The sequence below is a fragment of the Crocuta crocuta genome, unplaced genomic scaffold, assembly GCF_008692635.1.
Source record: "Crocuta crocuta isolate KB4526 unplaced genomic scaffold, BGI_CrCroc_1.0 scaffold216, whole genome shotgun sequence".
NCBI lineage: Eukaryota > Metazoa > Chordata > Mammalia > Carnivora > Hyaenidae > Crocuta > Crocuta crocuta.
The window spans coordinates 1,032,677-1,555,840 of record NW_027531504.1 but is presented as its reverse complement, the minus strand read 5'-3'; the positions used below and the strand labels follow the sequence as shown (position 1 = coordinate 1,555,840).

Genomic DNA, 523,164 nt, shown 5'->3' with positions numbered 1-523,164 from the left:
GCGGGTGCTGCGCCGAGTCGCCCCAAACAAAAGCGAAACCCTACCGGGGAGTCTATCAAAAGGGTGTTTACTTGAGATTTTGGAAACGGGTGCGTCTCTGTGGCAGCAGGTTGAACGCCATCTCCAGGATGCGTTGTAGCTGGTGGGAATTCTAGCGGGAATGTGGAGACCAAAGACCAGGCTTCTCTCCCACGCTGTGTCACGTTACCACGTTGCCGTCACACCAAGGGCTTGACCTCTTTGAGCCTTGATTTCTTCATCTGTGAAACGGTGCTCTTAGGAGACTCAAATGAGGTACAGTAGACAAAAGTGCTTTTAAAATCCTAAAATGTGAGTGGTGAAAGCTGCTCTTAACTACTCTGGCCCATTGATTCCTTCTCTTCTCTATCTTTAAAAAAAAATTTTTTTTTAAATGTGTGTTTATATTTGAGAGAGACAGAGTGCAAGCAGAAGGCAGAGATAGAGGGAGACAGAATCTGAAGTGGGCTCCAGGCTCTGAGCTGTCAGCGCAGAGACCGATGCAGGGCTCGAACTCACCAAGGGTGAGATCATGAGCCAAAATGAGCCAAAATCCACCCAGGCGCCCCTTTTCTTTCTTCTGTTACCTGTCTCCTCACTTCTCCTGGGGTGGGCTTGGATGCAGAGTTTAGTGGGCTGTAAAATGCTATTCAGCTACCGTCTTTCAACTTGTCCTTTTTTTTGACTCTAACCTAAAGTGAGAAATACTTTTGTAATGTGTTCTTCACCCCCCCCCCCACATCTCCCCTGAGAAAAGTTTCAGAAAATACTTAGCCTTATTTGTCATATTTCAGGTATTTTTCATTCCGTTCTTTCCCCTCAAAAGTACTCATCAGGATCCATTAAAGTGATATCATTGCCTACTAACGAATTGCAGTTTATACATTGAACAACATTATCTTGAATCCTTCTGAAACAATACAGGGATTGTAGCAACAATATAACCCAGCAATTCCACTCCTAGGTACATATGCAAAATTATTGAAAACTGGTGTTCAAACCAAAACTTGTGCACCAATGCTCATGCAAAATATTCACAACAGCCAAAAGTTGTAAACAGTCCAAATGTCAATTTACGGATGAATGGGTAAGCAAAATATGGTATACTTATACAATGGAACATTATTCAGCTATAAAAATAATTAAGTACTGATATATGCTACAACATAGATGAACCTTGAAACCATTGTGCTAATCAAAAGCTGGACACAAGGGGCCATATATTTTATGATTCCCTTTATATGAAATATTCAGAATCGACAAATCCGTAGGGACAGAAAGCTGATTAGTGGTTGTCAGGGGCTGTGGGGAAGGGGAAAATGAGGAATGATTCCTTAATGTATATAGGGTTTCCTTTTGGAGACTGAGAGTTTTCTGGAACTGGATAGTATGGTTGTAGAGAATTATGAATATACTAAATGTTTCTAATAATGAATTTATTGTAACTGTAAACTTAAAAAAATGCAAAGGGTGGTCCCTGACCACTGATAATTTGAGTCTAGACTTTATAGTATGGGGTTTAAGACTCTTTTGCTCATGCCTGGCTTGTTGTCTTACCTGGGTTGCCTCCAAAGATCCTATGTTCCAGCCCTGCTGGTGTATGGTAATGTCCTCCCGCTTTTACTTACGCTGAATGCTTACCTGGAGTGCCCTGTTCTTCCTTCTTTTCTCCCTGATAAAATTTAAGATCTGGATCATATACCACTTCTCTGTGAGGGCTACCCCACGCCCCTGCCTCTGTGTTCCCATAGCACCCTATTCAGACTGTTCACCACAGGAACTCCTAGTTGAGTATATATCCTCACCCTGAGCCATGCATGGCGGGGAGGGGAGATGTCTGATTTGAATTTGGATCCATATGCCTTGGACAGTAAATGATACATAATTGTAGATCAATAATTGTCCAATTAAATGGTTTGGTTATTAAAGTCTTAGTTCTGTCCTTAAAGTAAGGCTGTACCCCAAATCCTTAACATAAAACTCTTTGTAACAATTATAATACTTGGATTATAAGCATCCTTGATCATCTAATTACCATTAATTGACTTAACCTTAAATTTCTTCCCAGTTTACTGGCACCTGCTCAACACAGTGACTTGTTTTCTTGGCAGTGTGAGCACTCACTTTGCTCTTGCCTGCTCTCAAATTTGCTGATTTTGCAGCTGATGTTCTCTTACCTCCCTTCCCTATGCAGAGAAGTCTTTTGAAACTTTAACATTTAACCATTTTCCCTGTTCTGGGGTAAGGGTGACAGAGGACAAATCTTTTACTATTTTAATGAATTACTCTTTTATCAGAGCATCTTTTCATCCTAGAATAGCATAGTTTGCTAAGAGGAGTCCGGTAAAGCATGAAAAGAAATAGGGTAGTTTTCCCCAACTTAATCCCAAGTCAGGGCTTCAGGTGTCATTGGTATTACTGTTACTGTTTTATGGAGCATTTCTTTACTAAATAAAATACAACCACAAAGACTTAAGAGTTTCATCTAAGTGATTTTGGATATTTTACATTATCCATCTGTACTGCTAGCTTTTCTCTCCCAGTTTTATTGAGATATAATTGATGTATAACATTGTATTAGTTTAAGGTGTATGACATAAGGGTTTGTTACATGTGTTATGTAGATTGCCTTTTCATTTTGTTGATGGCTTTCTTTGGCCATGCAGAAACTTTTAATTTGATGTAGTCCCAACTTGTTTTTGCTTTTGTTGCCTTTACAAATATAAAAATCCAAAACAGTCATTGTCAAGACTGTTCAGGACCTTACCACCCCTCATGTTTCTGACAAGAAATTTTATGGTTTGTACTCATAGCTTCAAATTTGCAACATAGTAAAGGCTGTTAAAGCTAATATTTTTGAGTTGAAGAGTCAGGATGAAACTGAAGGTGTCAGTTTAATTTGTGCAAGAAAACTATTTTATAATGTGGTTTAGTGATGGAATAGGAATTGACCAGGAGGTCCAAGGGGACAGGAGAGCAGTTAGGTGATCCCTTTTCTCACTCCATGCAACATTTGATTTTTTTTTTTTAATCTGTCTTGCATCTTGAGCAAAAAAATTGCTGTATAAATTCATTTGTACTACTTAGAAATATTTTCACCATTTGACTAAAACAGAATAGTAGCCAAAAGAAAATCTGAATTTTCAATTTGGTCTTACTTATCTGCTCTGAATATTTTATTATTAACTTAAAAAAAATTTTTTGAGAGAGAGACAGCATGAGCAGGGGAGGGTCAGAGAGAGAGGGAGATACAGAATCTGAAGACAGGCTCCAGACTCTAAGCTAGCTGTCAGCACAGAGCCCGATGTGGGGCTCGAACCCATGAACTGTGAGATCATGACGTGAGCCATAGTCGGACGCTTAACTGACTGAGCCACTCAGGTGCCACTGCTCTGAATATTTAAAAAATAAAGTCGAGATGATAATACCCTCATCATTGTATTTCTATAAGGATTCAAAAAGTCAATCAACTTGAAGTTCTTAGAAAGAGCTGGCACCTAATTACTGCTATTTTCATGACCCTAATTCTAGTTGGGTACTTAATTATCCAATAATTATTGAGCACCCCTTATGCACCTGTCATTGTGTGAAGTATTGAGGATGTAAAAATGAAAATGTAGTGTCCCTGGACCCTTTGAAGCTTCTAGAAGAGACAATTATTATATAAGTTGTTATGATTCCTTATACGCTCCTCTCTCATCACCTCCTTACCTCACACCCCTTCTTTGGTTCATGGATGCTCTTTATATACTGGGTTCTGTCCATTTGGCCTTTTCAGGTACTTTACTTTCTTAGTTCCCTTTCTCTCCAAATAAGCATAGACACTTAACTCCTTTCACATCCTATAAACCAAGAGGCAAAACTCAATTCTCAATTTATAACAAAAATAAATTTTAACCCCCCCCAAATAAGCAAAACCCAACTCATTACTTGAATCCCCTCTTGCTACTGCCCAGTGTCCCTCTCTCCTCCCCCTCTTTTTTTTTTTTTTTAACCTCTTATTACTTCCTTAACTCTGCACCTGACATCTCCCCTACCCCTGCATGGGATATATTTTCAGGTCATCAGTAACCACCTAATTGTTAAACCCAGAAGATACTTTCCCATACTTATCTTTTCTCCTCTCTCTGTGGGATATTTCAGCTCTTGGGAGATCTCCTTAAAGCTCTTTTGCCATGAGTTCTGTTCTACTTCTCTGTCCATCACTAGACCTTCTCATCTGTATGCCCCATAAATGGCCGTCTACTCAGAGTCTGCTCTTGGCCTCCTCTATTACTCCATCTGCCCTTTCTGGTCTGTAGCTGCAAGTCCTATTTCACCTGAGGTCTGTATTCCATATTTTAGGCTCAAATCTCCCACCTGACCCTTTGTGACTTCTTTCTTGTCAGGTCCATAAGATGTCCCATAGCACCCTAACTCAAGTTAACCAAAAACCATCTTTTTGCCCCAAATTCTTTTCCATCCTTTCTGTATTTTCCATCTTGTTGAATGTACTCAGTTGTCCAAGCCAGAAAACTAGACTAATCCTAGTTCTTTGCTCTGTCCTGTTGCCCACATCCAGGTGGTAAGCCTTGCTGAGTCTGTCTCTTCCTCATCCCCACTCTCCCTGCCTTGGTCTAAACCATGTTACCTTTGTCTGGACCGTATTTAGTCTCTGGTCTTCCTTGGAGTCTCTCCAGTCCATGCTCACATGGCTGTTGTGTTAATCTTTCTAAAGGGCACATCTGGTTATGTCCCTCTGTAACTTTTGTGGTTCCCAGTCATCAATAGAATAAAGTTCAATCTCTTTAACTCTACATGATTGGGCCTCTGACTGTCTATTTGCAGTCTTATTTCTGATTACTCCAATACTCTTTGCCTGGTGTAGCTACAAAGGTAAGCCTGATTGTGAGGGCCTTGAGTGCCAAGAACCTTGACCTTATGGAGGATGGAGTCACTACAAACTTTGCATTTGAGGGAGGTAAATTTCCGAATTGAAAGAAGCCTTTGAAGACCACCGAGTCTCTTCCACTAAATCCTGCTAACTAGATGTCTGTTCTCTGAACACAGATTGCTAACCTGCTCCTTGTTCTTTGTTCTTGTTTATGAAATGAGAACAATACCAGCTTTTATTACAAGCATATTGTGAAGTTGAAAGGTTACCATTAAATCCATCAATGAGGACCATCCCATCTTTCTCTTCCATTACTTTCCTTTATGGTTTCTGTAGTGCTTTTTCCTTCCCTGTGTGTCTTCATCCATGTAGGATCTTATTCTTTTTGCTCTTTTGCACTGTCCATGTGCTTCATTAAATGCATATCTGTTTTCTACTCCCTCAAGGACTATGGATTTTTGTATAAAGGAAAATAATAAACCCCCAAAAGTCCTCAGATCACATTATACCTGGGAGTGTCCCAGAGGAGGTTTTTACAGATCTGAGATTGATGGATGAGGGCCTTGCCTTGGACCCTTCCTTCTTCATACTGAAGTTCATCTGCTCTGAAGTGCTCTTTCCCAGAACTGCACTGTTGGTGGAAAGACTCTGACCCCAGAGTCACCTGCCCTTGTTCCTGGCTCATTCAGGATTAGAGTAAGGTTGACAATGAACTGTCAACTTAAAGGTGAGTTGTTAGTACACATGGTCACCTCCGAGTGGGATGCTTTCCATGTGATTAGTGTCAGAGAGCAGATGGGTCCCTTCTTCACCAGCTGCCACTTGAGTCCTCCTCATAGGCACACCATACTAGTGGAGTGAGTAGGTCTGGAGCTGGCAAGATAAGGAGGCAGTTGCCAGCATTCTAAGAGTCCTATCTGGAGAGAGCTGTAGGGTATGTGTCCTTAGGGACAGGTCTAAAATTAGCTTCCTCACAGAAGAGGAGTCCCAAAATTTGGAAGAGTAACTTATGACAGCTACCACTTCTATCCCTGTAAGTAGTTCACTATGTGCTTTCACATGCATGCTCTTATTTTATGTTCATACTGAATCTATAATATAAACTAATCTATAATATTAGTTTCTAGAATTGCTGTAACAAACTGCCATAAACTTAGTGGCATAAAACAACATAAATTTGTTCTCTGACAATTCTGGAGGCCAAAAGATTGAAATCAAGATATCAACAGGACTGGGCTCCATCCAGAAACTCTGGGGAAGAACTTCCCTTTCCTCTACCAGCTTCTGGTGACTCCCCTTTGTTTGTGGACACTATTACTCCAGACTCGGGCTGCACATGGCCTTCTCTGGGTGTGTCTTCCCCTTTTCTGTCTTTTGTAAGCACAGCTGTCATTGGATTTAGGGCCCTTTCTAACCCAGGATGAGTTTATCTCAAGATCCTTACCTCCATTATATCTGCAAAGACCTTTATTCCAAGTAAGGTCACATTCTGAGGTTCTAGGTGAATGTATATTTTAGAAGGCACTATTCAACTTACTGTAATTAGATATACTATTTTGAGAATGTGGAAATTTAAAGAGGTTGTTTTTTAAAAAAAATTTTAATGTTCATTTATTTTTGAGAGAGAGAGAGAATGAGAATCCGAAGTAGGCTCCAGGCTCTAAGCTGTCAGCACCAAACCTGACGCAGGGCTTGCACCTACAGACTATGAGATCATGACCTGAGCTTAGCCGACTGAGCCACCCAGGCACCCCTTTAAAAGGGTGTTGTTGCTCAGAGACACAATAGAGCATGTTATTAAGTCTTTGGACAACAGATCTCTTCTTTCCACTGGGTCTTCTTAGTCTTCAGTGTCTCCAAACATGGGCATCTATATACTTTCATTCTGTGTATTTGAGAACTTATTGCCTGTCTTGGGAAATGCATATATCCTTGTCAAATTAAGAACAGACTAATTTAAGAGCTTTTTAAAATTTGGCTGAGACCAGAATGAGGAGAGAATAAGTTCATAATGGATTCCTCTGTCTTGGCTCAGTTGTTTTTCTTCCCTGCTTCTTCTCTTTCCCACATCTTTAGGGCTATCAGGAGGGGCTGGGCAGAGCATACCTGCTAAGGTCTGTGGTCAGTGTGGCTGAGTTGACTCAGTGAGGACATGCAACCACTTCAGTGTGGCTAGATTTTTTTTTTTTTTTTTTTTTTTTTCCTTGCCCCTGGACAAAAGGCACTTATATTTCAAACCTGAAGCTTGAAAGGAAATGTTAATATAAACAATGTTTTCTGTCTCTCTGTACATTTCTTAGGAGGGCCAGATGGAACTGTGATGGAAGTCGAAGTTGTGATGTGCTTTTCTTGAGCTCATTTGCGCAGGGACTACCCCAGCATCCTGCTGTTATTCAGGACCTCTCTCCTGGGACACTTCCCATATTCCCAAAGTTTTCCACTTTCTTCCCCTGTATAAAGACTTTATGGTCCCCTATGCCATTTTCTCAAGGATTTTTGTCTTGCTTTTACTTAGATACTTTATTATGAAATATTCCAGATATGAGAAAATGTATTAAAATATGAAACACACACCCACAGCTTACCTGAAGACCTCAGTATTGCTGGTACATTTGAAGCCCTCATGTTCCTTTCCTTTCCTCCCAGAAGCAACTGCTCTTCTGAATTTGGGGTTTATCATTCCCATGTATTTCTTTATCCTGTTCCACCATTGCCTCTATCCCTACATGACACAAAATCTTGTTCCTAAGGGAATGCAGTGCTTCTTTGGGCTTTGAAGAAGGCCATTGGGGTGATGGTTAGGTGGAAGATAACGTGCTAATATTTATTTGGTACCTACTGTGGACCAGGTTCTGAGTCAGGTGTCTTCTGCACTCATTATGACCTTGGAAGCATTGAGGTCAGCCATCAGCATTTGGAGTCCTTATCCTTATTTTACAGCTGTGAACACCAGGAACAGAGATGGGAAGTAGTTGCCCCCAAGTCTAACAGTTAATACCTACCTGATGGCACCATGTTGTTCCTCAAATTGCTGTTCCTCTCTTAATCCAAAGTGCTAGTTGGGAGCCTGGCCGTGTGACTCTGAATGAATTTCCTGACCTCTCTGGTCTTTCTTCCTCTCTAAACAGATGGCTCCTGTGCCCCCTTCCACCCTGGTGTAGGAGCAGCTGCTGGTGCACCCAGCGTGATTCATCCTTAGTTCATGGGGTTCGGTGCTTTATTTTAGTCATGTGGGCTTTTGTGAATTGGCCTTGAATTTTATCATGACTTATAATAACCCTACTTCTTCCATCCATTCAGAAGTCTACCCCACATTTATTGAGCGTGGGCCAGGATTGGTATTTCACTCTGACAGTATGAGAGGCATATATACCACTTAGTCACATGGCAAGATTCCTTTCTGAGTTCTAAACAAAAGGCCTAGTAACTACCTCTTTCCTAAACTGAGGACCACCCTTACATCTCCAGGAGAAAACACAAGCGCAGGGACCATATTTGGGTTAGAGTGGCCTCCAATGAGACGTAATACATTTAGCTGCAGACTACTTTTAAACTGTGGAAAGCCATCTGATACTCATGGACAGCTGGGCCAATTACCAGGTGATCATTTTTGTTCATATGCTTCCTCAGGGCATCATTCAATCAAACATGTGTTCTGGAAGGAATAGTGCTGGTAATCTATATAGTGAAAGCTAATACTATTGGTCACACTCTTATTGAGGATGACAAGAGGGGAGTTCAGCAGCCATGGTGATGATAGGTGAGTTAATGGTATTGCTTGCTTGATTATACGATCATTCTAGCTATTAGGGTTTGCAAGGAGAAAACTGCCTGAGAAAGACATCAGTTAAAGTGAGTAATAATGTAAAATTGCTTTATTTACTTAAATGTACTGAGAAGGAATGAAAATGTGGCAAAACCTTGTTTTTCTACAACTGGAAGGAATGAAACCTTTCATTGATAATCCTGGGCAGAACAGAGAAGTAAACTCTGAGGGGGACAGCTAGGTTTGGATTAACTTAGGCTCTAAGTTTCTAAGTATCAGCTCCACAACTGAAGATCTTAGATCTAAGTTCTTGTCTGCTAATGCTGTACTGAATTGCACAATATGCTGCCCAGGAGTGCCATTTTTATGTTGGAAGTTTGAGTTAGTTAATAAAAGTTGTTTAACTTTTACTAATAAAATAAATAAAAATAATAGGAAGAGATACTCAGGTAAGATTTGAGGAATACCAAAACCCATGCTGCTTGAGACCAAGTGGAATCATAGCAATGGAAGATGAGTCTTAGTACATACAGTGCTCGCCTGAGAGTTTTCCCAGGGGCACCTGGGTGGCCTCAGATGGTTAAGCATCCAACTCTTGGTTTCGGCTCCAGTCACGGTCTGATGGTTTGTGAGTTCCAGCTCTGCATCAGGCTTGCGCTGACAGTGCAGAGCCTGCTTGGGATTCTTCCTTTCCCTCTGCCCCTCCCTCGCTCAATCTCTGTGTCTTTCTCTCAAAATAAATAATAAAAACTTAAAAAAAAAAAAAGCCTTTCTCTCTACTAACTCAGCAGAAAACAAGGTAAAAACCAAACCAGAGGGACCAGAGACAAGTTCTCAATGCTTTGTAATACACATACTTCACATGGTGGGTGGAATGAAGGTTATGGGGATGAGAAATTCTTCGAAACCCATGGAAAATGTTATGACTCTGACCTTGTACATTTTACATTTATTTCAGTGCTCCTAACACTGCATGTTAACTTATGTGCTTTTGTATCCATCCTTCTCTTGGGTCTTTCAGTGCCCCTGGATCAGGAACTTCATCTTGTTCCTATATTTTCAGTGTATTTTTAAAAACTGCATTATCTTTGAGAGAGGAGAGAAAGAGAGAAGGGCACATGTGTGTGCACAAACAGGGGAGAGCCAGAGAGGAGGACAGAGGATCCCAAGTGGGTGGACTCCGTGCAGAGCAGCCTGTCTGATGTGGGGCTAGAACTCATAAACCGTGGGATCATGACCGGAGCCAAAGTTGGACACTCAAACAACTGAGCCACCCAGGCTCCCCATTTTCAGTGTATTTTTAACACAGGGCCTGGGCATCATAGATCCTCAATGCGTTCATTGAATCAAATTACTTTGTTTTGTTTGTTATAGCTTTGAGTAGTAAATGCCTATACGTTTAAGTTAGTTTTTATTAGTATCTTTGATAGAAGATATATTTTTCTGTAACTTAAAATTCTGTAGGTTCCCTCAATTTTTAGTTTCCCCACACTGAATTCACGTTATATTTAGATGTTTCATGGGGAGTGGGTGAGAGTAGCATTAATTTTGATGGTACAACTGTTTTTATGAAGTCTCAGAATTTGACTCCCTTAAATCCTAAGTAATTACCAGATATTAAAAATGTTGTGTTATGAATCTCTGTGCCTATGATGGCATCTAATGTGTGAGGAACCATCTGTTTAGGTAGCTATTTACAATGTGACAAATAGCTTCTCTGTTGAAACCAACAACAACCAAAATACAAGATAGAGAAACCTATTCATGCAGGCATTTTTTTTTTCTGAGTAGAGAGAGAGAGAGAGAAACAGTATGAACAGGGGAGAGTCAGAGAGAGAGGGAGACACAGAATCTGAAACAGGCTCCAGGCTCTGAGCTGGCTGTCAGCACAGAGCCTGACGCAGCGCTCTAACCCACGAACCAGGAGATCATGACCTGAGCTGAAGTCGGATGTTTAACCGACTGAGCCACCCAGGCGCCCCTCATGCAGGCATTTTTAAACCCACAGAACATCCATGCTTTCTCACAGGACTTGTGAAGTCAGTCCTCTTGGCTGGCACTCATTTAATTGCAAAAGTCTGCTTCCTTATCAATCTTCCCTTTCTCATCAAAGATACCCTGAGAAGTATGCAGTTGTGAGTTTTATACAAAGGAAAAATACTAGTGATCTAGCTAGTTCCTGCAATTGACCTGACCTCTTTATAAACAATGCAGGAAGATGAAGAGGATATTTATGAAGGTAATAATGTAATTGTTACTTTGGTGTTCTGCTCCAACCATGAGAGTTTCTAGTATGGCTTCTTCCACTGGGATGCAAGAAGGCACCCTGGGATTTCATTCTTGCCACTGCCCTTACCAGCGGTTGTCCCCTGGGCAACTCACTTAGCATCTCTGAGGCTTGTTTCCCAATTTGTGATGTGAAGCTGTTAGAAATTTGCATACAGTGTTATTATGGTGTTTAAAGGAATATGGGAAATCTTGGTAGTAAGTCTAAAGGGATATACAAATATAAGGAATTATCATAGAAGGGCAGGTCATCTGGATTGTAGATTACTCCTAGGAAATCTTTGTCAGTTTTGTGGACATAATAAAGTACAGGTACATTCTAGAATGATATACTGTCATTCCCATGTCTAATATGACCTCTTTGTTTCCCACCCCATAGTGCTATGGTAGGGCTCCATTAAGTTTGTTGAACTTACATACCATGAAAACCATCTCTTGTGGAGGCTTATGAGCCAGAGACAGAATTATAATTATTACAGGATATTGGCTTAACATATTATTTCCAGGAGTAAAATGAACTTAGAATTCTGTTGCCTACTATTATTTATATAGATTTTTTTTCAGCCAAATTATCTAAACTTTTAGGAGCTGGTATTTACATATTTCAAGTAATTCAGTTTATTATGTAGATGGTAATAAAAACACATGTTCTATTACTTTTGGAATTTATAAAATGTTTGTCTCCCTGGGTATATAGTAATGGTTATATAATTCACCATGTTTCCCCTTTTTGCTTTGGGTACCAGAAAACTCAAAGCTCAGCTTTCAATTATAGTGACTATTCTAGCCAAAGTCAGTTTTGTTTAAGAGGGCTCTCCTTAGGTGAGCCTAAGTGGCTCAGTTGATTGAGCGTCCAACTTCAGATCAAGGCATGATCTCATGGGTTAGTCAGTTCAAGCCCTGCATCGCATTGGGCTTGTTGCTGTCAGTGCAGAGCCCGCTTCGGATCCTCTGTCCCCCACCCTGTCTCTCTGCCCCTCCTCTGCTCGGACTGTCTATCAAAACTAAATGTTAAAAAGAGGGATTTCCTTAGACCACTGGTATCAATCACCTGGAGTGCTGTTCATATGGACTATGGACCTCACCCCAGATCTACTGGCAGAGATTTCTTGGACCTTGGGCCTTAATAATCTACATTTTATACAGAACGCTGCTGCTTCTTAAGCACAGTAAAGTTTGAAAATTACTGGCTTAAGATTTCAGAATCTTGATTCGTCAACTATAGGAGTTAACTTTTAATAGCCATAATTTATATCTTAAAATCACCCGTAGCCTTTTTGAAATAGGCAAAGCAGAATAACTAAAAACGTTTATGTCCACTTGGAAAAGAGGATTCTGACTGCCTTGGTTTTTATAAAGTACTTTCTGCCAGTTTCCTTGTATTCCCTTTCCTTAGGTGTAAGTAAGGGCTTCAGATCTGCTCTTGAGTTGAAGGAGGTGAGAAAGAGGACTTGTGGCCCAGAACTGCGGGCTCCTGTCTGATCCCTTTGCCCTGTCAGGAGTGATGGCATAGAAGATATAAAAAGGCACTGGAGGGGTCACCTGGGTGGCTCAGTCGGTTAAGCGTCCAACTTTGGCTCAGGCCATGATCTCACAGTTCGTGGGTTCGAGCCCCGCATCAGGTTCTGTGCTGGCAGCTCAGAGCCTGTAGCCTGTTTCAGATTCTGTGTCTCCCTCTTCCTCTGCCCCTCCCCCACTCATGCTCTGTGTCTCTCCGTCTCAAAAATAAATAAACAAAAAAATATTTAAAAAGGCACTGGAGATCTATAGATCTCATAGTTAACAGCTCTGTCTTGAAGAGGGGGGTGGACGTTACATTTATTAACTGTTTCTAGTGCAATACTAAGATTCTTGAGTCAGCGACTTTTTCTGTTTCTTGGGTATAGCACAGAGCCTGCACTAAGACCATCAGTGGGAGGGGAAGAGGTGCTGATGGGTGTCCAGAATCCAAATTTAACCTTTAACCTATTGGCTTGAGTTGGTGAGAATTCTTAAATCCTTGGATATGCCCCCCCCTTTTTTTTTGTGCATGCGAGAGAATATGAATGAGCGAGTGAGGGACAGGAGAGGGGGAGAATCTTAAACAGGCTCCGTACTTAGTATGGAGCCCAATGCAGGGCTCCATCCCAGGGCCCTGGGACTGTGACCTGAACCAAAATCAAGAGTCCGACACCTAACGGACTGAGCCATCCAGTTGCCCCAAGGATATGCCTATCTCTAAAAATACACATCTCAGAGCCAAATCTAAATGATCTTACAATATGATTTACTCTGTAATTCTCTCCCCACCATGGACTCTATTGAAAAGGAATGGGTTAAATTAAAACTAACATTTTGGTCTGAAACCAAAATGCTCGTTAGTTTTCTTTAAATACTTATTCTTACCCCTCTAGCTGACCCATATTCTGTCCCTCCCAAATCTCTGCATCTCTTTCAATGCCCAACACAGATGGCATTTGAGGGAGACCATGAAGTATAACTAGCATGAATCATTATACATAGTATTTTGTTTTTACTAAATTTTATGTAAACAGGAGCAAATGTTATATTTTTGAGACTTTTTCCACCTAAAGATAAGTTGGAGATTCATCTATGTTGTGGACATGTGTAGTTCCTTCATACCTGCTCCTATGTAGTATTCCATTGTATGAATATACCTACCATCTCTGTTCCACCATTTACAGATACTTGCCTGATTCCAGGTTGGGGTTATTAAGTAGAAATTTCTGAATTCTTTTTTATATGTGTTCAGGTGCAGGAGGTTCTCTAGGGATCTACCCAGGAGTGGAATTGCTGGACCATAGAGGATAAACCTGCTCGGCTATATTAAAGGCCAAATTGTTTTCCAAATTGGTTATAGCCATTTACACTTTCATCATCTGTACGTAATTTCAAGGACTATGATGATAACTAAGTCACACAGTTTACTATGTGCCTGCACTCATGTCAACTCCTTCAATCCCCACGACAGCCCTGTGTGTCCCCATCATGCCATATCCTTGCCAGCACCTGCAAGTGTTTGACATGTACGTTTTGCTGGTCTGGTGGATGTGAAATGGTACCTTTAGTGTGGTTTTTACTTTATTTGTGTGGTAACTAATAACATGGAGCATCTCTTCATAGGTCTGTGGAGTGCCTGTTCAAATCCTTGCCCTGTTTTTAAATTGGGTTTATCTTTAGGTGGTCATCTTTAAGTCATAATAATTTTGTATTACTACTACTACTTTATGTTGTAACTATTTGCATCCTGTCTTCTTTCTTTCATTAGACTGTGAGCTCCCTATGGGACTGACCGTGTCAGGGATGTTTGTGTTCTCATTGGGTCAAGCCTGGTTGGGGAACCTGGTTGGGGAACCNTGCATCCTGTCTTCTTTCTTTCATTAGACTGTGAGCTCCCTATGGGACTGACCGTGTCAGGGATGTTTGTGTTCTCATTGGGTCAAGCCTTATGGTTGGGGAACCTGGTCATTACACAGGAAGATTTATTTTTGAAAGTTTGTACCCTTTTTGAACCTCTTCCTGTTTCCCCCAGACACCTGCTTCTACTCTGAGTTTGACTTTTTATGTTTTTTTGTTTGTTGTTTTTTGGTTAAGATTCCACATATAAATGACACAGTGCAGTAATTGTCTTTCTCTGTCTGGCTTATTCACTTAAGTGCAATGTCCTCAAGGCCCACCCATGTTACAAATGGCAGAATTTCCTTAGTCATGATGGAATAATATTCATGTGTGTGTGTGTGTGTGTTTTGGTGTGATATTATAAGAAATACTTGTTTTTTGTCCCTGTTTCTGTTACAGAGCTCCTAAAACTCTTGGAATTTTCTAAGAGCAATACAGCTCTTTTGTTCATGAGTTGACTTTAATAAAGCAGGTAAAAAAAGGGGGCTGGTTGCCAGTGATTAGAGGGTTGGCACTTTTAGTTCCAGAAGGAAGGAAGAACTGGAGCGTTCATCAATTGCCATTGGCCAATGACTTAATCATGACTATATAATGAAACCTCCCTAAAGCCCCAAAAGGTCAGGGTTCAGATAGCCTCCAGGTTGGTGAATGCATGAGTTGATGGGAGAATGGCATACCTAGGAGGTCATGGAAGCTCTCTGCCCTTTCCCCAGGCCTTGTCCTACACCCCTCTTGCATCTGGCTGTTCCCGAGTTCTATCCTTTTATAATAAACCAGTGATCTAGTAGGTAAAATGTTTCTCTGGGTTCTGTAAGCTGTTCTAGCAAATTAATCAGAGCCGCAGGTGGCCGGGGTGGGGGCGGGGGTGGGATTGGAAACCTCTGATTTTCATTTAGCTAGTTGATTGAGAAGTACAGGTAATAAATAATCTGGGCTTGCAAATAGCCCCTGAAGTGGAGGATGGTCTTGTGGGGCTGAACTCTTTTATCTCTGGAAGCTGATGCAATCTCCAGGTGTAGGTAGTGCCAAAATTGACTTAAACTGAGTTGAAATCTCAGAGACTACTAGTGTCTGAGAATTGCTTGTTGGTATGAGAAAACACACACACACACACACACAGTGCTGTGATGAACATGGAAGTGCAGATATCTCTTTAATATCCTATTTTTGTTTCCTTTGAATATATACCCACAAGTAGGATTGCTGGATCATATGGTAGTTCTATTTCTAATTTTCTGAGGAACTTCCATACAGTTTTCCATAGTGGCTGTACCAATTTACATTTCTACCAGCAGTGCACAAGGGTTCCCTTTGCTCTACATCCTTGCCAGAACTCATTTCTTATCTTCTTGATGTAGCCATTCTAACAAGTGTGAGGTGATATTTGCATTTTGATTTGAATTTCCCCAATTAGTGATGTTGAAAACCTTTTCAAGTATTATATACACCTACAAGCCAAAGTCTTTTTAAAAAGTGTCTGTTTAGTTCATCTGCTCAGTTTTGAATCAGATTTTTTTTGAGCTATTGAGTTATGAGTTCTTACATTTTGAGTATTAAAGCTTATCAGACACATAATTTGCAAGTACTTACATTCTGTAGGTTCCCTTCTCATTTCGTCGCTGATTTGCTTTGCTGTGCAGAACTTTTTAATTTGCTGTAGTCCCACTTGTTTATTTTTGCTTTTGTTTTGGTGTCCATAAGAATATTTATTAAATGAAATAGAGAGGACCAGTTTTGCTTTATAAATTGGTAATCCTTCCTCCCAACCTAGCCCAAAACATTGTCCCTCGCAGCTTACCTGAATACCTGCCAGTGATGTTGCAAAAGGAATTCCTCCATTAGGAAAGACATTGGACTGTCCTTTCTCAGTCTCTGTAAAAATCTTTGACCCATCCAAAAAAGTTCCCTTTGTATCCTGTTTCTAGGCCTTGACCACTTGGTCTATCCCTTGATCTATGCCAATCACTTGGTCACTTAAAACAAAACAAAACCCAATCTTTGTCATGAAATAGAACACAGATATGCAGACAAATGCATAAAATACAATATGGATAATTATAGCATCCAAGTCACTCAATTTTTTAAACAACCTCTGTTATTTTTTGGGCAGAAGATCAGCAACCCTGAGAAATTTAGCCTCTTGATATGCTCTAGGGAGGCTTCCCAAACTATGGCCTGTGGGCCATATGTGGATCACTGCCTGGTTTGTAAATAAATTGTTTTACTAGAACACAGTAATGCTAGGTTGCCTGGGTGGCTCAGTCGGTTGAGTGTCTGACTCTTGATTTTGACTAAGATCATGATTCCAGGGTCATAGGATCAAGCCCTGAGTCAGGCTCTGTGCTGAGCATGGAACCTGCTTAAGATATTCTCTCTCTCCTCCACTGCCCCTCTCCCAACATGTGCTCTCTTAAAACAAAAAACAAAAAACAAAAAACACACCACAGTCCTGCTAATTTGTTTCTATATCCTCTCTGGCTATTTCCATGCTAAAATAGCATAGTTGAGTAGTTGTAGAAAGAACTATATAGTCTGCAAAGCAGAAAATATTTACTCTCTGGCCCTTCATAGGTTTGCCAACTGCTATTCAAGAGTCTGACTTAGAAAAAACAGAACTGTGTCTCTGTCCTGTGTGGTTTCTTCTTCTCAATAAACATAGTCTAGAAAATCTTTGTTTGAGAAAAGCAAGTTAAATAATTACAACATTCAAAAATATTAAACTCTGGGATTTATTTTAATGAAATCTTAAGAATAGCCAGAAACTAAACCCAAAGTAAATTATCTCGAAATCTTGACCTCCTTCAGGGTGTGCTGAATTACACCAACAACATTTTATAACAAAAAGACTGGAGCAACCCAATAATTTTTTAGGTCACAGGGTATAACTAATTGAATGGAAAAAGAGATCAACATCTTGAGATTATATCCCTGGAGAAGGTAACACCTGAAACAGATTGAGTTTTTTGATTAACTTATTCCTTAGTGAGTAGAGGTTAAACAGCCAAACAGATGAAAATACTTGATAGGAAATAGAGCTAGAGCACACATGATTCTTGAAGTGACATTTGTGAAGTGCACTTGCACACCACATCCTTCCCTGTGCTGCGTGCCTGCGTGCGCGTGCACGTGCGCGCGCACACACACACACACACACAATGATGCTTAGTCGAATACAAACCAAAATGAGATGACCCCTATCAGTATGTTTTCTACTTGAACACAGAAAGCTTTGACTTTAATTCTTGTCTACAACTGTCAATTTCACTATAGCAAAATCAATCTAATTGTCTTTGGGCAATCTCCTAAGTGAAAAGAAAAAGTAGGGAATAACTTTAATTTTCCTGCCTATAGGGGAAATGCAGTTGAAATCTAACGATTGTATCAAGTTCATTAAAAAAAAAAAACACCTCAGACTCTTGATTTTTGGCTCAGGTCATGATCTCACGGTTCATTTTGTAAGACTGAGCTCCGCGTCAGGCTCTACACACTGTGTGGAGCCTGCTTGGGATTCTTGCTCTCCTTCTCTCTCTGCCCCACCCTATACACACATGCTCTTGTGTGTGCTCTCTCTCTCTCTCAAAATAAGTAAATAAACATTAAAGAAAAAAAAAATCCAGTGTAATCTCTCCACTAAGCTGTATTTCAGTCTAAAGTTCTGATAGGCTGAGAGAGTAGAGTACATTTTGTTGTGCTACTTTGAGGCAAAGAGTGAGTTGTAACATAAAGGGCTATACAGTTCAAAGCTTGATAATACCACCTACCTCTTCCTCCCCTCTTCAATTAAAACAAACTATATATAAAAATGCCTCACTTTTCAAATTTGCATTTAAGATTGCTTGTTTGGGATTTCTAAGTGGAAAAAACTAAATACATTAAAATAGCAGCCTTTCAAATAAAATCAGTTTTCCTTCCTCCAAAAAGTAACTAGTCTTTGAAAATGTATTTCTTTTTTTAAAATTTTTTTTATGTTTCATTTATTTCTGAGAGAGAGAGGGGGGCAGTGTGAGCAGGGGAGGGTCAGAGAGAAAGGAAGACACAGAATCTGAAACAGGCTTCAGGCTCTGAGCTAGCTGTCAGTACAGAGCCCCACACAGGGCTCAAACCCACGAGCCATGAGATCATGACCTGAGCTGAAGCTGGACGCTTAACCAACTGAGCCACCCAGGCGCCCCTAGAAATGTACTTCTCAAAAACTATGTGTAGAATATAGGTGAGTTGGAGATCAAAAGGAGACCATAAACCCAAACTGAAACCCTGTCCTTTAAGAAGAATGATCCATGTGCATGTTCATACATAGCTCTTGTATTATTAGTTCTTTTCAATCCTTCATCAAAGCAGGGTGTAAATGACGTGTGGTAGTGGGATACAGTGCTTAGGAGTTCAGTGTTTGTCATCAAATCTGGGATTACTTCCTAGATCCAAGACTACCTAATTGTGTGACCTTGGGGAAGTTGTTTGTTCTCTCAAACTCTCAGATACCTGACCTGAAAAATGAAAGTGCTACTAATCTCCACCATAATGTTTTAAGTATTAAGTGAAATAATGTGTATAAAAGCCTTAACGTAGTACCTAGAATATAGTAAAGGGGTGAGAGAAATGAGCAGGATGCTCATGTGCTTGTTAGTGGCAGCTCCAGAGGTGAAGCTACTGACAGCTAGTAGGTGTGTGTGTGTGTGTGTGTGTGTGTGTGTGTGAGAGAGAGGGAGAGAGAGAGGGAGAGAGAGAGAGGGAGGAGGAGAGGGAGGGAGGGAGGAAGAGAGAGAGAATGAGAGATTGCCATTCTGACACTATAGAAATGAGAGCCTTTTACTTGTTAAGGAAAACATTTAGTAGCTTTCTCCCAGCTGTGTTTTTAGACGTTTAAGTCTTTTAAAAATTTGCAGTCTGGGAGCGCCTGGGTGGCTCAGTCAGTTAAGCATCTGACTACGTACGGCCCAGGTCATGATCTCACGGTTCATGGGTTGAAGCCCTATGTCAGGCTGTGTGCTGACAGCTTGGAGCCTGAAACCTTTTTCAGATTCTGTATCTCCCTCTTTCTTTGCCCCTCAACTCCTCTTTTTCTCTCAAAAAATGGATAAACATTAAGAAAAAATTTGCAATCTGTACTCCAACTATGGACTTCTTACCAATCAATGATTAAAAGCAGCACTGAATGGGACACCTGGGTGGCTCAGTCGGTTAAGCTTCTGACTGTTGATTTTTGGCTCTGGTCATAATCCCAGGGTTGTGGGATCAAGCCCTGTGTTGGACTCTGTGCTGAGCACAGAGCCTGCTTAATATTCTCTCTCTCCCCCTCTGCCTGTCTCCCCTGCTTAAGTATTCTCTCTCTAAAATAAACAATAACAACAATAAAACCCAGCACTGAGTAAAGGTGCCAAAAGGTTAAATGACAATAGTAAACACTCCGTGAGTTCTTGCTACAATGCCTGGTGCTATTCATTCATGAACTAGTTTCCTTAATCTTAATAAGAACTTAGAACGTAGCTGTTATTATCCCCATTTTACAGGAGAAGAAGGGGAAAAACAGGTAAAGTAACCTGTCCAGGTTACACAGCCAGGAACGGGTTGACCCGGGACTCAAGGCCAGACAGTCTGGCTCCCAAACCTGTTCTGGACATATCCTTGTGTCCTGGATACTCAGATTTTCCCAACCTCTTGTTGCCAGTGTATGGTGGAGGTGAGGCTATCAGAACGAACTCCTGAGACCAGTCTACAGAGATCTACACCTGTGTGAGAACTCATGTAAGTCAATGGTTTGGTTCAAAACCATCCTAGGGATTCAGCACCAGAAGTAACTCTGGGCCCTTCCTGCCTGGGAAGATGAGATCTTGCTGCCTCAGTTTACTTTTCTTTCTAGACCTTTCATTATGGGGGTCAAAGAGTGTAGACTATAGTATAATTTCTGGAATCTATTGATAAGATACCTTTTGGGGACACTTTTAATGTGAGGGAGCAATTTGAACTTGTCATAAAAATAATTGTAGCCTTTAAGAGTTGTTTCTAAGGATTAATTTAAGACTGAAGAAAATCTCTTTCATGTGCAGGGTCTACCTGCTGGTCAGTTGAATTTTTTGCATTTATTTCTTTCACAAAAGCTAATCAAAAGAGAAAAAAGTCATGTATTTTCAAATAACTCCTGGCCTTTTCCTTTTGGGGTAACATTTCCTTACAGACTACATTTTTGAGAACTGGCTGGGGATGAGAGAAGGATGAGCAAGAATGATAACATAGGAGAAAAATATGCAGGTAGCAGTATTTAAGATAACTCTTTTGGGATAGTGCTTACCACATGTCTTAGATGGAACACATGGGTATTCAGTCCAGGATTTTAGCATTATAAGGCACCTGAAAGACCATTTAGTCCCCATTTTTTGCAGGTAAGGAAGCTGAGAAAAAGCAATTGAGTGACAAAGCTGGGACTAGAAACCAGGTCTCCTGATTTCTGTGTCCCTATCTTTTTATGTTTTTAACTGACTGCTAGGAAGAGCAAAAAGCCATGAGTTCTCCCTGGGCTGGCAGATGGAGCCTTAATATTTATCCCTAATGTTTGGGCTCTTCCACAAAGAGATTCCATAAGTTAGACTTTTCCTAAGTTTTATGTGGGAAAAGGAAAAAGTTGCCTTTCTTGCATATAAAATTTGGCAATAAACAGTGCCCTTATTCTGTAATGGTATTTCTTGGAATTCAGACTTATTTAATTTAATCCCTCTCTTAACACTTCCTTCCACAAAATGAATCTTAGCATCTATAAAGGTTATTTTTCCAACCTTTTAGTTATGCTAATATTCACCATTCAGCAGTTGCGATTTACTGTCTTGATAATTCACTTATGATCAGGAATGTTCTTGTACTGTCATTTTGTTGTGATGTTTCCTCATTGGCTTTAGAGGACAATGCTGAACATTTTGAAAATGTCCTTTTTCCTTCCCCTCTGTGACAGCAAGGAGTTTCAGTGGACTTTAATACTTTGGAAGACAAATGAAGGTGAATGCGTGCTTGAGTTTTCTGTGGAGTCTGAAAGTCCTTGAAAGCAGTGTGAATCAGTAAGGTAGATAAGTGTCCTTTAATGAACATACACAAAATAAAGATTATAGCAGCTGAGTTCTAGTGTTGTTTTCTGCTGAGAGTCTTGATTATTTCAAGTCCAGAAAAGGCAACTCCTGTGTTTCCTTGCCTGGTCTGTTCTGGGGTCACCTCTGCTGTTGGAGACCACATGGTATATTGGAAAGAACCCTACACAGAAAGCTGGAAGATCCAGGTTCATGAGCTGACTCTGCCCTCTACCCTGTTAGATTTGGGGCAGATACCATTCCCTCTGTCGTCCAGAGTTCTCTGATTTGTAGTTTGGGTTATGTCTTAGACAGTGGTTGTCAACCCTGACTGTGCTTCCTTATCAGCTGGAGAGATTTTGTTTCCTGGATATTTTATGATAGCATCTTAAAACAGAAATGTAGAATGAACTTTTTAGTGTTGATTTATTTATTTTGAGAGAGAGAGGGAGACAGAGAATCCCAAGAAGGCTCTGTGTTGTCAGCGCTGAGCGTGACCTGGGGCTCAATCTCCTGAGCTGTGAGATCACGACCTGAGCCCAAATCAAGAGTCCGACACTTAACTGACTGAGCCACCCAGGTTCCCCCGTAGGATGAATTTTATAGTGAACACCCACCACCCAGATTCTACTGTTAACAAATTTATCTATTAGTTGGAGGGCCTTTAAAATACACACATACTCCCTCACATACTCCAGCATGTTAGGGAAATTTCTCTTTTTACTTTATATACTTACGGTGTTTGAGATTTTGTTAAACAGTGGATATATATTACTAATACTACTATTACTAAAAATCACCATAACAAAGTAAATATATACATTCTTGGACTCTCACCTCCAAAGAGTGATACAGCAGGTCTGGACTGGGGCTTTGGCTTTTTTTTTTTTAAATGTAGCTAGGATTGAGAGCACAGGACTATGCAGTCTCAAAGTGCCACTGAGGTTTAATATTCTAAGGGGCTACAAGTTCTCCTTTTCTGTTAACCAGAAATTCTCCTCTCTAGTAGACTGGTTCCACTTTCTTCTAGTTTGGTTCCAGATTCTTCCCGGTTCATAGTGGGATGCAGCTGAGTGCTGCTATTGTCATAATAATGAGCCTGCAGCCAGCAGAAAGAACATCCTGTGTAAGCAGAGAAAGCCTCAGTTTCAGGCAATACAAGCCTAGCTTTTTGCCTTTTCCCCCAATGGTTCTCCCATGGAACTGTTGGAGATCTTTCCAAAGCCCGTAGAACTACCTCCTTTGCCTCTTTCTTTGTAGCTAATTGCCTCCTTTGCTGTGACTGAGACCATTATCAGCCATTGTTCAAGGTGGCTACCTATTCCACTCCACTGGCTCAGTTCAGAAGTGCTAGCTTTCCAGGGAAACCTTCTCTAACCCTCAGATCTGGGCTGGGTGTGCCAAGCTCCCCAGACATCCTGGCCCTTCCTCCTTTCGAGGTACTTTTCTCCATCATGTTGCAGTTGCTCATCTGTGCTTCTTTCTGTCTTCCCCACCTTGCCGTCTTAGGTACCTTTCTTCTCTCAGCTGGTGGCACACAGTAGGTGCCTGGTATGTAGGCTGCCCCTCCATATCATTGACCCATGTCAATGTAAGTTTCTTGCTATCCTTGATGGGGCTCTTGTGCTCCCCAAAGACTTTGTATTTGCCAGCCATTTAAACATTAATATTTTAGTAAGGTTACATATTCAAGATTCTAGTTTTTCCTTAAACTTTTAAACACACAGACCTTATTATTCAATTCTAAATTTATAAATGTTTATAGTCACAAGGAATCTGGTTACAATTTGGCCTCATTTAGTTAACTAAAATCTTCTAAACATTCTAATGCAGTGATCATTTTAATATTCTTTTCTTTTTAAGACCTCATTTTCCTAATAAAATTGTTCTAATTCTTACAAATACAATAAATGTAGAAGTCTTACAACTTCTCCTAAACCTCCCAGTGTTGTAACAAGCTTAGCAAAGTTCTGCCAATCTCAATCCTCACAGTATCTCTGAGGTTAGATTTCCTCCCTCCCTTTTTTGCTTCCTCCCTTTCTATCCACCCAACCAGTGTCTACTGAGCATTCTACTATGGGATATTTGTTGTGCTTTGCACTTAGGTTGTAGCAAAGAGCAAAAAGATCTGAAGCCTGATGAGAAAGATGAGTTTTAAGGAAGTATGACAGGTGCTATGACAGTGAAGAACAGAGTGCGGAGGACCCCGGAAGGGTTGGGATGAAGTAGGGCCAAGTTCAAATTTCTTCTTTCATTCTGAAAGCAGTTTTCTCTCATCTCACTCCATTTTCATTTTCTTACTCCATCCTGTAAATTCTACCTAGGAAACATAGTATTTCCATTCCTTCTTTCTTCCCACTACAACTGATTTGTTCAGTCCCAGTATCCCAGGAACATTGGTCTAAGCTGGACATTATTAAGTTTCCTAAATCTGTCTCCAGTTTGTGTTTGAAGCAGCCACCAAGGTCTCTTCCTAAAGCACAAATCTGCTCCTATCTCTCCCTTGCCTAAAACTCTTCATTGGCTATACCCATTAAGATTCGGTATAGGAAGCAGAGGCCACTCTAGGCATTTCAATCAGGAAAGGATTTAACTTGAGAGTTAGGGATTATAAAACAGAAGAGGGTTAGAGGAATAGTTACAGGAATGATGCACCAAGGTCTACTAAAAGCCTGGAGTTTAAGAACTTCCAGCCATAGTTGTTCATGGATCAGAAAGCTACTGTCCCTCAACTGCCTTTCCTCACATTCTACCCCAGAATGGTGCTGTAGGAAAACCTCACACTTTGATGACCTTATCAAAGTGAAGAGCAGCCAAAACAGGTCAAGGAAATGGTCTTCTGATTTCCACCTTCCAAAGCTCATGCAAATGCATCAGATTGGTGGAACCTAATTCTCCTTCAGAGTCCTGGTTTCAAAGAGTCTGGTAAATGTGGGTCCTAATTTGCCAGCCTCTGTATGGGAAGTGAGACTAGAAAGGGGGAATACAGGATGAGCAACACACCAATGGCATCTATCCCACCAGACTCTCTGTTGTCTATAAGAAATGTAACCTAATGTTCATATCTGTGTGAAGTTTGATCCCTGCTCATCATATTTTGCCTAACTTCTTCCATCACCTACAATGTCTGCCACTGGAAGATGCTAAAAAGATGTTTGTTGAATATGTGAATGAATGAATGAATCTATTCATTCCTGACCCAGTTCTGTCTTCCCTCTGGTCATAACTTTATCAGGCACAACCTTCGTGGCTGGTCTTAACTTCTACCTGCAGAAGGCCTGCTGTTTCTCTGAGGCTCAGCCAAATCTGCCCTCCTTGGAAGGTCTTCTAAAATTCCCCTGCATCCTTCCCATCTCATTTTCTTTTTGACCCTTGCACCTGTATCATAGGGCTTATCAATATCTGCCTATATTGCATGTAGCTATGTAGTCATATATTTTTAATCTACCATGTTATGAACTTCAGGAGAGGAGTAACTTTTATTGACTGACATGGCATCCTTCCCACCATTCCTCCATTAAGCTTTTCTCACCACCATCTCCTTTCTTCCTCCTTTTCTCCAGATACAGCCACTCTAAGACCCTTATTTTATAAAGACATTCCTTTCAATTTCATTATTTTCCTGTAATTGCAATGGAAAGTTGATAATTTATAGGTGTGGTTAAGTCTTTGTAGCTGCTTTTCTCTTGTCCTTCATGGAGACCTGTATGCCAATTTTTTCTTAGGCTAACACATTTGTCCTGTTTTATTCCTAGACAGTAATACAGAATAAACTTAGAAAGGGAAGAGACTTAGAAAGAAGGAGGACAGATTTTAAATTTCTTTTAAAATTTTCAGTGGAATTCACATTATGTTCACAGTGTTCAGGTTTCCTAGGCCTTGACAATAGAAACTGTATTAGCAGAACGTGACAGCCATTACTGCGTTGATAGTTAGGATTCTGAGGTGTAAAGACAGGGCCATATGATTTGTCTGTGTTTGTCACAGTGAATTTCTTAGAACTTTGTTTGGGGTAAGGGACATCCTCTTATTCCTTTTTTTTTTTTTTTTTTAAGTTTATTTTTCAGAAGTGTCTTCCTTATAAGACAACTGAAATTTGTAAAAAAACAAAAACAAAAACAAAACAAACAAACAAAAAAAAACAACCCCCAAAAAACATAAAACAACAGAACAAACAAACCACCTATTCTTCAGGGAGACTGAGATTTTTTTTTCTTTGTTTACTTAAATAGACTTTGTCTTAGAGGTTTTAGGGTCCCAACAAAACTGAGCAAAAGTACAGAGCATTCACATATACCCCTTACTCAACCACTATCAATATATTGATTGCCTCAACCACAATCAACATAACCCACCACAGTGGTACATCTCTTAAAACTGACAAACCTACATTAACACATAATCACCCTAAGTCCATAGTGAACGTGAGGGATCACTCTCGATGTCATATCTTTGTCAAAGCCCATGAAATATACGATGTATCTACCATTAGTCATGAATTTTTACACCATAAAATTCCTTTGTTCTCTACCTATTCATGTCTTTCTTCCATTTAACCCCTAGCAACCATTTATCTTTTTAACTATCTCCATAGTTTTGCTTTTTGTGGAACGCCATATAGTTGGAAATATACAGTACTATGTAGTCTTTTAATATAGACTTCTTTCACTTAATATAGACCTCTTTCACTTAGTAATGTACATCTAAGTTTCTTCCATGTCTTTTCATGGCTTGATAGCTCATTTCATTTTAATACTGAATAATATTCCATTGTCTGGATGTACCACGGTTTTTGTACTTTCACCTACTACTGACGGATGTCTTGGTTGTTTCCAAGTGTTGGCAATTTTGAATAAAGCTGTTATAAATACTTGTGTACAGGTTTTTGTGTGGACATAAGTTTTCAATGCATTTGGGGGAAAAAACAAGGAGCACAGTTGCTTGATTATATGGTAAGACTATAAGAGTGTGTTTTAAAGAAACCACTAAAATGTTTTCTAAAGTGGCTGTATGACTTTTGCATTCACACCAGAGATACAAATTTATTTTTGTTAGAGGTTCAACGACTTCTTAAAAATTCATAAAAGGAAAAATCCATCCCTAAGAAGGTGTAGAATGGTCAGTGTATGGCCTAGTTTCATTTTATCAAATTGAGCATGTCACAGTTATTTACAATGCTCATTCTGTTTCTCCTCTCAACTCAAATAATAGAACTCAAAATTGATTACAGAGAAATGAGGAGAAATTGTATAAAAAAGGCAGGCTAGATAATCACATCTGTAGCACTGATACTATGGTTCATTCTTGACTTTTTACTTGTGGATCAGCAACACTGGGAGAATGGGAGATTTAGGTGTTCTGACCCCTACCCTAGCTGAGTTGGTCAGGTGTCTGCAGTCACTTTGGTGGACTTCCTTGCTGATGAAGATGTCCCCTATTTAGTCATATAAAGGGGAGACGAGTTCCTTAGGTGCTAATGGCCATTGCAGCTATGCACACAGAGGAGTTCTCTTCCTGTTATTTAGGTCCATCATAGCTAATTTCCTGTGAGGTAGGGGGTATAGAGGGTCTACTGTAAGTCCTAGGTTTTGCCCTACTTTTTCAAGCCACATCCCTTCTTGTAATGGTCTTGCGTGTTGGGTGGGGCACTGGATTTCCAAGGAACAGCCACAGCCCATTGGTAGTCCTGCTCTTAAGAGTGAAATTCTGCACATAGGAATACAGGGTTCTGTCCCCTCCAAACTTAAATGCTGGTGAAATTTCTCCAAGAAGGCCTGTCTGCTCAAGAAAATCAATAGCCTTTCCTCTGCCAGGCAATTCAAAGTAGAAAGTATGTTTGGAATGTCTTATTGTCCCCAAGGTGCCCCAATTAGTTGGGTACCATTAAAAGTCAGGAGTTGCAGAGGTTGAATCTTTGTGGAGTAAATTAATGCTTGTGGTGTTCTATAATTTCAAGGAGAAGGAGAATTCTTAAATAAAGTGAGCTAATTAAAAATAAGCTCACAGGGATTTTTAAATTTTTTGAACTGAAAGATTTTTTCCCTAATAATTTTAAAACAAATACACACTGATCATCCATATATACCAGTCATTGCAATAAGCTGAGAGGTTAGAAAAATAGACAAGATACTCTTGCATCCCTCAGGGAACACAGGGTCTAATAACAGAGACAGATACACAGGGGAACCCAATCTCCCTATTACCATTTATTTGAGTATATCCAGGGAGAGTTCATCTCTGGGGATACAAAGGTAAGTAAAACTCAGGACTAGGACTTTCCTGAAGAAATCCAATAATAAGACCATTAGAATACCATGTGATCAGTGCCATAAGGTAGAAATGGTTAACTCTAGAGTGTAGGGAGTGTGTGTCTACAACTGCTTCAAGGATGAGGGGGATGCTTGAGTCAGGTCTCAGAGTAAGAGTTCAGGAGGAGGAGGGCAGGGAGAAGAAATTCTAAGCAATGGAAAAAGCTTGTGCCAGGACCCTGGAATTTTTAAGTTTGTTTATTTTGAGAGAGAGAGAGGGGAGAGAGAATTCCAAGTAGGCTATTAGGACATGGATGAATGGGAGGATGGACGCAAATGGGCAGTGATGGCGAGAGGAAAGACAGGACAGCTATGGGACATCTCTTATCCTGCACATGGTAAGAAGCAGGCAAGAGTATTCAGTGGGAGAGGGCATTAATGGTATTCTCACTTAAAAATCCTCAGGTGGCTATGAGGGATGGATTGGACTGAGACATGAGTCTGGAAGTGTATGCGCTCTCGCTCTCTTTCTCTCTCAAAAATAAATACACATTAAAAAAAAGGGACACTTGGGTGACGCAGTCGGTTAAGCATCTTATTTTTGATTCCCACTCAGGTCATGATCTCACGGTTCGTGAGTTTGAGCACCATGATGGGCTCTGCATCAACAGTGTAGAACCTGCTTGGGATTCTCTCTGTTNGCAAAAAATAAATAAATAAACATGAAAATAAAAAAGAAAGCAATCTGCTTCTAAGACCATCATATTAGTCCAGGGGAGAATTGGTAATGAGGCTGGGGTGGTGGAAATGGGGAGATGATGGATGGAAGAAAGAAATATTTAGGAGGGAACATGGACAAGATGAGTTAAAGAAAGAATGATGCTGACATTTCTGGGTACCCTATAAAGGGTTGCAAACAGTTTTCCATTTAAGAGTCAATAAATCCTTTTTATTTGGGCAGCAGAGTAGATAGTGATGCTCTTAAATGGGAAAGAAGAAAAAAAAAGTGCAGAGGAAGAGCAGATTTGGGAGAAAAAGACATGTTTGGTATTGACTTTAGGATTCCCTCCCCCCCCTTTTTTTTTTTTTTTTACAGGGAAATACATGTTTCCTGTTTCTTGCCAATGACAAATCCATATGCGTGTTTTGTAGTTTGGCATGCTATTGCTAATTGAAAATACTGTAGTTGAAAACTATGTCCTTCCAGATGACCATTGGAAAATAACCTTCATACATTATACAGGATTGCCATGGTTATTTATTTATTAGGCTTCCTCTCAGGCTGGGCTAATCAGAAACAGGGATGATGTGGACAGGCTCCGGAGGATTTCTGTATCTTGCCTTCGAGGCACCTCTCTGGGAAGAGAGAGAAATTGCCTCGATTCCTGGGCTCCTAGTATTCTGAAACTATTTGTTCTAGTTGATGCATAAGAGATCAAGGACCTTGTCAACTTCTCAGGATAAGTTTGGACCAGAGCAATTTTAACATTAAAAAGGAGAAGGAAAATGTGAAATAAGGATCCATGAAATCTCTTGATTTATTAAATAAACAGAACATTGTTGCTCAGTTCTTCAGTTCCTGTTAGATAGATGAAGATCAGCATGCCATTCTTGGTAATTCCTATTTGTAATGGGACAGGAGTTGGCATATTACATGTAGGACCCCCATCCCTGGATAGCACTTTAATGTCTGTTATACATTATTAAATATATATGCTTGAACATTGTGGTATGGCCCTAAGTACTATATTAAGTGATCTCCAAGATTTCATTTGTCCTAAATAGTCAAGGATTATTAAAACTTTGTATAGCTGTAGAGAGCATATGAACAGTTATACAAGCATTGGTCATCTGTAAATATTCAAGAAATGTATACTGAGTACCTCTCATGTTCTGGATACTTTAGGCTGGGGGGACACAATGAGTGCAAGAGACCATCCTCGCCTGGAAGTACACTTTATAGTGTAGAGGACAAATGTTAAATCAGCAATCATAAAAGATGGTTACAGAGAGACAATAATGTGAAAAGAGTAGAGAGTAAGATAATGGAAAATGATTGGCAGAGTTCGGGAAGCCTTTCTGATGAGGGGCCAAACCTGGATCTCAGGAAGAGGGATTCCAGGCAGAAGAAACACATTACATAGACCACGTGGTGGGAATGAGCTCTGTGAGTTCAAGAAACAGAAGGAGGGCAGTAGTTGGGTGTATGCACATACTGTAGAATGAGGAAGAAATGGCTCACTTTTCCCAACGAGCAACAGAATGCTTGTTAGAGACTCATAAATAGATTTATAAATCATACCCCGTCTTATTCAACAACATAATGAGGTATAGGGATAGTAACTCCCATTTCCTAGGCAAGGGATCTGGCTATGTGGGACTGGGTTTCTAGGACTGAGATTGGACCTTCTGACTCTTCCACTGCTCCTAACTGCAGACCTGTAGGATTGAGCAAGGGACTTGGAATGAAGAAGTGTTGAGTCACTGGCCTCTTAGGCTGCCTTTCAGAAGATATGGGTCTTGAATTTTGTGATCGCTTTGATGGGATATTAGCAATCATGAAGCAGTGATAGTGACAGTAGCTCTGCCTACTAACATATAGTTTTATAGTTTGCAAAGTACTTTCTATGGTTCCTCATTTGTGGCACAGAAAAGCCCTCATAGGTAAGCAGAAATTGTTTTATTCTTCTCATTTAGGTTAAAAGATTACCTGAGGTGACACAGGGGATAGGGCTGGGACTTGGCTCACTGATTCCAGTTAAGGATCTAATTCAGGGTCCTTGCCTTAAATCACAGAAACTCCTGATTGAAGGAAGACATCTGTATGGCTCATAAGCCTATAGTTCTTCAGACTTCCAGAAAACAAATTTGTGCTTTCTTCAGAGTGTTTTTGACTGTGAAGAAGAGACATAAAAAAATGGACTCTCTCATGAATCTTTTGAGCTCCTATTGTATGCCAGACACTGGGACTATCAAAGGATCTCAGATACGTTAAAAGATACTAATTATTTTAGCACAATGTTACTTGCCCTATAGTAAAAGACTAGAAATAAATGCTATGAAAATACAGAGGAAGATGCGATTAACTCACTTTGGGGAATTTGGGGAAAGCTTCACCAAGAAGATAATAGTCAACTGGGCTTTAAAGGATGAATAGTAGGATTTATTTCTCCAGGGAGAGAAAGTTATTCTAGGAAAAACAGATAACTATTCTTCAGATACCCTATTCCTTTGTTATGGTGATTGGGTGTATACAGAACATGAGATATATGAGAAGGAATGGTAGGAAATGATGCTGGTAGTCCAGTTGCAAAGGGCCTTGAGTGCCAGGCTCAGGAGGTGCTATATTTGGCCTGAGCATGCAGGTTTGTTAGTGAGGCAGTGGCATGATTAAACTTGCTGTGTTTTAGAAAGCAAATGCAGTTGGTAAGGGGAAGTCAGGTTGGGACAGGGACAAATCAAAAATTATTGTTATAGTTTAGGAGAAGGAAGATGGCCCTGACTTGGTCGTCATGCCTAATTATATACATTAAAGAGAATGGTAGGGAAAACATTAGCGAGGCTTAAAGACTAATTGGATATGGAGACACACCAGTTGGATTTTGGATGTACACATTGGTTTTCCATTAGTACACACTCACATACACACACTTTGTTTTGGTCTCTCCAGACTCAGCCCAATTCTCTGACCCTTCAAGCCAACCATCGATGTATTTTTTTTATCCTTAAGGAGATAAAAAGTTTAGGTCTGTGATCTTAAGGATCTTTTTTGTGTGATGCGATTGTTGACCCTATAGTATTCCTCTGGCTGAGAAATGCTGAGTGCAAACACAGTTTTGAAGACTTGAATATAATGACTATATGTACTGTAGATTATTTACCTTTTATATATTTGGAACTGTTGTTGGATATTTGAAAGCCTGCCTACTAAGCACTTTGGGGAAATTATTCTCAAGTGACCTCTGGTAGGGAACATTAGTGAAACAACCTATTCTCTCTTTATTTCAGGAGAAATGAAGGAGAATTTAGGTATTAGATGAAGGATTACACTGTAGTGCTTATGTCCAATCCCAGTTTTCTGGAATCCTCTCCACTCTTGTAATAATTAAGGATCACTCATCCTGATTTTAAAATGCAATGTAGAGGTAGAGTTGGGAAAAAGAAATCAACAAATACTACCTGCGTGCTCTTCAGATTATAAGCATCAAGAATTCATTTCTGTTGCATAAAAGGGCTAAATTTAATCTGAGGTAAAATGAGTATTTCTTCTTTAATATAGACTTGTCTCATTCCTACTTCACCCAAATTCATATAACACCATGGGAAGAGTCCCCAAGTAATCTGATATGCCTAGTCAAGAAGATTTTGGGGCGGGGGTGCCTGATTGGCTCAGTCGGTTAAGTGTCCAGCTCTGTTTCTGCTCAGGTCATGCTCTCAGGGTTGTGAGATCGAGCCCTGTATTGGAGCTCCATGCTGGGCCTGGAGCCTGCTTATGATTATTTCTCTCCTGCTGCCCCTTACCTGCTTGCTCTCTCTCTCTTTAAACAAACAAACAAAAAAACAAAACACAGGGGTGTCTGGGTGGCTCATTTGGTTGAGCGTCCAACTTCAGCCCAAGTTATGATCTTGTAGTTCTTTGAGCTGCACATCTGGCTGTCTGGTGTCAGCACAGGGCCCGCTGCAGACACTCTGTCCCCTTCTCTCTCTGCTCCTCCTGTGCTCGTGCTCTTGTACTCTCTTTCAAAAATAAACATTTCGAAAACGCACAAAACAAAACAAAACAAAAACAAAAAACCCTTCAAAAGGGTTTTGGGGTTCTCCTATGACCAAGTCTCATGTTTCCATGGAGAAGAGGAAGCATTTTGAGGCTGTCCTGGTTGTTCATATACTGGTATTGCCACCTGGGCAAACACCTTCAACCTCCTTGAGCCCTAGTTACTGCAATGAACATAGTCCTATTTGTGTCCTGGGAGTGCTGTGAAGACTAAGACATGTGAGGCCACTTGAATAAAGTCTGACATAAAGTAGGGTTCAGTATATATTAGTTTCTTTAGACACTGGTTGATAGAAGTTAGGTAAGAGACAGACTTTTACTGTAGAGAGATTTTGACTTTGTTTTCAAAACCATTGGTTGGCAGCATTTTCCTTAAAATTTCTTGATTCTCATAACTCCATCAATAGATTCTGATGTCAAAACCAGAAGTATATGGGGGTTCCTGGGTGGCTCAGCTGGTTACGCATTCAACTTTGGCTCAGGTTATGATCTCCTGGTTCGTGGGTTTGAGACCTGCATAGGGCTCTGTGCTGACAGTTCAGAGCCTGGAGCCTGTTTCGATTCTGTGTTTCCCTCTTTCTCTGCCCCTACCCTGTTCATGCTCTGTCTCTCTTGAAAATAAACATTAAAAAATTTTTAAAAATGGAAGTATATGGCCATGTTCCCTCTTGACCATCTAGAAAATAGGTGTATTTTTACTTGTTCTCTTCAGGCCGATTATAGAAAGTAGAATCATCTCAGCATTGAAAGATGGAGCTTTACGAATCCTTGTCTTTCAGACTTTATACAGCTCTATTAGCATGCTTCTCTGAAGCAAATTTCCTAAAAACGCTCTTTTTTTTTTAAATTATGTATGTATGTATGTATGTTTATTCTTGAGAGAGAGAGAAAGGGAGAGAGAGCGCGAGCAGCAGAGCATGAATGGGAAGGGGCAGAGAAAGAGGGAGACGCAGAGTCTGAAGCAGGCTCCAGGCTCTGAGCTGTCAGCACAGAGCCCAACATGGGGCTTGAACTCATGAACAGTGAGATCATGACCTGAGCCGAAGTCAGACGCTTAACTGACTGAGCCATGCAGGTTCCCCTCTTTTTTTTTTTTTTTCCTTTTTAATAAGTGGCAGGTATAGGTACATAATTCAAATTACCTTCTAGTCTTTGAAAAAAAACATTAAATCATGCTGTTGTAGAACTTTAGGCAAATTATCTTGGCCAGTCAAATGGCCATGTAACATTTGACCATCTTATTTGTTGAGAATCTTTTATGCATTAAGTATTGAGCAAAATAAAGTCCCAGAAATTGAACCAAGTTTAACTGATTTGGATATTTTGTCCTTTACAAAATTCAATTGGTGTTTGTCGCTATGTGAAATGTAAGGTGGTTCTATTGTCTTTTGAGGAGGGAGGAGTGGAGAAGTGGCCAAACTTTAAAAAATTAATGCATTAGAGTAAGTGACAGGAATATGAGTTTTCATTGACCTAATTGCTATATAGATGTGCAATTATTTAATCTAAGTAATTTGTACTTCTGCGGTTTTATCATTTTCATGCTTCATTATCACCCTGTATATTCAAGGTATTGAACCTGTTCCATAAACAGTATTAATCTCAATTACTTTGGGAGCGTTAAATAATATTCCCTTATTAAATATATTCTTTGTTATGCTGCCCATGTTTTTGCAGTGTCAGAAGCTGTTGATGCTGATAAAAGCAAACAGTTAGTTTAAAAACCTTTTCAAGTTTTAATGAGATTAAAAAAGTAGTGTGCACATTTATATTTCCCAAGGTTTTGGTTATGGAAAACACCTTGTCAGGCAAATTTAGAACTTGGAGTCCAGAGTCCAACTCATGGCTTGGTTTTATTCAAGGGACATTCAAATAGAACATTTTAGGTCTTGGCCAGAACCGTGGTGGTAAAACACTGAAAAGATTTCAATTGGTCCCTGAGACTGTAAACTTCTTAATGGCAGGGTCTGCCACTTTTATCTCTGTAGCTCTGAAACATGGTTGGCTGTTCTTTAAATGTTTGCTGCTTGAACTGAAGTGAGTAGTAAAACAGAATTTGGGACTCTGTGTCCCAGGTTTTCCTTATTTAATGTACATATGACTACATTGGCAAACCATACTTTCTTCTTGCTTTCAAAAATTTCATTTTATTATGTTCATCTTTGATGTGGAACAGTTTTACGGCCTCCTGCTGTGACTCATTTGGGCAGTGAGTTAACTGGTTCCTTGGAGCCCAGCCCTTCCTTTTAAGTTGTGGTATTTAGGCTCCCCAAAGTTAGTTTGCCTCGGGGTAGAAATCACAACAAAGTGTCCAAATGATACTTCAACTTCTAGGTAAAGACAGAACTAAAATTAAAAACTCTATATCATGTAAGCCACCTGAAAAACAAACAAACCTAGGAGCATTTGTATCTTCCCATTAACTCTTGGCTAGCGCAAGGGAATTAATCTTTTCTGCAGACATAAAAAGGTTACCCAAGATTGTCCCCCCATATTTAAAAGTTCTGAAGTTTTAATGTGGAGTCCAGTTTGACTGGCATTTAACTTTAGACCCTACTCCCCTATCTTAATTTAATCATCATAACCAAAAACAGATTAATTTGGATATATGTGCTAAGTTTATCGATTCATTGTTAGAATAGAAAGGGGAAAAAGATAAGAAGGAAGTGTTGCTTTCTCTACTTAGTCTTTAGTCACCATGAAGGGATTTGCTCCTTTGTCTCTTTTTAAAAAACTTTTTAATGTTTTTATTTTGAGAGAGAGAGAGACAGAGAGAGACAGAGACAATGTGAGCGGGGGAGTGGCAGAGAGAAAAGGGGACAGAGTATCTGAAGCAGGCTCCAGGCTCTGAGCTGTCAGCACAGAGCCCGACATGGGCCTCGAACCCACAGCCCACGAACAATGAGATCATGAACTGAGCTGAAGTCAGATGCTTAACTGACTGAGCCACCCAGGCGCCCCAACTCCTGTGCCTCTTCTATTAGTCTAGCACAGTTTTACATACTTCAGTGTGCCCGTCAACTTTCATACAGGGTTGTTTGCCCAAAACCACATTTTCTGTCTTACCAGTGATTTAAGAGACCTCAAAGGGAACTCTTAGCCATCTTGATAAATTCATCTCTGACAAAGACTCTTGTGCATATAGTGCACAAGAAAATGATGAAACTGAGGAGCAAATTTATGGAGAGACTTTTAACCCTTTTCTTGTATCAATTTTTCACTTGTGCAGTAGGGAGACCAGTCTCTGGTCTTCATATCTTGTGCCTTGGCCATAAAGAAGCTCACGTCCAAAGTGCCACTACTATACTTGGGGTGACCTCTCCATGCCCAGGATCAGGCTGTATGGTCTGGAGATGCCAGAAGACCTCATTTAGGGTGGGTTTCAAGTTTGGCTTCTGGCAGAGATACTGTGGGTGCAGGGGAAACTTCCTGAGCCTTCAGGTGTCACTATGGGGCTTTGGAGCTTGTTTTTAATAACAAAGCAAATATTATCAGCAACTGAATGGAGAGCAAGATGCCAATCATGCCAAAGTTCTGTTGGAGCCAGGGGGCTGTCCTGCATCTCTCAGAACTAGCTGTGTCTGATGCTCCCTTGTCACACTGACAGGGCTCTCCCTGGCTGGGCTGATTGGTCGCCGGCAATAACTGATATGGAATACTGATATTCTCACGGGCAGTTCCTTCCACTCCAAAGAAGCTCTTTTACTCCCCCCCTTCTCATATTTCTGACCCCAGCCTGGTGCCCGGCCACCCCCGACCATGATGCCCCTTTACCCGGGGGAGGACAAGTCCTGGGCGTGATGCTCTGAGCTGACGGTGAAATCCACCAGGCTGCTTTTCACTCCAGCTCGTTCTCGGGAGAGTCCTGCTCCAGACTTCTCAGGGTTTTTACAGCACAAACAACTGCATGCGGGCCGAGGGGAGGCTGAAACGGACTTGTGTGTGGTGGTTTTATCGCCTTTCATCACTTTGCTGGCCTCATCCCGAGGCACTTGCCTGGATTTATTTCTGCCTAAGACTGAGGAAGGATCCCTTCTCCTTCTTTTGACTCTTTCTATTTTTATGGTAAGTGCTTGCATTGAATGAGCTGCGCTGCTGCAGTGAACTGAAGGCTCTTGCTCGCTTGCTCCCTCTCTTCCCAGCTAAGCTTTTAGTGACCTTCTCTCTGCGTTTCTCCTTTTTTCATGGATCTGTGTCTGGGGTGATCCAGCGAACTAAAATGTCAGGGCCCATTTGTCTGGACTGTTTTTCTTTTCTTTTTTTTCATGAACCTGAGCTTCTCCGCTCTGATGGAAACATAAGCACTCTCTCTTTGTCCTTGAAGCGGCAGCCAGGGGAATGTGTTCACGATGGTAAACTGCAGCAGTGTGCAGGGGATCTGTGGAGGGTGACTGACAAATTTGGGCAAGATGCATCCTTGGCGTGCTGAGGTTCACTCTCAGAACCTGGAAGGGCCGGGGCTGGGCGGCCCACATAGCAAAAACTATTCCATCTTTCCAGGTGAAGACCGCACCCGTGTGAGTTATGTTGGAGTCTGCCGTGGGCAGTGGCGCTTGGAGCACCTGCCCCTGAGAGTCCAGACCGGCCCTGTGTCTTGTGGGCTTCACAACTTGGGCAGTGACATTCGCGGCGGGAGAAATCCTGCACTGGCGGATGGAGTAACTCATGACCTCATTGCTTCCTTTCCTTTGGAATCTCAGGGTGCCTGCTCTGCAAACCATATTTTACATCCTTTTCAGAGGCTGCTGGGCCAGTGATGACGGGAACGTTTTAGAGTTGGCAACATAGTTTCGTCCTCCTGCTGGGAGAGAAAACGCTTTGAGGCTACTGGAATGATTAGACTTTCCTAAGTGAAAATAAGCAGGCTTGGGAGGAAGAACATGTGTGTTGCAGCGTCCACGGGCAGATTGTTTATTCTAGGACATCACTCTTAGACTAGCGTCCTAATTTTTCACCTGGTCTCCTGAGCCCTGCTGCAGGCAGAAACACAACTTGAGGTCTATTACTGGCTGGCTGCCTGTTGTAGCCCAAAGGAAACCAAGAACATTGGGTATAGATCTCACTGGTACCTCTCTTCACAGGGAGATGTCCTTCTCTTTTTGTTTTTGGTAGCAGGTGTGTTGAATTATTTTGGCATTCCAAAGAATAAGCTCCGCAGTGGTAATTCTGCTTGGTTCTTTTCCAGCTTAGGCTGGAAGATGGGTTGTCTTATTTGATTTTGTGTGGGATTTCTAATTCTGGTCCATTTCACTCTAGGGAAGGTTCTGACCGAATGTAATTCAGTCTGTGATTTGTAAGATACTGTGCTAATAAATGTGATTTTTGGTATCAAAAGAGAAAAATGTGCAGTGAAATTTCTGGTCTTTCCCCTGTTGATTGGGAATTTGGAATATAAAGTTCCTCAACTGTCTTGCTCATTCTCACCACTTTTAGTTCCACTGCCTGTGTGGATTTTTCTTAAAATAGTGGTGATGACATCAAGCATATGCTTTTATTCTGTTCACTGGGTTCAAAGTAGATATATTTGGTGGAGGGTTCTTATATGAAAGCATAAATTAAAATAAAGAGTAAGAATTTGTAGATGTTTATGTACAATCCGGTTTCAGAGTAAAGCCAGCAAATAGGTTAACAGCAACAAAACAAAAAATTAGGATCCTTGAAGACTATAAATTCTGAATCCAAAAGTAATGTTTGAAATACTTTTGGCATTGTCTCAATTAGCTGTTCTAATATCCACTCTTTTCTACACTCAGTTATAGCTCATAGCAATGTTGTGATCTCAGTGGTAGACTTCTCTGCTTCCTTGAATCATTCTTTCATGCTTACTTGTTTACTTACATCCTTAATGGTGTTTTGTTACCTTGCTTATTCTTTTATTCCTACAATTGCAAGGATTTTTATCAGTGCCTGGCAACACAGCTTGAGGTACTCAAGATGGGAAGAGTTAGAATCGGCTTGTATGTCAAGGAAATAGACTCTGCATTTCACACTGCAAGCAATTTTGCATGCGTTGAAAAAAAAATATTTCCTTTTAATTAGCAACTTCAGCTTTGAGAGAGGAAAATTCCTTAGGCTTCATTATCTTTCTGAACAGAATGTTTGCCTATACAATCAGAAGTGTGTGTGTGTGTGTGTGTGTGTGCGCGTGTGTGTGGTGTATGCAAGTATGTACACAAATGTAACACTGACTTATAACTGTTATATGAACATACTTTTAATAGTTATGGCATGTTCCTTTAGAGGATGGAAACAAAATTCCTAAGCTATTGCTTAGCATTCTCTAGTTAGCTCTTTTTGCTTTTGTTATTAGAGGGATTTCCCCACTTCTTACATCCCTCCTCCAGATAATGCCTTTGGGAATTTCTTTGAATTGGGAGAGTTCTACCGCATTTCCTTGTCTCACAGCATGGTGTCATGTTAATTCCTTTGCAGGGTCTCTGAAGGCAGCATAGAAAACTGCAGGAAAAATTGATAAAAGCTGTGCTGAGTGGAGCCGGTAGCCTCTTACTGTGATGAAGTCACCACAACATTTTATTTGTGTGTTGATTCAGCTGCTGCACCTTGCAACTGGTTTTGCTTGGCACTCTGGCAAATGGAAGTTATTTGAAATAGGTCTAGAAGCACCTCTATTGGTGTAGATGCACTTACTCATTTTTCCTTACTTGTTAATTACAGCCATCGTTAAAACCGTGTTTTACTGTTTCCTTCGGGGGTGGTTTAATTTGAAATCTGCAGCTTCTACTGTAAATCAGTATTCCATTTTTATCCTGTTCCTTTCTGTGTTCTTTCCTACTTCTGCTTTATATACGTTGCTGTATGTGAGCACGCATCCACGTACCCTTAGAAACTCGGGCAGTGAAAATTGACAACTAACGAAGAGTTGGTTACAGCTTCACATTTAGTAGCCGAACTTCAGCATTCAGCCTGTGATCCTGTTCATGAGGGAAGAAACTGCCCCCATTAATACAAATATAACCTCATGTCTACAGACACTCTTGTCATTGAAACTGTTTTCCATAGTTGATTACCAGGACCAGAAATAGAATCAGTTTTGCATTTTAATTAATGACATTCTAGATCTGTCTAGGTTGGACTGCCCTCAAATCTTGATATGTTTACTACCTAAAAGGTCTTTGCATTTAGAGGGGGAGTTTATAGAGTCTATTTTTACAAAGTAAAAAATTTTATTCTATGATACAGCCTTTTTTTTGGGAGGGGGATTGGATGAACCATATCATTAAGGATGCTGGCTGAATTTTTCTGTTGACTTTTATAGTATAATTAATAAAGTCCCTTTACCATGTCTCCATGAGCTTTTTTCTTTAACAGAGAAAAGAGAGGAATATACAACTCCCACATAAAGCTGTTTAGGGAGAGGACTGTTCTCTAATGGAGATTCAAGACCACTTCTAACACTAGCTATGGTGATCTACTTTGAAAGGAACATGCTATTCAATTGGCAACTTACCTTGTATAAAATAGGAGAAATGCTTCATGAGCTGTGTTAAATGCTGCAGTTTTGATCTGTGCTTCCCAATTGAATTCCTCTAGGACTATAGTCACTAGACAGCTTTGCAGAAAAAAAATCCTGTCCTCACTAGCATAATAATCTAGCCAGACTGTCATAAATGTTTACGTTGCAAGTTATATTTCTTGGGTGGTAGAGGGAGATAGCAGAATTTTGGAGGACAACCAAATCACAGCCCCAAAATAATGCAAGGCGAAAGGGGAAATTCTTCCCTTTATGTACCATTTAATTCTCTAGTCAAACTGTAGGTCCTTAAGTCTAAAGATCCAAGAAATTGTTAAAAACAAATAATGACAGATTTTGTGGACCTTTTCTCTAATAGAAATCCTGACCCTTAATTAGGCATCTGCTGAGCGACCTTTTGGCTTGTGTGAGCCAGCAACCATTCTTATAGAAAGCAGACATACTGTAATACAGCAGGAATTTACTTCCATTTTTCCTGTTGGTCTCCCACTGAGGACCTCCTGTGAGTGTCAGAGGGAATGAGTGTCTGAAGACAGTCAGAGAAGATAGCTGGTCACAGAGGATGTCTTCTGGACCTTGGGTTCCAGTGCAGCCCCAGGCACCAACTGCTATAAGACTCATACATACTCCTGTCTGCAACCATTGAAAATTATGAACTGTTATTTTACCTCTATTTTTACTAAATGGTAATTTTTAAAAGGCAATTGATCCAGGTTAGACATTCTTAGAGAGGAGGTGAGCTATACATTCCTTTGGTTACCCCCTCTTCTCCCCGGGAACTATAACCATGACGCGAACATCAGATTCAGAAGAGTGTGTTAATGGTGAGTCTTCATGAGCAGAGTTCCTGTGTATATGACTACTACCTGCTTACCCTGGGACATTTTGAAATGTTCCTCCTAACCGTCAAAAAGGACCTTGAGGCACGTCTTATCAACCCTCTCATTTCCTAGATAAGGAAGCCGAGTCTCAGGGAAGTTATGCCCTCCCCAGGGTTAGAGACCTGGTTAGCACCTGGGAAGACATTTTAGTGCAATGTGCAGGGATTTACTCAGATCCCTTGTTTCATTCCTGGTGTGGGGCCCTTTCCACAATACACAGCTGACACTTACTGTGTCATTCATTGCTCACAAAACTGCTTTGTGGCATCTAACTCACTGGTGTCCATTATTTCTGGGTTCATTTCATGCAGATTACGTGGCTGTACCAGTCAGAGTGAGTCACATCAAGCCAATGTTTATGGTAATTTGTTCATGCTTGTGTAGAAATGCATTTTTTATATTGAAGTTTTGCTTTTTTTAAGAACATTTCAAGAATTTTACAAACAGTATACCCAGTTATTTTTCCTCCTTGCATTTCAACTATTTAACTGCTGATCAGTTTTGTAGAGGGGTTGATACATTTATAGGTGGATTCTTTCATCCATTCATTCACCTAATACATATTGAGCACCTATTATGTCCATCCAAATGCCAAGCAGCAGGGATCCAGTGACAAAACAGCTGGATGCCACCATTGCTGAGTGTTCAGAGTGTAGTTATGCTTCATGGAGTTTGTCTTGATTCTCAGCCAGTGATCTTACTGTTTCACATGGTTTCTCAAAGAATCCATTTGAAAAACCATTTGCTTGGTCAGTTTCTGCCTGGGAGTATTCCACTGATAAGTTCTTTTCTTCCAAAGGCACCTTTGCTGTCATTGCAACATGTATCTTCCAGTTTTCAAAACAGTAATCTTAACTTCTGTTCCTGTTACCTGACTGAACAAAAGAGATTGATTGGCTAAACTTGTTTTGACTATTAGGATTCACAAAATGATTGTTCTTTGGAAAACTTAGCTATTCCCTGGAATTCTAAATGTGTAGTCTGGATAGCAAGGTGTTTGTAGAACTAACCGTGGGTCAAAGACCAAATCTCTTGGCCTTGCATGGCAAGCCCATTATTACATACACCCCTTGTTTGCTTGTTTGGCCTCTTGCTCTGCAGCTCCTATGGAATTTTTTAGAAGTATCAAACCATTTGCAGTGCTCTCACTTGTTTCAGTGTTTTTGCATGTCCTGGCTCCTCTGAAATGTCTCTATTCTCTTCAGACTAACTCTCAAGGCAGGTTCATATATCATCTCTCGAGGAAGCTCTGTGACCCTTAACACCTTTACTAACCCTTGTGTGCAAAGGTGACTTAGGTAGATCATGTCTATCCTCTTATATTCCTTAGTACAAAGATCTCATACATAGGGTTTTATAGACTGTACTGTCATTGTTTGTCTATTGGTTCTCTTTTTCCCAAAGAGACATTTTGTTCCTTGAGGTCAGGAACTATGTTTTCATCTCTAATCCCAAGGCATAGTTTAGTGACTACAGGTACCAATAGTAGATATCCAGTAATCCTTGAACAAGGTAGATTGGGAATCACCATATAAAACCTATGGTGCTGGTATTGATAGCTACTGCTCTATGTGGAGAACTTAATTTTTCAAAATAATCTGACTATATGAATATACTGAGAAGGATAAAGAGATTGGCAGGCATCCTGATGCGGTCCATTGGAAATTCTATGTAAAACCCCCAGAAAATGTTTGTCTCCAAATGAGTTTCAATAAAGTAAACAATAATAATTTATTAATTACCCTCTATAAGCAAAGCATTATGTTAGGTGTCCAGGAATGAAAGATTTTTTTAAAAAGTCATAAACTAGTAAGGATTTGTGTCATGTGTAAACCATCTGGCTATAAGACAGATGATTACAGAGATTCTTTAGGCTGTAGATGTGCAGGTAAGGAAGGGGGTAGAGAGGGATAGAGGAACTGGCTTGGGCAAGAACTTAGAGATTTGGGGTGCCTGAGTGGCTCAGTTGGTTAAGCATCTGACTCTTGGTTTTGGCTCAGGTCATGATCTCACATTTTGTGAGTTCTAGCCCCATGTTGGGCTCTGTGCTGATAGTGCAGAGCCTGCTTAGAATTCTTTCTCTCACTCTCTCTGCCCTTCCCCTGCTCACGTTCTCTCTCTCTCCCTCCCTTTCCCCCTCCCAAGATAAATAACTAAACATTTAAAAACAAAAAAGAACTTAGAGATCTAATGGTGTGTCAACAAGAAGATGGCTTGGGGGAGGTGGGGGGAAGGGAGGGAAATGAAAAACGCGGAGAAAGTCCAGGGATCTTTGGGTGGGGGAGATGGGGATGGTATTCAGAAGAGCTAAGTGGCAGTTTATTATTTCTGAGAGATGGGAGATAATTAATAGGGTCTGGATAAAGCCAAAATGGAATCTCCCCTCAGATTTAATTAATGAAAAGTCTGTATTCAGCAGGGAAGGGAGAGCAGTTGCTTAGTACATAACCACATGAGACGTTTGCTTCTTACCCAGCCCGTTTACCCTTGAGGGTACACTTTGACATTCAGAGTCATCACCAGGAAATGAAGCCAGGAAATCTAATCTAAATCAATCAGTTTAGACCTAGAGAGAATTTAGGATGGAGGTCACTGAAGTTCCTGTGAAAGTACTGTCCAGAGTGTAAAGAACCCCATGGTCCTTTGGTGCTTCATTACCCACAACTTCTGTTTCTTTTTCTTTGGCAGTTGGCTTGGTGCTGTTTATAAAGAATATAATCATTTTATTAATCAGTGTGTATATGCGTCGATAAGGTATGTTATATAGCTAAAAAGGTAGCTTATTAGAAACTTATATCTGTAATCAATTCCATTCATTCCCAAGGTATGATTTCTGTTGTGCCTCTTCCTACTTTTCTTTTCTCTAAAAGAATTGGGGAACATAGGTTTAGGGAGTGGTAAGTTAAGTTTTGTACATCTGAGAATTGTATCTGGTCAGATGCCTCTCTACCTTGAATGTAACCTCAGAAGATGGAATTGGACAATCTCTAGATATCTTGGCCAGAGCATGAAAGCAAATGGATTTTTAGTGAGAGATCAGAGGTAGAAAAGAAGCTCACTTCATTTACTCACTAAACAAGTCCTTATTATGCACTTACTATGCTTCAGGCACAGTTCTGAGCACTAGAGAAACAACAGTGAACAAAACCATCTATGTCTTGCTTTCATGGACCCTACATTTGGGTAGAAATGGGAGGAGCAAACAGACACCATTAGCAGATACAAAGCATGTCAGATGGTGATATGCACAATGGTGAAAATGAAGAGTGTTGATGTTACTGTTATCTTCGTATTTGTTTTCCAGTTGTTGACCTTGTTATATTTAAATAATTTTGCTACATGCATTGTTTTCTGCTTACTGTTATTATGTTTACTTTCTAACTAGTCTCCATAAACCACAATCTTGAGAGATTCTTCCCCTAGGTAATTGCAGGTGTTGAAACAATTGGTACTGTGAACAGAAGTTATAATCAGGCATTTAGCTCTTGAATTGACTTAAAGGAAAAGTAAGATGGACACCAGAGCTCATGAGTATTTTTCTCAAGGGTAAGGTTGTCAGAATTTAGATGAAGAATATAGGATAGAAACAGACCTGTCTCTCACTTGAGTCTGACGGGGAGCAGATTGGAATGTTCTTTTGGGAGACTGAGAGCTTGAGCTTCGGGAGTTCTGGCCCTGGGAGGGGGCAGGGAAATGATGGACATCACCAGTGAGCACAGCTCATTAGGAAGAGATGAGAGTGAACTAGAAAGTGAACATACAAGAAATTTAGCAAGTTATTTCAGTTTGGGAAGGAAGAAGGATAAAACCAGTGAGACACATATGTATCAGTGAGCAACAGTTGTAAAAAAAAAAAAGAAAAAAGAAAAAGAAAAGAAAAAAGAAAGGGTTCTGCCTAAAGTAGAACATCTGGATGAGTCCATTAATAGAAGGGCTGTCCTGAAACAAAGAAATGTTCACGAATTTTTAAAATTTCTGCCCTATTATGTATGGTATTTAATTCGGTATCTATGTTCTATTTTATTCCAAGCATGCTTTTTTGGTCAATACTTTGTCTTTTTTCTAAAAGAATTTGGATTTAAAGGAAAATCTCTTCTGGTGGTGGAGAGCTTGGGCTCTGGGACAGGCAGCTTGGTTCCCATTCTGGCTCTGCCACTTACTCACCTTTGGACCTTGGGCAGGCTGCATAGTCTTTTTGTCTATCATTGTCCTCAATTATAAAAATGAGAGTAACTAACAATCCCTTCTTCATAGTTAGAGCTATTTAGTGTTAAATGAGATAGTACATGGAAGGCGCAGTGTCTGCAAGATGGTTATGTTGCCAAACAATTGTTAATATTATCAGTATTTATCTCTAGTGTTAGGAATTTGGAGCAATTGTCCTATGTATATGTATGCTTGTGTGTATATATTTACCTACTTAGCTGACTGTCTTCTAACGATCATGATCATGCATTCTTTTTCATGTTTGGATGAATGATTTTATGATGCTTTTTAGAAGCATCAGTATTTGCTTTCAGTCTCTTAAATTTTTTTTTAATGTTTATTTATTTTTTGAGAACAAAGACAGCATGAGCAGGGGAGGGGCAGAGAGAGACGAGAGATAGAGACACAGATTCTGAAACAGGCTCCAGACTCCAAGCTGTCAGCACAGAGCCTGATGCGGGGCTCAAACTCACGAACTGTGAGATCATGACCTGAGCCAAAGTCAGACACTTAACTGACTGACCACCCAGGTGCTCCTCAGTCTTTTAAATGCTTATTCAGTTCATTTGAACTGCAAGTCTGTATCACAGTGACATATGAACAGGAGAATTGGAGACATGAATGACCACAGAGGTCTATGGAGGAGGACCTACTAGATGATTTCTGGCAGGAAAAGAGAAATTGAGATGGAAGAAAACAAGGAGCAAGGTGGCAGCAGGTAAGATGAAATTCCTTTGATTCTGACAGAGGGGTTAGGGATGGTTGCTCCTTAGATGGTATGTGGTCTAAGTGGGCTACTGCTATGTCATTAGCAGTTTCCTGGGGAGAATAACCAAGGAGATGGGACTGATGTAGACAAGGGCAGGGTGGTTAGGGAGGAGTTGTTTTGTGGCAGTTTGTAGGAAAGATTTCTAAAAGCAGAATGCCTGGGTCACAGGACATGTAAGTTTAAAATTTTGATAGCTCCTACCTAATTCCTAATGACAGAAGTGTGCCAATTTATACTTCTACCAGCACCGAATGAGAATGCCTGTTTCCTAATCCCTAAGCCCACCGGCAAACATTTTATTTAATGTTTATTTATTTTGAGAGAGAGTGTGAGCAAGGGAGGAACAAAGAGAGAAGAGAGGGAGAGAGAATCTCAAGCAGGCTCTGCATTGTCCGTGCAGAGCCCAACAAGGGCCTTGATCTCATAAACCCCAAGATCATGACTTGAGCCAAAATCAAGAGCCGATTCTTACCTGACTGAGCCACCCAGATGCCCCCGTCAGCAAACATTTTGATCTTTGCTAACCTGCTATGTGAAAAGTAGTATCTCAGTTTGAGCATCTTTTCATGTGCTTACCTATATTTTCCTCTTCTGTGAACATTCTGTTAATGTTCTCTGTGAGCTTACTTTTGAGTTTTGGTCTTCTTGATTTTTAAGAGCTCTTTATATATTAAAGAAATTAAAATTTCCTTAATGATTTCCCCTTATTTTGTCATCTGCCTTTTTATATTGTTTGTGACATTTTGGGGATAAGAAATTCTTAAGTTTTATGAAATTGAAGTTGTCATGTTACTCTATTGTTTCTGGATTTTGTATAGTAATGAAAAAGCTGAACCTGCATTGGGATCATAAAACTAATTCAACAATTTCTTTTTTGTATTTTAATGATTTTATTCTTATTCACACTTAGTTTAGTAATAAAATAGAAATTCAATTTTATTTCTTCCCAATAACTACCTACTTGTTCCCAAATATTTTTTGAATGACGTATCTTTTATTTGCCTGTGATGTGTTAATTTTTGAGAAAGACGATGTTTACTTAGACCAGGGTGGAGGTGACATGAAAGGGTAGCATTATCTATTAAATTCCCTTATGCAGTTTGAACCATTTGGGGAGTTTGCTTTGTTTTGTTAACTGTTAGTTTGCTGGCTAGCCCTACACTATTAATTTCTCTAGCTTTTTGTTTATTTAAAAAATTTTTATTTTAGAAAGAGAGCATGAACAGGGGAGAGGGACAAAGGGAGAGAAAGAGAGTGAGAATCTTAAGCAGGCTCCAAGTTCAGCACCGTGCCCAATGCTGGGCTTGATCCCATGACCCTGGGATCTGACCTGAGCTGAAATTGAGAGTTGGATGCTCAACTGACAGAGCCATAGAGGAGCCCCCTTTCTAATTTTTTTTGTTTTAATATCTGGTATGGCTAGTCACCTCTTATTTTTCTTTCTTCCAGAATTTTCATGGGTCTTCTTATATGCTTGTTTTATTGTATAAACTTTAGACGTTGTCTAGTACTGAAAAAATCATGTTTTGGGGGAAGGGTTAGATTTATAGATTAATTTATTAAGAAGTTATGAAATTGAATCAGCCTTTCCCCAAACAGAGTATATGTTCCCATTTAGTCAAATCTTTTATGGATCTAAGTAGTGTTTTAAAAGTATTCTTCATATATCTTGATAGTATTTTTTATTTAAATACTTTGATGTCCTTTTATGATAGGTTTCTATCTAGCCTTCATGTATTTCCAGAGGTATTGAGGGATGAGACGGAATGAGAGTGTTCTTCAGGCACCATAGAATGAATGAATACTTTAGGGAAAAATAGTGAAAATTTGCATAGATGGATATGACTGACTCATTTTTCTTTTAGCCCTATGTTAAAACCCCATCTTTTGAATTGTTGACCTAACTATAAATATATATTTGCTTAAAATCTCTAATTAGATTTAATACCTGTTTTTCTCACTGTCAGATTTAGAGCACCAGTTGCTAAGATCCTTTTGCACAGTGTTTTGTAACATTGTCTTGTAATAATTTATTTGCCTCTTAATAAATTAACTGAGGAAGCATTTAACAAGTACTTACTATAGACCAAGCATTAGAAATATGCTAATAAAATGTCCCTTCCATCAAGGGGTTTGCTGTTCATTAGGAGACTGGCCTGAAAACAGATTATAATAAAATAATATGCTTTCTTGAAATTATATGAAGGGTAGAATTGAATGCTGCAGAAGAGGAGTGCTTAAGGCTATCCTGGGACAATCAGGGAAGGCTTCCCTGAGGAAGTGGTATCTGAACTGGAACCATTTAAATGAGTTGCTGCCAGGGGGCAAAGCAGACGAGATTGTACCAGACAAAAACTACCAAGTGCAAAGTCACTGGGATGTGAGTGGGTTACAGGTAATGTAGTTCATTAGACTATGGTAGGAGATGATGCTTAGCCAATGGGCAGGTACCACATTTCAAAAGACTTTGTATGATATGCAGAGGAAGTTTTCCTATATTGTGTCGGCATTGGAAAAGATTTTGAGCAGAAAAGACAAGGTCAGATTGTAGATGACATCACTCTGGTAGCCATATGGAGGACAAATTAGAAGGGCAGGGGTAAACAATCAGGAATACTAGTATGGAGTTTACAACACTGAGCCCAGTGAGAGAGTATTTTCTCTTAAACTAGGGCTTTGGCGTTAAGAATGACAGGGGTCCTTTGCAAGATCATTCAACAATCATTCGTTACATTCACCTCTAGTTCATGCTTTGTACTTGGCTTCTAGGATGCAGCAGTGTATAAGATAGGTATGCTCTCTGCTTCCAAAAAGGTGACATTCAAGTGGGAGGATACCGACAAGCTGATGAATAAGCTGATGTGACAGGCACTGGTAAGTTAAATGAAGCAGGATTAAAGGGAAAGGCAGGGTGGTGTGGAGCATGCTCTTCAGCCAGTCCTCTCAGCAGAGTGATAGTTGGACAGAGAGACCTGGAGGAAAGAGGAAGGGTGTAAGCCTGAGGACATAACAGGAAAGAGTGTTCAAGCAGTGGGAGCAGCTAGTGCAAAGGCCCTGAGAAGAGACCGTACTTGCCATGATTAAAGGATAGCAAAGAGGCCAGGTGGTCTAGAGCAGAGAGACACAAGAGCAATTGGGAGCCAGAGGCCATGGTAGGTATTACTTAGATGTTAGGGTGAGATGTGAAGTCAGGGCAGTGATTTGAGTACAGGGGTGTAATGATTTGTCTGGTAGCCTTTAAAGAATTTCACTTGTTGCTGCATGGAGAATGGAGCATTGGGAGTCAGGATGTAAGTACATTGGTTAGGAGTCTGGTCCAGAAATTTTGGAGAGGTGATGATGGAGCAGGGTGTAGGCTTTGGACGTGGTTGAGGGGGTGGCAGGATTATGGATCTGTTTCCAAATTGGAGTTAAAAGAATGCAGGAAGGTATGCCTAGGAAGTGAAATGGGCAAGCATGGGTAAGATAACTGCTGCTAAAGAAATAGGCAATATTTTAAAGGGAGGTAAGGATAGAATAGTCGGCGAGGGCCACTGTAGCAAGAGCAGTCAACGCGATGGTGAGTGGGCCACCATGAGCTCTTGCAGGATTCTTTCATGCCTCTGTATACTTGTAAGCCACACTGGAATGTGTGAAATGATTCAGCAGAGAATTCCCAGAATTGCCTTACTCTAAGAGGCTGTGTTAAATAGGGTTAATTGGAAGCATATGAATGGTGTCTACTTTCCTGGACAATAAAATTGATAAAGAGACTACACTTAAATTGAACTTTAAGCAATTTCACAGCCTACGAATTTTCAGCAAACAGTAATCAGGGCTCTCGTAACATAAGAAATTGGTAGCCATTTCATTGACATGGGTCAGAAGAACAATGTGGGGGGCACAGAAAAGGACCTACACCTTAAGAGTGTGGGGAAAATGAATTAAGTGTGGCTGAAAATTATAAATTGCCTAACATTTTATCCAAGGGCTTTTAGCTAAGAGTTTTCTCTAACGCCTAGCTACTTTTTATTAGCAGAAGGTTATAAAATGTTCCAGAGAGTTGAGTCAAGGCTAGTTCCCTTATCTTTGGAAGTTACCTTTGAATGATGCAGTGCTATCTGCTCCAAAAAGTAAGTATATTTCTGTAAATCATGTGATGTGTTCTATTATGAAACTGAAAAAACACTCCTGAAGGTTTTTTATGGATCCGAGCCAGGTACCCCTTTTGTCAGACCTTGCCTTTTGAAAGATTTTAGGCTCTTCATAAGAATTCAGATTTCCCTTGCAAAATTGAGGATGAAAACCATGCTCAAGGCAGTTCCAGTCACCATGGACTGGGTAAATTTCCATGATATAAGGCAAGTTAGAAAAACTGGACAGGAGTGGAGACTGTTCTCATGCCATACTGATCAAAGGCTGTAGTTTGACACGTCTTTTCCAGTTACCTGTATGGTGAATCATGCACAGTCTTCACTGAATTGTGTGTGTGTTGGGGAATTTCATTCTTTCTTGAGTTCACCTGTGTTTTTCATCATAAGTCATAAGTTAAAGAACTCTTCAGTTATAGCTAGAGTGATGGGTAAGAAAGAATCCCTTAAAACATGGCAATCAATATGAAATCTTTCTTCTGTTAATTGGTCGCTGTTTTTTTATAACTTCATATAGACTTACATAGACTTCTGTCATTGTGTGAAGGATATACTATATGTGTGTGTGCATATACCGTATATGTAGACATATATACATATATAATTCCTCTTTTCCTCTCTATAGTAGTCTTTTTGAAACATGAGCCATTCTGATTTTTCTTTTAATTCTTTACATCCAGCTTAGTGTCTGGCACAAAGGATAAACTCAAAAAATGATCAATGATAAAAATCTAGAAACAGATATTTTTACTGTTGTTCTGTTAATTAAATACCGTTATACCTTGTTTAGTTTTGAATTACTTTTAGAGACCTTAATGATTGTACCTGGTAACTTGGTTTTATGTGGCAGTCTATGGAATATTCATGACTTTCAATATTTAAAAACATAGACAACAGTTAATTAAATGATTTTTAATGTTTTACTTTTTTATTTTTAGAGAGAGAGTGTGCAAGTGCTTGAGGGGGAGGTAGAGAGGATCCTAACAGGCTCCATATTTAGTGCACCGCCCAATGTGGGGGTCAATCCCATGACCAAATTCAAGAGTTTGATGCTTAACTGACTGAGCCACCCGGAAGCTCCCAAATAGGCAAAATTTTAAAGGAAAGTGGCCCTGTACATGAATTTAGAAGGATATGGAAGGATCATGAGATTATGGAAAGATCATGGGATTATAGGACAAAGCTTCAGTATATATATATACATTTGTAGATATTTATAGGTCTATTTTCTCCTACTATAAGGAATTTAGGCTGCTGATAGGAATAGATGATATTTAACACAGTGAAAGTTCAAAAGCAAGGAAGAAATGGGGGGAACAAAATGGAACCAGATATATAATTAAATTGCATGTCAGAATGACCTAAATGTAAGATACAGAGACCACAACTTTGGCTTTAAGCTTTTTGTCAGCCAGCAGGAAGAGGAAGCTCTTGTAGGAGTAAAGAGAAGCCAGTTGCTCAGGATGATTACAACTATTCTTGGCACCAACATCAGATAAGAATTTCTCCCAGGAGTCCCTGTAAAGAGTACACTGTGTTTTGTTTTCAAAATCATCAAATCTTGTAAGGCTGATTCTCCTAAAACACTTTTGTTTTAATAGCATTGCTTCAAAGCAAATTTTTGTAAAAGCAACAGTAGGGTTCTGTTTAGGTACTCCATTCTCTGCTGATGTGGTTTGGCATCTGAAGAATAGATAGACTTCTTGTCCTTTAGTTTTCCCTGTGTATTGTTTTTCGCAGCTGAGGTTTTGAGAATTATTCATTGACATTGAACTTAAAGGTGGTGTTACTCCTTCCTAGATAGGCCTAGAGTGCAGCTATTCTGTGTGGCCAGTTAAGGAGAGACACAGTGCCCTAGCAGAGTGTCAAATTGAAGCTGGGGTTAGCTTCCCTTAGAGTGAGCTGAGTTGATAACAAAGACATTTGCCTGAAGAGCAGGCTGCCCTCCTTACTTCCAAAGGCAGCATAGGGGGAACCAAACAGTTAGGCCATGATTATACATAGAAAGTTCTTCAGTACTCAGATAAATGAGTGGTCTCCTCTGAGGACTTTTAACAGGTATTCATGGGGTGTACCCAAACACACAGCAAAGTATGGGAGGTTCTAAGGGCATCAATTTCCAAAATCTGGACTGTGTGCTCAGTCTTATTTCTCCCTACTTTTTCACAGTTACTCTTTCCCCATTTTAATGAAGAAAGACATCTCTCTTATCTGTCCTAAATCTTGCTGTAATGTATTGTGCATGCATATAGAATCCACCTGGGCACTGAACAGAGCAGCAATTTGAAATATTTTCTTGCTAAGTAGTATGGCAGTGTGAGCAATAAAAGACTTCCTAACATAAACATATGCTATCTTGGAATAAACTTCTGTGGGGAGGCAGACTGAATATAAGAGTTAAAGAAGAAAAAACTATAAAAATTTTCCAACTGGTGAGGAGGAGCTTGAATTTAGTTATTTTTAAAATGGGTGATGATGCTTATATTAGGGTTCTCTAGAGAAACAACCCAATAACACAAATACACATGCGCATGTGTACACACACACACACACACACACACACACACACACACCTGGTTGTGAAGGGGACAGACAGAGAAAGAAGATAAGGGAAAGAAAGATTAAGAGATCATAAGGAATTGACTCATGTGATTATGGAGGTTGAGAAGTCCCAAGGTATGCAGTTGGCAAGCTAGAGACAGTGGTGCAAAGTTCAGTCCAACAGCCAGCAGGCTTGAGATCCAAAAAGAGCCATTGTTTAAGTTCAAGTCCAATGGCAGAAGGAGAACAATGTCCCAACTTAAGGCAGTCAGAAAGGGGGAATTCCCTCTTAGCTTTTTTGTTCTATTCAGGTCTTCAGTTGACTGGATAAATCCCATCTATTTTAGGGAGGACAGATTGTGCTTTTATTCATGCAAATATTAATCTCATCCGGAAACACCTGATTGAGAATCATGTTGAACCAAAATTCTGAGTAGCCTGTGCCTAGTAAAATTGAAACATAAGATTAACCATCATGGTGGGAAACAGAAATTATGTATTAAAATTATACTATTTACATATGCCAAAAATTATATTCTTTGTATTCTATATAAGTTTATGATGATGTCAGCTTAAAATTTCATTGGGGAGTCAAAGTCAAAACTTAGGAAGGGATACATAGGTTTTTGTTTTGTCTTTTGTCTTTAACTTTTAGCAAAAGTGTTTGAAGTCCATAAATTACTCCTTATAGTTATTACCAAAATAATTGTCAGCTTGTTGCAATACTTTACCCAAAATAAAATCTCAAAAGTAGTTAGAAGGGTTGTCCCTTCTTTAGGAAAAGAGCATATGTTCAAAATAGATCATTACAGCAGTTTTCACTACTTCCACCACCACCACCTTGGTCAGAGCCACAGCCCTCTCTCTTATGACTGTATCATCACAGCAGCCTCCGTGCTTTGACCTTGACTGCTACACTGTGTTCCCAGAACGGATGCCCAGAGTAATCTGGTTAAAACGGAAGTCACGTCATGTCAGTCTTCTGCTCAAAATCCTATTTTGACTTCTCCTGGACCTAAATGATTTCCTCACCCCATCTAATCCTGTTTTTCCCTACACTCAGCCTTTTCACTGTGCTCCAGCCTCAGTGGCCTCCTTGCTGGTCCTGTAGCATGCCCCCATACACTGTATAGTCTCAGATCTTCACATTGTTACTCCCTGTGCCTGAGAATAGTCTTTTCTGCTGGTCTTCTTAGCCAATGCCTCCCCCCCAAGTCTTTGCTGAGATTCTCAGTGAAGTCTTGCTTAACCACCCTATTTGTAACTGCACCATTTCCCACTTCATATTATCTGTCTCCTTTGCAGTTTCATTTTTCTTCATGGTACTTCCTATTTTCTAACACTTGTTATGATATTATCTGTTTTCATTGACCATGGAGCAAGGATTTTGTGTGTCTCATTTACTGGTGTTCCCCAGTGCCTGGAATAGTGCATAGCAGATACAGAGCAGATACTGAGTAGGCACACAGTATTTATCCAGTGAGTAGGCCTGCATTTTGTGTTCATAGATCAAGTTCAGTGTTTTATTGAGATTTTAACAAATGACAAGATAGATAGTAAAAAAAAAATAGTACAGAATCTTGAAAAGACATAATTATTGTTTACTGTTTTACTAAATTTTGAGTTTAATGTTTTACTAAATTTTTCTATATTTACCCAATACCCTTTTCCTTGATAGTGATTTTGTTTGGCTTAAATTTTATTTTTTTATGTGTTTATCTTGTTTGAATTTTTTATCTAAAAATATTTATTTTGAAATTCTGGTTAAATAACTGCATTTCTTAGACTGTTGAATCCATTTTAGAATGAATCGAGGTAAACATAAACATGCTCATTTGGGCTTTCTGGATGATGCAAGGCCAGAAGAGGAGATATTGCTCAGGGATGGTTGGGTGTTGACTCTGTCTCCAAGTCTCCCCCACCTATTTACCTTGGGAATATGACCTTGCTCATGCTCAGTTAGGTTAAAGAACCAGGAGATGTTTGTAGCACCCTTTCAAAAGGAAAAGCAATGTTAGTGTAAGTTCTTCCAGAGTAGTGAACTAAGGCTGAGAAAGAAAACGCAGAAATCTGGTAAGATTTAGGTTTCTCTCTAAATTCTGGCAGTACCCACCCTACATAGAGAGGGAGGGTGACACCAACAAGCCCCATTGGGAATTAAGAAGGGAAACTCAATGCAGAGACATGGTGCATCTCCCCCTATTTGGTGTAGCTCACTTTTTTTCCCCTGTAAATTCTCTATGCTTGCTAAGTCAATAAGAATTTATAGCCAAAGGGTGTGTCCATCTATGTTGCTGATGGTGTTGGGAATGGTGATGATGATAGTGTTAGCATTGTTGGTAGTGGTATTGATGACTGTTTTGATGGGGCCAGTGGTAGTGAAGGAGAAGGAAGTGCTGGTGATATGCAGAGTGTTTCCTACCAATCTGTATTAAGAACTCTATGAACTAAATACAATTATTTTCATTTACATATACATATTATATATATATATTATATATATATAAAATACACACACACAGAGGAATGAATAGGTGTAGTCATTGTTCTTCCTAAGAAAGAGACTATATTAGTGCCTTTCAAGAAACTTGAAGATTGCTAGAAACATCTTTGATTCATAAGGTTAAGACCACTTTTCTATTTGTGATCCATTGGACTCTAACCTTTAAAAGTTGTTTGTCTGATGGTGTTCATGCACACATGCTCTCTCTTACTCCTATGGATTCTCTGTCAGGATAAGACATTTTTAAGCTTATGTGTCATAAGGCCATCCCAAATCCTTCAAAGCAAAAGTAAATCTTTTGTTTCTCCATTAAGCCTATTTGCAGTGTTGGCATCTTGATTCTACCATATATTTTTCAACATGCTTCACATACTCTTTCCCATTATGTCCTTACAGTAGTCATGGGAGTTAGGCAAGGATTGTTATTATCTCTGTATGTCATTTGAGGGTTCATTTTATAGATACCAAAAACTGAGACTCAGATAAAATGAATGACTCAAGTCAGTAAATCCCAAACAGAATGAGGACAAAGGCCCATGTCTTGTAACTCTTAATCCATTTATCAGCCTGGGTTTTCCATTTCGATCCGCTGTAACTCCACCTCATCCTCCCCCTCTGACAGCAGAAGGGAACATCCTCCCTCTCAGCATAGCTCCTTGCCTGGGGTCATCAAATCCTTGCTCCAGATCAGTTCTCTAGTTTTTATATGAATACAGAATGTCATGTCAGCCTCTACCTATAATTTTCCTTTTTGTTCCTATCGGCACTTGGCTGAATTATATACTTGAATATAAATTCTAACAGATTAGACTGTGTCTATCTTAATTCTTCTATAAATAGAAATATCTTTAGTTCTAGAAAACTGTATAATATTTCAAGGGATTTGGGGGGAGGTGGTTTATGTGATATAGAAAGACACACTTAAAAATTAACTTCATTGAGATATATTTTACATAGAATATAATTCATCCATTTCAAGGATAGTTGACCCTTGAGCAATGTAGGGATTAGGGAAACTGATCCCTTGCACAGTCAGAAATCTGGGTATAGCTTTTGACTTCTCAGAAACTCAATTACTAGTAGCCTCATGTTGATTGGAAACCTTACCTATAGCATAGTTGATTAACACATATTCTGTATGTTATATGTATTATATACCTTATTAAAATATTTTTTCTTAATTTTTTTGTATTTCTGGGCTATGCAGTTCTATGAGTTTTTCAAATTGCTACAAATCTAAATTTTCTAACATATCTATCCAAAAAATTCTGCATATAAGTGGACCCACACAGTCAAAACCTGTGTTGTTTAAGGGTCAACTATTTAGAATTCAATAATTTTTATAAATTTTTAAGTTGTGAAATCATCACCGCAAGCCAAGTTGAGAATATTTTCACTACCCCCAAGAAGAGTCATCGTGTCCATTTACATTAATCCTGTGGTTTTTCTTTTTCCTTCTAATTTTTAAGTGGCTTCAAGTTCACATGACACCATGCTCAGGAACAGAAGTTAAGGATGGAGGAAAGCAAGAGGAGCAGGGCCAGAATTTCATCATTTATTAAAGCATGAATGATAGCATCTCTTATTTTTATATTAAAAAAAAAACGATGGAGTGCCTGGGTGGCTCAGTCGGGTAAGCGTTTGGCTCAGGTCATGATCTCATGGTTCATGGATTTGAGCCCCGCTTGAGCTCTGTGCTGATAGCTCACAGCCTGGAGCCTGCTTCAGATTCTGTGTCTCCCTCTCTCTTTGCCTCTCCCCCACTCATGCTCCATCTCTGTCTCTCAAAATAAAGAAACGTTAAAAATTTTTTTTAATGATATTTTTCCCTGTTCTTCATATATTTTCACTGCTATAAATGCAACAACATATTAAGGCAGGCTCTATCTCCTTTTTGCCAGGGATCCCAAAGGCCAAGACTAGTATAATAGGTTTGACTATATGAGTCACTCATTCAGAAGATGCTAAGAGTCGTGCAAGAATTAGTTATTGTTCTATTATTGTATTGTATGAGATTGAAGTTGGGGTACTGTTGAGCATGTGAGGGTAGAAGGAGTGTGCTCATCCTTACTCCAAACCAAATGAGAGCAACCTTAATTTAGCTTGGTATGTGTTCAATGACTGGAATTTGGGGGGCATGAGGTTCTGGAATCTCCTCTACATCCCAAACCTGAAAATGTGAAAGGCTGTGAGTAGAGTTCCCATGAGAATGGAGTGGGAGAAGGTACTGTGTGGACAGGACTGTAAATTGATTGGGCAGGATTGTGAGAATTTTTTTTTATGAATCAAGTAGATTGTCTGGGATTATTTTAAAAAGAGTGCATTCAGGAGGACTGCCTGAGAGGCAGGATGAGAGAGAGAGAGAGAGAGAGAGAGAGAGAGAATGAATATGCATATAAATGATTTTTGGTTCCCTAAATATTTTGGAAAACATAGGAATGTAGTCTAAACAGATCATGCAACAAGTGACCCATTTGCACTTTGGCCGTTGTAAATAACTCTGGAATCTGACAAGCCTGGATTTAAGTCCCTTCATGGTCCTCAGCAAGTTACTTCGAGCTTTTGGAGTTGTTATGACCAATATTTGTTGTAATAATACAATCATTGACTGATAAACCTGGAACTCGGATTTCAAATATTGAAATTTTTGATATGTGACATTGGCTTGTGAAAGACAAATATAAATATTCTATATAAATAATTAATGTCCATGATTTAGCTAGAGATCTGAAATAGTCACTAGTACATAACTTGAGCATTTAGCATATAACCTTCAATATTTAGCAAAACCCATAGTATTTCACTTACTGTACTGCCATTTACTTGAATTAAATTTGTTACAAATTTTTATAAGCTCGTTTTCATATACCTTGAAAGTGAAAATAAAATGAATATAAATGGTAATTCCTCTTTTATCCTAGACTAAAATTTAGACTTACTAATTTTAAAATAAGCCTATTTTAGGCATTATTGTTAATAAGACTTTTTAAGCAGATAACATCGTGTGTGTGTGTGTGTGTGTGAATTTGAGTGCATATTTTTCCCAGCAGAAGGGTCTTTTGAGGACAAGATTGAGTATTTACAACCATTAAACTGTAAGCAATTGAAAAATTTGGCATATTTGGATATTGCAAAAAATAAGCAAGAATACTTAACTATTAAGGCAATTGTGTATAGAAACACATTTTGCAGATTGGCAGATGGGATCCTTGAGTGTTCAGAGGAAGGTCTGGTAAGATTTAGAAGAGAAGTTAATTTTTAAAATATGTTTAATTCAGCATTCTTTAATTATCTTCCCAAAGCATTTAAAGTATGTAACTTTCATAGCATTAATTGCATGGCATAACATTTTTTAAAATTTAAAATATTTACTGAGCATCTACTGTATGCCAGGCAAACTGCTAAACAATGGACATACAATAATTAATAAATATGGTATAATCTTTGTCCTTAAAGAATCTGGAGTTCATTGGTATATGAAATAAATGATGATATAATAAATTTTGGTTATTGCTATGAATAGTAAGAAGCAAATGACATGAGAGAATAATTGGGGAAGCATAAATTAATTTGTGGTATTAGGGAAGACCTTTTTCACAAAGTGGTATTTACATGAAGATCTGAAAGATGAGGGGAATTATTCAGTCCAGAGTAGCTAAGGGTAGTGCAGATGGAGGGAATAGCATCTGCAAAAGCCCTGTGTTGGGAGGGTTTATGAACTATTTTAGGAGGAGACCAGGACTGGATATGGGTAGCTCAGTTAGGAGGCTATGGGAGTAATTCAGTCTAGGGACTAGACCAGGTGAGGTTAGTGGACCTAAAGTTAGAAGTAGATTTTAAGAAATACATAAATGATAGAATCAACTATGACTTCGGGATGAATTGAATATAAGGGGAAAAGGAGGTATTGACAAAATGGGGCTACTAATAAAAATGGGTGAATTGGAATCTATCAGATTAAATTGTTATTGTTATATTTTATCTTCTGTGAACATGGCAAGGTAGTTTAGTTTATATGCTTTTGATGGTGCACTTTCTAATGATACTAATTTTTTTCTAAGCTTTTCAATTGTAAGATTCTTAAAATTGAGATTTTTAAAATCATTTCTTGGTATATCTTTAGAGTTCTTAGCCTTCTATATGCAGTTATTGAGTCAATCTTATTTTTTTATGTAGAGAAAAAATAATTTTAGAGAAAAAATCTTAGGTATTTATTTGGTGGGGGGATGACTTAGGAAGAGTTTTCTTGAAGGCAGAGATATAAAATGTAATTACTTGACAATTTGCCTTTAGGTCATTATTTTTTGTAGGGATTGGGGAAAATACAAAATTCAGTCAATGGGCATGACTGATAATTTACATAGTTCCTTAAGTGTATACCATAAAGACCTTTCAAAAGATATGTTAAAAAGGTAAAAAAAAGTACTTGATTATCTGACTCTGGGGTATACCTGTAGAACTTGCCTACTTGGTAAGGTCGAAACAGAAAGATACACAATTTATATTCCATTAGTAATCGTTATGTCTGAGTAATTTAACAGGTTCCCAACAGACAGAACCAAGGGTAATCCTGTTTGCACATAGCATAGAGCCTGGCTTAGGTCTTCTTTGTTTGGTTATGACTTGAGAATTTGAAAACAAAATAGCTGAGAAGAATCCAAACAATGTTATAGTGAAGCTAAGAGCAGGTTTACTGAACAGCTCACTTGACCATGTATCTAACAAATTATATGTGAAATGCAGCTTTTACTATAATATAATCACTACATTTCCTTACTAAAGTTAATGGATAAGCTTTATGGCCATGAATAACAAGGGAAACTTTGTTGTTCAATTGTTGGATTCTGTGAGGTGCCCCTTTCCAAAGCTTTTATTTAACTTTTTTCATAAAAACACCAACTCTTTTTATTTCTTTATTATTAAGCTTATTTATTTATTTGAGAGAGAGAAAGCAAATGGGGGAGGGGCAGAGAGAGAGAGAGAGAGGCAGACAGACAGACAGGAGAAAGAGAATCCTCAGCAGGCTCAGCACTGTCAGCACAGAGCCCAATGCAGGGCTCTAACTCATGAACTGTGAGATCATGACCTGAGCTGAAGTTGGACACTCAAGCAACTGAGCTACTCAGGTGTCCCCCAACTCTTTTTAAATATATACTTAAATTTCCTTGGTTTACACATTTAATTAAAATCACAAAATTAGAATATTTATTAATGGCATAAGAAGATTTGGGAACAAGCACAACAAATTATTGAAAATTGTTCAACTTAAAGGGAACAGAAGTAGATGAGTGTGCTAAAGAAGAGTCAGTTTAACCTGAGTTTTGGTGAGCTGTAGTATTAGTCTATACATTTTATAGAGAGACTGAACATGGTTGGTAAAGTTGAGGTTAAGTTGGTTAAGTTGGCAATGTCTAGAAATCACGACCTTGTTGATTGTGATCAGCATGATTGGCCTGTGAGAAACTGATAGGAAAATCTAGTTCCCTGCAATATGATTGATTATCCAAATTATTTTCCAACTTCTACTTCACAGAAGACTCTGTCATAGCTTCAGACTTGGAACATAGGACTATGCCTCATAGGCAAAACTAAAATTTTTACTTTATAACTATATGTAGGTCTTATACTTAATATAAATTCACATGTGTTAAAAACTAATAGTTTTAAATGAAGAAATTTACGCTTTGGAACATTTTCATGAATGATTAGTTTTTGAAAACCCTTGTAATCCTGGCCTCCTTAGTTCCTTAACCTAATCTTGGGCCATTTTTTTTTTCATGGTTTGAAAGATTAAATAACAGGGGCGCCTGGGCGGCTTAGTCGGTTAAGCATCCGACTTTCGCTTAGGTCATGATCTCGTGGTTTGTGGGTTCGAGCCCCGCGTCGGGCTCTTTGCTGACTGCCAGCTCAGAGCCTAGAGCCTGTTTCAGTCTGTGACTCCCTCTCTCTCTGACCCTCCCCTGCTCACGCTGTCTCTCTCTCTCTCTCTCTCTCTCTTTCCTAGAAATAAATAAAACATTAAAAAAATTAAAAAAATAAATAAAAAAATAACAAATTGCCATTCCCACTGTTTCATTGCCCCTTGCCTTTGCTGTGGCCATTTCCTGTATTGATATGATCTTCCCACTTTTGATTAATTGGCTTTCTACTATAGTATCCTTAAAAACTCCGTTCATATGTGGTTTTCTTCAGAAAACTCTTTGCAACACCCCAGTTTGGGCTCATTTCTCCTGATTTTTGATACCATGGGTTCCCTTCTATAGAATTACTTTAAAATTAACTGTGTATACTGTACATTGGATTGTACATATTTCCAAAGTAAGCACTGTCTCATTTAACTTTATACACAGGACTTATCAAGGTGAATATCTAGACATTTAGTGCTTGTTTAACTGAAGAGCAGTGTGCTGAAGCTCATGTTTTGCAAAGTTCAAAACAACCATGCAGGAATAGAACTTTATGACCTACCCTTAGGAAGGTTGGCTGTAGATAGCAGACATTGGCAAAGGAGTAAAAAAAAAAAAAATGATAATGTGAAAATTGCATTTTAAAATTGCTGTCAGTATATTAGATTTATATCTTGGGTACATACAAGTATTGTCATATTAGGCCATGAAAAATTTGGGTCAGCTACAGTAGTAGATGTACAAATGGTCGAGGCTTAAATATGTTCATCTAAAGTTGAGCATTTTAATCATTGCAGGCTAATTTTTTGTAAATCTTAGATTGTCCTCAAGTAGCTAAAGAAAATTGAAGATGGGGGAAGTTTTCATGTAATGCAAATAGTTAACTGATTTTATAAAGTTGTAAAAAAATATTATTAAGTTTCATCACAATAAACTGATCATTTAGCTACATAATATAGTAATATCTAATGGGAGAAACAGAGGCATCGTTGAAAGAATATTAACCAAAGAATCCGATAATTTGGCTCTATTCTCAGTGATGTCTTATTCTAGCTTTGTGGCCTTGAGTAAATTGCTGAAACTTTAATGATTCAACTTCCAAATATGCAGGCTGGCAGTTCTCAACTGTGGGTGATTTTGTTTCCCCGAGGACATATGGCAACGTCTGGAGACATTTTGATGATCATGATTTGGAGAATGTTACTGGCCATTCAGTGGATAGAGACCAGATCTCCTGCTAACCTATCTACAGCAAAAGAACAGTTGTCAACAACAAAGAATTACCCATCCCAAACCTCAGGAGTACCAAGACTGAGAAATCCTAGGTTAGATCACCTGTCTTAGGAGGGGCTGACTTTTCCAACCTAGATATCTCTTATTCTCAAACTAGGCTGATCATGTATTTTTTTTTCTTGTTTCAAATACCTGAGTAATATAAAGATGAGGACATTCAATGAATTCAGTTGCTTAATAGGTCTTTAAATGATGTTTTAATGATTTAGAATTAATTAAATGGTAAGCAGAGAAAAAAACCAAAACTTTCTGCTCTGCCCTTTTTCTGATTTAGCATACTCAAATGTTAAAGGTAAATAGAACTGTAGAAAACCCAGGAAAGAGGAGGATGTTTATCTTTTCAGTAGTGCGACAGTTTCCCAATGCTAACTGTCAGATAGATACAAGTAGTATTTATGGAAAGAGGGGAGAAAACTAATGTTGGAGAGTTTAAATACTGTAATTTATTTGAAACCACATTTCAGTAAATAGCTTTAGGGATGGATATACATCCCTATGATTTAAATAAGATTCATCAGTGGTATAAAAATATCTTAGTATACTGAATTTTATGGCCTGGGATAGTTAAGAATGAGCATCAATGCTAGTAGAATTCTGAATTATTTTGGAGGAAATGTGTATTTTGAAATTCTTGGTGGTGGTTAATGGTTATACCGTATCTGGTCCATATTTTTATGATCTAGAGGTTGAATTAACCTGAGAAGAGGTTTCAAAAGCAATAACATAGGTACCAAGTACACTTTTCTAAGCATAAGATAGTTTTTCATTTGTTGTCTAATGGTAGAGCATTTGACAGCATTTGTTGTTTACAAGGTTTTAAAGGCTGTGGGAAAGCATGTAAGGCTTGAAGTACCTATGGAAGAAGTTGGAGTGGGTTTCTGCCTTTTGCCTTGAACCTCTCCCTGTTTCTCCCTCTCTGCTTGCCTACTCCAGTCCCATGCATACTTACTTACCCAGCATGGAACCCTAGCTGTAGCCCATGCCAAGTTCCTTTGATGGTGGTGCCATGTCTTATTTGTCTCTAATGGCTGGCACATGGTGGTTCTAAATTACTTTCCTGTCCTCAGCCTCTTCCCCTAAGGCAGCCCTGGCATAGTTTCTGCTTTTTGTCTTGTCATTGAATCCTTTGTTCCCTCCATTCTCCCCTTTTCCTGCTCCCCCTCTCCCTTCCTTCCTACTTGGCTTGGCATTTAAAACTTGTGTGATTGTATAGCTACATTTTGTCTAGCATTTGTAGTTGTTTAAAGCAGGAGAGAACCCTTCCCACCTTACCTCAACGTGCCACACTGTTGGAACCCATTCATTCCTCAGTCTATTAAAATATTACTCCTTCATTTTATTACCAAAGAAACTCAAACAGCTAAGTGATGGGTCTCCTGGTTTTCTTTCCACCCCAACAAGATCACTTTCTCAAAACCAATGCTCCTGTTCCCTACCCTGATTATTATGTAGCATGAGATTTGACAGAGCAAAGACAGGAGATGATTATAGAACAATTCTTTTACTCTGGTGAAATACATTTGTGGCATTACTGTCTTAAGGAAAACCAAACATTTGGCTCAAAATTGAGAAAAATGTAAGTTAGCAAGCTTATCTCTAACTCCCCATGATAAAAGAAATTGAGTGTGTGAGAGCTGTCAGCAGTACTTGTACAGTTCTTTCTCTACTGCTATGTCAATTACTTTTATCCACCTCAAAATAGAACTGGGGTATAGGAAAAATTTCAGCTAGCAGTTAAGATTCTGGACTACCTCCATTATTGGATTTAACCGCTTAGTGTTTCCCAAGGGTCTATTCATCCTTGGTTTTCAATGCAGAGTTGTAGACTTAATCTCTTTTTTTCATGTGCTGAAAAGGAAAATGATAAAGAAATGAGTGCTCTTCTTCTTTCTGCTTTGTCATCCTGACCCTGGTTGTGCTGGTTGACTTCTTTATTAATGATGCAAGGTCCACTTATCTGCATTGTTCTCAGGTGGGCATCATTTTTCATATCCTACTTTTTATTGGTCAGCACTATATTGAATAGTCTTGGAACTCATTTACCTGGCATGCTCTAACTATGCCATAGCCAGCACACTTTCGAATAAAAATGCTTATGGTTGTCAGAACTGAAGGGATATTCCTGTATTTCTGATTGGCCCCCAAATTTATCTGTTGATGCCCTGAAGGAAGTTTTCAACTGTTTCATTTATAGAAATGGTTTATTCAGGATAGCCCTATCTAGTAAGCTGCCATATGGTACCTTAGTATGCCATCAAATGGGTAATCAAAGCTTAGGAATGAATTTCCAAGAACTAATAAAACAAATGTGATATGTAGAATGAGCCTTATTTGGAATAGTAGGCATCAGTGGCTGGGACACTGAGATTTCGCCTTTCTCTCAGCTGTTTGATAGATGGCAGTTTTTAAACAGGTATGTCCAGTATAGTACTTTAAAATGCTTTGGTGTTACAATTATTTTATTTAAAATAAGTATGGACTAGAAGAATAAAAATGAAGTGACTGCATTTATCCCCCTGCTACCCTTACACTGCTCTTGGCAATATACTTTCAGATAATCATAGAAATAGAGATGGAATCAGAGTCATATATATGAAATAAAAAAAAATCTATCATCTATCTATGTATTCAACTTTTTTTTTCAGTTGATAGGTCTTGGAACATGTTACATGTCAGGATATGTAGGTCCTCATTCTTTTAAACAGCAGTGTGGTACTCTGGATTGTAGATAATATGTATCATAATTTAGGTAAGTCTTCCACTATTGATAAACATAAGGCTCTTTCCAGTGTTTGATCATTATAAATAGCAACTTAGTAAACATTGTATATATATCTTGGAGTAAATAGGTTGACATTTCTGTAGGATTAATATGTTGAAATGGAATTTATCACTCAACAGTGATCTATATTTTGAATTTTGACATTCTCAACTTGCTTCTCTCCACATATTTTTGTAATTGACATGTTCACCAGCTTTGAATATGAGTGCTTATTTCCCTCACACCCCACTCAGTGACCAGTACTTTTCCTTAATGGCAAAAGTTTTAAGGTTCTTTTGTGTTTGGGCCCATAATCCCCTACCTGACCACACCAACTAGATTCCTATTGCACTCCATGCAGAGTATAAAAACAAACAAGAAAAAACCGGGGATAGGTATCTTTTGAGCAGCTTAATCAAATGTAAGCAAATGAAGTGACTTATCGGCAGAGTCTTCTGCTCATTCTGCTCACCCTTGTGCTGCACAGGCAGCCAGATTGGATCACATGGAGAACTCCGGCACAAAGCTGGATTGTCTTAAAACAGTTGGCAAGTCAAAGGTTTTTTTTTCTGCTTCTTCCAAATTCCCAGCCTGAGTCTTGCATCTCACAACTTCCATTTGAAGAAAAAGTTCACACCTATTAGTGTTCAAATGATAAAGAGCATTTGCTTTGAGACTTAGTAGCCACCATGACTTCCAGATCTTCTCAAGCAAGACAGCAGCCCCTGGACCTGGCAGCAAGCATGTGAGAGAGTCTGGTAGAAAGACCACCCCCTCCCAACCCCATGCACACATATGCAAAGAGACAGAGCAAGACAGAAGGAAACATTTTTGAAGGGAATCCAAAAAAATGAGCAAAGAGAATGAGTAAGAGTGTTAACTGGGTGGTATCCCAGCTAGTGAATGGGGTGAATTTTTTTTAAGACAAAGTCTTAAGTCTTGATCAGCCATAGCCTATTACTTAATAGAGTGAGAGGTAGAAGGGCAGGTGATGGAAGAACCTTAAACTTCCAGTAGCAATTGCTACACATTGTATTAAATGTGTACCCTTTATCTTTGGGTTCTTACTCAGACTTCCTTTACAGCTAAAACTTGATATATTTCTATTTGTTATTTCTTTTTAGAGCTTATTATTTACTACATTTTGCTTTGCTTTATATTTTCCATCTCTTGATGCATTATTTGCTTTACAACAAGTCCACTTGAAAAAATCCAACCTTAACCTTTTCATTCAAGTATGTGTTTTTTAAAAAATCATATGTATGGATAAGAATAATACATAGAAATAATTGTATGCTGCAATTATATCTGGGTTCATTGTCATCTTTGTCACCTACTTCCTGTATTATATAAACATTCAGTTTACTAAAGCCATAGAAATACTTTTTTTTAAAACTGTACCTTAGTAGGAAATTGGTAGCCAAATTATTTGTCTTCTACTTTAAAAATTAATGTACTTATACACAGTAAATCTAAAGTAAGCTAGCTCAAATTCCATACCAATTCAGGAAGTCACCTATAAGTAGATTATCATGAGAAAGAATTGATAAAATCTCTCATATTACTTAAAGGTAGAGGGTCACCCCTTTTTGTTAAATACGTATCTCTTTTCCACATTTCCCATTATCCCTCATTTCTTGTAGTTGCTTACAAGACAGTTAGGACATATATTGCTGCTACCTTTTAGTTTCACATGTAGGATAGAACTCTGGAAAATTGAAGACTTTTATGGTATCATCCTTGACTAAAATCATGATCCAGATATTTAAAAACAATTTTATATTATTTTTAAAACCAGTTTAATTGTATAAATCAAGAAATTTCTTTTTTCCTCAAAGTTCTTACAGATTTTTTTCTCTGTAAGCCACTTGGAATGTAACTACAAACTGTACAATTCCTAAGTACTTTATAAATATGATAAAGCTGTGGTTTTGTAGTTTGAGATGACTCTGCAGGTAACAACTGAATCTATTTGGAGAATGAGCTATTATACACCCACAGTGTGGATTTGATGAAATGTTAGGCAATTAAAGTTTATATAAACATGTAGGATTTTAGAATAGCTCATATATCGCAAAGATAATTGAATTTTTCTGTACAGTAACCAACCAGTTAGACTCTAGGAATAAAAATGCTATAAAGCTTATTTATGAAGAGTGTTGTTAAAATATACAGCTCTTGTTAATATTGAGAATTTTGAGAGGTGTGAGTGGGCAGATGAGTAATTGAAAAAATAGTGTCAATGTAACAGCAAAACAGCTTATTTTTTCACAGTTGGGAGCTTTTGAGGCTGTGTAGGAGACCGTGCACTTTTGAAAGAGCACTGGGACAGGAGCAGGAAGATCTGGTGCTGGAGTTGGCTCTCACGTAAATTAGTCATGTCACTTGTTCCTCCAAGTCTCAAATTGCTCAAATTAAAAGGAAGGGCTCTGTACTGCAGAGTAAGGGCTTAATAAATGCTTACTGAATGAATTAAACTTAAAAAAAAAAAAAAACTCCTTTCCAAGATTAGGAGATTTCACTAGGAATAAAAGAATAAATAAAAAAGACATTATCACAGATTTCCCAAAAAACCTCCAGCCAAACATTCTATTTAGTTTAAATTTTTAGATTTATAATAAGACTTTCTAAAGAATACAATTTTTAAAATCTTTTTTTATGTTTTTTTTTATTTATTTCTAGGAGAGAGAGACAGCGTGAGCAGGGGAGGGTCAGAGAGAGAGGGAGTCACAGACCGAAAGAGGCTCCAGGCTCTGAGCTGGCGGTCAGCACAGAGCCCGACGCGGGGCTCGAACCCACGAACCGCGAGATCATGACCTAAGCGAAAGTCGGACGCTTAACCGACTAAGCCACCCAGGTGCCCCAAGAATACAATTTTTAGATTGGGCACAAAATGACTTCTGGTCTCAGAGTACAATGCCATATTAACTGGCTGAGAAAGAGTCTTGTATTCTACAGAAATACAACTCTGGATAATGCCAAGTTGTCACAGATGGGGATGAATTAGTTGTCCAAAACATGCAAGTGTGTGATGCATAAAGCAACATTGGCAGCCTGTGGGAAAGATCTTATCAATGAAGTACACAAAACTGTGAATGTTTACTTCACAGAGGAAATGGCTTCAGAGACCAGAAAACTAAGTTGTCATAGAAACTCCTATGAAAGATATTTTAATTATAGTATTGATACATAAAGTGAAGTCAGAAACAAAGGAAATGTATTATGAGTATTATACTCAGATATTCTGATTTTACTTTTTAACTTGCTTAGTTGTACATTTTTAAGAAGATTGTTAATATCTAGAATGGAGTAAAATATTTTTTGTGCAAATTGTCCATAAATTTTTGTTGAAAAGCTTATGAAATTGAATCTTTATGTTATAAAATGGTGAGCTTTCTCGTGTTTTTCATTATAAATTTTCTTTTTACTTAAAATCAAAATAATTTCATTGGTATCAATTAATGAAATAGGGAAGGAATATGTCCCAACTGTCTGTATTTTCATACACAGGATCCTGAATCTTAAGGAATCAGATGGTAGCTGTTACTGGTTTACAAATAAAAAGTAAGTTTTTCAATCTACTTAGTAGTCAACCGTTTAGGAAAACAGGCAAATACTGAATTACTTGATTATCTGGAAAGCTAGTATTTATTGAGGGCCTGCTATGGGCCTGGTTAGGCTAGACTCTCTGTGTATATAATTCCTATTTAATCTTCTAACTACCGTGTAATATGTCTTTTTATGTTTAGATAAGTATAAGCTAAGGCTAAGAGATATGAAATTATGTGGCCAAGATCTTAATAGGGCAAGGTGGAATTAAAACCCATTGGACTTCCCAAATGGTACAATGCTGCCACATATAATTAACTGGAGACAAATATCTAAGGAACAGAATGGACATTTTATGAAAAATGGGACATGTCTGAGGTAGGGTAAAGCGTGTGGTGAGAAGAACTAGGATAATATTCAAGCCTCACATGTGAGGGACCAAGTCAGATATGGAGTTAGACATTGACAACCATATTCCCAGCCTTGTATGAAAATTTGAAACCCTTAGTTATGGACATGAACATATTTCCACATAATTTTAATAATGCTACTTTGGTAAATGATCCAAAGTATGCCTGCTTTTGTTTTTAGTTTTTAAAAAGGGAATGATGTGATTCTGGAGTTTTGATTATTTACAGCCTATTGATTGGACATTTTAAGATGCTTCCCTGAAACATTTGTGTGTTACGGTTTTCTGACATGTCAGATATTATTACAAAGCTTAAACTGTACAAATTATTTTATCATAAGACTTGTTAACAAAATTAACCATCTTGGAAGTATATATTATTGAGAAATTTGGACTAGTCAAATCATTAGGCGGAGAAATGTAATCATCCAAACCTCAGCCACGCAATAATGATAGGGAAATTAGTTTCACCATGCTCTACTCTGGTTTGTGTGATATTTCAGATAGATGAATATAGATTAGTTGAAAAAGAGTAACATTTAGAAGTGAAAGACCATGTAATAGGAACTGAAAATTTGAATTGGAATATGAAAAATGCCTGACGAGGACGACTTTGGAAAATGTACGAACAGATTTTCTGAAGTATGTGTTTAAAGACAGAAAAATAAGTCTGAAGATGCAGTTGAGAAAGAAAACAGTAAAGATGTGGAAAATGGTGATTGGCTCCTGAAAAAGATTCACAGAGCTCATTCATTCAGTATGATATGATTTGATGGAAGTCATTAATAAAATGGCTACATAAAACCAAGATACTCTGTTAATATTGATACTTTGAGTTCCACTAATCTAACTCATAGATGTACTGTGATGAGTACCTTTCTCTTTGTCTCTTTTTGTTATTGCCTTTACCAATTATGTTTGGTACTGTCCGTGGTGCTGAACTGGTGTTACTTGCGAAAGATTGTAGGGATGTTTTCCTTCTCTAAACTGCAGTGCCTCATTTCCTTACCTTGCACTGTTAGGATTATAAATGCAATATATAAATCTTCCAGTAAGATTTCTTGTTAATGCCATTTCCAAGTATGGGATTTCAGTAGAGGTCCCAAACTTGGCTAAAATTGAGCTCCTGATAATTCCCCCAGACGAATTCCTCCCCATCTCTGTTAATGGCAGCTCTATTCTGTGTTACTCACGCAGAAACCTTTGATAGTATTCTTTACTGCACTGTCTTTCATATCCCACCTACATTTTATTGAATCTACCTTCAAAATATATTCATAATCTGGCCAGTTTTCACCACCCTACTGTGACCATCCTGTGCAAGCCACCATTTTCTTTCATTGTTAGACTTTTCACTGGTCTTCCTGCTTATGTTCCACCCCTACCTTATTTGACTTTCAAAGTGTTCTCAATCCAGCAACCAGGGTAATTTTGTAAAGTGTTAAAGTCCTATCATAGAACTTCTTTTCTGAAATCCTATGGTGGCTTCCTTCTTTAGTCAGAATAAAAGCCAAAGTCCTTATAATGGCCCTTGCATGATGTGGCTTTTTTTTTTTTTTTTTTTACTGTTCTGTATTGAACTTATCTACTTTTCATGTCCTCATGTACTCTGTTTCAGCCACATAGGCCCTTTTGATGATCCTCGAACTCACCCATTTATGTTCTTGCTTAAGACCTTTGAACTTCATATTTGCCTTCTGTCTAGGTTATTTTCTCATCATTATATGTGTGACTCACTTCCTCACTTTCTTCAGTTCTTTATTCAGAATCTTTCATTGACTTTTCTCCTGTCTTCTTATCTAAACTTGTTTTTTAAAAAAAAAAAAACGAAGCCCTGCCCCTTAATAATCTATACTGCCACTTCCTTTTTTCCCTTAGCATGTCTATGATCCAACAAACTATGCATTTTAATTAAGTGTATTGTTTGTTTCTCTCTAAAATGTTTTCTTTCTCATTAAGTAAACTTAATGAAAGTAGGGATTTCTTTTTCTGCCTTCTCTATTGCTATGCCTAGAATAATGCCTGGTACATAGTAGGAGCTCAATAAATATTAACTGAATGAATCTAATTTACAAATTTTTTATTTGGAGGAAAATTAAATGTCAGCATTTGATGATATGAACAGACATGTCTTATTCTGTAAGACTGTTATTTGAGGTAGCAGAAAATATTTAGCATTGATTGCTTTATAGTTTGGATTCTGGTATTTGGATTGATAAAATAAGTATGAAGTTCAGCCAGTTAAGATGCAGGGTACTTTAGCAGAAGCTCCAGAGTGGTGACTTCCCCAGGAGAAAACTTACATGAAGTCCCTTTATCCTATATATGTTGGCTTCATTGTTTAACCCCACTTCTAACATATATGTCTTAGAGACATTAAAGGTTTCTAGGAGTGTAGGCCTAAGAGGGGTATTCCCCTGAAACTATTTCAGATGGAAAGAAGTAGGTTGTATCTAGTCTTATTTCTAGAAACAAGATTTAATATGTGTTCCTGATTAAAATTTTTTTTTTTTTTACAAATGAGCACCAGCCACAAGGGGGTGCTAGGCATTTATATTCAGAGGAGGGTCCACATTCTCATCTGGCTTGGCCAGTTAGAATGTCTTCTCTAACTTCAAACCATTTCCTTATTTGTGTTTCCTTTAGCATTTTGTACGAAAGTTACATATACTTAATATTTTCCTCACTCACCTCTTCCCCAATATTTTCTGCAGTGAGAGAGGGCAATTATGGGAGTTTTTGGCTTCTCACCTTTAAGTATTGTGCTTAATTATTGATAACCTCATTCCCATTTGCCAAGGGGCAATGACTCATGCAGAGGGGGGTTATGGCACTGCAGCCCTGCTATTGCTTCCCCACCTTTACCAATCCCCCAAAGTGTAAAAAAAGTGTTAAAGTCTTTTAAGTGATTTTGCCAATGTGTATGAGAGACCTTAAAAAAAATGTTCAAAATTACTAGTATTTGTACTTCATGAGTCCTTGTTTTTTCAAATTTTTGGTTTTGTGCTATTTTAGTTTAGGAAAATAACACAGCCCATACAACACCATCTTATTCTTTATAATTTTTATACATGATTGATTGTAAAGCTAATGGTAGGATCAGGATTCCATTACCAAAAGTTAAGCAGGAATCAGATAAAAACAAGGGGCAAAAGTGGAGGTAGAAATACATATACAAAGAATTTTCTTCTCTCTAACCTAATATAGCTTACTAGATCCTCAAGTTAAACTTTGTTCTTCTTTAGTTAGGAAAAAGTACCCTTATAGAGTACTCTGCTGATAGAGATCCATATGCAAAAAAAACATATCTTGATTTCTTTGAATATTTTATTGTATGTAAAACTTGAGTCAATGTATGTTGTCATAATGTAGGGGATAAAATCAAGTTCTTTGGTGTTAGACACCTTGGTTTGAAACTAGCTCTGCTGTTAGCTGAGTTACTTCAGGCAAGTTACTTATTAGGTCTCTCTTGATTCTCAATTTCCTTATCTATCCAATGAATTTAATATTCCCTACCCCATAAAGTAATTGTGAGGTTTCCTAGAGATTTTTCTATCTATATCCATATGATCAGTAGTACTTGTGCAGTTCTTTATCCATATAAAAACACACATATGCACAGATGTATGTATAATGCCCAACAGCACAAAGTATGGCACACAATGGCTGCTCTATGGAAGTTAGTTCCTTTCTGCTTTCATATCACAATTTTTAATTTAGTTGTTAGATTATTCCAGTCATAGTGGAAAAGTTAGAAATTGACTTTGCTCTCCCTTAACACGGTACAATATGTGTATAGGAATTCTGTCATTAGAATTTTTAGGATGTCAGTAAAAATCGGCATTTTGCTTTACAAAGATACCTTTCTTATTCCTGGATGGAATTAAGAGAAGAAATCTGTACAAGGTAATTCACTCAGTAGTAAATCATGCATATAGAATTATACTTGATTGAAACATCACAGGAAGCATCAACTTTAAGTATAGTGAGCTGCACAAAAAACTTTGCTGTTCTTTCTTTGGCTTAATGAATGCCAACACCTAGTCCTTGATAAAATCGGTGCCATAGCTTTCAGTGATGCATTGTTAATGTAAGATTATGTCACTCCATATTTTCTATAGGTTTCACAGGTCATGTGCCCACAATTTAAGATGCTGCACCATGTTAGAGAGTGATGGCAGTATTATATTTAAGTCTTGGCTCTTCTACTCTATAATTGTGTGTCTTTGGACTAGTCCATTAATTTGCTTGAAGTACAGTTCTTGTCTAAAAAGAGGAGTGATTTGTGTATTGCATATCCTTGTATTGGGGCATATGTGAAAATATAGACATGAGAGCCTTTATAAATGGTAAAATGCTCTCTAAATGTAAGACTTTTTTATTGCCTGCCTGGTGGTTTCTTCTTTCACTTGTCAGCCATATTTCTGGAGCAATATAAAGTTGCTGTTTAAAGTAGAGAATATGTAAGAGGCCTCAGATGATGTGGGGAAACCATCTCTCTCTGCTTTCTTTTTCAAATGGCAGTGGTAAGAAGTCTGAGATGGAAAACTGGGGGATCAATTAGGGAGTGATTCTACCTTTGCTACAGAAAATGGTGTTTTTAGGATGCTTTGGAAATTTAACAGTATTCAGGAGTTTACTACATTTTTCTATGTGAGGGTTTCAGTATATTCTTTGAGTAGGACCCAAACAGATTGTCCTACTTAATCCCAACATGCCTTTTCCTTTACTTGGGATAATACCACAGTAGGTTCTGTCACCCCCTGGGACTGCCTCCTGGGCAATAATGAACATCATGTAGGCTCTCTGGCCTCTCATTCAGGGCTCTTTTGATATCCTCCTTGACTGAACAAGATTCCACACAGTGTTCTTCTCCTGCCGTCAGTTGTGATTTGGCTACTGAGACAGCGTTTCTCACATTTTATTTCACTACTACAGCATATTTATCTTAAGACATAGTTAATTTGACTTACATTCATTAGCTATACCATGAATTTGCTTTTACCTTATGCATCTACTTTGAGCCCAAAAGTCTGGTAGATTTTTTTTAAAGAGGTTTTTTAAAATTTTTTTTGTTTGTTTTTTAGCTGTTTCAGTGAGATAACAGAAAGCTTTTATAAGTGTCATAAGAAACCTATCTCTTGTAGAAGGTTTACATTATGTACATTAGTGAGTAGCATAAAAATATATTTCCCTCACATTAAGAGCTTAACATGGGGATGGTACACTTTAAAATTTCAATGTGTTTACAATTTGTTTTGTTATAGTGCCTTTTCTATTGCATTGTAACTTGGCTAAATGTGCTATTTTAAATTGATATTTAAAAGTATATAGGGGCACCTGGATGGCTCAGTCGGTTAAGCGTCTGACTTCTGCTCAGGTAATAATCTCATGGTTTGTGGGTTCGAGCCCCACATTGGGTTCTGTGCTGATACCTCAGAGCCTGGAGCCTGTTTTGGATTCTGTGTCTCCATCTCTCTCTGCCCCTTCCCCACTCATGCTCTGTCTCTCTGTGTCTCAAAAATCAATTAAAAAAATTTTTTTTTAAAATAAAAAAATAAAAGTGTATAAAGATCCTGTGGCTGTTGATAAAAGCAGGTTAGTAGAAAATACTGTGACATCTAAAACATTGCCACAGTATACTGGGTAACTTTTCTTTGATGTTGTTGCAAACATCTCTTAGTTAATATTTAGCCATTTTCCTGATGTCAAGTGCCTTCTGGGTATATAGATGCTTGTGAATTATATGTTTCACAGGTATCTGAAGAGGGTACCTTACAAAAACAAAATGTTTCCATCAGAAGACTGATGGAGATGTGCAAAAATTCCAGATCGGTTCCTTTTTAGTTTTTGTTTTTGAACAGTTGGCTTCATAAGTAAAGTCACTCAATGAATATTTCTGTATGCCTACTATGTGGTATGTACAAGCAGTCATTTCTACTATGGATAAAACGATGAGCTGGTTTCGATGGGACTGGGGAGGAAGAAAACAATTTGTGAATACTGGGCTCTTGAGTCCAGTAATAAAGGCCTGACACAGAGAAAAGGGATTGGGCAAGTTTGACCATAGGATATGTTTAATAAGTACTTAAATGTAGTTAGTGAAATAAATCGGTGATCCTGGCTGCATCCTGTAGTAGAATGCCTACTAGCCTAGGGGTAGGCAAACATGGGTTTTACATGGCTGCCTGCCACTAAGCCATTGAGCTATGACCCCTTGAACAAGTCACTTTACTTCTCTGGGCTACAGCTTTTAGTGGAGTGAGGGAGTGGAACTAAATATTTTATAAAGTGAATGGTTTTTTTCTTTTATGAAGCCTATTCACCTGAATTTTAATGAACATATTGTTAATATTTAATTAACAATAAGATGTCACCATCTTTATTCTCATATTACAAATTATATGATTTGTAAGTTAACAGTCTTCTAATCTGTTGTAGTGTCAGAATCAGGATTTGAACTGGGACTCATCAGTCTCAGCTATCCTTATGCTTGCCTAGTACACTGTACAGCCTCTGAGTAAAGGCTGATGAAAACAGAGAGGCTCATCCTCCCCTGATCCTCTGAGTAAGTTTTTAAGATCACTCTGAAAGATTCCACCTTCCATGAAAGAACACAGATGACCTTTTCAGGAGAATGATGTGTACCTAATATTTGAGGTGCTCAACAGGCCTGATAAGGTCCATACTTATCTTTTTGTTTAATGCAGGAATCTTTTCTATAAAATCTATGATCTAAACTCTCTTTGCTAAAGGGTGGGTAGGAGGAGGTGTTGGGGTCAATTGGCAAAGAGGCAAGTCTAGTAGTTTCTTTGGAACACCTATTATGGAGAACTAGCAGTGAGAAAAGAATGTCTCTTTACATAATGCAGTCTTCCACAAAGAATTGATGACATTTGCCAGCTTTCACTCATGACCTCAGGAGTCATTCTGGCTTCTCAGGAACATGTGTAAAGTGTCCACTTGGTAAATGTTATTTTATGTTGCTGATGTTAGAGCATTAGCTTTAATCAGGAATATTCAGCTAATAATTCTTTTCCTTGCTGTGCTTGTGTGTGTGTGTATGTGTGTGTGCATGCACATGTGCACGTGCATGCACGTGTGTGCATGTTGATCTACTGCTCAGTGATTTCAGCTAGTCTCCTGCCAAGTCAAAACCACTTGCCTCTCAGATTTGCTGAGTACATTTTATCTCATCACAGTAGAAATGAATTTATTGGACCATTTGAGGCTACATGGTCTTAAAGATACCATCTTAAATGAAGAGAAAGTAAAGGAAACAAGATTTCAATCACTGCTTTCTTTCCCAGATCAATTTCATCACCTTTAATATATTAAATATTCATTTTCTGTTAATGCTTTAAACACTTAAGTTCAGTAAATATTTAAACTTGTGTGTAAGCAACTGATTTTTAGACTTTTAGCAGACTGGTTGCCTGGGACTGACACTTCTAATCAAGTAAAATATTTTTGTTTTCAAAATACTTCGTAGTTTATTTTCTCTATTTGTAAACACCAGAACTAAGCCCATATTAAGGGTATGGGGGAGAGTATATAAATATACTAAAAATATATTGAGGAATTGGACACTGTAATGGAAATGGAATATTAAACTTATGGTGCCCAGTCTCTCTATTTTTAAGTAATTAAGAAATGAAAACAAATGTTTTACATCTTCATTCTAGCACCTGATGACAGTCATTGGGATTTGTCATAGCACAAGGAAAACATTGTATGAAAAGAATAATAAACAAATGGAATACATCATCAATAATATACATAAAAGCATTAGTTTTACTATTTTATTTATTTTTATTTTTTATTTTTTTTAATGTTTTTATTTGTGAGAGAGCGCGCACACGCCAGCGTGAGAGAGACAATGTGAGCAGGGGAGGGTCAGAGAGAGAGGGAGATACAGAATCTGAAGACAGGCTCCAGGCTCTGAGCTAGCTGTCAGCACAGAGCCCGACGCGGGGCTCAACTGTGAGATCATGACCTGAGCTGAAGTTGGACGCTTAACCGACTGAGCCACCCACGTGCCCCAGTTTTACTATTTTAGATAGCTTATTCACTATTCCATGTTCATATTTGTGTTTCTTACCAAATTTGTTTCTAGCCTCACTTTCATTCTTGAATCGTATTCAGAGATGAATAGTCATAGCCTGAAAGTTTAAATTGAGCTGTTCTGTATTTTACTACCTCATACTTAATCTCAGACCTTTTCAGCTCCTCTCTAATTAGGCAGTTTACCTTTTGGTTTCTAAGTCACTTAATCTTGTATCTCCTTGAAACAGCATTTTGATATTGCCTCCAATTCAAAGCTCCATCACTTTCTTGCTAGTTGTGTGTTCTTGAGTCAGGTGTCTAGCAGAGTGCCTGGTTCATAGGAGTTCTTAAAATCTTGGTTTTGTTTCCCTTGCCTCAGAATCTCACCCTTCTCTACCATTCAGATTCTGTCTATTCTTCAGATACTAGGTTTGGTCACATCTCTTACATGAAGCCCATGGGACTTGTATTTTTATCTGAGCCAAATAAGGAAAATTATTTGTCACTAAATACATACCATCTTAATTATTTTCTTTTTCATACTGTATGAATTGGAGCTTCTTGGCCAGAAGCATTAGAAATGGATTTGGCTAACATGAGTGGAAAGAGAAATTTGGGGGGAGGCTGTGGGTAACCCACTGAATCACCAGAGGCTGGAGAACCAGGGCTGGAAATGGATGGGAACAAGGCAGCATCACATGGATGAAGAACAAGGAATCTGGTGCATGGTCTTGTAGCTGGAGCAGTCTGGTCAACAGGCCGCTGCTGAGATGAATGAACTCTAACCACTTCTACTGTTGTGGCAGTTTCTTGGGATGCAGATAGAAGAGACCATGTGATGGGCTTAGCCCAGCCACACCAAGGCAGTGAGTGAAAGGATTTGCCTTGATTGCCCTAGAAAAAGGCCACATGCCATCCCCAAAGACTACATACACATAGTGGGAGACAGATAATTCCCCTCAAAGAAAACTGTGGTGCTGTTAAGGAGAAATATGTGGTTAGTGAACAAACAAGATGTTCCCTCCCAGTTTTGCCCTTTAGTCTCCAGAAACTTTCCTTTGAGAGTGCAGATTGTATCATGCTATTTTTGAGGACTTGTATAGTTTGTTTATCACTTAGTTACTAATCCCTTATGTGTGCATCAGCAACTATTTTAAAAGCTGTATATGCTATATTCAGCAGTATACACATAAGCATTCCTTTCTTCTGGAAGCTTGACTTTTGGTGAAGGAGTGAGACAATGAGCAAAGTGAGGAAAATTTGGGTTGTTATTAATGTTGGTTATGGAGGAAAAATATAGCATGGTGGGGTGGTAGAAAAGATGTGGTATAGAACTGTGATTTTAAAAAGTGATCAAGGAAGGTCTCACTAGGAAGGGGACATTTGAACAAAAACTGTGGTTTGCACAGGGAGCAGGCAGTGTAGATATGTGAAGGTAAAGTGATTAAGTCAAAGAAAACAGCAGGTGTAAAGGCCCTGAGACATGTGTTTCCTTGACATGCTAAAGAACAGCATGGAGATTGGTGTGGTTGGAGTGCAGTGAAGGAAAGGAAGAGATGATCAGAGATGTAGGAGAGAACCAGACCATCATTGAGTCAATGCATGAACTACATGTGGCCTCTGTTTCCATGGGCCTTATGGTTTAATAGGAGGAACAGATGTGTGAAGACCTACTTCAGTACATTATAGTGAGTACCCACATTTGGCATGGGAAAGGGGCTCAGTGCACCCAGGCAGTAGGACAAGACTGGCTAGGTTTCTACCTTCCTATGAGCTCTGTAAGGGAAAGACCCATCTTACTCATTTTACAACCCGAACATCGTGTAGAGTGTCTGGCATATATCATTTATATATTTTTAAGTTTATTTTGAGTGACTGAACAATCAGTAGTTTGGGAGAAGTCTGCTCAAGGAGAAGCAGATTTTCCTTAATCACACATAGGTGAGGCTTACAGAGATAACAGAAAAATAAGGAAAACTCATAGAGGATGGAAGGGCTGGAATTTGAATCTCTGCAATTTACTCTATACCCAGTACTTTTCCTGTCCCTGACATGATTGCCTTGATGTTGTGAAATACTGAAAACAAAAACTGCTAGAAAGAATTTTGGAAAGATAAACATAATATCTGTATTAGTTGCATGCTCTGTAATGCCAGTGTTGTTGACTATTTTACTGCTATACAGGGACTTGATTTATTGGTTTATTTGTGCTGTTTTTTCTCCATGTGGAAATTGTTGTGCTTGTTATTGTAGTTTTTCTCTGCAGTGTACCCAAAGAACACCCAAATGTAAAATGGAACACATCCTGTATGACTGCAGGCAGCTATCAGGGAGCTGATAATTTGAATTGTTCTATTGCAACTGGTGCTGCCAGTATATTCAGCTATCTAGTATTATTTAATGCTGAGTTGCTCCTTCCACCATGGCCTCTTGAATTGTGAAGTGGAAATTGGATGCCCTTATGTAACCCAACACTTGTATTATTTAATTAAGCAAGGTGCTACATAAATCAACAAACAACCTGAGCTGAAATCAGGAAAACACATTTCAATTAGTGACAGCAAGACCACTGCCTGAGGGCCCCATTCATCAGGTGAAAATATGACAAAGCCAGGAAAACATAAATGGATTTCTTATAATATTCTGTCTGTTAAACTACTATTTATTGTAGTTGATAATCTTTGGACAGTACCTTGCTTATTTCCCTTTATATTCTCTCAGTAAGTTTTTGGAGTCCTTACAGATAGAAATGTAAATTTGTGTTAAGTATTTAAAATGCCTAGTAAGGCTTGCCTGACCTCCAAAGTCTATTAATCATTTGAAAAACATTTTTGTCAGGTACAGTTCTAGGCATTAGGGGTGCAAAAATGAATTTAAATGTGAAATCTTTTCTTAAACTCTTAACAAGAAAGAGTGAAGCTGGTAACTAACATACTATGTGATAAGGGCTATGATGCTAGAATATTTGGAATAGCAGACTTTGAGAGTCTAAAGGAAAGAGAAGGTATTGTAGCAAGGCAGAAGAAATGCTTCTGGGAAAGCTTGTTAAAATGGAGTAAAAGGGAAAGAGATTTCAGGTGAAGGGAAGAGCATGAGCTAAGACCTAGATAATTGAAAAGGATAAACACTGTTAATAGTGGATGCACACAAGAAGGCTTGTTAAGGAATTTGGATTTATCCCATAGGCAATGGAGAGCAAGGGAGAGATGTTATACGTGAAGTTCTTCTGGAAGGATTGCTTAAGTGAAGATGTCAGAAGGCCATTAAGAAACTCTAAGTGTGGAACTCATGAGGGAAGCAGGATTGATATTACCAGAGAAGGAATTTATGTTGAAAGTGAAAAGAGCTGGTGACAGGAGGTTAGAAAAAAGTAGTATTTATGGATGGGCTGAGGAAAGGATGCCAAAAGAGCCAGGCTTTACTTTGTGTTTGGAATAAGTCTGCCAGCTACTTTTTATTTTTTATTTTTATTTTTTATTTTTGCCAGCTATTTTTTAAAAAATAATAAAATATAAAAAACAATGTTGATAATGATAGCGGTACTCTGTACCAGACACTGTTCTAAGAATTTTTCATCTAATTTTTATAGGAACCTTCTGAGACAAGCTATATTATCATTCCTATTTTATAGATGAGTAAATAGATTTAAAGTCACTTATCCATGGTTACACAGGTACTTAACAGTGGGTCTAGGACTCCAACAGAGGCATCCTGGCTCCAGAGTCTGTACTCTCAACCCGCTGCCATATTATATCTCTAAATAGCTGAATCATTGTTGGGGAGGAGTGTTACAAATAAAAATTGTTATGCCCAAAAGTCAAGGCCCAAAGATTTTAGTGGTTAAGTCACATAAAAGTATAGCTTTAATAGATATTTTCCTTTAGGTTTCCAAGTCAGCATGGGATTGTCTAATATAAGCATCATAGACATATTGATGAAATGGTTCTACTTCTTAGAAAGCCCCCATGCCTCTTGTAACTACCCCTTCCTTTCTAACAGACCAGCTGATTCTGTTCAACATAAGTGAGCCTTGAGTACTCATTCCACAGAAACATATCTGGCCTGTTAGTGGTCAGGTAGGGGGCATGGCTGATCCTTGTGATTATTAAGTATGGGATATAAATTGGTTAAGTTTTTGATGATTCTAAGCTGACAGTTTCATAGGGTAGAAGAATAGAATGTACATTCAGTCTAAAACCAAGATATACCATTGGTGTAACAAGAATACAGCAAAAGGGGGAAGTTCACAGGGCATGGAAAAATCAAGGAAGACTTTGCCAAGAGAAAGTGGAGAAAGACTTTCCACTTATGACTGGATAAGTGGAATAGGAGATAGCTTGAGCAGATAGGTTAGGAATGCAGGTGGTGGGCACAAAATTTAGAACAGCCCAAGCATCAGGCCATATGTGAGATAAGAGAGATGGGAAATATTTTAAGTTGAGTGGAGGTGAGATTATGGAGGCCTTCAAGGGAGTTTGGTGTTTGAACCATGAGTAAAAAGGAGTCAGTGGAGATGCCTGAACAAAGAATTAATGAATACAGGGGTGTTTTAAGGAAGGTCATTGTTTCTAATACATTGGACTGCAGAGAGACTGCAAGAGGGAGCAGTTATACTGAAATCCTAAAGTGTATGAGATGGATGGAAACCCGGAAGAGGAAGGAGCAAAGCCAAGTCCATCAGGCAGTGTGATGTGAGGATTGAAAAGGCTACAACTACATAGAGTAGATGAAAGAGAAGGGAGATGACGAGTAGGTACCAAATCCAGTCTTGAGGAATGAAACACCAAGAACACCACCAGTGAGGTACCTGAGAAGATAAACTTATTGCATTAACAATTAGAAGATTATTCGGAATTGGTTCTCCCAGGAGTTATATGCTATATTTTACTGACTCCAAGATGCAAGCCTTTATCTCTCTGGTATCAAGATGCATCCTATATGTGCTGTTGGCCAGTCTGTAGTTGTGATGTCCTTGCCTTTAACTGTGGGTTTGTACCAGACCTTGCAGAATTGGTGCCAGTAGCTCAGAGAAAATTGCAGAGACAACACAGGATCCCTCTCAGTGGCACAGAGGATGATTTTGTGTTGAAAGCACTGAGGCAGGAAACACATAGTTAGATTTGGGCATTCAGACTCTGCAAATGAAAAAAAGTTTAGGGATACCTTAACCAATCCATTTCTTTTTAATTTATGTATAAGAATGATATTTGATAAAATACCAATCTAAGTAAGTTTAAAAGCGCAATGGAGATAAAATAAAAATTACGTGATAAGAAAGTATCCTTTCATAATTAAATTGGCAGTTTTAGGGTTTTTTTTGTTGTTGTTAGTTGGTTGTTTTTAATTCTCTGTACATATAATGGGGATCTTAAAATCAGAGACGTCTTCCATTCATTGAGATAAGATAAAATATCCAGGACCCACTGCTTGTTTGAAATTTGCTTGCTAAAGAATTAAGACAAACAAGCATTTCAGGGACTTTTTAGGTAGAACTTTCTTTCACTTGTATAGGTGGAGTGGATTTGGATGCTGTCCATGGTTAATTTAGGGTGGCAAGAAACAATGATTCTGTGTCTGTGATTTTAGACTCCGAGAAAAATAATGAATTATTGTAAAATGTGCAGTAGTCTATAATGTTTTGGTCTTCTCTGAAGCCTGAGTAAGTAATGCCTTGCACATAATTACACTGTTCTTTTTCATATGAACATGGATCCCATAGTACTTTTACATAGTACTTTTGGTTTTCAAGGATAGGATAAATGGCTTCTTAAGGATAAATGATATCAGCCACATTGATATCCCGCGTTCTTAGTTTCGGTTTGAACTTCCCCAGTTTTGAAATAGTTTGTACTACTAGGTTGGTTCAGAAAAGACAAAAACAAAGCAGGCATTATGCCATTTAGAATTGGAGAGCTGAGACCCAAGAGAGGGTAAGTGACTTGTTCAGGTCATGCTTGTTAGTAATAAGTATCAGAACAGACATGGAGAAGAGGTTGGCTGGCTTCTTGTTCAGTGTCTCTATTGAGTCATTCCAATCCAGAGGTTGGATTTAAGAGCAAAACAAAACTCTATCCCTTTTTATTGAGTGACAGCTCCCCAGGTATATGAAGACAAGCTCTCCCGAGTTGTCACTTGACATCTAGGCCAAGCATGTCCCTTTTCCAGACTATGGCAGTATAGGAACTCCCCCAAAGATCCCTGAACTGACAGAGGTAAAGACAATTACTGGAGTAACAGGTCAGCTTCAGTCAACTATGAATAGGCCAATGGGGCATGTTAGGCAATGCAGTGTTATTTCCTACATTTGTTTTTGATTCACCTCCACTCAGCATACCATAAAACTACCTTTGAAACTACCACATCATGTTATTTTTGAATTGTGTCTCCAGATTCTGCCAGAATCTTTTAGGTATGCATGCAACATTGGTTGACAAAACCCAGTGAAATGACCATTTGTCTAGCTTCTGGTTCTTAAAGGAAAGTGGGCAATGGAAACTCATTTAAAAAAATGTCCATGCCTCATCACATACTTTCTGGAACAGAAATTTGGGGAGAGCAGCTCAAAGATAGCTATCATGAAAGTAAATACATGTGAAAAATTCTAATGTATCCTTGACATATTACTGTTTTACTATTAAGGCCTAAAATAACACTTAAAAATATTCCCACCTAACTTTATTGGCTCATTTAATCTTATTATTTGATACTGTTATGACTTTTTCATAAAAACTACTGAACTAGGTCTCCCTACTCATGCACATATTCATTTATTTATTTGTCCATTCAACAAATACACATTGAGTGCCTGGTATGTTTTAGGTATGGTAGATAAGGTGGTGAATGAGCAAAATACATATTCCCATGGAGCATATATTACAATGCAGAGGCAAACAACAAACAAATGGAAGCATCTCTGAGGAAGTGATAAATGCTATGAAGAAAGATGTAGCTGGATAAGAGGATACAGAATAGTGGATAGGAGGCTGCAAACTGTACAAATAGGCTGGTTAGGGAAGGCTGAGGATGAAGTAAGAGTGAGGAGAGTCCTGAATAAAGAGAGAAAGCAAACCATAAAATGACCCAGGATGAAAAGTAGTCCAGGCAGAGGAAATATCAAGTGCAAAGGTCCTCAGTCAAGGAAGAATTTGGACTATTACATTTCGTGTTAGTATACAATCTTTTTTTTTTTTTTTTTTTTTTGATTCTTCAAGAGAGTTTGTCTAGTCCTTCAGAGACAGGATATAATTTATCAAAGCCTCAAGATTGACCATGACTGAAATAGTTTAGGGATTTCTTATTATTATTTTCTTATCTTTCAAGTCAGCAGTTAATCATTTTCTGGCTCTGAATGTCTTTGTTTTTACAGCCTAATTTTTTTGTCATCTTTTGGCATTTTTCACAGGCTCCATTTCATTCCTGGCTTTAGTTAAACTTTACTGACATTCTTACAGGTCAGTGCTTCTCCTCTGTCTCATTCTTTGTTAGTTGTTTCCCCTTGCTTCTTCTATGTGCTTATTTTTAAACTTGACCCCCTCAGAAAGTTCCCTCTTATCTACATTATTTTATCTAGAAGCTTGTTCTTTGGCCTTCTCTTTAGAGCTGTTTGTGCCTGTGCATGTACTCATGCACATGTCTATATGTAGATATCATTCTTAGAGTCTCTGGTTCCTTTTGAGGTAGGTGGGTTTCTATTTAGAAACTCTTGGGCATAACATCATGCTTGCTTTACTTCTAATGTTAATCAATTTATTAAGATCTTAAGTTCATGTCTTAACTCAACCTTTCTCTTTTGTGGACAAACTCTGAGATGACACAATTTCTTTTTCTCAAAATCCCTGTTCCAACAGCATCACCAGCTAGTGGTTCCTTGTTAGAATTATGGTAAAGGAGCTGTTGCTCTTCTGTTAGTGGAGTGATTAAGAGCAAGGAGGAATACGTGTTCAAATCTAACTCTGTCGTTTACTCTCGTTGACTCTAGGCAAGTTGTTAGGAAGACTGAAATAGCGTACTTCAAGTGCTTAGGGCAGTGCTTGGTACATAATCATCACTTAATAATTTTAGTGGTCACTACCATGACCACCGTTGCCATCATCATAATCAAATCATGATTCTGAGAAAACAAATTGCCAAGGCCAGTCTAGAATTAACAGGTTCTCTAAAGAGGTGTCTGGATTGTTGATGTTCCTCATCACTATGATATTGTAACTCTGAAAAATTATTTCTCATCTATATTAATAAAAAATATCCTTCACACCTTCTGTTCCTAAGAACTTCAATTTCTTTTTATAGAGCAGTTTAATTCTCCTCAACTTCAGGTCCCATACTTATATATCCAAACCCTCATCATGGTGTTCAACAGAAGGAAGGGCCTTACCAATATCAAAAAAGTAGCCTGCAACTTAGAAGGATGAGAGATAAAAGAAAATTCTGTTACTGTTAGGAATGACTGCCAACCCTACAAGATGTACAGATTACTTTTGACTTGATTAGAATTTTGAACAAGGATAAAGGAATAGCTTACATAGTCATTTTAGGGCAAAATGACTGGATATATATTTAGACCATGCTGAATAGAGTGGCATGGAATACTCAGAGTGGTGGTAGGAGTTTAGAGTTTAGTCTGAAATATGTTGTTCATATTGAAAAACTGGACAGAAGGAAAGAATGTTATTAGAAAATCCTTCAGATAGAATTTAAGCTAATACATTTACCACTTTGTTTCCTTGACTTACAGTCAGAGACAGGACAAGGCACATCAAAGATGTCAATGCTTCATTCAATCATTCATTCACTCATTCATTCAGCAGTTACCTATTGAGTGTCCACTCAATATGTATGTCAGACACTGTTTTGTGCATCAGGGTTACAGAGGTGAACAAGATAAGCAAGGTGCCTGCCTTCATAGAGCTTCTATTCTAGAGGCAGGAATTAGATGTCAAATAAATCAGAATGATAATTTCAGCTGGTGCTAATGGCTATGAAGAACATAAAACAGTATAATGGAATGGGGGTAGTGAAAGAGGAAACAAGTGAGATACTTAGAAAAGAGATAGGAAGGATGAAAAGTTGTGGGTCTGGGGAGAGGTACTTGGAGGTGAAACTGGGTTTTACATTTTATCCTATATGGATTGGGAAACCATTTATGGGTTTCAGGCAGAAGAGTAACATGCTTTGAATTTCATTTCACAACCATTCTTCTGTCTCTTGTCAGTAATGTATTAGAAAGAGACTAGACTTGATGTGAAGAGACCAGTTAAGAGTTGGGTCCATAGGAAAGAGGATAGTGATTTGGACTGGATGCAGGAAGTGGGCTTGGAGAGAAGTGAATATGTTCAAGATATATTTTGGGAGCTGAGTTAACTGTCCAGCAGACCAGCTGTGTGGAAGGATGTTTTTGGCCTATCTAATGGGAGGATGGTGGAGCAATCCCTTGACTGGAAAAGCAGGAGAGAAGCTGTTTTTTTGAAGAGAGGGGAGTTGGAGAGAGAGGGATGAAAAATTAAGCTTGGGGTGTGTTAATGCTTGAAAAACCTATGAGGCATCCACATGGAGGTATAAATAGCAAGCCATTTAGTGGAACAGTCAAAATAAGAGTTAAATTTGGAAGTGTCTATATATTCATAATATTAATACTGTGGGGATGGGGTAGATTGACATAGAGGAGAGAGAAGAAAATGGCCCTGGACAAACCTTTTTATCGGGGCACAGAGAGAAAAAGACAGAATTGAGAACTGAGAATCATTTGCATTTCTGTTTGAACAGCATGATTGATATGTGCCCTTGTACAACACTCATTCATTGACAAATAATTTCATATAATTCTCTGATAATTTTTTTGAATTGATATGTAATTCACAGGCCATAAAATTCACCATTTCAGAAGCATACTCTAGAGAGTTTTAGTGTGTTTACAAGATTGTGCACTTATCACAACTAATATTTCATCATTCTCCAAAGTAAAGCTGTACCCATTGGGTCACTTTCTAACCTTATTTTCCCATTATTTCCCTACACCACCAGCCCCTGGCAACCACTAATTCACTTTCTGTCTCTCTGGATTTACCTATTCTAAACAGGAGAAATCCAGTTTAATTGGTGGGTAGAGGAAGAGGAGATTGTTAAAAATAAAACTTTTTTAAACAATAGCATCATTTCCCCCTTCATGATTCTGGGGGTTGAGTGGGCTCATTTAGGTAGTTCTCAGTTGTGATTTCAGACAGCAGCTGGGGCTAGGGGTCCTCTCAAAGTTTTTTAAGCCCACAAAGATTTCCTGGCTGGAAATACTCCAATGGCCAGGTCTCCTTAGGCCACTCTCTCTCCATGAGGTCTCACCATATGGCAGCCTTGGGGATCTGAACTCCTTATACAACAGCTGAAAGAGGAACAGCCAGAGAGGAAGGGGGAAAGGCAGGAGAATATTTTATTGCTGAAATCAAGAAGAGAAGTTTGAGGAGGGTAGTTTTCTATCATGTCAAATTCTACTGGAAGATAAATAATCTGAGAGAACAGAAGGTACATCATATTGGCAACATGGAAGTCCTCGTTTCCTAAGCAAAAGTGGTTTTGGTGGGATTTTGGGGAGGGGGAGATTGGAGAGATTAAAATGTGAACAGAAGGAGAGAAAAGCAGATGGAGATTGTGGGTGCACTGAGTTCTCTTAAGCTATGAAAGGGCCAGAAAGAGTAGGACCTAGAGGGGAATATGAGTTAAGAGAATCTTAGACATTTGAGATGAAACCTAAAAGAAAAGTTCATCTAGGCAGAGGACTGGTTGGCATATGGTAATTACTCCAGAGTTTAAAGGGTAGAGAAAGCTTGGAGTCAAGGTCTCTGTTCCCTTTTTAGCTTAAGGCAGTCTCTCCCTCCTTTGTCTCTTGCCAGGGGCTTTTTGAGTATCCATCTGTGACTGAAGCTAGCCTGTAACATGAGCCAATAAATTTGCTTCCATTTTTCATGGCTTAAATACTTGCTGTAGAATCTTTTTGTTGTCTGTATGATACATCTCTATAGGATACATGTCTATATGATGAGGTTTTAAAGAACTTTAAAAAGTCCATTGTATAGTTCCCTCTAACAACCTTCCAGACCAAAGAAGGGAGGAAATGAAAAAAAGGTAATATTTTATTATAGAGTTGTTTTTAGATAGCATATATATAACATTGACTTTACCATTTCAAAGTAAGTTAACAGATATGTAGAACTGGAAATGAAATCTGGCACCATCTGGTTCAGATTCTTCACTGAATAGAAGACATGGATGGGTGAAGCAAGTGAGTGACCTGTGGAAGGAAAGAACCTAGGACCTGGGTTGTAACTTAGAAACCAGGTTTTAGGGTCACACAGACAGGAGTTTGAATCCTGGCACTGGTCCTCAGAAGTCTGGAACTTATAAAAAAATTATTTAACTGCTCTGTGTTTGTTTTCTAATATTTAATCTGCATTAGTTAATCCATTGACCTTATAGTCATTGTTAGGTATAAATGAGATGGCAAATTAATTAGTAACGCATCTTGCATCTAGGTATCCTTGCTAAGTGTTAGCTGTTCCTAATCCCAAGACCTCAAATGAATTAGTAGTCTAAACACTGAAAAATTGAAGATCACATAAATAAGGGTCATACTTTTATCTCCTTATTTTTAGTTTTGAGTAAACCAATAATTTGATTTTTTCAGTTGAAATGATTATTCAAATGAATGTAGATTCACATGAAAGCATAAGAAATAATACTGAGAAAACCCACACGTATTTCACTCAGTTTTCCCAAATGGAACATTTTGAAAAAAACTATAATATCACTCAATAATTTGGTATTATAAACAAAAATTTTTATTGACGCTAATACCTATTAAAACATCAGAAGTTATTCTTCAGTACATTCCTTCAATAGAAAATAAAATTACTAAGCTTCCAAGTTATCCTCTGCCTATCTTTCCAGCCTCCTTTTTTCTATTCTCCTTTTGCATTCTGTGCTTGGGCATAATCCTTAAGTATAGCATGTTCTATCTCATTTCTTTCCATTTTCTTATGCTCTTCCCTCTACCTGGAATTTACCCTCATTCCCTTCCTGCCCTACCTCCCAATCTTTTCTTATATTTCCCCACTCCACTCTAAGTCCTATTTATTTTCTAGATTACATCATTAGCAAAGTCAATAGGGGAAGCTCTCCATGACCTCCAGGCTGGATTAGGTCCCCACATTGTATGGTCCCTTAGCATACTGTGCCTTCATTTCATAGGACTTATCCCATTTCCTTGCTGTGCTTTGTCTGGTGTTCGTTCTCACCAGTATATGAAGTAAAGGCAGGAAAGAGTAGGGCCTAGATCACTACTTTATCACACCTATCACAGTACCTGTTGCAGAGTGGGTGCTCAATAAACAGTCATGAAATGAGTGATTGAATAAATTTAATAAACAGATGCTTAGCTTTTTGGAAGAAAACACACTGCAGGTCAGGTGGAATTGTGGGTAGCATTTACTTAGTATGTGACTCATCTAGATTTAAGACCATTAAATGTTTAAAAATACATCTTTGTAGGGTGGCTTGGTTTTCCTTATTTTTTTCCCTTTTGTTTTCATGTCCTCTGAATTGCTGTGTAATTATCTTGCAAAATACCTCAAAGTGTGGCCAAGACGAATTTTAAAAAGGAAGACAAGCCCGAAATAGAGATGGATGTTTACTTTGATGCATTAAAGAGTTGTGAGTGTGAAGCTCTTGCCAGTTCTCAGTAAAGCATGTACGGTAGCAAATTGCTGCTTCTCATTTTGCCTCAGATGGTGAAAATACCTTGCAGTCTTCAGGCCAATTGAGGTTTTATGTGTTATGTGCTTCTGAATGCCCAACATGATGCTATAATTCTAACTATGTTGCTGAGATAAAAATAATGTTGGGGGCACCTGGGTGGCTCAGTCGGTTAAGCGTCCGACTTTGGCTCAAGTCATGATCTCACGGTTCATGGGTTCGGGCCCCGCATCGGGCTCTGTGCTGAAAGCTAGCTCAGAGCCTGGAGCCTGCTTTGGATTCTGTGTCTCCCTCTGTCTCTGACCTTCCCCTGCTCACACTGTCTCTCTCTCTCTCTCTGAAATAAATAAAACATTTTTAAAAATTTAGAAAAAAAAATAATGTTAAAGTGTGCTGTCTTCTTTGGTGTCTTGTACTGACTTTTAAGAAAAAAATTCAAAAAAAAATTTTCTCTGTCAACTGAGATCTCATTGTTGTTGTTTTTCCCTTATAAGAAAAGACTTATAAATGTTACCCTTTGGTGGACTGGCCTTGATTTATCTCATTGTACCTGCTTTCCATTTTCTCTGTCTCAGGTGTTGGGAACATCCCAGGGAAGGCAGCATTTTGCTTACTTAACACTTACATTGGGAGGGAGGAGCCAAGACCTCTCATTGTGTCTCTTTCTCATTCATCAACAGGGTATTTTGAACCTCTGTTAGGGAATCCTAGATACTGTGGGTTCTCATACTTGGTTTACCATCAAAATCTACAGACAAACATCTTAAAAACTTAAAAAATTCGGGGCCTAATGCTCTAAAATTCTCATTCAGTATCTCTGGAGTAGAACCCGAAAATCAAACTCTTGTGGTGATTCTGATGTACAATCATGTTTGGAAACTCTATAAGAATCCCAAATACTTGAAAACATTTTTGTCCCTTTGATGCCTTTGGGCTAAGGATGCCTTTGGGCTAAAATCTCAACCCATGAACATGGCCCTTTGTGATCTAACTTCTCCTGGTCTATTGCACCAGGTTCATTTCTCCCTACGATCCTCTCATACTTTCTCTCAAACCAAGCTAACCACTGGTAGGTTACAGAACATACTAAAGGTTTTCTCCACTTTTGGACACGGTGGAGAGTTCTTACCCCTTCCGTGCCCTGGGTAATTCCCACTTACCTCTTGGACTTCTCTCACTTCTTTTGACTGAGCTAGCATCTCTTATCTGGGCTGTCCTTGGCCTTTGCTCTTGCCTACCCTTCTGAACTTAACACACTGTATTGATTTGCTCTGCACATAGTGGGTGCTAAATAAATAGTTGTGGACTGAATGGGTTGCCTATCTTCTCTACTGTACAGTGAGCATCTTAAAATAAGACCTGTGTCTTTTCTACTTTGTAATCCTAGCATAGATGCTGGCACATGGAAAGTACTCAACTAATCATAGTTAAATCAGTGAATACATGAATTAACTGACAATGAAAATAAAAGAATCCTGACCTTTTGCTAGAAAGCTATTGTAGAACTTGTCATTGTTCTGAGTTGGAGGACATTTGTCAATTACGATAGATACATATTTTAGTAGAATAAAAAAGACCTTGGGCTGTTATTGTGAATATTGGAGAAATAGAAACATACCGGTAAATTGTCCTATGTGTATTTTTCAAGTGTTTTCTTTTTATATAGGCAACACCTACATATCCTGTAACAACAAATTCTAAAGATATAAGAAAGTATACAGAAAAGTCTCCTTCCTGCCTCTCTTTCCCAGGTACCAGTTTCTTCAACCTGAAGGCCATGTTTCAGTTTTCTGCCTTTTAAAAGACAAATGTTACCATATGCTACACACTTGTTCTACTCTGAGATTTTTTACTTACTGATAGTTTCAGTAAACATCTGATGTAAATGAATACACAAAGATCTTCTTTTTATCTCTTTTACAAGTTCAAAGAATCCACTCTATTAATGTATCCCAATTCATTCATTAATTTTAGTCCTTTATTGATGGAAATTTAGGTTCCTATTTCAAATTCTGTACCTATGAATTATTTTCCTTGTACATGTTATTTTGGAGTGCATTTGTATATGCAGGAACATTTTTGGAGTTATACTTGCTAGATTATCGGGTACATGATTTATAATATTGGCAGATTGCCAAAAATAGGGGTTATCTTAATTTTCCTGTTCTTTGTCCTCACAAAACTATGGTTGTGCCTTTAATATCTAGGACCCGTGACTCTGAGCATGAAGCACATGGTCTTTTCTTAATAAGCAGAGTTGGTTGAAATGAGTTGAAAGTATTTGGGGGCTGCTGGAACTTGGGGAGCTGCCTGTAAATTACCACTAAGGCTGAGTTTTTAGAATGTTTGTGTTTATAGATTAAATATTAATTATGATTACTAGGGAATACTTGATTAAATATTTTTAATAAGAATTTAAATGTGTTTCCATTAGAATTTCCTCAGTATTTTGCCATTGATTCTTGGAGAGGGGACTTTTGTGTGTATGTATGATTAAAGGAAAGAATTTGGAAATGGTAGTAAGTAGTAGCAAACATGACCGTTGGCTGAAATAGTTTAAAGATTGACCTGGGGTGCCTGGGTGACTCAGTGGGTTAGGCATCTGATTTTGGCTCAGGCCATGATCTCATGGTTCGTGAGTTTGAGCCTATGTCAAGCTCTGTGTTGACAGTGTGGAGCCTGGAGCCTGCTTCGAGTTCTGTGTCTCCCTCTCCCTGCCACTTCCTGCTCACATTTGATTTTTCTCTCTCAAAAATGAATAAACATTTAAAAAAACTTTTAAATAAAAAATATAGCTAATTATATATTATATATCATAATTTAAAAATATAGTATGTATGTATATATATATATATCTGAAAGTCTTAATACTGGATCATAAGGTATAAATATCTTTTAAACTCTTGATACAAAACACCAAAATACTTCGAGCAAGACTCTATTAATTTATAGCTCTACCATCAATTTATGAGATTCCCATCTTCGCTAAATTCTTTCAACATTGTTATTTTTTAAAACCATGTAAAATAAAATTTCCTGATTAATTTTTTAAATGTTTATTTTTGAGAGAGACAGGGTGTGAGTGGGGGAGGGGCAGAGAGACAGAGATAGAATCCAAAGCAGACTCCAGGCTCTGAGCTGTCAGCACAGAGCCCAATGTGGGGCTCAAACTCATGAACCATGAGATCATGACCTGAGCTGAAGTTGGACGCTTACCTGACTGAGCCACCCAGGCACCCCTTGATTAATTTTTTAATCTTATTATTAGTTAAGTAGAATATGTTAGAAGTTTGTTACCCGTTTTTCTCTCCCTGTTTATTAAATATCTATTCCTTTTGTATATCTGTCTTAGGAGACACTGTTCTTCATGGATTTTAATGCTGTATATGTACTATATTTCTGTGGTCACAGATATTTTTTTCAGAGTTAGTTTTCTTGTCTTTTAATTTTCTTGAGCTAGGCAAATTCAGGAAATTTTATTTAGATCAAATCTATTGATGTTTTCCCTTATGAATCTTTCCTTGCTTTTGTATTTAGAAATCCTTTCCAGATCCACAGTGCAGACAGATATTTACCTATATTTCCTCCATATATTTTTACAATTTCATTAAAAATTAAATTTTTTAACATTTATTTTGAGAGAGACAGAGTGCAAGTTGGAGAGGGGCAGAGAAAGAGAGAGGAAGAGAGGGAGGGAATCCCAAGCAATCTCCATGCTGTGAGCGCAGAGCCCAATGCGAATCTTGAACTAACGAAAGTGTGAGATCATGATCTGAACTGAAACCAAGAGTTGGACACTTAACTAACTGAACCACCCATGGATCCCCCAAAATTGAAATTTCTTAAGAAGCAAATCTATAAAGCATCAGGTGGTAATAATAGAAGAGGTGAACTAAAACAACCATGAGGGATATTTGAAGTGAGGCTGTGAGGGACACCTCACTGCTCTGTACACATTTGAGCAGAGACTTGAGGGGATCAGGGAGTGAGCCAAGCAGATGTGTAGATGTGCATGTTTCAGAAAGAATGATCAGCAAGTGTGAAAGTTATTAATGGGAGCATGCCTGACATATTGAAGGAACATTAAGAAGGCTAGTGTGGGTGGATCAGATTGGCTGAAGAGGACAGAGCAGGAAATGAAATCTGAAAGAGAATGGGCTGGAAGCAGTAGACCAGCTCTTCATAAACCATTTTGAGTACCTTGATTTTTACTCCTATGAATGACATGGAACCATTGCAAGGGTTTAAATAGAGGGGAGATCTGACATGACTTGCTTTTTAAAAATTGCTCTAGCTATTTGATAAAGCATAGATAGATACCTAAAGGAAGACATCCAGGAGAGGGAAAAACCACAGCAGCAACCCTAGGATGAGAGCAGCCTGACATGTGGGAGGAATAACTGAACAGGTGGAGGAGAGGAAGGTAAAGGGCAAGGTCAGAAAATGTGGGAGGTGGGTGGAGAAGGGTTTTTCCTTCCTTTTCTTTCTTACTGGTTATCTTGTTTTTGCTCCTTGTTGGGTTAATTTTGTTAGTTTATAATTTATCAGAAAATTGTGTCAGGGTGGCTCAGTTGGTTAAGTGTCTGACTTTGGCTCAGGTCATGATCTCACAGTTCATGAGTTCAAGCCCCATATTGGGCTCTGTGCTGACAGCTCAGAGCCTGAATCTTGTTTCAGATTCTGTCTCTCTCTCTCTTTGCCTCTTCCCTGCTTGTTCTGTCTCTCTCTCTCAAAAATAAATAAGCATTAAAAAATTAAAAATTGTTTATATTTCTACATTTTTTAGTGCCCAACTATTTTAATTTTCTCTAAAGAACTTTTATCCATCTGTATCTACCATGTATACTTTTTTCTTCTGAAATTTGTGTTTTCTTATATATATATATGCTAAAATCCATTTGCAACATTAATTCCTGGAAAGAATAGTATACTTAAAAAATAACTTATACCTGTCCCTTTCTTATTCATCTGTAGTATCAGGTTGCATTCCAATGTATGTGACAGACCCTACTGCAGAGGCTCGACCTAATGGGACTTTATTTTTCTTATGTTAAAGAAAGTCAGTAGGTAGGTAATTCAAGGCTAGCTCAGAAGTCTCTAGGAAGGCATCAAGGATATAGGCTTCTTCCACCATACTATACATATATCTGGTTGTCATGCTTTTCACAAAATTGCCCTTCAGATGAGAAGCTCTGATTCCAGAAAAGAGGAAGAAGGGGAAGGACAGAGGGCAGCTAAGACTGTCCTTTTTCATTGGGAAACAAATAATTTTCTTAGGACTTCCAGTAGTAAGCATCTGATTACTTCATGGCCAAAATTGGGTCACGTAACTGCTTTTATCTTCAGGGGAGTCTCTAGGAGCAGGTATTTTGAACTGAATACATTGATGCCTTGAACACAATATGCACCTTCTTAGTTAAGAAAGAAGGAACTAATTGTGTTTGCCACAATGGACAGCCTATAGTAGAAACAGTATGAGATCAGTCTCAAATGAAAAATATATGTGATCTAGTCAATATATACATAAAAATGATAAAATCTATAAAATTCCAAAACTGCAGGTTGAAACAGTTATCACTTTGGTTCATTGACTTGGTAAATTTTTTTTTTTTTGGTTCATTGATTTGGTAAATTAAATAATAATAATACTCAAAATTAGCAAGCATAAAGTGAAATGGCACTCTTTTAGGAAGTATAACTTGGGATAACCTTTCTGGAAGCAATTTAATAATTCATGTGCTGTGTGTGTAAAGGTATCTTACTGAAGGTTTGTTTTGCATTTTCCTGATGACTAATGAAGTTGAGCACCTTTCATAGGTTTTGTGACCATTTGAATTTCCTCTTTGGTGAGTTGCCTGTTCAAGTCTCTTGCACATTTTTCTACTTATTGCCTTTTTCTTACTGATATGAAGTTCTTTATAATTTCTGGATACAAACCATTTGTCTGGGATGTGTGTTGAAATCCCTTTGCTCAGTCTGTAGCTTGACTTTGCAGAGCTCTCCTAATGATGTCTTTTCTAAACAGAATTTCTTAATTTCAATGTTGTCTAACTTATCAGTCTTTTTCTTTATTGTTAGTACATTGTATGTCCTGTTGAAGAAATTTTTCCTTACCCCAAGTTCATAAGGATATTTTCTAATAAGATGTTCTAGAAAATTTAGTATTTTTACCTTCATATTTAGATCTAAACCCACTTATTTAAAAGATTTGCCTTTCTCAATTATCATCTTTGCCATAATTCAGATATCTTTATTTGCATCTGTCTTTTTCTGGGCTCCTGCTTCTGCTGCATTGGTCTATTTATTAATCACTGAACTAAGACTACTCTCTTATTTGCTGTAGTTTTAAAATAACTTTTGATATCCAAGATTTGGAAGGTTCTTCTATGTTTTTTTTTCCTGTCTGTTTGAAACCTACAATGTCTTCCATCTCTCTTTACTGTAGAAATTATAGTATACTTCCTTGACCTATTAAAGACTAATGTTAATTGAGGTAAACATAAATGTTTAATATATGTACTTACTAAAGACTAAAGATAGTGTCTCTTTCCCAAACAACATAGTTTCTTCTTTATCTTCTTCAAGAGTGTCTTGTATTCTGCCTATTCTGTTTACATATAAATTCTAGCATAAGCTTGTCATATAAAACCTGTTAGGATTTTGACTAAGGTTGCTTTATATTTGGAAACCAGTTTGGGGAGAATTGGCATTTTAAACATATTGAGACTTTCAATCTGTGAACACAGTATAGCTCTTCATTAGTTTAAGGCTACTTACTTCTTAATCATGTTTTCCAGTTTTCTGTATATATAATAATGCATAATAATATTTTTAGGTTTAGTCAAATATTTGTTATTTTGATGCTGATACAATGATATTTTCTTAAAATTTCTTTTATTGCTTGTATTAATAATATAATTAATGTTCAAATTATTGACTTTATATTCAGCAACTTTGCTAAATGTATTTGTAGATTCTCTTTGAATTTCTATGAACATAATATTGTCATCTGTAAATAATGATAATTGTACTTATTTCCTCTCGAACCTCTTATTTTTCTTGTTTTACTGGTTTTACTAATTTCATCTGTTTAGTGTTGAACTGGTGATAGTATACATATGTACCTTGTACCCTATCTCAAAGAAAAACTTTCAGTAATTCGCCATTAAATATGATGTTTGTTGGAGACTAATCATTAGATTAAGATTTCCCCTAATGCGTATATGACTTCTTTCATTTATTCTGTAGACTTTTAAAACTTGTTATTTTGAAAATTTTCAAACTTACAGAAAGGTTGCAAGAATAATGCAGTATATTTCTTAATACTCTATTTAGATTCACTGATTGTTAATGTTTTTCCATATTTATTTATCACTCTCTATTCATATTCTTATCATAACTTTTCCTGAACATTTGGGAGTCAGCTGCAATTATAAGACCCTCTAATCCTAAGTGTCTTCTAAGAACAAGGATATTCTCTTATAAGCCACTATGCAATGATAAAATTGAAGAAATAATAACTTTGATTTGATTCTATGATCTAATATACAGTCCCTACTCAAACTTACCCAGGTGTCCCAATAATGTCCTTTACACCAAAGTTTTTCCTATCTGGACTCAGACATTGTATTTAGTTGGGTTATCCCCATAGTTTCCTTTAATTTATAACCTCAACTTTTCTTTGTCTTCCCTTTTACTGTGAACTTTCTACTTTTCTGTATTCTTTTTTTCTTCCTTTCTTCCTTTTGGTTTGAACATTAAAAAAATTACTGTTTTCTCCTCTTAGTAAAAGACTTAGTCTTTTCTTTCAAACTTTCAAGATTATAGTCTTTTACTTAACCTTTACCTTAAAAATCATAGCATTTTCCTTGACTTATTAAAGTCTGGTGTTGAATAGTATCCAGAGGTGTTTTGAACATGTACAGTAGTCAAGGGCTAAAGATAATATCTTTATATTCATAAAGATAATATCTGTGCTTTTCCCCAATAGCACAAGGATCCAAATACTGCTTAACCATCTTCCCACACCTTTATGTAGTATTTTGGTTTAATATTTCACTTACACCTGTTCTGGGGTCTTTTCCATATTAACCATAATTTCTTGTTGTTTTATAGTCAGTAGTTTTACATACATTTACCAACACAATAACCAGTTTATTTGCTTATTACTGCTTTTTGCATTTCACTTATTCTTTCTGTTCCACCTGGTTCTTAACAAGGAACATCTTTTTGATTCTCTGCATGGTAAAATCTTTCTTGTTTTCTAGAAAATGTCTATTTTGCTTCATTCATGAATAATAGTGATGCTGAGTGTAGAATTCTAAAGTGAGTTTTTTTCCTTAATTCTTAGAAAATAATTTCTTAGTTATTGGAAGATATTTTTTCATTGCTTCCCGCATCTTTTGTAGTCTATGAGAAATCTGTTAGTCTCGGTATGATTTCTTTGTTGGCAATTGTCTTTATTTGCTTTAGCTATTTCCTCTTTTCTTTGAAGGAGTACAGTTTTAAGTTATGATAGCTGTGGTCAGGTTAAGAAGTGTTAGACACTTATGTCTTCTTTCAGTTGTGCACATTTTTCAACCACTATTTTGAATATTCTCCCCTACTATTCTGTCTTCTTTCATTTTAAAACTTAAGTATAGACAGGTCTAACTATTTTATGCTTCATGCTTCTTAATGGATCTTGCATATCTTTTATTTCATTTCTGTGCTGCATTCTGCATGATTTCCCTCCTTCTATCTTCTAGTTTATTAACTCTCTTAAGTTGGCTTCTTTGTTGGCTTTTTATCAAAAACAACCTTTTGTTCCCATAGAACTATGTCCTTGTCTTTTTTACTATTTCAATAAAATATTGTCCCTTAAAAAATGTTTCTATTTCTTTAGTTCTTGTGGCACAATTATTTTTAGTATACCGAATCTTCATCATCATATTCCATTTCCTTGTGTAGTTTGTAGCTTTCCTTTGTGAACTGACCTTCTGCAGGAGCTTTGATCATTTTGGTTGTTTACGTGTGCATTGGTGGAGGGGGTTCCATGTGTCCTGGCTCCTACATGGGTCCTTCCAGAAACATTTATTTTTTTTAAGTTTATTTATTTATTTTGAGAGAAAGAGCACATGAAAGCAGGAGAAGGACAGAGAGAGAGGGAGGGAGAGAATCCCAAGCAGGCCCCGTGCTGTCAGCATGAAGCCTGACAAAGGGCTCAATCTCACCAACTGTAAGATCAAGACCTGAGCTGAAATGAAGAGTTGGACATTCAACCAACTGAGCTACCCAGGTGCCCCTGCGTCCTTTAAGAAATATTTCATGTTTCCTTTTAAATGACCCAGATCTTGAGCTGGTTCCTGTTTTAAGTTTTCTACTCAGGAGTCTCCCGTCGTGCAAATATGAATTTGAATTATGTACCCCCACATGGTCAAGTCTAGGGCTTGGATTTCTTATAGGTGGCTTTTCTTTTTTCCTTCCTCATGGCATTGTTTAATCAGCCAGATTCTTTGCTACTTTCTTCAGTGAGTGGGCAGTTTATTTAGTTTCTTTTTCATGGTCTGCGTGACATTTTTGAGTTCTTGGACTTTGTTTAGGGAGACTTAAGACTAGCTCTTACCTCATGTGGTTCCAAGCCCATTCTTTTACCTCCTCATATGTCCTATGCCCCAAGTTCCTAGGTTCTTATGTCTTAATCTGAAACCCATTTGAACAAGTATATCAGTTCCTGCTTTCTTATCAGGAATTAAGTTCCTTCTCTGTTTTTGTAGTAGGAGTATTCCATTTCTTATTTTCAAACTTGGCTCTGATCACTTTATTTGCTATATCTGTATGCATAATTTCTGTCTGTTAGTAATGTCAGATTGGTTCAGCGCATCATTTTCTATCCTTTATTTCTGTTTTTATTTTCATTGACTTCTTCTGCTTTCTGTCCATAGCTTTTATTATTATCATTATGCACTAAAACAACTTTATATTAGCATTGAAGGAGGTTTATAAAAAAAGAAAGAAAAAATTCTTGATAATCCCGTAATTGTGGCAGAGTGGTCTATTTGTAGTTTCTCGATATCCTTCAAATCTTTATTCATATGATTTTGTAGTTACAACTATGCCACATATTTAATTTTGTGTTCTAGCTCTCTTGTTTATATTTTTTCCACATTTCTAAGTAGTCCTCAAATTATCACTTTTAATGGCTCTAAGATAGCTTCTTGAATTGATGTACTTTATCATACATAGTTTCCTATTTTCAGTTTTTCATTGTTTTAAACAATTTTTTCTTAGGATATCATTTTGCATTTATAGCGTTTACCTTATTTTCTATGGCTAAAATCTCAGAAAGAAAGATATTCAATTAAAAATTCTTCTTTAGGGGCACCTGCGTGGCTCAGTCAGTTAAGCATCCATCTCTTGATTTCAGCTCAGGTCATGATCTCACAGTTTGTGAGATTGAGCCCCAGGTCAGGCTCCATGCTGACAGCACGGGGCCTGCTTGGGATTCACTCTCCCTCTCTTTCTCTGCCCCTACCCTACTTGCAATAAATAAATAAGTAAATACATACAAACACACACACATATATATATACATATACATACATATATATGTATATATACACACACACACACACACACACACACATACATACATAATCTTGGTTAGGCATTGCCAATATATCCTTTGAATGGACTTCCTCTTTTATAGTAACATCAGGAATACATTTATATAGCAACCAAAAGCATTTAACACCTACTATGTGGGCAGTTCTATGCATTTTGAATGCTGATAGAGATGAATAAGACCTATTTCATGTTTCAGATAATTTACAGGGAAGTCAAGGGTGTAGCTGTGTTAACTTTTATAATATTAGGGCACAAGGAACAAGTGCTACAGTCAATTCTAATCAAGGAAGAAATTTCACAGTAGAGAGTGCATTACAGCTATGAAGAGAGTGGGATCTCCCTGATCAAGGAGAGGCTGGACAATGTTCCATGCTGAGAAAACTTAATGGACAAAACCAGAGGCCTGGAAAAGTCTATAGTGCATTTAGAGAACATTGAAATTGATGGTGTGGCTAGAACAATGGGTGAGGGAAAGGTGCAGGTGGCAGATGAAGTTGAAGAAAGGTTGTTGGGTTGTAGATCTTAAGTATTTTGCTAAATGGTTTTGAACATAATCAGCTACAGTTTTCATTTCTGTCTCTATTGGCAAATGCTGGTTTTAGAAAAGCACATATAGAATCATGCTAACTTTTTGTTGACAGAGGACTTAACCAGTTCTCTATTTTATGAAAGAGCAAAATGATTACCATAGAATTTAGGAAACTTTTCCAAGTTTACACTGATACGTTGAGGTGTATCTGAGAGTAAATTTGCTTCCTCTTTCAGGAATTGTTTGTTAAACATCTGTTCATGGGTCTCTACTGAACACTGGGAGAAGAGGGGGTGAATAAAGTACATAGCCAGCTGTCATAGCTAGTTGGGGAAAATAGAAAAATCAATAATTATAAAACAGCAGAGTGAGGACAATGATAGAGATGGATAGAGTATATTCAGTGAACACAGAAGAGGGGCAGCTATTTCAGCTTGGCAAAGTGGGTAGGAGAAAAATTGTGGAAGATGATGTCTATATTGTATCATAAAGTGTGGGAAGGAAGAATAGTTCCAATCATACAAAGACTGTGGCAAAGGAAAGGTGTTCCAGCATGAACAAAGGCATGAGGTGGGTAACGGCAAGGTGAATATGGAAACCAAAGCAGTTTCATATTATAGGAGAAACAAGTGTGAGGGGGAGTGCCAGGATCTAAATCAGGGGCTAGGTGGCTAGATCATGTTTGCCATGGTAAGCAGTAGGGCTTTATCTTTTACAATAGCAGAGGATCTTAAAATATTTAAGAGGGAAACTTGGCAGGAGTTTCTGATTGATTAGAGGTGGTGGTAAGGCTGAAGGAGAGATGAACAAAATATGATTCTCAGGTAGATGTATCTATTCTTCTCTAGTTAGTTGGGTTCATCAAGATTTAAGGTGCTTTTTTTCAGTAGAAGCAGTTCAGTGTGGTGTCTATGACAGTGGAGAAGACTATTGGGCGTTTGAGGCTCACGTGTGCTTGAAATGCCTAAGAGGATGTCCAGGTACATTTGGAGGTCACTTTCAGGGTCCAAGGACATTGTCACATTTTTAATAGCCCTTCTTAAATGGCCAATCTCAGATGTGCAACAGACAGAGAAGAACCAGACGTTCTTATGGGTAGATGGGTAGAGAGCCTCCTCATTACAGAATGAAAATACTAGGTGGTAATATAAATAACATTTATGGAGTAGTCATTATTTCCAAACGTGGTGCTAAATGGTTTACATTCATGATCTTATTAATCCTCACTATAACCCTTAAATGAGCAAACCAAAGATGCAGAGAATGTAATTACATGCCCAGGATTACTAATTAATGCAAATGCTGAGGGGTACCAATTCTAAGGTCCAGGCCATCCTGCTTCCCTGTGAAGCTGATATGCAGGCAGGTGTGGTGCCACATCAAAATTTTCAAGGTTCAGCTGTCAATACGATAGCATCATGGAATCACCCATGTGAAATAAGAGGTTGAATGCTTTATATCATATCAGCTGTGTTTGAGAGGTAGCAGATATGGTTTGAAAGAAAGAAGTTAGATTGCCTCTGAAGCTCTCTGAATTTGTAACAGAACTAAAACCTCCTTAAACCAAAATTCTAAGATAATCTATGTCACTGCTTTTATGAAAGATTTTTCTTACTAAATAGGTCAATATGAGAAGACATAATGAAACAAATTAAATATTAAAGGCCTCCATTTGAAATCAAACCATTAGAACCAGAAAGAAAATTAAATGTAACCATTCCTTAATTTCTGGCAGGGATGTGTGTGTGAAAACATTTTATCATCAGAGGTAGAAGAATTTGAGATCGAGGACTTCATGGGTTTAGAAGAGCAATTTTTCTTAAAAACTAAGCCTATGAAAACCACACATAATTTATATTTGCCAAAATAAAGCTATAAACGTCACACTAAATGTAGAAAACTGACATTATATTTATATGGGTGTGGATTATATAATTAATTTCTACATCATCCCTTGTTTCTTAGAAACTTTATGTTCCTTCATAGTTTGAAGATCCCTTTTAATTTCCTCTGTCGACATTAATTTGCACATAAAAAGCCTTTTGTCTTATTTGAAATGGAGAACAAGGCAAAGAAACTAATCGACACCTGTGTGACTTAGCTTCCCCTCTTAAAAATTTGAGTAAAGTTTCAGGATTTGGGGTCTGTTTTCCCTTAGCTTCCTGTTTCTTGGCAATAATTGCATCACAAAAACCACTTCTCCTCTGCCATCTGCCCTGCTTCCTTTCTGTATTTCCACCCCCGTTTCCTCATTTTCTAATTACTCCCAACAGCAGTGACTCAAACGAGTATTAGAAGCAAGATTCACATAGTTGCCAAATAGGAGTAGGAATGCCACAAAAAGAGTCCTTGTGCATCTGGATTTTCATCTCCCAAAGAAAAAGAGCAAGGACGCTTAAGGAAAGTCAAGCCTAGACATGAAGTAACATGATAAACATATTCAGGAATAGCACTTTCCTGCTTCCACTTGTGTCACATTTTTAAGGTACCTTCCAGGATGTTCACAACTATTTGATTCCTTCTCTCTTTTGAGATACAGTATCGCACAGTTGATCTTCCTTACTCAACTCAGATATAGCCATATGCCTTGTCATAGCCAGCTGAATGTGAGTGGTAGTGACGTCACTTCTGGGCAGAAAATTCGAAAGCCATTGCATGCTTTGATGTATTCTAATTCTTGACAGCAGCTACTCCGTCAACTTGAGTCTCTTGTGATGATGTGAACAGTTTCCTAGTTGACTCATTACAGCACATGTAACCTGAGCAAGCAATAAATCTTTGTTCTTGTAAGTTACTGAGATTTTGGGGGTTGTTTGTTTCTGTGGCAAAACCTAATCCATCCTGATTAATATATCGAACTCTTCTAGCATCTTAGGCTCATAAAAAAAAAATACCTCCTACATATAGATCACAGATGATTTGCAGACATGAAAATTTAAAGTGTTTTTAGAGCATTAACTCTGAGAATGCACTTTTTCTACATCCCTATAGTAGTGCCTAACCTATTGAACAATAGTTTTGTGTTTATAGATATGCCATGATTCTGGCGGCTTCTTAGGGGTAGGATGATGTCTCATTCTTTCTTTTCTTTTTTAATGTTTACTTATTTTTGAGAGTGAGAGACAGAGTGTGAGTGGGGGAGGGGCAGAGAGAGAGGGAGACACAAAATCTGAAGCAGGGGCTCTGAGCTGTCAGCATAGAACCCGATGTGGGGCTTGAACTCGCAAAACATGAGATCATAACCTGAACCAAAGTTGGATGATTAACCTACTGAGTCACCCAGGCACCCTGATGTCTCATTCTTTCTTAACCTTGGGTGCCTAACACTAGGTGTGACATTTTGTGGGCACTAGATGATGATAGATTATTAAAAAGGACCAAAAAATTCCTTGGCACATAATAGGTGGTGAATGACTATTTGGTGTTAAATATCTTAATATTTGTGGTTGCACAAGGTGCATGGTTGGTATTTCACCTCTTTGGTGGTAGCTAATTTGGCCAATTTTCCAGGCACAAAGGAGCAGTTTAATGTGGATTCTCAAGTTGTATTTTCCATTCCATCAGGTCCTTTAAAAAGCTTTATTTAAAGAAGTACCATTAGTGTAACTTTGGCTGGAGGGATGATGTACTTGTATATAAACTTGTTTGGAGCTCGATGCTGAGCTTGCATCTTGACTGTCTTTCCACTGAGCATTATAATTAGAAGAGAATCCTGATGCTAAAGCTTGGCTAGTGCATAGTTACTGATTCAAAGTTTATTATTTCACCAGGGATTGTGAAGAATTTTATTTGGTCCAAAAAGTGCTTAATACATGTTATTCTGAATGCTAAGGAATTATCAGCATAGCTGCTTTGTGTGCTTGCCTTGGTCCAGTAAAAGCTCTGTCTCAATTCCTCCTCTTTCCCACCAGCCCCCATTTTATTTATTTCTCCCAAGAAAGGATTTCAGGCATCTGGGAGAACATATATGCACAAAGATGTTGTGATCAGGTCCCTACTTGTCTACCCTTCCATTCTCTCTGTCTTCCCTAAATTTAAATTCCCTAAATAGAGCAAACTTTTTCATGTCTCTTTTTGTGTAGGCAGGTTCTAGTGCCCAAAAAGCCATTCCCTGTATTTATTCATTTATTCTCAAATGTTTATTAAGAGCCTACTCTAGGTTGATGGAGGTAGGTGAGTGGGGAGTGGGCTAGATGGGGATGGGTATGAAGGAGGGCACTTGTTAGGATGAGCATTGGGTGTTGTATGTAAGTGATGAATCCCTGAATTCTACTCCTGAAACCAATATTGCAGTGTATGTTAACTAAATAGAATTTAAATAAAAATTAAAGAGAGATAAACCAGTAAATACATAGTATGTAAGATGGTGATATGTGCTGTGGTGAATAATAAAGAGGGTAAGTGGGATCATCAGTGTGGGGGTGGGGCAGGGCAATGCTGCTAAGTTTTGCAAGAAAAGGAAAGCCTAACAGATAAGGTGCTTATCACATACCTTAAGGAAGTGAGGAAAACCATGAACACAGGGGATGAAGAGGAGCTGGAAGGGTTCACAGCAAAGAGAAAAGCAAATACAAAGATTCTAAAGCAGGAGCATGCTTGGAGAACTCGAAAAAGAGGATGGAATCCTTGCCAGAATAAGAGGGGTGGGCTGGGGATGGGCTGTACAAACCATGTAGGGCTTTTTGGTCAGTGTAGTTTGATCTTTGATCTGAATGAAGTGGGAAGCTATTGTGCATTTTTGGGCAGAGGTGTGTCTTAAAAGGATCTGGCTGATATGATGAGAATAGATTATCAGGTGGGTTGAACAGGAAAAGGGTGACCAGTAAGAAATTTCTTAAACTTATCTAGGCATGAGATGAAGACATTGACCTTCAGTATTCAGCTCAAGTGTTGTCTTTTCTGGGAAGCCTCTCCTCTAATTTCCCTAGGCTGAGCTGGGCCCACTTTCAGAGCTCCCATAATGAATTTATTTTTGAAATAAAGGTGTGTAGTTGAGTTGGCTTAAGTCCAGAGGTCAACTATAGACTTGAGAGTTCTCTGAATTAATTTCCAATTAGAATATGAAATTTATTTAAAGATAATAAAATAAGCTATTTAAAACATATATGTATAGTATGTTATTAAACTTAACAGTAACTGCAATAGTTATTTAGAACTTTGGGGAAGGAATACTTTGATGTTTAAAGTTACCAGTGAATGGTAATAATAAAAAGCAGATTGACTCAGAGTGGGTTCTATTTTATTTTTAAATTCTTTATAATCTATCCTTTTAATACCTGCACCCAGGATGGGTTTGTCCTACTACCATGTCCTTGGTTTGTCACTGATTGTTAGTACTTTTTCTGTTGCAGGTGATGGAGCATCCAACGCAAAGTGTCTCAAGCAAAACAAAAGTTGAAAGGAATATCTAGCTTCAGTCATGATTTGATCCAGGGATTCAGTTTTCCTCTGGGTTGGCTTCCTTCTCAGACAGGCTATTCACTTTTAGCTGCAAGGGGGCAAGATGGCTGACCACGTGGATGCCTTGCTCCAAGTCACTGCAGCAAAAGTCCCAAAATATGACTCTAACACCATCATATGCTCACTCTCAAGTCAGTCACAATGGCCAAGAGGATGTGACCTTCTAACTGGCCAGACAGCCTGCGTGTCTTGTCCCCTTTTCACTACAGCTTCCTCTCCCTTTAGGGTTAGGTTTCTTAGTGGGAATCCACTTTTCAATCCTTCTCTGTCTCTCTCCCTGTTTGTCGTCCATTTGTGTGTGTGTGTGTCTCTCTCTCTCTCTCTGTCTCTCTCNTCTCTCTCTCTCTCTCTCTCTCTCTCTCACACACACACACACACACACACACACACACACATTTCATAATAAGCCCTTCTTTTGCCTCAGGAACTTGAGCTGATCTTGTCAGATTTTTTTGTGTGTCTGTGTGAGTGTCTGTATTCAGAAAAATTAATGCCTTACAAACACTGCATTTTGTTTTACCCTGTTGATGCTATATAAATCTGAGTCTCAGCAGGAAACAGATGGAACATTCAAATTAGGATAATTTGAGAAGAATGTAATAAAGGGATCATTTGCAAAGGTGTGGGCAGGGTGTAAGGAAACTACAGGGACAGTACAGCACTCTGAGGATAGTAACTGCAGGTCTCTTTACCTCCCCTAGGCCGAAGGGGTAGAGATAGATAGAAGCCTCTGGCAGACTTGTGTAAGGGGACATGACTAGTTGTTGATGGAAGTGGTGATATATAGTTGAGTCTGTTGAAGTGTACAGGCCAACTATATAATTGTCCTGCAAATGGAAGCAATTAACACAAGGGCATTAACACCCTGACATCACTCTCCTTCTTCTCTCCTATCTTTTACTGGTAGCTCCCATTGGCAGAACCCAACCAGAAGCCACAGGGCAAGGGAGCCCACTGATATAATCCATTCTACTTAGCCTCTCAGTGCATAGGACAGAATGGAGAGGGTAGAGAGAAAATCCAGAGGGACAGAGGGTGATACCTGGCACAGTCCACCCCTTTTGCCCCTTAGTATATGCATTTATCTTTTGTCTAAGTGTAATGCTCTTGTTGCTTTCATAGGGCTCTCAGGAACTCCCATCAGCTATGGCTTATTGTTGAATAATGTCACTATAGTGGTATTCCCTCTTCAAACCAGTAGCAAGGGAATGAAGAACAATGCAAAGCCCAGCTGCTACAGCCCTGGATTCTGTTGCGTGATCTGTTTTCCTTCATCCTCACTCTATGTATCCTTTACTTGCTCTAGTTTCTCAGCTAGATAGGGCTGGAAGAGCATGACCCAAACCATTTTTCCTGCAGAATCTCACTCCTGACCATCCCTTCTTTATTTGGTTGCTTCAGTGTTCCCTGGTTCCATGGAGGAGCAAAGTCCTCCATGTTGTATTAGCAACCCAGTTTCTTCCTGGTAGATGGAATTAGTCAGTGAGCCCTTCTTTGCCTCTTGGTTTAGTGATATGGCCAACCCAAACTACCCAGGGCAATCTCAGCTTCCAACTCAGTGGAACTCTGGCTATGTTTACTGATTAGAAGCATGTCACCAGGTACTAAGGCAATAAGACTTCCCAGGTCAGGTGATCAAGGTCATGGAAATGAAAAACAAAAATTCTATAAGTGGGTTGCTAAGTGTTACAGTGAGAGTTAGGAGTATATTTTGGTAGAAGAAGAGATAAATTACATAAAATGCTGTTTACATGAGAAACATGATAAGATCATTAAATCTATGACAATAATACAATACTACACTTATTTTGTCTTAAATTACATTCCCTGAACATAGGCAATGTTGAATGAGATAAGACAGCAAATGGATGAGGCATTCTGCATGTCCATGAATAGTGGTGCTGACAGAAATGCTCCAAAGCATGATGTAACTGAGGGATCTGATGCTACAGTAAAGATGTACTGTTTTTACCAGTAACAGAAAGCAAATTAATTGTGATTTTCTTCACTATAGGGATAGAGGGTAATAGTATTTGCCTGGCTAGTAGCTGCATACCATATGCCACAGTCTGTCGATTTCTACAATAAAAATACTGCTGCTGGAGCCACAGTTGTGATTGGCAATGCCATTTGGTTCAGTTTGTGATTGTCTCCCAATAGTCTCCACAAACCATCTGGCTTTTTCTGAGTTAAAAAGGATAAGATGTAAATAACTACCCTTAAATTCTTCTAGTCTTGGATAGTAGCACCAATCTCTGCAATTTCCCTAGGCGTGGCAATGATTTTAATTTATTGTATTGGATAGGGTAGTTGTAGGAGTATCCATTTGGCCCTTCCTCAGTGAATCAGTGAACCAATGTTGGGGGTTGCCAGTTGATAAATATATCTATTTCCACTATACATCCTGGGACTGGGGAAATAGCCCCAAGGTAAGTTTCTGGTTCACTGGATCCATAGTGAGATGAACTCAAGCCAAGACTCCTATCACCTATCTCCACTAGTTGCTCCCCATTGAATGGTGCACCAAAGCAGGATTTCAGACAGCAGTGTGAATTCAGATCCAGTATCTAGTTTGTGGAAGTTCTGAGTATTTACCTGAGTATTTACATAGTCACCCTAGAAACAGCCACAGGATCCTCCATGACAGGCTTGAGGGATGCTTGAGGTAGCATTGTAGGGTTGTTCCCAAAAGGACTCAGCGTCTCTCTCTGTTGGAAAGCTGTGGTCTGTGAAACTTGGTAAGAGGCTGAGAATCCCCACTATAGTGACTACATTAGATTTTGGCCCATCACACCTAGAATTTTTACTCTCATATGTGTCAAGAAGTAGCACTTTCATAGATCAATCATCCATTTTTATTTCATTTCTTGGAATCTTCTGATCACTTAGTTGTCACCACAGATCCTTGTGGATCAAGGCTCTGATTTCCACTCATCCCTGTGGTTTGTAGCATTCATCTTGTCACTAACAGTCAAGTACCGGCTGGCTCCTACCATTCTTAGTTCTCTTTATCTCCACTGAGATCAAAGAACTTGATTTCATTTCAGCATCCTTCCTGCCCTATACCATCTTCACCTGCAGAGGACAGCCACTGCAAGTTTTCCAAAGGCGCCACCCTCCCCAAACCTTGTGAAGAGTAGGAGTTAGGGAGTGATGATTGCTCATAAGAGATCCAGTTCAGCATCCCATCTCTCTAAGGCTTTTGACTCTTTCCCCTACAGTAGAAGTCATGCAACTTCTATACAGGGCCAGATGGTAAGTATTTTGTCAGGAGACAAAATTCAGCAATTGTTCTTGCCAAAGACTGATAATCTTTGTTGTTGTTACTTGTGTGCTTGCTTTTTTAACATTAAAAGAACTGAAAAACTATTCTTAGTTTGTGGACTATACCAAAAAAGATAACAGTCCAGATTTGGCCCACAGGCCATAGTTTGCTGACCCCTGCTGCACAGAATGGCAGGGAGGTTCAGTTTGATGTCATAAATTTAAGCCACCGTTGAGTCCAAGCTTTAATTTGACAGTTTGTCAGATCACTGATGCCACTCTTTGGTGTCCAAGCAGAAACATTAAATCCTAAATCTTGAGTGAGTGTACACTGTCAGTGAATTAATTCATGGACCAATGCCACTGGAAATTCATAAATCCTCTCCTGGTTCCTGATAATACAGATTGGCAAGGTTCTGTAAATGTTAAGGTGTGTAGCCTGTCTGATACTCCTCCCTCTGGGCTGTAGTAGAACCTATCTTTAGGGTATAGACCTAGAGGCAATGAGAGGTGGCAGGAGTGGATTCTTGTAGTGGGGCATGGTGAGGGGGATGAAGCATCAACAGGTTATTATGCAGGGAGAGGCTGATCTGATTTTCTTAGGGAGGAAATGTCTATCCCCATGTACAGGAGAATTTTGTGGCTCCAGAGTTTTCGACATTGGTTGTATCTGCCTATTTATCAGGGTCTGGCCGTACCTTAATATTATACACCTGGTGAAACTGATTGTGTGATTGGCACTGTAGCTCTACAGCCTTTACAGTCTGGTTTTGGGCTTGGTCCTTGGCCATATCTGCTCTGTGACTCTAGAGATGATAGATGGCTGTACTGCAGGAGATGGGTAGCTATGGGAACTTTCTTGCTTATCCATGTGTGCTCTTAATTGTATATTCACTGACTTCAATTTCTCATTTTTCATTTGTTTATCTTCTAGGACTGTGAGAAGAAACCAAGAGACTTGGTACTATTTATAATCACTACCATCACTATAGCAATAAAGTGCCGTGGCCACTTAACCTCCCAGCACCTCCCCTTCCAGCTGTCCTTCATTCCATGCCACCACTGGTGACAACTTGAGTAACTGAAGTCACCCTCAGCTTGGGTCATTTGTCTTCCCTTTCCTCCTGGCAAAGAGGTTTTGCCCATGTTTCTCAAACACATGAACAATGCAATCCCACTTCAGAGTCTTAGTAGAGAACAAAAAGCATATTCTGATTAGGATACTTTGAGGAGAATTTCATAAAGGGATAGAGAGGCCTGAAGCAATGATGGGAGGAACAAGTTGATGAAACCCAAGGCAGACGTAACTGTGTAGGACAGGTTGCCAGAAAGGGGCTGAGAAAATCCTAAGTTGAGGGACACAGTCAGCACTTTTAACATTTTCCTGTAATATTTTATCAGTTATTCAGCCAATCTCATTTTAAATGTACCTTATTTATAACTCCAGAGCATCATATGACTCCTGTTTCTAAAAGTCCACAAAGTAATTATTTCACTTTCTTTAGACATCCTTATCATGTTTTTCAGCTGATGGAATTCAGTTAAACAGCCTCGGTTGTCTATTGAAAAACGAATACAGTGAGGATTTATTTTCAGTTTTCATTAATTTTTTTACAGCATAGACCTTGAAACGCGACAGTTTGTCATTCCATATATTTGTCTTACTTTTTTTTATTTTTTAGAAAACCATCCTGATCTCCTATTTTCTTCAAATACCATCACAGCATAATTTATTTCAATCTCTTAGCCTGTGGGTCACTTTTATCTGATGATTGCCTTCATTTAAATTTTAATTAGGGTTTGCAAGCCCTTCTTTTAGACACTGCAGGACAATAAATAAACTTTGGTAGTGTGGCAGGGTGATCCATAGTCCAGGGAATCAATATCCAGGCTTCCATATGCATTAGTTCAAGAACTGTTTTCTCATTTGTTCTTGAAATTACTTTAGATTTTGAAACACAGAATTCTACAACATTCTATAAATTGAGGATGTAGGTTTGTTGGTTCTAAAGTCTCCTTCTCCACAAGGATATTTTTCAGGTATTATTGGGATGTGTCCTTATTTATCTGGAGAATGGGTCCTCTCACTCTTCTGCATCTTTCCTACCCAGTACTAGGAGATGACAAAAAACCTTATTTACTAGGTGGCATACATGCCTCTTAACATCACTGTCCCCGTATATGGGGCTATTAATTATTACCTGGAAATCATTTTACTAGGGCTGTTCCTAGTGGTCTATCTCCATCCATCACTTTGTGATTACTGAGTTTTTATATCACCTTAAATTTTGATGAGCTGTTGCTAAAAGAAAGAAGGTCATTTATCATGTCTGTTTTATTGAAAGAACTAGACAAGACGAAGAGGTGCTGCATAATCCATTATGTCCATGAAACTTTCTTAAGCTGTATTCCTCAATCGATAGATTTCTTTAATCAAACTCTGCACAAAATAAATGGGTGTTGTTTGTGAGAATCCCCTTTCTCCACATCGAACTTCTTAGTACCTTTCAATATAAAACTTGAAAGTCTGCTTCTCTATGAAAAGCCTTTTTTTTTTTTTTGAGACTACTGGAGGTAATTAACTGTTCCCAGAGCTGTGCCCCAATGCACTTTGTATGCACAGTTCTGTTACAGCACTAAACACCTCTTGGCTTGTTAATGTATCTTTTTGCCAGTCTTTTTCCTCCTGTAGACGGGGCATCCTGAGAGCACAGACTGTTAATTATTTACTGTTCTGTACGCAGGACTGTTCAGTGCATGATGGCCGACTGAGTAAATTTTGAGCAGCAAGCTTAGCTGATGTCTTTGCATTTATATGAGATTGCCACTAATAACTCCAATAACTGAATTTATGATGCATTGATGATGCTGTTTTCCTGGTCTCCGAGGCCAAATGGTTACTGGATGAACTTTTTCAATATTATTTTGTTCATTGATGCAACATTTTTTAAGCACCTACTCAAAGAGTAACACCATGTGCTGCCTTACCCTTCGTTTAGTTAGGAAGGAAACATAAAAACAAAATTGTATCACAGCACTATAGATGCTGTCACAGGGCAGAGTGGAAGCAAAAGGAGATCAAATAGACCAGGGTAGCTGAAGGATGCCCACCAGTCCCCCAAGGGAGAGTGAATGCATGATTGTGAGATCAGCTTCATTTTCTAAGAAACCCTGGCAAGCCAGTATAGTCAGGAGCAGAGATTCATGTGTCCAGGTAACCATTTGCATTTCACTCTATGATGCTAAATGATAATAGGTATTAGCTGCAGAATTAACATACGTTTTCAGCTAAGCAAGTCATTAAAAATAAATTTAAGTCCAATGTAGCTACCTTTTAGATTTAATAAATTAATATGTTACCATAAGAACCTTGTTAATTATTATGTTGGTAGGAAAAAGCCACAAAAATGACCTGATTTGCACTTTAATTTATATTTAAGCAGCTGTAGTTTTATAAAAATGAGACACATTGGCCATCTACAAAGCACTATGTAATTTCTACAAGCCATTGAAAGTAATTGTCCTATAATCCAAATGCTTCCCTGAGGTTCCCAGAGGAAGTAAAGGATATTCACTCGTAAGAATATTTACTCTTTCTCCCCATCATCTACTTATTTAACAAACACTTACTGAGTGCCCACTATGTTCCAGAGAACAAAAAGACAAAAATCCTAAGATTACTCTTGGCCTGATTCCTGAGGTCACATAGAATAATTACTGGAAAGGATACTTTGAGTCTCCTTCCAACATCCTGCAACTGGGACTCTTAAGCCAGTCCTTTGTGGGGTTCATACCCTAGAGACCTGCTGCCAGAGAAGTGATGAGTTTGTGTTAACGTAACTCTGGTTACTATAGCAGAAAAGATAAAAATTCCTGGGGCTGAACACAATAGAAATGTCCCACTCAGGTCAGGTCCAACTGCCTACACGGAGAAAGTCAGACTCTGCCTCATGTCCAAGGACCCAAGGCTCACCTCTGCCACCATCAACATGTGGTTTCCAAGGTCAGCCTGGGGTATACCAACCCCCTGACAGACCCTGAATAGAGTGTATGATTTCATGCAGGGGAAAGTTCTAAGAGCCAGGTGGCATATATCACCTGTCCTTCCTGTTTGGAACTCAGTCATTTGGGAACACATGACAGTCTAGCTGTGTGCCCAGGAAAAAAACAAACAAACTAGGTTTGATGAATAACTAGCTAGTCTCTGTCACAATGATGTACTTTATTATTATTAATCACATTATCTACAATTAGTGCTTATTAAGAGCAGCAACTTGTAATAAGAATTTTATACTAATAGCCTCATAATTTTCACAACAACCCCATTTGCCCATTGGTTCATTGGCATGTATTTATTGTGCTCCTCTTATGTGCCAAGTATCAAGCTAGAGTCCAAGCAGAATGTAGAAAGTTGATCAGATAAGGATATATTTTGATAGGATTTTTTGGTATATTGCATCTAATGTAAACAACAGAGAAATCAAGAATGACTTTCAAGTTTGGCAGAACAACTGGGAGAATGGAGATATCATTTACTGAAATCAGAGCACCAAGCCAGTGGCAGTTTTGTGTGGTGGATATAGGCAAACTCAAAAGTTTTTTTTCTTTTTTTTTTTTTTTTTTTTTTGTCTTACCAAGTTTGAGATATCGCCTAGACATACTGGTGGAGATGCCAAGGAAGCAACTGGGTAAAGAAATCTGGAACTTAGGAGAAGTTGGGACTAGAGGTATAATTTAGATATCATCGGCATAGATATGATTATTAAGCCTGGAGAACAAATGAGAGGATTAGGGGGAAGGCATAGACAGAACGAAAATGGTTTAATTTGTGTTTGCAGATCCTCCAGCCTTGAGACAAAGAGGACCCAGAGCTAGCTTCATGGACATGCAGCTTTCACAGGTGTGTGCACAGGGTACCCACACTTAAAAGGCTCCACACTCAGATTAATGGTCTACTGTTGCTGGGGCACCTGGGTGGCTTAGTCGGTTGGACGTCCAACTTCAGCGCAGGTCATGATCTCATGGTCCGTGGGTTCAGGCCCCGCGTCAGGCTCTGTGCTGACAGCTCAGAGCCTACTTCAGATTCTGTATCTTCCTCTCTCTCTGACCCTCCCCTGCTCACGCTGTCTCTCTCTCTCTCTCTCTCTCTCTCTCTCTGTGTCTGTCTGTCTCAGAAATAAATAAAACATTTAAAAAAATTTTTTTACATAATGGTTTACTGTTGCTATCTTGGAATTTTTAATTTTTAAGGGCCCACATTTTCATTCTTGAATGGATCCTATGAATTATATACAAATTTATCAGCCCTAGGAGAAATTTCTAGTGAGGCAGAGGAAATGAGAGTGTAGTATCCTGAAGGCAAGGTATGGAAAGGATTTTAAGATGGAAGAGATAGTGAGAGAATCAAGGAAAATAAAGACAGAGAAATAACTGTGGGATTTGACAAGATGGAGATTTGCAGGTGACTTTGACAAGAGGTACAGAGAGGAATGGAAAGGGGAGAAAGCCCACTGGAATTGATTGAAAAGAGAATGGTCTTATTGCTGACTCCATCAGCAGTTTTGTAGTAGGCAGGGTATAGGGAAATGTGATGGTAGCTGGAAGGGGATGCTGGGTGAAGGAATGTTTTTGAAAGTGAAGGATGTTTATCTGCAATGTGAGTGACTCAGTAGAGAGAGAGACACTGGTAATGCATTGAGAGAGGGAAGAATCCTAGGGGAAAGTGCTTGAGTAGGTGAAAGGGTATGTGTGTGTGTGGGGGGGTGATTATAAGAACAGACATCTTCATTTCAGAAGCAGAGAAGGCAGAGGCTATGGGTTCAGGTTGGTTGACGATTTGGAGCTGGTTCTAAGCTGAGTGCCTCTTTTTATTTTTCAATTTATTTTTGAGAGAGAGAGATTGAAAGTGAGCGAGGACGCACGCATGAGAGGGGGGATAGAGGATCTGAACAGGTTCTGTGCTGACAGCAGCAAGCTCAGTGTGCGGCTTGAACTCATGACCTGAGCTGAAGTTGGATGCTCAACAGACTAAGCACCCAAGTGCCCCCTGAATGCCTCTTCATAAATGGAATATGAAGTGAAGTTAGTAGCTGAGGTGGTGGTAGAAGGTGTCCTGAGTTTGGTGAGTTACTTTGGAGAATTGAAAGGTCAGTTTACTATAAAAAGATAAGACTTTAGGGCAATCTTGTGCTGAGGCTCCCATTTGAGATTTTGTGAACATCCATTTATAGTCAGCATGGTTGAGTGACTTTTTTCAAGCATCTTTCAATTGCTCTGGCGCAAGTATAGAGTAGAAGTATAGTGGGGTTTAGCCAGAATTTTTTCTGTACTGTCCTTGTTTTACAGAGGACGAAATTGAGGTTCAGAGAAGTTGCTAGTAATTGGCAGAATTCAAACATAAATCTTCTCTGACCCCAGATGCCAAGTGCTTGAGTACTATGTCATATTTCAGAGCTGTTCTTGATATCCTTCACTAATCAGAATAGATTTTGTGATATTCTTCTTCCCCCCAATGGTGAGCAAGTGATACCATAGCTTGTATCTCAACTTTTTTTGTTGTTGTTATGAAAAATGTCATGTTTTTCAGCTAGGCAACAAATCATGGCCTTCAGAATCACAAAGCAATATTGTTTATTAAAGACATGCTGGTGAGGTGGAAAAAGTTGCACCAAGTTTGAGCACCACTTCTCCCGTTGGCCATGGGATTTGCAGGGCTGCATAAGGATCCATTCAGTACTTATTGAGCACCTATAGTGTGCCAAGCGATATGGAAAGGGCTAGGGAGATAGTAGTGAATTAGTGTTATCTCTGATGGAATTACACTCCAGTGAATTCGGTGAAATAATATAGGTATAATATTGTGTTCAATTCAAGTTGGGCACTTGATAGGTGTTAATTCTCTTTGCCTTCTTTTTGCAATTGTCCTCAAGTAACTGATGATACTTCATGGTAAGAGCATCAACAGCCAGTGGGTAATTCTTTCCATTTCCCTATCAGTTACAAGTGAGGGTCCCATTTATATATAAATATCCAAACTGCATTTCCATTTAAAAATTGGTTCCCACCCAGCAAAATCAGAATCAACAGCTTGGAACCAAGGAAGGACTCTTTCTCCCTCTCTCTCTCCTTCTCTCCCTCTTCCTCTGTGTATGTATGACATTTTCTTAAAACAATAGGAGTGAACATAAGTTATAGCATGATTGTCTATTGGTAGTGATCTCTGAGTTGTGCTATTTGTGTAGTTGGCAGTTATTTATTTTATTGCATTTTATTTTATAATGAAAGAAGCATCAGCTTTTCGTAGTTTTATATGATCTCTAAAACCAGTGAGAATTCTTAACGTTTATTTATTTTGGAGAGACAGAGAGCGACAGAGCATGATCAGGGGAGGTGTAGAGAGAAAGACATAGAATCTGAAGCAGGCTCCAGGCTCTGGGCTGTCAGCACAGAGCCCAACATGGGGCTCAAATCCACGAACTGTGAGATCATGACCTGACCTGAAGTTGGACAGTTAACTGACTGAGCCACCCAGGTGCCCCAAACCAAGGCGAATTCTTTAAATGAAATGAATCAATCATCAATTGATCTAAGATTTTACCCTCTCAGTGATGTATGCTGTGATTCACCCATCAATATTTATTTCTGAGCCTCAGACCTTGAAAGCTCGGTCCATGGTACTTGAATTCATGTTTCCCAAGAAGCCAACACTTGGGATGGTGCTTCTTTTGTACCACAAATTAGAGTGGATTTTATACTCCTGAAGGAAGAGGTGTTTTGTCTTTCATCCCTGCATCAAAGGATCTACTACAGGAATGTTTGTAAAATGAATGAAGAAATGGACCCACAGTGGGGAAAAAGGGCTTGTTTGGTATTTATGCATTTGAGTGTAGTACCATAAATCTCACTTTCTAAAATTTCTAATGCCATTAAAGTTTCTGATAGTGAAGCAAGCCGTTGAAACATATTCTTGTTAATATTAGATGTATTATTATACACTCAACTTAGCTTTTTATTTTATATCATTCCTTTCCAAATGGAAATCATGTTGTAGATATGGGGGTAAGAAATTAATGTTTGGAGACCTATAAATTAGTCTCAGCCTCCTCCACTTGTTTTGCTGATAGCTTTGGGTAAATGTGAGCCCCAACTTCATTTGAAGAACAAGGATTGGACTAGAGCTTTTGGTTGTAATTGTGGTCTGCTTGTGAGATCAGGCATCCCTCAGGGCTGAGAGCAGATTGTCTCCTCCTTTTGTAGCTATTTCAGCACTTACACAGTGGGAGGCACACTGCAAACGTGTAATAAATATTTGATGAATTAAAAGCTAACTATTCTATTTGGAGAAAGATGTATGTAGACTTTTTTGTATACTTGAAAGTTGGTGAGATCTTTAGCATTTTCACCACACACAAAGAAGACTTAACTCCGTATTATAATGGCTGTGTGAATTATCTTGATCATCGTAATCATTTTGAAATGTGTGTGTGTGTGTATATATACATATATATATATACATACATGTATCAGATCACCATGTTTTATACTTTAAATTATACAATATTATTTGTCACTTATTCTTCAATGAAGTTGGGACAAAATGAAGACAGAGACCATTTCTTTATCTTGTATTTCTAGCATCAGATTAAATAGTAAGGACATAGTAGGTATTCAATAATTGTTCATTCACCCCTTTCTGTCCCTTTTTTTCTTTTTTTAAAAAATTTTTTAATGTTTTTATTTATTTCTGAGAGAGACAGCATGAGCAGTGGCAGGTCAGAGAGAGAAGAAGATACAGAATCTGAAGCAGGCTCCAGGCTCTGAGCTAGCTGTCAGCACAGAGCCCGACGCGGGGCTTGAACCCACAGACTGTGAAATCATGACCTGAGCCGAAGTCAGATACTTAACTGACTGAGCCACCCAGGTGCCCCTGTCCCTCTTTTTCTTTTATCTTCCTACAGAAATTTATTGAATGCCTTCTAAGTGCCAGACACTTGGGATACACCAATGAAAGAATACAGTCTGGAGGGGACAGAGTTATATATGTAGACAGTTACAAAATAATACGATAAGGCTTATAATAAAAGTATGCAGAGTTTCAGTAGAGCATGGAGGGAGGAGAACCTATATCCACTTGGGAACTGGGGAAGAGATCCAGAATGGTGATTTCTAGAAGGGAGACTAGGGTTTGTCTTAGTGGAGCAGGATTGAAGGGTGGAGGAGGCACTCCAGGTAGAAAAGATGGCATACACATGTATATGGACTTGTGACATACCACTGAACATACTGTGGGGATAGTTTAGAATGGCGGGAGGCAGGAGTGGTAATGGGAGAGGTTGTGGACAGAGAGCTGAGAAATAGATAATACTTAGAGGTTATAAGAGGTCACATCCTGAAGAACCTAACAAAATGGGAAAAATTGAATGGTGTGTGTGCTTTTCTAGAAGACTAAAATTAAATTCTTTAGGTCCTTTCTTAGTAGTAACAGACCAATGGCTAGTATTTATTGAGTGCTTATTATAGACAGGCACCATTCTAAGTACATGACTCATCTAATATTTGCGATAACTCTTTTGAGGTAGATTTTATCTTTGTCCTTAGTTGACATATGAGGAAACTGAGGCCTAGAAGTGCCATATGTAAGGTTACAAAGCTAGTCTAGACTTGCATCCAGAATGTTTGGCTCCAGAATCTGTTCTTAATCACAATGTTGTCTGTTACAGGGTAGAAAATATATAGTGTAATAATGTAAGTCTGAAGTTGATTTGTGAAATAAACAATCACATCAAAAATTCTCATTTTTTTAAGTTTATTTATTTAGAGGGAGAGGAAGAGGGAGAGAGAGAGAGAGAGAGAGAAGGGGAGGGACAGAGAGAGAGAGAGAGGAGAGAGAGAATCTCAAGCAGGCTGTGCACTGTCAGCACACAGCCAGATGTGGGGCTTAATCTCACTAAGTGTGAGATCATGACCTGAGCCAATATCAAGAGTTGGACGCTTAACCGACTTGAACAACCCAGGTGCCCCCAAAATGTAATTCTCATTTCGTGCCCAAAGAGCAGCATGGATCACTGCTTCCCCCCTAAATAATTTTTTTTCAAAAAATGCCTTGACCGTATTTCTTCCTAATGATGTGATTTTTCTGTGAGATGAATAAATTAAGAGTCACTGCCAGTGGATCCTCACCACTGTTTCCTATATGCAAGAATTCAGTAAAACAGGTCGGTATGTTTAGTGCAACTGACAACCAGGCCTTATGCCACTAGAGTATCTGGTCTGTGTATTCTGTGAAGACCTTTCTTTATCTATGTGACCATTTGCTCTGAAATTCACTTCTTTATGTCCCTACACCTGTCGTGCATCCACCCAGTGCACTCTTAGGACTCTGATTTTGTGGACAAATATGCCTTTTCATCAGAGTTTGTTTGCAGAATATACTCATGCATTGATTGGCTCTGCTTATCACATTCTCCACTCTTTAAGAAGTAGATCCCAATGTAAAATGATTTTTCATTAGGATTCTATTGTTAAGTCTTAGCAGTCACTATGAGTGAAGAGTTTGAGACCAGAAGATCTGATTTTAGTTTTTACTCTGCTGCTGAAATTGTTGTGTGGTCTCGGGCCTATCATGGAACTGTTTTAGACCCCAGTGTCCTCATCTGGAATAACAGGTGGTTGGAATAGATGATTAATAATCAGCTTTCTCCCCACTCTGATGTTATCTGTTTGTGGAGCTTTATAATTCAACATGGTTGTTTAAATGGGAGACAAGCAGTTGTCATAGCAAAAATGATTTAATACACAACACTGTTTCTCTTTTTTCAGCTTTATTGAGATATAATTAAAAAATAAAATAATATAGTTAAAGTGTACAGCATGATGATTAGGTACATGTATAAATTGTGAAAAGAGTCCAACCATCAAGTTAATTAGCACATTCATTTCTTACAGTTACTTTGTATGTATATATGTATGTGTGTGTGGTGAGAACACAAGTTCTACTCTCAGCAAATTTCACTTGTATAATACAGTGTTATCAACTGTATTCAGCATATTATACATTAGATCCACAGAACTTATTCATTTTATAATTGAAAGTTTGTATCTTTGTACAAGATTCACCCTGAATTCTCCACCCCTTGACCCTGGTGATCACTAATCATTCTGTTTCTATGAGTTTAGTGGGTTTGTTTGTTTGTTTTGCTGGTTCATATAGTTCTAGTTTTAGTTTTCTCAGGAACTTCCATACTGTTTTCTATAGTTGCTGTACTAGTTTATATTCTAACCAATAGTGTAGAAGGGTCCCCTTTTCTCCACATTCTCATCAACATTTGTTATTTCTTGTCTTTTTGCTAACAGAAACCCCAGTAGGTGTGATGGAATATCTCATTGTGGATTTGATTTACATATCCCTGATGATTAGTGATATTGAGCATCGTTTTATGTATCTGTTTGCCATTTGTATGTCATCTTGAGAAAAATATCTATTCAGATCTTCTGCCGTTTTGAAATTGGATCATTTCCTTTTTTTGGTATTGAGTTGTACGGGTTCTTTTTTTTTATTTTTAAAAAAATTTTTTTTCCAGTGTTTTTATTTATTTCTAGGAGAGAGAGACAGCGTGAGCAGGGGAGGGTCAGAGAGAGAGGGAGACACAGAATCTGAAACAGGCTCCAGGCTCTGAGCTGGCAGTCAGCACAGAGCCCGACGCGGGGCTCGAACCCACGAACCACGAGATCATGACCTAAGCGAAAGTCGGACGCTTAACCGACTAAGCAACCCAGGTGCCCCAGTACGGGTTCTTTATATATTCTGGATATTAACACCTTAGCAGATACATGATTTGCAAATATTTTCTCCCATTCAATAGGTTGCCTTTTCTTATTGTTCACAGTTTCTTTGCTGTGCAGAAACTTTCTAGTCACACATATTTATTTCCTTTTGTTGCCCTTGTCTTGGATATCAAATCTAAAGAGCATTGCCAAGACTGATGTCAAGGAGCTTACCTCCTATGTTTTCTTTTAGGAGTTCTAAAGTTTCAGGTATTCCATTCAAGTATTTAATTCATTTTTAGTTGATTTTTGTGTATTGTGTAAGGCTAGAGGTCCAGTTTCATTCTTTCGAATGTGGCTGTTCTGTTTCCCTAACATTATGCATTGAAGAGACTTCCTTGCCCCATGGTGTATTCTTGGCTCTTTTGTGAGAAGTTAATTGACTATATATTCATGAATTTGCTTCTGTACCCTCTTTTCTGTTCCATTGATCTATGGGTGATTTTTATCCTAATACCAAATTTTATTGATTACTATAGCTTTGTAATAAAGTTGGAAATCAGGAATTGTGATGCCTACAGTTTTGTTGTTCTATATCTAGATTGCTCTGGCTATTGGAGTTTTTTTGTTATTATATACAAATTTTAGGATTGTTCTATTTCTTTGAAAAATGCCATTGGAATTTTGATAGAGACTTTATTCAATGTATACATTAGGTGGTATGGACATTACAACAGTATTCTTCCAATTCATTAGCATGGAATATCTTATCACTTATTTGGGTCTTCTTCAGTTTCTTTCATCAGCTTTTTGTGGTTTTCAGTGTACAGATCTTTACCTGCTTGGTCACATTTATTTCAAAATACTCTTTGTGATGCTGTTGTTAATGATATTGTTCTCTTTATTTTTCTTTCTTTGTTAAAGTATAGAAATGTGACTGATTTTTGCATATTGTTTTTGTATCCTGGAACTTTACTGAATATATTAATTCTAACAGCTTTTCTTTGGTGGGGTCTTTAGGGTTTTCTATAAGTAATACATCATGCAAGCTGAGAGAATTTTACTTGTACTTTCTTCTTTCCTATTTGGACACCTTTATTTTTTTTTTTCTTACCTAATTGCTCTCACTAGGACTTCTAGCACCATATTGAATAACTGTGGTCAAGATAGGCATTCTTTTTTTTTCTTTTTAATAGTTTGTTGTCAAGTTGGTTTCCATATAACACCCAGTGCTCATCCCAACAAGTGCCCTCCTCCATGCCCATCACCCCCCTTCCCTTCTCCCCCACCCCTATCAGCCCTCAGTTTGTTCTCAGCATTCAAGAGTCTCTCATGGTTTGCCTCCCTCCCTCTCCCCCACTATTTTTCCCCTTCTTCTCCCCCATACTCCTCCATTAAGTTCCTCCTAATCCTCCTATATGTGCAAACAAATGGTATCTGTCCTTCTATGCCTGACTTATTTTGCTCAGCATAACACCCTCAAGGTCCATCCATGTTACCACACATGGCCAGATTTCATTGTTTCTCATTGCCATGTAGTATTCCATGGTATAGATAAACCACATCTTCTTGATCCATTCGTCTGTGTTGGACACTTAGGGTCTTTCCGTNTGCCTCCCGTTTTGGTTTTCTTCTTCAATATTACTTTGGCTATTCGGGGTCTTTTGTGGTTCCATACAAATTTTAGGATAGTTTGTTCTAGTTTTGAGAAGTATGCTGGTGCAATTTTGATTGGGATTGCATTGAGTGTGTAGATTGCTTTGGGTAGTAATCATATTTCAACTATATTTTTTCTTCCAATCCCTGAGCATGGAATGTTTTTTCCATTTCTTTGTGTCTTCTTCAATTTCCTTCATAAGTTTATTATAGTTTTCATCATATAAGATCTCTTATATTTTTTGCTAGGTTTATTCCTAGGTATTTTATGTTTTTTTGTGCAATTGTGAATGGGATCAGTTTTTTGATTTCTCTTTCTGTGCTTTATTGTTGGTGTATAAAAATGCAACCGATTTCTGATTGTTGATTTTGTATCCTGCAACTTTGCTGAATTCGTGGATCAGTTCCAGTAGGCTTCTGGTGGAGTCTGTAGGGTTTTCTATGTAGAGTATAATGTCATCTGCGAAAAGTGAGTTTGACTTTGTCTTTGCCAATTCTGATGCCTTTGATTTCCTTTTGTTGTCTGGTGGCTGATGCTAGGACTTCAGCACTATGTTAAACAACAGTGGTGAGAGTGGACATCCCTGTCGTGTTCCTGATCTCAGGGAAAGTTCTCAGTATTTCCCCGTTGAGGATGTTGTTAGCTGAGGGCTTCTCATAGATGGCTTTATGATGTTTAGGTAAGTTTCTTCTTATCCTGANACTTTGCTGAATTCGTGGATCAGTTCCAGTAGGCTTCTGGTGGAGTCTGTAGGGTTTTCTATGTAGAGTATAATGTCATCTGCGAAAAGTGAGTTTGACTTTGTCTTTGCCAATTCTGATGCCTTTGATTTCCTTTTGTTGTCTGGTGGCTGATGCTAGGACTTCAGCACTATGTTAAACAACAGTGGTGAGAGTGGACATCGCTGTCGTGTTCCTGATCTCAGGGAAAGTTCTCAGTATTTCCCCGTTGAGGATGTTGTTAGCTGAGGGCTTCTCATAGATGGCTTTATGATGTTTAGGTAAGTTTCTTCTTATCCTGACTTTCTCGAGGTTCTTTATTAAGAAGAAATGCTGTATTTTGTCAAGTGTTTTTTCTGCATCTATCGACAAGATCATATGGTCTTTATCTTTTCTTTTGTTGATGTGATGTATCATATTGTTTGATTTGCAAATATTGAACCAGCCCTGTACCCAAGAATGAATCCCACTTGATCTTGGTGTATAATTCTTTTTATGTGTGGTTACATTCGATTTGCAAGTATCGTGTTGAGGATTTTTGCATCTGTATTCATCAAGGATATTGGCCTGTAGTTCTCTTTTTTTGCTGGGTCTCTGTCTGGCTCGGGAATCAAAGTGATGCAGGATTCATAAAATGAATCTGGAAGTTATCCTTTGATTTCTATTTTTTGGAATAGCTTGAGAAGAATGGGTATTAATTCTGTTTTAAATGTCTGGTAGAATTCCCCAGGGAAGCCATCTGGCCCAGGACTCTTATTTGTTGGGAGATTTTTGATAACTGATTCGATTTCTTCACCAGTTATGGGTCTGTCTATCTCTTCCCATGTAAATTTTGGTAGTGAGTGTATGTTTAGGAATTTGTCCATTTCTTCTAAGTTGTCCAGTTCGTTGGCATATAATTTTTCATAGTATCCCCTGATAATTGCTTATATTTCTGAGGGTTTGGTTGTAATAAGTCCATTTTCATTCATGATTTTGTCTATTTGGTTGCTCTCTCTTTTCTTTTTGAGAAGCCTGGCTAGAGGTTTGTCAGTTTTGTTTATTTTTTTCAAAAAACCAAATCTTGGTTTCATTGATCTGTTCAACTGTTTCTTTGGTTTCTATATTGTTTATTTCTGCCCTGATTTTTATTAACTCTCTTCTCCTGCTGGGTTTGGGGTGCTCTTATTGCTCTCCTTCTAGTTCCTTTAGGTGCGCTGTTAGATTTTGCACTTGTGCTTTTTCTAATTTCTTGAAATAGGCCTGGACTGCAATGTACTATCCTCTTGGGACTGCCTTTGCTGCATCCCATAAATTTTGGATTGTTGTATATTCATTTTCATTGTTTCCCTATATTTTTAAATTTCTTCTCTAATTGCCTGATTAGCCCATTAATTCTTTAGTAGGGTGTTCTTTAACCTCCATGTTTTTGGAGGTTTTCCAAACTTCTTCCTGTGATAGATTTCAATTTTTATAGCATTGTGATCTGAAAGTGTGCATGGTGTGATCTCAATTCTTTTATATTTATTGAGGGCTGCTTTATGTCCCAGTATGTGATCTACCTTGGAGAATGTGCCAAGTGCACTTGAGAAGAAAGTGAATTCCATGGCTTTAGGATGTAGAGTTCTAAATATATCTGTCAAATCCATTTCGTCCAATGTGTCATTCAGGTGCATTGTTTCTTTAGTGATTTTCTGTCTAATTGACCTATCCATTGTTGTAAGTGGAGTATTGAAGTCCCCTGCTGTTAGCACATTCTTATCTATAAGATTGTTTCTGTTTGTGATTGTTTTATGTATTTGGGTGGTCCCATATTTGGTGCATAGACATTTATAATTGTTAGCTCTTCCTGATGGATAGACCTTGTAATTATTATATAATGCCCTTTTTCATCCCTTGTTACTGTCTTTAAAGTCCAGTTTGTCTGATATAAGTATAGCTACTCCAGCTTTCCTTTGACTTCCAGTAACATGATACATATTTCTCCATCCCCTTGCTTTTAATCTGAAGGTGTTCTCCTCTCTAAAATGAGTTTCTTATAGACAACAAATAGATGGATTTTGTTTTTTTATCCATTCTGCTACCCTATGTCTTTTGATTGGAGCATTCATCCCATTTACATTCAGTGTTATTATTGAAATATATGGGTTTATAGTCATTGTGTCGTTTGTGGGATTCATGCTTTGGTGATGTCTCTAGTACCTTGCGTTCCATGCAACATTTTCCTCAGAGAGGCCCCCTCAGGGTTTCTTGTAGGGTTGGTTTAGTAGTGACAAAGTCTTTCAATTCTTGTTTTTTTTTTGGAAAGACTTGTCTCTCTCTTTCTATTCTGAATGACAGGCTTGTTGGATAGAGAATTATTGGCTGCATATTTTTTCTCTTCATCCCATTGAAGATTTCCTGCCATTCCTTTCTGGCCTGCCAAGTTTCAGTAGATAGGTCTGTCACCACTCTGTAGATTTCCCTTTGTATGTTAGGGCCCTTTTCTCCCTAGCTGCTTTCAAAATTCTCTCTTTGTCCTTGTATTTTGCCAGTTTCACTATGATATGTCATGCAGAAGATCGATTCAAGTTACGTCTGAGGGGAGTTCTCTCTGCCTCTTGAATTTCAACATCTACTTCCCTCCCCAGGTTGGGGAAGTTGTCTGCTATAATACAAATTATATTTGTATTATAGCTGACTCCTTCAACACCTTTCCCTCTCTCTTCCTCTTCTGGGATTCATATGATACAGATATTGTTCCATTTGATTGTATTACTGAGCTCTCTAACTCTTCTTTCATGTTCCTGGATCAGTTTCTCTCTCTTTTTCTAGAGTTGTGTCTTCTAAATCATTTATTCTTCTTTTTGCCTCTTCAAGCCGTGAATTGGAAGCCTCCATTTTATTCTTTGTCTCCCATATATGGTAACACACATAAACATGCAGTCTGATGGTCACGGAGGATGTAGGCACCTAGGCGCACATCCAGGTAAAGTCTTCTCTCCCTTTTTCTCTCTTCTTAGGAAGGGGTCCCTACCACAATACAACCATTCCTATTAGTTTTTTATTGATTCTTAGTACTTCTGTATTATCAGTTGTGATGCCTTTTTCATTTCTTACTTACTTTTCTTTCTCTTTTTCTTAATCTAGCTAAAGGTTCATCAATTTTATCTTTAAAAAGAAAACAGCTTTCAGTTTCATTGATCTTTCAAGTCTGTTTCCTTTTCATGCTGATCTTTGTTAGTTTCTTCCTTCTGATAACTTTGGCCATAGTTTGCTTTTCCCTTTCTTGCTCCTTGGGGTGTAGAGTTAGGTTATTTATTTGAGATGTTTCTTTTTTCTTAATGTAAGTGTATAATGTTTATCACTATAAGCTGCTCACTTAGAACTGCTTTTGCTGCATCCTATACATTTTAGTATGTTGTGTTTCCATTTTATTTGGCTCATATTTTTTGATTTCCCAGTTGATTTCTTTGATATGTTGGTTGTTCAGGGACATGTTGTTTAATCTCTTCATATTTGTGAATTTTCCCTTTTTCCCCCCTAGTTGATACCATTGTGGTCAGAAGTGATGCTTGATATGATTTCAATATCCTTAAATTTATTAGGACATATTTGTGGCCTAACATATGATCTGTCTTGGATAATGTTCTATGAGCTCTTGAGAAGAGTATGTATTCTGCTGCTATTGGATTAAATGTTCTGTATAAATCTATTAAGTCCACATGATCTAGCATGTTTAGGCCAATGTTGCCCATGAATAGGCTTTCAGCACTATATAACGTATGATAAAATAGCTTTCAAAGATCATATAGAATAAAAATGTGTGAATATATATCTTGTTTTGAATTATCTCAAATCCTTTTGCTAAATATTTTTGCAAAGTAAAGGATAAACTATTTTAAATAAATGTTTAAGGAAGGAAATATATATGTTTATAATTTAAGACATCTCAAATGGGCCTTAAAATATAGCAGTTGTCTGCTAGATGAATTTTTATTAATTATTAATGGTATCAAATTTAATTAACATTGAAATTAGTTAAGATCAACTCTATAACTCAAATAGCATAAATGACCTTCATTGTTCCTTTGAAATAATCATTGTATATTTGATTAAAAAGTTTTAAAGTACATATAAATTAATGTCATTTTGTTCCTATTCAAACATTTGTTAAATCAAGTGTCTATAGAAGCACATTATATGGCTAAAAATTTAATTACACTGTTAGCACAGAGCTATAATCAGTAAATAATTTGTGGGTTGTATTCTGAATTTAGTTTTGATAAATTTTTAAACTTTTCTGAATTAACATTTGTTTTATGGTCAGTTAAATCAAATGTTGATTAAGGGAATTCAGACAGAGCCAACTTCACCATCTATCCCCTTCTCTGTCACCTGAGTACACTGCCTTGAACATCTGAGAGGCTGTTCTGACTCTGAGGAAGGCTCATTGTCAACAATGGTGGCCTGAGATAGACCAGGGTTTTGGAATCATTAGCAAAAATATTTATCAGATTAAGGAGAGATAGGGACCTGGATTAGTGTTTTATTGCTATGGTAACAAATTACCACACATGGTGGCTTAAAATGGCATAAATTTATTATCTTAAAGTTCTGCAACATAGAAGTTTGACACAGGTCTCACTTGCCTGCAATCAAATTGTTAGCAGAGCTGTGTTCCTTTAGGAGGCTCTCTGGGAGAATTGCTTCCCTTCTTTTTCCTTTTCCAGCTGTCACATCCCTTGCCTCGTGGCACCTTCAAAGAGCCAGCAATAAAGCATCTTTCTCTGATCCCAGCCACAAAAGGCTTTTTTTTGGACTTAAGAGGCTGCTTTTAAGGATTCATGATTATATTTGGTTTTCTATATAACCCAGCATAATCTCCCCATATCAAAGTCCTTAATCAAATTTGCAAAGTCGTCTTTGCCATGTGCGGTAACATATTCACAGATTCCAGGGGTTAGGACTTAGACGTTTTAGGAAAGCCATTATCCTGCTTGCCACAGGACCTGAATTCAGTGTATTGAAGGCACTGTCTGCACTTCCTGTGTTCACTGCCCATCTTCTCATTCCTCAGCTTCTTGTGTTTTGGTGTCCATTTCTGTCTCAGTTCACTTTAAACCTTTCTCTTCTCAGTTCTTAACTTCTTCGACCTTCTGTTACCATGTAGTTAGTCCCCTTGAATCCTTTCTCCTGCTGAGAGCAATATTACGGTGTAGGCTAGTCAGGCTGCCTGGGTTCATATCCTGGCTGGGACACCTCCTATATGTGACCTTCAGTAAGTTACACACTATTCTGTACCTTACTTTTCTCATCTGTAAAATGGAGATAAGATTGTGTATGTGCCATGTATGACTGACAGAATGATTAAATGAGTTAAAGTATTTACTACTCTTAGAATAATGCCTGGAGCATAGTAAACCCTCAACAAATGCTAACTATTGTTGCTGTTATTTTGGTTATTCCCCTTCTAGAAGTGCCCTCAAGTTTATCTAGAAGATCTCACTTCTTTTCTCCAGAAATTACAGCATTCTCAGAGCTTTATCATTAATCTGTCACTTTCACTGGCTGCCTCAGGAAGTTCTAGGCAAAGAACTCCAGCCAGAAACATTTCCAAACTCCACACTTCTGTTTCTGACAGTGCTGGGTGATCATTTATTTGGATGTCCAAATCTAAAGAGTATGGCTTAAAATTAATACCTTGTAAAAGACTTTTCGTTTCCAGGGGGAGCCAGAGACCTAGCATATCCAACATTTTGCCTATCAAATATCCAATCTGTGTTTTTATTTCTGTTACTCTCTTCAGATCCTAAGTTAATTTTGATTCTTTCATCACACCCCTAAATCTCAAAAAGGTCATCAAATTTTACAGAACCTACTTTCAGTCTCCATTTAATCTGTTTGTATCCTTATTGCCACTGCTCTGATCCAGGCCCCTATGGCTCTTACCCTGATCTATTTCCCCAGTTGAAGTAGGCAGTCTCTTCTTAAATCCCTATTCTGATGATGTACCCTCCCAACCTTGCTCACATATCTTTGGTGATTCCTCACTGTCCTAAAATGAAGATTATACTCTAAGTCCAGTATTTAAGATTCCTGACAAATTGCCTAAAAATCTTAAAATTCCATATAAAAGTCAGTTGTGTTATCATTATTTTCAGGCTAAACAGCCAGTGTTACTGCTCACATATCTTTTTTATATTAATTTTATTTAACGTTTATTTATTTTTGAAAGAGAGAGACAGAGAGACAGACAGGGAATATTAGTGGAGGAGGGGCAGAAAGAGAGGGAGACACAGAATCTGAAGCAGGTTTGAGGCTCTGCACTGTCAGCACAGAGCCCACTGTAGGGCTTGAACCCACAGACTGTGAGATCATGACATGAACCAAAGTCAGATGCTTAACCTACTGAGCCATCCAGGCACCCCCACTGCTCACATATCTTAAACATGCTTGTTACTGGACACCTCTTCCTTCCATGAATGAATTGGTTCTGTTCTTTCATACCCTCATGCCTTTGTTGCCAAGAATGCTCTTTTCATCCATCTCTGCCTATTAGAAACTTACTCAGTAGTCTAGACTTAGTGACATGACATATTGCCCTCTTCAAGAAGCCTTTCCTGATAGCCTTCCCTCACAACTCTGTGAGGAAAACTATAGCCCATGGACCAAATTGGCCCCACTGCCTGGTTTTGAAATTAAAGTTTTATTGGAACTCAGCCACACTCCTTTATTTACATATTATCATGGCTACTTTGGGGTTACCACAGCAGAGTTGAATAATTGCAACAGAGATCATATGGCCCACAAAGCCAAAAAGCTTTACTCTGTCTCTCTTGATAGGAAAGGTGTGCTGACCCCTTTCACCCTTTGGAGTGTACATAGTCTGGATCTCACCTCCCTTGTGGGATTTCACCTCCCTTCTGTTAGATTTACTTCTATATACCTTTTTCCTTGCAAGAACACAGATTCTGCCTTGATCATCTTTGTTTCTATCATTGTATAGTGGTTAGTATTCTGTGTTGTGTTTCTGTCATTGGGCCTAGGAGTGCGTAAAGCTCAGTAGTTTTCAATAGAAATAAACTATTTTGTAAAAATGTTTTTAACTAAATTGTGCTTACTTGCCTAAATGATGAAAATCTTATATAAAGCACTGTTCCCTTAATGGGGTTAGTGCTTATTATTTGATGTTACTGGTAATAAACCATTTTGTTTCACTTCTAGAAATGTTTTATTGACTGTCAAGATAAGTTAAAGATGAGTCCAAGGATATTAATAAATAATGTTTTTATGCTATTTAAGATGCTCACTTGGTGATATCACTTACTCAGTGGTTCAACTGAAATAGAGGAATTGCAGTGTATTCTTTTTCACAGTGTGTGGATTTTACCTTGTGAAGTAGATGCCTAGTTTCTTGGTTATTTTTGTTGCCTACCCCCAACTGTATGTGCTTAGGGTTTGATAACATTTGACCATGTCGCTCTATTATGAAAAATTCCAAGCAGTTAAGTTTGTTTTAGGAATAGCAGAGATGCCTTTTCACTGGCTGCTTAAGGAAAGACCAAATGACCTGATCTTCCTTCCTTCCTTCCTTCCTTCCTTCCTTCCTTCCTTCCTTCATCTGTCTCTCTCTTTCTTTCTTCCCTCTCCCCTCACCTCCCCTTCCCTTCCTACCAGGGGGTGTTGATATCTTATTCTAGATTACATTAGAAGCCCTAGCTTTTTGCTACTTGAGGACTGGGGTATGCCTCCTCTGTCAAACTGTGAGCACTGTGAAGTGTAAAGATTCTACCCTTTAACCTCTGAATCCTCAGTGCCTAGCACAGAGCTTTTAACAAATGTTTGTTCTATGAGCCAATCAATTAACAATTGATCTCAAAAAGAGCTCTTTCCCAAGGTATCAATTTTAAACCATACTAATGTAATTGCCTACTTCCATCTTGTTTATATCCTTAAATATCATCTATGATAATTTTCTGTTATAAGTTTTATATCTGCAGTGGGGGTGGTTGTGGGAGTACATTGTGCCTAAGGCCACAGAACACAAAAAAACCCCTTAAGCTTTCATGGAATAACAAGAATTCCATAGCCATTTTCTCAGTGCTTTCCTGAGTGAGAGTGTAAAGATTTAGGATAAGTTAAATACCTTGGATGAGGTGAAGTGACATGATATGACATGTGAAGTGGGTATGACACACCCAAGGACCTCATGTGATGGAGGATTGTAGCAAATCTTTCATCAGGCCTACTGAGACTAAATAGTGCTCCATCTTCAGGCCTCCAGAAGAGTCTAATATGGATTAAATCTCAGCATCTGTGACTGCTCCCTGGGATGCACCCACATTCAGTTGCCCACCATTTCTGGCACCCAAAGCTCCTCAGAGTGTTGGCTCTGGGTCCACCTGAGCTCATCTGACTGAGATTACACAAATTCTGCCCCCTGTAATGGGAACATACTAAGATAATGGTAAGTGGAATGCATTCTGGGCTATATGCATTCTATATGTTTGAGTTCTTTTTTTCCTTAGGAGACTGAAGGGTATCGGCTATCTTATAAATATTTTGTCAAATGTATTTTGAGCCAAATAAGAGAAGATACTAGAAAAGCTCCAGAAGTTTGGGAAGCAATTCTAAGCCTTAGAAGCAGGCAGGAGAATTTTCACCTCCGTTCTCATAAGTGTTCTGGGAAGAGGAAATGCTGGATTTGTTCTCCACTTCGTAGTTAAACCTAAGAAATAGAGAAAACTAGAAATATCCCTTTGCACAAATTAATTTTTTTCTCAGGAATAGGTAAGTTTTTGTTTTGCTCATGGTAGTGACATTCAAAACATAGGTTTTCAGTGTTTTGAAAAATAAGTTATCTAAAAAATGACAAGGAGAGTGATAAAACACAGAGGTGCCATGGCTGCAAGTTGTAAAACATTGACAGAACTGCAGATGTTCGTGTGGCACAGAGATCTTCTGAATCACAGGAGTGACATTTTGATGAAAGCAAATCACTTTTCCACGGGTGCACTTATACTGCACAATGCAGCCAGAGCTAGTGCACCTTGAAAGTGAGCCAGAGAGAAGGAGCACCAAAGAATTTTGTTTTATTGAGAAAAATATTCACATATGAGATAGGATTTTAAGGGAAATACATGAGGTGCCCAAAAGAAATCTGAGGGTTTTTTTTTTCCTTTTCTCAAAATACTAAACATTTCTTGTGTTTCTGTGGATTCACCAGATTTCTTGGGAGGAGATTCAGGCCAAGTAGGAAAGATGGGTTTGAAATATGGGAGCCAGTGCAGAACAAGAGTGACTTTGGGAAATGACCACACAGCTGGAGACATGGAGTCTGGAAGATCACTTGGGGAAAGGATGGAGAGAAAGAGAAGAGCAAAGTCCAAATCTTGGGGAATACTTGCTATGGTAGGCTGATAATGGCCCCCTGATATACTTCCATGTTCTAATCCCCAGAGCCTGTGGAGGTGTCCTTATTTGAAAAGAGTTTGTAGATGTGATTAAGGACCTTAAGATGAAGAGATTATCTTGTATTATCCAGGTGGGCCCTTTATGCCTGTCCTTGCAAGAGAAAGGCAGAGGGAGGTTAGAGGTGTTGAGACCATGGAGACAAGAGACTTGAGTGATGTGGTCACAAGGCAAATACCAAGGAATGCAGACACCCTTGAGAGGCTGAAAGTAGCCAGGAGGAAATGTCACCCTGAGAGGCTTCTGGAGGAATCACAGGCTCCTAACACCTTGATTTCAGACTTCTAGCCTCCAAAACAGGGAGATAATAAATTTCTGTTGTTTCAAGCCACCAGAGCTCTGGTAATAAATTATGGGTAGCCTAAGGAAACTAACAACTTCACCTTTGGGAACAAGAGAAGAGAGTTTACAGTTAGGAGAGGGAGTGGTAAAAGGGTGTCATTGACTCCAAAGATAGTTTAAAAGCAGATGAGTAGAGGCAATGGTGTTAAATTCTAGGGCCTAAGAGGTGAGATTGAAAAGTTCAGTGGAGTCATTGATATGATAGAAGGCAATGATGACCTGTGCCTTACACTGAGCAGCTGCTGTGTTCTGGGCACTGCCTTGAGCACTTTGTAGATATTAACTCATTCACATGACTCTATGAGGTAGAAACTGTTATTATCCTCATTTTACAGATGACTAAACTGAGGCACAAAGGATTAAATAACTTGCACTAGGTAAAATTGGTAGAAAATGGTGTGGCCAAGAATTGGACCCAGAAACCCTAATTCTCGTACTCACATTTTAATACCTACTATGCTTGCTCTCTTCATTCCTATAAGTATGTGTTTCTTAAGGTTCTGCCTACAGATTTTCCATCAAGGAAGGTAGATGATAGGTCTAAAGAGAAAAATGTACTCTTTGTTAAAGATATTTTAAGGTAGAAAGGTAGAAAGACTAAAAACTTTAAATTGCCTCGGCTCTATCTTTTCAGCCGAGTTGGGGAGGAAGCTGTCTGCTGAGGCTGAGGAAAGCAGCCAAGTTTCAGGCCTGAAGAAGTCTAGGAAAGGCCATGAGTGTATAGGGAAACAGGAAGCATGAAATTAAAAGTTGCATGAGTCAGCATACTCAGTGTCGTCTCCTTGCCTGTCTCTTGACTCTGCTCTGCCTATGCTGTAGGAGTCTTTGCACTATGAGGAATGCAGCTTGCAGAGGGAGAAGGAACTGAAGGCAAATTTTCATCCCACATCTCTGTATGGATTGTACTTTGTTCAGAGCTGAGGAAAGAATCAAAGTACATAGTGTGATCCTTGCCCTTAGAGATCTTGAGCTAGTTGGAGAAATGAGACATCCGTGTCTCCGCTGACGGGTGGAGAGTACAAAAGTATAGCATGATAAAGGCTAACGGCAGGATTAGAGACAGTGTTGATGCTGAGCCAGAGGAACCAGAACGGCTTCAAGGAGAAGATGCAGTTTCAGCTGGTTCTTACTAAGGCATTTGATAGTGATGAAAGAACCAGGAAGATATTTCAGAATGGATGGAAAAGAGAGAGAAGACATGGTTTCATGAGTTTGGGTTAAAGGAGTGTTAGCATACCACACCTCCGAACCCTGCCTTGTTAAATTATTTAGAACCATTTTGACTTAAAATAGTCTATGTATTCGTATATAGTTAATTAAATCAGCTTAATTAAATTCACCAGGCTACATGCTATAGTGGAAAAGATTAGGGTTAAAATTTCAGTTACTTGTTTGACCTTCAGTTACTTGACTTTGTCTGTTGAGTCTCAGGTTTCCTGTCTGTAAAATGCAGATACCAATTCTCTGTCTTGTAGGATTGGGGTGAGGTATTAATGGGGTAATTATCAATATTTAGCACAGTGCTAGGCATTTATTGATAGTCATCAACATTTTTTCCCAAAGTAATTAAGAGCAAATTGGATGATGCAACTTATTGACTGACAATTCATTTCTGAAGATGTGACTGCTGAGTCTTCTTTAAATGTTGACTTTTCATGTCTGGAGTATATTTGATGTTTTACATGCTATTTGTTTACATATCTCCCTCCACCATGGACTTAGGCATTGTATAAGGAGAGCTCTGATGTGCTGGTCCTTTATCTGCACCTCTGAGAAATCTTAATTTCTTTTTTTTTTTAATTTTTTTTTAATGTTTTATTTATTTCTAGGAGAGAGAGAGAGACAGCGTGAGCAGGGGAGGGTCAGAGAGAGAGGGAGTCACAGACTCTGAAACAGGCTCCAGGCTCCGAGCTGACAGCCAGCACAGAGCCCGACGCGGGGCTCGAACCCACGAACCGCGAGATCATGACCTAAGCGAAAGTCAGACGCTTAACCGACTAAGCCACCCAGGTGCCCCAATTTCTGAAGGACTGTATGGATTTGTTGAGGCAATAAAGGGTTCCTTCCCAATTCCCTTGTAACATGTCCATCTTCCTCATTTCTATCCTCTCCTGGCCATACTCATGAATTTTTTTTTTTTTTACATTTTGACATCACAAACCCCATGATGTCTACCTTATTATATTTTTAACATGGAATATTCAACAATTCCAAGTATCTTTGCCATTTATTTCCACAGTGTGATTTTTATTCTCATTTTTACCATTTTATACTTGGGGACAAGAAATGTTGAAAGAATGGTCTGTTTCATGGTTGCAGACTCAGACTGCATGTACTGTCTGATGTTGACTTAAAACATCTCTCCTGGCTCCTTCATCTGACACCTGAAAATTTGTCTGCATTCTTCTGGAGTCTTGATGGGTCTGCAGATACTCATTTTTCATCTTTCTGGAAATGTGGAACATTCAACCATGGTAAAGAGCATGACAGAGTGGAAAAACACCAGGTTGATGATACTGTGTTAGTCCTGCCCACAGAGAGACACCTAGGAGTAGAAGGCTCACACTTTCCCAGGCGTTTGAGCATTAGAGAAGGATATGTATTGTGAGAACAGAGCTGCCAGGCTGTCTCCCAAGTGACCACCCAGCATGGCTGGCCTTACCTGGGTGAATTTCCCAAGAACAAGTCTCAGGCTTATAGCATTGTGGCCTTAGAAATCAAATCTTGTGGGCAGATTCATTCTAAGCAATCATGAGGAGATAGATGTATAGAAAGAAACCCAGGATGCCAGTTTGGTAGCCCACACTGAGAACCTTGGTTGCTGGGTAGATAGGAACGTTAGTATGATTACTCTCTGCAATGGAAGCCAAATCCTAATCTGAGGCTTGTCTGGTGAGTGCTCTTAGAGCAAAGGCAGTTAAACGGATAACGGAGAATAAAAGTGTGTCTCAGGACTGTCTGGCTGTTGGAACTCTTTTGTTTAAAGTTTATCTATTTATTTTGAGAGAGGCAGACAGTCAGTGAGTGCGGGAGAGGCAGAGCGAAAGAGAGAGAGAGAATCCCACTGTCAGCATGTAGCCTGATATAGGGCTTGAAGGAACCATGAGATCATGACGTGAGCCAAAACTGAGAATTGGATGCTTACCCAACTGAGCCACCAAGGTACCCCTGGCTGTTAGAACTCTTGAACTTAGAGGCTGTTACCTGGATGGGCACTGCTCATGTTTGTTTATTACAGGTTGTTGTTGTTTTTTTATGCTTGACTGACCAAGCTTCATTCTGATTTGAGGTTTCTTAAAATTTTTTAGAATTTACAATCTGGCCTGGGTCACATCTTTTTTCCTTTAAGATGACTCTTTATATTTCTGACATGGCTCATGATTGCCGATTTACAATTTACCTCTGAGCAGTTTTATATCCCTCATATCTGGGTTTTGGGTAGACTTCTTACTGTGGCCTTCCAGGACTAATAAGTAGATTGATTGTTTTACCTTGCCAGACTCAGTTTCCTCATGTGTATAAAGCACCAGATAAATGCCAGCCACTAAGGTAATTTTCAGCTCTAAATTTCTACCTTCAAATTTCAAGGTATTCTCCTCTTAATAAAAAAAATTCTGCAATTTTTTGAAGCTCAGCTTTCTTCCATCAGATGGCATGATTTCTGACCTTGTTTCCCTGGCTGGTTGGCATTAAATAAGGCTAATGCCTCTCCTTGGCTATCTTTTTTTTTTTAAGATCTGGATTTAGTCTTCCGTGAGCTTGAATTCTAGCTCTATTCTCATGGTGCTTCTTTGGACAAAATTTACTTTCATATTCACTGCAACTTCTAAAATGATTTTCCAATTCTCTTTTCCATCAGTAATTTAATAGCTGGAAATCTGCAGTGAAGAACTTTATTATCAACTCTTTGGTTACCTTGAATTATTGGTAATAAAGGGAAGGCAGGGATAAATGCTTCTTTCCCTTTACTTATCAATTTTCTGAGTAATTGTTATTTTAGCAACCTCTAAAGGTGATCAATGAGTGTTCTTTAAATTTTTTTAAGTTATTAATTTATTAATAATTTAAAAAATCTTTTGAATGTTTATATGGTTCATATGTATTAGTAGGTATAGTTTATATTGATATAATGTGTAAGGCAATACAATTAATATTGTTTTTGATGAGATTGACAAGATGTCTATCTAGAGTTTGCTTTAAAATACTCCAGCGCCTAAAAAGCAAAGCAGAGGGAAGGGAATAGATGAAAAAAGACTAGAAAAATCTTTTTTTCTCCTCAGCTTTCTAGAAAAATCTTGATTATTTGTTAAAGCTAGGTGATGGGTACATGGGGTTTTCTATACTATTATTTTTGCTTTTGTTATGTTTGAAATTGTCCCGGACAAAATAGCTCTCAAATGGTACATAATTCTAAGATTATCAGAGGTATTAATACAAGTTCAGTCTTCAACTAGTGTCTACATGAATCCTGTGGAAAAACTTGCTTGATTTTTTTTTTTAATTAAAAGTTGCTTGGGGACTACTAGGGAAGATGGTAGAGAATGAGGATCCTAAACTTACCTTGTCTCACAGATACAACTAGAGAATACTTGCTTCAGAGCAAGCAACCCAGAAAAGGGACCAAAGCCTGGCCAAACACACTCCATAAGTAAGTGTAGAGAAGAGGCCACATAGAAGAAGGTAGAAGGGGCAAGAAATCTGTGAGAGCCTAAACCCCAAGAGTCTAACCACAGGAGGGAGGGAGCTTCAGGTGCAGAGAGTGGAGAGAAACAGATTAGCACACTGGAGAGCCATAAGGGGAAGAGAAATCCCCATAACATTTGGCTCTGAAAATCAGGGGCTGAAGTTCATGAGTACTTACAATCAGCAGGACTTAAAGCTTGGAACTTTAAAAATCAGCAGGCTCAGTTCTGAGAGAGCCTAGAGGGTGATAGAAAGCTGAGCCCCTACCCTTAAAGAGAGCACAGCTAACAGCCTGTAGATATACAGCTTGAAGCAGCAGTTTTAAAGGCAGGTGGGACTTACAGGAGAGAAAGTTAGTTACTAACCTCATAGTTCCCTGAGAGATTTTTCTAGGCACAAAGGATCCAGTAGGCACCATTTCACTCCCCTACCACTCATTGTAAACACACAGCCGCCTGTGAGAACTAATGCAGTAGTGTACTCACTACCTAACTAGCTTATACCACACCCTGCGTCTCCAGCCAGACCTGCCTTTGTCCTGGTATTGTGGATCCCCTCCCCCAGGAGACCCACACAAACCTTGCCAGCACTGTATCTCCCCACATCCCATGGAAGATGTGGGCACCTTGTTAAAACTGCATCCCTTCCTGGGGACACTGTGGAGTGGCCCAGCTGGGCCAGGTGTCCACTCCAGCTATGCATCCCCTGTAAAGGAGGACCTGCACCACCTAGTTAAAAGTGCACAGCTGGTCTACTACTTTCAAGAGCAAGAGATGTAGCTGACTTCCTGAACATATAGAAACACACACAAAGTAGACAAAATGAAGAGACAGAGGAATATATCACAAATGAAAGAATACGACAAAATGACAGCAAGAGACCTAAGTGAAATGGATATAAGTAACATGTCTGAGAGAGAATTTAAAATACTGATCATAAACCTACTCACTGGAGTGGATTAAAGAGGGGAGGACATCACTTAGACCCTTAACAAAGATATATAAAACATTAAAAAAAATGAACCAATAAAAGATGTGTAGAACATAATAAATGAAATTTAAAATGAATTTGGAATAAATAGTTTGGAAGAAGCAGAGGAGTGAACTAATGAACTAGAAGACAGTATGGGAAAGTAATAAAGCTGGACAAATTAGAGGAAAATAATTATGCAAAAGGAGAAGAGATGTAAGGATCTCAGTGACTCTATCAAGCATAAGAACATTTGCACTATAGAGATCCCAGAAGGAGAAGAGAGAGAAAAGTGGGATAAGAAAATTTATTTGAAGAAATAATAGCTGAAATTTTCTCTAATCTGGGGAAGGAAACTGACATCCAGATCCAGGAGGCACAGAGATTCCCCCAACAAAATCAACCAAAGGAAGTCTACACCAAGATACATAGTAATTAAAATGATAAAAAGTAATGATAGAGAAAAAAAATTAAAAGCAGCAAGAGAAAAGAAGATAGTTACGTATAAGGGAATCCCCATAAAGCTATCAGTGGGTTTTTCAGCAGAAACTTTGCAAACCGGAAGGGAGTGGCATGATACACTCAAAGTGCTAAAAGAGAAGTATCTACAGCCAAGAATACTCTATCCACCAAGGCTATCATTCAGAATAGAAGGAGAAACAGAGTTTCACAGACAATAAAACCTAAGGGAGTTCATGACCACCAAACCAACCCTATAAGAAATATTTTTTAAAAATTTAGAATTGATTTATTTATTTTGAGAAAGATAGAGATAGTGTGAGGTGGGGAGGGGCAGAGAAAGAGGGAGAGAGAGAATCCTAAGCCCCAACTTGGGGCTCAAACTCAAAAGTGTGAGATCATGACCTGAGCTGAAATCATGAGTTGGATGCTTAACCAACTGACTGAGCCACCCAGGTGCCCCTACTAGAAATATTAAAGGGACTCTTTAAAAAAGGAAAGACCATAAGTGAAAGCATGGAAAGGAGGAGTCACAAAAGCAGTAAAAACAAAACAAACCAAAACAAACAAAAAACCCCAAGTATTCCTGTAATCAGTCAAGGGATCCACAAAATAAAAGGATGTAAAATATGACACCATGTAACTAAAACATGATGGGGGAAGAGAAGTAAAGAATGGGTTCAAACTTAAGCAACCGTCAACTTAATATAGACTGCTATATGCAGAAGATGTTATACACAGACCTAATGGTAACCACAAATCAAAACCCACTAATAAATATGCAAAAAATAAAGAGAAAGCAATCTAAGTACATCACTAAAGAAAACCAACAAACCATGAAAGAAAGAAAAAATTAGAGGAAAACCATAAAAACAACAACAAAATAAGTAACAAAATGGCAATAAATACATATCTATCAATAATTACTTTGCTTGTAAATGGACAAAATTCTCCAGTCAAAAGACATAGGGTGACAGTGGATAAAAAAACAAGACTCATCTATATGCTGCCTACAAGAGACTCATTTCAGACCTGAAGACCCCTGCAGATTGAAAGTGAAGGGATGGAGAAACATTTATCATGCAAATGGGTATCACAAGAAAGCTGGAGTAGCAATATTTCAGTTGGACAAAATAGATTTTAAAACAAAACCTATAAAAAGATACAAAGAACACTATATAATAAAAGCAAAAATAAACTGCTGGGACTACATCAAAATAAGTTTCTGTACAGTGAAGAAAATAATCAACAAAACTAAAAGGCAACCTACTTCAGAAGATATTTGCAAATGGCATATCTGATAAATTGTTGTTAGTATCCAAAATACATAAAAAACTGATATAACTCAAAACCAAAAACCCCACAAATAATTCAATTAAAAAATGGACAGAGGACATGAATAGACATTTCTACAAAGAATGAAAAGATGCTCTACACATGAAAAGATGCTCAACATCACTAATCATCAGGGAAATGCAAATCAAAACTACAGTGAGATATTACCTCACACCTATCAGAATGGCTAAAATCAACAACACAAAAAAGTGTTGCTGAGGATGCAAAGAAAAGGGAAGTCTCTCATACGGTTGGCAGGAAACAGTATGGCAAATGGCAAATTGGTGTAGCCATTGTGAAAAACAGTATGGGGGTTCCTCAAAAAATTAAAAATAGAACTACCCTAGGATCCAGGATTTGGACTACTGGGTGTTTACCTCCAAAATGCAAAAACACTAATGCAAAGGCATACATGTACCCTGATTTTTATTGCAGCATTATTAACAGTAGCCAAATTATGGAAGCAGCCCAAGTGTCCATCAATGAATGGATGAATGGATAAAGAAGATGTGGAATATATGTGTGTGTGTGTGTGTGTGTGTGTGTGTGTGTGTGTGTGTGTGTGTGTGTGTGTGTGTGTGTGTATGTAATGGAATATTATTCAGCCATAAAAAAGAATGAAACCTTGCCATTTGCAACAACATGAGTGGAGCTAGAGTGTAATACTAAGCAAAATAAGTCAGGGAAAGAAAAATACCATGTGATTTCACTCATGTGGAATTTAAGAAACAAATGAGCAAAACTAAAAAAAAAAGAGAGACAAAGCAAGAAACAAACTCTTAATTATAGAGAACAAACTGATGATTATCAGAGGGGAGGTGGGTAGAGAATGGGTTAAAAAGGTGATGGGGGTTAAGGAGTACATTTGTGGTGATGAGCCCTGGGTGATATGTGGAATTGTTGGATCACTATATTATACACCTGAAACTAATAGAACACTGTATGTTAACTCTACTGTAATTAAAATATTTTTTAAAAAGAAAGAAAAAAAATTCTCAATTTTTATTAAAATACCCCAGCAATAGTTCCTAACCAAATAAGTGCATATTTTCCCAGGATTTGGGGCAGAATTTTAATATTTGACTTTATTGGATCTCCAAGAGCATAGAGCTCTTATCATGATACCTGAAGATATACACTTTTGAATGAAATAATGTTCAGTGAATAATGCAATGTGGAAATCAATGGTATAAAAATTCTAGTGTCATTAGCATCCCTTAAGAATTTGAACTGTAATTACATATGCTGCCTGTATCTCATACTAGAAAATAATTTGGCACCATAGCCATTCAGAACTGACTTCGTTAATGTAATGCTTCTATTTCTGATTCCAGGTTTAAGTTTATCTATTCATGGGGCTGAAAAGCGTTTGCAAATCCATCAACGGCGAAGTGTCGCAAGCCGCCCAGGGTCACGTCGCCTGCCTGTGGTCAGGCATTCCTCACTTCCACCAGGCAGAAGGTCAATAAAAATGGAGGCAAGCTCTTCTGGAATCACTAATGGAAAAACCAAAGTCTTCCACCCAGGTAAGGCATGGGGAATGTTCTAGACACCCATTTTAGCAGCAACCTAATGCTGCCTGCATTGTATCTTATGATTTAATTATACCATACTTCCACTTAAACTTGCTATTTTAAGAGTTTTGGGATTTTTTCCCCCCTGTCTTCTCTTTGGTCAGTGGTGAATGTCACCAAGACCAAGAAGAGAAAGAGCTTAATGTGTCATAAAAGGTTAAGGCTACATTCTACCTACAGTGGTAGAATCTAAATGAAAATCCAAGTGAGTAAACTCTCACTCAGTTCAAAAAACCATATTGTACAATAAAACAAAATAAAGATTTGGCATTTCTTGATAATTTGCTCTAATATGGTTCAGGGGAAAATCCAAGCTAAAAATGCCCACTATGAAGCCTAAGTTATCTGGTTTGCTTTGGTTATATTCTCTGGAGATAAGGAGAGCAGACTGGAGCTGTATTAAGTTTCAAGGCTCTGGAAAACATCTGTGATTTCTTAACAATGTTAAAGTGAGTCTATATTAAAATAGATAATTTCAGCTGAAAGGTTTTATTTGCTTGTGTGGATGAGAAGTTCATCTAAGCATTCACTCATTCATTCATTTAGTGAATTTATTGAGTACCTGCTCTATGGTAGGCATTGTTTTGGGTGCTGAGGAAAGATCAGCGAATACGGCAACATTTCTGCCAATCTGATTCATAGAAACATTGAATTGTGAGACAGTTCAGAAGTTCTTTAGTATAACTGTCCTGTGATCCTGATTCCGCTGTGTTATGTCTTAACAGGTGGCTACCTGACTCAACTAAAGCTAAGCCTCCATATCTAGATATGTCACACCATCTCTCTCTGAACTGATGACCTTATTTCCTAACCCCAGTGAGCTACCTCAGGTCTGTAAGGCATTAATTACTGAAGATTCCTTACCCTCCATCTCCAAATTTACCTCTACTTATTTTCATCATGCTTTTATTTCCTTTAGTTTTCAGAAAATGAAGCTCCTCCCACTGTCCTACCAAGCCTTCACCTGTGGCCTTGGCTACCCCTCCTTTCTTGAACACAAAAGGGTGTGTACCCTCATTCTCATCTTTTCCCCTGCCTTACTGTTGGCTTTTTCCCCTCAGTCTATGAAAAAGGCTTAAGCTTCTCCCATTCTATTTGACACTGTCCATTTTTCTCCTCTGCCACTTTTTCTCCTCCATGTTAAGCCCAGCTTCTAAAAGAATAGTCTTATTTTCTCTTCTTTGTCACTTCCTAGGCACTCTTTTTTTTTTTTAATGTTTATTTATCCTTGAGAGAGTGAGAGAGACAGAATGAGCAGGAAAGAAGCAGAATGAGAGAAGGACACAGAATCTGAAACAGGCTCCAGGCTCTAAGCTGTCAGCACAGAGCCCGACACGGGGCTCGAACCCACGAACCGTGAGATCATGACCTGAGCCGAGGTCGGACGCTCAACCGACTGAGCCACCCAGGCGCCCCGGGCACTCTTGAACCTAGTACAGTCTGATTTGTAGATCACAGCTGTTCTTGAGTGACCTCCTTTTATCATAGTGTGCTGGGCGGCAGACTCTTCTGATGCACGAGACTTGGTGCTTCAGGCTGCCACTGCTTCCCCACAACACTGTTCCTTGCCTTCCATGATGGCCTTCTTTCTTGGTTTTCCTCCTACCTCTCTGACAGGTAACAAGGGTGATTTCCCAATCACTAGCATCTCTCTCTTCCTAGTACATCCTGTCCTTGTACATCCTTTATATCAAATCGAAAATGATTCATCTCTACCCCTAATCATGCCATTTGCCTTGTTGATCCTACTGATGACAAGGTAAAGTTCCAACCTCTGCGCACGTTAAAAACAAATCCCCTTCCTGATGTAGTCCTTCTGCCTCTCATCCTTCATTTGTGCCCCCTCTGCCTTAAACTTTATATTCTAGTATATCAGTCCCACTTCAACCAGAAAAGCAGAACCAGTAGAAGATGGATATTTAGAGATATATTTAAAGGAACTGGCTTCCACAATTGGGAAGGTATATAGAGGAGTCTGAAATCCAGCGTGAATGTCATGCTGGAACTTTTGGACACAGGTGAAGCTGTTGTCAATAAGAATTTCTACAGAGAGGCCTCAGCTCTGCTTTTGAGACCTTTCAACAGATAGAATCAATCCTCCCAAGATTATTTAGGATGATCTCTCTTACTGAAAGCAACTGATTATGGACTTCATTTACAAAATGTCTTCACGGGAACACTTAGGTTAGTGTTCATTGAGTAACTGGGGACTGCAGTTTAGTGAAGTAGTCACATCTTCAAGACCATCACATCTAAACAGACTGACTTGCTTTCAGCTCTCCAACATATGATGCTATTTCACATCTCCCAACCTTTGTTCATGCTGCTCTCTCTTAGGATGCCCTCGTTTTGTTCCATTGTCTTTTAACATTTTTTAATTACCTGTCTCTCTACCATAATGTCTTCAAAGGCAGAGATTCTGGCCTATTTATCTTTGTACTTTCAATGATATTTGCAAGGGAGGATTGAACTGAACCTTCATTAGCTATTTNTCTTTTTTTTTTTTTTTTTTTTTTACAGTGGACTTTTCTTAAAAATTTTTCCAGCTTTATTGGGGTATCATTGACAAATTTTAATACCTTCCTAATTGTTCTACCTGCTTTTTTTCAACAAATATTTATTGAAGGCCTCTTATATTGCCAGGCACTCTTCAAGTTTTGGGATACATCACTGAATGAGAAAAGAGTCTGGTAGTTTGAGGGACATTACAGAGACCCTTGAGCCTGGAGTAAGGAGGAAATACCAGCATAGATAGGCCAGAGGGACCAGATGGAGCAGGGCCTTGTAGGCTGTTATAACATCCTAGAGGCCTCTGCAAAATAGGAGTTCTTACAGGTTTTTGAGCAGAAGAATCCCACTATATGACTTAAATTTTAAGAGAACCACATTAGCTATTATGTGAGAATACACTACAGATGGAGAGGGTGAAAGGGGAAAGGTCAAATAGGAAGCCATCTTAACAGTTCTGTCAAGGGATGATGGTAGCTCTAACTAGGGGTGGCAGAAATGGTAGTGAGAATTTGGATTCTGGAAGTATTTTAATGTTGGGTCATCAAGATTTCCCAATGAATTAGATGTGGGGTAAGAGAGAAAGGAGAGAGAAGGATGGCTCCAAGATTTTTGGCCTGAATAAATTGGGCTGGGATCAACTGAGATGGAGAAGGCTGCAAGGGAAGCAGATTTGGTGAGTCTCAAGAAGTAGGACCAAGATCAGAAGTCTGATTGTGGACATGATAATATCAAGGACTGGCGAGATCATGTGAGTGGTGGAACAAACATGTCTGGAGTTTGAGAGATTGGTCTGGAAAGGAGATATAAAATCAACTTTTGTTGACATATTTATGGTCTTTAAAGCCCTGTAATGAAAAGAGATAACAGAAGGAAGAAGTAAAGATGGAGAAGGGGAAATAACGGATGGAATCTGGGTGACTCCAATAATAAAGGTAGGTGAGAATGAAGACCAAGAAAGAATGACTGTCAAGGATATTGAGAAACTAGAAATTACATGTTTTGGAAGTTAAGTAAAGAAATTTTATCAAGAATTGAGGAGTGATTATGTAGTTTAAATGTTGATGAAAATTAAGTATGATGAGAGCTAAGAGTTGGCCATTAATTTGAATAAAATGGAGATCAGTAGTGATTTTGATAAGAACAGTTTTGGTGCAGTGGTGGGGATGAACCCCTGAGTAAAGTGTAAGAGAAAATGGAAGGATATGAATTAGATATTTTGGATATGGACAGCTTTTTAAAAGCAGTTTTTGTCAGCATTCAAGAGTCTCTTGAATGCTGACAAAAACTGCGGACTGATGGATGTGGGGGGGAGGGGGGATGGGCATGGAGGAGGACACTTGTGGGGATGAGCACTGAGTGTTATGTGGAAACTAATTTGACAATAAACTATTTGTAAATAAATAAATAAAAGCAGTTTTGCTGTGAAGGCTAGTGAAGGTATAAGATCCTGGCTGGAGAAGAGGTAAAGTCAAGAGAACATTTTGTTTTTTTCAAAATAGCATATCTCCAGCAGGTAATTTATGATATTCAGGATAGGGGAGAATTCATGATGTGGGTGTCAGTGAGAGATGAGGGTTATGCACAATAGGATCATGAATAATTTATCTGTGATAACAGATGGCAAGGGAGAGTATGTGTGGCTGTTGTCAAGGTGACGAGGGTCTAAAAAGTCCTTTCCTACTGTATCAGTTTTATCTGTAATGTGGGAAGCAAGGTCATCACTGAGAATGAGAATAAAGCCTTGTTCAGAGAGGGAGAGAGACGGAGATGGTATGATGATATGTGGTACAGGTGGGGAAAATACTCTTGCCAGCCAACCTACATTAAAAGCCCATTTGAGATTCATGGTCATGAAATTAAAGTAGGACAGGTCATCATGGTTGTGTGTTGTTCTTTAACTTTGTTTAGGGACATATGTGAAGACATAGAACAAATGCACAGTTACATTTACTCAGGGTTGTGATTTTGCTAAGGAATTAGGAAAAGAGAATCAAAGGTGCATGAAAGGGAATGATAACAGTTATGTGATTCAGGCTTGGTAACGAGGGGAGTGAAGCCATTAAGGGGATAAGGAACAGTGGGAAGTTGAAGGATCAATTGGTTGGAGGTTTCAGAGCAGATGAAAGGGTGTCAAGGTTAGGATAGGAAGAAGCTAGAAAGTTAAGAGGTTTTTATGAGAGAGTGGAATGCTTGGCACTGATATTATGGAGGGGGTTGTTATTAGAAATGACAGGGTCTAGACTAGGGTATGAAATGAGTGGCTCTGAAATAAGTCAGGCAGAGAAGGACAAACATCATATGTTTGCACATATAGGAGGATTAAGAGGAACTTGACGGAGGAACAAGGGGGAGAAGAAGGGGGGAAATGGTGGGGGAAAGGGAGAGAGGCAAACCATGAGAGACTCTTGAATGCTGACAAAAACTGAGGACGATGGATGTTGGGGGGAGGGGGAGATGGGCATGGAGGAGGACACTTGGGATGAGCACTGAGTGTTATGTGGAAACTAATTTGACAATAAACTATTTGTAAAAAAAATAAAATAAAAAAAATAAAATAAAAAATGGTGAGAGAAAAAAAAAAAAGGAAATGAGTGGCTCTAACAGGGTAGAGGGCAAGAGTATTGGAAGAAAGAATTCTCAGAGACTGAAAGGCCAGGGTTTGGGAAAGATCCCTATATAGACACTGAAACTGTCAAGAATTAAATAGTGTTTGGAAGAGTGGTAATAAGCCAGGAGTTCACCTCATTAAGAAATGAGGGAGCATTGCCTGGAAGACAGCAGGTCAATGCAGAGATGAAGGATTGAAAGTTAATACAACAACCTGAGATTCAAGGCTGGGGATGCTTAGGGAAGAGGGAAGACCAGTGGCCTAAAGGTGGCATTAAAACTCAAGGAGGATACTTCCTCTTCTCCAGGTCCATCAGTGTCAGGACTATAGGAGAAAAAGAGTGCCATAGGAAAGAGCCACAGGGAAGCAGTGACCTATGGAAGAGCCAGGCTTTCATAAGAACAAGATGATGAAGGGAACATTGTTAGAAAAGACTGATGATAGGAGGAGAATTATGGAGGCACCCAGTGGAAGGGTTTTGGATGTTGAGGAATTGCCTTCCACAGCTTTCTTTAATTATTCTTCTGGATCATCTAAAAGTTTTCCTCCAAAGTAGACCATCAATATTATCCCTCCTCTAGTCTTTATGGCTGTCCAGAAGAAAGTGCAACCTTATGAGTCCAGTTTTTCAAGCCCTCTGCAATTTAACCTCTCCCTATTTTTACTGGCTTATCTTTTGTACTCCATAACTTGCCTTATTCTGTTTTAACCATCTACAGCTCTTCACTGTCTCTCAAATAAGCTCCTCTCACTTTTTGAAATGCCCCTTTCCCCATTAAATCTCTACCCAGACCTTCTCATTCCTCAAAATGTAACCCCAATTCCACGTCCTCTCAAAAGTCTTCCTACACCTAACTGGTCACAATTGATCAGTACTTTCCAGTACTTTCCAGTACTTTCCAGTACTTCACAGAACTTGGAAGCCTTATAAAAATCAATATGTTTTTTAGATTTCATAGTTCTCTTGGAAGACAGAAATTGTATTCAATTTATCTTTGTACTCTCCATCATTCAGAGAAGGTTTTATTAAATGATTATTTGCTGTTTGTTGAAATCTATTCCGCCCACTGGGTATGGGTTTGCATTCTGAAGTTACAAAGAATAAATCTAATTCTTTCAAGTGATGTTCCTTTAGTTGTTTAAAAAGTCATCTTGAGCTATTTGCCAACTGAAACGTTTCCTAGTTTCTTCAGTGCTTCCTTCAATGATATGTTATTAAGATTGTTTACCATCCTACCCACTTCTGCCTCTGTGAATTTACAGCACCCAGAATTACATAGAATATTTGTTCATATCTGACCGAGGCAGAATTGAGTCAGTGTTTACTTGACATCCTATGCTGAAATTAATGTAATAAAAATTTAAAGAAATGTTAAGGTATCTGCTAATGGTGTAATGTCAGTGTGGATAATTTAGCATATCTCATGTCACTGGTCTCACCTTAAGAACACATCACTATGTTTATCCATAATTTTATCATAGATATTGAACCCTACTTGCATTGGCTAAAGGTAGAAAAAAATAAATAGGACCGGTTCTTTAGCATAGAATTATAAATTATAATTAAAAACCTGTTTTTAAATACATATATTTAAAACTCCTATTCTGTAAGATAGATGTGACTGGAGTTACATCCTTTTATTTTTAGTGTACTTACACTAATGCATCATAGCTCTCTGTTGAGAGATAATAGAAGAGCTCTCAAACTTATTTGTAGTGAGTCATAGATCTTGGAAGCATCAGGGACATTTTAGTAATATTGAGGCCTATCAAGTGATTCATCCACTTTTTACAAAGTTAATAATCCCAATTCTCAAAGTGCTTTCTAAAAGCTCATGCAGACTGGTTGTGAAGTACAAAAAGAAAAAACAAGATAGCCTTGTAGATCTTCTATGCTATCAGCCCTGAACAATTTCAGTTAATGTATCCCCCTTTGAGTTTATAAACATTTCTGAGTGCCTCCTATGTACAAATATTTATTTGGAAGATAATTCCTTGGGACTGGAATGGTGTAGAACTCTATTACACATGGACCTTAGCGAGCTTACAGTCATGTCCAGAGAAACAATCAGTCAGGGTTCTTTGGTTATAAGCAACTGAAACTAATAATTTAATCCAAGCAAAGAAGGCATTTAATTCTGGAAGATATGGATGGAAAGCCTGTAGAAACCATCCTTGGAAAAGGAACAGAAACCAAGAAATAAATTCCTTGATTATCTAAAATAAATGAACCCTTACCATTTATCTTGTTATTTTAATTACCATTTGTCTTAATTTTCAAGACTTAGGAGAAACAGTCTTATTGGTCATGCACCTTTTCCTTGGTTGGGAGGTGGTGATGAAAGAAACGATAGGGCAGAAAGAAACTTGTCCCTTCAGCTTTTATAATAAGATTGTAAGATCCCTTGATTTCTTCTCCCACCTGGGCTACATGTAGTAAGGGAAAGACACTGCCCCAAAATGAAATAGAGGTAATGTTAGAAAAGAGAAATGCACATAGAGGAATGTCCACTACAGGGACCTGCACATAACCTGCTATAATAGAAGTCAAACTCTTTTAAGGGGCTAGAACAAAGATAAAACTAAAGTTATAGGAATATTCTTACTTGGAAAAATCTAAGAAGGATTCACAAAACATATGGTCTACAAATTGAGACTTTGAAGGTCAATTAGAATACCAACAGGAGAATGGATGGATGGCCATTCCTATAGAAAGAGCCTAATAAAAGAGGTAGGGCATTATACTGGATATAAGCTTTGTTGTTAGAGATTTTAAACCCAGATATGTTACCTGATAGCTATGCAGACTTGGGCAAATTACATAATTTCTGTGAATATCAGTTTTCTCACCAGCCAAATGAGGATATTAATACCTATTTTATGGCCTTAGGGTTTGCCAGATGAAATACAGGACTCACAGCAATTTCAGATAAACAGCAAATACTTTTTGGTGTATGTCCCAGATATTGCATGGGGTACACTTACAATAAAAAAATTACTAGTTGTTTATTTGAACTCAAATTTAAATGGGCACCCTGTATTTTTATGCACTATATTTGCCAACTCTGTGTAGCACTGTTAGGACAAGCTAATAAATTCATTAATGTAAAATGCCCAATATGATTTTTGACACATAGTAGGTGCTCAGTAATAAGTGGTAGTGATCACTTTTGTTTTCACCATCACAAACACAATTCAAAAGCCTGAAAGTGAATATGTCCCAGAACCCTTTCTTGCTGGGTCACTGTACCATCGAGCAGTTTTCTAGTTAACTCGTGCTAGAATGAATATCAGTAAGACAGCTTCTCACTGAGCTCTACTGACACAGGAGCCGTTTACCTCTATCTTGTATTGTGTCGTTTCACTTTCCTTATGATTGTTTCAGATGTTTCTCTTGTGTGTTGATTTTATTTTGACCTTATGTTTCAGCCACTCATAATTAATGCATATCATTTTCTATTCCCCTTTATAGGCCAATAATAGAAGTATTAAATGGCACTAGGCTTGGGACTCTAAGGGTCAAGAGCAGAGTAAACTGAAGCATTGATTGCAATCCTTGGAATTTGAAACCATAAAGCTTGGTGTGGGTATAGATCACATTATCCCAGTTTAATTACTATGCCATATACAATAGAATTAGAAGCCTTCTTCAATCTAAAATATTTCTATTGTCTTTCCTTAATCTGTTAGGCCCATCATATGGTCCCAGAGAAATATCATTGATACCATTATATTCTATTTTAGAATTTGTAAAATGATGTTTTTGCTGATGCATTTCATGGTTTCCCAAATAATTTCTAAGACAATTTCTTGTATCTTTTAAACCCTGAGCAGCCCTTTATGCATGATTATGTAGACATGATAACTAAATGCTGGGACAAGTTGATTTCACTGGAGAGAAACTTTAGGATTTTGTTGTTTCCAGTGATCTAGAATATCTGTAGTTCTGTCTGTATATAGAGGTGTTAAATGTTTGTCATAAATCAAATTACGGCTATAATTTATTAAGCACGGTACTATTTTTTTTGTAAATGTATCATTGCTGCTAGCTAGTGAGAGATTATTTTTTTAATCTTTTTTTTCTTAAATAGTTTGTTGTCAAGTTGGTTTCCATATAACACCCAGTGCTCATCCCAACAAGTGCCCTACTCCATGCCCATCACCCCTCTTCCCCCTTCCCCCCCCCATCAACATTTGTTCTCAGCATTCAAGTTTGTTGAATTTTGTTTGTTCTCAGCATTCAAGAGTCTCTCATGGTTTGCCTCCCTCCCTCTCCCCTACTATTTTTCCCCTTCTCCTTCCCCACGGTCCTCCATTAAGTTCCTCCTCTTCCACCTATACAAACAAACATATGGTATCTGTCCTTCTCTGCCTGACTTATTTCACTCAGCATAATACCCTCAAGATCCATTCATGTTGCTACAAATGGCCAGATTTCATTCTTTCTTGTTGCCATGTAGTATTCCATTGTATAAATGAACCACATCTTCTTTATCCATTTGTCCGTTGATGGACACTCAGGTTCTTTCCATGTTTTGGCTATTGTTGAGAGTGCTGTATGAACATTGGGGNTTTTTCCACTGGATACTCTTTCCTGCTTTGTCAAAGATTAGTTGGCATTACACTTATGGGTCCAATTCTGAGGTCTCTATTCTATTCCATCTATTCCATTAGTCTGTGTGTCTGTTTTTGTGCCAATACCATACTGTCTCGATGATGACAGCTTTGTAGTAGAGGCTAAAGTCTGGGATGGTGATGCCTCCCATTTTGGTTTTCCTCTTCAATATTACTTTGGCTATTCGGGGTCTTTTGTGGTTCCATACAAATTTTAGAATAGTTTGTTCTAGTTTTGAGAAGAATGCCAGTGTAATTTTGATTGGGATTGCATTGAATGTGTAGATTGCTTTTGGTAGTAATGACATTTTAACAATATTTACTCTTCCAATCCCTGAGCATGGAATGTTTTTCCATTGTTTTGTGTCTTCTTCAATTTCCTTCATAAGTTTTCTATCGTTTTCAGCATACGGATCTTCTATATGTTTGGTTAGGTTTATTCCTAGGTATTTTATGTTTTTTTGTGCAGTTGTGAATGGGATCAGTTTCTTGATTTCTCTTTCTGTTGCTTTATTGTTGGTGTATAAAAATGCAACTGTTTTCTGTCCATTGATTTTGTACCCTGCAACTTTGCTGAATTCATGGATCAGTTCTAATAGGCTTTTTGTGGAGTCTGTCGGGTTTTCTATGTAGAGTATCATGTCATCTGCGAAAAGTGAAAATTTGACTTCTTTGCCAATTCTGATGGCTTTTATTTCCTTTTTGTTGCCTGATTGCTGATGCTAGGACTTCCAGCACTATGTTAAACAACAGTGGACATCCCTGTTGTGTTCCTGATTTCAGGAGGAAAGCTCTCAGTTTTCCCTCATTGAGGATGATGTTACCTGAGGGCTTCCATAGATGGCTTTTATGATGTTTAAGTAAGCTCCTTCTATCCTGACTTTTTCAAGGGTCTTTATTAAGAAGGGATGCTATATTTTGTCAAATACCTTTCTGCATCTATTGACAGGATCGTATGATTGTTATTTTTTCTTTTGTTGATGTAATGTATCACATTGATTTGCAGATCTTGAACCAGCCTTGTAACCCAGGAATGAATCCCACTTGATCTTGGTGGATGATTCTTTTTATGTGCTGTTGAATTCGATTTGCAAGTATCTTGTTGAGGATTTTTTCATCTGTATTCATCCAAGGATATTGGCCTGTAGTTCTCTTTTTTGCTGGGTCTCTGTCTGGTTTGGGAATCAAAGTGATGCTCGCTTCATAGAATGAGTCTGGAAGTTTTCCTTCGATTTCTATTTTTTGGAATAGCTTGAGAAGAATGGCTATTAATTCTGTTTTAAATGTCTGGAAGAACTCCTTAGGGAAGCCATCTGGCCCAGGACTCTTATTTGTCGGGAGATTTTTGATAACTGATTCATTTTCTTCACTAGTTATGCGTCTGTTCAGATTTTCTATCTATTCCCGTGTGAATTTTGGTAGTGAGTGTGTGTTTAGGAATTTGTCCATTTCTTCTAAGTTGTCCAATTTGTTGGCATATAATTTTCAATAGTACTCCTTGATAATTGCTTGTATTTCTGAGGGATTGGTTGAAATAAGTCCATTTTCATTTGTGATTTTGTCTATTTGAGTGCTCTCTCTTTCCTTTTTGAGAAGCCTGGCTAGAGGTTTGTCAATTTTGTTTATTTTTTCAAAAAACCAACTCCTGGTTTCATTGATCTGTTCAGCTGTTTTTTAGGGTTCCATATTGTTTATTTCTGCCCTGATTTTTATTAATTCTCTTCTCCTGCTGGGTTTGAGGTGCTCTTGTTGCTCTCCTTCTAGTTCCTTTAGGTGAGCTGTTAGATTTTGTACTTGCGCTTTTTCTAATTTCTTTAAATAGTCCTGAAGTGCAATGTACTTTCCTCTTGGGACTGCCTTTGCCACATCCCATAGAGTTTGGATTGTTGTATTTTCATTTTCATTTGTTTCCCTATATTTTTAAATTTCTTCTCTAATTGGCCCATTCGTTCTTTAGAAGGGTGTTCTTTAACCTCCATGTTTTTGGAGGTTTTCCAGACTTCTTCCTGTGGTTGATTTCAAGTTTCATAGCATTGTGATCTGAAAGTGTGCACGGTATGATCTCAATTCTTTTATATTTATTGAGGGCTGCTTTATGTCCCAGTATGTGATCTATCTTGGGAATGTGCAGTCCACACTTGAGAAGAAAGTGAATTCCATGGCTTTAGGATGTAGAGTTCTAAGTGTATCTCAAATCCATCTGGTCCAGTGTGCTATTCAAGTCTATTGTTTATTTAATGATTTTCTGTCTAATTGACCTATCCATTGTTGTAAGCGGAGTACTAAAGTCCTTTGCTATTAGCACATTCTTATCCATAAGATTGTTTCTGTTTGTGATTGTTTTTTGTATTTGGGTGGTCCCATATTAGGTGCATAGACATTTATAATTGTTAGCTCTTCCTGATGGATAGACCCTGTAATTATTATATAATGCCATTCTCATCCCTTGTTACTGCCTTTACTTTAAGTTGAGTTTGTCTGATATAAGTATAGCTACTCCAGCTTTCTTTTGACTTCCAGTAGCATGATATATATTTCTCCATCCCCTTACTTTCAATCTGAAGGTGTCCTCAGGTCTAAAATGAGTTTCTTGTAGCCAGGAAATAGATGGATTTTGTTTTTTTATCCATTCTGCTACCCTATGTCTTTTGATTGGAGCATTTAGTCCATTTACATTCAGTGTTATTGTTGAAATATATGGGTTTAGAATCATTGTGTTCTTTGTAGGATGCATGCTTGTGGTGGTGTCTCTCATACCTTGCGTTCCTTGCAACATTTCCCTCATAGAATCCCCTTCAGGATTTTGTAGGGCTGATTTAGTGGTGATGAATTCTTTCAATTTTGTTTATTTGGGAAGACTTTTATCTCTCCTTCAATTCTGAATGACAGGCTTGTTGGATAGAGGATTATTGGCTGCATATTTTTACTGTTCATCACATTGAAGATTTCCTGCTATTCCTTTCTGGCCTGTCAAGTTTCAGTAAATAGTCTGTAACCACTCTCATAAGTTTCCCTTTGTATGTTAGGGCCCTTTGATTCCCTTGCTGCTTTCAGAATTCTCTCCTTGTCCTTATATCTTGTCAGTTTCACTATGATAAGTCGTGCAGAAGATTGATTCAAGTTTACTTCTGATGGGAGTTCTCTGGGCCTCTTGGATTTTAGTGTCTGTTTCCTTGCCCAGATTGGGGAAGTTCTCTGGTATAATTTTGTTCAAGGACTCCTTCAGCGCCTTCCCTCTTTCTTCCTCTTCTGGAATTCCTATAATACGGATATTGTTCCGTTTGATTGTATCACTCAGCTCTCGAACACTCCTTTTGTGTTCTTGGATCAGTTTATCTCTCTTTTTCTCAGCTTCCTCTATTTCTATAATTGTGTCTTCTAATTCACCTATTCTCCTCTCTACCTCTTGAAGCCGTGAATTGGACGCCTCCACATTATTATGCATCTCATTTATAGCATTTTTTAATTTATCACAACTATTTTTAAGCTCCATAGTCTTTGTAGCAATTTCTGATATCTTTCATGCCCTTTTTAAGCCCAGCGATTAATTTTATGATGATTGTTCTAAATTCTTGTTCAGTTATGTTGCTTATATCTGTTTTGAGCAATTCTTTAGCTGTCATTTCTTCCTGGAATTTCTTTGGAGGACAGTTCTTCCATTTTGTCAGTTTGGCTAGCTTTCTGTCACTTGTTACTTTTGGTGCCTCTTTGTCTCTCTTTTTGAGACTTTGGGTATTTTATTTCCCTACTCGTAGTGGTATTTGGCACTCTCCACCATGTGTACTTTCGCTTGTTTCTTGAAGTAGCCCTGGAAAATAAAACAAACAGACCAACACACAGGGAACGAAGGCACACAAATGCACAGACAAATCCAACAAACATGCAAACTGAAAAGGAAAAAGAAAAAAAAAAGAAGGGGGTATAAAAGGAAAAAAAAGAGGAAGGAGAAAAAAACAAATAATAAAAAGAAAAAAGAAAAAAAGCCCAAAAGTCAAAGGACAGTCTACAAGCATAAAACCAGAAATCCCAGCTACAAATAAAGAGCAGGGTGTATGCAGTGCTGATGGAAGAGCATATACAAAGAGAGAAATGACAGGGCAGGGAGGAAGCAAAATTGGACAATGACCAGGCAGAGACACTAAGAGTCTTAGTTCAGAGAGAGAAAGAAGAAAATATAAGAGGCGAGGAGAAAGAAATGAAGATAATGTTACTCAGAGACTATACAGTCTGATTACTCCAGAGAGAGAGAGATAGAATGGTAGTGGTGGGGGTGTAGAATATAATCATCTCCATCTAGAGAATGGATTAAATGTGACTGTTTAAGCAAACCAATGACCAGAGTGCCCAGTCCAGCAAAGGGGGGGGGGGGGAATATATCTAATAGAAAGAATTGATTTAGAATTAATTACAACATTGCATCCATGTCTGTCTTGACCCTGTCTCCATTAAAAAAAAAAAAAAAGCTCTCTAGCAGGTATGGGCGTGGTTTGGTGTAGGCAGGTCTTAGCCTCCACTGCATCCCGCAGGCTCTCCCTGAGGTCCCACCTTAGTGGTTGTTGGGAGAAAAATGGTGGTGCCCCAGGCCCTTCTGAACCAAGCTTTGCAACTAGATCTCTGTGCCCTGGGTGTAGCCAAGGTGGGCCGTGCTCTATATCCCAAGCCACGCCTTGCTTCCAGATCTTAGTCTTTGTGCCCCATTGATACTGCCCGAAATATAAACCCACAGGCCAAGTCCCTCGGAGAGTTTCAAGCTGGCTGCCTCCCCACTGGGGATCGAGCTGAGCCAGAAGAATGGCAGAGTGGCTTCAGGCACACTGCTTCCCCTCCAGATCAAGCTGGCGAGTGGAGGAGCAATTTCTTCTGGCATCACCAGGGACCGGTGCATCCAGCTCAAAGTCAGCTGCATAGCTGGAAACCAGATCGCTCTGTGTCCCGAGCCGAGGTTTTTCTCTTCTCCCGGAACAGGGACAGCCCCTTGAACAGTTTCAGCTGCTCTTTCTTTTCCCCTTGACTCACAAGAGCTCCCCACAAAGGGGGCTCCCTCTCCTCCCTCCGTGTCTCCAGGTCCTGGCCCATTTTTTATTTTCCCGAGTTTGCACTCACACTATAAGATTGTTTTCTCAGCGGATGCTGTCTCCTTTTCCTCCCAAACCCCTGGATTCTGTAAGGGTTCCTATGGCTTCAGGCCTTCTCCATTTGAGAGATGGGGGTGAGTGAAATGTACTGAGCTCTTTATTTCTCTGCCATCTTGTCTCCTTCCTGTCTGTACCATATTTTCAACCTCAAGAACTGTTAAGCTACTTGAATGCCTTATTTCATTTAATTTCCCTAATATTCTTGTGTTGTTATCCTTATTTTATGACTGGGGAAGCTAAAGCACAGGAAAGGGCAAGTAACTTGCTCAAAAACGTACAGCCAGTAAATAATGGAGGCAAGATTCCAAAATCAGGTAGTTTGATTTTGTCATCCAGTGTGCTATGTTACCTTCTTCTTGAGACAACTTTGTGGCTGTATATTTCTAGGAAGTTAGTATAACAAAGTCTTGGAAAATTTAAATTAAAATACCTGTAATAGTTTAAACCTTCGTGTAAGAAGAACTTCCTGAAGAAGGGACCAGTCGGATTCCATTGGAAACTTATCTAAGTGATACTCTACTTTTTAACTTCTTTTTTGTTGTACTCAGCATTACTTTGTTTTCTTATCCCCTTTTCTAGTTCCAATATTATGAAACACATTCCCATTTCCCTGAGTTTTAGTGATTATTTTCTGGCCCTCATGTCAAGGTCTGGTCTCAGATTAAGGAACAGACTGAAGTTAGCAATGTGTTTCATGTTTACCAGGAGCTATGGGGAAAGGGACGGGGAGAGACCAGGACCAAGTAGGGAGAGATTTAAAACTGGACAGTCAAGAAAGACTTTTGGCTTTCTTTGTTTTTGTTTCTGTTTTTTTTTTTTTAATTTTTTAACGTTTATTTATGTGAGAGAGGACAGGGAGAAAGAATCGCAAGCAGACTTCACACTGTCAGTGCAGAGCCTGAAGCTGGACTCAAACTGATAAACCATGAGATCATGACCTGAGCCAAAATCAACAGTCGAACGCTTAACTGACTGAGCCTCCCAGGCACCCCTAGACTTGTATCTTTCTTAAGAAGCCAAACTAAGACTGACTTGTCTCTAGTTATGCCAAGATGAATGTCAAGACTCAACTCATTCCTTAGAGGAAAAAATAAGGAAAAAGCAAATGGAATGCTATTCTTTACAACAGTAATAATCATGATACCACTACCTCACATTAGATGATGCTCTGTTGTTTACAAAGGGCTTTCACAGATATTTCTCCTACATCTAACTTAGTTCTTTCAGTAGTCTCTGAGGTGGAATTATTGATTTTACTATGGGTCAGGAAATGAAATTGCTTGTCCCACTTACTAATTACAGAATTCGTAATTGATGCACTCTGACTAAAACCTAAGTCTCCAATTTCTTATGAGTGTGTTTTATTTTCAACTGTGCCATTTTTCCCCTTAAAGATGAGAATTAGTTGGGTATGAAATTTTGGTGTTTTTCTCATCACCTTATCTGGAAAGAAAAAATTGAGAATTGTGGCTGAAACTTCTTTACTGAACCTAAGGAACTGGCTCCTCTCCTTGAATAGATCTGAAGCCTGGGTGACATTACATATTTGTTTTATTTGAGAAATGGATTTTGGATATGACTGGAAGGTAAGATCTTCCACATGGCTTTGAAATTATGTGGTAGAAAATTTATAAGAGTTACTTTGGACTTCTGTTTTATTTCTCATCGAATTGAAGGTGAGTGCAGTATCTTTCAGAACAGTCAGTAGTGTGATTTGGAAATAACATTAATTATCCTTCATTTGAATCTCTTCCTCTTCAAGTGGTTTTTTTGTGTGTGATGTGTGATGTGAGTTTAGTAAACGGGGGGTGCTTAGGGAAACAAGCTATTTTGGGCATTGGTATCTGTGTTCCTTGACTTCATTTGCTGAGTAACAGAATTGTGTTTTCTAAAAATATGTACCAGATTCTATCCCTTAGATATTTGCATTTTTGGTTCCCTTTGCTGAGAGACATATGCACATATTTTGACTTATATGATGCATGTAGGGAGAATTTTCTGAAGTCTTTTCACAACCAGTTGAACACACAAAGGAAATGAAGAAAAGCTGCAGAAAATGCAGCCCGAAGGAAAACCAAATCACCAATTTCTGGAACAAGGATTGTGTTTTGTGGAGTATAAAACTCTATCTTCTGCTTAAGGTCATTTGAAACAATTTTATATTTAAGAAACTTNAAAAAGAAACTTAGAGAGATTTAAATAATTTAATGACTAAAAATCATACAACTCTAGCTAGTGGCCTGAGCCCATACTTATGGTAGGTAGTTAATAGTAGTAAGCTTCCACTCTGCTTAATTTCCTGAGTTAGGGTGAGAGTCATGCATACTCTTTTATACATTCATCTCAAGCCCATCTGTAGATTTATCATATAAGAAAGTAAACAACATTATAGTAATGCTGAAGGTCTCATGGTGCCTATTCTGTAACCCCTCCTAATCTTGAGTTTCTGTCTTCCCTTCCTCTACAAGAATGCCTGTNGGAAGACCTGCCTACAGGACTCACAAATTGTTCCTGCTATTTGGAGCTTTGCAGCTCTGATTTCCAAACCCTCATTGGAATTCCTAGTGCAAGGATGCATTATAATGTAGGAGATCACTGTCTTGCCAATCCTGAGAAACGTGGAAACAATTTTGTTGAAAGGCAGCCATTATTGGCTAAAACACTGGGATTATTATTTCCATTTTAGACCTGAGAAACATCTACCCGCTGTTAGCTAAACGTGTTTTTCCAGTCAGGATCCAGTCCAGAATTGAGTCCTTAGAACTACTCAGTGTTAGTCACTTAAAGGAATATCTTTAGCTTTTATAGTGACTGGTATGGGTGAATCAGTCTGTTTAGTCCTACTAATACAATGCTCAGATTTCTTTTGGAAGAGAATGATCTTGCAATATCACTTGATTTATAGTTATGCAACACTAATATGAAAGAGTGTGATCTGTGTGTCTTTTCACAGTACCACTTACAAAGCATCCTCTATCATGAAGCCTTTTTAGCTTATGGCACAACAAATAGATTTTGGTAAGCACTATCAATGAAGGTAAGACACAGAGATGGAAAGTTTTTCTAGAACTAGTGGAATATCCCACATGTGAATCTAGGGTTGCCAACCTCAGATCCTTGAGAAGAAGTGAAATAATTTTCTTCCTTCTTAAAAGATATTTTTTGAACACTGGCTGATGCAGGGAAAGTTTGTAAAGACAGAATGTACTGCTCCCTCTCCTTAATACTGTTCTTCATCTTAACACTGTCATAGAAACAGTGAATTCCCTATGAGGAATTGAAAACAAACCCTCAATTACAAAAATGGTATTTTTGCAGCCTATTAAGTCCAAAATATTAACATGTGAGGATTTATTTTAGATATTTATATAAAATTTTGATATATCATTGCTTCCTATTTTGTAAAAATATTTCATTTGGCAATTTGTGTTAAAAAATACCTCTCAGGACAGGGACTACCAATTTTTATTTGCAGAATATAAGTAAAATGTAGACAGATGCTCAGATCTAGCATCATTCATTATGAGGAAATCACAGAAAATACCATTTATCCCATAAAGCCTACTTTATAGAGTACCCCCATTCTTTTTTTTAAATGTTTTTATTTATTTCTGAGGGAGAGAGAGACAGTATGAGCAGGGGAGGGTCAGAGAGAGAGGGAGACATAGAATCTGAAGCAGGCTGCAGGCTCTGAGCTAGCTGTCAGCATAGAGCCCGATGCGGGTCTCAAACCCACGGACCGTGAGATCATGACCTGAGCCGAAGTCAGATGCTCAACCGACTGAGCCACCCAGGCGCCCCCAGAGTACCCCATTCTTTAGTGTTGCATGGGAGAGGTAAGAGTTGACTTGTCATACTTCTCTTTATTTCTCTTTCAATGTGAAATAACTATTCTGTTGTGAAATAACTAATTCCAAGAATTAGTTTAATGCATTGTTTTTAGTCTAGACCCCAATCCTGGAACTGGCCTTCATTTTGCAGAGAGGGAATACACCATATAAAATTAGACAGATAAAACATAGAAAATAGATACTCACCTGATGATCTAATACTATGAACCATATTTGCATATATATAATAAATTGCCCATAATTTTTCATGGAGCCTCTAAAAATTTCATCTTTTCCATTTTATAAATGAGAAAAATTAGGCTTATTATTTAATGGCTCAAGGTCACATAAAAATGAAATTCAAATCCAGGTCAATATAGTGTCAGACTTTTTTATGTGCTTTTTTATACCACATTGTGTTAATTTGCAAATATGAGATATGTCTGTATTTGATTGAACAATAAATTGAATTTTAAGTCTGTTAAAGTTATTAAACTATAACAGAATATTAATACATATATTATTAACTATAACAGAATAAGAATAGTGATTTAATAGATGGGTGGAGGGCAAGGGGAAGTGTCAGTAATATAATTAATATTGTCTTATATAATAGCAGGAAATAATAAGTAACAAATAAAATGAATCAAATAATGGAACACCCACACAGAAATAGCCAAAAGAAGTAAAAACAAACTCTTGAGAGCATACTAAATGGATAGATTCAGGTTGAAAAAGGGTAAGTTTGGCAACTCTTGACTTTCATTATAAGCTTTACGATTTTGGTACCTCAGTATTTTCTTTATTAATTGGCAAAATTTGAGATGACTTCACAAAAAGTAAATGTATGATCTAGAACATGTCTTTCATAGTTGTATATAACTAATCTCTCAAAATGCTTTAAAATTATGGATGAGAAAAGAAAACTGGTATGTTTTCTTAGTATGTATCCACTGTCACTAGTAATGTGAAATTGCAGTATAAGAGCAGTAATTGAAATGAAAATTTTCAAGACCTTGTTTTAGATTCTCTAACAGATAAAATAGTGAATAAATTTTGGTACCAGGCCTCCATCACGTTACAGTCTAGTTGAGAGTGCTAGAGATGAGGAAGAAATCTAGGTGGGGAGAAATTAGAGCTCACATGTTGTCTGTGTCTACTCTTTACTGTGCTAGGTACTTTACTTACCTTATTTTTGGTGGAAAAATGTACCACAGAAAAGATAAAATATAGGTAGCTTTAAAAGTTCAAAATAGAAACAGTAAAAAGGGGTGTTTGCTTGTTAGTATCAAGAAATGCTTTTCAAAGTAGAGCATTTAGGTTGAGCCTTAAAAGTAGAAAGGAATTTCTATAGACAAAGATAGAATGGAAGAGGCGTTGACATATTCGCTAATTGAGCAAATATTTAGAGGTTGCTTTTTTTTTGGTTCCTTTTGTATATAAACATTTAGCTAAATCTGTGTAATCTAGTTACAAATCTAAGATGAATTTTTAACCTATTGTTTGTCCAGCTGAAGATCTTTTATTAAATGTAAGCACTGTTATCAAGGTTACTTTTTATTGAAACTACTTTCAACTTTACTCTCACCCTGCAGAATCAAAATTAAGATTTGAGTATAATCAATCAAGTGTGAGAGAATTTCAAGACAAATTTGGAGATCACATGAATTTTGTGACTATTTTTGATTTTTAATTGTTCATTATGTTCTCTACCATCTTCAGGAATCTTTTCAGCTTCCCTCTTTAATGTAACTTACTGGTTTAGTTTCCTTGGGCTTACATTTGGTTTGAATGTCAATTACTGTCAACACCAATGGGGGTTATATTTTAAAACTTGGTCAGTTTGAAACCATAACATTTTCAACATCTTGCCTCTGAAAAAAGAGCTTTGTGTTTTGACTCAAAGTCAAAGGCCTCTTTGACTACAGAACATATGATTCTCAACTTTTTAGAGAACACATTGAAATTATAGGACTCACAATACATAAATACCAGACGTTCAAAGTAGACATAGAACTTTTTGTATTGAAGTAATTTAGTTTTGTTCAGTTGGCAGTATGTGCTAAAGGTGAAGATTGTCACCTTGAAGGATTTATTTGAAAATATCCTTACACAAGTGATCAGTTTCTATTTAGGAAAGTTTACAAAAGCCCTACTTTGTCATTTGGACTTTAATGAATGACTTTCTGTCAGAACTTCCAGACCTGTATATTATTACATTTTATGAAAGTATATTTTGAATTTCTTCTAGAGAAGATGAAGAAAAATACCTTAAATTTTAGGGATTCTAAATGTAATCTTAAGGTTTTCCATGAAGAGAATGCTGCATCCTACAATTTGGAGGTCTTTAATTTATACATTTAAAGAATTGCATTAATTTAGAAAATTTTATATTAAATTAATCCCTTACTGGTTTAATATCTGTAGTCTTTAAGTCTTTAATCCTGAATTCTAAATATTTACTGTTCTCCACTGACACAATGTGAATTTTTTAATGACTTTAAAATTATAAAAGTATTTTGTTTATTGTAAAAAAAAACACAGAGAAGATAAAGAATATNTGCTGCATCCTACAATTTGGAGGTCTTTAATTTATACATTTAAAGAATTGCATTAATTTAGAAAATTTTATATTAAATTAATCCCTTACTGGTTTAATATCTGTAGTCTTTAAGTCTTTAATCCTGAATTCTAAATATTTACTGTTCTCCACTGACACAATGTGAATTTTTTAATGACTTTAAAATTATAAAAGTATTTTGTTTATTGTAAAAAAAACACAGAGAAGATAAAGAATATAACAAAATACACCCCTAATTTTATAGGTGAGAGATAACTTGTGTACCCATTTGGACTAATTTCTTTGTCTTTTTTTCTAATTATAGAGAAGGGTGTTTTTTTAAATATACTTGAGACAAATCTATTTATCTGTATCTCAGTATTCATTTTCCTCACATTTTCATTATATTTTAATCATTAAATGTTTTTTAAAGACAGACTTTAACGACCTGAATACCTCCTATATATTGCTGCTTTTGTGACTTCTTCTACTCCTATAATGTTCTTTAACAAAAAAAAATATTAAAATTTGTGTAATTGTAGTTACTAAAATTTGCAGCTATTAGTCAAAACTGCTTCTACCTGAATTTATGAGCTTCTGACTAAGGCAAACAAAGGTAAATAAATTGAGCTTCTTTTGATTAGTCTGTTTAGCAAGTCTAAATAGACTAATCAAAAAAAGTTTTGCTTTTTAGGTTATACAATAGTATTTGTCTTGGTCTGAAGTACTAGAATGTGGGACTGTTGGTAAATCCAGCTCTCTTATTTCTGACAGCCTGTATTTGTAACTGCTTTGATATGGGAGTTATTAAAGATTGGTAGTTAAGAGAATGGATTGGTATTGCATCTTTACAACTTAGTAGGTGTGTGACTTTGGGCAAATTAATCCTTCTCACTGCACCTTCTTTTCAAAGGTAAAGACTAAATAAGATGAACAAACACATATCCCAGAGCCAGCCTATAGGCAGTATTGAATATTCTTGTTCTTTATTATTTTCATTGTTATTATAAGATCTTTGGTTATTGAGCAGAATAAAGGACTTAGTAGAGGTTTAAAAGCACCAGAACTTCTTCCTACTTATTCACAGTAGCTGAACATGGTTGAAAGAAACCAAGTGATCCACTTTAATTCCTGTTCAGAAGCTTCGTTACAACAGTTAACTTCAGTGAGGCAACTGCATGCATGCATTTAAGAAGTTCACTGTGTCTACAGTATTTGACAATGCTTGACAGTCACTGAATGCATGTTGGTATCACAAAAAAAAATGGACTTGTGGCTTTTTCTCATCATTCAATAGCTAGGTAGTTCTACATAAATATCAGTGTTCCTTTAATACATTATTATGGGTGATGATAGTAATGGCTTCCATTTATTGAGTGCTGACTAACAGCTAGGAGCTTTTCATGCATTATCTCATTTAGTCCTCATGGGTATTCTGTGAGATTGTTATTAATATCACCCCTATTTTATAGATGAGGAAACCAAGATTTAGAGAGATTCAGTGGTTCCTAATAAGAATTTGAATGCTCATTTGTAGGACTCTAGTATCTGAGCTTTTAGCTTTCCTTGTAGCTCTACGGCTTTAATGTTTCATAACTACCACATAGCCTTAGTCATTCATTCAACTACATTTTTTGAGGGCCTACTCTATGCTAAGCACTGTTCTAAGTACCGGGTGGTAGCATGCAGATAAAAGTTCCTCCCCTTCTAAAGCTCACCTTCTATTATGTTAAGCTACTTGTATCCGTGTCCCTCCTAGAATGAGTGTCCCTGTACAGTCATGACTATATCATATCGTTTTCGAGTTTTAGGGACATAATTGAAATTTATTCAAGGCTAAGAATAATTCCTAGGCTTATGAAATAATTATTTTTACAAAAGTATTGAAAGCTAGGGCATGGCTTACTTTATTCATCAGGCTATCTTTTTATTTTTGCACTGGCTTTTAACCCTTCCAGACTCCTCAAATTGGAGATGTTCTTAGTAATTATTTTAAGAAAGATTTAAAGGTATATTATAGTGATTAAGCTACTTATTGATATCTTGGTTTCATTGACGTCTTTAAATGTTCTATAGGTGTGTGGAGCAGCATAAATAACCTCTTTCTTTAGAACACACCAAAAATGCATCAGGCATATATAGTACAAGAGGTTTAATTATTTCATAGAATAAATAAAAGTATTCTGGTATAATTCAAAAATAAGTGACATAGCAGGGAAGTCCAACTGTGAAGAGATAAATGATATCTTTTTTCCTGTGATATCAAGAATATTAAACCCTTTTATAAGAATGTACTATTATAATTTTAGAGAAGATTATATAAAATATTTGTGTTGAATGTCACACATTTGAGCCATGTGAAGCTGAAAATAATTTTATTTTATTTTATTTTTTTAAATTTTTTTTATCTTTTATTTATTTCTAGGAGAGAGAGAGACAGCGTGAGCAGGGGAGGGTCAGAGAGAGAGGGAGTCACAGACTGAAACAGGCTCCAGGCTCTGAGCTGGCAGTCAGCACAGAGCCCGATGCGGGGCTCGAACCCACAACCGCGAGATCATGACCTAAGCGAAAGTCGGATGCTTAACCGACTAAGCCACCCAGGCGCCCCAGCTGAAAATAATTTTAAATGTCCTTGGGTGGAGGCTAACATGTTTCATTCTTCACCTAGGAAATTATCAGTAAATACTATGAAGTGTGTGGTATTTTAATAAAGTAATTGCCTTATTTTTTTACATTAGAAATACAGTTAAACCTTTTTGGTCCCATAAGGAGCAAATGGCTGGTGATATTTCTCATTTTTTTTCTTTTAAGTAATTTTTCCAAGAGGGAGGATCACTGGCAAACCAACTGGCTGTTCATTTTAGATTTTGACATTGCTTCTCCTTGGGACCCTAATGCTGGGCTCTCTAACCAGTGCAAACTCCATGAATATCTTTCATTTCTCTAGAAGGAGGTGTGGATTTGCAAGGCTACCAGCTGGATATGCAAATACTACCTGACGGCCCAAAGAGTGATGTGGACTTTTCAGAGATTCTTAATGCAATACAAGAAAGTAAGTTTCACTCAAATTTTAATTTGACCATGAAAAGAGAAACTATTCTAATAGTTGGGAGGGATAATAAAACTAGAAACCCTAGATGCCATGCTTAAAAAAATACCTTGAAAGATATATTGTGTAAGATAATTTTGAGACCAGAAAAGATGGCTAGTAAAATGCAGGTTTAATTTGTGAAACGGTCTTTGAAGAAGCCTGATGGAAAACTGGAGTGGAATTATAAATTCTATATATTTAGTATCCTATAATATTTAGTAAATCGCTAGGTATTGCAATTTTTTAGATTCCTTGATTAATCATAATCAATAAAAATCTTTGAGAAACCAGAATATTATTACTTTACTCAAATGTAAGAATAATAAGAAATAAATGTTGATGCAGTAAACTGAAACCAGAAATTTATTCTCCAAAATGGGTATCTCAAGTCTCTGATGATGGGCTGTGACCCAGGAATGACCTGTCTTTTCTAAGCATTTGGATTAATCAAGGTTTACTCTTCTTACATTCCTTTGTGTTTCATAGTTTTCACTATGAATTTGATCATAATCAATATATTTACTCAAGTTGTAGATTAAGCATTGAGGATGGATGATGTGGTATAACATACTAAGTCATTAACATTTGTGTTTCATTATTGGAGCTCTAATTCTAGATAATATTCCTCTTTTAAGATCCAATAGTATTCTACAGTTTTGTGTTTGAAGGGGTTAGATTAGATCTGAAGAGCACTGCAGAAAGACCACTATAATTTTTTTTGCTACTTTTGGTTTTGTGATACATTTCTATACTAAATTTTTAATGAGCAGTTTTAAACATTTTCATAGCAGTTATCCCCTTTTGTCATTATACTGCCCTCCTGACCTTCTGAGATAATGAATACTTTCCCTTCATAGGTAGGACAGCTGAGGGTGGAAGAAGTTACGTGTCGAGGTAATATGATCAAGATTGGAGACCAGCCTAGGATGGAGAGTCTCCTACCCTTCAGTTAATTCCTTTCTGAATGTGCTCAGTATGGGATTTAAACACATCAAGGGGAAGGAATCTGAAATTGAAGATAAATCTGGCTCTAAGAGAAATATTTTTAATGAAGAATACAAGAGGACCAGTTATTTGTTCTGGTTGGGCAATCCCTTCATTTTAGGTTAATGAATAAAAGAGAAAAATTTCCCCAGGAGATTAAAAATCCAATTAATAGACATTGGAGAGAAAATAATTTTTTCATGGGAAGTTATAAAATTCTGTAATTACTTCATCTGATTTGAAAGATGATAGATTATATAGTGCTGAGAGGATTTTTAAAAAATTTTAATAAATGATAAAAGTTGGCTTCTATGCCAAGTTGCAGGAGATGAATTTATAAGTTTTTAGGGCTACGTGAACTTAACATCAAAGTGAATTGGATGTTTATGAGATTATTTTTATAGTAATTTTTGTTAGTAAATTTTACTAAAGACACATGTGTACATGATAACTCTTTATGAAGAAGTAGAAGAGTGGAGGTTTATGAGGAGTTAAAATTTAAATCTAAAACTAAGAAAATGGAAATATTCCACTTTAAAATGAAAGTCAACTTTTTATAGGTTTAAGAATTTTTTAATTCTATGGAGCTAATCTGTTTTCTTGTTAAAAAATAAGTTTGATGCTGGGACACCTGGGTGACTCAGTCTGTTAAGCTTCCAACTCGGCTCAGGTCATGATCTCATGGTTCGTGAGAGAGCCACATCAGCCTCTCTGCTGTCAGTATAGAGCCTGCTTTGCATCCTCTGGTCCCCTCTCTCTCTGCCTCTTCCCATATTGGTTCTCTCTCGCTCTCAAAATAAATAAATACACTTAGAGAAATAATCAATTTTATGCTAAGTAGGTTTGGGAAGCTGCCCATGTGTGGCCTGAGTCATTTCTGGTAGGAGAGATTTGGACCATTTATCTCCCTTCAGTTTCAAGTGTGATTCAGTTACTTAACAAGTTAATTGAAACTCCTAAGTATAAAAATACATAATTTGGTTCTTCAAGGGACTGTACTCTAGATTATTGTTAATAGGAAGCTTTAAGACACCAACTTACAAAAATGTAAAAATATATAGGATTCGGACATCAGAAAAATTCCTTCTCTGCTATAAATATTTAAGTTGAGATGATGGAAAGGTTCCATTATTTTCTTGGAGTTTCATGGACATATATGTATGTCCTTTAAGATCAAGCTAGAAAAGAGAGAGAGTATTTGAAACATGTTTTGAGTGTTAAAGGTAGGCTGGCCACTACAGTAAATACTCTTACATTCTATCTCTTCCTATTCTTAAAACAATCCTATAAGTAATAGATGTTACTTTCTCTATTTTAAAGGTGAAAAAATGGAGTATACCTCCCAGAGGCTACATGGTTAATATTTGATAATCAATATTTAATCATATGTTGGCCCTTGTTCTGATAAATAAAAGATTAAATAAAAATAATTAGGAAAAGTGAAATCCAGATTTTAAAAAGAAATTATTTTTATTTTGGGACACCTGAGTGGCTCAGTTGGTTGAGCCTCTGACTTCAATTCTGGTCATGTTCTCACAGTTTATGGGTTCGAGCCCCGTGTCGCGCTCTGTGCTGACAGCTGAGAGCTTGGAGCCAGCTTGGGTTTCTCTCTCTCTCTCTCTCTCTCTCTCTCTCTCTCTCTCTCCCCCCGCCATTCTCTTTCTGCCCTTCCCTCACTTGTGTGTGCTCTCTCTCTCTATCAAAACTTAATAAACATTAAAATTAAAAAATTATTATTTTGTTATGTCTTGATGTGAGATTTCTTCCCCATGCTTCTACATTGTAAAATATATTTACATTTTTTTCCTATAGTACTTATGCCCTAACAGTAGTTGCGTCTGTCCAAAAGAAGATGTCTTAGAGTGGCTGGCCACCTATAAGTTTCTCTGCTTCCCCCATATCACATATACAGCTTCTAAGGAAGAAAAGAGTCATTTTATCTATTCATCCATCTACCCATCTCACCTGTCATGTGGCAGGCATTAGGTTCCACATAATCTTAAAGCACTGGTGAACATTTTGGTGCACAGTTCAGTTCAAGAAAAATTAAAACAGTCACAGATCACATTTGTTTTATTGTTCAAAATGAAACCTTGATTGCTTTCTAGGAGGTAAGCATTTATATGTGGCAGTATAATGCAAGGGTGCATGTGTGTGTGTTTTCCTTCGTGTTATTTTTCCCTCTCTCTCTATTCTAACCTGTTATTCCCCATCCCCTGAACTCCTTTGTTTCAGCAGAGTTCTGTGTTCCTAAAGTTCCTGGCTTTTGCTTTCTGAAAACCTAGGCTTTGGAGTGACTGAGGCTTGTTAAGAAGAGACAAAAACACACACAGTACCCAGAGACAGAGAGAGAAAAGGAATGTCCTCTCCAGCTCCCTTAGATTGTCCTGCAGTGGTAGCGTGACTTCCCTTCAGTGTGTAGAAAGGTAGGGAATGTATGGGCTGTGTGCTGGGAGCCTGCGCCTGAGCCTCCTGAACTGCCAGTCTCGGCTGAGATTCTCTAGCCTGAGGAAAGAGCAGATCTTCCAACATTCAGGGAACTTTGAGGGTTCTGGGAAGGTGGCTTTTCCTCTTTCTTTGTTGTATCTCTAGCGCCTCAAGCAGAACATGGAGTACAGTAGTGCTCAACAAATTTTGTTAATGAATGAGTGAATGAATTCTATTCTCAACTTGCAAAGGGGGTGGCTCAGCAGTAGCAGTGTGGCTTGGAGACCTGAGCAGTCTCTTTAAACATTCTGCTGTTTACAAAACCTCTGTACCTTTTACAGTCCTACATATGTTAAGGTAGAGGAATGGCAGCAATGGCTGAAATGAAATTGTCTAAGAAGCCAGTGGGGTGGGGACTTAGAGACATATTTAACTTGATGTAATGGTGACAAAATCATGGGGGGCAATTTTTAGTCTTGAATTTGTCTAGTAAGATTCATACCCTCTAATAGTCTAAGGATTTTAGTGTCTATATATTATGTATAGTAATATCAATTAAAACAAAAATATCCTGCCTTATTAGTCTCCAAATTTTAAAAATCTGGACTTTTTTGAAACAGATCACTTAGAAAAATAATATATTTCATTCTGCAATTAGATTCAGAATCACATCTTAAAGATCTGTGGTCCATGAGCACGTGTATGTGTATTTGTATATGAGAATGTATTATATTAGCAAACCATTAAAAATACCATTCAAAAATTATACTGAACCTTTTAATTCTTGTTTTAAATTATTACCAATGCCCAGCCTTTTCTAGGGAACATTCCTTCCCCCCACTCTTTGTTGCCCACTCTTCCTAATTTGTCCTTGGTTCTTGTTTTCTTGATTCCCAGAATATACAGATACAGACTCTGGGGACTCTAGAGTGGCATTCATACCATGGCACATTATTGTGTTATATTCCATTAGATTTTCGTAAGGGAAAGAGAGCAAAAAGCAAAGTGTTTGAAATGAGAACTTGGAGGATGGAAGGCTCATTGTGATCCTCTAGCCCGACCCTCTGTGCTTGCACATTTGCCCACATCATCACAGTGCTGTTCCTGCACTGGTGGTCCTCTGTGCTTCTGTGCCTGCAGAGACTGAGTCACTTCTCAGTGACATCCAGTGAGTCATTTTGAATCCAATTTTTTGAGCCCTGATTTCCAATTTTATTTTTAATCTGTATGGTCATGCTGTTTCAAAGGGGGAAGATGGGGAAAAGGGAGATGCTGACATATATTGAACACGTAATATTGCTTGGCAACTCTGTGCTTGGCTTTTTACCTATATTATCATATTTAGTCTTAAATTCTTTTTGCATTAATTTACACATCTGATACAGGCGGATAGTTATAGTAAATCTGTGTAAAGCCCTTAATGTAGTGCCTGGCACATGGCAAGTATTGGCTGCTACCTTGTCTTCATTCCTCTTAATAATCCCATATGGTAAATTCTACTATCCTCACTGAAACAAAAAAGATATTAGAGCCTAAATAAGTTAAATAATCTAATAGCTAGTAGGTGTGAGGACTAGCATTTGAACCCAGGCTTGTCTGAATCCAAAGCTCATGCTCTTTCCAGAGAATGGGAAATTATGGTCAAGAGACTCAAGATCTTTAATGTAGAACATCATTGGCCTCATTTCGAGTTGCTAAAAGGTAACCAAGGCTACTGAGCAAAACTCGAATTAAGTACTCAGTTCTTCTCTAATTATCATTCTCAAGTTGTAAGAGCTGCCATTATTTTCTGCCTTGTTGTAGAAGTAACCATGGTGTCTGTCGATTTCTTTAGAATGAAATAGTGGAAAGAGAAGCTCTTCATAAGAAACATGCTGTCCCAGGAACAAGTTAATGACCTTGGCCCCATTGCAGAGTGTCTAGTGGGTACCCCACGCTATTGTCTATGCCCTGTTTTATAAACTACATCATGACTGAGCTAGAAAATGCCAGTGACATTTTTTTAATAGTTTATTGTCAAGTTGGTTTGCATATAACACCTGCTTATCCCCACAAGTGCCCTCCTCCATGCCCATGCCAATGACATTTTTTAAAGGACTACACATTTTTTAAAAATTTTATGACCTTTTATTCCCAAAGACCTATTTTGAATCTTAAACTATTTCAAGTAAACTTTCCCTGGCAGAACAAAGTGCCTACTCTCAAACCTGTAACAGTTATAACCCCAGCTTTCTTACCTCAGGTTTTCTTTGGGGAGACGTTAACACAGCCATTTAATTGTTGTTGTAATACACTAGTAGAGATTTATAAACTTTTTAAAGTAGTAGAATCTATTGTTTCTTCCTCACATGTATTTTCACATATAATTTCAATATATAAAACAAGTAACTGAGTTGTTGGGAGTAGCTGGGAGTAGAGGGTGTAGGGCTTTGCCCACTCAGTTTCCTCTTTGTCCCTTCTGTGGCCCTGGAAGCTCCCCATAAGGGTCCTGGGGTTCCAGGGAACACAGTTTGAAAACCACTGACCTTTGGCAAGAACTAAAACCAGCTAAGAGAAGATTTATGTCCTTTCCAATTGCTTTATTTATTTTGAGTTTTCCAAATTTGCCCTTCCCCCTTCCCTCCCCCCACATTGGTACACCAAGCAGTCTCTGCCTTAGGGACACCATAAGATTTCATTTGAAGTGTAATGAACAGAGAGTCTGAGGCTTGCTGGTATCATACAAATGTTAAGTAGTATTTGGTTTTTAAAATCCCAGCTTCAGGTATTCAAAGCTTTGCTGAATCTCTTGTGTTTCTCTGAATTTTTAAAAGCATTTAATTTGATCTATTTGTTAAATTTTAAAAAGTATCAGACCTATCAGGGGACAGATGTAAAGTCTAGCTCTATTCAGATAAATATTAGAACTAGGGCCAGATAGTTGGTTGGCAGTTAAAGGATCTCCTGTGTGCTTGAAAGGCAAACACATTTTATAAGAGTAAGATTCTGTCCACAGAAACAGGAAACCAGCTAGAAACATTGTGGATTTGGGGGGTCAGAACTGAGTTAGATTTCATCTCTGTCACTTACTAGCTGTGTGGCCATACTTTGTGTCTTTGAACCTGCTTCTTTCTCAGAATTCCCCTCTCCTAAAGTATTTTAAGGATGAAAAGGGAAAACAGGGCCAAAAATCCTTCATACAATCAGCTGTTAATACATTGTAATGCCCTTGCATATGTCTCCCTTCCCACTTCCTTCATATTCAGTCTCTAGGTCTGTGAGAGAAACAGATACTTTCAAGCAGTAGCACTAAGAGAACTAGAATAAGAAACAAATTGATAGAACCTTACAACTAGTTTTGATTTATCTAGAAATGGACATTGAGTGCCTCCTATTTGCCAGGCCTCACGTCAGTTGTGGAGCTGCCATGGGCCTTTCCCTGAAAGAGACCCTAGGGCTAGATGTAAAGGTGAACTTCTTATAAAACAGCAAACTAAATGTTCAAATTAAGATTTTAAACATTTTTTTGCATTCTAAATAATTTCAAAAGGTGTCCTTTTGTCATGTTTTCTAATGAGGCTTTGAGGTCAATATACAGTATCTTCAGAATTCTGAATAGCAGATGTAAGAATTTGGAACTTGGGACAAAAATAGTAAAATGAGCTGGCACTCTGGAGGACAAATATAGATACCTGGATTACGCTACACAGGCCTCTCATGTTGTCTTCAGTGACCTATAATTTCACTTTATCTTTTCTGCATCAGAAAATACTGTGAATAAAGTACTGCTTGTACTGTCATACCAGTGTGGAGTTTTCCTGTTACATTTGAGGAATAAGACAGTTAAAAGAGCAGTGAGTGGAGCTATTTGATTTTTTGGCATTTTTTTCTTACTCTCTAAAAATCCCACTTAACTGTTTGAAATCCTTTGCCTTTATAACACTGATTTGATCCCATCCACTCATCTCTTGTTCACATTCGTACCTCTACCCCCTAACCTAAATGTTGCTTCGGTGAGCAAATGGCAGAAGATAATTAACTTGTTTGCTTCTTTATTTGAGCACTTGAAATATATTTGTGGTCTCTTTTCCCCAGAGAATGAATAATGGCTAATTATCTAAATGATTTTCACTGAAGAAAGAATATAAATAATTGCAAATATTTAATGAGTAGATTCAGTATTATTGAGGTAAATTTGTCTTCCCATCACATAAAGAATGTCAGGGTCTATCTGTCTCCTAGCCCTCTGACTTCATTGCTATGCCTCTATTTTAGAATAGCATAGCAAGTCAGCCAACAGAAGTCTTTTTCCAATGCTGAGTTTGATGATTTACTTAAGATTCTAGCTGATTTTTGGTCTCCCAGGCAATTTAACGTTCTGAACTTTTGTGTAGAACTTTTGTGTGCTGCACTTGTGTGCTGCACTTGAGTCTTTGCTGTTTTTTTCCCTGGTCTTTTTAGGCTGAATGCCTGCTTTTTGCAGAGGTCATTTGGGTCTCTCTCTTGCTTTCCAAATGCATGGTATCTACCTATTCTGACTCAGCATTCCAGTTACGTTCACCCAGCCCTTCCCGAGTTTATGCAGTGCGGGTCTGTTACCTGGGTTGAATAGAATTTTTTGCACTCTTCTCTTCTTGTTATTCTTAATTGACTCCTCAGAACATTTGGCTCTTTTTTATTTAATGGGCCTAATAGCAGAATTCTACTAAGCAGATAATTATCAAACATTTTTTTGAGAAAAAAAAATATAAGGAAAATGAGGAGATCCTTTAAAAGTAAACTTGTTTGGATGTAGAGTATCATTGTGACATCCATGCCACGGATAAAGAGGTCCCACTGCCACCTTGGCTGGATGGCAAGCTCTGTGAGGACAGGGACCATGGCTGATGCATCCAGCGCCTGAACCCCAGTTCCTAGCCCAGCACAGTGTCCAGCCAAGGTAGACACCCACTAAGTACTTGTTTAATAAATAGATTCTTTAAATTAACTTTGGAAGTGGGGTTTTTTCCTTAAAGAAATAATATGAATTTGCTTCAAAGGATTGTACTTTGTTTCTAAAACTTAGCATATAAAGCTGCTCTATCAGTAACAATGGTCAGATATTGATGAAGGGCACATGTTTCTTCTGTCTGTATAGTTGTCTAAATGTTCTACAGTCTTATTGACCATGTGTTCAGCTGAGCATTTTTTGACAGATATGTGTTTTTAATCTCTGCTAAGGCTCTTGAGAGACTGGCATGTGATGGTGGTGCCTTAACATCACTTAATTCTCTAAAAATCAGATTGCACAACATACTTATTTCTCTTGAGGTAACATCAGCCCCATAACAACTTCCAAATAGTAATGCTGTTAGACAGCAATATGAAAAAGGACTTCTCTTCCTTTTTCAAAAGTTAGGTAGTCCATCAAAAATCAAATAGTAGGCCTTTAATAAAGAGCAGAATTTTCAACCTCAACACTGGTGACATTTTGGGCTAGATAGCTCTTTTATGGGGCTCTTCTGTACATGTAGGATGTTTAGCAGCATCCCTGGCCTCTACCTGCTACATGCGAGCACTACCTCCTCTTCTTAGTCATGATGATCAAAAATGTCTCCAGACATCTTCAGGATGACAACATGGTTCCAGATGGGCACCCCAGAAGATAGAGAGCTCTACTGAACTGATTGTGCCAACACCAGAAGGTGATACTGCCAGAAGATGATCTGGTAATTGTCTATCTTTGGCAAAAGCAGAGGGACAGTTCTTATGGATAGATAAATGGATATTTAAGAGTTTGTCCCCATAGTGAGCCAGTTAGTTACCTAGACGTGAATCTCAATGTTCTCTTTAGTTTTCCCCTTTATTTCACACCTCACCCCAATCTACCTAATAACAATCATTTCAACTTGCAAATGCTTCTGTCGACAACTTGTATTGATAAGGTTCAAGTGCTAGTTTAAGGTCCCAATATCTAAAATCGATAAACCAACATTTCTTGAGATCCACCATGCATCAGCCACCCTGAGTAACATTTATGCGATCTCACTGAATCCTCCCAGCCTCCCTGAAAAAGAGGTTTTCCATACCTGCCTCATCAGTGAGGAAATGAGAGCACAAGTTCACACAGATGAGTGGTAGAGCTTAGAATAGTAAGCAGGGAGTGCCTAGGTAGCTCATTTCGTTAAGTGTCTGACTTAAGCTCAGGTCATGATCTCGTGGTTGTGGGTTCAAGCCCCACATCAGGCTCTGTGCTGATAGCTCAGAGCCTCAAGCCTGCTTTGGATTCTGTGTCTCCCTCTGTCTCTGCCCCGCTCATGTTCTGTCTGTCTCTCTCTCTCTCAAAATAAATAAACATCAAAAAATATTTTTTAAAAAGAATAGTAGGGGGCGCCTGGGTGGCTCAGTCGGTTAAGCGCCCAACTTCGGCTTAGGTCATGATCTCACAGTTTGTGGGTTCGAGTCCCGCTTCGGGCTCTGTGCTGACAGCTCAGAGCCTGTAGCCTGCTTCCGATTCTGTTTCTCCCTCCCGCTCTGCCCCTCCCCCACTCCCTCTCTGTCTCTCTCTCTCTCTCAGATAAGATAAAGACATTTTAAAAATTTTAAAAAAAGAATAGTAAGCAATCTTCTACTTTGTTAAAATATTTTTATCCTGTTCAAATCTAATCAATTATCTGGTTGAAATGTAATCACTATGTACTTGAAAATTTAATCAGTATCTACTTGAAACTACAGCGTTCCTGGCCTGTGAATAAAAATTGTGTTCGGAAAAATAAACATGCGAGGTCCTAGAATCCTAGGCTATTGAGAAAAGGGGGCTCCCACACGTCATTAGACTAAGTCCACCTTGAAGTCATCATTGTGTCATTAAACATACATGTTGGGGGCTATGCCAGGACCTCTGTTGAGACGGACAAGTTCCCTATTCTTATGTAACTTACGTTCTAATAGGGTGAATGTTCAGTATACAGGTAAACAAATGAATAAACAATACAATTACATTGTGATAAGTGCTGTGAAGAAATGAGCAGTGAGAGGAGAAGAGGAATAATTGGACGAGGGGCGCCTGGGTGGCTTTGTCGGTTAAGCGTCCAGCTTTTGCTTAGGTCATGATCTCGCGGTTCGTGGGTTCGAGCCCCGCGTCGGGCTGTGTGCTGACTGCCAGCTCAGAGCCTGGAGCCTATTTCAGAGTCTGTATCTCCCTCTCTCTCTGACCCTCCCCTGCTCACTCTGTCTCTCACTCTCTCTCCTAGAAAAAAAAAAAAAAAAGAATAATTGGATGAGAAGGAGTCTCTTCCTTATGTAGGGTGTCAGGGAAGTTATCTTTCCTCTTGACATCTCCCACAGCACTAGACATACCATACTCCTTCAAAACTGTTCCTTTCCTTGAGTAAGTTCCTGGTACAATATAGGTATCCCTAAATCCTGGTTGTAAAACAAGACCATGAGGTTTTTTCTTTGGAGCTGCAGAATCTAAAAACCTATAGTAAGTGTATTAGTTTACTTTTGTAGCTATCACAAATTACCACAAACATAGTGACTTAAAACAACACAAATTTATTATCTTACATTTCTGGAGGTCAGAAGTCATCAAGGTGTCAGCAAGACTGTGTTCCTTCTGCAGGCTCTAGGGAAGAATCTGCTTTCTTGCCTTTCCTTGACTTTCAAGGGTCTCTGCATTCCTTGACTCCTGGCTCTACCCCCATTTTCAAAGCCAGCATCATAGCACCTTTCAATCTATCTCTCTGATTCTGACCCTCCTGCCCCCCTTGTAATTACATTGGGCCCACCCATATAATCCAGAATAATCTCCCACATTAAGATCCTTGAATTAATCACATCTACAGCCTCCCTTTTACCATAGAAGGTAACATATTCCCATGTTTTTAAGTATCATATCACTTTTGGGGAGGACCATGATTCAGCCTGTCACACTAAACAATAAAGTTAATTTTATTGCCATACCCATTTTATTTTACAGGGAAAAAAAACTTAGCAGTTAAATGAATTGCCTAAAGTCTCAAATTTGGATATAGCTATAGAACCTGGTCACATTATCTAGGTAGATGATATCTATTCTCGCTATATCCAAACTATGTTCTTTTCTTAATACCATTCAGTGCAATTTACATTTCTTTGACTATTTGTTTTGTTTACTTGCCTTTATTCATCAAGATATGGCTATCACACAACCCTGTACACAACAGAATGTGCACATCTCTAAAAATCTTTGGAACGAAAGGATGAATACTCTTGTATGTACTATGTAAATAGTACCATATCGCCTACAAATTATTCTTCACAACAGCTTGTGGCACATTAAAAACCCTTAGTGATTTCTAAAGCATTGAAGGAAAAGGTGAACTTCAATGTTGGTCTGTAATTTGAGTTGCTAAGGAAGAGTCCTGTACCTGGCATCATATTTCTTCAGCCAATAGTGCTGAACTGTCATTTCTGATATGGTACAAGGCACTATGCATTTGAACGTTATATTCTTTATTTGGAACTCTGATATATAGTGCTTTATGTAATGGCATGAGCAGTCTTTTGGGAAAGGCCCTGAATGGGTAACTTCGTGATTTCAGTTCATGATTAGAGAAATAAGAAAGTCAGAAAACCTGCCTGCATGCTTTGTTACTGATTTAGGTTTTCTTTATTAAACCTTGGGAAGTAATGAAGTAATAAAATTACAGATCTTACTGCATCTTGCAATTGGCACATGTATGGGTTCACTTAGCAAGTTGTATGGCACTTTGATGAAAATTAAAATAAAATTTAAAAAGTTATCTCCAGCACAGAGAATGAGTTCTTAGAAGTCTTAAGTGAAACTACTTTATGCTAAACAACTATGTGAACGAAAACTAAACAAACATAATACCTCCTGTTATCATGGACGGCAAATTATATTTATATTATGGAGGTACTTTGCTTCACATTGTACTTAATCGTGTCTAATCAAGACACTGATCAAACATGTTTTACATTTGACCTCCTTTTCTCCTTGGAAATAATAAACCTTTCCTTCAAGGCGTTCTTGAAACAAAAAAAAATATGAAGACAAAAGGATATGTCTTCTGTTTTGATACTGCTTTTAAGATCCCAAATTCTTAACCCCACTTGTAATGTTTTTATTTTGGTTCTAGTGGCCAAGGATGTCAATATTCTTTTTGATGAGTTAGAAGCTGTCAACAGTCCTTGCAAAGATGATGATTCTCTGCTTCACCCTGGAAATATGACCAGTACTTCAGATGATGCTAGCAGATTGGAAGCAGGGGGAGAGGTGAGTGTGTGACTTCTTAAAACTACAGTTTTTCATTTAGGTGGGAACTGAGACCATGCTTCCAATGGATTGTCTAAAGTCATCATCTCATTAAACCGTAAACCTGGAAAACAAGGGACAGGTCTTATATTCCTGTTTCCCTCATAAATCTAGCACATTTCAGGGATCCTGAATCTATCTATGCTTAAAGCAATCTTTGAGTGAGTCATGTATTTTCCTTCTTATACCTAGAGACATTTCATTCGTATAGAGGGAGATTTTTAAAACCACCTGTCATTTTATGATACTGCATTCTGAATGTCACCACTAGAAAGAAAGCCTTATAAGAAAGGACTTGTATACATCCCTCAATGCATAGAACAGTGACACAAAATGGACCAGGTCTCAGTAGATTGTGTTGTTCAAAGCCTCCTTGAGTTTTCACTCCCTCTATTAATCTGGAAACTCATTGTAGTTGTAAATAAACCCATCTGTTCATATGTCATTTTGGAAGAAAAATCTAGTTAGGGACATTCACTCTTGCTCAGATTGCATCTTAGTGGAGTTTAATACCTTCTTTGTATATGCATTAATTATAGGTAATAGGAACACAGAATCAGAGTCATTTATTTATTGCACATTCCTCCTGTTTTTATTATTCCAGAGCCAGTTAATCTTTGACTGTTCAAAAATGACACCTTTGAACAGGGAAAACTGTTTACTTCTTCCAAGCTTCCCAACTTCTTCCTGCCAACACCATATGCTACTATCCATATATTTTTTTCCCTAAAGAAAAACCTCCTTCTGTCATCACTTTACACCAGTACTTTGGATGCCATGATGTGTCATAAAGGAGGGGTCTCAAAAGACCTAGTCTCTTTTCCTTAACTTACAAGGAAATAGTCTCAGGAGGGTTAAGGCTTTACTAACCCTCCTCCCGATGCCATGACTGAAACCTAGTTTTTGCAGGCAGATGCTGATGTGCTAAATCTACAGAGTAGTTCTCTCTTGCTTGGCAAATAATTGGTAAGAAAGTGTTTATTCAGATGGACTTATGAGTACCTCTTAAAGCAAAGCCAAAAAAAAAAAAAAATAGTGAGGAATGGTCCTCAATTGAAAGTACCTGCACCAAGACAAGTGACATGACATTTCTATCCCTCTTGGCTGATATTTTCCCTTTTGGATGAGGTTGCATGCATGGCATTTTTGGAAGAATGTAGGTTCTAGCAATGACCTTGGAAATCTGGCACAATGACCTTAGAAGTCTGGCATGTCTGCCTCCCATATACCACTGTTTGAAAACTGATGTAAACTGTGACCTGCAGGAAAGATAGCCAGCCCTCCTGCCCCCATTTCCACTTGCTAGGCTCACAGACATGTTTTTGAAATCTAACAGCCTGAGAAACTTGGCTCTAGCCTAACCACCCTGTACTTGATGGTCTCTTTCAGTGTCATACATGATTACAACAAGCCCATGAAGCCTGACAAAAATAACAGCTGTTTTGTTCCTTAATTTTTATATGTGTAATCACTACAAAATAATATTTGTAACTTACTTGTAAGTCTTGAAGCATAATAGTAAAATGAACACCTTAATCTACCATCCAACTTATAAACTAGAATGGTATTTTTCAAAATATGATGGCAACCTAGTTGTAGGTTACTAACTCCAATTATTTTTTAATAGAATGGAAAATTACTATTAGCATGTATGTAAGTAGAAAAGGTAAGTATTATCTTGTGAAACTTTTGTCTCAGATCCCTTCTATGTTTATGTATGTACACAGATACCACAAAGCAAAATGTAATTTTTATTGTGGGCAAAAATTCTGAGAAACGTTGAACTAGAATAATACTAAAACCATCAAAGCTGCTTTTAATCTTATCCACCTACCTTATCAGAAGTCCAATATTTCTAAGCTTTTGTTTTTTCATACTCCTGCTCTAAAAATTACTTTACCATGCACATATATAGCTTAACAGTTTCTTTCTAGATTCATTTTATTTTGTGTTTTATGAAAAATCATGTATCATGAAGTCTTCTGTGACTTGCTTTTTTTCTGTCAATACTGTTTTAAGATTTATATTTAACTGTTCATTTTTACTGCTGTATAGTATTCTACTGTATGACTGTTCTACAATTTATTTACCTGTTTGCCAGTCCATGGGCATTTGAATTGATTCACATTTTTTATTTTCTACTCTATGAACAGTGCTTTTATAGATAATCATATACATGTCTCCCAGGTGCTTTAATAAAGATTTCTCTTATATGGGTTGTATGTGATGCAAATGTTCACTTTAAAAAAATGTTTTTGTTCATTTTTGAGAGAGAGAGAGAAAGAACATGCGTGAGGGAGGGGCAGAGAGAAAGGGAGACACAGAATTTGAAGCAGGCTCCAGGCTCTAAGCTTCTCAGCACAGAGTCTGATGTGGGGCTCAAGCTCACAACTGTGAGATCATTACCTGAGCCGAAGTCAGATGCTTAACAGATTGAGCCACGCAGGCACCCATCAAATGTTCACTTTTAAAGCCAATGTGTTTTTCAGAATAAGTATATCAATTTTCACTCTCATTCTCAGTTGCTCCACATTCTTACCAACATTTGGTATTGTTAAGTGTCGTAGTTTTGACTCGTAGTGTCCTTTTGACTCGATTCTTTTTCTAATTTTTATTTTTTGTTTCCTACTGTTTACATTTTTCATTAATGAAACTATAATTTTGACAAAACACAGTGAAAGATTCATTTACTTTTCATTGTTCTTTAACATTCGTCACCTCAGACTCATTTTTATGAGTTTCTTAAACTGGTTCCTTTCTCTTGTGCAGACAATGCCGGAAAAAAACAAATCAAATGGACTTTACTTCAGAGATGGAAAGTGTCGAATTGACTACATTCTCGTGTACAGAAAATCCAACCCACAGACTGAAAAGAGAGAAGTATTTGAAAGAAATATTAGAGCAGAAGGATTACAAATGGAGAAAGAGGTAAATAGTTTACTTGGGTGAGAAGAAACACAAATATGCATCTATTCATATTGAGAGGCAATTAAAAAGAAGCCATGATGTTATGTTCATTATAATAACTGAACATTTCATTTGGTCAGACTTTGCCAGTCTGCAGTGTTTGGGGAATGTTGCAACAATTAGTTTTTCAAAGCACAGTTTGCCTTTGAGAGCATTTTAATGTCAAAAGGTTCCAAGAAAATCAAAATATTCCAATGAAATGAATTGTTTCAAAGTTTTGTGATTAACCTGACTTCCTATGTCTACTGTTTATGTGAATGGAAGGTTCTATTGCATGGATGTAACAAAATTTAGGATAAAATGCAGTCATTCCAATTTAGAGCCTCTTTTTACATTTCAGGAAACATAATGAGTTTGGGCATCCTCACTATAACTCAAGAGTTACCTTACCAGTGTTTTGTTCTCTCCTTTCCTTCCTTCTCTGCATAGGGAGTTTTAGGGAAAAAATTAGTAAGATACAAGAGGGCTAGCCACACTTCTGACAATAAACCACAATGAGATTATTTTGTACCCCAAAATACCATGCACATTAATAAAATTTGGCCCTGTTAACTGGATGACGTAACTCTTCTTAGATTCTCTTTGAACATTGTGCAAAGCTTCTGGAGCTTTTCATAGTCAATAAGAAGAATATATTGGCAGTTAAAAATGTTTGCTTCCAATTCTGCTCCTCAAGGCTGAGGGGATAGATCTTTGAAATCAGACATCCAGATTTTTCTCTGTATGGCATGTACGGGTTGCATGCTGATCTTGGGACACTTGAGATAAATGGGATTTTTCCAGATCTATTAGACTTACCTCAACTCTTGAGCATTTATGAAACAGAAGTAGTATTTTTCTGGAGAATCTCCAAAAAGAGAATTAGAAAAATGGTGAGATAGAGATTGTGGCCTCAGGAAGGTAAATCCGGGTTGCTCAGAAGACTGTCTCAGTGGAGTTTCCTCAGAGCAACACACAGAATTAAATATGTTGCTTTTTCCACTTTGTGGGGTTTTGGAAAATCTTTGCTATGCCCTTTGCTATAAAACATATCTTTGATAAATCTTGTTCCTTAAGTTCTTATTGAGACAACTGTATTTTTATCCTTAAAAATCATTCACCTTTTATTCTTATCCCTTACACAGAATTTGTTTCTGTATTCAGAATTTGTATATAAAGAAATGTGAAGTACCACATGGTCCTAAATAATGAAAGTCCTTGTCCATTTTGACTCTGCCAAAGTCTTAATTCCCATCAAAATTAGGTGACTTTGTTCAATTACTGAGAGATTTCTATTTTAAGCTTCATAGCTGGGTTCTCCATTCCTGGGGTTTCTTCTGTCTAGATCTTTTTAATGCCATTTTATGATGTTATTGTTAAAACTCAAAAAGCCCAATACTTTTCCAAATAAAGCCTGTACTACAGAGATGGCAAATTTCCTATGTGTCTCCTAAAATATCATCTATGCTATAGTATTTATCTATTGGAATTAAAGCATCCAGCAGAGAATTGTTCTGCCTTTTGTTATCCAGTGTACTGACCATGGTGTGTTGTATGATTGATATATGATTGTATACATGATAATTTTGTTTGGTTATAATTTTTCAAAATTTTAATAGCTAGGTATTTATTTAATGTATACTAGAAGAAATAGCAATTATAAAAAAGGTGATCTTACCATATTGAAGACCTTTTTAGATATCTCTTCCTCCTTTTCCCTCCAAAAGTTCTTTTCTGGGTGGTCCTCCTCTTTCTGGAACCTTGTTTTTTTTTTTCCCCTTCAAATTTTTATTTAGATACTAGTTAGTAAGCATGTCATGTAATACTGTTTTCAGGAGTAGAATTTAGTGATTCATCACTTACATATAACACCCAAGTGCTCATCCCAACAAGTGCCCTCTTTAATGCCCATCACCCATTTAGCCCATTCCCCACCCACTTCCCTCCATCAACCCATAGTTTGTTTTCTATTCTGAAGAGCTTCTTATGGTTTGTTTCCCTCTATTTTTTCCCCTTCCCATATGTTCATCCATTTTCTTTCTTAAATTTTACATATGAATGAAATCAGGTGTTGTCTTTCTCTGACTGACTGATTTCACTTAGCATAATATATTCTAGCTCCATTCATGTTGNTGTTGTCTTTCTCTGACTGACTGATTTCACTTAGCATAATATATTCTAGCTCCATTCACGTTGTTGCAAATGGCAAGATTTCATCCCTTTTGATGGCTGAATAATATTCCATTGTGTGTGTGTGTGTGTGTGTGTGTGTGTGTGTGTATATATACTAATTTTCTTTTAATCATCAGCCAATGGACATTTGGGTTCTTTCCATTTTTTTTTTCTATTTTTGATAATGCTGGTATAAACATGTACCTCTCTGAATCTGTATTTTTACATCTTAAGTAAATACCTAGTAGTGCACTTGCTAGATTGTAGGGTAATTCTATTTTTAAGTTTTTGAGGACCCTGCATACCATTTTCCAGGTACCATTTTCCAAACTGGCTTCACAAGTTTGCATTCCCACCAACAGTACAAGAGATGGAAGCTTCTTTCTAAACAGCCTTTCCCACTGCCTGGCTCTAGTCTTTCCTGGGGTCCACACCCTTTGCATATGTGGCACAATGGGCCCTAACTCACCCTCTTACCTCTGCTTTTTATTCTCATGGCCTTGGCAGACTCAGCAAGAGGGCCTCTACAGGTTCTTCTCTGCTTGGTAGGCAGTAGGAAATTATACATAAATTAATTTTTCCCTGTCACAAATAATTAAAATGTCCCTTGGTTGAAAAATAAACCTATATCTACCTTGTGTTACTAGATTTAGAAATTATCAAAAGAACCCTTATTTAAATGAAGTGTTTTATAAACAGCTACAGCAGAGAGACAATAATATTAATAGCTATTTCATCTTCAAGAAGGTACTTTACTCTTTTATCCAGAATACAAAAGACTCAGTTCAAGGTGGAAAAGAAAAACAAAAACGCTGAAAGCCTACTATGAATCCATATATGTCTGAAATGATTAACACTGTACATTTTATGATTAATGTTTTCTTCATGAGCTGTGTGTCATGGTGTCCAACAATTATAGAAAACATGTTTCACAGACTTAAAGGTTTTTGCTTTCAAATGGGTCAAGACAGGCTCTGTAGTTGAACATTTTGACAGTAAGAGGATCGTTATCTCTTTTAACATTGAATTTCAATAAACAACTAGGAGAATCTTTAATTCATGATAAAAGTGAAGATATAGTCCAATTTCATCTTTCCTAAAAACTTTGCCCCTGCTAAGTGTTTGCTTTTGGCACCCTGGGTCTTTAATATTCTGTAACTCATCTTTCAAATTAGCCCAGAGAAACCAATTCACAACAAAGTTCCCAAACAAAGTATCATTGAGCCCAAGTGATCTGCTTCTTAGTGTCTATTTTAAAAGATCCCTTTTTAAAGATAAACTCATATTTACTTATTTACATTTTCTAGTTCAGATTTTTTTCACTTTACATTTCAGTTCAAATTAAATGTCCATTGTTGGCCCTTTGGTATCTGTTTTTGAAATTATTATTATCAATAAGTTTATCTTTTCCTTTATATAAGTAATCAAATTATGGATGAGTTTTTAATTATTTGGAATGTGTGAGTAGTAGTTGTATTAATGAAGTGCTCTTTGTCTTTAAAGTCACACAGAACATGGGGGAAAACTTCTATCATTAGTCATTACAAAATAGGTATAATTAGATAAATCATAACATCTCAACGATAGTTAATTCGTTCAATAAATACGCACATGTCCTGTATACCAGGCACCGCTTCAAGTACTAGGAACTCAGCAATAGATAAAACTAACAAAAAGCCCTTTTCTGTTGGAACTTAAGCACAAAATAAATAAGTAAATATGTATAAAATATCAATACATGCTATGGGGAAGAAAGTAAAGCAGAAAATGTCAGAAGGGGCTTGGAGTTTTGTAGAAATTGGCAAGGGAGGCTTCTGTTCCAAGAAAAGAGAATAGGAAGTTAAAAGGCCCCGAGGCAGAAGTTTCCCTCGTGTGTTCATGGAAAAGTGAGGAGGCCAGGATGACAGGAGTTGCTGAGCAAGGTGAAGAATAGTAAGAAAAATTATACCAGAGAGCCAATGGAAGGCAGATGATGTCAGGCCTTAGTAGTCACTGGGAAACTTTAGCTTTTCTGAGTGATAAGGACATCCTGGGACAATTTTGAGCAGAGGTGTAACAAGTTCTAGTTTTTGTTTTATTAGGGTCACTAGAGTTGCCTGGTGTTTTGGACTATGGAATGGAGAGACATAGCAAGGGAAGAAGCAGGGAGATGAGTTAAGGGAGATTTGTTGCAAGGATCATGAAAAGAGGGGAAGGTGTGTTGGTCAGGCACATAGCAGAGATGTTGAAAAGAGTAGAAAGTAGACCTTATGAAAATTTCAGACAGGTTGGATGAGTGATATAAGAGAGAAAGTCACAGGCTGTTTATCACATGCTATTCATTTAAGGAGTTGGAAGAAAGGAGTTGCTGTTTACAGGGATCAAGAGAAGAGTGGGTCCTCTCATAGACAGGATAAGCTTGATGTGTCCCAGTGGTGGAATGTTGAGTAGGACAGAAGAGTCTGGAATACAGGAGAACTCTGACTGGGAGATATACTTTTGTATGAAAGCCCCAAAGGAATGACTGAAAATAGAAAAGAGATCCAAGTATTGAGCTGTGGAACATACCTATGCTGTGAATTTGGAGGGTAGAGTCAGCAGAAAGGAGCCAGAGGGGAACCCAGAGGGTGTGGTGCCTGGAAGAGAGTGTTTCAGGAGGGAGTGATTGAGTCAGTTGCTGCTGATATAGCGACTAAGATCAGGACCAAAGTTAACCATTGAATTTAGCAATGTAGTGAGGTTTGGTGAGCTGGGCAAGGGAGGTTCTGTGAAGAGGTGGAAGTGAAAGCATGCCCAAGGTTTGGTCAGGAAAGAGTGGGAGGAGAAATAGTGGAGAGAGCAGATATAAACAGCTCTTTGAAAAGAGAGAAGAGGGGTGTGATAACTGCAGTAAGAAGCTGGATCAAGAAAGATTTCTTTCGGGGGCACCTGGGTGGCTCAGTTAAGCATCTGACTTTGGCCCACATCATGATCTCACAGCTCGGCTTGTGGGTTCGAGCCCTGCAGCCGGCTCTGTGCTGACAGTTCAGAGCCTGGAGCCTGCTTCAGATTCTTTCTGTGTCTCTCTGTCCCTCCCCTGCACGCTCGCTCTCTCTCTCTCTCTCAAAAGTAAAGAAATATTTTAAAAAATATTTTAGAAAGAAAGAGTTCTTTCTATTTAAGATGCGAGAAATGACTGCATGTTTTCATGCTAATAGAAATCACTTACTTGAGAGACAAAATTGATGCTGTAAAAGAGTGAAGAAAAACTTTATAGAGCAATGTCCTTGAAGCAATAAGAAAAGAATGACTACAAGTTCCTCCCATCGCAGACTCGCTTGCATCTTTGCCCACAAAGGCAACCTTCCCTCTGGTGCTAAGAGCATACTAACCATGCTCCTAGCTAAGGCCAACCCTTTGCATTAGGCACAAGGCCCCATCCTGTCACTCCTACTCAAGGACATTGACTCCCCAAAGAGGTTAATTATAGTAATCTTTAAAAACAAACAAAAAATGCAAAATAATGCATTCTGTCAAATTTTTTTCTGTTTTTACTTACCTCTAGAAGGATTGAAAACCCAACTGCACCCTCCTACACTGTTGGTGGGAATGTAAACTGGTGCAGCCCTTCTGGAAAACAGTGTGGAGGTTCCTCAAAAAATGAACAATAGAACTCCCCTATGACCTAGCAGTAGCACTGCTAGGAATTTACCCAAGGGACACAGGAGTGCTGATGCACAGGGGCACATGTACCCCAATGTTCATAGCAGCACTCTCAACAATAGCCAAAACATGGAAAGAGCCTAAGTGTCCATCAACTGACGAATGGATCAAGAAGATGTGGTCTATCTGTACAATGGAATACTATATGGCAATGAGAAAGAATGAAATCTGGCCATGTGTAGCAACATGGATGGAACTTGAGGGTGTTATGCTGAGTGAAATAAGTCAGGGAGAGAAGGACAGATACCATATGTTTGTACATATAGGTGGATTAGGAGGAACGTAATGGAGGCCCACGGGGGAGGAGAAGGGGAAAAATAGTTGGGGAAAAGGAGGGAAGCAAACCATGAGAGACTCTTGAATACTGACAACAAACTGAGGACTGATGGAGGTGGGGAGGAGGGGAAGGGGGGTGATGGGCATGGAGGAGGGCACTTGTTGCAATGAGCACTGAGTGTTATATGGAAACCAACTTGACAATAAACTATTTAAGAAAAAAAAAAAAAGAAAGAAAACCCAACTGCAGTAAACATATACACAGAACTCAAGGTAAGGAATCTTGGACATTTTTCTTTGAGATTATGATAAAAAATAGTATTGAAATTTTAACTCTTGCATTTATTAAGCCCCTACTATTATCATCCTCATTTTATAGATGAGACGGTTGAGACAAAGCAATAATTTGCCCCTCGTACAAGGCCATTAAAAGATATAAAGCCGGGATTAAAACCTGAGCATACTTGCTTTTCATTCTCACATTGTGTTGATTTCTTGTATTTAAAGATGGATCTCGGGGTTGCAGAGTTAGGAGACAGGAGTTAGGTTGAGAAGACAGGTGGAATTATGAAAATGAAAAAGAACCAGGAAAGTTGGGATTCATAATGCAGTTGGGTACTATCTAGACTATTGTTCTTGTGTACTTTGGCTGCCAGTAGCCATGGATTTGAATTTTGTTACAATCACTTACAAGCTGTGTTGTCTTGAGTGTTTTACCAAACTTTTCTGGATCTTAGTTTCCATTTGTTTATGAGAAAGAGAGCACGAGCAAGCCAGGAAGGGTCAGAGGGAGAGAGAGACAATCTTATGCAGGCTCCATGCCGAGTGTGAAGCCTGATGCAGGACTTGATCTCACAACTGTGAGATCAGAATCTGAGCTGAAATCAAGAGTCAAACACTTAACCAACTGAGCCACCCAGGTGCCCCATCCATATTTTCAATAGGATAATATTGCTTACCATGAACTGTGTGAGGATTAAGTGAGCCCATATTGGTAAACACAAGGTACACTGTAAATCTTTGTGTTTCATATTACTTTACTTTTTATTTTGCTTTGGTTTTACCTCCTATTTATGGCAAGTAATATTGATTTTCCCTGTATGACTATGTTATAAAAGTTCTTTACAGAGTAATTATTTTAAGAATGACTCAATTTAAAGAAGCATAGGAAATTAAAATATTGTAGCTGATATGCAAATTTGAAAAAAATTGAAAAAAATTGAGGTGACACAAACATGATTCCAGTCTGTTACTAGCCTAATGGTTGTGGTGGAAAGACCTTAAAGTCTGTGAGCCTTGTGGTTTTCACACCTTGGTATATTTTCCCTTTAATGCAGGCAGGGAAACCTATAGACTATGGCAAACATAGTAGGAAGTCACTTCTATGATTATACTATAGTATATGAGACCCCATTTCATCCAACTGGCATTAGAGACTCTCATTTGTTGACCTTGAGGAAGTGAGCTACCATGTTTTGAGATGGTCTATGAAGGGGGCCAGTTACAAGGGAAAGTGGGGTGGCCTCAGGATTTGAGTTACCCCTGGTTGACAGCCAGCAGGAGAACCAGGCCCTCAGCCCCCAACCACAAGGAGATGAATTCTGCCAAACTAGAGGCACTTCCTCAGTTGAGCCTGTGATAACACTGTAGTCCTTAACAGCCCAAGAGCTATATTGGAGCCAAGTGAGACCCCAAAGCAGAGAAGCCAGCTAAGCTGTGCCTGGGTTTCTGACATACAGAAACTATGAGATCACTGATGTATGTTGTTTTAAGCCTCTAAATTCATGGTGTAATCTGTTATCCAGTTGTAGGTAGCTAATAGAGCAGATTAAGAATCTGGGGTTAGACATTATGACTGTTCATTTTTTTCCACTATTAAATCTGTGTGCTCTTGGGGAAGTTGGTTCATCTACAAAATGAGACTAATGAGATATATTTCATGGTTATTATGATAGTTAAATGAGATAATTCATATCAAGTGCTTATCTCTATAACTGTCATATATTAAGCATTTAAAATATTATCATCATTATAGTTATAACAGCTAAATAAAGTATATTAACACTTTTAAAATAGTTTTTCAAGGCAAACTTTAGAAAATTTTCATGTAGTTTACAAATCCCTTAAAATACAACCAGTAGGAATAGCAACATCTACTGACCATATGTTGCTAATGCATATATACATTAATGAGATTAATAGTTATCTTTCATGCCCTTAGAAAAACTCAGAATACATTAGGTAACAAATTTAGAATTGTCAAGGTTCAGGTATTTATCTGCTTCCAAAGCATTTAGTTTTGGGTTCATCAGGGAATGAAACTATAAATTAATCTAAAGCTTTAAAAGCCCTGTACTCTAAGCCCCTCTGGAAAACAGTGTGGAGGTTCCTCAGGAAACTAACAATAGAACTCCCCTATGACCCAGCAATAGCACTGCTAGGAATTTACCCAAGGGATACAGAAATGCTGATGCATAGGAGCACATGTACCCCAATGTTCATAGCAGCACTCTCCACAATAGCTAAAACATGGAAAGAGCCTAAGTGTCCATCAACAGATGAATGGATCAAGAAGATGTGGTTTGTCTATACCATGGAATACTACATGGCAATGAGAAACAATGAAATCTGGCCATGTGTAGCAACATGGATGGACCTTGAGGGTGTTATGCTGAGCAAAATAAGTCAGGCAGAGAAGGACAAATATCATATGTTTGCACGTATAGGAGGATTAGGAGGAACTTGACGGAGGAACAAGGGGGAGAAGAAGGGCGGAAATGGTGGGGGAAAGGGAGAGAAGCAAACCATGAGAGACTCTTGAATGCTGACAAAAACTGAGGACTGATGGATGTGGGGGGAGGGGGGATGGGCATGGAGGAGGACACTTGTGGGGATGAGCACTGAGTGTTATGTGGAAACTAATTTGACAATAAACTATTAAAAAAAAAAAAAAAAAAAAAGCCCTGTACTCTATTGCCCATCCAAGGGTTGCTTTGCCCCCATTCAAGGGAAAATTTTGCAATGATTTCACCATTTAAACTTATAATTCCACCCAGATATTCTCTGCCTGCACAGGCTTCCTGCACATACCTCCCTCCCCCACCTTCCCCCCTCCCCCCATCCCTGTGCTGTATCCACATCTAGCTAGTTGCTCTAGATCCTGGATCCAGAGCACTGAGGTATGAGTAGAAGATAACCAGGGACTCCTCCCTTCCTTCACAGTTAAAACCATGAGCATAAATGTATAAAATAAATGAGTGACAACTTCTTGTCCTCTAGTGCTTTCTGACCTTAAAAGAGAGACTTAGACTTTACTTAATAATCTCTACTATCTTATGTCACACATAGTACTACCAGGGGTTTCAGGCTGAGGAGAAGAGAAAAGAAAATTAAGGATAGTTATAAGCAAAGAGCAAAGAAAACAGATTTTCTGTCAACATCAAAGCCCTGGAGATTCCTTGAAGATCTGTGTTAGTCCATTCAGGCTGCTATAACAAAATACCATAGACTGTATGGTTTAAAACAATAGAAATTTCTCACTGTTCTGGACACTGGGAAGTCCAGGATCAAGCAACCCATAGATTTGGTGCCTGCTGAGGCCTCAGTTTGTGGTTCATAGCTGTTGCCTTCTCCACATTGCAGTGGACTAGCTTTCTGGGGGCTCTTTTATATTATGAGGGCATTAATGCCATCCATGAAGGCTCCACCCTTCTGACCTAGTCACCTTCCAAATGCCCCCATCTCTTAATATCATCACATTAGGATTTCAACATATTCTGGGGGGACATAAAACATTCAGATCATAACAGTGTCTTTCAGAAGTTACCACTGTTTATTTGTTAAGTTTTTTATTTTAATTCTGGTATAGTTAACAATTTTTCATTACAAGTTTACAAGTATATGAAATAGTGATTCAACAGTTCTAAGCATCATTACTCCGTGCTTATCAAAACAGGTATACTCTTAGTCCCCTTCATCTATTTCATCCGCCACCCTCCTGACCTCTGCTCTGAAATACTTTATTTTAAACAAGTAACCTCAGTTAAAGTTATTTTTTTCAACAAGAACAGTTTTTACTTGAAGCATACTCAGAATACATGGTTCTAAAAGATCTATATAAAACATTCCATCCAAGAAAAATAGAATACACATTTTTTTCAAGTGCACACAAAAGAATCCCCTGGTTAAATCACATAAAAAGATAGCTAACAAATATTACCAATGTTACAAATTTAAGAAGACTGAAATCATACCAAGTATATTTTCCATTCACAGTGGTACAAAATTAAAAATACACAGTAAAACAAAGCTGGAAAATCTACAGTGTAAATATTAAACAGCACACTACTGCGCAAGCAATGGGCCAAGTAAGAACTCAAACAGCAAATCAAAATATGTCTCAAAACAAAAGAAAAAGAGAACACAATATTCCAAAACCTAAGGGATGCAGCAAAAGCAGATGTTAGAGTAAAATTTATTCTATAAATGCTTGTAGTAATTTATACTACACCTGGGTGGCTCAGTCCTTTGAGCATCAAACTCTTGATTTCAGTTGAGGTCATGTTCTCATGGTAGTGGGATTGAGGCCTCTATCGGGCTCCTGGCTAAGCCAAGAGCCTGCTTTAAGATTCTCTTTCTCTGCCCCATATCCTCTCTGCCCCTCTCCCCTCTTTCTCTCTATCTCTCTCTCAAAATTTTATAAAAATTCCAAAAAAAGAAAAAATTCAAATAAAAAAACATTACAAGGAAATAGAAAAAGAGGAAACCTCACAGAAATAAATAAAATAAAGACCAGGATAAACAATAACATAACATTGAAAGTGATGTCCAGTTTAAAAAAAAAAAAAACAGAATTGGCAATGCTTTAACTACATTAACTAAGAAAAAAAAAAGAGAGGTCTCAAAAATCAAAGTGATAAATGGAAGAGGAAACAATACAACACATAACCAGAGAAATACATAGTGTGATAACAGATAACTCTAATAAACAGTTATATCTAACAAATCACATAACTTAGGGGAAAAAACAGATAATTCCTAAGCACACACCACACACATGTATGTTACCATGAGTGAATCATGAATCTTGATCCAAGAAATGGGAAATCTTCTTAGACCAATAATAAGAATGAAAGTTAAGAATCAAAAATCTCCCAGCACAGAAAAACTCAAGACCACATGGTTTCATTGGTGAATTCTACCAAACATTTAAAAAAAATATGACAATCTTTATTGAACCTTATAAATAATGGAATAGAAGGAACACATTCAGAATCGTTCCATGAAGCCAGTACTACCCCAATACTAACGCAGGATGAAAACAATACAAGAACTAAAAAGTCTAGTTTGTCTGATACAAGTATTGCTACTCTGACTTTCCTTTGACCTCTATTTGTGTGATAAATGTTTCTCCACACCCTCACTTTTAGGTCAAAAATGAGTCTCTTGGGGGTGCCTGGGTGGCTCAGTTGGTTAAGTGTCCAACTCTTGATTTAGGCTCAGGTAATGATCTCACAGTCATGAGATGGAGACATGTGATGGGCTCCACAGTGAATATGGAGCCTGCTTGGGATTCTGTCTCTCCCTCTGCTTCTCCCCAACTCAAGGGTATATGCTCGCTTGTACTCTTTCTCTCAAAAAAAAAAAAAGAGTCTCTTGTAGATAGCATATAGATGGGTCTTGGGTTTTTTGGGTTTTTTTTTTTTTAATCCATTCTGATACCCTGTGTCTTTTGATTGACCATTTAGTCCATGTATGTTCAAGATAATTATTGACAGATATGTATTTATTGCCCTTTTTATTATTTGTTTTCTGGTCCTTTCTTGTCTTTGTCACTTTTGGTCTCTCCTTTGCACTCAGAGTCCCCTTTAATATTTCTTGCAGGGCTGGTTTAGTGGTTACAAACTCCTTTAGTTTTTGTTCATCTGGGAAACTCACTCTCTCCATCTATTCTAAATGATAGCCTTGCTGGATAGAGTATTTTTGGCTGCAGATTTTTTCCATTTAGCACTGTGAATATCTCGTGCCATTCCTTTCTGACTTGCGCAAGTTTTTGGTGAGAAATCTCCAGCTAGCCTTATGGATTTTCCCTTGTAAGGACTTCTTTTGTTTTACTACTTTTAAGATTTTTTTTTCTTTATCACTATATTTTGCAAATTTAATTACAACATGTCTTGATGTTGGCCTGCTTTTGTTGATTTTGTTGGCATTCTCTGTGCTTTCTGGATCTGAATGTCTGTTTCTTTCCCCAGATTAGTAAAGTTTCCTGCTATTATTTCTTGAAATAAATTTTCTGTCCCCTCCCCTTACTCTGTCTTCTTCTGGGACTCCTGTAATGTGAATGTTACTACATTTGATGGAGTCACTGAGTTCCCCAAGTCTGTTCTCATGTTGCATGATTGTTCTTTTTTTTCCTTTGTTCAACTTCATTATTTTCCATTATTTTATTGTCTAGGTCACTAAGTCATTTCTCTGCTCCTTTCCATTGCATCAAGCCTGTTTCTAATCTTGTTCGTTACACTCTTCATCTCTGATTGATTCTTTTCTAACTCTTTTTCCTCTGTTGTAAGAGTTTCACTGATGTCTTCTATTCTTTTCTCAAACCCAATATCCTTAGGATTTTTACTTTAAATTCTCCATTGGGGGTGCCTGTTTGGCTAAGTTGGTTAAGCCTCCAACTCTTGATACCAGCTCAGGTCATGAGCTCTCCATTTGTGAGATCGAGCTCTGTGTTGGGCTCTGTGCTGACAGTGCAGAGCCTACTTGAGATTCTCTATCTCACTTTCTCTCTGCCTCTCCCCCCTACCCCCCTCTCTTTCTGTCTCTCACAATAAATAAATAAACATTTAAAAAATTCTCCATCAGGCATGTTATTTATATCTGTTTCAGTAAGATCACTGGCCATGGCCTTGTTCTTTCATTTGGGATAAATTCTTCCATCTTGGCATTTTGTCTAAGTCTCTGCCTTCTTCTCTGTGTTTGAAAAGCCAGTTATGTCTCCTGCTCCTGAAAGTAATGGCCTTATGGAAGAGGTCATGTGGTGCCCAGGGCTTGGCACTTCAGGGACTGTCTCTGGTGAGTGCTCTGCTATTGTGTTTTGGCTGTTCTTCCTTCAGGCCAGTCATCCATACAGGCCCTCTTTGCCTGCTGTGGGCAATGTTTGGTCCCTAGCCAGAGTGTGGTGAGTTTTAACTATTTGTGCTCTGGTCTGCTTGTGAAATGAGACCTGACACCACCTTCATCAGAGCTGAGGCCCTGCAGAACTTTCTAATTGGGAGATGAGATGTGGGCAAGAGTTTGTGCCAGTCTTCTGGGGGAAGGGTCCACCATGACACCTGCCATGACATAAGCTTGACAGAGAAGGGCAGTTGCACAGCAGCTCAGGGGTAGTGATGGGGGTGGGGTAGTGGGGAGGGGGGCTTGATGTAAGCATGTTAGCCAAATAGTGTATGGGCTGAGCTGGTTCCCTCAGGTGGCTCTATGTTTATGCTGAGGGGTAGGGGAGGGAAATGGTGCCAGCCAGCAACTTTGTTTCCAGAGAAGAGTCTCCCTGGAAACTGCTTCTCAGGGAAGCCTCCTAGAATAGCAAATAATCTCCCCACTTTGTACCCCAGGTGTTTTTCAGATCACCAGTTCCACACTGTCTGGAACCCCTATCCCCCAGGTTATTTGCCTGGCTTCTCTCCAGGAGCAGCACAGTGCCCTCCTGGCTCTTTGCCAGCCAGGCCTGCTGACCATTAAAACGCCAGGCTTTAAGGATGTGGTGTGGGCCTGAGTTTGTGTTAGTCTTCTGGGGGAGGGGCCTTCTGTGCTGGGACTGTGACAAGGCTGACTGAGAAGGATAGTCCCCCCACAGTGCAGGGGGATGGGGTTTGGTGTAAGCAAGTTAATCAGCCAGTGTTGGTGCTGTCCTGCTTCCCTGCTTCCTGCCAGTAGCTCTATTTTTTTGGCTGAGGGGCAGGGAAATGGCACCAGCCAACTCCCCTGTTCCTGGAGAGGTTCTCCATGAACATTACCTCCCAGAGATACTCTCTGAGGTGAGTGAAAAATCTCCCCACTGTGTGCCCCAGGAGTTCCTTAGATCCCCGCTTCCATGCTGTCTGCCCCCAAGTTGTTTGCGTGCCTTCTCTCTAGGAACAGGACATTGCCCTCAGAGCTCTGTGCTAGGCAAGCCCACTGACCTTTAAAACACCAACTGATTTAAACACTCTTAACATCAGACTTAACATCAGAACATCATTCAAGAGTCTGATGTTAAGAAAAACAGGGAAGATTGGTTTGGGGGGGAAAAACAGGTAAGATTGGCCTTTCAGGGAATGTAGATCCACTTACTACTTTATCACTTACTAAGTAAATAACTAGGTATGGCTCTTAACCTCTTAATACCTCAGTTTCTTCATTTATTAAGTGGTGGGTAATTCTAATGGGGCTGTTGTGAGGATAAAATGAGTTAATACATTATAATATATGTAGATAAGCGTTTGGCACATATTAAGTGTTCAATAAACGCTTGCTGCTGGCATTGATAATTAAGGGAGGGACTTCAACCATTAGTTATCTGTTTCCTGATCTCAGGCATTCAACCCATCACCTCTTGGCCCAAGGGTCCTGGCCTTGTATCTAGGGAAAGCTGAAAGGATCTGCTAGGTAGCAAGACATACTAATGGCAAGTCTTACCTAATTGCCAGGGCTTAATCCTTTTTGGTGTCACCTACCACTGCCCCATATCAGTCTGTCAGAACCACTTCCTTGTTCTCACTGCTCCATCTTCTTAGGGCAGTTTCATCTAATTGCAGGGAAGGCCCCTTTCTCCTCTCTCTCTCTCTCTCTCATTCTCTCTGTCTTCTCTTCTGTTCCCCCCCGCCCCCCGCCACTTTCACTATAATTTATGACACCAGTTAAGGATCTGTAGGCCCAATTATTATTGCCTCCACTGCTTTTGTTTGTTTAGGAAGACATTTCTGTTTTCAGGTCAAGACGACCAGTACAAAGTTATCTTGAACTGATTTACTCAAAAGGTTATCTTAAATCAATACATATTTCATATGACTCACACATATTCCTTTGCTAAAGACAACAATATTAAGGAAAAAAATACCCATTATTCAAGACACAACTGAAGAACTGAGGTGGTATTATAAACTGTTGTTACCATCCCACGAGACAAACAATTAATCAAAGACTTTCGCAGTGGTCTAAACCGAACTTGTTTGATATATAACACATTCTGCATTGTCATCACTCACTGTATACCAAATGTAAGCATTGCATCATTGCAGCTCTGAAAGGAACTGAAGTCCTTTCTTTCTTTTTTTTAATTTTTTTAATCTTTATTTTTGAGAGAGAGAGAGAAAGAGGGAGAAACAGACACAGTGTGAGCAGGGGAGAGGCAGAGAGAGAGGGAGACCCAGAATCCAAAACAGGCTCCAGGCTCCAACCTGTCAGCACAGAGCCTGATGTGGGGCTCAAACTCACGAACCTTGAGATCATGACCTGAACTGAATGAAGTCTGACACTTACTGACTGAGCCACCCAGGCACCCCTGAGGTCCTTTCTTTACAGTAGTATTTTTGTTCCTGTTGTTTTTACTGCATGTTAGATGAAATTGCTGAAGATTACACAAAGTGTATACTAGGGATGTGGCACTAATTATTCGTTAATGAGGGGAAGAGATTTCGAAGCTTTGAGGCAGTCTACAGAACTATAAATCCATGGTCTCCTGCTTATAATCCTTGCAAGTGGAAACTTTCAAAAAGATGAATTTAAGCTGAATTTTATTAACAAAGCCTGATATACTTTGGTTGCAAAAGTGATGATGCAGCACTGACCCTTGAGGCAGGGACCAAGGTTTAACTCACTTCCTATTGTGTTTTAGGCATATATTAAGAGCAGTCTTTGGTGTCTGATGACTCCATTTCCAGATGGATTCATTCTTTATTCATTCATAAAATATCTAATGAGAATCTGCTCTTATTGAGGGAAGAGAGGCATTAAATAATATGTCAGATGTGATGAGTGCTATGGAGAAAATATGCAGGAATACTGAGAAGTATTCCTGTTTTCATTCCAGAAGTTCAAGAAATCTTTAAAACAATGGGGGAACTAAGCAGAGAGAAATTGGAACTTGCATTTGTAAACCCTACTCTCTAAGGCAGTTTAGACTTTTCCACTATTGGATTATTTTTGACTTGCATTTCTGCTTATGTGGGCAGGGATGAGGTTAGGAAGAATAAGTAGAACTGAATAAGGGGGGTTATTCTACCACAGGGGGAACTAGCTGGATCTGGCTGAGGAAAGGGTTGGGGAGGACTGTGCTGTTTTGCATCTAAATGACTTCTCCCAGGGCACGGAGAAGAGACCAATCAAATGCTTGAGCAATCTCTCTTTGAGGAGATCTGGTTACAAACCCCCTCCCTAATTTGTTCTTTGCCATTCATCAGTTTAGCTTCCACCTCTGTTGGTGCAATCTTACCAACAGAAAAGAGTTCCTCCATGCTTTTGTCTACACATACACCAAAGTTTCTTCTTTTTTAAAATTATGGTTTTATTTTTTAGAGAAAGACTGTGAGGGGGCAGAGAGCGAAGCTAGCATGGAGCTGGACACAGGGCTTGATCTCATAACCCTGAGATCATGACCTGAGCTGAAATCAAGAGTCAGACGCTGAACCACCTGAGCCACCAAGGCACCTCATGTTTCTTCTTTTCAAGTCTTCCCCTCCTGCTTGTAACTGCTTAGGATTAGGGTTCTGCATGAGGACAAACCATTCTGTGTCTTCCAAGAATGAAGTATCCAATATAGAGGCTTACACCACTGCTGAATAGGCGGGCCAGTGAGGAATAGAGATGCTACCTCCAACTATTTCCTCAGGCACCTCAGGGGTGGCTCTCAGGAGCTGTCCTGGAAGCCATTAGGGATCTCAAGAATGTCTGACTGTGGCATAGATGATTCTCAAAAAAACTTAATGAAACTGTCTCTAATTTACACAGATACCTTACACATCTGTCTCTAACTGCCTACCTGGGGTGGAAAAATAGCTTCTTTTCCACCTTCCAGATTTCATCTAAGCACCACTCATCTTTCCACAGGGAAGGAGATTCTGGAAAATGTAGTCCTAGCTTCTTCTCAGCAATAGAGAGGAGGCCTTAGGAAAGGGCAGAGATGCCAAGCTGACCAAAAAAACAAAAACAAAAATAAAACAACAACAACAAAAACAGTATAAGACAGCCATCAGCCCTCCTAACAGGATTGACTGGCCACCTGTCCCTTCACTCAGGCCTTGCCAGCCCCCTCTCAGCCATATCCAAATGGTTTTATAGTTGTAAGTCATGAACCTTAGTACTACCCCCACAAGATGGTGCAGGATAGCTCTTTCTGGTGTTTCATATGGGCATGGCTCAGAAAATGCCCACAATCACAGTGCCTTCTTAATACCTACACCTTTGTTTTGATGCAAATACCAAGCAGTTCTCTTTGTTCAAAGCAAAGCTAAATTCATTGAGACAAAATCTTTAATTTGAGGGACAGTAACAGTCACAGCCTTCATAAAGAGCCATCCATGTGATTTTGATGCAGGGGAACGGGAAAGAGCAAAGGGAAGACAAGCTGAAAACTCCTTCCCCCATAATTGCCCACAAGAGAAATAAGAGAGGAAGGTCCTCTCTACCACTTTCAGCTCTTGCGGTGTTAGAGTATCGATCATCATGCATATGTGTATTGAGTATCTATCATATTCCAGGCACTGTGCCAGGCAGTGGAGAATCAAATCTAAAAAAGTGTTCTAGTTATCTAATGTTGCATAACAACTCCAGAACTGGTGGTTTAAAATAACACTCATTTATTTTACTCTCAAATCAGGTAAGGCCAGCAGGAACAGCTTTTCTCTGCTCCATGGGGCATCAGCTCTTCTTTGTTCTGGGGGACCCCTTTTCATGATGGCTGCTTCACAGAGCTAGAAAGTTAGTGTTGGCTGTCAGCAGAAAGTTCAACCTGGCCTGTGGGCAGTGGACCTTGGTTCCTTTCCATGTGGTCTCTCCACAGGCTTTGCTGAGGTGGCTCTGCTTCAGGCTTCCTCATGACATGGTGGCTGGGTTCCAAGAGAACAAAGCAGAAGTACGTTTTTATGACCTAGACACAGAAGCGTTTCTTCTACGCTACTTAATCCATTGACAGAGTGAGGATCAAAATGAAGGGACAGATTCTACCTCTTGATGGAGAGTGGCAAGGTTCTAGAAGATGTGTGGGATGAAAGCTATTGTCAGGGCCATCTTTGGAATATATAACCTGACACAATATGCCCAGTATGTTGAGGAGCTCATTGACTAGGTTTAAAACCAGTGATTAGCATACGGCCTGGAAAAGTCCTATGAAGGCACTAAGGGAATGTCCAGAGGTTTCAGGAAGGTTAGAGGAAGTGACCAGGGTCTTGAAGGATAAATGGGTATGTACTGGGCAGGAAAGTACAGGGCATGGCATTCTAGACAGGAACAGTATGAGCAAAGGTATAACTTCTGATTGAGGCCTCAGGGCTCCTCTATGCATCTCTGCTTCCCCATTTAATTCATTCATGGAAATCCCATGAGGACTGCTAGGGCTTCCCCACAGTGCCTACCATATTGCCTGGATAATCATTTCATATTGACTTTCACATCATTTATGCTCATTCAGCGATTTCCCATAAATATAATTCATGTCAGATTTAATTGTTTTCCTAGACCTTAATGACTGGACTGATACTAGTCAGGTAAACATTTTGTAGTTATTTTTTAAGTGATCTAACCTAATATCATTTAGCTTCTTGCAACCAAATCCATCCCATTGTGCTTCTATTTAAATAGTCATCTCTTTGCTAAATTTCTTGCAGGCCAAGAGTTTTAGTTAGTCAACTGTACGAGCTATTACCTGCAAACTTAGCCAAGATTGTGATGGTCTTCCAAGAAGATGATGTTTATTGCTCACTAGAGTTCTTTTTTTTACCTCTGTTCTCCATTCTGATGTTTCCTACATGTACTGAAATTAAAAAGAGCTTTATGGAAGGCTGGGAGTAGAGCAGGCAGAAACTGTACTGCTTGCTATTTTCCTTGACCTTAGCAGTCTAGCAGGCAGGAAAGAAATTACACATGGTGAAACCTTGTGTCCATTAGTGTTTCAAAAATGCATAATGTCTCCTCCTCTCCTCCTCCACAGTCTGTAGGTTTCTTGGCTTAGACCAGGATATTATTTTGGAGCACATAGCAGTAAATCACTTTGGCATTTATTTGAGGCTGCCTTGATTCAGCTTTTCAGACTAATAAATGCCTGTGGGTCTTCTGAAATCTAGTCTGTTTTTGGCAACTCCATGGATAACACTGTATACGTTATGTTGAGGCATCTACTGTTACTTCTGATTGCTAGAAGGCAAACTCCAGTAGAATGAAAAACTATTAGCCTTGATTCATAATGTCATACAGGGTTTTATTTGGTTGGCAAAACAAAGAAAAGCAACCAGCAAGTCAGTGCTGAATTTTAGTCTGTGATTTTCCTTTTTTCTTCTTCTATTTATATTTTGTGAAGCTGTACCTCTATCTCCCTTTAAAATGAAGTCTCTTTAGGGAAAGAGAGGTCTAAATAAACTCTTAAGTATTTGGAGCTGAAACTTGCTTTGAATGAATTTAAATACTCTAAAATGTCACTGGGAAGTACATTGAATATGATAATGAGCCTGGGATGGGACAATTATCCCAACCATGCTTTTAGCCATCATTTCATCAACATCAGTGAACAAAGAGGCCCTATCCTAATGATGCTCTCATTCTAATGGGGGAGACAGTGAACAGTAAACATAACGAGTAAGTCAATAGCATAGTATGTTAGAAGGTGACAAATCACATGGTAAAGGAAAAAGTAGAAAAGGATACAAGAGTACTGGGGGTGAAGGAATTTTACTGTAAGTAGGGTTTTGAGTAGGGGCCTCACTGAAGGTGACATCTGACCAAAGACTACATAGGTGAGGGAGTTGGCCAACTGGTCCTCCACACTTTCTTCTTGCCCCTCAACCCTCTCATCTTTATCTGCACCTTCCCCTACCTCCACCATACAGAGGAGCTCTGCTGATAACCTTGCCTATGCTGTGATAGAGAATAGAAGGAGTCAGGCAGGATCTTCTGCATCTATCCCTGTCCCTGCCTTCCCTCTGTTACTATGCATGAAGTGTCTGCCACTATCCATGAAATGTCTGCTGCTATCCCAGGAGCCCTTCCATTATGTGCTATATCCCCTCCCATTTCACCTTCTCAAGGACGTTGTGTCTTTAACTCTTCTCTCTCCTGCATCATCGGTTTCTGCTCTCTTCTCAATCAGTACAAACATGTGCCTATAACTCACATCTTTTGTTCCCTGTAACTTACATCTTAAAGGGAAAAATCCCTTGATCCCTATGTTCTCCTCCAACAACTGTTCACTTCTCTGCTTCACAGAAAATCTTGAAAGATTTGTCTAGCATTACTGTCTCCATTTTCTCACCTACCATTTTCTTTTTAAACTATTCAGACTCAGCCTTCTCCTTCATCATTCAACAGAAACTGCTTTCATAAAGGCCAGCCACAGCCAAATCCAGCAGTCATGACATCTCTATTATCTTACTGGCATTGTCAGCAGCATCGCTGCCCATGGTCCATCACTTGTTCCTTGAAAAATGTTATTTTCTTGACTCTGGAGCATGTCATGCTCTCCTAGCTTTGTACCTTCTTTACTGCCCCTTTCTCAATCTCCCTTACTTGCCCACTTCTTCTATTTGATATCCAAATGATAGAGCATCCTCATTCTGCTCCTGGGTTATTTGTTATATATCTCCTTATGATCTCATGAAATTCCATACAGATCTTTATGTTACTTCCACTCTGCCACTCAAGGCTTTGTTATCCCAGAGACTTAAGACAACAGGGTTTAATTTTTGATCTCAGGATAATAGAGTTGGGGGAGGGGAAAGGAGACTGCTCTTACAGTTACTAGGGGCCCAGTGTTACCAAAGCTTCACCCAGACACCTGCCACTGTGGCAGGGAAAGGTGAATCACACAGCAGTCTTAAAGGTTCTGCTCAACTCAATGGCTAGAGCTCATCATATGGTTCTAGCCTGCCACAGTGGGCCAGGAATCTCAGAAGTCCATCTTTCCTGAAGAAGAGAACCCAATACCATGGACATATTAATGGAATACACACATTATTAGTATTATCTAATACATATTAACACTATGATATTGTCTAATAATATTTAATCTATTTAATATTTATATAATATATAACATATAATAACATATATAACTATATATCCGTGTCTGTTGAGACATAGCTAGCTAGCTTAGTCCTTTAAATTAAGCAAAGGAGTTACATCAGGTCCTCACTGGTATAATGCTGATATAAGTTAGGTATAATCTATCAGCTACATTTCTCTGTTTTCAAAACTCATATAAGTCCCATTCATGACAGCTTTTTTATAACCTTTAGGTAAAAAGCACTTTGTAAGCTATACAACTATGTGCCCTATTATTGCATCTTCCAATTTTGATCAGCATTCCACCAAAAGATAAATAGAATAGGCCTCAGAAGGATGTCATAACCTTTCCAAGCTCATTAGAAAGTATTGTTAATTGTTAATTGTTAAATTGCTTCTTCCCTGGCAGCAGCCACCCTGTTCATCTGTCCTTTCTGGGTCATGCTTATTTTATGGCTGTTAATCACTGCAGTTAAGTAAGGGCATAATGACACATGGGTTATTGACTGGGTCATAACTGTAAATAGTTATCAGTGGGTTGATCATTTATGATAATATAAAGCATACCAGTGATGATATAGATGTCCCCACCTTCTACTTCTATAATGTGCTACCTTGAAGGAGTAGGGAGATATTTTGATCTGTAACAAGTGAAAGGACTTTTTGTATTGAGTAGATCAGAACTGACATTCCCTACTTCTGAGGGGAGATTTAGTGCTTCACAAAGAGAGCATCCACAAAGGAACCACTTTCACTCCCATGCTCACATAGGACATTAAACTAACTTCTGTTCATATCCATTGCATTATTTATAGTTAATATCATAGTGGATCTGCAAAAATGTGAGTTCCTTGAGATGTAGGAACAATGTTTTAGCTTTCTCTATGTCACTAGGGGCCAATGTGGTGCTTAGGATGTAGTTAAGATTATCTTTAATAATGTTGTTTGTTTGAATGACTTTATCATTGGTTATGTTGTTAGAAAAAGACTATTGCTTTACACACTGGTTTACTGTGATCCTAAGTAGTTGATGGAGGAAGGCTATTCCATACCAGTGTGGATTAGTTAGCACTACTCATCAGATATAATCCCTCTTCCTGATGGCCTTATAAACGAAAGGATCTCTATGGCTATTTCTGTTCAATGGGATGGACACAGAAGTAGCATGTCTTTATGAGACCCTCTGAGATCTTTCTTCCCTCTGGCACAGGGACCTATCATCATGAATCACTGAATTACTAAAATGAGCTGACCTGTAATGGACAGGTAGCATAAATAAGAAATAAACCTTTATCATTGCACCAGCCAATAAACATAATGTAATTTTAAATTCTCTAGTAGTCATGGGGCACCTGGGTGGCNATAAATAAATAAATACATAAATAAATAAATAAATAAATAAAAAGAAAATCAAATATAAAAAAAAATTCTCTAGTAGTCACATTAGAAAAGTAAAAAAGGATATCAAATTAATTTTAATAGTTTAATCCAATTGGCCTAAATTACTTAAGCCTGTAATCAGCATACAAATTAGATATTTTATATTCTTTATTTCAGATATCCTAAGTCTTCAAAATTTAGTATATATTTTACAGAAAGCACATCTCAGTTTGGACTAGCTATATTTTAAGTGCTCAGTGGCCACATGTGGCCAGTAGCTACCATAGTGACAATATAGTTCTACCATTTTAAGTCACTGATATTTAGACTTATTTGTTGCTGCAGCATAACTTAGACCATCTTGACTGTTACACCAAACATTGATTTTCTTCAGATATCCTGATGCAGAGTAACCAAGAGCAGGTTGTTCACTTAGTGGCAACATGGGAACTTTTGATGAATTGGGTGAAGATTTGTGGTTAGCTCCTTAGCACTGGACCTCTCCTGATTGTGGCCTAGAGAAGTGTTTCCTTGAACTTCTCATAAATTTAAGCCATATCACAACCTTTGTGGTGGCAAGAAGATGACTTTTTTTGTCTAATAGGGTTTTAACAAGGTAATCAACAACATGAAAAAGCTACTCTGTCTCGATCCCAAGATGTTCATAAATTAATTTAGAGAACATTCATTCTCAATGACTGTGTACTTAATAACACACTGGGTACTGGTAACACAGCTGTGCAGAAGCTGAACAGTCTCCTGGAGACAACAGTGCAATACATAATTACAGAATTAATTCATTGAAATATGACCTGTATTAGTTTTATATTGTTGCATAAGAGATTACCTCAAACTTAGAGGCTTAAAATAACCTATGTTTGTGATTTCATAGTTTCTGCAGGTGTCAGGAGTCCAGGTATGTCTCAACAGGGTCTTTTGATCAGGATCCCACAAGATTGCCATTCGGTGTCAGCTGAGCTGAGTTCCTTTCTGGAGCTCAAGCTCCTCTCACGTGGCTCTTGGAAGAATTTAGTTTCTAGAGGTTGTAGGACCAATACCCCCATTTTCTTGCTGGCTTCCAACCAGAAATTGTTCTCAACTTCTGGAGCCACTTGTGGTTCCGAGCCCTTACAGATCCTTTTACGACGCAGTAGCATATTTCTTCAAAACAAGCAGGAAAATCTCTCTGATCTCAAGATTCTTTTTAAGAACTCACCTGATTAGTTCAGGCCAATTCAGGATAATCTGTGCTTGTGATGAATTCAAAGCAAAACAGATCAGTATCCCGATCGCAGGAGTGATAACCCTTCATATACACAGATTCCACCCACACTCAAGAAGAGGGGCTTATTGTGTAGCAACATGGATGGAGGGTGTTATGCTGAGCGAAATAAGTCAGGCAGAGAAGGACAAATATCATATGTTTGCACGTATAGGAGGATTAGGAGGAACTTGACGGAGGAACAAGGGGGAGAAGAAGGGCGGAAATGGTGAGGGAAAGGGAGAGAGGCAAACCATGAGAGACTCTTGAATGCTGACAAAAACTGAGGACTGATGGATGTGGGGGGGAGGAGGGATGGGCATGGAGGAGGACACTTGTGGGGATGAGCACTGAGTGTTATGTGGAAACTAATTTGACAATAAACTATTTGTAAAAAAAAGAAAAAAAAAAAAAAAGAAGAGGGGCTTATACAGGACACCAGAAGGGAAGGAATCTTGGGGATAATATTAAAATTCTGCCTGCCATGGAACTTGAGACCTGAAAGAGCCTGGAATTTATCATACAGAGGAAATAGCACAAGAGACCCCAGAGACTGTTAGGAGCTTGGTGATTAAGAAAGAAGGCCCATATGTCTAGAGCCTAGAGAAAGAAAAGGTAGGATGGAAATAACCACTTAAGTGATTTTCCAGAGATCCATGGGAAACCATGGATTACAATGCAGTTTTTTAATGTTTATTTATTTAGAGAGAGTGTACGCATGTGAGGCAGGGGATGAAGAGACAGAGAGAGAGGGAGAGACAGAGAGAATCCCAGGCAGGCTCTGAACTGTCAACATGGAGCCTGACATGTGGCTTGAATCTATGAACATGACCTGATCATGACCTGAGCTGAAATCAAGAGTCACGCACTTAACTGACTAAGCCACCCAGGCACACCAAGATGACAGTGCATTTTTAAAGATATCTCTTATGTTAGTGAGATTACACAAAGCAAGAATGGAATTGAAAGGAGCCCAGCTAAGAAGCTGTTGTAGTCATTGAAGAGACAGATGATGGTGGCTCAAAGGAGGATGGTAGCAGTGGGGATGGAGAGAATTGGACAGATTCAAAAGCATTTTAAGAAGTAGAATCAGTAATGGGGTGCCTGGGTGGCTCAGTCGGTTAAGCATCCGACTTCGGCTCAGGTCATGATCTCAAGGTTGGTGGGTTCGAGCCCTGCATTGGGTTCTGTGCCAACAGCCAGCTCAGAGGCTGGAGCCTGTTTCGGATTCTGTATCTCCCTCTTTCTCTGACCCTCCACTGCTCGTGCTGTCTCTCTCCCTCTCTCAGAAATAAATGAAACATTAAGAAAAAAGAAGTAGAATCAGTAAGACATGGTGAATAATTGTATGTAGGGTAAGGAAAAAGGAGAAGTCAAAGACAACTCTTAGATGTGAGCACCTAGCTGGGTGGTTTTGCCATTTCCTGAATCCAGGGACACTCAGGAAAGCAGTTTTGCCAGAGAAGTGGATCTCTTTTACACACATTGAGACTGATAGGCCAATGAGACAATCAAGGGCCCATATCATATTGGTCATTGGCTATGCTGATCTGGAACTCAGAAGAGAGATGTGGGCCAAAAATGACAATCTGGGAGACATTGGATGGTAGGTGACATTGAAAGCCATTGGGAAGGGATGAGATCATCTAGGGAAAACAGGTAGGTGAGACTAGAGCCTGAATGGGCAACTCCATTGAAAGGTCTGCTGAAGAGGAGTGAGTGGTCATTTCATACACCTATTTCCTGTCACTGATGCTAATATCATCCTCAGGCAATAAACATTGGGATCATTTAGGAATATATACTGTGCTTCAGAGGTTTTTCTCCACCAGGAGACAGTGAGAATGTGTATGTACATGAGTTGTGGAGAGAATTACATCAGAATCAGCTGAAGAGCTTTTTTTGAACTACACTTATGAATTATCATGTGTCCCTAAGGGAATCAAGTATAAAAATGCAAAAAAAGAAAAAAAAATCTCCTTAGAGATGTATGCCCTCATTTTTCAGAGAACAGAAGCTTAGAAAAGTACAAGTGATTTGCCTCATGACCCACAACTGGCTAGATGGCAGGCTTGCTCAGAGGAGCAGAAATTGCTTAGTGATTACCTCCAGCCCTTTACCCTTCCAGAAACATGCAATTCTTCATCAGTTTAGGGAGTAGATTCCTTTACCCTTTCAGAAACATACAATTCTTCATCTACTTCAGGGAGTAGATTCCAGATCTACCAAGAAATTGTAGCATCAGCTAGAGGTTAGTAGAATGTTCACCAAGCATTCAATAACTCTGGGAGGAAGAAGAAATCCTTATTAAGCCATTTAAGCAATACATACATGTCAGTTTCAACACAACCCTGCAAGGTGCATATTGTTATCCTCATTTTACAAATGAAGAAATAAATGGAGGCTCATGAACTAAGTAATGTGCCCAGTAATGTGAGTGGCACAACCAGGCTTCAAATCTGTTTTTACTCCTAGCCTTACATTCATTTTAGGATGTTTACAGGGAACTGTATGCATTATACCCTGGATTCCAATGTGTAACTAAGCATTTTTCCAAAAAAATAAAATAACAGTGGAATTGAATCTACAAGAAAATATACTCACATTAGCCCCAGCTCTCGTCTTGTGGAGCAGCTGTTCTGAAGTCCAGTCGTCTTGATGAGAACCCAGGTTCCACTCCTTCTGTATGATATTAGCAAAGGTACCCTACCTTTTTGTGCTTTGGTTCTTTGTTTGGAATAAATTAGTACAGTAATTTAGGATCAATTATTTATTAGTACAATAAGTTAGGATGCCCGCCTCTTGGGGTTTGGTGAAGATTATATTATTTAATGTATATAAAAGCCTTAAAATACTTCCTAGCATGTGGTAGCACTGCGTAACTGCTCCCACCTCTACCACTATGTGTTTTATTGAACTATGGTTGACATACAATGTTATATTAGTTTCAGGTGTACAACATAGTGATTTGACAATTCTGTACATTATTCAATGCTCACCATAAATGCAGTTACCATCTATCACTGTATAATGTTATTGCAATATTGTTGACTATATTCCCTATGTTATACCTTTCATCTTTGTGACTTTTTTATTTTATAACTGTTAAGTTTGTACTTCCTAATCCCCTTTACCTATTTTGCCCCTCCCCCGCAGCCACCACCAATTTGTCCTCTATATTTATGATTTTGTTTCTGTTTTGTTTTGTTTTTTAGATTCCATATGTAAGTGAAATCATTTGGTATTTGTATTTCTGTCTGACTTATTTCACTTAGTATCATATCCTCTAGGATATAATATAGGGTAACACATACACGCACAGCCCACATTTTCTTTATCCATTCATCTATCAGTGGACACGTAGGTTGCTTACATAACTTGACTATTATAACTAATTCTACAACAAATATAGGGCTGCATATATCTTTTTGAATTAGTGTTTTCTTTTTTTCTGGGTACATATCCAGTAGTAGAATACTGCATTGTAATGTATTTCTATTTTTAATTGTTTGAGGAACACCAGGCTGTTTTCCACAGTGGTTGCACAAATTTATATTTCCACCAACAGTGCTTGAGAGTTCCCTTTTCTCATATCCTCTCCAACACTTGTTATTTCTTGTCTTTTTGATACTAGTCGCTCTGACAGGTATAAGGTGGTTTCTCCTTATGATTCTGTTATGCTTTCCCCTGATGATTAGTGAAGTTGAGCATCCTTTCATGTGTCTATTAGCCAGTGTTGGACTCTGGAAAAATATCTGCTCATGTCCTCTTCCTGGTTGTTTTGGTGTTGAATTGTGTAAGTTCTTTATGGATTTTGGATCTTAACCCCTTATTGGATATATCATTTGCAAACATCTTCTCCCATTCAGTAGGTTGCCTTTTCATTTAGTTGATGTTTTCCTTCACTATACAAAAGCTTTTTATTTTGGTGTATTCCCAGTAGTTTATTTTTGCTTTTGTTCCCCTTATCTAGGAATACATATCTAGAAAATATTCTAGGGCTGATGTCCAAGCGATTGCTACCTGTGTTTCATGGTTTTACGTCTCACATTTAGGTCTTTAATCTGTTTTGAGTTTATATTTGTGTATGGTGTAAGAAAGTGGTTCAGTTTCATTCTTTGCAGTGACTGTCCAGTTTTCCCAGAACCATTCATTAAAGAGATTACCTTTCCCCCATTGTATATTTTTGCCTCCTTTATCATAAGTTAATTGACCATATAAATGTGGTTTTATTTATGGGCCCTCTTCTGAATTCCATTGATCCATGTGTCTATTTTTACATCACCACCATACTTTTTTAAAAGTTTATTTTTAAAGGTTTATTTGAGAAAGAGCATGTGAGTGGGGGAGGGGCAGAGAGAGAGGGAAAGAGAGCATTCCAAGCAGGCTCTGCACTGTCAGCGCAGAGCCCAATGCAGGGCTCAAACTCATGAACCATGAGATCATGACTTGAGCTGAAACCAAGAGTTGGATGCTTAACTGACTGAACCACCCAGGTGCCCCACACCATACTCTTTTGATTACCACAGTTTTGTAGTATACCTTGAAATCTAGGACTGTGATGCCTCCAGCTTTGTTGTTCTTTCTCAAGACCGCGTTGGCTATTTGGGGTCTTTTGTGATTCCATTCAAATGTTAGGATTCTGTTCTAGTTCTGTAAAAAATACTGTTAGTATTTTGATAGGGATTACATTGAATCTGTAGATTGCTTTTGGTAGTATGGACATTTTAACAGTAATAATTCTTCCAATTCATGACCATGGTGTATCTTTTTTTTTTTTTTAATATTTTTATTTATTTCTAGGAGAGAGAGAGAGAGACAGCGTGAGCAGGGGAGGGTCAGAGAGAGAGGGAGATACAGACTCTGAAATAGGCTCCAGGCTCTGAGCTGGCAGTCAGCACAGAGCCCGACGCGGGGCTCGAACCCACAAACCACGAGATCATGACCTAAGCAAAAGTCAGACGCTTAACCGACTAAGCCACCCAGGCGCCCCATGACCATGGTGTATCTTTCCATTGTTGTCGTCTTCAATTTCTTTTAATAATATCTTATAGTTTCCAGTGTATAAATCTTTCACCTCTTGGTTAAATTTATTCCTAAATACTGTACTCTTTTTGGTGCCATTGCAAATGAGATATTGTTTTCTTCACTTTTCTTTCTGCTACTTCATTATAGTATATAGAAATGTAACAGATTTCTGTATATTAATTTTATATCCTGTACCTTTACTGAATTCATTTATTAGTTCTAACAGGGTTTTTGGTGGTCTTTAATGTTTTCTATGTATAGCATCATGTCGTTCATCTGCAAACAGTGACAATTTAACTTCTACCTTTCTAATATGGATGCTTTTTGTCTCTTTTTCCTGTCTGACTGCTGTGGCTAGAACTTCCAGTTTTATGTTGAATAACAGTGGTGAGAGAGGACATCTTTGTTTTGTTTCTTATCTTAGAGGACAACCTTTCAGCTTTTCACCATTAAATATGATATTAGCTGTGGGTTAACATGGCCATTGTTGTGTTGAGGTTTGGTCCCTCTAAACCCAATTTGTTGGGAGTTTTTATCATGAATTAGTACTGAATTTTGTCAAATGCTTTTTCTGCATGTAATGAGATGATCCTATGGTTTTATCCTTCATTTTGTTAATGTGATATATCACGTTCATTGATTTCATGGATATTAAATTATCCTTGTATCCCTGGAATAAATCCCACTTGATCATGGTGAATGATTCTTTTAATTTTTGTAGAATTCACTTTCCTAATATATTGTTGGGGATTTTTGCATCTGTGTTCATCAGAGATGTTAAAGTATAGTTTTCTTTTTTTGTAGTGTCTTTTTCTGGTTTTGGTATTAGGGTAATATTGGCCTCATAGAATGAATTTGGAAGTTTTCCTTCCTCTTCAATATTTTGGAATAGTTTGAGAAGAATACTTATTAACTATCCTTTAAATATTTGGTAGAATTTACCTTTGAAATCATCTGGCCTTGGAGTTTTGTTTCTTGGGAGTTTTTTTATTACCAGTTGCATTTCATGGCAGTAATCATTCTGTCCAGATTTTCTATGCCTTCTTAATTCAGTTTTAGGATATTGGATGTTTATAGGAAATTATTCATTCTAGATTGTCCAATTCTTTTGGCATATATTTTTCATAGTAGTTTCATAACCCTTTGTATTTCTGTGGTATTAGTTGTCACTTCTCTTTAATTTCCAGTTTTATTTACTTGAGTCCTCTCTTTTTGTCTTGATGAGGCTGGCTAAATGTTTATCAATTTTGTTTATCTTTTCAAAGAACCAGTTCTTGGTTTCATTGATCTTTTCTACTGGTTTTTTGGGGGGAAGGAGGTCTCCATTTCATTTATTTTTACTCTGATCTTTATTATTACTTTCCTTCTACTAACTTTGAGCTTTATTTTTCTTTTTCTGGTTTCTTTATGTGTGAGGTTAGATTGTTTGGGATTTTTTTCTTGTTTCTTGAGGTAAGCTGTATCACCATAAATTCCCTTTAAGAACTGCTTTTGCTGTGTCCAAAAAATTTGGGGCAGCTGTGTTTCCATTTTCTTTTGTCTGCATGTATTTTTTTATTATCTCTTAGATTTCTTCATTTACCCGCTGATTGTTTAGAAGTATATTGTTTAGCCTCCATGTGTTTGTGTGGGTTTGTTTTTTCCAGTTTTTTTTCTTGTAATTGATTTCTAGTCTAATGCCATTTTGGCTAGGGAAGATCCTTAGTATGATTTCAATCTTCTTAATTTATTGAGACTTGTTTTGTGGTCTAACATGATCTATCCTGAAGAATAGTCAGTGTGCTCTTGAAAAAAAAAATGTATCCTGCTGATCTGGGACAGACTGTTCTGTATATATCTCTTAAGTCCATCTGTTCTAATGTGTCATTAAAAGCCAGTGTTTATTGATTTTTCTCTCTAGATGATCTATTCACTGATGTAAGTAGGATATTAAAATCTCCTACCATTATTTTAATACTGTAAGTCTTTACCTTTATGTCTGTTAATATTTGCTTTATGTATTTAGGTGCCCCTGTGTTGGGCGCAGAAATACTTACAGTTGTTATATCCTCTTGTTGAACTGATCACTTTGTCATTATGTAATGCCCTTCTTTGTGTCTTGTTAAAGTCTTTTTTTAAAGTTTACTTTTTAGCAGAAGTATTGCTACCCTGTCATTTTTTTTCATTTCTATTTCCATGGAATCTGTTTTTTCATTTCTTCACTTTCAACCTGTATGTGTCTTCAGGTCTGAACCACTGTAGTTTTTTTCTCTGAGAGGCTTATCTGAGTTCCTAGCTGAAATTAATATTTTTTGCCCCAGCATTTTAAGAGTTTGCTTTGTTTTCCTACCAGTATTGTTATGAGAAAGTGACACCCTGCCATTTGCCTAAGGGAATACAGAACAGGTGCAAGTGACTACCCAGGTTTGCCCCTGTGTGTGCAATAAATTAAAATGTGAAGCATATTTATGCCCCAGGCCCTTTGCCTTTGACTGTTCTTGCTGCCTGGAATGTTCTGTCCCTGGATAGTGAAACCACATTCTTAGACACTTTTTTCAGATGTTTGCTCCAATGTCACCTTATCAAAAAGCCTATTCATACCACTCTATCTAAAATAACATCTTCCAACCATTACTTTCTATTTTCCTAGCCTTCTTTATTTTTCTTCAAAGAATACCATCAGAAATATTATATATCTGTTGATTCAAAGTCTCTCTCCCCAGTAGAATTCATGAGAACAGAAATTCAGTCTGTTATTCACAGCTGCCCTACCAACACCTTGTAGGCTCTCAATAATGGTTTGTGGAATACATAAATGGATAAATGAGTGTTAAATTACAGCTCACAGGTTGAGATTCCTTGTCATCTACAAAGACCATGATTTCTAGGTACACTATTGAATAAGTTTGGAACAAAGTGAATTATTCCAGCCCCTCCTTCTACAGGTGAGGAAACTTAGGCCAGAGAGGAAAAGGTCAGTTTAAAAATCTAAGGTCCACTCAGAGACAAGGCCAGGACTGGGCAATTTTCAATATGCTTTCACAGGTTTTTCCAATTTGAGCCTCAAAACAGCCATGGAAGTTTTCAGCTCAGGGGCATGTTATCTCTGTGTGGTCAGTGAGGAACTGAGAGTCTGAGGAGTGAAGTGACTTACCCAAGCGTACAGCGGAGAGCTGTGGAAGGACCTGCCTAGGTGTTCTTCCTACTGCACAACATCACCCAGTTGTTTGCTGGCCACTGGTTACCTTTCAAGACAAACCAAGGATACTTCTAGATACTTTTGAGAAGTATCTATGCCTAGGTCTTCAGTAGTCTTCTGTTCCTAAGCTCCAACTCTCTTAAGACCATTTCCTTCCAATTAAAAAAAAATGGATTTGGCATCATCTTTTGAGCTCAGTTGGCCTAGAGATGATAGACAGGCCTTTATAACTTTGACATCCTCTTGTAGGGCCCCAAGGCTGCTGCAGATAAACCTAGACCTATGAGAGCTATTTCCAAACAGATCTCCATTTTCATTCTCCCATTCCACCTGTTCCCTCTTCCTATTTGGCATAAACATCACCCCAATATTACTTTTTAAATTTTTTAAATCTTAGATGAAACCAGAATCTAATGAGCTTGCAAGTGAGAGAGGCAGCCTCCCTGAGCCAGACATTCACCCTGTAATATCCATGGAGAGGAACTTTGTTCAGTTCTCACATGCAGCTGCTTTTCCTAGTCCCTCCAAACAAGTACCTCTTCATTCCTAATGTTCCATCACTATATTTTCATGGCCAAAATTTGCATACCAGGTTGAAGAAGGCAGTCCTTTTTATTCTTTGATCAAAGCTTTAACTTTTGAAAAGATTTCCATATACCTTGATAAATCACATACCTTCGTGACCATTTAAAGAGCATTTTTAGTGCACAAGGAACTAACTAAATATTTTCCATGCATTAAACCTCATAGTCCTCAGAATAAATCTGAAGTGCTGTTAATCACATTTCACAGATGAGAGAATGGAGGTTTACAGAGATGAAATATTTTGTTCAAGGTCATCAGCTGCTAAGTAGCACATCTGGCCCTTCAACCTTGAATTCCAAAGCTTGAAAATTCCAAAGCTAGGACTTTTAATCATTACACAAGTGTTTATTTTTTATGTATACAGAAGGGCTACATGTCATGCACTTATTTCTTGTTTTATAATTCTTCTCAAATTACATATGTAGTTATTATAACTATCTTCTTTTTTGTGTAGTCCAAGGTACATCAGACAGTTGCCTTATTATAACACAAATGACCCTTTCCCAGCACAAAGCTAGGCATCACATGCAATAAATGTTTGATTAAAAAATGATTAACCAAATCTTTTAAATTGCTTTCCTTTCTTTTGCTACTTTTTAAGAATTGCTACCATCCTGTTTTAGTATAACCCAGTCAGTGAAAATGTATCTGAAATGAAAATAGATTCATAAAAATTTCCTAGAACAAGGTTTCTGTGGCAAATGTGATTTCTGTTATATTGTCTTTATGTATACACACACACACACACACACACATTATCCATGTTGACTGTGTACAAGATTGTGATCTCATTCACACCTGTATCATAGATGTAAAATGAAGCTCAAATTGCAATGAATTTTTCTTTGAAATTAGTATATGTATTTGTGATGAAAGCCTGGAGGTAGGGGGGAGGTTGATTTGCACGTCCATCTCAGAAATTCTGGGATGTTTCCAGGAGCGTTTGCCTGAGATTTTTGGGAGAAGTGTGGAGAACATACAGCCAGAGACAGGGAAATTCAGGTGCAGAGAAGAAACTTGAGCCACTTCTGCCCCCTTGAGAAAGTGCTCTGAGTGGACTCCTATCTCTCCTCAGTGTGGACAAAGGGACTCATGTGTGGGCTTCATTCTTTGCTGCTGGTTTGCATGTGGCAGAGTGGCACTTGGGAGAGACATGGCTTGGTACCCACGTGTCATCCTTGAAATCAGCTCTGAGTCCTCATGGAAGTTCCTAGCTCCCTTTTGGGTAACACACTGAACCCTGATGGAAACAGTTCCACCTCAGCTCTACATCAGCCTCAGAGCCAGGGCCATTGGCAGTGTCCGCAAGCCCTAAGAGACAGCTGCAGCAGCATAGATGGGACAAATAACACGAACTTCAAGCAGCAGCCCTGAGTAGCTATGGGAAGGGTTCCTTGAGCTGCCCCTTACTTGACACAGCTCATCACTTCATCCTTCCAGAACCCTCCATTCCTCACAGCTTCTGTTTTGTCCCTTTTGTTTGTTGTTTCCCATCTACCTCTCTGATGGCTCCTTCTTAGTCTCCTTTGATTGTAGCTTTCTCTTCTTCCAAATCTTCTAAATGTTGATGTGCCCTAGTGTCTAGTCTTTGCTACTTCCTTAGGTGACCTCATCAACTTTTCTGCTTTTAAATATCAATGATGTGTCTGTAATTTTCAAATTAATAAGCCTCACTAGCCCCACCCTGCCCTGAGGCAGACTCACATACCCATTTGCCTACTTCACACTTGTATAAATATCACACTTGTATAAATTTCTCAAATAAAGCATATCCCAAAGCAAACAGCTGTCTTTTCCCTGATTCTTCTCTAACTCATTATGTGGTACAGTCATCCATCCAGTTTTCCAGATGAAACAACATGCATGTGAATCTGGACACTGGATTTTTTATCCCTCTCTTCATTTGACCAATCCTAAATCCTTTCAAATCTGCCTCCAAATTGATCTCAAGTCTGTACCATTCTTTCCTGACTACATCTACCTTCTGGTTTCAGCCATCATCTTGTCTTACCTGGCCTACTAGAATAACTTTCCTATTGAACTTCCAAGTCCTGGGTTCCCTCTAGGACATTTTCCATAGGCCATTCAGAGTATACTTTCTAAAACAAGCATTCCTACTCCCTACCTGCCTTTAACCCATTGGTGACTTCTCACTGACCTTACAGAACAAAATCTAAACTCCTTACCACACTGAGCTTGGCCTAACATGATCTGTCCATAGCCATTTTCTCCAACTCCATCTCGGGTAACTCTGCCTACCTCACACTTAACAACATCCAGTCACCTGACCCTTTTAGTTTCTAGTACAATCTCTGGGTCTTCCTACTTGCTATTCCTCTGTCTGGAATGTTCTTCATTTGACTTCTCCCCCTTGACACTTTCTAATATTTTGGATTTCAGGTTAAGTGCCATATCTTCATAGGTTAACCAGACAATCTAAGACAGGTACCCCCAGTTCTTCTCTCTTATGGCATTATATATTTTTTTCTTTTTGGTTACTTCTTACAATTTTAAAGCCCATATTTATAAATTCTATCTTCCTTGTATATTCAGCACCTAGCAGAGTATCTGATATGTAGCAGTCAGTGAATATCTGTTGAATCTTAATTAATGAATGTCCTTATAGAACATATAAGAGACCCTGGGTACCATGGAGGGACAGGAGACAGGAATTAGGGCTTGATTCTCAGGGTTTCTTCAGACTTGTTGTCAAAGACTAGAAAATTCTCCTCAGGTATTGGTTACTTTTTGGTCATATTCACAGGTTGTAACTTGGATGTTCTTCCCAACACCACCAGTATATAGCATGGCCCTTCTTGGAGATCATGACAACTAACATGTTTTTACATACCTCTTATCTTTATTATGCCATTTAGTGTGATTCCGTAGCTAGATATTGTGTCATTTCCCATTTTACAATTGAACAAACTGAGGCACAGGGAGGTTAAATAGCTTGCCCAAGATCACAGAGCTGGTAAGAGAGACATATGAATATGAATATGTATAGTCTGACCTCAGAGTCTGCATTCTTAACTAATCTTTGAAGTTCAGCTACCCATGTGGCTCTGCATCTATGCTGTCTCTCAAAGTGACCTCTTCCAGTCCTATAGATTTAAATGTCATCTATGCCCTGGTCACATTTACTTTGTATCTCCAGCCCAGACTGCTCCCCTGAGTTCCAGAATAATTTAACTACCCACAAGGCATCTTCTCATAGGTAACTGAAACTTAACATTTCCAAAACTGAGTTAATGCACTGCCTCTATGCCCCCATATTCAAACGTGTTTTTCCCTCAGTATCCCCTTCTCAGCAGTGGTATCAGGACTCATGAGAGTCCATATGTTTAAAAATGTGTATATTCATTTTATATACATGTGAGATTGCTTGATTTAGATAATGGCATGATATTTCTTCTTTTCTGTACTGTTGCTTGATCTAACCTTCTCTTACTAAGTTGTGACATACCCAAGCAAGAACCATGATGTACATATCCTTACATTCCAGCATCTCATGCATACATGAATGAAGGAAAGAAAGAAGAAGTGTTTTCTGTGAATGTTACCTATTTCTATTTCAGGTAGTTTCCATTCTACTTAATTTCTGCAGCCATTCTTCTTCTAGAGATATTTTCCCAACTCCTTTAAAGGACCATTTTTCTTCTCCCCATGGTTCTAACCTAAGGGTCAGTATATTAATGAAACAACACTGTTTCAAAAAACCATTTTCATTTCTCTTCGCTTTGTCACTTGCACTCTTGGATTTATGTGGAAAGGAATACTTAATAATGAGGAAAAATCTATTTAGAAACAGTAGCATAATCATTCAGCGGTAGAGAAAAGAGTGATATATAAACCATATAATTAGCAGTAATCTATTTCATATTTATTTTTCTGGGCTGAAGTTCAGTTCCTCCTTGAAAAACTGAATGTAAGTAATAAGTGCCCCCCCAACACACACATACAACCTATGACTAAACATTCATCATCATTCAAGGCAATTCAGCTGACATTTTTCTCAAGATTATGAAAGTAACTTTTAATAGTCTCAAATAAAATCTCAGTTCATTTATTAGTAGCTTATTTTGCTTTGTTTTTGTTGCTTTGTTTTCTAAAATATGGAATTCTCTTCAGATTAGTTTGTATAGTTTATATAAACTAATAAGCAGATTAGTTTGTATAAACAGTTCAGAAAATATGCCTCTTCAATGCATGTACAAAGCCATAGATTTATTTAATCCTCAGAATTTATTAGGTAAAACTGACAAGGGAGTCGAAGGATATGAGTGTCAGCTCTCTCTGGGAAAAACATTCAGTTTGGCTGTGAGTGAGTTACTTGGCTTATATCTTTTTCCTGTTTAAGAAATGGAAGGAAAGCCTCCATTGCAAAGTTTGTGTAGGAATAAAATGAGGTAACAATGTGAAAGTGCTTTCAAAATTATTAATGTTTAGAAAACAATAATAAAGTGATGGTTTTGTAATTATTATTATTTAAGTAATAAAACTGAGGCTATTTTTATCCTGCTGAATGAATCAAAATAGCTATGCTTTTATGCAGAAAATGGTAGAGTCCTACAGTAGACTTTTAGTTGATTCCATGTGTATTCAGATAATGAACTTGGCTTTTCCACACACAGAAATGTGACATTTATTTATTTACTTACTTACTGGTTTATTTATTTATTTATAAATGATTATTTTATTTTTGAGAAAGTGTGAGCAGGGGAGTGGCAGAGAGAGGAGGACAGGATCCAAAGGGGGCTGTGCACTGACAGCAGCAAGCCTGACGCAGGGCTCAAACTCACAAACCATGAGATCATGACCTCAGCCAAAGTCAGCCACTCAATTGACTGAGCCACCCAGGGGCCCCAGAAATGTGGCATTCAAAATGTGCCCTAAGTAGAATATTTTAATTTAGTCTCCTTAATATTTTCATATATTCATGGAGTTCTACAAAATTATTTTTCTTCCACTGTATTTATTTTCTTTATGCCTAGCAATTACAATAATTTCAGAAAGAGAGTGTATCTTGAGATCATTTTCTGCTGTAAATCAGAGTTTGGTTGAGTCTGAATCAGTTAGTACAATTTCACTCTGCCTTGGAAAGATGAGAGAAGAAAGAGGTAAGTGTAAAATCTTGTAGGAAGGCTAAGTGAATTTAAAGAATTCCCATTTTCAAAATTAACATTTTCTTTTTTTTTTTTGAAGGATTCCTTAGTTTTTATTTATTTTTTTTTTTTTTTTACAAATAGTTTATTGTCAAGTTGGTTTCCATATAACAAACACCCAGTGCTCATCCCCACAAGTGCCCTCCTCCATGCCCATCTCCCCCCTCCTCCCCACATCCATCAGTCCTCAGTTTGTTTCTCAGCATTCAAGAGTCTCTCATGGTTTGCCTCTCTCCCTTTCCCCCACCATTTCCCCCCTTCTTCTCCCCCATGGTCCTCAGTTAAGTTCCTCCTAATCCTCCTATACGTGCAAACATGTGATATTTGTCCTTCTCTGCCTGACTTATTTCGCTAAGCATAACACCCTCAAGGTCCATCCATGTTGCTACACATGGCCAGATTTCATTGTTTCTCATTGCCAGGTAGTATTCCATGGTATAGATAAACCACATCTTCTTGATCCATTCATCTGTTGATGGACACTTAGGCTCTTTCCATGTTTTGGCTATTGTTGAGAGTGCTGCTATGAACATTGGGGTACGTGTGCTCCTATGCATTTTCAAGTGTGAAAGCCATAATCCCTTCCCAGACTCTGAAGTATATCTTTAATATAAACAAAAAGATCCATGTATTAGAAAATAGAGCCTATCTTCTGTTTCATAACTTGGAAAACTGTACTATAGGAAAACAAATGGCAAACTTTTCCAGTGCATAAAAATGCTCAGCTGATAAGCTGAGACCATCTCATATCTGCATCTACAGTCATGAATGGGGCAGGATTGAGTTTTTTGTGGGTGTGTGCAGTTTCTCCATGTTCTCTATGGACATGACTACCTATGAGCTCATTTATACTCCCCCTGGCTATGTAGCTGTGAGCATCCAGTCTAGAGAGGATTGGATATAATAGGTTACTAAATAGAAAACCAGTTCATGCAAAGAGATCCAGCTGCTGGTTGTTACATCTTCAGTGCATATTGGCTTGTCTGTTCCCTGGATGGGTACCTCATTTGCAGTTACCATCTATGGTTTCTCCAAGAGTCACTTCATCCTTCTTGCCTCACAGGACAAGCAACTTTCACTTGGACCAGGACTAACTGTTCCATTTCACTAACCATATTCAGAATTAGATAAGTATTGACTGTGTGATCCCTCTGGATCAGGCACTGTGCTAGGCCCAGAGGATACAACTGTGAATAACAGAAACATTTCTTGTCCTTAGAGGGCTTAACAGCCAGAGATCTCCTTATCCCAAGCTAGAATATAAAACCTCATTTCAGCTTAAATTGCTAGAAAGTTTGATTTTTCAGACCAATTTCAAAGGGTGCCCTCCATCATTGTGGACTTGGGCTCAGGCCTTCCTCCTGTTGGGAAATTCACCACCATCAGAGTTCTTGGGAACTTTGTAGTTGATATCAGTTTGGTCTTCATAATATCTTGAGGAATTCTTATAAATTAAGTACAATATTTATAAACCCAACAAGAAGACCTAATGAAAATATGAGCAATGAATTGCAACTGCACATCATCTGCAATTTAAAAATAATTCTCTGTAGCACATATTTATCCCATAAAGTTGGGCTTCTATTTGTGTCATCTGTGTAAAAGTATTGGATTGTTTATAAATACTGTTATAAGGAGAGTTTAGCCACAAAAGCCTAATATATCTGTTGACATTCTTACACTATAAAAATCTAAATGGCATGCAGTCCAGAATGAGCCTGTGTGAAAAAGATATGGATAAGTAATAAACCATTTTGCTAATTTAAACTGGTTAGGCTCACTATTTCCTTCTACCTCCTTCCACAACCCAGCCCTGGGAGATGACTTCCAAAGGGAATTTCCTAATTGGATATATCCCTTGGCCAGAGACATAGATCCAAAACTTGTTGGGTGGTTCTAAAATGTAAAGCCTAGTTTTACTTTCCTGTCTATGTGCTGAATTGATAAAAAATCCCAAGAGGGGGCAAAAGTTTTGGGCCAAAAAACATAGTCATTTGAAAAAGGCTTCCCTGATAGTGACCCAGATTCAAGACTCACATCACTGAAGACCCTCCATCTCCACCACCATCATTTTTTTATTCGCCCTGGGTGATTGAGAGCATCTCTTCTTCCCTCTGCTTTCTCTGCAACTCATCCTTAGGGTTTTTTTTCTCCATGCACTAGCCACAGTGATCTTTAAAAATTGAAATCAAAATGACTCCCCAGTGTTCCTAGAATAAAGTCCAATTGTCTTGTTGTGGCTGGTGAAGCACTGCACATGCTGGTTCCCACTCACCTTTTCAACCTCTTCTCACACTAATGTTATTGATGAATACACTCCAGCCACTCTGCTCTCCTTATTGCTCCTCAAATACAGGGCATACCAAGTGATTTCTCAGCTTAGGGCCTTTGCACCTGGAACACTTATCCCATGTTCTTACCCAGCTGGCTCCTTTGTATCTCAAATTTGCATGTCCCTTATGCAGAGGGGCCTCTTCTGGACCCCTTGCCCAAAGTAGTATGTGCCTCCCTCCCTATAATTTCTCCCATTATTTTGTAATCTTCAGACTATTCATCGCTATCTGAATTTAAGTTTTCTTTTAACTTGTTTTTGCCTATTTCTCCTTTTTTTTTTTTTGTATGTTTGTAGAATGTAGATAGCATCCATGTCTCTTTTGTTCACAGCTGGGTGTCCATTGCCTGACACATATTAGTATATTTTTTGAATGAATACATGCACACATAAGGACCCAATTTTGACTGAAAATGCCCCAAATCTTAAACTCCTATTCTAAGTTCCAACTCAATTTAAACCATAGGAAATTGGATATACTTTTCAATTTAGTTTCTTTTTTCTGTTTCAGTCCTCTCTAATAAATAGTGACATTATCTTTGTGAAGTTGCATGCCCCATGGGAAGTGCTTGGAAGATATGCAGAACAAATGAATGTAAGAATGCCTTTCAGGTAGGTGTAAATATATTTTTTCCTACTCTCTGCTGCTTCCCTGTAAAACTAATAGTGCTCTTCTCTTGAAACAAATAAAACTGAAATGCATACTGAAACACTATTAGAAAAGACCCTTAAAATGCTTCGGAAATACAGTAACTCTATATGGCTTATGATGACTTCATGGCTTTTTGTGAAAATTCCTGTCTAATTCAGTCCTTAGCAGGTAGATATGTCACTGCCTGTGAGAAATAAGTACTTTTCAAGTGACATTTTCATTTTCAAAATGCCATTTTCTGAAGCCCTGTGTACTGCTGCTTTGAATGGCCAGACCCTAGGCATCAATGGTGCAGGTTCTTACTGACATTAAAATCTGCCTTTTCAAGAAATTTCATGAAAATATAATCTATTTTTTAAATAAACTATTTTTAAGTGTTAAAAAGTCAGATCATAAGTACTGTGCAAGCAGAAGCATTCATATTTATTCTAAGCGGCATAAAAATACTTTATGTGGATTGTTTATTTAAAGGATTGATTTACCTTCATCTTATAGTGAATATTTGTATTTTCCATATAAATTAAGGAAAAGTTATCTACATTTGCCAGATAAAGTTTCAAACTTGAAATTATAAATGCCAAAATATGTGGGAAGTAAATAATGGAGTCTCCTAAAGGAGTTGGAAAGATTTAGTACCAAGGGCAGTTCCAAAGGGAATAAAGAATTAAAACCTTTTGGTTCATAGTTTGCCAATAAGACCAAATCAGATGACAGAAACGAGGCAATCTGTTGCCACTTCTAAAACATACCTCTTAATGAGCTGTGGTAAATTATAGAGAGGCACAAGGGACACATTTAGAGAAGGGCAATTTCCATTCAGAGATCTATAATGTATCTTCCTGGTGCATCTTATTTTCTTTGTTTATTGACCTTTTTGTTCTAATACCAAGTCAAAATAGAGGTTGGGGTTTCTAGCATCTGTTTACCTCAAGGTAAAATTCTCATAGGAATTGAGATAAACATAGTTCTAAACTTTTGACTTATTTTTGTATTCAAAATGTGACAAAGGAAACCTGAGAACCCAAAGATTTAAAAAATATATAAAATCACTGAGAGTCATTTATCAGTTTAGTTTCCATTGAAACTTGTTACACTATCATTATAATTAAAGCCAGTTATTTATCAGTGGTATAACAATTTAACATGGTTTACTACTGTATCACATATAAAGACCAAAAGGAAAAGAAATCTAGGCTTAGGTACAGTCATATATCAGACCAACATCTTATAGCCAACAGTCAAAAGTCTGTGTTCTGATCAAAATGAGGTGGTAAAACTTAGTGAAATTGATAGTTCCTCCCCAGTAATCTCACAAAACCTTCCATCAGAACACAGCTCACAAGGAAAGAACCCAAGCAGATGTGGAAACTTGAGCAGTGTTAATGCACAGCAAGTTCCTAGTACCTGGGAACATTTCCTATATAAAAGACCTGACTGAATCGTAGCTAACATTTCTACATGCTCATTATATAGCAGAAAAGTGCGTCCTGGAAGCAGCATTAATACTTTCCTTATGCCACATTAAGAGAATGTGATATAGGGAATAAATGAAAAATTATAATAACTATGAATAATAATCTTCTTTTTAAATATAGGCATTCCTGCAGGACAGTGTTAGGACAAAATACTGTTAATATATAGACACTAACTAGCCTCACTAATATTGATGTGATTTTACCGAAGCATAGCTTCACTAGAGAACCTCAGGCATTTGAAATTTATGCTATTATTTTGTCCAGTGTTTCAGGCAAATAACTCTAGCCTAAGAAGATCTATGTATTTCCAAAGGAGGAATTTTCCTGCCATATCACTTCAACAAAGTGTACAAACATCAGTTTGACTAAGTGTAAATGCCTCAAAGAATTGTGTGTGTATTTATTATTTTCTGTAAACTGCACTTCTGAATCCTGGGTTAGTTTCCTTGGGTTTTTATTCCTACAATGTTTAAAACAAAGTTGGATAATTTTCTTAAGGGAATTTGTGAACAAAATTTGCTTCTTAAGTACTTATCCATCCATGGATGTGCTCTCTCTCTCTCTCTTTTAATTAATAGACTAATTTTAAGGCACTTTTAGGTTTACAGAAAACTGAGCTAGTAGTACACTGTTCTCATATTATCCCTTCTTACTCCACTTTCAGTTTGCTTATTGTTAACATTTTGCATTAGTGTGATATATTTGTTATAATTAATGGACCAGTACTGATAAATTACTATTATCTGAAGTGCATAGTTTACTTTAGGGTTCATTCTTTGGGTTGTATAGTTCCATGGGTTTTGAAAAATCCATAGTGACATGTATCCACCATTATGGTATCACACAGAATAGCTTTACTCCCCTAAAAATCCTTTTTACTCCATCTGTTCATCCCTTCTACCCCAGTACAAACCCCTAGCAGCCACTGATCTTACTGTGTCTATTCCAGTAGTTTTGCCTACTAAAAACATGACTATGTTTATAAGTTTTCATAGATAGGCAAAGTTGTATATAAACTTCTCATTTTCCATAGTGAGATTGCTTAGTTACAGTTTAGAATATATATAAACCACATCAGTTTCATTACTACTCCATTGGTTGAAGCCCAAAGTATGAAAAGGCTGATTGCATTTTTATAAATCATCTAATCCATATGCTCTCCATTCAGATTACACCCAGAATTTTAATCTGGAATGCTTTAAAAGAATTACGGATATATAGAAATATGACACACCCTTACTAAGTCTGACTTTTTAAAGATTTTTTTTTCCAAGATCCCTTGTTTTATCTCTTTAATTCACCTTCAGTCAGGGCCAGTGGTTAGACAGTATTCCCTAGTGTGGTTATTTGATGCCAGTTAGTATTCTTCCCATACAGGTTGTAAAATACGTACTTTTTTATATTACCCTGCCTGTATCAAATGGGAGAAGTCTTCTGTAAACTTCAAAAGCTATATAAGTATTAGTTAATATAATAGTATGCCCATTAAATTGTGCATGTTGCCAGCAGGCTGCCAATTCGTTTCTTCATTCCTAAGAAAAAAAAAGAAAAAGCTGACCTTGGCTAAATTCATATGAATACTAATTGTTCCAAATCATCACTCTGTACAGGCTTTGTAGGCAAAGAGCAACCATAAAAAATTATGATAATGAGAGGAAGAAATGCCAATGGAAAATATTTCATAAGATTTCATGACTCAAAAATGCATGCCCTATGTTCCTACTACATTTCTCACTGTTAATCTCTTTTTAGTTTTTTCTTCTTCACCTCTTACAGGCTTCTATCTTCAATCTCCTTTCCTTCCTTGCTAGTTCAAACTGTAACTGACGATGGGTTTTCTTCTCGACTGGCTTCATTTTTGCTGTTCTTCCAGGAGAAAAATCTATTACCTGCCCCGCCGGTACAAGTTCATGAGCAGGTTAGTAGCATGCTCTGTCATGATGTGTTTGATCTGTTGGCCTGTTTGTTCCAACAATGACAAGGAATACAGGCTGGAAAAGATGGGCCTTTGTCACATGGCAAAACTGGCTGCCATGCACATTCCAAAAATAGCTATTTCAGGTTAGCCTAAAAGATAAGAGCAAAGATAGAAATGCTCTTCTCAGAATCTTTCCTGTAACTTCTCTACACTTAGAAGGACAGAATTTGTCTGCAGATGTGTTGGAGATAGTTGTTGTTTTTAGCCCATTCTATTAGATCAGTTACCAAAAATCCCAGCTGTTGAGTGCATCTTTGATCTGACTGTTATTATTTTTCCACAAAAATCCCACCCTCCACTATAAGTGACTTGTAATCTTGAAATGCAGACAATCAGCCTCTCAAAAAGCTGATAGCTGTTCAGCCTCGCATTGGTGGGGCCCTCCTATGTTAATAACACTTTGTTAATGAAATATGCAGATGTATTACCTTACTCAGAAGCCCTTTCTACTTTCCTTTTTTCTTTAACCTCCCTCCACCCACCCAAAATTCTAGCAGCTAAAGATTGCCTTCAGTGTACTATGTACCCTTCCAAAGTTTGTTTCTCATTGTTTTTTTGAGAAGCCATGGAGAAAGGGAGGGGGAGGGTCGATGGAGTCCTTTATTTCAATACTGTTCTGATCACTAGAAATCTACTTTCAAAATTTTAATTAGTCTTATGTGACCATTCACCCTGAGCTGAGCTAATTGTTAAACTTGGAGACCATTGTATTTCTCTGAAAATCCTATTGTTCAGTTCTATGAGAGTTAAGATTCAAGTTTACTCTGTTTATGTGCTATCCAGAATAATTATAAGAGTAATTGATATATTTTAGTGGGTTTACTCAAATGCATGTGCACTCAACAAAGCATGATATAAGAATTGACATCCAGAAACAAAGATGTGGTTTCCAAAAAATGTCCCTGCACAGTATCTTTACTAGCAGTTCTACTTTCCTTAGCAGTAGTGATAGCTTTTGGATTCACCATGATTTAAAAAATTTTAAATGTTTATTCATTTTTGAGAGATAAAGAGAGACATAGCATGAGTGGGGTAGGGGCAGAGAGAGGGAGACACAGAATCTGAAGCAGGCTCCAGGCTGTGAGCTGCCAGCACAGAACCCGATGCAGGGCTTAAACTCACAAACTGTGAGATCATGGCCTGAACTGAAGTCAGACACCTAACCAACTGAGGCACCTAGGGGCCCCAGATTTACCATGATTTAGATTAGTTCCTTGTCCTGTAATGACCTTCTTAAAACTCTAATGGTAGCATATTAGCCTATATCACTAGTTCTCAAACTTTAACCAGCAAACCTGGAGAGTTTATTAAAACACAAGACTGCTGGGCCTGTGCTGTAATCTATGATGTAGGTGTCCATCTCTCCACCTGGATGGTATGTGAAGGCAAGGATGGCTTGTCCAATTCTATATTTCCAGTACCTAGCACATAGTAGGTGCAGTGAATGGGCAAATGAATTTCTTTACACATGTGGGAGGATTTGGGCAAGGGAAAAGGACGTCATACAAAAATGCATAGGAAAACCAGGTCTGCCAGAAGTATCACAGACAAACTTGGAACTAAAACATTTACTCACACTGCGGGGGAAGGGTGGGCAATGAGGGCTTAAAAGAAAAAGATGATAAAAGGAACCATATATCTCAAGGTTGGATTAGATATCAAATGTCATCAAGTCCAACCACTCAACAGATATTTGAACTTCTGCTATACAGTCAACCAGCCCATGTTTGGACATCTGTGGAGCTAGAGAATTTCTGAATACAGCTGTGGGCACCTGACTATTAAAAAGTTCTTCCTTAAAATAAGTCATAATCTCTCTCTCTATCTTTATCTCTTTAGTTTTTACTTGAAAAAAAACCATTCATATTATAGTTCTGCTCCCCGGATAAACAAACAAAAAAATAATCTACAGAGCAGAAAGCCAAAGTGTATGAGAAAAAGTTGTGAAATTATAAACAAAAGTACTTAGCAAGTATTTGGAAATTGAGGGAGAGAAAGAGGTTTCCATACCTAAAGGATTGGGAAAATGTTGGAGGTAAAAGAAGAATGAAAATCTAAAAGAGGTACAGGTGAGAAAGATGTTGATTTTTGTTTAATAATTCTGTAGTATAACTCACAGTAGGTCTTTGACACACAGATGTCTTGAAGACCTCTGAAAATGATGGCAAAGCAGTTGAAGCTAGAGGTAAAGCTAGAGAATCTAATTTTGGAGTCAGAAGTATAGAAGTCATGGCTTAAGCCAAGGGAGTGAATGGAATCTCCCAGGGAAGGAGGCAAAGTACAAAAATAGTTCCAGTGGCAATTCCTTAGAAAATCTGTGTTAAGGAGGCAGGAAGAGAGGGAAAAAGGATGAAAAAGAACAATTTAAGAAAGAGGAGACCCAAGAGAGGAGAGTGTCAAAGGTACCAGGAATGAGTTCCCATTAGAATGGGTGTTTTTCAACTTATGATGAAGGCTGAGACATGAGAATCAATTTTGAATATTTAGAAGTTAGGGGTGCCTGGGTGGATCAGTCAGTTAAGCATCCAACTTTGGCTCAGGTCATGATCTCACAGTTCATTAGATCAAGCCCCACATCAGGCACTGTACTGACAGCTCGGAGCCTTGAGCCCACTTCAGATTCTGTGTCTTCTTCTCTCTCTGCACCTCCCCTGCTCACATTCTGTGTCTGTCTCTCAAAAATAAATAAACATTAAAAAAATTTAGAAGTGAGTGATAATTCCATGATAGCATTTTCCATAAGAAGTGGTTCTCAAACTTAAGTGGACATCAAGATTATCTTCAAGGTTTTTTAGTATTCAGATTATTTGGCCCATCTACAGAGTTTCTGAGGTGAGGTGCAATAATTTGAACTTCTATCAAGATCCCAAGTGATGTTAATGTGGCTGTTCTAGGAGTATATTTTGAGAATCATGACCCCATAGAGGAGGGTAATGGAAACGAAATTACAGCTGGTGGAAAATGGACAAGCCCCTGATAAATCAGGGGCAGTGAGGATTCACTACTACCTTGATAAATTTTGAGATAGAAGAAAAGAGAGGGGATTGGCTTAAGAACAGTAGCCAAGAGGAAGGAAGCAGAAGCGATTGTGACAGGTGACCAATCACAAATTCTCCATTCATATAGGGGAGAGGTTTTGAGTGAGTAAGGGTTTGGGAAATCCTTGTTTCATGAACTGAAAGAACAACTTACTAAATAGCAATCTTTAGCCTGAAAAAGTCAATGTTACTTCAAGTGCATAAATCATAATAAAGGTAGAATTTGGGCATTGGAAGTTCCTGGAAGACTCAGACAAAAGAAAGGGAACCCTAACTGGTACTATGACACACTGATTCAGAATGCCTCTTAAGATCAGCTTCTTTGCTTACCACATCCCTATAGTGGTATACCTTAGTGAAGCCCAGTATCTGGTGTAATTTTTAAAATGCAGTTTGTTAGGGGTGCTTGGGTGGCTCAGTTGGTCAAGCATCTGACTTCAGCTCAGGTCATGATCTCACAGTTCATGGGTTCAAGCCTCGCACTGGGCTCTCTGCTGACAGCTCAAAGTTTGGAGCCTTTTCTGGATTCTGTGTTTCCCTCTCTCTTTGCCCCTCCACTGCTCGCACTCTGTCTCTCTCAAAAATAAATAAGCACTAAAAACATTTTAAATGCAGTTTGTTAGAAATGTTGGTATCTATTTTAACTCTTATGGAGAGAGTCTCTGATATGCCAGCTTGAAGGGTGTGTCTAACATCTTGCTATCGTGATTGTACAGGATAATGTTTAATAAAACACTGACTATAATATTCTAAAATTCTCATGTCATAGTAGATATGGATATTTAATTTAGCTTTTAGTTTTGTACACATAAATGGTATTTAATTTCATTACATCATGAAAGAATCCCTGAAATACACTTACCTCCTTTAATGGTAACAGAAATATTATAAAGTTTCTGAGCAGGCAGAGAAATAAAGCATCTTTTCACAAATATCTTTATTTTTAAAAGTCACCTGACTTCTATAAAGCACACTCATGTAGTTCAGACATATATTCTTGAGGTAAATGCTATTTTCATCATGTACTTGGCCTGTTAAATGCTCCTTTGACTCTCTGGCCAGACTTACAGGGCTTTATAAATTGCCTATCCAATAAAGAAAGGAAATTTATCATCTATCTTCTGCCTGTTTTTTTGTCTTCACCAAATAATGCAAATATAGTCTGTAGAAAATGTGATCACAAAGGAACAAATTTGATTATTGTACGTGGCTTGTTGCTGAAGTCTCATTACTACTCATTCCTTTTCCATCCACTACCCACCCCACACACACACACCTGCCTGATATTATCCTTTGCAATCCTTTGACAGAGTGCTGCCCCTACTACATTATACATTCAGTGCGGTTGTAATCTTATCAGTTGAATACAGGCAAATACAAAATGACTTGTATTTTCCATCCTTGTTTTTAAAAATTAATATATGTAAATTTTCCATAGGCTTTAGACTCTTCTATAAGATATTTAGGTTGTGCCCCAGTTAGTAGCCTTGTGACCTAAAAGAATTCTAACTCCAATCCAAGGAGAGGCTATAAATACAGGAGACTTGGCTCTCAGAAGAGGAAAAAGAAATCCAAGGCTCCTGTTGTCTGTTACCAGTCCAGAAGGGCTTCATTTATTGCACCGTAGGGCTCTGTGTGGTACCTCCATTATTTAAAAAAAAAAAAAAATTATCTGTAGTTTCCCTCTAGATATGTCATTCCCGAAAATGTAATCTGTTTGATGTGTGATGCTATTATAATATTCTGGTCTGGGGAAAAGCAAGTGTCTCTGAAGTAGCCTATTTCATTTAATTTAGCCTAATTAAGTTGTCATTAGTACAGGCTCCCTCCTGGGTTGTTAGTGGCTCAAGGGAAAGGCCTTTGTCTTCTTTGGGGTATACCCACAGCATCCAGGTGGGGGCACTGCACGCAGTAAGTAATTTATGAAGACCTACTGATAGGTTAGTATGTGGGGAGTGAAGTCCATTGGCCTGTGGCCTTTTCTGTAATTATCACCACTCCTAAGGTAGATAGGATAGTCTCCCCTTTACATCTGAGAGAACCAAGGGCCAAAGAGGTTTAAGCAGAACCTTCACAAAGCACATTTCCAAGGCACAACTTGGGAAGGCACAGCACATCAGAGATGGCAGTCTCTCCCCACTTGCTTGTGTTGTGCTGCCAGCTCTTTCCAGCTACTCAGGACCTGACCTGCCATGAACCAGAATCTGGGCAAGGGAAGGAGGGAACTTGAACTTCCTGTAATATCGACTTTCTGTAAAATACCCATCTTTTGGTTTAGATATTAACTTGACAAATTTAGACCAGAAATGCCCAAGTGGATGATCAATTCATTGTTTCTATTGATTTGACTATGTAGAGGCTTCCTGCACTCCCTGGCTCCTGGCCCTCTTCATCCTCAAAGATAGCAATGGCCTGTTGAGGCCTCATGCTTTGAATCTCTCTGACCACTCCCTATCTTCTGACTCATCTTTGCTATCCCTAGCTGGAGAAAGTTCTCCTTTTAAATGGTTCATATGACTAGGTTGGGTCCACCTGAGTAAACCAGGATGCTCTCCTTCCTAAAGATTTCTTAATCCTGATTAAATCTACAAAGTTCCTTTTGCCATGTCACATAACATATTCACAGTTTCCAGTGATTAGGCTATATACATCTTTCAGGAGCCATTCTGCCAACCAGAAGAGCACAAACCTCTGACCACATTTGATTTGTTTCTATCATTTCCAAGTATATAACATGGACCAGTGTGTGTGATGGAAGCTATCCAGTCCATGCTTTGTTCTCCTGCTTCTGCTCAGGCTACCCCAGTAAGGACGGATTCATATGTCCCTGCCCCAGTCAGTGTTTCAAGTGTTTTGTTTTTAAGATATCTTTTGAATATCTTTCTTCCATCCTAATGTTTTTAAAGCACAGTTCCTCTGCTTTTGATCACTTTTATATTAGCCTCCATGGTCCTCAAGAAGTTATTAATAACACTGTATTTGCCTGGCAGCCTTTCCAAACCATTTCATGACACCATCTTTTGTAAGCTTCCTAACAGCTCTGCAAGGTTGTAAGATGGTAATCGTGATGATTATTCCATTTTAAAACCCTTAAAAAGGTGAGTGATTTGTGGAAGTCACACAGATGATAAGTAACAGAGCCAGGATTTAGGCACCCCAATTACACATCGTAGCTTCTTTTGGGAGCTTCCCTTCTCTTCCTTCTGCCTCTTCTGGCCCTTCCTCATTTTTCAATGAATCATTTTCATTACCCTGTTCTACTCTGTCTCCACCATTTCTACATTTCATTTAAATTGTGCTACAAGCTGTTGCCGAAAGCTGCCATTTCATTCCCATAGAGTGTTTATGCCTGATTTTTCACAGCTTTATTTGTTTTTATCCATGCTGAGCACTGTACCCAGCTGGATTTAATTCATAGTTGTTGCACGCAGAGCACAGATTCTGTAAGAATGTGAACTTTGCAAAGTGTAATCCGATTAGTGCTGCAGACTAGAGATGTGTGGGAGGTAAAAGCTCTATTATGAAAATCCTCTGGGCCAATGTCCTCTTTCTCAAATGAGTTTAAAGGCAATCAGATGAAATAAAGCCAAGAGTTATGGGGAAGGCCACCAGTTTAGCCTAGGAAGTATAATTTATGAGTCCATTTAAGGACTAAATCATTGAACTTGGACAAGCTGTAGATACTGGTGAAGCACAATCAACTTTCAATTGAAAATAAAGAAATCTTAAGAGGCAAGCTGGTTGTTCAAATTCATATTTTGTGGGGTAAAAAGATTGTAATAAGAGCCAGTACTTAGTTTACACCAGACACTCTTCTGGAGACCTTATGTACATATTGATTAGTTAATCACCGTAACTCTATGAATGGAGTATCATTATACTTGATAGATAAGGAAATTAAGGCACAGCAAAGTTAAATAATTAGCAGTGGCCAAGGTCACACTGCTAATATTTACAGAGCCAGGATTTGAATCTAGGCATTTCAACCCCATGTTCTCAATTACTGTGTCATACTGCCTCTCTGATGAGCATCATGTCACTATGCTTCAAGTATCCTTAAAGAGATGGTGAGGGAGGAGAGGACGAGGAGGAGGAAGGATAGAGGAGATGGGAACTTTCCCCTCCTTAGGGCCTTGAACCCTTCCACTGTACTGTTCTTTTCTGGATACATGACCTTCAGTAGAATCTTTATTTCTGTATGTACGTATGGATGGTAGATATGAGTTGTCTTTGAGAGGAAGGGCCTAGAGAAGCTGTGAGATCCTTTCTGTTTTGAACTTTGAAGGGTTCTGAAGAAAGGCCAGCTACTACTGGGCACAGGGCACTCACTAGTGGTGAGGCTGGAACCCTGCTGAGAATAAAAGAAGTGGCAAAAGAATTAACCATTATTTTTCATCTTGGAGCAGACTGACTACATAAAAAGTCATTCCTTCACCTGGGAGTTTTATTAAAAAGGATAAATTGCCATGTAAATAGTTTTATAACTGGAAAAAAAATCCTGCCCCAATTCCATGTGCTTTTCATATCTAGACTGAGAAGGCATTTAGTTACTTTCTTCTGTAGAGCAGTCTATCCTTCCATAGCCCTCAAGTGAGGATTTCTAGTATCAATTACTTTGGTGGGATGATCCCTAAAATCAAGAGTCCAAAACCTGCATTCTGTTCCTGGCTTTCCTCACGGGCTGGGTAATTTGAGCTGGATACTTACCCACCATCTCTTTTTGATGTGTAAGATGAGTATGGTACCTGTTCATTCTACCTCATGGAGATGCTACTTGATAAGTGCTTTTGGAAAATACTTTATTCAGTGGTATAGATATGCCAGGTAGCAAAGTTGTTTTAAAGTGTGCTGCGGATTTTGCTCCTTCTAGTGGTTTTCTGTGGATGATTGACACTTTGATCACTTGGAAGCCAGAAGTCAGAGGGAATGGGGAGGGGGCCAAGGGAAATCTATGGCTTGTAGACCACACTTAATGACACTGTTGTTTTCTCTCACTTGGTATCATTGTGCACCCTGACCAGAATGGCACGTGTGTTGTCATGTCCCAGTATCTTGAGAGCCATGGAGTCAATCTGAAGGACAGAAATGAAAACTGAACAGCCTGCTGTCTGATGAGAGGCAGCTCAGAAGTGGTGTGAGAGGCAGGAAGCAAATCTTGACATCATGCTCTCTGTACACAGTCAATCCATTGGGATGTGCTGTCAGCTTCCCTGCCAAAATTAACTACATCTTGACCACTTCCTTAACCAAGAAAACGTTCCAAATACAAAATAAGTTTCTAGAACCTACAGAATATAAGAAGCTAAGGTCTCTGCTGCTTTGCTTAAGGGGCTATCCGCTTCCTTCCCAGAGCCTTCAGTCTTGGTCATTTATTGGCATGTGGGTAGACGTTTAACTCTCGGCTACTATTTCATAGACAATGACACTGAGGCCCCTTGGTGAGATATTAAAAAAAAAAACAACAACGCTGGAGTTGAGGCTTTCTTCTGTCTATAAACTGGGGGTATCATGAGTGCAGTGAGAGTGCCTGGGTTGTGTGGTGTCATACTTACAGCTCTGTGGAGACTTCCATCCTGTGTTTTGGGACATTGCTGACATGCTGTATTGGTCTTGCCTTTCATGTACAGGATCGATAAACAAATAAGCAGGTTTCGGAGATGGTTACCTAAGAAGCCCATGAGGCTGGACAAGGAGACACTGCCAGACCTGGAGGAGAATGACTGCTACACTGCCCCTTTCAGCCAGCAAAGGATCCACCAGTGAGTGTTTCGCGTGAAAGCCTTTGTCTTACTAAGGACATGCAGCTGTGGTAGAGCCTTCTCCTGCACGCCTTTGAGTCCTTGGCATGAGGAAGGAACAGCTTAGTGCCCTTCTTCCCTGAAAGTCCTGTGAGTGTTCATATCCTTTTGTATTAGGGTAAGCTAACTGTTCTAACAAACAAGCTCCATATCTCAGCAGCTTGATACAACAGAACACGCATTATTCATATGTGTTTGGGTGAACAACCTTCTCCTTGGTGATTCAGAGACCCAGACTCCTTCTGTTTTATGGCTTTGCCAGTCCCCATTGCTCAGAGCCCTTGAAGGCTCTTCAACATCTAAACAGCAGACAGGGAAATTTGTCTATCCTCGCCCTGTTGAAGAGGGGTGGTTTGTTTGTTTTAATCAATCTCCAGTCACTTCTCAGTTCCCTTTTCTGCAGCAACCCACCAAGTTGCCCCAGGAAAAGCCATATGCCTTAGCAGCCCATTTGCTGGCTCATTTGTCAGACAATCTCCAAACAGTAATTTGTCACTTTTTCTATGTGGGGAGAAAATGTTGGCTAAGTAATTAAGCCTTTGAGGAATTGCAAAAGTGATAGGGAGTTGACTGTGAAACATCTGAGATGGCAAGAAATCAGGGTGGCAGGGTCAGTGGTAGGAGAGAAAACACGCCAAAGACTATAAGCAACTAGGCAGAAACAGCCTCTCAGAAGGCAAATAGATAAGTTGGGCATAGCCTTGTTCTCAGCCAGACTTTAGGAATTCCTGGCTCTCCTGGCTCTAGCCACAGAGACAGCCTCAGTAAAAATGACTTACCCAAGGGGAGGGGAAGGATGACATATTTAAAAAAAAAATAGGTTGCAGGTACCTGGGTAGCTCAATCAGTTGAGTGTCCAACTCTTGATGTTGGCTCAGGTCATGATCCCATAGTTTGTGGGATTGAGCCCTGTGTCAGGTACTTTCAGAGCCTCTTGGGATTCTCTCTCTCTCAAAAAAAAAATATAGGTTGCTAACTTTGAGAAAAAAATAAACCAAATGGCAGTTGTCAAGTTGCAGAGAATGTACAATCAGGGGCATGTTTCAGCAAAGAAAATCAGTTAATGTCTTTGGACTTCAAGAGGGTAAGGAGAACAGAAAAAGAGTAGGTGTTCTGCATCAAAATATGTAATGCATAATACAAAAGAAGCAACTTTCTAAGCCTCTGGATAGAAAATAAATAGCCAAACTCTGGATCCCCACAAGTCAAATTGATGCCAACCCAGGCACATTATGTGAACATTTAAAAGAGTCATTGAAGAAGATATAAAACTCACAACCTGGCCTCAGATTCCTAGTTAAATGCTCCACAGGAAATAGGAAATGAAAAGGATTTCACATTAACTCAAAGATTAAGACATATGGGTGTTTTTAAAGAGCAAAAGACAGATGAAAGCTGATATGTTCCTGCTCTTAATTTAAGCCTTTTCTATCCCTTTTCTGTTCATCTTGAAGTTTCTTAGACAAAGGTTGTATGTTTTAAATTCTTCTGGAGTAGAGTCTGGTTTATATGCAGAGTTTTCCCTTTGTTTCTCACCTGCCTACCAGAGTATCCAGCACAGTGCAGGAGCATCTCATGATTTTTGGATGGATAGGTGGGTGAACGGATAAGTACGTGGCTAGATGAGTGGAACAATCAATGAAATACAGGGTATGTGCCTGGAATTGTGCTTTACTTTTAAAGGGATATAGTTAAATAGAAAAGGAAGGTTTCCTCCAGTATGCATCTTCATGCTGGTTACATTTCCTGATGTTCTTTCTTGCTTTAGAACAAATTTTTAGCAGGGTTCTCAAAGTCAGAAGTACCTGGGCACCCATCAGGATCTCTAGGGAATAGAACCAAGAATCATATCTTTAAAAGTATTTTAAAGTATATGATAAATGAGGGACAATAGCCTGTGGGATCAGAGAGGTATTTAGCCATCTCTATCACAAATTTGAGAGGCCTTTTTTTTATATGTTTGGGCATCATTTAGTTGTTGTTTCATTTAGCTGTCACTGATTTGATGTCTACTTCTTGCCAGGCACTGCCCAGGTACAGAGGATATAAAGATAAATAATACAGTCTTTACTCCTGCCTAGTAAAGATAGAAGACCATCTTTCATAGTTGTAAACAGTATTATGGTTGTGCCTTAAAAGAAGGAGTGCTCCATGGTATATTTATACAATGTAATACTACATGACAATGAGAAAGAATGAAATCTGGCCATTTGTAGCAACATGGATGGAACTTGAGGGTGTTATGCTGAGCGAAATAAGTCAGGCAGAGAAGGACAAATACCATTTGTTTGCACATACAGGTGGATTAGAAGGAAGTTAATGGAGGATGATGTGGGAGAAGAAGGGGAAAAATAGTTGGGGAGAGGGAGGGAGGCAAACCGTGAGAGACTCTTGAATGCTGAGAACAAACTGAGGGCTGATGGGTGTGGGGGAAGGGCGAAGGGGGATGATGGGCATGGAGAAGGGCACTTGTTGGGATGAGCACTGGGTGTTATATGTAAACCAATTTGATAATAAACTATTTAAGGAAAAAAAAAAGAAAGAGTGCTCCATACTCCAAATTAGGATGGAGGTTCTAAGAAATAAGTTTCGAACACACAAAATAATGCTTAAGATGTGTCTTGAAGGATAACACATCCAGGTAGGTAAGTGAGGAGTGGAGGGTGGAAGCATATCTCAAGAGGAAATAATGTATGTACAAAAGTAAACAGACATGAAACAGAATGGGGTTTTGAAGAACTACAGGTAGTTTTCTGTGAATGGACATAGGGTGTGAGAAAACTGGTGTCATTGTTTGAAAAAAGAGAGTGATCAGTGGATGATGAGCTTTCAAGATAGGAGAAGCAAGAAAGAAAAAGCAGAGGGACTGCTGGAATGAAGGAAACATATGAGCCAGGCCTCACTTGGGCCAATAGGGTAGTTTAAGCAGTTCCATTATGCAGTTGGAAGATGAAGGATTAAACAAGGGTCTATGAACATCAAGGGCACTAAGGGATTTCTTTCTTTTTGAGAATTGTCATGCCACATAGACAATGTCCCTTTAATGAATGTGTAAAAGTAAGACTTGAGCACTGGCTATCAAGTTAAAAGTGACTGGTATATAGGCACTCAGGTGGCTCATTCGGTTAAGTGTCTGACTTTAGGTCAAGTCATGATCTCACGGTTTGTGGGTTCGAGCCCTGCATCGGGCTCTGTGCTGACAGTGCAGACCTTGAATCTGCTTGGAATTCTCTCTCCCTCTCTCTCTCTCTCTCTCTCTCTGTTCCTCCCCCAACTTGTGCATTCTCATTCTCTTATTCTCTCTCCCTCTCTTAAAATAAATAAACTTTAAGAAAATGAAATGATTGGTATAATCAGAAAAAAAATCCCCAAAGATACTTTCCTAAGGTGACCTTAATGGGTTTAAAATAACCAGAAGTACCTGGCAAATGAGCTATAGGTGTTATAATATGATTTTCTGGTTTTCCAAATGTACTCCAAAAACCCATGTGGCTTCTTGGTTTTGCAGAATATTTAATATTGTGTTTGTTTAGGAATAAGAGAGAATAATAGATATTTGTGTGTGTGTTTGTGTGTGTATGCATGTGCACGCATGAATGTAGTGGAAAAAGGGAGAAAAAATTAAGAGTTTAATAAATAATGGTCAATGTGGGAAAGATACCCTAAAAATACTTTGCACTCATGATAAAACCCAGACTCCTAGGTTGGCTCACTAGCTCCTGCTTCCATTCCCCTCTTGAGCACTTCAGCCACAATGCACTGCTCTCACCTCCTTAACTCATGATGATCTCTTGTCTTCTGTTGCACGTGATCTTCCCTCTGCTTGGTGTACCCTTTCCCTTAGGCTCCCTTCTTTCAGGTTTCATCAAAGATGTTTCTTTCAGGAAACCTTCCAAGATTTCCCACCTCCACCCCCAATTCTGGGTGAGGTGCATTCATCTATATCTGATATTTATTTTTTCTATCTTTGCTCTTAATATAGTATCATATAGACTGTAACGTCCTTGAAAGGCTATGTCTGTGTCATCTTTTTTTTGAATCTCATAGCTTGTGCTTAATAATGATTTGCTAAATGAGTAGTGAGTAGATAAAAATGAAAATAGAACAATTATGTGAGCAAAGAATATAGATGGTATATATAGATGATTAGCTCACTGCACACTCATCTCAAACCAAATTAAGAACATTCTGTGCTCTAGTGTGGTCCACTTTCATTGTCCCCAGTCCAGTATATGGCACTAATATTTGTGCAGTTGCTGAAATAAGAGTCAGGAAGCTATTCTAATCCTCTTCTTCACTTACACTTCCCACATCCACTCCATCTCCAAGGGCTGATGATTGTACAATTTAAGTGTCTCTGTAATCTAACAAATTTTCTCTATCTCCATCATCATTATGTCACTTTTAAACCTAGAAACAATATAACAGATCTCCCTGGTTCTATCCTTGCCCACCTTCAGTCCATTTTCCCAAGCGCAAACAGAAGGATGTTTTTGAATTACAAATCTAATTATGTCACTTGACCCTGTTTAAAAATCTCAGAATGTATACCAGAATTACTGAGGTGATCTACACGGCCTTGAATGGGCTGGCTATGTGACCAGTTCCTCTCCAACCTTATCTCCCTTCACTATTTTCCACCCCAATTCCCTTTTTCTTTTGAACATTTAAAATTTATTACAAATGCAATAGGTTAACCTCTCATACAAAGTACAATTTACAATTAAAAATTTAATGTGACTAAAACTTTTGAACACTATAAATACTTTGAAGAGTAGACAAAACAGCTATAATTACAATGTTTGCTAAATTTTATACCAAAATATTTGGTATACTTTATACCAAAACTATTAAAAATTATTGATGCTATTATTTATTATTTTGATAAATATTCTTAAATACCTGTGTAGGGTTACAATAAAACCTGTTTTAATTTAACTTAAAATTATAGTAAAGTTTATCTTGTCATCATCCCAGTATTACAAGGTCTTTGGTTCCAAAAACAATCCCCCCAAATAAAACAACCCCAGTATCTTCTCACACCACTTTGGTTCTAGGACCTGAATTATCAACAGGCTAATTTCTGACATGTAAATGGGACTGACTGCTTGTCCTAAATTGATTTGAACCGAAGCTACTGATCATTTGGCAAAGTCCCTTATGAAACTATACTCTGTTATATTAGTGGCATGATTTGAATTCTGCATATTTCCCACAGGTTTAGATATTTGCAATTATGATCCCAACACATACAGCCTCTCTCAGTTCTTTGGATGCACTCTCTCTCAGGGCGTTTGCACACAATGTTTTCTCTCTCAGAATTCTTTTCCCATGTCTTTCCTTTTCCCCTAGTTTACTCTTATTAAACCTTCAGAATCTAACTCCAGAACTCTTCCCAGGGAAGCCCTCTTCTCTCCTTCCAAAGACCAGGTCTCCTTGCTATATTCTCTTTTAGTCACATGTTTCCTATGTAGCACTTTTCTTATGTGAAATTCTATAACTGTGTAATTATTTGGGTAAAATATGATTAATACCTCTCCAGGAAAACTGAACTGCATAGAGGCATACGCTATGTCTGGTTTTGCTCATAATTATATCTCCAATACCTAACATAATGCCTAGCATACCATAGATGCTCAGTATTTGTCCACTAAATGAATGGAGTAAGAGTGAAAGTAATAAGGACAACATGGGATAATGTAATCATGAATATTTATACTCTGAACTACCTTGTACAAAAAATTAAAGTTAGAATAAATTCAAAACCAAATAGCCTCGCATCCTATTTGAACATCTGTCAATGTTTGAGAAGCAATAAAAGCAAGTCTGTGAGTATAGATGTTTATAAGAGACATATGATGCCATCATGCATTTTATATGGAATCACCAAAAGTGACCTACACATAGGAAATCTCTTAACTAGATGCCAGACACTATTTTAAGAACCTTAATCCTTATAACAACCCTATGAGAGAGGAGGTATTATTACCACCATTTTATAGATGAGGAAAGTAAAGCACCAGCAAGTTAAGGAATCTGTAGTAGGTCATATAGGTAGGCTAGTCCACCCACTGAAACAACCCCCAAGTATCACTGCTTTAACACTATAGAAGTTTATATGTTATTCACATCATTGTCAAGTATGTGTTACCATGAAGAAGAAAGTGCAATGTCTCTGTTCCATGCAGTCATTCAAGTACCCAGCCTGCTTCTTTCTAGTAATTGCCATTCCCTGGATTCCTTGCATCTGGTGAGATGAGTAACTCTGTAGGAAGTTTTTATGGGCCAGGCTTAAAGTGATGTACAGCACTTATACCCACATTTCATGGGCCAGAGTTCAGTCATATGGTTACTCCAAACTCAAGGAATGCTACTAGTCTATCTGTATGCCCAAGAGGGAAAGTGAAACAGGTTTGCTGAACAACTAGCCAGTCTGTCTCAGTGATGGAGTAGGAATTCAAATTCAGACAGGGAGTCTTCAGATTCCACACTCCTAAGCATTATACTCTACTACCTTTATACTCTTGACATTTTGGACTGAATAACTCTTCCTAGGGAGCTGTCTTGTGTGTTATAGGATTGTTACTAGATCACTGGCCTTTGTCCTTTTGATGCTAGCAGCCACTCCCTCCCCCCCTTAGTTCTGATAATCAAAAATGTCTCCAGACATTGCCAAATTTTCCTTGCCTGTGGGAGGGGTAGGGGTAGAGGATGGGCTCAAAATCACACCACTCTCTCCACTTGAGAACTGTTGCTCTACTGTCTTTTATTACATGACAGCCTTCAGGCAGGACCACCCACTCTCTGAGATCAATTAAACTCTAGTTGAGTCTGATAATTATGATAGATAAATCTATTTAAGATTTCTTTTTTTCCTTGTCACCTCCTTGCCTGTGAATGTTGGCTTAAGTATCATTGTCCTTCATTTTTACAATGGCATTACCAGTAATATCCTTGAGGCATTTACTTCTTAAGGCTGGTACTCATAATAAAGGTTTTTGCTGGTAGACTGAGAAAAGAAAATGTAGAAAAGATTCATGCCATTTTTTATAATAGATACATAATGTATTCTTCCAAGAAATAGATCAATTCTGAATTGCCTTTCAGGAAAAAGTTTGTGCTAGATATACACAGAAAAAGATATTTCTCCCTGTAATTTTATTCCTGTTATCATTAATTTCTTTATTTTTATGAAATCCTGTGAAAGATGAGGTGAAATTAAATACTGACCATTTCCTAATAGAATATTCTGAATATTCTATTGAATAAATAGGCCAAGACCCTTGCTCTCCTGGAACTTAGCTTGTATCTGGGGCTAACTGGCAACAAATCATAAACTGGTGGTTCTCAGTAGGGGCATGATTTGGCAAGATCTGGAAACAGTTTTGGCTGTCACAAGTGGAAGTGGAGAGTGCCACTGGTATCTAGGAGATGGAGGGCAGGGATGCCTCTAAACATCCCTCAGTGCACAGATGGCCCCCAAAACAAGAAGGTCTCTAGCCACATATGTTAGTAGTGCTGAGGTAAACATTTAAAAAAATCAGTTGTAAAACATGTTAGAATGTGATAAATACTATGGAAAAAGAAGAAGAGTAGGGGTTAGGGAATGAAGAACAGTGGCAATGGGGAGGTGGGTCCAGGTTAAATTTTCAAAAGACAGTGTTTATATTCTTCAGGAGGCCTCATAGAAGGTGTGATTAGAAAAGACTTGAAGGATACCCAAAGGATATAAAAATAAAGATTTGAAGGGACACATGAAGTCAGTGTTTATAGCAGCATTATCAACAAAAGCCAAACTATGGAAAGAGCCCAAATGTTTATCAACTGATGAATGGATAAAGAAGATGTGATACACACACACACACCCACACACACACACACACACACCCACACACACACACACACAATGGAATATTACTCAACCATCAAAAAGAATGAAATCTTGCCATTTGCAATGATGTGGATGGAGCTAGAATGTACTATGCTAAATGAAATATGTCAATCAGAGAAGGACAAATAACATAATTTCACTCACATGTGGAATTTAAGAAACAGAACAGATGAAAATATTAGAAGTTGGGGGGAAGAAGAGACAGGGAAATAAGCCACAAGAGAGACTCTTAATGATAGAGAACAAACTATGGGTTGATGGAGGGAGGTGGGTGGAAGATGGTCTAGAGGAGTGGTGGGTACTAAGGGAGGCACTTGTCATGATGAGCACTGGGTGTTGTATGTAATTGATGAATCACTAAATTTTACTCCTAAAACCAATACTGCACTGTATGTTAAATAAATTTTAAATAAAAATGGGAAAGAAAGACCTGAAGGAGATAAAAGAGGAGTACAGAGAGGAAGTTCCAGGTAAGGGAACAACCAAAGCACAGACCCTAATCTGTGAACACATTTGTGTGTTTGGGGTAAAGTGAGACCCTTGTGGCTGGAAAAAAAATGATAACACAGTCAACAGTGACGAGTTAGAAAGGAAAGAGGGAGGCTGATTATATACAGCCTTGGCTTTTACAAAGGAAAGGTAGTCTAGCCCAACTATTGAAAAGCCTCATTCTGACTACTTTGTTAAGAACAGAGTGTGGGAAGCAAGAATAGAAGCAGGAATCAGTAGGAGGCAACTGCAGACATCCCAGTGAGAGAATTTCTAGCTTTTGAAAGTCTACAGTGAAAATATATATCATATACAACTCAGTATCAAACAATTTCCTTGCAAAGGTTGGTTGTACACAAAACATTTTAGTATGTGTCCTGTGCATATATGAAATAGACATGATAAAAAGACCCTTTGAAATGAGATTTGCTTACATGCCTTTCTCCCCTTGGTAGACTGTGAGCTACTGAGGACAGGAAGTTTCTGCCTGGCAGCCAGTGGCACCCAGGGCATGATTTTGATCATAGGACCTAACAGAACAGGAAAGGGGCACAGTGGAATTGGCATTGTTGCCACTGTTGGAGGATGGAGATGCGACTTCAGGTCTGGTTATCTCTTCTAAACTCAGATATCCACATGAGAAGTTGAAAACCATAGTCAACTAGTCAGTCAATTGTGGTCGCCACGTTCTATTGAATTTACCCTTAGCTTAATTGATTTGTTTTTGGTCTCAATTCTGTAGACTATCTTTCCTATCCAGTTTTTTGTCTATTAAATTCTATTATCAGGATTAATGCCTGACCCCAAGATCCTTATTTCCTGCATCACATATTTTAATTCATGTGTCACGTTCATATATGAAATGTCATTGTGTACATGAAAAGACCACTAGGTATAAAATTGGCTTACATGCCTTTTTCTCCCCTTCTGTATTATGAGCTAGGGAATATTTTTTTAGTTTATAACCTTTATTTTTTTAATTAATTTTTTAATTTTCATCCAAGTGAGTTAGCATATAGTGCAACAATGATTTCTAGATTTTTTAAATGCTCCTTACCCATTTAGCCCACCCCCCACCACCACCCCTCCAGTAACCTTCTGTTTGTTCTCTATATTTCAGAATCTCTTATGTTTTGGCCACTTCCCTGTTTTTATATTATTTTTTGCTTTCCTTCCCTTATGTTCATCTGTTTTTTATCTTAAAGTCCTCATATGAGTGAAATCATATAATATTTGTTTTCTCTGGCTAATTTCGCTTAGCATGATACCTTCTAGTTCCATCCACTTAATTGCAAATGGCAAGATTTCATTCTTTTTGATTGCTGAGTAGTACTCTATTGTATGTGTATGTATATATACATATACCGCATCTTCTTTACCCATTCATCTATCGATGGACATATGGGCTCTTTCCATACTTTGGCTATTGTTGATAGTGCTGCTGTAAACATTGAGGTGCATGTGTCCCTTCGAAACAGCATACCTGTATCCCTTGGATAAATACCTGGTAGTGCAATTGCTGGGTCATAGGGTAGTTCTATTTTTAATTTTTTGAAGAACCTCCATCCTGTTTTCCAGAGTGACTGCACCAGTTTGCATCCCACGAGCAGTGCAAAAGAGATCCTCTTTCTCCGCATCCTCACCAACATCTGTTGTTGCCTGAGTTGTTAATGTTAGCCATTCTGACAGGTGCGAAGTGGTATCTCATTGTGGTTTTGATTTGTATTTCCCTGATGGTGAGTGATGTTGAGCATCATCTCATGTGTCTTTGGCCATCTGGATGTCTTCTTTGGAGAAGTATCTGTTCATGTTTTTTTGCCCATTTCTTCACTGGATTATTTGTTTTTTGACTGTTGAGTTTGATGAGTTCTTTATAGATTTTGGATACTAACCCTTTATCTGATATGTCATTTGCAAATATCCTCTCCCATTCTGTCAGTTGCCTTTTAGTTTTGCTGATTGTTTCCTTCACTGTGCAGAAGAATTTGTTTCTCTTGCCTCTGGAGACATGTTGAGTAAGAAGTTGCTGCGGCCAAGGTCAGAGAGATTCTTGCTTGTTTTCTTCTCGAGGATTTTGATGGCTTCCTGTCTTACATTTAGGTCTTTATTCCATTTTGAGTTTATTTTTGTGTGTGGGATAAGGAAGTGGTCCAGGTTCGTTTTTCTGCATGTCGTGTCCAGTTTTCCCAGCACCACCTGCTGAAGAGACTGTCTTTATTCCATTGAATATTCTTTCCTGCTTTGTCAAGATGAGTTGGCAGCACGTTTGTGGGTCCATTTCTAGGTTCTCTATTCTGTTCCATTGATCTGAGTGTCTGTTCTTGTGCCAATACCATACTGTCTTGATGATTATAGCTTTGTAATACAGCCTGAAGTCTGGGATTGTAATACCTCCTACTTTGGCTTTCTTTTTCAAGATTGCTTTGGTTATTCGGGATCTTCTCTGGTTCCATATAAATTTTAAGGTTGTTTGTTCTAGCTCTGTGAAGAATGCTGGTGTTATTTTGATGGGGATTGCATTGAATATGTAGATTCCTTTGGGTGGTATTGACATTTTAACAATATTTGTTCTTCCTATCCAGGAGCATGGGATATTTTTCCATTTTTTTATGTCTTCTTCAATTTCTTTCATAAGCTCTCTATAGTTTTCAGTATATAAACTTTTCACCTCTTTGGTTAGATTTATTCCTAAGTATTTTATGGTTTTAGATGCAATTGTAAATGGAATATATTCCTTGATTTCTCTTTCTCTTGTTTCATTGTTGGTGTATAGGAATGCAGCCAATTTCTGTGCATTGATTTTATATCCTGCCACTTTGCTGAGTTCATGATCAGTTCTAGCAGTTTTTGGTGGAATCTTTTGGGTTTTCCATACAGAGTATCATGTCATCTGTGAAGAATGAAAGTTTGACCTCCTCCTGACTGATTTGGATGCCTTTTATTTATTTGTGTTGTCTGATTGCTGAGGCTAAGACTTCCAATACTATGTCGAATAACAGTGACAAGATTGGACATCTCTGTCTTGTTCCTGACCTTAGGGGGAAAGCTGTCAGTTTTTCTTCATTGAGGATGATATTAGCATTGGGTCTTTCATATATGGCTTTTATGATATCAAGGTATGATCCTTCTATCCTTACTTTCTTTTTTAGGGTTTTAATCAAGAAAGGGTACTGTATTTTGTCAAATGCTTTCTCTGCAACTACTGAGAGGATCATGTAGTTCTTATCCTTTCTTTTATTGATGTGATGAATCACATTGATTGTTTTGTGGATATTGAACCAGCCCTGCATCCCAGGTATAAGTCCCACTTCGTCGTGGTGAATAATTTTTTTTGATGTATTGTTAGGTCCATTTTGCTAATATCTTGCTGAGGATTTTTGCATCCATGTTCATCAGGGAGATTGGTCTGTAGTTCTCTTTTTTAGCAGGGCCTTTGTCTGGTTTTGGAATCAACGTAATGCTGGCTTCATAGAAAGAGTTTTGAAGTTTTCCTTCCATTTCTATTTTTTGGAACAGCTTCAAGATAATAGGTGTTAACTCTTCCTTAAGTGTTTGGTAGAATTCCCTTGGAAAGCCATCTGGCCCCGGACTCTAGTTGTTTGGGAGATTTTTGATTACTAATTGGATTTCTTTACTGGTTATGGGTCTGTTCAAATTTTCTATTTTTCCTGTTTCAGTTTTGGTAGTTTATCTGTTCCTAGAAATTTGTCCATTTCTTCCAGATTGCCCATTTTATTGGCATATAATTGATGAGCTAGGGATTTTTTTTTTTTAATCTAGAAAATAACAAAACAGCACAGCTCTTGGTGCCAGGAAAGCACTGACCATTGAAATCTTGGTGCTGGGGCCAGTGAGGGCTATTAAGGACAGGAGAAAGTTGCTGAAGGGTTGTTGGTAGGAGGTTCTCTGTAAACTCCCTCTGATTGCCTTCTTATCATTTAACCTTCTTGGCTTCATAAGCCAGTAAACCATGGCAGTGAGGTATTGATGGGAGTAATCAGTCAAATGACTGTCTGATGGTTATCTTCAAGTAGTAGTAGCAACAATTGTAAGGATAAAAGGTGATGGGGCCACCATTTATAAATAACTCCTGTATTCCAGTGTTGCACCATAGGCACATTACAACTCTGAGGGTGCTGATGGTATGATGAAGGTCAGAGAGACTGCGGGGCTTGCTCATAGTCACTCCATTCAATGACAGATAAATGAATAGGAGAGAAGTGTGTTTTCTCCATAGTGCTGATATCTCAGGTACATGCCACATGGATGGAACCATAGTACAGTTTACTTTCCAACTGCATTAAACTAGTGTGAACAGGGACCCAATTGCCTTTGGAATTTGTTAAAGCATGGGGGGGGGGGGCAGTAAACAATAAATAAAATAAAATGGTAAGATGTAAGTAAACATTCTGAACTGAGGAAAATATCATTTACAGTAGGCATTCAAGTTCAGGGGGAGAAAAGGCTCAGATTTGCAGGCCTCAGTGGCCTATGTGTCTGTAATGGTTGATAAATGAGCCAGCAAATTGGGCTTTGAGCATAGTGAGTAGAGCAGAGGGAGAAACACAGTAAGTCACATGGTTCTGATTGTCAGAGAGGAAAAAAACAAATCCCTCAGTGAAGCAGAGCTTTTCTTAGCATTTTCCTAGCATTTGCAAGAAATAAAATTCTTGCACAGGAAAGGGAGGAGGGCTGTAAATAAAGCAGTGAACAATTTCCTTAGCAACCTCCTTACAGCAAACATCTTGTAGGCTGTTCCAGGGGCTGTTTTTGGTGTGTCCCTCAGCATGGTTCTGGAGGATTAATTGCTCATGACCATCATGTTTTGGAGGAATTTAGACTTGTCTTCAGCAAAATACTGCAGTATATCTTAAACTAACCTCATATAAATCTTTGTTGTTTAAACTACATTCTGCAAAAATTATAGCTGAGAATTGATTAAAAGCAAATAGCCTCATGTTCCATTTCAATGTATATTTGTGTTTTGAAAAGTCATAAAAGCAACTGTGGGTACCTATTTTTATAAATCAGTATATGATACCATTTGGTCATTTTACATGGTATCACCAAAACTGGACCTACGCATTGCTTACCAGCCATAATTTTATAAGTGCCTAAGAATCTGACCCCCACAGAAAGCTCTCCTGCACCAGACAGCTGTGGGGCTCAGGCTGTCAGCATTAGGGTCAATCATTTCATTGAAGCATCGTATTTCCAGAATGCCCCTCCAAAGTCAAACAACTTCAGAGGCAGTAATTCAATACAACAGTAGGGAGTTTGTTGAATGTTAGGCCTATGAGTAAGATATACCCATTATCTCCATTTTTACAGAGGGGGAAATGGGCACAGAGAGGTCAAATAACTTGCCCAAGGAAACACAGATAAGATAAGGAGATAATATAAGTGCCTAAGATAAGGCACTCTAGCTCCAATCTTATCCTCTTGACATTATATATCAGTTTTCTATGGCTGCTATAACAAATCACCATGAATTTCATGGCTTAACACAAATGTACTATGGTCCTTCAGGTTAGAAGTCTTCCATGGGTCTCACTGGGCTAAAGTCAAAGTGTGACAGAGCTGCATTCTTTTGTAGAGGCTCTGGGGGAGAACTGTTTCTTTGCCCTGTCCAGCTTCTGAAGGCTGCTGCATTCTTGGCTCTGGGCCCCTCCCTTCATCTTCAAAACCATCAACAGTGGTTGAGTTGTTCTAACATCACATCATTTCACTCTGACCCTGCTTCTGTCATCCGACATCCCTCTCTGACTCTTCTTCTTTCCTCTCCCATTTTTCAGGACCCTATGATTACACTGAACCTGCCTGAATGGTCCAAGATGATCTCCCTACCTTAAAGTCAGCTGACAAGCAATCTTAATTGTATCTGAAATATTAATTCCCTTTTGACATATAGCTTAAAATCCCTAATCCTGGGATTAGGATGTTGACATTATTCTGCCTAGCACATCTATATAGACTGGCCAGTCTACAGAGTCCTAAGGGTCTGGAAAGAGGATAAGTAAGTTTTGACAGAAGGAAAATAAAGAAGGAATAAAGGGTTGTGGCAATAAGATTTAGGAACTTTAAATGAAACGACTAGTGTCAGATATTTAGTCCACTACCTGATCCATAGAAAGCACTCAATAATTGATAGTTGTGGTAGTGGTGGTAATGATGGTGGTGGTGGTGGTGGTGGTGATGGTGATGATGAAGGTGAAGGAGGATGACCATAAGTACAATGAGAATTCTTGGGAGAATCTCTAAAAAGCTGCAGTCAGTGTAAAAAAAGGGCAAGTTTGAGGTAATAAAAACGAAGTTTTGCAAAGGTAAATATCTGACCTGAACTAGAATAGCATTACTTTTAAGCTAAATGTTATTCAGTGTTGTGGATATGTTATGGACCGAATGTTTATGTCACCCACTCCCAAATTCATATGTTGACCAATAATCCTTACTGTGATGGTATTGAGGGGTGAGACCTTTGGGAGGTGATTAGATTGTGATGGCGGAGCCCTCACGAATAGGATTAGTGCTTTAAAAAAGAGACCAGAGAGCAAGGTTACTGACCACCATGGGAGAATACAGTCAGAAGTCTGCAACCAGAAGAGGACCCTCACCAGACCTTGACCATACAAACACACTGATTTCAGATTTCCAGTCCCCTGGAAATAAATTTCAGTTGTTGAGAAGCCACTCAGTCTATAATAATTTGTTATTGCAGCCCAAACTAACTAAAGGCAGGATATACTGCCATTTCATATTTAACAGGAATGTATGCACATGTGTTTTCTAAACCCCATCAACATGGATAGCTAGAGCCATGGATTCTTCCAGCATGTACCTTTTTCTTATTTTCTCTTTGGAGTTTTTCTGGTGTTTTCATCGATCTGAAATCTTTTAAGAGTCCTTTAGGCAAAGAGATACTAATATTGATTTAGGTAGAATTAACGTTCTTTTAGTGCCCCCATGACTTACAGCAGTCTCAGAACAATTTTTTTATTGCAATCACTTATTCAGCATTAGGATCCTCTATATGCAAGTTGTTTCTATTGATCTGTAAAGTCAGGGGAAGCCCATCTATAATCTGGAAAGTTTTATACTGAAATGAAAATGAAGCCAGCCACACAGCCTGAGATTTGTGTTTCTGTAGATGATGTGGTTTCTTTTAAGTAGAACATAACTTAATGAGTCTAGTTTAGAGGCAAAAGAGGCACCCAGTCATGTGGGTAAAGTGCACCATTGGGTATCTGGAGACCCAATAGTTAGTTAGCTGTGTTCTCTTAGTACTTGTAGGACCAACTATGAATAAGTCACTTAGAAATCTTTTTTTTTTTTTGCCATTTATCCATCTGTAAATAGTTTTTTCATTTACTAAGTCACTAGTTCAACAACTTTATTGAAGTATTACTGGCATACAATGTTATATTAGTTTCAGGTATACAGCATATTGATTCAACAAGTGTATGCATTAGTCAGTGTTCACCATGGTAAGTGTAGTCACCATCTGTCATCATATAACATTATTACAATATTGTTGACTATATTCCCCATATTGTATTTTTCACCTCTGTGACTTACTTATTTTATAACTGGAAGTTTGTACCTCTTAATCCCCTTCACCTATTTTACCCATTCCTTCATCTCCTCTTCTATGGCAACCACCAGTTTATTCTCCATATTTAAGAGTCTGGGTTTTTTTGGATTGTTTCTTTGTTCATTTGTTTTATTTTTTAGATTCCACATATAAGTCATATAGAATTGTCTTTTTCTGTCTGACTTATTTCACTTAGCATAATACCCTCTAGGTCCATCTATGTTGTCACAAATGGCAAGATGTCATTCTTTTTTATGGCTGAGTAATATTCTATTGTATATATTTACTGCCTCTTCTTTATCCATTCATCTATGGATGGACACTTGAGTTGCTTCCATATCTTAGCTATTGTAAATAATGCTGTAATAAACATTGGGGTGCATATATATTTTGAATCAATGTTTTTATTTTCTTTGGGTAAATATCTAGTAATGGGAGTACTGGGTCATCTGGTATTTGTATTTTTAATTTTTTGAGGAAACTTTATACTGTTTTCCACATTCCCACCAACAGTGCACAAGCGTTCCTTTTTCTCCACAGCCTCTTCAACACATGTTCTTCTTGTCTTTTTAATTATAGTCATTCTGATAGGTGTGAGATGATATCTCATTGTGGTTTTGATTTGCATTTCCCTGATGATGAGTGATGTTGAGCTCCCTTTCTTATGTATGTTGGTCATTTGTATATCTTCTTTGGGAAAAATGCCTATTCAGTTTCTTTGCCCATTTTTAAATCAGATTAGTTGGGTGGGTTTTTTTTGTTGTTTGGTTTGGTTTTGGGTTTTGGTTGCTTTTTGGTGTCAAATTCAATCATTCCTTATATATTTTAGGGTATTAGCTTCTTATTGGATATATCATTTACAAATAGCTTCTTCCATTCAATAGGTTGTCCTTTCATTTTTTGATGGTTTCCTATTCTGTGCAAAAGCTTTTCATTGTGGGGTATTCCCAATAGTTTATTTTTATACTCATTTCCATTGCCTGAGGAGACATATCTAGAAAATTGTTCCTACAGCTGATGTCCAGAGATTACTGCCTATGTTATCTTCTAGGATTTTTATGGTTTCAGGTCTCACATTTAGGTCTTTAGTCCATTTTGAGTTTATTTTTGTGTATGGTGTAATAAAATGGTCTAGTTTCTTTTTCTTTTCTTTTCTTTTTTTTTTGCATATAGCTATCCAGTTTTCCCATTATCATTTATTGAAAAAGACTATCTTTTCTCCATTGTGTATTCTTGCCTCCTGTGTTGTAGATTAATTGACCATATAAGCATGTGTTTATTTCTGAACTCTCTGTTCTATTCCATGGATCTGTGTGTCTGTTTTTGTGGTAGTACTATACTTAAAGCTTTGTAGTATACCTTGAAATCTGGGATTGTGATACCTCCAGCTTTGTTCTTCTTTTTCAAGATTGCTTTGGCTACTCAGGGTTGTTTGTGGTGCCATACAATTTATTTGTTCTACTTCTGTGAAAAATCCTGTTGGTATTTTGATAGGAATTGCATCAAGTCTGTAGATTGCTTAGGTTAGTATGGACATTTTAACAATATTAACTCTTCTAGTCCATCATCATGGAATATCTTTCCATTTGTTGATGTCATGTTCAATTTCTTTCATCATTTCATTCAACACATATTTTTTATATATTTTGTGCCAAGTATAATACTGTAGTAGAGAATGTTATTTTGTGTTCATATATATATATTTATGTGTACATATTTTTAATTTAAATTTTTAACTTGGGTATATTAAATTTGATGGAAAAGACACCATTTTACACACAAATGGTAGAAAGCCAATGTAAAGCATTTATAGGAAAAGGGAAGATTTGCCAAATTTACATAAAATAAGCAAGGGTTAACATAAAGGGAAGCAAGGGACCCAGGACTGCATCTGTGGAGGGATTGCATTCTGTGTAATTACACTGTGCATTACATCCTATGGAACAATGGTCAGTAGGAACAAGGGAGATCAGTGGGGAAATTCCATGCTGCCTGTTCTTCATTCGTTGTCTCACTTGACCTCTGCAACAACCCTGCAATATCATTTCATTGTCCTTACTTTACAGAAGGTAGAACCCAGGCTCAGAAGAGTTAAGCAGTTTGCCCAAGGCTACACCGTAACAAGCAGACTTTGGGGTCTGCTTAGAACCCAAAACTGCCTGATTTCAAACCCATGCCCCTTCCATGATACCACAGCTAACATTCAGCAAGCAATCACTGGACATCAGGTTACTCATAAGACCAGTAGTATTATTATACCCATTTAGAAATGGCAAAATGGAACAGAGAAGGTTAGCCAGTTATCTGAGTTACAGAGCTGGCTGAAGCAGGAAACCCTCCTGAAGAGTCAGATTCCACGAGCTCACTCTTACTCTGCTAGCACACTCAAACTCAGGCTCTCATATTTATCTTCATTAGGATTTTGAGATGAAGGACAATAGATTTATCTCTTTTAAATCCACACTCTTAAATCTAAAGGAAGGGCAGTCCTGCTTAGAACAATTGAAAGGCTTGGGGCAAGAGTACAAATGAAGCCTATAGACCATATGTCTAAATAATTAGATGTGATAAATCATGTTAACAAGTACAACTGTTTCTTTTTCTATCTTGACAAATACACCTGCATAAAGACCTGAACGTCTAAGTCCTCAGGATTCTTGGAAATTCATTCCATTGGTGGGGTGTGGGGAAAATGGTTTTCCCCCCATGCTCATGGCCTGCCCTCTTCTCTTCCTGTCCCCAGCTCCATCCCACCCTGAGGGGCCTCAGGCTCTTGTATGTAGACACCCCAGCCCCATGTCCAGGTGTCACTCATGTCCCTTGCAAACAGCTTGGATGCTTGCTAGGCATAGAATTGTCTCAGGTAGACCTGAGAGGCCCACAAAGACCCCAAAGTGGCCTTGGTGATTTTGGGGTCAGACTCTAGGTGGGCACATCCTCTTGGCCTAGCCAGTACCTCACCCTAAGGGAAGCAACCCATTAGGAGGCTGATTTATGAGCCCTCTAAAATCCAGAGCCTGGGAAGGATGCATCTTATATCTGAGATGGTACTGGTTGGGTGGAGGGTAGGGACTACAGTTAAATCTATGGCTTTTGTGAATAGTACTTTATTCAAATGGCTGCTAATTCAGAACCATGTCTTAGAAATGTTTTTATCCCTAGGGATAAATTTGATTCTTCTCATTTCCCACTTCCCTCACCCCCAATACCATACCCACACCATCAGTTTTGTGTTTTCCACTACGTGTTGATCAGCTTTGACACTACCGTATTTTTCATCACCCACCATCACCACTCACTCCTTTCGGTCCTAACTCCCCCTTTCTGACCTCACTGCCACTGCCACAGTCATAGAGGCTACCAACTCTTCCATGAACTATTATAAGTTTGCTCAACTCCTTCATCTTTCCCCACTTCCGTATCTATCCACCACACCCATGTAGCCAGGTCACATGTAAGTATCCTTCCACTGGCCCACATGGCCCTTTAGAAGGACACCCTTCCTCTAAGAATTCACAACCCACAGTTTGACAAGCAGAATATCTTGGATTTCCACCCTTCCCCATCCCTTTGCCAAGCACCTTTAACAGTGAATAAAATGCACTACCACATGTAGTAGCATTGCTTCCTTGCTTAAGAGCCTTCAAATCTTTTTTTAAAGTTTTTTTAAATTTTTTTTTATTTATTTCTAGGCGAGAGAGAGACAGACAGCGTGAGCAGGGGAGGGTCAGAGAGAAAGGGAGATACAGACTCTGAAATAGGCTCCAGGCCCTGAGCTGGCAGTCGGCACAGAGCCCGACACGGGGCTCAAACCCAGGGACCACGAGATCATGACCTAAGCGAAAGTCGGACGCTTAACCGACTAAGCCACCCAGGCGCCCCAAGAGCCTTCAAATATTTCCTAGGCCCTTTGGGATCAAGTTCAAACTCCTTAGTACATGGGACACAAAACTGCTTTTCTTCCCTTCCCACCAGTGTCCTAGGCTGGATGGGCTGAATGCTCTACTACATAGCAGTGAAGGCTACCTAACTATCCCATAACTGGTGTTTTTTCTCTAAAGTATGCTCTTCCTCTCACTGTCTGGTGAAAGCCTGCCCTCCCCTCAGGAACTAGTTCAGATATTTTCATTTATTTTTACATTTATTTATTTATTTTTGAGAGAGAGAAAGCACAGGTGAGGGACAGGGGTGGAGGGCGGGGGGAAGAATCCAAGCAGGCTTCAAACATTCAGCACAGAGCCCAACGTGGGGCTGGAACTCACAAACTGTGAAATCATGACCTGAGATGAAATCATGACCTGAGATGAAATCAAGAGTCAGGCGCTTGGGGCACCTAGATGGTTCAGTCATTTAAGGGTCCGACTTCGGCTCAGGTCATGATCTCACTGTTCGTGGGTTCAAGCCCCGTGTCGGGCTCTGTGCTGACAGCTCAGAGCCTGGAGCCTGCTTCAGATTCTGTGTCTCCCTCTCTCTCTGACCCTGCCCTGCTCACGCTCTCTCTCTCTCTCTCTCTCTCTCTCTCTCTCAGAAATAAATAAAACATTAAAAAAAAAAGGAGTCAGATGCTTAACCGACTGAGCCACCCTAGTGCCTCAGATATTGTCATTTTTATTAAACCCCTTGTGTCTCATGCAGATGGCATTAGACTTCTGGGTCCATTAGCCTTTGTAAATACTGTGATTATGGCAGTGATTATGTTGTACCACAAGTATTTGTTTCCATATTGCACAAAGCACAGTTCAGCAACCAAAAGTAATTAGCAGGGATTTCCAGTTTTTACTCAAGTTTCTCAAAGGACAGAAAAAGGAAGCCAAGTGCATGGTCTCAGCAACCATTTATTGTCATCATTTCTTCTTCCTTCACACCCTCTGACAGAAACATCCCTCCTCCACCAAAGCCTCTGCAGCCTAAGGTTCCTCTCCTCCCCATAAACCTCACCCCTTTCTTCCATCACTTTGTTATGTGGACTGGCATAGCTTCTCCACAAGGGAGGAAAAAAATCCATCCTCTTCAGACAGAGTAAACTAAGCTATAGATTACAGGATTATCTTTGTCGTGTTAGAGACTGTGCCAGTCAGACTGTGCTAGGTTCTGCTGCACTGACATCCCTCAAATCTCAGTGTCTTACTCAAAGTGGCTGACTTATTTCTTGTTCACATAGCACACTAGCTGTGGGTCAGCTGAAGCTCTGCTTTCCAGGTCTTCTTTCTTATGGGACATTGGCTGGAGATACAGCCTGTACCTAAGACATCCAATCTCATGGCAGAGGGAAAGAGTAATGGAAGAGCCACACCTTGGTTCTTAAAAGTTCCACTCACATGTGGCATAATCGCTTCTGCCTATATTCAATTGGCCAACACAAGCCTTATGACCAATCATGGCAATGGGGTGGGAAACTAGACTTCTCCCCAAACAGAGGGACTGTAAGCCCACAATGATGTGTAGGGACATATAATCTTCACAAACAAAAACAGCAAATTGGTAATAATATAGCAGTCCACCCAGGAATACCTTATGTTAATAGTATTTTGTACTTATATAACACATTATTCTGTGAGCAGATGATGTCTTGTACTGTTTTACTTTGTTTTAAACACCTTCCATGTTTTTAGGAAATAAGGTTTCCATACAAATTAGCAAAGACAAGTAAAAGAAAGGGAAAAAAACTCAGTAGGGTAGAAATCAGACTTGGAATTGAAATGTTTTGAAATACAAATTCAGAAACCATGTTGATACCATGGTGATATTCCTGTCAGATTAACAAGCTGGATAGGTGGATGGTTGTTTATGTGGTATGTGATTTCAGAGAGAGAGAGAGAGAAGTTCCCTCCCCCAGAGAATGTTTCTTTTTCTAGCTCCCTGGACCTCTCAGGCTCCACTCAGGAAAACTGAAACCTAGTAGTTGCTTTAGTAGAGGTTAGTGTGGGGAATCTGTTAAATAGGTATTGGAGAACTAAAATGTCACAGAGCGAGCACTGTGTCTACACAGATACTAACTACAGGAGGTGCAGGAAGCAGCATATTGCCCTCTAGGGCTAGAGGGTCTAAAGGAAGAGGTTCAGTTTATCAGAACCTCGAAGCTCAGAGAAGATTGCCCTCTGGAAATGACTCCCACACCTCTGAGGAGAAAATGCTGGCCTGCCTGTGCTAAGACCTCTGGGGTGCAGGGCAGTGCAGTGAGTCTAGTTTAGGGTGTTTATTTTTTAAGATGGAAACTGGAACCAGCTGCCACTGTGAGGTTGAAGAATCACTGCTGGAGCAACATTGACAGGACAATGGGCAAAGAGGAAAGACCAGATCCCTTCGCCCCCTTTTGTTCCCCTTCCTGTCTCCCTGAAGGACCCTCTACTGGCAGAAAGTTATCAGAGAGCCAGCCACAAAGTAGGACTGTATTGGCAGAGGCCCTGCTCCAGCATTACAGACGAGGGTAAAGAAGAGAGAAGCTAGGAGAGAGCTCAGGGACTGGTACATCCTCCTAATATCTGGCATCTTACAATGTGAACTTTAATCCTTTAGCTAAAGTCATCTGCATTTGAAATAAATATCCCTTTCGGTGGAGCGAGGAGGAGGGGCACCTGGGTGGCTCAGAAGGTTAAGCGTCTGTCTCTTAATTTCGGCTCATGTCATGATCTCACAGTTGCAAGATCGAGCCCTGCATATGCACTGTCAGGGAGGAGCCTGCTTGGAATTAATTCCCTTTCTCCCTCTCTCTCTGAGTCTCCCCCCAACGTCCTGCTCGCTTGTTCTCTCTCTCTCTGAAATATAAATATGTAAGTAAATAAGTATAAGTAAATATAAGTAAGTAGGTTAGTTAATTAATTAATTTAAATGTCCCTGAGAAAGAGGAAAGTTTTAATGTTATTCTTTGTTTATACCATATAATGAGTAAGCTTATCAGCTCTTTTCTAGAGTCAAAAATAAAGAAGGGGAGGAAGGAAGAGCTAAGAGGGGGTACTTTGGCTATAGCAGGAATAGACAAAGGATCTCACTAAGATGGGAGAGGAGGGGAAATGTCCAAAAAGAAAAAAGACTGGGGAATTATGGAAGATAAGTTTTTACCAACTTTCAAGTTTTATGGATGCTTGGCAGGTTTCTAGATCTTTGCTGACTACAGCAATATAGATGAACCACAAGAAAGACAAATCTGTCCCTTTGGTCAGCATTCAGTCCTACTCTGCTCCAATAAAGGAATATAAAAATAAGACCCATCACCAAGATCAGACTAAGACAGTAGCCGCAGACAAGTCACTGGATGATCAATTTATGCAGTGACAATTGCCTCAGTAATTCAGGCAAAACCTCACTATCAACTCAATTACAGTAGCACCCTAATTAGTAGAAGCTGAGGCCTGGGTTATTCTAAATTGGATTTTTCTGCTCTGAGGATTAATTATGAAATCACTAGGTGTCCAAACTTGTTCTTATGGATTTAAAACAAATGATTTCCTCTTCATTCTGGCTCACTTTTGAATGGGAAATAACAGTGACCTCTAATAAATTTAAGTACCACAGTGCTTTTATGTTTTCCTCCTGAATATCCATTTCCATTCATTCAGCATCAGGCACTCATTCTGAGACAGGCATTGTGTAGGGCTGAACGACTATGAGTGAATCACAGTTTCTGTCCTTAAGGCTTAGTGGTTGAGTTCACACAGGCTCTGTCTGTGAGACCTGGGCCCCAAATCCCAGCCCTACAACTCACAAACTGTAAGATTCTGAGCTTCAGTTTCATTATCTGTGTTTGGGATTCATAATAATAACCCATGTAATGTGAAAATTAGCAAACTATATAAATGCCTATGGCACCTGTTCAATAAATTTGTCTATTTTAATATATGTATCTAATATATAAATAGATAATTTTGCTAAACGTGAATACTATGTATATTGATTTTCTCTGTTGATTGCTAAAGATGGAGATAATTTAGGACTGGTATGAATTGCTAATAATTCTAAGATAATCATTTTTTCTCTCATCTGTTCTCTTTCCTATCGCTTTCCTTCTCCTTTTCTTGCCCGCAGTCTTTTGGTTTTATAAGAAGTAAATTCCATCTATCAGTGAGGCAGCTTCTTCCTCTAGAACTGAGAGAAGATTAATTTCCATTGTTTAAGCCATCCAATCTGTGGTACTTTGTTATGGCAGCTATAGCAAAAAACTAGTGCACATATTTATTGCGTTTCATTCTTTGATCATTTGATTGTAAGTATTTTTCCCTCAGAATTTTGAAGGTCTTGCTCCTTTGATTCCAAAATTCAGTATTGCTACTTGTAACTTCAGAAGCATCCCAATTCCTAAGACTCTCTATTGTGTAACGTGTTTTCTCCTCCATGGGAGCTTGTGTGGTTTTCTCCTTGTCCCCAGTGTTCTGGGGTATCTTGAGGTAGCTCTGTGTTCATCTGTTTTACTGTATCATCAGTGGACCCTTTCAACTTCAATACTTTTGTTTTTCAGTTGAGGGAAATTTTCTTGAATAATTTTTGTATTTTGCCAGTGATTTATCCCTTTTTCTTTCTTTATACAAGTCCTGCTCTTCAGGTAGTAGACTTCCAGACTGATCCTCTCATGTCTGTCTTTTCACTCCTTTTTGTTACTCTGTACATTTTTGCTATAGGAGATTTTCTCAGTTTATTTTCTGGAGGATTTCTTCAATTTATTCTCAAATGCTTCTATTAAGTTAGTTGTGTTCTCATTTTGTTTTAATTTACAAGGGCTATTTTGATCTTCATAATGTTACGGCTTTTTAAAACCATATCTTGAGTGTTTTTTCACAATTACAATAACTTTCTGAGCATATTGATTATTTTCAATGTTTCCTCACTCCACATAGCTAATATTGTCTAACACATTTCTTTCTGATTATTTTTCACTCTCTTTATTGTTCTCTATCTTTTATAGATACCCAGTATTCTTGGGCTGACTATCCATGCTAAAGAATAGGAAATGCAAAACTTGAATAGAATTTCATAGTAATGGGTGGGGCCTATCACCTTGTAACTTTGTTGTAGGTAATTGGCTGGGAGGTTTCCATTTTGGAGTCTTCAGTCTTAACTCTCTTCAGATCTTTCATATTAAGCTGGTCAGATTCCCCAAAGAAGTCTCTGCCAGTGTTCTGCCTGGAAAGTCAAAGCCTGGTTGCCAATGTTCTGGAGCCTAAGTGAATGAAGAAAGCTGGGAATCTCAGCTTCCAAGATGCAAGTATTCACTTGGTCCTCTAGATTTCAGGATAGCTCCCCTGCTCCTAGCCATGTCTGGTATCTTACAGTTCGGGGGCTGTATAATTACCATATGCAAAGGAAAAAAACCTCTCCAGGTTTCTGTGAAAATACAGGTGAAGATCTGAGGATCTAACTTCTTCCTAAATGGCTTTCAATTAGTGGTTATTTTAGCGCCCCTTTCACCCCACTTTTAGAGGCCACTGGTGCCCCAATTCTTAAGATTTATGAGATTTTATAGAGTATAAATATGATTGTCCTTGGTCTTGTCCAGAACTGGTTTAGGATTCTGTTACCACCTGTCTGTCTTCTTTACACATTCCAACATTTTATTACTGTTGCTTTCTGCTGTCTTTGTTCCTTGAGGGTTTATACCTGTATGTAAAAACACACATACACACACATGCACACACACACATACATTACTGTTATTTGCATGGGGTTTTGAGAGAAATTCAAATTAAATGCAAGTGTTTAATTTTCCATTTTATCTGGAAGTCTCAAGAGCAAGTATTTCTTTATTTGTGTTTAACGTTCAAATAGAAAAGATGATATCATGAAGTATAATTAGAAATGACCAATGGATTAAGAAAAATGTGTTCACATTGCTTTAGGTTTCAGCAGCTTATCACCTTAATCCTACCAAGAGGCTTTAAAATCTTTACCAAATGGTCAGAACTCTGAATATTATGTAGATCATATATTTGGTCTGATAATTATCTCCTCCTTTCACTCCTAACAATTACACTTAAGAAGTTAGTTATTGCACTGTGGTGCCTAAAGCCAAAAAAAAAAAAAAAAAAAAAAAAAATCTCAAAATAGGCCTTGTCACATAAAAAATTAATTGGTTGCTTTATTCCTACTTAGATTTTCATTAATTTGAGGACATAATTTAAGTGACAGTTAACTGTATCACCTTTGCTTCTCCTTGTTAAAAATCTCTATTTAAAAGTATAATTGAGAAAGTTTTCTGAAATATTTATTTTAAGGCATTAGCTTTCACTTTCCTTTTTGTATTATGAATTAATAAAATTTTAGCCATCAGAAAAGACTGACACATTGGTCACGGATTGCTACATAACAATCTACCACAAAATTTAGTAACTTAAAACCCATTTTACTTGCTCATGATTCTTTTGTTCCAGCAGTTGTGCTGGGTTAAGCTGGCCAGTTCTTCCCCTGGTTCCATTTGGAGTCAATATATGGTTGCAGTCATTCTATAAGGAAAGATAGTTAGACATGAGCATGTAGATACATCTCCTCCCACCCCACCTCCAAAAGTTCAGAAAGTAACACAAGAAAAAAGATAAAACAAGGTAATGGAAGAGAGAGTGTGTGGCTTATGGGATAGGAGAGTAACTGCCTTAGCTAAGATATTAAGGAGGTGACATTTAAGTTGAGGCCCAAATGTTGGAAAGAAACAAGTTGAGCAAATATCTGGGAATCACATGAGCTAACGCCCTGGGCAGTGGCAAGTTGAGGTTTTTCAAGGGCAGAAGAAATGGCAATGTTGCTGGTTTATAATGAACAAGACGAAGAGGAGAAGAGAGAAGCACACTTGCGTAGGCAAGACCAGACCATGTCGGAGGAACATGTAGACCTTGGAAAGAAGTTTTAGGCTTTATTCCAAATATGGGAAGCTGGTGCAGAGTTTTAAGCAGAAGAGAGATGAGATTGTATTTATGTTTTAAAAGATCCTTGCTATGTAGAGAATGAACTAATGGAAGGAGGTGAAATTGGAACAGTCAGGAAACTCTTACAGTGCTCTTAGAAACAACTTCAACGCGAAGACTGTTATAAAGGATCATATTCAGGATAACATTTGGGAAGAATGAAGAACTTGATTGGAAATTGGACATGAAAGAAATAGAGGATATAGAATGCATCTCAGGTTTGTGACCTGAGAAATTAGATGTGTCACAGTGGCATTTTTTAAGATAGAAAAGATGAGGGGAGGAAAGCAAATTTTTACTTTACGAGAGTATAGATCAAGAGTTCTGTTTGGGATGTGTTGGGTTTGAATTGTCTCTTATCCAGTCATCTACCAATGAGGTTTGATGATCTGTCTCAATACTTTATAGTCTCATCACCCCATCCTTGGGTGATAATGACCCTCATTTTCCTGATAAGTAACTATGTCCCAAAGAAACTCAATGACCTCCCCAAAGCCATTTGAAGAGGAAGACTTGAACCCAAGATCTGTATACAGTCCTGAAGGGCATTTTTACCCCTTACCCAATCTCCTGCTCCAGTGTTTGTGATCAAAGGGAGATGCCAGATAAGGATACCATTATTGAGGCTTTGCTCACACTGTCATCCATATTTGAGGCAATTGTCTATGTACTAGCCACATGTGACTATTTACATTTTAATTTTAATAAGTTAAAATTAAGTAAAAATAAAAATTTACTTTCTCATTTGTTTATCCACAGTTTAAGTGTTCAGTAGCTACATGTGAGTAGTGGCTACCATATTGGATAGCATAATTAAAGAACATCTTCATGATCTCAGAAATTTCTATTCAATAGTACTGGACTGTAATTCATACTAAGTTAATTGTGAAGAAAGTATAGTCATATTCTAAAAGATATTGCCTAAGAGGAAAGTTTTTTAAAAATGATTTTGCATTTGCTTTAAAAGTAACATTTTACGATAGTCTGTAATTTTATACATAGCTGTAATGAACACCTTTTCCCAATTCACACCCTTGAATCTTTGTGTATTTCTCTTTTGTTTTCTAATAAGATTAGAGGCTTCTCTGAGGAGAGAAGCTAGGTTCTTTTCACCTTTGCACTACCCTCACTCAAAATACATATATGCATAACATCCACATCCCTTCCTATCTACCACCCACCTCCACAAGTAACACCCTCAGTGGACAGTTCTTTGCACAGAACAAGCAGAATGTTTACAACCAGCATATCTCAGTGCTTTACAACACTGCTGTGGCCAGTTGGCTGCAGAAGAACTTTAAACAGTACAAATAACCACAGCCTCAGGGATTCTATAGCTAAAACCTAATTTCATGGCATATTCTATTCCAGTTTTAGCCCTTTCTAGCAGGGAAGAGATTGGGAGGCTCATCAAGTTAAACTGAAGGCTGCTTATCTCTGGAGGGTAGGGACCTTGGAAGGGAGACAGTGGGAACTTCAGACTCAGATTTCCATATTACCTGACATGGAGGTCATCAGGGCCCTCCTCACAGGGCAAGTTGAAAGTGTCCAGAAAGTCCTATTCACATACACAGGCATGCAGACAGGCATGTGCTCTCAGCAGTTCCTTTCACAAGTGAATGGGAAAATTTGGAACCGACAGATGGGTTTTGAATCATTACTCGGTTGTGTGACTTCAGGTATATTACATAAACACTCTAAAGATTAGGAGAAGGAGATGTATGTGTAGAGCCTTGATCGCAGAATTATTCCTCTTCTCACCCTTCAGGATAAAGGGGAAAACAAACTCAGAAAGAAATTCCATTTTCCCTTTAGAATTTTTTTTAACAAGGGGCACCTGGGTGGCTCAGTCGGGTAAGTGTCTGACATCCCCTCAGGTCATGATCTCACCATTTGTGGGTTCTAGCCCTGTTTCGGGCTCCACTGACAGCTCAGAGCCTGGAGCCTGCTTCAAATTCTGTTTCTCCCTCTCTCTGTCCTTCCCCTGCTCATGCTCTGTCTCTGTCTCTCAAAAATAAACAAACATTTTTTAACAAAATATATCATGTTTTTTTATAGGCGGTACTTACATATGATAAAAATTTCCCAAGTGTGTCAGTGAAGTTTCCTTCCTTTCTAGCCACCTAGATCTCCCAAAGGCAGCTAGTATTTCTGGATGGCCATGTGTCCTTTCCATGTCATCCTGTGGATATGCAAGTAAATAAATACATCATTACGTTTATATCTTCCTTATATGTGTTTTTATCTTTGATACAAATAGCTGTGTGACTATTTTAAATCTGTTTTTTACCTGTAGTGTCTTGAAGAGTTTTTTATATCTACACTGAACAGTTTCCATCTCTTCACAGATTCAAAGTATTTTACTGTAGACTTGTACAATAACTTGCTTATCTTAACCCCCACTGATGGATTGTTTAGGTCATTTTTAGAATTTTGCTATAATAACACATGCCATAATGAATGTTTATGATTATCTGTCACTTGGCACATGGGTAAGTGTATTTGTATTAGAATAAATTTCTAAAAGAATTGCTGGTCAGAAGATATGTATATATTATATATAGTATAATTATNNNAATTATATAGCTATTAATATAATATAAATATGTATCACATATTTTATATATACACACACACACACACACACATATATAATTTTGATAGTCCTGGTCAAATGACCCTTGTAGAATTTGTACTAGTTTGCTGACCCATCAGTAATGTATGAAAGCAAAGTTTCTAAGCCTTTGTGGAGCCCCATTACCTCAGAGACTGAGCTCCCAAGTCTTAAATTTGCCTGAACAGCTCAGCTTACTTTGTGCATGCATGTATGTGTGTGATTTCATTTGAAGAAAGTTGCTTTAGCTGAGTGACTTAAGGAAGGCTTGAGAACAATGATGTCAAGAATCATCACTGTGCCTTTTCTTAGCCCTTCAGTTTGAAAGAGTGACATTGATCACAACCTGTAAGAATACTCTTTGGAAGTGTAGAGAGAATCGTTCAGGTGGTAGCTGGAAAGATGAAATGGGTATAAATATTTCCAGGAAGAAGTAGCTGCCAAGTTATAAAGAGGTGATATTTAGTCTCAGCTCTGTTAGCAAGTGTTCTCTGGAAGGTCAGCTTATTTGAGCCAGTTGTCAAGCCCTGTATTAGTGCTAGAAATATAGAGATAAGCATGACTGGTCCATGCCCTCAAATTCATCCAGAGAAGTTGGGTATGTATGCAGGCAATTTCTATATGATGTCATAGAAGCAACAGCAATGATGACAGCTAACTCTGAGAGCTCATCAAGCACCAGACAGTGAAGTTCTCCAGTGCTCATCATCTCACTTGATTCTACAGAAATGCCATGAGAGTGATTATGGTGTTATCCCCATTTCACAGATGAGGCAACCAAGATCCAGGGAAGTTGAGGGACAGTCCCAATATCACATAGTATGTGACAAAGCTAGGGTTAAGTCTGTGGACTCTCTCACTTTGAAGTATAAGGGGAATCCAGGGGTGATGTTAGAGCTTAACACTCATCTTCCTCTTCTAGTAAATGGTTTCTCCTTCCTTCTCTTGTTATGATACCACATTCCTTTTCAGAGGAGGGAGGTCAAGAAAGGCCATTGGGGATGTGTCCTGAGTTGAGGCTCAAAGAATGACTGGAAGCAAAGGAAGCATTCTAGGCAAAGCAGCTCTTGGGCTGATCACAAGGAGAATCAGTCCTCAGGAGTCAAGAGGTTTCTGACACAGGGAAATGAGTAGAAAAGGTAAAGAGGGCAGCCTCTGGAGCCAGACTGCCTGAGTTGAAATCCTGCCTCTCTCCCTTAGTTGAATGACTTGGATGCATCATTTGCCTTCTCTTATTCTTCACCTGTAAGATGGAGCTATAAAATACTATGTCCGAGGTTATTGTAAGGATTGAATGAGTTAATATACCTGGAGTGCTTAGAATAGTGGTTGGCACATGCCCTATATATTTGTTCCCACTACAGAATCTCCAGATTCCAGATATAACCTAGATATAAGGAAGAAGAAAACAAAATTTTGAAGCTCATCTGTGGTGCTTATTACAGAGAACTATTACATGAGCTCACAAAATGTAATGTGGTGCTATAAAAGGAGAAGAAAGCAGAAAACCATTTAATGGAGGAGGGACATGGGCTTTTAGGCCAGAATTGTCCTGTCAAGGATGGTCATGCTTACCAGCTTTCAGTTTTCATCTAGTATTGTAAGTCAAAAATGGGCTTTTTTTATCTGTCTGTTTCTTTATGGCATCTTTATTTGGTATTAAAATGGAATGGTCTGTCTTAAATAAGGTGGAAAAGCAGAAGGAGGATAAGATAAAAGGAACTGCATTCAATGTAACTTTTGGTTTCCTCTCTTCCTCTTTGATGCAATAAAATGTTTTCAGAAAACCTTAAAGAAAATACAAGATAAGCTCTGCAGCTTTCTCATTCACACACATAGCATTTATCTGTCATCCACCAAGTCAGATTACTTTTTCTGAGAACAGTTTTCTATAACAGAATCCTGGGGAGGTAACAGTGAGAGGAAAAATACTTCTGTAGGGAATCATGTGATTTACATTTTATCTTCATACTCTCTGGCCATTCTTCCCCTTATATGTTATCGCAAATTCATGTTCTCAGCCGTTCCCGAACTAAAACCCATGCCTGGACTATCTTCTCTAAGCCAGTTTTATTTCTTCCTTCCACCATTTGTACAACTCTTGGACATCCATCTGCTTGAAGAAAAGCATTGAATAGCAATTTCCCCAATGTAAACCTCAAAGGCCCTCACTTACTGCTATTCAGAAGCCTGTACCTATATTTGTTTTTTTTTTTTTAATATTTTTATTTATTTCTAGGAAAGAGAGAGAGAGAGACAGCATGAAGAGGGAAGGGTCAGAGAGAGAGGGAGACACAGACTGAAATAGGCTCCAGGCTCTGAGCTGGCAGTCAGCACAGAGCCTGATGCGAGGCTCGAACCCACAAACCGCGAGATCATGACCTAAGCGAAAGTCGGTCGCTTAACCGACTAAGCCACCCAGGCGCCCCAACCTGTACCTGTATTTGTACCAGCCACTCAGTAGATCCTGGGACCACAAAAATTAGTATGATTGAGCCTTTTGTCCTAAATGAGTTTACAGTCTTGTGTGGGATACAGACATGCAAAGGGAGGTAGATTCTGTCTGTCTCTGCCACATGATCATGTTCATTTCCTTTATGACTTGTCTTTTTCCTAGACTGTAAGCCTCTCTAAGACAAAGTTTTTGTTTTGTTTACTACTATGTAATCAATACCCTAGACAGTGCCCTCAATAAACATGTATTCAATGAATGAGTGAATGAATGAATGAAAACAAATGACAACACAGAAAAAATGGTAAATTGAAGTGCTTACAAAATAAGAAGGAGCACAGAGGAGGGAGTACTAAACTCTTGCTGGGGAGCAGTGGAGTTGGAGGGGTGACGTTGCCTGTTGGGGAAAGTGACTTCTGAGATTGGTTCTGAAGGTAATGGCTGCCAACCTTGATATGCCTTGCATGGTGTCTGACTCAAAGGAGGTACCCAATAAAAGTTTGCTGAGTTAGTAAACTTTACAATTTATGAAGCAATTATATTTGCAGTATCTCTAATATTGTACCGCTTAACACATTCCTGGGAAGGGAAGACATGACCGCTTCATGGTGGACTATGTGGTTCTGGAAGCACGGTCACCTGGAAAACCTCTTAGTAGGGTAGGATCATCTACTGGAAAATCCAGTGTCTTGGTGTGTGTGTGTGTGTGTGTGTGTGTGTGTGTGTGTGTGTGTGTGTGCGCATGCGCGCGCGCGTGCGCGAGCCCATTAAGAAACTTTAGAGGCTGGATCAGTCATTGGCTGAGAAAGAAAGCAACTTGAAGTATATGCTTTAGGAGAGGAGTCCCATCCAGAAGGAACATGGTAATGGAACAGACAGAGGCCCTGAGCCAGACCAGAGCTTATTACCTATCTCCTATATCCACCACCCAAACCAGTTTGAGATTTAAAATTTCTGAAAAATCAGGTGGTTGAGATAACATGGAAGGAAGTGGAGTAGAAGACAAGAGGGGATAAAAACAAAATTTTTGGTTGAATTTATCTAATGACCTTACTGAAAGAAAAAAAAAACAATAACAAAAATAAACAAGATATGAGGCCTAGACTTGCTACGAGTTTAAGGATTCTTAATTGTGTTTAGCGTCAGCTCCTTCCTGACATAATTCTATTAATGCTCAGGAGACTAAGAACCAAAACTACTGAGATTTGTGAGCCTCCTGCCCTTGGTGTGATCTCTGGACTCTCTCATGCTGTTACAGACCTACCCTCTGTGACTGATTAATCAGACACCTCTGTATGAGTAACACCAAATTATGTCAAAGATTAGATTCATCACCTCCAATTAACCTTCAGCTTGTGTTTTCAATATGTGTGTGCAGCTTCATCATACACAACAAAGACACTTTCTTCAACAATGCCACAAGAAGTAGAATCGTACATCACATTTTACAAAGAATAAAGTATGAAGAAGGAAAAAACAAGATTGGTAAGTAGCATATTACTGTAACAAGCTACATTTGATTTGGGGGATTAAAGACTTTTTTCCTTTGGCTTTATAAAGTTTATATCAGTTCTATAACTTCTCAAGATTTATAAAACCTCTATTTCCTTGATAGATAACTCACAAGTGCAAAATCTTAATAGCACCCATAGATATTTTAAAAATAGCATGTTATCTCATGTATGTAAGATCATGGGGAAATTCTCTTAGTTCAGTGAATATTTATGGTGTTCCCATTATGTGCCAGGCAGTGGGCTAAATGTTGGGGAGATGGGAGCATATTGTCAAGAAACTAAAAGCCAGCAATAAACAAATAAGTAAATACAATGAGTAACATGAAGAAATTGAAATGGATGATGTTACAGAGATAGACCAGCAAGGGATGGGGGGTTGGATATCAAGCTATGATGGAGTGGTCAAGGGAAACTTCACTGAGAAGCCAGGGTTTGAACTGATACCTGATGCCAAGAAGGGGCCAACATGGGAAGATGGTGGGGAAGTTGTTCTAGGCAAGAGCAGAGATGAATTGTCATACATGAGGAAAGTCTCCAAATAATCACCTCCCCCATTAAACAGGTTCCATTATTCATATATATGTATTTTGTTTTTTATTTTTATTTAACTTTATTTTTAAATTCCACTATAATTAATATGCAGCGTTATGTCAGTTTCAGGTGTACAATATCATGATTCAACAATTCTGTGCACAGTGCTCATCATAATAAGCGCACCTTAATCCCCGTCACCTATTTCACATCACCTCCCCACCTCCCACCTAGTAACCACTAGTTTTTTTTCTATAGTTAAGAGTCTGTCTTTTGGTTCATCTCCTTTCTTCTTTGTTTTGTTTCTTTATATGTTTCTACATATAAGTGAAATCATATGGTATTTGTCTTTCTCTGACTGACTTCACTTAGCATTATAGCCTCTAGATCCATTCATGTTGTTGCAAATGGCATGATTTCATTCTTTTTTAATGGCTGAGTAATATTTCTGTGTGTGTGTGTGTGTGTGTATAAATATATAAACACACACCACATCTTTATCCACTCATCTATCAATGGACATTCATAATTCATATTTGTGGCATTTTTATGAGACCCTTTCCATATTTTATCACATTTTCTACATTATTAAACAGATTATCATATATCAGGAGAATTTGGGTGGCTTTGTCCTTATTTCTGTCCAAACCTTTTATCAATAGTTTGAATAATGACCTATATCAGTCAGGATCTAGTCAGGGAACAAAACTCATACATAATTTTTACAGGGAAAGTTTAATATAAAAACTATGACAGAGGATTGGAGTATTCAGGGATTGGCTAGTCAAGGGTAAAGAGAACTCTAAAGGATAAAGAAGTGGCAGGTATTAAAGGCATCCACCACTTTTGGAAAGTCTCCCTCCAGCAAAGCTGTGATCCAGACTCTACTGGAAATGGTGCAGCTGTGGTTCACTAGGTGACAGAGCAGTTTTCTGGAGTTGCTGGGAGAAATTGCCTAGAGGGATTCCAGGGAAGCCATTCATTCTGAGGTGTTGCACCAACAGCATTGCTCTGTGACACTGTTCAAGGAAATGTCTGCCCTTGGGGTGGTAGCATGTGCTACCAGCCATCATGCACTGCAGAAAGTTGGTGCCATAGAAGCCATGTGTTGCAGAAGCCTGCTGAGGGGTGCATACTGGTGCCAGGAAGACAAACTCCTTCCTCTTCCAGGGTCCTTCCAGTGCCTTCTACTGACAAAGCCTAACATTGCACAGTCTGGTAAAAAACAAATATTTACAAGGTCCAGCTCCATTATTGCAAAGTAGGCAATGAAAATATATTTGGAACTAAGGGGCAAATAAATTGATAACTGGTATATGGCTTAAACAGCCTGCCCACCAAGCTTTCAGAAGGGGTGGATTGTGGAGGGATGCATTAAATATGTCTGTCATTGGATTCAAGAGCGTAAGAGATCTCAGTGATCTGGAAATCTCAGCCAAAAGATGACATTTAGTAGTTTGTAAATGTAAAGTCCTACACTCGAATTCCCCAAAACAACTACCCTGGTACAGTGTGGGAGAAATGTTGCTCAACAACATCATGAGAGGAACAGACTTGAGAGGCTTAGTTAAATGCAAGCTCAGTGTGAGTCATTAGTATGGTGAAGCTGCCAAAAACTACTTTGATTATAAACTGCATAAATTAAATATAATACAGAGAAAATGATAGCTATCTAGTCCAAATCTGAATACACCTATAATAATAATTTCAGTGAGAGTCTTATGTAGGTGAGTATCATAAAATTGAACCTGATATATTAACTTCAGTTGTAGATTAGCACATCTCATATTCTCTGCAGCAGTCAGCCATCCTTGAGACATGTACTCTCCTTAAAGTCCTTCATGGCCATTCCAGCTTTAAGGTATTCTTCCTTCTTCCTGTGAATTCCTATGACAATTACTTTTGAAGTGTTGATTTAATAAGTAATCATGTACAACTCACCATTCATTATCTTGAATTCTTTATTTTCAATGACATTATGAAAATTCTATCACCTAAAGAGAACCACTGTTAAAATTTTGGTGTATTAAATAACTTAATTCAAAGAAAGGATAAGAACCATATGATCTTCTCAATAGATGCAGAGAAAGCATTCGACAAAATACAGCATTGATTCTTGATAAAAACTCTCAACAAAGTAGAGATAGATGGAATATACCTCAACATCATAAAGGCCATATACAAAAGACCCCCAGCTAATTTCATCCTCAATGGGGAATAGAGAGTCTTTCCCCTATGGTCATGAACAAGACAAGGATGTCCACTTCACCATTACTATTTAACATAGTACTGGAAGTCTTAGCCTCAGCAATAAGACAACAAAAAGAAATTAAAGGCATCTATATCAGTAAGGAAAAAGTCAAACTTTCACTATTTGCAGATGAAACGATACTCTATGTAAAAAACCCAAAAGACTCCACCAAATATTGCTAGAACTAATACATGAATTCAGCAAAGTCACAAGATATAAAATCAGTGTACAGAAATCTTTGCATTTCTATACATCAATAATGAGGCAGCAGAAAAAGAAAGCAAGTAATCGATCCCATTTGCATCTGCATCAAAAACTATAAGATACATAGGAAGAAACCTAACCAAAGAGGTAAAAGATCTGTACTCTGAAAACTATAGAACACTTATGAAAGAAACTGAAAAGGACACAAAGAACTGGAAATGCGTTCCTTGCACATGGTTGGGAAGAACAAAGATTGTTAAGATGTCTATACTGCCCAAAGCAGTCTACACATTTAATGCAATCCCCATCAAAACACCACCAAAATTTTTCACAGTGCTAGGAAAAAAAAAACAATTGTAAAATTTGTATGGAACTACAAAAGACCCCTAATAAAGCAATCCTGAAAAAGAAAAACAAAACTGGAGGCATCATGATTCCAGATTTCAAGCTATTTTATAAAGCTGTAGTCATCAAGACAGCATGGTACTGACACAAAAACAGACACATAGATCAATGGAACAGAATAGAAAACCCAGAAATAAATGCACAATTATATGATCAACCCATCTTTGACTAAGCAGAAAAGAATTTCCAGTGGAAAAAAAGACCGTCTCTTCAACAAATGGTGTTGGGAAAACTGGACAGCAACATGCATAAGAATGAAATCGACTACTTTCTTACACCATATGCAAAAATAAATTCAAAATAGATGAAAGACCTAAATGTGATAAATGAAACCTTAAAAATCCTAGGGGAGAATGCAAGCAACAACCTCTTTGACCTTAGCTGTAACAACTTCTTACTAGACACATTTCCAAAGGCAAAGGAGACAAAAGCAAAATGAACTATTGGGACTTCATCAAAATAAAAAGCTTCTGCACAGCAAAGGAAACAATCAACAAAACTAAAAGGCAGCCTGTGGAATGAGAGAATATATTTTCAAATGACATATCAGATAAAAGGTTAGTATCCAACATCTATAAAGAGTTTCTCAGTCTCAACATTCAAAAAAAATCTAGTGAAGAAATGGGCAGAATACAGGAATAGACTCGTTTCCAAAGAAGAGATACATATGGCCAGCAGACACATGAAAAGATGCTCAACATCACTCATCATCAGGGAAATACAAATCAAAACCATAATGAGATACCACCTCACAGGTCTCAGAATGACTAAAATTAACAACATAAATATTACATTAATTACTTTTTAAAATATCCCCTATTTGCTCATGTAATTTTAAAAAACAGTATATATTACACTTACCTTTTATCATACCTTTTTCAGTTAACATTGTATAATAAAAATTGTAGGAAGGAAATAAGTAGAAATGAAATGATTATGAAGTGGCCATTCTAAATTATTTAATAAAATACAAATTTTTAAAAACAATGCCTTTACTAATATTGGTGCTATAACTTGCAACAAATTTCACAATTTATTATAACACACTAGTGTATTGAGAATCTGTAGCTAAAAACTGCTAGTGTGGACAGTAAACTCCTTAATTGTAAATACGTTGCCATATTCATCTTTGTATCATCATTGCTTAGCACACTGTCTGGCATGTAGTAAGAGTGCTTCTTGAACTGTGTTGAAAATCTTTACAACACAATTAATGTCTAACCATCAGCATTCTTAGACAGTCAAAAATTGTGTACAATGAGGCCATTCAGCAATAACAACTTTTGCATCTCAGAATGTGAGCTATTTTTACAAGTTGTCAAGATGAAGAGAAAAGGACAGACAGTGATTTGTAAATATTCTGAAAGAATGCAGGAAGTATTGTATTGTTACTAGTAAGAAACGATCTTTGTAAAAGTTTCTCTTATTTGATGAAAGGAGAATTCTATTCAAGAACCCAATGCTTTTTAGTTAAGTTTTTATTTAAATTCCAGTTAGTTAACATAGAATATATTATTAGTTTCAGTGATACAACATAGTGATTCAGCACTTCAACCCAACACCCTGTGCTCATCACAAGTGCACTCCTTAATCTTCATCACCTACTTCACCCATTCCCCCACGTGCCACCCCTCTAGTAACCATCAGTTTGTTCTCTATAGTTAAGAGTCTGTTTCTTGGTTTGCCCCCCTCTCTCTCTATTTTTTTCCTTTGCTCATTTGTTTTGTTTCTTAAATTCCATACAGGAATGAAATACTTGGCATTTGTATTTGACTAACTGACCTATTTTGCTTAGCATAATACTAACTCCATCCATGTCATTGCAAATGGCAAGATTTCATTCTTTTTTATGCCTGAGTAAAATTCTATTGTATGTGTATATGTATATGTATGTATATGTGTCTGTGTATGTATGTGTGTATGTATATATATGTATATATAAAGAATATATTCTTTATTCATTCACCAGTTCAGTGCTTTGAAAATTGGTAATGATGACCTGGAGGAGTATCTAATTAGAAATGACCAATCACAGAGTAAATTATTAACACAGGGTCAGTCATTATGCTGAAAAACATGGAGTAGCACTACAAATGCTCAGTTGACCCAGTGTTTCCTTGTCTTCTTTGGCTTTGTAAATAAAAGAAGTAACATATTAGAAGAAATTTTAATTTATTGATAGAATAATGTTTATCTAATGTTATTTTCTACCTTAAGTTCTTTCCAAAAGTGACATCTTCCATGAGCCAACAGTGATTAGAAATAATTCAAAACTACTGATTTGTAAATATGATTCCTAAGGATATTTTGCTGAAGTGTAAACTACCACTATGTAAGTTTTCCTGAGTCACTCTGAATTTATTACAACTGTGAAAATCAAACCTGTTGAAATCCATTTTCAAAATAGAGCAATTAATTGATCAACTAAGATTTTTTTTAACAATATAAGTACATAAAATAAATCTTGAAATTGACTTGTATTTTCAAAATTGGTGCTCAAAGGGAAAGTTAGTGAAGTAGTATGCTTCAAGTATAAACTACTTTCTCACTTTGCAGGACTGTGATAAATTATGATAAGCTTACAGAAGTCATCAACAGAGTCTCTTATTAGGTCCCTGTCAATTCTATTTTTTCTACTATCTGGGATGTTTGAAAGTTGATTGCTGAGATCGTGGAATTCTCAATAGAGACTCCAAGAAATCAGAGCTTTCCACATAATCACTTATTCATTCATTGCTAAGGTATTATTGAGGGCTGTCTGCCTGCTAGACAAAATACAAAAACCCTACAGATACTTGTATTTCATATATTTTCTTAGACATTTAGTGTTAACGTCAAGCATCTTAAAACACAATACTGTGGGGGCATCTGAGTGGCTCAGTCGGTTGAGCATCTGACTTCAGCTCAGGTCATGATCTCACGGTTTGTGGGTTTGAGCCTCACGTCAGGCTCTGTGCTGACAGCTCAGAGCCTGCAGCCTGCTTCGGATTCTGTGTCTCCCTCTCTCTCTGCCCCTCCCCTGCTTGTGCTGTCTCTCAGAAGAAACAAAAATGTTAAAAAAGTTAAAAATAAAATAGGACTGCTCCAGAAAACAAAACAAAAAACACAATACTGTGTTACTGTGATTAAAAGTACCTGAACATTGATTGACCCTCCATCAGTAAAAAGTGGATCGGTGCATGTTCATCTCCCAGTGAGACTAAGCCTATGAACTCTAACCAGGATCTAAAGCATAGGGAGCATTCCCCTATTAGTCACTTGAGACACATTCTTCTAGTCATCTTCTTTGAGGTACATTTTAGGAAGTAGCATAATTCTTGATCTGAAAGAAACTTCAAAGGTCAACACACTCAACTTCCACTCCTGGCCAAGACAGAATGACAGGCACAAGATTTACTCCCCCACCTGAAACAATCAAAGAGAAAACAGGAAGGGAGAAAAAAAAGTATGAGACTACTGTTTTCAAGACACCAAATGTTGGGCAGCCAAGAATAGGGATCCCTGGGAAACAGAAAACAAATCAGGTGAGCCCCTTGATTGTCTCAGCTTGCTACTTTGACATGGTTTCCAGATAGGAGGCTAGGGAAGGAGAACCCAAGCAGAACCTGGTAGCCTGCCTGAGTTGAGAAGATGTTGTTGAGAGTGCAAGGAGACCAAGACAGTTAGGGTCACAGAACAGAGTACCACAAAGTAGAAAGTTCCACCAAGAGAGAACTCTGAAGATCAGCAGAGGGCTCCCCTCAAGTATTCACCTGACAACTGATTAGTGGATGTATACTAGGAAACTATCCAAAGTCAGTGAAAGAACCTCAAAGGATTTCCACTGTTATTGGAACACTTCATAATTCACAGAACATTGAATGTAAATGCTCTAAAGATCCCAATCCAAAATTGAGAAGTTAATAAATTGAGTAAAAAAAGCAAGGCTTAATTCTTTGCTGTCTACAAGAAACATACTTTAAATATAAAGACACAAATAGGTTAAAAGTTGAAGCTTCAGAAAAGTTATACCACGCTAACCAAAAGAAAGCTGAGGAGGCTATACTGATATCAGATAAAATAGATTTCAGAGCAAAGAATATTAACAGAGATCAAAGTGAATTTAGTCAGTTCATCAGGAAGATATAACAATCCTAAAAGTCTACAGCTTCAAGCTACATGAAGCAAAAACAGAACTGAAAAGAGAAATAGATAACTTCACAATTATAGTCAGATTAATAGAATAAGTAGACAGAAAATCAGTAGGAGTTAGAAGACCTGGACAACATTATCAATGAACTTAACTGATCTTTTAGAGCAGTCCACTACCAATAAGAGCATAATATGTTTTTTTTTTTTAAACTGCATATAGAGCATTACCAAGATAGGTCATATTTGAGGGCATAAAACAAGACTTGATAGATTTAAAGGGATTCAGGTCATACAGAGTATGGTTTTTAACCACAGAGGAATTATATGTTAATAAGAAGATAATTTCTGGAAACTTCATAAATATTTAAAACTAATATACTTTTAAATAACTTAGTGAAAGAAGAAATCAAAAGAAAAGTCAGTATGTTGTATTCAATGAAAAAACACAATATATCAAAAAGTGCAATACTTAGGGAGAAATTTATAGTACTACATGCCAATATATATGAAATGTCCAAATTAGTGATCTCCCCTTTCTCCTTAAAAAAAAAAAAAAAAAAGGAAAAGAAAGTAGGTAGATGAAAGGAAATAATAAAAGAGAGGAAATCAATGAAGTAGAAAACAGAAAAAACAAGAAAATCATTGAAACCAAAAGCTGTTACTTAGGAGGAAAAATAATAAAAAAAAAAATTTATAAACCTTGTGGTAGACACACCCAGGGTGACTTCCCAGTGAGTCATGCCCTGTATAATTCCTCCCCCACAAGTGTGGGCAGAAACTGTCCCTTAAATTTAACCTATAGAATATTGCAAAGGTGATTGTGTCACTCCTGTGATTTTGTTACATTACAAAGCTCAAGAGATCTTTCAGGTGTGAAGTCTCTTAATCAGTTTGACTGACTTAATCAAAAGGAAGGTCATTCTGGGTGGGCCTGACCTAAACAGGTTTAGGCCTACCACCAGCTCAGAAACTTGCAGTGACACAGATTCACTCCCTCCATTGCTGGTTTTGAACAAGCAAGTAGCCAGGAATATTGTAGCTGCAAGGAAATCAATTCTGTCAATAATGTGACACAGCTTGGAAGTGGATCCTTTCCTAGTTGAACTTCCAGGTAAGAATGCAGTCTAGTCAAAACCTTCACTTTGGCTTTATGAAACCCAAAACAGAGAATTTAAGTAAAGCATGTCCAGACTTCTGACTAAAAGAACCTGTGAGATAATAAATGGCTATTGTTTTTAGCTACTATATTTCTTGTAATTTGTTACATAGTGATAGAACACTAATGCAAACTTCTAGCCAGAGTTCTCAGGAAGTAAAGAGAGAAAACACAAATTCCTAAATTTCTGGGAAGAGGAGAGGTGATCTCACCAAAATATTCTGAATATTTTAGTAATCTTTTATTATGAATAATCTTGTCAATAAATTTGATGACTTAAATGAAACGGACAAATTTCTTGACAGATGAATTTAATCAAAACCCATTTAAGAAGAAATAACCTGTATTGTTGATTTTAGCCATTCTGACAGATGTGAGATGATATCTCATTGTAATTTTGATTTGGACTTCCCTGATAATCAGTGATGTTGAGCATCTTTTTGTGTGTTTCTTGGCCATCTGGATGTCTTTTGAAAAATGTCTATTAATGTCTTCTGCACATTTTTATATTGAGTTATTTGTTTTTTGGATGTTGAGTTGTGTAAGTTCTTTATATATTTTGGAATGTGTATGTCAGATATGTCATTTGCATTTATCTTATCCCATTCCATAGGTTGCCTTGTAGTTTTGTGGATCATTTCCTTCACTGTGCAGAAACTTTTTATTTTGATGTAGTCCCAGTAGTTTAATTTTTTACTTTGGTTTCCCTTGCTTCAGGGGACATATCTAGAATGAAGTTGCTATGCCCAATGTCGAAAAATTTTTGGGTTTCCTGTCTCACATTTAGGTCTTTGATCCATTTGAATTTATTTTGTGTATGGTTTAAGAAAGTGATCCAGTTTCATTCTTTTGCATTTTGCTGTCCAGTTTCCCCAGCACCATTTGTTAAAAGAGACTGTCTTTTGCCCCCTGGATATTCTTCCCTCTTTTGTTGAAGATTAATTGACCATACTTGTGGGTACATTTCTGGGTGTTTAATTCTGTTCCATCGATATATGTGTCTATTTTTGTGCCAGTACCATACTGTTTTGATCATTACAGCTTTGTAATATAACTTGAAGTCCAGAATTGGGATGTCTCAAGCTTTGCTTTTCTTTTTCAAGATTGGTTTGGCCATTAAGCTTCTTCTGTGGGGTTCCATTCAAAGTTTTGTTTGTTCTAGTTTTGTGAAAGATTCTGTTGGTAANGGACAGGTGTTGGCAAGGATGTTGAGAAAGGGGAACCCCCTTACACTCTCAGTGAGAATGCAAACTGGTGCAGCCACCATGGAAAACAGTATGGAGGTTCCCCCGAAAAGTTAAAAATATAACTACCCTATAATCCAGCAATTGCACTACTAGGTATTTACACAAAAAATGCAAAAGTACTAACTCAAAGCAATACANGATGAGCACTGGGTGTTACATGGAAACCAACTTGACAATAAACTATTTGTAATAAATAAATAAATAAATAAAATGAAAAAAATAAATAAAAAGGGAAAAAAAAGTGAGAGTGGCAAATCAAGAAACAGACTTTTAACTATAGAGAATAAACTGATGGTTACCAGAAGGGAGGTGGGTGTGGGGGATGGGTTAAATAAATGGGATTAAGGAGTGCACTTGTGATGAGTATCAGGTGATGTAGGGAAATACTGAATCACTACATTATACACCTGAAACTAGTAGAACACTGTAAATTGGGATTTCAGTAAAAACTTAAAAATAAACTTATGCTGAGCGAAATAAGTCAGGCAGAGAAGGACAAATATCATATGTTTGCACGTATAGGAGGATTAGGAGGAACTTGACGGAGGAACAAGGGGGAGAAGAAGGGCAGAAATGGTGGGGGAAAGGGAGAGAAGCAAACCATGAGAGACTCTTGAATGCTGACAAAAACTGAGGACTGATGGATGTGGGGGGGAGGAGGGATGGGCATGGAGGAGGACACTTGTGGGGATGAGCACTGAGTGTTATGTGGAAACTAATTTGACAATAAACTATTAAAAAAATAAATAAATAAATAAATAAACTTATGTATATAAGCACAAAAAAGGAAGAAATAACCTAATTAGCCCCATATGTATTAAAGAAATTGAATTTATGCTTTAGAATCTTCTCACAAAAATACTCCTGCAGGCCCAGATTATTTTTTTATTTATTTTTTTTTACAAATAGTTTATTGTCAAATTAGTTTCCACATAACACTCAGTGCTCATCCCCACAAGTGTCCTCCTCCATGCCCATCCCCCCCCCCCCCCACATCCATCAGTCCTCAGTTTTTGTCAGCATTCAAGAGTCTCTCATGGTTTGCCTCTCTCCCTTTCCCCCACCATTTCCGCCCTTCTTCTCCCCCTTGTTCCTCCGTCAAGTTCCTCCTAATCCTCCTATACGTGCAAACATATGATATTTGTCCTTCTCTGCCTGACTTATTTCGCTCAGCATAACACCCTCAAGGTCCATCCATGTTGCTACACATGGCCAGATTTCATTGTTTCTCATTGCCATGTAGTATTCCATGGTATAGATAAACCACATCTTCTTGATCCATTCATCTGTTGATGGACACTTAGGCTCTTTCCATGTTTTAGCTATTGTGGAGAGTGCTGCTATGAACATTGGGGTACATGTGCTCCTATGCATCAGCATTTCTGTATCCCTTGGGTAAATTCCTAGCAGTGCTATTGCTGGGTCATAGGGGAGTTCTATTGTTAGTTTCCTGAGGAACCTCCACACTGTTTTCCAGAGGGGCTGTACCAGTTTACATTCCCACCAACAGTGTAGGAGGGTGCCCGTTTCTCCACATCCTCGCCAGCATCTAGAGTTCTCTGATTTGCTCATTTTAGCCACTCTGACTGGCGTGAGGTGGTATCTCAGTGTGGTTTTGATTTGTATTTCCCTGATGAGGAGGGATGCTGAGCATCGTTTCATGTGTCTGTTAGGCCCAGATTATTTTATTTGTGAATTCTATGAGCCATTCAAGAAAGAAGTAATACCAACTTTAAAAAACTCTTTCACAATTTCACAAAATTGAAACAAATAGTCATATATCCATATGATTGAAAACCCAACAATGAAAATAATGAGCTACAACACAGGTGAATCTCAAATTATCCTGAGTAAAAGAATTCAGACCAAAAAAATATAAATACTGTATGATTCCATTTATATAAAACTCTAGAAAATGCAAACTGATAATGACAGAAAGCAGATAAGTGTTGCCTTGGAGATGACCTAGGGAGGAGTGCAATTCCAAAGAAGCATGATAAAACTTTGGGGTAATGGATATGTTTGCTATCTTGACTGTGCTGATGGTTTCAGGTGTGCATATAGAAGTCAAATCTTCTCAAATTGTGTGTTTTACATCTGATTCATCTGTCGTTTGTCAGTTATGCCTCAGTAAGGCTGTTTTTATAGTATCTATATATCCAACACCCTTCCCCCAATTTATATGTGAGAAAATTGAAGCCTGAGGACAAGAGAACTTTTTCAAAGTCATACCACTAGTCCAATGCAGAAGGGTTAGATTTATCCACATTGAAGCTTCTGGATGAATATATTAAAAGGGCTCCTGGAAGAAAGTCATTTTTTTGTGGTTTTTTTATGTTTATTTATTTATTTATTTAACAGTTTCTTTTCAAGTTGGTTTTTTGATATGATAAATGCATCCACTTTTCTCAGTACATTCTCTCTGTGCCAGGCACTATGCCAGGTATGCTTCACTGTTTTGTTTCTATTTGAAAATCTGATTTCCCAGCCCTTGATTCCAGTTTGCTAGCAGAGAGTAACACTTTCCAAACTGAGTACCCAACTGGGTTCGAATCATCTTTGATAAGCTAGATGGCTTGCTCCAAAAAGTACCCCCCTTACACTAGTCGTGAACATTGTGAGGATTCAGACTCTGTGTTAGTTCAAACTGCACTTTTCTGTCATTTTAGGTCTTAATCGTTTGCTGACCAACGGCTCCTATGAAGCTGCATTTCCTTTGCATGAGGTATTGTCCTGCCTTTCCTCCTCCTTTGTCCATTTCTTGTGATTAAATCAGCTTCTGGGAATAGTCATTAATTGAGTTTGCTGATATGACATTTGCTCAGAGTAATTTAATTTGTTCAGTGGATAATGGGGGGGGTGGGGCTACTTGCATTGTGACATCTCTCCCCCAACAAAGATTTATTTCTATATATATTTATGTAATTGTAAGAATACTTGAATCAAGAGTCACTCAGCATAAGTTCAGAGTAATCACTGAGGGACTCCAAGTCATAAAATTAGAGAGGCATTGAAAATTTGCATGAGGCACCAGACCTATGGGGAAAATGTTGCTGAAATACATAGTCTCTGCAACAAAGAAATTTATAACTATTCCTTTGAGAGTAGGAGGGAGCCATCTTGAAAAGTCTCTGGTAAGCAAAGGGTGATGCATGAAAATGAGTTGTATTGTACATATTATTGTTCATTTAAGTTCTATAAATTTTTATATTCTCCTTATTTGCTTCATGGCTTTTGTCATTTAGATGGATTTTAGTAAATATAATTGTGATTACCCTTAACTCTGTTTTACCCATTCAATTTTAGGTTATTTAACCCAGAATTCTCTTTTACACATAGGTTTTTAGGGACATAATCCTCATGATTGGTGAGAGATTGTTCTTCTCTTCATAGTATTGAGCCCCTACTTTGTACCAGTCACTGTGTGACACAGCACAAAAATGATTATCATAGCCCATGTCCTGTAGGACCTCACAAACTAGCCAGGCTGGAACTCCTGGGAGTGATTTCCAGAAGCCTTCTACTAGAAATGATGTTAAGGAGTTTGCCAGTAAACTTTGGAAAACAGTTCCAACAGTTCATAATGGCAAATCTTTCCAAAGGATACCTTTTATTATTTGGCTTAGAGTATTGCCTTGTTTTAAATACCACAGGCATGCAAAGGTCATAGAGAATTTTACAAATTTTATTCATTAAGGAAACTAGAAGCTTTGGTCTGAGACCCTGTTTACAGGCTGCCATGACATCATTTTGGAATGATTCTTTTAGTATGACAAAAGCAAACATTTTGACCCAGAGGTTTTCTAGAGCCACACACAAGTGATTCTGAAGACAGATTTCCCAAAAAAAAAAAAAAAAATCATGTGGCCTCCTGTAGTTATTAGTTGGCATTGCCCCAAAAAGTTTTCAGTGACACCTGCATCCTCCCGCAGCCAACCCCTTGCCTGTAGTGAGCAATGGTAGGTAACAGAAGTATCTGTGTAGGTATGAGGAGGTCTAAGAAGATGCAGCTTTGAAACCCCATGGAGTAACTCAAGGTGTCTTTGTGGTTTTCACATCTCAGTAAAGCTCTCTATTCTCTGAGAAGAGAACTTCCAAATCAGTAATAGCAACAACAATAACATAATTGCTCTTTTGACTCTTTACTCTGAGTTTAGCTTGATTATATTATTTAACTTCATAATAACCTTCAAAGGCAGGAAATCAGGAAGAGCAGATATTGTTGCCTATGCTTCATGTTAAAAATTTAAATAACGATTTAGAGAAAGTTTAGCCCACCTCTAGTCACTGTGTGACTATGTTGACCTGAGACTAGAACCTGAGTTTCTTGCCTCTCAGCCTGGTTCACCTTCCACAAGAAAGAACTTTTTAGGTTAATGTTAATAATTAGTCCACTTCCAGAAAGTACTTTTTCTGTTTGTGAAACTACCATTGCCATTAACTGAACTCAGAAAAACCCGCAACTGTCTGGCCCTTCATCCCATCATTTGTTCCTTGAAGTGGTTGAATTATACTTGAATTATTGTAATTTTGAGATTATATCCAGCTTTTATATTCTAGAGGTTTTGCATGGATAAGGCAAGGGTACAGCAATGGCTATTTACCAACTACTCTGTCTTGAGACAAGTGGAAAAGAGAACTAAGTCTTAGGCATGTCCTCTGGGCAAGACACTTTATTCATTCAAACCGTGAAAGAAGTCTAATGAAGCAGGTATTTTTTTTCCATTATGAATTAGGAATCCAGAGCTCAGAGAATTTAAGGCCTTCGAGCTAAAAAGTAGCAGAACTGAGTTTTAACTCAGTTCAAACCTGCCTCAGTCTAACAAGCATGTGCTTTTTACTACACAGCACCATCAACAAGATTATGTCCACAATAAATGCTTTGCCTTCAATAATATGGAACCATTTCTTTCCTATATCACCCCTATCACTACTCTTGCCATAATAGACTAGTATTACTTTCAGCTTTTCCTTATGACTTTTTTGGGTATTACCTCACTGGCAGTGGTGTTTTTATCCCAGGGAAGTTACAGAAGTAAAAACTCCATTAGAACCCACGGAGCGGAAAACCACCGACATCTGCTCTATGAGTGCTGGGCCTCCTGGGGTGTGTGGTATAAATACCAGCCTTTGGATCTTGTAAGGTGAGTTTTTAACCAGCTGCAAATATAAAGCTTGGACAGAATGATTAGGGGAAACAGTCAGCTGGGACAAGAAAAAAGTCTGAACTACACAAACTCTTGCTCAAATCTGGCTTTATCTCAAAAAGGCAACTCCGTCAGAGGACATCGGTAATTCTTGGTAAACTAGATCTCACTCTGATGAGGATGGTGCTTACTTCAAAAAGGCCTTAGGAAGGGGTGTGTGAGATCAGCCAGGCCTCCCACAGGACTTTATAAGGAGCAGGTCATCCATGTGATGATTACTGACAAATTATCAATAATGACTGCAGAAAGATGGCATGCTTACATATTTTAGAGACAAATAGAGTGTTAGTTGCTATGTAAGTAGGAAATACGGATTCTGTCATAATAATAAATTTCAGGCTTATTTTAATTTTCAACCAAGAAATTTGAAAGATTGTTTTAATTCTACATGTCAAATCGGTACATCAGTGTTTAACCTGTGATAACATTGGGAATGTATGCTTTTTTAACTATTTATATCTAACTTTCAGCATTCATGGCAGCATTATACTCTGACATCTCATTAGTTATTTAGAAGCTGGTTATTGTTAGCATTGGGTACCAACAATCCACACTTTGTGGATTCCTTAAAAAAGGGAAAGTCGTGTCTCATTTCCTAGACTAGCTTGATTTGTTTTACTCCGACTAGTGCCCTTAAAAAATGAGCCCAGAGGAAAATGAAATAATAAGACAACTCACTTTATGTTTTGTTTCCCTGGGCAGTCACTCATTCTTCCTGCCAGAGTCCTTGTTCCTAAGTATTTACTCCTACTGACCCAAGGGCACTGACGAATTGTGCACTATTCTTTGTATTAGTAACAAATGATCCAGATGATCTGGGTGCGTGGAAAATATTTTCTGAGATGAGATCATTTTCTTTTCACAAGTCTCAATACATGCTAAAACAGTAGGGAGAAAAATACAAGTGAGTGCCCTTCCCAGCCTCATTCCCAATATTACAGGAATACACTGATTAAAAATTCTAGAAAAGTACTGCAGGCAAAATATCTTGACATTGTTTTTTTTTATTTTTATTTATTTCTAGGAGAGAGAGAGACAGCGTGAGCAGGGGAGGGTCAGAGAGAGAGGGAGATACAGACTCTGAAATAGGCTCCAGGCTCTGAGCTGGCAGTCAGCACAGAGCCCGACGCGGGGCTCGAACCCATGAACCGCAAGATCATGACCTAAGCAAAAGTCGGACGCTTAACCAACTAAGCCACCCAGGCGCCCCCATCTTGACATTGTTTTGATCAAGACTTTGCAGTTTCTCAACTGCCCATTGTGTTCTAGTATGATGCTAAATACTATTGGCAAAGACAGTTGGAAGCCACCATATCTAAGAAACTCAGTTTCCTTCAGAAAAACAGTCTCTGCATACTTGAAAAAACTGGAAAACCATACAAGACTATGCACAGTTAGGTATAAAATGTGTGATGAATTTTACATCAATTTGGAAAGGTGGGAAGAATAGATATGGATAGATGCTTCCGTGAAAGGCTCTGTAGAGCTGAGCCTGGAAGGGACTGGGATTTATATTGGCCAAAAGGAAGGGAGATGAAAAGCACAAGCAAGATTTGAATAGAATGAAGTTGTGGAGTATCTAGGGAATCTCCTCTCTTAAATGTTCTTTTCCTGTAAATTTTGTTCTTCCATGTCTCTTGAATCCAGCCACACCCTAGGATCTCCTCCACCATACCGCCTCCTTCACCTTACAACCTGGACTATGGCTGTTGTCCCGTGCTTGGTCTCCTTTCTCCCACTCTGGTCCCTTCCAATCCATTCTCTAACCTGCAGACAGAGTGATATTTTTGGAATGTGAATCTGATTATGTCCCTTGCATGTTAAAACTCTCTTATGATTTTCCCTTTCTCCCAAGACAAGGATCAGTGCATTTCACTGGTTTGCAAGACCCTCTGAGGCCCAACCTCCACCTACCTCACCAGCCCATCTCTTGTGATCAGTGTTCCAGGCACACTGCCCTTATTTTACCTGGTTCCTTCTGCTACAGGTTCTTTGTACTTATGGTTCCTCTGTTGGAAACACTCTTATCATGTCCCCAGTCCTTCCTAGCTAATAGTCACCTCCTCAGAGAAGTCTTCCCTAATTAGGACAGTCACATGGTCTTAGCTTATATTCTTGTGGACTTGTGTTCTTCTCTTTTTGTAGCCCTTTTCCCAGTGTTATTATTATAAACTTATTTCTTTAACTGATTGATGTATGTCTGCTCTATCAGCCTGTGAGCTGTACAAGAGCAGGGACCATGCTTATTTTGTTCTTCATTTTACCTTCAGTTCATAGCCCAGTATTTGCCACTTGGAAGGTACTTTCTATTTGTTGAATGAATAAAAGAATATTTATTTGTGTATTTGAATGTATGTTAGAGAAGTCTTCAGGGAGTGAAAAAAAATTTCTGTTGGAATACAGTGGAAGATAGGATAAATGGGATAATCTTTATCTCATCTTTTAGGAGCTTTTAGGAACCATTGGCCATTCTTAGAGGAAAGCAGAAGCCAGTATTTGGAAATAAGTCATTAACAACATTTGTTTAGAATGGGAATTTTAAAAAATAATTAGAATATTATTATATTAAACTAAACAATAATGAACTTCTGGGGTGCCTGGATGGCTCAGTCAGTTAAATGTCTGACTCTTGATTTCAGTTCAGGTCATGATCTCACAGTTTGTAAGTTCAAGCCTCGCATCGGGCTCTACGCTGACAGCACGGAGCCTGCTTGGGATTCTGTCTCCCCGTCTCTCTGCGCCTCCCCGACTTGCTCTCTATCTCCAAAAATAAACTTGAAAAAATAATGAACCTCTAACTAATGACATGTAGCACTTGAGAGGCATAGAAAACACAATTTGGGTTGTATTCTAGTGTAAGTCAATTATGTTATTAATGGTGTTTGAAAATAAAAGAAAAAAACAAGGCATTCCCTGAACACTACTGAACTTCACAGACTGAAGGGCACTAGGCAGACTCGTTAGTCTCCGAAAAAACATTTTTAGAGGTGAATGTTGAAACTTGTGAAAAATCATCACTTAAGAGGAAAAGTTATTCTCAGTGTCCATTCATGTTGAATCTCAGTAAGTAGAGTTGTTTTCTTTCTAATATCATGCATTTCTAGCATTGTAAACATCTTATAAGGCTACAAAATATTGAGGGAGNNAAAAGGGTATCTAAAGTTTTTCACAATCACTTTGTTTCCTGTTTTTAAAAATATATGTCATTATAATACATGTGCTACAAACAAGCACACACTTGGAATGGCCAAGATGAGTTCATGTGTTTGTTGTCAGCAGCACTTCAAATTCTCCTGGTTCTGTAGTAAGAAGTGTCGTATCTTCCTGAATGGGCATGGGTTTACTCTGTGTTCTCATAACAAACTTGTGTATAATCATGTTCTTTTATAGGAAGAATTTATTTTATTTCCAATACATAATAGTAGGGGAAGAAATTGAAGCCCAGAGCCTTAATTTGGTCAAGTATTCTATTCTCTTAGATGCATGTTTATCAGCAAGGACACTACAAAGTAAAATTACTGGGCAAAGTGTTAAAATGCTGTTGTGTCTTAAACAGGCGGTACTTTGGAGAGAAGATTGGGCTGTATTTTGCCTGGTTGGGCTGGTACACTGGCATGCTCTTCCCAGCTGCCTTCATTGGATTGTTTGTCTTTTTGTATGGCGTCATTACTCTGGATCACTGCCAAGTCAGGTATGGGGAGCTCTGGGTGAGCTCCTATTTGCTTCTATTTAGACATGGGTGGTGGTACTTTGGGGATGTTCCCAGATCATGGACCCACTTTTCCTTGTAACTTCCTTCTCAGTCACTCCTAGAAGAATTCAAAAGGCTCAGTTCACTAGATCTTCCATCCATTGCCCATGCTACTGTATCTTCATATGCCAGGGTAGCAGTGTTTATACTTATGGACATATAAGCCACTCTATATCCACCGAAAAAAAATCACTTTCATTCACTGGCTAAAAATTGCTCTCCTTCTGAATTTTTACCTTTTCTCTTTATGCTAATATTGCAAAGTGGCAGGTTCACAATCATTTTTTATGAATTCTGTGTTTTTACAAGGACCCTTTAAACATAAATCAGAAAGACATCTTACCAACTTGTTGGGACCTTGAGAATGATTCAGTGTTGAGGACTGTTAGCTCTCTCACCAGAATATAGTTTAAGATATTTACAGAGAGTTTATTGCCAGGCTGGACAGTGATCTTAAATAATAAATGTGCCATTTAGGAGTGATTACTAAAGTAAAAGGGATTGACTGATTCTCCTGCCTATAAAAATATTTTACTTTTTGGTGAAATTGTTAATGGGTATGTAGTTTTCCCCCAGAACTAATGCATCATATTTTTATTTATTCCTCCATTATTTTCACTTACCATGCACATAGATTTGAGGCGGGCACTTTTAGGTACCTTGTTGTTCCTAAAATTCAATATGAAACTGCTTCAAATCTATGAAATGTTGTGAATGACTTTTGTGTAATTTAGGGTATAACATCCAATGTTTTGCTTCATGTATTTTCAGAGTTTAACTTATTAATATGTAAAGCCAAGAAACAGCCTCATAAATAAGTAGATTTATCAAATTACCAAAATGTGCAGGCACTTTTCTCTTAGATGCATCTCTTAATAACAGATAAGGCTAGGAAGCTAATAAGGACAAAAATATGAGCTACTGGGTCTTATTTAGTGGTTGACTATTCTGGCGAAATTGGATGGAAAAACTTGCTCTTATGTCATTAAAAAGTAGTCCTTTTCTGTTCTCTTTTCCAGTAAAGAAGTCTGCCAAGCTACAGATATCATCATGTGTCCTGTGTGCGATAAATACTGTCCATTCATGAGGCTGTCAGACAGCTGCGTTTATGCCAAGGTAATTTCAGATCTGCAGCATTTTAGGTGGATTCAATCTTTCATACATTTTCCTGAGGAACAGAGGATAACTGTATTCTCTTTGTCATATCTGGTCCTTGATTCTCAAGTTCATGTTGTAGGAGAGAGTTACCTCTATCACTTGGTATTCTAATTCAGATATGATTTTTACAATATATGTATTTTAAAATGTATTAGCTCTGATTATCATCACAAGAAGCTGCAGTTTGCATACTGACAAGAGTACGGTTGTTAGAGTCAGAGAAAGATTCAAATCTTGACTCTGCTATTTACCACTTGTCAGCCCAGGAACAAGTTATTTAACCTCTCTGAGTCACAGTTTTCTTATCTATAAAATGAAGAACATGATGATTGTTTCACAATGGTTATAAGAAATAGAATAAAATGTATAAGATATTCATAAATGACAGCCGCATCGTTTTCCTCTTTCATCATTATTGTCAAAAATTTTAGACTCAAGACTAGCTCAGCTACTTACCTCCTTGACCTTGCACATGGACAGTGTCTTTGAGGCTGAGCTTTTTCATCTCTAAAATGCACACAGTGATAGCTGCCTTCTCTGCCCCATGGTATGTCATGAAGACCAAAGAAGACAGTCCTATATGGAAAAGTTCTTTGAAAAGAACAAATATATCGCGTCATTACATCTATTATATATAATTGCATGTTTCTTTCCCATGTTATGCTTTTATTAAAACTTTAGAATTCATTGAATGCCTTATTTTTTATTTATGGTCACGCTCACTAATGCAAAGCAGTAGTTGGAGTATGGGCTGCCGAAGACTTTTCTGATACCACTGCCTGTCAACTTGCCCAAATTTCAGATACAAAAAGGGTTGGCAGACTTTTATTGAACGTCTGCAAACGCTGAAGCATGGATCTATCTAATTATACTGTTGGCACGGCAGAGTTTTGTTCATTGTAAATGAGAACATTTGATAGACAGCCCAGGAGCCCGCCCATCCATGATATGTCCGCAGCACTGCAGGTGGTGAGTCCATGTGGGTGGAACCCAAACCACAGCAGCCAGGTGTCATTTTAGGAAGATTTTGCTTAGTGCTGCAAGGGACCAAAAAAGCACAAAATACTCTCCCTGTCTTTGGAGAACATACAGATAGACCTGAGCAAATGAGACAAACTTAACAGAATGAGCTTGGTAAATACTGGTTTGGTGAGAATCAAAAGAGTTTTGTCAGCAGTATAATTTTGTTTAAAGATCATGAATTAAGCTTGAATGACCAAGGTATAAAACTTCTGCTTTTTGAGAGTCTCAGAAAACCAATTTTTTGTTGTTACTGTTGCTTGGGATTATTTGTTTTCTACAATAAATATATGACTTGAGTGAAGTTCTCTCTTTAGGAGAGCCATGATAATTCCTTAAAAGAATCATCATGGATACTTTAGAGTGCTCAGATTTTTTAGGAGCTAGTTGAGCAGTTATCTTACTGAACATAAGACCTAGAATAGTAATAATTATAATAATAGCTAGGCTATAGATATCAAAGTAGCTAGGCAACCTACATTTTTATTTCTAATTCTTATATCAACCTCAAGGCAGATGTTATTACTCTGATTTTACTCAGGTAAAAATTACTTATCCATGGTCACGCAGCACTGAGTAGCTAGGCCTTATCTGACTGGAAAGCATGTCATTGTGCCATTTACAAGATGTTTAGATTCTGGATTTTAGAATTGGCCTTGCCTTTAAAAACATAATAAAATGAAAGATAAAAAGACACAGAAGGAAAGAATTGAGGTTATATAGAGTTTCCTTTAGAAACATTTATTAGAAATGCCAAACTGATTTCATGGAACTGAGGATACATGGGAATATTGGGTCAAATCAGAGCCCAGATCCAATCTAATTGATGGCTGTTCTTCTGGTCAGGAATGCTTCATTCTCAACCTTTACATTTGCAAGGTCAGTAGAAAGGACCTATTGGCTTGTTTCACTGGAAAAGATACTGGAAGCTCACACTGTCTGGGAACAAGGGCCTCACAGGCCAGAACTGGGCCTCCAGGCCCCCAGATGTCTCTCTTTGGCCACCTGTCTACATGATCATTCTGCAGACAGGTTCTTATCACATGCTCAGGAAGGTGCCTGCTGACTGCCATAATACAAGGCTTATATCTTCCTTTCTTTTTATAAAAATCCTTGGTCTGCCATTACAGAATGTCTCTTTCAGAGTCTGTATGTTGCCTAGTTTGGAATTCTTTGGAGGCAGATGTCTTCCCCAGATACTTCATTGTTTTGGCCTTTGCATGTTTATCTCTTGGAAGTGTCAACCACTTTGGGTAACAGTCATAGGCCAAGCACTCAGCTGTCAGTCCTGGTGATTTTACTGGAGAAGACGATGTGTCCTAGGTATGATATGTTGCACTTTTCCAGAGGACTTTTTTGTCAGAGTTTCCTTTTTAAGCCTGCCTAGAACAAAAGAGAATTGGGCAGAGCCACTCACCCTTGATTGTAATCTACCAGCCCTGGAGTTTAAGAGGAAATGGACTAAGGAGAGAATGCGAAGGACAGCTGGCCAGGCAATACCTCCTCAATATCCTCAACCAGGCAGAACTCTGAGCATCCTTATATTACCCCAAGAACCAGCACCTGCGGCTTGGCCTGTTGCAGGTGATTTGATGGGGGAAACAAACTGTCCAGTGACTGTAGAGGAAGAGGCTGGAATAGAACTTATATATTTCTCCAAGTTGAGCTCCCAGACTGCTTGGGAACTGCCACTAACTGTCTCCACCTACACACACACACCATTCAAGGCAACTTTCCATTTTGCCTTGGGGTTTCTCAGAGTCTTTGTTTTCATGTTTTGTTAGTTCCCAGTATCTACTATCTTGCTTCTCCAGGGTTGATTTTGGCAGAGGGAGTCATCAGTCTATTTTAACTTACATTTTAGTAGGAACCGGAAGTCCTTATTAACTCACCTCTCCTGATTCACATGTTCCCAAATAACTGTAGCAGAAAAATGTCTCTCTCCAAATGTTTGTACATCAGTCCCAGGGAGGGACTCTGATTGGTCCTCTTTGAGCCAGATGCCCCCTAGTGACCTACATGAGAGAGATCTATTACCAGAAGGGAGGAAAGATCATGTAAACTGCCAAAAACAATGACCACCACAATTCATTCCAGAATCTACACTGATGGTGCAGGCTACAACTTCCACAAACTCCCTATAAATACCCTAGTAGCACAGACCAGCCGCATACCACTGGAACTCTCAGGCTTGACTTAATGCTCAGTGCATTATGCAATATGCAGTATGTAACTTAACACTCCCTCTGGTGTATGAAATAAATTGGCTTTTGCCTTTTGTCTACAATAGGTATTTGAATGCTGTTCATCTCACCTATGTTCAAAGAAAAAAGAAGGCATAAACTTTTGGAAAATTTTGAAATACTTCACAATCTGATATAACAGGAAAAGACCTGTTTATAGTTGGCACATTCTCCAAGGGACAGTAAAGTATACTTTATAGAGAGCTGTAAAGCACCCAAAAAAAGGCTATGCTTTATGAATGTATCAGTCATCATTTCAATTTGGCATTATATTGCTGTGATTTATCCAAGAGGCGGAAATGAGCATGGCAGTTTTTTAGGACGAATATCTTTGCTTTCTGCTGTGGTGTTTGTGATAGAATATGTTATTCTAGCAATAAAGTGTTTGCTAGATAAAGTATTTGTGTTGTGTGTAATAGGTAAATACAGTCATTACCCAAGGCTTTAATGAAGGTGGAACTGGATTTCACTAATGGGCTGCTCTCTCTTTGTAATACTAAAATCCAGAGGGCAGCCCAGAAAAATATTTGTTCAAAACTATGCAAAGAAAATATCCATGTTTCCAAAATGAATAAATAAGGCATTAAAAATAGAAATCAGAAGACTTTAAAGCAGCAACAATAATACCTTCCTGGTCTTAAATATAAATATATCCATAAACATATGTGCACATATAATAGTTTTTATGGTATACAAAAGAAAATTCTTAGCACTTTTGGAGCTGCTAATTAATGTTCAACTAGATGATACCCACTTAAATGGTACAGATTCTCCCTTGCATATCCAAACTACTTCACAGTTGGAGGAACTGCCTTCTTGATTATGATCCAAACTGAAAATCTCCCAAGGAAACCCTGAAAAATTCATATTTGTATGAATATTTGTGTGAAAAATCTATTTGTATAGAGCTTGAAAAAATGTGAATTGAAATATAGTATATGAGAAACTAGTTTAACTATGATTCATAATGTTCCCAGGTAACCCACCTCTTTGACAATGGAGCTACTGTCTTCTTTGCTGTTTTCATGGCAGTCTGGGGTAAGTGTCCGGAATCCAAGTGACTTCACTTCCCCATATATGCTTTATTATATGTTCCTTCAGAAATCTGACTTTGTCATGTCGATGTGAAAGGAATTAACTTGAGCAAATTCTGTTAGCTGTTCTATTAGACACGAGTTGGTAAATAATTCATTTATTTATATAAAAATAATGTGATAGAGAAGAAATATGTCTGATTTCTCTTAAACCTTCAACATTTTCATTAACATTTCATTATTAATATAAAATTCACCTGTTGGAGACAAAAATAAAGCTTATAGTATACCAAAAATTCTAGTGAGATATAAGTACTCATAGAAGTATATCTCGGACTTTCTGCTGTGAGTGGAATCATTTCTTCCAGCTAATGTATGAGTACCAGCCTCTGGCTTTCTTTCAGTTCTGGTTAAAACGACCCCCTATAAACAAGAGCTCCTTAAAAAGCTAAATAGAGTTCTTCTATATCAGTTTAAGTCAACAGCTCCATAATAACAAGGTGTGATGGAACATTCACTTAAATAATTTCTTAACCCAAAGAAAGTACTTAACCTACTTCTTTGTAAAATGAATTTCATAGTATCTTTCTCATCAAATCATTATAACGTTTTCATTTAGTAGTATAGAAAAGGGTCTGGACAAACTCATAGTAAACAATTTTGGTTACCTTTGGAGAGAGGTTAAGTGAGCAGTGATGTGTAAGGGAAAGGGTAAGTGTGCAGTGATGAAAGACAGGTTTTTACACGATGTATTTTCAGCTTGGTTTGAATTTTTCACAATTATTATGCATTTCTTCTAGAAATTAAAATGCCAGAATCTCAGTTTTGATGTTACAAAACTGCTAACTCAAGGCTTATTATTATTAACGTAGGCTTTAGTTGTGCCTTATGTCTGGAATGAATATTAGATCTTCTCCATCTTTCAGAGGCTAACTGAATTGTCCTCTTCCTCCTTTGAATTTCATAACATTTGACTTCTAACCTTCTTTGGACACTTAAAATGAGCTGCATACACACTTTATCTCCCCTAGTAGGTTCATCTTCCTCAAGGATCATTATGGTTATTGAAGATTTCACACATTTCTTGATGGGAAAAAGAAAGAAGAGAAAGAAAAGGAAATTACCAAAATGGTTTCTTTATAAGACAAGGAATGTGTTTAGTCTCTTTGACAACTGGAAATATAAAAGCCTTGATTTCTCAAAGAGGCTTGTTCTAGATATATTTTGTCTTCCCTACCTAGAGATATTGAAAGGAAAGTTGTCTTTCCCATTACATCTCCGTTGCAGGGACATATTTTTTAAAATTTTTTAATGTTTATTTATTTTCGAGGGAGAGAGAGAGAGACAGTGAAAACAAGGGAGGGGCAGATAGAGAGAGAGAGACACAGAATCTGAAGCAGGCTCCAGGATCCAAGCTGTCAGCACAAAGGCCGATACAGGGCTCGAACCCATGAACCGTGAGGTTGTGACCTGAGCTGAAGTCAGACACTTAGGAGACTGAGCCACCCAGGTACCTCAAAAGGACATATTTTCAATCCTGTGACTCCAGCCCTTGTGTCAGTGGGCATGGGACCCAAAATCCTAGTCAAACCGTAGGTTAGTAAGTGGCCTGGGAGAAGACCTGAAGTTCTGTCCAAAAAGGAACTGGCAAGCTCACCCACAGTCTTATTCTAAGGAATATAGATTGAAAAATGTGGAGAGAGACAGTTAGCAATAGGAATTTATGCTGAAATGTGCAGAGAGGGCAGGAGATAGAAAGAAGGAAATTGAGATTGAACATGAAGTAGAAGTAAGAAGAATTATTAGCAGGTTATGAGAAATCAGAACCTTGAAATAAGCAAAAGAAAAGTACTAGTGGAAAAGACAGAAAGTAAAGGGTCCAGAATTGGTAGCCAACAGTGAAGAAATGCAAGACAGTCCCCAGAGAGAAACAAAGAAAGAATATAGCCAACTTGTGTTATTAGTGGAGTATCAGGGTAAAGACCTAGAATCTCCTGTGGCTGAAGTCTCTTGAAGTGCTGGCTTTTTTTCCCTGTCTCTGAATAGACTCAGTCTTTTAATCCCCATGGGATTCCTGCCTCCCTTGTCAGGCTTTGTGAAAAGCCCTCATTATCTGTGCTACCTCTTAGTGCATCTCTGTCCCTTGCAAACAAAAGAATCTAATCATAACAGAATTTTGGTTATGGGACTGAACTCTCAGATCAAGAATTGTGTATCTGGTTTTTCTAGAACATACTTGTAGTGGTAACCATGATCAGGAAGTATAATAAGCCATCCAGTGCTTAAGCTTTGTCATGATTACAAATGAGGATACTTTAGAAAATGTCTTCATTTATTAAATCAGGGGTTCCCAAACTTTTTTCAGTTATGGCACACATATGAAATGATACTATTTCACAGCATCCTCATGTAATGAATGAGTCTGCTCATGGCCAGGGATAATACTGCCGTAAGCACCTTACCTGCCTGAAGGGTTGAAGGGATTACCTGATGCACACCTATAATCTTTCCTTGGCATACACATTGGGCAGCCCTGCTTTGGGCCATGAGTCTACTAAGGAATGAGTTAATTCTTCTGCATAGAGAGTAATTTTCTGGAAGAATTAATACATAAATATCTCTTACCTACTTTAGTATTTCACCAGTTTTTACTGAATGATGTTTTCTTCTCCTAGTTTATCCTCTGAGACTATAGAGAAGTGAAATTCTGGTGTTATAATGTTTGTCTATAGTGCAGAGGTCATCTTCTCCTCTGCCCCTCACCCACTACCACCATTATAAAGGTGGCATCCCTTCTATGCAAGTTGGAATGTCTTATGCTGGTGATAACAAATAGGTGTATTTTATCTGTACTAACCTCAGTTGATTGGGGGTGGCTGCCTGGAACATGGAGCTGAGAAACTTCTGAGTTGCAAGTGGGTGGATTGGAGATTTGATAGTCCTTGGGCTTTGGAGGGTATCCAGTAAGAATCTGATAGATGTATTATAATAACCTTTGGGCAGAAGGGAACACTTTAGGACCAATTCAGGCAAGGCAAGCCTGGAATAATTCATTGTCTGAATTGCTTTGTCTAAATTGACAACTTACCACTTAAATCTTGTATGTTCTCAGAAATGTAATCATTTGAGAAAAAGAATGATTTACCCCAGGTGTTTCTTTGTAGATAGGTCTATGCTTTTTGCAGAAATCTGGAATGGCCAGTAATAACAGCTATAATAATAGCATACCCTTATTGATGGCTTCTTATGTGCTGGACGCCATCCTAAGCATCATACAGTATCCTCTCAGTTAATTTTTATAGCATCATTTGAGGAAGGTACTGTTATTATCCTCATGTGATAGATGAGGGAACTGGGGTAGTAGCTAGAAAGTGGCAAACCCAGGAGTTAAACCGGGCACTCTTAGCTTCTACACTCTGTTGCTAGATCATGTACTATTTGTAGCCCTGTTTGCTTCTGCTTCAGAGATATAAACTTTATGGTAAAGGACTGTTAAACTCATCCTAAGCCCCGTTTATTCTGGTTTGAGACAGTGACGTTCCATAAAAGTGTTTCACTTCTAATGGAGCTCAGTTTAGTGGTGTCAGGCTTATCCTTTAGGATTGACAAGTTACATTTAAGAAAACAAATACACTTTATTTTTGAGAAATTGCTAGATACAGAGATGTTGAGAACAGATATAAGTAGTTTACAAGACCTCTGAAGGATGGGGTTGATATGTTTATTTTGTTGCCCTTTGCTTTGTGTGTTTACCAGAGAAACAATAGGGCTTCATTTGGAACCAGTCTGCAGCAGCTGGGAAGGGCCTTTGTATGGGGTTAAAACCTTCACAGAACCCCACTGCCTTTGTGATAGCAGGGCCTCCCGGGGACCCTCAAGGTACACTGTGAGCCTACAGCTCTGGGCTTGAGCCACAGTGTCTCTCTTTCCTCAGTGTTCATTTTTATTCAGAAAGATTCAAGAAACAAAACAATTGTGGCCTAAATTAGCTTCTCTCCCTAGGGGGGAAAGTGAGTCACTAGGGAACTAGATGTTTGGCAGAGACTTGTCAGGAAGCAGATTATCTTTCTCTTTTCTTCATTTTTGGGTTTTTTTCTCATTTTTTTTCTTTTTACTTTCATTGCCAAAAATTGATTTACCCTCAGTAAATAATCAAATCAAAGTCCTCAGTGTTCTCCAAACAGAATACCAGGCTTGTGGTTATTTTAATGGAAATTCAGAGATTCTTTAAGTGCTTNGTTTCCAATGGCTTCAGATCTTTTCTGTGTGATGTATGGGCGCGAGTGCAAGTACGGAGCTCCTTACTTCTCCGCCATCTTGCCCCCTCCCTCTCAGTATGTCTCATTTTTAAAAATAAATTTCATGATAATTGCCTTTTATTTGGAGATATTTACACTAATTTTATCTTTGTAGTCATACCTGTATGTCCAGCAAAAAAATAGTAGTTGGATTTTCAAAAAAAAATGCTTATTAGCTATGTAGGTATAATCACATATGACCATCAATTTCTCATAATCCACCAGAAGGAAATTACGGCCCCAGTTTTATAGATGAACATATTGAGGTTAAGAGAGGTTATGCAACTTGCCCAAGATTACCCAGTAACTGCTAAATGGTGAAGTCTGGATTTTAAACCATATCTGGTCTGCCTAATTCAAGTCATTCCAAAGTTTGTATACCATGTCATGTACCTTTTATATGATGTATTAAGATTTCATTTCTTACCAGACAATGCATTCTCACTATTACTTGGCATTTTATAAAAATTAGTAAAATGTGATCTCTGCTCTCAAAAATCTCATAGTATGTTGAGGTTGGTGATTATAATGTAAGATGCTAAGTACAGTTTACAATGGGACAATGAGGGTCCATGCTGCTAACTTCCTAAAGCAAAATGGAAGCACAGAGAAGGTTTCATACAAAAGGAAATCCTGAAACCAAATCTTAAGTTTACCAGGCAAAGGAGTGGGGTTGGAGGGAGGTGTCGAAAACATTCTGAACTGAGAACAGTGTAGGCAAAGCTCTGAAAATAAAGGATGTCCAATGTGATAGGAACATATAGTATGTATTAGTTTCCTACTAGTGCTGTAATAAAGTGACACAAACTGGATGACTAAAAACAACAGAAAGTTATTCTCTCACTGCTCTGGAGGCTCAAAGTCAAAAATAAAGGCATAAAAAGAGTCTTTTCCATTTGAGGGCTCTGAGTGGGCATCCGTCCCATGTATTTCTCCTAAATTCTTGTGACGCCAGCAATCCTTGACATTCCTTGACTTGTAGATGCATCACTCGAATCCCTGTCTCCATTTTCACCTGCATTCTGTGTCTCTGTGTCTTCACAGGGCAGTCTTCTTATAAGGACACTAAAATGCATTGGATTAAGAGCCTACCCTACTTCAGTATGATTTCATCTTAACTAGTTAATCTGCAGTTACCTTATTTCCAAATAAGTCATATTCTGAGGTTAAAACGTCAACATCTCTCTCATGAGAGGCACAGTTCAACCCCTCACCGTGTGTTGAGGGCTGAGGTCTGCTTATCCTAGGACATTTGTGCTTCAACAGGGAACCATGGTTTTACCCTATAGGCAACAGAAGGCCAACTGAAGTTATAAACTGGGGAGTGATGTCATCAGTTGTATTTGGGAAGTAACCCTGGCAAAAGCATGAGAGGAATGAAAGTAGGGACCAATAGATAGCAGGTAGGCCACTTAGAAAGTTGTTCCAGTGTTCAGTCAAAATATTATGCAGAACTGGGCTTTAGAAAAGCTCTAAATTACAGAGAAAAAACCTTATACATAAAAGTGTTTTCTTAGTTTTAGTTATTTATAATAGGCAAAATAAATATCCAATGATAGAAGAATGAATAAGGAAATTATAAGCAGCCACTAAAAACTAGTCTTTCAAAGTAGGTAATAGAGCACAAAGATTGTATTTTACAAATTGATAAATATAGGGTATCAAGTATACAGATAAATGTGATTTCAGGTATATTAAATACCAATGAAAACCAAAGAAATTATGTCATAATAGTAATGGTGATTTTCTCTGGGTGATGGGATTATGGGAAGTTTTTGTCTGCTTTATTTAGGTATAATTTACATAAAATCCAGCAATTTTATTTATTTTTTAAATGTTGATCAGATATTTCACATTATTTTTTTAATTTATTTTTGAGATAGATAGAAGCAGAGAGAGAGAGAGAAAAATCCCAAGCAGGTTTCATGCTTGTCAGCGCAGAGCACACGTTTGGGGCCCAAACCCACAAACCTTGCGATCACAACCTGAGCAGATATCAAGAGTCAGACACAGTAGACTGAGGCACTCAGGCACCACCCAGCAATTTTAAGTGTACAATTTGACAAGTTTTGTTAAATGTATATAGTAACTATTACCATAATGATGATATAGAACATTTTCATCCTCCAGAAAGTTTACTCATGACTTTACAATGAATCCCTTGGTAACCTCTAACCCGCTTTCTACCACTATACTTTCATCTATTTTAGAATCTTATGCAAATAGAATCATTCACTATTTAGCATTTTGTGTCTGGCTTTTTCATTAAGGTTAATGTGATTGAAATTAATTTATGGAACAACATATGTCAGCATATGTCAGTAGTTTGTTCCTTTGACATTTATTTTATAGTTGGAAATCTGTACCTTTTGACCACATTCACCCATTTCATTTGCAAGCTGCCATCTCTGGAAACTACAGTCTGTTCTCTGTATCGATGAGCTTAGAGGTTTTGTTTGTTTGTTTGTGTTTAGACTCTATGTATAAATCAGATCATAAACGTATTTTAATGAAAATTCAATGATTCTCTATGTGGTTCTGTCAGAGAGAGTGATGCCTCCATAATTGTTCTTTTAGGATCTATTGTGGTTCCGTAAAATTTTAGGATTGCTCTTTCTATTTCTGTGAAAAATGCCATTGAAATTTTGATATGAATTGCACTGAATCTGTAGATTATGGGCATTTTAACAATATTAATGTTCTTCCAGTCCATGGGCACAGACTATCTTCCCATTTAATTATGTCTTATCCAATTTATTTCATCAGTGTCTTACAGTTTTCAGTGTACAGGTCTTTCCTCAGATATATATATTCCTAGCTATTTTATTCTTTTTGATGCAATTATAGATTATATAAATCCATATGTGCATTGATTTTGTTGTATACTGAAACTTTACTGGATTTGTTTATTAATGGCTTTTGATTAGCAGTTGTTTTACTGGAGTCTTGACGGTTTTCTATACATTGCATCATGTCATCTGCAAGTAGTGACAGTTTTACTTCTTCCTTTTTAATTTGGATGCCTCTTATTTCTCTTTCTTACCTAATTGCTGTGGCTAAGACTCCTAGTACTGTGTTGATAAAAGTGATCATCCATGTCGTGTTCCTGATCTTAGAGGAAAAGCTTCCAGCTTTTCACCATTGAGTATAAGGTTAGTTGTAGGCTTGTCATACATGACCTTTAGTATGTTGAGGTGCATTCTCTTTATACCCACTTTGTTAAAAGTTTTAATCATAAATGGATATTGAATTTTTTTCAGATGCTTTCACTGTGTCTATTGAGAGGATCATATGATTTGTATCATTAATTTTGTTAGTGTGGTCTATCATGTTGACTGATTTATGGATGTTAAACCATCCTTCCATCCCGGGAATAAAACCCACTTGATCCTAGTGAATGATCATTTTAGTGTAATGTTGAATTTAAGTTTCTAATTTTTTTTTACTTTTTCTATATTTTTAAGTTTTTATTTAAATTCTAGTTAATTAACCTATAATGTAATATTGATTTCAGGACTAGAACTTAGTGATTCATCACTAACGTATATAACATCATTGGTTTGCTAATACAGTAAAACTTTGGATTGCAAGTAACTTGTTCTGTGAGTGTCCCGCAAGAAAAGCAAACATTTGTAATAAATTTTAACTTGGTAATTAAGTGAGGTCTTGTAATAGAAGTAGTACATGATGCTGAAATCACAGGATCACAACTGAACCAATGGTTCTTGAAATTTGCTTTGATTTACAGGTGCTTTGGATTACAAGCATGTTTCCAGAACAAATTATGTTCAAAACCTAAAGTTTTACTGTATTTTTTTTGAGGATTTTTGTATCTGTGTTCATCAAGATATTGGCCTTTTGTTGTGGCATCCTTGTCTGGTTTTGGTATCATAGTAATTCTAGCCTCACAAAATTAATTTAGAATTGGTGCCTCCTCTTCTATTTTTGAAGAATTCTGAGAAGGATTACTATTAATTCTTCTTTAGGTATCTGGTAGAATTCTGTCGAGAACTTGGCTTTTGTTTGTTGGGATATGTGTGCTTTAATGGAAATAACACACTGTCTTGATTATTATAGCATAGTAAGCCTTGAAATGTTATTCTTTTCAAAAATTGTTGTGGCTATATTAGGGACTGTGTACATTTCCATTTATATTTTAAAATCAACTTATCAGTTTCTAGCAGAAAAGATGCTGATATTTTGACTGGTGAAGTTGAATCAAGAGATCATTTTGGGAAGGTTGAAAACTCAGTATCAAATATGTCTGTCTGTGAACATTATTTAACTTTTATTTAAGTGATCTGTAATTTCTTTGCAACTTTGTATTGTTTTCAATGTACAGTTTTAGATATTTTGTTAAATTTATCCCTATGTATTTAATATGTTTGATTTTTTATAAATAGTTTGATTTCTGCAATGTTAATTTGCAGGTTTTCATTGTTACTCTATAGAAATACAATTGACTTTTGTATATTTATATCATATCCTAGACCTTTCTAAACTCATTTAAAAGTGCTACTGGCTTTTTTATAAGTTCCTTAGGATTTTTGATATAGATGACTATGACATTTATAAATAAATACAATTTGGTTCTTCTTTTCAAACCCGTATGGGTTTAAGTTTTTTCTTGCCATATTACAATGACAGAATAATGTTAGATAGAAGTTATTGTATCATATATTGTTTCCTTATTCTCAGTGTTGGGGGAAAAATATTAAGTGTTATGCTATTAAGTATGCTAGAAAATATAAGTTTTTGTAAATACCCTTTGTCAAGTTGAAGAATTTTATCATGAATGGGTTTTGAGTTTTGTTAAAAGCTTTCAATTGTATTAATAAGATAATCCTGTTTTTTAATTTTTTAAAAATGTTTGTCTATTTTTGAGAAAGACAGACCATGAGCAGGGGAGGGGCAGAGAGAGGGGGATGCAGGATTTGAAGTAGGCTCCCGGCTCTGAGCAGTCAGCACAGAGCCTGATGCGGGGCTCAAACTCATGAGCCTTCAAGCCATGAGATCATGAAGCCTGAGCGGAAGTCAGCTATTTAACCAACTGAGCCACCCAGGTGCCCCAATAATCCTGTTTTTTAAAAGGTGGTTAACATATTCATTAAATCAATTCACTTTCAAAAACTACAATGACACTGAATTCCTGGGACAAACCCACTTTATTGTATATACAGTTGACTCTTGACAGTGTGGAGATTAGGTTCATCAACCCCCATGCAGTTGAAACAATCTTTGACTCTCCCAAAACTTAACTACTCATAGCTACTGTTAATTGGAAGCTTTACCAATAACAGAAACAGTTGATTAACATATATTTTGTATGTTATATGTGTTATATACTGTATTCTTACAATAAAGTAAGCTAGAGAAAGCAAGCATTATTTAAAAATCATAAGATAAAAAATATTTAGAGTATTGTATGGTATCAAGAAATCCATGTATAAGTGAACCCACACAGTACAAACCCATATTGTTCAACGGTCACCTGTATTATCTTTTTTTCTATATTGCTGTATTTGATTTGCTAAAATACTTTTAAGATTTTTGCATCTGTTTTCATAAGGGTGGTCTCTAATTTTCTTCCAGTTTTTTGTTTGTTTGGTTGGTTGGTTGGTTGGTTTTGGTTTTGAGGTAATCTTGGCCTCAAAGAGGTCTCTTCTGTTTATGGAGAGAGTTATATAAAAATGATATTACTTCTTTCTTATATATTTGGTAGAATTCACCAGTGAAACCACTTGGGCCTAGAGTTTTCTTTGCAGGAAAGTGTTTAATGAAAACTTAATCTCCTTAACAGATATAGAGCTCTTTAGATTATCTTTCTTCCTGCCTTCAAGGACTCTGTAATTTTATCTAAGCTTGCAAACTTATTGGCTTAAATTTGTTCATAATAATCTCTTATATTTTACTTTCAGTAGGATCTTTTGTGATATTTCATTCATTCCTAAAATTGTAGTTTATGTGTTTTTTTCCTGTTCATTCTGTGTAGGAGTTTATCAATTCTATTGATATTTTAATGAACCTTTTCTTTTTTAAAAAAAATATTTTTAATGTTTCTACTTTTGAGAGAGAGAGAGAGAGAGAGAGCGTGAGCAGGGGAGGGTCAGAGAGAGAGAGGGAGATACAGACTCCGAAATAGGCTCCAGGCTCTGAGCTGGCAGTCAGCACAGAGCCCGACGCGGGGCTCGAACCCACGAACCGCGAGATCATGACCTAAGCAAAAGTCGGACGCTTAACCGACTAAGCCATCCAGGTGCCCCCTAATAATACTTATTTTCAAGTACACTTTGATATTAATATTGCCATTCTACTCTTTCTTGAATTGAGTTTTTACGGTATATTTTTCTTTTCTTTACATTTACTTATCTTTGTCTTTATATTTATAGTGTTATTTTTATAGACAGGTCTTACTTTTTTATACAATCCAATAATCTCTGCCTTTCATTAGAATTTTTATACCATTTACATTTCATGTAATTATCAATGCATTTAGCTTAAATATGCCTTCATTTTATTTGCTTTATATGTGTTTAATGAGCCTTTGCTTTATTTTCTATGTTTTTCTCTCCTTTTGAGTTAATTAGGTATTTTCATTATTTACTTTTTGTTTCTGTTGATTTATTAGCTATACTTCTTTGCTTTAATCTTATAATGGTTATTCAAGGATTTATAATATACACTTTTCATTTGTAGCAGCCTACTTTCAAATAATATAATGCTATTTCACATGTGGTATAAGAACTTTAAAAAGGTATACTTTACCTTTTATTTTCTGTTCCTCATAGTATTATTGCAACATATTTTACTGCTGTTTTTGTCCTACATCTTACTGCTATTCTTGTTTTATCTTTTTCTTCTACATGTTATAAACCTCTTGATACATTATTATTATTTTGGCTTTCAGCAAGTAGTTATCTATTAGATTGAAATGAGGAAAAAATTCTACATACCCATATAGTTACTTATTTTTTTATTATTTTTTGTTTTGAGAGAGAGAGAGGGAGAGGACCAGAGAGATAGGGAGACAGAGAATCCCAAGCAGGCTCCATGCTATCACCACAGAGTCTGATGCAGGGCTCAGTTTCACAGACCATGAGATCATGACCTGAGCCAAATTCATGAGTAGGACACTTAACCACTGAGCAGCCCAGGAGCCCCTATTTGTTTAATGTGCTCTTCCTATCTTTGTATCAATCCAGATTTCCATCTGGTATCATTTCCTCTGCTTGAAAAACTTCCTTTAAAGTTTCTTACAATGCAGGTCTGTTAGTGATGAATTTTCTCCAATTTTTAAAGTCTAAAAATATCTTGGCTTCTTTTTAATGTTTTAAAGATATTTTGCTGGATGTAAAATTCTAAGTTGGCAGTGTTTTCGCTTTATCTTTCGATACATTAAAGCACAGGTTCTCAACTAGGAGTGATTTTTGTCTCTCAAGAGACATTAGACAATGTGCAGATACATTTTTGGTTGTCACAACTGAGAGAAGGGAATGCTGCTGGCATCTTGATCTAGTGGGTAGAGGCCAGGGATGCTGCTAAACATCATACAATGCACAGAACAACAATCCTACCCCACACACACACCCAAGCAAGGAATTAAGGAATTAAATTAAGATATCATTGGTGTTGAGTTTTAGAAACACTACTAAATTTATAATTTTTCTTTTCCTGAAGTCACAGGGTCTATTTGAGTTTCTTTTGGAAACTTCAATTTCAGCATTCTCATCTACAAGTGAAGATTAAAGTACTGCTAACATATGGAATGTTTTGATGTAGAATAATGACTTATATTTTCAAAACAGTTGACACAATGTCAGTTGTGTCCAGATTGAAAAACATTATCTTAAGATATGCCTTTCCATTATATGAAGGTCTGCTGACATTTTTTTATATAAAAGACTTTTCTCCCTTATATATGCTTTGAAGATTTTTATTCTTTATTCCTATGAATTTGATTGAGATGTGTTTTGGTGTCATTTTCTTTGTCTTTCTTATGATTAGGATTCATTGAATTTCTTGGATCAATAATTTTGTAATTTTTATCAAATTTTGAAATTTGTCCAGAATAATATTGTCAAGGTCTCCAATTATGTAAATATATTCTAGGCCACTCAGTATTATCCTACAGGTCACTTATGCCTTGTTCACATTTTTCAGTCTTTTTAGTCTTTGTGTTGTCTATACTTTTTGTATTGTTTCCTTTGGTTTGTCTTCATATTCACTGATCTTCTGAAAGGTGTAATCTTCTGTTAATTTTATCCAGTGTATTTTTCTGTCTATAACTTGCATTTTCCATCCCAGATCTCAATCAGTTGGGTCTTCTTATTCCTGGTATTAGTCTCCTCATTGTCTTCATGTTTTCATCTCCCTTCTTAACATACAAAGTATACTTATAACAGTTTTATCATCTTTTTTTCTATCATTTCTATCAGTTCTGGGCTGTCTCCCTGGGATTGATTGAATATTCTCCTGCTTATAGGTTTTATATTCCTTCTTATTTGTATATCTGGTAAATTTTTTGTTTATATTTGAAAGAGAGAGAGGAGGGAAGGAGTTAGGGGAGAGAGCATGTGAGCAGGGGAGGAGCAGAGAGAGAGATAGAATGAGAGAGAGAGAAAATTCCAACCAGGCTCCACACTGATGGAACAATGCCAGGCTCCAACTCATAAACCATGAGATCATGACCTAAGCCAAAATCAAGAGTCGGATTTTTTTTTTAATTTTTATGTCTTTATTTTATTTTGAGAGACAGAGACAGAGAGTCAGCGGGGGAAGGGCAGAGAGAGAGGGAGACACAGAATCTGAAGTAGGCTCCAGGCTCTGAGCTGTCAGCACAGAGCCCGATGTGGGGCTCAAACCCACGGGCTGTGAGATCATGACCTGAGCCAAAGTCAGACACTTAACCAACTGAGCCACCTAGGTGCCCCGAGTCGGATTTTTAACCAACTGAGCTACACAGCATCCCTGTCTGGTGGTTTTATTAAATGGTGAAAAGTGTTAAATTTTGTTTTTTGTTGTGTTTCTTTAGTGTTGGACTTGTTCAGGTGTGCAGTTAACTTACTTGCATCCCAGTTAGATCCTCTTGAGACTTATTTTTAGCTGGTTAGGTAGGTCCGGAGACTCCCTAGTAAGAGATGGCCTTTGTGAGGCCACATAAAATTCTCTGTGTTGCAACATGTCTATCCTCTGACTAGTGGGATGGTAAACTTCTTTGAGCCCTCTATGAATTCTGAGGATTGCTTAGATACCAACAACCTGCCTCATGTAGTTTCACCCCATGCATGTCAAACACAGAAGGGACTTCATTGCTGATACCTTCATCTTTCTTTCAATATTAGCTCCCTTGTCTCTGGTACTCTGCCCCACAAACTCTTGCCACTTCACTTCCCCCACTCTAATCTCCCAAGCTCAGTAAGACCACTAGGCTTTGTTTGGGTTCCTCCACCTGCAAATGGCCTCCAATAATGAACTGGTGTGATCCTAAAGCTCACTTCACTTCTTTTTCTCTCAGGGATCACAGTTCTGCACTATCTCCTGTCCAGTGCTGAAAACAGTTGTTTCTTATATTGAAGCAGTTAGTCCTTACAGGTAGAAACAGAAACCCCCAGTCTGCTGTAGCTTGATGGCTTTTTATAGAAAGGAAACATACAGTCAGGCAGAGCCTCAGAGAATTTTGGTTACTTTGGGAAACTGCCATTATCCATGGTGTCTTCTCATCTTTACCAATTCAGAAACACTGTTGGAAAACCCAAAGCTAAATGGACTTGGACAAACAGACACCTCTTCTACAGTCAGCAAGCATCAGCACATAATCTAGAATGTGAAAATGCAAGTATGTGGTAGAGAATATTATTTTATAGTGACCATCTAGAGCACTTTCTTCCTGTATCAGGATAGTTAGGAAGCCAGATTAATCATTATGTAGTGTTTGAGCTTGGAAATCAGTGCAGCTAACAAAATCCCTGGCACATCAAAAGAGTGCAATTAAAAACTTAAATGAATGGAAGAGGGGAGCAAGAACTATTTTTTTCTGCTGAATTAGTCATCTTTATTACATTTCAAAAAACATCCCTAGAGACTGGTTTATGTCAGGATACCCTTCTACTATCTTACATTAGATCAAACTCTGCAAAATTTATATTCTTTTTTTAAAATTTTTTTAACATTTATTCTTTTTTGAGAGAGAGAGAGAGCGCGCGCACCGGAAAGGAGCAGAGAGAGAGAGGGAAACACAGAATCTGAAGCAGGCTCCAGGCTCTGAGCTGTCAGCACAGAACCCATTGCGGGACTCAAACTGACTGTGAGATCATGACCTGAGCTGAAGTCGGACACTTAACTGACTGAGCCACCCAGGTGCCCTGAAAAATTTATATTCTTAGACCCTTGTTTTTCCTAAGTTACAGATTGGCCACGCCTTATCTGGATGCATTGACTTTCTCCAGAAAGGTTCTAATGCCAATATGTAAACTTCAGCTTCTTAAAATACAGTCATATTCCTGTTTTTCCTGGATCCTGAGATTAATTTTATCTTGCATGTTTGGGAGTTTCACAAATTCTCTAGTCACTTGTTTACATTCGCTCACATTACTATTGCCAGTGACCCACCTCAGATGTTGCAAATTAGCAACTGATAAAAATACTCTGGTTGTCACTAATTTTAAAAATATACAAATAAGTTATTATTTTAAAACTGAGATAGTTCACATGTAGATCCCTTGTGGCCAGATCTTCAAACTTTTGAAAAATTTGAAGATCTAGCCACACTGCAGTCAATGGAAACTGAAGAACACCTACCACTTTGTGGTTCACACACTCTCCCCAACTGGCCCCATTCCCCACCACTCCCTATTGTGTAGTTTCCTCTTGTGGGTTTTGTAGTGACCTGATCATTTGAGCATTTGAGTTTGTGACTCCTCACTAAGCACATTCATTATGTGTAGATTTTATGAGTTAAGTTCTCAGGAGATGACCTCATTCCTCTATTTCTAAGTTCTTGGGAAGCACATCCTTGTAATTCCTCTGTACTTTCTCCAAATAAACGTTCTCAGAAAGTCATAAAGGACAGAGATAATGAAATCTGTTAATATTATCCATTTCACTTTTTAAAAAGAAGCAAATTAGAATTTGGAGAAAAATGACTATGCGTATGAATGAAGTTCATTCTAATTTTCTAGGAAGAGAATCATGTTGACCAGGTTTCTGAAAATGCTTTAAATCATCAGACAGCAGGTCACTGTTCTGAAATAAAAATAATTCTTTCCTTTCCCTATCTACTGCCCATTTTATTGCTGGCCAGAGCTCAATTCTTATTTTTATACAAACATATTATAATCTTTGGACAAGTTAAGGAAAGAAGTTAGACTATAGGATGTTTAAGCTCTTGTTTTTCTCAAAAAAAAAAATAAGAAGTAAAAATGCCTCTATAATTATATTGTGGCGTTAGACACAATTCTCTTCTGGACTTGCAGGGTAGAAATTTTCAAAATAAAGAATCAAATTATGCCTTTGAATACCTATTATGTTACCAAAGGGAAAATACTGGCAGCATGTATCCCTAGCAGCTTTGGGAATAAATATGGGTTTTTCCAGGCCTCCAGAATAAAAGTATAGATCTAGGAAGGATAGAGAGTAAATGCCAGGCTCTCACAGTAAAACCATAACCTGGGGTATGGTACTTTGGTTTTTATAATTAGTTTCAACAGAGTGCTCCTATGGTTTCAGCAAAGTGCTTTCTTTTTTGGCTCTTCTTAATTCAACAGAAATTAGAAACCCCAGATTAGACTGTACCTTCTAGCTAAAAGACCAGATAGCACTTCTGACTCTTACCCTAAGGCCAGTTGCTCCTAGTCATTGTGATAGCCCAAATAGCCCTGCTATGGTTTGAATTGTGTTCTCCAAAAAGATATGTTTAAGTCCTAGCCCCCAGCACCTGTGCAAGTGACTTTATTAGGAAACAGCATCTTTGAAGATATAATCAAGTTAAGATAAGGCCATACTGAACTCCCAGTATGACTGGTGTTTATAAGAATAGAAAATGGACACAGAGTAGAATGCCATATGAAGACAGGCAAGGAGATTGGAACAGTGCCTCCACAAGCCAAGGGATGCCAAAGATTACCCAAGAGCTAAGAAGAGAGGCATAGAAGATGCTCTCCCTCAGAGCCTCCAGTAGGAACTAACCCTGACAGCACCTTCATTTTGAACTTCTAACATCTAGAACTGTAAGAGAGTACATTTGCTGTTTTAAGCTCCCCCGCCCCGCACCACCAAAAAAAAAGGCATATTAGTCCCAAATCCCAGTTCTGTCATTTACAAGTCATGTGACTTCTCTTTAACCTCAGATTTCTTATTCAGAGGATAATCAAAATAATGCCAACCATAACAGACTTTTTAGAAAATAAAACATAGTACCTAACAGGTGATAAATTTTTACTGTACAGTGACTAAATAGTGCAATGTTTCAACCCTGTCATGGAACCCAAGGTATGCAGCTTAAAGGGGGAGATTCTCCTGCATAAGGCTCTCTAAATGCCTTAAGAAGGTGACAAAAGATAGAAACTCAGTGGGTTTTTCTTCCTATTTGCAAAATGTTAACCATGGTTGTACTTTTAAAGAAAAAAAAACTTTTATCAGTTAGGATGACTAAAGTTAATTGCTGTAATACACAAGAAACAAAACCTAGATGTTTAATAGAACCCATACACATGAAGCCCAGACAGGTGTTTCTGGTTGTTGGCCTTCTGTGTGGTCATGTAAGTACCCAGGTTTCTTTTATTTTGTGTCTCTGTCCTCTTTGGGATCCTTAAAGTCCTCTCCATTCATCCCTCAAAAGGAGAAAAGAAACATAGATATGATAAACTTACTTCCTAATTATTTAGTCCCAAGTTGATGTACATCACTTCTACTTCCTTTCCATTTTCCAAAACTTGGCCATATCTAACTGTAATAAAGACCATAAAATGTAATCTAACTAAGTCTAGAAAGAACTGGTTTTGGTAAATGTATAGAAGTCTGCCACAAATTGATTTGAAATTGGTAATTGTTCTATTTAAGGAAATGATCATAGTATGTGGCCCACAGAACACTCTGTTGCATCCTTTTCATGTCCTTTATGGGATCATGTGACAGCCTTCACAACTGTGTGCAATTCTGAGCTAACGGTGCCCTGGTATATGAACACAAACCTACCTGAACACAAACTTTGACCCTACATGTACCTAAAGACAGAAGTCTCAGATTTTTCTAATGCATCAACTAATGTTTTCAGAGGATTGTTATTTGGCATTGATGTTGATACCTCAGATGAATTTCATTTGTGGGTAGGTTAGGTAGTAGTAGTTCTGGGTAGAACTACAGAGTAGAAAAGGGAGAGAAGAGAGCATGCAGAAGTCTGTCTTTTAACTAAAACTAATAAAGCTTCAGATATTGTAGCTTGATATTGCCCTACCTAAAATCTGTAAGGGAAGTAACTCTTAAGTTTTTTTCACTTCATGCCTCATGCAATATCAGTGATTAAATGGGATAAGCATTTCAGGCTGGCAGATAGCTCTGCTCTACATGGTCACACAGGGTCTCACAGTTCTAAAAACAAGTTGTTTGCCATCCTCCCAGGCCTTGGCATCATTTGCATGGTCTCAGCTGAGTCACTTGGGTCCTACCTATCCAAAAGGGAAAAGAGAATGTGGAAAAAGCACCTCACTGTCTTAAGATATCAACAGACAAGTGACATACATTGCATTACTTCTGTTCACATTCCACTGGTGAGAAATGTCCTCTGGCCATATCTAACAGCAAGGGCATCTGGGTAATATAGTATAGGTGGGCAGCCATGACATTAGCATCAGCCCTTTACTGTGGAACAAGGCAAGAATGCGTCTTAGAGGATAATAGGTAGTCTTTGCCACAGGGTCCATGCAACCACATAATGAGAGTAATCATTAGAATGATATTTTATTTTAAGGCAAAAGAGAAACGTAAGTTTCAACTTTTCATCTTAGTAGGTTATTAATTAATTGACACTGATGTATAAAAACATTTATAAGATATAGTTGCATATTTTTCATATACCATAATGTCTTAAAGGTTTAGATAAATAAGAATTGTTCTCATTTTCATGGCAGCATGTCAATTGTACATTTGCTGTGGCTCAATGGATGCCAGTTATTGTGCTGGATGCTGGGGATATAAAGATAAAGATGGCTAAGATATAGCCCTTATTCTCAAGAAGCCCAGAAGCTAGTGGTAGAAACTATCCAGTTTTTCTGTTGTTTTTAAAGTGCTGAATCCTATGCTCAGTACTGACCTAGAGCTATCTGCACAACTCAGCATGGATTTAGGGAAGGTTCAAAGGGAGTGGTTGCAGAACACAGAGGGCCCAATCTGGAAGCAAGAGTAGGAGTTGGTTAAATGGAGCCAAATAGGGAAGAACATTATAAGCTGAAGAAATAGTGTGGGCAAAGCTAAGAAAGTTATGCAGTAGCTCAGGTGTGAAAACTGCTAGTTAGTCTAGCGTCTAGGGTACAAGTTAGGGCAGAGAGAGTTAGGCACAGGCAGGGTCATTAGGAGCCTTGCATCCTGGGTTGGTGATAGGGGCTTTTTCTTTTTCTTTTTTTTAAAATAGTTTATTGTCAAGTTGGTTTCCATATAACACCCAGTGCTCATCCCCACAAGTGCCCTCCTCCATGCCCATCACCCCTCTTTCCCTCTCCCCCACCCCATCTGCCCTCAGTTTGTTCTCAGCATTCAAGTGTCTCTCATGGTTTGCCTCCCTCCCTCTCCCCTATTATTTTTCCCCTTCTTCTCACCCATGATCCTCCGTTAAGTTCCTCCTAATCCTCCTATACATGCAAACATATGGTATCTGTCCTTCTCTGCCTGACTTATTTCGCTCAGCATAGCACCCTCAAGGTCCATCCATGTTGCTACACATGGCCAGATTTCATTCTTTCTTGTTGCCATGTAGCATTCCACTGTATAGATAAACCACATCTTCTTGATCCATTTGTCCATTGATGGACACTTAGGCTCTTTCCATGTTTTGGCTATTGTTGAGAGTGCTGCTATGAACATTGGGGTACATGTGCCCCTATGCATCAGCACTCCTGTGTCCCTTGGGTAATTCCTAGCAGTGATATTGCTGGATCCTAGGGGAGTTCTAGTGTTACTTTTTTGAGGAACCTCCACACTGTTTTCCAGAGGGGCTGCACCCCACCAACAGTGTAGGAGGGTGCCTGTTTCTCCACATCCTCACCAGCATCTAGAATCCTCTGATTTGCTCATTATAGCCACTCTGACTTGCATGAAGTGGTATCTCAGTGTGGTTTTGATTTGTATTTCAATAAGGGCTTTTCTATAGGTGGTGTGGCTCCTTGACACCCAGGAAACCTGGTCATACCTTGTTTTAGGAAAACCATTACCTCCATAGAAAGATAGATTGGAATCTAAGGAGTTCAGAATGCTAGAAGTAAAGTTAAGACTTCTGATGCTTTCAAAAATGGGAGATATTTTTAGACCAAATGTTTGTGTTTTTTTAATGTTTATTTATTTTTGAGAGACAGACACAGAGTTTGAGCAGGGAAGGGTCAGAGAGAGAGGGAGACACAGAATCCAAAGCAGGCTCCAGGCTCTTAGCTGTCAGCACAGAGCCCGATGCGGGGCTCAAACCCATGAACTGCGAGATCATGACCTGAGCTGAAGTCAGCCACTTAACCGACTGAGCCACCCAGGTGCCCCTAGACCAAATTTTTGTAGAAAGGGTTCTGTATAGTAGAAATCTTGACAAAACACTTAGGAGTTTTGAGTGTTTTGAGAATCAACCCATAAAAAAAATAATACTTTTTAATCAAACGTGTGGTACTGAGTGGTATAGTAGTATAAGAGATATATTAACATCAAGCCAGCTTCAAAGGAGACATAGAAGAAAATGTAAACCCTAATGTAAGGCAGCATATAACTAGATACAAAGTGCATTGGGCTCCCAGGGCTGTGAGTATTTAGACAAAGGGATTTAAATCATGGAATAGTAAGGGTATGGGATTTTTTTTTAAGGGGGAGGTATGAAATTGAAGCTTTTCTTTGAAGGAGACAACCTATATTCAATTATATCCTAGTCCATGGGAAGAGATTCTTCCTCAGATGCATTTTCACACAAAAACACAAAAGATTGGCAATTGTACAAGCAAGTAACTTCTTCTCATCCTCCCAAGTTTTAGAATGGAAGGGAGGAGGGGATTATTAGCCACAAAAGGGAATTGCTTTTTAGAGTTTTCTCTCTCCTACAGGCACGGTTCAGCACATACTGGGGAGAAAAAAGTGGTGGAATATTTCTGAGAGCCTCTGGTTTGTCTTAGAAGTCAGTTCCTCTAGATGAGAACCACAGATGGGTTGGTAGGGCTTGGAAGACAGATTGGATATGCTTCCTGTGGCCTTAGGCTTTTCAGAATGGTCCCCCATCACGCCTCTCTGAGGCCACAGGGTATAGTCCTGACTTTTAATGAAGAATAACCATATACTCAAGGGCTGGCTGCTTTTTCTCTTCAAGACCAGGGGACACTCTGGAGACAGAAAAAAAGATAAAGTCTTTAGCAAGTGCCATTTGTGTGAGGGGCCAGAGGACCTAATAAAAGAATTGTCCCAGGGACCCCGTGCAAAGACAAGTAATTTGGTGAGGCAGAGGCAAGTATAGAGAAAAGAATTAACATAACATGCCTGCTTTAGAAAATTCTCACCAAATTGGCTCTTGGCCCTTGCCTCTCTAATTCTTAAGTACACAGCAAGGCACAAGAGAGAGATTGACCAATTCTGTGCCCTGGGTGTCTCTGTGATATCCATAGTTGTGTCCATCCTCAAAGTTTTAGAGCGTGTGTATGTGTCCTATCATTTGGCTTATGATTTCCAAGGCAGCAAGATTATGCCTTGATTATTTTTCTTTCCTCTCTGTCATTGAATAATGCTCAATAATTGACTTGGGCAGATAATTTTTAATTGAATTGAGTAGAAAGTTACTTTGGCTGAATGAGAATAACCTCCAGATTTCCCTGGGTGGAAAGGCCAGCTATCCCTCACCTTGTTGAAAATGGTTCTTAGAATATGAACACTTTTTTCTTTAATGTGACAAACAAGAAATAGGAGAAAAAGAGTGAAATAGCTTCTTTCAATAAAACAGCAAAATACATTTTACATAGCTATTGTGGTGAGGATTTGAGAGACAGGAAGTCACTGCCAGTCAAATCCATGTGAACTGCTAAGTTTTATTTTTGTTTTTCTGCCCCTACCTGCCCCTCTGTTTTAAAGATAAATACTCTATTGGGGGGCGCCTGGGTGGCTTAGTCCATTAAGCGTCCGACTTTCGCTTAGGTCATGATCTCACGGTTCGTGGGTTCGAGCCCCGCGTTGGGCTCTGTGCTGACTGCCAGCTTAGAGCCTGGAGCCAATTTCAGAGTCTGTGACTCCCTCTCTCTCTGACCCTCCCCTGCTCACGCTGTCTCTCTCTCTCTCTCCTAGAAAACAATAAAAACAAAACAAAACAAAACAAAAAAAGGTAAATACTCTATCAATAAGAGAGATGTTGGTAACCTGGTTTTCTGCATTCTTGTATACCAGGAGCTTTGTCATTCTACTAAGTCTGTTCTGCCTCAACTTGCAAATTGGTGGTTTGTTTTTTTTTTTTTTAAGAGAAGTAAGCCTTTATTTCTTTGTTTCACAAACAAATTGGTTGGTTTTGGTGATTAGTTAAAGAGACCAAACCCCATATCTTCATCTGATTCCTCCAACTCTTCCTTTGCTTCAACCATGGCTGGGGCTGCAGCAGCAGCAGGTGCAGCAGTGGTGGCTTAATTTAACTCTAAATCAAATCTCTAATTTTTCATTATGTTTGACACAAGTTTAGTAATTCTCAGAAATGGCCCTTGTTAAACGGGGGTTAGCTAGAAATTCTGATATTCAAGGATGCTTACACAAACAACTGACATTCTCTGCAATGACTTCATTATTCAGTGACAGTTAACAGCATTGTTTTATTCAAAAATGTCTTTGTCTTTCTCTGCTTGTTCCAGCGACAGTTTTCCTGGAGTTTTGGAAAAGAAGGCGAGCAGTAATTGCTTATGACTGGGATTTGATAGACTGGGAAGAAGAGGAGGTTTGTATTATTTACCTTAGAATTTTTCAAAAAGCAAATCAAAAAATACACAGTCCCCTTGAGTTACTACTCTCTGCTCTGTGACAGAAATCGGGTTTCCTCACAAAGCATTTCTATACCTGTCTTTGCAAAAAACTTCAGGTAGTATAAAAACTAGGAGAATTTAAAAGAAAGAAAAGATGTGGTGCTTGAGTGGCTCAGTTGGTGAAGCATCCGACTCTTAATTTTGGTTCAGGTCATGATCTCACCATTTGTGAGTTTGAGCTCCACATTGGGCTCCACTAACAGCATGGAGTCTGCTTGAGATCCTTTCTCTCTTACTCTCTTTCTCTATGCCTCCCCCCTCACTTTCAAAATAAATAAATAAACTTTAAAAAATGAGAGAAAGAAAGAAAGAAAGAAAGAAAGAAAGAAAGAAAGAAAGAAAGAAAGAAAGAAAGAAAGAAAGAGAAAGAAAAGACAATATTTTGATTGCTTAGTAGATTAAGATTCTGTGGTTAAGTAAAGTGTTTCACTTATAGGTAGAGATCATAAGAATTAGTAAGATTTGTTTAGTTTTCTTAAATAGTATCCATTTTATTTACTTCAGCAGAAAGAATATTAGTTTTACAACTCTAGGTACATTGAAGCAAACCTCATAAGAGAACTCCAAGGAAATGTTTCTCTGAGCTCTCCAGAGCCCTGGACAGTGCCCAGAGCTCTACAGACTCAGAAGTATTACCTCAAGTCGGTAAACACTGAGGAGAAACCACTTGTCACGAGGCCTCGTTGGTAGAAGTGGCTAAATACCTCTTATTCTTGCCTGTCATGTCAGATTGCTGTGCAGAAAATCCCCAGCTTGCTGCATGCCTTCTTCATAGATAACCCAGGGTATCCATTCACTGGGGCTTCCACAACAAAGTACCACAGACCGGGTAGCTTAAACAGCAGAAATGTAGTTGCTCACATCTCTGGAAGCTAGAAGTCTGAGATCAAAGCATTGGCAGAGTTGATTTTTTCTGAGAGCTGTGGGGGAAGGATCTGTTGCAGGCTCCTCTCCTTGGCTGGTAAATGCCCATTTACCCCTATGTCTTCACATAGTCCTCTCTCTGTGTATGTCTCTGTCTTAATTTTTTAATAAAGAACCCATCCTATTGAATTAGAGGGCCACTCTAATGACTTTACTTGAGCTTAATTACTTCTGTAAGAACTCTGTACTAATACAGTCACATTCTGAGGTACTGTAGATTATGGTTTCAACAAATGAATTTGCAGGGGTTGGGGAGGGGAGACATAATTTACCCCATAAAACCCAGAGACACTGGTCTGGCTCAGTGATTGGCCTCAGTCCCTGGATAATTAACTCAGTGACTCTTAGATCACACAGCCTAATAAACTCAGTTTCCCAAAGAAGCAGAAGATTCTAGGTCTGTTCTGTTTATATCTTCAAGTGTAACTGCCTGAAATAAGTAAAAGAAGGCAGAACCTGTTTTAAACTGTGTCTCTCCCTCTCCTTCCCCATTACCTGCCACTGAGTGAAGTTCAGCCTTGGGCTTATTCTGCAGCAAGAGCAAGACCGCCCTCCTCTTCCATAGGCAGACTACTGCCAAACTCTGCCCAGTCTCCATAACTGCTCTTCTGTCAGCTCCTTCTTCACTTTCTGTCTCTCCATCCAAGTCTGGAGCATTTCTGCCTAAATTACCTCAATCTCCATTTCTTCGGACTTGCCACTCATTTTGCCTCCCCTTGCAAGACATGCAAATAGAACAGGTACTTAATTAACTGGAACCACTTCAGCATACCTGATTTGCTGATTTCCTGTTCCTAATCCCATAATTGCTTTTTAGTCAGATGCTTTTCACATTAGATGGGTCTCAACTAAGTGAAACAAAACCTCAGCTTGATTTAGAATTAGAGTTGCCTTGATTTTAGCTGGATTTGAAAGATGTGTACCTTCTTTTCAATACCAATTAATACATTTAAAATCTACTGATTAAAGGTGAATGGCTCTTATAGGAGCTTATTAAAAATAGATTCACCATGTTTTGGGCTGCCTCAATTGAAAAAAATTAAGATTTTATTTTTAGGTAACCTCTATACCCAATGTGGGGCTCAAACTCAAGAGTCACATGTTCCACCAACTGAGCCAGCCAGGAGCCATTATAAAAAAATATTTTTGTAATTGTAGGAGGAAACTAAAAATAATATTGCCATTATAACTCACAACATGGATTCTGGACACTTTGGTGTTAAGAATCTTTCTTTGTCCCATGTCTGTCTCATTCCCTGGTAATAAAAGTAAAAGCTTATTAGTTATTTCATACTACTAGGGACAAATAGAAGTGGTCCCTTTTCTCATTCTGTTTGTTTCTTCTAGCACAGCTTACTACAATAACAGATACAGCTATGAGTCTAAGTTATACTGCCTTGGGGAACCTGGGTAGCTCAGTCAGTTAAGCTGCCAGCTCTAATCTTGGCTCTGGTCCTGATCTCATGGTTTGTGAGATTGAGCCCCCATGAAGCCTGAGATTCTCTCTCTTCCTGTCTTTCTGCCCCTACCCTACTCGCATGCATCCTCTCTCTCTCAAATAAACTTTTAAATAAATAAGTTACACTGCCATGATGATACTAAGTCTAGATCGTCATCCCTTAGATTTATTTCAAGTGGCCAATTTGCAAACACTTAAACCTGGGTTTCTGAGCCCACCTCACTGATTGACTTATTAGTGTGGTAGCAGTTGATTCAGTTTTACAGTAGAATAAAAAAGTTTTTTACTGTCTGCATACCCCCGAGGGCATAAAAATATGTCTGTTTGTTCTTTAGGAAGAAATACGGCCCCAGTTTGAAGCCAAGTACTCCAAGAAAGAGCGGATGAATCCCATTTCGGGAAAGCCAGAACCATATCAGGCATTTGCAGATAAATGCAGCCGACTTATCGTTTCTGCATCTGGGATATTTTTTATGGTTTGAAACCTTTCTACGTAACTCTTTGTTTCATAAAGTACAAACCTATAGCGTGGTAACAACAATAACCATATCAGGCATTTGCATAATTCTACAAAATATTTTTGCACATTCTGCTATGTAATACAGTGACCCTGTGAGGTGGTCAGAGATGGTACTGCTGTCCCCATGTTACAGATGGGGCAACTGAGACTCCAGAAGGCTAAGGGCTTCTTCGGAGTCAGCCAGTATATAGCCCCGAGCTTCAGTTCTTTCTTCTTGCCTCCCTATTCCATGCTGAAAGGAAATAAAATTTGAGATAGGACCTGCAGCAGTATTTGTTGTTCAAACATTTTGATTGTCATGTCCATGTAAGAAATACATTATCTGTCATGATCCAGTATATGCTATGCCAGTAGATGTATAGAACTAAACAGAGTAACTGAAACAATGCTCACTTTCGCAGTATGCAATGAACACTGATTTTTTTCTGTTTTACTATGGTATTTTTTTAAATGGCAGCTATAACCCTCTAAAATTGATTTCTAGATTCACTAATGGTTATGTCAGTTTGAAAACCACTAACTTGAACCTGCATTGTTGAATTTTCCTAAAAAGAAGTCATTCAGGAATCAACTTTGACCCTGTTAATTACTGAACAAAATTTATTCATATTTTCAGACATGTCATTTTAGAACAGTAAGGGGTTGTTAGGATTCTCCTTTTCCTCTTTTCAAATAGTAAGTGTGTAAATAAGTATCATAGATCATTATATTAGGAAGGACAAGATGACAGCAAATCTAGACACTTGACCCCCATTTAGCCAGAAATAAACTGGGGAGATGAAAGGGTAGGCAGCATGTCCAGGGGTCTCTTAGCTCAGACCAAGATTCAAATCCACGCCTTTCTACAGACACTGCTGTGTAAGCAGTTGTGCCATGCCTTGCCTTCCATAAGTAAAGTCATATTTATTGTCTTGCTTTTTTGTTTCTTACAAGACCTACAGATGTATAGTAAGTTTTTCCTATTCTACAGCCATGACTCAGACTGGACTTCTGACTGAGTCCAGTGAGCTATCCACACCACCCTTGTCTAGAAGTCAGTGTGGATTTCACCTATCTCCCTATCAAGAACTCGCGGATTAAGATGTGGGCAGTTGTTGTTGTTGTTGTTGTTGTTGTTGTTGTTGTATTTTGGCCAGTTCTAGCTAGGGTTCACACTTAAGCTTTTAGAGCATGTCACTTATAGGAAGCCAAAAACAGTTTGCATAAAACAGAGGAATGCTTTTATAAAGAAAGCAATCTGTAACTCAGCAACGTCCATCCTGAGGCCCAGCTTAAAGTTTTTAATAATTAAGTAGGTTAAGGTCTTTATTCTAATATATTGAGTCACTTAAGGAAAGACACAAAACTTTTTGTAATCTCAGATTTCCAGTAGATAGAAGACATGTCATATTCTTCTCAAATACCAGGAAATCTTCAGAGAAAGATTCCTCATTTCAGTGTTTATAAATGGTTAATAAGAGATTATGTACCTACCACACAGTGTATTCAGCAACAAATAGCTCAACACTTACTGTGCACCTGTAATTATGTTAAGGTGCCACAGAAACCGTGGTGAGCAAAACAGGTGCCATACCTGCCCTGACGGAGCTTATTATAGTGGGTCTCCCCTTTATCTGCAGTTTTGCTTTCTGGCGTTTCAGTTACCCGCAGTCAACCCTAGGCCAGAAGCATGTAATCCTTCTGACATATCTTCAGAAGGTCAGTAGTAGCCCAACCCTATGTCATAATGCCTGTATCATTCACCTCACTTCATCTCATCACACAGGCATTTTATCATTCCATGTCATCACAAGAAGAGTACAATACAATAAGATACTTTGAGGGAGAGAAACTACATTCATGTAGCCTTTACGACAGTATATTGTTGTTTTATTATAAGTTATTGTTGTTAGTCTCTTTTGTGCCTAATTTGTGAGTTAAACTTTCTCNCTATCTGCAATAGCAAGCATTCACTGGGAGTCTTGGAAATATCCCCCACAGACAAGGGATACTGTACTTTCTAAGTGGTGGAAATTGGCAATAATCAAACTGACAAACTATTAGAAATTATAAATCGGATACTAAAAGAAGAGTATAGGTAGCATGTAACAATGACAAAAACGTCTGCGGGGCATGAAGAGCTTTAGATGAAGTGATTCTTGAGCTGAGGTGTAAAGAATGAGTAGATGTTAACTAGGTTGCTTCTTTGTGTGCACACGTGTGTGCACACATACGTGTCTTTGACGGGAATGAGGGGGGTCAGCATTTTAGGCAAAGGAAATGGTCTTGAAGATTAAGGGTGCTTAGCCCATTTGAAACAATGAGAGAGGTTCTAGAGTCCCTAGATGGAAAGGAAAATGGCCTTCAATGAGTGGAGAAAGTCTTGCAGGCCATCATACAGGCTTTGCTTTAATCTAAGAGTGAAAGAAACCAATAGATTTACACAGAAGAGTGACATCATAAGATTTCCATAATAAATATGCTCAATCTAATATTCTGCTAATGTTACCCCATAGCTTACACAGTTAATCAGCTTCCAAGCACTATGATTTTTCTATTTGAATAACAAAGAAAATACAGTCAAGAGAAAGTAATAATCATAATGAAAAGCAAGCATTTTGTTGCAGTTGCTCGAGTCAATACCACAGTGGTTTTATTTCCTTTTCTCATTTTCTAGGGGTGGGATTTTACAGTGGTGGGGACCCTTTTCCTGAGACATTCCACCTCGGTGCTCACGGGGTCTCTGTCTTCCTGCCAGATCTGCGTGGTGATCGCAGCCGTGTTCGGGATCGTCATTTACCGAGTGGTGACCGTCAGCACTTTTGCCGCCTTTAAGTGGGCGTTAATCAGGAATAACTCTCAGGTTGCAACAACAGGGACTGCCGTGTGCATCAACTTCTGCATCATTATGCTGCTGAATGTGGTAAGTGAGCTGCATGGTAACTAGCTCAATGGATAAAATATGTGGCCTGCAGTTTTCTTCTGTTGCTAAAGGGGCCCAGCTTCCGAGGGGCGAGCCTGTCACATAGCGCTGATGGCTGGGCAAATCCTCTCTTTGCCCAGCGTGCAGAGGATTGAGAAGGCTTGAGTCAAATCTAGGCTCCAGAATTTTTTAGTGTAAGATTAGACAAGGCACTTGCCCTCTCTGAATCTTAGTTCCTTTCTTTACCCAGTAAGATAACACCGCATATATACCCCTTGGGGAAACTTAAGAGAAAGAAGATACTTTAAAGGCCCAGCATAGAATCTGTGACATAGCTCAGAACTGTTGGTTCCCATTTCCTTTTGATTCTGAATGACAGGAAAGTGGTCAGCATCTAAAGTATTCCTTGATATAGCCCTGCAAGGGGATGGCCCATGTAACTTGTGTTAACTTTGGGCTTTTTTCAGTTCTATATTTCAGCCCAGATGTCTCCCTTAAGCCCCAGATTCATACATCCAACAGCCTGCTCCACCATCCTCCACCAAACCCCCTCTCTTCCCTCCAGAATCAGGTCCTTTGCAGCCTCGCCCATGTAGCTCCTTAGGCTGGAAACCTTCAGCAGTACTCTTGAGTCCTCTGTTTCTCTCACTATTTCCAGAATTTGATCACTTTTCACACATTTCCAAGTCCCACCTTGTTCCAAGACCCCGGTATCTCCCACTTGGGCTGCTGCAGTGCCTTCCTAACTGGTCTTCCAGCTCCTGTGTCTACTCCTTCAGTTTAGACTCCTCATAGCAGCTTGAGTGAGCTTCTTACCAGTATGCCAGCTCCTGTCACTGCTCTGCTCACCATGTCTGGTGGCTTTCCTCTTGCTCAGAATAAAAGCTCACAGCTTCATGTGGCCTCCAGGGCTCTCCTTCTTCTGGCCCCAGTGACACCTCTGACTTTGTCTTCTCCCTACTCACCCTGCTTCTCCTGCTCCGTGCTGGCCTTCCAGTTGTTGCCTGGATGTGCCAGGCATGCTCTCACGCTAGGCTTTGTATTTGCTCTTATCTCTGCCTAGAATATTCTTCTCCATGGGGTCTGCGTGACTTACTCCCTCACCGCCTTCAGATCTTTGTTCCAATGTCACTCTTCTAATACAAGGCTTCCATGATCACTCAGTTTTAGACCTGTAACCCACTACTGCCTTCTGACAATTTCCTATCCCTTCCCTGCTCTGTTTTTCTCTGTGGTGCTTATCACCACATAATATGCTTTTTAAAACTTATTTTATTATCTGTCTTCTCTATTGGCATGTAGGCCCATGGGGGCAGACACTTCTATTTTTTTTAACTCTTATTATTTTTCAGTACCTGGATCAGGGCCTGGCATGTAGTAGGCTCTCAGTAAATTGTTGTTATTTGCAGAATATTATTTGCTGATATTGTTAGATTTGAAGTCAACCTATATATAAAAATACTGACATTAGAGATTTGTAGCAGGGGATGAATAAGATAATGTATGTGGAGTGCCAAGCACAGTGTTAGGCATGGAGTAGCTGTTCAATTAATTATGGTTCCCTCACCCTTAATTATATTGCATCTTAAGTCTGGGCCAGAGATGAAATGCTCTATCATTAAAAATGGGTTTTTCAAAGTCCAAGCAAGTTAATACTACTATCAATATTGTTTAATCTGTTTGGATTGTTGTTTCTAGCTCTTTAAACATTTCTAAATTCTATAGCCAATACACTTAGACTGATCCCTAAGAGAATTCAACCCACCCAATATTGAAAGACTTCATTTAGGATTCTTAAGTGAACTAGTAAGTACTGAGCTAATAAAAATATAGGTGACTTAGTATTATTACTGCTACTAATATTACTATTTATTATTATTATTAATAGGAACTTCTTTATCAATTTAGAAAAAGCTTTGAAATCCAGAAGTTATGAATAAAGAGCAGTTACTAATTATTTGACGTGGTGATTGTTTAATTGCACTGTCAAGTGGAAATTGAGTGGCTATGTGGTGCCCTCCCTAGCAGTCCCTCCTCCAGGATTTAGCTAGTCTTTTTTTTTTTTTCTTAATTTTTTTAATGTTTTATTTATTTCTAGGAGAGAGAGAGAGAGACAGCGTGAGCAGGGGAGGGTCAGAGAGAGAAGGAGTCACAGACTCTGAAACAGGCTCTCCAGACTCTGAGCTGGCAGTCAGCACAGAGCCCGACGCGGGGCTCGAACCCACGAACCGCGAGATCATGACCTAAGTAAAAGTCGGATGCTTAACCAACTAAGCCACCCAGGCGCCCCAGGATTTAGCTAGTCTTAAAGTAACTGTAGAATATACACATTGCAAAGGGGAGTGATTCATAGTGAAATTAACCAAACAGCCTGGGCAGTGAAAGATTCTGTGTCCAGGTAGTTTGCAATGAATTAAAGCTCTCTTTTCTCTAATGTCTTATTAAAATTTAATTTATACATCTTAGGAAATAAATTTCTGTATACATGTAATGAGTCTATAAATACATGGTTGCTCATACATTTTGAGCAGATACCAATGTTGTCAGTGTAACACTTTGTTTAACTAGAAATCACTTACCCAGCAATCTCTACTTAATGAGAGACAACCAAGAAAAGAGAAAGTAGACTAAAAATGAGGAAGGGAGCATAGGGAGTAGGAAAGCTACATAGTTGTGGACATTGCAAAGCACCTACTATGTGCTGGGAGTCAGACTACTAGTCATTTGTATGTTTTATCTAACAAGCACTTAAGAGTCACTGAAATGGATGATGTAGAGTCCACACACTAAAGGTAAAATGTATTTTTATACATGAACTTAAGGTATATTTTCACTTATTTTAGGTACATGTGAACATCTTTGATGTTCTGATTTCTCACCAACATCAGACTAGAAAAACATTAAGGTTACTAAGGCAAGAATTCTAACAAGAGCAGGAAATGACAAGCCATAGCAAGGGGAAGGAAAGAAAATAAAAACATATGTAAGAACTCTCAAAGCAGCACCATCCAAGACCCTTTTGTTCAGGAAGCAATTGCCTTGCTCTCCTCAGCCATCTCTGATGACGTCCCCAGCCCAGCACACACATTTACAGTCCTGTCTTATGCCCTGAAGCCTTGTACATTCCATTATGAAGGCAATCAAGTGTGTAATATAGTTTGGAAAGGTTTTCATCAGAATATCCAAAAAAATAAAAAAGTAAATCCTTAAGAAGCAAATATCACTTAAAGGACAGATGACAGACTAATAAGTATAATGTAGCTTTGACAAGTTCAATGAACTCAACTATCTACTGGCTTCTGAAATTATTCAACTTAAGATAGTTTCATGCATATTTTAATATGCATTTTTTATAGCTACATAAATTATTTTCAACCACTAAAAATTTTGGCCATAATGGTCTTGCAAAAAAAAAAATCATCATTTAGTCATGAATCATTAATACTTTACATTAATTGACTATAAAAACCTGGAGAGCTAGATTGGCTTTTAACCATATTCATTACAGCCTCTAATTTTTAAATAATATTGTTATAGATCACATACTCTGTTTCTGATTTTCTGCTAGAGTTCTACAGATGTAGAACTGAAGAAGCAGATGTATAAGGGATGCCTATTTTCTTTTTATGATGTGTATTTTCTAATAAAAATAAAAATAAAATTTATATTATTTTATAGAAGTAGTCTGGATCCCATCAAAATATTATGCTTCTTAATAACTGGTTAAGTGGCATTTATTAGTTTTCATTTTATTTCTTCTTGAAAAATAAATACCTGAAAGATGGAGTGAGTAGGATGAATTTTCTCGCTTCTTGTCATACTGTTTCACTTCCATCTACTTCTGTTGTGACCAAAGAACATCTCAGTGTGGTAGTTGCAAACAAAAGGTGCCAACAAGAATATGTCCCAGGAGGAGACTAAAAGTTATTACCATCCTTTTTTCTCAGCCATACCAATATGAATCAGATATTTCATTATATTCTACACAGTGAAAACCACAATGTCTTCTTCCAGAAAGAAGTAAACCATAAAACATGGCTTGCATCAGAACAAGCTCACATACATTGTTCAGGTGGACAGGATCAAATTAGAAATACTTATAGTTTCTTTTGGAAATATACTTAAGGTCAGAAAGCCTTCTGTCAGTTACAGAATTTAACTTTCACAATTTGTGGCATCCAGTCTGGGAACAGATTTTCTACTGCTTTTATCAGAAGAAATCATCCATGAGTTCTATCTCAACTGCCTAATGAGAAATCAGACCGTTCCAGAAACCGCTCATCTGAAGGTCTCTTGCTGGCCATAAGGCCCTCTGCTTATGTGCACTTTCCAGCTGCACATTGCTCAAAGCCTAATTGTCCCTCCCCTGGCATCCATGAACTTTTATAAATGTTTTATAGAAGTTATAGATGCCCTGGATCCCTACTGTGTCCCCATACACTTTGCCTTATTTTTCACAAGGTTAATATTAATCATATTTTGACTCCTGCATTGTTCTTTCTATGAGTTCTTTTTTTTTTTTCACTATCCAAATCAAAATAATGTTGGCATGTCACCAGCTACCAAGACCTTTGAGACAGGAGTGCAAAATGAGGCACTTGGACAAAAGCTTGTCAACATGAAAGATACAAAGGATAAACTAGATAATCAAAAATTGTATTTTGACTGGTGCCTGTCAGTTGAGCATCTGACCCTTGATTTTGGCTAAAGTCATGATCTTGTAGTTCATGAGATCGAGCCCTGCACGGGCCTCTGCACTGACGGCTTGGAACCTGCTTGGGATTCTCTCTCTCCCTCTCTCTATGCTCCTCCCCTGCTGACGCTTGGCCTCTCTCCCTGCCGTTCCCATGCTTGCTCTTGCCCACTCTCCCTCTCTCTCTCAAAATAAATGAATAAACATTTTTAATGGTATTTTGAGAAAGGTTGTCTCACCAGTCAAATCTAATTTTCCTTGAAAATTACATAATTAACTTTAATGATAAAATGTGTTTGTAACAGTAAAATATATTTTATTAAAAAACACCTGTCATAATCTGTGGTTAACCAGTATTTTTAAGGTAAAATTAAAATGTATGACTACACCACAGAATTCCTCATAAAAAATTGCACGAATCTCTTTTAACACTGGATTCCATGTGTCTGAGGTTTCTATACACAAAATTTGATACTATGGCCATATTAATTATCTTACTGTAGCAAGCCATGGTCATTGCTGAAAGTTTAGAATCATACAATCAGTATTTTACCTATTTCTTAGCCGAAATCCTGAATGAGAGAATTCAAAAGCTTGAAGGACCTTAAGGTCAATGAATCCAACACCCATTCTCAACCACATAAAATGAAAACAATGGCTTGAAGAGATGAGGTAACATGCCCAAGCACTACAGCTTGCTGGCTGGTAACGTTATAATTCCAGCCTGGGGAATTTAAGCCAGTTCATTTTCACTACTTTAGTCTAAATATGATCTTAATTTTCATGTTGTTCAAATCCATTTCACTAGTTTTCCGAAATTTCCATTTTACCATCTTTCATTTTAGAGAAGGCACTTTTTCTCAATTTATACCCTCTCTGGCGATGTTCCTAAACCTAGGTTTGTCCTGAACCATACCCTGCACTTTATAAATATATGCATACCTCCACAAACTCTCTCTCTCTCTCTCTCTCTCTCTCTCTTTTCTCTCTCTCTCGTCTTAGGACCCTCCATTTACCAGATGGCTAGGTGGGTGAAGGATGCATTCAATGCACTAATGGAAAAGCAGAGTATAAGCTTAAGAGTTCCCAGTAAGGTTTCATCACTTTAGTATTTATGAATGCTCTAATCTAGAAAATAAACCAGTCCATAAACAATGAGATTACAGAATTTTTTTTCATTTTTTTAATGTTTATTTTTGAGAGACAGAGCATGAGCAAAGTAGGGAGGGCAGAGAGAGGGAGACACAGAATCCAAAGCAGGCTTCAGGCTCTGAGTCTTCAGTATAGAGCCCAGTGCGGGGCTCAAAGTCACAAACTGTGAGCTCATGACCTGAGCTGCAGTCAGACCCTTAACTGACTAAGCCACCCAGGTGCCCCGAGATTATAGGATTTTTAATATATTTTAAGTTTATTTATTTATTTTGAGAGAGAGAGCACACATACAGAGGAAGGGGGGGGGGGAGAGAGAATCCCAAGCAGACTCCATGCTGTCACCACAGAGCCCAATGGGGGGCTCAAACTCGGGAACCTTGAGATCATGACCTGAGCCAACACCAAGAGTCAGACACTTAACCAACTGAGCCATCCAGGTGCCCCAAGATTACAGAATCTTACCATAGAATCAGTCTTAGAGATCCTAAAGTCCAAGAATGCTGTGATTTGCCCGGCATCACATAGCAAGCTGGTTATCACTGGCAGCTAGTCTTCTTGCCACAGATTTATTCACTCCAGCTTAAGATGTGAGATTTTAAAAATAGAAAAATGGGACCTTGTGCATTTCTTTCTTGCTCAGAAAGGACACAATTCTTTGTTTACAATGTTTTCATTGTTCAAGTAATGGATGGTCAATGAAATTATTTTCGTTCATCACTTGATTACCTATTTCCTTTATAATTACATATTTTTAGTGTCTATGTTCATTTTGTTAAATGTATGACATTTATTTTACAGCTCTATGAAAAAGTTGCACTTCTTCTGACAAATTTAGGTAAGTGAAACCCTTCTTGTTTCATGGTACAGTATTGTGGTCTGGAAAGTACCTTTCTGAAGATTCATTTCTGAAATACTGCTGAAAAGAAATATTCTTTTTATTTCAAGTTGCATCTAATAAGTTCTTCACTTTCAATGGGACATTTTAAATGTCTATAAACTGAGGGATCTTTTCTACTTAAAGCTTTAAAACTTGTCATAAATATTATCTATCAGGAGCTAATGTAATTTAAAGCAGGTTTTCTCTTAATGCACAAAAAATATAGCATCACAGAAGTACATGTGTAAAGTGCCCAGAATCATTTAGAAAAGTGTTCACTTGCTATTGTGTACAATTTTTATTTAAATAAAACCATGTCAAGTTTTTCATGTTATATAAAACCACAGCAAGGTTAGTTGCTTTGAAGACTGGGGGCCTTCTACCAGGAATGTAGGCAGCCTATCCATTACTGATGTTTGTAGATATAACATTCATCTGGACAAGTCACCCTTCAGAACATGTCTCTGACTCCATAAAGCATTAGAACAATCTGGCAGCCTACTATATACTGTACATTTTCCATGTTTTCAAGATACAGAAATTGTCCCAATTTTATTAATGAAACATTAGTCATTTCACTGTATACAATGTGAGAAAATTACATGCTCCCACATGTAACCTATTTTAGCACATTCCCATATATAGCTTGTCCAGAGGAGGGAAAAATCACAAAAGTGCTTTTATTTATAAGAATCATTATAATACAAGATGGCATTTATCAAGCTTTTCTATGTACCAGATACAGAGGTAGGCACCTGGCAGATCTCCTTTAATGTCATTGAAACCTCCATCATTACTACCCCTTGCCCAAAAAGATAAAAAGAGGTTTATATCCACAGAAGAGGTAACTGCATTGGCAGACTGTGTCCAGTGGCACCTTGATCCAGGCTGGCAGAGGTGCCAGGAGATACAGCCCTGGTCCATCTGTGGTCGAGATACCTGGGAACCCTCCCAGCTGGCTAACAAACTGGGACACCTTCCTAGGTTACCAACAGTTCAGTAGCAGAAGTGAAATAAAGCTAAAACCTTTTTATTTTTTTTAATACAGTTTATTATCAAATTGGCTAACATACAGTGTGTAACGTGTGCTCTTGGTTTGTGGGGTAGATTCCTGTGGTTCATCACTTACATATAACACCCAGTATTCATCCCAACAAGTGCCCTCCTCATTGCCCGTCACTCATTTCCCCCTCTCCTACACCCCCATATCAAACCTGTATTTTCTTCCCTCATCAGCAGTACAGCCTTGTTAAATTAGACTGTCCCCTCCTTTCTCAGATATGCTCCCAGCAAGCATTCTGAATTATAATTAGTGGAAAAGGAACTGATGGGGTGAAATGGTTAAGAGCGATAGAAGCTCAGGGAATGTGGAAACAGAAAAAGTACACTATTGCATTAAATACATTTTCCTTGACATTGCTTGGGATGAGGTTGCAGCTCCTACAGAAGGATAGGTGCATTTGACATGAGATGTCAAGCTGGAAGTTTGATTCATATGTTGATTCACATCACTGTCCAAAGAGCATTTGCTTTATGGAAGTCAAAATATAAAGAGATGAGAATTGGCACATGATGGAGGTCAGAATATTATAAGATGCAGATGGTGATATACAGTAAAATCTCTAAAAATGAGATCTTCTCCTTGGTATTTGTCCACAGGAATGAAAAGTGATGGATAAGGGTGACAGGCAAAGAATTCAGATACTCACCATTCTGGGGGGCAGGGGGTGGTCTGACTCCCTCTTGCCCAGCAGCACCTGACATTTCACCTGAATAGAAATTGAGAACAAGGAATTATTGGGAGTTGAGAGAGGACCTGACCCCACACAGACTCTACCTCACAGGTGGAAACTAAGAGCAAAAGAAAGCCTGCTGCAGGGTCCAGGCCTGAGAATGAAGCCCCTTAAGCCTGGCTATCTCTACTCCAGGCTCTCTGGGCATCCTGTCACAGCAGAACAAACTGGGTATTCCATCCTTTCAGACACATCAGTAGCTGCTTTTCCACCACAACCTGGATGGGCCTGGTCTGTAAGCTTAAGGATCCCATGGGTGGTCCATTCCATCATACCATCTACAGGCAAACTGGGGTCTCATACAGCTTCCTTAGGACACCTCTGCTCCTGTGTTTATAGGGAGGAGGGCAGAGGGAGTTGATAAAGGGTCAAATCCAGCCTCTCAAATTCTACTCCTCTTTTTTCCACAGAACAGCCTCGCACAGAGTCTGAGTGGGAGAACAGCTTCACCCTGAAAATGTTTCTTTTTCAGTTTGTCAATCTGAACAGCTCCACATTTTACATCGCATTCTTCCTTGGAAGGTAAGAACCTGATCTCTCCATGCTTCTGGAGGACAGGACAGAGCACTGAGAGGTGACTGACCAGGGTGAAAGAGAAGCACCTCATTAAGAGTGACTTATACAAAGGCTAAAAAGAGAAGATCAGCCTCCTCCTTTCCCATCCTATTCCCATCCTGGGTAATGGCCCCTCCACTCAAAACTTACCTGTGCACCTTTTCTTGGTATAAAGGACACAGAGGAGAAGCACTTGCACAAGGGAAGGATGGATTTAAAACTTGTGGGCTCCATCTGCACCTGAATCAGGACCTGGGTCTCACACCAGTACAAGCAGGTGGCATAATGGGGAAGGTGATCTGCAGTGTGTCCTGGATGTCTGCCCTCACAGAAAAGGGAACGACATCCAGACAAGGAAAGGGGCTGACCTAAGACACCACAAGAGAGTGAGCAATTTCTGACTCCAGCAGTTATGAGGATTTGAGTAGTCCTGTCCTATGAATTCCATTGCTCCGGGAAGTGTTTCCCAGGAGACAAGAAGCAGAGGAGGGCAGAGCGTTGGGTTTTGGCGGTATGAATGCAGCAGCCTCTCCTCAGTATGGAGCTACTTCAGTGTGCAATTCTAGTCAAATAGTGGAGCTGGTTATTTTTTTAAATTAAACTTTTATTCAAAAAGATCAGAATGTGTTTCAATCCAACATGCTGTTACACAGGCCAGAGCACTTGATACTTCGTAGAAAATGTTCAAAGTCACAGCAAGCAGCAAGAGCTGGCCTCTGTGGTTAGCAGCCAGGCAGTCCAGAAGGGAAATATCCCCTGGAAAATTCCAGAAGCCACAGTTATGACAGCTCTGGAGAGTTTCCTAATTCTCTCAGACCTGATTGTACCCGTAATTTTCATTGGAGGATAGGCGAATCTGAACACAATAGTCCCTGAAAGCTTAGACCTACAGGATGCTTATGGTCTGTTTTTCTGTGTTAAAGATTTACAGGACACCCAGGTGCCTACTTGAGGCTGATAAACAGATGGAGACTAGAAGAGGTTTGTATTCTTCCATCATTCCTTGTTTGCTATAGACTTCTGTTAAATAGCTTAGGGCCACTTTGTGCAGATTAGAAACCAGACACTCTTTCTTCCTCTCCATTGATTCTGGAATTTCTGTGTTTGCTTATGTCGCAGTGCCACCCTAGTGGATGCCTTATTGATCTCTGTATGCAAATGGGTATTATAATGGTGCTAAAGCAGACCTGGAATAATTTCATGGAACTTGGCTACCCGTAAGTATCTCAGACATGTGTAGTGGAGATGCAGCATTGCTCATTATTGGCTATTCTAGGTGTGGCAAGTAAGATAAGCAGTGCAGACTCAGCAGTTAAGCCAGGGCGTGTACCTGGAGCTAAGTGTTCATGCTCAGTTACTCAGACAGTCGTGAAAATAATAAACATTGGTTCTTTAGGAAGATTTAATACAAGAAGTATGAACGATAGTGAATATTCTTTTTTAAAAAAAGTTTCTGTGGGGTCCTAAATGTTAAACACTTGCTTGCAAGCTTCTTTAAATGATGCCTCTGACCCTCATACTGTAGCATTGCAAGGCTCCCACTAGTTAAGACACATTGACTAGAGCTCTGCTTTCTCACCAGGAATGGTAATTTTCGTTTAAACTATCTTAAATTCAAACTGTAAAGAAAAGTAACTTTAAAAAAAAAAGAAAAGTTTAGAGATGCAAAAAAGAAACAAGTATTTCTAAGTCAACATACCCTAACCAGTAAAAATAGGATCACCTGGTGATAATAGTTTATATTGATGACAATAGGCAAAAACTTGCACCACTTTTATAAGGATAACCTTGAATTCTGTTGTGTTTGCTCAGCTCTGGTCAGTTAAGTTTTAAAGGAACATAAATCAGCACCTTCTCTTTCGGCTTTATTTTTTTTATGTTTACTTTTGAGAGAGAGAGAAAGAGAGAGTACAAGCAGGGGAGGGGCAGAGAGAGGTGACAGAGAATCCAAAGCAGGCTCAGAGCTGTTGCTGCTAGTGCAGAGTCGGACATGGGGCTCAAACTCACAATCTGTGAGATCATGACCTGATCTGAAATCAAAAGTCTGACACTTAGCTGACTGAGCTACCCACAGATGCCCCTCTCTCTGCTTTAATTCTTTCCATATCTACTGGTTTTCATGTCAGCTTGGTGTCTCCATAGAGAACTCCAGGTTTCAGGGAGGACCATTCAACCAGAACAATTCGCTAGAACTTGGATCACTTTGAAAAAGTTACCATTTGGCTCTTTGTCAGAGCCAACGCCAGTAATTTTCTGTTCTTAGATTTCTTTTTAGAAAACTTATTCCAAGTGCTTGATGTTTTCTAAAAAACTTTTTTAAATGCATAAAATTTAAAAATTAACAGCATTGTATGCTACTTTAAACCATAAACCATAACTTATCAAAATGTCAGAGACATCAAGGGAACTATATTTTATCTTCTAGTAGTATGGACATAGAGCAAAATTGTGAAGTAGGTCATTTGTCTTTGATACCCATCTTATTTTTTCCTTTATTTCACATTTCATTTCTGGTTGGGTTTTTAGTTTGTTTGTTTTGTTTCTTAGGGTTTTCTTTTGGCATTTCTACTCTTGGATACCCTTCAGTTTTTCCTTGTCCCCTATGGCACACAAACCTGACCCCCCACCCATTTTCGTAACCCTGTTCCATATCATAAGATGCACTCCTGAATGTTACTAAGGATTAATGTGCTAACCTCAGCAGTGTGAGATGCATTTTACTGGGAATCAGAGCCCCTCTCTTGAGATCAAGCTAAAAGCAGGCGAGTCCAAGTGTGGAACTGTATGCAGGCTTTAGTGTGCCAAAAAGAGGAAGCATTTAGTGGGTTCGCAGATCTCCCAGGCCCTCCCTCAATATGCAGATCAGCACCCACATGGGAAGACTGCTTATGGGTCTTGAGTTAAGCCAGCTAGGCGAAACCTTCCTCTACTCCAAGGTCTGGGTACTGCCTTTGTGCTAGAGGGTCAGTTTATAGATGCTTTCAGTCTTCTATCCAACCCTCCAAAGGAACACTAAACATGAAACAATTTCATGAATATTTAAAATAAATTCATCTGTTCACAAATGCATGAAGTATAGCCTCCACTGTTAGTTTCTTCCCATTCCAAGGTTTTATGTCCTTGGCAGCCTATCCCAAAAAATTTTAAATGACGGTTCTGTATTTGAACTCTGTCTTATCACTTCCATCTTAAAAACAGCCATATGTTTTTTTTAAAGGAATTTATCTTATCATGCAGGTTAATTCAGAATTGGTGGACCAGAAGGAAAGTACGACAAGAACATGGACCTGAAAGGAAAATAAGTTTCCCACAGTGGGAAAAGGACTATAACCTTCAGCCCATGAATGCCTATGGACTCTTCGATGAATACTTAGAAATGAGTATGCAAATATCCTATTTTATCCTATTAATTAATTCTAAATGCAAATTCTAGATCTCAGGCTATTATTCAGCTAGACTTGCACTCATTATCACTGAGTCCAGAAGCATGTGGGGATTCTTAAGCTAAGTGCTTCAGGGGAGAGAGTTTCTTGCTTTAAGAAGCTCGATCCATAGAGACGGTGCCAAAAGCCTGGTCGCTTCAAACTCCTCATGATAATGTGTCCTGTCCCTTGTAATCAATCACCAGAAAACAAAAATGACTTGGAAAATGTGGTGAACCAAAGAAAAAGGAGTTATCACTCATGGCATGATTGATTCACTCATTTAGCAGACATGTATTGAGCCATGTTATATCCAGGCAGTGGCTATGCTTGGCACTAGAACTGCAAGAAGGAATAAGGCATAGTCCCAGCTCTCAAAGAATATATGGGCTAGTGGGGGAAAGCCAGAGACGAAAAAGGTAAGTGCAGTAAAGTATCACAGATGCTGCAGGATGCATCAGGAGGGCAGAGGGGGAGCAGCCACTTCTCTTGGAGATGATGGCAGGAAGCTAGGAATGCTTAAACTTTGCAACACTTACATTTAAGGAACTAGATTTCTCTATTAAACCCAAGCTATTTATCTTAGCATGTTACCTAAGAGCATGGGCTATGGAAACAGATTACCTGGGTTTAAATCCCAGCCTTATCACTTATTAACTACGAAACCTTGGACAATTACTTAATCTCTGTCTCAATTTTCTTACCTCTAAAGTGGGGATAAGTGTAACCACTTCATAAGGTCTTTGTGTGGAGTAAAGGAGTTAATGAATGGAAAGGGCTTAGAACAATGACTGGCTCATAGCGTATACTTGGTACATGTTATCTGTATCATTGTTATTATTTTTCTGTTCTTATCTCCCTGGGGGGAAAAAAGCTAAGAAAATCTCCTAACAGATATATTGAGTGTGTATAGCTTTTTTTTTCCAATTATGTTTAAGCTCTGTAACATTGGAGTCAAAGTGGGAATAGGGATGGATAAGATGCATTACTTCTGAAAGAAGTAGTTCTTTCTGGGAAAATCTGAAAATTAAAGTAGTAGTAGAATTTATGCTTAATGTTTTTTAGATTGCTTATGTCTTAAGTATCTACTGATGTTTTTGGAGTTTCAATTATAGAATGGCAGAATGATATAACTCAGAGAAGAAATCAATGTGGGCATTAATAATAAAACTTAATAAAGGGAATTCATTAAGAGAACTAACCACTGTGAGGTCTCTTAATGGACTCTTCTCCCATAAAGAAGGAAATGAACAATAATGTTGGCATATTGAGTGCTTGAAAAGAAGTTTTTATGTGGCTGGAATTAGTGGCGTTCCAAGTACTGCTGTATCTGCAGCAAGAAACAAATCTCAGAAGCATCACAAGCAGACCAGAGAATCCCAACTGCTTCCTTCTGTTCTTTTCATTTTTAAATTTTTTTTAAATGTTTTATTTATTTCTGAAAGAGAGAGAGAGACAGCGTGAGCTGTGGAGGGTCATAGAGAGAGGGAGACACAGAATCTGAAACAGGCTCCAGGCAGTGAGCTAGCTGTCAGCACAGAGCCTGACGCGGGTCTCGAACCCACGAACCGTGAGATCATGACCTGAGCTGTAGTCGGCCACCTAACCAATTGAGCCATCAGGTGCCCCATCATTTCATTTTCTTAATGACTTTCCTGCTTTGTTATATATATTTTTAAATGTATTCATTAACATACAACAGATAGATAGTGCAGAAAGTATATAAATAAGTGTACAGATCCATAATTGTTACAAATTTGCCAATCTGTGTAGGTGAGAGTTTGATAGACTACTAACCCTCAGGCCAAACTGAGTCCAATGCCTATTTTTGTAAATAAAGTTTTATTGGTACACAGCAATATCCATTTATTTACATATTATCTGTAGCTTGTTTTGCACAACAGTAGAATTGAGTAGTTGTCACAGACACTGTATAGCCCATCAAGTCTGGGATATTTACTGTCTGACTCTTTAAAGAAAACGTTTGCCATCCTGTGTGGTAGATCAAGAAACAAAATATTATCATTATCACGTAAGGCTCCATTGTTTTCTTTCTAAGTCATAACACCCTCACTACTATCCTGATTTTTTTTTTAATTTTTACTTAAATTTTTTAAAATGTTTATTCATTTTTGAGAGACAGAGACACAGTGGAAACAGGGGTGGAGCAGAGAGAGAGGGAAACAGAATCTGAAGCAGACTCCAGGCTCTGAGCTATCAGCACAGAGCCCAACACGGGGCTTGAACTCATGAACCGTGAGATCCTGACCTGAGCCAAAGTTGGCTGCTTAACCGACTGAGCCACCCAGGCACCCTTACTCTCCTGATTTTTAATGCCATAGATTAATTATGCCTTTTTTAAAATTTCCATGTGAATGAAATTGTGCAATACATACTGCTTTGTAACTGGCTTCTTTCATTCAATATCATGTTTATATGATTCTTCTATGTTACTACAAGTAGCAAAACATTATTTACCATATAGTATTCCTAGCATGTATACCCGAAGCAGAATTATGAAGCAGGTGGACTTTCTCTTTGATATGCACCTCCATATTTAGGCACATGTGGGTTTTTTTGCATTTCTACTCCCAGATACTCACCAGTTTCTCTTATGTTCCCCTACAATACACAGACACCACCACCACCAACCTTCAGTCATCTCCCATGTCATAAAATGTACTTCATGAGCATGAAACGTCATGAGCACTGCTAAGGATAAATGCCTTCTAATAGGAATCAAAGCCTCTGTCAAGCTTGAGTCAAAAAAAGAGGCAAATTTACTTGTAGAAATACAGATGTCACTGTGCCAATCAATGAATTATTTTGTGAGTCTGCAGATCTTCTAGGCCCCTGAAAATAAATAGGAATATACCAGTATTTATCTACCCATTCTATTGGAGATAGGCAAGTGGATTATTTCTAGGTTTAAGCTCTTACAAATAAAAATAATACTGTTGTGAACATTTTGTACATGTGCTTCGGTTAACATATGTACATATTTTCTGAAGGGAATTTATGTAGGAGTGGAGTTACTAGGCCGTAAGATAGGCATCAGTTGATCTTCAGCCGACACTGAGTTTTTAAAACTAAGTTTTACCAATTTATATTCCAACTAGCAGTCTTAGAGTATTAGTTATTCCACACACTAAAACTCGTTAGTTCTTGCAAATATTAGCCTATCTGGTTGGTATGTAGTAGTATCTTATGGTTTTAATTTGAAATTTCATGGCAGCTAGTAATGCTGAGCACCTTTTCATATGCTTATGGCTATAAGGCTATGCTTTTTTTGTGAATTCCCATTCAAACCCATTATCTTGTTGTTTCTTTTTCTTAGTGATTTGTAGAAGTTATTTTCCCATTTTGGATATGAGTCCTTTGTCAGATATCTATGCTGCAAATCAAATAGGCTTTCCTGGTTGGTGGCTTGGCTTCTTACTCTCTTACTGGTATGTTAAAGTGAATAAAAATTTCAACTTTATCCTTCAAAATTGGTTCCCTATAACTTTCAGAATCAGATTTCTAATTTCTACACTTAGCTTACTTTTCTACTGGAATTTTCTTTTCTCATTGATTTAAAAAATTTTTTTAATTTAAGTTCAAGTTAGTTAACATACGTATAGTCTTGGCTTCTGGAGTAGGACCCAGCGATTATCTCATATATATGACACCCACTGCTCATCCCACAAAGTACCCTCCCTAATGTTCCCCACCCTACCACCCTCCAGAAACCCTCAGTTTGTTCTCTGTATTTGAGTCTTTTATGGTTTGTCTCCCTCTCTGTTTTTATCTTATTTTTCCTTTGGTATAAGAAAGTTGTCCAGGTTCATTCTTCTGCATGTTGCTGTCCACTTTCCTTTTATCTTATATTCCCCATGTTCACCTGTTGTTTCTTAAATTCCACATATGAGTGAAATCATATGATATCTGTTTTTCTCTGACTTATTTTGCTTAGCATAATACCCTCTAGTTCCATCCATGTTGTTGCAAATGGCAATATTTCATTCTTTTCCATTGCCAAGTAGTATTCCAGTGTGTGTGTGTGTGTGTACACACACAACAGTTGATGGACATTTGGGCTCTTTTCGTAATTTGGCTATTGTTCATAGTGCTTCTATAAACATTGGGGTACATGTGCCCCTTCAAATCAGCATTTTTGTATCCTTTGGATAAATTCCTTCTAGTTCAATTGCTGGGTCATAGGGTAGTTCTATTTTTAATTTTTTGAGGAGCCTCCATACTATTTTCCAGAGTGGCTGTACCAGTTTGTATTCAATGCAATCCCTATCAAAAAACACTAGCAGGGGCCGCTGGTGACACAGTCAGTTGAGCATCCAACTCAATCTCAGCTCAGGTCACGATCTCATGGTTTTTGAGTTCAAGCCCCACATCTAGCTGTGCACTGATGATGCAAAGGCTGCTTGGGATTCAGTCTCTTATTCTCTCTGATCCTCCCCATTGGTTCTCTCTCTCTCTCTCTCTCTCTCTCTCCCTCTCCCTCTCCCTCTCCCTCTCTCAATAAATAAACTTAAAAAAGTTTTTTTAAATGATAGCAGCTTCTTCACAGAACTAGAACAAACAAGCCTAAAGTTTATATGGAACCACAAAAGGCTCCAAATGGCTAAAGCAGTCCTGAAAAAGAAAACCAAAGCTGAAACCATCACAATTCTGGACTTTAAGTGACAAAGCTGTAATCATCAGGATAGTATGGTACTGGCACAAGAACAGACACATAGATCAATGGAATAGAACAGAGAACCCAAAAATGGACTCACAAATATATGGCCAACTAATCTTCAACAAAGCAGCAAAGAGTATCCAAAGGAAAAAAGACAGTCTCTTTAGCATGGTCCTGGGAGAACTGGACATTAACATGCAGAAGAAGAAGGACCACTTTCTTACACAATACACAAATATAAACTCAAAATGGATAAAAGACCTAAATACGAGGCAGGAAACCATCAAAATCCTACAGAAGAAGACAGGCAGCAACCTCTTTCACCTCGGTTGCAGCAACTTCTTACTTGACACGTCTCCAGAGGCAAGGGAAATAAAAGCAAAAATGAACTATTAGGACCTCATCAAGATAAAAATCTGCACTACAAAGGAAGCAATCAGCAAAACTAAAAGGCAACCAAAAGAATGGAAGAAGACATTTACAAATGACATATCAGATAAAGGGTTAGTATCAAAAATCTGTAAAGAATTAACCAAACTCAACACTCAAAAAAAACAATCTAGTGAAGAAATGGGCAGAAGACACAAATAGACTTTTTTCCAAAGAAGACATCCAGATGACTAAGACACATGAAAAGATCTTAAACATCACTCATCATCAGGGAAATACAAATCAAAACCATAATGAGATACCACCTCACACCTGTCAGAATGGCTAAAATTAACTCAGGAAACAACAGATGTTGGTGAGGATGTGGAGAAAAGGGACCCCTCTTGCACTGCTGGTGGGAAGTCTCGATTTTTTAAGACTTTATGTTTTTGGAGCAGTTTTTGGTTTACCACAAAATTGAAAAAAGTGACATATTTTCTACAAAAGATGAACCTACATTAACACATCATAATCACCTTAGTCCATAGTTTACTTTACTCTTGGTGTTTTACATTCAATTGGTTTGGGCAGATATATTATGACATATATCTGTCCTTATAATATTTTACAGAATATTTTCACTGTCCTAAAAATCCTCTCTGCTTGGCTACTCGTTTATCCTCCAACCTTGCCATGAACAAACGTTTTGTCAAGTTTAAGAAGTTTACTTATATCCCTAGGTTGCTGAGAGTTATCATCACTTATAATTAAGTTCTCATCACTTATAATTAAGTTCTATCAAATTATTCTTCTAAATCTAATGTGGCGAATTTCATGGATTGATTTTGTTGTTAAAGTTGTTACAACCTCCTAGCAGAATTGCTAGGTCATACTGTTTTTGCTTTTATTGCCAAATTTAATTTGCTAATATTTGTATATAAGTTCATGAAACATATACTATAGTCTTTTTTCTTGTAATATTTCTTCCAGAGTTTGGTGTCATTGTTATGATGACCTCTGATTCAGATAATTTTCCCCTTTATTTCCTATTCCTTTAAACAGCTTATGTAAGATTATTATTTCTTACATATATATTTGGAAGAACTCAGTGAAGTCAGCTAGACATGGAATTTTCCTTGTGGGAAGATTTCTAACTGTAGATGTAATTTATTTAATACAATTTTCTATTTCTAGTATCCATTTGATACCTGTTTCCTAATTGTGTGTTTTAAGAAATTTATCCATTTCATGTAAATATTCAGATTTAGTGGAACAAAATTCTTTAAAATACCCTCTTATTAACTCTTTATTATATAAGACCTGTAATATTGTTCTCTTTTTCATTTATAGTTTGTACTTTTCTTTTTTCTCTTTAACAGTCTGGCAAGAAACTTATTAATCTTTTCAAAAAAAAATCAACTTGTGCTTTGTTGATTTTAATTCCCTATTATACATTTGCTTTCTATTTCATTAATTTCTGCTTTTAATTTATTTACTTTCTTATGTGTTATTTGAGCTTAATGTTCTCTTTTCCCAGCATCTTAAGAAGGAAGCTTCAATCACTGATTTTCAGCTTTTATTCTTATCCAATATAGGCATGTAGAGCTATACTTTTCTCTATGAACACTAAGCTGCATCCTATAAATTTTAACATGTTTTATTTTCATTGTTAAGGTACATTCCATTGCCATTCAATTTTGATATATGTATTTTTTAGTAATGTGTTGCTTACTATCAAAATATCCGGGGATTTTCTAGTTATCCCTCAGTCACTAATTTCTAATTTAATTTCACTGTGGTCAGAGGATATTCTCTGTTATTTCAATTGTTTCATATATGTTGGGATTTGCATTATGCCCTGGTATATTGTCTGTTTTAGTGAGTGTTTCAAGTGTGTTCTGCAGTTATTGAATATAATGTTCTACATATATCAATTAGTCAAGATTGTTTAATTGTGTTGTTTTTATCTTCTGTGTTCTTATTAAACTTTGTCTACTTTATCTACTAAGATATTTTTATTTTATCTACTATTTTATCTACTGCTTTCTCTACAAGATATTATCTACTAAGATACTATTTTACTTACTAAGAAAAGTATATTAAAATTCCCACATATGATTGTGAATTTATTCTTTTAGTTCTGTCAACTTTTCCTTTATATATTTTGAAGCTGTTTTATTATGTGTAGACAATTTAGGATTTTCCTGGTTTACTGTTGACATTTTTAGCTTTATGTAAAATCACTTTTTATCTCTAATAATACAATATTTTAAAGATGTAATGAGCAAGAAGCTAACATTGAAACCTCCCAAAGGACAGAATTGAACCTCTCACAGTCGTTCAGGACTGAGGAGATAAAGACCCAATAGATTCTCAGTCACAGCCAAAAAACAAGAAAAAAACAGAGGTGGACCACACTTTATAAAAACTGTCATCCAAAACCAGCCAGGCTTAATCGATGACCAGATTGAAGTGATCATCTCCTTCTTTATCTGCCTAACAGCATCACAAGGAACATTTTCATGTAGAAAAGAATATAATTGAGAACAGAAATCAAGAACTTTGCTAGATAGTAAATAATTTAGGCTTTGGAGCCAAGAGGCAAAATATTACATAAGTACTTGTAAGTATAAGCACTTGGCATATAAAAAACCATGTTTAGCTCAGAGATGATTTTAAAGAGAGAGAGTTTATTGAAAGAAATAATAGCTGAAAACTTCATAAATCATAGGAAGGAATTGGACACAGAAGTGCACAAAGCTAATTGAACACCCTCTTACCTCAATGCAAATTAAAAAAAAAAAAAAACACCTCTTCTCCAACACACATTATAATGAAACAGTTAAAATCAGTAATAAAGAATTTTAGAGGCAGGAGGGGCAGGAGGTGAGGGGGGTGGGGTAGGGCAAGTAACCTAAAAAGAATCCTCATTAGGCTATCAGCAGATTTCTCAGCAGAAACTCTACAGGCCAGAAGCCATGGAATGACATTTAAAGTACTGAGAGATAAAAATTACCCACCAAGAACACCTTATCTGGCAGTTTTCCCTCATATATGAAGAATAAATAAAGGCTTTCCCAGACAAAAGCTAAAATAGTTTACTACCACTATACCTACCTTGCAAGAAATGTTGAAGAGTTCTTCAAGCTAAAATGAAAAGATGCTGATTGGTGACATAAAAATATGTGAAAGTACATAAAATTCTGGTAAAGGTGAAAAATAAATTCAGAATCGAAAACTATAATAGGATGATGTATTAACCCCTTAATATAGTATAAAGATTGAAGGAAAAGAGTAAAAAAGTAATTATAGCTACTATAATTTCTTAATTTACAGCATAAAAAGAGGTAAACTGTAACATCAAAAATAAAAAGGGAGGCTTTATAAAATTGTGGAGGCTTTATAGGCAAATGAAGATAAGTTCCTATCAGTACAAAATGAACTGTTTTATCCCTGAGATATTTTACGTAAGGCTGATAGTAACTACAAAGCAAAATTCTGGAGTAGATTCATGAAACATTAAAAAAAAAAAAAAGACTGAAGATATCACAATGGAAAACACCAACATCAGAGTTAGACAGAAACAAAGGAGAAAAGAAACAAAATAAATACAAAATAACCAGAAGGTATATGGTAAGATGGCAGTAGTAAGTTCCTATATATCCATAATCACTCTAAATGCAAATGAATTGAGTCCATCAATTAAAGGGTACAAAGTGCCTGGATGAATTAAAAAATAAGAGCCAACTAAATAAGAGCTGCTTGTAGGAGACTCATTTCAGTTCTAAAGACACACTTGGGCCCACAGTAAAGGAATGGAAGAAGATATTCTATGCAATGGAAGAAGAAATGAAAAAAAGTAGGATTGGCTATACTTTTGTCAAACAAAATAGAATTCCAGACAAAAATGGTAACAAGACAAAAAAAATCATTATATAACGATAAAGGAGGCAATACATCAAGAAGATATAATAGTGATAAATATATATGCACTCAACATCAGAGCACCTAAATATATTAAGCCAATACTAATAGATCTGAAGAGAGAAATAGACCAACAATACAATAATATTAGGGTACTTCAATACTCCACTATCAGCAGTGAATAAATCATCCAGACAGAAAATCAACAAGGAAACATTGGAACTGAACCAAACTTTAGACCAAATGGACTTAAACATATATAGAACAGTCCAACCAACAGTAGCAGAATACATATTCTTCTCATTGTGTGTATGGAATGTTCTCCACAATATATCATATGGCAGGACACAAAATAAATCAGCAAATTTAAGAAGACTGAAATCCTACCAACTAAATATTCCAACCACAGTGGTATGAAATTGGAAATTTACAAGAGAAAAGCTTTAAATCTACAAATATGTGAAAACTAAAAAACATACTTCTGAACAACCAAAGGGGCAAAGTAGAAATCAAAAGAAAAATAAAGTATTCCAGAACAAATAAAAATGAAATACAACATGCCAAAACCTATAGGACAAAGATAGTTTACTCTTTTATTTCAGTGTAATTAGCATACAGTGTTGTATTAATTTCAGGTGTACAATATAGTGATTCAACTATTCTATACATTACTCAGTGCTCATCCATAAGTGTACTCTGCATTCCCTTCACCTATTTTACCCAGGCCCTCCAGCCTCCTCCCCTCTGTTAACTACCAGTTTGTTCTCTATGTTTAAGAGTCAGAATTATTATTTTTTGGTCTTTTTTTTTTCTTTGTTTCTTAAATACCACATAGGAGTGAAACCATATGGTATTTGTTTTCTTCTCACTGATTTATTTCATTTAGCATTGTACATTCTAGATCCACTCATGTTGCATATGGCAAGATTTCATTTCTTTTTTGATGGCTGAGTATTCCATTGTATATAAATACCACCCCTTCTTTATCCATTCATACCTGTATCAGTGCATTCTTGAGTTGCTTCCGTATCTTAGCTATTGTAAATAATGCTGCAGTAAACATAGGGGTACATTTTTAAATTAGTGTTTTTGTATTCTTTGGGTAAATACCCAGTAGTGGAATAACTGAATCATATGGTAATCATATTTTCAATTTTCTGAGAAATCTCCATACTGTTTTTCGAATGGTTGCACAGTTTGCATTTCCATCAGCAGTGCAAAGGATGCCTTTTTTCCCCACATCCTCTCCAACACTTGTTTCTTGTGCTTTTGATTTTAGCTATTCCAATAGGTGTGAGATAATATCTCATTGTGGTTTTGATTTGCATTTCCTGATGATGAGTGATGTTGAGCACCCTTTCATGTATCTGTTGGCCATCTGTATGTCCTCTTTGGAGAAATGTCTGTTCATGTCTTCTGCCTAACCTTTACTTGCATTATTGGGGGGAGGGAGGAGAGGTTGAATTGTGTAAGTTCTTTATATATTTTGGATATTAACCCCTTTATCATATATATCATTTGCAAATATCTTCTTCCATTCAATAGGTCGTCTTTTTGAATTGTTTTTTTTGCTGTGCAAAAGTGTTTATTTTGATACAGTCCCAATAGTTTATTTTGGCTTTTGTTTCTCTTGACTTAGAAGACATATCTAGAAAAATGTTGCTATGGTTGATGTCAGAAAAGTTACAATGTGTGCTGTCTTCTAGGATTTTTATGGTTTCAGGTCTCGCATTAGGTCTTTAATCCATTTTTAGTTTATTTTTGTGTATTCAATGAGAAAGTGTTCCAGTTTTATTCTTTTCATGTAGCTTTCCAATTTTCCCCACATTTGTTGAAGAGACTTTTTCCAACTGTATATTCTTTCCTCCTTTGTCAGATTATTTGACCATGTAATTGTGGGTTTATTTATGGACTCTTTTGTGTTTCATAGATCTATTTTTGTGCCAGTACCATACTGTTTTGATTACTATACCTTTGTAGTATATCTTGAAACCTGGGATTACAGTGTCTCCAATTTTTTTTTCTGTTTCAAGACTGTATTAGCTATTTGGGGGTCTCTAGTGAGTCCATTTAAATTTTTGGATTACTTGTTTTACTTCTAGGAAAAATGCTGTTGATATTTTGATAGGGATTTCATTAAATCTGTAGATTGCTTTATAGACATTTTAATAATATTAATTTTCCCAGTCAATGGGTGTGAAATATATTTTCATTTGTTTCTGTCATCTTCAATTTCTTTAATCAATGTTTTATAGTTTTCAGAGTACAAGTTCTTCACGTCCTTGGTTAAGTTTATTCCTAGGTATTTTATTATTTTTGATGCAATTGTAAATGAGGATGTTTTACTAATTTCTCTTTCTGCTACATCATCTTTAGGATATAGAAATGCAACAGATTTCTGTATATTGATATTAGATCCCACAACTTTACTGAACTCATTTATCAGTATTGGTAGTTTTTTGGTGAAGTCTTTAGGGTTTCCTATATATGGTATCATGTCATCTGCAAATAATGAAAGTTTTATTTCTTCCTTAGCAATTCAGATGCCTTTTATTTCTTTTTCTTGTCTGATTTCTGTGTCTAGGACTTCCAGTACTATGTTGAATAAAAGTGGTGAGAGTGGACATCCTTGTCTTGTTCCTGATTGTAGAGGAAAAGGTTTCAGTTTTTCCCCATTAAGTGTGATGCTATGGGTTTTTCATATATAGCTTTTATTATGTTGAAATATGTTCCCTGCAAACTTACTTGTTGAAGATTTTTATCATGAATGGATATTTTATTTTGTTGAATACTTTTTCTGCATCTTTTGAAATGATCATATAGTTCCCACCCTCTTATTAACATGATGAATTGTGTGACTGATTTATGAATATTGAACACACCCTTGTATCACAGGAATCCCACTTGATCATGATGAATGATTTTTTTTTATGCATTATTGGATGTGATTTGCTTATATTTTGTTGAGGTTTTTTGCATTTGTGTTCATCAGAAATGCTGCCTTGTGATTCTCATTTCTGTGGTATCTTTATCTGGTTTTGGTGTCAGTGTAATGATGGCCTTATAGAATTAATTTGGAAGTTTTCCTTCCTCTTCTATTTTTAGGAGTAGTTTGAGAAGAATAGAAATTAACTCTTCCTTAAATGTTTGGTAGAATTCGTCTGTGAGGCTATGTCCTGGACCTTTGTTGGGAGTGTTTGATTACTGATTCAATTCCATTGCTGGTAATCATTCTGTTCAAATTTTCTATTTTTTCCTGATCTAGTTTTAGGAGATTATATATTAGTAAATTATTCATTTCTTCTGTTATTGTCCAATTTGTTGGCATATAGTTTTACATAATGTTCTCTTATAATCTTTTTTATAGCTGTGATGATTGTTATTTCTCCTTTTTCATTTACAGATTTTATGGGAGTCCTTTATTTTTTTATGACTCTGTATAAAAGTTTATAATTTATGTTGATCTTTGCAAAGAACCACAAATGTGGTTTTATTGATTTGTTCTAATGTGTTTTCATTTTCTATTTCATTTATTTCTTTTGCAATCTTTTTTTTTCTTTTCTCTTTGGGGGTTTTGTTTGTTCTTATTTTTCTAGCTCCTTTAGGTATAAGGTTAGATTGAGATTTTTTTATTGCTTCATGAGGTAGGTCTGTATTGCTATAATCTTCCCTCTTAGAAGAGCTTTTACTACATCCCAAAGATTTAGGACCATTGTATTTTTATTTTCATTTGTCTCCATGTATCCTTTGATTTCCTCTTTGATTTCTTGGTTGACTCATTTATTTTTCAGTAACATGTTATTTAACCTCCATATATATGTGTCCTTTCCAGATTTTTTCTTGTGGCTAATTTCTAGTTTCATACAATTTTGGTCAGATAAGAGGCGTGATATGATTTCAGGCTTTGAATTTGTTGAGATTTGTTTTTTGACCTAACATGATCTATTCTGGATAATGTTCCATGTGCATTTGAAAAGAAGGTGTATTCTGTTTTAGGGTGAGATGTTCTGAATATATCCGTTCGATCCGTATGTTCCAATGTGTCATTCAAAGCCACTGTTTCCTTGTTGATTTTGTTTGGAAGATCTATCCATTGATGTAAATAGAGTGTTAAAGCTTTCTATTATTGTATTGCTATTGATTACTTCCTTTATGTTTGTTATTAGATGTTTTATGTATTAGGGTGCATGTTGGGTGCATAAATACAATTATATCTTCTTATTGGATTGTTCTCTTTATAAATACACAGTATCCTTTTTTTGTCTTTTGTTACAGTCTTTGTTTTAAAGTCTATTTTGTCTGATGTAAATATCGTTACTCCGGCTTTTCTTTTCACTTCTATTTGCATGACAAATGTTTTTCCCTTCACTTTCAATTTCTATGTGTCTTTTGGTCTGAAGTAGGTCTTTTGTAGGCAGCATCTAGATGGGTCTTACTTTTTTGGTTTGTTTCTTTGTTTTATTTATTTCTGATAGAGACAGCATAAGCAGGGGAGGTTCAGAGAGAGAAAGAGACACAGAATCCAAAACAGGCTCCAGACTCTTGAGCTAGTTGTCAGCAGAGCCTGACGTGGGGCTTAAATCCACGAACCATGAGATCATGACCTGAACCAAAGTTGGAAACTTAAGTGACTGAGACACCCAGGCGCCCCAAGGGTCTTACTTTGTTTTTTTATCCATTCAGTCACCCTGTGTCTTTTGATTGAAGTGTTTACTCCATGTACATTCAAAGTAATTACTGATAGATATGTACATATTGCCATTTTGTTACTGGTTTTATGGTTGTTTTTGTAGTTCTCTGTTCTTCTCTTGCTCTCTTCTCTCACAGGTTGATGGCTTTCTTTAGTGATATACTTGGATTTCTTTAATTTTTGTGTATCTATTACTGGTTTTTTATTTGTGTTACCACTAGGTTTATATATAACATCTTATGCATACAGCAGTCTATATTAAGTTGATGATCACTTAAGTTTGAACCCACTGTAAAAGCACTAAATTTTTATTAGTCTCTCCCCATGTTTTATGTATATGATGTCATGCTTTATAACCTTTTATTTGTGAATCCCTGATTTTTATAGATATAATTTTCTGCTTTTTCCTTCCTGCTTTCTTACTCTTGCTTATGGTTTCTCCTTTCCACCCAGAGTTCCCTTCAACATTTCTTGTCAGACTGATATAGTGGTGAATTCCTATAACTTTTATTTGTCTGGGAAATTCTTTATCTTTCCTTCTATTATGAACGATAGCCTTGCTGGATAGGGTATTCTTGTTCACAGGTTTTTTTTGTTTTTTGTTTTTTTGTTTTCCTTTCAGAACGTGAATATATCATGCCACTCCCTTCTGGCCTGCAAAGTTTTTGTTGAAAAATCAGCTGATAGGTTTATGGGGTTTCCTTTGTATATAACTGTTTTCTCTTGCTGCTTTTAAAATTTTGTCTGGGGGCACCCTTTAATTTCTCTCTTCTGTGATCCCTATAGGAAGAAAGCTGTTCCACTTGTTGATATTGCTGAGTTCCCTTAACCTATTCTCATTTTTTTTTTCTTTTTCCTGTTCAGTTCCTTTGCTTTCCAATTCTGTCGTCCAGGTCACTGATCTATTCTTCGTTCTCTAGTCTCCTATCTATTTCTTCTAATGTATTTTTTAATTTTAGTTATTGAGTTCTTCACCTCTATTTTCTGTCTCTTTCTTGAGGGTCTCACTGAGATCCTCTACTTTTAAGTACAGAGAGTATTTTTATGACCATTGGGTTCTTTATCAGGCATATTGCTTACCTCTGTTTTGTGTAACTCTTTTGCTGTTATTTTGTTCTATTCTTTCATTTGAGATACATTCTTTTGTCTCATTTTGCCGGTCTGTTTCTATGTGTTAAAAAAGTCAACTACATCTCCTGGTCTTGAAAGTAGTGGCCTTATAAAGAAGAGGTCCTGTACTGACCTACAGTGCCATGTCTCCTGTTCACCAGAAACTGGCACTTCAGGAATATCTCCTCTCTGTGTTTTATGTGACCTATTGTGGCTAAGCTGCTTTTGCCTTCAGTCCAGTCATTTGCTATGGCTCTCTTTGCCTGTTGTGAGCAGGTTTAGGCCCTGTTTCTTAGTGGGCCAGTCTGGGACCACCTTGGGCTTGAGTGGATCAGACCAGGCATTTGCCACAGCTGTAGTCATACCAAACTGCAGAGTGCACTCCCTCTTTTCTCCCCTGGTAGGCTTTTGTTGATGGGAAGGACCTGCAATTAGACCAGATATGTCCCCAGCCCCCTGCTGGGGTTGCAGTTGAACTGGTATGTGTAGTTATCTTCCCCTCTCTCCAGGGCATGAGTCACTTTGGAGTGGTGCTGGCCACTGTAGGGGCTACTTGCACAATTCCACCTTTGTGGCACTGCTTTGAATAGACTCCTGCCACAGGTGGGTTGGATGGGACAAGATTGCAGGAGAGCATAGGGGCAAGGTGAGTTAGCAAGCTGGGTGGAGACTATTCACAGTGATTTTTACAGGTGTCCATGGCTCTAGACTGGGGGACAGGAAAGGAAATGGCACCCACCAGCTCTTTTGTTCTTGGGGAAATCTCCTAAAGGTCTCTGCCCCTCCAGCATGTTTTGAGATTAGCAAATAAATACATCTTCTTTCTGTATAGCCAAGGTGTGTTTCAAACTGCTGTTTCTATGCTGTATCCAAGCAGTATTATTTGTTGTGCTGTCTCTTTAAGGGTAGGAACTCAGTTTCCTATCCCCCTCTGGTTCTCTCAGAGCTGAGCTGCTAATTTCTAAAAGTTCCAAATATTCATACCCACTGACTGAAAGCCAGAGGTGTTTAACTTAAGTTTTTACAAAGCCAAATGTTAATGGGAATTCACCTTCCCAAAGCTGGTCCCCCATGCCTGGGGTACTTCCCGTGGGGCCTGCTCTTCTCCCTATCCTTCCTTGTGGTGCCCTTTCCTCCCACAGTCTCATGAGCAAGTTTGGTTACCAATTGTGTCTTTAACCTTCCTACCATTTTTTATGTGGCCTCTTTATGATTAGCTGTAGAGAGTCTGTTCTTCCCATCTTTGGGTCATTTTCTCAGTTATTTATACTGATGTGAGTGTTATCTAGGTGTATCCATGGGACAAGGTGAGCTTAGGATCGTTTTACTCTGCTATTTTCCCCAGAAGTAACAATGACAGTTTTTTAAGGTAAAATTTATAGCAATAAATGCATATATGAAGAAATCAAAAAGATTTCAAATAACCTAACTTTATACCTCAAGAAACTAGGAAAAAAGACAATCTATGCCCAAAGTTACCAGAAGGAAGGAAATAATAAAGATCAGAACAGAAATAAGTGAAAGAGACCAGAAAACCAATAGACAAGATCAACAAAACTAAGACCTGATTTGTTGAAAAAGTAAACATAATTTACAAATCTTAAGTTGGACTAAGAAAAAAGACTCAAATAAAATTAGAAATGAAAAAGGAGATAATACAACAGGTATTGAAATACATAGGATAATAAGAGACTAATGAATAATTACATGATGACAAATTAGGTAATCTAGGAGAAATGGATATATTTCTAAAAATACAACCTACCAAGAGTGAATCAAGAAGGAATAGAAAATCTGAACAGACCACTAACAAGTAAAGAGAATAAGTCTATAATAAATATCCCACCACAGCAAACCATGGGACCATATGGCTTCACGAATGAATTCTATTAAACATTTAAAGAAGAATTAATACCAATCCTTCTCAAACAACTATTCCAAAAAATAGGAGAGAACACTTCCAAACTCATTCTGTGAGACCAACATTTCCCTGATACCAAAACCAAATAAGGATATTATAAGAAAACTATAAATCAATATACTGGATGAATATAAATGCAAATATTCTCCACAAAATATTAGCAAACTAATCATTTTAATGTGTTCTTGACTTCAAACACCATCACCACATGGGATTTATCTTTGGGATTCAGGTTGGTTGAAAATGTGCAAGTCAACTGTAATCCACTAATAGAATGAGAGATAAAAATCATATGATTATCTCAATAGCATCAGAAAAAGCAGTGTTTAAAATACATTATCTTTTCATTATGAAACCTCTCAACAGATTGGGTATAGAAGGAGCATCCCTCAACATAATAAAAGCCATATGTGATAAACCCACAGCTAATATTATACTCAATGGAGAACAATTGAAAGCTTTTCTTTAAGATCAAGAAGACAAGAATGCCCACTCTCCCTACTCATAGTCAATATAGTACTGGAAATTTTAGCTAGTGTAATTAGGCAAGCAAAGAAAAGGCATCCAGATCAGACAAAAAGTAAAATTGTCAGTATTTGCAGATGACATGATTTTGCATATAGGAAATTTCAAAGACTCAACCAAAAACAAACAAAAACCTGTCAGCATTAATCAACAATTTCAGTAAAGTTGTAGGATATGCAAACAACTGAAATCATTTGCATTTCTATACACTAATAATGAAACATCTGATAGAAAATTCATTTATAATAGCGTCAAAATCAATAACTAGGAATAAATTTAACCAAAAAGTGAAAGATCTGTACAATGAAAACTACTAGATTTTGCTGAATGAAGTTGAAGAAGACACAAACAAATGGAAAGACATCCTGTGTTCATGGATTGGAAGAATTAATGTTGAGGAAATGTCCATACTAGCCAAAGCCATCTGTAGATTCAGTGCAATCCCTATTAAAATACCACTGGTATTCTTCACAGAAACAGGAAAAAAAATTGTATGAAACCACAAAGGGCCCCAAATAGCCAAAGCAATCCTGATAAAAAGAACAAAGTTGGAGATCCCACACTTCTTGATTTCAAACAATATTATAAAGCTGTGGTAACAAAAACAGTATATTACTAGCATAAAATTAAACACATAGACCAATGGAATGGAATAGAAAGCCCAAAATTGGACTCCCACAGGTATACTCAACATGGGAACCAAGAATGCCCAGTGGGGAAAGAATAGTCTCCTCAACAAATGGTGTTGGAAAAACTGGATAAACAAATGCAGTAAAATTAAATTTGACCCCTGTCTTACACCACTGACAAAAATTAACTTGTAATAGATCAAAGACTTAAACAGGACTCAGTGCCATGCAGGAGAAGAGCCATAAAATCAAGACAAAATAAGTTCTCCAATGTAAGCAGAGTTGCAGGAGCTACTAAGGAAGCAATAGCTAACTACAATTATGAGAATTCCTCCAGAGTTCACGTTGAGCTTACCCTTGAAAAATAGAATTTTAGCAGAGTATGAACAAAAACACTAAGTATATGACATGACCCATCAAACTAGAAATCCAGTGCAGCTACAGTAGAGGATTGTTTGGGAAACATGTCTAGGCTTGAGGTATGTTTGGATACAAAGCTTGGAAGATCGTTGAATGGCACAGTGAAAAGTTTGGGATTTAGTCTGTAGCCAATGAGAACTTTCAGAAACATGTGAAATAGGGAAAGGACTAATTATGGGCTTTAACTAATACTGACAGCAGTGAGAGGAGGGAGGAGGTGAAAGTCTGAGTCAGAGAAGCCAATTAGAACATTAGATTCTAAACTCTAGTAGGAAGAATGGACACTTGGAGGTTACTGGTTGTGAAAACTGAGCTAGATGAGAGCCGGTTTTTATGCAAGACAAATCTGGAAGGAGGGAGAACATGAAAGCAGTAATAGATTTAAGGATGAGATTGAAGTTTAAGATTGAATTCAAAGTTCGGAGAGTGCTGCTTCTACAGCATAATAGGAGACAATTCCCTGTTAAGAGGGTAACAGGGAATTAAGAATCCTTCTCAGAGATAGTAATGAAGTCAAAAGTAGATGGATTTACCCCAGGTAGGAGGAAAGTCAAGAGAAAGATGAAACCAAGGGAAAAACTAAGGGGAATGCCTAGATCTATTGGTGGGCGAAAAGCCAGTAGCATAGGCACGGAGTATGAATATGACCAAAGAAAGGTGACATCCTGGAGGTGGCAGTGTCAGTGTCACAGAGATGAGATGAATAGATTCTTCAGGACTTTGGAACCATGTTATACATTAGAATTGCCTCTTAGTTATATGTCAAACAAGTCACTTGACCTCTTAGTGCTTCCGTTTCTTCACCTGTAAAATAAAGGTAGGTAATATGCCTATATAATAGGGCTTTTGTGAAAATCAAATATGTGAAGTAATTAGAACAGTGGCTGTTACATAGAAATGGTATATAAATTTCATTATTTTATTGTTACCTTCTAACAGTCTAAAAGCAAAAACAAACCATACAGCCGTCCATTTAATCAAGTACTTTTTTGCAATTCACAGTGCCCAATTGTATTTTTTAATTTTCAATTATGCCATCTTGTTGTTTTGCATCAGGGACTGCCTTTTTCTTCTTTTGGTTTTGATTTGTTTTTGACATTTTGTTTTTGCAAAGTTGCCAAAAGAATACAGAGTTCCCATATGCTCTTCACCTTGTTTTCACCTAATGTTAACATCTTATATATTTATTGAAACCAGAAAATTAACATATCAACAGCACTAATAACTAATCACAAACCTTATTTAATATTACCAGTTTTTCCGTGGTCTTTTTCTTGTCCATGACCCATTCAAGATCCATCCAAGATCCAGCACTGGATGTTGATGTTGTGTCTCCTTAGTTTCTTCCAATCTATGACAGTTCTTTGTTTTTCATGATCTTGATACATTTGAAGAGTACTGGTTTAGAATTCAGTAGAAGGTCCTTCAGTTTGGGTTTATTTGATGTTTTCTTATGATCAGCTTGAGGTTATGCCTTTTTTGGCAAGACCACCACAGAAATGATGTGCTCACTTTAGTATATCTATCATATATGGGTATCTGATGTCAATGTGTCTTATTACTGGTAATATTTACTTGGTGAAGGTAACAGCTACCAGGTTTTTCCACTGTAAAGATAATTTTTCCCTTTGTAATTACTATCATGAAAGGAAATATAAATGTATTTTTTCACTATAATTCCCCCTATTACTTTTAGCATTCTTTGGTGGTTCTTGCCTGCAACAATTACTACTGTGATATTTTTTACCAATGGTGATTTTCTATTTTTATCATTCCTTTCATATTTATTTTATACATTTATTTTCTAATTTACTAATTAAAATTCTACCATAAGGAGGAGCAATCCCTTCTCTCTCGCTTATTCAGTTATTTATATCAGTATGGACTTAGTCTTCGGATTGTAACTCAACCCTATCATCTATTTTGTTGTACATATTGTCCTAGCTTTGGGCACTGGTAGCTTCTTCAAGCTTGTCCTGTGTCCTACTGATATGTTCCTCATTCTATTTCAAGGTCTTCATAACTTTCTGACATCATGAGATATTCCAGACTCCCCTTGTATTTTCCCTGCCATAGCTCAGGAAGCAAACATTTCTTCAAGGAGCTTTATTCCACTTATTAGAAAATGGTATTTAGAAAACAAGATCTGGATCCTAGGTCTGATCGTTTCTCCTAGGATGTCATTCCTTTCAGGACCAGCGAGTGCCTGTTTCTCCAGTGTCCTGGCCATCTTTCTGGTAGAGATGTTTCCTGTAGCTTCAATATTGGGAAAAATATGGGTGAAGACAAGGACACATTCAGATTATTACCCTTTTGAATATAGTAATAGCAAACCAATACCCTTTGTTCTTTTTTGTTTTTTATTCTCTAGTTCTTCAGTTTGGATTCACAACTATCTTTGTGGCAGCTTTCCCCCTAGCACCACTTCTGGCCTTACTGAATAACATAATTGAAATCCGACTTGATGCTTACAAATTTGTCACACAGTGGAGACGACCTTTAGCTTCAAGAGCCAAAGACATAGGTAAGTTGGATTTGAATTTTTTTAAGATATTAACCATCTAGATAAAATCAGACAGCAACTTTAGATTTTTACTTCTGATTTCCATGTAAGATGACTTAATTCTGGCAAAAGAATAATTCCATTAGCTTTAAATAATATTAGACAAGTAGTTGCCTTTTTGGAAATTTATTATTTCTGATACTAGAGAATCTGTGCTTAAATAGATTCTCAGTTTGGTTATTTCTATCTTAAGATCTTGAAATCTAAGGGGCGCCTGGGTGGCTTAGTCGGTTAAGCATCTGACTTTCGCTTAGGTCATGATCTCGCGGTTCGTGGGTTCGAGCCCCTCGTCGGGCTCTGTGCTAACTGCCAGCTGAGAGCCTGGAGCCTATTTCAGTCTGTGACTCCCTCTCTCTCTGACCCTCCCCTGCTCATGCAGTCTCTGTCTCTCTCTCCTAGAAATAAATAAAACATTAAAAAAAAAAAGATCTTGAAATCTAAAATATTGTCTTATTATCACTTATAACCTTTTTAAAGTAATCTTCCATTTGCTTTACTTTGTTTTACCCTTCCCCAAATGTTTGCCTGAGTCACAGAAAACATGATACAGGTTTTCTAAAGACAGAGATGGCCTTTGGTTTTTGATGAGAGAAGCTGAGTTGAATCAGATGCAGCCTCTTGAGAACTGCCTGGGGCCAGAGACCATCTTTTATTCATTTCTGTATCCAGTGCTTAGTACAGAGGCAGCAGGCGCCCAGTCAATGTGTATAGAAGAGACTTGAATGTGGATGTACTTGTCTCACAGTGTTCTTTAACTTACATATGAAACAAACACACATTTAGTGAGCACCTACCCTGGGTCAGCGCAACAGGGCCTGGGTCCACACAGATGTCAGTATGCTTCAGGAGCTCCCAGGCTGGAAGTGGCTGGACAGTATTAGTGCCAGTCTTACTGGATAGCATATCGGTGACTTATCATTGACCAGAACTCTCTGACTTAAGTCTGATCCTGACTGAGTTGTTAAGTGATGAACATAAGTACTTCTACAGGAACTCCTTCCGTGCCAAGATATTTGCAAGTACAAATTCTTACTGTTGGTTACATGTGTCAGTATTTGGGAAGATGTAAGGATCTGTGGAAAGGACTATTGAAACTAGTTACCCCAGTTGTTTTTGTATTAATTATTCTCTGCTGTTGTGTCTGGAACTAATATAACACTTCTCTTTGTTAGGAATTTGGTATGGAATTCTTGAAGGCATTGGAATTCTCTCTGTTATTACAAATGCATTTGTCATAGCAATAACATCTGACTTTATCCCTCGCTTGGTGTATGCTTATAAGTATGGACCTTGTGCAGGTCAAGGAGAAGCTGGACAAAAGTAAGTTTGTCATAAAACTAATCCCCATTTCCTATGCACTGTTTGATGCTGGTTCACTCAGAAACTTCTACATTGAAGTGACCCAGGATTAGAATGGTTGGGGGGAGGGGATGAAATTATGATGACACTTTCAGCCAAAGAAAACACATCCTGAAGAGATGGGGTCTATATAAGTCAGACAAATTTTAGGTGGAACCTAATGTGAGAGCAGCAATTAATCATTTCCCCTACCCATGACCCCTGCCCACTATGAATTCAGAAATGTGTGGTATGCTAATGTTCATAGAAAAAAATTAGCACATGATATTGTATAGTTATGCTATTTTTATTTTAAGAGGACAGTTATAATCTGATTTCTCTCATATCATTGTATGGAGATTCTGCAAATTCTACATGGGAGATATGCAACCACAGATAAGTACCCCATAGATACTCAGTAAATATTTGTAGAATATGTAATCCTTCCTGACTACCAACCTAACTAATGTATATATTACCCCAGGCAAATTCAGTTCTGTGGCATCACCTAAGTGATTCCCAACAGTCAGGGATTTCTGGGTATTTCTGGTCAGCTAAAGCCCAGGCAAAATTATAGCATGCCCCTAGATTTCATTTCTATACCCTTGGAATATAAGAAATTTAACATACTTTAATGGGAGAAAAATACTTGTTTGGCTAGAGTAAAAATAATCCAATTCTAACTATAGGATTTAGATGTCCTTAGGTCAGAGTGGGATATGTTTGGGAGTCTCTTCAGTGCCCCAGAAATCATCCCACATGGGCTATGATTACTCACATAGGCACCCCTGACTCTGGGTTTACTAGTCAGAACTAAACTAATCCTGTATAGCCACTGTGGTTCAATTAGTCCCAAGGAGTAAAGTGCCACCAAGTAACATCAGCCAAATTCATGCACCCCTGGTCTAGGTCCAATTTCGTTATTAATCCTACATCAGTACTCTAAGGCATGGACGGCTGAATGTGATAAAGCTTATAATCCAGCTATCTGACGAGGCTTCTATAAAGTTCTTTACTATAATAGCCATGTGGCTATTAGACACTAATTATCTAGCAACTTTAAGTGAATATACCATCCCATTTTAAGATATTTAAAGACTTATGTTGTACTACTCACATATTCTTTCTAATTGTAACTATGCCAACATTCTCTGCTTGACTGAGCCTAGAAAAGCTTTCCTTTGTTTAAACCACTTTCCCATCTGTTTTGCATTGTATTCTCAAAACAACCCTAGGAGTGGGACATGCATTATTACCCTCACTTTGAAGAGCTGAAAGAGATTGAGTGGTTAAATCAAGAATCTTAAGGCAGAGTAACTATTAGAACCCACATGAAGGCAAAGCCTAGACTTATACAGTGCTCTCCATCCTGAACCAAACAGCCCTCAGAGCCATTGCCAATAAACAGTCAAACAGCTCATCTAACAGGATAGAACTCCCAGGGGGTTAAGTCCCAATAGTTATTTAATTTCTTTCCCACCCCCAAATAGAATGAAACCTGTCTTGGCTTGGGGGAAATGCAAAAATAAAGTGGGAACGTTTATGCACAGTTGATAGTGAATCAAAGCTTTAGAATGTCGACAGCTTATTAGATTTAAGACAACATTCATGGAGTTTAAAATTTATCTAATAGCCTCCTTGGTTCAGTTTTATTGCGTTCCCTAAGCTATTTTTTATATATAACCTTTCTCTTTCACTTAAGAGCCATCTGCCACTTTCAATATTTATAGATCTACCTTCTTTCTTCTAACCCATTGGTCATTTTTTTTGTTTTCAAATAGTTGAATATGTATACGTTTCTTCATGAATCTTATTTTCTGCCCCACCAACTCCTCTATTATCCTTTTTAAGTTTTTTTTTTCCAATTTAGAAATGCTTTAGAATTTAACTTATAGGGGAGAAGCATTGTCAAAATTTAGAATGTTACAGGCTTTTGAGGTGGGGTGTCCGATTTCTTATTATGATTTACTGCACCTGTAGAAATACCATCTTTCAGTTGAAGCTGATTCTAAATCAAAAGTACTCCAACCAAACCAACTTCCTTTCTCCAAATTCTCACCATTTTTTCAGCTTTCCCTGGCTTCTCCAAGGATAATTTCATGCAGATGTCTAGAGTCACTCAGTTCACATGCCCCTTGTCCCTATGGCAGGCTGTCTCAACTGTTCCTGGCTGTGCCCTTCAACCTCAGTCTCCCTAATATCATGAGTGTTCAGGGAATGCATCTTCAGTGGCATAGAGGGGAAGACATTTTCCTTTTCCAGCTAGATCTGAACATGAAAAGAATACCGCGATTTGAGACAATGTTCTCCACACAGTGATACACAAGAATGTTTCAAGTATTTCATCTCTCCTCTCAAGAAATTCCTTCCAACTGCAGCCTACCTAGGTGGATTCCTGGACCAATGTCCATGCTCAGATTGTTTATGGTTCGCAAAATGAAGTCACTTCCTCTTTCAGGAGATCTTCATATGAGCCTTTTAGAAAAGTGCTTAGAGCACTAAAATCTCCACATATGCATCAGGAGACAGAAATTACGAAGCAGAATTGAAAGTGTATATTATAAAATTGCTCTGTCAATCAGAGTTAAATTTCAATCAAGAAACTAAAATTATTTTTCAGACAGCACAAATAATCATTTTGGGCTCCCCTGCCCATTCACTGAATGTAGTAAACTAATTACTTTGTTATCAGGCTAGACTTGTAGAACATTCTCTAAGATATATGCAAGCCTTAGGACTATTGTGAGGTATAGATCTGATTTAGTGATCTAAACTAAAGCTGAGCTTCATGTAGAAATAGTGGTATCATAAGGAGTTAGAGACTTGATCAAGGACACAATTCTCCAATTGTCACAGAATGAATCACAAATACATGGTTTAGTTAAGATATTTTTGCAAATTATAAGCCAATAAAGCAATATCATAACCAATTGCAAAGTTATATTTAAAAACATAAAGCCTACTTACAGAGATTGAATCTTCCTTTTTCATGATGTCTGGCATTTTTATTGCAGTAAGTCAGAAGTCCAGTTTCTTCTGTCATCATCTCATTAGCCTAAGTATCTATAGATAAATTAATGTATAAATTTGTTATTTATCTATAAGGCACATTTGACTTTAAATGCATAAACCAGATCTTATTTCTCCTAGCTTTTTCATCATTTGAGTCCTATCCCCATGCCATTTGGGTCACCATATGTAAAATCTCAAAGGCAAATGAATAGCAAAACTCAAAGACTCTTCACAGTAAGTTTGGTCAGGAATCTACAAACTCAAAAGTCAATTTCTGGTTCTGTTCTTTCCCGTAAAATTGATGATTAATGATTACTACTAGTTCATCTTTTTCCTTGTAGTAAAGGATTGAAGCACTTAGTCATGAATGGCTGTACAACCAGAATTCTCACATTTAAATGAATGTGGTCTTTGTGGAAGAGGTATGCATCCTAATTCAAACAATGTTACCCTTATGTAAGATGTTTTCTGAATCTCCTTTCTAAGAAGTCCCTTCAGAGGCCATCTACCAAACCCTTAAGAAAATTAGCTTCATTATTTTTTATTCATAGAAACCCTTTGTTTGTCTGATACTTTCCTCTCTGTATCTCTTAATTCCGCCTGACCATCAGCGTAGCTTCATCGTTCCTCTAACGATGTGTATATATATATACACATGGACTGTGTCCATGTGTGATGATTTATACACAGGAGCACAGACCCACTAAAAGCATATTTTCAACTTGGATTTATGACTGGCAATACATGATGCTTAATAAATAGTTCAAAGATATATCCTCTTTTTTAATATATATTTTTATTTATTTCTAGGAGAGAGAGAGGCAGCGTGAGCAGGGGAGGGTCAGAGAGAGAGAGGGAGATACAGACTCCGAAATAGGGTCCAGGCTCTGAGCTGGCAGTCAGCACAGAGCCCGACGCGGGGCTCGAACCCACAAACCGCGAGATCATGACCTAAGCAAAAGTCAGACGCTTAACCGACTAAGCCACCCAGGCGCCCCAAGATATATCCTCTTTAATTTGAAGGCAGGGTGTTGTCCATGAGACCGGCATTTTACTTAAATTTAGATTTTTCTCAATTGAGTTTTTGGACAGAGCAGCCATCAAGTTGCAGCTTTAATCTTAATAAAGCCGCAGGGCTGCTTTGGGAGATAAGAAAGAGTACAGGACGGGTCGTGAATATTTCACTTCAGTGTTGGGTCTGTTTTCTGCCAGTTTCCAGAACAACTTTTTTTTCTCACTGCTTGGGTCCTGAGAAGACTCTGCTATATTCTATAGCTCACAAAAACTGACTCCCTCTCTGTGACAGCTAATAATCAAGGCACTAATTTGCTTTCATGTCATGTTCTAGGCAGTTCAAAGAGGAGAGAGACATTATTCCAAATTCTCCTTCTGAGGAGTGGTAGGGGAGACCTCCTGCCAGTTGGATTAAGGCATGTTACACACCCACTGACCATTTGTTTCATCCATGAGTGACTTGACAAATGGGTCTTTCTGCTTGATTCATTTTTTTTAAGGCCATGATAAAACCCCAGTGATTTGTCTTGAGCAAGACAACATACAGAACTCATGTGCTCTCAGTACTATGTTTATATCATTGTTTTTGGTTTGGTGTTCAGAAGCTTGGAGAAATCTTGCCAGACAAGTTAATGAAGAGAATTTGAAAGCTATGATTTATTCATTAAATTCATAATTATTTGTAGACCTCCTGCAAGCTAAAAAAAAATTCATAATAGCCACTCACATTTAATTAAGATCTTGCTATAAGTTAAGCACTCGGTCACTTGCTTTACATGTATCATTTCATTTAAGCGCCACAATGACCCTACTAGGTAGGCACTGTGGTTGCCTAAAGAAGTTACATAGCTTGCTGAATTTACATGACTAGAAACCAGAAGAGCTACCATTTGACCCTCTAACCCAAGTTTTTAGTATTATACTGACTCCCAGTTAAGAATGGAAGCTGTGTCCTCAAGAAGCTTATTATCCCTGGGGTATATAGGCAGTAGTCTCATTTCTGGTCTTAAGATCTTGGTAGAATCTCTGATCCTTTAGTTTTCCTCCAATGATATCAGTTGAATTTGGTATTTACTGGATTCCCACACTGCATAAGACTGTCCTAGGATACAAAAATACCTAGGATACCTGTTCTGCTCCAAAAACAACTACACTGTAAAGAAGAAGACATACATATATGCAGCCAACTCTAGCACAAGCTATATGGTAATGGTGAAGTACAGCACCATAAAGAGTAGAGAATGATCTTTTCAGGGTTGAGGGGGATTAGGACATCTTTCCAGAAGGGGTGCCATTTCAGTTGATCATTGGAAAATGAGCACTATTTCTACTTATAAAGAAGTGAATAGAAAAGATAACCTGAACAGAGGCATGACAGCGAATATAGTCTATCATAACTGTAGCAAGGGATGGGAGTTGGGAGGGAGTCATAGTCTTACCAGTCACATTCAGAACATTATGAGAGAATTTATATATTCATTAATAAAGCAATGTGTTTGTGTGTGCATGTGTGTTTAGACCATCAAGGAAAGCAGCAGTGGCTTGCCAATAATTTATACTGATTATGCAATACTGTCTTTCACCTATTTCGCTGAAGTATTGACTGGTGCACTGATGTTCTGTATGATGATTCTGAACAAAAAGAACTAGAATAAAAGAACGACTTATTCCTGATTTCACATACCCAGGGTTTTTCAGTGTATCCTAACTTGAGTGCTTGTGACAAGGCAGAGCCAGTTAAAAGCACTTACAAGTGCAAGAGTTTCTAGGAAGTAGAGCCTTTTGTGAATTGGATGCAGAAGTGATCAGAGATCTAATTATAGCATTTGTTTTCTCTTTCAGGTGCATGGTTGGCTATGTGAATGCCAGCTTATCTGTGTTTCGAATTTCTGACTTTGAGAACCGATCTGAGCCTGAGTCTGATGGCAGTGAGTTCTCAGGGACTCCTCTCAAGTACTGCAGGTGAGCATGGCACTCAGCCTAACCTGAGCTGGCTCTGCCACGGGGAGGTCTTGCTCAGACAGTCCTTTCTGACTGAGGAGTTTAAAGCAGTGGTTCTCAAACTTGATCATGTGTTAACATCCACTGGAGAATGTTAAAACTCCTCTTGACCAGGGTTGTGACCTAAAAAATTAAGACAATCTCTGGGGTGGAACCCCAGAACATCCAGATCTAGGAAGCCAAATAAGAGTAACCCAAAGAGACCCACCCCAAGACATTATAATGAAAGGGCCAAAAGTTAAAGATAAGAATATTAGAAGCATCAAGAGAAAAACAACTTGTTACATACAAGGGGGATGCACATAAAACTACCAGACTTCTCAGCAGAAACTTTATAGGCCAGAAGGGAATGGCATGATATATTCAAACTGCTGAAAGGAAAATATCTGCCAACCAAGAATGTTCCCCTAGCAACAATATCCTTCAGAGTTGAAGAAGAGATAAAGAGTTTTTCAGACTAGCAAAAGGGAAAGGAGTTCATCACCACTATACCACCCTAACAAGAAATGTTAAAAAGACTTCTTTAAGATGGGGGGGTGCTAATTAGGAACAAGGAAACAGTTCAAAGTATAAATCTCATGGTAAATACAAATAAAAGAAGAGGAATGACCACTTGTAAAGCTAGTATGAGGTTAAAAGACAGTAGTAGTAAAAATAATTATAACTACAATAATTAGCTAAGAGATACACAAAATATAAGAATTGTGACATCAAAAACAAAATGTTGGGGGGAGAACAGAAATGTAGAGCTTTAGAATGTGATCAAATTTTAATTATCATCAATTTAAAATAGACTGTTGTTATATGTAAGCCTGGAAACCACAAAGCAAAAACATATAGTAGATACACAAAAGAGAGAAAGGAATCTAAGCATACCACTGAAGAAAGCCATCAGATCATAATGGGAGAGAGCAAGAAAAGAACTGAACAGAAAGTAACTACATAACAGCCAGAAAATAATTAACAAATGGCAGTAAGTACATACCTATCAGTAATGACTTTAAATATAAATTCTTCAAACAAAAGACATAGAGTGGCTGAATGGATAAAAAGACAAGATCTATTTGCTGCCTCACTTATGATGTAAGGACACAAACAGGCTGAATGTGAAGGGATGGAAAAATCTATCACATGAAAATAAAAACCTAAGGAAAGCTGAGATAGATTGTTCTAAACAAAGACTTTTAAAAGAAGATCATTACACAATGATAAAGGGGTCAGTCAATCCAATAAGATACAACATTTCTCCCAACATACTCAACAAAGGGGCACCTAATATATAAAACAAATATTAATAGACCTAAGGGAGAAATGCATTGCAATTCACTGATAGTAGGGAACTTTAATACCCAACTTACATCAATGGATAAATTTCTTGAAACAAACAAACTACCAAGACCAAACCAGGAAGAAACAGGAAATTGGAACACACCAATTACTGGTAAAGAGATAGAATCAGTAAACAGAAACCTCCCAACAAACAAAAGTCCAGGACCAGAAAATTTCACTGGTGAGTCCTACCACACATTCAAAGAATTAATACCAGTTCTTCTCAAAATCGTCTGAGCAGTAGAAGAGGAGGAAACCCATCCAAATTCATTTTGCATGGCTGGCATTACCCGAATTCCAAAACCACACAAGGATACCACAAGAAAAGAAATTACAGGCTCATCTCCTTGATGAATAGAAGTGTAAAATTCTTCAAAAAAATATTAGTAAACTGAATTCAACAATACATTAGAAGGACCACACACCATAATCAAATGAGATTTATCCCGGAATACAAGGATGGTCATTCCACATCCACCAATCAATGTGATATGCCACATTAACAAAATAAAATACAAAAATGATATGATCATCTCAACAGATGAATCATTTGACAAAATTCAACATCCTTTCACAATAACAACTCTCAACAACCTGAATATAGAAGAAATGTACCTCAACATAATAATAAAAACTATATATGACAAGCCCATGGCTATGTCATACTCCATGGTAAAAAGCTAACAGCTTGTCCTCTAAGATCAGGAACAATACAAGGATGCCCAGTCTATCCACTTTTATCCAACATAGTATTGGAAGTCCTAACTAGAGCAGTTAGATAAAAAAAATATGTAAAATGCATCCAAAGGGAAATGAAGTAAAATTATCATTATTTGCAGATGACCTATTACATATAGACAGTCCTAAGATTCCAGCAGAAAACTGCTAGAACTGACAAGCATTAAGTAAATTTGTAGGAAACAAAATCAATATTCAGAAATCAGTTGTGTTTCTATACACTAATAACAAACTATCAGAGAGATAAAGAAAACAATTTCATTTATAACTACATCAAAAAAATAAAATAGAAATAAATTTAACCAAGGAGGTAAAATACCTATCTGTACGCTAAAAACTATAAGACAACGATGAAAGAAATAGAAGATACAAATAATTGGAAAGATAGTCTGTGCTCATGGATTAGAAGAATTTTTAGGGTAGTTATATTTTTAATTTTTTGAGGAAACTCTAATACTGCTTTCCAGAGTGGCTGCACTGTTTGCATTCCCACCGACAGTCCAAAAGGGTTCTCCTTTCTCCACATACTCACCAACATCTGTTGTTTACTGAGTTGTTATTTTTTGCCATTCTGACAAATGTGAGGTGGTATCTCATTGTGGTTTTGATTTCCTCTGATGATCAGTGTTGTTGAGCATCTTTTCAATTGCACTACTAGGTATTGATCTAAAGGATACAAAAATGCTGATTTGAAGGGACACATTCACCCCGATATTTATAGCAGCACTATCAACAATAGCCAAATTATGGAAAGAGTTCAAATGTCTGTCAACTAATGAATAAAGAGGATACACACACACACACACACACACACACACACACACAGTGAAATGCTACTTGGCAATGTAAAAGAATGGCATCTTGCCATTTGTAACAACAAGGATGGATCTAGAGTATTAAGCTAAGCAAAATGAATCAGAGAAACACAGATATCATAAGATTTCCTTCGTATATGGAATTTGAGAAACACAGCAGATGAACATAGGGGATGAGAAGGAAAAATAAGATACAAACAGAGAGGGAGACAAACCATAAAAGACTCAAATATAGAGAACAAACAGAGGGTTGCTGGAGGGGAGGTGGGGGGGATGGGTTAAATAGGTGGTGGACACTTGTTGGGATGAGCACTGGGTTCTACTGAAGCCAAGACTACACTGTATGTTAACTAACTAGAATTTAAATGTAAAAAATTTTTAAAGAATGAATTAACATGCCCATACTACCCAAATAGATTCAGTGCAATCCCTATCAAAATTCCAATGGCATTTTTCACAGAAATAGAAAAAACAATCCTAAAATTTGCATAGAACCACAAAAGACCTCAAATATCCAAAGCCATCTTGTGAAAGAAAAAAATGGAGGCATCATGTTCCTGATTTCACACTATATTATAAAGTTATAGTAATCCAAACAGTATGGTACTGTCATAAAGCAGACACATATAGATCAATAGAACAGAATAGAGAACCCGGAAATAAGCCCATGCATAATTAACTTCTAACAGAGCCAAAAATATACAATGGAGAAAGGACAGTCTCTTCAATAAATGGTATTGAGAAAACTGGACAGCCCCTGTAGAAGAATGAAACTGGGCCACCATCTTACATCATACACTGAAATTAACTCAAAATAGATTAAAGCTTTGAACATAAGACCTGACACCATGTAACTCTTAGAAGAAAACATAGGCATTAAGCTATTTGATGTTGGTTGTGGTGATAATTTCTTGAATCCGACATCATAAGCAAAGGCAACAAAAGCAGAAATAAACAAGTGGGAATAAATCAAACTGAAAGCTTCTTCATCGCAAAGGAAATCATCAACAACATTGTAAAGACAATCTATTTAATGGGAAAAATATTTGCCAATCATATCTGATAAGGGGTTAATATCCAATATCCAAAATATACAAAGAACACATACAATGGAAAAAAATGAACAATTCAATTTAAACGTGGGAAGAAGACCTAGACATTTTTCTGAAGAAGACATACAGCTGGCCAAAAGGTACATGAAAAGCTAGTCAATATCACTGATCATCAGGGAAATGTAAATCAAAACCACAATGAGATAGCACTTCACAGTTGTCTTTTTTAATAATAGCCATTCTAATAAGAAATAGCAAGTTTTGGAATGCATGCATAGAAAAAGGAACCCTTGTGCACGGGGTGGGTGAGAATGTAAATTGGTGCAGCCACTATGGAAATAGTATGGAGGTTCCTAAAAAAAAAAAAAAAAAAAAAAAAAAACCTAGAAATTCATATGATCCAGCAATACTGCTTCTAAGTATTATCCAAACACTAACTCAAAAAGATATCTCTACCCTCATGTTTATTGTAGCTAGCCAAGACAATACCCAAATGCAGAAACAACCTAACTGCCCATTCATGAATGAATAAAGAAAATGTGATAACACACATATACAAACATGAATACTTTTCAGCCATAAAATAGAAGGAAATCTTGCTTTTTATGATACCATGGATAGACCCCGAGGACATTACGCTAAATGAAAGAAGTCAGATAGGAAAAAAATAAATACTGTATGATCTCACTTATATACAGCATCAAAACAAAACAAAAAACTTAAACACATACAGTCAAAGAACATAGTGGTAATTGCCAGATCAAAATTTGTGAACATCGTTAAAAGATACAAACTTCCAATTATAAAATAAATCTTGAGGTGTAATACACAGCATGGTGACTATAGTTAATAATACTGTATTTCATATCTTAAATTTGCTAAAAGTTTATCTTAAAAGTTCTCATTACAGGAAAAAATAATTCTTAACAATAAAGGTGAAACCCAGAATGGAATGTGGAAGGACTTTTATCCAAACTGGATAAACTTGAACTTTTTTTTCCCCAAGACCTTACATGGTTAGACAAGTTGAAAGAAAATAAAGAAATGGCCAGCCTGTGAGTATATATCTAAACACGCACTACATAAAACATCCACATTCACATATGAATATGAATATATTCATACTAAGTTCTGTTTTATAGCAATGGAAATAAATTCGCAACAGCATGGATGAATCTTAGTAGCATGGTAGTAAAAAGAGAAAAAAACAGCCTCAGAAGACTGCATACAGTATAAAGCCTTTCTAGGAAATTCAAAACCAAAACTAAACAAACAGTATAATATCCAGACAAATGAATATACATACAAACATTTGTTAATGATAAGAATGAAATTCAGGATGAGGAAAGCAAGGGAATGAGGAAAAGGAGGAGCACAGACGGTAATATATAAATTCCTGATAATGTCTTAAGTCTTGGGTTGCATGGTGGATTTATGAAGTTCATTATACTATTAAAGTTTTAAATAAATATAGGAAGAACATGAATGGACCAATAAGTTTAATTATAAATTGAGATTTAGGAGTAGACCAATTCTGTGCACCTTATGTCAAAAATAATATTATATGGAAATGCAAAGGATGAAGAAGAGTCAAGATACTTTGAATAAAGGGGAGATTTACCTTATACTAGAAATAGTATAAACTTTTAGTAATCCATCAATGTAGTGGTGTCACAGAATCAAATAGAAAATGGAACAGAATTGAGAACTCAAAGATAATAATCAGAAAATAACACATATAATATTATTTCATTTATACAGAGTTCAAGGCAGACAAAAACTAAGCACTGTTTTATTAGGAACTCAACTTGATCAAGTAGTACAACTGTAGAGAAAAGCAGAAAATTAAATAGCAGTTACCTCTCAGGGTGTCTGGGATTGCCAATGAGGCATTTCTAAGCCCCAGACCATGTTCTAGGTCTTAACTTGGATGGGGTTACATGAAGTTCATTCTCATTCTTTCAAATGTACCTATACTTTTACATTTTTGAAAATAGGAATGTATTAACTATACCTGGCCCTAGGGAAAAAAAGTATGCTTGCAAGCCAATAATCATAGCACTGCATCAAAAAACAGAGACATGGGGCACAAATGACATCTGAACATCTCTCAGACCTCGGCCTCATTGCAAAGACCAGTGGATCAGGAGTAGGCTGGCACATTAACTGAGAGCTCCCCTGGAAACAGTCTTCTGCAAACTCATACAAGAGTGAGATTCCAAAACATTAGAGCCTGGTGCAATAAAGAGACTCTAATTGTGTCACCAGGGAAAACTGATGTCCAGAGAAGCTTCATGAATTACCCAAGATCATAAAATCAGGCAGACCCCAAACTTGGTTTCAGTGTGCTTTCCAGTGTATAGTTCTGGGGACAGCTGTGGGCAGTGAAGCAGATGACAGCCAAATTCATTAGCACCACTGCATTTTAATTGACTTAGGGTAATAATAAGGAATTATCTAGAGAGAAACTTGACTTTATGATGCAATAGCTTAAGAGAGTAGGAAGGCCAGAAACCTGCTGCTTCTGAAAACTGAAACTTTTAAAAATTCCATAGGTTTTAAGAATAAGAATCAGAAGTTAAGTGCCAGTGTAGGAACATTGCAATCCTTTGGGCACATATGAGACCGGAGCTCTGTGATAGATCAACAAATGGATGTATACTCTACAGAGGCTGAGCAAATAGATGCATATTCTCAACAACTGGATCTCTATATAGAAATTTCCTGAAGTATTCCCAACTCACCATAGCCATGGTGAGTGTTTTCTAAATATTAAAAATGTAAAGAATGTTAATTTTTAAAATATAAAATGCTACAAATTAAAATTTAAGATCACCACCTAAAAACAAGTGTTTTCATTTTTGCGTATTACAGTAGTCCTCCCTTATCTGCAGGAGATACAACTCAAGACCCCACGTGGAGGCCTTTAACTATGGATGGTTCCAAACCCTATATATACTATATTTTTCCTATACATACATATGTATACATAACATTTAATTTATAAATTAGTCACAGTAAGGGATTAATAATAATAGTTATCACAATATACTGTAAGAAAACTTATGTGAATGTGATCTCTCCCTCTCAAAATATAACACCATACTTGCCCTTCTTCTTGTGATGATGTGAAATAAAAATGCCTATGTGAGGAGATGAATTGAGGCAAATGATAGGTGTTGTGACCTACATTAGGCTCCTTTTGACTTTGTGACAATAGTCAGGAAGAGGATCCTCTCCCTCCTGCCTATGGTAGAGAGGGTGTAGCAACTGAAACCATGGAAAGTGAAACAGCAGAATGGGGATGGGAGGAAAACTACTTGCATATATATGTATAATTTTATAAATAGTCGTGTTTGATAATCACTCACCTTTGGATCATAAAGTATTTCATCTTTCTAGTTTTCATGCTTATAGTTAATGATTATATTTGATATATAAATGAATTCATTTATTTGCTACCAAATACGTAGCAGAAATTTAGGCATGATACATCTATATTGTGGTTTGGGGAAAACCATAATTTTCCACCCAGTGAATTTAGAAGGGATCTGGGGAGGAAGAGATTTATTAAAATTCTTCAAATGAAAAGTAACCCAGTGAAGAAATGGGCAGAAGGTATGAACAGACACTTCTCCAGAGAGGACATCCAGATGGCCAACAGACACATGAAACGATGCTCAACATCCCTCCNGGGAAATAGTGGGGGAAAGGGAGAGAGGCAAACCATGAGAGACTCTTGAATGCTGAGAACAAACTGAGGACTGATGGGTGTGGGTGAGGAGGGGGGAGATGGGCATGGAGAGGGGCACTTGTGGGGATGAGCACTGGGTATTATATGGAAACCAACTTGACAATAAACTATTTGTAAAAAATAATTATAAAAAAATAAACATTGGAAAATGGAAGAAAAAATAAAAGTTGAAGAAGGTCTGAGAAGCTAGGAAATGGAGCAGTCACAATGAAGGGCACAAGAGCAGAGCAGAGGCATAAATAGGAAGGGGAGCAGTGGGCTCTGAAAAGAATTTTGTTTTAGTGAATGCTGTTGTGTAAAAAGTAAGGAGTTCTTGAGGATGACTCTTGAAACAACTTAGTTTCCTTCCTTTTATAAGTATACATTTGTCTAATAATCAACCATATGTATAATAGAAAGCATACTGCCATTTTTATTCTAGGATATTTACTTATATTTCAAATATAATCCAAATATAATCTATGTAGCTAAAGACAAACACAGGAATCACATTTGTTAACTGCAGAAAACACAATTCCTGATTCTTGACTAGATGTGCTCTGCAAAAAGGAAAGATTAGTCCATGCAAACTTTTAGTTCCTAATTGGACCTTTGACAGAAATCATCTATGTAGTCATATATTAGAAAAAAGGTGTTTTAGACAATTACTATCCTCATCATTACAGAGAGAACCAACAGCTTGAAGACACTAGTAGATTCATTCTTAATTTCAGCACCAGACACTCATCATAAACATAATTTTACTGACAAAACTATTGTAATACATTATTATTATATTCCAGAGACACTAATGATAATATGATGATTGTTATAACAGTGACAGCTCATTTTCATAGTCTTTGCTGCTTTTCAAAGATATTCTGCATAGAACAGAAATAGACACATAAATCAATAGAACAGGATAGACAGCCCATAAATAAACTCACACCTATATGGTCAATCTATGAAAAAAGAGGCAAGATATACAATGGGGAAAAGATAGTCCTTTCAACAAATGGTGTTGGAAAAACTGGACAGATATATGCAAAAAATGAAACTAGACCACTTTTTTTTTGAGAGAGAGAGAGAGAGAATGCAAGCGAGGAAAGGGGTCAGTAGGGGGGAAAGAGAGAGAGAGAGGGAGAGAAAATATCCATGCTTAGCATGGAGCCTGATGTAGGGCTTGATCCCACGACACTGGAATCTGAGCTGAAATCAAGAGTCAGGCACTCAACCAACTGAGCCACGCAGGTGCCATGGACCACTTTCTTATACCATACACAAAAATAAACTTGGAATGGTTTAAAGACCTAAATGTAAGAATGTAAACTATAAGAATCCTAGGGGGAAATATGGGCAGTATTCTCTTGGACATTAGTAATAGCAAAATATTTATTGATAGGTGTCCTTAAGAGAAACAAAAGCAAAAATAAAGTAGTGGGACTACACCAAAATAAAAAGCTTTTGCACAGCAAAGGAAATCAACAAAACTAAAAGGCAGCCTAGTAAATGGGAGGGAATATTTGCAATTGATACAGCTGATAAGGGGTTAATATCCAAAATATACAAAGAACTTATATAACTCAACATTAGAAAACAATCAGATTAAAAAAAGTAGGCACAGTACCTAAGTAGCCATTTTCCCAAAGACAACACACCAATGGCCAACACATAAAAATGTGTTCAACATTACTAATCATTAGGGAGATAAAAGAAAACCACAATGAGGTATCATCTCACATCAGCCAGAATGGCTAGAATCAAAAAAACAAGTAACAACAAGTGTTGGCAGAGGATGTGGAGAAAAGAGAATCCGCATGCACTGTTAGAGGGAATGTAAATTGGTGCAATCACTGTGGAAAACCTTATGGTGGTCCCTCAAAAACTTAGATATAAGGTATAATCCAGTAATTCTACTACTGGGTATTTACCTACAGAAAATGAAAACGCAAATTCGACAAAATACGTGCACTCCTATGTTTATTGAAGCATTATTCACAATAGCTAAGGTATGGAAGCAATCCAACTGGACACTGACAGATAAATGGTTAAAAAAGAGGGGATTTATATGTGTATAATGGACTATTAGACACAAAAAAAGAAGATCTTGCCATTTGTGGCAATATAGGTGGACCTAGAGGGTATTATGCTAGGTGAAATAAATCAGAAAAAGATAAATATCATATGATTTCACTTATATGTGGAATCTAAAAAGCAAAACAAATGAACAAAAAACCAGACTTTTAAACACAAACTGCTGATTGTCGGAGGGGTGGTGGGTAGGGGGATAGGCTAAATAGATAATGGAGATTAAGAGATACAGACTTCCAGTTATAAAATAAATAAATCCTATGTGTTGAAAAGTACAGCATAGGGAATACAGTCAATATTTTTAATTTTTTTAATGTTTTATTTATTTCTGAGCGAGCGAGAGAGAGAGAGAGACGGCATGAGCAGGGGAGGGTGAGACAGAGAGGGAGATAAAGAATATGAAACAGGCTCCAGGCTCTGAGCTGGCAGTCAGCACAGAGCCCGATGCGGGGCTCGAACCCACGAACCATGAGATCATGACCTAAGCCGAAGTCGGATGCTTAACCAACTGAGCCACCCAAGTGCCCCTAGTCAATATTTAATAATGTTGGATGGTGACAATACTTACTGTAATGAGCACTACTGAGTAATGTATAAAATTGTCAAATCAATATGTTCTATACCTGAAACTAATATAACATCATTTGTCATTTATACTTAATTTTTTAAAAAGGTACTTTGCATAAGAATTATCTTGCAGTCTCATATGTAAGTTAGTGCTGATGTTGAGGTTAGGTACTATCCAAGTTAGGAGTCTGGATAATCATAATTTTGCCTGAGACCAGGGAATTTGGTATGTTTACACACAGAACTATTAGAAGAATTAACACTTCCAGATCTTTACACATTTCTGGGGCTAATGAAAAAACACTGGGCTCAAGACACATGAAAACTCCATAATAATTTTTCTGTTTTCCCACCTGTCATTATAGTAATAATAATAATGGTAAGGATAAAGTGGAGTTACATGGATTTAAGTTCTTAGGGCCAGTGCCTTGGTCCTAGTAGATATTCAACATATATTTGTGGAATTTGATCCAATATATGGAGCATATATTGAGAAGGACTCTTTAGTGCCAAGTGGCAGAAATCCAATATAAACAGACTTTTAAAAAAGTCATTGGTTGAGGTAACTGGGAAGTTGAAGGAATAACACATTAGAGATGGCTAGATCTCAAGCCTCCAGCAGTGTCCACAAGACAATGCCTCTCTGCTGGCTCTGAGTTGTTCAAATGACCATTTTCAAACAAGCTCTCTCCACATGCTCTGTGATAGCCAGCAGCAGCTCCAGGCTTTTACCTTCTGTGGACTTAGTGATAATTTGCTAAGTGACCATTCTAGCAGAAGTCCTGGTGAGGATTCTCACTGATCATCTTTTGAGCTGGAGTTGGGGGAGGGGGTGAGCCGTGCCTAACCTACATGGATAATTTCTCAGAGGAGAGGAGACATTCTTTTACCAGAAGACAGGATGGACAAGTAAAGTGACAAATGTCTAGGAGAGAGAAACTTTACACTGTCTATCATGAGTGAGGACTACCTAGTGGGAATGGAGGAGATATGGGAGTCAGGAAAATCATAGTTTGGAATGTAACACTCATTCTCCTCTATATTTATAGATACCGAGACTACCGCGACCCTCCTCATTCACTGGTGCCCTATGGCTACACACTGCAGTTCTGGCACGTCCTAGCAGCTCGATTGGCTTTTATCATTGTGTTTGAGGTATCTTCTCTTAACCAATTCCTTTACTACCTTTGCCATAATGAAGTAACTAAGAATAATGCATAAAATACAACTGAGAACTTTCACTGTGATTATGTATGTCCAGAAGTATTATAGTAATATTATATAGCCTCTTTTTTAAATCTTTTTTCTCTTGAGTTGTTCAAGAAATAAGTGAAAGTCTATTGTTGATTGTTAATGGATAAGTCAGAAATCATTAGTCCTAATACTCTGAGCCCATTGTTCTTCAACTTTAGGAAAATTGTAGGTTTTATCATCACTACTCACAGAGATTCAGATACATCAAGTCTGTAATTTACTTTTCACAAACCCTCCAAGGTGATTCTTTCTGATGTAGGTGTTCAAAAGACTATAGTTTGGGAAGCATTGAACTGGGTATTATACAAGTGGTAGCCTCTGGTTATGTGTCATCATGGCATTATAGTCAAGACACAAATAAGTATTCATTATCTTAGACTCAAAATTGATTTAGAATCTACCTAGCAATTGCCTATATGTCAATAAAAATAAATCATCAATTTTCTTTGAGTCTTTAAGAAAATTACTGCTAAAAATCATATGCATTTTTTTTTTTTTAATTTTTGAGAGAGAGACAGCGAGCAAGCATGAGCAGGGTAGGGGCAGAGAGAGAGGAAGACACAGAATCCAAAGCAGTCTCCAGGCTCTGAGCTGTCAGCACAGAGCCCAACGTGAGGCTCAAACTCATGAATCTCATGAATGGTGAGATCATGACCTGAGCCTAAGTTGGACACTTAACTGACTGAGCCACCCAGATGCCCCAAATCATTTGTATTTCTATGACTATACTTATAAATGAAAATTTGATATCCAGTTATATATATTAAAGCTAGATTAAGGAAAAACCAAGACTGACTCTTGGCTTGGACTGTGAGTTTCCTATACCTCTTTTCTGTTGTTTTTTTCCTTCACTCCAGGGAACCAAGAGAAGACAAGCTGTTTTTCCCTGGGAATTCACTTATCAATGAATGAGCCCCTCTTAAAAGTTTTTAATACTTTAGAATTATGGAAGCCTTTAAATTATCATCTGTCACTTTACTGATCATCCTCATATAGACAAACAGAAATGACAGTGATTCTAGAGTTTCAGCTATTAGTAAGTCAGGTAAAGAATTTGTGGCAGTTTGCCAAAAAAAAAAAAAGTTTCTTCCTGAAATGATCATATCCCTTAGGCCTATTGATAATTCTCATAATCAAAATTTGCAAAGTAAATTTAGCAATCTGCATTTGCAACATTTTCTTTTTTTTTTTTTTTTATTTATTTCTAGGAGAGAGAGAGAGAGAGAGAGAGAGAGACAGCATGAGCAGGGGAGGGTCAGAGAGAGAGGGAGACACAGACTCCGAAACAGGCTCCAGGCTCTGAGCTGGCAGTCAGCACAGAGCCCGACGTGGGGCTCAAACCCACGAACCGCGAGATCATGACCCAAGCGAAAGTCGGAGGCTTAACCGACTAAGCCACCCAGGCGCCCCTGCAACATTTTCTTATAATTTTCACAATTATGCCCGTTTTATACATGAGTAAATTGAAGCTCAGAGTGACTAATTCTCTGCTAAACAGACAGCTCTTAAGTAATAAAAGCTACAGAGCCAAGATTCAGCCCTAGGTATTCTGATTCCATAGCATATGTACTTTCGGCTCTCCTTTGCATTCTCTGATCACATGTTCTTCACATTCTTTCCCAATTCCTTTCCTCATTCCCTATGAAGTGTCATCAGACCAAGTTCAGTCCTCACCTATCCCTATGGTCTTCTTCCCTCAAACACACCTCCCTTGGCCTCATTCCACTCTCCAGACACTGGAGAGGCTCCACATCCTTGGAGTGAGAGATGTTTTTACACCAGCTCCCAGAGCTCTTTCCAGCTAAGGATGGGCAGCAGACCTAACTTGTATTCTCCCTTATGTTTTTAGCATCTTGTGTTTTGTATAAAGCACCTCATTTCATATCTGATCCCAGACCTCCCAAAAGATCTAAGGGATCGAATGAGAAGAGAGAAGTACTTAATTCAAGAGATGATGTATGAAGCAGAACTGGAGCGTCTCCAGAAGGAACGAAAGGAGAGGAAGAAAAATGGAAAAGCACACCACAATGAGTGGCCATGACAAGATGGGGGAGAGGTATGCTCATGGTCTCAAACCTCTCCTTGGGTTGAAGTTGGTGCTTTAAATTCCTTGAATCAAAGCTTGCCATTGTCCTACTGAAATGAGTCAAACTCCTTAGAAGCTTCTCAAACCAGCTTATTTCTTAATTGCACAATTTAACTTTATCTTCCCTTTCCACTAATTCCTGCAACTCTTTTCTACCTCCAGGACACTCTTGGCCTGGCAGTTGAGGTCTTTATGAGTTAGCCTCCTTGTTCCCTGAAATAAACCTTCTTCTCTGCCTTCTCCTCCAGTTTGGCAGTTCTCTCTAAATAGAAAGAAGAGTCATGTTGCCTTGAGAGTTTAAAGTCACCTTTTAATCTCACCCAAGATGGCCCTCCCTCCATTACCCACTTATTGTTTCCTCCCAGGCTGGTCCATGTCACACCATACCCTCTAATAGGTTTTCCCCAGACTCATCCCACTGAAACTCACTTCTTATAAACTTCTCTGGTTATTGCATCATTACTACATGTATTGACCTATATATTGAACTGTATTATTAATTCATGACTTTCAAATAGTTATCAAGCTTCCCAGCACAATTTTAAGCATCTTTAGGAAAGTCTTTATGGATGATAACTTTATTCTTGCAGCTAGTTAGCATAGTGTCAAGTACATGGCACCCATTAAATGCAATCCAATTAATAAAGGTTAGGTGGATTCAGGCTAAAAATATTGTGAGACAGTTTCATAATGTTCCTACATATCTTATCAAAGTTTTTCTGAAACCTTCTCTCAGGTAAGTCAGTTGTTGGCTATGTGTCCTCGGACAACTCAGTTCACCTCTGGGCCTCAGTTTCCTCACTGATGAAATGATTAGATGAGCTCTCAGTTTTGGTACTCTGTGAATCTAATATCATAGCATTTCTTTTGCCTTCCTCCACCCTTCATTTCTCCCCCTCCACTTGTCTGAAAACTAACTTTGAAAACATTTTTCACAATCTGGCCTCCAAAAAAAATGAGCTATACAAGGAGAAAAAAGTATGTTTTCATTTTGCGTATTGATTAAGATGTAGACAATATCTGCAGAGCTATTTGTCGCTCAACTAGTGAGGTTGTGTCACCCCAGATGTGTGTTAAGAGTCTAGGAGGTTATTTTGAGTTGGATATGAAGGTGGACTGGGAAAAAATCATCCAGACCCCAGGCTCACAAGGATAATAGTAGTATAAAGATATTGAACAATGCCCCTACCCTCAATTCCAAAGTAGGTTGTGGTTTCACAAAAGGCAAAACATTTTTTACAACATAATAATTTTGCCATTTCCTAGATCTGCCATCTGACTATGTGACTTTGGGGAAATTGCTTACTTTTTCTGAGCCTGCTTATTTGACAGAACTAATATGCAGCTCAAATAAGACAATGTATGTGAGACATGTATGAAACAATACAGTGCTACCGAATACTATACAGGATTTGTTAAACATTGTGTTATGGTCCACCGGATTCTAGACCTGGCTTTGCCATTCTCTGTATGATCTGGAATGGAGTAGTCATGTGGATTTGATTTCACATTTACAAAAGTAAAGAAGTTGGACTGAACAATACTTTAAGAGCCTATCTAGTTTTTAATATTACACTGTAGGTTAACTAACTGGAATTTAATTTAAAAACTTAAAAAATATAAATATAAAATAAAAATATAAAAATAAAAAGTCTATCCAGTTTTAACCCTCTGGAATTCTAGAATTTGTTCCAAGCCCCTGCCTCCCATACCCATTCTGATCACCTCCTTCTCTGGCTCTGGTCAGCCTTCAGAGGAAAAGCCTGACTCTCCAGATGGCTTTGTTTAAAACAGACATTAGTAAAGAGAGTTGCTCCCAGGAACTCCAGTGGCTGGAGACCAAGGTAGGCATTACCTACACTTCTAGGGGCTGCACTGGGCTCTAAGGCTGGTAACCAATTGGGCGTGTCTTCTGGCCTCATCATTATGGGCTGCTTTCTCCCCAGAGGCCATTTCTAATTTTTGCTTGAAAGAATAGTATTTGTCTTATTCCTCGAACAGTTGACAGGATGTCTCCTTGCTTCAGACTGTCTTTCTGACTCAGTCTGTTCATCTGTAAAGCAGGCACAATAATTTTTAAACCATACCTGACTCAGTTTGGGGTTACAGATTTTTTCAATGCCTCCGATTCATGGTGAGTACAAACAAACCATTGCACACCATGTTCTTAAGCCATCGTGTGTACACAGGGTTTCAATGCCTTCTTTCCTCTTTCCAGGGAATAGTTCATTTCCAAGCCAAGGACCTGAAACCTGTTTACTTCTCCTAGCTGTGCAAAAGCACATTCAATCGAATGACTACAATGCAACCACAGTGCATGTCGCAGACATTGGCAGCAGCTGGGGAGTCAGCACCCTTAAAGGACGACCTGGGAAGTCATGCTGCTGTGAAACACATTGCAGCACACAATCGCTCTCTATCCATAGACCATTCTTGACCCAGCAAGCATGCACGTCATGGGCAGTTACATTCTCAAGTTTTTAAAACCAAGGGGAACTTGTATACTGGGCCTGTTTTTCAGCCTGTTTGCTACCTTTTTTGCATTCTGTCCCATGTGAATTTTACAGACACTGGGCTAATAAGGGTATTCAGACACCTGGACACACATTCTTAGAATGTCATCATATGGTCCTAACTAACTCCATGTCACCGAACGATACAGACAAGACCCTGTTTACAACTTTTTCTTTTTCTTTTTTTAATTTCAGATCTTTCTGAGGAGATTATTATGTATGACATATCTATAGCTATGTGTATGGCCATAGATGTATTTCTGTGTGTACATATGTATAGTCATGTATTCTTACATATGTACATACAAATACAGAGATATATAAAGTACATAGAAATTCCTTACTTGTAAATAGCCAAAGGGTACTGACATGAATGACAAATTTTCACATTTAAATAGTCATCAACATGAAGCCATGTTTAATGCTTGTATAATGTGATGCAATAAAATTTAAAATAAATTTATGCACATGGAATATTTTCAGTTGGGTCTTCTGAAAATCTGTTGCCTTTTTTTCTCAGAGAATAAGAGAAATCAGAGAGGGATCTTTAAAGAAAGGTTTATTACTCCCACACACTCCTGAGAAATCACTTCAGAGAGAGTACATTTATTTCCCCATCTTGTTTCTAGGCTACTTTTTTAGAATATCAAGCCAACTAATTAGAGATCTCTCAGAAGAACTTGGAAAATGTCATTGACATCCTTTGTTGAGGAAATAAGAAATATAGCCAATGACACTTATGTATGATGTTTTAATTGCCCTGATTAGTTTGGTCTGCTAATCTTTGGAAGAGGCCATCCATTCTGGGGTGGCGGCGGAGGTTTCTAAGCAATGCCTGTTGTGGTTACTCTTTTTCTAGAGATAGCAGAACCTGCCCTTGAACTATGTTATCATCTTGCCTATGTGAGTTAGGGAGATGATTACCATGTCCATCAAACACTGTCCTATCTTAGACATGTATTCACTTAAGCTGATCGATTCCCAAAGATCTTAGAGGTTTTCTTAGCCTGTATAGTACCAGCAGTCAGAGTGACTTTGAGCAGGGTAGGACTTCAACCATTTCTTAGTTTTTTCTATGACCTGATGTTCCTGGGAGTGAAATCCTAACCCTAGCAAGACCTAAAGTAAGGAGATGCACTTTATGGAAACTGAGACAAAAAGCCACTAAAAGAGTTTCTTTTCTAAAAAAAATTTTTTTTTTATGTTTTATTTATTTCTAGGAGAGAGAGAGAGACAGTGTGAGCAGGGGAGGGTCAGAGAGAGAGGGAGTCACAGACTGAAACAGGCTCCAGGCTCTGAGCTGGCAGTCAGCACAGAGCCCGACGCGGGGCTAGAACCCACGAACCGCGAGATCATGACCTAAGCGAAAGTCGGACGCTTAACCGACTAAGCCACCCAGGCGCCCCAAAAGAGTTTCTTTTCAATCACTGGCTAAGAAGTCAAATATTTCACAGCAGCCCCAGGGAAAACGAATTTCCATGAAGAGTCTCCAGAGAGGAAATGCAAAGAGAGATTCCAATAAGACAACTTGCCATACTACTCAGCTTGTAACTTCCACCCCAAGCATCATGGCCCAATAAATCCTTGGGGCAGGGAGAGAAGTGGGGGCAAAGAATTATGAACCCCTCTTTGGGTTTGGAATGGGCCATGAACATTCACAGCTAGGTAGAGGACTAGCAAAGGCACTGGCCAGGATAAAGAAGTAAAATTTATTAAGTATAACTTTCTACATGGTCTGAGCATAAACTGAACTTAAGACAACTCCATGGCCAAAATTTTTTCTGCCTGTGGGGTCCTGCCTTTGCTATTTCAAGTGTTTCTGTCAATCCCAATTCCTGAGATGATTCTCACATATAATTCTTTTCTTCTTCTCTTTCTCCTTTACTCTCTCCCTCCCTTCCTCTTTCTTCCTACCCTCCTGCTTACCCACTTCTCCTTCCCTTCATTTCTTTCTACCAATGCAGTGAGTGCACTTATTCACCTTCCCTGTTTGGGGTACAAGTAAAATGTGGTATCTTAAGATGTCTTTAGGTTTTTAGTGGGGAGGAAGGCATAGAAATAATTTCTGATACACTTTTTAAGAAATCAAGTGTTAGGAATAACATCACCAAGATGGAGACAGAGGTTCCTGTCTTTTGTTCCCCCTCACAAGAAGAAAATTAGCAACCATTCATGGATAAGACCACTGAGAGAAACTTAGAATGCAACAGTGATGCTGAAGCACCCCCCGTACTATGGAGACCAAAAAAGACCACTTTAGAAGGGTAAGAGGAACAGCTAATGCTGATCAGATTGTCCCTCCTCCAGGCTGGTACAGTCCTATGCCAAGAAGTCTTGCCAGACCCTGCAGTTCCTCCAGGGGGAAAAGAGAGCAGCACCCCCATGTTGTGGGTCACTTCTTAGCAGTCCTCATTCCAATTTTGCCCCCACAGGAATTTCAAGGGAAACTGTAGAACTTGACCGCTGGGAATCGGGTTGTGATAGAGAAGAGGGAGGGGCTTGCAACAACTGGCAGTCAGAGCTTGGAAAACTGAGTTCCTAGCTGCAGTGCCCAAGAAGTAATCCCAACCAGTGGCTTTGTTTATCTGCAAAGCCATGACCAGGGAACTTGGGGGGATGCCTGATTCAGATCCTCAAAACACACAGGATGGCTGAATGCATAAAAAACAGAATCTAATTATATACTGCCTAGAAGACACACATAGACTGAGTGAAGAGACGGAAAAAGATATTTCAATTAAATGGTAACAAAACAAAACAAAATCCAAAAGGTAGCTATACTTAACAGACAAAACAGATATTAAACTACAACGGTAAAAGGAGGCAAAGAGGTCAGTATCTAATGGATTATATAAAGAGGTTAATCCATCTAGAAAATATAACAATTGTAAATATTTGCACCTAGCATCAGAACACCTAAACATACAAACTAAAGGCAATGGAGCTAATAAGAGAAATGAATGGCAATACACTACTAGTTGGGGACTTCAATACCCACTCTCAATAGTGGATAGATATCCAAACAGAAAATCAGTAAGAAAATGGCAGATTTAAATAACACTATAGACCGAATGGACAGAATGGATCTATGGAGAACATCTATCTGACAATACCAGAATACACATTCTTCTCAAATGCACATGGGACATTTTCTAGGATAGACCATATGTTAAACTACACAATAAATCTTAGCAAATTCAGAAAGATTGAAATCATACCAAGTATCTTCTTTGTCCATAATGGTATGAAACTAGACATCCATAAAGAAGAGAAACTGGAAAATTCATGAATGTACAGAGATTAAATAACACTCTTCTTAACAACATGGATCAAAGAAGAAATTAAAAATATCTTGGGACAAATGAAAGTGGAAACAACATACTGAAACTTATGGGATGCAGCAAAGCAGGTCTAAGAGGAAAATTCATAGCAGTAAATGCCTACATTAATAAACAAGAAATATCTCAACTAACCCAATTCTACACCCTAAAAAACTAGAAACAGAAGAAACTGAGCCCAAAGCTAGCAGAGGAAGGAAATAATAAAGATTAGAGCAGAAATAAATAAGAACAGTAAACAATTCAAAAGATTATCTTTTCATAAAACCAACTCTTATTTTGTTAAAGTTGACAAACTTTTAGCAAAACTGACCAAGGGGAAAAGAAAGGACCTAAACTAACAAAGTTATAAATGAAAAGGGAGACATTACAACTGAATCCACAGAAATGCAAAGATCGTAAGAGGCAACTAAGAAAAATTACATGCCAACAAACGGGAATACCTTGAATAAATGAAAAAATTCCTAGAAACATGCAACCTACCAAGAATGAATCAGGAAGAAATAGAAAATACGAACAGATGAGGGGCACTTGAGTGGCTCAGTAAAGCATCTGACTTCTACTCAGGTCATGATCTTGGGGTTCATGAGTTCAAGCCCTGAGTCAGGCTCTCTGCTGTCAGTGTGGCATCTGCCTTGGATCCTATGTCCCCCTCTCTCTCTGTCCTTCCCCCACGTGCACTCTGTGTCTCTCTCAAAAAGAGAAAAGTCTGAACAGAACAATTTCTAGTAATGTAATTAAATCAGTAATCAAAAATCTCCCACCTAAGAAAAGCTCCAGGCCAGACAGCTTCAATGGTATATTTTATCAAACATTTCACCAAGAATTAATGCCAATCTTTCGCAAATCTTCCCAAGAACATCAAGGAAGATGGAAGACTTCAAAACTCATTTTGCAAGGTCAGGATTACTCTGATACCAAAATCAGAAAAGGACATTATAAGGAAAGAAAAGTACAGGCCAATGTCCCTGATGAATAAGATGTAAAAATTCTCAAGAACATACTAGCAAGCTGAATTCAGCAGCACATTAAAAGGGTCATTCACCAGGATCTGGTGGGATTTATCTCTGGGTGCAATGATGGTTCAACATACACAAATCACTACATGTGATACATCACATTAATAGAATTTAAAAAATGACTATATCAACAGATAACACAAAGCTTTTGACAAAATTCATCATTTGTTCATAATAACTCCTAACAAACTAGGTATAGAAGGAACAGATTTCAACATTATAAAGATCACATATAACTATCTCACAGCTAACATCATATTCAATAGTGAAAAGCTGAAAGCTTTTCCTCTAAGAACAAAAACAAAGATGACTGGGGCGCCTGGGTGGCTCAGTCAGTTAAGCGTCCGACTTCAGCTCAGGTCATGATCTCACGGTCGTGGGTTCAAGCCCCGCATTGGGCTCTGTGCTGACAGCTACCTCAGAGCCTGGAACCTACTTCAGATTCTGTGTCTCCCTCCTTGACCCTCCCCTGCTCATGCTGCCTATCTCTCTCCCTCTCCCTCTCCCTCCCTCTCTCTCTCTCTCTCTCTCAGAAATAAATAAAACATTAAAAATTAAAAAAAAAAGAACAAAGAGGACTACTCTCACCACGCCTATTCAGCATAGCATTTGAAGTTCTATCCAGAGTAATGAGGTAAGAAATAAAAGATATCAGAAATACAAAGGAAGAAGTAAAATTGTCTCTATTTACAGATGATTTTACATAGACAAAATATATAAAAACTACTATTACTAAAAAACTGTTAGATCTAATCAATGACTTCAATAAAGTTGTAGGAAACAAAATTAACATAAAAAAATCACTAGCATTTCTTATGCACTGGAAGACCAAATAGTGTTAAAATGTTCATACTACCCGAGGCAGTCTACAGATTTAAAGCAATCCCTATCAAAATACCGACAGCATTTTTCACAGAATTAGAACAAACAATCCTAAAATTTGTATAGAAACACAAGACACTGAATAGCCAAAGCAATCTTGAGAAAATAAAACAAAATTGGTATCATGCTGGAGAGGCTTGGGAAGGTGGTGGAAGAGGAGAACCCTAAGCTCACCTCATCCCACCTTTAATGCAAGATTTATCACTCACATCCAAGTAAATAAACTGGAGAGTGATCCGAAGGCTGGCAGAACAAACTCCACACTAAATGTAGAGAAGAAGCTGCATTGGAAGGGTTAAGAAGGGCAGAGATAGTGGTTAGGACCTGCCTGCTGGAGGGAGGGAGCTGCAGTCAAGGTGAGGGGAAAGCACCAGGGAGCCCATGGGGGAAAATAAATCCCCACGTCTGGCCTGAAGGGACTGAACTCCCTGCATTCGGAGGACTTGGAGACCATAACTTTAAAAGTCAGCTGACTTAGGGGTGCCTGGGTGGCTCAGTAGTTGAGTGTCTGACTTCACCTCAGGTCATAATCTCAAGGTCTATGGGTTCACACCCCAAATCAGGCTCTGTGGTGACATCTCAGAGCCTGGAGCCTGCTTTGGATCCTGTGTCTCCCTCTCTCTCTCTCTCTCTCTCTCTCTCTCTCTGTCCTCTCCCCCCACTCACACTCTGTCTCTCCCTCTCAAAAATAAATAATAAAAACATTTTTAAAAAATCTTTAGGAAAAAAAGTCAGCTGACTCAGCACTGGGTCAGCACCTCACCCAAGCGGGTGAGTGATAGCCAGTCTCCACCCTTAAAGAAACAGTAGTCCAAGGAGAGCAACATAGAAGCAAAGGCTTACACAATGGGAAGTTGATCTGTTTATACTGATTTTGGAACATGTTGGGGGAAGGGGAACAAAGGAGCTGGCAGGTGACATTTTCCTCCCCCACCCCTCAGCATAAACACAGAGCCACGTGTGGGAGGCAGCAATGCACAGCAAAGCACTTGCTACTCAACCTGCTAGCGGTGTGCCTGCCCAGAAGTTCTCCCGAGGACTCCAAGCCTGCTGGCCTTGGCCCCGGGCTCAGTGCAAATCTTGCTAAAGCCCACACACCCTACCCAGCTACTGAATACAGAGATGTTGCACACCCCAGTTGCTGCACTTCTTGCCCAGCCATTGTGCACACAGACACTGGGAGCGTAGATGCTGTACCCAGCCACTGCATGAGAAGATGCTGCAAGCCACTGGCCGCTACAGCTGCTGCATGTCATGCCCCCAGTGGCCACTGGGCTGTGAGGGATAGAGCTGGACTAGTGGCTCAGTGCAAATTTTGCTAACACAGCCACACAGCACCTGAGCCTTTCTGCTGTCACAGTCCCTCAAAGCCAGCCTGCCTGCAGCTCACTAGCATCACAGAGAGCAAGCACAGTCCACAACAGGCAAAGAGTCAGTGCAGATGTCTGGTGTGAAAGGAAAAGCGATTCAGACTCAATACCAGGATGCAAGCAATGCACATAGGAGACTCCTTTGAAGAATAGGTTCTGATGAACAAGGGACATTGCACTGGAGGTCACTACATGTCCTATTCATATGTCTTCTAAAGAGCAGAAGATGTATCTGACCTTCCTAACTCAAAGAAACTTACACAGAGAGGTAGACAAAATGAGGAGACAGAAAAATATCTCCCAAATGAAAGAACAAGACAAAATTACAACTGATCTAAGCAAAAGAGAAATAAGGAATATGCCTGATACAGAATTTAAAGTAATGATCATGTGCAAAAATTCTCAACAAGATACTAGCAAACTAGATCTGACATTAAAAGAATTATTCACCAGGATCAAGTAGGATTTATTCCTGGGATGCAGGGCTGGTTCAATATCCACAAATCAACGTGATACATCATATTAATAAAATTGATTTTATTAATTAAATTAATAAAAGAAAGGGTCAGAATCACATGATCCTCTCAATAGATGCGGGAAAAGATTTGACAAAATACAGCATCCTTTCCTGATAAAAAACCCTCAAGAAAGTAGGGATAGAAGGATCACACCTCAGGATTATAAAGGCCATATACAAAAGACCCACTGCTAATATCATCCTCAATGGGGAAAAACTGAGAGCTTTCCCCTACATTCAGGAATACAAGGATCTCCATCCTCACCACTGTTATTCAACATACTGTTGGAAGTCCTAGCCTCAGTAATCAGACAACAAAGAAATAAAAGGCATCCAAATCAGCAAGGAGGAACTCAAACTTTCACTCTCCACAGACAACATGATACTCTATGTGGAAAACCTAAAAGACTGCACGAAAAAAAACTGCTAGACCTGGCCCATGAATTAGGCAAAGTCACAGGATATAAAATCAATGCAGAGAAATCAGTTGGATTTCTATACACGAATAATGAAGCAGCAGAAAGAGAAATCAAGGAATCAATTCCCTTTACAATTGCACCAAAAAACAATAAAATATCTAGGAACGAACCTAACCAACGAAGTAAAAAAATCTATAAACCGAAAACTGTAGAAAGCTTATTAAAACCTACAAAAAAAAAAAAAAAAAAAAAGGGAAAACAGTCCAAGCTCATGAACTGGAAGAATATTGTTAAAATGTCAATACTACCCAAAGCAGTCTACATAGTCAATGCAATACCTATCAAAATAACACCAGCATTCTTCACAGAGTTAGAACAAACAACCCTAAAATTTATATGAAACTAGAAAAGATCCCAAATAGGCAAAGCAATCCTGAAAAAGAAAACCAAAGCTGGAGGCATCATAATTCCAGACTTTAAGCTGTATCCAAAGCTGTAACCATCAAGACAGTATGGTACTGGCATAAGAACAGACACATGGATCAATGGAATAGAATAGAGAACCCAGAAATGGACACACAAATGTATGACCAACAAATCTTCAACAAAGCAGGAAGGAATATCCAATAGAAAAAGACCGTCTTTTCAACTAATGGTGTTGAGAAAACTGGATAGCTACATGCAAAGGAATGAAACTTGACCACTTTCTTATACCATACACAAAAATAAATTCAAAATGGATTGAGTCCTAAATATAAGACCTGAAACTATAAAAGTCCTAGAAGAGAACATAGGTAGTCATTTCTATGATATTGGCCATAGAAATTTATCTCCTGAGGTGAGGGAAATAAAAACAAAACTAAACTGTTGGAACTATATAAAAATACAAAATCTTCTGCACAATGAAGGAAATAAACAAAACTAAAAGACAACCTACAGAATGGGAGAAGTTATTTGCAAATAACATATCTGATAAAGAGTATCCAAAATAAATAAAAAACTGATACAACTCAATACCCAAAAGGCAAAGAATCCAATTTTAAAATGGGGAGAAGACATGAATAGGCATTTCTCCAGAGAGGACATACATATGGCCAATGGACACATGGAAAGATGCTCAACATCAGTCACCATCAGGGAAATGCAAATCAAAACTACAAGGAGATATCACCTCATACCTCTCAGAATGGCTAAAACCAACAACACAAGAAGCAGGTGTTGGCAAGGATGTGGAGAAAAATGAACCCTCTTACAGTTGGTGGGAATGCCAACTGGTGCAGCCACTGTGGAAAACCGTATGGAGGTTCCTCAGAAAGTTATAAATCGAACTACTCTACAATCCAGTAATTGCACTACTGAGACTCTATCCCCAAAATACAAAAATACTAACTCAAAGTGATACATGAACTTCTATGTTTATTGCAGCACCATTTACAATTTATGGGAGCAACCCAAGTGTCCATTGATAGGCGAATGGATAAAGAAGATGTGGAGTATACACACACATACGTATCATAAAAAGAATGAAATTTTGCCATTTGCAGTGACATTGAGGGAGTGAGAGAGTATACTGCTAAGTGAAATAAGTCAGACAAATAGGATATGATTTCACTCATATGTGGAATATAAAAAACAAAAGAAACAAGCAAAGAAAAAAAAAAGAGAAAGAGAGGCAAACCAAGAATTGCACTCTTAATTATAGAGAGCAAACTGATGGTTACCAGAGGGGAGATGGGTGGGGGAATTGGTGAAATAGATGATGAAGACTAAAAAATACACTTACGGGGGCGGGGGCAAGATGGCAGAGAAGTAGGGAACTCCTACATCGCACTCACACCCATATCTCGCACGGAGAAGGCCTGAAGCCACAGGAACCCTTACAGAATCCAGGAGTTTGGGAGGAAAAAGAGACAGAGACTGCTGAGAAAACCTTCTAGCTTGAGTGCGAACTGGGGAAAGATAAAATTGGGCTGGGACCAGAGACACAGAGGGATGGGGGTGATTCCCACTCTGGGGAGAGCTTAGAGGGGAAAGAGAGTGGCCGAAACTGCTCAAGACACTGTCCCTGTAGCTGGGGAACAGAAAAACCTCCACTCGGGACACAGAGGGACCTGGTTTCCTGCTATCAAGCTGACCCTAGGCTGGACGCACTCATCCAGGCAACCCCCCGGGGTGAAACTGCTCCTCGCTCGCCAAACAGACCTGGAGGAGAAGGGAGCAGTGGCTTCTGGCTCATCCCCTGGGGGTAGGCAAAAGGCTTGAGACTGCCCTGAGGGGATCGCTTGCGAGTTTGTGTTTCCGGCAATTTCAGTGGAGCGGTCAGACTGGGATCTGGAAACAAGGCCTGGCCTGGGATATAAAGCACAGCCCACCTTGGCTGCGCCCCTGTCATGGGGAGTTTACACACCCAAAAAAGTGAGGTGCAGCCCTTGGTTCAAGAAGGGACTGGAACGCCGCCACTCTTCTCCCCACAACCACCAAGGCAGGACTCACATGGGGTGCATTGGATCAAACCACGCCCATCACTGCTAGAGAGCTGCCCTCCTCCCCTCCCACCTTTTTTTTTTTTTCTTACTGGAGCCAGGCAAGACCAATTCTGGTCACTAGCTTACTTAAACAGTCACATTTAATCCATTCTCTAGATGTAAATTCTACACCTACCTACCTTTTCATCTCTTTCTCTCTCGAGTAATCAGACAATATAGTTTTCCTGGATAACACCATCATCATTTCTTTCACCTCTTAAACCATATTTCACTCTTTCGCTCTTTGAAAAAAGCTTCTTATTCCTTCTGCCTGCTCATTTCATTTCCAATTTCACCTTATCCCCGTCCTGTCATTTCTCTCCTTTATGCTCTTCAACCAGCTCTGCATACACCTGGCTATTTAATTGTAGGTGGGAAATCTGGTTACATGCTTTAAACTGTTCTTTGTCTATTGAGTTTCTTCTTTTTTCCTTTTCTTCTTTTCTTTTTTATGTATTTTTATTTTTTATTATTTGCCTTCCCTCCTCCCTCTTTTCTACTTATTTTTTCGTTTTCCCTTTCAGTTTGCATGTTTGTTGGATTTGTCTGTGTGTTTGTGTGCCTTTGTTCCCTGTGTGTTTGTCTGTCTGTTTTCTTTTCCAGGGCTACTTCAAGAAACAAGCCAAAGTATACATGGTGGAGAGTCCCAAATACCACTACGAGTAGGAAAATAAAATAACCAAGGTCTCAACAAGAGAGACCAAGATATACCATTCAAAGAACACTTTCTGAACAGACAGGCCCTGGACAGTCAAAGAGCTTTCTTTGGTGCGGCACTCACAGGTGCAGAGTGCATAACAAGCTTCTAAAACTAACAAGAGATAGAAAGCTAACCAAAATGATGAATGAAAGAACTCTCCTCCAAAGAAATTCCAGGAAGAATTGACAGCTAAAGAACTGCTCAAAGCAGATATAAGCAACATAACGGAGCAAGAATTTAGAACAATAATCATAAAATTAATCACTGGGCTTGAAAAAAGCATGGAGGACATCAGAGAAACATTGGTTACAAACACTATGGAGCTTAAAAATAGTTACGATGAATTTAAAAATGCGATAAATGAGATACATAATAAACTGAAGGTGTCCAATGCACAGATTGAAGAGGTGGAAAGGAGAATAAGTGATTTAGTAGACACAATTATAGAAAAAGAAGAAACTGAGAAAAACAGAGATAAACTGATTCAGGAACATGAAAGAAGAGTTCGAGAGCTCAGCAATACAATCAAACGGAATAATATCCGTATCATAGGAATGCCAGAAGAGGAAGAGAGAAGGAAAGATGCTGAAGGAGTCCTGGAACAATATATAGCAGAGAACTTACCCCAATCTGGGGAGGGAAGTAGATGTTGAAATTCAAGAAACACAGAAAACTCCCCTCAGACATTACTTGAATCGATCTTCTGCATGACATATCATAGTGGAACTGGCAAAATATAAGGACAGAGAATTTTGAAAGCAGCTTGGGAGAAAAGGACCCTAACATACNCGAACACTACATGACAATGAGAAAGAATGAAATCTGGCCATGTGTAGCAACATGGATGGACCTTGAGGATGTTATGCTGAGCGAAATAAGTCAGGCAGAGAAGGACGAATATCATATGTTTGCACGTATAGGAGGATTAGGAGGAACTTAATGGAGAACCATGGGAAAAATAGTGGGGGAGTGAGAGGGAAGCAAACCATGAGAGACTCTTGAATGCCGAGAACCAACTAAAGGCTGATGGGGGTGGGGGGGAGGGGAAAGGGTGGTGATGGGCATGGAGGAGGGCACTTGTGGGGATGAGCACTGGGTGTTATATGGAAACAAGCTTGACCATAAACTATTAAAAAAAGAGAGAAAGAAAGAAAGAAAAGGCATCCAAATTGTTAAGGAAGAAACAAACGTGTGCTATTTGCAGATGACCTGATACCGTGTGTGTGTGTGTGTGTGTGTGTGTGTGTGTGTGTGTGTCCCTAAAGACTATACCAAAAAAGTATTAGAACTGGTAAATCAATTTAGTAAAGTTGCAAGATACAAAACGAATCTATAGAAATTCTGTGTTTCTATACACTAATAATGAACTAGCAAAAAGAGAAATTAAGAAAACAATCACATTTGCAATTGCACCAAAAATAATGAAATGCCTAGGAATAAACTTAACCAAGGAGGTGAAAGCCCATACTCCGGTAACTATAAAACATTGATGAAAGAAATTGAAGATAACACACATAAATCAAAAGATATTCTATGCTCATGGCTTGAAAGAATTAATATCATTAAAATGCCCATACTACACAAAACAAGCTACAGATTTGATGCTATCTCTATCAAAAGAGCAAGAGTATTTTTTTCCACAAAACTAGAATACTAAAATTTGTATGGGACTACAAAAGATCCCGAATGGCCAAAGCAATCTTTAGGAAAAACAAAGCTGGAGCTATCACAATCTCAGATTCAAGACATACTACAAACATACAGTAATAGAAACAGTATGGTACTGGCACAAAAATAGATACATTGATCCATGGGACAGAGTAGAGAGTCCAGAAATAAACTCATGTTTATATGGTCTGTTAGTCTATAACAAAAGAGGCAAGAATATACAATGGGGAAAAGTCAGTCTCTTCCATAAATGGTTCTGAGAAAACTGGATAGCTACATACAAAAGACTGAAACTGGATAACTTTCTAATACAATACACAAAAATAAACTCAAAATCGATTAAAGGTCTAAGAGACCCAAAACCATAAAATTCCTATAAGAAAATACAGGGGGTAAACTCTTGGACATGGGCCTTATCAACATTTTTCTACATGTCTCCTGAGGCAAGGGAGGCAAGTTCAAAAATAAACTATTGAATTACAATCACTAATTATCAGAAAAATGCAAATTAAAACCACCATTAAGACACCATCTTACACCTGTCAAAATGGCTAAAATAAAAAAGACAAGAAATAATAAAATGTTGGGGGACCTAGGTGGCTCAGTCGGTTAAGCGTCCGACTTTGGCTCAGGTCATGATCTCACGGATAGTGGGTTCAAGACTCGCGTCGGGTTCTGTGCTGACAGCCAGCTCAGAGCCTGGAGCCTGTCTTCGGATTCTGTGTCTCCCTCTCTCTCTGACCCTCCCCTGCTCACACTGTCTCTTTCTCTCAGAAACAAACAAACAAACAATAAAAACAAGAAATAAAATGTTGGCAAGGTTGTGGGTAAAAGGAAGCCTCATGCACGGTTAAGGAGAATGTAAATTGGTGCAACCACTGTGGAAAACAGTATGGAAGTTCTTTTAAAAAGTAAAAATATAGGCAGTGCGCCCTTCAGTCCTGCGGATCTGCTTCAACACTGTTTGTAGGGAACAGACCCACACCCCTTCTACCAGCCTCTGACCACCCTCCAACCTTTTTTCCAGTCGCAATCTTTGGAGCCATCTTCTTGCCCACCCTCTGTCTCCGGGACCAGCCAACACAGATTTTGAATTTAACTCCTCATTACCGATCAACCGTGAGTGTCCAGATTCTTCAGAATTATTCTGCCTAGGTGAAGGCCACGGTCAACCACTTGATCAACATACACCTGCGGGCCTCCTACACCTACCTCTCTCTGGGCTTCTATTTAGATGGTGATCATGTGGCTCTGGTCGGCATGGGCCACTTCTTCCTCAAGTTAGCTTCTTCAAGTTGGCATAGGAGTCGCGGGAGGGCTTGGAGAAGCGAGGAGGGCACGGGAGAGTCTCTTGAAGATGCAAACCCAGTGGGGTTTCAAGAAGTCTCTTGAAGATGCAAACCCAGGGACCCTCCCCTGCTCACGCTGTCTCTCTCTCTCCTAGAAAAAAAATAAAAAAAAAAAAAAAAAAAAAAGTTGGGGAAACCTGGGTGGCTCAGTTAAGTGTCTGACTGTTGATATCATCTCAAGGGTGATCTCATGGAAGTGAGATTGAACCCCATGTCAGGCTCTGCACTGAGCATGGAGCCTGCTTGGGATTCTTGCTTTCCCCCTCTCTCTCTTCTTTCTTTTTCCTTCACTCAATAAATAAATAAACAAACAAACATTTAAGAAAAGAAAATATTAAAAAAGGAAGTGGTTATATATAATAGAATATTATTAAGCCATTAAAACAATGAGATCTTTCCATTTGTGACAACACAGATGGACTTAGAGGATATTATGCTAAATGAAAAAAGTCAGACAAATATCATATGATTTCACTTATATGTAGAATCTAAAAAAGAAAAAAAAAACAAGGAAACTAATAAAAAAAAACCAGGCCCTAAAATACAGAGAACAAACTAGTGGTTGCCAAAGGGGAGGTGGGTGAAATAAATAAAAGAGCTTAAGAGTTACACACTTCCAGTTATAAAATAAATAAGTCATGGAGATAAAAAGTACAGCATAGGGAATATTGTAATAACACTGTATGCTGACAGATGGTGACCCCAATTATCAGGATATTGAGTAATGTATAGCATTGTTGAAATAATATGTTACACATCTGAAACTAATATAATAGTGTATGTTATTTATACTTTCATTAAAAGAAGAATGCCATGAAAAAATCTAAAAAAATTGGGCCAAGGATCTGAATAGACATTTTTCCAAAGAGCACATACAGATGGCCAAAAGATACATGAAAAGGTTCTTAACATCACTAATCATGAGGGAAATGCAAATCAAAACCACAATAAGATATCACCTTAGACCTATTAGAATAGCTATTATCACATAGAAGAGAAATAAAAAGAGTCGGCGAGGATGTAGCAAAAATAGAACACTAGTGCACTGTTGGTGGCAATAAAATTGGTGCAGCCACTATGGAAAACAGTATGAAGGTTTCTCAAAAAATTAAAAATAGAACTACTATATAATCCAACAATTCCTCTCCCGGGATTTCATCCAAAGGAAACAAAAACGTTAACTCAAAAAGATCTCTGCAAGTTCATGTTTATTGTGGGACTGTTTATAATAGCCATGACATGGAAGCAACCTAAGTATCCATCCATGAATGAATGCATAAAGAAAATGTGAGATATCTATATTTATATATACATATATAGGTATATGTATATATATGTACACACACACACACTAGAATATTGTTTAGTTGTAAAAAGAAGGAAATACCTTTTGCAACAGCCTGGGTGGACCTTGAGGACATTAGGCTAAGCAAAATAGGTCAGACAGGGAAAGACAAATACCAGATGATGTCACTTAAATGTGGAATCCAAAAAAAAAAAATAAATGCAAACAATCAAATAAACCCAACAACCAAACTCATAGAGAAGGAGAACAGATTGATCGTAGTCAGAGGTGGTGGATGGATGATATGAGTGAAGGTGGTCAAAAGATACAAACTTCCAGGGGTGCCTGGGTGGCTCAGTCAGTTGAACATCAGACTTTGGCTCAGGTCATGAACTAACAGCTCGGGGTTGGGGAATTTGAGCCCCGCAACGGGCTCTGTGCTGACAGCTCAGACCCCGGAGCCTGATTTGGATTCTGTGTCTCCCTCTCTCTCTCTGTTCCTCTCCTGCTTGTGCTTTTTCTCTATATATATATCAAAAATAAATAAACATTAACAAAAATATATAAACTTCCAGATACAAAATAAGTAAGTCCTGGAGATATAATATATAGCTATTATTGTGATTTAGTTAATAATACTATATTGCATATTTCAAAGTTGCTACAGAATTTTAAAGGTCTTCCACAGAAGTAAAAACCTTAACTAGATGTAGAGATGAATGTTAACTAGACTTACTTTGATCATTTTACCATATATACAAATACTGAATTATTATGTAGTATACCTATAACTAATATAATAGTGGGTCTCATTTTTAAAAAGAATAAATAAGTACTAGGGATGTAAAGTACAACATGATGACTATAGTTAATAGTGTTTTATGTTATATTTGACAGTTTTTAACAGAGTGTATCTTAAACGTTCTCATAAATAAATTTTAAAAATGTTTTCCTTATTTTTGTATCTATAGGAGATGATGGATGTTAACTAAACTTAAGTCGTTTCAATAATATATGTAAATCAAATCATTATGCTGTATGCCTTGAATTTATACAGCACTACATGCCAATTATATCCCAATAAACTGGAAAAATTTTAAAAGAAATCAAATGTTTATTGGATGAAAGCATGCAAAAAACAAGTAATATAACCATCAAAATATTAGCATATATTTATGATGAACTTTCTTCCCAGTCTGTCTTGACGGTGGAGTACTTTAAATATCATGCATAACGAATATGCCATAATTTGAGTATTTATAAGTCTTTATAAGACTAGTATATTAGAAATATCCTACTTCAACACTTCATTAAAACTTCGGCCGTCTGGACCTCTCAAGAAAGTAGTGATTTTAATAAAGTTAATCCAAATGGTTTGCAAGAGTAGTCAACCTTGGAACTGATAAAATTTTATTTTAGCTGACTTCTTAAACGGACATCTTTGTGCAAATATACCATACACTTTCCAGGGGTTCTTAAAGAAAATTGAAACCCATTTATCCTTTCCTTGATTCATTCTCAGCACTGTAAATATATTACTCTAATGTACAGCAGAGACAGATGAAGACTATAGCAAATGACCCTGACAGGCAGCAGACCTTTCTGGATTCAACACTCCAGAACCTCAAATGATTCTCAGAAAAGTGCTGGTGAAAAACCTCACTTTGCATCTTGGCCTTCAGAGCTGGCTGCCCTACTTATACAACTTTCTTCACCTTAGTCTCAACTCCATGCTCGTCAGGTCCACTCCTCACATCCCCCAGTAAGGCAGACACCTTCACTCCTTCTGAAGATTTGTTTATACTCTTCCTCCCTGTAGCAACATTCCCTGGAATAAACATACTTCCCCTCTTCTCTGCATATTCAAATCATCTCTAGCTTCAAGGCCTAGTTCAAACTCTAGCTGTTCAAGGAGTCTGTTTTTTAACAAGTCCTGTCCCTGAGTTCCCTTCCTGCTGGAAGTCTCCTATTACACAATCTGCCCCACTCACTCAGACTTTTTCCTTAGCTAGTGCGCGCATGTCTGTTCTTATATTTTCAGACAGCTTGTAAGTGATTGAAGTCAAGAACCTCCCTTCACCTTCCCCCATGCCTAACAGAGTGTAATGCCTATAGTCAAGTGTTCAGTGCTTCTTAAAATAAATGATTCTGAAAGGGAGACACTGTTGTTTATAGCATGCAATCAGTTTCAACTCACTTTCCTGTAAATATATTTCATCGCGAAAGGGCCAAGTATAGTACAATAACTTTAATCCTCTAGTGAAGAAGTTAAAGTCACTCTGATTTAAGTCACTCTGATAGCTATTGTTTTCCAACAGAGATATTGAGTAATTTCTCCAGATTGCCCATTGATTGTCCAAATACCAATATTTGGACAATATTTATATAATTATAGTATATAATATATAGTATAATATAATTAAACTAATTATATTAGTTTTATAATATTTAACAAAATAATTTTAACAATTTATTTAACAATTTAACAAAATATTTAACAAAAATAATTAAAGTAGCCTTGCTTAACAACACATTCATTACATGAGTGGCTTAATACTTGATCTACTCAATTTGGATCCCATTAACCTTCTACTAAGGAAGGGTAAATATTAAAGCTGATATTAATAGTACCCTCTGTATAGCTGCATTCAGCATGCCTATACGTACGCCCTCAAGGGGGAATGTTTAATTTTCATTAACTCAGAGGTCAGTAATTAAGAAGTTATGATCATATGGAAGGGCTGAGGTCAAATATGCAAAGCAAATGCTGTGAACAAAATAGAGTAAATATTTGCACCATTTTTAAAGAAATCATTTATAGTTTATTTGCTAGTCATCAACCCAGTTCATTTTTCCGACTAGTTATCATTATCACCTGGTCCAGTAGTTCTCAAATTAATTCTAGTATGCATTAGAATCACCTGGACCTTACCACCACCATTTCTGATGCTGTAGATCTAAGTTGAGCTTAAGAATTTTAATTGTTACAAGTACCCAGGTGGTGTTAATACTTTGAAAACTACTGATCTAATCAATATTTTGCTGGAATCTGAATTCAATATATTCTACAATTCAAGCTGAACTTAATGACTTTTGTCTGTGTAATATTTTAGAGACCATCACCATGGTGGAAAGGTAAGTGGGTAGCAATTTCAAACTGTGATCTTAGTACAGTAGCAGTTATCCATTAATCAAATCATTCAATACAAAGCACTGCTACTACAGGTTCCCAGCTGAGTACTGGGCATCTTTTGTGGTGAGTGCCACAAAAGGTCTTTCACCTTGACTTGCACTTTGTATCAACCCAGGAGCCTGAGAATAAATTCTTCCAACTCCAACCCCTCACCCACACCAATTTAAGAACAAGCTTACATTGACATATAAAACTGAGCAAAAATATTAAGATTATATGCTCTGGAGTCAGACAAAACTAAATTCAGATCCAAGGTGTATGACCTTGGACAAGTGATTTAACTTCTCTAAGACACATGTACCTCACGGAGTGGACACTCTAGTACACTGCTGAGATCCTCCTTCAGCATCTGACACAGCCGTGGGAGTGGTAAAGTCAGGCAGCCTTTATCTCTTGGCCCTTTCTTAATTACGTTGCGGGGGATCACTTGGTCCATGACCACACCCCTTCCTGTGACAGCCCACATCCTCATCTGTGACTAATTGATGCAGGAATATGAAAATCTGGCTGGCTTGGCCTAATTCAGGATAACTCTAAAGGGCTCCTATTACTTCAGAATCTCTGGAGAAACTGTCCTTGGCTCAGCACTGCAGCTCAACCTCCACCTCTGTCCAAGCCAGCTTCTTTAGTCTCCCTTCCACAGGTGTTGACCCTAAGGGCTCTCCTTAATAAACATTAAACACACTAAACTCCACCTCAGACTCTGCTTCCCAGGGAATCAAACAAGTAACACTCATTTAAAAACAAACAAACACATCAAATGGTAGATGGCAGACAGCTCTAAGAGGCAGGAATTGTATGGATTCATTCATTCACAAGCATTTATTGGGCCAGACTCTGTTCCAGATGCTAACAATACAGCAATGAACACAGATAACTAAATTTAATAAAAGAGATCATGAAAAGCATTAAGAGGTTGAAATCTATTTATAGCTATAGCATTGATGGATTACTTACTATAAAAAGAGAAAGGTATTTCTGCCTCCCATCACCACTTTTTCACCTGCCTAATTTTTTTTAATTGTCTAAGCTTATAATATTCATGATATGTTAAAAAACTATAAAATCCTTGATTGCTTGTCCAAGCAGATCTCAGCCTGTTGCGGCCTAATTCCCATAAGGGGTTCCTTCCTTATCTGTGTGCTGCCCTTGGGAGCTTAGAGACCATTATGTTGCTCTTCTGCTACACTAGATTGTAGGAAATTGTGATGGTATTTAAAGTCCTATTCATCCGGACATCTCATGCAGCAATTTCTGCATCAGTGCTCACGGAACATGGTAAAGTGTCTCGAGGACCCCAAGGTCCATGCTTGCCCAGACACACTACTCAGCTGTGTACTTACTGGGGTCTAAAGGCTCTGAGGTCTATCCAGGAGCTGCAGCACAGATTGTGTCGGTTTTCAAACTAGGCAAGCCAATGGTGGTTTACTGTCATCATCCAGGGCTCAGCACTTAGAGGAGAACACAGAGGCCCTTCCTCCAAGACTCACCAATGTATTAACTCTCATGGCTCCCCTCCCTTTCCTGAGCTATAAATACCAAAGACCTGATTATTTGAATATGAAGGAGAGCTAAGGAGGCAGCAGATTGCCCCAGGGAGTGGGGGAGGTCATTGGTTAGGTCTTCTATTTTCTTTGGAACTTCCTCACATGCCTTTCTTCTCTACTTGATCACTTCCCCTCTAGATGGTCTCCTTGAGCCAGCCCCTTGCACTCCAACAGTGTAAACCAAGGAACGCTTTAACTCCTACTACATTTCTGCAGTCTTGCCTTTGCCTAGGTATCTTGGCTTCTACCCAGTTACGTAATGATGCCATGTATGGCCTCAGCAGGAAGGTAAATTTAGGTATTTATCTCTCTTGTCCTCTCTTTTACACCTCCATCCTTTTTTGCCCTCCATCTGCCTTCACAACTGGACTTGTTATAAATGGCAGGGTACTTTGCCTGCCTTATTTGTTGAAATGTCATGTTTCCAACTCTGCCTTAAGTATGGGAATAGGAGGCCTTATGTTTTTCTACTTCAAAATCACACTATATTTTTCTTCTGTTTAGTTCTCAAATGACTTCTCTCTGTAACTCAAGCACTCTCAATTAAAAGAAAACTCTTCAACCCTCAGAATGGAAGAAAATGTTTGCAAATTATACATCTGATAAGGGACTTATATCTTGAATATACAAACAACTCTTACAACTCAGTAATAAAAAGACAAGCCCATTAAAAATGGGCAAAGGATCTAAATAGACATGTCTTCAAAGAGATGACCAATAAAAATAAAAAGATGCTTGACGTTATTAGCTATCAGGGAAATGCAAATCAAAACAATAAGGAGATACCACTTCACACCCACTAGAATGGCTATAATAAAAAATATAGTTCATGACAAGCATTGGTCAGGATGTGGAGAAATTAGAACCTCATATATTGCTGGTAGAAATGGTTTTTTTTAAATGTTTATTTTTATTTATTTATTTATTTTTAATAGTTTATTGTCATGTTGGTTTCCATACAACACCCAGTGCTGATCCCACAAGTGCCCTCCTCCATGCCCATCACCTGCCTTCCCCTCTCTCCCACCCCCACCTGCCCTCAGTTTGTTCTCAGCATTCAAGAGTCTCTCCTGGTTTGCCTCCCTCCCTCTCCCCCACTATTTTTCCCCTTCTTCTCCCCCATACTCCTCCATTAAGTTCCTTCTAATCCTCCTATACGTGCAAACGTACGGTAGCTGTCCTTCTCTGCCTGACTTATTTCACTCAGCATAACACCCTCAAGATCTATCCATGTTGCTACACATGGCCAGATTTCATTCTTTCTCATTGCCATGTAGTATTCCACTGTATAGATAAACAGGGCTGGTTCAATATTCTCAAATCAATCAATGTGATACATCACATCAACAAAAGAAAAGATAAAAACCATATGATCCTGTCAATAGATGCAGAAAAAGCATTTGACAAAATACAGCACCCCTTCTTAATAAAAACCCTCGAGAAAGTCGGGATAGAAGGAACTTATTTAAACATCATAAAAGCCATCTATGAGAAGCCCTCAGCTAACATCATCCCCAATGGGGAAAAACTGAGAACTTTCCCCCTGAGATCAGGAACACGACAGGGATGTCCACTCTCACCACTGTTGTTTAACATAGTGCTGGAAGTCCTAGCATCAGCCATCAGACAACAAAAGGAAATAAAGGCATCAGAATTGGCAAAGAAGTCAAACTCTCACTTTTTGCAGATGACATGATACTCTACATAGAAAACCAGGAAGACACCACCAGAAGCCTACTAGAACTGATCCAAGAATTCAGCAAAGTTGCAGGGTACAAAATCAATGTACAGAAATTGGTTGCATTTTTATATACTAACAATGAAGCAGAAACAGAAATCAAGAAACTGATCCCATTCACAACTGCACAATGGTGCAACCATTTTGGAAAACAGTCTGGTAGTTCCTCAAATGGTTAAGCATAGAGTTATCATATGACCCAGCAATTCCACTGCTAGGCATGCACTCAAGAGAAATGAAAACATATGTCCACACAAAAACTAGTTCACAGTGTTCAAAGCATCATTCTTCATAATAGCCTAAAGGTGAAAAAAATATAAATGTCTTTCAACTGAGAAATAGATATAAAAATATATAAAAATACTGATAGGTGATGTGACATGGATTAACATTGAAAACATTCTATGTGACAGAAGTCAGTCACAAAAGACCACATACTGTGTGATTTCTTTCATATGAAATATCCAGAATAGACAAATCTGTAGAGACAGAGTGTAGATCAGTGGCCCCCTAGAGCTAAGAGGGCTGGGAGAAAATGGAGAGAGACTACAATGGGTATGGGGCTTCTTTTGTGGGTGATGAAATGTTCTGAGATTGTGGTAAGGGTTGTATAACTCTGGAAATATAATAACCATTGAATTGTACATTTCAAATTGGTTGATTGTAGGGTATGTGAATTATATCTCAATAAAACTTTTATATAAAAACACATACCTCAGCATTCAATTGTTCAGTTTATACTAGACTATCTTATTTTGCACATTGTTTTGAAATTGCCACGTGTCATAAACATCTCCTCATGCCTCCACAGCCCAAGATTAAGCAAATGAAAATAATAACAACAGAACTTTCAAAAATTTGTGGTTCATACTTATACAAATCTGCTCTGAACACACAGAAATCCTGGATAAAATGTCACAAAACAAAAATTGTAATACATAGTCAAACTTGCAAGAATGAAAAGGTTAGCATCTGGGTGGCTTAGTTGGTTAATGATCCAACTCTTGATTTCAGCTCAGGTCATGATCTCAGGGTTTGTGAGTTGGAGTCCCACATTGGGCTGTGTGCTGACAGTGAGAAGCCTGCTTGGGATNGAGAAGCCTGCTTAGGATTCTCTCTCTCTCTCTCTCTCTCTCCTCCTTCCCTAATAAAGCTGTCACACACACACACTCTCACTCTCTGAAAATAAATAAACTTAGGGGCCCCTGGGTGGCTCAGTTGGTTAAGCATCTGACTTTGGCTCAGGTCATGATCTCACAGTTTGTGGGTTCATCGGTTCAAGCCCTGCATTAGGCTCTGTGCTGACTGCCAGCTCAGAGCCTGGAGCCTGTTTCAGATTCTGTATCTCCCTCTCTCTGACCCTCCCCTGTTCATGCTCTCTCTTTCTCTCTCTCTCTCAGAAATAAAGCATAAAAATAAATTAATTAATTAATTAAAAAAAAAAGGTGGGGGAACACCAGTCCCAATATTGGAAAGAAAAATAATTGATGGTTATCAGAGGGGAAGGAGGTTGGGAGGTGGGCAAAAAGGGTGAAAGAGGGGCAGTCTATGGTGATGGATGGTAACTAATTATGGTAATCACTTTGCATTGTATGCAAATGTCAAGATATGACATACAACTAAAACTAATATGATGTTATATACTAATTTTACCTCAATTTTTGAATGTTTATTTTTGAGAGAGAGAGAGACAGAGCATCAGTGGGGGAGGGGCAGAGAGAAAGAGAGAGAGAGGGAGAGGGAGGAGGAGAGGGAGAGAAAATCTTAAGCAGGCTCCAGGCTCTGAGCTGTCAGCGCAGAGCCTGACACAGGACTCAAACCCATGAACCATGAGATCATGAACTGAGCCAAAGTCGGATGCTTAACCTACTGAGCCACCCAGGGGCCCCGCAATTTTATCTCATTAAAAAAAAAAAGTTAAAATCATAGCAATGGTACCAGCAGATGTTGAATAACCTATGGAGGTAGAGTTCTTGATGAGTTCTTAGGTCCTCATAGGGACAAAGATGAGGTTTCCACTTTCAGAATGTGGAAGAGTGAGAACTCTCTTCCAAAATCACTGAAACCTGAAGCCTTGAAGAACTGCCCCATTATTTGAAAGGGAATGTTAAAGTCTTTCTCTCCAAGCCTTTGATGGAGAATTAAGTACCTGAGGTTCCAAACCTAAGCCCTGTGCCATGCATGGATAGAGGGTGAAAATTGATACTGTGAACCTAAGAGTGAAGCCCTAACCTGACATAATGATGTAAATTGGCAATTAAAGAAGGCAATTAAAACAAGGGCACAGCCAAAGCTAACTTAAAACTTCTCTGTAAAGACTCTTCCACTAACCAGAGCCCAGGGCATTCTCACTAGGAAAAAAAATACAATCCCTACTGGGGTGCCTGGGTGGCTCAGTTAGTTAAGCATCTGACTCTTAATTTTGGCTAAGGTCCATGATCCCAGGGTCTTGGAATCAAGCTCACACTAGGCTCAGCAAGTGTCAGGCTCCCTGCAGAGCATGAAGCCTGCTTAAGATCATCTCTCTCCCTAACTTGTTCTCAGGCTCTCTGTCTCTGTTTCTGTCTCTGTCTCTCTCAAAAACAAAACAAAACAAAACCCCCAAAAAACCAAACCAACACCTACTGAAGATAAACTTTAAATGGTCAACTACACAAGGAAATTACCCTGACGGAGAGTAAGCAAATGAACAAGAAGAAGAATTAGCACATCAAGAATTTCAGTTAACATAAAGGAGCAATAAATATAGCTAAAATTATTAGAGATAAAAGAATAATTGGGGATCTTAAGGAAAGAATCCAAAGTTAGGAATAAAAGAAAAGAAATTTTGAAAAATTTGAAAAAGCACATCCAACTCTGAAAATGAAGAAAGTAGTCACTGAAATGGAAATTCAATGGACAGATTAAGTAGCAAATAAGAAACAGCTAGAAGAAAATGAAAGGCAATGTCTTTTTGTTTATATTTATATGATGCATCCTGAAATTTTTAAATATAAAAATATGAGCCAGATTAGGAGATGTGGAGGACAGGATAAAGAGGTGTGCCATTCATCTAATGGGAGTTAAAGAGTTACAGAACAAGAGGAGGGAATATTCAAAGAAATAATGGCTAAGAAATTTTCAGTATTAAAGATGTTATTTTGGGGGTACCTGGGTGGCTCAGTCAGTTAAGCATCCAGCTTCGTCTCAGGTCACGATCTCCGGTTCATGACTTCCAGCCCCACATCAGGCTCTGTGTGGACAACTCAGAGCCTGGAGCCTGCTTTGGATTCTGTATCTCCCTCTCTCTCTGCCCCTCCCCAACTTGCTCGCACGTGCTCTCTTTCTCTCTCTCTCAAAAATACATAAACATTAAACATTTTTTTTAAAAAAATGTTACTTTTTATTTTCAAATACAGTGTTAATTACTTCAAACATAAAATATTTTTCAATGACAAAAGTTCTACATGTTTCTTTGCTTATGCTTTTATAATCTATATATTGTATACAGAGAGTCCTTTATGTGGTAGAGTGGAAATAACTCTGTAAAAGCTAATAAACTTAATTATATTCAATTTGATATTTTCTTCCCCAAGAACACACAACTGCAAAGATACTTGTAGACAGTTTAATCAGCAGTTGAAAAATCAGAATTGCAAACATGTTACACATTGCGTATTCAATTCCCTCAAGATTTTTCACAATAGCATACAACTTAAATATAAATGTAAATTTTACAGTAACTAAATTGTGTAGTGACTTTTCAGTAACTGTGTATGCACTCAGTTGACTCTGTTATCAATAACTGTTACTGGAAAAAACTCAGAATTTCCTATAAGAATTGACACAAGTAGTCACTCCCCTGATCTCAAGCCTATCCCTGTCCCTTGTGTCTACATCATGGACAGACACTGAGTTGTTAACAAATAAACTATACTTTCTGGTGTTTTCATAAATAAAAAAAATTACAAAATCATTACATTCATAATTTTATATTTCCTTCATGTTAATGTGTGTTAATGTTGGAAATCATGTTGCAAAATGAAACTTTCCTAAGTTATTTTCATAATTATTCACAATTTTATATTCCTTAATGTTTTCAAAATGCTATGAAAATATATGGTTATTATTCTATATCACAGCATTCTGTAATGTTAGTGACACTTTAATCCTCATCTGTAGGTCAGATAGAAGAGATATCTGATCTGTAGATATCTAATATCTACACATGTAGCCAGCATGTGTGACTTCAGGAAAATCAAGATTGCAACCTTAGCCTCTAGGGCAAGATTTCTCAAACTCAGCACTACTGATATCTGGGGCAGGATCATTTTTTGTCATGGAGAGGGGCTGTCCTATGTATCATAGAATATTTAGCAGAGTCCCTGAATTCTATCCACTAGATTCCAGTAGCAACTTATCACCAGCTGTGACAACCAAAAATGTATCTAGATACTTCCAAATGTCCCCTCAGCTACAAAATTGCCCCATTAGGACTATTGACCCAGAGAGAAAATTAATGCATAAGCAATCAAATAGGTACATATATACTCATACTATTCCACATCTTACATATAACATTTTCACTTCCTTATGAAGTGAATATGATTGGTCTGTAGCATTCTTTAAAGTTTCCATTCTTCTGTTCAAATAATCCTGCTTATTCCTAAATATAGTTTAGCATTTCAATGACACATGTATTTTAGCGAAAGAACTATCTCCACATTATTAACAGTTCACCTTTTTTTAAACTAGCAAGTGACCTTTGTCTCAAATTTTGATTTCCAATCATATGGAAATTTTAAGTAATGCTATTCAAGCTAATAAAGTGCTATCTGATCTTTTATACTCACATTATTTCTGTGAGGTAATTAAGTGTTTAGTGTTAATTTCCAACATTAAATGAGATTAAGGATAAATTCAAGGTCATATACAACTGTCAGTGGCAAAATGAAAATAGACAACTTATGTGACTTTTCCCTCCTGTCAGGATTGTTGTGATTCAAAATAATTAAGACCATTACATGATTTCATTTACATTATATTAACATTTTACCTCTATTTGGTTTTTCCCAAATATTCAGATAAGATAAATTATTTTTCATAATTAATAACAGTACTCTGATTTCTTGAGAATTCCATCTATCACTGTTATGTGTTTATAAAGGTAGAATATTAACAGTTCCCAATGTCACAAAGATGTACTTTGTTAAAGAAAGTGGACAATAATGGAAGTACCATATCTCTCATTAAGAATACACTGCACAGGAATGCTTGGATGGCTTAGTCGGTTAAGCATCTAACTTCAGCTCAGGTCATGACCTCACTGTTTGCGAGTTCAAGCCCCACATCGGGATCTGTGCTTCTGGCTCAGAGCCTGGAGCCTGCTTCAGATTCTGTGTCTTCCTCTCTCTCTCTGACCCCCCCCGCCCCCGCTCATGCTCTGTCTCTCTCACTCAAAAATAAATAAAAACATTAAAAAAAATACACTGCGTTATCCCTTGGCAGTTAGATAAGAGAAAAAATTATTTAAAACCTAGACTTTGATTTCCAAATTTGAAGCATTGTACACACATCTGCATTTACACTTATTAAATAAATAACAGTAGTTCAAATCACACTTGCATAAAACTAATAAGATTATATTTTATTACTCATTAAAAAATTGTAGAAAGATTTACAAAATTTGATGTATGCTTACAAATATATTGATGAAAAAATAACATCATACATATATGAAATATATGAACACATCATTAATTTAAATGTTATATAAATCTCTTTGCTTTAAATAAATGCGACTTCCTATTTATTTTATTTCTTAATGCTTTCAATTGGCAACCTCTAAACATACCTCTGATATTTCTTACCTAAATATCAGAAAATAAGAAAAAAGTACTTAATTATAAACCATTTTTAATGTGCCTAAATGTTTCTCACATTATTTGAAACCATTATAAAGAAAAAATCTATACAGGATCTAATATGGGAACTGTAGAAATATATGTTATTGATAAAAGCCTGTGACCAAACTCTTAGCTAGAAATGTAGCAAAATAAACAAAATAAACTTTGAGAGTGCTACTTGAAGTTTTAAACCATGGAACAAATCATATAGTTAGTAATTCCAGAACATTAAAAAAAAATAGTAGTGTTTGCCTGTGTAATTTGGCTCTTCAACTGTATGAATACACTAGAATTCAAGACTTCTAAGCATATTTACTTTTAAATTTAATAGACTACAAATTAGTTGATATTCAAATTAATATCATTCAACACAATCATGTAATTCCATGGAGCTTAACCATTTTAATCATGTAAATGTTCTTGGGTCACCAAATCCTTAAGTACCTACAGTGAAAGTACTTTAGTCATTATCAGGCTCATAGGAGTTTATGATTTATAGTCTGGGATTTAGTGAACCAGGATCTGGGGTAGTATGATTCATATTGGGTATCTCAAGACATATTCAAGCCCAAGGTAACAGAGTAAACAGGAAATCAGGAAGACAAGCAAAGTAAAGTTGTACAACAAAACCAGAGTTGGGTTCAAAACTAGGACTGCATATAAGAACCAAAGTCTAGGGTGCCTGGGCGGCTCAGTCAGTTAAGCTCAGAGCCTGGAGCCTACTTTAGATTCTGTGTCTCCCTTTCCCTGCCTCTTCCCACTCACACCTCTGTCTCACTCTCTTTGTCTCAAAAGTAAATAAACATTTTAAAAAACCTTTGTTAATAAAAAAAAAAAAAAAGAACCAGAGTCTAAGGCAATATAAGCAGCCAATGGCTAAGAGGTCTAGATAATTAGCTTAAAGGCACAAGAATAGATAAATAGCACCAAGAAGACCTTGATCATTGTTTTGTCCCAAACAGATGCTTCTTGATTATCACCTTCCTGAGCCGTAATTGGTTCCAAGGTTAATATGTTCCCTGATAGAGCTGATATGGATCAATGAGAAGCAAAGATCTAGATAACATAGATCTCTCACCCTATTGTTTTCTTAAAAAATGGAGAATGTAGTAGAAAGGAGAAAGCTTTTTTCACTATTACTTATGATTTTCGTAAATCCTAAAACTGATATGCTAGCACCAAATGCATGGAAAATACATTTATGAATGCCCAAATTTAAAAATATGCTTTTGACCATTAAGTATGTGTGTACTAGTCTTTCAGCACATATGTGGTTATAACTTTCAGAACTACAGCTTCATTCAAATAAGAGAAATAGAGGAAAACACTGACTCTGAAACTCTTAGTCTAGAATAGCATCAATTATTGAGTCTAGGAACTGAAGAGTCAGGACTGCGCTTTAACAAAAATTTTCCCCCAAACTTTACTCATTATAGAGGCCCCCCCTTCAAAAAATAATCTCAACCTGACCCAATTATCTTAGAAAATATATCAAACTGGGACACTGTTTAAGATCATCTAGTATCACAGCTGTTTCACAAATGAGTCCCATGGATCTTGCCACTTTGGTCTGTGGAGTTCAATTCAATATGGTTGAAGGCAGGGTTGTCAGTTCCACCATCTTCTATTGGATGAGATTTATAGCTTAAAATATGCTTCTTCTAAAAGAAAATGTTAGCACAGTGATTAGAAAAAAAGAAACTATTCGATTCTAAATAATTGTTACTGCTTTTCTTTCTCTAAATCAGCATTGTAGTCTACTGAGGATGAGATATAACAGAAATATATCATCAAAGAATAGATTAAATATGTTCCTTGTCTGTCAGAGTTCAAAAGAGAGTCTGAGGACTAACTGTATTCTATCTTGGTGGTAAAAGCACAGTCTTATTAATTGAAGGAGAAAGAAAGCCAACTTACTTTCTTAAAAACGTCAAAATTGGAAAGAAAGTCCTCTTTGGTTAATAGGAATCTGCGGTCTAAATTTTGTTTTCTTCCTCCTGAAAAACATTTACATTATTTACATTGTTAGAAAGATATCCGTAACTACCCAGTGATGGCCCATCATACAAGCATTTGACTTGGGTACATTCAACTCTATGCACTTATAAGACACAAAGAGAAAGAGAATCTTTTAAGCAGTGCTGGAGACTTGGCTCACCATTTCCCTTCTCTTAGCCAGTCTTAGATGCTGCAAGCCTCTCGCTGTGATAAATATGAGTCTGGTGTTTAAAACCAAATGAGATGGCTCTTAAATCCAAGCCACCTACTCATATGGAGCTTAACCTGAGAAAGAGCCCAGTACTCACAGGGAAACTGGTTTAAAATCATCCTCTAAGATTTACCAATAAAATATCAAACCATCTGCCTCTGCTTCAGACAGTGGAGTTGCATCCCCCAAGTTTCAGGGCTAGGAATGTAAATGTATGTGAAGAAATGCAGGAAATTATTAATTGTCAAATAAATTAGTTAAATGAAAATCAGTATGATGATTGTGTTTGATTCAACTCCTCTTCCTTAACATTTTGCTTTACAAAAATTATTCTTTATTTGTAGATAGAAGATAAAGCTTTTTAAATCTGTGTGCTTCTCAGACTACTTTTGTACAAATCATCTAGAAGATGTACTTATAATGCAGATTCCTGGACTCCAACCTGGACCAACCCAGTTAGAAACTCTGGAGGTAAGGCCACTGAATCCTAATTTTCACCAAATTTCCAAGGTGATCTTTATGCTCTCTAATATTTGAGGGCCACCACTTCAGTACAAATGTTAGGATTTTAATTATGGGAACCTCTGCTCTTCCAGAAGTGGGATCAGCTTTAAACTAGTTCACTCAACATTGTTGAGTAACCACCATATGCTAGAGAATCTACAAGGTGCTGGAGAGACAGAGATGAGTAAAACAATTACTGTACTTATTCCTTACCGTCTACTTAGGGTAGTATTTACCCCACCTAGTGTTGAAGAGACACAAACAGAGATGGAGGGAGGCAAACCATATGAAACTCTTAAATACAAAGAGCAAACTAAGGGTGGATGGAGGGGTGGGGGAGAGAGGGAAATGGGTGATGGGCATTGAGAAGGGCACTTGTTGGAATGAGCACTGAGTGTTATATATAAGCAATGAATCATGGGAATCTACCCCAAAAACCAAGAGCACACTTTACATACTATGTTAGCCAATTTGATAATAAATTATATTTTTAAAACATGAAGAGATAGACCCACTCACAGTGGGTACATGGTTAGGTGAAACTGAAACACAAACCAAGTCTGTATGACTTGAATTCTTACCAATTCCTAGTATCATACAGTAGATCTTTAAATTTATTTCCCAAGAAGTGTTAGGATTTTGTGTTTCTGGTTTGTCTTTTGTTTTTTTTGTTTTTGTTTTTTTTTTTTAGGTGCTCACTGCTGTTTTGAAGTAGGAATAAGCCATTTATGAAATTAATAAAGTCGTATTGTTTTTTATCACTGGATGCCTCCTCACCTGGGTATATAGCTTTACTTTACAAAACAAAAGATATGGTCGTATATGGTTATCAAACTAAAAACTTTTAAGGGAAAAAAAGAGAATGTTAAAAGGGAATACTCTGATACTCCATTTTCTTTCTTTTTTTTCAAATTTTTATTTAAATTAAGTTAGTTAACATACAGTGAAATATTGATTTCAGGAATAGAATTCTGTGATTCATCACTTACATACAACATTCAGTGCTCATCACAAGTGCCCTCCTTAATACCCATCACCCATACCTCCCTCCATCAACCCTCAGTTTGTCCCCTATTTTTAAGAGTGTCTTATGGTTTGTTTTCCTCTCTTTTTTTCTTCCTCCCATATGTTTATCTGTTTTGTTTCTTAAGTTCACATATGAGTGAAATCATATTGATACTCCATTTTCTTAAAGAAAAAGGAATAGGTTGAATAAGGACCTAAGGTCAAATAGTACAAGGACACTGTTTAGATGTATTCCTGTTCTGAATAATTGAGTTATTTGTGAGAAAAGTTTAAACTCTGAAAATATATCAAAGCAGACAAAAGAATACTGTGCTGGTAAATTTATTTCATAAATTTATTTATTTATGAAAAAAGCCACAGTCCTTTTAAAAAGAAAGAATAGTTTAAAATAACTGTTTGAAAGGTAATAAATAGCTATAAACTTTACCATAAATGCATAAGATTTATACATTGCAATATATAATAATCACTAATATAACTGTTGATATGGTTATATTAACATTATCACTAGCTATTAATATCATTTATTAATTATAAGTACAAGTATCACAGAAGCTTGAAAGGCAGTGCTACTAAGGAGCTACAAAACAATAATTGATAGTAGAACTTCTTCCACTACTTTCTATTTAGAATTTCTTCTACTATCAAGTGCCAGTGATGGTAGCCTTTCAGTGTAAAGGAAACAAAGACATCAGACATCCTAGGACAAACGTATAGACTTTCTGACTAGTTATTGCACATTTGAGGAAAAGGACAGTGAGCTACCTTCCCCCTATCTAGTTGCTATGGATGTACATATGTGAGGGAATGTAGGAAATTGGGGAGCCCAGCACTTCTCACCAACTCTACACTATTATCCTGCTTCCAGCCACCAAGATTGCTCACCTGGCTTACTGTTATAGCCTCCTACCTGCCCTCCATCCCTTAGGGACTATTCTTAAAACTGGATCAGAGTGTTCCTTTGAGAATTATTGGAAAAGTAAATTGAAAAAGTATCCCAGGTAGTCGACCTAAAAGACACAGTGATGGAAAATAGGAGAGAAAAGAGAAGAAAATTAGAATAAATGTCTGAGACTCAAACATTTGTCTAACAAGAGTTTCCAGAAAGAGAAAAACAGAAAATCACAGGAAATTACAAAAGAAATAATATAGGAAAATGCCTTTGAACTGAAGGACATGACTCTTCAGATTGAAAAGACCCTACCAAAGGCTTAGGGCAAAGCAGTCATTGTGAAATGGGTCACATGCAAAGGGCCAGCAGATAGCATGGCACTAGCATCTTAATAACAACAGAGTTAATTAGGAGAAAGTTAAGACATCCTCTCAGGGGGGCGCCTGGGTGGTTCAGTTGGTTGAGTGTCTGACTCTTGATTTCAGCTCAGGTCATGATTTTATGGTTTGTGAGATAGAGCAGAGTCCTGCATGAGTTTGAGCCCTGCGTTGGGCTTGGCACTGACAGCACAGAGCCTGCTTGGGATTCTCTCTCCCCCTCTGCCCCTCTCCTGCTTGCACATGTGCATACATATACTCTCCCTCTTTCTCTCTCTCTAAAAATAAATAAACTTGGTATGTTTTCACTCATATGTGGAACTTGAGAAACTTAACAGAAGACCATGGGAAAGGCAAGGGGAAAAAATAGTTGCAAACAGAGAAGGAGGGAGGCAAACCATAAGAGACTCTTAAATGTAGAGAACAAACTGAGGGTTGATGTGGGGGGGGTGCGGAAGAGAGGGGGAAATGAGTGATGGGCATTGAGGAGGGCACTTGTTGGGATGAGCACTGGGTGTTATATGTAAGCGATAAATCATGGGAATCTACTCCCAAAGCCAAGAGCACACTGTACACATTGTATGTTTGCCTACTTGACAATAAATTATATATATATATCNCAACAATACATTATATTTAAAAAAAAAAAAGACATCTTTTCAGAAACAAGAACGTTATTTTCAACCTAGGATTCTCTATTCAAACAAATGATCAATCAAGTATAAGGGAAAATTAAAGACATTTTTTTCCAGAGATACCACATTTTCAAAATCTCCTGTCTACACTTTCTCAAGAACATGCTAAAAGGATATACTCCATTCAATTAAGGGGATAAACAAGAATTAGGACTAATGGAATACAGGCAGCAGAGAGTCCAACACAGGGGGGAGACGGACAGGATTCACAGAATGAGGACAAAATGAAGTTCCAGGATAACAGTTCTATAGCAATCCCAGAGAGCAGTGTATATGCCATGAGTATTATCAGTTTTTTTTAAAATAATTTTTAAAGTTTATTTATTTATTTTGAGAGAGAGAGAGAATGAGTGGAGGAGGTGCAGAGAAAGAGGGAGAGAAAAATCCCAAGCAGGCTCCTTGCTGACAGTTTTTAAATGTTTTTAAATAATTTTTTAAAATATTTTTTATTTATTTCTAGGAGAGAGAGAGACAGCGTGAGCAGAGGAGGGTCAGAGAGAGAGGGAGATACAGACTCCGAAATTGGTTCCAGGCTCTGAGCTGGCAGTCAGCACAGAGCCCGATGCGGGGCTCGAACCCACGAACCGCGAGATCATGACCTAAGCAAAAGTCGGACGCTTAACCGACTAAGCCACCCAGGCACCCCTTTAAATGTTTTTAAAGTTTATGGACATTGGAAAAAAAGCTTCACACTATGTTTAGCTATAACGATTATAATTATCATTCCTTACCTGTGTATCCTTCTTTACAGTTTACAAAACGTCAGCATAGGATAATGAAAAGATCATGACACAGGACTGTGGTAATAACATGTATAAAATCCCTAACATTGTAGTAGCTACATACATTTTCAAGCACTTTATTTTTATCTTACAGCAACCTATGAGATAGGGAAGTCAATCACCACTAACCTCAATTTACACATAAGATAGCTAAGCCTCAGAGTAGCTATACAGACTTCCTTAAGTTCATGCAGCTAGTACAAGGAGGAGCAAAGGTTCAAAGAGAAACTTCTGCTTTTGAGTGTAGGCCTCAAATTTCCCATGAGGAAAATAAACAAGTAATTAAACTAGTTGTTAACAGGACTACAGTAAAATAATACAAACAGCTGTAAACCAGATATAGTAAAAACTGATTTGGCGGTAAATACAATACTAAAGTTTACACAGTTACCTGTTGTTAAACTGATTAGCATTCCCATGAATAATGTTACCAAAGTTCCAAGAGTGCTGAAGTATAGATATGATACAGAATACCAGTTGTCCATCAGTGGAGTCCTGAGAAAAAACAAAAGTTTAGCTGTAAATTTTCATGTAATGCTACTAGCAACTAAGAGTAGTCTCAATAATCTTCACACATGGCAAAGTCAAATATTTAATAATGTTTTTAATGTCAGAATCTACCGTTCCAATTTTATCTTATTGGATCAATAATTAAAAGCCTGAGGGAAAAATATTAAAACCCTGGTTTAACCTTGACCATATACTATAATACTAAATGTCCATGTGTATTCATTCAACTCTGCTTTATGTCCCCAGGCACTGTTCTTGTCATTAAAAAGTCTACCATAAAAATGGTTGACAGGGTTCCTGCCCTCATAAGGTTTACATCCTAATGGAAAGAGAAATAAAATAAACAAGTAAACTAACAAATATAATAATTTCTATTGGTGGAAAGTGCTGTAAGGAAAATCAAACAAAGTAATGTGATATTAACATAGTGGAAAGAAGGAACTATACTCCAATGCAGAGTCAGAGAAAGCCTTCAGGAAGAAGTAACATTTGAACTGATATCTGAACAAGGAAAAGTTCATGAGGAAAGCATTCTAGAGAGAGATAAACGCCAGCTGACTAAAGCATAGTGAGTAACATACAGAGTTACACAAAATGAGAGGAAGACAGAGTTCTTTTTTTATTAGACTTGTAGGAAGTTTGAATTTTACTCCCTGGGCAGCGGCACTCAGGGAAGTACTTTAAATGGAGGAGTGACATGATCTGATCTGTTTCTAAAATGATTGTTCTAGGATCTCACTTTCAGCTTTAATAGAGTAGCTTGATTTAGACCAACCATTCTGCCAAGAACAATGTATAAAAACTGGGGGAAAGCAGGTAGTTACGGCCGAGTGGTTAAGACGATGGACTTGAAAACTGGGGGAAAGGAGTAGGCAGATATTTTTAAGATACCGAGAGTCACAACAATTAGAACTTGAGGGGCCAAGATCCCAGAAAGAAGGGAAACACACTGAGGTGAGCTATTGAAATTCAGATGTGGTACTACTGGGGGGGAAAACAGACAAAATAGAACAGAAGAGAGAATCAAGAAATAGACCCCCAATTACATAGTCATCTGGTTTATGTCAAAGTCGACAACTCTTTGGAAGGGGAAAAAGGGAAGTTCTTTCCAATAAGTGGTACTTGGTTAATTGAATATCCATATGGGAAAAAATGGGTCTTGATCACAGCACCCACAGAAATCAATTCCAAATGAGACTACATTTCATAAATGGGAATAGTTAACAATAAAGTTTTTAATGAAAAATTATAGGAATCTCTTTATGACCTCAAGATAGGCAAAGATGTGATTGGGATACACAAAAGACCAAACATATAGGAAAAAGATTGATAAGTTGAACATAATTAAAATGAAGAAGTTTCTTGGGAATGTAAACNAAAAAAAATGAAGAAGTTTCTGACCACCAAAATTATCATTAAAAGATTAAAAAGGCAATCCACAGACTAGGAGAAAAAGATTTTCAAAATATATTTTGTATCTAGAATATATCAAGAACTCCTCAATAAATAAGAAAAAAATTGAGAATGAATTTAAAAATGGATCAAAGATTTCAACAGACAAGTGACTAAAGTAAATATTCAAGTGGAAATGGCCAATAAATATATTAAAAGATATTGAATTGTAACTGATAATAAGGGAAATGCAAATTAAAACTACAACAAGCTATCAATATATACACATCAAGCATTGAGAACTTAATAAAAACTGAATGTGGGTAATAGAAATGCAGAATCTAGACAACCAAAAGGTATTTTATTTCATCTTCAGCTATGTCGTTTACTCCACTTGTACTCTAGCAACACTGATGATTTCCTAAGGTGCCATGGGGCTTCAAAGCTTCATGCCTTTGCATACACTACTCCTTCACTATGCGATATACACTTCTTCTTCCTTTGGTCCCTCTACCCAACCTTGTTCATCTGACTGATTCCAGTAGGTAATCCTCATCTGAGGTTTTCTTGACTCCGCCCAGGAAGAGTTAGGCTCTAGGAAGAGCCTGATGGCTCTTTTGATCACTTATGAATACTACTCACCACAAGTACTGTTTGTTTATCTTCTTGTCCATCTTCCCTTCTGGTCATTTTCTGTGATAAAAATGACTTTCAGACATCTCTCTAGCCAGCCTCTACATCCTTCCTACCTCTCTACCTCTTCCTACATCTCTAAAGTCTTCCTGCTACTCACTCCAACCTTATTTATATTCATTCTTTTAACAAGTATTCACCAAGTATTTATTACTATTTACCATGTGCTAGTTTTATACTTACTTTATACTTAGTTCTTACTGGATTAATTGTTTCATGTATATTAGCACACTCTCTCCAGCTAAATTACAATGTCCAGGAAGGCAGGAACCACAGTGAATGAGAGGGGAAGGCTTTCTAGGGATAATACATAAATGGAAAGCCCAGAGCTGAGTATGTAGTTCGTTCTGAAAGATTCTTGTTTATTACCTGTTATTTTATAAACAAGCTAACATATAAAAGTAATTATTATGGAACCAGGTATATACTAAACCTCAGCTAATTTATTTGTTTCAAAATCCAAATAACTATTTTGCTCAGTCTCTTAAATTAAGAGAGATATTTACACAGCCAGGACAAATGTTAAGCAAAATTGTGTAACAGTACATCCTGAATGTCCTCTCACATACCATTCCATTATTTTTTCTCCAACAACTTGCCCCTACACATGCACATTAGTGCTTTCATGCTTGTCCAGACTGCTCCCTGCGTTTCCTTGCTCCTCATCCCACAGCACCCCACCTAGTCAGACCTCCCCCAAATATGCCTCAGGCTCTGGAACTGTCTTTTCTTTCTATTCACGAAGCATTTGCCAGCCTTGAACTTCCATTGGCAAGCATTCTCATAGTTGGATTTTCTTTGGAACATGACTCACTAATTATAACAGTCAAATTCCTTCTCTCAGGAGGGCATCCAGTTAAAGAGGGAGACCCCATGTCTTTACCCAAAAGGCATGAACTGGGGGCAATAAACTGGGGGCAAAGTACCTCATCTTTGTATTCCTTGAACATTTCCATGGGGGTTTATGCTTTAAGGCTGGACATAAATCTGTCCACTATAAAATGTCTTGCCCTCACATCCACTGTATAATAAAACACTCACCTATTAGCAGATGCACAACATTTCATTAAATCAGACGACATAAGGATCCAGAAGCCGAAAAGTATACCACATGCAGAAAACTCTAGCAAGAATATCACAGCTGCAACTCATTGCTAATGTTCTTTTTTTTTTTTTTAAATAGTTTATTAATGTGCTAAAAGGTTTGGAATCTTTAAACCTAAACAAATAGCAATGATCTAACATATTTAGATAACTATAGCTTTTAGTCTGTAAAAGCTATACTTCAAAGACTATAGAAGCAATGTCTCTCTTATATTGGTGGTTTTCATTTTAAAAGGTTTTTAGTTGACAAAGACAATTTTTCATTCAACTAGAGCTGATATTTGGTAGCATTTACCCATAATAGAATTTTTTTGGGTTATAATTCAAGTCTTCTCCAACCTTGTTCATATTCATTCTTTTAACAGAATCTGTAAGCAAGGCTGAAGAATCTATCACAATTAAGAATATACAGCATTTTTTGCTGTTTCTGAACAAAATACTATAGCCAGCAAGCCATAAGGGCTCACCCATTTCAGATCAGGGAAAACCACAGCACTGTAGGCAAGACAGATAGCAACTGTTCTCTACCTGTCACATACATTTCTTAAAAATATGACATTATAAAGTTTAATTCAATACCTTTCAGCACCATGTACTTGGAAAGCACTAGTAGAAAATGGCATTTCTGTGGTCGTCACCCAATTTGTCACATTGTATGTGCTGTTACAACCGTACGTTTCAAGACTGAGTGGCAGAGTTCTCTCAGGCAGTGGAGGATACAGTTGAGCTCCAATTCCAACCCACAAAGAAACAACAAATCCAGCCACAAGACCAGCAAGTGCTCCCTGAAAAACAAGAGTGCTTTTAAAAGAAAAAATAATACAGTTTGCTTTGGGATGGAAATTAATATTAGATGGTTAAGCTCAACATGGTCCAAGCCAGATTTACCAGCTTTTCTCCTAAAACCATCCCTCTCCCAAGACCCCTGCCTCTTGTCAAGGGCAGTAGGAACCACTGGTCCCTTAGCCTAGAGCCTTGGGGAGTCTATAACCCCATTCTTGTAATCACCAATTCCTGCCCATTTTTCTTTTAGTTGAACTCATAATTCCATTTCTTCTACTCTGTTTCCACAGCTAGCACTCTGCTCTGGCCTCCTGCTCTCTTCACACCCAAATAACTACAAAAGTGACATCTTTGATCCCAGGCCAATTGGTCCCTCTATTTTTATTTAGTCGTGAACAAATGGTATATCATATGAACAACAGATTATGAAGGAGAAAGTATACACAGAGTTTATTCCTATACTTAACAACATGCACGATTATAATTGTGCTTCAGGTTAATTAGGGGAAACCAGGAAGCAGTTTTCACAAATGACTGCAATGGTGCATGTAACCACAAGCAGAGACATCCTCTCTGAAGACATCTGGTTTCCCAACTCTTGGAAAACTTGGGGTCCCCACTTCTGATTTTCACCAGTAATCCAGATATTCTGCCAGACTTTGAATGATTTAAGCCCTAGTTCCAAATGATGGGGACAAAAGCAAAATGAGCTAGGAAGCCCCTGTGGTAAATTTCCCGCCCTTTAAGAACACTGAGCAGGGGCGCCTGCTCAGTCAGTGGCTCAGTCAGTTAAGTGTTTGCTTCAGCTCAGGTCACGATGTCACAGCTTGGTGGTTCGAGCCCAACATCAAGCTCCATGCTGACAGTGTGAAGCCTGCTTGGGATTTTCTCTCTTTTCCTCTCTCTCTGCTCCTTCCCCACTCATACTTCCTCTCGCCCTCAAAAATAAATAAATAAATAAGCTTTAAAAAAAAGAATACTGACCAGACAGGACAGCTTGTGCCTCAGGGTCCCCATAGAAAGGATGGAATAGAATATTTGAAGTAAGGGGGAAAACATAAGCAAAATCATAGGGCAGGGAAAAAGAATGGTGTGTTGATGGAAGAAGATGAAGGCTGATGACCAGGTCAGAGGATTTGTGTTGAGGACAAAGACAGTGAGCTTTTTCATTAAGCTGTGAACCTTGAAAGCAGAATTAGATTTCTTTGTTTTTGGTACCCCAGCACTTTGGACAGTGCTGGACATAAAGAAATAAATATGTTTTCAATATTATGAGGTTGGAATAGTAGTGTGGCCACCTGTTGACAGGCCTGACTTGCTTATTCTCAGCATTGCACATGGTTTGTTCAAAGATCCACAAAATTATTAAATGCATGAGAGCAGAAATATTCAGTGCTGTTTATTCCCAAGACAGTGCTTAGCTCATAAATGTTCAAAGAATGAATAAGAAGGGAGGGAGCAAGGGAGAAAAGGGAAGGAGGAAGAGAAGCAAAGGAAGAGAAGGAGAAAAGGAGAAGGGGAGAAAAGGTGAGAAGATAGGAGGAAAAGAGGGAGGCAGGAAGTCCACTCCAAGGTAAGGGTAGATATTCTGCTGGTGAAAAATGTGGATACAGTAAAAAGAGGTATCTCCTGTGATAGGAATAATATCATACTTCTCTTGAAAAAAGGATACTTGAGACCTGTCTGCTACAGCTTTTGTGGAGGCACCCCATGGTGACAGTAAATGTCAAAAACCAAAAGTCAATCTTTTTATAATGTTTCAGACACTCAACAAACCAGTGTGCATTCATAATGCAGAGTCTAACCAAAGCTTCAACATCCTGAGGTTGATACAAACCACCCTCTTTCACTGTGATTAATTTCTACAAAACCTGCGCTTCATATGATATTTTATTGAGAATTATTGTTATTATTTAGAATTATTATTTTTGTAAAGTTTTTACTTATATACAGTTGACACATAATGTTACATTAGTTTCAAGGGTACTGGAACACAGTGATTTGTCAACTACATACATTATATTATGCTCACCACAAGTATAGCTACCATCTGTTGAGAATTATTTCTCTGAGAACTATTATTAGCAATAATGGTAACAGCTTTTACTAGTGGCTGCCTTACCAATCTCTAATGCTTCATGAAGAAAATGGAATTCTAAATGTAAAGTCATAGTTCTGTGGTTATTCTACAACTGTCTGAAACAACAATAGACACATCAGTTTTTCCTGAACTTTAGCTTAAAGCAGGCCTGATTGGAGTTTCCCTTGGCTTTCAGAGAAATAATTTCAATTTCATTTATTCCAAACAAAATATAGTATTTCAAAGCATAGATATGTCTATATAGAAGAGAGATATTACCTTATTCTGGATACCATTCTCAATTATGATCACCCCTTTGGGGCCAGAGCCATGGTATTGGAACTATAGCTTTAAGTATCAGGAATATAAACTCTCTGGTGAAGGTGGTGAAGATCTTATTGCTTCTCTTTGTTATACTCTGGCTATACACAAGTATCCTCCATTCTATTGCCCTTAAATCTTTCTTTCTTTCTTTTTTTTTTTGGAATGATTTATTTTATTATTTTGGTTTTAGAATTCTTATGAACATTTTAGAATAGCCTCTAGGAACTATAATAAGTGGTCAGAGCATCCTGGTTTCTCCTACACCTAAACCTGAGATTTAAAATAATGGTGTTTCAAGCTTATGACCTTAGGAAGTCAGCTTTTGCTCCTTTTCTCTCTGTCATGACTTAGCACTCGGGCTAGCTGTTGGCCATGTAAAATACTCGTACAGTTTTATGTGACTGCTGCAACAGCTTGAAACAATGGACATTTATTCTCTTACAGTTCTGGAGACCTGAAGTCTGAACTCAGTATCACTTGCCCTTAAATCTTTCATATATGAGCCTGCTGATCTCCTTTCTCTAAATCCCAGTGATTGGGGCACCTGGGTGGCTCCCTTGGTTAAGTGTCAGACTTCAGCTCAGGTCATGATCTCACGGTTCTTGAGTTTGAGCCTCGCGTCGGGCTCTGTGCTGACACCTAGCTCAGAGCCTGGAGCCTGCTTCAGATTCTGTGTCTCTCTCTCTTTCTGACCCTCCCCTGCTCACACTGTCTCTCTCTCTCTCAGAATAAAACATTTAAAAAATTTTAAATAAATAAATCAATCCCAGTGATTAATTTTCAAGAAGGGAAAAAAGATAAGTGCACAAAAAGAGTTGCTCCTTCAGGTATATAATATTTATAATATATTAAATATAATATGTTTCACAACATATACCCTTTAGTTATATAATATTCTATATTATATTTTAATTATATAATTATATAATAATATATTATTTAGTTAAATAATATTGATAATATATGTTGTTTTGGTAGTCTCCATTTAGCTTTAAACATGCATAATTCCAGTGCATTGTACTTTATTGTACACCCTAGCAAAGTCAAGATGAGTAATTAAGTCATCAAGTCACTAATGACAGATATCAAAGGAACTATATCTTTCCAATTGAAAAAAAAATTATAGAGCCACTACTATATTTGGGAAATTAAGCTTTACTCATATTCACTCTTTATACTTACAATTGAGTTGGCAAAGGGAACCAAAATGCCCAAAGCAAACAAGCCTAGAAGTGGTCCTCCAACCATGCCAAATATACTGAGGGCTGCCTACAAAAATAACAAAAAGTCAGCAATTAGCAATCTCATAAACCAAGTTAAAATGTTTCAAAGAAAATTTCATCAGAATGAGAATTTAGTCAGCCTCTCCAGAAAACCATGGCAGCCTTGTGACTGGCAAATAGGTCATCAGAACTTGGAAGCTTCTGTTTCTCAGTCTCAACTATTAATTGGTTCACTCAGTTACCTCAATAAAGGAAGCAAAATATAAAGAAGGTAGAGGGTCATAGACAATGGAAACACCTATATGAATGCATAAGACAAGAGGGACACTACTCCTCCCAACTGTTCTTGCAGGTGTTAATAATCGATCACATTACTCCTTTGTCCTTTGATAGTCTCAAAATCTTATGCAAAACAAGACTGTGGGAGAGTACTCCTAAGTGAGCAGATGGCAATGAAACCCAACACCATCTTTGATTCCCTAAGAATGGAACTAGATTGAAAATCATGATTAAAAAAAAAAGATTGTGGGGCGCCTGGGTGGCTTAGTCGGTTAAGCGTCCGACTTTCGCTTAGGTCATGATCTCGCGGTTCGTGGGTTCGAGCCCCGCGTCGGGCTCTGTGCTGACTGCCAGCTCAGAGCCTGGAGCCTGTTTCAGTCTGTGACTCCCTCTCTCTCTGACCCTCCCCTGCTCACGCTCTCTCTCTCTCACTCTCTCTCCTAGAAATAAATAAAACATTAAAAAAAAAAATAAAATAAAAATAAAAAAAAAGATTGATCAAATCATGTAGAAAAAGATTTAGAATATAGCTGGATAACTTTGTTTTGATGTGTAGATGCCAAAAGAAATTACAATGTGACTAATGGAATTATCCAAATAGCTAAAAATTCCAAGAGATGTGAGTTCCCAATAATCCAATGGCTAATTTTTTTTTATTTAAAAAAAATTTTTTTAATGCTTTATTTATTTCTAGGAGAGAGAGAGAGAGGCAGCGTGAGCAGGGGAGGGTCAGAGAGAGAGGGAGTCACAGACTGAAACAGGCTCCAGGCTCTGAGCGGGCAGTCAGCACAGAGCCCGACGCGGGGCTCGAACCCACGAACCGCGAGATCATGACCTAAGCGAAAGTCGGACGCTTAACCGACTAAGCCACCCAGGTGCCCCTCCAATGGCTAATTTTTAATAGTGGACAGAAACATATAAGAAGGATTAGGGGATCCATTAGTTTGTCTAAAGAGTAAAGGGACTTGATAAAACAGAATGAGCAAATCAAAGAAAAAATAATGAATTAAGACAAATTTTATAGGATACAGATGGCAGTCTTAGATTAAAAACAATTAAAAAGCCAACCTTTTGGACTACAGAAGGGAGTGTGTATACAGATGACAAAGAATTACTGTTTGAGGAGAATATGGGCTCAGAATATCATCCTAAGGAGTCATTTCACAACTTCTCCTGAACCAGAGCCCAGGAGGAAGGGAGATAAACTTCAATGCATAATGTGAAATAAGTCATACGACCCATGAACGACCTACTGGCTATGACAGTGTGATCTGTGAGCCAGTTTTGGAGACACAAGGAATATATCCCAAAAAAGATCTGTCTCGGGAAATAATAGCTATGTTAGAGAGGAAGCAAGCAAAAACTGTCTTGGAGTTATGATGATATTCCTAGAACACCCCATTGTATATACTCAGGCCAGAGTTGATATATGGTAAAAGGGAAATTAACCACAATAAAAGCTATAAGTAATAATGCAGACTACAGAAGAATAAGCAATCATGCAGAGTATAGAGGAAAGCACACTCAGAGGAGTGTTTTTGGTTAAGGCTTAGCTATACTAGATAAGCTTGGAGTATCTGGACATCATTCATTCATTCATATAATCAAGATGAGATCAAGCTATTTTAACAACTGGTATGCCTTAAGCAATAACAAACCAGAATGGACTCAAGCCTTAGGTCTAAAGAAGGAGTTTGGAGGACCTGCTTTTCCAACATTGACCTTGAACTTTCTGGAACATGGGGAGGTCCAGAAGTCCCAGAGGGAGAGTGCAGGTGCCCAGAGTAGGTCCAGGGAGCATTTGGGGCAATCTGATAAGTAGATATTTATGAATAGGTACAAAATAGGTACATTCAGCTTGAATTTATTAAATGTCCTGAGCGCTACAGTAGATACCAGATATTTGATACAGTGTTGGACAACACTGTCAAAATTCTTACCTTCATGGAATTATACACTATTTAGTAAAACAGACATTAAATAAATAACTGCAATAAAATATGATACTGGAAATAAATACATGATAAGAGAAACACAAAGTGCTCTGCGAATATGTGGCAGATAACTTTAAGATAACTTAAACTTATCCGGGAACAGAAAGGAAGTTTAAGTTGAAACTTGAAGAATAAATAAGACTTAGACAGTTGAAAGGTGCACCCAGATACATAAAGCAGCTATTAACAAACATAAAGCAAATAATCAATAGCAATAAATAGTAGTGGAAAACTTTAACACCCTACTTAAATCAATGGACAGATCATCTAAACAGAAAATCAACAAGCAAACAATGGCTTTGAATCACACACTACCAGATGGATATATTCAAATCATTCCATTCTAAAACAGCAGAATACTCTTTCTTTTTGAGTACACATGGAACATCCTCCAGAACATATCACATATTAACCCACAAAACAAACCTTAATGAATTCAAAAAGATAGAAGTCATACCATGCATCTTTTCTGAACACAACGCTATGAAACTAAAAGTCAATCACAAGAAAAAATCTGGAAAACCACAAATAACATGCCACTAAACAATGAGTGTGTCAACCAGGAAATAAAAGAAAAAAATTAAAAGTACATGGAAACTAATGAAAATGAAACATAATAGTCAAAACCTTTGGGATACAGCAAAAGTGGTTTTAAGAGGGAAGTCTATAGCAATACAGGTCTACCTCAAGAAGGAAGAAAAATCTCAAATAAACAACTTAACCTACACCTACAAACAACAAACAAAACCTAATACTAACAGAAGGAAGGAAGGAAATAATAAGGATTAGAGAAGAAATAAATTATATAAAAACTAAAAAAAAAAAAGTAGAACAGATTGACGAAACCAGAAGCAGGTTCTTTAAAAATATTAATAAAATTGATAAGCTTCTAGCCAGAATTATCAAGAAAAAAAGAGAAAGGATTCAAATAAATAATATTACAAATGAAAGAGGGGAAATAACAACCAATACCACAGGAAAACAATTATAAGAGAATATTATGAAAAACTATATGCCAACAAATAGGACAACCTAGAAGAAATGGAAAAATTCCTAGAAACATATAATCTATGAAAACTGAAAACAGGAAGAAATAGAAAATTTTAACAGACCAATTATCAGCAAAAAATTGAATCAGTAAAAAAAAAAAAAAACCCAACAAATAGAAGGTCAGGACAAGATGGCTTCACAGGTAAATTATACCAAATATTAACCTATTTTTCTCAAACTATTCCAAAAAGTAGAAAAGGAAGGAAAACTTCTGATTTCATTCTATAAGGCCAGCATTACCCTGATACCAAAACCAGATAAAGGCACCACAATAAAAAGAACTAGAGGCCAATCAATATCTTTGATGAACATAGATGCAAAAATCCTCAACAAAATACCAGCAAACTGAATCCAACAACACATTTTAAAAAATCATTCACCACAATCAAGTGGGATTTCTTACTGGGTTGCAAGGGTGGTTCAATATTTGCAAATTAATCGATGTGATACGTCACATCAATAAAGAAATAATAACCACATGATTATTTCAATAGATGCAGGAAAAATATTTCACAAAATACAACATCCATTCATGATAAAAAAAAAAACTCCGACTGAAGTAGGTTTAGAGAGAATACACATCGACAAAATAAAGGCCATATACAAGAAAACCCACAGCTAATATCATATCTACTGGGGAAAAATTGACTGTTTCAGGTCAGGAACAAGGCAAGGATGTCCACTCTCATCACTTTATTCAACATAGTACTGGAAGTCCCAGCCACAGCAACCAGATAACAAAAAGAAATAAAAGGCATCCAAATTGATAAAGAAGAAGTCAAACTTTCAATATTTTCAGATAACATAATACTATATACAGAAACCTTAAAGACCTCACCCCAAAACTCCTAGAACTGATAAATAAATTCAGTAAAGTTATAGGATACAAAATCAAGGTACAGAAATCTGTTGCATTTCTATACAGCAATGAAGAAGCAGCATAAAGAGAAATTAAGAAAACAATCTCATTTACAATTGCACCAAAAATAATAAGATACTAGGAATAAACCTAACTAAAGAAGTGAAAGACCTGTTCTCTGAAAACTATAAAACAGTGATAAAAGAAACTGAAGATGACACAAAGAAATGGAAAGACATTCCATGCTCATGGTTTAGAAGAACAAGTATTGTTAAAATGTCTATACTACCCTAGCAATCTACACATTTAATGCAATCCCTATCAAAATACTAATAGCATTTTTCACAGAACTAAAACAAACAGTTCTAAAATTTACATGGAACCACAAAAGACCCCAAATAATCAAAGCACTCTTGGAAAAGCAAAGAAAAGCTGGAGGAATCACAATTCCGACTTCAAGTTATATTACAAAGCTGTAGTAATCAAAACAGTATGTATGCTATGGTCACAAAAATAGACAAAAATAAATGAAACACAATAGAAACCACAGAAATAAATCCACAATTATATGGTCAATTAATCTTCAACAAAGCAGGAAAAAATATCCAGTGGGAAAAAGACAGTCTCTTCAACAAATGGTGCTGGGAAAACTGGACAGCTACATGCAAAAGAATGAAGCTGGACCACTTTCTTACACAGTATAGAAAAATAAATTCAGGGGCACCTGGGTGGCTCAGTCAGCTAAGTGTCTGACTTCGGCTGAGGTTGTGATCTCACTGTCCGAGAGTTCGAGCCCCATATCAGGCTCTGTGCTGACAGCCCTGAGCCTGGAGACTGCTTCAGATTCTGTATCTCCCTCTCTCTCTCTCTCTCCTTCCCCCTTCCCCCACTCATGCTCTGTCTCTCAAAAATAAAATAACCATTTAAAAAATATATTCAAATTGGATTAAAGAGTTATATATAAGACCTTAAACAAGAAAAATCTTAGAAGAGAACACGGGCAGTAATTTTGGTATATGTGCTGCCAAAGTGAGCCCAAGAACACAGGCAATAATGTTAATGACATTGGCTATAGTAACTTTTTTCTAGATAGGTCCCCTGGGCAAGGGAAACAAAAGCAAAAATCAACTATTGAGACTACATCAAAATAAAAAGCTGCTGCAGAATGAAGGAATCAATCCACAAAACTGGTATTGATACCATAAACGGTAACCTACTAAATGGGAAAAGATATTTGCAAATGATATATCTGATAAGGGTTAGAATACAAAATATTTAAAGAACTTGTAAAAGTCAAAACCCAAAAAACAAATATCCCAATAAAAAATGGGCACAAGACATGGACAGACACTTCTCCAAAGACACTGGCCAACAGACACATGAAAAGATATCATCACTTATCATCAGGGAAATACAAATAAAAACTACAATAAAATATCACTTCACACCTATCAGAATGGCTAAAAACAACATAAGAAACAGTAAGTATGGGTGAGGATGTGGAGAAAAAGGAACCATTGTGCACAACTGGTGGGAATGCAAACTGGTGCATTCTACTGTTGATGGGAAAGCATACTAGAAAACAGTATGGAGGCTCCTCAAAAAATTAAAAATAGAACTACCCTATGCTCCAGTAATTGTACTACTGGGTATTTATCCAAAGAACACAAAAACACTAACCTAAGGAGATACATGTACCCCTATGTTTATAGCACCATTGTTTATAATAGCCAAGATATGGAAGTAGCCCAAGTGTCCATTGACTGGTGAAAGGACATTCATGTATTGTGTGTGTATTTGCATGTGTGTGTATAGTGGAATATTAGCCAGCCATAAAAAAAAAATATGAAATATTGGCATTTGCAATATTGGCTAGAGGGTATAATGTTATGCAAAATAAATCAGTCAGAGGAAGATAAATACCATATGACTTCATCCATATGTGGAATTTAAAACCAAACAAGCAAGCAAAGGTAAGGAGAGAGAGAGAGAGAGAGAGAGAGGAACCAAGAAATAGACTCTTACCTATAGGGAACTGATGATTACCAGAGGGAAGGTGGTGGGTGGGAGGATGGATTAAGCAGATAATTGGGATTAAGGAGTGTACTTGTCATGACGAACACCAGGTAATGTATGGAATTGTTGGATCACTATATTGTATATCTGAAACTAATATGCCACTGTATGTTAACTTACTGGAATTAAAATAAAAACTTTTTTTTAAATTCTAAAAATGAAATGCTATGGTGTAAATCTCACTACATATATACATAACTTGTACACTGAAAATTACACAATGGTGTTGAGAAAAATCAGATATCTAATTAAATGAAGAAATATACTACATTCATGGATTCAAAGAACTCAGCATAATAAAGATGTCAGTTCTCCCCAAAATGATATACAGATTTAATGCAATCCTATCACAATCTAAGCAACATTATTTTAGATATAGAGATCATTCTAAACTTTATATGGAAAGGCGAAGGACCTAGAATAGCTAAAACAATTTTTTAAAGTAAGAATAAAGTGGAGAGAATTAGTTTACCTGATCCTAGACTTATTATAAAGCTATACAAATCAAGACTGTGTAGTATTGACAGAGGGACAGACACACAGATCAATAGAACAGAATAAATAAACCAGAAACATATCCACACAAATATGCCTAACTGATGTCTTATATAGGTGCAAGACAATGGAAAAAAGATAGTCTTTACAATTAGACATCCATGGGGAAGGGTGGAAAAAAGAACATCATTCTAAATCTCATACCATTGAGGAAAACTAGGTAAAGGGTATATAAAATATTTCTGTATTATTTCTTAAAATTGCATGTAAATCTAAAATTATATCAAAATAGAAAGTTTAATTTTAAATAATTTAAAGAATTTAGTCATCTCTGCTCCTTGATATGGGTTCATACATATGAATAAAAAAGTCTGGAAGGATGGTCATAGCAACATTTAAAAAACAAGAAGAATCCAGTGATTAGGACTCTATCTTTCCAGAATCAGCTCTTACCTGTAGCAAAGCTCCCATCAGTGATGCCACTGCAGCCATTCCAATACACAGAGCTCCAAACAACACACCTAGATGATAAAAGCCAGTGTAAAATTCAGACCCAGAGGATTAGAATTCTCAATAGAATAAGCAACCATACCTTTGATTCAAAGTAATTAATATGATTGTGGTGAAAAGTGGCCACATACATCAAAGCCAGACACAAAAAATGGAAGGGGTGTTTTCCTACAAGATCAGCAGTGCACAAAGAGGAAAGAAAACTCTGATATTGTGTCTCAGGATTAATTACATTAGATTACATAAGTGAAAAATCCCTAGCATTAACTACAGAGACTTTAAAGCTAAGAACTATTGTGTTATTAATCTAATCCTCTGTAAATATTTGTTTATAAAGGAAGGCTCAGGTCTCTGTTTTCAGTTTGCCAGAAACAGGACACAATCCAGCTCTGCTCTGTACAGCATGATGGTGGAGGGGATTAATAAGCATCAGAAATTAGAGTGTTCTGATTTGAAGTGTCCATTTCTCATGAGAAGTGTTAGTCCACACCAAGAGGTGGTTTAGGACCTTTATCCCTCTTGTAATCTCAATCAACATACCCAACCCTTTCTTGTTAAACTAGCCATGAAAGAAAGCATCAAAGACAAGTATGATATTATGCATTTTACCAAATTGTTTCCCCAAACTTTATAGAAATTCTTGAGCTACCACTGTTGGCTATATTATAGATTATGGGATTTTTTTTCTCTTTTGGCTTTCAGTATTTTTCAGATTTTGTCCAAGTACATGTTTTGCTTTTTAAATTATAGGAAAATTTACACACACACACACACACACACAGACACACAGATTTTTATTTTTGAAGACCTTCATTCAGTACAAATCACCTGAAGTCAGTCAATGTAATTTCCCACACATAAAATTCAAAACAAAAAAAAAATGAATGATAGCTTTGTTCATCATAAAATTAGTGCATTCCTTATATCTGACTTACACTAGAATTACTTATATCTATCTGACTTTGTTAATTATATTAGGTGAATGACCTTATTGTACCTGAATGGAAATCTTACATTAAGTTTTTGCAAAGAGCTTGAGATGCAATGATTTTTATGCCTCTAAATTCTAATGTAAATGGTATTTCCAACATATTTAGCTTGATTCTTCTATATCTGATTGCTCATGGATGGTCAGCATTGTGGGTTTTGGTATTCAAAGTTAATGGAAACACATTCAAATCATTTGCCATGTTCCTCTCTATGCTACCTTTATTGTACATACCTCAAGATAATGATTTTACATAACCCTTCAAAGTAAACAAAAACATCTACACTAGCAGAGTTGATTTGCTATTAATCATTATCAACAACCTTCCTTGAACACAAGCTAGTGCCTCTTGTTTTGTACCTGCAAGGTGAGTACTTTTTACTTCACTTTCCATATAAAGAAATTTAAGCTCTATTAGGTTATTGGATCTGCTTAAAGCTAATAAACTGGTGAGAAAGATTGTGTCTGTCTGGCTTCAAAACTTCTATTGAAAACCACACAGTTTCGATAATCCTATAACAAACCAATCTAAATATTCTTTGGGAAGCATTGTATCATTCTGAAATTACGCTCTAGGATTAAAATTGTTACATAATAAAATGATGCAATGTTATTTAAATGTAAGGGACACTGAAGAATATAAATTAAGTACTTATTCCAGGCTACAGTCAAGACAATTACATATAGAATTATGGTTCCAAATAGAATATTATTTACTATTTCTTTGACAGTCTATTAGTGTTATTGGGTTGAAGTTAAAGATTCTTTTGAAAAAACAAGTTTTTTAGTCATTCCTTCCAGAACATGTATAGACAAATGTCAAAAACAAAGAATGAAGCACACCAGCCAGCTTTCTTTGAGTCAGATTGTTACATTTGGGACATCTGGGACCTGGGGTCTTTAAATCTTTCCATTCAACTGATATTTAACCCTTCATAAGGTCCTACATCTATAAATAGAAGATGAACATTCCTTGTGCAATTTTATTGACTATTTTCAGGGCAGTCTACATGTACAGACAGAATAGACAATCAAGATGGTTCAAAAATAATAACACTTTGTTTATCTTCAATTCATGCACACAGACTATGTACTTTAAACTGAGAGTGTGCTCTTAAGTAATAAAATGCATGGCCCTTGCCTCCAAACTAAGGGTATTTCTTAAAACTGTGGGCTAAAGTTTTGAAAAGCAAAAGGGTTGGATTTTTTTTTCTGTAGCTAAGAAGTTTAAAAAGAAGGACAGCCAAATAAGAACCCTGGAAATTGTTCATTGTGGTCCCCTGACAATTAATTGCTTGAAATGTCTCTCAAATCTTGATTGCAAATATGGCATGACTGTGTTTAGTCATAGGCATGCATATGTATAGACACATTTACAGTCAGAGGTTCTTATTCTGTGTCTTCCATGAAAAAGAAATTCTGGTATCTCTAAAAATTATCTCCCAGGGCTAAAATGGAATTGTGAACATGGAAACTTACTCATTCCTTGGGAAATCCAAGAGAGAGACCTTTCTGAGAGTGATCTGAAGTGAGGTTTAACTAGATCTTCCACAGTTACTGCTGCTAAGGCATTAATACTGGAGGACACTGTGCTGTAAGAGAAAATCAAACTTTTGATTTATAATATTTCAATTTTAATAATACTTTAAGCAGGAGTAAAAAGGGGGGAGACAAACTGTCATTTCTGAAATGTAACCAGATTTCTACTATATTTTTCATGATCACAGCATCTTCTTTCTGGAAACTGTTATCATCTAAGAATGATTCAGTCGACATCTATAGACTTAACAGTGAGAAAGGACAATTTCATGTTGCTTCCATTTTGCAATAAATCTTCAGTGTCTATGGAAAGAATCTACAGACTGCACAGTACTATAGTGACTTTAAAACTTATTTTTCTTTGTGCAGAGAAGGGACTGTCATAAAACCTCACTAACATATGTCATAAATATAAATAATATTAATTTCCTGGATCCTCACTAACATATGCTATACATGTTAATCAAGAATTTCCTGGCACAGGGGCGCTGGGTAGCTTAGTTGGTTGAGCATCTGACTCCTGATTTTGGCTCAGGTAATGATCCCAGGATCATGGGATCAAGGCCTGTGTGCTGGGCTCTGTGCTGAACAAGGAGCCTACATAGGATTCTCTCTTTCCCCCTCTGCCCCTCTCCCCTGCTCATGCTTGCTCGCTCTCTCTCTCTCTCTCAAAAAAAAAAAAAAATCCCTGGCACAAACACTGGAAGAAAATGCAATGAATAACTTCAAACACAGAATAAGGTTCTTTGGACAGTGAATATTATTCAGCACATAACAGGAGATTTTAATTCTAATTTTCCATTTGACCATGCTTTACCTAGCCATACATTTTAAACTGAGACTATAAGTACCCATTTTTGATAATCAGTGAAAACTACCATCAACTGATCATTATTATAGTGACCCTCCAGGATAGGTGATAATGTATTTGACAGCAGGGACCAAGTTAAAAGTGGAGACTCAGGATAATAGACTGCTAGTCCACAGAGATAAAACTGAGACTGAGACCACAGGATTCATGAAGATTACTCACATTGCGCCATTTGTGCTCACTTCCAGATTTCAGCTTTATTCCCCAAAATAGCCAATAACAAAAGAAAGATCCCAATAGGGAAACCACGTATTGTTAGAGTCATAGTTCATACCTTAATGTTCCACTGTAGGCACAGGCCACAAAAAGTCCAGGAAGTCCCGGATAATCTTGTAGAATGTCCAGTACCAAATATGGCATGAGCTGAAAAATTCCAAAATTTACTCCTGAATGTTATTTGCTATCAAGTAAAATTAATTAATGCATCATCTATCTTGTGTTCTTCAAGAACCAAAGGAACTTATTCCACATAATTGAAATTTCCAAATATGAAAAATTATACTCTTTAATTGCTAACATTTAAAAGAATAGCACAGTAGTTAAGGATACAGGTTCTAGATTCAGACAGAAGTGGTTTTTGTTCATTTCTCTGACTCAAAATAGACTTAAAAAAGACTGTAAAATAGGGGTAATAATACTAATCTCATAGACTTGCTGTAAAAGTTATATTAGACAATCTATTTATAACTCTTGGTATAGTACATGGAACACATGTACTACAGCAATACTAATCTCATAGACTTGCTGTAAAAGTTATATTAGACAAGCTATTTATAGCTCTTGGTATAGTACATGGACTACAGCAAATGCTTGATAAAAGGTATCTGTTCTCATCTTTAGAATAATAAAACAATTTAAAGGAAATATTTACATACCCTTATGCTTAAGCAAATAGCATAATTAAATTAATTTAACTTGACTTGATGACTCAAAGATATCTTTGTGAACTTCATTCACTACCCAGGACTGAAAGGGTAATTATAGCTGCATATAGTATGAGATATAGTCATAAGGGGAGAGTACCCTCAGAAAATTTCTGAAACTTGCTTCTTTTTGAAAAGTTACTGGTAGCAGCTTACTTTTTGATAAGTTACTTTAAAAAAATATTAAATTAGGATGAGAAAGTGTATTACTTCAGTACTATGTTACATGCCAGTCTTTTGGCAAAACTAATTTTTAAATCAAAAGGATCCGAAGAGAATAATTTTCTAGGAAAAGTTCCCTTTATTTGCATTGAAACATTCTTGATTCCTTCTCTGATAGTATAGAGTGGATGGCATGTCCTATCTTATCAGCCTCTTTGATTTCATTTAACAATAATTTGTTATGGGATGTGGAAGAACAGCCCCCACTGTTACAAGGGTCTGTGTTGAGTTGTTTTAAGAATTTCTCCCCTTTATCCAAAGCTTACTAATTTTTTATTCTCAGAAAGCGAGAATAGCAGTTATCTCTCTATGAAATCAAGACCCAATTTTCCCAAGATATGTTAAAAGTGTAACTTCAAGGAGTATTCTATACATAAGCAAACATTAAGTTTCCATTGTTACTGCTATAAGATCTGAAATCCTCTACCCTATCATCAACTTTCTCAAAAGTTTTTGGTGTGATATTTTATATTCTGAATGACCCCCTCAGGTATAGGTAGAACTAGCAAGACTGACAGATAGAAAAGTAGTAAAACTGTGTCTAAGCACTAATCTTGCTTCCTCAGGGTGAGGTCCAGCAGAGTGTCACAGAAATATATCTTTGCTTTCCTCAGGTTAAGATTTCGATCTGACTTTCTACTGACTGTGCCTATGGGCATTGTATCCCCAGGGAACTGGTAATTGGATTAACTCCTTAACAATCAACACAACACTGGAATCATCCAATTAGGAGGAAGCCTCTTTGTTTAAAAAGAAAATAGCACAGGGTCTTTAAATGACAGGCGCATGCATGCAAGGGGGAGGGGGGCGCTCTCCTTCCCCCCCATCATTGTATGACAAGGAATCTCAAGGTTAGGAGATTGTAGATATTTTTTGTTGTGATTGTTCAGGGGATAGGATAAGATAAATTAGAAACATTTTATCATCCCTATTGTCTTCATTATATAAACTACAAACAATAAAGATTGACAAAAAGAACAAAATATTCTTCACTAGAGAGAATGTAAGGGAAGAGTGCCTTCATCTTCAGAGTAAACATGCTTCTTAGATTTTCTGAGCAAATAGGAAAGATCTATTTATTAACAGGAGGATACACGTGAAGGTAGGGTTGAGATGCACAGCTCATGGAAGCTCTCATTTTCTAATTCCACAAAGTTGCGTTTTTCTAGGAGTATGTGATGCATTTACACCAACCTAAAATGCAGTCTGTCTTCTTTCTCATGAGTCCCCTGGGCACTTGATTTACAAACAAGTCTTAGAAAAAAAAATTGGGGAGAGGGTGCCTGGGTGGCTCAGTTGGTTAAGCTCCCGAAGATTTGGCTCAGGTCATTATCTCATGGTTCATGAGTTCGAGCCCCACATAGGGCTCTCTGCTGTCAGAGCAGAGCCCACTCTGGATCCTCTGTCCCCCTCTCTCTCTGCCCCTCCCCTGCTCATGCACTCTCTCTCAAAAATAAATAAACATTTAAAAAAAAAAAAAGAGTTATCAAGAACTCTGAGAACAAGAACTCAAGCTTCAGAGTCTAGCAGTCCTGGATCTGAATTATAACTACACTTTCTGAGAGGTGGCATATGGCACAAACATTCTGGTGGCAGTCTGTCTGAATTTGTTGAATTCTGGCCCCAGGTTTACTAGCTGGTTACATAACTTGTCCGTGTCTCAGTTTCCTCATCTTTGAAAGAGAAATAATCATAGTACCTACGTCAGTGTGTGGCGTATATAAGGATTCAAAGTTGAAGTTTATATAAAGCACTTATGATAGTATGATGAGTGCTTGCAGCTATTCTTATTTATTAGCTCTGTGGCCTTGAGCAATTATATAATCTCTCTGAGAGTCACTCATTTCCTCATCTCTAAAATTAGAATTATAGGGTTGTGAGAATTAAAAGAGATAAAGCATACAAAGCTGTAAACACAGAATCTCATTGCATAGTTAGTCAATAAATGTTCACACATTAGATATATTTCTCTATCATTTAAACACTGGAAGATAAACCATTGATAAATAAGTGATAAGAGAATAACTGTAAAATGTTCTACACTACCATGGTCTGTGTATGGGTTTTTTTTTTTTTCTTGAACTGTGTTTACATTTCTACTCCCCATTTCTATTGAACACTTGGCTTGAAATTTTTCCAGGTACTTCAATATTTTAATCTTGGATACAGCATTCTTCATTCTTGTTATATCTGCTAAAATAAATTTTTGCCAATGATTACATTGTATTCATTTGCTGTTTCTGTACAAAAACATGAACACTCTTTCCTCCCACTAATAAGTTTCCTGGGTATCCTTAATGCACATGTAAGAAAGACATGGTACTGAACCTGGTCTGGTGCAGAAACTTTCTTGGCTGTCCAAGGATCACAGTCACGGTACCTGGAATATAGGGCTAGCCCACAAAGCACTGAGCAGGCAAGGATTGCCCAGAGTCCCAGAAGATTGATGTAGAGAGACCTAAAGAAGTTAGCAAATGACAATTGTAATTTCCATCCTAAAGATTAAGAAACTTGTAATATAAACAGAAAAGACCTTCATGATTACTCATTAAATATACATTACCTTTTGGTTATCAAAACTGCTATCTATTTTATTCTAGCCTAACCTTCTCCTTATACTGTCAATCAACAATATATTTGGAGATACTTGGAATAGATGGGGGTTTCTCTATTAAATAAATGTATCCCTTGGTCAGAGTTCCATGGGTATTAACAGCTTTATAATGATATCTAGTTATATTACTTCAGGACTTCTTATCATGAAATAAAGATTTTTAATAGTCAAAATAGTAGTAACTATTACTCATTTTCTTTTTAAAAATAACACAATTCTAAACTGCTAAAGATTGTTAGCATCTACATAGCAACTCATCAGACTTGCTTAAATGTGGTTTGTAACATCATCTAATAAGTGGGAAAGGCAAACCTGCATTCCTTGAGCAGGTATCTTCCCAATGTTCACCATTATAATACATGGTGTGTGTTAAGGGAGAGTATAAAGGTTGTCAAACAGCACTGGAGTCAGACCTGAACATAAATGGTGATTCTACCTATTATATGTGACCATAGGCAAGTAATTTAGCCTCTTTGAACTTCAGTTTCTTCATTAATACCTACAGATAACAATGCCTACCTCACAGAGCTATAAGACTAAATGAAATAGTACATATCACATAGTTTGGCATGTAATAACATTTGTTAAATGGTAGTTATCAATGTTATGAATATTAATATCATTGAGTTCTATGTCTTAGTAATCAATTGAATAGTTAACATTTCTCTCACTCACTAGGATGACTACATTGTTTTCCCAGGGGTGTTGTAGTGGATACTGAAACAAGCTGCTCTAGGCTGAAGAGAGGTACTGCCCTCAATGTCATGCCTCCTTTCCAGGGGCACCCGTGTCCAATGACTAGTGGATTCAGAGGTTTAAAGGGCCAATATCCTCACCCTAATTTGGGACAAATCTGATAAGTCAGCACAACTTTAGAGCTTCCCCTAAGGCCTTGGCTGAGAACGCATTACAATCCAACTTCTCTCTCTAGTCAAACCTGCTTCCTTCTCTTCATTTTCTTCTACAGGTGGTGATTTTCTAACAGGCTGTCACATGCCAACTTCCATCTAAGAGACTGTTTCAAGAGAACCTACCTTCAACAGGTGCCAAACAACAGATTGTTAGCTTTTTCCCTTGATTGACTAAATTTACTCTATGTTTTGGTATCTAAAAATAATGTAATAACTATATCTCATCTCTAAATCATCAGAAAATCTACACAGACACTTATCTGCTCTAATATCCTTGCTCATATATGGGTTTAATACTTTGCTATATAGTCTTCTTTGACTTTAATGCCATTGAAATAGATTTCTTATCAACAACATCTAATACTATCCCTAGTCAATCAATGTCAATAGGTCTTAACTTTCTGGCTGGGATTCATTCTTCCTAGGGAGCCCATGTTAAAAAGTAGGAGAAAATAGTTGCTCTGAGCTCAGCAATCTTCTTTGTTAAGGAGACCCACTGGGTTATTCCAAAAGAAATTATTTTTTATTAAGAAATCTCTAGAGCTCTCATTCTGGTCCTTTAGTTATAAAATTGGGCTTTTTGGGTTTCATGTTCCCAAAGAAACAGAAGAGAATGTGAACAATTAATTTGGGAGAGGTGTCAGCTCTAGAATAGATTTAACGTCCAGTGGCTTACTGGATGTATAAATTACATTCTTTCAAAGTTCCTATAAATACCAGAACCCTTCAGCTCACTTTTGAGGGATTCTATATCCAATTACTATGCTGATTTTCATGTAGGCATTTTATTACAGAATTTTCCAAAGACAGAAAATATCTAAACCAAGTTACCTTCAATATATTGAGTTCTGACAGGTGACACCACAATATTTTCATGTTCTCCTTTGAATAGAAATAGAATTGCCATTCCTTGTCCTACTTTAATCATGCTGTTACTCTTAAGGTATTTGGGATTTTTTAAGTTCCTAAATGCATGTGGGCCCAGTCAGCCTTGTTTATCAGCATGGGGAATGGTGGTCACCACACTGATCTGAGGGTCCCTGAGAAAACCAGCCACCATTTGTACTCTTTGCTCAAGCCACAATCGGCTTGAGGGTTCCCTGACCATGTTGTCCATCCGACCTCTGGGCTATGTTCAAATCAATGTCTATGTGGAATGCTCTCCCACTATTCTCCACTGCCCACATATGGTCATTATTCAGGATCTGCCTGCTTGAGAGAAATCTCTCACCCATCCTCTGCCTTCACATCCTATGAATTGAAAATAGAATTCACATTTACTGGACCCATACCATGTGTGTCCCAAACACAGCATTTTACAATACCTCTCATGAAATATATACTATTTCTTATGCTCTTTTTTTAAGTTCAGAAACTGAGATTCAGGGAGACTAGGTAACTTGCCCATGATCATGTAATTAGCAAGTATTAGAGCAGAACTATAAATCTATCACTGTGTCCGAAAATAAAACACACCAACACATCTGGCAATATAATGTCCTTGACCATTTCTTCTATCATTTTATCCTTCTAGAACTGTTATTCTTTTCTAGTGTTATTTCACTTTTTGCATATTTGCATATATCTTCCTAACTAGATATTAAGTTCCTTCATGAAAAGAGCCTTGTATTTATAACCTTTATCCTCAATAATTCCTCTTTATCCTCCATAATTCCACAATAAAAGCCTTATTTGATAAGATTTGTTTTACTAAATAATTCATATAACTACTTCAAATATCTGATTTAAAATATACTGTACTACTTTGTTTTACTTGATCCTTTTATAATTATAACTAAGTATAATTTATCTCTTGGAATTTCATGATACATAAGACTTAAACCTGAGCAAAATTGCCTAATGAAAGAATTTCAATAAAGACAACTGACAGTTATTAATGATTTCTATACCATAGTTTGGCTTACATTTTTGCCTGGAATCTGCTTTTACAGGAAATATATCTCTGCACTTGGGATTGGTTGACCCCATAGATGCTGGTCCATGTGAAGGTCCCTCCTATAATAATTGTCCAGAAAGTATGTCTTTGCAAAGGGTTAGGATCAAAACTAAGTAAAAAGAAACAGAAAATAAATCTGAGCTACAAGCAAAAAACTATAGAAAATTATTCTAGAATAGTTTTTGGAAGCAATCAATGTATATCTATGTAAATATGTAAATACATATATAAATATGAACAAATTTATTAAGTAATAAAAAGGTAGAAATAGTTCTAGCTTAAGTTCAGTGAAATAAAAGTGGATAATTTCAGAGAATTGGAAACTCTGGGTGGAAATGAGGAAAAAAGAATGTTCTAACTATTCCAAGATTTTATAAAAATCATTCTGTAGCTTTAGGAAATTGTTATTTAAACAAGTCTGCCATACTGTAATTAGAGAAGAGTATGAAACTAAAAAGAGAGAGCAATAAAGAGAGGGAAGTTCCTAAGTGCACCACAGCAATAGATATGGTACTGAAGTGAACACAAAATTAACAAAAATTTTTTGTTATATGATGCATATATAATTCCTCTTCTAGCACTTGTACAGTCAGACTTCTAATTTATATTCAAGATCAAGAACTCAGTCAAATAATGCAGTTTAAAGGCTTTCACGTTCTAAACTTACTATGTCAGTACAATCATGCTTTCTTAAAATGCTGTGTGCACATACTAAATGCTAATAGTGAAAAGTCACTTTATGACATATACCAAAGCCCAAAGTATTGTTACAAAGAAAGATCAATTTCCATATTTGATATGTCTTTTAACTTTTCTTAATGTACTATCTTGGAAGGAATGATTCTATTAATCTATGATACACAGTATGAGCATGACAAATTTCTGCAAAATTGGCTTTCAAAGAAACTTGCTAAAAAATTATGAAATTCTGCAAATCTATCTCAAATCTTATATTTAAGACTAGTTGAAGAAAGTATTCTAATTTTATACATATCCTGGCATTCTTATGGAATTATAAGAGCCTCTATTCTATTCTCTAAGTTTCATATCAAAGTTTAAGAGTTTCAAGAGTGTTGACCCTTTATCCCATAGAGAAAGCAGCTACTATATTAGCTAATGAAGTCAAGAACCAAAAGGATTCAGCAAGCTACTTGAGGGAAGTAAGACAAGATTTAGAACACCCAATTTAGTGGTTTTAGAGCCATATGCATATATATATATGTATATATATATGACAAATATAGATCACACAGAAAATACCAACACAAAATCTTTCTCTTCTTTATCATCACCAGAGCAGATATTTTGCCCACCATATTCTTAAACATGTCAGAATAACAAGGGATACACAATAAGGATTTTCATTATTATTTAATGATTGGTAGCCTCCAAAGTAAACATCATGAAAATGTCAAATATTTTACTTTTAAGAATCTCTTATCAGTGTATAGGTATTACCCCAATGCAGCAATATGGGTTGCCTTTATACAAAGTGATAATTATCTTGCAGAAAAAATGATTGGTTCCATACCCTCTCCCCTCAATCTAAGCCTACTAGGAAAAGAGTTGGGAGTAATCAAGATCTTCTGAGTGGTCATTGGTTGTTTCTGCTTGTTGGTATCCATTCTCCGGTCCTCTAGTAACAGCAACCCAAATAAGTTTTAGGGAAACAACCATTGCCCCATAAAATAGTCTCAATGGTTGTCAATACAAAGCCCTGCTCTGCCCCANCTAAAACTAGTAATAATATAATAATGATAATAATAATAATAATAGAAAATAGTTGACAGTGATTTGTCATAATTCAACTCATCTCTACAAATTAACATGTCGTCCCTGTCCGATTTCTGAAAAAGCTCTTCTCAAACATTAGGGCCATTTTCAAACACTAGAAGAGAGACACCAAGTAAGAAATGTTTTTTTCTTTCTTCTTGCCAGTGATTTCAGCTTTCCTGTCTCAAAGTAGGCTGCTTAAAGAGGAAATATGCCGGTCCATGTCAAAAAGAACCCCTTTCCACGTTGAACATGATAACAAGAATGACACTACTAAACCACCGTGGAAAGTGTTTTAAATATTCCTTTAAGTTGTGTGATATATTTGGGATGAAATGTCTAGTTTCCCCAGTGGTCTTTCTCTAGGAAATCCGAATAACTGTTTAAGATGTTACATTACACAATCTATTGACACTTGAAATATTAGTCATAACTCTTCTAGTAAATTTTCTAGAAATAATATATAATTTTATATAACAATACATATATACAATTATCAAATATAATAATAATATACTATATATTTTCAGGGCAATATCAATAGAAAAATTCTCTAGGCTGCTTGAAACAAAAAACTGTCAAAATGGCAGCATGGTCTTCTAATGTTTTTCTCTTAAGAGGTTTCCTTTTCTTATTTCTCAACTATCTCTTCTCTAATTTCCCTACCCACCCTTTAACCAATTCCAGATTTTAATATTTGGAAGAAAAATACTCTTTTGCTATCAGTCTTTTGCTATCTTCCTCTTATCAGGAGGAAGAACCATTCTAAGTACCATATAACTAACCATCTGACTGTTTTAACTCCTTAAAGACTTGGTGGAAACCCCTCACACATTAACTTGTCAGCTTCATTTTTTTTGTACTACATTCTTAGAGACTTATTTGTTAGAGGTCTAATATAAACTTACTACTTCAATAAAAAGATTATTTTTATGGGGAAAAAAAAGGAGAATTCTATTGATCAGGAGGTAAATAGCAACTTACTTCCAGAAGTTCAATCTTCCACCATTATAGGCATCATTTAGAATAGTGCTGATCCCACCTTGAATCACTACAGCCTGTATAATCACAGATGCAAATCCAGCCACCATGATCCCAACTTGAAAAACATCTGTCCAGACAACTGCTTTAAGACCACCCTTTGAGGGGAAAAGTGTATTAGGATTAATACTCTTATCAGACATTATTAATAATCTACATGCTTATATGCTATGCTGGATATAATGAAAACATGGATCTGGGCCCAGAGGTACATTCAAGGCAGATTGTAAGCTTGGGAGAACCTTCAAGAGAAGGTGAGATTTGAGCCAAGCCTTCAGATAGAAACAGGCAAAAGTGAAAGGTCATCCCAGAAGAGAAAACAGCATGGGTAAAAACATCAAAATGTCAAAGTACATGGCATGTTGAGTGTAGCCAGATATACATTTTGAAGCAAAGTGGAATGTTATAAGTAGATTGCTGGGAAGAAAATTCAGAGTCAAATTGCAAGAGGCATTTTCATAGACTTTATCCCATAGGCAGGACTGATATCCAATCAAGTATGCGCATAGAAGGTCATACCAGTTGTTGAAATACTAAAATCATTTTGTACTAGCCACTGCCAAACACTTGCCAAGTGTCTCCCTCCACTTCCTATGTCCTTGGCTGAAACATCCCTTCCTGCAGATACCCATCTTGTAAAAGACCCAGCAACTAAAGTCTTAAGACCTAGTATGTCAGGAATGCACACTGCTGAGGACTAGCATCCATGATAGAGAGTTGCACCATTGCTAAGGACTAGCATCCATGATAATACCAGTGTCCATACAGTATGGTTGTTATATATTTTGACTGTAACTCCCACCTATAGGCAATGGGAAACTACCTCAGGTTTCTGAGCAGAGGAATAATATAAAAGCAACTATAATTTAGCAACAGTAAGGATTAATTAGAAGACAAAATTCAGGACCACTACAATGGTTCAGATAAAAGAAAGAAGTTTCAGTTATGATCAATGTTCTATTATAAAGAATCAAATTTTTCCCCAGACTCAATATTTCTTACAAAAAGTTACACTTGTGGAAGATAAGAATAGGTTATTACAAATGAAAAACACAGTTTGCAGAACACGACTACTGGAATTTTCCATTTTGCAAAGCAAGTGGATAGAGTGAAAGGAGAAATAATGTTCTTGACATACCAGTGTGCAGTAGAACGTGCAGACCACCCCTGTTGCCACTACTGCACCCCACAGATCAAATCCTGTGACTGTGAAAGAAAAAAAGAAAAGAAAATGCATGAATAACTGAAAAACATGTATAATAAAAATACTTCTAGAAAAATCATCAGTAGGAAGCTATATCATTTATGGGGCACCTATCTTCTCCCTACCTCTCTACACTTGCCTAAAACTAGGTCCAAATCTCATAAAATGTCCCCAAACAAGTGGAATTTGAAATTTTACTTGATGAGTTAAATGGACCTGGTTTCTACCCTCAGACATCATCCCTAGATCCAACACTGGCTAAATAAAATACATGAGAAGGCATTTATATTGTAATGAAGCTAGGAAATAACTTGATATTGTGAAGACGTTAATCAGACTGAACGGAGCCATAGAGTATTGGTCATCATGATTCAATAAATACGCTATTCTACCACTCTTTGAAAGACAAGTTGTGCATGTTACTAAGATGGAACCAAGAAGAAGAGAAGTCGTATGATTTGCTACCATTTACCTAGAAGTGGAGGGGCATATTATAATCTTTTTAAGTGGAAGGATCACAACTCAGCCCACAAATGTGGTAATCTACATAAAATAGACCCATTCCTTGAAAGACATAATGGGCCAAAACTCATACAAGAAGAAACAGATTATCTAAATAGGCCTATATCTATTAAAGAAATTGAATCAATAATTAAAAACCTTCCAAAACAGAAAACTCTAGACTGAGATGGGCTGACTGGTAAGTTCTAACAATTTAAGGAAAAAATTATACCAATTGCCTACAACCTCTTGCAGAGAAAAGAGGCAGAGGGAATACTTCCTAACTCATTTTATGAGGCCAGGATTGCCCTAATTCCAAAACCAGGTAAGACATTACAAGAAAAACTACAAACCAGTATTTCCCAGGAACACAGATGCAAAAATCTTCAACAAATTGAGGATTAGCAAATTGAATCCCAAAAAAAGCATAAAAAGAATTAAAAACCACGACCAAGAGGGATTTATCCCAGGTATTCACGGCTCATTCAATATTTTCATATCAATTAATGGAATCTATCATATTAACAGACTGAAAAAGAAATATCACATGATCATATCAAAAGATGCAGAAAAAGCATTTGACAAAATCCAGCACCCATTCATGATAAAAACTCTGAACTAAGAATAGAGGGGATCTTTCTCAACTTGATAAAGGCTGTCTACAACAGTCCTACAGCTAACATCCTATTTAACGGTGAGAGACTCAAAGCTTTCCCACTAACAACAGGTACCAGACAAGGACGCCCTCTCTCACCATTCCTTCTCAACACTGTACGAGAAAGGAAATAAATGGTATATAGACTGGGAAAGAAGAAATAAAATTCTCTTTGTTCACAGATGACATGATCATTGATATTTAAAAAAAAAAAAAAACTCCTGGAACTAGTGATTATAGCAAGTTTGCATGACACAAGGTTAATATACAAAAGTCAGTTGTTTTCCTATACAATAAATTAGACCCAAATGTGGTAGCTTTAAGATGTACCTTGATTCAAAGCCAGGGCAGGAGCACAACTGGAGTAACTGAGACATGCATACGTTATGGAGTGGCGTGAAAAATGGTACATCCATTTAGAAAAACTATTTGCCAGTTTCTCTTAAATTTTTATGTGAATTTGCCCTGAGCTGGGCCATAAATAGGTGTATGTTTAACTATACTGCTTCCAGGTGTTCACCCAATAGAAATAACAACGTGTGCCAAAAGTGAATTCCCAGACACATGCTAACAGGTTCTACAACATGATCAAACTTGGTCTTGGTATCAATGAAGATGTCCCCACCACTGATGATGGCAATGCTGCTGTAACCAAAGAGATGCTGCCCCCTCGTAGGGGATGATGACATGTCACACATGGAAGAACTTGACTAAGCGGTGCCCCAAGAATTACTTGTACATGTATTCAATACTTTGTCTTCATCCCCCCTGACAATATACTTTCAAAGATGTTTTTCTTCACTTTTGTTAACACTTTAAAGTCTGTATGGCAGGACAGGAACCACTTAAGGGGAATATAAGATTTCTTTCCCTTTCTGAGTGTGATACTGTGATACGTAGGAACTAAAACCCAGCTAGTTTTTCTTTTCTATCTAGTTCCATGGTGGCTTCTTTTAATAAGACAAGGTAGCATTTGTTGTAAGACCTAAGTAACTTAGTGTTAGCTGTAAGGTCTGAAGTGTTTAGCTAACTAGCAGATTCCTTAGTAAGACCAAACTTTTTATCACTGAAGTGTTCTGAGCTATCCCCTGATGTTTAAAAGAAAAATATTGGTTCAAACACTTTTCACCTTCTAGGATCTACTTTTTAAATCTTCTATCTCCTGTAGTTGTCAACTACCTGTAACAGGCCTCTAAAAATGAGTATGTTAAACTGAACCAACTTGATGGGATTCATTGTCTATGGGGTTTGTTTTCCAAAGAAAAGCATTGTTTAGGGTAGCAAAATTACAAGCTTACTTAGGTATGTTGTAAAGCTGTTCAAAAATTAACTCAGCAAGTTTTGTGAGTGAAAAATGTAGTACTCAAGTCACATTCGGCTTTAAAAGGTTGTAACAAATACAAAGCTAGACAAAACAAAACCTGTATAAGAAGGATATCAGGGGGCGCCTGGGTGGCTCAGTCGGTTAAGCATCCGACTTCGGCTCAGGTCATGATCACACGATTTGTGGGTTTGAGCCCCGCGTTGGGCTCTGTGCTGACAGCTCAGAGCCTGGAGCCTGTTTCAGACTCTGTGTCTCCCTCTCTCTCTGCCCCTCCCCACTTTTGCTGTGTCTCTCTCTGTCTCAAAAATAAATAAAAACAAAAAAAAAATTTTTTTTAATTAAAAAAAATTTTTTTTAATTTTAAAAAAATTTAAAAAAAGATCTCAGTTGCTTTAATTCATTGTAGACTAAAACTGGAAACAACCCAATGTCCCTCAATAAAAGAATGGATAAACAGATTTTGGAGATGCATATGATGAAACACAATAAAAAAGAAAAAATCTAGGAAATCTGAACACTGACTTCATATTGATGGTATCAAAAAATGATTTTAATATTTTAGGTATGAAAATGGTATAATTGTATTTGCAAAACACTTGCTGGAACATATTTCCAGCTATAAAATACCTAAGTCCTGGAGATGTAATGTACAGCATAGTGACTATAGTTAATAATCCTGTAGTGCATATTTGAAAGTTGCTAAGAGAATAAATATTAATATGCTCTCATCACAAGAAAAAGAACTTTTTCAACTATGTATGAAGACAGATGTTAGCTAGACATTGTGGTGGTCATTTTGCAACACATACTAATATTGAATCATTATAGTATAATATAATGTTATATGCCAATTTTACCTCAGTGGAAAAAAAAATCATATCCTTATTTTTAAAAGACACTGAGTTCAGATAAAATGATAAAATATCTCAGATTTACAGCAAAATAATCTAGTGAGTGAAACAGAGTGAATTAAACCAAGAGTTGATCATTTTTAGTGAAGTTAAGAATATGTTAGAGTTCAATATGCTATTCTTTTTTTTTCTAACATATGTGTGAAGTTTTCTATAATTTAAAAAAAAGTAAAAAGAAAATGGTTAGACCTAAAGAATGTTAAGATCCATTTCAGTTAAACAAGTTTCTCTGGAGCATCTGTTGCACACTCAGTAAAATATACAATTGATATTCAAGTGATCAAAATGCAGTCTCGTGGGTCCTAATTCCTAGTAAATGGCTCAATGAACTGATAAGACCTGAGTCCTCAATTTCTTCACAGATGGAAAGCAGTACTCTCTTACTGCCACAAATGTACTTTAAAACCCTAAAGCCAACATCTTTAGTTATACTTAAAGTCAATAGGTAACTTATGAAGTTTATAGTTCAGCTCTTTATACATGAAATTGACCCATTCATGATGCTGGTAAGGTTGACATAGAACATGCCTGTCATTCGAAATTCAAGAGCATGTGATATCATGGAATTATTCTTTGTAATGATACTGTTATACTTTATAAATTTAGGTAATAATTACTGTCTATCATGAAATCAAGAAATTAGAGTGTGGATTTAGCAGGGCTTTTCCATTTTATATTAACTCCAGGAATTAATTCACATTTTTCCCATCAAAGTCTACTTGTTCACTTCACAAGAAAGCTTTAGAGATAAATTCATATCTGATTGATAAGAATTCAAAGGATATGAGGTTTCCCCAAAGCCTTTTGCAGATATGACTAACAGGCACCTTTGATTCAGCAAACTATTCCAGCTTCATGGCTTTTATCTGCCCAAATCCAAAGAGTAGTTTGTTGATCAGCATCATTTTCATACATTTGTTTAAAAGGGTACTGTACCATCTTTCATTTTGTCACTAGGAAAGATCTGATAGTTCAAGTCACACAAATCTCCCTATCTTGCATTTTGGACCACATTAGAAATGGGAAGAAGAAAAGCTTCTCTCTCTGACAGACTTTATAATGGAACTGAGGTGAGTAACACAGAATCCTCCTGACTATGGGCTCCCAGTTAGAGCCACTAAGGAAGAAAGTGCAGCCATTTGTGACTTAGACCATAGGGGGCGTTCATTCTGAAGGAATGGGGCATGGCTCGGTGGTACATCCAAGATTCACTCCTCAGTGAGGTCTGTGGATCTATTAATCATACATCCTTTGGAGCTATTGATCCAGGAACCCAAAGAAGCTGCTAGAGTAAACACTTAAACCCATGTTGCTCCCCTCAAGTTGATGCAGGTTACTGGAAGAATTCCTCCATCTCCCCATCTCCCCAAAGAGAGAATAAAGTCTATTTAAAAATGAATCCCAAAATGTGAGTGACATAGTTGTCAACTCTAAAATGTACCTTGATTCAAAGCCAGGGCAGGGGCATAAATAACAATTCCAGTATACAGGATCTAGGGGAAAAAGAAAACCAAATATACTGTATGAATTATAAAATAAAATATTATTTTTATAAACTCAATTATAAATTAAAACAGTAGTTTTCAGTATACTTGATAAAATTTGTAACTTAAAAATGTTATTTAAGTGAAGTTGATTCTCCTTTATTGTTTGTGGTGTGCTCAGAGGTTACAAAAATCTTTTATGGCCATATTTGTTAAAAACATGGACTTTTTCCATGGTGCTTGGTGCAGATAGTCCATCAACTCAACCTTGAAATCAATTTTCCTCAATGTAAACAATTAGAAGGAAAGGAAGAATACAAACTTAAAAAAAGAGATGGCCCCTCATTCATATGCCTTGAAACTATTGTTAATCACTGCATAATTAATTGGGAAAAACAGTAATAATTTTAGAAACTAGTTTCAAAAAGTTTGATGCTCATTAATTTTTTAAAAAGTGTCAATTTGTCCTTGAAAAGACCCTGAAAGCCAACAAAAACTATATTCCATCTTTTCTATACTGTATATTGTTTTTCACCCATAATCTAACAAATATTTATGAATCTGGGATACAGTAGTATGATAAATATGGTCTTTTTTCTCAGGATATCATTTTCACTGCTTCCCATCTTTCAAATACTGTATATTATATCCTGTCTATTCATATATGTTCTGTGATTTACTCTATAAAAACATACGATTGGGGTGCCTGGGTGGCTCAGTCAGTTAAGCGTCTGACTTCAGCTCAGGTCATGATCTCATGATTTGTGAGTTCAAGCCCCACGTCAGGCTCTGTGCTGAGAGCTTGGAGCCTGGAGCCTGCTTTGGATTCTGTGTCTCCCTCTCTCTCTCTGCCCCTCCCCCACTTGTGCTCACTCTCTCTCTCTCTCTCAAAAATAAATAAATGTAAAACAATTTTTTAAAAATCATATTGTTGGTTGATTCCCTATTTTTATTCTATAAAAACATATGGTGGAAAAAAGCCATATTAGGTAGTATTTGAATGTTTGATTATATTACATGGGTAGGTCAATGGAAGTAAGTCCTTCAAGTTGGAGATAGTAAAGCTTTCCTCTTTTTGCAGTAATGAACTTTCCACAGTCATTATCCTGACCAACTTGAAGATGTGAAAGCATGACCACAGGCCACCTTCCTGACACTTGTTCCCCACTTTTCATCTCTGTAGGTATTTGTAAAAATGATCCAAAGGGGAACTGAACAGTTGGTAAATGCAAGATACCAGCCTCAGTTCTTTGTCAGAATCTCTACTAGACCCCAAAGAGCCCCTTCCTTTTACACTGAAAGTGTTAAGGACCAATCTAAGTTATGCAATTTACAGAGATATAAAATGGAGTCAGGTTAAATAATTTACAAATGTGTTCTATTATGTTATAGCAAATCCTTAGGGTAGCTTGTGATTTGAGAAGTGAATTACAAATAGGGATTAGAATGAAAACTCTTGCCTAGATCTCCATTAACAGACCCATTCCCCAAAAAGCACTTAGCTGTCAAGAGGAAGAGTGATATAAATGATTGACAATAATCATGACAAGCCTCCAGTAACCTGGATGAAGACTGGGAAGTGTTCTCCGTCACTCGCTGCTTGGCAAATCTTTGCTTTCCATTTGTGTCAATCAGTAAATCTATATTTGCATTTACTTATATTACTGGACTATGTACTTGGCTTTAAAAACTCCAGAGCTCATGGTTCTGTTGTTTTATACTTGGTAACCACTTCAATTAGGGCTTAAGTTTCCATTTTTTAAAAGAGAGCTCTGATTGACTTTTGTCAGCATGCTTTCAAGCAATTGAAATTATTTCCTAGTGTCTTCCTATGTCAGTTAATTTTTTCAAACCTGTTACTCAACAAGTTGCAAAACACTAAGAAACATACCACTTGTTTTCTCTTTGTTACAATTCCTACTATCAGCTACTACAACTCCTTCAAATATCTTTGTCATCTCAGTAATGATAACTTCTCAGTCAATTTGATGGGAAAAGGGGGAGGTGGAATAGGAAAAAGCATGTGCTCTGAAGCAACATTAACTACTGTTTGACTAATGTAATACTTAGCATTCACGTAAACCATTCTGTTTTCCAGGAAGTGGGGTATTTGCTAAAACACTGTTTAATGATCTTAAGAATTGATGCCATATAACAGCAAGTGTTTTTCCTTTTTTGTCTCCTATTTTCAACATCTCTTTCTTATCTTTCATTCACTTATCAAATAACCTTGGCCCAGATGCCTTAGTTGAAACATTTTAGATGCCAAAAGGTAAAACAAACTAATATTAGGACAGTAACTTACTGTTTGAACAATGAAGAGGACTGTTCCACAGAGACGAACACATTTGTTAAATCGAAGCTCTAAATACTGTTTCCAAAACAGGAAAAAAAGGTTAATATGTGAAAACTTTATACTATTGTTAAAAATCAGCTGCTTAAGATGTAAAGGGTTAGAAATTTAAAGCAACCTCATAAGTGATTTGTATTCTGTATTCCTACTTTACTACTCTTTTTATTTACATATGGCAAAACTGATTCATGTTTTAAAGTGCAGCCCATTGGGTTTTAATACATACAGGACAATTCCACCACCACCAGAAAACTCTGTCATGTTGTTCCTTTGTAGGCAAACTCTCTCCCTACCCCTAAACCTTGGCAATCAATGATCTGTTCTCCATCCCTAGTTTTGGCTTTTCAAGAATATCATATAAGTGGATTATAGTCTGTATTTTTAGAATGAGAAAAATGCCATTCTCCCCTTTGTCTTGGGAATCAACCTTTCCCACTGTAGGCAATTGTGATTTAACTGTCTATCAAGGTGCCCTGCCTCTTCTGACCAAGGGATGGTCATATGACCCAAGTTCAGGCAATAGGCTTCTCTCTCCAATGGGTACTTAAATCTTAGAGGCATAATATAAAGATAGAAAATGACTGGAGTAAAAGTGGACTGATCCTGATAGTAGCCTGAAGAGGTCCCTGGCTTCCAGTCTTTTTACAGCCTCTTTGTTCAGCTTTTCACTCTCTGATGGACTACTCTTATAACCTCCCAAATAAGTTATTGTTTATTTAAATCAGTCTATGTCAGTTTCCGTTCAGGGCCAACGAACAATTGCCATTTTTCCTACTTTCCTAGACATCTGCCGTATCTTAAAATATAATCTGCTTGGGGCGCCTGGGTGGCTTAGTTGGTTAAGCGTCCGGCTTTCACTTAGGTCATGATCTCGCGGTTCGTGGGTTCAAGCCCCGTGTCGGGCTCTGTGCTGACTGCCAGCTCGGAGCCTGGAGCGTATTTCAGAGTCTGTGTCTCCCTCTCTCTCTGACCCTGCCCTGCTCACGCTGTCTCTCTCTCTCTCCTAGAAATAAAAAAATAAAATAAAATAAAATAATCTGCTTATCTCCTATATTATATATCATAATATGTTATAGAGTTAGAATCAGAATTTTAGAGCTGGAATAAAGCTAGGGTCTCAAACATTCTTTTTTAAAAAAAATTTTTATGTTTTATTTATTTCTGAGAGAAAGAGAGAGAGAGAGAGAGAATGAACAGGGGAGGGTCAGAGAGAGAGGGAGATACAGAATCTGAAACAGGCTCCAGGCTCTGAGTTAGCTGTCAGCACAGAGTCTGACACGAGGCTCGAAACCACGAACCATGAGATCATGACCTGAGCCAAAGTTAGACGCTTAACCGACTGAGCCACCCAGGCGCCCCTCAAACATTCTTTAACTTGAATATTTATTACTCATGTAGAGAGAATTTTAAAGCTGGAAACAGTCTTTTCATATAGCAAGAGAAAAGAAAGAGGAAGGGAAAACTGATATTAAGTAATAATCAGAGGAAACGACACCAGATATTTTTGCTCCATAATCCCAGGAAACAGTTATAGAGTACTTGCTGTATACACTGTCCTTCCAATAACTCCCGGGGGCCAGTATTGCCAGTCAGAGGCGAGGGCACTAGGGTTCAGAAAGAATACCAAAGTTGCAACCTAACAACTCTCACAGCCACAATGCAAGTCTAGGACCATTTGAGGCTCAAATCTGGGCAGGGAACCACTACATTATTTGGAATACAAAATAAATAGGCAAACCGACCATGTCTCTAAGACTCAGGGTGAGTGGGTGGCACTGGCACATGGGACGACCTTCAAAAACAACTAACAGGTAAAAACTATACAGCACAGTATAGTTTGGGGGAGGAGTTCCAGCCATTGACCCAGTCCCGCTCATGACTCCACAAGCTTGGGGCAGACACTGGAAATCTTAGACTCCTCCTCTTGAAAATGAGGATCACAGTACTAATTCTTTCCCCTCTTACTTTGCAGGGCTTTGGAGACTACCAAGTGATATAAATGGATGGGGAAATATTATAACTTGTTATTCAAAAGTAAGACATTAGAAATTTGGCATCCAAATCCACAAATATAACCCACAATTATAAACATACATATATATTAAAAATAAACACACACACACACACACACACAGCACACACACACACCTGGACAACTCAGTTCCAACACACAGATTTCATGGATCCAGAAAGATCCTGAAGAAGTGGTAAACGAAACTGTATTCCTACATTACACTTCTTGTCTGTGGGTCTGGAAGTGGCTAACATCTATCAGGCCTGTACATTGAAAGCAGTGATAAACAGATAACAAATATGCTTCTGAACAGCCAATTCTAGCTAAAAAAATATAAGTAGGAATAGATTTCATATTTGAGCAAGAATACCAGGGTAGAATTCCTATTCTGTGTAGATGATACCCTCTGAAGCATAAAAGAAAAAAAAATAGTCACAGGAAAGTGTTTGCTATGGCCAATCGTTAGGCACAAAGCACGTTATCCTAACTTCCCTGACCCCAGCTGCTGGGCACCCACAAGTCATGGATGTCGCCAGCATGCCCACAACTCTGTGTGTTCTGTTCTACTTCCCTTGTTCTCTCTGCACTCTTAGAAGCCCTGCTTGAGGGTTATAACAGGCTCACCAGAGCCTTCAGAAGCAGCCGGTATGCACCACTGCACAGCCTCTAGGCTCACACTCTCTTATGTAGCTTAACTTCCCCTGAGTCTCTTTTGTCTGCAAAATGGGACTCTCCTAGCACCTCCCTTATAAGGATTGTTTTGAGTATCGACTCAGATAATGTATGTGTGTAAACCATGCAGCCCAGTGCCACACATGTAAGAAGCATTTAGTAAACATTAACTTCTTGCCATTTTTAGCTGGAACCCTGCTAACAGCCTCCACCACTAGAAATGTACGGGGAATCTGTTTCTGGTTGAGTTAATGCTGCCGGCCCGAGGCAGCATGGGTCAGTGCTTAGGAGAGGAGCATTCATCTCTGGGGACTGAAGTCCTCTTGCCAAGTTCTTCAAATCCTTTCTGAGTTTTGGAGTTGGATGACTACAGATCAGAGCTCACAGACTCAAACTGCCTCAGGGCTCATCAAGTAACATACACAAGTGGATCAGCCAGGGGTTCATTTTATTATTTTATTTTTTTAATGTAAGTTAATTTAATTTAATTTAACTTATTTTATTTCTGAGAGAGAGAGACAGCGTGAGCAGGGGAGGGTCAGAGAGAGATGCAGACACAGAATCCAAGGCAGGCTCCAGGCTCTGAGCTGGCTGTCAGCACAGAGCGCGATGCAGGGCTCAAAACAACAAACCATGAGATCATGAACTGGGCTGAAGTCGGACGCTTAACCGACTGAGCCACCCAGGCACTGAGGGTTTCATGTTAAAATGTTGGAATACTCCTCATATCTGCTAAGAAATATGTCCTCTCACATCTCCCTCAAAACCAAATACTCCCTTCACCCCTGTCCATGTTCCCTTTTGCATTTTTGAGAAAGACAAAAAAGCAGATAAAGATTTCCCTGTCATGAGAAAATAACCATGCAGCCATGACAATGAGGTCTCAGTGTAGAAATTAATAGAGAGTGAGAGCAATGGCCATAAAACTGGGAACTGATCATGGAATTCACCCCAGGGAATGTAAGCCCGGTGTCACCAGGCTTCTAAATTCTCAAAAGAAGCTAGAATCTGGAATTGTATTTGACTTCTCAACATCACAAATGCTAAATTAATTTTCTTTCAAAACAATTTAAGGGTAAAAACAAACAAACAAACAAACAAACAAACCCAGAAAATGGAGTTTGGCCTGGGGCAGCCTGTTAGTTAACTTTGAGCAAAACAAAGAAATTCCATCCTGCTCCTCTGGGATGATGACTGAACTCTCCCAAACATAATGGTCAGAGTGAGTGGAAGGCACTGTTGTCACAGGGATGCCTCGCCCTGGATGGCATCACTACAGCCCAGGCAGTTTGTCACTAACATTTGTTGGGCCATTGAGGCCCTGTAGCCAGCACCAGCTGAATCAGCCTCACTAGGAAACCACATTCCAGTGGCCCTGGACTGGAGCAAAAAGTACCTAAACTCAAGGCTAAGAATGAGTGTCAGAGTCCTCTGGATAATGACCTGGAAGAGAGGAAACTTCCACAGGTTTGTCCATATTCCTTATGGGTTTTGTGCCTGGGTGAAGAGCCCACTGAGGGTGCTGAACTGGCCCCCCTACTCACACTCAACAGCTCTTTAAACTAAACCAAACATTCCCTATCTTCACAAAGCCTTTTTCTGCAGACAACTGGAGATAACCTATAACCAGTGGAAATGTGCAACAGGAAAAATGGTTTTCTTTTATTTATTGATTTAAATTCGAGTTAGTTAACATACAGTGTAGTATCCGTTTCAGGAGTAGAACCCAGTGATTCATCACTTACATATAACACCTAGTGCTCATCCCAACAAGTGCCTTTCCTAATCATCTTTCCACATACAGAAAAGGCAGAGCTATTTAAGAACCTTGCAGCCAAATCTTCCTAGTGATCCCAAGATAACCACATCTGCCACTATCACCACAAATACTTATGGCCCACATTTATCCAGCACTCACTCAGCCCCAGACACTCTTCTGAATGCAAACCTTGCATCATCTCATTTAATCCTCTCAACAACTAGATGAAGTCGTTGGTATTACTATTTTCATTTTGAGATGAAAGAAATGGGCACAAAGGGTTAAATAACTCACTCAAGGTTGCCCAGCTAGTAAGTGGCAGAATCCGATCTCAAATGTAGGTACTGGGACAGGAGTTACAGCACCTTAACCACTTGGGCATCTGCCTCTCCAGGGAATGTGTGTGTGTGTGTGTGTGTGTGTGTGTGTGTGTGTGTGTGTGCGCGCGCGCGCGTGTGTGGAGGGGCAAGGAGGGGAGAGTGCAAATTCTTCCCCGACTATCCTGGGAAAGTGAATGATGCCTGTGGACCTGGAATAAGGGGATTCCTTTCAAGGAGGAGGGGTTGAGATTTGAACAACTAACTCTCCCCCAGATAAACAGTTTTTAAATCTTTCCCCTTGACTCAGAATCAAAGATGTTAAAGCAGAAAGCGCCTTAGTGAGCACTAATCCAAATCACTCCGTTTATTTTGGAAGCGTCTCTTTCTCACTGAGCTCATGAGAGCAAGTCCCAAGATTTTATCGCCTTCACAGGACACTTCTCCCTAAAAGGGGAGGGCAGGGGAGGTGATGGACCTGGGCAGGGAGAGATTTCGATGTGGTGGTGAGTCTGCCCCCCAGGAAAATCCCTCCAAGAGCCTGAAACGTCCTAGCCCTCCCCTCCCCAACCCACCCTGACCCTTTACCTCGTAGGTGCTGGTAATTCCCAGTTTGTAGAACACAGGCAGGAAGACCTCCGCGCTGATGACCACCACAAGGAAGTAAGTGATGGCAAAGATGCTGAATATGGCCCCAAAACGGTAGACCTCCGAGGGGGTGCCCAGGACGGTGACCGCCGACATGAAGCTGGCGGTGAGGGACAGCGCCACGGGCACGGCTGTCATGCTGCGGCCGCCCATCAAGAAGTCCTTGGAGGTCTGCTGGCCGCCCCCCACGAAGGCGTAATAGATGCCGATGGCGGCCGAGATGAGCAGCATCGCGGCGAACACCACGTAGTCCCACACCACGAAGGTGCCGAGGCCCCGCGTCGCGTCCATAGTCGCTCCGTCTCCTGGGTCCCGCGTTCCGGCTGTGGCCGCGCGGCGCGCAGCCCGAGCCGAGCTTTACCTCCGCGGCCGGGCGCTCACTTCTTATTCCCCGCGCTGCGGGTGCGGCGGGCGTGGCGCCCGCGGGGATTGGGGCGTCCCCCAGGTATCGGTCCCCGCCGGCTCCCAGCGCCCCGCGAAGGTGGGACGTGGCCAGACGCGGAGGCCTCTGCACCCACTGCAGCCGGCCGAGCTCCTGCAGCCACGCTAAACCCTCACCTGGTGCCAGGCTCGGGGTGGCCGGGTCGCCGAGCCCCGCGGACACCTGGGAGAACTATTGCCTCCAGCCGCGACCCGCGAATCCGCGGAGGGCGCTCGGCCTAAATGTTACCAAGTGGCCCCTGAGGGGACGAACCATTTAAATAAGCGGGCGACCCATGTGGGAGTGTGGATCGAAGGGCAGTTGTAACGCTTGCACTTTTAGCTTTCCGGTTCAACAGTCCGAGTCCTTACCAGAAGATACACCTGGGGTGTTTACATTGCCTTCCTTGATAACTTAATGGGTGATTCAGGTGACAGTGTGCAGTGAGCTGAGGTTCAGTCCTCAGGCAGGTAAGCAATTACAAAGGAGAAGAAGAAATCTGTGCTATTGGTACCTGCATTTTCTTTTTTTTTTCTTCCTTTTAAAAAAATATTTAAATTTTAGTTAACATAACAGTGCAATATTATTAGTTTCTGGTGCCTTTTCATTCAATAAACATTTCTGATCCCTACAGTCTCTCCTAATAATGATAGTTTTTATTGTATTAATAGTACCTACTGTTTAAGGGGACTTACCATGTGACATATGACATGCTTGGTACCTTATACATTAATGTAATTCTTACAATTACTCTTAAGGTAGGAATCATCTCCATTTTTAAAAGGAGGGACCTGGCTTAGGAAGATTAAAACACTTGCCAGGAACTGATCGTAATTGACATTTTATTCAAGGTCCCATATCAGAATTCTTCCTTTTAATTACAGTGCTATCCATTGTAAAGCCCAAATGTAGATAGATGTTAAATGTAGGCATAAATATGTACACTTAAATGAAGACACTTGAAAGCATATGGAAAACAAGGTCATTTCCAGTATCAGTACTCAGGACATATTTTAAGTGGCTTGCCATGAAATAGTACTAACAATACATGAGTCATGCTTGTAAAGCAGTGTGACTCCCAGGTTTTTCCTCTGAAACAGACCCTCCAGCCAGGTGGGCCCTGGCATAGGTCTATTTCAGGCCATCCTTGTTCATGGTCATACATCTTTATAATTTACCAGGTGATCCTTGGTAGGCAAGCCACAGAATGCAAATATTTAGCCCAGCCCAGAATGTAAATAAAACTATACCAGATTTTATTTTGCTACTGGCATTGTTTGTATAACATTTTAAAAGGGAAATAAAGAAGGAAATAGAAGCTAAATCCAAGTATTTCAATCACTTACACAAATATGTGGCTTGGAATTATGTCCCAACTGTGTGAAATTTACTATCTTTGCATCTATTATGACTTTCTTGGACAGAGACAGCATTTTCTCCTGTTCTCACTGCCTGGCACTCAAACTCACTATGAAACAGCACCTTAAAAGCTTTAAGTTAGAGCATCCACTTTACCTAGGGCTCTTTCATCTCCACCCAGAATTGTGGTACTTTACGTGTAAGGATAACTCCTACCAAGATTCACTGTGCATCACCAGTATACCCCACCCCAGTTAGTGTCCTGCCAGAGGACTGAGATGACAGGTTCTTAGAGGTAACTGCCTCTGCTTATATAAAGAGGCATTCTTATAATAGTAGAGAGACAAGAAGTCTTCCCATCTACTTTTAGGCATTTCCTTTTCAAGTGGATCACAAAGTTTGTTTTTAGTCCAGTTAAATGTGACCTCCTCACAACTCATCCTACACTATCTAGTCCTTGACTAGCTATCATTTTTCTTTCCTATCATTTTTCTTTCCCCTACTTAGTCTACTCCAGCCATGCCATCTTCTCACTGTTTCTAGAACATGACAAGCCTGTTTCTATCTCAGGACCTTTGCATGTGTTTCATCTTCTGCCTTGAATGCTCTTCCTTCAGATATTACCATGACTCCCACCCTCACTTCATTCAGGTATCTGCTCAAATGTCACCACCTCTAAGAAGCCTTCCCTGACCACTCCATCTGGAATATATATCTATCACTTTCTGCTCCCTTACCTTGCTTAGTTATTTTCCAAATACTTAATGCACTCTGAAATTGTTCTTTATTTTGTCTTTTTGCACTGGAATAGAAGCTCCATGAAGGCAGGGAGTTTTGTTCACCACTATACTTGCTAGGTCTAGAACCATCTGGTACATAATAGTCATTTAAAAAATTGTTGAATATATGAATAGATGAAGGAAATAATTATTGGAAAATCCTCTCAAATATATTGATTCAGTCCTATTTTTTAAAATTCTTTTTTAAATTTAAAGCATGAGCATGCTTTAAGCACATGAGCAGGGGAGGGGTAGAGAGAGAGGGAGACACAGAATTTGAAGCAGGCTCCAGGGCCTAAGCTGTCAGCACAGAACCCAATGCGGGGCTCGAACCCACGAACCATGGGATCATGACCTGAGCTGCAGTCGGACGCTTAACCAACTGAACCATCCAGGCACCCCGGACTCAGTCCCATTTTTAATGTTTCAAATTTCATCTTTTCTGTGTTTTCAAAGATATTTGGAGGAGGTTATGGTGCAGACCCCCTTACATAGTCAAAAATCCATGTATAACTTTTGACTCCCACCAAACTTATCTACTAATAGGCTACTATTGAGCAGAAGCCTTAACAGATAACATAAAGTTTATCAACACATATTTTGGATGTTGTATGTATTATATACCACATTCTTAGACTAAAGTAAGCTAGGAAAAGGAAAATGTTATTTAGAAAATCATTAGGAAAAGAAAATACATTTATAGTACTGTATTGTATTTATTGGAAAAAAAAATCCACATATACATGGACCCACAAAGTTCAAGACTGTGTTGTTCAAGAGTTACCTGTACTTATAAACACATAAAAGTATATAATATGCCTACTTATCTAATACCTTGTAACTGCACAGTTCATTCGAGTTTTAAAAGTATATTCACATTTAATATTTTGTGGAAAATGGTAGTTTAAACCACAATAGGTACATATACACTTTTCCCCCAACCCCCTTTTTAGTGTTTTTAAATTTATCAAAATATCTTTTCTCCAAGAAAATCAATTCGTGGCCCTCAAAATCAGTGGCATGCTACATCTGAAGCCCATAGACATAGATATTGAGAAGTGGGCCAACAGAGCCGAACAGGCTTCCCCAGAGTGAAGTTAGGGTTGAATTTTTTTTTTAAGTTTATTTATTTATTTTGAGAGAGAGACAGACAGACAGAGAGAGAGAGAGAGTGCACAGGAAGAGCAGAGAGAGAGGAGGAGAGAGAGAATCCCAGGCAGGCTCTGCATTGTTAGCACAGAGCCTAATGAGGGGGTCAAACATGAGATCATGACCTGAGCTGAAATCAAGAGTGGATGCTTACCCAACTGAGCCACCCAGGCACCCCAGGACTGAATTGTATATGACATACCTGATGCTACTAGGAAATGTGTATTTGCCACCTATCCTAAGATAAGGAAACAAGAAATTTATATTGAAAATTATAGCATCACATGATTAGTTACTTTACCACTCTTTGCAGTAACTTTTCTTTATAGAATATAGGAATTTTTCTGAATGGCCTCTGTAATTCTTTTTAAAACAAAATATCTAGAGGGGAGTCAATAAGAATGGAATGATACATGAATTATTTTCAAGTGGAAAAAGGACCCTGAATGCACGATTTGCTATAGCTCATGTGAGGATAGAAGCTGGTCAAAGAGTTCCTGAATTTTCATAAGAGGACATAACCATCCCTGTTCATTTTGTAACATGGCCCCCAATTTTTCTCTCTCCTATATGATTCCTTTCACTTGTAAATGATCTTATCCCATTTCTTCATATTAGAATCATACTCATAATTTAAAGTGGACTCAAATTGTCAGTTTTTCATGAAAGATTTTACTACTCCTAATCCTACCTGTTTCACAACAGGCTCTCTTTCCTTCTTCAGCTCTCTTAGCATGTTTATATTCATTTATTGGCCTTCATGGTGGTACAGTATTGCAGTTGTTTTGATCGAAGCTCTTAATGCAGGAGTATCTTATGGAGTCCATGAATTCAAAAGCAGGAACTAGAAAGCCATCTACATGCCTGTGTCAGTTTTTCCTCTCTTTCTCCAGATGCCTTCTCTGCATTGCCACAGGTATGTGGTCAAGAATGTTCAAGCCAGTGCTTTTCTGCCCTAAATTCAGTGGATAGCAGAGACCCATTAGCAGCTTTGAATTCTAATTTTATTTTTGTTAATATTTTTTAGTATTTATTTATTTTTAAGAGAGAGAGATAGAGCACAACTGAGGGAGAGGCAGAGAGAGAGGAAGACACAGAATCTGAAGCAGGTTCGAGGCTCTGAGCTGTCAGCACAGAGCCTGACGTGGGGCTTGAACTCAAGGCTCAAATTCTCAAACAGTGAGATCATGACCTGAGCAGAAGTCAGGTGCTTAACTGACTGAGCCACCCAGTTGCCCCTGAATTCTAATTTTAAATCACTGGTAGGAGAAATCTGATTGGTGCAGCTTTGGTCACATGTCCCCAGACCTTTAATCCAATTATATCTGGCCAGAAGGGAGGGACTGTCACTGTAGGCTGCAAGATTCACCCTGAGGGTAGGGAAGGGGAACTAGTTCTCCACATAGGAGCAGGGTAAACTCTGAAAGGTGTCTCTTCTAGTAAACATCTGTGTCATTTTATTATCTCCTGTGGGTGGAAGATAAACTTGAAAAAAGGGACTATGCTTGGTCAGCTTTGTAAAACCCCAGAACCTAGCACTGTTTATTCCTTAAAGAAAATGCTAAACCTATTATATTGATTCCACTTTACAATGCTTGTTGGCATTGAGAATTTCCCCCAAAATTCTAAAAGTGAAATCTGGAAATCTGAGAGTGATCTTATTGGATCCTGAATCCAGATTTACTCCTATGCTTACGTATGGGAGGTGGTGGGGGGGGGGCCTCTTTTCTCTTGTTTTTGAGAGGAAAAGTAAAGGAAAGTGTACTACCAACATAATTCTCTACTGTCTGCATTCTTTACCTTGAAATCACAATCACAGTTACTAGGAGGCTCTGAGAATATCCTTCTGAAATGGCAAAGGAAGATAAGAGCACACGAATTCCTCTACAGAGTGCTTTCTTAACATCCTTCCACTTGGGATCATTGAGTAAAGTCGGAAATTCAGGTGAGTACAATTGCCATTGTCATCACATGGCTTGAGTTAGGACATGTGTATATGAGTCAGTACTTAGCATCTCTACCCCACACACATCTTCTTTTGTTCCTTTCTTAACTGGGTCTCACTCTAACCAATTCAATGTAATCAATTCTGAGTTGTATTACTAGGTGTTTTATTAAATAATGGAATCAACCAACCCAATTAATTTAGTAGGAGAAGTTTTATCTAATGTCGTAGAATGCTTCCTGCTAAATAATAAGGACTATGAAACTCCTCATATTTCTCCTTCTAGCAAAACTGCCACAGCACCTTAGTAAGGCCAACTTTTGTACTATCTCAGCCCAGATCCTTAGCCTGGTTCTCTGGCACAGAGATTTCTCTCCTTTTGCAACTTGATTTTTGTTGTTTTCCCCAAATCTCAACCTTTTCTGCATATGCATATTTCATTCCAAGTAATCTCAAACCTTCTTTTGGATACAGAAAGTTACACCCAAAGAAGGAAAAATGCAATAAAATATGTCCATTGCACATACCCCCCAGTACATCCTAAACCCCACTAAAATGGCATCAAAGGAGTACACAAAGGTGTCAGCCCAGCAGGACTGAGAGAGGCAAGAAGGGATGACTGCCAATAAAAGGCTTACCACAGAATGAATGCAAAAAGACAAGTGGAAAGGGACTGAGGTTTCACCTTTCTTCTTGTGAAATACCTTAAGGAAAGGAAGCTGACAAGACCAAAGTAATCTGTACAATAATACCCCCAGAAAAAGGCAGAAATCAGAGGGGCCATATACTTTTAAAGGTGGGGATATGAGGTAGAATGAAAAACCAGAAGATGTATGAGGAGCGCTTTGGGACTGGCAATAGTGCCTCCCCTTCTCCTTGATAGAGAACTACGGATACCATCTGGAGAGGTTGAAGAAAAAAAAAACAAAACAAAAACAAACAAACAAACAAACAAAAACCAACCTCTGGCAAAGGACACCAGTCATGGCTAAGGGCTAGAGTGAGGCATTTTCCCAGAAAATGAGGATTAGAGAAAGTCTGTCTAATGAATGGTGAGACACCCTCCCCATGCTTTTCCCTACTACACCCCAAGCATGTGGATTCCCAGATTTGTATACTTTCTCAGGCAGGAACTTTTTCTGAAGAAACCAAGCAGCCCAAGAGAATGCTGGCATTTAGGGGTTCTATAAAAAAGCAGAGCCCTCACCTGACCATACTAACGTGAGGGCCTCCCATCAACAAACTAGGAAAAAAACCCAAAAACCTCAGTGTCAAAGCAGAAAGCAAAGGGAAACCCTAAAAATCTAGAGTTATTATTTTCTGAGAAAAGAAGGAAATTTCTGCATGATGTGAAATACGAGGAGTTTGCTATTAAATTTCACAGAGGATGAGAAGGTGCTCTCAAAAATAATTTAAAAAAACCCAAAAATTAAGAATTGGTGAAAGGTCAGAAGATAAAGTTGAAAAAACCTTCTGTAAAGCAGAACAAAAATATACAGAGATGAAAAATCAGAGCTAAAAGAAAAATCTAGAAGTTCAATCTTGGAAGTCAAAAACATGACTATAGGAATTCTAGAGAGAGAAGGGAGGCAAGGAGTTTATCAAAGGATAATTCAAGAAAACTTCCCCAAATCTTAAGAACATGATTCTTCAGATTGAAACTGCTCACCAATATATAGAAAGTGAATTTAAGAAGACCCACCTCAAGACCCTACATTCTGAAATGTCAGAACTCCATACATAGACCATTCTAAATGCTACCAGAGATTTAAAAAACAACAAAAAAAGTCATATACTAAGATCAGAAATCAGAATGGCATCAGACTTCTCAACAGCATCATTGTAAACTAGAGGACAATAAAATACCTATAAAATTCTTTAGAAAATTATATCCAACTTATAATCAATCAAAACCAATCTAACCCAATCAAACTATCAAGCAAGTGTATGAGAAGAATAAAGATGTTTTCAAATATGCAAGATCCCCCAAATTATATTCTCTACATACCATTTCTTAAGTAGCTTATGGAGAATGTGCTCTATGAAAATGGTGAGAAAATGAAGAAAGATGAAGACATGGGAGCAAGGAAACAGGAGATCCAGGGAGACAAGGAAGCTCCATGTGGAACACATCCAAGAAAAAACAATGGAATATATAGATTGCCTTACAATTTGAGCTTTATGAGAGAGGAGTTTTAAAAATTCTTTCAAAACATGGAGTGATAAAGTGATGGCAGGTACATGAAAAACGAAGGAAAGTACAGTTGACCCTTGAACAATGTGGGGGTTAGGGGGGCTGCCCGCCCTGCACAGTAGAAATCCACAGCTAATTTTTGTATCCCTGAGTAATAGCCTACTGTTGACAGGAGGCCTTACCAATAACATTAACAGTCAATTAACACATAGTTTGTATGGTATATATATTATATACTGTATTTTTACAAACGAGTAAGCTAGAGAAGAGAAAAAGTTATTAAGAAAATCATAAAGGAGAGAAAATACATTTATAGTACTGTTTTATATTTATTGAAAAAATCTGCATTTAAGTGGACATGCACAGTTCAAATCCATGGTGTTCGAGGGTCAACTGTATTTCCTGCTAAATACATTTGGTTGCACAACTACCAAATTGGCAAAAACTAAAATCATAATACTGAGTGTTGGTGAGAATGTGGAGTGGTGGGAACTTGCATATAATATTGATATAAGTACTTTGGAAATGATTGGTAATATAAGGTTGAAGATATTCATTCATTGTGACCCAAATTTTTCACTTCCTGTTGTATACCAAATGAAATTTGTGTATCTATGCACTAGGGAGTATGCACAAGAATGTCTATAGCAATAAGACTTATTTCAAACTGGAAACAACCCAAAAGTACATTCATGGTATCATGGATAAACAGTTTGTGGTATACCCATATCATCAAAATGGATGTGTACAATAATATAAATTTTACAGAGTTGGCTAAAAGAAGTCATACACAAAAGAATATGCACTATATGACTCTATTCATATAAAATTCCAAAACAGACCAAACTAGATTGTGTTGTTTCGCAATAAGTGTAAGTAGTGGTAAAACCATTAAAAAAAAAAAAAAAAGAAGAAGAAGGAAGTGGTAATCATAAAAGGGAGAATAGTGTTATCTCTGGGGAGAGGTGGCTAGTTGCCACCAGGAAGGGACACATAGAGAGCTTTTAGGGTTCTGGCAATGTTTTATTTTTTGATTTGAGTATTGGTCAATGATTGTTCATTTTATAATTATTCATTAAACTGTATGCAAATATTTTACAATTTAAAAGAAAACTGGGTTTTAAACAGCATGACTGAACACAGATTCACCTTTTGTTCCCTCTCAAAACTTACTGACATGACTGTAGTGGAACAAAAACAATACAACTCATAAAAGATAGAGTGAAAAACAAAAGAACAGGAATAAAATTTTGGAAGCTAGAAAGGAGATGAATAAGAAGATACTTAGAAAACTCCTATGTGCATCTTGAGAAACTTAACAGAAGACCATGGGGGAGGGGAAGTGGAAAAAACGTTACAGAGAGGAAGGGAGGCAAACCATAAGAGACTCTCAAATAATGAGAACAAACTGAGGGTTGATGGGGGTGAGGGAGAGGGGAAAGTGGGTTATGGGCATTGAGGAGGGCACATGTTGGGATGAGCACTGGGTGTTGTATGGAAACCAATTTGATTATAGATTATATTTAAAAAATAAAAATAAAAAAATAAAATTCTGAAGATTTCACCTTAAAAAAAAAGAAAGAAAAAGAAAACCAAAGGAAGCTGAAATTCAAGCTGACAGAGTAGGCAGCCTGGAAGCAGGCTGATTTGTGCCTCAGAAGCCCCAAAGATCAGAAATTGGAGGTAGTAATAGTTCTTGAAGGAAATTGGATGCTGGGGAGGGAGGCTGAACCTAGAATTGGTTGAAAGTGTATATATGAAGGGACACCACTGGGTGGCTCAGTCTGCTGAGTGACGAGTCTGGAGCCTGCTTAAGATTCTCTCTCCCTCTCTGTCTGCCCCCTTTCCGCACTCACTCTGTCTCACACAAAGAAAGAAAGAAAGAAAGAAAGAAAGAAAGAAAGAAAGAAAGAAAGAAAGAAAGAAAGAAAGAAAGAAAGAAAGAAAGAAAGAAAGAAAGAAAAGAGAAGAAAAACTACATATGTACATTTTATCCTTACCCTGGGCAGGTGGGCAACAGCCCCTCCCTAACCCTAGCAGAAGACTGAATTTCACTCTCAGAAGAGGGTATATCAGAGAGACTCTAAAGAGAGGACACTGGATAAAACCGTAGCCTAGCTTTTATACTGAAAACTGGGGGGCTAAGGGAATGTCTACATACTTAAAAAAAGAAGACCCTCTGCATCCTTCCCTTATTCCTGTCTTTCCCAAACTATTCCCCAAGAGTATAAGCCTCCATTCAATATGTCTCAGTGTATCAGGTAATCACTGTAAACTGTTTGCTCTCTAGAAGTGCTACACAGTTACTGGTCTGGGATCTCAGTTTATTATCCTCCAGGGATTTCTCCAGTCTTAATCCAGTTGATCTCTTATTACCTGAATCTCATGTTTCTTCTTTGATACATGCCTTTGTCTTGGCTGCACACACCACCTGCTAGCTTCCTGAGTGAAACTTAAGTCACCTATATACTTAACTTACTTACTTACTTATTTATTTAAATATATTAAAAATATTTTTTGTTTTGTTTCTTTACCACTCATCACTACCTGCCATTATACTCTTCAATCCTGCTGGCCTGGATAGAACTGTTTTTGATGGGGGTGAGGGAGTGTTACAAGATATAATATCTTCATTTTAACTTATGAGTCATTCTTCACATTGAGGAAGATGGATCTGAACTTCTTGGGTTAGGAAGTCACTGGGCACATTTAGTATAGGTGCCCATGTGTCATCCTTGCAGTCTTGAAAATGATGTGGGTTGTCTTAAGTTTCTCCTTTTATTTATTTATTTTTAATGTTTATTTATTTCGAGAGAGAGAGAGAGAGAGGAAAAAAAGGAGAGAGCAGAGGAGGGGCAGAGAGAGAGAGAGAGAGAGAATCTCAAGCAGGCTCTGTGCTGTCAGCCCAGAGCCCAATGTGGGGCTCAAACTCATGAACCGTGAGATAATGACCTGAGCCAAAATCAAGAGTCAGACACTTAACCAACTGAGCTACCCAGAGATGCCCCTTGAGTTTCTCCTTTTAAAACTCTTATGGAAGTATTCATTTTGTGCACTGTCTTTATTTTTATTGCTCATTTTTTTCTTAAACATTTAATTACATGAACATTGGGTAGCATATGAATGCTGTGTGAGCACAGCCCTATGCTAGTTATTTACCTAAACAGAACTGTGTTTATTTTAATGGGATTGGTGCTGTTTTTAGAATAAATAGGAGTTAATTTGGGGGCTCTAGAGAAAAAAATGCTTTTCCCGTTGAAATTGATGCTAGTTACAATTTCAGCCTATGAGAAAATGAGCTGTATTTTTCCCTACAAGGGCCTTTATTCAGAAACAAATTATTCTCATTGGTTCGGGAACATTGTACATTACTTGGTTATTTATGTATTTTGTATCTAGGCCATTAGATGTTAGTTCTGTAGCACAGGGATTGTGTTATTTACAACAGTATACAGGTACATAAAGACATTCGGTAATAAACACATGATTTCATTCATATGTGGAATTTAAGAAACAAAACAGATGAACATAAGGGAAGGAAGAAAAAGAGAGAGAGAGGCAAACCATAAAAACAGACTCTTAACTATAGGGAACAAATTGAGGGTTACTGGAGGGGAATTGGGTGGGGGGATGGGCTAAACAAGTGATGGGGATTAAGGAGGGCATTTGTTGTGATGAGCACTGGGTGTTGCATGGAAGTGATGAATCACTATATTCTACTTCTGAAACTAGTATTATACTATATGTTAACTAACTGGAATTTAAATACAAACTTGGAGGAAAAAAATTAAATAAACATGAATGAACATAAAAAATTCACTTAAAATATTTTTAATATTTCTTTATTTTGAGAGAGGGAGAGAGCACATGCAAATGGGGGCAGGGCAGAGAGAGAAAGCAAGAGAGAATCCCAAGCAGGCTTCACACTCCAGAGGAGCCTGATGCAGGGCTCAATCTCACAACCATGAGATCATGACCTAAGCTGAAATCAACAGTCAGATGCCTAACCAAGTGAGCCATCCAGGTACCCAAAAATTCACTTAAATTTTGGGGCACCTGGGTGGCTTAGTCGGTTAAGCATCCGACTTTCGCTTAGGTCATGATCCCGCGGTTCATGGGTTCGAGCCCCGCATCAGGCTCTGTGCTGACTGCCAGCTCAGAGCCTGGAGCCTGTTTCAGAGTCTGTGACTCCCTCTCTCTCTGACCCTCCCCTGCTCACGCTGTCTCTCTCTCTCTCTCTCCTAGAAATAAATAAAACATTAAAAAAAATTTTTTTTTAATTCACTTAAATTTTAAGTGAGAAAACATTTATTTTTTGTTTTGAAAAAATAGAAACATGATTAATGATTACAGTTATGTTAAAGAAATGAAAATAGCAACATGTTGGAGAAAATAAAAATGAAAATGGTCATTTTTCACAACATTCACAACAAAAGTTGTCATTGTGGGTAATTTTTTTGTTTTTTGTTTATGCTAAACTTTCCATTTTCTGAAATGTTATATTGTTTTATTTAAAAAAAGAAAAAAGGAAATATGTGAAGTGAAAACAAACTGAACTAGAAGTCCAGAAATCTGGATTTTAGTACTGATTGTGCTGTGTGATCTTAGGTAAATCTCTGAATCTCTCAGTGTCTCTGTTTCTTCTTTGAGAAATGAAAGGTCGTAGCTTAAAATTCTGATTGTCCTTTCTGCCGACAATAGCTACTCCTACTTCTTCCCTCTCTAGTGTCAGTTCTTTACTCTGGGCCGGAGCACAGAAATGTTTTAGAATGTCAGTAGGCCAATCTAAATAGTTAGGATTGTTTTCATTAGTAATAATTTTTATGATTTTTTTTTCTTTAAAGTGATAGATTCTGTTATGCTTGCAGTGACGGTTCCAGGTTCTGACAGTGGTAGTGTGATGTATTCTCTCCATTCTATTCACCCTAAGCTCCAGGAACACGTCAGGAAACCCCGCGTCCAGCTGGTGGTTGGCAAGAGGAATTAGCACATTCCATGGCATCAAGCTCCTGCTTTTCTGGTTTGGGTGGGGTGATGAGTTGGCCCTTCTCTGCTTTCATTACGTATGATTTTTGCTTCCCTGGAAACATGAGAGAATCTCAGGTAGCTTCCACTGTCCATCTGATGGGGGAAATCTTCAGAGCTAGAAGGCCTGCCTCAAAAACTTTGTTATAGGCTGTATTTCATTTTAAACAGAATCATTTTAAGGCACACTGGGTCATTCCATGTTTCTTAAGATGCATTTGCTAAGCACAGTGATACTTGGAGGATTCTCATCTGGTGAGCAAGCTCTCATGATGCCATGCAGCAGTGATGTGGGACCCAGTAGACTCTCGGTTTCAAATCTCTACCGATTAGAAAGAATTTCTTTAGTTCATTTGCATTTATACTTGTGACATATACAAGTCTCAATTTCATGATGAAGTGAAGGCACACCTTTGTGCCAATATATTGACCATTTCCTGAAAGTCTTTCAAATGAATGTACAGTTGTTACTGTATCATGATGACTGGGATTATAAAGTAAGTATGTCAGGAAATAACCCAGTTTGCATAATATCAGGAAATAACCCAGCTTTTGAGCACAAGATGTTTAAGACAATGCAAGACATCTGAGATTAGAAGAATCATTTTTAGGATTAAATGAGCTAACACATGTAAAGTATTTAAAGTAGTTCCTGGCATATAGTAAGGGCTCAATAAAAACTATCTTTGGCTGTTTGGTTTTTTAAAATGGATATATGTATGTATTTAGTTAGTTTTACATTCAAATACATTTGTGGCCCCTTTTTCCTCTAGAAGGGAAGAATGTTGTTGAGGGTAGAGGTTTTCCTCCACCTCCAATCATTGTAGAAAAGTTAGAAAATACAGATAAGCAAAAATAAGACTAATTATACTCACAGTCTAACTCAGATTGTTATAAGGGGTACTCTTCCATATTCTGTATAAATAGAGGAAAGTATTTGTAAATATCATCATCAACACACAACATATATTGAGAATCTACACTCTGTAAGATCTAGGACAGAAACAGATAAAGAAGAAACGCATCACACAATCCTTGACTTCAAGGATCTTATATACTCATTGTGGAGATAGGACTTTAGAAGAAAGTGAAAAAAATCTATAATAGCAGAAAATCATTCATAAGGATAGTTGTCCTCTCAGCAGTAGAACAAGCACAGAACAACCTACTATAGCAAATGTGTCCAGAGCCTCAATGATGAGAAGGGCCAACAGCAGAGAGCAAACACTCCAAATTTCCTTTCTTGTAAAGTAGAAAAGAAGGAATGTCTCCTCACATTGCAAGAGCTCTGTTCACTGGACTGTGACTATCCCCTCTGCTCTTTTCTTTACCAAAAGGGCAGCCACCAGGAACAGGCGACCTGTTAGAACTTTCACTGGCCAATGGTTGTTTGATGCCAAAGGATAATTGGTTCCTGGGGGAAACCTGGCTTAGCATGGCTGTGAGAAATGCTCCCAGCTCAGTCCTGGCTGCTCACCAATCCTAGCAGTTGGAGGAATTTTGCTAGCCAAGTGGAAAACACCTGCACCCGTATCTAAACCCAAGTGTAAACCTAGTAGACTCTTGTCCCCTGAATTTGAAGATTGACTCAAGAATTCTGGAAGTTGTCAAAGTCTCATTAAGCTGAATCTATGGTCAATTTTACTTATTTTCCATAGCACCCTGTGTGCTTAATCTGGCAAAAGCTTTCCCCCTCAAATGCCAGCACAAGTCCCTTCACCTCCTTGAAAAGAGTAAAGAAAGGAAGGAGGTTTGAATTTCCCTATTCATTCTCAGATCAGAAAAGGGCTCAGTAGGCCTCAGAACTTCATTTCCATGCTTATTTCTAGGAAAGCTGAGTTAGATGGTGCTAGAAACATTAGCTTTGTTAACACTGATGCTTTGCAATCCTCGAAAAGGCAATGCTATTCACTGGCAATGTGTAACAGAAAGAGATTGAACAAAGTAGGGGTGCCTCAGTGGCTCAGTTGGTTAACTGTCCGACTTCAGGTCAGGTCATGATCTCACGATCTCACAATCTCATGATCTCAGGTTCAAGCCCTGCATCAGGCTCTGTGCTGACAGCTCAGAGCCTGGAGCCTGCTTTGGATTCTGTGTCTCCCTCTCTCTGCCCCTCCCCCACTCCTGTTCTGTCTGTCTGTCTCTCTCTCTCAAAAATAAATATTAAAAAAAAAAAGATTGAATAAAGGAGCAAGATGGGGAAGCCAGGCTGTATCTACTAGATTCTCCTTTGGCAAATCTCATACCATTACTGAGTTTGAAAGGTAGAAAGTCCCATCCTAAGGAACAGGTTATTTTCCTAAAGTCTATTTTTTTGTGTTTTTTTAAATAGTTTATTTATTTTTGAGACAGAGAGAGACAGAGGATGAGTGGGGGAGAGGGAGAGAGAGAGAGAGAGAGAGAGAAAATCTGGAACAGGCTCCAGGCTCTGAGCTATTAGCACAGAACCCTGCATGGGGCTCAAACCCAAGAACTGGAAGATCATGACCTGAGCCAAAATCAGATGCTTAACCGACTGAGCCACCCAGGTGCCCCTTTGTTGTATTTTTTTAAATTAAAGTATAGTTGACACACAATATGACATCAGTTTCAACATAGTAATTCAACAAGTTGATACATTATGCTATGCTCATAAGTGTGGATGCCGTCTGTCACCATACAACCCTATCATAATACAATTGACTATATTCCCTATGAGCCGCCTTTTATCCCTATGACTTATTCATTTCATAACTGGAAGCTTGTAAATCCCACTCCCCTTCACCTGTTTCACCCATCCTCCCACCCCCTTCCCTCTGGCAGCCATCAATTTGTTCCCTGTATTTATGGGTTTGTTTCTTCTTTTTGTTTGTTTTATTTTTTAGGTTCCATGTAACAATGATATCATATGGTATTAGTTGTTCTCTGACTTATTTTACTTAGTATAATACCCTCTAGGTGCATCTACCTTGTCACAAATGGCAAAATTTCATTCCTTTTTGTGGGTGAATAATATTCCTCTCTCTCTCCCTTGCGCACGCGCTCTCTCTCTCTCTCTCTATATATATATACCTATACACATTATATCTAGCCATCTACAATGTATTGATAGACTTAAAGTGTTATTTATTTACAAAACTTGTTTGGAACTAAGAATATATTCCACACCCTGCCCTGAAACAATCCTCTCCTTTTGTTTTATTATTTTTAAATTTTGGAATTAGTTTTATTTGGGAGGGGTCCCTGATTTTATTAAAATTTTAATTTAATTAAAGTTTTAATAAATTGTAGTTAACTTAATACAGGTATATGGTTAAAAAAAAAAGCCAAATGGGACTACAAGGCTTATAACCAAAACACTGATACCCTCCTCCCAGAAGTCCTCATTCCTGAAAAATCATTTCCTATTTTTTTAGCTGTTTCTTCTGGTATTGACCCCCAGGTTTCTAAGTAGCCATATACTATAGCTATTTCTTGATATTTTAAGGCCTGGGTATGTTCTATTACCTTCCTACTGGGGAATCTGAGGATTTAGTGTCCTTATCAGGTCCCTCCTTTCTCCATCTTTCCATACACATACAACACTTCCCACCCCCAGTTTTCCCGATAGATAAACACTATAATTTTTTGTTAGAGAAAATTCAGCATATATTTTATTATAACTATATAATTATTTATAGCCAAGACACATAGTGTATTAAGAAGAAATTGACTTTCTTATGTAAATTTTGCTTTTCCTAGAATAATTGCTTCTTTCTCTTTTCTTTTTCATTTGTTTATTTTCTTGGAACCTTTTAGCAATTCTTTTATCTTTAATGTCCCAATTACCCTCTGTCCTCAGGCAAGATTTAAATTTGCAAGACTCAGATTCACAAAAGAAGTAATGATCTTCAACTTTTTCTAACTTTTAGGAATCTCACTTTGTACTCTGTGAGATACAATTCTTGAGAAAAATAATTGGCTAATCAAAAAAAGTCTAAGGTTTTAAAAAACACTTTCTATTGACAGAACAAGAAAAGATTTGTTATTATTGCCTTTCCTCCTTTCTGGCAAAATTCTTCTATTGATTTCCTTCTGTAGAAAAGGAACTTTTCACTTTAAAAAATAAAACTGGAAACTACCTGAAAGCACAAAGAAATATAATTCAAAGGAATCCATGTTGAGTACAGAAGGCATATTGTGTCAGGAAAACACTGACTATATAAAAGGCATTATTAAAATACTTGAAAGGATACAAAATACCTGAAGGTACGCCTCATACATCACAGCACCAGCCCTCTCATTTCTGTAAGTCTTTTGTGTGCTGGTGGTGTTTTTTTACTGCTTGGGTTATGTAATGACAAGTTGCTAATACTAGGTAATGGTTAAATAAACAAAGCATGAGGTACTAGGGTGCTCCCTTACAAATTCTTGTGCCTCTCCACCACTGAAATCAGAGGACACAAAGTTGAGACCAGGAACTAGTCAAAGTTAAAGTCAATCTTCAGTGGGGAATTCCCCATTTCATTTATTGTCGTACTAGTACAACTTTTCTATTTGTTTTATTCATTATTTCCTACAATATTCTGACAAAACCAGTTGAGTTGCTTGAGTTGCCAAAATTCATTGCTTTGTATACAGTAAATATGTATAGCTTTTTACATGTTAATCATACCTCAGTAAAGTGGTTTTTTAAAAAAAACAGTCAATCTGACTCATTAAATAAGCTTAGGTTGACTTCAGAGCAATTACAAGGAACTGTTTATTAATTTAAGAAACTGGTCAAGGTGTAATAAACAACATACACTAATGAAATCCACATATTTTTTGTGATTTGTTACCTGCTACTTGCTTTTCTTGGCTATAATGTTATGAAGTCTGATAATAACAGGTGATCCCTTTTTTAAAAAAAAATCTTATAATTTAGATGTATATTCTCATTCTGTAATGCCACTGTTGTACAAAACAGTTTTAAAAATCCTTTTCTTTGAATTATGTTCAATACCTGGGTAGGGAGAACAGATAAATTACAAGGTTCCCAGTTAAATATGAATTCAGTTTAGTATAAGCATGGAACATACTTACATTAAAAAGTATTTATTTATCTGAAATTCAAATTTAACCAGGCATCCTGTATTTTTACTTCCTAACTCTGACAAGCCTACATCAAGGGCACTGCTATGTAAACAACTGATGACAGTCTTCCATGAAAGGTAATCGTGATTTCAGACACAGTCTAAAGTCTTTCAAAGTGAAGTGATGCCAAGCAGGGTAATGCCACTTTTGGTTTAAAATAACATTAAAAAGTAAGCAGACAAGTTTTCTAATTAGGCCTTGTAAACTGCCTCTATGCTTAGAGTTTTCCAAAATGGCTTTAATCAATGGCAGTCTTTGAAAAAGTACTATGCCTTCCAAAATAATCAATGAGAAAGCCAGATTCTGAGCCGAAGCTAACAAAAGAGAGCCACATGTTTGTATAAGGTATCAAATGTTTATGTCGGATTAAAGATTTCCATTCAACTACTAAACCTCTTCTATATTTGGTTCTATATTTGGCTTAGTTTTATCATTTGCATATAACTCTATAAAGTCTTTTGCTGTTCTTTGGAAAGGAGTATATAAGAAAGATTTCTCTAGAGAGATACAAATGAGTTTACTCCCTGATAAATTAACTTTCTCCTTGAAAAACTGTGATCTTTTTTTTTTTTTTTTTCTGAGAAAGCTCTGGGTTGGGGTGCCTGGGCTCAGGTCATGATATCATGGCTCCTAACTTTAAGCCCTACATTAGGCTATAGAATTCTCTCTCTCTCCCTCTCTCTGCCCCTTTCCTGCTCAAGTTTGCTCTCTCTCTCTCTCAAAATAAGTAAACTTAAAAAAAAATTTTTAAAGCCCACGGTTTATTGAAATAGGGAGATTTCAGCAGAAAGCTTCAGCTCAGCAGAATAATGAAGGCTGTTGGCAAGCAAAACAAAACAAAATCACTGACCCTGTTCTCTATATAGTCTTTTCCTGCTTTCTTTTTTTTTCTGATATCTTTTTTACTATTGAAGCATAATTTACAATTTTATATTAGTTTTTTTAAAATATTTTTATGTATTTCTAGGGGAGAGAGAGAGAGAGAGAGCATGAGCAGGGGAGGGTAAGAGAGAGAGGGAGAGACAGACTCTGAAATAGGCTCCAGGCTCTGAGCTGGCAGTCAGCACAGAGCCCGACGCGGGGCTCGAACCCACGAACCGCGAGATCATGACCTAAGCGAAAGTCGGATGCTTAACCGACTAAGCCACCCAGGCGCCCCCAATTTTATATTAGTTTCAAGTGTACAATATAATGACTCAACAATTCTATACACTCTGCTCAGTGCTCATCAAGATAGCGTACCCTTAGGAGTTCCAGGATGGCTTAGTCAGTTAAGCATCTGGCTTCGGCTCAGGTCATGATCTTGTGGTTCATGGGTTCGAGCCCCGCGATGGGCTCTGTGTTGATAGCTAGCTCAGAGCCTGGAGCCTGTTTCAGATTCTGTATCTTTCTCTCTCTCTGACCCTCCCCTGCTCACGCTGTCTCTCTCTCTCTTTGTCTTTCAGAAATAAAACATTTAAAAAATTAAAAAAAAAAAAGATAGTGTACTCTTAATCCCCTTGATCTATTTCACCCACCCACCTCCTTTGTGGCAGCCACCAGTTTGTTTTCTGTATTTTAGAGCCTGGTTTTATTTATTTATTTTTTAATGTTTTATTTATTTCTAGGAGAGAGAGAGAGACAGCGTGAGCAGGGGAGGGTCAGAGAGAGAGGGAGTCACAGACTCTGAAACAGGCTCCAGGCTCTGAGCTGGCAGTCAGCACAGAGCCCGACGCGGGGCTTGAACCCACGAACCGCGAGATCATGACCCAAGCGAAAGTCGGACGCTTAACTGACTAAGCCACCCAGGCGCCCCTAGAGCCTTGTTTTTTATTTGTTTTTTTCTTTATTTCTTTTGCTTTTTATTTATTTTTATTTTTCTTAATTCAAAATGTGTGAAATAATATAGAATTTATTTTTCTCTGATTTATTTCACTTAGCATTATACCCTCTAGATCTATCCATGTCGTTGCAAAGGGTTTCATTCCTTTCCCCCCTCCCCAAGATTTCATACTTTTTTATGGCTGAGTAATATTGCATTCTATATATATACATATATATATACACGTGTGTGTGTGTGTGTGTGTGTGTATATATATATACCACATCTCCTTTTCTGTTCATCCACAGATGGACACTTGAGTTGCTTCCATATCTTGACTATTGTAAATGATGTTGAAATAAACATAAGGGTGCATAAATCTTTTCAAAATAGTTTTTTTTATTATCTTTGGGTTAGTGTCCAGCATGGAATTACTGGATTGTATGCTAATTCTACTTTTATTTTTTTGATGAACCTCCATACTGTTTTGCACAGTGGCTGCACCAATTTACATTCCCACCAATAGTGCATGATAGTTCCTTTTTCTCCACATCCTCACCAACACTTATTATTTCTTGTCTTTTTGATAGTAGTTATTCTGACAGGTGTAATGTGATATCTCATTGTGGTTTTGCATTTCCATAATGATTAGTGATGTTGAGTGTCTTTTCATGTGTCTGTTAGAATAGAGAAAGAAGACTTCTAGATCTACTGTTGAGTAGCTTAGAGCAAAGGAGTTTATTTCACCCAAACAGAAAGATAAAAAAATAAAACCCTATTGGTTTATGACCAAAATAGCATGTCTAGACAGGCTAATGCTGGTACACATTTCCAAATTCACAGGCAATTTTCAGCTTGTGAATAAGCAATGTTCCAAAAACTCATTTGTAAGCATTCATTAAATGACAACTGCTATTATTATCAGAGGCACACATGACCTATGATAAATGTGAAACAATCTGAAGATATAGTTAGTAGCAGTTTTCTCTGTCATAGAGAAAGCATGTGTATGTGCTGGAAGGTCTGAATCAACAGCCTAAAGAACTTGGCACTAGATTCTACGCATTGGGACTCATTAATAGTGTGACTTACCTGAAGTCCCAGTATCTCTGTGGAAGCCTGTGCTTTGAGTCCTATCTCTCTTCCATCTATTGAAAACCTATTAAGATCAGGAGCTGGAGGGGCGCCTGGGTGACTTAGCCGGTTAAGCGTCCGACTTTTGCTTAGGTCATGATCTCGCGGTTTGTGGGTTTGAGCCCCATGTTGGGCTCTGTGCTGACTGCCAGCTCAGAGCCTGGAGCCTGTTTCAGAGTCTGTATCTCCCTCTCTCTCTGACCCTCCCCTGTTCACGCTGTCTCTCTCTATCCTAGAAATAAATAAAAATATTAAAAAAAAAAAAAGACCAGGAGCTGGGGAAATAATGGTAGCAGGGAGAGAGGAAGAAGAGCAAAGCATTGCAAAAATCCAGCGTCTCCATTCCCATCATAGTCCGAGTGAATGTGGTCCCTGAGGAAGATGCTGAGTTCTCACACAGAAATATATGAAAACTGGTAGAGTGAGGTCACTCTTTGGAGAACTGTCATGAGCATCGGCTGTTGTGCCTGTTCAGCATCACCTTCTCACTCTTTGGGGAACAGTAGTTTGGTTTTCTTAGGTATCTTCTCTCCCACACTCTCAGTCCATGCAGTTCAGGTAAGCTGACCACAAGGCACCAGGGGTGAACAAATGAGTGACTCAGGCCTAACAAATAAGAGTGATTGTTTTATGACTAAAACAGTGATTGGTTCACGGACAGGCATGTGAGTACATGACCCCAATTTGGATCAATGAGAATCAGCCCTGGGACTTTTGCCAGAACAATTACAAAAGAGACATTTATTTTAGGGCTTGTAAAATAGTAGGATGTAGAGCCAGGCTGAGAATTAAACTCTCCTGGGACAGGTTTGAAGGAACATTTGAATAGCAAATCCCAGTGTTGTACCAAAACTATTGCTAGGAATCAATGAATGCCCTAGGTACTTCAACTTTTTCCCACTTGGGGTAGTTTCCAGTGTCTTTTGGACTTCTGATAGGCTGAGGATAACCTTCCTCTCCGCTGTTGTTATAGAACTTGATTACTGTTCCTGTATCTACTGTCTACTACCCAACCTCCTCTTTAATATTTTTTTCCAGATGGCCACTGTGTCTTCATACGTTAGAATTCCTGACAACCTGCCTTGATATGCCAGTGTCCAAAGAATGTATGTACAGACCAAACTTAATGTAGCAAAGTGCCATTATTAAAGAAAGAACTTTCCCAGAAAACTCCCTAAAATGGAATGAGATGCTTCATAAAGTTCCATGTCACTGGAGATATTCTGTATCACTAAGACTCGTCAAGGTGAATAAAGACAAAGCAAAGCAAGGCAAAGTCAAACAACAACCTAATTGAAAAGCCCATGCTCCTTCCACCATGCAAGCTACGTTATTTTTCCAGTATCTCTGGTATAGGTAGAATTGCAATGGTGTTTTGGCTTTCCTATGTCTCTCACCCCCCTTCAATGATCAGGGGTGTGCATTTTCAAGATGAATACCTAGCATGTGATCACAGAACAATGTGGACTAAATTACACATACAAGGATTAATCTAACATCTTGCCTAATTCAAAACATAACATCATAGAATCCCGGTTTCTCTATTGGTAAAATTGGTAATAAACAATCTGACTCCATTTTTTGAAGCTTGACTAATAGCTTTTAAGCCTCACCCCCTCTTCCCCTCTGCCCTACATCTGGGACAACTGGTAACAAAGGCGAGATACTCCCTCTTTTGATGTTGATGGGAAATTCAAAATTCCCTAAACCCTCACCTTGGTCCAACCCCCTAACCACCAAAACAAAAACAACAACAACAACAAAAACCCAAAACACCCAAGCCAGTCTCATTCTTCTGGTCTCTCTCAAGCCATTTTTAAAATCTCCTTGGAAGCAGCCCTGATTTCCCCCCAGAAAGCCTCATTATGTGAGTAATAAACATTTTTCATATACTCTTGGTATATATGTGCCATCATTAGTCTTAACATGCAAACCAGATTTGGGGTGGAGGTCCCTCCTGTTTCTTAGGAGTGGTCACAACATTGGGAATAATACTAAGTATCTTCAAGGATTATTATGAGAATAAGAATGTAATAACGTATAGTCCTTACAATCACATAGTAAGTGCTCATAAGTTTGTGATAAATTTGAAATGAGTTATTATAAAGCAATTTAGAAAAGAGTCTAGGACATGTAAGTGCTTTCTAAGTGTTTGATAAAGAATTATTATTTCTGCTAGTGTGTAATCTATACCTTAATTTTTGCACATGAAAGGAAATCCATAATTGGTATTTAAAATTGCATCTAGAAAGCATTTAATTACAACATGGTATGTGCCAATGCACTTATAAGCCCATTTAAGAAAAACAAAATTTCTGATTCCTAGATGTCATATTTATGAGGTCAGATATAGATACATATTGATAAGAATGTGCATTTTATGTTCTTTCCTAGTAAGAAACTGGAGAATATGCAGGGTGGTTGGCAATGCCAGCACTGGAAGAGTTCTAGTCCATTCAGGAATGGAGACCTCCCCCAAGATTCTGATGATGATAAACCAATGAAGTTGGAATAAGGTTCAACTAACCCTACTGGAGGAAGAATTCAGTGACAGAGATTCTCACACACACACACACACACACACACCCCTAACAAACTCTCTATGAAACTTAAGAGGAGAAGGGATCTAATTTATTTATTTTAAAGCTCCCAAAATTTCCAGAGGTAACAGAACTGAGGGCAGCCTCAGAAGAAGCCTTGCTAGAGACCAACCATGGCAATTTGGGCATGATTCCAATTTGTACTTTCTTTCAAGCAAGTTAAATATGCCTTTAATGCAATTTCACTATTAGCACATAGTTTCTGCTAATCTATAATCCTTTATCAAATGAATTTCTGCATCCCTTCACTCAAAGCATCTGTGAACTGAAGGGAGAGATGAGAGACATATGTTGTATCAAGAAAAACTACCAAAACCTGTCTGGAGAATGCATTGACAGCTACAGATAATACCTTGGAAGACCTCTAGGAAGAAGAACGCTTAAGTCCAGAAATATCATCAGGATTGTGAGCCAATGTTTGGAACAGGTCCGTCAAACCATTCCAATTAGATCATCTCAATTCTGAATCCTGACCCGAAATAGTTAAGACATGTAGAGACAGGTAAAACCTGAGATGCCAATTCACTTTCCTAATGTTGTTATGCCCGGATCGCGATCTCCCCAAAATCCCAAGACCACCAAGGAGTCCGAGTCACGTATGCAAAAGCAAAGGGCTTTATTACGGGCTTAAGCTCAGACTCCCAGACTTCACCAGCGTATGGATCTGTGCTGAGAGCCTCGAACAAGGGCAGAGTAGGGTTTTTATGGGGTTTGAGACGGGGGAGTTACAGAAGTTGTGACATGGGAACAGTGATCCAGTCATAATTATTCAACATCATTGACAGCGGGTTTGACCATACACATTGTCTAAAGTATTCGTTACTTTTGGCGGGATCCAATTACAACATTTAGAGTACCTTTAAATTCAACTAATCACAGAGCGAGCCTAGGGTCTTGTTCGCGACTAACAGCTTAACTTTAACGTATCTCCAGGCCTCTCCCTTAACAATGTGGAGGGTGGTCGCTGGCCTTTCTGGATTGGGTGTTGCAAGGGTGGTTACTCCTGCCTTGGGCAATGTGTAACTACCTGGTAGTTTCAGGAAAGCCGAAACTCAGGCCTTCTAGTTTAGAGGGGAAACTTAAAGCCTGTCATGGAGTCAGTTTGGTTTAGACGTTTAGACTTGTGGCCTTACAATGTGACCGCACTTTATCTCTCTACCCATTCAACTTTCCAGTATGTATGCTTCATCTCCAACTGCTCTTCAATGCCCAAATTTTATCATAAGAAGACAGGGGAGTTCTGTTTTACAGATAATGAAAATAAGGTCAATGTTACAATTTTAATTAAAAAGTTATTTTCATCAAACCCACAGATGAATTCAATCTACACTACCGAAGACATCTTCATGCTCAAATGACTATAATAACAAATTAATTAGCCCTGCAGTTACCACACGGTAGTTAAGTATAAAATCAATTACTTGACCTGGAAATTATGGGATGGTCTTTTACTGAGACCAAGGTAATTACGATTTTAAATGACATGAGCTTTAGCGAAGATTAGGTAAATAGATAGACATGTGCATATGACATGTGTACATGTTCATATCATTCAGCACATGGAGCACCTACTATAGACAAGACAGTGTGTTAGTTGCTGTGGTACACGTATAGATAGGTAAAGATGTGGCCTTGGCCTCACAGACCTTAGTCTAGTCTGAGTTCCTCCAAAGACAACATATATAAACTTTCAGACATAGAGAAAGTACTAAATAAATGTCAGTTCTTTTGCCTCCTCTTCCCCTTCCACATTCTCCTCCTCAATGCAAAGTGAAAAAGCCCTCATCAATTCCTTTTACATAAAATGAAAAGGAAAAAAAATACATAAAAATAAAAATAAAATGAAAAAGAATACACCGCAGGAGCCCCTTGGCCCTCCTAATAATGCAAATGACTTAACAACATACACAAAAGATTTAACTAGGGGGAGGGGCACTGGGTGGCTCAGTTGGTTATGCATCCAACTTCAGCTCAGGTCATGATCTCACAGTTTGTGAGTTCTGGCCCCACATCTAGCTCCACATTGACGGTGTGGGGCCTGCTTAGGAGTCTTTCTCTCTCTGTCTCTCTATCTCTCTCTGCCCCTCCCCCACTTGTGCACACACACACTCTCTCTCTCAAAATAAATAAACTTAAAAAACAAGTTTATTTAGCTGGAGTAGAGTCAGAATTTTCAAAGCAAATAATTGTAGCCTCATTACTCTGGCTTCAGACTAGCTGGAGGAAGATGTTTGGAAAACAGGACAGCAGCCACCCAACGGGAGGCCATCAGGGCAAATTCCAGGAACTATATGTTCCCACACCGAGCCTCATCCTGGTATCACCATACGCTGACAGTGCTGGCAGCTCTGACAGCTGCACATTCAGGAAGAGCTGACACTGGGGAACCTCAGTACACTCCCCGTATTATTTATTCTTTCGAAGTGACAGAGTTCTTGGCAGGTGAGGCACAGAGCATGGTCATGCTCCCAGGATTCCTGCTTTACATAAAGGGATCTCTACAACCCCAGGCACAAAGGTTTTTTAGAAGATGTTTATTTTTGGGTTGTCTTTTTGCTTAAGGAAATGGAAAATGGGCATTTTGGTTTGTTGTTTCCCAGAAGCTAGCATAGTACCTGATATATCCAGGCATCCAGGATTCCATGTGTTGTTTGAGTAATGAATGAGCTAAACATGGCACTTAGGAAACTGCCAGTCCTGTTTGGAATCTAATAGGATGATAATATTATATGCCAGACCCTGTTCTAAGTGCTCTAAGTTATTACATTTAAAAAAATTTTTCTTAACCCTTGCAACAACCTTATGAGGTAGGTAAACTATTAATAGGAACTATTATTATATCCACTCTACAGATGGAACAATAGAGTCTAGTAACAATGAACTAACTTGCCCAAGATTGCTAGTTTACAGTTGGTATAGCTGACTGAGTTAAGCCCAGACAGTCTGGGGCTGGAGTCAGTGCTCCTAACCAGTAAGCAATACTGCCTCACAAGCGTAGCAGAAGCAATGGTCCCACTTATACTGGACCCTTCTTACAAAGAGATGCTTGAACATATTAATAGTCATGTGTGTTTTAGTAAATACACACCTACATCCTATGAAAGTAGCACAATCTGAAATCCTGAACTCTCTTCTATCTAGTGGGGATCCAGAACTTAAATATATATGGTTCCTTTCAATTATATTAGAAAGAGAAACCTCACAGTTCAAATTAAGCAATAGTTTGCAAATACATGCCTTTATATAATAACCCAGACTTAAAAACTCATGAGCCAGATTTGGTTTGAGACCTTGAAGAATAATCATATTTAAGTTACGGAAGACCCAAAACTGCTTTCCTAAATGCAATCACTGATTCAAACAGATCAGGTATGATGCAGAAACACATAGAAAGAAGTCCAGGCAATCGCTATTTCTGAAAGCTCCCAACTCTATAAGAAAGTAAAGAAATGCAAACACATGGTTACTTGATGTGTAAGTTTTCTTAAATATTTATAAGTTAGTAATTTAACAAGTTAATTTTTAAACAAAGCATAATACGGAGTATAAATTGTACTATTTAAAAAGCAGTTGGGGCGCCTGGGTGGCTTAGTCGGTTGAGCATCCAACTTTCGCTTAGGTCATGATCTCACGGTTCGTGGGTTCGGGCCCCGCGTCGGGCTCTGTGCTGACTGCCAGCTCAGAGCCTGGAGCCTGTTTCAGTCTGTGACTCCCTCTCTCTCTGACCCTCCCCTGTTCGCGCTGTCTCTCTCTCTCCTAGAAATAAATAAAAAACATTTAAAAAATAAAAAATAAAAAGCAGTTAAAGCATTTGCAAAAACTTTAATTCAAAATATACTTGATAGGGACACAGGTTTAAAGTTTCTGAGAGATGTAATCTTGGTGAATGTAGGTAAAATTTCACTTGGAGATGTGATTTGAAGACGCTTCCTGAATGTCCTGGGACAAATGGCCTTTTTAATCCCTGTTGTAGACGCTGGTAGAATCTAAACTTGTTCCTTCCCTCTTCCTTCCTTCCTTCCTTTCTTCAATTTATTTAACATTTCAAATAGATTATATATCAGTATAAGTTCACCTAATCAAAGATTCTAAGAGTTTAAAAATGATTACAGTCCAGGGGCACCTGGGCGGCTCAACTGGTTAAGTGACCAACTCTTGCCTCCCTCCCTCCTTCTCTGCCCCCCTCCCCGCCCCGTGCCGTCTCTGTCTCTCTCTAAATAAACTCAAAAAACTGATTACAGTCCAAATTCTCTGTCCCACCTCACCCCCCTCATCTAGCCAGTCCCTACCTTCCCCCTCCTAATAAATGGCCACTTTTGCTAGCTCCTTGTAGAGCAATCCAGAGATTGTTTTCCTTTAAATATAAGTGAATGCCAATATGTATCTCCCCTCCTTTATACCTAAATTCACAACAAACTACAGATGCCCCTCTATACTTTTCTTTCTTCATTTAAAAATATGTCTTTGAGATTCCTCTTTATCAGTACATAGAAGCTTCCTTATTCTTTGCACAGCTGCATAGTATTTCATTGTATGCTTGTTGTAAAATGTTTGTCCAATGCCCTATTTTTTTAATTTTTATTTTTTATTTGTTTTTGAGAGAGAGAGACAGAGCATGAGCAGAGAGAGAAAGAAGGAGACAAAGAACCTGAAGCAGTCTCCAGGCTCTGAGCTGTCAGCACAGAGCCTGACCCGAGGCTTGAACTCACAAGCCATGAGATCATGACCGGAGCCAAAGTTCGACGCTTAACGGACTGAGCCACCCAGGTGCCCCTGGCCAATGCCCTATTAATAAATATTTAGGTTCTATCCCGCGATTTTCTTGTTTCATACAATGTTACAGTACACAAACATCTCTACCCATCTTCTTACTTGGGTAACTCATCTACTTCCTAACCATGTCTGTTTTCTTGCTGGATTTTTTCCACTGTTCATTAAGTATCGGTCTTTCAGGGGATTTTCTTTCCTTCTAACACTATAATTTCTCTTTAGGAAGTCCCAACTACTTTCATATCTCAATTTTCACATCTCAATACATACTTATGGCTCTAAATTTGTATCTTCAGTCCCTGCCTCCTTCCTGAGCATTCCACATCCAACCACCAAAGGACACCCCACACCCAACATAACTAAGTACAAAGATACCACCTTACCCCAAACCTAATTTCCTCCTGTATTTATATCTCCATTTGCTGGACGTGCCGGCTCCGGCAGTTCCAGGGGTCCCTGAAGGATGGACGGTGTCGGCGAGAGAGAGAGTGAGAGAGCCCTGAGATTCTTTCTGATCACCAGGCAGCCATCTCTGTCCTGTCGGTTTTTGTGTCTTTATTTAAAAGTTCAGCAACAAGATGAAGTCAGAGAAAGGAATTTCTTAAAATGGGAGGCCTTTTGTGATATCAATTGCAGAATTATTCCAACCAAGGAAATAACAGAATGTTCTTAGTGAAAAACAGGATAATATATAGGTCAAATTGTATATAGATAAACTAGGAGTATTTTGTCTGGCTCTCAAGAGGATGAATGTTGCTGAATTGGTTTGTTTGTGGAAACTATCATGGGGGCCCTGAATGGGTCAGTCTTTTGCTCCTGGGTTATGTTTTAGCTACTCTTATCTATCCTCATCCCAGCTGCCAGTGTAAGGGAGCGTGTTTGTGGAATGTAGGCCTTGAGGAAGGGACTGTTATGTTTCACCAATTAGCAAAGATATATGTAGTAACTATGTTTTGCTCTTAACCCCAATATAGGCCCTTAGTCTCAGGGCCAGGCTCAATTGTAATTCTTGTGTTCTTAACCCCCTAAGTCTCAGAACTGCAAGGTCCATAGGAAGAGCCTTTTGACAATTGCCCATAGAGCTTTCATCTAAAATCTCTTTTGTAAAGGCAGGAATATGCTTTTCCTTATGAGGTATCTGTATTCAGAATATGGGTCTGATATGGAATATTGTGAGGCCTGGTCAATACCAGCAGGCTTATATCCAACATGAGCCAGTAGTAGCAGAAGGAGATACCAGTTTTCGTTTCTCATGGCAGGAGTTGCAAACACTGCCATTTCCTTGCTGTGACTGCCATCCAGGGAGGCCGGTGCGGCTCCCGGCATCCATTAACTAACTTTATTTGGTAGCCCACTTGATGAAACCAGAGTCATTCAAAAAGACACCAAATACTATCTTCTGCATCCTAACGGTTCTCAAATCCACCCCTCTCCTCTTCATCTCTATATTTTTGCCTTAGTTCTTTCTCTGGTTATGTTCCACCTGACTTTTGCCGTCTAACTCCAAACTAGGACTTCAAACTGAAAAGCCAACAGGCAACAGGTAACTTAACTAAATAGAACAAGACAGGTATAGATATTTTGGTGTGGTGGCATCCTAGAGAACACATGCTTTATCCAGAACACTTACAGTTCTTTAAGTGCAGTACTTGGGTTGTGAGATTTAGCAAATAAAAATTCAAGACTTCATGCAATATGTGGGACATACTTATACTAAATAATTAGCCATTGTTTAGCTGAAATTCAAATTTAATTGTGTATCCTCTCTTTTATCCAATAACCCTATCTAGACTCTTCTTCAGAGATAAGAGGGAGGACAAAAAAGATGACTCATGAGGTAGCTAATAGACAGTGGGGTTGCAAAGTTAGGCTGTTGGTACAAGAAGGTCTAGTTAGTCCCAGGAGATAGAAAAGTGAAAAAAGGCAGAAACTACTCAAAGTGTTAGAAATCTGTGCATTGGATAATGATTGGATCACTCATCTGTTGTAGGATGAATTGCGTTTCCCCCCGTAATATGTTCGAGTCCTAAGCCCCAGTACTTGTGAATGAGACCTTATCTGCAACTAGGGTCTTTGCAAATGTAATTGAGTTAAAATGAGGTTATACTGGATTAGGGTGAGCCCTAATGCAATGACTGGTATCCTTATAAGAGGAAAATTTGAACACAGAGACAGAGGAGAGACCCCCATGGAAAAACGTAGTCAGAGATTGGAGTGATGCTGCTACAAATCAAACAATTCTAAGAATTGCTGGTCATCACCAGCAATTACTCTTCCCTAGGGCCTTCAGAGAGAGCATGGCCCTGCTGACACCTTGATCGATCTTCGGCTTCCAGCCTTCAGAACTGTGAGGGAGTAAATTTCTGTTGTAGTAGATTTCTTCCATGTAGTTTGTGGTAATTTGTTACAGCCACCCTAAGAAATGAATCGGCCTACCGTTTTCCCTTCATAACCCACACGGTTACAGAGGAAACTTTTGGCAGCAATGTTGGTATGGGACTGGTCTAAAGCAGGGACAACAGGAGTAAAACCAGTGACTACAGTTGAGCTAGTGTCCTTCTCCCTGGTTTGGTACTATGAGATTTTGGTCATTCTATGGTAACTGGACCTCAACTATGTAAACTTGGGAACCTATCTGTCTGTCCTACTACAAAGTCCGGAGACTCAAAGCCAGTCCCTCTGCAGAGATAGAACCAGTCCTGATAATAAGTGAGACACGGGTTCCAGTTTGTCCCCGTGGCCCATACCATAGTTTAGCACTTGGGTTTCTAAGAAGACCATCTGCCCTTATAAAAAATTCCCACTTCTCACTTAAACTAGTTTGAGCTAGCTTCACTGAAGTTCTCTTTGTTACCTGCTACCAGAAGACCTGTCCCATACGGTTTATGATTCTCTGTGAGGAATGGGAAAGAGTCCATTCAGGTACTAGTTTGTTAGGGCTTCTATAACAAAATGTAACAAAATGCCACAAACTGGGAGAGGCTAGAAGTCCAAAATCAAGATGCTGGCAAGGATGATTCCTTCTGAGGGCCCTGAGGGAAGGATCTATTCCAGGCCTCTCTTCTTGGCCTGTAGATGACCACTTTCATGTTCATTTGGCATTCTCTCCATGTGTCTCTCTCCAAATTTCCAAGTTTTTTTATAAGGACATCAGCCATATTGGATTAGAGTCTCCCCTAATGATCCCATTTTAGCTTGCTTGATCACCTCAATTTGACCAGCAATGCAGCAGGAAGCCCATCTGAGACAAGAAGCCCTAAGACATTTGCAAAAACGTATTAAGTTACTATATACCCAGTGGCCAAAGAACAGGTTATTCTTGGCAGTGGCCCCACCTCGTTTTCAGAATGTGGCGCAGATTCAGAGTCAAAGAAAACTGTGCCAATTCCAATTTCACTAAAGACTTGTGCACAGAAACTTGGTTTAATCCTCTTTGCTTCTCTCACCAGCCACTGAAACTTCAGTGTTCTCAAACTACCCCTACAGACCTAAGAGGGTGCATTTCCAAATTCACAGTTTCACTTTGCTTTGGTCACCATATTTAATATTTGAACTTTATCATTCAAATAGAGATATCAATAAAGGAGAATCCAACCTGCTGTTCAGGTAGGACTTTGCAGATTACTTTCAGGACCAAGGGTACAAGAGGTTCCCTACTCCAGGATCTATTTTGCATGGGTTGAAACAACAAAATTTACAGTCCCAAGTTTTTTTGTGTGTATTTATTTTAAATGTTCTCACAGATTACTACATTTCTAAGAAATTTCTATTATGCAAGAAATGCCATATTTATAGAACTATAGCTAAATGAAAAGTCTTATAAATGCCTTCAAATGGCTTCCAAATATCTTGGCAGGCTAAGATTCAAAATCTAGTTCTCAAAACTTAGGTCCAGAACCCTACCTAGACAAAACTCATGCTCACTAGCTGATAAAATATTGATGTATAAACCAGAATGTCAAATACTTACCCATGCTGGGGCATAAACGTTTTAGGGAAGAGTGTACGCATATTTGCTATTAAAGAAAGGCCCTTTATTGGAAACAGGAGGATTCAAGCAGCACCAGACATGGACTATGACATCGCCCCTCCCCTCACATTCCCTCAGCTGCAGAGGCTATAATGGCTAATAGCCACACTACCCTCTAGCTATTAGCTAGAGACTAATAGCTCACACTATCCTCAGCTGAAGACAGCCTCTGCATTTAAGATCATGCCCCTTCTCAGGGAAGCCTGCACATTTTGACTGAAAAGGCTTGGTGAAAAAGCTTGGTCTCTTACTCCAATTTATGACAACTCAGGACAACTCTGCAGGGCCATTTCTGCTCCAAAGGGATTAGCTTAGGCCTTTGTTGTGGCAGCTTTATTTCCCAACTTCTTCTGAAACATTCTTGCTTCATCCATTACTCCATATGTATTGATCTTGACAGTTGTCCCCAATTAATTTCCTCCACATAAAACTCCATTTCAGAGTGTGCTTCCCATTGAACTTGATCTGCAAATATGCATAACTGGAGATGCCTGTACTATCCTTTTTTACCAAATATAAGAAACACAATAAATAAAATAGTCATACAGCAGCTATTTATTTGGCAGGATCTAGACTAGATCCTTGAGATAAAAAGATGAATGAACAAAAGACCCAATGGTAATACCATACTCAACGGGGAAAAACTGAGAGTTTTCCCGCTAAGGTCAAGAACAAGATAGGGATGTCCACACTTGCCATTGTTATTCAACACAGTATTGGCAGTCTTAGCCTCAGCAATCAGACAACACAAAGAAATAAAAGGCATCCAAATCGGCCAGGAGGGGGTCAAACTTTCACTCTTTGCAGATGACATGATACTCTACATAGAAAACCCAAAGATTCCACCAAAGAACCACTAAAACTGATCCATGAATTCAGCAAAGTGGCAAGATATAAAATCAATACACAGAAATTGGTTGCATTCTTATACACCAACAATGAAGCAACAGAAAGAGAAATCAAGGAATTGATTTCATTTACAATTGCACCTAAAACCATAAAATACCTAGGAATGAATCTAACCAAAGAGGTGAAAAATCTATACACTGAAAACTATAGAAAGCTTACAAGAGAAATTGAAGAAGACACACACAAAGAAGAAAAAATATTCCATGCTCCTGGATAGGAAGAAGAAATATTGTTAAAATGTCAGTACTACCCAAAGCATTGTACTCAATGCAATCCCAATCAAAATAATGCCAGAATTCTTCACAGAGCTAGAACATACAGCCTTAAAATTTGTATGGAACCAGAAAAGACCCCAAATAGCCAAAGCAATCTTGAAAAAGAAAACCAAAGCTGGAGGCATCACAATCCCATACTTCGAGCTGTATTACAAACCTATAATCATCAAGACAGTATGGTGCTGGCACAAGAACAGACACTAAGATCAGTAGAACAGAATAGAGAACCCAGAAATGGACCCACAAACGTATGGTCAACTAATCTTTGACAAAGCAGGAAAGAATATTCAATGGAATAAAGACAGTCTCTTCAGCAAGTGGTCCTGGGAAAACTGGACAGCAACATGCAGAAAAATGAACCTGGACTACTTTACTACACCATACACAAAAATAAACTCAAAATGGATGAAAGACCTAAATGTAAGACAGGAAGTCATCAAAATCCTCAAGAAGAAAGCAGGCAAAAACGTCTTTGATCTTGGCCGCAGCAACTTCTTATTCAACATGTCTCCAGAGGCAAGGGAAACAAAAGCAAAAATGAACTACTGGGACCTCATCAAAATAAAAAGCTTCTGTACAGTGAAGAAAACAATCAGCAAAACTAAAAGGCAACTGACGGAATGGGAGAAGATATTTGCAAATGACAGATAAAGGGTTGGTATCCAAAATCTATAAAGAACTTATCAAACTCAACAGGCAAAAAACAAATAATCCAGAGATGAAATGGGCAAAAGACATGAATAGACCCGTCTCCAAAGAAGACATCCAGATGCCCAACCAACACCAAATGCTAAAATACTCAACATCACTCATCACTGTAAAGTGGAAATCTTAAAGTCATCAGTACTAAGTTTGTCTTACCATGGTTTATGTGAGCGAATAGCAGGATGTAAGTTGCATGAGAAGAGAAACATTGCCTATCTTGTTTACCACAGTATCCCCAGCACATAAAGCAATACTTGGAACATAGTAGGGGTTCAAACAGTACTAGTTGGAATGACAGTAGGAGGCAATCACTGGAATGTAGGCTTTTTATAAATAGGAGGATCATTCTCTTAATCCTCATTTTCATTAGGAACTGAGGAACAATCTTTACAACTGCATACTGTGCAAACATATGTATTGGATGGGAAGGTAAGAGTTGTGTACAACTTTCCCAAATTAGGGAAATAACTCCTCTTATAACAGGATTTTATTCTGATTCTTTTTTATTGCCTTCAGTGAGAAGGCATGAGGGCACAAAAGATAACAGAGGAACCAATAGATAATACTCTACCTTGGACATNTAAAAAAAAAAAAGATAATACTCTACCGTGGTTCCAAATGAAATGCTTCAATAAGTAATATACCAATGTTACCTGTACTGGTTCCATCTCTCAGTCAGGGATAAGATTCCTCAACCATCCGAACAGTAAACTGGCTGCTTGTTTGTGTCAGTTCAGTAATTTTTTTCTAACAAGATAGATCATAGAGGTATTTTGACTCCCTTTTATTATCTTCTCTATGGCAGAAGTTATGGGTCTATATCATCTGTTATGATCTAAATATTCGTATCCTCCCCCCATTTATATATTGAAATCCTAACCCCCGATAGAGTGGCATTAGAAGGTGAGCCTTTGAAGGTAATTAGGTTGAGCTAAGGTCATGAATATAGAGCCTCCATGGTGGGATTAATGTATTTATAAGAAGAAGAAGAAGAAACCAGAACTCCCTCTTGTTACCATGTAAGAACACATCTAGAAGCTGGCCATGTACAAACAGGAACAGAGTTCTTATCAGGAGCCATATCGGTTAGCATGCTGATCTCAGACTCCAACTCTTCAGATGTGTGAGAAAATAAGTGTCTTGTTTAAGCTACTCAGGCTATGAGATTTTGTTACAGAAGCCCAAGATAAGACAACCTCCAATCATAAATCTCTTTTGCCTTGTTTTAAATACAAAGGGATAGGTTCCTTTCTAGTTTTTATAAAACTGTTGAAAGAAAACAAGCATGATTTCTAGATAAAGGGGCTTCAATATAGGATTTGTAGATGTTACTTGTTTTCTTCCCTTATATTAGCTACACAGCCTTTTTCTGGCAAAGGGGCACCAAAATTTTGGTATAACTTACTTAATAACAATAGACAATTGTCGTAGTGTGTTAATCTCAACTTCTTCCCCTGACAAAGAAAAACTGTTACCTGGCCTTGTCACAAAAAAAATTTTCCTCAAGGATTTCCCATAATAATGATCTTTTGTATTGAGAAAAGCAGGTTATGAAGTTATATGTATTATATAATTATATTTTTAATAATATATATTTATAAGCATAAAAATATTCTGTATGGATATATCCAAGCATGTTAATAGAAGTTATAACTACATATTGGAATTGTGTGCAATTTTTAATTTTTGCTTACCTATTATAATTCTTGCTTTGATGTATTGCTTTTGTAATAAGAAAAAAATGTGTCAACTACTAAAATAATACAAGATTCAGAAGAGCTATATAAATAGCTTTGGAGAGTATCAGAATTGCACTCAGATTCTATGGCTTTCAGAAGGAGGTAAGAAAATTAACATTTATTGGGTACTTGCTATGTGTCAGCAATCCTGCAAGGTGAGTGGTATCATTCCCATTTTATAGATGAGAAAACTTGAGGTTCAAGAGGGTTACATAAATAGTTTAAATCACATACTGATACAAAGCAAAACCAGAATTAAGCCAGATTCATCTAGGGGCACCTGGGTGTCTCAGTCAGTTGAGCGTCCCACGTCGGCTCAGGTCATGATCTCACGGTTTGTGAGTTCAAACCCCGCATCAGGCTCTGTGCTGACAGCTCAGAGCCTGGAGCCAGCTTAGAATTCTGTGTCTCTTTCTCTCTCTCCGACCCTGCCCCACTCCTGCTCTGTCTCTCTCTGTCTCTCAAAACTAAATAAACATTAAAGAAACAGATTCATCTAATCCCAATGGCCACGCTCTCTCCCCTTGACCAAACGGCTTTCAGCACTGCATGGTAGAATCCCCCAGAGACCTGATTGTACTCTTCACCATTCAGGCACCTTGTATAATAGGCTGTAAATAATGGTTGCCCCTAAACTGCACCTGAGTCATTCCTTTGCTACAGCTCAGGGCAAGAGTGCAATGTGAGCCTCACAGGCATCCACTCACCCCTTTACTCACCCTGAGTAAAGACGAATACCTGTAAGAATCTTGTTACAGCTGCTGTGCAAAGTCCTGCATCTTTTAAGACTAAATGTGGCTTTCATTCTCTCTGCTTGTGGTAAAAGCCCATTATTAGGGTGACTTACAGCTCTTTGATAATTCTGAGATACACGTGCTCTTAAGGGAAGCGTCTCTACATCATGCTTGACTGACAATTGGCCTCTTAGTTTAACAACTGGCAAAACATCACAGCATTGCCTCAATTGCTCTTTGTTTCCTTGTCCTGTTGGATGTTTTGTTAAGCATTAATATGACTTTGATTCCTCATCACACCAATGAGCTTTGGGCAATTTATTTACTATCTCTCCTTGCCATCACATCACTTCCGTGAAGGCCATAATTGCTAAACATTGTTTTCCCATCATTAAAATGAACATAGTGCCACACTGAACACTGCATTTCATGGAATAAGTTTGGTAAAGTGACAAACGATTGGAAAAACCAATGTTACAGGTGGAAGAAAGGCAAAGTATGAACAGAATGCAGTTGACTGATGACACTTTAGGAGTGGAGGAAAATCATGTGGGATATGTGGTAATGGAGGGAAAGTTCCTGTCTTACAATAAGGACTATTTATATCTAGTTATGAAGCTCTCATAATGGGCCAGGCCCTGAGCTAAGTGATTTGCATGTGTTATGTGATTTATTTCTTCAAGCAGAAGCTGTGATGTAGTACTCTGAAGATTACACACTCGGGGGGGGGAGGGGGGCGGTGGATCTTTTAGATTATAAAATTAAAAATACAACATGCCTAAGAGTCCCTATGAGGGGCCCATACAAGTGAAGTACCTCAATGCTTAAACTTTCTTAGCTTCCTGGTAAACCCATAAACCCTCTCAAGCATGTACTGCCCATTCTACATACAAAGAAGCTCAGTACAGTTAAACATAACCCTGTCACAGAGCTCCCAAGTGGCACAGTGAGTATTCTAATCAAGTTTCTGAAATCCTTAAAAAAAAATTATCCAAAGCCATCAGATAAGCAATCACAAGGACAAACTCCCTTGAAACAGCAGCACAACACCTTTGTGGGGTTCTGAGAGTTTCCTGGCAGGGCCAGCCCCTGTCTGAGCCTGCAAAGGCTTGGAGTTGTGGAAACTTGCCTCAACTCTGCAAGAATTTGCATCTTTTAGATTCACAGAATCTGTAAGGAAACCCACTGTTGAGGAGATCGAAAGACAGGTTTTAATGGCTCTGCTCATTGTGTCTACAATCCAAAAAGCAAGAGAGAAAAAAAATTTTTAAGCCACACATATTTAATTCAGCCCAATAAGAAGCTGTCCTAGACACTTGTGGAGATGAGCACTGAGTGTTATGTGGAAACTAATTTGACAATAAACTATTAAAAAAATAAATAATAATAAAAAAAAAAGAAGCTGTCCTAGAGAAGAAGCTGCCAGTGTATTTAGTTAGCATATGTGCTGGTTAACAGCCTGTGGGGTAGAGGGAGCCCCAGTTTGTAGTGTTTTCCAATTTCTACAGTGTCAACATTCCTATCATGAATGGTTTCAAGTTATCCATAGTTGTTTGGCTTGCAAACTTCCTGAATATTCAGCAATCAGCTCCTGCAAATAGGTATTAGCCATTGCAGCACATCACTGGCTGGATGTTTGACTTGGCTGTGATGGTCATGGCCTCAAGTCTTTTATTATAAAGATTTTTTTCAAAATTCAGAAGCTAATATTCTTGGCCCTGAAATCTTGTCCAGTTGGCAATATGGGCAAAGGACTTGAGACCGTTAAATCTCAAGAATGTTAGAGAAATGAGTTAGGGGTTCTGCACAATCCACAAACTCTTTCTGCATCATGTACTGAACTACTGATATGGATGAACTCTCAGCCCTTGTCCCTCCCTTCCACTAGCATTGTTGATCCACCCGCCCCAGCCTCTGCCCTTCCTCCCCCCCATGAGTAAGTGCAACAGCCAAGGAGAGGACAACTGGTAAAAGCAAAAAGCATTAGTCCAACCTTCTCATTTTACAGATAGGAAACTTAGGCCCAAGGAGAAGAAAAGTGATGAGTCACACAGGATTTTAATATTCCAAATGGGACTAAAAGCTAAGTCTTCTGTCTGGAGTTCTTTCTAACACGTTGGTGTTGAAGCAATTAAACCTTATAATAAACATTTCACGATAATATCTTCGAACCACACCATATTTTCCAGATTAATTTTGTAGCAACATCAGGAAAGTGATAATTTGGCTGTTTTGGGCGCTGACTCATTTCCTTTGTCTCTGCCTTTTATGTTTTCTAAAGCTGAAAACACCCATCACTGCACAGGTAAGTTCAGGGCTACCCAATTCAAAGGCCAACAGAAAGCAGAGCCTGAGATGGGGCTTGTGTGGAGGTAGTTTATTTGGGGATGTAATCTGGGGGATCAGGGAGAATTGAGAAAGGTGTTTAATCAAGCTCCTGCAACCCCAGGAGGAGTTTTAAACAATACCTTTCAGAATTAGGGTGTTCATACGACATGGAACTTTCAGTGCAGAAAACTAGGAAAGTCCTGGGACTATTAGGATGAGATGGCCACCCTCAGAAATCATCTGCCCAAAGCCTGAAGAGGGGAATTTATTCACTAGGTACAGTCCTTCATTGGTTAATTTGCCCTGTAAGACAGATGCCAACTCCCTTGAATGTTTGCATATGTGGAAGTCAAAACATTTCTGCAGGTGCTCAAAGAAGAGGAGTAAGAGCAGCCCCAAGGCAGAAGGAGCTGCAGTGCATCTGAGGTGAGGGACTACAGGCTCACACCTCTGGTGAATGGGTGCTGCAGCAATGGCTCTAGTCAAGCTAGGCTGACAGGATGCCAGGCAGTGTGCAAGGGGCATCAGATGCAAGGCATGAAGGTGATGCAAACGGCCTTGGTCCTGAGCTGGCAGAAGTATTAAGTGACTTTCTGGGGCCTGGGATATGGTGACTGCTAAAGTTGCTCTGCAGCTTACCAGGATGACCTCTCATGACTACCCCATGGCAAGATGTTGATCTTTACATGGTTTTCCTCCTTTCCTCTCTCTCTTTATTCCTTCATCCCTCCCTCCCCCCACTTTCTTCATTACTTCCTCTTTTCTTCTCCAATAAATATTTAGTGAGTATCCTAGAACAAACAATCCTAAAATTTGCATGGAACCAGAAAACACCCCAAATAGCCAAAGCAATTTTGAAAAAGAAAACCAAAGCAAGGAGGCATCACAATCCTGGACTTCAAGCTCTGTTACAAACCTGTAACCATCAGGACAGTATGGTACTGGTACAAGAACAGACACCCAGATCAATGGAACAGAACAGAGAACCCAGATGGACCCACAAATGTATGGCCAACTAATCCTTGACAAAGCAGGAAAGAACATTCAATGAAATAAAGACAGTCTTTTCTGTAGGTGGTGCTGGGAAAACTGGACACGACATGCAGAAAAATGAACTTGGATCACTTTCTTATACAATACACAATAATAAACTCAAAATGGATGAAAGACCTAAATGTAAGACACGAAGTCATCAAAATCCTCAAGAAGAAAGCAGGCAAAAACCTCTTCGACCTTGGCCGCAGCAATTTCTTACTCAACACGTCTCCAGAGGCAAGGGAAACAAAAGCAAAAATGAACTATTGGGACCTCATCAAAATAAAAACCTTCTGCACAGCGAAGAAAGCAATCAGCAAAACTAAAAGGCAACCGACAGAATGGGAGAAGATATTTGCAAATGACATAAGAGAAAAGGTTAGTATCCGAAATCTATAAAGAACTTATCAAACTCAACAGCCAAAAAACAACTAATCCAGTGAAGAAATGGGCAAAACACATGAATAGACCCATCTCCAAAGAAGACATCCAGATGCCCAACCAACACATGAAAAAATGCTCAAATCAGGGAAATACAAATCAAAACCACAATGAGATACCACCTCACACCTATCAGAATGGCTAACATTAACAACTCAGGCAACAACAGATGTTGGCGAGGATGTGGATGAAGAGGACCTCTTTTGCACTGCTGGTGGGAATGCAAACTGGTGCAGCGACTCTGGAAAACAGTATGGAGGTTCCCCAAAAAATTAAAAATAGAACTACCTTACAACCCAGCGATTGCACTACTAGGTATTTATCCAAGGGATACAGGTATGCTGTTTCAAAGGGACACCTGCACCCTGTTATAGCAGCGCTATCAACAATAGCCAAAGTATGGAAGGAGCCCAAATGTCCATCGATGGATGAATGCATAAAAAAGATGTGGTATATATAAACAATGGAATATTACTTGGCAATCAAAAAGAAAGAAATCTTGCCATTTGCAACTACGTGGATGGAACTAAGTATTATGGTAAATGAAATTAGTCAGAGAAAGTCAAGTATCATATGACTTCACTTCTATGAGGAGNCAACAGATGTTGGCGAGGATGTGGATGAAGAGGACCTCTTTTGCACTGCTGGTGGGAATGCAAACTGGTGCAGCGACTCTGGAAAACAGTATGGAGGTTCCCCAAAAAATTAAAAATAGAACTACCTTACAACCCAGCGATTGCACTACTAGGTATTTATCCAAGGGATACAGGTATGCTGTTTCAAAGGGACACCTGCACCCTGTTATAGCAGCGCTATCAACAATAGCCAAAGTATGGAAGGAGCCCAAATGTCCATCGATGGATGAATGCATAAAAAAGATGTGGTATATATAAACAATGGAATATTACTTGGCAATCAAAAAGAAAGAAATCTTGCCATTTGCAACTACGTGGATGGAACTAAGTATTATGGTAAATGAAATTAGTCAGAGAAAGTCAAGTATCATATGACTTCACTTCTATGAGGAGTTTAAGATATAAAACAGATGAACATAAGGGAAGGGAAGCAAAAATAATATAAAAACAGGGAGGAGGACAAAAACATAAGAGATTTAAAAAAAAATCTTTAATGTTTTTATTTATTTCTGAGAGAGAGAGAGAGACAGTGTGAGCAGGGGAGGGTCAGTGAGAGAGGGAAACACAGAATCCAAAACAGCCTCTAGGCTCTGAGCTAGTTGTCAGCACAGAGCCTGACGTGGGGCTCAAACCCATGAACTGTGAGATCATGACCTGAGCCGAAGTTGGACTCTCAACCGACTGAGCCACCTAGGTGCCCCAAGAGATTCTTAAATATGGAGAACAAACAGAGAGTTACAGGAGGGGTTGTTGGGGGGGGATGGCCTAAATGGGTAAGGGGCATTAAGGAATCTACTCCTGAAACCATTGTTGCACTATACGCTAAATAACTTGTATGTGAATTTAAAAAATAAATAAAATTAATTAAAAAATAAAAATAAATATTTAGTGAGTACCTATAATATTCCAGGGACTATTAGATACTTGAGATATAAAAAATTAACTAAACACAGCCCTTGCCCTAAGAAGCACGTAGAGGAAGAACCACCCATCATAAAACAGATAGTCAGAATAAAATGCAACTCTGGTACAGAAATGGGCAAAACCAAAATGGGAGAAGAAAAGTTTGACCCAGGAAGTAACATCAATGGTTTATAATAATAGCAGATCATTTTGATGGGATGCTATGTGCCAAACAATGTTATAAAGTCTTTCTAGTACCAACACATTTCACACTTACAACAAGGCGAGGAAGGAGGTGCAATCATTACCCTAATTTAGAATGAGAAAACTGAACTATTGAAAAATTAAGTAAGTTTTCCCAGGTTTAAGGCACAATGGCACAAACTGAGAGCTAGTCATCAAAACCCATTTTCTCTTCTTCCAGGGCACTCAGATCATACTGCTCAACCTCCTTTGCAGTGAGCTGTTGCCATGTGACTGAATTCTAACTAAAAGACATGTACTATTTCCAGGATTGACCCACAAAAACCTTCCATGTATATCCTCCATATGCTTTTCCCCTTCTGGATGTCTAGAAAGGATGACCTTGGAAAGCACATATTGAAAATGGTTGAGTCTCCATCAGTCTGGGTCCCTAAATAGACCTGGGCTTGTCCCACTGATTATTCACCTGCTCAGCACTGTTACCTAAACAAGAAATAAATTCTATTGTGTTTGAGCCATTATAGATCTTTGGGTCTTTTTGTTAACAGCATCAACTCCATCCATTTTTAAGTCTCTTTATTAATGCAGTTAACCTACTGTAATTAATATAAATATATATGAGAAAGTATCAGAAAATTAGGTTGAAAAGATAAATGAAGGGTGTCATGTAACATGTAAAAAAGTCTTACCCTTTTTTTTCTCTCAGAAGTACAGAAGAATTCTCTTAAGACAGAGCAGAAGAAAATAAAAGGGTAGATATAGTTCCAGTTGGGAAGAGAGGATAGTTGATGGAGGTCATGTCTAAAGTGGTCTTTTTTTTGAGCAATAAGAAGCATAGTCATCTTCCTGAGGGCATGCTAGCTATGCTGGCGTGGAGGTGAGTTGTGAGGGAAGAGGCTGGGAGCTTGAGAAAAGTGGTGAAGGTTAATAAGGTGAGATGCAGCAGTTAAAGGAGCAGACTCTAGAGCTTGTATCCATCATGATCCTGTACAGAATACAGACATCACTCCAGGTAGGTATTTCAAGTAGAAGAGTACTTAATACAGGAAATTAGGGGCTTGCAGAACTGACAGAAAGACTTGAGGAGCTAAATTCAGGGAGATCTCCACTAGCTTTCAGCTTTCCTGCCTCAGCCAGAGAGCTACTTCATGCAACTCAGAAGTCTGCATGAAACCACTGAAAACTTCATATACCTCCACAGAGCCAGGCAAGTGAAATGGTAGAGAAATGTAGCAACTGGAAAAAACCTCACATTTGGGGTGTCCATTTTGGTGTTTTATAAATATAACTGCAAATTCTTTAAACCCTTTTTCACCAAGACATGTGATATATGTCCCTTACCCAAGAAATAGGGTAGGCTTATGACTGCTTAAACCAGCAGAATAGGGTGGAAATGAAGCTATATGACTTCTAAGATTAGTTTATAAAAGGTCTTGAGGACTTCTGTCTTGCTTCCTGAGAAGAGTCATTCTAGGAGCCCTGAGCTGCCATGTAAGAAGTCTGACTACTCCAGGCTACTCTGCTATATGGAAGCACAAGCCACATAGAGAGGTTTGTAAAAGGAGGCAGGAGGGTCAGAGAAGGCAGTGAGACCATGGAAGCGGAGGGAGAGAAGGAGATGTTATGATAAAAGTAAAGGTTGGAGTGATATGGGTCATGAGCCAAGGAATGCTGGCAGCCTCAAAAGCTGGAAAAAAGACAAAGAAGTAGGTTGTCCCCTGAAGTCTCCAGAGAGAACACAGCCTGGCTGACCGTTTTAGACTTCTGTCCTCCAAAACATACATTGCTTTAAGGTATTACGTTTAAGGTAATATGTTGCACCAATAGCAAACTAATAATATGCTTGACTCTGAAGACACTCTTAGTAAATATTTCTTAGAAAATAAACAGATGAACGAGGCTATAAGCATCTCGTCTCATAAAACACATGGAATTTTACTCCAACATGATTTTAAAAGAATGATTTACTGTCTGACATCTAAATATTAGGAGGTAGGATATTTTCAATTCCCCTAACTCCTAAACCCAGACTAAATGTAGGCAGGTAGGAGTCAAATAGAAAAGTGGTGTGTTTTTCAAAAAGAACATTTATTGAACTCTTATTATGTGCTTTATTTACCTTCTTTCACTTAATCCTCACAAGAACCCTATGAGGTATGCACTACTAGGTCATCCACAGGAGCTGAATAATTTGTTCACTTATAGCTCACAAGTGATAAGGCAAGGATTAGAACCAGGCTGACTGACTCCAAAGTTCAGGTATGCAGACTGTATTATATATTGCCATAGTGTGGGAAAAGAATAGCACAAGATGATGGAAAGCCTAGTGTACTGGGAGTCACCAGATTAGGGTCTAGGCTTGCCTCTGTGTGACCCTGGGTGAGAAGGTGAGGTGATGATCGAAACAAAGTTTGGAGTGATGGCGCTAATTCAGGGTCTGGTTTCTTCTTCTGAAAAATGTGGAGGTTGGATCCGATTACCTTTAAAGTCTCTTTTATAACAGGGTTTCTGTATGCATTTCCAAGTTAAAGAAAAATCACACATGCCAAGTGATATCAGCACAGAGTAGCAGCAGACTCTGCCTGATGGGCTGAAGGAATCTGCTTCCCTTGGTGAGCATCTGGTTAAGACGCGGTATCCATCTGTTTATGTTATCTCCTCACCACCATGGTTTTATAAAGGGAACAAAGATGAGTGTGGTAGACTGATCACAAAAATGGCTCTAATTCTTCACTCCTCCCTGTAGCTATGCCCCTTGCAATGGAAATTTGAATTTTTCCCATCAAGAAATGGAAACCATTTCCCCATCCCTTGAAGGTGGTCTGCTTCTGTGACTCTCTTTGCCCAGCAGAATACAGTGGAAGTGGTGTGACAGCTCTGAGCCTAGGCTTTGCACTCTTCCAGGCTCTCTCAGGCCACCAGCAGCTTCCAGCTTATACTCTGTTGTATTCATTGTTAAGTAGAAAGAGGATTTCTGTTTCCTAATAATTCATGTAAAAGTCTTAGGGACAACTTTCACTGGACTGACTAGATTCACATACCTACCCCTGTTTTTTCAAGGAAATATACTGGGCCTTGGCTTGGGTCATGTATCCAACCTCAGGGAAAGAGGATGGCTGGTATTGAAATCACACAGACCGAGAGGCGGTTCCCTAAAGGAAAACTGAAGTAGTGCTATCAAAAGAATGGGCAGTAAATTAAAATAATACACAATTTCTATACTCTTCAATATTACTAATGAATTAAAGAGAGTGATGACTTCTTAGCATTGATTCTTCTGCAGAACAGTAAGTGGTTCACTCCTACCCAGAAAAACATTTCAACATTAATGTCAAAGTAGTTATTACTGTATGCAGTTCTTCCTCCACCCCAAATTTTTGTCAAAATTAAAAAAAATCAGATTTTGATCACACCTATCATGTAAGTAGATAATAAGTTCATATGGCCATACACATGAAAGGAAGGTTTTGTGACAGTCCTAGGAGCTATGAAGTATCTGAACTTGATGTCAAAGACTCTTGAAGTGTGTCCATAATCTACCTGAATCATAAAATTGGTTCCAAGTCCTAATTAGGGAGCATAGTGCAGTGCAGTGGCTAAGAGCACAGACTCTGGATATGTTTGGGTCCGTGCTCTTATTGCTTTATGACACTATGTGACTTCAGGGAAGTTCCCTAGTCTTTCTGTTCCTGTTTTCCCAGAAGTATGTGGAGATTATAGAATTTACCTTGTAGGAAGAGTAAATGAGTCATTTATACAAAGCACTTGGAACAGTATCTCGTATGTGGTAAGAATTGTAACGTGTCAGTTAATCATCTGGGAGGATGCATGTGGCAACAAGTCCTTTGAACCTGGGGTAAGAAAGTGTGGCACCATAAATCAAAGATGTGTGACCTTAGCTGAGTCACTTATTGTCTCTGGGATTATTTTATTTCTTCACTTATAATATGATGGAAATTATATTTATCCTGTTTACCTCACAGGGCTACCATAGGATCAGAGGAGATGATGAGTTCTAACTACTTTGAAAGCTCCAAGTCCTTTATTAATACTAATCACCCCCATCCAGATTATCTGATTTGTGTGTTAGCAGAGTAGTTTTTCATCTGATGCTGCTTTGAATAAGGAATCATAGGAAAGAAAATGTGTTGTTGAAATAAAATAATGGACTCCTCAACCAAACCCAGTCTAAAAGTCAACAGAATTATTTTTTTATTTGAAACATTCACCACCATCTTGATGCTTAATGTGAAGTAAAGGTGATTGTAATGGAAAGCATATTAAATTGAGGGTAAGGACATCTGGATTTTAGTTCCTGGTTCTGCCGTTAACTTACTGTGTCATCTTGGGTGAGTTGTTTTGTTTCTTTGAGGTTTCCTAGCCTGTAAAATGAGGCGTGTTTGCTATGCTGTGACTGCATGGTTCTTTTGACTGAGAAGTTCCTGGGCATTAGGGTTCTGATTGCTTGTAGGTGGAAGATTACTCATCATTTGGGTTGAATCCCCACTGAATCTCTGGAAAATACATCTTCCTCGATAGCATTTTATCATAAATATAATATTTGATTAAGAGAATGCATCCAAGAGTATATGTTGAAACCACAGTGTCTTTGTCTCTGGAATTCCATGAATACAAGCACAGACCAAGTTATTAATGCTCCAGAAGAGGACAGCAGTCTTTCTTTCTTCAGTCCTACAAGGCATCTTGGCTCCTGCAATCTGTCCTTCTACCTGAAATTATCTTCACCCAAGTAGCCCCAGGGCTCCTTCCCTCACTTCCTTCCTTTGGGTTTCTGCTTCCCTAACCACCTCATGTAACACGGCAAACCTTTCCCACTTTGCTCTGATGCTCCTTAAATTAGGTACCAGCTAAGATGTGATAGCCAAAAGATCAAAAAATGATGTAGCTCATATTTCCTTTTCATGCAAAGTGAAGAACTGAACAGGCTATGGCTGGGGGCTCTGCTATCTTCCACACTTGGCTTACAAGGATGGTTCAGTTAATGCCATTTCTTAGCCAGTGGGGAAAAGAAAGAGAGGTTCCAAGGCAAGTGGCTTTGCCCTTCAGCAAATGACCTGCAAGTTACATGAAACACTTCCACTCATAAGCCACCGGACTGAGCTTGGTCACAAAGCTATACCTAGGTGCAAAATGGGGAGGAAACATATGGCAACATCACTAGCTAAAACTTGAGGCAGATGTCCTTCTAAAAGATGAAAAAGAAAAACTTCCATGAAACAACTGAAAAGTTTCTGCCACACTCCCTATCGACTTACTATATTTATCTCTATACCAGTTATTGCAGTCTAATGGTTTATAGATTTGCATGTTTATTTTTCATCTCCCCACACTAGAATATGAGCCCCATAAAGTTAGGGAGTTTTTTTACTGCTGTATCTTCAACCCTTAGATAAGTGCCTAACAGTAGGCACTCAATAAAGACTTACCTAGTGAGTAAATAACTTTTTCTTCTGGTGTTCTTAGGCCCTCATTTCTCTTTCTGATTTACTTTGGATCTCACAGATCCAAATTTTCCTGGTTTCTGGTATTGACATTCTGGTCCTACTTCCTCTTGCCACTGCCAGCATTTAAGAGTAGGGTGTCATCCTTCTAGATTCCATATTAGGTAACCATAATGTTTACCAGGGAACTTTTGGTTTAGAAGGAGGAAGAATTAAGATGAAGTGCAATTTTTAAAAATTGGCTTTATTCTTTTTCAAAAAAATTTTTTTAATGTTTATTTATTGCTGAAAGACAGCGAGAGACAGAGCATGAGCATGGGACGGGCAGAGAGAGGGAGAGACACAGAATCCAAAGCAGGCTCCAGGCTCTGAGCTGTCAGCACAGAGCCCAATCTCCCACATATCCACTTTCTGTCCTCTTACATTTTTTCCCATTATAAGTGTCTTGCATTAGTATGATAAATTTGTTATGATGAATGTCCCAATGGTGATACATCATTATTAACTAAAGTCTGAGTTTACTTTAGGGTTCACTCTTTGAGTTGCATAGTTCTATGGGTATAATGCCATGTATTCACCATTACAGCATCATACAAATAATTTCATTGCCTTAAAAATCCCCTGCACTCCATCCATTTCTTTTCTCCCTATCTTTTCACCCTATCCCCAAGTTCTTGGCAACCACTGATCTTTTTACTGCTTTTATAATTTTGCTTTTTTCCAGAACAGCACACACTTGGAGTCATATAGGATGCTGCCTTTTCAAATAGGTTTCTTTCATTTAGCAATATGCATTTATGCTTCTTCCATGTTTTTTCATAACCTGATAGCTCATTTCTTTTATTGATGAATAATATTGTATTATGTGGATGTACCATGGTTTGTGCATCCATTCACTTATTTAAGGACATTTTAATTCTTCTGAGTTTTGGCAGGTAAGAATAAAGCTGCTATAAACATCCATGTGTTGATTTTTGTGTGGACATGTTTTCAATTCATTAACTTAACTAAGACAGTGATTGCCAGGCCATATGATAAGCCTTAGTTTAGCTTTGTAAGAAATAGGTAACTGTCTTCCAAAATGGCTGTCCCAGGGCACCTGCCTGGCTGAATCCATACACCATGGGACTCCTGATCTCAGGATTGTAGGTTCAAGCCCCATGTTGGGTATAGAGATTACTTTTAAATAAATAAATAAATTAATTAATTAATTAATAAAATGTCCAAAATAGTTGTCCTATTTTGCATTCCCACAAGCAATGAATGAGAGTTACTGTTCCTTCAGACCCTCTCCAGCATTTGGTGTTGTCACTATTTTGGAACTTAGCCATTCAATAGGTGTGTAGTGGTATGTCACTATTATTTTGATTTGCAATTTTTTAATGACTTATAAGGTTGAACATNGGGGCTCGAACCCATGAACCGCGAGATCATGATCTAAGCGAAAGTCGGACACTTAACCGACTAAGCCACCCAGGCTCCCCATGCCATCTGTGATTCTTCTTTGGTAAGGTGTCCATTCAATGCTTTTGCTCATTTTTTAATTGGGTTTTTTTAACTGTTGAATTTTAAAAGTTCTTCGCATATTTTGGATACAAGTTTTTATTCAGATATGTGTTTTGCAAATATTTTCCCCCATTCTTTGGCATATCTTTTCATCCTCTTCAGATACATTTTTAAGTGTATCTTTTAAAAGTATTCTATCATAAGGACACCTGGGTGGCTCAGTAGGCTGAACATCCAACTCTTGATTTTGGCTCAGGTCATGATCTCACAGTTCATGGGACCGAGCCCTACATTGAGCTCTGTGCTGATGGATTGGAGCCTACTTGGCATTCTCTCTCACCCTCTCCCTCTGCCCCTCCCCTGCTTGCACGCACACACTCTCTCTCAAAAATAAATAATCTTTTAAAAAAACTAAGTATTCTATCTTCTAGATCAAAGAGTGGCATATGAAAAACCAAGAAGTGTCTCTTCCTCTGCCTCCCCTTACTAATATTGAAAACTTACCATTATATATGTAAGGAATTCTGGAAGCAACTCTATTAATTCTTCGACTTCACATGATACAACACTTAAATCATGAATATGTACATTACTTCTTTTGATATAGGGTTAATTTTACAATGTCACACAGTGGAGGGAACCTCCCAAGATTAGAACTCAGGTTTTCCGACCCCTGGCCTGATATTCTTTCCAATCTATTACACTGACTCTTGTCATCCAGATTTTTAAAATTTTTATTCCTCATATAAGTATTTGTTTTGAGAGGAAAGCTTAAGTTTCCAGCCTTGTTTATCAGCAAAACAAAAATTTTACATTAGTTGTACAAGTATTATTTTGATTTCCAGTGACAGAACCCAACTGAAATGGCCTTAGGCATAAAAGGGCAAAATAATCAAGTAAGGTAACTGAAAAATCCAAGGACTGGATGGATCCAGTGGTTCAAAGTAGTTAATCTCTTGATCTCTCTCTCTCCCTCTCCTCCTAACACCCCTCCTTCCCTATTTTTCTCTCATCTCTATTTTCCTTTGCATAAACTTCATTTTCAGGCCAACTTCCCCTAGCAGTGACAATGGCCACCAACAGCTTCAGTCTTCTATTACCTTGACACATCAAAGATAAAGAAGCTCCTCTTTCCCTATAACTCTAGCCAAAGTTCCAGATAGGGCTCTTAGCCCAGCTTGGGACACATGCTCAATTCTGAACCAGTTACTTGGCCAAAGAAATACAGCGTAGGGATACAGGCCCTCCTTGTTACCTAACCTGAAGCCTAGGTACCAAGAATAAGGTATGTGCTAAGGTTCTAGGTGCTTTAAAATACATTAAGTCATGTGATTCCCAAATTTGGGCCTACATCAGAATCATCTGGCAGGCTTGTGATCACAGGAACCACACCTCCAGAGTTTCTGATTCAGAAGTTTTGTGGTGGAGCCTGAGAATTTGCATTTCTAACAAGTTTCCACTGCGTGCTGATGCTCCTGGTAGGGGGACCACACTTTGAAAACCAGATTACTAAGTCACTGAGTCTTCATAACAACCCTATGAGGGACTCAGTAAAGTGAGGCCCACACAGTAGTAGCAGACCAAGAAAGCCTGAAGTCCTGACAGCAGAGTCCAAGCTCATCTCACCTCTCATTCAAAGATGCAACTATGATGTAAAACAACCAAGACAAAAACCAATTTGATGCAAAGACATAACCCAAAGAGAGAGTGGGCAATGGAAAAGGAGAAATACATCCAAATTATAAGACTCCTGATCCTTCCTAAAGAAGACATCAGTGGTCTAGTTAAGGATAGAAATATAAAGTAGAAATCACGGGGATGCCTGTATGGCTCAGTTGGTTAAATGTCTGGCTCTTGATTTAGGCTCGGAGCATGATCTCACAGTTCGTGAGTTTAAGCCCCATGTCAGCTTTGTGCTGACTATGCAGAGCCTGCTTGGAATTCTCTCTCTCTCTCTCTCTCTCTCTCTCTCTCTCTCTCTCAAAATAAATAAGTAAACATTTAAAACTAAAGAGTAGACATCATGAAAATATGTAAAAATATGCAGATGTTTAAATTGTTCAAAAGGCAGGTTAATTAGGTTATCCTCTGGTATCTTCAAAAAGAAAATAAGAAAATTAACATTGATGACAGAAATGCAAATGGTGAGTGGAAATGAGGAAGGAAAACAAGCTGAACATAGACAGCAATGGTGTGTACACACACGTGCGTATGTGCATGTGTATGCGTGTGTGTGTTGTTTCCACGGATGGTGAAGGGTGTCACCCATATTCTAACAGGAAATGAGAACTATTCCAACTCCCCTGTAAAAAGCTGAGTAACTCACTGTATTCAACAAGAAAAGCAGCAGTAGCAGCAACAACCTATCTGCTGCAAGAAGTATGTTTAAAACTGAAGATAATAGCCTTACACTCAGAAGAGTCTAATGCAGGGGCTGCGAACTGAAATGCCCATGGGGTCAGGTGGACATAAAGCAGTTTTGGGCCAGGGGAGGAGGCAAAGGGGCTGCCACTATTCAGTTCCAGTTCACTGTTGCTTTTCTGAATGTGGGTGAGCTTGTGGATTTTTTAAAGAGAAGCTGGAAATCTGGATTTTCACCTAAAATCTCTAGATTTTTGACAAATTAAAATATTTTAAGAATACTGTAAACAAAACATACTTGTGGGCTACGCTGGGCTTGTGAAACCCACTAATCTGTAATTTCTGGTCTGATGTCCCTGATACCTGAGCTTTAAACAAGGGAAAGAGGAATAGACACTCAGGGGTCCCAGTGCCAAAGAGTGGTCACATAATTGAAAAAGAAACAATAACAATAATAATAACTAACGTTTGCATAGCTCTGTATGGGCTACAGGACACTTTGACCTGCTTTACATCAAGGATCTCCTTACCAACCAGGCAGTAAAAAAGCAGATTGGGTTATTATGCTTATTTATTTAATTTTTAGAGAGAGGGGCAAAGAGAGCAAGGGGGAGAGAGAGAGAATTCCTTGGAGCCTGAAGCAGGACTCAAGCTCACTGGACGTGGGACTTGTGCTCATCCAATGGGAAGCCTGAACTCATGAACCATGAGATTATGACCTGAGCTGCAGTCAAATGCTAAACTGAAGGAGCCACCCAGGTGCTCCTATTAAAGATTCAGCCAGGTGCTTATTTTAAAGATGAAGAAACTGAAGTTGAGTGATGAAGTCACTAGTCCAATTATCAGCTAATACATGGAAAATCCCACACCTGGGACCCAGCTGTTCCTCTGGGTCCAGCTTCCATGCTCTGGATGCAGCCTGATTGCCGCACAACTGTAAACAGTACATAGTCTCTCAAGAATGGAATAATCTTTGACTTTTTTTTTTTTGAGGGAGATGTGGGGGGAGAGGGGCCGAGAAAGAGAAAGAGATAGAGAGAGAGAGAATCTCAAGCAGGCTCCACACTCAGTGCAGAGACCTAGGTAGGGCTCGATCCCACAACCCTGGGATCATGACCTGAGCTGAAATCAAGAGTGTGATACTCAACCAACTGAGCCACCCAAGCACCCCAAGAATGGAATGATCTTTGGATTAGCTTATCCTACAGCTTACAAGTCACTAAAAGATCCTCCTTGGTCCAATCCTTCTTCTCTTTCACTTCACTTCTCTTTGTTCATTTGCAATCTCACTTCCTTCGTCCCTTGTTGAGTGAGGATCATCTCTGGTTTGATTTCAGCCATTGAGCCCCCAGGCAGACCCACCCCTTCCAGACCATCACATATAATACCTTATCTAATCTTTCAGCAGCCTATATGACTATTGTCCCTACTTTATAAATCAGGAAGCTGTTATTGGCCCAAGCATGATAGGGATGATGTCAAATGCCCAGTGCTAACTTGACAGGGTGTGGCTTAGGATGAGGAATTAAAAATAAGCAAATTTTACTCAATCATTTTGAATCATTTCATATACTGTTCCCTCCGTTTTATACTGTTCCTTTTACCTACGTAACACCATTCATGTCCACACTCCTCCTCTGCCTGGCTAACTTCTATTCATCTTCTGGGTCTCAGCTTAGATGTCACCTCTACCCAGAAACCTTCTCTGGACTCCACTTCCATGTCTAGGCTGGGTGAACTCCTCATGGGATCATATAGTCCCCTGGGCTGGAAACTGCAGTGTGCTAGGCAATAAGGAAACAAAGATTAGAAAGGGAAAGTCCCAAGAGCCCCTGATCAAGCTTAAGAAGGAAGGAATGAAGGAATTATACGTTTCCTGCCTGGGATAAATGGATGAAGCAGAACAATAGTAGGAGGGAAAAGAAGGTGGCATGGGGTATTCAAGGCCTTAGCACAGAGGGGAAAAGCCAGAGGCAAGGAGGTACTCATAAAAACAGAGTTGTTTTGGGGCGCCTGGCTGGCTCAGTTGGTTAAGTGTCTGACTTCAGCTCAGGTCATGATCTCGTGGTTCAGGCTCTGTGCTGATGGCTAAGAGCCTGGAGCCCGCTTCAGATTCTTTGTCTCTCTCTCTGCCCCTCCCCTGCTCTCACTCTGTCTCTCTCAAAAATAAACATTTTTTTAAAAAGGTGGGTTGTTTTTTTTTTTTGTGGCTACTTCAGATATTCCACAGAGCCTAAGAAACTTAGCCTTGAAACTATATTTCTTATTACTTATATATTATATTACTTAGCAGGAGTTATATTACTCCTAAGTTTTCAGGGTTAAATAAAGTATTGTATGTTTTGTTAATTCAACAGACATTCATTAAACAACTCTTAAGTTCAAGAGACATGCTGGCAATGCAAAGTTGAAAAAGTGCATGGTTTCTGCCCTGAAAAACTTGTTAGGTAGCTACATACTAGAGAATAAATGGTTATTTATTTATCCATTCAGCAAATATTTATTCCATTTCTGTATGCCAATACAATAGCTTGAAAGACTGGGACTATTGTCATCTCCATTTAATAAATCAGAAAGTTGGGTCTCGAATAGGTTAAGTAATTTATCAAAGGTCGCACATTTATGGTATCTGGCACCATCCTAAGTGCCTCTCATCCATTAGTTTATTTATTCTGCACAACAGCCCCCTATGAAATAAGTGCTTTTGTTAGTTTCATTTCACATTTAAGGAAATTATGCTCAGAGAGGCTAATAGCTCCCCTAAAGTCACACCCCTAATAAACGGCAGAGCTAGGACTCAAGCTCAAGACAATCTGGTTCCAGCATCCATGCTCTTTAACCATCATATTATATACATAAGTTGTCCAATGAGAGGTGTCAATACAGGCACACCTCAGAGATATTGCAGGTTCAGTTTCAGATCACAATAATACAAATATTGCAATAAAGTGAGTCAAATGAATGAGAAAACGAATCTTGTCATTTGCAACATGGATGGAGCTAGAGAGTATTATGCTAAGTGAAATAAGTCAAAGAAAGACAAATACCATAAGATTTCACTCATATGTGGAAGATATAAAACAAATGAGCTAAGGGAAAAATAATAGAGGTAAACCAAAAAACAAACTCTTAACTATACAGAGCAAACTGATGGTTACAGAGGGGAGGTGGGAGGAGGGATGAGTTAAATAGGTGATGGGGATTAGAAGTGCACTTGTGATGAGCAGGGGGTGATGTATGGAATTGCTGAATCACCATATTGTACGCTTGAAACTAATATAACACTGTATGTTAACTAACTTGAATTGAAATAAAAACTTAAAAAAATAATTTATTGATACAAAATGCTAACCAGCATTTGAAGTTTCAGCAAGTCATAATCTCTGATCACAGATAACTATAAAAATATAAAAGTAATTAAACAGTTTGAAAAATTGCCAGAATTACCCAAATGTGGCTCAGAGACATAAAGTGAGTAAATGCTTTTGGGAAAATGGTACTGATAGATTAGCTCTATGTAAGGTTGCCACAAACCTTCAATTGGTAAAAACAAACAAAAAACAATGCAATATTTGTGAAACACAATAAAAAGTGAAGCATGATAAAATAAGGTATGCCAGTACATGAAGATCATATAATGAGTAACAATGCATATGTAACTTGCAAGTGTCCGTTCTTTTAGTGTCCTTGATTTTCATTTTTCTCTCCATTCCCTATTGTCTCATTAACTCCAACATCAAATATAAATAACGGAGAAAGAAAAGGGGACATAATTACCTGGGGGTGATTTTAGCAAAATAGATTGGGAATATTGCTTAGAGTGGGGGCTCTTACGTTCAGGTGACTGAAGACTTCTAATTTTCTGAAATCATCTACACACTTGAGTGTGAATGAGTGTGTTTGTTTTTTTTTTTTTAAGAAGAAAGTCTACAGGTTTCGCAGAATTCCTTAAGAGACATGTGACGCATTAAGGCAAAGGACCACCTAAAGAAAAAAAGTCAGTTAGCTTACTGGAAGCCAGCCAAATATTGGGCACTTCTATGCTTTATTATTTAAAAAATCCAGAAGACAGGAGTGAGCCCTGAACAGTAGTTTCTAGGTCCATCAGCACTGCAGGAATGGCAGATTATGGGATCTCAGCTGGCCAGTTTGTGGCAGTGGCCTGGGATTAGTCATCATCAGTGGAGGCTCTAAAAGATCTGATAGACAAGCTTCAAACCTTAACCAGCAATGAGGGCCAAGTGTTGGTGGAAAACGTCAACTAGCTGTTGCAATTTGCCCACAAAGAATCTAGCTTTGACATTATTTTGTTGGGTGTAATTCCTGGAAACACTACTCAGCACAGTGCTGAGATTTTGGCTGAGATGGCCGATCCTTCGGCCTGGTGGATGTCTTTTTCTGAAAGAGCTGGTACAGACAGCTGTAGTTAACAATAGCAAAGGGAGGACAACATCTAAACTGTGTTTGGTCCTGACTCTTTCTGGTCTTGTGGAAGTGAAAGAGCTGTGGCAGGAGCCCTTAAACCCTGAAGAGATACAGTCTGTCCAAGAACACCTGTTACCAAAGTGAAAGCTTGCTTTCTTTACGGATTGTTGGCAAAAACCCAACTTTGAAGTGGATTCTTCTAGTCAGCTGAAGCTTTCTATTGCCAAGAAGTCTTCTCCTCTGATGAAGCCTGCTGTGGACCCTCTCAGCTAATGACACAGAGGATGAGAGCATGGATCTGACTCAGATGAGCAGCTGGATCCAGAAGATTTTAAGAAGTCAGATGCAGCTTCCCTGTGGGCTCCTTTGTGTGGAGAAGGGGAAAAAGATGAAGAATTCTACCTGTGGCCTCAGTTACAAGAGAAGTCAAGGGAACAGATGAGCTCCCAACCCAAATTGGATTATAGAAATTTCTACCTGGGTAAAATGCTTTCTACTGTGCCAGCTGCCTTTACCTTGGGATGCCAGCCTTCAAACCTAGGGAGCAGGTGCTCCTGAGCAATAGCAATCTCATTGACGCATGGGAAGGAGCTAACATGGTGCACACCTGTTAGGTGTGCTAACTCCTGTTCCTCTAGCTAACTCCTGTCCCTCAAATCCCACCATTGTAGTTCCTCCCATCTCCTCTGGATTTGCTCACTCTCTGCTTCAAATCAATCCATCTTTAGGAAGGGCGCTTGGTAAACAGAGTAAAGCTGGCTATAGGGTACAGTGGTGTGTAGTGCTGGTATACATCAAAAGGCCAAGGAATAATGGAGCCTGGTTACTCTGAGTGGAGGGACCTGTTTCTCCATCTAGTGTTAGGAAATAGGAGAGTGTCCTGAAGAGGACAATCTCCTGATGAAACAATGTTGACCTAACACTCAGAGCCCAGACATCCTTAAGTATTAACACCTTGTAACAAAGAGGGCCCCTGCCTCTATCCTAAGCTCAGCATTACTGCCACTACTTATCTTCCAGACTTGGTGGTTTACTAAACTTGCAGTTGTTGTTGACATGAGTCAAGTGTCTCATGACCTCCTTGGGGCACCAAAGGAATCACCCATTAGGAGTTGTGATCATATTCAGTGTCCTTCTGTCCCGTCCATCTCTACTCCACCTGTGTTTTGCTGTATTGTACCTTATTATTTCTGTTAATCTATAGTTATTAAAGTTGTGTACCTCTGCAAAAAAAGTCCACAAATGCTATGGAACTATTAAAAATATTTACAACCCCATGATGACATAGAAAATATTGATGTTGTAATGCCAATAATAATATGAAAGTGTTAGATCTACTTCACTTGATTCCTTCCACAGTCTATGCATATTTTGCTTCTTTTCTTCAACACTGGACCATACTTGTCAAGGTCACCAGTGACCTTCACCTTGTCAGATTCGACAGCTACTTCCCTAGCCTTAGCTTTCAGTATAGTTCTTCTTCCACGCCAAGACTAGTCCATATCTACCTCACTGGCTCTCTATCCCATCTTCCTTCCAGGCCACTGCTAAATGTTGGGAGCACTCCAAGGATGAACTGGGTCCTCTTCTTCACCCTCCTTTTCATAGCTCTCTCCCTAAATTATCTCATCCAGTTCCATGGCTGTGTAAATACTCCACATGGTTCAGTAGTTAAAGAGTATTTAAAGTATTTAAGTCACACCTCCAGTCCTGACCTCTACACCAAGCTCTGGGCAGGAATATACTCAATTGTCTACTTAACATCTTTCCTTGTCTAAGATGTGAGCACCTCAGACTAAATACTTCCAAACAGGATTATTATTATTATTGGTTATTACTATTATTATTGTCTGTTTTGTTCGGCTCACACAACAGTACTTGGCCCAAGTAGATGCTCAAGAAATACTTGTTGAATAAGTGAAAAAAAATACACACACAGCTGCTTGTACAATTATGTTTAAAAACATAAGAGTGGTAAGAAAAAACGCCAACATTTTAACTGGTTGTGTATGAAATTAAGATTTTTCTTCAAAACTCCTGTTCTATTTTTCAATTTTATTCAGACAGTAATGGTTAAGAATATGACTTTGGCGCTCAGAGACTTCTGCTAGACTTCCACTTACCAACTGCATATCCTTGCTTTCTTCGTATGCCAAAGGGTCTTAAAACTATGCACTTCAATTATGTCCATGTAGCGTGCACAATGCACTTTACCGTGAAATTCTACATGTAAGGAGCTTTGCGTGGCATTAGGCGCATAGTAAAGGGTGGTGACTGTTTACCGATAATGCTGACAGGGAGGTTTTCTTTTATAATAAAAATACATATTTTTCTTACAAGTCTTCCCTGAAAGGAGAAAAAGAACTCCACGCCCACTCTGTCATCAACTCTCCGCGTCGCAGCCTGCTTCCCAGGAGAGACTGCGACTGCTCAGTCGGCTTTTTCCGCCCACGTGATCCGCCCAGGCTCCTCCCCCCTCCAATATGGCGACGCCCAGGGGCACAAGCCGCACGTGATGGAGTCTGAGCACCTTGGGAATCGGAGCGTACAAGTGTGTGAGCAAGCCTACCTCCGTATCGTCGGTTCTATCCTTTCGACCCTTACCTAGGTCCTCGCGGGCCCCTACGTCTCTGCAGCCATGAAGACAAAGCCCGTTTCCCACAAGACCGAGAACACGTACAGGGTGAGCGAAGGAACTTGGGCCAGGAACTGTGGGTACCTACTGCCTCAGCTTTGGAACTCGGTCTGAGCGGGACCCCGGGTGGCTGAGGTGTTCTGGGCGGAGCGTGAGTCTCTTGCCTAGCAATGGAGAGGGATTTTGCGGGTGTAGTAAACATGGGGTGGTTAAAGACGTCTGAACACCACATTTCGCCCGTGGTTTGTGGGGTCTGGCCTGCCTGGGATTCCCTTTAGTCCAGAGTTAAATTCATTATCACAAACTAATTGCTTAGGAGATGTTCTCCATTGCTCTGGCCAAATTGCAGGGCGGGGGGCGAGCCGGCGGGAGGAGGTGAGTGATTTCCAGCTAATGGCTATGACACCACTTTCAGTTTGTCGTCTGTTTCTTTGTTTTTGTATCAACCGTATGTGTGTATGTGTTTAAAAACACTATTGTTGCATCGACTTAGCCAGATCCCTGTGCTTGTACCGGATTATGAAACCGACAGTAGATCTAGGGAAGCCACATCACCAACTTTCACCTGGATCCACCACAATTTAGCATGAAAATTTTATTTGAAAATTTTATTTTTTTAACTCAAGTTTTGCAAATGCTTTCATGGAAGTATTTAATTATTTTCATATAGTAGTACATGGCGTTTAAGACTATGTCTTTGAGTTTGTTTTTACATTTATCTTTTATGACTCATCAGTGAAGGCTACTTCTAGTTATAAAACACAATTATATGTTTTATGAGTGATTGAAAATACAAGTATGAAATTGCAAAAGAAACATACTGTTATTTGTAATGATAGTACGTGAAAAGTTTAAAGTTATGGAAACTTTAAACTTTATATTTTCACAAGGCAAGTGGAGACATGTAATTATTCTGCAGCACTCAAAACAGATATTCAAGATGTGATAAGTATTGAATGATGACTGTATATTAAATATCTCCCTTTCCGTAGTTTCTTACATTTGCTGAACGATTGGGGAATGTGAATATTGATATTATTCACCGGATTGATAGAACTGCAAGCTATGATGAGGTAAGAGAATCTTTATTAGCTGATCTTCAAGTATTCAGTTGGTTTTTTAGTCTCTTCTCTTAGTAGAAGTAAATTGTTTTTCAAGCCATTCCATAATGAACATGAAATGTGTTATACCTGTGTGATTTTTTACAGTAGCTACAGAAGCTACATATGGCAAATTAGATGTCAGTTAAAGCAAGTTAGAAGTTCAAGGGCTCAGTAGCCATATGTGCTACAATATTAGACAAGTTCAGGTATGGAACATTTCCATCATTGTAGAAAGTTCTATCTGGTGATACTGTGTTAGACAATGGGCTTGATACTTAGGCTTCTGTGGTTCCAGCCTCTCCCTTTTCCATGTACGTTCTGATGGCTCGTGCAGATTCACATTCCTGAAGCTACAGTTTTTAAGAGATTTTGAGAACATCACTTTTCTGGGGCTTAGTTTCCTCCTTTATAAGATGAAAGGAGTTAGACTACATAACTTTTCCCAATTCTAATCATGCTGTAACTCAGTCACACCTCTACCTAAAAATCTTGCTTTTGCTGCATCAAGTCATTACTTCTCTTTTATGCTGTTAAGGTCCTCTATAACATGCCTTTAACTTAGGGGTTCAACTTTAGTTCTTACATAGTTCTTGATTTGGCTCTAGTCAGACTTTGCCCACTGCCTCTTTGGATGCCTTATTCCAATGTGTGAATTCAGTGTGTTAAATGATGTGATTTGGGTAAGCACATAATGCTTTGGCAACTCATACTGAAAAAGCCTAACCTAAATTCCATTGGCTGTAGAGTGGGGTGTCGAAAAAGTAATATAGACAATATGATAGCTGAATTGAGTCTCATTGTATGTATAGGTTTTAGCATGGCAAAAAGAATAGGAAATACTGTTTCATGTTGAGAGAGAAACCTATATAAAGGAACAGAGACTAGAAAATTCATGTGACATTTAAAAAACTGCAAAACATTTGTGTGGTTATAATTGTATGTGTAGTGTTTGTGTGTGTTGATAGTGACTGGAATAGGGGAAGGAGATAGCTGGTGAGAGATAAAGCTGAAGAAATAGTCAAGGAGCATAAAGAACTTTATATGTCAAGCTAAGTTTGGATTTTATCCTGAAGCTACGGGCTGTCATTCTAGGAGTAAGGCAGAGGAGTGAGTGACATGATCAGGTCTCAGTTCTAGATGTCTTTGACTTTAATGTGAAAGTAAGAGCAGGACTGGAGTCAGGATAACCAGTTGTGATTTGGTAGTCATCTAAGTAAAAAATTACAGTAGCAGTAGTCAAGATGGAGAGAAGGGAAGGATTCCAGAGATATTAAAGAAGTAGAATGGAGAGGACTTGTGACCTGCTGGTTATGGAGGGAAGGGGGTTAAAGTTTTTGGATCTAACAACTGGGTGGTTGAGGACATCACTTAATTAAGATAGACTTGTAGGAAGAGAAGCATGGGGTTGATTCCATTTGGGGCTACTTGAATTTGATGTACCTGTGGCCATCCAAATGATGGTGTCCAAAAGCTATGGATCTGGAGGAGTACAGGTGACTTTGGAGGTGAATTATAGACTTAGAATTCAGTATATGGTTTATAGTTTAAGCCACAGGAGAGGTAGATGGTTTAAGAGGTAGAATGTCAGAGAAGACGTTAGTAATAGTAAGAGAAGAGAGCCTAGGATCTGATCATGGGCTGGATGGTCCAGAATGGTCTTAATCACATTTTGACTAGGGCTTGTTAGTCTTAGTTATCTTCATGGCCTTTTACTCTCTGATAAGCTAGACTAGGCTTCTTTTCATGATCGCAGAATTTTTTCAAGAGAGAGAAAGCAGAAGCTATATAGAGCCTCTTAAAGCCTAACTTTGGCAGTTGCAAGATTACTTCTGTTGCACATTATGGGTCAAAGCAGTTCAGAAAACCAGGCTAGATTCAAGGAGTGAGGAAATAGGCTCCTTGTGGTAGGGGCTGTGAGTCACATTGCAAAGGGACAGGACATAGTCTACCACAAAATGGCTGACATGTGCCAGCTGCTATGTTATACTAGGAGTGCCTTCTTCATTTAGGTTTAAACCGCTAGTTGTATTTATTTCTCTTCTGCCTCAAGGGACACAGAACAAAATGTAATGAGATCCTTTTTCTTTCCCTCTCTTCTGCCTATTGATTTTTCTTCATATTTATTTTTTAAAGATTGGTTTGTTCTTTTTTTGAGATTGTAGAAGATTTGGCATGCTGTTTGTGTGTGTACTAATTTGTACTCTCTCATTCCACTCACACACACACACACACACACACACACACACACACACGGTAATTTATTGATTTTACCTTTCAAAGTACAAAGTAATGTAAACTGGGATAATAAGCTAAACAGTATGACAATGTACTAGTGAACTTAGAAAAACTTGTTATCTTACCCCTCCTCCCCCTTATTGTCAAGGAAACTAATATAGACGATTTGTATATATGTATTCTGTACTTTTCTCTCTTACAAATATATGCAAATGTGTGTATTTAAAGAGGTCTTTTTAAAAAAATAATTGATTCCGGGGCGCCTGGGTGGCTCAGTCGGTTAAGCGTCCGGCTTCAGCACAGGTCATGATCTCACAGTTCATGGGTTTAAGCCCCGCATTGGATTCTGTGCTGACAGCTAGCTCAGAGCCTGGAGCCTGCTTCAGATTCTGTGTCTCCCTCTCTCTCTGACCCTCCCCTGCTCATGCTGTCTGTCTGTCTGTCTCTTTCTCTCTCAGAAATAAATAAAACATTAAAAAGAAATCAAAATAATTGATTCCTACCGTATACTTTACTATGTAACTTGCTTTTATCATTTTGGGAATGTATCCTCAACATCCTTCTAATTCAATATAGATACAACTATTCTTAGTAGCCATATAATATACCTTAGTATTTATGGACCATAAGTTACAGCAAGCACTTTCCTATTGTTGGATATTTATGCTATTTTATGTTTTCCACCCACTACAATAAAGTTGAATCTTTATACTGGTATGTTTGTAATTTTATAAAAGTCATCTCCAAAGTGGGAATTCAGAGGTCAGAGGGCATACCTGTTTTGTTTTGTTTTTCATTTTAATGATTGCTGGAGTACTTCCCCAAAAGGTTGTAACTCATATTTCCAAAAGCAGAATGAAAGAATTGTAAGAGTCAGCACATTTTTCTGGGCCTAAAATTGTAGAAAACAGGAAAAAAAATTTTTTCTTAGTGTGACTATTACGTAGGTTTTAAAGAACCATTTGTTGCAACCAAATCAACAAAATAACTGTTTTTATAAATTCTATGCCTGTATTGTACACCTGATTGCTTTTTGAGTATGTTAGTTAACACTTTTAAAAAAAACCCTGCTTTTAAACTCCTGACTGTTATCATTGTCTCAAGGTATCATTATTCTTATTTATTTTGATCATAGTTTTTCTTTGAGTTGCCTCATTAATGGATTGCTTTAATCTTGGCAGGAAGTTGAAACCTACTTTTTTGAGGGTCTGCTGAAATGGAGAGAATTGAACCTTACAGAACACTTTGGTATTTTCTCTTTTGCTTCTATTTTATTCTCCTATCATTTGTACTTTATGTGTTTAAAATAACTGAATAGTGGTATGGTAGAAAAGTAGAACATATTTTCTCTCTCTCTCTTATTTTTCACCCAGGCAAATTTTACAAAGAAGTTATTGACAAGTGCCAGTCCTTCAATCAGTTGGTCTATCATCAAAATGAGATAGTTCAGAGTTTGAAGACTCACCTGCAAATCAAGAACAGTTTTGCTTATCAGCCACTTTTGGAGTAAGTAGCGTGTTGAGAGAAAGCCCAATGACATTTATCTGAATTATAAGAAAGGTTGTGTTTTATACTACATTTGTCTTAGATCTGGTGTTTGTAATTTGGAGACAAGAATTTACTTTTTCTGTTAGATCAGGATATTAGTGCATTGCCAGAAAGCAGAATCTTAGAGTTACCCTCCTTTTGCTTTATACATTTAAGAAAATTCATTTTTCCTTCATGCTACAGGAATGAGCATAACTTGTGAGGAAAAAAAAATGCACCTTTTTGCTCCAGCTGAATTTCTTTGCTGAACTCTTAAAATGTAAAAAATTTTATGCCTTTTTCAAGAAAGTTTGGCAGTTTTAATTAATCCTGTCATCACAGGCAGTCTGCTATCATTTGTGGAATAGATTTGCAGTCTTTTGTCTTTTGCCCTGTATGTCTCAGAATCAGTTACTTTACTTATCTTTAATCCAGTTTGGTTGTACAGTTGGCACGAGATCTGCAGACGGACTTCTATCCACATTTTCAGGATTTTTTTGTGACCATCACTTCAATCCTGGAGACTCAGGACACAGAATTACTAGAATGGGCTTTCACCTCGCTGTCATATCTTTACAAGTACCTATGGAGACTGATGGTGAAGGACATGTCCAATATATACAGGTAACCCTTTTCACTTTCTTATTTGGGTTTGGTTTGATTTTTGTCACTTCTAAATTTTATCTTATGTACAATACAGTGCTTTTTGGTAAATTTATAAAATTATGCAAATATCACCATAATCCAGTTTAGAAACATTTCCATCGTCCCCAAAAGATTTCTTATGTCTGTCTACAAGTCATTCCTGCTTCCCATCTGCATCAGTTTTGAGAGCAAAAGCAATATAAATATGTATTAAATTTTCATGATTGTGTCTTTGAAAACAAGTGTGTACTTGAGGCTCCTAAATAGAACAGTCCTCCTCAGTAAGGAAACACTTTAACATCTGAATTTTGCAAGTTTTTATTTTTGTTCAAGCAGTCTTTATCAGTACTGGAAACCAGGATTGCTCACTCTCACCCTGTATTCAGTTAAAACATGCACACTGCCAATCATGCGTACCTGCTGACATGGCCGCCTGACTCTGAGAGTATTTTTTTGATTGTTTTTTCCTTAAGTTCTGCCTGACTCCAGACTGGCTTTCCAGCTGAGTCTCTAATACGAAGTTGGTTCGCCAGCCAAAGTGGTCCACAGTCTATTCTACCAGTCTGCATTGACCTGATCTTGTCTTACCTCCAGCCATTGAAATCCTGCCTCTCGCCATCAAAGTCAGGCTTGGTTTCCATAACCTCCACAGATATTCTTAGCTGAAAGTGAACGCTTTGTACTCTGAATCCCTCTGGTTTTTTATACATTTAACATTACACAATGTCTGTTATAATTGTTTGTTCATGGTAATGATGTCCTTTACAAACGTCTGAACTCTTCAAGAGTCCAGTCTTAAATGTCTGCATTTACCCAGCCCCTAACATATTTAGTAAGCCCAAAGAGACACTTAGGGAGCATTGTAAGCAAATGTGGATAGGGAAAGAGGATGAATTCCATCGTTACTTTTTGTGTAAGAAAAAGATTGTTTATAATCAGTTTCAGTCTGGAACTTGATGGAACTTTCCATTTGGTGTACTATTTCTGCGTACTTTAATTGCCTCAGGGATATGTAAGATGACTGCCCTTCTCCCAAATATAGGTGTGGCTTTGGGATAGGGCTATAGATTTTGTTTTTGTACCACCCCCCTTCACCCTACCCTTTGTTAAACCACCCTTCCCTCTATCCTGCTTTGAATAATGAATGAGAAAGAAATATTTTTCAAGCCTCCCCTAGTTCTCTGTGGAGCTTTTGGTAAAATGTATTAGAAACCAAGATTACTTCATCAAAACCAGCAAGGTCTTGGGGCAGTATTCAGTAGTGCCCCCGTTATGTGTGGGGTTTGTGTTCTGAGACCCCCCAGTAGACACCCAGAAGCACAGATAGTACTGAACTCTGTGGTTTGTGCTACTTTTTTCCCTATGCCTACATACCTGTGATAAAGCGTAATTTATAAACGCATGGGGATTAATAGCAATAACTAATAATAGAATAACTGTAACAGCATACTGTAACAAGTTGAAAGTACCTTATTGTACTGTACTCACACTTCTTGTGATGATGTGAGATGATAAAAGGCTTATGTGATGAGATGAAGTGAGATGAATGACAAGGTAGACGTCGTGACATTAGTGCTATGCTTCTAGTGAGCTGACAGTGGTCAGTAGGAGGAGCACCTGATCTCAGGCCACAGTTGACCGCGGGTAACTGAGACCATTGAGTGAAACACAAGATAAGGCAGAACCACTGGATAGCTTATTTAGTTTCATGACTTTTCTTTGTTACTTTTATATCTCCTAAGCCAGGATTTCCACTTCTAAATTTATTTGCTGTTGGTATGACATCTTCAACAGCTTGGATATTGTCACATAAGTATTACTAAAATCAAAGTCAGCACATTCCCACTCAAACTATCTCTTCGTTCATTCATATGTTCAGTAAATATGTACTCTGTGTCAGGCCCTATTTGGTTGCCCATTTTCCAACAATGATATTGTATTGTTGGGTATTTCCAAGAAATACCATATTTCTTCTCGTCAACTGAGGTTTGGTGTCTTAGAGTCATTTTTGACCCAGTTGTCTTCAGGGACTCCAAATCCTCTTGATTCTGTTATTCATGTACTAGAATAAGTGAGTATTTATTGAACACTATGTGTTGATACACTTGAAATACAATTGCAAGTAAAACAGTAAAAACCTCTCTTCTTGCAAAGTTTACAGTTTATCAGGGGAACATCTTGGGTGCATTCCTGGCTTGTGTGAGGAACAGCAAGGAATCCTGGGTGGTGGGGCTATGTGTATAAGCAGAGACTCATTAGACAGTGCCACACGGTGTTAATAGGGTCCAGGCCTTGTGGGCACTACAGTGCCCTTACAAGTTCTTTGCTTCCACTGCAGGGACTCTTGAAATGTCTCTTGGGTCCAACTTTTGCCATTTCACTCTACCATCAGCCTCTTTCATGCCCTCGTTTGCCCAAGCTTGCATGACTTGAGCAGATTTCTAGCTGGATGGCCAGCCTCTTCTTTCTTCATTTATTTCATCCTGTATCCTGCTACTAAGTTAGTCTTTCTGAAATATTCATTTCTTATTCAGCCAGTATTTATGAGCACCTGCTATGGGCAAGGAAGTGCTAGTTACTGAGGGTACAGCAAAAATAGAGATAAATTCCATGATTTCTTGTCATTAGGGAGACCAGTTATTCAGTGTGATTATTCAGATAATTATTTAGTTATAGCTACATGGCTGTATGACCTTGAGCAGGTTGCTTGACCTTTCTGTCTCAGTTTCATTATCTGTGGAACCGGGATAACAGTACCCATCCCGTAGAGTTGTGTTGTTTAGAGGAAGTAACAGAGAAAGTGCTTACAGAGATGAAAGCTGAAGTCTAGACTCCTCTGTTTGGTGTTCACAGTGACCAGTTTACCTGAGCAGCTTTGTCTGCAGCAGCCTACCCCAGCCACATCGCCCTTTTTCTTTCACACAGACCACCCTCCTTGTTCCTTGCCTGTGATCATTTCTGCTCGCTCCATCTTTGCTCTTGCTTTTATCTCTAGTCATACACACTACAGCCCCACCTTAATTCTTCCCATCATTCAGGATTCAGCTCTTCGTGGAGTCTTCTCTGTAAGACCTGTACCACCTCTCCTAGGATTTTTCTTGTCTGTGACCTTCTTCTGTCTTGGTAATTGAACAAAGTTTTAAAGCTCCTTCTTTATACTTGAAATGTATTCCTAGGGTGCCTAGGTGGCTCTGTCAGTTAAGCGTCCAACTTCAGCTCAGGTCATGATTTCACAGCTTGTGAGTTCAAGTCCTGCATCGGGCTCTGTGCTAATAGCTCAGATCGTGGAGCCCCACTTTGGATTCTGTGTCTTCCTCTCTCTGTGCCCCTCCTCAGCTCACACTCTGTCTGTCTGTCTCCTTCAAAAATAAATAAATGTTAAAAAAAAAAAAAAAAAAAAAGAAAGTAAAGCAGTGTCTTCCTTGTATACCTAGCACAGTGTTGGACATACAGTTGACATGGAGTGTATATTAAAATGTGATTAAACATCTCTTATTTTCTCGTTTGTAGCATGTATAGTACACTCCTGGCTCATAAAAAGCTACATATAAGAAATTTTGCTGCTGAAAGTTTTACTTTTTTGATGAGAAAGGTCAGTCTGATATCTTATATGTTTATTGCTTATTAAGCCTCAGAAATCTGATGAACAGAAACAGGTATCTTTATAATGTGGTTTTTATACATATGTAAGAAGAAACCTTTTACCATTTTGAGTGTATCTCATCATAAGATTGTCTGCTCACTAATGTGAAATAATTTGAGTAACTTGTTTATTGTTACTTAGGTTTTTTCTGTTTGTGTATATCAGAAGTGCCTTATAATTCAAGTCAGTAAATATATGAATGGTGAGAGTAATAGAAACTTTAATAATAATTTCCTGGAAAGAACTGATCGCATAGTGTCACTTGTGTGTTTTCATAGTAAGTTTTAAAGGGTTACACTGGTATTAATTTCTCTTATAAGTATATGATTTGCTTTCAAAAACAGAATGTTGCCTCATGTAGTTTTTCTTGGCATAGACCTTCATCTTATTTCACCGAATCACTGTTTGTATGTGAAATGAGAAGTGGTATACTATTATTATAGTAGTTTGAAATCATTACAAGTGCCTCTTCCTGATAGAATTTTATCCTAATTACACTTAACTGAACCTGTGGAACAGTAAATAATATGTATTCATTTGGATTTGTTTATTTTGTAAATACAGCTTTCCATTTGCATTTTGTGTTTTAGGTTTCTGATAAAAACTCACTTTTCAATTTAATGTTTCTTGATCTTGACGAACATCCAGAAAAGGCAGAAGGAGTTGGACAGTTGCTCTTTGAAATGTGCAAAGGAGTTAGAAATATGTTTCATTCCTGTACAGGGAAGGTAAATAACTGGAAGATACTTTGTGTGAAAGAGATTGAAAAGAAAATAGATAATGTTTATGTAAATGGTGTGGAGAGAAGATAGCCTAGA

At 38.1% G+C, this 523,164-nt stretch overlaps 3 protein-coding genes and 1 pseudogene across 5 annotated transcripts in view; 3 read left to right on the top strand and 1 right to left on the bottom strand.

Moving 5' to 3' along the window:
• The first annotated feature begins 36,423 nt into the window (after positions 1-36,423).
• ANO4 (anoctamin 4) lies at positions 36,424-379,098 on the top strand. Of its 2 annotated transcripts, XM_077772253.1 has the most exons (28): positions 36,424-36,478; positions 142,189-142,380; positions 166,634-166,738; positions 179,290-179,426; positions 182,235-182,393; positions 223,227-223,327; positions 226,716-226,760; positions 235,486-235,617; positions 268,958-269,064; positions 281,688-281,743; positions 284,041-284,162; positions 287,782-287,916; positions 288,996-289,092; positions 293,375-293,435; positions 315,786-315,868; positions 318,672-318,812; positions 321,594-321,758; positions 328,402-328,438; positions 330,684-330,795; positions 331,752-331,809; positions 331,948-332,045; positions 334,066-334,208; positions 354,888-355,040; positions 356,252-356,399; positions 362,286-362,405; positions 373,819-373,924; positions 375,873-376,079; positions 378,328-379,098. In XM_077772253.1, exons 2-27 carry the CDS (start codon positions 142,326-142,328, stop codon positions 376,062-376,064), a joined length of 2,868 nt encoding a protein of 955 aa, XP_077628379.1. In that variant the 5' UTR covers positions 36,424-36,478; positions 142,189-142,325; the 3' UTR covers positions 376,065-376,079; positions 378,328-379,098. The 2 variants fall into 2 exon arrangements, with proteins under 2 accessions (XP_077628379.1, XP_077628380.1); XM_077772254.1 differs by lacking the exon at positions 166,634-166,738.
• A 28,494-nt stretch (positions 379,099-407,592) lies between these two features.
• On the bottom strand, positions 407,593-454,886 carry SLC5A8 (solute carrier family 5 member 8). The gene is made up of 15 exons (XM_077772246.1): positions 454,536-454,886; positions 449,138-449,203; positions 446,790-446,841; positions 441,892-441,959; positions 440,697-440,851; positions 437,908-438,048; positions 434,786-434,915; positions 431,587-431,675; positions 430,382-430,494; positions 427,858-427,925; positions 420,611-420,697; positions 416,821-417,026; positions 412,934-413,037; positions 407,975-408,054; positions 407,593-407,718 (listed from the first exon to the last, which is right to left on the bottom strand). The coding sequence occupies exons 1-15, from the start codon at positions 454,884-454,886 to the stop codon at positions 407,593-407,595; spliced, it is 1,836 nt and encodes a 611-aa protein (XP_077628372.1).
• A 55,365-nt stretch (positions 454,887-510,251) lies between these two features.
• Positions 510,252-511,172, top strand: LOC144238387 (anamorsin pseudogene; annotated as a pseudogene).
• A 1,890-nt stretch (positions 511,173-513,062) lies between these two features.
• UTP20 (UTP20 small subunit processome component) overlaps positions 513,063-523,164 on the top strand; it is a 105,295-nt gene continuing 95,193 nt past the window's right edge. For both annotated transcript variants that reach the window (XM_077772282.1, XM_077772281.1), the window contains exons 1-7: positions 513,063-513,241; positions 514,186-514,266; positions 517,713-517,779; positions 517,905-518,037; positions 518,494-518,682; positions 522,214-522,295; positions 522,937-523,074. In XM_077772282.1, coding sequence (XP_077628408.1) covers positions 513,197-513,241; positions 514,186-514,266; positions 517,713-517,779; positions 517,905-518,037; positions 518,494-518,682; positions 522,214-522,295; positions 522,937-523,074 — 735 coding nt within the window. In that variant the 5' untranslated portion in view covers positions 513,063-513,196. The remainder of the gene's footprint in view (positions 513,242-514,185; positions 514,267-517,712; positions 517,780-517,904; positions 518,038-518,493; positions 518,683-522,213; positions 522,296-522,936; positions 523,075-523,164) is intronic.

Excerpts from the sequence above, each read along its gene's own strand:
- ANO4 (XM_077772253.1), top strand. The coding sequence starts at position 142,326 with ATGGAGGCAAGCTCTTCTGGAATCACTAATGGAAAAACCAAAGTCTTC. Across the intron at positions 235,618-268,957 it reads AGCCAGCAAAGGATCCACCA|CTTCATCATACACAACAAAG; the intron begins GTGAGTGTTTCG and ends ATGTGTGTGCAG. Across the intron at positions 289,093-293,374 it reads ACAGCTGCGTTTATGCCAAG|GTAACCCACCTCTTTGACAA; the intron begins GTAATTTCAGAT and ends TAATGTTCCCAG.
- SLC5A8 (XM_077772246.1), bottom strand. The coding sequence starts at position 454,886 with ATGGACGCGACGCGGGGCCTCGGCACCTTCGTGGTGTGGGACTACGTG. Across the intron at positions 449,204-454,535 it reads GAATTACCAGCACCTACGAG|TATTTAGAGCTTCGATTTAA; the intron begins GTAAAGGGTCAG and ends TTTTGGAAACAG. Across the intron at positions 440,852-441,891 it reads GCACGTTCTACTGCACACTG|GGTGGTCTTAAAGCAGTTGT; the intron begins GTATGTCAAGAA and ends TTCCCCTCAAAG.